The sequence below is a fragment of the Haematobia irritans genome, chromosome 1 (genome assembly GCF_050003625.1).
Source record: "Haematobia irritans isolate KBUSLIRL chromosome 1, ASM5000362v1, whole genome shotgun sequence".
In the NCBI taxonomy this organism is placed as follows: Eukaryota; Metazoa; Arthropoda; class Insecta; order Diptera; family Muscidae; genus Haematobia; species Haematobia irritans.
The window spans coordinates 244,044,959-244,603,163 of NC_134397.1; the positions used below are offsets into that span (position 1 = coordinate 244,044,959).

Consider the following 558,205-nt stretch of genomic DNA (forward strand, 5'->3'; position numbering starts at 1 on the left):
CCACCAATCATCTAAATAAAATAGACCAAGAGTGGCGCCCAACGGGGGATAACAACCAAAATACCATTAAATAGAAAACTTTAACTCGTAATTACTTCAAGGTCAATACAAACTGGCTTTATAATGCCAATATCTCTATTAATCACAATTTGAATACAGACTAAATTATTCCAATTTGACCCCATAGTGTTGCAGATTATAGAAATCTACAAAAACCAAATTTGTTTTTCTCTCTGTAAAGCTTGCGTTTCTTAAACTTTCACTTTCCATTGGAAACGATAGCATTTCGTGATTGCTTATATTTATGACCAGGCCATTGGCCCAATGACCAAATGGAGTAACAACAAGTTGTGTTTTTGGGAATAACATCGGTAGGTATTTGGGTTTACTATGTCAAGGTTTTTGCCACTGAAAACACAAACGAAAAAACAGCTACCTAAAAATACAAAGCGATTGAAACAAATTATACTGCTCGAATTTTGTACGAAGCAACATTTTTTGTGGAACACATTTATCAGCCCATCTCATCAACCCCAAAAACACTTTTTTTTACCCTATTCCAAACTAATCAACATTGGCGGCCTACCAAGAAGAAAAAACTAAAACAAAAAGGAAATGAGAGAGAAAGCCAAAGTATTGCCGGAAATCAAATGACCTACAAAGCCCCCCCAAAAAGCTAACTCCAATTGAAGTTGAGTGGTTATTGCCGTGTTTGTGGCATTTTCTTTTGAGTTGCAAAGCATGCCATTAACCGTCTTTCTAAAAATTTGATTTGCCTTTTCCCCAGGCAATTGTAATTAAGATTGATTTTTTGGAGTTTATTTTAATTTAATTCACACACGAAAAATCCGAGGACATAGGCCTGATTAACGGACTCAATTGATTTTTGCCAAAAAAAAAAAAAAAAAAAAAAAAAAAAACTATAAAGGAAGTTCAATTAATTATATTACTAACACTATAGGCATATGATAGTGGGAGTTACATTTTGGGAAATTTCATTGTGTTTTTTTTGTTTTCGCTCAAATCCCTATAAGGCCATCAATTTGAAATGGCTTTAGAAGCAGGCGGCAAAAACCAGTGAAGAAAATCTCTAAACACTGACAACTGAAAGCATAACCGGAATGACGACAAGCCATGCTATTTTTGGGGATAGCCAATGTCCATGTATGGCAACAACATAATGGAATGTCTAAGGCACAGTAGAAGATATGGATAATTTTGATAAAGCCAATTTGTTATTACGTCCTCAAACATTTTTTTGAAACAAAACATTTTCAGTGTAATAAGAGGGAAAAATTTGGGAAGTTCTCCCGAGGCCATTACTGTTAATGTTCGTCCACAAATGATCTTCAAGGAATTAACGTAATTTTCACTTAAACAAAACTTCTTTTGAGGGGATAAGTTAGGATTGGTTTGGTTAGGCAAGGTTTGGAGTAGTCGCTGTCCGATATTTCAGGCTCACTTGGACTATTCGATCCATTGTGACATCCAAATGGTAAACTTATCTCTTATCACTGAGTGCTAACCGAATCTATGCTTAGCTCATTGGCAAGGGACCTCTTTTTTATAGTCAAGGTCGAACAGTGTTCCACATTGCTGTAGAACCACTTAGAGCAACTTGGAAACACTCTGAAATATCACCAACACTACTGCTGAAACCCTTTTGGTTTTGGTCGAAACTGGGATTGAATTCATAACCCTGTGTATGCAAGGCGGACAAGCTTACAATTGCACTACGGTGGCTCACAATATATAAACATTTGTCTTAAACAGTTTTCGCAATAAATTTAGATTTTCTAACTTTCACATTACGATTTTATACCACGGCTACCACTCGTGTAAAAAACAAGTATATACAGCAGTAAATTCGGCAGGGCCGAATTTTAAATACCCACCACCATGAATCAAATATAATAGTTTACTATGAAAACTCTTCGTCGTAGTGGGTTACTTGATAATATATAGAATTGTAGGGGTTTGATGACAAATCTTCTCCCTAACGAGCCAGCTCCCGAAGACAAACTTTAAAGATTCTACCTATGAAGACCAGATAAGATTCTGGATTTATGAGAACCAATTTTGTTAGAGTTTTGGAGAAATCGTGTATATGTTTGAATTACGCCTTGATTTCAATCCGTGGATTTTCCGCATTTATTTAAATACGATGAGTAAAATCTAGAACTTTGACTTTCAAAAGAACTCTAGATTTTCAATTTCAGGAAAATCGGATAGAAAATATGGTTTCTAGAAGCCCAAGAAGCAAAATAGGGAAATCAGTCTCTATGGGGGCTATATCAAAACATGGACCGATGAGCACCATTTTCGGCACACCTTTTTATGGTCCTCAAATACCTCTATATTTCCAATTTCAGCCAAATTGGATAAAAACTACGGTTTTTATAGGCCCAAGACTCCAAATCGGGAGGTTGGTTTATATGGGGGCTATATCAAAACATGGACCGATGCGGACCATTTTCGACACACCTATTTATGGTCCCAAAATACTTTTAGATTTTCAATTTCATATAAATCGGATAGAAAATACTGTTTCTAGACGCGTAAGAAGCAAAATCGGGAGATCGGTCTATATGGGGGCTATATCAAAACATGGACCGATACGAACGATTTTCGAAACACCTCCTTATGGTCCTAAAATATCTCTAGATTTTCAATTTCAGACAAATCGGATAGAAAATACTGTTTGTAGACGCCTAAGAAGCAAAATCGGGAGATCGGTCTATATGGGGGCTATACTAAAACATGGACCGATACGGACCATTTTCGACACACCTATTTATGGTCCCAAAATACCTCTAGATTTCCAATTTCAGGCAAATCTGATAAAAACTACGGTTTTTATAGGCCCAAGACCCCAAATCGGGAGGTCGGTTTATATGGGGACTATATCAAAACTTGGACCGATATAGCCCATCTTCGAACTTGACCTTCCTGCAAACAAAAAACTAATCTTTGCCAAATTTCGGGACGATAGCACCAATATTGAAGGCTGTAGCGTGATTACAACAGACAGACAGACAGACAGACAGACAGACAGACGGACATGCTTATATCGTCTTAGAATTTCTCCCTGATCAAGAATATATATAGTTTATATAGTCGGAAATCGATATTTCGATGTGTTACAAACGGAATGACAAACTTATTATACCCCCGTCACCATTTTATGGTGGTGGGTATAATAATCTACCAAAAAACTCAAATAAATTTGACAAACACATTTTTCCTCTGTAGGTCAAGCTACTCTTATAGTTTAGTCAACTCATAGTTTTAAGCTGAAATCAAAACAACAATAAACATTTTATCACTATAGAAAATTTTTTCAAAATTTTATTTCTATAGAAAATTTTGTTAAAATTTTATTTTTGTAGAAAAATTTTGTCAAAATGTTGTTTCTATCGAACTATTTATCGAAATTTTATTTCCATAAAAATTTTGCCAATATTTTATTTCTATAAAAAATGTTTTCAAAATTTTATTTCCATTGAGAATTTTGTCAAAATGTCATTCCTATAGAAAAATGTCAAAATTTTCTTTCTATAGAAAATTGTCTTAAAATTTTATTTCTATATAAAATTTTGGCAAAATTTAATCCTATTGAAAGTTTTGTCACATTTGTATTTCTATAGAAAATTTTGCCCAAACTTTACTTCTATAGAAAATTTTGTAAAAATGTTATTTCTGTAGAAAAATTTTGTCAAAAATTTATTTCTATGGAAAATGTTGTCAACATTTTATTTCTGTAGAAAAAATGTTGTCAAAATTTTATATCTATGGAAAATTTTGTCAACATTTTATTTCTATAGCGAAATGTTCAAACCTTTTATTTCTATAGAAAAAATTTCCCAAAAATGTATTTCTATAGAAAATTTTGACAAAATTGTATTTCTCTAGAAAATTTTACCAAATTTTATTTCTGTAGAAAAATTTTGTCAAAATTTTATTTCTACAGAAAATGTTGTAAAAAATTTGTTTCTGTAGAAAAATTTTGTCAAAATTGTATATCTAAAGAAAATTTGTCAAAATTTTATTTTTATATAAAATTTTGTCAAAATTCAATTCTATTGAAAGTTTTGGCAAATTTTTATTTATTATATTTTGTCCAAACTTTACCTTCTATATAAAGTTTTATTTCTGTAGAAAAACTTTGTCAAAATTTTATTTCTGTAGAAAATATTGTCAAAATTTTATTTCTGTAGAAAAATGTTGTCAAAATTTTATATCTATAGAAAATTTTGTCAAAATTTTATTTATATAGAGAAATGTTTAAACCTTTTATTTCTATAGAAAAATTTTCCCAACATTTTATTTCTATAAAAAAATTTGACAAAATTCTGTTTCTGTAGAAAATTTTGCCAAATTTTATTTCTATGGAAAATTTCGTCAAAATGTTCTTTCTATAGAAAATTTTGTCAAAATTTTATTTCTATATAAAATGTTGTCAAAACTTTATTTCTATATAAAATTTTGTCAAAAGTCAATTCTATTGAAAGTTTTGTCAAATTTTTATTTCTATAGAAAATTTTGTCCAAACTTTACTTACTATATAAAATTTTGTCAAAAATTAGTTCTAGTGAAAGTTTTGTAAAATTTTTATTTCTATAGAAAATTTTGTCCAAACTGTACTTCTATAGAAAATTTTGTAAAAATGTTATTTCTGTAGAAAAATTTTGTCAAAATGTTATTTCTATAGATAATTTTATCATTTATTTTGTCAAATTTTTATTTCTATAGAAAATTTGGTCCAAACTTTATCCCTATAGAAAATGTTGTAAAAATGTTATTTCTATTGAAATTTTAATTTCTGTAGAAAATTTTTTCAAAATTTTTTTCTATAGAAAATTTTGTCAAAATTTTATATCTATAGAAAATTTTATCAAAATTTTATATCTATAGAAAATTTTGTCAAAATTTTATATCTATAGAAGATTTTGTCAAATTTTATATCTATAGAAAATTTTGTCAAAACTTTATTCTATAGTCAATTTTGTCACAATTTTATTTCTATAGAGAAATGTTTAAACCTTTTATTTTTATAGAAAAAATTTCCCAAAATTTTATTCTATAGAAAATTTTGACAAAATTTAATTTCTGTAGAATATTTTGCCAAATTTTATTTCTATGGAAAATTTTGTCAAAATTTTATTTCTATAGAAAATTTTTTCAAAATTTTATTTCTATATAAAATTTTGTCAAAATTCAATTCTATTGAAAGTTTTGTCAAATTTTTATTTCTATAGAAAATTTTGTCCAAACTTTACTTCTATAGAAAATTCTGTAAAAATTTTATTTATGTAGAAAAATTTTGTCAAAATGTTATTTCGGTAGAAAAACTTTGTCAACATTTTATTTTTATAGAAAATGTGGTAAAAATTTTGTTTCTATAGAAAAATTTTGTCAAAATGTTATTTCTATAGATAATTTTATCATTTATTTTGTCAAATTTTTATTTCTATAGAAAATTTTGTCCAAACTTTATCCCTATAGAAAATTTTGTAAAAATTTTATTTCTATAGAAAAATTTTGTCAAATTGTAATTTCAGTAGAAAATTTTGTCAAAATTTTTTTCTATAAAAAATTTTGTCAAAATTTTATATCTATAGAAAATTTCTCTAAACTTTATTTCTATAGAAAATTTTGTAACAATTTTATTTCTATAGACAATTATGTCACAATTTTATTTCTATAGAGAAATGTTTAAACCTTTTATTTCTATAGAAAAAATTTCCCCAAATTTTATTTCTATAGAAAATTTTGACAAAATTTAATTTCTATGGAAAATTTTGTCAAGATGTTATTTCTATGGAAAATTTTGTAAAAATGTTATTTCTATAGAAAAATGTTGTCAAATTTTAGTTTCTGTAGAAATTTTTTTTCAAATTTTTTTTCTATAGAAAATTTTGTCAAAATTTTATTTCTATAGAAAATTTTGTCAAAATTTTATTTTTATAGAAAAAATTTCCCAAAATTTTATTTCTATAGAAAATTTTGACAAAACTTAATTTCTGTAGAATATTTTGCCAAATTTTATTTCTATGGAAAATTTTGTCAAAATTTTATTTCTATAGAAAATTTTGTCACAATTTTATTTCTATAGAAAATTGTCAATATTTTATTTCTATAGAAAATTTTGTCAAAATTTTATTTCTATAGAAAATTTTGGCAAAATTTTATTTCTATAGAAAATATTATCAACATTTTATTTCAACAGAAAATTGTGTTAAAATTTTATTTCTAGTAGCAGTATTTTTTGTTATAGCTGAGAATATAGCAAATGTTATTTCTATAGATAATTTTATCATTTATTTTGTCAAATTTTTATTTCTATAGAAAATTTGGTCCAAACTTTATCCCTATAGAAAATGTTGTAAAAATGTTATTTCTATTGAAAAATGTTGTCAAATTTTAATTTCTGTAGAAAATTTTTTCAAAATTTTTTTCTATAGAAAATTTTGTCAAAATTTTATATCTATAGAAAATTTTATCAAAATTTTATATCTATAGAAAATTTTGTCAAAATTTTATATCTATAGAAGATTTTGTCAAATTTTATATCTATAGAAAATTTTGTCAAAACTTTATTTCTATAGTCAATTTTGTCACAATTTTATTTCTATAGAGAAATGTTTAAACCTTTTATTTCTATAGAAAAAATTTCCCAAAATTTTATTCTATAGAAAATTTTGACAAAATTTAATTTCTGTAGAATATTTTGCCAAATTTTATTTCTATGGAAAATTTTGTCAAAATTTTATTTCTATAGAAAATTTTTTCAAAATTTTATTTCTATATAAAATTTTGTCAAAATTCAATTCTATTGAAAGTTTTGTCAAATTTATATTTCTATAGAAAATTTTGTCCAAACTTTACTTCTATAGAAAATTCTGTAAAAATTTTATTTATGTAGAAATATTTTGTCAAAATGTTATTTCGGTAGAAAAACTTTGTCAACATTTTATTTTTATAGAAAATGTGGTAAAAATTTTGTTTCTATAGAAAAATTTTGTCAAAATGTTATTTCTATAGATAATTTTATCATTTATTTTGTCAAATTTTTATTTCTATGGAAAATTTTGTCCAAACTTTATCCCTATAGAAAATTTTGTAAAAATTTTATTTCTATAGAAAAATTTTGTCAAATTGTAATTTCAGTAGAAAATTTTGTCAAATTTTTTTTCTATAAAAAATTTTGTCAAAATTTTATATCTATAGAAAATTTTGTCAAAACTTTATTTCTATAGAAAATTTTGTAACAATTTTATTTCTATAGACAATTATGTCACAATTTTACATCTATAGAAAATGTTGTCAAAATTGTATATCTATAGAAAATATTGTCAAAACTTCATTTCGATAGACAATTTTTGTCTATAGAAAATTTTGACAAAATTTACTTTCTGTAGAAAATTTTGCCAAATTTTATTTCTATGGAAAATTTTGTCAAAATTTTAGTTCTATAGAAAATTTTGCCAAAATTTTATTTTTATAGAAAATTTTGTCACAATTTTTGTCTATAGAAAATTTTGACAAAATTTACTTTCTGTAGAAAATTTTGCCAAATTTTATTTCTATGGAAAATTTTGTCAAAATTTTAGTTCTATAAAAAATTTTGCCAAAATTTTATTTTTATAGAAAATTTTGTCAAAATGTTATTTCTATAGAAAATTTTGTCAAAAGTTTACTTTTATAAAAAATGTTGTTAAAATTTTATTTCTAGAGAAAATGTTGTCAAAATTTTATTTGTAGAGAAATATAGAATCTGGCATTCACCTCTAATCTGAGACCAATATATCGATGTGATTCCATAGTGGAAGGTTTAAAAACGAGGGCGTGATAAAAAAAATAAAATATTAAATTTTAAGCTTTCCTTTAAAATCATGGGCTTTATGACTAAATAGTTTTTTTTTTGTTTTCATAGCAGCCTACACTAGAAAAAATATTTTTTTTTATTTATTAAAAATTTAAAACCATAATAAATTATGATATTAAATGTGGGAAGTACTAACAACAATGTTTTGCGACCTAAAAAAAATATATAAGTTGTATTAAATATAAGCCAACCTAAATATAGTATCCGTAATTTACACAATATTAAACAAAAAATTATTTAATTTTTTTTTTTGTTTTTTGGGTGCAGAATTCATAAAAATCACCATGTCCCACTGTGAATGGATATTTTTGCAACACCAATCCACCATTTGATTTGATGGTGTTATGCTAGCACATCTGTGGAGGACTAAATTCAAAGCTGATGAAGGCAATTACATTTACACGTCGTCACTTGTCAACCGAGTTCATCCAGCCAGCCAAAAGCGTACAGAAAAATCCATGTAATGCCAACTGCAAAATGGAAACGGAAATAGCAAAACAAGACTTGAACTTCGAATTGAATCGAAATGAAAACGAAGCAATGCCAACATATTTTGGTCATTTATATGTCCATCGAAGTTCAGAAATCCGATACAGAAGTGAATGACCGATGGAAGGATGGATGGAAGGGAGAATATTTGAAATGAAACAAGGAAAAAAAATTGGAAGTTGGAAACGAGTCCGACTGTATGATATTCTATATAAAATCTTCAGTATTGTAAAATTCACAATTTATCCTTTTGGAGATACTTAAGGATTCTAAAGATGAACAAAAATATCGAAAATGATTTTATCTAATGTTCAATTCCGATTAATCGAATGTTGATTATTTCTAATAAAATATATCGAATAAAAGAGACGACTTTTGGTAATGGCAGAAATCCAATGATCGACTTTTAATGGTGACCAAAATTCTTATTTTCAATAATAGCAAAAGCGAAAGTCAATATCAATAATATAAAAAAAAATTTTGAAAAAAAATTATATAACCAAAATTCGAATTTTGCAAGACCCATGGAGTAGACAACAAAAAAAATAAATTTTTTCATAACTTTGACATTCTAATCAAAAATTTAATTATATCTCCATATAAATTGAAAATGTTGAATAAATCTCAGAATAAAAAATTTTCTGTATTGAATAATTCGAGTGGTTTGAATGAAAATATGCAACCACCATTGTACATGGTTCCACAAAACTCTATTATTAATATGCGGCAAAAAGGAGGAGGCATTGCAGAATTCAACCTTCAGGAAAATTCCGCAAACCAACTGAAACCCATTTCGAATAGCTGTCAACATTGTGAAAATATGGCCAAAAATTTCCTATATCTGGAGAGCTTGATACGGACCAATTATGATGAGAAAAAGAAACAATGCAGTGTCTGTGATTCTTCATTGGCCTATTTGCAATATGTCAATAAAGGGATATTGGAAGTTTTTGGTAATTTTGATTGCATTGCAGAAGCTTCGAAGGCTTTCATTAAAACGGAAAAGCAAAAAGGCGAAATCGAAAAGAAGAAACTATTAAGAACAAAAATCGAAAGATTAAAATCAGTGGATCACCAAGGAATTGAAAAGATTAGAAAACACAAATCCAAGGGTTTAAAAAACACTAAAATTACCAAGATAATGCAAGTGGCTTCAAAAGGTAGCAATCTGTCGTTGGGTATAAGTACTGTTAGAAAACCTGTGAAAAAATTAAAACGAAGAAATATCGGTCGTCTTCATGTTTTCAGAAGTCAAGATTCTCAGACTACTAAGAAAAGTGTTTCAAAAAGAAAGAAGCTGAATCAAGATCACTTGAATACTCAATGATTTTCTAATTTAATTTTGGATTATTTTTGAATAAATAAAATCTAGAGGTGACTATTAAAATCCATATTTATTTAAATTTTATTTCTATAGAAAATTTTTTCAAGGTTTTATTTCTTTAGAAAATTTTGTCAAAATTTATTTTCAATTGAAAAATTTTGTTAAAATTTTATTTCTATAGAAAATGTTATCAAAATTTTATTTCTATAGCGAAATTTTGCCCAAATTTTATTTCTATAGAAAAATTTCTCAAAATTTTATTGCTATAGAAAATTTTGTCAACATTTTATTTCTCTAGCAAAATGTTGTCAAAATTTTATTTCTATAGCAATATTTTATATATATATATATACACAATTCTTTCAAAATTTTATTTCTCTAGAAAATTTCGTAAAAATTTTGTTCCTCTGGAAAATTTTATCAAAATTTTATTTATGTAGAAAATTTTTTCAAAATTTTATTTCTATAGAAAAATTTGTCAATATTTTATTTCTATTGAAAATTTTGTTTAAATTTTATTTCTAAAGAAAATTTTGTACAAATTTTATTTCTCTAGCAAAATTTTGTCAAAATTTTATCTCTATAGCAAAATTTTATATTTATACAAAATTCTTTCAAAATTTTATTTCTCTAGAAAATTTCGTAAAAATTTTATTCCTCTAGAAAATTGTATCAAAATTTTATTTGTCTAGAAAATTTTGTCAAAATTTTATTTCTAAAGAAAATTTTGTAAAAATTTTATTTCTCTAGCAAACTTTTGTCAAAATTTTATTTCTATAGCAAAATTTTATTTCTATAGCAAAATTTTATATTTATACAAAATTCTTTCAAAATTTTATTTCTGTAGAAAATTTCGTAAAAATTTTGTTCCTCTAGAAAATTTTATCAAAATTTTATTTATGTAGAAAATTTTTTCAAAATTTTATTTCTATAGAAAAATTTGTCAATATTTTATTTCTATTGAAAATTTTGTTTAAATTTTATTTCTAAAGAAAATTTTGTAAAAATTTTATTTCTCTAGCAAAATTTTGTCAAAATTTTATCTCTATAGCAAAATTTTATATTTATACAAAATTCTTTCAAAATTTTATTTGTCTAAAAAATTTCGTAAAAATTTTGTTCCTGTAGAAAATTTTATCAAAATTTTATTTCTAAAGAAAATTTTGTCAAAATTTTATTTCTATAGCAAAATTTTATATTTATACAAAATTCTTTCAAAATTTTATTTCTCTAGAAAATTTTGTATAATAGTTGTATTTTTCCCTAAAAAATTTGGCAAAATTTTATTTCTCTACCAAAATGTTGTCAAAATTTTATTTCTAGAAAATTTCGCAAAAATTTTATTCCTCCAGAAAATTTTGTCAAAATTTTATTTCTAAAGAAAATTTTGTCAAAATTTTATTTCTAAAGAAAATTTTGTCAAAATTTTATTTTTATAGAAAATTTTGTCAAAACTTTACTTCTATAGAAAATTTTGTAGAATAGTTTTATTTTGCCCTAAAAAATTTGACAAAATTCTATTTCTATAGAAAATGTAGCAAAATTTTATTTTTCTCTAGAAAATTTTGTCAAAATTCTATTTCTATAGAAAATTTTGTCAAAATTCTATTTCTAAAGAAAATTTTTTCAAAATTTTATTTCTGTAGAAAATTTGGTCATAATTTGTTTTTATTGTCGGTTTGTACTTGAATCCTATTTGTTGTTTTGATCTCTTGATTTGACAGTGGCATAGGAAAAGAGAAATGTTTGTGCAAAGGTTTATTTCGGGAAAAGCCGACAATCATAAACCTTTTTTCGGAAGGTTCAAGTGTGTTTCACTTTGGGTTTAGCGGACTACCCGCATTTATTCTGATAATTTGTTGATAGTTTTGCTGCAAGCAGAGGATGCTGATGAGGAATGTGGCAATTCCGAAACGTGCATCCATCCAACCATCTTGCAGTCTATAGGACTTTGCCCAAATAAATTTGACAAGAGGAAAAGAATCTCTGTTGGTTAAGCTACACTTATAGTTTAGTCAATGCATGGTTTTAAGCTGAAATCAAAAACAGGAATAAAAATTTTATTTCAATAGAACATTTTGTTCGAATTTTATTTCTACAGAAAATTTTGTAAATATTTTATTTCTATAGAGAATTTTGTCAAAATTTTATTTCAATAGAAAATTTTATATCTATACAAAATTCTTTCAAAATGTTATTTCTCTAGAAAATTTCGTAAAAATTTTATTCCTCTAGAAAATTTTGTCAAAATTTTATTGCTATAGAAAATTTTGTCAATATTTTATTTCTATTGAAAATTTTGTTTAAATTTTATTTCGATAGCCAATTTTGTGAAAATGTTACTTCTGTAGAAAATTTTGTCAAAAATTTACTTTTATAAAAATTTTGTAAAACTTTTATTTTTATAGAAAATGCTGTCAAAGTTTTATTTCGATAGAAAATTTTGTCGAAATTTTACTTTCACAGAAAATTTTGTCAACATTTTTTTCTATAGAATATTTCGTCAAAATTTTATTTCTGTAGAAAATTTTGTGAAAATTTTATTTCTATGGAAGCTTTTGTAAAAATTTGATTTCTATAGAGAATTTTGTCAAAATTGTATTTCTATAGAAAATTTTGTAGAAAAATTTTATTTTTCTCTAGAAAATGTTGCCAAATTCTATTCCTATAGAATATGTAACACAATTTTGTTTTTCTTTAGAAAATTTTGTCAAAATTCTATTTCTATAGAAAATTTTGTTAAAATTCTATTTCTATAGAAAACTTTGTCAAAATTTTATTTCTATAGAAAATCTTGTCAAAATTCTATTTCTATAACAAATTTTGTCAAAATTCTATTTCTATAGAAAATTTTTTCAAAAAAAATTATAGAAATCGTAGTTTATATCCAATTTGCCTGAAATTTGAAATCTAGAGGTTTTTTATGACCATAAAGAGGTGTGCCGATAACGGTGAGTATCGGTCGGTGTTTTAGTACAGCCCCCCATAAGAGCGATTTACCGATTTAACTCCTTGGGTTTCTAGACCCGTAGTTTTTATCCGATTTGCCTGAAATTTCACTTCTTGAGGGTATAGAAGGCCCACCGATCATGAAAATTGCTTGAAACTCAATGTAAAACTTCCAGATTTTACTTCTCGGGTGAAAATCTACAGATTTAAGATTTCAAATCAAGACGTTATTTTATAATTTGCTTGCACACCTACAAGAGATGTTAATGATTCCTCTAAAACTCAAACAAAAATGGTTCTTACAAATCCAGAATCTGATATAGTCTTCATAGGTAAAATCTTTAAATTTATCTTCGGAAAGTGTACTGGTTGAACTGTTCTGCTTGATTTGTCCTCAAACCCCCCTGAAAATTCAAAGGAAACCCTAATATTTGATTCATGGTGGTGGGTATTTAAGATTCGGCCTGGCCTGTAGAAAATTTTGTCAAAATTTTATTTCATTCGTGTTTTGTTTTTTATTGTTGGTTTGTACTTCAATCATATTTGTTGTTTTGATCTCAGCTGTAAAACCATTGTGTTGACTAAACTACAAGAGTAGCTTAACCAACAGAGGAAAAGAATGTTTGCCAAATGTATTTGGGCAAAGCCCTTTAGACTACAAGATTATTGGATGGACGCACGTTTCGGAATTAGCACATTCCTCATCAGAATCCTCTACTTGCAGCAAAACTATCAACCAATTATCAGAATAAATTCAGGCAGTTCCCAAAACCCAAAAATGAACCACACTTGAACCTTCCGAAAAAAGGTTTATGATAGCCGGCTTATGCCGAAATAAATTCATACAAACATCTCTCTTTTCCTTTGCAACCATCAAATCATCGATTTGAGTGCAGTTGGCTGTGTTTATTTTGAGTGTGCTTCCTCTTACTTCATTCGTGTTTTGTTTTTATACCCTCCACCACGGGATGGGGGTTTATTAACGTTGTCATTCCATTTGTAACACATCGAAATATTGCTCTAAGACCCCATAAAGTATACACAGTCTTACACAAGTTTACATACGGTTAAAGAAATTGTATTTTCTTTAATTATTAAAATATAATAAAATATGCATATATATGCTTTAGATTTTGTAAATTAATTTGAAAAACAAAGTATTTGTCCATTTTCAAGAAGATGTTTTTAGTCTGGATTATAAACAACAACAAGAAACATGTTTAGTTATAAGGTAAAAACCTCAAGGGTATGTAAACTTATGTGAGACTGTGTATATATTCTGGGTCGTGGTGAAATTCTGAGTCGATCTCAGTATGTCCGTCCGTCCGTCCGTCTGTTGAAATTACGCTAACTTCCGAACGAAATAAGCTATCAACTTGAAACTTGCCACAAGTAGTTGTTATTGATGTAGGTCGAATAGTATTGCAAATGGGCCATATCGGTTAACTTTTACATATAGCCCCCATACAAACGGACCCCCAAATTTGGCTTGCGATTGCTCTAATAGAAGCAAATTTCATCCGATCCGGCTGAAATTTGGTACATGGTGTCAGCATATGATCTACAACAACCATGCAAAAATTGGTCCACATGGGTCCATAATTATATATAGCCCCCATATGAACCGGATCCCCCAATTTGGCTTGCGGAGCTTCTAAGAGAAGCAAATTTCATCCGACCTGGCTTAAATTTGGTACATGATGTTAGTATATGGTCTCTAATGACCATGCAAAAAATGGTCCACATCTGTCCATAATTATATATAGCCCCCATATAAACCGATCCCCAGATTTGACCTCCGGAACCCCTTGGAAGAGCAAAATTCATCCGATTCGGTTGAAATTTGGTACGTGATGTTAGTTATGTTATCCAACAACCATGCAGGAATCAGTCCCTAATGATATCAGTCCATAATTATATATAGCCCCCATATAAACCGATCCATAGATTTTGTTTTGGAGCCTCTTGGAGGAGCATATTTCATCAGTTGAAATTGGTACATTGTGCTAGTATATGGCCCTTAACAACCATGCCTAACTAGATCCATATCGGTCTATAGTTATATATAGCCCTCAGATAAATCGATCCCCAATCACAAAAAACTTTGTCCATATCAAGTTCATAATTCTATATAGCCCCTATATAAGCGACCCCCATATTTCAATTCTGGCTCTCTACAACGTATGGACTAACTCACAATTTAGAAAACGATGTTAAGAAGTTTTAAGATACCACAACCCAAGTAATTCGATTGTGGATGACAGTCTTTCATAGAAGTTTCTATGCAATCAATGGTGGAGGGTACATAAGATTCGGCCTGGCCGAACTTACGGCCGTATATACTTGTTTATTGTTGGTTTGTAATTCAATCATATTTGTCTACTAAACTACAAGAGTAGCTTACCAACAGAGGAAAAGAATGTTTGTCAAATTTATTTGGGCAAAACCTTTTTTCGGAGGGTTCACGTGTGGTTCACTTTGGGTTTAGTGAACTGCCAGAATTTATTCTGATAATTTGTTGATAGGTTTGCTGCAAGTAGAGGATGCTGTTGAGGAATGTGATAATTCCGAAACGTGCGTCTATCCAACCATCTTGCAGTCTATAGGGCTTTGCCCAAATATATTTGGCAAACATTATTTTCCTCTGTTGGTTAAGCTACTCTTGTAGTTTAGTCATCACAATGGTTTTAAAGCTGAGATCAAAACGATAAAAAATTTTATTTCTTTTACAAATTTTGTCATAATTTTTTTTTTTGCTATAGAAACTTTTGTGAAAATTTTATTTCTATAGAAAATTTTGTCACAATTGTATTCCTATAGAAAAATTGTATTATCATTTTGATTCCATAGAAATTTTTGTCAAAGTTTTATTTCTCTACAAAATTCTTTAAAAATTGTATTTCTCTAGAAAATTTTGTCAAAGTTTTATTTCTATAGAAATTTTTGTGAAAATGTTATTTTCAACTGAAAAATTTTGTCAATATTTTATTTCTCTTTAAAATGTGGTCAAAATTTTTTTTCTCTAGAAAATTTTGTAAACATTTTATTTCTATAGAAAATTTTGTGAAGATTTTATTTCTATAGAAAATTTTGTGGGAATTTTATTTCTATAGAAAAATTTTTTTTAATTTTATTTTCACAGAAAGAGATATTATGTCGAAATTTAGGAAAACCAAGCGATGCATATAAAGGGTGGTTAAAATTTCAAGGGCCCATGTTGATTTTGAATAAAACACAAACTATTTAGGAAATTATTGTTATTTTATTTTATTATGATACATTGGTAGTACTCAAGTATGTATGGAACAAAATATCGGCCAAATGGGCGCCGCGACCTCGGTGGCACACCTCCATCCGATGGTCCAAATTTTCGATGACGCTGAGGCATAATGGAGGTTCTATGCAGTTAATGTGCCGAATTATTTCATCCTTTAGCTCTTGAATTGTTGCTGGCTTATCGACGTACACTTTTTCTTTCAAATAACCCCAAAGAAAAAAGTCCAAAGGTGTCAAATCACATGATCTTGGCGGCCAATTGACATCGCCATTACGTGAGATAACACGGCCATTGAATTTGTTGCGCAAAAGAGTCATTGTTTCCAATTCGGGCCATAAAAAGTTCGTTATCATCTCACGATAGCGAACACCATTCACAGTAGCTGCCTGACCGGCCTCATTTTGGAAAAAATGATGCCGATGATGCCGCCAGCCCATAAACCGCACCAAACAGTCACTCTTTGTGGGTGCATTGGTTTTTCGACAATCACTCTTGAATTCTCATTCGCCCACATGCGGCAATTCTGTTTATTGACGAATTCACTGAGGTGAAAATGTGCCTCATCACTGAAGATGATTTTCTTCGAAAATGAACGCCTATTTTCATAATAAGTCTGGATAACTTTACCACGTTGTTGGATTGTGTATCTCTGCATGGTTCAAATTGAGTAAGTCTGAAATAGATAAATGTCAAATAAAATTCGGAAAAAAAACTTGGCGTTTAGGTGTGGTTCACACTCAACATCGGCCCTTAGAATTTAACCACCCTTTATGTGGGAGCTATATTTAAATTTGAACCAATTTAGAGGATTCTTTACAGATATAGCTAGGCATGTGCCAAAACAAAGCTATGTACCAAATTTCATCAAAATAGGTTAATTTGCAACCTTAACAAATACATGGACAGACGGACAGCAGTTTTTCCTTTCCTCTGTACATTTGCCTTTATATTTGTCAGTTCGTTTTGCCATTCTGTCTGTTTGTAAATTTTGTCCTTTTGTCAGCCTATCTGTACGTCTGTCCTTTGTCTATTTGTTTGCCAATAAATATGAACCGATAAGTACTTAGCCTCATAGCTCTACTAATAGAAAATAGAAAACAATTATGTTCGAAAATCGTGAATGGACGGTAACAAAATCGAAACGAAAACATTGGAGAAAACTCAAAACGGAATGTTTACGGTTTCATCCACGGGCGTTCACATTTTCCTGAACAGCTTTTCCTTTCGTTTCTCAGGCCATGAAAATTTTTAAAATATTTGCTACAAATCTTAAAAATTATAAAAAAAAGTTCATAATTCCACGGCGTCGCGGCCCTGTCTATACAAGGTTTTCATTTATTTCCTTGGAATTTAGCACCAGCCCATTAGCAAAAAGCTAGTTGCCAAAAGGATTATAATCCTCCGTTATGGGAGTTCAATAAAGTGAGATGCCTTTACATCCATTTACATCATCTAATTCAATGCCTCACGATTATTTGGCAATATCTCAACAAAATATTAAACGCTATTACTCACCTTATTTGCAAATCAAAAGGCAATTTAAAAATGGTGTTGTATCATTTGTTGTTCCTGCCTCCGTGGAAGCCACTTTGCTAATTTCCAACAATTTGCGCCGAGTTTGCATTGGAAAAGTTTCAGCATCCTTCCTTCCGTTTTCTCCTCTACTTTTTTGGTCAATTGCCGCGACAGCAGGCAAACAATTTGTACTATGCCTAAGTTTTACTTAAAATTACAGTAAAAAAAGCACAAAAAATAAGCAGGTTGGAGGATGGTCGGACGGACATAAACATTCTTTCTCAAGCTCTTTCTAAATGCACAGTCTAGTATTCTCAGTTTCTCATTGAGTTGGTAAAGTGACACAGCCATCATACCACCCATTTTTAGAATTGGACCATGTCCAAAGGTAATCGTTGGGTGCCATTCATTAAATTGTCGCAATGTTAGAGGCTGAGTGTGTAGGTTGGGGTGTGTCCGCAGAGCCAAAAGGATGTTAGTCCATAATTTTCCGTTTTTTTTTTTTTTTTGCGTTTGTTAAGGTTCTTCTGGGTTGTTGCTGTTTTATTTTTTTATGATTGTTCTATAGAACTTTTTAAATACCTCGTGAAAAATTTGCATAATGACAACTTTGTCGTTTGTGTTGTTTATTCGTAAACAGAAAATAAAACATTTTAAATTTCGCTCCTTTTAATGTCCTTCATTATGTAATGGCAAGTATTCACAGTTGCTTTGATGCATTTGCCATCGATGGGAATCTTTTCTCAATTTATTTCAGTTTTGGATAAAATTTGGAATTTGAATCTTCTGGTTCAAGTGTTTCAAAGAGTCAATTAAACGGGAAAAGTGCATATACTTAAAGAACTCTAGTAAATAATTCCTTGTATTAAAAATATAACCCATTTGGACATCATTACGTTATTAATATTATTAAAGTATGCTAACAAAGGTAGAAACCAGTAAGAAAAGTCTAAAGTCGTACGGGCCGACTATATGATACCCTAAACCACCTCTAACGAGTTATTAAAAATAAGCATTTGTGGAGTATAATTTAAATTGGTTTCAGAAGTAAACCGTACTTCCTTATATAAGAAAATTAAGTTGTACATGTTTATGGGGGTATGTCTCAATCTGAACAAATATGCTTGATATTAGGAGCTATACTTGATGTTACACTTAGAGAGTCTGAATAAGATCGGCTGACTCATATAAATTTGACATTTTTGTAGCATTGATTAATAAATAAGAGTATTATTGTCAAATTTGTGAAATTTGAGCTATATGGGAGCTATATCTAAATCTGAACCGATTTGGATGATATTTTGTAGGATTAGGTGATACTATAGAAGATTAATTTGTGCCAGCTATGAGCAAAATCGGATAATAAATAAGTTTCCTAGCAAAAAAGGAGCTTTCAAAAAAGTAGTTCGGATCTTCAATTTGTGATCCGGAAGTAGTGCAAACTTGGACCATCTGCAATGAACTTTTTTCATGGGCTTGTCGTAGAAAAGAAGTACTCTATTTTTGGATCATTTGCATTGCTTTAGAAGTTGTGCCCTGGAAGTTCATTTCGATGAAGAAATTAAAAAAAAAACAAAATTTTTTATACCCTCCACCATAGGATGGGGGGTATATTATTATACCCTCCACCATAGGATACGGGGTACATTAACTTTATCATTCCGTTTGTAACACATCGAAATATTGCTCTAAGACCCCATAAAGTATATATATTCTGGGTCGTGGTGAAATTCTGAGTCGATCTGAGCATGTCCGTCCGTCGGTCTGTTGAAATCACGCTAACTTCCGAACGAAACAAGCTATCGACTTGAAACTTGGCACAAGTAGTTGTATGTCGGACGGTATTGCAAATGGGCCATATCGGTCCACTTTTACGTATAGCCCCCATATAAACGGACCCCCAAATTTGGCTTGCGATTGCTTTAAGAGAAGCAAATTTCATCCGATCCGGCTGAAATTTGGTACATGGTGTTAGTATATGCTCTCTAACAACCATGCAAAAATTGGTACACATCGGTCCATAATTACATATATCCCCCATATAAACCGATCCCCCGATTTGGCTTGCGGAGCCTATAAGAGAAGCAAATTTCATCCGATCCGGCTGAAATTTGGTACATGGTGTTAGTATATAGTCTCTAATGACCATACAAAAATTGGTTCATATTGGTCCATAATTATATATAGCCCCATATATACCGATCACCAGATTTGACCTCCGGAGCCTCTTGGAAGACAAAAATACATCTGATTCATTTGAAATTTGGTACGTGGTGTTAATATATGGACTCAAACACCCATGCAAAAATTGGTCGAAATCGGTCAATAGTTATATATAGGCCCCATATAAACCGATCCCCAGATTTGATCTCCGGAGCCCCTTGGAACAGCAAAATTCATCCGATTCGGTTGAAATTTGGTACGTGAAGTTAGTATATGGTATCCAACAACCATGCAGGAATTGGTTCATATCAGTCCATTATTATATATAGGCCCCATATAAACCGATCCCCAAATTTGACCTCAGGTGCCTTTTGGAGAAGCAAAATTCATCCGATCTGGTTGAAATTTGGTACGTGGTGGTAGTATATGATATTTAACAACCATGCCAAAAGTGGTCCATATCAGTCTATAATCATATATAGCCCCCATATAAACCGATCCCGAGATTTGGTTTTGGAGCATCTTGGAGGAGCAAATTTCATCCGAGTCAGTTTAAATTTGGTACATTGTGCTAGTATATGGCCGTTAACAACCATGCCTAATTAGGTCCATATCGGTCGGTAGTTATATATAGCCCTTAGAAAAATCGATCCCCAATCACACAAAAATTGGTCCATATCAAGTTCATAATTCTATATAGCGCCGATATAAACGACCCCCATATTTCAATTCTGGCTCTCTACGTACCGTGCAAAAGTCCATGTCGATTCGTAATTATTTGTAGACTTACCTATACATACGTTTTTTGTCTATCACGTATGGACTAACTCACAATTTAAAAAACGATGTTAAGAGGTTTTAAGATACCACAACCCATGTAATTCGATTGGGGATGACAGTGTTTCGTAGAAGTTTCCACGCAATCCATGGTGGAGGGTACATACGTTTCGGCCACTTTTCATTTTTATCAGTACTTTGTACACTTACAATACTTGTTACACTTTTAATCTCTTATTATCTAGTTATTACAAATTGAAAAACTTCTTCGCTTCCACCGGGGGTTGAACCTGGGTCTGTTGGCACCATAACCGAACGCCTTAGTACACTTAGCCACAAACGCCATTGAACACGATGCATCAAAACGTCTACTCAAATGTTTGTAGTATGAACCTAATATGACACCACGGCATAACATTCTAACTACTTCCTGAGATGTTCTTTATTATTATGAATGAAAAAATAAGGAACGCTAGTTCGAAACTTACCAGCACCAATTTTTTTGTTAAATATTTAAAAAAAAAAAATATTTTTTTATGTTATATGTCTTTTTTTATAAAAGTCGAAAGGCACAGGTTCAAATCCCAGGGGGGATGATTTTTTATACCATAACTTTGTCATTCTGTTTGTAACACATGGAAATATTGCTCTAAGACCCCATAAAGTATATACATATACAGTATGTCAAGAAAGTGTTTTGACAATAGGATAAAAATTATGTTTTATTCCAAAACAAGTATATACAGCAGTAAGTTCGGCCGGGCCGAATCTTAAATACCCACCACCATGAACCAGATATTAGGGTTTCCTTTGAAATTTCAGGAGGGCTAGAGGACTTGAGGACACTTCCCGAAGATAAATTTAAAGATTTCACCTATGAGGACTATATCAGATTCTGGATTTATAAGAACCATTTTAGCTTGAGTTTTAGAGGAATCATTAACATCTCTTGTAAGTGTGCAAGAAAAATATAAAATAACGTCTTGATTTGAAATCTTAAATCTGTAGAAGTAAAATCTGGAAATTTTACATTGAGTTTCAAACAATTTTCATGATCAGTATTTACAATTTCTGGCAAATCAGATAAAAACTACGGTTTCTAGAAACCCAAGGAGTTTAATCGGGAGATCGTTCTGATGGGGGCTATACTAAAATATGGACCGATACTCACCGCTTTCGGCACACCTCTTTATGACCCGAAAATACCTATAGATTTCCAATTTCAGGCAAATAGGATAAAAACTTCGGATTCTAGAAGCCCAAGAAATAAAATCGGGAAATCGGTCTATATGGGGGCTATACAAAAATATGGACCGATACTCACCATTTTCGGCACACCTCTTTATGGTCCCAAAATACCTCTAGATTTCCAATTTCAGACAAATTGGATAAAAACTACGGTTTCTATAAATCCAAGACCCCAAATCGGGAGGTCGTTTTATACGGGGACCATAAGCGTAGGAAGGCCTCTGGGGAGGGGGCTTAGACCCCCCCAGAAAAATTTTAGCCCCCCCCCCAGAATTTGAAAACCTATTTACGATTTTACATTTTTCTAAAAATTAAACAAGTATATACACAGCAGAAAGTTCCGCTAAAGATTTTCATGCACAATCGAATTACTTTGGTTGTGGTAGCAGTTGCCGATGGCAATGTTTTTAATCTGGTATTTATAAAATAAATCTGTGGTTGAACTTTTGATTTAGTTGAATAACTAAAGCTCCTTTATTATTTTGTTTAGTCTGGTTTAGTCAATTTAATTTAAAAAATAGTAATTGATACGATTTGGGGGCTACACCAAAATATGGACCGATACTCACCATTCTCGGCACACCTCTTTATGGTCCTAAAATACCTCTAGATTTCCAATTTCAGACAAATTGGATAAAAACTACGGTTTCTATAAGCCCAAGACCCCAAATCGGGAGATCGCTCTATATGGGGGCTATACCAAAATATGGACGGATACTCACAATTTTTGGCACACGTATTTGTGGTCCTACAATACCTCTAGATTTCCAATTTCAGGTAAATTGAATAAAAACTGCAGTTTCTATAAGCCCAAGAAGTAAAATCGGGAGATCGGTCTATATGGGGGCTATACCAAAACATGGACCGACACTCACCATTTTTGGCACTCCTCTTTATGGTCATAAAATACCTCTAGATTTTCAATTTCGCGCAAATGGGATGAAAACTACGGTTTCTATAAGCGAAAGATCCCAAATCGGGAGGTCGGTTTATATAGGGGCTATACCAAAACATGGACCGACACTCACCATTTTTGGCACACCTCTTCAAGGTCCCAAAATATCTCTAGATTTTAAATTTCGCGCAAATTGGATGAAAACTACGGTTTCTATAAGCGAAAGACCCCAAATCGGGAGGTCGGTTTATATGAGGGCTATACCAAAACATGGCCCGATATAGCCCATCTTCGAACTTGACCTGCGCGCAGACAAAAGACGATTCTGTGCCAAATTTCAGGACGATAGCTCCATTATTGAATGATGTAGCATGATTACAACAGACAGCCAGACAGACAGACAGACAGACGGACAGACGGACAGACGGACAGACAGACGGACATGCTTATATCGTCTTAGAATTTCTCCCTGATCAAGAATATATATACTTTATATAGTCGGAAATCGATATTTCGATGCGTTACAAACGGAATGACAAACTTATTATACCCCGTCACCATTCTATGGTGGTGGGTATAATTAAATATAATTTAATTTTAAACAAGTATATACGGCCGTAAGTTCGGCCAGGCCGAATCTTATGTACCCTCCACCATGGATTGCGTAGGAACTTCTACTAAAGGCTGTCATCCACAATCGAATTACTTGGGTTGCGATAGCACTTGCCGATGGCAAGGTATCGTAAAACTTTTAATACTGTCTTCTAAATTGTAAGTTAGCCCATACGGGGTATATATTAAACAAAAAAAGGCCGATTAAATACGTATATAATATAGTTTGACAAAATTTTCTATAGAAATGAAAACTTGACAAAATTTTCTATAGAAATAAAATGTTGACAAAATTTTCTACAGAAATAAATTTTTTACAAAATTTTCTATAAAAATAAAATTTTGACAAACTTTCTATGGAAATAAAATTTTGACAAACATTTCTATAGAAATAAACCTTTGACAAAACTTTCTATAGAAATGAAATTTTGACACAACTTTCTATAGTAATAAAATTTGAGAAAGTTTTCTATGAAAATAAAGTTTTGGTAGATTATTTTTGGCGATATGGACCAATTTTTGTGTAATAAGTCATCGGCTATATATAACTAAAGACCGATATTGACCTATTTTTACATGGCTGTTAGAGGCCATATATTGACAAAATGTACCAAATTTCAACCGCATCGGATGACTTTTGCTATATATAATTATGGACCGATATGGACCAATTTTTGCATGGTTGTTAGATACCATATACTAACACCATGTACCAAATTTCAACTGGATCGGATGAATTTCGCTCCTCCAAGAGGCTCCTGAGGTCAAATCTGGGGATCGGTTTATATGGCAGCTATATATAATTATGAACCGATATGGACCAATTTCTGCATGGTTGTTAGAGACTATATACTAACACCACGTACTAAATTTCAATTGGATCGGATGAATTTTGCTCCTCCAAGAGGCTCCGGAGTTCAAATCTGGGGATCGGTTTATATGGGAGCTATATATAATTATGAACCGATATGGACCAATTTTTGCATGGTTGTTAGAGGCCGTATACTAACATCAGGTACCGAATTTCAACAGGATCGGATGAATTTTGCCCCTCCAAGAGGCTTCGGAGGTCAAATCTGGGGATCGGTTTATATGGGGGCTATATATAATTATGGACCGATATGGACCAATTTTTGCATGGTTGTTAGAGACCGTATACTAACATCAGGTACCACATTTCAACCGGATCGGATGAATTTTTCCCCTCCAAGAGGCTCCGGAGGTCAAATCTGGGGATCGGTTTATATGGGGGCTATATATAATTATGGACCGACATGGACCAATTTTTGCATGGGTGTTAGAGACCGTATACTAAGACCACGTACTAAATTTCAACCGGATCGGATGAATTTTGCTCCTCCAAGAGGCTCCGGAGGTCAAATCTGGGGATCGGTTTATATGGGAGCTATATATAATTATGGACCGATATGGACCAATTTTTGCATGGTTGTTAGAGGCTATATACTAACATCAGGTACCAAATTTCAACCGGATCGGATGAATTTTGCTGCTCCGGGAGGCTCCCCAAGCCAAATTGGGGGATCGGTTTATATGGGGGCTATACGTAAACGTGGTCCGATATGGCCGATTTTCAATACCATCCGACCTACATCAATAACAACTACTTGTGCCAAGTTTCAAGTCGATAGCTTGTTTCGTTCGGAAGTTAGCGTGATTTCCACAGACGGACGGACAGCCGGACAGACGGACAGACGGACAGACGGACAGACGGACAGACGGACGGACGGACGGACATGCTTAGATCGACTCAGAATTTCACCACGACCCAGAATATATATACTTTATGGGGTCTTAGAGCAATATTTCGATGTGTTACAAACGGAATGACAAAGTTAATATACCCCCATCCTATGGTGGAGGGTATAAAAATATTTTATTATGTATTTTGCAAAGTATACATATTTTATTTTTCTCAAAACGAATTAACAACTCGATTTTTACTTCAATTATTTCTGGAATTTTAAATATTTGGCAATGTCAAAAGACTTTCTTGACATACTGTATATATTCAGGGTCGTGGTGAAATTCTGAGTCGACCTAAGCATTTCAGTCCGTCCATCCGTTAGTCTGTTGAAATCACGCTAACTTCCGAACTAAACAAGCTATCGACTTGAAACTTGGCATAAGTAGTTGCTATTGATGTAGGACAGATGGTATTGCAAATGGGCCATATCGGACCACTTTTACGTAAAGCCCCCAATATAAACCGACCCCTAGATTTGGTTTGCGGATCCTTTTTGAGGAGCAAAATTCATTCGATCCGGTTGAAATTTGGTACGTGGTGTTAGTGTATGGTCTCTAACAACCATGCAAAAATTGGTTCATATCGGTCCACAATAATATATGTAGCCCCCATATAAACCTATCCCCAGATTTGAACTCCGGATCCTCTTGGAAGAGCAAATTTCAACCGATCCGGTTCGAATTTGGAAAGTGGTGTTAGTATATTGCCTACAGCAATCATGCAAAAATTATCGGTCCATAATTATATATAGCCCTCATATAAATCGATTTCACCTCCGGAACCTCTTGGAGGAGCAAAATTCATCACATTCATCAAAATTTGTAAACATTTTATTTCTATAGAAATTTTTGTCAAACTGAATTATATACATATATCCACAATCGGCTTATGATTATTATTTTTTTTTTAATATATAACCCGTATGGACTAACTTACAATTTAGAAGACGGTGTTCAGAAGTTTTAAGATACCTTGCCATCGACAAGTGTTACCGCAACCCAAGTAATTCGATTGTGAATGACAGCCTTTAGTACAAGTTTCTACGCAATCCATGATAGAGGGTATATAAGATTCGGCCTGGCCGAATTTACGGCCTTATATACTTGTTTTTATTATTGTCACCTTGTTTTATTTTCTATTCTCTTTTGCGAAATTTAATTGTCCAAAACTTAAAACTTAATCAGTTAAGACGGCATAATTCTATACTTTCTAAGGCTTGTCCAAAAGGATTACATGACAAAAAATCGATAGGAGATCCCGGGATGGGCTTTAAAGAAATGTTTATGAAACAACTTTCAACTTTTTGCTGGGTTATTATGGACAAATTTAAGAAAATCGGACGACACATATATTTTGAAGCTTTATATAAATCTACACCGATTTCTATGATTTTTGTCGGTTTTAATTTGTACTATAGAAGATAACATTGTGCTAAATTTGAGTAAGATCGGTTAGTAAATAAGGATATTATGGTCAAATTTGGCAAAATCGGAAAATACATATATATGAGAACTATATCTAAATTTCATCCGATTTAAATGTAATTTGACATGTTTTTGTAATACCATAGAAGTTTAGTTTAATAATAAAAAATTTCCAGAAAAATAACATTATGGAACATATTTGACGTGATCATATTCCTTCTCTGCATATAGTAAAACAAATTCGACCAAACTCGATATCCTTATGCCTCTAAGTGGACCATCCTCGAGAAACCTAAACAAGGATGCTAGGCTAAATTTGTCGCTGTTCCATATAGTTTTTCTTGCTGCGTTTATATGTTTGAGTGGCTCTTTTATCTCTCTCTCTCTCTCTCTCTCTGGCATAGCATCTACCATGGATGAACGGATGTGGAAAAGTTTTCTGGACTCTGGCATTTGGTTTGGCCAGTTGTGTTTCATTGTTGTTAGTTTTATTTCATTTTTTTTTGTTTGTTTTATTTTTGTACCCTGTTTGTCTTTATTTTTAATTTGTGTCAAATTTAACTTGAGGCTTTCTAATTGTCTTTCCGTGTGATTTTATTTATTTGCTTACCATCATCCTGGCCCCCAGGCTTTGGCCTTTTTACGCCTTTCGCTAACCCACCACTTTTGATAATAAAAATGCTTTGAACAAAGCAACAAAAATGAAAAAAAAAATTAGGAAGTCCGGTCATTTTGGTTGCACACTTCATTGTGTTAGATTTTTCCCTTTTTGCTCTGAATGTAGCTAAGAAAAATCCTTCAAAGGAAGTGAATGAGGGCTTAGTAAACGAAGAGTGAAATGAAAAATATTAAGGGTTGAAATTAATTTGGTTTTCCGTCACTTGATAGCACCTTGAAGTTTTAATCAGATGATGATATTGATATAGACTTTTTCAAGGAGGGGGAAAGGGGTGGCGAAGAGAGTAAGGGTCCCATCTGTCTAAATGCTTCAATACTTCTTGGGTTGTGTTTACAAGACCTCTTCCTTGTTTTCGTTTTTGTCCTTGTGAATATTTAAGAAAATACTTTTCTTTCAAAACAGAAGGGGTCTCAATTAAAATGTTTAATGGGGATGATGAATGAAATTTTTGCTTTTGCTGCTTTGGTATTTATCAATAATTTTCGTATATTTATTGTTGGAGGAAAATTTAGATTTTCTTGGCGTAATTTTATCAGAGTATTAACGGGATTTTATGAACATTTATCAGAGGTTCAAACAGCATTAATTTTCAGCTAACTTAAGCAAATCTGCTAGAACAAAATTGTGAATTTGTTTCTAATACATAAAGCAAATTACTGCTAAAAAGGCAGAAAAAAAAAACAAGTATATACGGCCGTAAGTTCGGCCAGGACGAAGCTTATGTACCCTCCGCCATGGATTGCGTAGAAACTTCTACTGAAGACTGTCATCCACAATCGAATTACTTGGGTCGCGGTAATACTTGCCGATGGCAAGGTATCTTAAAACTTCCCAACACCGTAATATATACCACATAGTCCATACGTGGTATATATTAAACTAAAAAGGCCGATTAAAATTTTGACAAAATAAAATTTTGACAACATTTTCTATAGAAGTAAAATTTGGAAAAAAAATTTTCTATAGAAATAAAATTTGGAAAAAATTTTCTATAGAAATAAAATTTTGACAAAATTTTCTATAAAAATAAAATTTGGAAAAAAATTTCTATAGAAATAAAATTTTGACAAAATTTTCTATTGAAATAAAATTTTGACAAAATTTACTATAGAAATAACATTTTGACAATGTTTTCTATAAAAATAAAATTTTAGTAGATTATTTTTGGCTCGAGTGGCAACCATGATTATGAACCGATATGGATCAATTTTTGTGTGTTGGGGATCGGCTATGTATAACTATAGACCGATACGGACCAATTTTGGCATGGTTATTAGCGGCCTTATACTAACACCACGTTGCAAATTTCAACCGGATCGGATGAATTTTGCTCCTCCAAGAGGATCCGGAGATCAAATCTGAGGAACGGTTTATATGGGGGCTATATATAATTATGGACCGATATGGACCTATTCCATTACCGTATCTAGACATTTTTAACCAGGGGGGCTATAGCCCCCCTATCTATACTACAGTAACAATATATAATGGAAAATCATGTATAGGTTTTCACATTCTAGGGGGAGCTAATTTTTTCTGGAGGGGGCTAAGCCCTCCCCCCAGAGGCCTTACTGCGCTTATGACCAATTCTTTCGTGTTTCTTAGAGACCACATTCTAACACCATGTTCCAAATTTCAACTGGATCGGATGAATTTTGTTCCTCCAAGAGGCTCCGGAGGTCAAATCTGGGGATGGGTTCATATGGGGGCTATATATAATTATGGACTAATATGAACCAATTCCTGCATGGTTGTTGGATACCATATACTAACATCACGTACCAAATTTCAACGGAATCGGACGAATTTTGCTCTTCCAAGGGGCTCCGTAGGTCAAATCTGGGGATCGGTTTATATGGGGCCTCTATATATTTATGGACCGATTTCGACCAATTTTTGCATGGGTGTTTGAGGCCATATATTAACACCACGTACCAAATTTCAACTGAATCAGATTAAGTTTGGTCTTCCAAGAGGCTCCGGAGGTCAAATCTGGTGATCGGTTTATATGGGGGCTATATATAATTATGGGCCGATGTGGACCAATTTTTGCATAGTTGTTAGAGAACATATACCAACACCATGTACCAAATTTAAGTTGGGGATCGGTTTATATGGGGCTATATATAATTATGGACCAATGTGGACCAATTTTTGCATAGTTGTTAGAGACCATACACTAACACCATGTACCAAATTTCAGCCGGATCGGATGAAATTTGGTTTTCTTAGAGGCTCCGCAAGCCAAATCTGGGGATCAGTTTATATGGGGGCTGTATGCATTTATGGACCGATGTGGACCAATTTTTGCATGGTTGTTAGATACCATATACTAACACCATGTACCATCTTTCAGCCGGATCGGATGAAATTTGCTTCTCTTAGAGCAATTGCAAGCCAAATTTGGGGTCCGTTTATATGGGGGCTATACGTAAAAGTGGACCGATATGGCCCATTTGCAATACCACCCGACCGGCATCAATAACAACTAGTTGTGCCAAGTTTCAAGTCGATAGCTTGTTTCGTTCGGAAGTTAGCGTGATTTCAACAGACGGACATGCTCAGATCGACTCTGAATTTCACCACGACCCAGATTATATATACCTTATGGGGTCTTAGAGCAATATTTCGTTGTGTTACAAACGGAATGACAAAGTTAAAATACCCTCATCCTATGGTGTAGGGTATAAAAAAGCAAAAAAGGACGGACATTTCTACCTGACCGAATCTTTAAAGCCATAACCATGGATTAATTATAGGCCCATGTTGGGTTAGGTTGGGTGAAAAATAGTGCCAGTCCGATATTTCAGTTTCCGTTAGACTATTTAGTCCATTGTAATGTCACAATTGTGAACTTCTCTCCTAGCACTGAGTGTTGCCAGATTCTATGTTTAGCTCAATGACAAGGGACCTTCTTTTTATAGCCGAGTCCGAATGGGGTCCACGTTGCAATGAAACCACTTATCATCTATTAACGCTCATCTAGCTTTAAAACATTTAGAAATGTCACCAGCATAACTGAGGAGGGATAATCTACCACTGAAAAACTTGTTGGTGTTTGATTGAAACTGGGATGGACCTTTTGAATACAAGGCAAGCATGCTAAACATTTTACCACGATGACCCCTTTAGGTGCATACGAACGAATCACGTAAGCGAAGGAGTCGCGTAAGCGAATGAGTCCCGTAAGCGAATGAGTCCCGTAAGCGGACAAACCGCGTAAACAGAAGAACTGCTTTTGCGAACGAATCGCGCAAGCAAACGAATCCGTAAGCAGTCGAACTGCGTCAGAGAACGAACCGTGTAAGGAGGGTTCTAGTACAGTCTGGGAAAGAGGGGTTGGGAGGAGGTTACAATAGTTGAATGAGAATGAATCGCGTTAGGATGAATTGGATGCTACGCAGGATGCTTTTTTGACAAACGAGCTTTATTTGTGTTGTTTACAGCAACTTAAAAAATTCATGTCATCACAAAAAATGGAATTAATTCGCGAAAATTTTTTACAACATGGACGTAGAATAACTCAATAACAGGGCATCGATGAACTTAAATCAAGTTTTGACTATTAAGTTCCGTCAAGACCCAGGGTATGGTGAATTTAACCGAGCTCGTAGTTCTCTCCAAGAAGAATTTCGTGAAGGTAGTCCAAACTCAGTTGTTCTTCCGGAAACCATTGAAACTGTTCGTCAAGTGATATCACAAGATCGTCTTGTGACCCATCGTGAGATTGAGACAACCTTAGGCATTAGTGGGACCAGTATGCACTCAATGTTCATAATTTGTCCCCGTTGGATCCCTCCGAATTTGCCAATCTCTCAAAAAATAAGCTCGTGTCGGTTGGTCGAAAGAAATAATCCAAACACACGATCGCCATGCTTCGAAACACATCAATGACATCATGACAGGTAATAAATTGTGAATTTACGAGTATGACCCCAATATAAACAGCAGTTGACTGTATGTGTGTCTCAAGATCAAATCCAACAAAAGTTCCTCTCGCCCGAAACACATCCTAACAAATTATCGCACGTTTTTTTCGGAAACTGGGCATGTCGCAGTTAATTCTAAGTGGTACACGACCACTTTTTCGCCAGTTGTCTTTTAAGAAATTAGGCATTCTCGATTGGAGATCCAAAATACCTCTAGATTTCCATTTCAAGGAAAACGAATTAAATTCAATGTCTCAGATGCCCAAGAAGTCAAATCGGGAGATATGGCTATAGCTAAGCATTGACCGTCGTAAACCACATTCGAAACAGGTCGTTGTGGATTTTAAATGCCTCTAAATTTTCATTAATTTTCAATAATCAAACCCCTCCAATGTGATGCTGCATCAAAAAATCGAAATGCTTGGTATAAACGCATGTCGTCGGCTCTGACCTTTATACTGGAGCTTAAAGCCCTCAGTAATGGAGCTTAAAGCCCTCAGTAATGCTACCCTAAACCACTATGTGGTTTAGGGTATAATAAGTTTAATCTACCAAAAAATGTGCCTACCAGAAATATTGATGTAAGACCCCATAAAATATATACTGATCGACTCACACGCAGAGAAGGAATATGATCAGCTCAAACATGTTTCAAGAGCAAAATGTTATTTTTGTATGGTGACCATGTAACATGTTTGCCACTAAAATGTTATTTTCTCGTCAAATATAACCTGCTTGCCGAAATCAGGTACATGATTTCCGAGAAAATATAAAACCATGTTATATGGTCATCACCCAAAAATTATATTTTGCTCTTAAAACATGTTTGAGGTGATCATATTCCTTCTCTGGGTGCAGAATCACCTCCTGAGTCGATCTAGCGCTTGGTGTCCGTCCGTCTGTCCATGTATTTGTTGTTCACAGGATTCCGGTCGCAATTATTAACCGATTTTGATGCAATTTGGTACAGGGAGTTTTTTTGGGCACAAGGACGAACGCTATTGAATTTGAAATCGAAGAAATCGGATCAAATTTAGATATAGCTCCCATATATATGAATCGCCCGATTTCGACAAATGGGGTCACGTTTTTCAAACGGATCGCCACTAAATTTGGCAAAAGGTAATCTTTTAAATCGCCCCATATATGGGAGCTATATCTACATCTGAACCGATTTCGATGTTGTCAACTTTGAGATCGGTTAATAAATATGGCTTCTATGGCCAAATTTGGGAAAAAAAATTTGAGTAAGATCGGGTTTTATGGCCAAATTTAGAAAAATCGGGCGGTACATAAAGGGTGATTTGTTAAGAGCTTGATAACTTTTTTTTAAAAAAAAACGCATTACATTTGCAAAATCTCATCGGTTCTTTATTTGAAACGTTAGATTGGTCCATGACATTTACTTTTTGAAGATAATTTCATTTAAATGTTGACCGCGGCTGCGTCTTAGGTGGTCCATTCGGAAAGTCCAATTTTGGGCAACTTTTTCGAGCATTTCGGCCGGAATAGCCCGAATTTCTTCGGAAATGTTGTCTTCCAAAGCTGGAATAGTTGCTGGCTTATTTCTGTAGACTTTAGACTTGACGTAGCCCCACAAAAAATAGTCTAAAGGCGTCAAATCGCATGATCTTGGTGGCCAACTTACCGGTCCATTTCTTGAGATGAATTGTTCTCCGAAGTTTTCCCTCAAAATGGCCATAGAATCGCGAGCTGTGTGGCATGTAGCGCCATCTTGTTGAAACCACATGTCAACCAAGTTCAGTTCTTCCATTTTTGGCAACAAAAAGTTTGTTAGCATCGAACGATAGCGATCGCCATTCACCGTAACGTTGCGTCCAACAGCATCTTTGAAAAAATACGGTCCAATGATTCCACCAGCGTACAAACCACACCAAACAGTGCATTTTTCGGGATGCATGGGCAGTTCTTGAACGGCTTCTGGTTGCTCTTCACTCCAAATGCGGCAATTTTGCTTATTTACGTAGCCATTCAACCAGAAATGAGCCTCATCGCTGAACAAAATTTGTCGATAAAAAAGCGGATTTTCTGCCACTGATTTTGGTAATAAAATTCAATGATTTGCAAGCGTTGCTCGTTAGTAAGTCTATTCATGATGAAATGTCAAAGCATACTGAGCATCTTTCTCTTTGACACCATGTCTGAAATCCCACGTGATCTGTCAAATACTAATGCATGAAAATCCTAACCTCAAAAGAATCACCCTTTATATATGGGAGCTATAGCTAACTCTGAACCGATTTCGATGATTTTTTGCACATATAGTTAGTGCTATAGAAGATTACATTTAGCCAACTTTGAGTAAGATCGGTTGATAAATAAGGGTTTTGTGGCCAAATTTGTGAAAATCGGGCGATACATATATATGGGAGCTATATCTAAATCTGAACCGATTTCAACCAAATTTCGCACGCATAGCTACAATGCTAATTCTACTCTCTGTGCAAAATTTCAACTAAATATGATCAAAAAATTGGCCTCTGTGGTCATATGAATGTAAATCGGGCGAATGCTATATATGGGAGCTATATCTAAATCTGAACCGATTTCAACCAAATTTGGCACGCATAGCTACAATGCTAATTATACTCCCTGTGCAAAATTTCAACTAAATCGAACCAAAAAATTGGCCTCTGTGGTCATATGAGTGTAAATCGGGCGAAAGCTATATATGGGAGCTATATCTAAATCTGAACCGATTTCAACCAAATTTGGCAGGCATAGCTACAATGCTAATTCTACTCCCTGTGCAAAATTTGAACTAAATAGGATCAAAAAATTGGCCTCTGTGGTCATATGAGTGTAAATCGGGCGAAAGCTATATATGGGAGCTATATCTAAATCTGAACCGATTTCAATAAAATTTGGCACACTTGACTACGCTACTAATTGTACTCCTAGTGCAAAATTTCAACCAAATTGGGGTAGAACTCTGGCTTCTGGGACCATATTAGTCCATATCTGGCGAAAGATATATATGGGAACTATATCTAAATCTGAACCGATTTCAACCAAATTTGGCACGCATAGCTACAATGCTAAATCTACTTCCTGTGCAAAATTTCACCAAATTGGGCCAAAACTCTGGCTGTTAGGACCATATTATTCCATATCGGGCGAAAGATATATATGGGAGCTATATCTAAATCTGAACCGATTTCTTCCAAAATCAATAGGGATCTATTCTGAGCCAAAACACATACTTGTGCCAAATTTGAAGTCGATTGGACTAAAACTGCGACCTAGACTTTGATTACAAAAATGTGTTCACGGACAGACGGACATGGCTACATCGACTCAGGGGCCCACCCTGAGCATTTTTGCCAAAGACACCATGTGTCTATCTCGTCTCCTTCTGGGTGTTGCAAACATATGCACTAACTTATAATACCCTGTTCCACAGTGTGGCGCAGGGTATAAAAATCTAACAAAATTTGAAGATTACCACAAATCTACCAAACAAATATTTCTATAGAAATTTTTGTTAAAACTATATTCCTGTAGAAAATTTTGTCAAAATTTTATTTCTATAGAAAATTTTGTCAAAATTGTATTTCTATAGATTTTTTTTTTTCAAAATATTATTTCTATAAAAAATATAAAAAATTTTATTTCTATGGAATTTTTTCTCAAAATGTTATTTCTATAAAATTTATTGTCAAAATTGTATTTCTATAGAAAAATTGTTTATAGAAACTTTTTTCCAAAATTTTATTTTTATACAGATTTAACAAAAAAAAAATACTCTTTTGGGTAGAATTCTACCAACTGTGGCAAACGTGGTGCTAATACAAATTTATATTCTAAGTTATATACGTTGCATATTCATGTATAATAACCCAACCAATAGTCATTGTCAAATACTGCAACGACTTACCAAACCACTGTTTCCATATATTGTTGTTTTTTTATGGCCTTTGAATTGTTCACATTCAGATTCGTAAAAACAAGACAATTATGCATATTTATCAGTAAACACAATGCACTTGGAGGTGCAGTCATATGACGCATTTAATAGGAAGCAACGCACTCTGTCACTGGCCCGCTATCCTTGAAAAGTTTTGTATGACGCCATGGACACCTGAATATTTGCGTGCTAAATGCAATGTTTTTTGTTTGTAATTTCTCACTATGTCCCTGGTCTACAGTGGTCATTAAGATATAGTGTGCGTGCGTGTGTTTGTGTGTGAATGTGTGCTAACCAATTTATTTTGAATAGAGAGGGAGAACAGACCAACAATGCTGGAGTAGCTGTACGTGTGTGTATGAGAATAGCCATGAATGCCATGCATGTGGTCGCATGAGAGAAATTTTTAAGAGATAACGCAAAGCATACCCCCATTGGTAGACAACTCATGCGAGAAGCATGTTGAGTGCGTTTGTTTTTTTTTTCGGGGATACAACAGAGGGATGTGGCTGAACATCATTTCCGCATCTATACAATGCAAACGGATGGAAATACGGTTACGGATGTAAATGCTAAAATCTGAAGGTACCCCCTCCCCACCCAAACATACTCTATATCCGGAGCTTTATGACCTTCATTGGACACTTTATTGACCTCCAACTGTAGCGTAGAACCACAGCCATTCAGCAGATGTCGGCCAGAGAATAAAGTGCAGTTAGAGTAGTTTAGCTTGGCTCCGTTTAGGCTGCCTCGTTGAGTTATCTGTTGTTGTTTTTTTTTTTAGTTTTTTTGGTGAATAAATGTTTTCACGCCAAAGACAACAATAGCGGCCACAGGCACAACCTCCTCCATCCATTTTCGAATTGGGACCAAAACAATGCATCAGCATCCATTTTGGCTTTTGTTATAACAACGACCACTGGTAACGTTTATGGAAATTCATTTTGCCTAAAATGAAGAGATTTTTTTTTCTATAACCATCAGCATATTTTGATAGTCATGGACATGAAGAATATTGAACATAGGCTTAACATTGGTGAGATCAAAGAAAATTCAATTTTCATGAGAGCAGATTTTGAAGCATAGAGCGACGAGAAAATATATAATGCTGTTTCGGTGCTTGAAGCAAACTTTGAATCACAATTGAAACAACTTGCCAACATAGAGTCTTAGTGAACTTCATAAAGCAAAAAAAAAAAACAAGTAAGGAAAATCTAAAGTCGGACGAGGCTGACTATATTATACCCTGCACCACATTTTTGATACCATATCAACTTCGTCCAATGTGTTGGGTGCTATACCCAGCAAAAACTCTCATTACCCGGTAATCTTGTAGGTAAGCCTATTTAAAAATTAATAACCACTTATTATTTGGCATCGCTTCGGATTACATTTACATACGCATGTCCTAGGAGGAAAGTACTTCTCTCCAGGCATACTTTCGGCCATAAAATAAGTAGTGCATTTAAAGCATATAATCACCTAATATGTAATGACTTATTCGTAGATACACCAAAGCTTGCAAAATAGCCACTTATTGTCTCAGGCAACCAAATCTCGAAAATATTGATTTCTATCGCCGATTACAATGGATCAAAATATGGCGAGTGGTGCTGTAATAGGAGAACTACTTGAACAGAAACGAATATTGTATAAATAAACAAAAATTCTAATAAATAATCTAAATAAAATTACACTCAAATTAATTTCACACTTAAAATAGAAATAAATGTAGGTTGTTTAAGGTAGTTGGATTCGTGAATTACGATACAATATATCAAATAGCCAATTCACATAAGGTTCGAAATCTACTAAAAGTGGATTTTAAGTCTCTTTTTTATAAGGCAAATGGCATTTGAAATTTAGTTTAAGCGCATTTTGGAAGTGTAATGTCAATGAGGTACACACAAACAATATCAATTAATTTGATTGTCAATACAATTAAAATTATGTTTAAATTTGAGCTAACAACGTAATTTGTAAATACAATTACGATTTTAGTCACTTTAGCAACTAGTTTTGTTATATCAACAAACATTTTGTTATATCAACAAAAATTTTGTTGAACTTAAAAATTTTCTGTAACAAAAATTCATTGTTAGCTCAAAAATTATAATATTATCTTGTGTGTATAAGAAAGCATTTATTCAAAACATAACATGATAATGTCATTAAACACAATTATTATGAAATATTTGTGATAAAAAATTCTTAACGGAAGAATCTTCAGAATTACCGTTACATTACATATTCTTTTTGATTTTTTATGTAAGTGCTCGATTATGTGAATAATTATATTAACTACAACTGCCCTAAAATTTGAGAATAACAATTCGAAAATTACCGAGAAGTATTTAGTTTTGTCATTACAAGTTAGTGATTATAACTCGCCGCAATGTAATGCAACGTGTAATGACAGATTTACTCCAGGTAATGTCAATTGTAATGAGATGTGGTTACCTAGTTTTTTCTGGGTATATAAAGGTTTTTGCCCAAACACCTACATTTAGATCTGCCTCTATCTATGTGGACAAAATTTGTTAGACTTCTACCAAATATATTGATTTACAATGTTCCACAGTGTGGCGCAGGTTATAAACATGGGGAACATTTAAATCTAAACTAATTTTGAGGCAACTTCGCAAAAGTGTATTTATGATTTATCGGTCGATAGATATGTATTAGAAGTATGGACAAATCGAAGTATTTTCTACAAGTTTTCAACTTGGTAGTGCCGATTTTATAAGGAAAATGTGGATATTTTGGCCAATATTACCCAAATTGGAAAAACATATATATGGAAGCTATATCGAAATCTGAACCGATTTCAAACAAATTTGACATACATAGTTACTATGTTAATTCCACTCCCTGTGCAAAATTTCACGTAAATCGGATAACAACTTTGACCTCTGTGGTCATATGACGAAAAATCGAGCGAAAGATATATATGGGAGCTATATCTAAATCTGAACCGTTTTGAACCAAAATTGGCATGCATATTCAAAACCTTAGTTCTACACACACAAAAAATTTTTTTTGATTCAATCACGAAATTAATTGATCCAATTGGAAAAATTTTTGTGAAATTTTTTTCTGTGTACTCCCTGTGCAAAGATTCAAGTAAATCGGGGTAAAACTTTGGTCTCTGTCGTTTGTATGAGTCTAAATCGGGCGAAAGATATATAAGGGAACTATATCTAAATCTGAACCGATTTATAGCAAATTTAGCAAGCATAGTTAGAATGTTAATTCTACTACCTCTGAAAAATTTCACGTAAATTAGAGTACAACCTCCTATGCACAGAAAAAAAATTACACCAAAATATTTCCAATTAAAAAGTTGATTGAATTTTTTTTCAATTAATAATTTAATTGATACAATTAATTTTTTAATTAAGACAGAAACCTTAAGATAATTAAGTCAATGATTGAAAACTTTTAAATATTTAATTTAATTAATTAATTTTAATTAATTTTAATTAATTTTAATTAAAAAGTAGTTGATCCAATTAACATCTTAATCAAACTCGGAAGACTAAGTCCGTAAAAAAGTGATGGATTTTTTTTAAATTATTTATTAGAAAATTATTTCAAAATACATTTTTTTTTAATCAAACTAAAAACACAAAGTCAGATAAGAAAGTAATTGAAAATAGTTTCCATTTTAATTCAAAAAAGTATATACGACCGTAAGTTCGGCCAGGCCGAATCTTATGTACCCTCCACCATGGATTACATAGAAACGTGTGCTAAAGACTGTCATCCACAATCGAATTACTTGGGTTGCCGTAACACTTGCCGATAGCAAGGTATCTTAAAACTTCTTCACACCATCTTCTCAATTGTAAGTTAGTCCATTTTGAAAAAATTTTCTGTAGAAATAAAATCTTAACAAAATTTTGTATAGTAATAAAATTTTGACAAAATTTTCTATAGAAATAAAATCTTGACAAAATTTTCTGTAGAAATAAAATTTTTACAAAATTTTATATCGCAATAAAATTTTGACAAAATTTTCTACCAAAATAAAATATTGAAAAAAATTTCTACTGAAATTTGGAAAGAATTTTTTATGGAAATAAAATTTTTACAAAATTTTATATCGCAATAAAATTTTGACAAAATTTTCTACCGAAATAAAATTTTGAAAAAATTTTCTATTGAAATTTTGAAAGAATTTTTTATGGAAATAAAATTTTGACAAAATTTTCTATAGAAATAAAATGTTGACAAAATTTTGTATAGTAATAACATTTCGACAAAATTTTCTATAGTAATAAAATTTTGACAAATTTTTCTATAGAAATAAAATTTTGGTTGATTATTTTTGGGGATATATAACTATAGACCGATATGGACCAATTTTGGCATAGCTGTTAGCGTCCATATACTAGCGCAATGTACCAAATTTCACCACGTACCAAATTTCAAGTGGATCGGCTGAATTTTGTTCCTCCAAGAGCTCCGGAGGTCTAATGTGGGGATCGGTTTAAATGGGGGTTACATATAATTAAGATCGGTATGGACTAATTTTAGCATGCTTGTTAGAGACCACCGTGGTTCAATGGTTAGCATGCCCGCCTTGCATACACAAGGTCGTAGGTTCGATTCCTGCTTCGACCGAACACCAAAAAGTTTTTCATCGGTGGATTATACCACCTCAGTAATGCTGGTGACATTTCTGAGTGTTTCAAAGCTTCTCTAAGTGGTTTCACTACAATGTGGAACGCCGTTCGGACTCGGCTATAAAAAGGAGGTCCCTTGTCATTGAGCTTAACATGGAACCCAACCTAACCTAACCTAGAGACCCAACCCAACCTAACCTAACCTAGAGACCATATACTAACACCACGTACCAAATTTCATCCGGATCGAGTTAACTTTGCTCTTCCAAGGGGCTCCGGAGGTCAAATCTTGGAATCGGTTTATATGGGGGCTACATATAATTATGGACCGATATGGACCAATTCCTGCATTGTTGTTAGAGATCATATACTACCACCAAGTGCCAAATTTCAACCAGATCGGATGAAATTTGCTTCTCTTAGAGGGTCCGGAAGCCAAATCTGGAGATCGGTTTATATGGGGGCGATATATAATTATGTACCGATGTGGACCAATTTTTGCATGGTTATTACAGACCATATACTAACACCATGTACTAAATTTAAACCGGATTGGATGAATTTTGTTCCTCCAAGAGGCTCCGCAAGCCTATATCAATAACAACTACTTGTGCCAAGTTGCAAGTCGATAGCATGTTTCGTTCGGAAGTTAGCGTGATTTCAACAGACGGACGGACGGACATGTTCAGATCAACTCAGAATTTCACCACGACCCATAATATATATACTTTATGGGGTCTTAGAGCAATATTTCGATGTGTTACAAACGGAATGACAACGTTAATTTACCTACCATCCTATGCACAGAAAAAAATATCACCAAAATATTTCCAATTAAAAAGTTAATTGAAGTTGAAATTTTTTTCAATTAATAAATTAATTGGTACAATTAACTTTTTAATCAAGATAGAAACATAAAGTTAATTTAGTCAATGATGTAAATTTAAAAATTTTTAATTAAAAATTTAATTGATACAATTAACATTTATTCAAATTCGGAAGACTAAGTCAGTTAAAAAAGTGATGAACATTTTTTTAAATTTTTAATTAAATTTGTTTTTTCAAACAATCAATTGTTAATCCAAATAAAAATTCTGAGCCAATTCAGAATGTAATTGAAAATAGTTACCTTTTTTAATTACAAAATTAATTGAGTTTTGCAATCAACATCAATTAAATTTTTAATTAAATCAATTAAAAAATTAATTGAAATTTGGTAATGAAATCAATTAATTTTTTAATCAAGAATTTTTTCTATGCCCAATTAAAACTGTGATTGATACTATCATTTTCGTGATTGAAGACATTTCAATTAAAAAATTAATTGGATCAATTAATTTCGTGATTGAATCAGAAAAAAAATTTTTTGTGTGTGGTGGAGGGCATACAAATTAATTGAGTTTTGCAATCAACATCAATTAAATTTTTAATTGAATCAATCAAATAATTAATTGAAATTTTCCAATTAAATCAATAAATTGTTTAATCAAATATTTTTTTAATTTTCAATTAAAACTGTGATTGATACTATCAGTTTCGTGATTGAAGACATTTCAATTAAAAAATAATTGGATCAATTAATTTCGTGATTAAATCAGATTTTTTTATACCCACCACCATAGAAAGGTGACGGGGGTATAATAAGTTTGTCATTCCGTTTGTAACACATCGAAATATCGATTTTCGACTATATAAAATATATATATTCGTGATCAGGGAGAAATTCTAAGACGATATAACGATGTCCGTCTGTCTGTTTGTCTGTTGTAATCACGCTACAGTCTTCAATAATGAAGCAATCGTGCTGAAATTTTGCACAAGCTCGTCTTTTGTCTGCAGGCAGGTCAAGTTCGAAGATGGGTTATATCGGTCCAGGTTTTGATATAGTCCCCATATAAACTGATCTCCCGATGTGGGGTCTTGGGCTTATAGAAATCGTATTTTTTATCCAATTTGTCTGAAATTTGAAATCTAGAGGTAATTTATGACCATAAAGAGGTGTGCCAAAAATGGTGAGTATCGGTCCATGTTTTGGTATAGCCCCCATATAGACCGATCTCCCGATTTTACTTCTTTGGCTTATAGAAACCGCAGTTTTTATTCAATTTACCTGAAATTGGAAATCTAAAGGTATTTTAGGACCACAAATACGTGTGCCAAAAATTGTGAGTATCGATCCATATTTTGGTATAGCCCCTATATAGACCGATCTTCCGATTTTACTTCTTTGGCTTATAGAAACCGCAGTTTTTATTCAATTTACCTGAAATTGCAAATCTAGAGGTATTGTAGGACATAAATACGTGTGCCAAAAATTGTGAGTATCGGTCCAGTTTTGGTATGGTCCCCATATAAAACTACCTCCCGATTTGGGGTCTTGGGCTTATAGAAACCGTAGTTTTTATCCCATTTGTCTGAAATTGGAAATCTAGAGGTATTTTAGGACCATAAAGAGGTGTGCCGAAAATGGTGAGTATCGGTCCATATTTTCTTATAGACCCCATATAGACCGATTTCCCGATTTTACTTCTTGTGCTTCTAGAATCCGAAGTTTTTATCCTATTTGCCTGAAATTGGAAATCTACAGGTATTTTCGGGTCATAAAGAGGTGTGCCGAAAACGGTGAGTATCGGTCCACATTTTAGTATAGCCCCCATAAGAACGATCTCCCGATTTAACTCCTTGGGTTTCTAGAAACCGTAGTTTTTATCTGATTTGCCTGAAATTGTAAATATTCTGGTATTTTAGGCTCACAAAAACGTGTATCGGATTAAGTTTTTATCGGTCCATTTGGTAATGCCTCCATATAGACCGACTTCACTTCTTGAGGGTGTAGAAGGCGCACTGATCATGAAAATTGCTTGAAACTCAATGTAAAATTTCCAGATTTTATTTCTACATATTTAAGATTTCAAATCAAGACGTTATTTTATAATTTTCTTGCACACTTACAAGAGATGTTAATGATTCCTCTAAAACTCAAACAAAAATGGTTCTTATAAATCCAGAATCTGATATAGTCCTCATAGGTGAAATCTTTAAATTTATCTTCGGGAAGTGTCCTCAAGCTTGTTTTTTTTTTTTTTTTTTGTCATATTAGTACAAATCGCGCGAAAGTTATATATGAGAGGTATATTTAAATCTGAACCGATTTCAATAAAATTTACCACACTTGACTACACTACTAATTGTACTCCTAGTGAAAAATTTCAAGCAAATTAGGGTAAAACTCTGGATTCAGATAAGTTCATATCGGGCAAAAGATATATCTAAATTGACATTGAAATATCTAACCAATAACACACCAAAAATTTTTTTCTGATTCAATCCCGAAATAAATTGATCCCATTAATCTTTTAATTGAAAGGTCTTCAATCACAGAAATGATAGTATCAATTAAAAAATTAATTGACAGTCAATTAAAAAATTAACTGATTGTGATTGATTTTTGTTTCACTTAAAAAAATTGTTGAATCAATTAAATTTTCAATTGAATATTTTTTAAAACTCAATTTTCGTGAAATTTTTAAATGAACAAAATCAATGTTTGGTAAATTTTTTTTTATAAAAATTCCATTTTAACATAAGTTTTTATAAATTGCAAAAATCGACAAAAATTCTGGACATATTTGTTTTTCATATATTCACTAATTTTAAACCCCAAATAGTTGTAAAATCCCGCACCCCATCCGCTAGCAATATCAGTAGTTCCCACATTCCACATTAAATGTTGAAAATTGCAAATGAATACCCCTCTCTACCCAACATTGTGGTTCGGTAATGATATACAATGTGAAAATGGGAAATAGCAGAGAATATATGTGGAATGCTTCCATTGTTGGAGGTCTCTTCCTACAACAAAACTAAAAAAAAAAAATCCAAATGTTTCTGCATTGCTTTCACAAGAGTTGGGTCATGACACAAATGTGCTTAGATGAATGGTAATAGTGCTAGTGCTGGTGGATATGCTTAAGTGATAATGGACATATTTAGTACAACAGAAATTTCACTTTTCTCATGAACTCAGAGAATTAAATGTATATTCATTTTTTTGTTTTTCTCTTTATTTTATCTTAGTTTTCTATCCCAACTATATGGGGTTTTTGTGAATACGAAAACGTTAATGGATTCCTGAATGAGCCATATGAGATACGCATAATCTCAGTTCGTAATGCTAACTTAATTGTTTGTATATTTGTATCATTTTCCCGACTAGTATTTAATATATTTTTTTTATGTTGTTTTTATTATTTATTTATAAATAATAATAAAACTTTAATCGGAAAGAAATCATTGGGTTTACACCCAAGAACTAGAGCGATTCCGAATCACGTTCTGTATTGCGTACTTGATTCTAGGAAACAAATTTTAATTTATTCAATTTTCCAATTTTTTTCTTCATGTGCTGCTAAAGTCCTTTAAAACCGTATTAACGAACACTTCAATTTCAAAATTCTGACTCGACTTCAAGTAGAAATTCTGCTACTATTGAAGTAAACATCGTGTTTGGAATAAAGTTTGGAAAACATGTTCTAATTTCGAACGAATTTTTGCTTTGAGGTCAAGATGCAAAAAGTCAACAAATTTAAAGACGATTTCACTATTTTTAAAGACTTTTTATACCCTGCGCCACACTGTGGAACAGGGATGTTTGCAACACCCAGAGGGAGACGAGATAGACACATGGTGTCTTTGGCAAAAATGCTCAGGGTGGGCTCCTGAGTCGATATAGCCATGTCCGTCTGTCCGTGAACACATTTTTGTAATCAAAGTCTAGGTCGCAGTTTTAGCCCAATCGACTTCAAATTTGGCACAAGTATGTGTTTTGGCTCAGAATAGAACCCTATTGATTTTTTAGAAATCGGTTCATATTTAGATATAGCTCCCATATAGATTTTTCGCACGATATGGACTAATACGATCCCAGAAGCCAGAGTTTTAGCCCAATTTGGTTGAAATTTTGCACTAGGAGTACAATTAGTAGTATAGTCAAATGTGCCAAATTTTATTGAAATCGGTTCAGATTTAGATATAGCTCCCATATATATCGTTCGCCCGATTTCCACTCATATGACCACAGTGGCCAATTTTTTACTCCGATTTAATTGAAATTTTGCACAGGGAGTAGAATTAGAATTGTAGCTATGCGTACCAAATTTGGTTGAAATCGGTTCAGATTTAGATATAACTCCAATATATATGTTTTTTGTGATTTCGACAAAAATGGTCAAAATACCAAAATTTTCTTTGTAAAATCGCCACTGCTTAGTTGAAAAGGTCTAAAACTGACTCTAATTTTCCTAAACTTCTAATACATATCGAGCGATAATCATAAATAAACTTTTGCGAGGTTACCTTAAAATTGCTTCAGATTTAAATGTTTCCCATATTTTGTTACTAACATTGTGTTCCACCCTAGTGCATTAGCCGACTTAAATTTTGAGTCTATAGTTTTAGTAGTAAAGGGTGATTCTTTTGAGGTTAGGATTTCCATGCATTAGTATTTGACAGATCACGTGGGATTTCAGACATGGTGTCAAAGAGAAAGATGCTCAGTATGCTTTGACATTTCATCATGAATAGACGAACGATCTGCCACAACGTCGAATTTTCAGTGAATGGGCCCTAGAAAAGTTGGCAGAAAATCCGCTTTTTTATCGACAAATTTTGTTCAGCGATGAGGCTCATTTCTGGTTGAATGGCTACGTAAATAAGCAAAATTGCCGCATTTGGAGTGAAGAGCAACCAGAAGCCGTTCAAGAACTGCCCATGCATCCCGAAAAATGCACTGTTTGGTGTGGTTTGTACGCTGGTGGAATCATTGGACCGTATTTTTTCAAAGATGCTGTTGGACGCAACGTTACGGTGAATGGCGATCGCTATCGTTCGATGCTAACAAACTTTTTGTTGCCAAAAATGGAAGAACTGAACTTGGTTGACATGTGGTTTCAACAAGATGGCGCTACATGCCACACAGCTCGCGATTCTATGGCCATTTTGAGGGAAAACTTCGGAGAACAATTCATCTCAAGAAATGGACCGGTAAGTTGGCCACCAAGATCATGCGATTTGACGCCTTTAGACTATTTTTTGTTGGGCTACGTAAAGTCTAAAGTCTACAGAAATAAGCCAGCAACTATTCCAGCTTTGGAAGACAACATTTCCGAAGAAATTCGGGCTATTCCGGCCGAAATGCTCGAAAAAGTTGCCCAAAATTGGACTTTCCGAATGGACCACCTAAGACGCAGCCGCGGTCAACATTTAAATGAAATTATCTTCAAAAAGTAAATGTCATGGACCAATCTAACGTTTCAAATAAAGAACCGATGAGATTTTGCAAATTTTATGCGTTTTTTTTTTTTAAAAAGTTATCAAGCTCTTAACAAATCACCCTTTAGTAAAATTCTGTCCAGATCGAGTGATATTTAAATGTATGTATTTGGGAGAAACCTTTATATATAGTCGCCAACACATTTGACGGATGTGGTATCAAAAATTTAGATCTACAAAGTGGTGTAGGGTATAATATAGTCGGCCCCGCCCGACTTTAGACTTTTCTTACTTGTTAACAATTACTAAAGACAAGTTGACCTTAGCCAAACAAAATTTTCTTTTATTCTAAGATACCAATTTGTAACTCGAATCACTTAATTATAAGGACAAAACGACTTTATTGAAAAGTTGATCGTTTTTTGGACAAAGAATAAAACTTTATATCAGAGAAATGCGTCTTCTATACTAAGCAAAAAAAGCATTGGTATTTTAAGGATACGAAATCTTTAGCCTCAAGCCAATATTTTTTCAGTGTACGTCGGATGGTATTGCAAATAGGCTATATTGGACCTCTGTTACGTATAGCCCCCATATAAACCGACGCCCTGATTTGGCTTTCGGAGGATCTAGGAGCAGCAGAAAATTTTGTTGAATCAAAATCAACTTGGCATTAATAATTCTGAAAATTCTGAAAAATTCTTCAAAATTAAGGGAATCGTTTTAAATTTTATTGACTTTTGGTCTCAACTTGGGAAATATTATTTTAATTGATAAATGGGTCTTTTATGTTTAGGGTCTTCTATGTTTAGGATTTTAAGAACATGAAATCGTCGTGCTTACAACAATAATTTTTTCAGTGCAGATATATTTGATACCTTTGAATGAGATCTATGTCAACAAGATCCAAACTTTGCATTTTTCTTAGTATTGGCAATCAATCCCTACAAAGTTTCGCTTTCCTACAATGCATCCATCTTTTTTATAACCTCCACCATAGGAAGGGGGTATATTAACTTTGTCATTCCGTTTGTAACACATCGAAATATTGATCTAAGACATCATAAAGTATATATATTCTGGGTCGTGGTGAAATTCTGAGTCGATCTAAGCATGTCCGTCCGTCCGTCCGTCTGTTGAAATCACGCTAACTTCCGAACGAAACAAGCTATCGACTTGAAACTTGGCACAAGTAGTTGTAATTGATGTAGGTCGGATGGTATTGCAAATGGGCTATATCGGTCCACTTTTACGTATAGCCCCCATATAAAGGTACCCTCAGATTTGGCTTGCGGAGCGTCTAAGAGAAGCATATTCCATCCGTTCCGGCTGAAATTTGGTACATGGTGTTGGTATATGGTCTCTAACAACCGTGCAAAAATTGGTTCACATCCGTCCATAACTATATATAACCCCCATATAAACCGATCCCCAGATTTGGCTTGCGGAGCCTCAAAGAGAAGTAAATTTCATCCGATCCGGCTGAAATTAGGTACATGGTGTTGATATTTAGTCTATAAAAACCATGCTAAAATTGGTCCACATCGGTCTATAATTATATATAGCCCCCATATAAACCGATCCCCAGATTTGATTTTAGGAGTCTCTAAGAGAAGCACATTTCATCCAATCCGGTTGAAATTTGGAACATGGTGTTAGTATATGATCTTTAACAATCGTGCCAGAATTGGTCCATATCGGTCCATAATTATATATAGCCCCCATATAAACCATTATAAATATTTGGCTTGCGGAGCCTCAAAGAGAAGCATATTTCATCCGATCTTGCTGAAATTTGGTACATGGTGTTGGTATATTGTCTCTAAAATCCGTGCAAATATTAGTCCACATCGGTCCATAATTATATATAGCCCCCATATAAACCGATCCCCAGATTTGGCTTGCGGAGCCTCAAAGAGAAGTAAATTTTATCCGATCCGGCTGAAATTAGGTACATGGTGTTGATATTTAGTCTATAAAAACCATGCTAAAATTGGTTCACATCGGTCTCTAATTATATATAGCCCCCATATAAACCGATCCCAAGATTTGACTTGAGGAGTCTCTAAGAGAAGCAAATTTCATCCAATCCGGTTGAAATTTGGAACATGGTGTTAGTATATGATCTTTAACAATCGTGCCAGAATTGATCCATATCGGTCCATATTATATGTAGCCCCCTTATAAACCATTCTCCAGATTTGACGTCCGGAGCCTCTTGGAGGAGCAACATTCATCCGATCCGGTTCAAATTTGGAACGTGGTGTTAGTATATGGCCGCTAAGAACCATACCAAAATTGGTCCATATCGGTCTATAGTTATATATAGCCGATCTCTAATCACACAAAAATTGGTCCATATCGGTTCATAATCATGGTTGCCACTCGAGCCAAAAATAATCTACCAAAATTTTATTTCTATAGAAATTTTTGTGAAAATGTTATTTGTATAGAAAATTTTGTTAAAATTTTATTTCTATAGATTTTTTGATTTAATATATACCACGTATGGACTTACATACAATATAGAAGACGGTATTAGGAGGTTGTAAGATACCTTGTCATCGCCAAGCGGTTGCGGTAACAACTTAAGTAATTCGATTGTGGATGGCAGTGGTTAGAAGAAGTTTCTACGCAATCCATGGTGGAGGGTACATAAGCTTCGGCCTGGCCTGGGATAGAATCACTGTGTTTCTTATGTGTTATTAAACGATTCTATTCATTTATTATTTCAATCTTATTCCGATTTTGGTACGTATTTTGGCCATATTTGGGTCCGAAAAACTAAACTTAATATATTTTGGATATCAGAATCTTTGACAAGATGTATTAATTTTGATGGGTGTGAGAAAAAATATTTTTTGTTTTCAATCACAAAATTAACTGATCTAATCAAATTTTAATTAAAATGTTTTCAATCACAGAAATGATGGTATCAATTATAACAATAATTGAAAGTAAATGTAAAAATTAATTGATTGTTGAATCAATTAAATTTTTATTTGAAGATTTTTTAAAACTCAATTAAAATTTTAATTGGAACTGGAGATTGGAACATTTTCCCATCTCCAGTTATATATTCCATGCTATTCGTCCGTCCATCCATCTTCTTGTTGCTCCCAAGATGCGGTTTGCAATTTTCACCCCATTCCAATGAAATTGGTGGTTTTCCGTTCTTGGCCGGTATATATAGGGAATAATTACGAAATGATATGAAGTTTTTACGGTAATTATAGAGCCAGAATTGAAATATGGGGGTCGCTTTATATAGGGTTCACATACAATTATGAACACGAGTCTACCAAAAGTGGCAGATTTTTTACTGTTTGGTAGATTGGTAGAATCCTTGATGTTTTGGAAGATTTTGCAAAATATTCTTCTCCAACTACGAGGTGCTTCATAAATTTTCTATAAAATAACATTTTGACAAAATTTTCTACAGAAATAAAATACTGACAAAATTTTCTATAGAAATAAAATTTTGACAAAATTTTCTATAGAAATAAATTTTTGACAAAATTTTCTATAGAAATTCTTTTTGACAAAATTTCCTAAAGACATAAAATGTTGACAAAATTTTCTGTAGAAATAAAATTTTGACAAAATTTTCTATGCCAATAAAATTTTGGTAGATTATTTTTGGCTCGAGTGGTTTTTTAGTGATTTTGCTGTGATTGGGAATCGGTTTATTATCGGCTTATTTATATAATATAGATCGATACGGACCAATTTTGGCATGGTTTTTATCGGCCATACACTAGCGAAATGTACCAAATTTCAACCGGATCGGATGAATTTTGCTCCTTCAATAGGCTCCGGAGGTTAAATCTGGGCATCGGTATATATGGGGGCTATATATAATTATGAACCGATATGGACCAATTATGACATGGTTGTTAGAGACCATATACTAACACTATGGGTCCAATTTTTGCATGGTTGTTAGAGACTATATACCAACACCATGTTCCAAATTTCAGCCGGATCGGATGAAATTTGCTTCTCTTAGAGGCTCCGCAAGCCAAATCTGGGGATCGGTTTATATGGGGGCTATATATAAGTATGGACCGATGTGGACCAATTTTTGCATGGTTATTGGAGGCCATATACCAACATCATGTACCAAATTTCGGCCAGATCGGATGAAATGCGCTTCTCTTAGAGGTTCCGCAAGCCAAATCTGGGTGTCAGTTTATATTGGAGCTATACGTAAAAGTGAATCGATGTGGCTCATTTGCAATACCATCCGACCTACATCAATAACAACTACCTATGCCAAGTTTCAAGTCGATAGCTTGTTTCGTTCGGAAGCTAGCGTGATTTCAACAGACGGACGGACGGAAGGACATGCTTAGATCGACTCAGAATTTCACCGCGACCCAGTATAAATATACTTTATGGGGTCTTAGAACAATATTTCGATGTGTTACAAATGGAATGACAAGGTTAATATACCCCCCTTCCTATGTTGGAGGGTATACAAATGTTCATAATTTGAAAATAAAAAATTTATTGCTATAATGAACAAATACCTACCATTGAAATGTAGTTTTAACAGCTCTATTATAAATTCATTTTAAAATTTTATTAAAATCCTATAGTTTTCTCTATGGATGCCCGCTGGATTCTCCAAGCAGCACCAGCTGTCACCAATCAAACAAGAATCATCAATGAGTTTATGTTCTAGACTTCAATTATTCCAAGCAAATGATTTAAAAATCTATTCATAAGGGCATTAACAAAACTGAAGCAGCACAGGGATGCTTTGATGAATTCATTAACATTTTGGGTTGGAGTTATATCTCTCCGGTCGCTGAACAGGGGAAATGCATACAAGATGCCATTAAAGCAAAAAAGGTAATGCTCAACTTCCTGTGTGAAATTATTGTGGTACGTGCCACGTTGGCCATGTTCATCATCATCATCATCATCATCATCATCATGAATTGATGCTATGCTGGACGTGCCGAACTGCCGGAAAATCTAAAGGCTTTCTATATCGACGACCTTGTGCCATGCCATGTACCTGACTTTAGCTTAATCAGTGAAATTATGTTGGTTGGAACTGTAGGTTTCCAGGAGGCACGTTTGCTGGCTCGTAAATTCATTGCTCTGTATGAGCTGTGCCCAGAGAGAGAGAGAGAGAGAGAGAGTTAGTTGTTGTCCAAACAGGACCACCCACCATTACATGGATGTGTGTGCCATCAAATCCGTCTTGGTTATAGCCGGCACCCCAAGGGTATGTAAATTATTACCAGCGCCCGGCAAAGAGCGAAAGGGAGAAACCCAATTTTCTATGGAATAGAATTGAAAATCCTTTCTCACAAACACCCACATTAAATCGTAAAGCCTTTCAAATTCCTCATGCTAAACCAAAATGCGTTGCGTTTACGACATTTCCCACCCCAAACCCCGATCACCTGACCATTACAAAGTTCACTAGAACAATATGCAATATGGAACTCTAACAACTGCCACATATTGCATCCTTATCGGGAACACGTAGCCTGGCGGCGAAAAAAAAACAACCAACCTCCCTTTAGCCATTTGTAAATTCTCGTTCTATCTCACACACACATGCACACACACTCGCATACAAATCACAAAACGCTGACTAACAAACTCATTTACGCCATAAAGCCACACAGTATCACATGTGTCCTCGTCCAAACAAGAAAAAATTGCAAAGGCATATCCTTCGGCATGATATACACAGAGTTACACTGAAGCCATATTGGAGGAACAAACTGAAAAATATAGGAATCTCGTTTTGTTTTTTTAGGGGGTAATATCATTTATTTGATAAATGGTTTAATTATAAGGATAAAGCACATTGCGAAGTTTTGAACAATGGCCTACCATTTGGCAATGTGAAATTTCCATTGTATTCCCATTGATAGTCATTGGAAAGATAATGAAATAGCGTAATAGAATCGAATTTTTTTACAACCTCCAAAATGGAATGAAGCCCTAGGATCACGGTTGCCACAGTTAATAGAATTTTATCAAAAAAGTAGATTTCTTACTGTTTGGTAGATTTGTAGAATTCTTGCATTTTGACAAAATTTTCTATAGATCTAAAATTTAAACAAAATTTTCCATAGAAATAACATTTAGACAAAATTTTCTGTAGACATAAAATGTAGAAAAAATGTCTAAAAGATATAAAAACAAATTCTGTAGAAGTAACAAAACTTTCTATAGATATGTTGTCAACAACATTTTCTACAAAAATAAAATATTGACAAAATTTTCTATAAAAATAAAATGCTGACAAGTTTTCCTCAGAGATAATTGAAATTACAATTTTCTATTAAAAATTTTTTGCAACATTTTGACAAAATTTTCGATAGAAATAAAATTTTGACAACATTTTCTATTGAAATAAAATTTGAACAAAATTTTCTATAGAAATAAAATTTGAGAAAATTTTCTATAGAAATAAAATGTTGAGAAAATTTTAACAACAGTTTCTATAGAAATAAAATTTTGACAAAATTTTCTTTAGAAATAAAATTTTGCCAAAATTTTCTATAGAAATGCAATGCAAAACAAGTAAGTAAAGTAGAAAGTCGGGCGGGGCCGACTATATCATACCCTAAACCACTATTACAGAATTAGTAATCATAAGCATTTGTGGGGTAACATATAGGTCTGGGAGATAAACCGCAGTTGCATCTTTAAGAAAATTAAGGGGTACATGTCTATGGGTGCTTTGTGTCAATCTGACTATAGCTCATAGTCAATGTTGCCAGGGAATAAGTTCGGTTTACCCGACAAGGACAAAAAAAGTTCCCTACTTTCCCATACATTCCCAAACAATTTTCCCTACTATATTTTTCATTAAATTTAAAAAAATTTTACAAAACAAAAATGGTTCTAAGAACTTTTTTATCTTAAAACATGAATATGCAACGTATATAACTTAGAATATAAATTTGTATTACCACCACGGTTGCCACAGTTGGTAGAATTCTACCCAAATTAGTAACCTTTTTTGTTAAATCTCTATAAAAATAAAATTTTGGAAAAAGTTTCTATAAACAAATTTTTGTGCGAAATTTTTCTATAGAAATAAGATTTTGACAATAAATTCTATAGAAATGAAATTTTGAGAAAAAATTCCACAGAAATAAAATTTTGAGAACATTTTTTATAGAAATAATATTTTGAAAAAGTTTCTATAGATATACAATTTTGACAAAATGTTCTATAGAAATAAAATGTTGACAAAATTTTCTACAGGAATAAAGTTTACCACACATTATTAAAGATCAAGCCTTGCCGGCTTCTAATTTCCTCCTCTAGAGCCACCAAAATTATTACAAATTGTGTGGAGTGAAAATGTCCTACATTGTGGCCCTACGTCCCTACAAGACGCTAAATATTAGAAAAACCTTACATATAGGGAATTTCCCCTACTTCTCTAGCAACACTGGCTGTGTTGATATTGCATATACGGAGTTAGTATGCCACTAATATTGAGTCCATTATTAAAAAAGAGAAAATCGTTAAATTAGTGTGGGTAATAAATTCAAATTTGTAAAAATCGAGCAATATTCTTATGTAAGAGCTACAAGTACGTATAAGTACGATCGGCTAGTATATCAAAATTTGAAATTTGAGTAACATTTTTTGATAAATAAGAGTACTATGGCCAAATTTGGGAAAATCGAGCGATGCATATATATGGAAGCTATATCTAAATCTGAACCAATTTGCATAATATTTTGCGGGTTTGATTAATACCACAAAAGGTTACCTTGTGCAAGATTTGAGTAAGATCAGTTAAGAAATGAGGCCTGTATGGTCAAACATAAGGTTATTAGGGGCGAATTTTTCAAAATCGGGTGATACATATATGGGAGCTATATCTACATCTGAACCGATTTCGATGAAATTTTGCACATATAATAAGTACTATAGAGGACTAGATCTAGCAAACTTTTAGTAAGATCGGTTAATAAATAAGGGTTCTATGGCCAAATTTGGGAAAATCGGGCTGTACATATATATGGGAGCTATATCTAAATCTGAACCGATTTCGATGATTTTTTGCACATATAGTTAGTGCTATAGAAGACTACATCTAGCCAAATTTGGGTAAGATCGGTTGATAAATAAGGGTTTTATGGCCAAATTTAGAAAAATCTGGCGGTACATATATATGGGAGCTATAGCTAAATCTGAACCGATTTCGATGATTTTTTGCACATATAGCTAGTGCTATAGAAGATTATATTTAGCCAACTTTGAGTAAGATCGGTTGATACATAAAGGTTTTGTGGCCAAATTTGGGAAAATCGGGAGATACATATATATGAGAGCTATATCTAAATCTGAACCGATTTGGATAAAATTTTGCAGACTTGAAGGGCGATGGAAAAGATTACCTTTTGCCAAATTTGGTGACGATCCGTTTGAAAAAACGCGCAACGTGACCCCATTTGTCGAAATCGGGCGATACATATATATGGGAGCTATATCTAAATTTGATCCGATTTCTTTCAAATTCAATAGCGTTAGTCCTTGTGCCCAAAAAACTCCCTGTACCAAATTTCATCAAAATCGGTTAATAATTGCGACCGGAATCCTGTGAACAACAAATACATGGACAGACGGACGGACGGACGGACGGACGGACGGACACCAAGCGCTAGATAGACTCAGGAGGTGATTCTGAGTCGATCGGTATATATTTTATGGGGTCTAAAATCAATATTTCTGGTAGGTACATTTTTTGGCCGATCAAACTTATTATACCCTGACCACTATGTGGTTTAGGGTATAAAAAAAAGATTGAGAAAACTAAAAATCCATAGAAATAAAATTTTGAGAAAATTTTTTATTTCAGTAAAATGTTGATAAAATTTTCTATAGAAATAAAATGTTGACAAAATTTTCCACAGGAATAAAATATCGACAAAATTTTCTATAGAAATAAAATTTTGACAAAATTTTCCATAAAAATAACATTTTGACAAAATTTTCTATAGAAATAAAATTTTTACAAAATATTCAATAGAAATAAATTGTTAACAATATAAATAACATTTTGACAAAATTTTCTATAGAAATAAAATTTTTACAAAATATTCTATAGAAATATAATTTTAACAAAATTTTCTATAGAAATAAAATTTTGCTAAAATTTTCTATACAAATAAGATTTTGACAAAATTTTCTATAGAAAAATTTTCCCATAATTTTACCCATTGGCGTAGCTAGGGGGGTGCTGGGGGGGGGGCTATGCCCCCCCAGAATAGTTCTTGCCCCCCCCCAGAATAATCAAAGCTACAGTTGATTTATATTTTAATTCAAGCTTTGCGATGTGTTTAATCCAATTAAGATTGTGGCAGAGAGAGTATGTTAAGCATATTTTTTAGTATTGATATTTACATTACAACTAAAAACACGTAATAAAAACACTAAAAGGAAACTTGAGACGCACATTTTCAAAAATAGTCAATTTATAACTACGTTGATTAAAATCATAAATCGTCACATGCCCAATTTACCATCTAAAATCGTCAAAATCACGAAAAATCCACAGAGTTGGCACCGCTGCTCTCGACAGTTGCTTCGTTGTATTCTGTTCTCAGAGAATTTTTAAAAACTAATCGAAGATAGACGTTTTATAATATTCAATTTATTTTTTGCCTTTTATTTAATTTTTTATTCTTAGTATTTTTTATACACGATGAATATATTAAGTTTATGTTTTGCTTTATGATTTCTAGTCCTGTTTTAAAACACACATTTTAAATAAAATTTAAAAATCATATGTTTGTTGTCTTGAATTAAAAATAAATTACAAACAATATTTTTCAAACACATACTTAAAGCAATGCTTTTATTTTTTGTTATATTAAATAATGGTAAGTTGCTATTTGATTATTTATAGCGGTGTCGTGGAACCGGCTCCCACACACAATAAAATATTTTTTGTCTTCAACCATGAAATTAATTGATCTAATTAATTATACCCTTCACCACTACTGTGGTACAGGGTATAATAAGATTGTGCATTTGTATATAACGCCAAGAAATAGTGGTCATAGACCCATCTTTTAGTATACCGATCGGGTAAGAATTAAAATCTGAGTCGATTTAGCGATGTCCGTCTGTCTGTCTGTCTGTCCGTCCGTCTGTCTGTATATGTAATTTTGTGCACAAAGTACAGCTCGCAATTTAAGTCCGATCGTCCTCAAATTTGGCATAGGGCCGTTTCTTGAGACAGAGACAATTGCTATTGGTTTTGGAAAAAATCGGTTCAGATTTAGATATAGCTGCCATATATAATTATCTACGATGTGGTCATAGTTAGCGTGTTTATCAACCAATTTTCTTGAAATACCGTACATCCAAATATTTAATGAATCTCGCAAATCTTGCAAAATATCAGCCAAATAGGTTCAGATTTAGATATAGCTCCCATATATATCTTTCGTCCGATTTAGACTCATATGACCACAGAGCCCAAAATTTACTACCGATCTTCATGAAATTTTGCACAGAGGGTAGAATTGGCATTCTACCAATGCTTGGTACACTTGATTGAAATCGGTTCAAATTTAGATATAGCTCCCATATATATCTTTCGTCCGATTTGAACTTATATGGCCACAAAAGCCAGAGATTTGCCGTGATTTGCTTCAAATTTCGCACAAGGAGTACGTTTAGTAGTATAGGTAATTGTGCCAAATTTGGTTGAAATCGATTCAGATTTAGATATGGCTCCCATATATATCTCCCGTCCGATTTGCACTCATATGACCAGGGGGGCCAAAGTTATACTCCCATTTACGTGAAATTTCGCATAGATAGCAGAATTATTATTCTAACTATACATGTCAAATTTATTCAAAATCGGTTCAGATTGTATATAGCTCCCATATATACGTACACCAGAGTTGGGGAAATATGGTCGACTGTTTCATATTTTAGACCCATTTTCAATGGGATTTTCCTCCAATTGACTGGATAGTTTCCACAGAGAATACAAATATGGCCAAAATTCTCACAGTTTACACAAAATTCTGTGATGATTTCCCCATATCCTACACACTGCAATGCCAAAATTTCCACAGAACGGATGAGTTTTAAATAAGGCTCCAAGTCGCCCTACACATATCTTGGCGAGATCTAACCAATATCCTTGTAAAATCGCCACTGCTGAGTAGCAAAAATTGTAAATATTACTCTAATTGTCCTATATCTCGAATACATATGTATCGCCTGAAAAATTAAAAATCTCTTTTGTACAATTGCATTAAAATTTCTCTCGCTTCATATTTCCCATATTTTTTACTAACATTGTGTATCATCCCAGGGCGTAAGCCGATTTAAATTTTAATTCTAGAGTTTTTGTAGAAGTACAAAAAATTGTTTCCATTAAAAGTATTTGTAAATGCAAACCTTTATATAGCTCCCAGCAAATTTTAAGTAGTTGAGATGGTAACACAAATGTTTGTCTACATAGTGGTGAAGGGTATAATATAGTCGGCTCCGCCCGACTTTAGATTTTACTTACTTGTTTTTAATTGAAATGTATTCAATCAAAAAAAAAATGATAGTATCAATCATCAAAGCCAATTAAAAAATTAATTGATACAACTAATTTTTGTGATTGAGTTTTTTTTTGTTTTTGATTGATTTTGCTGCATATTGCCTTTAACACCGCAATAAAATTGAGGATGTATAGTTTTATCAATAGGGGTAATTTATCGCTTCGGAAATTTCGACAAAATTTTGAAGGATGTCTGGGGGGGGCATAGCCCCCCCAGAGAAAATTTCTAGCTCCGCCAATGATTTTACCCCAAAAATTTTTGATATAAATAAAATTTTGACAAAATGTTCTATAAAAAAAACAAGTAAGGAAAGTCTAGAGTCGGGCGGGGCCGACTATATTATACCCTGCACCACTTTGTAAATCTAAATTTTCGATACCATATCACATCCGTCAAATGTGTTGGGTGCTCTATATAAAGGTTTGTCCCAAATACATACATTTAAATATCACTCGATGTGGACAGAATTTGATAGACTTTTACAAAATCTATAGACTCAAAATTTAAGTCGGCTAATACCCACGGGTGGAACACAATGTTAGTAAAAAAATATAGGAAACATTTAAATCTGAAGCAATTTTAAGGAAACTCCGCAAAAGTTTATTTTTGAATTATCGCTCGATATATATGTATTAGAAGTTTAGGAAAATAAGAGTAATTTTTACAACTTTTCGACTAAGCAGTGGCGATTTTACAAGGAAAATATTGGTATTTTGACCATTTTTGTTGAAATCAGAAAAACATATATATGGGAGCTATATCTAAATCTGAACCGATTTCAACCAAATTTGGCACGCATAGCTACAATGCTAATTCTACTCTCTGTGCAAAATTTCAACTAAATCGGAGTTAAAAATTGGCCTCTGTGGTCATATGAGTGTAAATCGGCGAAAGCTATATATGGGAGATATATCTAAATCTGAACCGATTTCAACCAAATTTGGCACGCATAACTACAATGCTAATTCTACTCCCTGTGCACAATTTCAACTAAATCGGAGCAAAAAATTGGCCTCTGTGGTCATATGAGTGTAAATCGGGCGAAAGCTATATATGGGAGCTATATCTAAATCTGAACCGATTTCAACCAAATTTGGCACGCATAGCTACAATGCTAATTCTACTCCCTGTGCAAAATTTCAACCAAATTGGGGTAAAACTCTGGCTTCTGGGACCGTATTAGTCCATATCGGGTGAAAGATATATATGGGAGCTATATCTAAATCTGAACCGATTCCAATAAAATTTGGCACACTTGACTATAGTACTAATTGTTCTTCTTGTGCAAAATTTTAAGCAAATTAGGGTAAAACTCTGGCTTCTGGGGCCATATAAATCCATATCGGGCGAAATATATATATGGGAGCTATATCTAAATCTGAACCGATTTCTTCCAAATTCAATAGGGATATATTATGAGCCAAAACACATACTTGTGCCAAATTTTAAGTCGATTGGACTAAAACTGCGACCTAGACTTTGATTACAAAAATGTGTTCACGGACAGACGGACATGGCTATATCGACTCAGGAGCCCACCCTGAGCATTTTTGCCAAAGACACCATGTGTCTATCTCGTCTCCTTCTGGGTGTTGCAGATATATGCACTAACTTATAATACCCTGTTCCACAGTGCGGAGCAGGGTATAAAAATATGAATATGGGAAAAACCTTTTGATATAGCACCCAAACCATTTAAGGGTTTTGATATACTATCGAAAATATTGGCACGGGTGGAGAAACTCCTTCTTGTAAAAGACTTAATTTTACATTTGTTGAAGAGGAATTTCTTGAAGGTCATCCAAAATAAGTTGTTGTTCTGGAAATCAATGCCAACTGACATGGCAAGATCGTCATGTGACCTGTCGTGAGACTTACACAGCCTTAGGCCTTAGTGGGACCAGCATAAATTCAATAGTGCATGAACATTTGACGGTCAAAAAATTTGCTTGAATTGGATCCCACAGAGTTTGTCAATCGCTCAGGCTCGTGTGGATTATTCGACAGAAATGCTCCAAAAATATGATCGTGGTGCTTCGAAATACGCCTATGACATCATGAAGAATTGTGGATTTACGCGTATGAGCCCGAAAGTTAACGGAAGTCGACTGTATGGGAGTTTCAAGATAGGCCAAATCCAACAAAATATCCTCGCGCCCGAAATACTTCCAACCAAATGATTGCCTTTTCCCAGACAAACTACACATGGCAATTGTATCACTGAAACCAAGCAGAACTGTCAATTCTGAGTAGTACACAACCATTTTTTTTCTTCAGTTATCTTCCAAGATATCAGGAAAACCAACCTCTGAAGACGGATCACTCTTCACCACAACGATGCGAGCTGTCAAACATCGACTCAAACAACTGCATTTTTGAGCACTCAAAACATCGATTTGATGGACCATCGACGAATAACTTTTTTTTAAGTAAAAATATAAAATGAGAGGTCTACGTTTTTCGACACCTGAAAAAGCGCTTGGTACGTTCAGAAAGCATGTTTGAGAGATACCTCAATCACAGAGACAAAAGTACTTCGATAATTAATTCAAACGCATGCAAAAGTGTATAGGTCCTAATGGGGAATATATTGAGAAAAACAATTAAACTATTTTCGATGAATAATATTTTTCTATAATTCCGAAATATAAAAGGCAACCCCCATATATATCTTTACCAACCACACGGATGAAAAAGACTGTTTTTCATATGTTTGGCTATAAACATTATATGTTTGGAACACAAATTTTTAAACACAATATTTTTGAGTGCAAGCATATAATGTTCATAAACTACCATAACATGTTTGGGACATATATGTTAATATGTTAGAACATATTATGTTTGGGACATAAAATGTTTGTAAATATAATATGCTTGGATGCAAACATATATTAATTTAGAAATAGCCTATAAACATATATGTGTTTAGTAGCTTGGAGCGCTATTTAACAGGGAGCGATATTGAATTAAGTTGGTGGTTGTTGCTTGTTATTACAAAATTAACATTTTATTTTTCCTTGGGCAATTGATCAGCTACTTCTTTGATCCTTACAAACTGTGTGGTCCGCTGTTCGAATCCCCGTCCGGCAAAAGGTGAAATTAAAATAAAAAAAATCATACAATTGAATAATTTCTTCTACAATGTTTGTATTACAGAAAAAGGTGCTAAGAACTAAAAAATCTCGTGGAAGTGAGAAAGATGTGGGGGAATATACAATTGGGCAGAAACAAAATTTTGAGCATTCAGGTCGTAAACCTATGTTGTTAGCACCTATGTTACCTGTTTATTTTCATAATTAATTATGATTGTAAATATATAAATAAATAAAAAAAATTTTGAGCACAATATTGTTTGGGAGAATTTTTTTTAAGCATATAATATTTTTGGGTGCAAAATGCTTCCAAACATATTATATGTTCACATAATAACATATTGTTTTTTGGAAGACAACATTATTGAATTTGGATGCAAAAATACAAAATGTTTGGAAATTGACTACCCAAACATATATTGTGTAGACCAATATGCTTTCAAACATATCATATATTGGAAGAGATCAAACATATAAATGTTTGGGCAATAGCCAAAAATGTATATGCTTGAAGCAAAATATGTTTGGGAGTATATGTTACAGAAGCGATTTTTTGTGAGCGTGCAATAGCTTCAATAAACCTCAATAATCTTTATTTCCGGAAACCACTTTGTGGTACGAGTAAATCTATGGAAGCTTTAATATCCATTTAATTCTCACAGAAAAGGGATAAAAATGTTTTATATTTTTTTTTTTTTTTTTTTTTTTTGTTTTGCTCTTCGGATACGTTTTGTTTCTTTTTTTTTACACTTTTACTATAGATTGCTTTAATCACTGCGGTAATACATTTTCATTCATACCTTTTGTAGATCTGTTCCCTAAGATGGGGCCTACATTAATGGATTTTTCATGAAGGAGACTCGTAGGGACATTCAATTGAATTCCAAGCTTCTTCACAAAGAATTATTCCATGTCATGCTTGTAATTTTTATCTCAAGTCCTACAAAAGGATAAACAGGATACGAAAAAATGAATCTCTATGAATGTCCCCTTTTATAGGATACGAGAGGTAAAAGTTCTGCTCTATCGATTTCTAATCACTCTCGTTACGATGGGAGGGCACAACAAAACTTCGAAATGTGGATTTAGTCAACCAAGCGAAAGGAGTGGGAGTGAGGGAAATTGATGGAAAGTATGAAGGGAGAGAAAAAAAATCACTTTTGTTTCTAATCCATCTCCACTCTCTCCACTTTGGTTTGGGGTATCATGTGGCCTGTACAGATGGTCGACAATGTGTAACCAGTTCACAGTTTTGTCAAAATGTGTTTAGAGTTTGTCAACAGCTTCGATTTTTTTCTATTCGATTTTTTCTATCTCTCTCTCTCTGGTTTTTTGTGGGAACTTTCAGCTTCACTAAGAATAAAACTGGGCCATCCAAGTGTGCTATACAAATCTATAGCAACTTTCTTTTCCCTTTCAGCATCGCACAAAAACGAAGGGGAATCTAAGACCCATCATTCAAGTCATGATGGTGTTGATAATGGTGTTGGACATTGACATTAGGGATGCAAATAAATGTTACTCCAATAGTACTAGGTTTCCTACAAGTCCAAAGGTTTTACAATACCTCGACTCGTTGCTATAGAAATGCGGATGAACAGAGTGGCTGATGTGTAATGCAACGAAGTAAAAAGAGATCTAAATTTTCCATTTTTATACAAACTTTATCATTTCGTTGATAACACATTGAAATGTTGGCCTAGTACTCCAAAACGCCTTATAGGTTTCGGGATAAGTCCTACCGGAAATGGATCAACCACGGGACCGGTACAGGACTAGTCCCTGGTGCGTATGGCCCCGTCGTATGAAAGGGACCGGTCACTTTAGCATGGGTTTGAGATTGTCAGGGTAAATTTACACTTTAGGACACGTCTTGGACTCATTCTAAGGGACACGTTCTGGGACAATTTAGTAAGAGCACCCCATAGACACGTCCTGATGAGTCAGTCTCGGACAAATTATTAAGAATCTGGTTAATTTTGGGTATCCGAATCGAAAACTATGTTGAACAATAGGCTATTCTTGTCATTCTATTTCACGGATCCATAGATCCATTAAGATCTATATAATCGTGATTGAGTTTGAACCAATTGTTAAAGCACTTTTGTCACACTGATTAGGGAATCTCCAGAACAAGCATTGTCGACTGATGTTTACTTTCGGGCTCATATGCGTCACGATATCATATACCTGTTGTAACGTGACCAAATTAATTTAGTTATGTATTTTGACGTACATTATCAATCCAACCTACGTCACCTAACAGACAACCGATCAACACATACGCACACATAACCTACTACTAGGTATTATGTTCAAAAGCTTAGTGACTGTCTGTTGCACCATAGAAGCGATTTCTGGCAACAAAAATTAATTAACAACTTCAGCAGTGACAATTCCCAGTCACTTCATCGAATGCATTACTTATATGATGGACGTTTTGCACACTAAAGACAGACTCGGATAGGTGACTGACTGAGGTCTTGGACAAACATATGTATCTAACAGGTTGGCTGATAAGTCCCCGGTCTAACAAAGAAAAACAATTTTTTTTTGTCAAAATTCGTTTTTATTACAACGATTATAACGACCTTCCAATTTGTTGATACCGTTTTGGTAGTACTTCTTCGGTTTTGCCTCAAAATAGGCCTCAGTTTCGGCGATCACCTCTTCATTGCAGCCAAATTTTTTCCGTACGATCATCCTTTTGAGGTCTGAGAACAAGAAAAAGTCGCTGGGGGCCAGATCTGGAGAATACGGTGGGTGGGGAAGCAATTCGAAGCCCAATTCATGAATTTTTACCATCGTTCTCAATCACTTGTGGCACGGTGCGTTGTCTTGGTGGAACAACACTTTTTTCTTCTTCATATGGGGCCGTTTTGCCGCGATTTCGACCTTCAAACGCTCCAATAACACCATATAATAGTCACTGTTGATGGTTTTTCCCTTCTCAAGATAATCGATAAAAATTGTTCCATGCGCATCCCAAAAAAACAGAGGCCATTACTTTGCCAACGGACTTTTGAGCCTTTCCACGCTTCGGAGACGGTTCACCGGTCGCTGTCCACTCAGCCGACTGTCGATTGGACTCAGAAGTGTGGTGATGGAGCCATGTTTTATCCACTGTCACATATCGACGGAAAAACTCGGGTATATTACGAGTTAACAGCTGCAAACACCGCTCAGAAGCATCAACACGTTGTTGTTTTTGGTCAAATGTGAGCTCGCGCGGCACCCATTTTGCACAGAGCTTCCGCATATTCAAATATTGATGAATGATATGACCAACACGTTCCTTTGATATCTTTAAGGCCTCTGCTATCTCGATCAACTCTATTTTACGGTCATTCAAAATCATTTTGTGGATTTTTTTGATGTTTTCGTCGGTAACCACCTCTTTCGGGCGTCCACTGCTTTCACCTTCCTCCTCCTCATTTCACCACGCTTGAATTTTGAATACCAATCAATTATTGTTGATTTCCCTGGGGCAGAGTCCGGAAACTCATTATCAAGCGAAGTTTTTGCTTCCACCGTATTTTTTACCTGCAGAAAACAGTATTTTATGAAAACACGAAATTCCTTTTTCCATTTTTTTCACAATAACAAAAGTTGCTTCACAAATTTTGACACGAATCATTTTAAGGTTGGTACTATATAAAAATAATATACATTTAATACTAGCGACGCCATCTATGTGTCAGACCGGGGACTTATCAGCCAAACTGTTACTATATACAGCTAGGTGCGGATTGTGCTATGAATGACTCATTGCACATCGCTCCGCCCGAAGTTCGGTGATAGTTTCTTTACGTCATCTGACTTGCACAAGGACAGTCTGGCCTACTTTTCCACCACAGAGACCTTCGGGCCTACTGTTCCACCACAGAGACCTTCGGGGCTACTGTTCCACCACAGAGACCTTCGTACCTAATTTACCACCACAGAGACCTTCGGGACTACTGTTCCACCACAGAGACCTTTGGGCCTACTGTTCCATCACAGAGACATTCGGGCCTACTGTTCCACCACAGAGACCTTCGTACCTCATTTTCCACCACAGAGACCTTCGGGCCTACTGTTCCACCACAGAGACCTTTGGACCTACTGTTCCACCACAGAGATCTTCGTACTTACTTTTCCACCACAGAGACCTTCGGGCTTACTGTTCCACCATACAGATATCTTCGGAACTTCTGTTCCACCACAGATACCTTCGGGCCTACTGTTCCACCACACAGACCGTCGGGTCTACTGTTCCTCCACAGAGACCTTCGGCTTGCTTTTCCACCACAGCGATCTTCGGACCTACTGTTCGACCACAGATACCTTCGGGCCCACTGTTCCCCCACAGATACCTTCGGGCCCACTGTTCCCCCACAGACACCTTTGGGCCTATTGTTCCACCACAGAGACCTTCGGGCCTACTGTTCCACCAGAGGCACCTTCGAGCTGTCTGTTCCATCACAAAGACCTTCGGCCCTACTGTCCCACCACAGAAACCTTCGGGCCTACTGTTCCACCAGAGGCACCTTCGAGCTTTCTGTTCCATCACAAAGACCTTCGGCGCTACTGTTCCTCCACAGAGACCTTAGAACCTACTGTTCCACCACGTATACCTTCGGAGCTACTGCTCCACCACAGATACCTTCGCGCCTACTGTTCCCCCATAGAGACCTTCGGGCCTACTGTTCGCTCGTTGATGAGCCGTAGTAGTAGTTTGCTGGTATTCGTCAGTACTACTAAACACAGACCATGACCGAATACCGACCCGAAGCTGATCCCGAATGTCACACCACTGCCACACCGCCTCTACAACAATCAACTGCAGCAATATTAGCAACCTTCTGAAAGCCGAAGATCTCATCAGCAGCTCCCGGACATCTACACATCGACAAACAAGCAAGTTCTCGATCAACTACAAATCGACGAATGACAAACTTCCCAATTGCAAATGAGCCGAACTACCAAGCATCCACGTCTCAACGAATTCAGTAGCCTCCAATTGTCAACGAATCTCAACTAGCCAGCATAGACTGACCGATATTCTACTCCACTACCGATTACAAACGAACCGAACTTCCCCTCAACTACAGAACATGGATAAACCGAGGTTCTCATCAATACTGATAACCAACGAACCCAATTTATTGCCGACAACAAATTGTCTGCGAACCGAATACCTCATCAACTACCGAAGCTCTACGAGCCAACGTCCTCATACATCACCGTTCATCAACAAGCCGAATAAACAGAAACCACGGGCCATCATGAAACTCATCAATAAACCGAATATCTCATCAAATCCCGATCATCAAGCAACCGAAGAATCGAAGTAATTACGATTATCTACGAATCGAATTCCTTCATTATCTCACGAAGGCACCAGTTTCCGTACAGACGAAATCTCGAATGCCTGCTCCCAACAGATCCTAATCATTTTAGAGAGATTGTCAACTATCACACAAGTAGATTAATAATCAAAATTTAAAATTAATTATTGCGGAAGGTTTAGTGGGTCCTTACAGAGACCCTGGAGGCGACTGAGCTTACCTCAGACGACTAGAAAACCTCGTTACACTGTTTCGAATCATCGTATATATTTTTTTTTAGTTTTGGAGCATTTCTTTTGACCAATCCACATGAGCAAGTTTTGAGCGATTGACAAAATGTGTGGGATCCAACGCGAACAAAATTTTTTTAAGGTCAAATGTTCATGGAAAATAGAATATATTCTGGTCCCACTAATGTCTAAGGCTGATATTGATGTAGGTCGGATAGTATTGCAAATGGGCCACATCGGGTCACTTTTAGGTATAGCCCCTATATAAACCGATATTAAATGGTTGCAGTCTAATTACATTCGCATAGTCCTCGCCTTCTCTGCAGTATGTTCGGCGGGTTCTTTGGAATTAGCCCGTCATTCTTGGTTCAAATACATATCAGCCACACTGTATTATCAGGAAATGCTCTAGGACGTTTCTGACCGATCGCACATTATTTGCCTTCTTCGGAATTAGCTTATGATACTTACAATTTCGTCTGGGATATGCTACTAGCGAACATTATCCTCCGTTGTAGCCGCTTTCCGGAACATGGATGGGCTTATCAATAACCGGAGTACTAATGAAATGTCGAAGGAGAACAGTATCCATACTCAGCATTCCGAGTCACCGCCCGCATTGTTCCTGTTCCATTTTACTAGAATATTTGCAAATTGGGTCCAAATATTTCATTTACCGCATATGTACCAAAATTTTAGCTTACTTTGGCTAAAAATTTGGCAAAAACTTGTAACGAGAAAATATTGCATGATAATTTCGATAGCAATGCTCTTGCATTCTGCGGTGAAGCTTATATGGTGTCGGTTAAATTACTATTATTTTTCTTTCTTTTTTAAATTCCCACACCCCTAACACATGGGCATCCCTATGCCAAAGTATTACGTTAACAGTGATGGATTTTTACGTTTGGTGGGATGATGTTAGAGACGACTGATTGATTGATTGACAGTTTGCCTATCCCACAGACTGACTACTTGGCCGACAACTGTCTTCGTCGTGTGACCAAATGATTGACACACAACTGGGCAAGAGACGACGAAAGCATCCGGATGACGGACTAGTGTTTAAATTCTATGGTCTACCAAAATCCATTGTTGTTTGTCTATTGATGATTGGTGTGTAAAAATTGAACAATAAAAAAACAACAACCATGTTTCCGACAATAAAAATTGAGGGGTGTGAATCAGCAGGACATTGTCCTTTGTGGTTTTAATGTTTTTTTATATTTTGTTGCGAATGGCGAACCCTATTTTTAAAGATGGGATATAATTATACAGTACCTTTCAGACAGACTACATGGTAACCCTGAAATTATTTTAGACAGCTGTAGAGAATGGCGACGGGATGATGTTGAGAGAAGAGAGAAAGCTTTTTTGGTGATAGATTTTCAAGTTTGAGAAAAAGAAAAGAAATGGACGTGTTCGGACGAAAAAAAAAATTTAGAGCGCAGAAACTCATGATTTTTTATTTATTTTGAAATAAAAAAAAATAAAAAAAAATAAATTAACTGAACTTTATTATCAAACATCAAAGAAACACGGGTTGCAATCGATATCAAAAATGTATGAACATAGAATAGAGAAATAGAGCCGTATTGGTGGTCGGAATTCTAACAGAAAAAGTGATGAGTAGACAGAACCATTGAACAGAATAGATCCCACCAAATATATATCTTTAAAGAAAGAAATCTGGAAAAATATTAATTGAAAGTGACATTCCAGTTCTCGACAAAAGAAGTGCTTTAAACTAATTTTTTTGATACAATAAGGTTATCTTGTGATATTACAAAAAAAGTGCGCGCTTTGCAGACATAACCTTTTTCTTTACCATAATCAGACCTTCATAGAAAAAAAAAAAACAATAAAAAGAAAAAAAAAACAAAGAAACCTGTTTTGATAACATGCAGTTTGTGCTATATGCCAAGAATACCCCACCCCCTGTTGTAATTTTACTTATTCATATGTAGTGGAAGTGAGACCAATAATAGAAAATAAACTACCTTAAAACGGGAATGTCAGTAATACCAGAGAAAGCAGATGAAATATGTATAAATCGAATCGGCAAATAAAACTTAATACAGTGCGAAGACAAGAAAATAAAGAAAACAACAGAAAAGACTTTAACTTAAATTCAAATTCCCTTGAATGAGATGAATTTTTTTATGCCCTCAACCAAATTGTTATATGAAATTATAAATTTTTAAATTGAAATATTATCGTACATATATTAGTTTTTTTATATAAATATATGTAATGTATTAATAGATTTTGCTAATATTTAATGATGTAAACAGAAAAATGAATGTTCAGTAAAATTTTAATACAGAAATATGAATTTTTTTGAATAAAATTATTATTGTTCATATACTATTTTGTTTCTTGAAATAGAAGTATATGTAATGTATTAATAAGTTGTTTCTAATACTTAATGATGTAAATTGGATAAAACGGAATGTAATAAAAATGTAAAACAAGACAAAAAAAAACAACAAAGGAAAACAAAGTAATTGTAACAATAGTAATCAAAGTTGTTTCTCTTTCATTTTTAGAAAAAAATCTTGCAAAAAGAAAATAGTAAAAATAGCCACTCTAAATAAAGAGAGCATATCTCTCTTTCTTTTCCTCTCTTAATGTAGGTTATGACGCTGGCGCCAACATCATCACATTCTTTTAAGAGCGGTGAGTAATAAGTAGTAATAATAAGAGAATTCATTACGCTTAAAAATTTTGCAGTCAGGGTTAGAATTATTCCCTAAATATAAAATATATATATACATATATTTATTTATGTTTTTTTAGTACTTTCCATAAATACTAAATCAAACAGATTTAATACCATTTATTTAATGGATCACCAATTGTTAAATATAAGCAATGAAGTTATTAGATATCATACTTTTTATATTCCTATAACAATTTATAATGAACATGCATTTATATGAATACATTTATTTCAAATGAATTTCTTGGTATTATTTTATTTAGTTGTGAATATGAGTGAGTAGAAGGGCTTGGATGGTGATGTTGGAATAGCGCAATATGATTCATTGATAAAGTTTGTAAAAATGTTGGACTGTAGGGGGGTTTAGTATATATGACTGGCTTTGGTGATAGGGAATCAGACTCGGATATTATGGGCTTTGAGGCGATTCATGGTGTATATTTGTTTAATGGGGAGGGCAAGCCCAACTGAAGACGGCCATCATATTACGACTGGACATGAAAACAGACGGACAGAGACAATGTAAGGGGGTTTTTAATATTGGATACTGTTCCTATTTCTTGGACACGAGAAATTTTATGTTGCAAAATAGAGAATTCATTTTTTTTTTGACAAGACCCCGCCCCAAAGCCGACGAGCATAACCGAATAGTCATCGTGTCCGCTACAAATAAAAGGATTATTCTCACTAATTGCAACATATGGCGCCCAACGAGCACAGAATTCTTTATTATGTTTTTTTTAATTATTTCTTAAATTTTGATTTTTTGTTTTTTGGCTTTTGGGTTTAAATGTGGTTTCAGTTACGACATATATTTTTTTGTCCTAATTTTGAGCTTCTTATAAATCCAAGTTGATTATTTTGGGAATCTAGATACCGTGTCCGGGAAATAAATAGCACTGGATAATCGTGAGTCTAGAAGTGGTTACAGGGGATTTTCTTTTTCAGAGGTACCAATATAATTTTTATTTTATTTGGGTCTTTGTAGAGGGAGGTACAAATTTGCTCTCTGTATCCTTGGCAGTTATTGGTTCTTGACTGCATTAGTGATATAGAGGCTGGCATTTTTGGGGCTTTTAATAGTAAAGTAAAGTTTGGGGAATTTTGTTTTATTCATTTTTGCTACATTTTATTGAATCATGAGCGGCTAATAACCAACATCACCAAACCATATATAATTGATTTCTGATTTCTTAAGGTACACGAAACAGTTTGGTTATATATATTTCTTTTTATTATTTATTTTTTTTTATTATTTTTTTTATCATTGGGTTTTCACCGAAACTGTGAATGGAGGATAGATCCAAACATCCTGTTAAGAAGGTAATTAATACCGAAAATCGTATAGTAACGCGTAGTATATCGCGAGCATTGGAAAATCAAGTTGTGGGCTCTATTCTAAATCAGATCGACACTGGTATACCTCGACCTGTAGATTTTTTACCTGTCGATTATTTGAATAGGTGTGCAGATTTGGTTCTTGGACGACCATCTCGGGGCAATTCGTTCAGAGTTACGGACGAGATATCACTTAATCAGTCAGACTCTTCTTTAAGTTTTATCAGAAAGTTAGAACGCATGAACATGCCAGGAGAGGGTGAGGAGGGTTCACCCCAATTAGATGAAGTTGGTGACCAACAGGCAGTAGGCACTGATCAGCTCTCGCAAATGATGTCATTGCTTTTAAAGCAAAGTGAGGATATGAACAAATATATGAACGAAATGAGGCAGCTGCGGAGTGAGGTAGTAGGTTTGGCAAATAGAGTAACGGATGTGGAGGCATCGGGACGGGCTGGTGCGTTGAATATTTCCAGAGTTGCATCTACACCACAGCGTAGTGCCATTTCGGGGACTGATCAGGGAGAGGGCAGTAGCTCAAGGGAACACAACGAAAGACGGTCGACTCCCTCTAATGATAGAAATGATACACGGGGTTCGACAAGAGCTCAGGAAACTACAGACACTGCAACTTACAGCCAAAGTGAGGTCTGCCGACGGAAACCCATTGAACTAGATCGTTGGCATGTTAAGTTCGACGGGACTAATCGGACTATGACAGTGGAAAGCTTTGTTTTCAGAATAGAGAAGATGAGGGAACTATATAATGTTCCTTATGATCAGCTTTTCACAGATTTCCATTGCTTAGTCTCGGGTAGGGCTTTGCAGTGGTATTGGCAAGTACTCGAGGATCATGCTGATGATCTTGAATTCGACTACTTCACGTTGAAACGTGAGCTAATCAATAGTTTCAAGACTGCCGACTCGGATTTTGACGTTATTAGCGAAATCATTGACCGCAAACAGCAGAACGGTGAATCCGTTGACGACTTCTACACTGAAATCCATAATCTGACATTCCGTTTGAAGAAGAAGATTCCGGAATCAGAGCTTGTCGGTATAATTCGGAAAAATATAAGGACCAATATAGCTTCTCTTGTGTTTAATTCGTCCATTAATACACTAGCTGACTTACGACGGGAGTGTAAGAGAGCCGAGAAATGGCTTTCGGAGAGTAGAGCTAAGGGAAGGTCTGTGCATGAATTGTCCTTAGGTGAAGTTGGGAACAACATTGAGCTATCAGACCAGAATATGGGAGCTACACTGGAGGCATTTGGCTTCAGTGGTAATTATGATGGGAATAAAAGAAGACAGGCAAAAAATGATAATTCTACCCACACAAATAACTCCTCACGATCTTGCAATGGTGGCCAATTGGATCAAAATCTATGCAATTCTCCATTTCATTTAAATTTATGTTTTCTTTGCGGTATGCCCGGCGATTTTTATAAAAAAATTGCCCGCTGGAGAAATAAAACAAGCCAATATATGTAAGTCTACCTTTCACATGATGGTGTGCTTTAAATGTAACAAGGGGGATTCTTATTGCAAATTAGATCCAGCAATGGAAAACCGGCGAGCTTTGGAGTCGACCGGGGACTCCAATGCAGGCAGGAAATCACCGGAGTTACACAACCAATTATGATTGTAAGGCGTGATGACATATTGGGAGAGGAAGGGGGTAGTACTAGACATGATGTACCAAAAACACTACATCAAAGGAAGATGGAATATGAAGCAGCGAGGGCTCGTATTTTTGGAACATTAGAAAAGGCGAAAACACGTAAATATAGGAAAATAGCAAGGCTACGATATAAAGATTTTAAAATGAGATGTATGAGGAAAAAAATGGTGGAGACAATCATAACGTCGGAAGGTGATAATCGATTCTTCGCGAAGACTCAAGTTGCGGGAAAAGAGATAATGGCATTGTTGGACTCGGGAGCTAGCGCGTGCTGTATCGGTCGAAATGGGCTTAATTTTCTTTCTGGAATGGAGAAGCAGATATTGAAGATGAAGAATGGGAAAATAGAGACTGCAAATGGAGGAAGTGCAAGTGTTTATGGTATCATTACGTTGCCAGTGCAATGGGAGGATAAGACAAGGGAGCTCGACTTTCTTATAGTCCCAGATTTACAACAAGAATTTTACTTCGGGGTCGACTTCTGGAAGGTATTTAATCTTTCAGTTGTGGGTTGCGCTGAACCAAGCCCAGAAATAGTAAAATACCCTATATCTGAGATCATAGAGCCAGACGATACCCCTTTTTCAAACTCAAGTCAGCATCATCTAACTGATTCGCAGCAGGAACATTTGCAACGTGTGAAGGCTATGTTTCCATCGTTCGCAATACGTGGTCTCGGCCGTACAGACTTGGAGAGGCATGTTATTGAGGTAGTTGACGAAAATCTTCCCATAAAGCAGAGACACTATCCTGTCTCCCCCATCATACAGAAGCTCCTCTATACTGAACTTGATCGCATGCTCGAGTTGGGAGTGATAGAGGAAAGCAACAGTAGTTGGAGTTCTCCTGTTACGCTGGTACGGAAGGGAGACAAAAATAGGCTATGTTTAGACGCCCGGAAAGTGAACGCTCGGACGATAAAGGATGCTTACCCCCTACCCCATATTGAGGGTATATTAAGCCGTTTGCAAGACACTAATTTTATATCCGCAATCGATCTAAAGGATGCTTTCTGGCAGATCCCACTAGAAGAGAAATCGAGGGAAAAGACCGCATTTACCGTCCCTGGGCGGCCGTTATACCAATACACGGTAATGCCCTTTGGGCTATGTAACGCCGCCCAGAGGATGTGTAGGTTGATGGATAAGGTTATACCTGGCGCAATGCGGTCCAATGTATTCGTCTACCTCGATGATCTTCTAGTGTGTTCTGCCTCCTTTGAAGAGCATATGATATTATTGGCCGACGTTGCGAGGTGTCTTGGTAGGGCGAATTTAACAATTAATGTGGAAAAGAGTAAGTTCTGCTATCGGGAGGTGAAGTACCTGGGGTTTGTTGTTGGTAATGGCTCTATTCGAATGGATAGTCAAAAGGTCCAAGCCGTAGCCGATTTCCCTGAGCCGAAATCTCCACGCCAGCTCCGCAGGTTTTTGGGAATGACGGGCTGGTACCGTCGCTTCGTGAGAGACTATGCTACTGTTGCTGCTCCTTTACACGACTGCCTCACAAAGGAGCGAATGAAGAAATTTATGTTGACGACAGAAGCAAGACAATCTTTTGAGACTTTGAAGGGTTGTTTAATATCAGCGCCGATTTTAAGGAATCCGGATTTTGGCAGAAAGTTTTACATACAATGTGATGCTTCCACACAGGGTGTGGGAGGTGTCCTGTTTCAGTTAGACGATGACGATAGGGAACATCCAATTGCTTACATGTCGGCGAAACTAAACAAGGCACAAAGGAACTACAGCGTAACGGAGTTAGAGTGTTACGCCGCGGTCCTAAGTGTGAAGAAGTTCCGACCTTATGTCGAAGGGCTCCCTTTTACGATCATAACTGATCATGCCAGCTTACGCTGGTTAATGAATCAAAGGGAGCTTTCTGGACGTTTGGCCCGTTGGAGCCTAAAGCTACAAGCCTTCAATTTCGACATTAAACATCGAAAAGGTTCCGAAAATGTCGTGCCAGATACCTTGTCTCGTGTTCACATGGAAGAGATAAGTAGTCATACCGGTAAGATGGAGGTGGACTTGGAATCTCCCGCTTTTGATGCTGAAGACTACCGAACACTTAGAGAAAGCGTAGTTAAAACCAGTGATGAGGCGAAGCTACTGGATGTTCGCGTGTCTGACGGCTTTATATACAAGAGGACGTGTTTTTATACTGGCGACCCTATACAAGAAGACAACGCATGGAAACTGTGGATCCCGAATGGTTTGAGGCAAGATCTGGTGCTTCAGGCTCATAATTCAGAAGCTGCTGGTCATGGGGGTATTCAAAAACACTTTCACGGTTACAGACAAGGTACTATTGGCCTAGGATGGTTTTGGATGTAAAGGAAGTCGTTAAGAACTGTGAAATCTGCAACTGCAGCAAGACATCCAACAAATTTTGTAAACCGCCCATGGGGAAACAACAAATAACAGAAAGACCCTTCCAGCGAATATATATTGATTTTATGGGTCCTTATCCGAGGTCTCGTAATGGAAATGTGTTTTTATTTGTTTGTCTTGACCATTTCACTAAATATGTCTTTCTGGAGCCCATGCGTAGTTCACCGACGGTAAATGTTATAGACTTTTTGGAAAAGTATGTGTTTCGTACATTTGGTGTACCGGAATACGTCCACTCAGACAATGGACGCCAGTTCATATCTTCAACTTTCCAGGAATTCCTGTCGAGGTATGGGACGACACATATAAGAACGGCGTTTTACTCTCCTCAGGCGAACGCTTCAGAGAGGGTAAATCGCTCTGTTCTTCAGATGGTCGTTCATTGGGGAAGATCAGCGGAGATGGGATGATCATATAGCTGATGTAGCTTGGGCCCTCAGGAGTGTCTGTCACAGTGCCATAAGGATGGAACCCTACTACGCTCTTTTCGGCACCCACCTGGTTCAACACGCCAACACATACAAAGTGCTAAGAAAGCTTGACACTGTAAAGGACCTTGATCTCTGTGTGGACGGTTTACCCCAAAAACATCAAATTATAAGGGAAAGGATAGTTGAAAACCTGACAAAAGCCCATAAAAGGGGAGAACGGACTTATAACACCCGATGTAAAGAAATATCGTTCAAGCCAGGTCAGATAGTATACCGGCGTAATAATAAACAAAGCAATCTATCTGAGGCATATAATGCCAAGTTGGGACCGAGACATATAAAATGCGTGATTGGGAGCAACGTTGGTAACTCCCTGTACGAAATATTAGGATTGGACGGAAAGAAACTAGGAGTATACCATGCCCGTGACTTATTCACTTCATAGATAATGCCCAGCAATCGGTAGAGCTGTGGGTCGAGGCCACACGTTTTATTTGAGGGTTTGCCGATCGTAGTATTTTACGCATCCGTTCCATACCCTGGGGATATCGACGGTTGCGAGCCTGTTGCGAATGGCGAACCCTATTTTTAAAGATGGGATATAATTATACAGTACCTTTCAGACAGACTACATGGTAACCCTGAAATTATTTTAGACAGCTGTAGAGAATGGCGACGGGATGATGTTGAGAGAAGAGAGAAAGCTTTTTTGGTGATAGATTTTCAAGTTTGAGAAAAAGAAAAGAAATGGACGTGTTCGGACGAAAAAAAAAATTTAGAGCGCAGAAACTCATGATTTTTTATTTATTTTGAAATAAAAAAAAAATAAAAAAAAAATAAATTAACTGAACTTTATTATCAAACATCAAAGAAACACGGGTTGCAATCGATATCAAAAATGTATGAACATAGAATAGAGAAATAGAGCCGTATTGGTGGTCGGAATTCTAACAGAAAAAGTGATGAGTAGACAGAACCATTGAACAGAATAGATCCCACCAAATATATATCTTTAAAGAAAGAAATCTGGAAAAATATTAATTGAAAGTGACATTCCAGTTCTCGACAAAAGAGTGCTTTAAACTAATTTTTTTGATACAATAAGGTTATCTTGTGATATTACAAAAAAAGTGCGCGCTTTGCAGACATAACCTTTTTCTTTACCATAATCAGACCTTCATAGAAAAAAAAACAATAAAAAGAAAAAAAACACAAAGAAACCTGTTTTGATAACATGCAGTTTGTGCTATATGCCAAGAATACCCCACCCCCTGTTGTAATTTTACTTATTCATATGTAGTGGAAGTGAGACCAATAATAGAAAATAAACTACCTTAAAACGGGAATGTCAGTAATACCAGAGAAAGCAGATGAAATATGTATAAATCGAATCGGCAAATAAAACTTAATACAGTGCGAAGACAAGAAAATAAAGAAAACAACAGAAAAGACTTTAACTTAAATTCAAATTCCCTTGAATGAGATGAATTTTTTTATGCCCTCAACCAAATTGTTATATGAAATTATAAATTTTTAAATTGAAATATTATCGTACATATATTAGTTTTTTTATATAAATATATGTAATGTATTAATAGATTTTGCTAATATTTAATGATGTAAACAGAAAAATGAATGTTCAGTAAAATTTTAATACAGAAATATGAATTTTTTTGAATAAAATTATTATTGTTCATATACTATTTTGTTTCTTGAAATAGAAGTATATGTAATGTATTAATAAGTTGTTTCTAATACTTAATGATGTAAATTGGATAAAACGGAATGTAATAAAAATGTAAAACAAGACAAAAAAAAACAACAAAGGAAAACAAAGTAATTGTAACAATAGTAATCAAAGTTGTTTCTCTTTCATTTTTAGAAAAAAATCTTGCAAAAAGAAAATAGTAAAAATAGCCACTCTAAATAAAGAGAGCATATCTCTCTTTCTTTTCCTCTCTTAATGTAGGTTATGACGCTGGCGCCAACATCATCACATTCTTTTAAGAGCGGTGAGTAATAAGTAGTAATAATAAGAGAATTCATTACGCTTAAAAATTTTGCAGTCAGGGTTAGAATTATTCCCTAAATATAAAATATATATATACATATATTTATTTATGTTTTTTTAGTACTTTCCATAAATACTAAATCAAACAGATTTAATACCATTTATTTAATGGATCACCAATTGTTAAATATAAGCAATGAAGTTATTAGATATCATACTTTTTATATTCCTATAACAATTTATAATGAACATGCATTTATATGAATACATTTATTTCAAATGAATTTCTTGGTATTATTTTATTTAGTTGTGAATATGAGTGAGTAGAAGGGCTTGGATGGTGATGTTGGAATAGCGCAATATGATTCATTGATAAAGTTTGTAAAAATGTTGGACTGTAGGGGGGTTTAGTATATATGACTGGCTTTGGTGATAGGGAATCAGACTCGGATATTATGGGCTTTGAGGCGATTCATGGTGTATATTTGTTTAATGGGGAGGGCAAGCCCAACTGAAGACGGCCATCATATTACGACTGGACATGAAAACAGACGGACAGAGACAATGTAAGGGGGTTTTTAATATTGGATACTGTTCCTATTGGACATGAGAAATTTTATGTTGCAAAATAGAGAATTCATTTTTTTTTGACAAGACCCCGCCCCAAAGCCGACGAGCATAACCGAATAGTCATCGTGTCCGCTACAAATAAAAGGATTATTCTCACTAATTGCAACAATTTTTTTTCTCTTATGCTATTTGGCACTGCTCAAACCCCAAGTACAAATAACATTGGAAGATAGAACATGATTTCGATGGGCTGATATAGTTGAACGGAAAGAATGCTTGCAATATATTTTTTAATTTTTTTTATTTTCAAAAAAATCATATAAAATTACCAAAGTTATTTCCCGATAGAGATGTCGATATGTAATTGAATGTCGATGACAGATTCGGCCTTAGATTGCTTTCCAGTTGATAGTAAACTGTTAAATTCATTGATATGTAGTTGATCGATAGATGCAGAACTGTTGTAGTTGACCGTATATTGGTTGGTGTCCAGATGGTAGGCAGTAGATAATAACTTTAATTCGTAACTGATCAGCTTTATGTGTCTATATTTGGTTGTTGTTGTTATCTCGGGAATGGATCGCAGAAGAGGACTGGCCTTAGTTTCGGTATAGTTGGTAACACTACTACCTTAGCCTCGACCACATTGGCCTCGAAGGTCTCAGTGAGCAGATTGTTAACTCGAAGATCTAAGATCTCAGAGACCGACCAGTAGATCCGAACATGTCGGTAAGGGAAGAATGGCCTCGAAAATCTCAGTGAGCAAACTGTAAACTCGAAGATCGAAAATCTCAGTCCGATTACACTTTGTGTGGTGTAGAGGTAGACTCGAAAATCGTAGTGAAGAACTATTGACTCGAAGATAGAAGATCTCATTTCATGTATTGCTTTGTACGCGATTACATTCTAAACGATAACTATAGAACCGGAGATCTTAATGTACTGTATACACGATAAGAAGATCTCTCTGAAAGAACTGTGTACCCGAAGATTTCAGTGATTGAACAATAAACATGTAGATGTCGATAAGCGAACTTTAGATTCAACGATCTCTGTAAGGGAACCCGAAATCTTGTGATTGAATTGTATACATGGAGATCTCAGTGAGGGAACTGTAAACCCGAAGATTCTATAGTTCCTTCGAGCATTCAATTAACTGTAGACACGAAGATTTCAGTGACGAAACTGTAGAGACGAAGATGTCAGAGGGCGAATTGTAGAATCGAAGATCTAGGGGAGAGAATAGTGTACCAGAAGATCTCAGTGTTGGAACTATAACCATGAAGATCTTAGTGATGCAACTGTAGGCTCTAAGGCCTCAATCCATTGATTTCTTTATACGGTGATAACATTCAGTATAGGAACTTAGAGAGGAGATTGAAGTTTCTAAGATCTCTGTTAGGGAACTGTGTATCCGAAGATATCATTGAATGAACTATAGACATGAAGAGAGGACACCAGAAGATCTCAATAATGGAAATGAAGACTGGAACATCTCAGTTATGGAACGACAGACATGAAATTATCACTGAGGAAACAGTAGATTCGGAGTCGCGAGAGAGCGAGCTACAGTTTCGAGATTATTGTGAGGGAAGATGATAGGCTCGAAGATGAAAGGCTCGAAGATGATAGGCTCGAAGGTCTCAATTCATTGAATACTTTAAACGGCCATTACACTCAGTGAGGGAACTCAAGACACAAAGATCTCGGTTATGGATCGCAGTGAGGGAACTGTATATATGAAGATGTCAGAGAAGAAACTGAAATTTCCAAGATCTCTATTAAAGAACTGTGTATCCAAAGATGTCAGTTACCGAACTATAGACATAAAGATCTCAGTGAGGAAACTGTTGATCCGAAAATTGGAAGGTCTCAATTTATTGAATGCTTTGTACGCAATTACACAATGATCTCAGTTACGGAACTCTAGACTCGATGATCTCAGTTATGGAACTATAGACAAGAAGCGAGGGAACTGTTTATATGAACATGGCAGATGGCAAATTGAAAATTGTAAAATTTCTATTAGAGAACTGTGTACCCAATGGCAAATTGATTGAACTCATGAGGGAACTGTAGACTTGAAAGTAGTTGTGAGCGAACTGTAGAGTAGAAGATCGAAAGTCTCAATAATTTGTAAATACGAAGATCTCAGTGAGGGAGCTGAAGGCATGCTCCCTCACGGAACTCTATTGATATTGAAGCGAACTATAGACTCGAAGATTGAAAGCTTTAATCCATTGAATAGTTTGTACGGGGATTACACTCAGTGACAGTAAGCGAACTAACTCGACGATCTAAGTGATTGCACTTTATATACGAAGGAGATGAACTATATACATGTAGATCTCACGGAGTGAACTGTAGACTCAAGAATCTCAATGAGGGAACTGTGGATTCGAAAATCTTAGTGAGCTAACTGTAGGTCGAAGGTCTCAATTCATTGAATGCTTTGTACGGGAATTATACTCAGTGCGGGAACTGTATAAACGAAAATCTCAGAGGACTATAGGTAAGAATATGTCAGTGAGTTAAATATGTGAAGGACCTGTAGACAAATATATCACAGTAAGCGAGCCACAGACTCGAAGATATCAGTTATGGAACATTGAATACGAAGACCATGATTAAGATGAAGATCTCGGGGCTCAAAAATCCCACAGCGGGAACTCTCTCAAAGGTCTGGTATGGAATAGTAAATACGACGACAAATATGAAGATGAAGATATGAAGTGAAGATGCGAAATGTAGATTTGGGAACTGTATTCACGAAGTTCTCAGTTGGGGAACTGTAGATTCGAAGACGACCAAGAGCGAACCTCTTAGATCTCAGTTACGAGAGTAGACTCGAAGATCCCAGTGAGGAAACTCTACACTAGATAATCTCAGTTGGCACATAGGTCTCAGTTATGGACGATTATATACGATTTTTTCTGTCCCCCCAAGTAGATTGAACTACAGACCACTGAGATAGTGGGGGAACTGTAGACACGAAGATCTCAGTGACGGAAATGTGAATACGAAGATATCTGATTGCGCACGAAGATCTCTAAGAGGGAACAGTCGACACGAAAATCTCAGTTACCGAACTTTTGACTCTAAGATCTCATGTCACTGAAATCCTTGTAGTGTGATTACACTAAGTGCGGGAAATATATACACGAATATCCCAGGAAGGGAACTATGGACACGAAGATGTCAGTTAAGGAACAGTAACCACGCAGATCTCAGTGATGGAATAAGGAGAAATGTAAACTCAACGATCGAAAGTAATAACCTATGTTATGACTGGGCAAAGTACAGGGGCCTGAATGTTAACCCGGAAAAGACACCATTATGCTTATTCACTAGAAGGACTAAAAGTGCCCAACATATCAAACCGTGTTTTTTTTTTGGCACGACGATAGCGGTGTCTGATGCAATAAAGTACTTAGGAGTAACCTCAGATAAAAATCGTAGGCACCTTGAGTTGGAAGATATGTTACTAGGAGAATCAACGGGAGACGGTGGGTGAAATTCCAGACGCTACAACAATCCTTGAAAGTATAACTGAGGTGTGATATTCTGACACGAATAAGATGGTCCTGGGAGAATGCGGCCCCAAAACAGATACCCCAGGGAAATAACTGCTACACCGATGAGTCAAAGATGGGTGAGAAAACTGGGCGTATGTGTGGAGGACCCACACACCGAGATCTTGGTCCGAATACTGGACCACAGCACAATGCTGCAGGCAGAAGTACATGCCATAACGGATTCACATCAGAGAGAGAGAGAGGACTGAGAAAACCTACAAATGTTGGGCACTGTGCAGAAGAGCGGAGGGCTCTAAATGGGGCGTGATACTAAAGGTGACGCACTGGACTACAGCGAACTTTAGATTGTAAAATTTTATTCACGAGAGTAGACTCTAAGCTCTCAGTTTGAGAACAGAAGACACGAAGATCTCATTTTTGGATAAGTAGATACGATGTACTGTAGATTGAAGTACAGGCTTGGAGATTTCAGTGAAGGAAATGTAAACTTGAAAATGTTGGTGAGGAAACTGTAGACTACAGTGAGGACATTCCAGACTGAAAGATTTCAGCTATGGAACTGTAAACACGAAACCCTAGGTGAGGTAACTGTAGACTCGGAAGTCGAAGTCAGTGAAATATATAGTCGAAGATCTCAGCGAGGGGACTGAAACCCGACCGAATAGTGCTGGAATTATAGACTTATAGAATTAACCCGACGATCACAGGAAGTACACGCGACGATCTAACATCTCAAATGTTCATTATCTTCATTAAATGTTTTATATGGTGCTTTGAAGGGAGCTAAAGACTCAAACTTCTGAGGGAACTGTAGACTTGAAGATCGAAGAACTCATATAAGATCCCTTCATTTTTACGAAGTGATCGACAACAGGACTATTTTTGACCAGTATACTTTGAACCAACTTGTTTTTTTTTATGTATTCCTAAGTAAACCATTTATAAACCACAAGAATCTCAACAATTTCCATCTGATTTTTTCATTTTATTTTGTATATGGCATCACTATCATGGAACCTCCAAAAAATAACAATTTCAATTGAATCTCCTTTCGCAAAAAAAAAAAAACGATATGATCGATTTGTTATGGTTACACTTGAATTGCTATATACGAAAGTGGATAATGGGCCACCTAAATCCACCAATACCAACTTCTAACGCTCAGCAAGAATCATAGACAGACTGACACTTTGATTGGAAATCAAAGTGCTGGTGGTGGCTTTAGTCTCTATTATGACCATCGCCAACAGTGACTAGCACAGTCACCATTTGCGCCAAATTCGAAACTTTTCATTTAGATTAAATGAAAGAACCATGACCTGGCACCAAATTGTCTCTCAGTAAGCCTCAGATGCCACTTGAAAGTGGAGAATAGACCATGATGGGTATATATGTGGAAGTGTTTTGGAAAGACACAAGTGTTAATATGGCACTTCATAAAAAAAATAATTTCGTTGCGAATGAGAATTTTAGAGTTATCAAATTCTCTTCATCTATGGCATTGATGGAGATGTCAATGTGGTTATCATTGCCAATGGAAACAAAACTGAGAAAAGTGCTGACATTGTTGAGTCCTAAATGAAAGTGCCTTGTCGAAAGTATACAATTGAAATAATGGAGTCATTGTTATTTAGGTAAGATGATGGTTATATTTTGATTTTTTTTTTCATTTTAGTGAAGGATCTAGATAGAACAATACTATCTGAGACAATATAACTAGGTTACAAGCTAATAACTCTGTTTTGAAAATACTTTGTAAACATAGTGAGAATTTAATAATTTTGTGTGCATGGAAATATGCAACAACAAGTACTGGTCTGAGATCCTGATAGAGGCTTAACCAGAAGGCCCACGAACTGCCCTTGGATGGGGCAGCAGTTCCGGGAATCCAATACGTTATCCTGGTGGAAGAGATTTTTTATTCACTTTGGAAGTTTTCTTCTATTGTGGATCCATTCGGCCCAATAATTCGGCCGTCATGGCCATTACTTTGCAACCCGATGGAATAGTCTTCTTCAGAGCGATTTCGACTACTACAGTATACTATTTCGAGAGGTTTTTGGTCGTCGGTGTACACGAGTGTTTCCATGTTTTATCGCGATTCACGAAACGACCCAGACTCGTTGGATTACACTTAAATAACTGCGTAAGAATCACTTATACTCCGAAATTCTTTCTCCTCTTTCCTGGTTCTAGACTTTTATAGAACCATTAATCTGCCTGATCATCGTTCTGCTTGCAGTTTGTATGATGCGTTTTTTTCATATTGTAAGGAGTTCGTTCCCAGGCGCCCGATAGATAATTGTACTGAGAAAATTGAGTCTACAAATGTCCCCCACTGAGATATATTGGCCTCCGTTCTAAGGAATTCTATCCTGGATGCCTAATCACTTCCTCTACAGAAATTTACGTTTCCCGTATTGAGACCTTCGGGTCGGCTATTCTCCACTTAGATACCTATACACAGTGCTTCGATCCCATACGACGAATGGACAAAAATATAAGAGGACATCGTAGGAAAGCGAAACTTTGAAGGGACTTGTTGATGATCAAAACTAACGATAATGCGGTTTTTTTTTACCTATCGGATCACTCCTTCATGTATCTCCCATGCACAGGGATCAAAAATATCTAATTGCATAGAGGGGTGAGAACGGTTATTGATTGCTCTTTAAAATTTTTAAAATTTGGTATTATTAGTGCCGAGATATTGAGCAAATAGGAATCGAAATTTTGAGACACTCCGTGGTCCGAAACCCTATTGACAGGCCTCTACAATTGATCCCCTCGGCTATGAGAAAAGTTCAATAACTTTGCATTTTTATACCCTGCGCCACACAGTGGAACAGAGCACTATAAGTTAGTGGATATGTTTGTAACACCCAGAAGGAGACGAGATAGACACATGGTGTCTTTGGCAATAATGCTCAGGGTGGGTCCCTGAGTCGATATAACCATGTCCGTCTGTCTGTGAACACATTTTTGTGATCAAAGTCTAGGTCGTGATCAAAGTCTAGGTCCAATCGCCTTCAAATTTGGCACATGTTCCTAATTTGGATCAGAATAGAACCCTATTGATTTTGGAAGAAATCGGTTCAGATTTAGATATAGCTCCCAAATATTTTTCGCCCGATATGCACTAATATGGACCCAGCAGCCAGAGTTTTATACCGTTTTGCTTGAAATTTTGTACAAACATAACACTTAGTCGTATAGTCAAATTTTATTGAAATCGGTTCAGATTTAGATATAGCTCCCATATATATCTTTCGCCGGATATGGACTTATATGGCCCTAGAAGCCAGATTTTTGGCCGAATTTGGTTGAAATTTTGCACTAGGAGTACAATTAGTAGTATAGTGAATGAAATCGGTTCAGATTTAGATATAGTTCCCATATATATCTTTCGCCCGATATGGACTAATATGGTCTAAAAGCCAGAGTTTTGGCCCACTTTGGTTGAAATTTTGCACAGGGAATAGATTTGGCATTGTAGCTACGTCTGCCATATTTGGTTGAAATCGATTCAGATTTAGATATAGCCACCGTGGTGCAATGGTTAGCATGCCCGCCTTGCATACACAAGGTCGTGGGTTCGATTCCTACTACGACCGAACACCAAAAAGTTTTTCAGCGGTGGATTATCCCACCTCAGTAATGCTGGTGACATTTCTGAGGGTTTCAAAGCTTCTCTAAGTGGTTTCACTAGAATGTGGAACGCCGTTCGGACTCGGCTATAAAAAAAAAGGAGGTCCCTTGTCATTGAGCTTAACATGGAATCGGGCAGCACTCAGTGATAAGAGAGAAGTTCACCACTGTGGTATCACAATGGACTGAATAGTCTAAGTGAGCCTGATATATCGGGCTGCCACATAACCTAACCTAACCTAACCTAGATATAGCTCCCATATATATCTTTCGCCCGATATGCACTTATATGGACCCAGAAGCCAGAGTTTTATCCCGATTAGCTTGAAATTTTGCACAAGGAGTACAATTGGTAGTATAGTCATGTGTGAGAAATTTGATTGAAATCGGTTCAGATTTAGATATAGTTTCCATATATATTTTTCGCCCGATATGGACTAATATGGTCCTAGAAGCTAGAGTTTCGGACCTATTTGGTTGAAATTTTGCACTAGAAGTACAATTAGTAGTGTAGTCAAGTGTGCCAAATTTGATTGAAATCGGTTCAGATTTAGATAAAGCTCCCATATATAGCTTTCGCCCGATTTACACTCATATGATCACAGAGGCCAATTTTTTGCTCCGAATTAGTTGAAATTTTGTACAGGGAGTATAATTAGCATTGTAGCTGTATGTGCCAAATTTGGTTGACATCGATTCAGATTTAGATATAGCTCCCATATATATGTTTTTCTGATTTCGACAAAAATGGTCAAAATACCAACATTTTCCTTGTTAAATCGCCACTGCTTAGTCGAAAAGTTGTAAAAATGAATCTAATTTTCCTACACTTCTAATGCATGTATATCGAGCGATAAATCATAAATAAACTTTTGCGAAGTTTCCTTAAAATTGCTTCAGATTTAAATGTTTCCCATGTTTTTTTTATACCCTCCACCATAGGATGGGGGTATATTAACTTTGTCATTCCGTTTGTAACACATCGAAATATTGTTCTAAGACCCCATAAAGTATATATATTCTGGGTCGCGGTGAAATTCTGAGTCGATCTAAGCATGTCCGTCCGTCCGTCCGTCTGTCCGTCCGTCCGTCTGTCCGGCTGTCCGTCCGTCTGTGGAAATCACGCTAACTTCCGAACGAAACAAGCTATCGACTTGAAACTTGGCACAAGTAGTTATTGATGTAGGTCGGATGGTATTGAAAATGGGCCATATCGGACCACGTTTACGTATAGCCCCCATATAAACCGATCCCCAAATTTGGCTTGGGGAGCCTCCCGGAGCAGCAAAATTCATCCGATCCGGTTGAAATTTGGTACGTGGTCTTAGTATACGGTCTATAACAACCATGCAAAAATTGGTCCATATCGGTCCATAATTATATATAGCCCCCATATAAACCGATCCCCAGATTTGACCTCCGGAGACTTTTGGAGGGGCAAAATTCATCCGATCCGGTTGAAATTTGGTACCTGATGTTAGTATACGGCCTCTAACAACCATGCAAAAATTGGTCCATATCGGTCCATAATTATATATAGCTCCCATATAAACCGATCCCAAGATTTGACCACCGGAGCCTCTTTGAGGAGCAAAATTCATCCGATCCGGTTGAAATTTAGTACGTGGTCTTAGTATACGGTTTTTAACAACCATGCAAAAATTGGTCCATATCGGTACATAATTATATATAGTTCCCATATAAACCGTCCCCAGATTTGACGTCCGGAACCTCTTGGAGGAGCAAAAGTCATCCGATACGGTTGAAATTTGGTACATTTTGTCAATATATGGCCTCTAACAGCCACGTAAAAATTGGTCCATATCGGTCTTTAGTTATATATAGCCGATGACTTATTACACAAAAATTGGTCCATATCGCCAAAAAATAATCTACCAAAACTTTATTTCCATAGAAATTTTTTTTCAAATTTTATTACTATAGAAAGTTTTGTCAAAATTTCATTTCTATAGAAAGTTTTGTCAAAAGTTTATTTCTATACAAATGTTTGTCAAAATTTTATTTCTATAGAAAATTTTGTAAAAAATTTATTTCTGTAGAAAATTTTGTCAACATTTTATTTCTATACAAAATTTTGTCAAAATTTCATTTCTATACAAAATTTTGTCAACATTTTATTTCTATAGAAATTTTTGTCAAAATTGTATTGCTATAGAAAATTTTATCAACATTTTACTTCCATAGAAAATTTTGTCAACATTTTATTTCTATAGAAAATTTTGTCAAGTTTCTATTTCTATAGAAAATTTTGTCAAATTTTTATTTCTATAGAAAATTTTGTCAAAATTTTATTTCTATAGAAAATTTTGTCAAGGTTTCATTTCTATAGAAAATTTTGTCAAAATTTTATTTCTATAGAAAATTTTGTCAAACTAGATTATATACGTATTTAATCGGCCTTTTTTTGTTTAATATATACCCCGTATGGGCTAACTTACAATTTAGAAGACAGTGTTAAAAAGTTTTACGATACCTTGCCATCGGCAAGTGTTATCGCAACCCAAGTAATTCGATTGTGGATGACAGCCTTTAGTAGAAGTTCCTACGCAATCCATGGTGGAGGGTACATAAGATTCGGCCTGGCCGAACTTACGGCCGTATATACTTGTTTTTTATTAAAATTGTGTTCCACCCTAGTGCATTAGCCAACTTAAATGAAGAGTCTATAGATTTTGTAAAAGTCTATCAAATTCTGTCCAGATCGAGAGATATTAAAATGTATGTATTTGGGACAAACCTTTTATATATAGCACCCAACACAATTGACGGATGTGGTATGGTATCGAAAATTTAGATCTACAAAATGGTGCAGGGTATAATATAGTTGGCCCCGCCCGACTTTAGACTTTCCTTACTTGTTTTTTGCTAACATTGTGTTCCACCCTAGTGCATTAGCCGACTTAAATTTTGAGTCTATAGATTTTGTAGCAGTCTATCAAATTCTGTCCAGATCGAGTGATATTTAAATGTATGTATTTGGGACAAACCTTTATATATAGCCTCCCAACACATTTGACGGATGTGATATGGTATCGAAAATTTAGATCTACAAAGTGGTGCAAGGTATAATATAGTCGGCCCCGCCGGACTTTAGATTTCCTTACTTGTTTTTTACTAACATTGTGTTCCACCCTAGTGCATTAGCCGACTTAAATTTTGAGTCTATAGATTTTGTAGAAGTCTATCAAATTCTGTCCAGATCGAGTGATATTTAAATGTATGTATTTGGGACAAACCTTTATATAAAGCCTCCCAACACATTTGACGGATGTGATATGGTATCGAAAATTTAGATCTACAAAGTGGTGCAGGGTATAATATAGTCGGCCCCGCCCGACTTTAGACTTTCCTTACTTGTATTTTTGCTGAGGAACTACTGATCATCTGAAAACACATCAACACACGATCAATTGCAAACCGAGCAGCTCAACAGCTTTTGATCATTTTCATCTCGGCGATTGTATAAGATCCCCATTAACTGCAAAACAAAAATTCCTTCAGTTCTGGAATAAAAATGTTCGCTGGCAAATGTCAACATCAGATGACATTTTAACTTTCCCAGATAGACTTTCTCACATAAAACACTTTATTTCCTTTCCAACAAATAAAATTTAAATTTGAAAAAGTTAAAGTGTGGCCTTGAAAGAAAGTAAAGAGATCAAATAACTACCCTTTTTGTTTTATATATCTATTTTAAAAACTCTTCTCTTGTCCATTCCTTCCACTCATTTCATTGTCAAACTATAGACTTGGTGCTTTGTTTCTATTCCTTGAAATATTCTTAAAGGGGGAGGAATGTAATCATTATCCTCTTGAATTGTTATGAAATTAGTTCTTTATTAATATTTGTTTAGGACCTTACTCATTTGTAATAGCATAACTAAAAGTTGATTTATAAACTCTCCATTCTCTGTGCGCTATCTTCTTTGAAATATAAACCAGGCCACTAGACTATGCCTCTGTTAAAGACCAACCACTAAGTGCTAAAAATGCGGGCTCTGAGAATTTTTTGAATGATTGGCCATTTGGCAAGAACACTTCTCGTAGCATTATTATTTTCAAAAGATTATTTTTGTGTTATCAACTCGTCCCATCGAACGATTGCAAGGAAGGAGTATGCTCTATATAATATTTGTGTCTTTTATGATTATTTGGTTTTTTATAAGTCTTCTTTGAATGTATTATTTTTATACCCTGCGCCACACTGTGGAACAGGGTATTATAAGTTAGTGCATATGTTTGTAACACCCAGAAGGAGACGAGATAGACACATGGTGTCTTTGGCAATAATGTGGGTCCCTGAGTCGATATAGCCATGTCCGTCTGTCCGTCCGTCTGTCTGTGAACACATTTTTGTGATCAAAGTCTAGGTCGCAATTTAAGTCCAATCGCCTTCAAATTTGGCATATGGCATATTTGGGTTAGAATAGAACCCTATTGATTTTGAAAGAAATCGGTTCAGATTTAGATATTTTGCACAGGGAGTACAATTAGTAGTGCAGTTAAGTGTGCAAATTTCATTGAAATCGGTTCAGATTTAGATATAGTTCCCATATATATCTTTCGCCCGATATGGACTAATACGGTCCCAGAAGCCAGAGTTTTACCCTAATTTGATTGAAAATTTGCACTAGTAGTACAATTAGTAGTGTAGTCAAGTGTGCAAAATTTTATTGAAATCGGTTCAGATTTAGATATAGCTTCCATATATATCGTTCGCCCGATTTACACTCATATGACCACGGTGGCCAATATTTTACTCCGATTTAATTGAAATTTTGCACAGGGAGTAGAATTAGCTTTGTAACTGTGTGTGCCAAATTTGGTTGAAATCGGTTCAGATTTAGATATAGCTCCCATATATATGTTTTTCTGATTTCGACAAAAATGGTAAAAATACCAACATTTTCCTTGTAAAATCGCCACTGCTTAGTCGAAAAGTTGTAAAAAGACTCTAATTTTTCTAAACTTCTAATACATATATATCGAGCTATAAACCATAAATAAACTTTTGCGAAGTTTCCTTAAAATTGCTTCAGATTTAAATGTTTCCCATATTTATACCCTGCGCCACACTGTGGAACAGGGTATTATAAGTTAGTGCATATGTTTGTAACACCCAGAAGGAGACGAGATAGACACATGGTGTCTTTGGCAATAATGCTCAGGGTGGGTCCCTGAGTCGATATAACCATGTCCGTCTGTCCGTCCGTCTGTCTGTGAACACATTTTTGTGATCAAAGTCGAGGTCGCAATTTAAGTCCAATCGCCTTCAAATTTGGCACAAGTTCCTGTTTTAGGTCAGAATAGAACCCTATTGATTTTGGAAGAAATCGGTTCAGATTTAGATATAGCTCCCATATATATCTTTCGCCGATATGCACTAATATGGACTCAGCAGCCAGAGTTTTATATCGATTTGCTTGAAATTTTGTACAAACATAACACTTAGTCGTATAGTCAAGTGTGCAAAATTTGATTGAAATCGGTTCAGATTTAGATATAGCTCCCATATATATCTTTCGCCCGATATGGACTAATATGGTTCTAATAGCCAGAGTTTTGGCCCAATTTGGTTAAAATTTTGCACAGGGAGTAGATTTAGCATTGTAGCTATGCGTGCCAAATTTGATTGAAATCGGTTCAGATTTATATATAGTTCCCATATATAGCTTTCGCCCGATTTACACTCATATGACCACAGAGGCCAATTTTTTACTCCGATTTAGTTGAAATTTTGCACAGGGAGTAGAATTAACATTGTAGCTATGCGTGCCCAATTTGGTTGAAATCGGTTCAGATTTAGATATAGCTCCCATATATATGTTTTTCTGATTTCGACAAAAATGGTCAAAATACCAACATTTTCCTTGTAAAATCGCTACTGCTTAGTCGAAAAGTTGTAAAAATGGCTCTAATTTTCCTAAACTCGTAATACATATATATCGAGCGATAAATCATAAATAAACTATTGCGAAGTTTCCTTAAAATTGCTTCAGATTTAAATGTTTCCCATATTTGTTTACTAACATTGTGTTCCACCCTAGTGCATTAGCCAACTTAAATTTTGAGTCTATAGATTTTGTACAAGTCTATCAAATTCTGTCCAAATCGAGTGATATTTAAATGTATGTATTTGGGATAAACCTTTATATATAGGACCCAACACATTTGACGGATGTGATATGGTATCGAAAATTTAGATCTACAAAGTGGTGCAGGGTATAATATAGTCGGCCCCGCCCGACTTTAGACTTTCCTTACTTGTTTTTTACTAACATTGTGTTCCACCCTAGTGCATTAGGTTAGGTTAGGTGGCAGCCCGAAGTATCAGGCTCACTTAGACTATTCAGTCCATTGTGATACCACATTGGTGAACTTCTCTCTTATCACTGAGTGATGCCCGATTCGATGTTAAGCTCAATTACAAGGGACCTCCTTTTTCTAGCCGAGTCCGAACGGCGTTCCACATTGCAGTGAAACCACTTTGAGAAGCTTTGAAACCCTCAGAAATGTCACCAGCATTACTGAAGTGGGATAATCCACCGCTGAAAAACTTGTTGGTGTTCGGTCGAAGCAGGAATCGAAGCAGGAACCATTGTACCACGGTGTCTCCCCATTAGCCGACTTAAATTTTGAGTCTATAGATTTGGTAGAAGTCTATCAAACTTTGTCCAGATCGAGTGATATTTAAATGTATGTATTTGGGACAAACCTTTATATATAGCCCCCAACACATTTGACGGATGTGATATGGTATCGAAAATTTAGATCTACAAAGTGGCGCAGGGTATAATATAGTCGGCCCCGCCCGACTTTAGACTTTCCTTACTTGTTTTTTTTAACTCATACTTTCACTTTTCAAAATGTTTTCCATTTTCTTTGTGTTTCTTTGGAAGAAAAAAAATACAATTCATTATTTGCTGTTTTTTTTATTTTCTTATGCTCGCTCTATCTTTTACAGACAACGTGGTCCCATTTATATTTGGACATTTAATTTGAAGACCAAGAAAATGGAAAGGCTGGCAAATGGACATTGGCGGGCATTTGTCTGCTGTTACAAATTTAAAATGTTTATTCAGCAGCTTTTCTGCTGCTGTCTCTCTGACACCAGAATCCATTATCAACACAAACACACAGGCAATTCTATGGATGGAATTGCAAACACACACACACACATATTCGCTCATACTTACCACCCACTTTAAATTTTATCTTCGAATACGAGTACCACCTATTTGCTGCCATTACTTATGATCTAAGGCCTGTCTGTTATTGTCATCTCTTATCAGTTGAGAGGATGGATGGCTTGTGATGTGTAAATGTGTGTGTATGTTTGTGAATAAGGAAATATCATCCATTGACATACTCATTTCTTTGTATATCGGTTTTCCCAACATAGGATAAGAGGTTACATATCAAATATCGACAATGGTCCATACCTACTTGGTAGCAGACACGAAATCTTACCAAATGATCCTATTTTTTTTTGTGAAAATATTTTTTTTATGGCACATATTTATATGTGTAAGTAGTCTAAATTTCTAACTCCATTTATTACTTTACAATGTGATCGGCTTTTGCCTTTTTTTGCTTTGCCTTTTTGGCTACAAAAATATTCCCTTAGATCTGTTGACACCAATATACAACGCCTAAGCACTCTCAGTCACAAACGCCATTGAACACGATGCATCGAAACGGCAATCCAAATGTTTGGGATAGGATATTGTTAGGACACCAAGACATAACATTCTAACTACTTCTCGAGATGTTCTTTATTAGTACACGCAGAGAAAAAAAAAAACGTTCTGTTCTTTTCTGACTTTAAGTCTTTAATAAGACACATTTTACACATCCATACACCCTCAAAAAAAATCGCTTGTCTAACCTATGTTCCAAACATATTTTGCAGGAAGCACATATATTATTGGATACTGCCGAAACATTAATATGTTTGTTTTATGTGAACATATTATATGTTTGGAAGCATTTTGAGCCCAAAAATATTATATGCTTGGAAGAATTTTCCCCAAAGAAAATTGTGCTCATTCCCTAACATAATTTTCACTTCCACGAAATTTTTAGTTTTTGGTACCTTTTTCTGTAATTCAGTTCAAAATGTGTGTCCATAATGCCAAAATGAGAAACAAAACACTTGTCCACACATACATAAAATTCTTCTCTCAAGGCGAAAACACATGCTATTTTTTTAAAATCTCTATGCTCTTGGTTCCGAATGTCTATTCTCTTTACTCCGAATACTCATTCTAATATTCAAATTATATAATATTTAGACTTAAGCATATCGAATTGTTGGCCTTATCATAAAGCAGTTTTCGGATACAACATACAACTGTTTCACAGAAATTGTAAACATATATATGTTTACTCGAAATTTGTAAATTTATATATGTTTACATTCACACATATTATTTTTATGAAACATTCATGCCCCAAACATAATATATTACAACATATTAACATATGTGTCCCAAACATTTAGAGTTAGTTTAGGAACATTACATGTTGGCACTTAAATATATTGTGTTTAAAAATTGTGCCCGAAACACATTTTGTTTATAGCGGAACATATGAAAAACATATTTTTCTAACAGTGTAGTAAAAATTTAATATAGTAGTATGTAATGTTGAACATTTTTTGGGAATCTTCCGAACATATCTGCAACATTAGCGTAGCTAGACAATTTTCCTAGGGGGGCTATAGCCCCCCTAGCTAAAAATTTATAGACTGAACTTATAGGTTCAATTAATGTTTTATTTCATAAAATTGAATAAAAATTAGACATCAAAATAACTCGACAATTAATTTATAATAAAGCAACTAAAAGTAGTTCCCAACAAAAAAAATGTGAGTTGTTCTTAAGGCACAACTTTAAAAGTACTTCCAAAAATGTCCTCAATTATTTTAACTACACAGGAAGTTTTTTTACTTCATTTTTTTCATATTTTAATGTGTAATTTTTTGTTTTCTTTTTTTCAAATAGTTTAAAAAAGAGTAAGAATAAATAAATTGGTACAAATTATTCAAATTTTGCCACAAAACTGCTAAATCCATTATAGAAAAATCGATAAATTTGGAAATTATTCGAGGAAAAACGTTTCAAACAAGCGTCGGATCTTACCTTAAGTGATGCAAATTCATTGCAACGGCTGTTGAAACGGTGGACATTTATCCTATGACAAGCTCATATTACATTCATTGCTTCTCCGCAAATTTTGCACCACTTCTAGACCCAAAAAGAACATTTTCACTACTTTTTTGGCAACGCTTTTTCGCAGCATTATTAAGATATTAATTTATGAAAGAATAGTTTTAATATCAATTACTATTGTTTTAATTAAATTGACTAAACTAAATCAATCATAAGTTCAACCACAGCTTTATTTCATAAATATCTGACTTCAAACATTGCCATCGGCAACTGCTACCACAACCCAAGTAATTCGATTGTTCATGAAAGTCTTTAGAGGAACTTTGTGCGATTGTATATACTTGTTTAATTTTTATAAAAATTAAAAAACTATTGACATTTATTGAAAAATGGAAAATCATAGATAGAGTTTCAAATTCTGGGGGGCTAAAATTTTTCTGGGGGGGGTCTAAGCCCCCTCCCCAGAGGCCTTCCTACGCTTATGATCTGCAATATATGTAACAGAAAACTACAAAACTTTTTAGTGTTCGGTCAAAGCAGGGATTGAACCCACGGCCCTTAGCATTAGAGTTGGGTAGTTCGCGAACGAACTAGGTCAATTGAACGGTTTACTAAAATTAGCGAGCTGAACTAGTTCACATCTATCGTTATTTTCCGTTCACCATGTCAGTTTAGCTAACTAAGCACATGTTCTCGTTTATTCGTTCAGTTATTTTCGCTTTCGTAATAATTGGACAATTTTCTGCCTTTACGCTCTTATCGATCTTTTTTGCACATTAGCAGTTCGGAATTCTTTTCGCATGTGGTTTCTGGGATGAATAAATAAACGCAAGGCCAATGTGTTTCATTTATGATGAACTGGGAGAAAGCAACAACATAAGTTGAAATGAACCGTTCACTGACCGAAAATGAACTAATGAACTAACTGACCGAACTATTTCATTGATCAGAAAAGAGCTGAAGTGAGCGATCACTACACTGAACTATAATGCCCAATAATACTTAGCATGCAAGGCGAACGTAGCAACCAATGATCCACGGTGCCCAACTAAATGTATGTTTTTGTTAAATAAAGTTTGTTGAATCGGCTCGTGGGCGCCGCAAGCTATGCTATATAAATATAACTTATATGGATAATTGTCTATTGATGCCAATAGCAGCTACATAGCTCAGTACACTGACAAAAAAGACTGTTTTTCATATGTATGGGTGTAAAAATTGTATGTTTGGAACTCAAATTTTTTAACACAATATTTTTAAGTGCAAGCATATAATGTTCACAAACTAGCATAACACGTTTGGGACATATATGTTAATACGTTAGAACATATTATGTTTGGGACATAAAATGTTTGTAAATATAATATGCTTGGATGCAACCATATATTAATTTAGAAATAGCCTATCAATATATGTGTGTTTAGAAATAGAGACCTAGAGAGTATGCTGCAAGTAAAATAATGGAAGTAACCAATTGGCGACTTAAAATTATATATACACAAAGAAAATTTCATTATAATTTTTTTCTACCAGTGTATGCCTGAGGTGAAACATAATATGTTTTAACAATACAAACAATATTTTGTTTGGACCAATCCTGAAAATGTATATGCTTGTTTGGGGCCTATGTTACAGAAGCGATTTTTTTTTTGAGGGTGTAGGTGTGTTGGCTTACAAATTGTATTGTCTGCGGTTCGATTCTCCGCCCAGGCGAAAGGTAAAATTTAAAAAATTTATAAAATCGAATTATTTCTTCTACATTGTTTGTATTACAGAAAAAGGGGCTAAGAACTAAAAAACCGCGTGGAAGTGAGACAGATGTGAAGGAAAATGCAATTAGCCAGAAAAGATTGTTTTTTTGTGTTAGTCTTTATGATTTTTTCTTATATCTTGGAAAAGAATAAACGTTTATTGCAAAAAGTATATCCTTTTTTTCGAAATAAACCTCCTTACAGCGAAAAGCAAATGGGAAACGAGCTTTGTTTATCTAAAATTTCGTTTAAGAGGAAAGAATTATTTTTTGCGTGTATAAATGAAAAAATAAAGAACACAGGTTCAAATTTCAACAGCGGTGAATTTTTTATCAAATAATATAATATGTTACCCTGAGCCACACTGTGGAACAGGGTATTATAAGTTAGTGCATATGTTTGCAACACCCAGAAGGAGACGAGATATACACATGGTGTCTTTGGCAAAAATGCTCAGGGTGGGTTCCTGAGTCGATATAGCCATGTCCGTCCGTCCGTGAACACATTTTTGTAATCAAAGTCTAGGTCGCAGTTTTAGTCCAATCGACTTCAAATTTGGCACAAGTATGTGTTTAAACTCAGCATAGAATCCTATTAATTTTGGAAGAAATCGGTTCTGATTTAGATATAGCTCCCACATATATATTTCGCCCGATATGGACTTATATGGTCCCAGAAGCCAGAGTTTTAACCTAATTGGCTTAAAATTTTGCACAAGAAGAACAATTAGTACTATAGTCAAGTGTGCCAAATTTTATTGAAATCGGTTCAGATTTAGATATAGCTCCCATATATATCTTTCGGCCGATATGGACTAATACGGTCCCAGAAGCCAGAGTTTTACCCCAATTTGGTTGAATTTTTGCACTAGGAGTACAATTAGTAGTGTAGTCAAGTGCGCCAAATTTTATTGAAATCGGTTCAGATTTAGATATAGCTCCCATATATAGCTTTCGCACGATTTACACTCATATGACCTCAGAGGCCAATTTTTAACTCCGATTTAGTTGAAATTTTGCACAGGAAGTAGAATTAGCATTGTGGCTATGCGCGCCAAATTTTGGTGAAATCGGTTCAGATTTAGATATAGCTCCCATATATATGTTTTTCAGATTTCGACAAAAATGGTCAAAATACAAACATTTTCTTTGTAAAATCGCCAATCCTAAACTTCTAATACATATATATCGAGCGATAAATCATAAATAAACTTTAGCGAAGTTTCCTTCAAATTGCTTCAGATTTAAATGTTTCCCATATTTTTTTATACCCTGCGCCACACTGTGGAACAGGGTATTATAAGTTAGTGCATATGTTTGTAACACCCAGAAGGAGACGAGATAGACACATGGTGTCTTTGGCCATAATGCTCAGGGTGGATCCATGAGTCGATATGACCATATCCGTCTGTCCGTCCGTCCGTCCGTCCGTCTGTCTGTGAACACATTTTTGTGATCAAAGTCTAGGTCGCAATTTAAGTCAAATCGCCTTCAAATGTGGCACATGTTCCTAACCTGGGTCAGAATAGAACCCTATTGATTTTGGAATAAATCGGTTCAGATTTAGATATAGCTCCCATATATATCTTTCGCTCGATATGGACTTATATGGCCCCAGAAGCCAGATTTTTGGCCCAATTTGTTTGAAATTTTGCACTAGGGGTACAATTAGTAGTGCAGTTAAGTGTGCAAAATTTGATTGAAATCGGTTCAGATTTAGATATAGCTCCCATATATATCTTTCGCCCGATATGGACTAATATGGTTCTAATTGCCAGAGTTTTGGCCAATTTGGTTTAGTTGAAATTTTGCACAGGGAGTAGAATTAGCATTGCAGCTATACGTGCCAAATTTGGTTGAAATCGGTTCAGATTTAGATATATCTCCCATATATAGCTTTCGCCCGATTTACACTCATATGACCACAGAGGCCAATTTTTAACTCCGATTTAGCTGAAATTTTGCACAGGGTGTAGGATTAGCATTGTAGCTATGCGTGCCGAATTTGGTTGAAATCGGTTCCGATTTAGATATATCTCCCATATATAGCTTACGCCCGATTTACACTCATATGACCACAGAGGCCAATTTTTAACTCCGATTTAGTTGAAATTTTGCACAGGGAGTAGAATTAGCACTGTTGCTATGCGTGCCAAATTTGGTTGAAATTGGTTCAGATTTAGGTATTGCTCCCATATATATGTTTTTCTGATTTCGACAAAAATGGTCAAAATACCAATATTTTCCTTGTAAAATCGCCACTGCTTAGTCGAAAGGTTGTAAAAATGACTCTTATTTTCCTAAACTTCTAATACATATATATCGAGCGATAAATCATAAATAAACTTTTGAGAAGTTTCCTTAAAATTGGTTCAGATTTAAATGTTTCCCATATTTTTATACCCACCACCATAGAATGGTGACGGGGGTATAATAAGTTTGTCATTCCGTTTGTAACGCATCGAAATATCGATTTCCGACTATATAAAGTATATATATTCTTGATCAGGGAGAAATTCTAAGACGATATAACGATGTCCGTCTGTCCGTCTGTCTGTCTGTCTGTCTGTCTGTCTGTCTGTTGTAATCACGCTACAGACTTCAATAATGAAGCAATCGTGCTGAAATTTTGCACAAGCTCGTCTTTTGTCTGCAGGCAGGTCAAGTTCGAAGATGGGCTATATCGGTCCAGGTTTTGATATAGTCCCCATATAAACCGACCTCCCGATTTGGGGTCTTGGGCTTATAGAAATCGTAGTTTTTATCCAATTTGCCTGAAATTTGAAATCTGGAGGTATTTTATGACCATAAAGAGATGTGCCAAAAATGGTGAGTATCGGTCCACGTTTTGGTATAGCCCCCATATAGACCGATCTCCCGATTTTACTTCTTGGGCTTATAGAAACCGCAGTTTTTATTCAATTTACCTGAAATTTGAAATCTAGAGGTATTGTAGGACCACAAATACGTGTGCCAAAAATTGTGAGTATCGGTCCATATTTTGGTATAGCCCCCATATAGAACGATCTCCCGATTTTACTTCTTGGGCTTATAGAAAACGAAGTTTTTATTCCATTTACCTGAAATTGGAAATCTAGAGGTATTGTAGGACCACAAATACGTGTGCCAAAAATTGTGAGTATCGGTCCATATTTTGGTATAGCCCCCATATAGACCGATCTCCCGATTTTAATTCTTGGGCTTATAGAAACCGCAGTTTTTATTCAATTTATCTGAAATTGGAAATCTAGAGGTATTTTAGGACCATAAAGAGGTGTGCCGAAAATGGTGAGTATCGATCCATATTTTGGTATAGCCCCCATATAGACCGATTTCCCAATTTTACTTCTTGGGCTTCTAGAATCCGAAGTTTTTATCCTATTTGCCTGAAATTGGAAATCTAGAGGTATTTTCGGGTCACAAAGAGGTGTGCCGAAAATGGTGCGTATCGGTCCATATTTTAGTATAGCCTCCATAAGAACGATCTCCCGATTTAACTCCTTGGGTTTCTAGAAACCGTAGTTTTCATCTGATATGCCTCAAATTGTAAATATTCTGGTATTTTAGGCTCACAAAAACGTGTATCGGATTAAGTTTTTATCGGTCCATTTGGTAATGCCTCCATATAGACCGACTTCACTTCTTAAGGGTGTAGAAGGCGCACTGATCATGAAAATTGTTTGAAACTCAATGTAAAATTTCCAGATTTTACTTCTACAGATTTAAGATTTCAAATCAAGACGTTATTTTATAATTTTCTTGCACACTTACAAGAGATGTTAATGATTCCTCTAAACCTCAAACAAAAATGGTTCTTATAAATCCAGAATCTGATATAGTCCTCATAGGTGAAATCTTTAAATTTATCTTCGGGTTGTGTCCTCAAGTCCTCAAGCCCTCCTGAAATTTCAAAGGAAACCCTAATATTTGGTTCATGGTGGTGGGTATTTAAGATTCGGCCCGGCCGAACTTACTGCTGTATATACTTGTTTTTACTAACATTGTGTTCCACCTTAGTGCATTAGCCGACTTAAATTTTGAGTCTATAGATTTTGTAGAAGTCTATCAAATTCTGTCCAGATCGAGTGATACTTAAATGTATGTATTTGGGACAAACCTTTATATATAGCCCCCAACACATTTGACGGACGTGATATGGTATCGAAAATTTAGATCTACAAAGTGGTGCAGGGTATAATATAGTCGGCCCCGCCCGACTTTAGACTTTCCCTACTTGTTAGCATTTGCAAAAGTCCAATTTTTTCCTCATTTGGAAAACCGAGTTTTCAAATTTTTATTTTTCAAAAAAAAGCCATAAATTCTTGAAGGGTCAATGGTAGAAGTGTCAATATTATATTAACCACAACCTGCTGATACTATTTCCATTTCTCAATTCTTCCAAAATTTTGAAAAATCTTAATTTAAAATGTTCGAGATATTCCAAATTTTAAAAAGTTAACTATAGCCCAGCATAAAAAATTGGAAGTTCTTCTAAAGGCACAACTTTAAAAGCACTTTCAAAAATGTCCTCCCAAAGATGTTCTTTATTTTAATTGCAGAGGAAGTTCAATTGAGTCATTTTTTTATAACTCGTTTTTTTTCATATTTTTAAAAGCAAAAATATATTTTTTTTGTTTCAAATGGGTTAAAAACAGATTAAGATTTAATAAAATGGTACAAATTATTAAAATTTTGCCGAAAAAAATACTTTCTAGAAAAATTGCGAATTTTTAAAAACATTTGATGTTATAATGCATTACAAATCATAAAACAAATTAAAAATTTTTTTTTGTTAAAATATCACAAAAATTTCGTAATTCTCATCCGAAACACTGAATTGGGATCACACCTTAAGAAGTGATGCAAATCCAGTTTAACGGCTGTTGAAATGGTGACCATCCGCCCTATGACATGATTCATCGTTTCTGCCCAATTTTGCACCACTTACGAATCCAAAAAGAACATTTTCACTACTTTTTTGGCGACGCTTTTTTGCTGGGAAATTCTTTCTTTTTGTTTTAATTCTAGAAGAAGACTCAAATTCCAGAATTTATTTATTTTATTTACCACCATTTTCATGAAGCTCCTTTAGTGCCACTTTAGCTAACGAACTTTTAAACCGCACTATGAACATATATGTCATCTTGCTTATATATTTTTCAGTTAAAGTTAACCGGAGAGAAGATATTTGAAATTTAGTTTCTGTTAACTGGCAGTTAAAGCCTAACGGAGCCACGTGAAAATGGCCGTTAGATGGAATAATTATCTTACAAATGTCAATAAATATTTACATTCACCATGGAGAAACTAAAACTCCTTTGAACAAATAGATGTCTCATATTTATTCTATTTAATTGTTCTCCTTCTGGCACTTCTGTGAATTTCTTCTATTCTAAATCCTAATGAGGTCATGGCTTTTACTGGCCATCATCTTTGTTTTTTAACATCAATTTCCGCTATGTAAATACTTTCACTTCCTGTATTGATTACCAAGGCAATTTGTGTATATGTGTGTGTGTGCGTGTGTATGTGCCCGAATGTGCGAGACCACAATGGTGTACATTACATTTTACAGGTTTATCACTTTCCTCTTTGAAGAAACTGCGTTTGGAATGGCTTTCCTCGTATTTGCAATAAACGTGAATTTCCGATAAGCCACGTCTATGAAAACACGACCCATAAACTTTTCCCATATAACTTCCTTTTCTATGGCTATGAAACGCTTGCAGCTATTACAAAGCTATATAGGCATAAAAGTCTGGCTGGCAGGAGTTCTATGTACTGTATAAAAAATCCTTTTTATGTGGAAAATATTTTGAGCAAAACTTCAGTCAAGCGGAAATTGCCAACATTTAGAGCTGCCACAAACTTGTTCTAATTAATCGAACAAAATCAACCGAGCTCTACCACCACCATCCAATCATACTACTGGAAAACATTCTCATCGAAAACTTTCTGAAAAGTAAAGAGGTTATGGGCTTTTCCTGTTGCAGTGATTGCTGCTTCAGGAAAAGCATTCGCATTTGGAGGAAGGGATAGCAGAATGAAATATGCCACTTTGGCTTCTGTGGTCATATATATATATATATATATATATATATATATATATATATATATATATATATATATATATATATATATATATATATATATATATATATATATATATATATATATATATATATATATATATATATATAAAGGGTGATTTGTTAAGAGCTTGATAACTTTTTTTAAAAAAAAAAACGCATAAAATTTGCAAAATCTCATCGGTTCTTTATTTGAAACGTTAGATTGGTCCATGACATTTACTTTTTGAAGATAATTTCATTTAAATGTTGACCGCGGCTGCGTTTTAGGTGGTCCATTCGGAAAGTCCAATTTTGGGCAACTTTTTCGAGCATTTCGGCCGGAATAGCCCGAATTTCTTCGGAAATGTTGTCTTCCAAAGCTGGAATAGTTGCTGGCTTATTTCTGTAGACTTTAGACTTGACGTAGCCCCACAACAAATATTCTAAAGGCGTCAAATCGCATGATCTTGGTGGCCAACTTACCGGTCCATTTCTTGAGATGAATTGTTCTCCGAAGTTTTCCATCAAAATGGCCATAGAATCGCGAGCTGTGTGGCATGTAGCGCCATCTTGTTGAAACCACATGTCAACCAAGTTCAGTTCTTCCATTTTTGGCAAAAAAAAGTTTGTTAGCATCGAACGATAGCGATCGCCATTCACCGTAACGTTGCGTCCAACAGCATCTTTGAAAAAATACGGTCCAATGATTCCACCAGCGTACAAACCACACCAAACAGTGCATTTTTCGGGATGCATGGGCAGTTCTTGAACGGCTTCTGGTTGCTCTTCACTCCAAATGCGGCAATTTTGCTTATTTACGTAGCCATTCAACCAGAAATGAGCCTCATCGCTGAACAAAATTTGTCGATAAAAAAGCGGATTTTCTGCCAACTTTTCTAGGGCCCATTCACTGAAAATTCGACGTTGTGGCTCGTTAGTAAGTCTATTCATGATGAAATGTCAAAGCATACTGAGCATCTTTCTCTTTGACACCATGTCTGAAATCCCACGTGATCTGTCAAATACTAATGCATGAAAATCCTAACCTCAAAAGAATCACCCTTTATATATGGGAGCTATATCTAAATCTTAACCAATTTCCACAAAATTTAAACAGTAAGAATATCAATTCTACTCTCTGTGCAAAATGTTAAATAAACCGGAGTAAACCTTTGATCATGCAAATCGGGCGAATCATATATATGGAAGCTATATCCAAATCTGAACAAATTTCAACCAAATTTGCCGTGCTCATTTGGAATGCTAATTCTACTCCCTGTGCAATATTTCACATAAATCGGAGTAAAACTCTGGCTTTTGCGGCCATAAAAGTGCATATCGGGCAAAACATATATATGGGAGCTATATCTAAATCTGAACCGATTTCCAAAATTAATAGCGTTCTATTCTGACGCAAAAACATACACAGAAAAAAATGTCACCAAAATATTTCAAATTAAAAAGTTAATTGAAGTTGAAAATTTTTTCAATTAATAAATTAATTGATACAATTAACTTTTTAATCATGATAGAAACATTAAGTTAATTAAGTCAATGATAGAAAATTTTAAAATTTTTAATTAAAAAATTAATTGAAACAATTAACTTTTTAATCAAATTCGGAAGACTAATTCAGTTAAAAAAAGTGATGAAACTTTTCTTAAATTTTTAATTAAAAATTTTTTCCAACAATCGATTGTTAATCTAAATAAGAACTCTAAATCAATTCAGAAAGTAATTGAAAATAGTTACCTTTTTTAATTAATAAATTAATTGAGTTTTGCAATCAACATCAATTAAATTTTTAATTGAATCAATTAAAAATTTAGTTGAAATTTGCTAATGAAATCAATTAATTTTTTAATCAAGAATTTTTTCTATGCCCAATTAAAACTGTGATTGATACTATTAATTTCGTGATTGAAGACATTTCAATTAAAAATTAATTGGATCAATTAATTTCGTGATTGAATCAGAATAAAAATTTTTTGTGTGTACTTGTGCCAAATTTGAAGTCAATTGGACTAGAACTACGACCTAGACTTTGATCACAAAAATGTGTTTACAGACAGACGGGCATGGCTAGATCGACTCAAAGACTTATAATGCCCTGTTCCACAGTGTGGCACAGGGTATAAAAACGTATAGATTTCCGAATTCGGGCTTATATGAATGTGATAAAAAAATTGCGACGTCCAAAAGCCCATGAATTGAAATCGACATGAGCCGATGCACACTACGTGCGACATACTTTTTTTGTGAATCTAAAATATTCCAATTTCAGGGAAATATAGATGCTCAAAAAATCAAAGTGTGTGGTAGGCTTATATGGGGAGCCGATATAACCCACCTTCGAAATTGACCCGCGATCAAACAAACACGAATTAAATTTAACAAAAAGTCGATTTTTATACCCACCACCACAGAATGGTGACGGGGGTATAATAAGTTTGTCATTCCGTTTGTAACACATCGAAATATCGATTTCCAATTATATAAAGTATATATATTGTTGATCAGGGAGGAATTCTAAGACGATATAAGGATGTCCGTCTGTCTGTCTGTCTGTCTGTTAAAATCAATAATGAATCAATCGTGCCGAAATTTTGCCTGCAGGCAGGTCAAGTTCTAAGATGGGTTATATCGGTCTAAGTTTTGATATAGTCCCCATAAAAACCGACCTCCCGATTTGGGGTCTTGGGCTTATTGAAACCATAGTTTAAATCCAATTCGCCTGAAATTGTAAATCTAGAGGTATTTTAGGACCATAAAAAGGTATGTGAGTATCGGTCCATGTTTTGATATAGCCCCCATATAGACCGATCTCCCGATTTTATTTCTTGGGCTTATATTTAGAAACCGTAGTTTTTATCCAATCTGGATGAAATTGGAAATCTTGAAGTATTTGAGGATTTTTTAATCAAATATTTTTCTAAAAAATTATTTTTTTTATGTCATGCATCGTTTTTATTTTTTATTTTCGGCATATATTTTCGTATAAATATATTTTAATTCTCGTAATTTGCAAAACCTTCTCAAAAGAACTTCCATGGAAGCGAAAAAGCCAAACGGCACAGGTTCAAATCCCAGCGGGGATGAAATTTATTTTTTTATTATTTTTTACGTTTTTTTATAAATTTCTATTTTTTTAGTTTTTTATTAGTTTTCTATTTTTTTGTAAAATTTAATTATGCAAAATTTGCACTTAAAATAGCCTGAATGCGTTCTTTCTAATATTTGTCCACAAGGACTGCATCGAAAGTAGAAAAAAATCATTGGGGGATCCCAAGATGCGCTTTAGAAGAAATGTTTGTGCACTTGTCCAAAAGGACTGCATCGGAAGTGGACAAAAAATTATTGGGGGATCCCACGGTGCGCTTTAGAAGAAATGTTTGTGGACCTGTTCAAAAGGACTGCATCGGAAGTTGAAAAAACTCGATGGGGGATTCTGGGATGGGCTTTAAAATAAATGTTTGTGGAACAACTTCCAATTTTTCGTCCTGAAATTTGGCACAGATTCGTCTTTTGTTTGCAGGCAGGTCAAGTTCGAAGATGGGCTATATCGGTCCAAGTTTTGAAATAGTCCCCATATAAACCGACCTCCCGATTTGGGGTCTTGGGCTTATAAAAACTGCAGTTTTAATCCAATTTGCCTGAAATTGGAAATTTAGAGGTATTTTAGGACCGAAAATGGTGCCTATCGGTCCATATGGACCGATTTTGCTTCTTGGGTGTCTAGGAAGTGCATTTTCTATCCGATTTGCCTGAAATTGGAAATCTAGAGGTATTCTAGAACCATAAAGAGGTGTGCCAAAAATGGGGTGTATCGGTCCATGTTTGATATAGCCCCCATATAGACCTATTCCCGATTTTACTTCTTGGGCTTCTACATGCAAAGAAAAAAAAACGTTTGGAAAACGTGTACCGAAAAAATTTTTCTTTTGTTAGAGTTTTTTGAATTGCTTCGAAAATTTTAAACTTTTATCACCAAAAAAATTCGTTTGTTACAAAATTTTTATTTTTTCAATAAATAAAGTTATTTTTGAAACAAACCCACAGTCCATTTCGTTTATATCAAATACTGTTCTTTTCTGACTTTAGGTCTTTAATAAGACACATTTTACAGTTCATAGTAAAAAATTAATATAGTAGAATGTAATGTTGAACATTTTTTAGGAATCTTCGACCATATCTGGAATATATTTAAAAAAGAAAAAAATACTTTGATCGAAGCAGGGATCGAACCCACGACCATTGGCATGGAAGTCGGACGTAGCAACCACTGCTCCACGGTGTCAAACTAAATGTTTGTTTCTATTAAATAAAGTTTGTTTATTCGGTTCGTGGGCGCCGCAAGCTGTGCTATATAAATATAACTTATATAAATATTTATCTATTGATGACCATAACAGATACATAGCTCAGTGGTTAGTGTGTTGGCTTACAAAGTGCATGGTCCGCGGTTCGATTCTCCGTCCAGGCGAAAGGTAAAAAAAAATTTAAAAATTTATAAAATCGTATAATTTCGTCTACATTGTTGGTATTACAGGAAAAGGTGTTAAGAACTAAAAAACCCAGGGACCGTAATTAACTGTTATCCAGAAAATTTAAACTCAAAAACTCTTCATGTTAGAGTCAACGGAGACCTATACTGTCATATACCATAAGATTCATCTCGGAAAGCTCTTTCAGAATCTATGGTGATATTAAAAAACGCTCCCGACTCCAAAGTTAACGGTTATTTTTCAACGTAAAAATAAAAGGTAATAAATAAAACTCTGTTTAGGAGTTTTATTTTTTCCTTCTGAAAATAATACTCTTTTTTGGAGATTTATTTTTTTCTTCAGAAAATAATACTCTTTTTTGGAGTTTTATTTTTTTTCTTCAGAAAATAATACTCTTTTTTGGAGTTTTATTTTTTTCTTCGGAAAATAAAACTCTTTTCAGGAGTTTTATTTTTTCCGTCTTAAATAAAACTCATATTCATTTATTTTTCTTTTTTTACAGTTTCTTGTTTTATTGAGTCTATCTCACATGAAGTTTGTATTAATTTATTTGTTTAATTTAACGAACATAATTTTTTCCAAATTTTCAACGGAAAGATTTGAACGCAGGTCGCTCAGTACTAATTTAAGAGCAGAGAATGCTCTTTCCACACTTACTTGGGTTGCAGGAACACACTGTACAGTTTTTGCCAATATATACAAATACGGATAATTTACTCTTTTTGCTTCCCAGAACTCAAAAAGAGGTTTATCAATCGACAAGGGCCTTGGAGAAAAGTTATCGATTTCATAGAAATCATTATCAGTTTCTTCACTTGTATCAATTGTATCAAAGTAATCCTTTACAACCAGTTGCAGTGAATGAGCAGCACACTTCACTGATTGTACTGAGAACACGGAGATTTTTTGAAAAAGGTCCCTTGAGACAGTGTTATCAGACACGCTTTCATCATCCCCGTCGAATAATTTTACCATTTTAATCAAATTCCGGCCATTATCCGTAGTAATTGTGTAAATTTGATTATTTTCGATGCCGAAACCCTCCAAAACATGTTCAACTTTAGCTTTTAGATACTCAGCTATAAATTTACATTACATTAAGGGGAGCTTTCACTTGCAATGGGTAATTAATGTATTTACCTGTATGACGCTCCGTCAGTTCAATACAGCCTAGCGTTTTTATAATAATTTTCGATTTACTATAAAACTGTATGTTTATTCCCATTACGCTGCGTTGAAGTCTAGTGGCCATGTCGATTTTCAAAGACAGCAACTTGTTTTTTAGTTTTTCTTTTAAATAGCTTTTTTCCTTTCGGTATGATTCATTAACTAACTCAGTTATATTTCTGGAGGTAACTACTGGGATACCAAGTCCACCAAAAAGTTGTCCTATAAAGAGTTTTATTTTCTGATGAAAAAAATAAAACTCCAAAAAAGATTATCATTTTCTGAAGGAAAAAATAAAACTCATAAAAAGAGTTTTATTTATGACGGATAAATAAAACTCTCTTTTTAACAGTTTCATTCGAGTTTTTATTTTTTTAGCCACAAAATAACGATTAAAAAATAACTTTTTTGATAGCACTTATAACCGTTACGGTCCCTGAAAAAAACTCATGGATGTGAGAAAGATGTGAGAGCAAATGCAATTAGCAAGAAAACAATGTTTTTTTTTGGAGTTTGTATTTATGAAATTGTTTTTACATCGTGGAAAAGAATGAACGTTTATCACAAAAAGTATATACTTTTCTTCCAAATACCCTTCCCTACAGCGAAAAGCAAATGAGAAACGAACTTTGTTTGTCTAAAATTTCGTTTGGGAGGAAAGAATTATTTTTTTGCGTGTAGAATCCGTAGTTTTAATCCAATTTACCTGAAATTTGAAATCTAGAAGTTTTCTAGGACCCTAAAGACATGTGTCGAAAATGGTGAGTACCGGTCCATATTATGATATAGCCACCATATAGACCCATCTCCCGATTTTATTTCTGGTAATTCCGTAATTTTTACCCAAGTTGCCTCAAATCGGAAATCTAAAAGTATTCCAGGACCTTAGGTGTGCCGAAAATGGTGAGTATCTGCCATGTTTTGATATAGCCCCCATATAGACCGATCTCCCGATTTTACATCTTGGGCTTCTAGAATCCGTAGTTTTTATCCAATTTGCCTGAAATTTGAAATTTGAGATCTAGAGGTATTCTAGGACCATAAAGACGTGTGTCGAAAATGGTGAGTACCGGTCCATGTTTTAATATAGCCCCCATATAGACCGACCTCCCGATTTTACTTCTTGGGCTTCTCGAATCCGTAGTTTTTACCCAATTTGCCTGAAATTGGAAATCTAGAGGTATTCTAGGAAAATAAAGCATTGCGCCGAAAATGGTGATTATTGGACCATGTTTTAATATAGCCCCCATATATTTAAACCGATCTCCCGAGTTTAATTCTTGGGCTTCTAGAAACCGCAGTTTTTATCCAATTTGCCTGAAATTTGATATGTAGAGGTATTCTAGGAAAATAAAGAGATGTGCTGAAAATGGTGATTATAGGATCGTGTTTCGATATAGCCCCCATATAGACCGATCTCCAAATTTACTTCTTGAGCTTCTAGAATCCGCAGTTTTTACCCAATTTGCCTGAAATTGGAAATCTAGAGGTATTCTAGGAAAATAAAGAGATGCGCCGAAAATGGTGATTATCGGACCACATTTTGATATAGCCCCCATAAAAACCGATCTCCCAATTTTATTTCTTGGGCTTCTAGAAACCGCAGTTTTTATCCAATTTGCCTAACATTGGAGATGTAGAAGTATTCTGGGAAAATAAAGAGATGTGCCGAAAATGGTGATTATCGGACTATGTTTAGATATAGCCCCCATATAGACCGATCTCCAAATTTACTTCTTGAGCTTCTAGAATCCGCAGTTTTTACCCAATTTGCCTGAAATTGGAAATCTAAAGGTATTCTAGGACCATAAAGAGGTGTGCCGAACATTTTTTGTATCGGTACAGTTTTTGATATAGCTCCCTTATAAACCGGCCCTGCGATTTGGGGTCTAGGATCTAGAACTACAATAAAGTGTGCTGAATACTGTGTGTATCCATCCATGTTTTGGTATAGCCCCCATTATACCGAACTCCCGATTTAACTCTAGAAATTGTACTTTTTATCCGATTTGCCACAAATTGAAAATATAGTGGCATTTTAGACCCATAACAAAGTGTATATGATTTAGTTTTATCGGTCCATTTGGTAAGGCCTCCATAAAGACCGATTTAACTTCATAGGGGTATAGAAGGCGTACTGATCATGAAAATTGTTTGAAACTGAATGTAAAATTTCCATATGTTACTTCTCCTAATCATTTAAATAATGGATATAAACATCTACACATTTTAGTTTTCAAATCAAGGCGATATTTCATCATTTTCTTGCACACTTACAAGAGATGTTAATGATTCCTCTAATACTCAAACAAAAATGGTTCTTATAAATCCAGAATCTGATATAGTCCTCATAGGCAAAATCTTTAAATTTATCTTCGGGAAGTGTGCTGGTTGAACTGCTCTGCTTGGGAGAATATCTGTCATCAAACGCCGCTGAAATTTTAAAGGAAACTTTAATATTTGATTCATAGTGGTGGGTATAAAAGATTCGGCCCGGCCGAACTTACTGCTGTATATACTTATTTGTTATTTATTTGGAAAACTCGATAAATCGACTTTTTCAAAACAAAATTGAAAAGACAACTTTTCGATGCTCCACTTCTTATGCTGAAAAATTTGAACCCACAATTTTCAAAATGTTAGTATTTTTTAAGCGTATTAGAATTTAATATTTCTTTACCGCCATTCAAACACCCAAAAAAAAATGAACCCACCGTGGAAGAAAATGTAGGTTTATTTTAGAAAAGTTTAACTAAAATAGTTTTCAAATTGACGAAAATTTATTAAAAATAATTAATTTTTTTCTCTTCTTTAAGAAAATTTCATATGTTGAAAGAAAAAATTGGATTTAAAAATTGTTAAAATGTCTTTAGCGCTGTACGAAGTTCGAGACAGGTAGAATTTTAGTAAAATTTACTCATTTGAGAGACATATGAACTCAATTTAAGCAAACTTCTGCCATTTTATGAAAATATGAACTATTTTATTTTTTAGTAAAATTGTGCACTATATTTGTATACAACTTTTTTTCTTATTTTTAGTTCACGTCATTAAAGTTAGCAAAAAATTATTCAAATAAGGAACATTTACTCATATTGTGCAAAATTTAACTAAAATCAACTAATCTTCATGAACTAAAATAAAGTTCAGTTGGCATTAGAGCCTCTTTTTTGGGTGAAGAATTTTGTTGGACCACCCTTGTATTTCCTATAGAATTAAAATTTTAAATGTATTAATCGCCCTTTATGGAATTTTCATAGGTTTTCTCACAACGACATACCTACCCAGTCAGTTAGGGAAGATTAGAATTTCGCAACACAAATGCCATCCAGAGGAGAACAATGTGTGTGTATGTGTGTGTGGGGGGGAGGGGTATTTGGAGTTAGCAGTTTTTAATAGAGTTTTTGTTTTAATTTGAATTTGAAGTTTGATCGATACACAATTGAAGGCTCCACCAGAAGGAGGAGCAACATAACGAGTTGAGTTGAGTCCACACCAAGAGAGTGGGCAGTTCCAACACCCAGAAGGGGAGGTTCCAGAATATTAGCCTTTTACAGGTATTACTGCCATGGTATTTTAGCTCATTTATTCTCTAAAGGCAAGTGTAAGTTAGCACCTAAAATAAAAATCCTTACAGAAGTATTTCAGTATTACCAGCTAGTGGTTGTTGGTCTTCCATTTTTATATATTCCCAACGGTTTGACATTGTTGTTTGTTACTCAAATTAACTGACTGACTGCTGTCCAGGCCAGAAGAAGAATGGATGAATCCCAACAAAATCCTGCTAATGATGGCGATAGCAATAACAATAACATCACAACACCAGGAACCGCCACCCTTGAAGATAGTCAACAGCATATGGATCCCATAGAGCCAAGCCAATCTCATACGCTATCGCTTCATCCTAGTAACAGTCTTGCAAATGATCCAAGATTAGAGTTTATATGCAGTTATACTTTAACCACTTTACGTCTTAAGCAAGACAAATGGCTCAAGATGTTGGCCACACCGGAATACCAGGTATGTACCACTCTACTCTACATCACTCCAAAGGATAAAAGCATCGACTGATAGGGGGAATGCACCAAAACGCATCTCTATCTCTCTAATGGAATTCACCATGTTGCACAGTAGCATGGCAATTTATTAAAGAAGGATTTTACTTTGCTCTTGCAATTTATCGCAAACTTTTTGGGTGAAATTACCATCATGTCAAGATAGTTTGTGAAAGAAATCTCATCGTATATCCTGTTTGTTTCCGCATTTCCACCAAAGTAAAAATCCAATTTGCCGGTGATGAAATAGAACAATTTGAAGTTATGGTGATGCATAGCTTTGGAAAACGGGGTTTTTTATGAAAATAAAAAGATTTTGCAGATAGCATTAAATAAAAATAAATCGAATAAAACATGATTATATATTGGCCATGTATAAAACCTCAAACTCAAAAAAGAAAGAACGAAGGATTTTGCGAGTTATATATCTGGGAGTTATATCCAAATCTGAGCTGACTTGACTGATATTATGCAAGTCACAAAACATTCGGATATTTGAAATTTAAAGAAGATCGGCTGATAAATACGTCAGATCAGTGATAAATACATGTGGCAGCAAAATTTGAACAAAGGTTAGGTTAGGTTAGGTGGCAGTCCGATGTCTCACGCTCACTTATGGTGTTTTCTTTTCTGAAAAAAGTGCTTTGCCTTCATTTTGTCTGTACAGAATGCGCATTTTTAAAATGTTACCAGCAACCTAAAAAAATGCTATCATTTCAGCGGGCAGAAAAGAATTCAAAGAAGGAAACAGGGCAATCGCAGCACTCTCGTTTGTTGGCAGTGCTGAAAATGCCCGTAATTTGCCTCTAATGGTGGCGCTATTTTCACAACAGAATTCGAAGCCTTTTCGCACTTTTGCCTGTTTTTTTAGAAAATATTCTAAAGAGTACATTTTCCGGGCAAAATGCAAAAAAAGTGTGCATTTTTTACAAGAAAAGAAAACGCCATTAGACTATTCAGTCCATTGTGATACCACATTGGTGAACTTCTCTTTTATCACTGCCCGATTCCATGTTAAGCTCAATGACAATACTAATTTATTATTTACTAATAAATTTATTATTTACTAATAAATTATTTAAACTTTTGTTTGTACGTATACCTTTAAAATTTTCGAAAATTGCCAAAATCCTGACTTCAACCGCGTTGAGCAACTTTTTGGCAAAAGTTTTTCAAAATCTTTTTTCACAGTTCTTATTACAATCATTGAGAGATTCTAAAACTGTAAGTGCTCGTTAAAAATTTGAGTTTTGAAAAATCTCATACATTTCCTGGACAGGTCTAATGTATATAATCCGACTTATTAATAAATTTAAATCTGCGTGGTTAGTATTTTGCATGTCCACACGTTGTATCTAAATCCGATTTTGGCAACAACAATTTTCATAGTTTAAGCAATTTGAAAACAAGTAGCATTCAATCGTCTATGCCAGCCAATCGTGCAAATTGCCGTTGAGTACAAATTTCAAAATATTATTATAAACAAGTAAGAAAAGTCTAAAGTCGGGCGGGGCCGACTATATTATACCCTGCACAACTTTGTAGATCTAAATTTTCGATACTATATATAAAGGTTTGTCCCAAATACATACATTTAACTATCACTCGATTTAGACAGAATTTGATAGACTTTTACAAAATCAATAGACCCAAAATTTAAGTTGGCTAATGCCCTAGGGTGGAACAAAAATATGGGAAACATTTAAATCTGAAGCAATTTTAAGGAAACTTCGCAAAAGTTTATTTATGATTTATCGCTCGATATATATGTATTAGAAGTTTAGGAAAATTAGAGTCATTTTTACAACTTTTCGACTAAGCAGTGGCGATTTAACAAGGAAAATGTTGGTATTTTGACCATTTTGGTCGAAATCAGAAAAAACATATATATGGGAGCTATATCTAAATCTGAACCGATTTCAATCAACTTTGGCACACACGACTATATTACTAATTGTACTCCCTGTGCAAAATTTCAACTAAATCAGAGTTAAAAATTGGCCTCTGTGGTCATATGAGTACACGCAAAAAAATAATTCTTTCCTCCCAAACGAAATTTTAGACAAACAAAGTTCGTTTCTCATTTGCTTTTCGTTGAAAGGAAGTGTATTTGGAAGAAAAGTATATTTTTTTTTTGTGATAAACGTTTATTCTTTTCCAGGATGTAAAAACAATTTCATAAAGACTAACTCAAAAATTTTTTTTCTGGCTAATTGCATTTTCCCTCACATCTTTCCCACTTCCACGAAGTTTTTTAGTTCTTAGCACCTTTTTCTGTAACACAAACAATGTAGAAGGAATTATACGATTTTATAAATTTTAAATTTTTTTTTACCTTTCGCTTGGACGGAGAATCGAACCGCGGACCATGCAATTTGTAAGCCAACACACTATCCACTGAGCCATGTAGCCGTTATTGTCATCAATAGATAATTACCCATATAACTAAGTTATATTTATATAGCATAGCTTGCGGCGCCCACGAGCCGACTAAACAAAGTTTATTTAACAGAAAAATACATTTAGTTGGGCACCGTGGAGCAGTGGTTGCTACGTCTGACTTGCATGCCAAGGGTCGTGGGTTCGATCCCTGCTTCGACCAAAGTTTTTTGTTTTTTTTTTTTTTTACAAATATTCCAGATATGATCGGAAGATTCCGAAAAATTTTTCAACATTACATTCTTCTATATTAAATTTTTACTATGAACTGTAAAATGTGTCTTATTAAAGACCTAAATTTAGAAAAGAACAGTGTTTGATATAAACGAAATGGACTGTGTTGTTGGTTCAAAAATAGCTTTTTTTACTGAAAAAATAAAAATTTTGTAACAAACGAATTTTTTTGGTGATAAAAGTGTATACTTTTCGAAGCAATTCAAAAAACTCTAACAAAAGAAAAACGTTTTCGGTACACGTTTTCCAAACGTTTTTTTTCTTTGCGTGTGTAAATCGGGCGAAAGCTATATATGGGAGATATATCTAAATCTGAACCGATTTCAACCAAATTTGGCACGCATAGCTACAATGCTAATTCTACTCCCTGTGCAAAATTTCAACTAAATCGAAGCAAAAAGTTGGCCTCTGTGGTCATATAATAGTGTAAATCGGTCGAAAGCTATATATGGGAGCTATATCTAAATCTGAACCGATTTCAATAAAATTTGGCACAGAAACCAGAGATTTATCCTAATTTGCTTAAAATTTTGCAAAAGAAGAACAATTAGTACTATAGCCAAGTGAGCCAAATTTTATTGAAATCGGTTCAGATTTAGACATAGTTCCCATATATATCGTTCGCTCGATTTACACTCATATGACCACAGAGGCCAATTTTTTATTCAGATTTAGTTGAAATTTTGCTCAGGGAGTACAATTAGCATTTTAGCTATGCGTGCCAAATTTGGTTGAAATCGGTTCAGATTCCGATATAGCTCTCATATATATGTTTTTCTGATTTCGACAAAAATGGTCAAAACATTTTCCTTGTAAAATCGCCACTGCTTAGTCGAAAAGTTGTAAAAATGACTCTAATTTTCCTAAACTTCTAATACATATATATCGAGCGATAAATAATAAATAAACTTTTGCGAAGTTTCCTTAAAATTGCTTGAGATTTAAATGTTTCCCATATTTATACCCTAAACCACATAGAGGTCAGGGTATAATAAGTTTGAAGTGCCAAAAAATGTGCCTACCAGAAATATTGATTTTAGACCCCATAAAATATATACCGATCGACTCAGATCGACTCCTGAGTCGATCTAGCGCTTGGTGTCCGTCCGTCCGTCTGTCCATGTATTTATTGTTCACAGTATTCCGGTCGCAATTGTTAACCGATTTGGATGAAATTTGGTACAGAGTGTTTTTTAGATATAGCTCTCTATCGTCCTATATGTATCGTCCGATTTCAACAAATCGAGTCACGTTGCGCTTTTTTACAAACCGATCGTCATCAAATGTTGCACATAGTAAACTTTTTCATCACCCTTTAAGTCTGCAAAATTTCATCGAAATCGGTTCAGATTTACATATAGCTCCCATATATATGTATCGCCCGATTTTCCCAAATTTGGTCATAAAAACTTTATTTATTAAGCGATCTTTCTCAAACTTGGCTTACTGTACTATTTTATGGTACTGACAATATGTGCTAAAAACAATCGAAATCGGTTCAGATTTAGATATAGCTCCCATATATATGTATCGCCCGATTTTGCCAAATTTGACTGTAAAACCCTTATTTATCAACCGATAGTACTCAAAGTTGGCGAAATATATTATTCTATACCTCTAACTGTATGTGCGCAATTTCATCGAAATCCGTTCATATTTAGATATAGCTCCCATATATATGTATCGCCCGATTTTGAAAAATTTGCCCCTAATAACCTTATTTTTGACCATAGTGGCCTTATTTATTAACTCAAATTTTACACAATGTAACCTTCTGTGGTAGCAATCATACCTGCAAAATCTTATACAAATTGATTCAAATTTGGATATAGGTAGGTCCCATTTATCGCTCATTTTGTCATATTTGGCCATAATACTCTTATTTATTAACCTATGTTATTCAAATTTCAAATTTTGATGTACTAGCTGATCGTATTTAGACTTACATATAGCTCTTACATAATAATATTGCCCGATTTTTACAAATTTGGATTTATTACCCACAACTAATTAACCGATTTCCACTTTTTTAATAATGGACTCAATAACATATTAGTGGCATACTAACCTTTTGGTGTAAAATAAACTAAAGCTCCTAATATCAGACATTTCTGTTCAGATTGTGACAAGACTCCCATGACAAGACTCCAAAACCTATACCAATCATACCCCACAAATGCTTATGTTTACTAATTCAGTAGGGGTGGTTTAGGGTATGATATAGTCGGCCCCGCCCGACTTTCTACTTTACTCACTTGTTTTTTACTAACATTGTGTTCCACCCTAGTGCATTAGCCGACTTAAATTTTGAGTCTATAGATTTTGTAGAAGTCTATAAAAATCTGTCCAGATCGATTCCAAAGATTTTGTCTTTACTTTAAAAATTTTGGTATTGATTCCGAGCCAAAGAAGCAGAGAATACAAGTAAGGGCACTTTTAAGACACAATTTTCTTTTAAATTTGGGTTTTGTGTACTTGCTTCTAGGAAGCAAATTTTAATTTTTCGTTTTTTAACTTTTTTTCTTCATATGCTATCAAAGTCCTTTAAAACGAGTTAACGACAACTTTATTTTCCAAATTAAGACTCGACTTCCAGTAGAAATTATGCCATGTTTCAAGGAAAAAAGTCTTTAAAATAAAGTGTTGAAAAAATTTGAACGATTTTTTGCTTTGTAGTCTAGATGCAAAAAGACAACAAATTAAAGAAAATTTCGTTAAATTTAAAAAATTTTTCTGAATTATTAAAGTTAAGTTGGCCACAGCCCAAACATTTTTTTACTTAATTATAAGGATAATACGACTTCATTGAAAAGTTTATCGACTTCTGGACAAGGAAAAACTTTATATTAAATAAAGAAATGCGTCTTCTATGCTAAGCAAAATTTGCATTCGTATTTTAAAGACACAAAATCTTTGACTCCACGACAATATTTTTTTCTGTGCAACACATTTGACGGATGTGATATAGTATCGAAAATTTAGATCTACAAAGTGGTGCAGGGTATAATATAGTCGGCCCCGCCCTACTTCAGACTTTCCTTATTTGTTATACCCTCCACCATAGGATGGGGGTATATTAACTTTGACATTCCGTTTGTAACACATCGAAATATTGCTCTAAGACCCCATAAAGTATATATTCTGGGTCGTGGTGAAATTCAGAGTCGATCTGGGCATGTCCGTCCGTCTGTTGAAATCACGCTAACTTCCGAACGAAACAAGCTATCGACTTGAAACTTGGCACAAGTAGTTGCTATTGATGTAGGTCGGATGGTATTGCAAATGGGCCATATCGGTTCACTTTTACGTATAGCCCCCATATAAACGGACACCCAAATTTGGCTTGCGATTGCTCTAATAGAAGCAAATTTCATCTGATCCAGCTGAAATTTGGTACATGGTAATAGTATATGGTCTCTAACAACCGTGCAAAAATTGGTCCATATCGGTCCACTTTTACGTATAGCCCCCATATAAACGGACCCCCAAATTTGGCTTGCGATTGCTCTAAGAGAAGCAAATTTCATCCGATCTGGCTGCAATTTGGTACGTGGTATTAGTATATGGTCTTTAACAACCATGCAGAAATTGGTCCATATCGGTCCATAATGACATATAGCCCCCATATATACCGATCCCCCGATTTGGCTTGCGGAGCCTATAAGAGAACCAAATTTCATCCGATCCGGCTGAAATTTGGTACGTGGTGTTAGTATATGGTCTCTAACAACCATCCAAGAATTGGTCCATTTCGGTCCATAGTTATATATAGCCCCCATATAAATCGATCCCCAGATTTGTCCTCCTGAGCCTCTTGGAGGAGCAAAATTCATCCGATACGTTTGAAATTTGGAACATGGTGTTAGAATGTGGTTCTAAGAAACACGTAAGAATTGGTCCATATCGGTCCATAATTATATATAGCCCCCATATAAACCGTTCCCCAGATTTGATCTCCGGAGCCTCTTGGAGGAGCAAAATTCATCCGATCCGGTTGAAATTTGCAACGTGGTGTTAGTATAAGGCCACTAATAATCATGCCAAAATTTGTCCGTATCCGTCTATAGTTATATATAGCAGATCCCCAATCACACAAAAATTGGTCCATATCGGTTCTAATCATGGTTGCCACTCGAGCCAAAAATAATCTACCAAAATTTTATTTTTATAGAAAACATTGTCAAAATGTTATTTCTATAGAAAATTTTGTCAAGATTTTATTTCTATAGAAAATTTTTTCCAAATTTTATTTCTATAGAAAATTTTGTCAAAATTTTATTTTTATAGAAAATGTTGTCAACATTTTATTCCTAAAGAAAATGTTTTCCAAATTTTATTTCTATAGAAAATGTTGTCAAAATTTTATTTTGTCAAAATTTTATTTCTATAGAAATTTTAAACTTAATTATATACGTATTTAATCGTCCTTTTTAGTTTAATATATACCACGTATGAATTATGTGGTATATATTACGGTGTTAGGAAGTTTTAAGATACCTTGCCATCGGCAAGTGTTACCGCAACCCAAGTAATTCGATTGTCGATGACAGTCTTTCGTAGAAGTTTCTACGCAATCCATGGTGGAGGGTACATAAGATTCGGCCTGGCCGAACTTACGGCCGTATATACTTGTTTTTTACTAACATTGTGTTCCATCCTAGGGCATTAACCGACCTAAATTTTAAGTCAATAGATTTTCTAAGAAGTCTTAAATATATTGTCCGCTAAGAAGTCGTAAATGCATTGTCGGTTCAGATTTAAATGTATGTACACTGAAAAAAATATTGCCGTGAGGCCAAAGATTTCATGTCCTTAAAGTACGAATGCAAATTTTGCTTTGCGTAGAAGACACATTTCTCTAATATGAAGTTTTTTTCCTTGTCCAAAAGTTGATAAACTTTTCAATGAAGTCGTGTTGTCCTTATAATTAAGTGATTTGACTTAAAAATGGGTATCATAACATGAAAGAAAAATTGTTACAGTAAAGACAAAATCTTTGGAACCGGGCATGCTTTTTTTTCAGTGTATATGGGAACATAAACCTTTATATATAGCACACAACAAATTTGAAGGATTTCAAATGGTATCGCAAATGGATGTGCAGGGTAACATATAATATAGTCGGTCACACCCGACTTTAGATTTTCCTTCCTTGATTTTAATAACATTGTGTTCCACCCCAGGGCATTAAAATTAAAGTCTATTAATTTTTAAAACTTTAACAAATTTTGTTCATATCGAGTCAGTTTTAAATATAAATATCCATCACATTGGATCGATTTGGTATGCTTTCGAAAATGTGGATGTACAAAGTGGTGCAGGGTATAATATAGTCGGCCACACCCGTCTTTAGACTTTCCTTACTTGTCTAACTTAACCACTATACGAGTACCATCCGCGGCGGTATTGAGTTGCCTATCTAAGATTTCAATTATCGTCTGATGGCAAGTAAACCCTATCATATTTCTTTTGTTCGCAAACTGTTCAATTTGCAATGGCTTCACATCGGAGGAAACCAAATAAGGTAACTGGTCACTTTCGTACAAGCTACGCCACTTCTGGGCTCTTTACAGTCTAACTTCTTTTGTGCATCGGTGAGCTCTTGACTTGAGTACATGCTCATTTTTTAATATGTGTTGCATCCCTTCTCGCCATATGTTCAGCTCACAAGTGCTACAAAACTGTAACACTACGCCGTGGAATTCGAAATATAGCTTTCACTTTTCGGATCGTTTATTGTATTGACCTTTTCACCCACACTGATAGGTTGCCTCGCGTCATCATGCTTGAATTCCACCGTGAAAAACTTTATGTCTGAACACAATAGATCGAAATGCTGCCTCATAAAGAATAAAATGGACTGGCAATAGAATAAATATGTAGAAATGATAACAACCTAAATTTGGTTGTCATACATATCATCCACCCTGTCAATGGCAAATTCTAATTAAATTTTTCTCACATATTACAGTCAACACTTTTCGCTTGATTCAAACTCAATTTATTGTAGTGCAATCGTCTCGTACATCTCCCAAGTGTTTGTAATGGGCCACTTGTACACGAAATGCTTTTGCAATGCAAACGATGGCAGTTTAGTATCCAATCAATTGACCAAAACAGAAAGTTACTACAAGTGTCCATTGTCCATCAGCACCACCACCACCAATTAGCGAGATTGTAATGCAATGCCCGGTTTTTAAAAACGTTTTTGTTTTCTGATTTTTTTCTCTACTGTTTAATTTTACAGCTCGTTCTGTTGGATTGGTTGAACAACTCGCAGAGGCGTATTTTGGTTATGACACTAAATCCGGCTGGCCTACTAATACCGAAAAGTTCCATCAGCGATTTATATCAAAACTATGCCTCCGTGCAAGTGGCCAGAGATGCAATAGCCTCGACTTCCATTGCCAACACTTCAACCACCATGACATCGAATGATGAAATGATGCGTCTAGGACCTGGACTGGCCACCGCCGCCACCACAGGAGAACCTACAACCTCAACATTTAGCAATACTACCACGGCTGCAGCAACACTGGCAGCGAGCATAGCCATGACACCATTAGCGGCTGCCACTGTAATGATGGCACCACTACCACCACCATCGAGTAGTTTTTCCACTCTGGATGGTGTACCACGGGGAAAGTGTGCCTTTTTTCTACGCCATGAATTGCATGCAGATGGTGAGGAGGGCAAAAAACTCAATGACGGCGGCGGCGGCGGCAACAACAGTAGGCACATCATCTGTGGTGATTTTCCGGTGCACAGTAAAATCGATACACTGCTCATACTATTCGATGAAATTCTACAACCGCTATTGCTCAATCCCCACAATCGTCGATTATGGCCAAGTGTAGTGGGCAAAGATTTGAACAAACGCATGAAGGATGTGCGCAATTCTCTAACGGAGGTAATTTTCATGTTTTTCTTTTTTTTTGTATTTCATAGAGCACAAGAGTATTTGTTGCAGGGAGGAGATGAATATTTTTTCATGCCAGTTCAAAAAAAAAAAAATGATATAAGCGATAGCTGAAGTTTTGACATGGAAAGTAAAAAAAAATGCCTTAAATATATAAAGGCATATACAAGGTCGTGGGTTCGATTCCTGCTTCGACCGAACACCAAAAAGTTTTTCAGCGGTGGATTATCCCACCTCAGTAATGCTGATGACATTTCTGAGTGTTTCAAAGCTTGTCTAAGTGGTTTCACTGCAATGCGGAACGCCGTTTGGACTCGGCTATAAAAAGGAGGTCCCTTGTCATTGAGCTTAACACAGAATCGGACAGCACTTAGTGTTAAAAGAGAAGTTCACCACTGTGATATCACTATGGACTGAATAGTCTAAGTGAGCCTGATACATCGGACTGCCACCTAACCTAACCTAACCTAACCTATCGCCATTACTGTGGGTGACGACTACGGCGCTATGAAAATTAGTCCCAAAACATAAATGAAGTAGGTCCCCAAAAAAATTATATGGAAAACGACAACATCATTTTTTATTTTGGAAGTAATTTAAGTTATTTTTGGGGTCCGCTTGTATTATGAAAATAGACCCCAATACTCCAATTGAAAATAACCCTCAAATTTCGGTTTTCGGCTTTTGCTTCGTTTTCAAATGGGGTCTATTTTCCCATACTGCGATTTGAAAATTGTGGCAACTATACACAATTCGATGTTCATGCTTCAGTTGCATTTCGTTGGGGCTCCTTTTCATGGGGCTCATAGTCACATTTGCGGCCCTGTTTCATTTGGGTTTTTTCATGCTGCAGTATCATTTGGAGACGCTATAAATATGGGCCTCATTCAAATGAGCCTCACTTTGTTCAATGAAAATCTACCCCAATAATTATATGCGATACAACAACACGAAATTTTGATCATGTTTGGGGTTCTACTACATAATGAAAATGGGCCCTAAAATTTTGTAGTGAAAATGGACCCTAACATTTTTTTGGGGCCTGTTTTCATTTGATGTGTCATTTGTGTCGATTTTCATATCCAGAGCTTAACAGATGCATATCGCATAGTTTTTAATTTTAAAGCTTGTTCGAAATTTAATGATTAAAACCAAACTCAGATAAACAATTTAATAAAATTATAAAAAAATATTCGTCCAAAGAAATATATAATATACAAAATGCTAAAAAGAATATCTGCAACCACATTTTTTCCAAAAAAAAAGTTTTTTTTGATTTTCAATGTTAACTGCAAATTACTCAGTAGTGCTACAAACTTTCCGGAAAAACATATTTTTAAGAAGTAAGTTCGGGCGGGCCGAATCTTAAGTACCCACCACCATGAATCAAATATAATAAAAACTCTTCGTTGTAGCGGCTTACTTGACAACATATAGAATTTCAGGGGATTTTATGACAAATATTCTTCCAAGCAGATCAGTTCAACCAGTACGTTTCCCGAAGATACATTTAAAAATTTTACCTAAAATTTTAGATTCAGTTTCAAGTCATTCTCATCATCAGTGCGCCTTCTATATCGGTCTATATGGCGGTTGTACAATCTAGACCACCAAATCGGAGGGCCGGTTTTTAAGTGGCTATATCAAATCCTGTACCGATGCACAATACATTCAGCACACCTATTTATAGTCCTAAAACACTCCAGATTTTCAGGCAAATTGGATATATACTATGGTTTCTAGAAGCCCAAGGAGTAAAATCGGGAGATTGGTCTATATGGGGGCTATACCAAACCATGGACCGATAATCACCATTCTCGGCTCATCACTTTATGGTCCTAAAATACCTCTAGATTTTCAATTTCAGGCAGATTGAATAATATCTACAGATTCTAGAAGCCAAGAAGTAGAATCGGGAGATCGGTCTATATGGGGGCTATATCAAAGTATGGACCGATACTCACCATTTTCGATACACATCTTAACGGCTCCAAAATACTTCAACATTTCACATTTCAGGCAAATTTGATAAAAACTACGGTTACTATAAGCCCAATAAATAAGGTCGGGAGATCGGTCTATATAGGGGCTATACCAAAACATGGACCGATACTCACTATTTTTGACACACCTCTTTGTGGTCCTAAAATACCTCTAGATTTCCAATTTCAAGCAAATTGGATAAAAACTACGGTTTGATATACGGTTTGATATATCAAAACCTTGACCGATATAGCCCATCTTCGAACTTAATCTGTCTGCAGAAAAAAGACGAGTTTGTGCAAAATTTCAGCACGATTGCTTCATTATTAAAGACTGCAGCGTGATTACAACAGGCACACAGACAGAGTTTTGCTGTTATTTGCTTCAAATTTTGCACGAGACGTACGTTTAAAAGTATCGTTAATTGTGCCAAATTTGGTTGAAATCGGTTCAGATTTAGATATAGATCCCATATATATCTTTCATCCGATTTACACTAATTGAAATTTTACAGAGATTGGAGAATTATTATTCTAACTATGCATGTCAAATTTGGTTGAAATCGGTTCAGATTTAGATATAGCTCCCATGTATGTGTACGCCAGAGTTGGGGAAATATGGTAGAATGTTTCATATTTTAATCCCATTTTTAATGACATTTTCCTCCAATTGACTTAATAGTTTCTACAGAGAATATATTTAATTCGCTATTTAAGTGTGTCAAATGTGATCTAATTTGGTTCACATTTAAATAAATCCTCAATACAGTTGTTCTTCCGGTTTATACAAATATGGCAAACATACCCAAATTTTACATACAATTCTGTGATGATTTCCCAATATCGTAATCATATCCTACACACTGTAACGCCAGACTTTCCACAGAATGGTTGAATTTTAAATAAGGCTCCGACTTGTGGAAATATCGCCCGACTTGGCCAAATAATATATCATAGCCCACAATAGACCACATATCTTCAAGTCGGTTAAGATATAGATATTTGAATATGGGAATATGTTATAAAACTTCATAATAACTCCAAACAAATTTGAAGGAGTTGAGATGGTAACACAAATTTTGGTGTACATAGTGGTGAAGCGTATAATATAGTCGGCCCCGTCCTTTTACGACTTTACTTACTTGTTTGTAATCGATTTTAATTTCAGTAGAAAACAAGTAAGGAAATTCTAAAGTCGGGCGGGGCCGACAATATTATACCCTGCACCACTTTGTAGATCAAAATTTTCGATACCATCACATCCGTCAAATGTGTTGGGTGCTATATATAAAGGTTTGTCCCAAATACATACATTTAAATATCACTCGATCTGGACAGAATTTGATAGACTTCTACAAAATCTATAGACTCAAAATTTAAGTAAGTAAAGTCTAAAGTCGGGCAGGGCCCACTATATTATACCCTTCACTACTATGTAGACCAAAAATTTGTGTTACCATTTCAACTCCTTCAAATTTGTTGGGAGTTATTATGAAGGCTTTTATTACAAATATTTATATAATTTACTAGCGTAAGCCGGCCCGCTTCGCCTTCCGAAGCGTATTTGGAGGAACATTTTGCATTAACTTAGTCAACTATATCCTTCGTGCTGAAAACAAATTCGAAAAGATTTCAATGCTTTTAAACAAACCGGACTACTTGATTTTTCGTTTATAGGTACAAATACGGCGGGAGAGGGTGTACCCTTTCCTCCAAATTTTTTTAATAATGTTATGTATTCAAGTAGTTGGACAATCTTCTATATTTCTTGTGAATTTTAAGTGGGGTTTGTCAAGGAAAGGTATCCTTCTCCTCAACATATCTGAAAGTTAAGCACTATATTATACATACAAAGAATTACTGTTTCCCATCCAATAAATCGGAAAAAGCAAAAATAGTAAAAAAATTTACCACATTAACATTTGCTAAAATGTTGGAAAATGATGCACCCTCTACGTTGGCTGCCAATTTCATGTAAATTTAAGTTCTTTACTAAAAAGAAGTCTGGCAGAAGCCTGTACAAAAATCATAAAATTATGTACCGAGTTCCCATTTACGGACAACCCTCTACTTTCAACTTAAGAAAAAAAAAAACGGACAAAAGGGAACCCTCTCCCCACCTTCGCTCCACTCCGACCTGATATCGGACTATCACGTACCCTATATTAATTTCGCAACTACTCAATGGTCCCTATAAATTCTATTGAAGTAAATCGATAAAGTTTATTTCAATTTTCCCCTTCCCCAACCAGATATCGAAAAATCATATACTAATTTAAAAATTATGTATAAATTTAATCACCTCCTGCCACGTCCCTGTAAATTTCAAGTAGATCGGAGATGTTTAAATTTTGCTCTATTGTTTTAAAGGGACGTCACTTTCCCCGATACAATATCGACACCCCTAACCTTCCCTGAAAATTCTTGAAACTTTCCTTCAAGTGTGGGGCAAGGAAGGTTGCCTCTTCATTCACAACCTTCCCCCACTGCTTTTGTAAATTTCAAGAAAACTTAAATTTTTTTTGTAGTTTTAGAGGAGGACCTCCTCCCCGACCAAATGTCGAAAAGCGTATCTTTTGTAAACGTCCCAGAAAATGTCAAGCAAATTATAAGCCTAAAGGGGCGGCCTCTCTTCCGTCCAAATATCACAAAATCAGGTATCAACTATTACGGCTGACGGAGGTTACGATCTCTCCCCAGTCCTCTGTAAATTTCAAGTAAGAGAAGCGGATGTCTCCCTATGCCCTTTTATTTTTATTAAAAAATCAGGAACCTGATATAAATTTCGTAACCCATTTTTTCTGTAAAATTTCAGTCGGGGGAGTTTAGTTTTGTTTGAACTTTCAAAAAAAACAAAATTTGGGCAAAGGGGTGGTCCCCCTCCCCGACCAAATATCGGAAAAAATGTAGCGGATTTTTGTCTACATGCCAACCCCAACATTCAATGAAAATTTCAAGCAAATCGCATAATTTTGTTCCAAGTTTCAAAAAGTAGGGCAAAGGGGAGGTCCCCCTCCCCATCCACATATGAAATCATCGGGTACCCCATATTAATTCCATAACCTCACCACATGCTCTCTGTAAATCTCAGATAATTTAGAGAATTTTAGTTTTTTCACTGTACTTTAAAAAAGTCGAACAAAGGAGAGGCCCCCCTCCGCCGCCAAATATCGAAATAAAAAGTAGCGGATCTTTGTCTAGATGCCAACCCCAATCTTCAACCAAATCGGTCAACTTTGGTCCAATTTTCAAAAAGTCCGACAAAGGGGAGGTCCCCCTCCGCGACCAGGTGTCAAAAAATGAGGTACCGTATATTAACCACATGAACGCCCCCTACTATCTCTGAAAGTTTCAAGTAAATCGGTTCAGCCGTTTCGGAGCCAACTCGGTACATACAAACAAACAAACAAATAAACAAACATAAATTGAATTTTATATATATAGATATACAATATGGAGACAATTTTTTGTACTTCTATAAAATCTCTAGCATTAAAATTTTAATCGGCTAACACTCTGGGATGAAACACAATGTTAGTTAATATTCAAAATATGGGAAATATAAAGCTAGGGCAATTTTAATGCAATTGTACGAAATAATATTTACGTTTTATCGAGCGAGAAATACGTATTCGACATAAAGGAAAATTTAAGTAATATTTAAAATTTTTGCTACAGTGGCGCTTTTACAGGATATTGGTTAAATCTCGGCATTATATGTGGTCAATTGTGGGTTGTGATATATTATTTGGCCTAGTTTATTTAAAACTCGACCGTTTTGTGGAAAGTGTGGTATTACAGTGTGAAATATGACTACGAAATCTGAACCAATTAGATCAAAAAGCGTATAAAATATATATTCTCTGTAGAAACTATCGAGTCAACTGAAGGAAACTCCCATTGAAAATGGGTCTAAAATATGAAACATTCTACTCAACTCTGGGGTATATATACAAAATTTGAAGCAAATCAGACTTCAACTCTGGCTTTTGTGCAAATCGGACGAAATATATATATGGGAGCTATATCTAACAATACAACGTACTCCTTGTGCTAAATTTGAAGCAAATCAGGGTAAATTTTTGGCTTTTGAGGCCATATAAGTCCAAATCGGACGAAAGGTATATATGGGAGCTATATCTAAATCCGAACCGATTTCAACCAAATTTGGCACAGTTAACCATATTATAAAACGTACACTTTGTGCAAATTTTAAATCAAATCAGGGCAAAATTCTGGCTTTTGAAGCCATATAAGTGCAAATCGGACGAAAGATATATATGGGAGCTATATCTAAATCTGAACCGATTTTTTCCAAAATCAATAGCGATTGTCTTTGACCCGAAGAAAGACCACATGCCAAAATTGAGGACGATAGGACTTAAATTGCGAACTGTACTTTGTGCACAAAATTACATATACAGACAGACGGACAGACAGACAGATAGACAGACAGACAGACAGAGGGACATTGCTAAATCGACTCAGAATTTAATTCTAAGCCGATCGGTATACTAAAAGATAGGTTAGTGCAATTAAAATTTGGATTCTTCGTGTCCCCTCTGGATGGTCCTATAACAGATGATTTTCCAAATTTAAAGACTTGACTTTAGTCTTTCACAGAGAGTCAAATGAAAATGAAAAACAAGTAAGTAAAGTCTAAAGTCGGGTCTACGATTATTATTTCTTGGCGTTACATACACTGTTCCACAGTGTGGCGCAGGGTACAAATATTGGAAACATTTAAATCTGAAGCAATTTTAAGGAATCTTCGCAAAAGTTTATTTATGATTTATCGCTCGATATATATGTATTAGAAGTTTAGGAAAATTAGAGTCATTTTTACAACTTTTCGACTAAGCAGTGGCGATTTTACAAGGAAAATTTTGGTATTTTGACCATTTTTTGTCGAAATCAGAAAAACATATACATGGGAGCTATATCTAAATCTGAACCGATTTCAACCAAATTTAGCACGTATAGCTACAATGCTAATTCTACTCCCTGTGCAAAATGTCAACTAAATCAGAGCAAAAAATTGGCTTCTGTGGTCATATGAGTGTAAATCGGGCGAAAGCTATATGGGAGCTATATCTAAATCTGAACCGATTTCAACCAAATTTGGCACGCATAGCTACAATGCTAATTCTACACCCTGTGCAAAGTTTCAATTAAATCGGAGTTATAAATTGACCTCTGTGGTCATACGAGTGTAAATCGGGCGAACGATATATATGGAAGCTATATCTAAATCTGAACCGATTTGAATAAAATTTGGCACCCTTGACTACACTACAAATTGTACTCCTAGCGCAAATTTTCAACCAAATTGGGGTAAAACTCTGGCTTCTGGGACCGTATTAGTCCATATCGGGCGAAAGCTATATATTGGAGCTATATCTAAATCTGAACCGATTTCAACCAACTTTGGCACGCATAGCTACAATGCTAATTCTACTCCTTGTGCAAAATTTCAACTAAATCGGAACAAAAAATTGGCCTCTGTGGTCATATTAGTGTAAATCGGCCGAAAGCTATTAATTGGAGCTTTATCTAAATCTGAACCGATTTCAACCAAATTTGGCACGCATAGCTACAATGCTAATTCTACTCCCTGTGCAAAATTTCAACCAAATTGGCTTCTGGGACCGTATTAGTCCATATCGGACGAAAGATATATATGGGAGCTATATCTAAATCTGAACCCATTTCAATAAAATTTGGTAGACTTGACTATAGTACTAATTGTTCTTCTTGTGCAAGATTTTAAGCAAATTAGGGTAAAAATCTGGCTTCTGGGGCCATATAAGTCCATATCGGTCGAAATATATATATATATATATATATATATATATATATATATATATATATATATATATATATATATATATATATATATATATATATATATATATATATATATATATATATATATATATATATATATATATATATATACATATATATATATATATATATATATATATATATATATATATATATATATATATATATATATATATATATATATATATATATATATATATATATATATATATATATATATATATATATATATATATATATATATATGGGATCTATATCTAAATCTGTACCGATTTCTTCCAAAATCAATAGGCTTCTATTCTGAGCCAAAACACATACTTGTGCCAAATTTGAAGTCGATTGGGCTAAAACTGCGACCTAGACTTTGATTACAAAAATGTGTTCACGGACAGACGGACGCCAAAGACACCTTGTGTCTATCTCGTCTCCTTCTGGGTGTTGCAAACATATGCACTAACTTATAATACCCTGTTCCACAGTGTGGCGCAGGGTATAAAAATTGCGGATGCGTCTTTTTTGAACACCTGTTTCTATATGAAGGAGTTGCCAGATCGAAACAAAATTTAACATTTGTTCATAGACCGCGCTTTTTGTGCTAGGCTAAGAAGTTTCCGAACTGCAAACATGACAACCACTTGCATTTATAGTACTCGTCAAGAGCTTTCATTTGATACCAAAAAATGTATAGCAGGTTTTGCACAGTGGGCGCTGGTGTGACATATTCTAAAATTTCGCAAATTAATTTTACTTTTGCTTAAAACAATTTTTGTTTTTGGGGAAACTTTCGAAAATAGAAACCACTTGCATTTATAGTACTCGTCAAGAGATTTCATTTGATACCAAACAGTGTAGAGCAGGTGTTGCACAGAGGGCCAATATGCACTTTTTTCGAAATTCTAAAAAAGTAATTTTCTTTTTAATAAAAAATCCATATTTCGGGGAAGCTTTCGAATATGGCAACCACTTGGATTTATAGTACTCATCAAGAGATTTCATTTGATATCAAAAAGGTGGAGCAGGTATTGCACATTGGGCACGGGTGCCCTATATTGTAAATTCATGCAAACTAATTTTATTTTTGACTAAAACCGATATTTCTGGGATGCTTTTGAAAATAAAAGCCATTTGCGTTTATAGTACTCCTCAAGAGCTTTCATTTGATATCAAAAAATGTACAGCAGGTTTTGCGCAGTGGGCATAGTTAAACTTTATTTCAAGTTGGACAAACTAACTTTTCAAATATAGCAGCAAAACTAACATTCCTGGGATGCTTTCGATAATAAAAATAACTTACATTTATAGTGCTCTTCAAGATCTTTCGTTTAATGCCAAATTATATTGCGCAAATATATTGGAAAGTGCTGAATTTTATTAAATATTTTATCTCCCCAAATTGTAATTAACCCATTAGGTTGGCAGGCAAAAGCTATCTGGTTTGTGTCTCGGCTAAATAAATTTACAATTTATCTTCACGCACATGGAAAATAGGCGACACATGCAAAAACGCTCATTTCATACCGGTATACCTGGTATACCGAATCCTCCAAATCAGCATCAATCTCGAATGAGAAAATAATATTTCGATGCAGTACAAAAAAATTCAAAACTTTGTATTCCCTGTATGTTATGAGAAAAGAACAAGTACATACGGCCGGAAGTTCGGCCAGGCCGAATCTTATGTACCACCGTGCCACCGTGGTGCAATGGTTAGCATGCCCGCCTTGCATACACAAGGTCGTGGGTTCGATTCCTGCTACGACCGAACACCAAAAAGTTTTTCAGCGGTGGATTATCCCACCTCAGTAATGCTGGTGACATTTCTGAGGGTTACAAAGCTTCTCTAAGTGGTTTCACTGCAATGTGGAACGCCGTTCGGACTCGGCTATAAAAAGGAGGTCCCTTGTCATTGAGCTTAACATGGAATCGGGCAGCACTCAGTGATAAGAGAGAAGTTCACCACTGTGGTATCACAATGGACTGAATAGTCTAAGTGAGCCTGATACATCGGGCTGCCACATAACCTAACCTAACCTATGTACCCTCCACCATGGATTGCGTAGAACCTTCTACGAAAGACTGTCATCGACAATCGAATTACTTGGGTTGTGGTATCTTAACAATTTTTAACATCGTTTTCTAAATTGTGAGTTAGTGCATACGTGGTATGTATTAGACAATACGTAGAGAGCCAGAATTGAAATATGGGGGCTATATACAATTATGAACTTGACATGGACCAATTTTTGTGTGATTGGGGATCGATTTATCTGAGGGCTATATATAACTATAGACCGATATGGACCTAGTTAGGCATGGTTGTTAACGGCCATATACTAGCACAATGTACCAAATTTCAACTGACTCGGATGATATTTGCTCTTCCAAGAGGCTCCAAAACCAAATCTCGGGAACGGTTTATATGGGGGCTATATATTATTATGGACTGATATGGACCACTTTTGGCATAGTTGTTAAATATCATATACTACCACCACGTACCAAATTTCAGATCGGATGAATTTTGCTTCTCCAAAAGGCAACGGAGGTCAAATCTAGGGATCGGTTTATATGGGGGCTATATATAATTCCTGCATTGTTGTTGGATACCATATACTAACTTCAGGTACCAAATTTCAACCGATTCGGATGAATTTTGCTCTTACAAGAGGCTCCGGAGGTCAAATCTGTGGATCGGTTTATATGGGGGCTATATATAATTATGGACCGATTTCGACCAATTTTTGCATGGGTGTTTGAGGCCATGTATTAACACCACGAACCAAATTTCAACTGAATCAGATGAATTTTGGTCTTCTAAGAGGCCCCGGAGGTCAAATCTGGTGATCGGTTTATATGGGGGCTATATATAATTATGGACCGATGTGGACCAATTTTTGCATGGTCATTAGAGACCATATATTAACACCATGAACCAATTTTGAGCCGAATCGGATGAAGTTTGCTTCTCTTAGAGGCTCCGCAAGCCAAATCGGGGGATCGGTTTATATGGGGGCTATATGTGGACCAATTTTTGCATGGTTGTTAGAGACCATATACTAACACTATGTACCAAATTTCAGCCGGATCGGATAAAATTTGCTTCTCTTAGAGGATTCACAAGCCAAATTTGGGGGTACGTTTATATGGGGGCTATACGTAAAAGTGGACCGATATGGCCCATTTGCAATACCATCCGACCTACATCAATAACAACTACTTGTGCAAAGTTTCAAGTCGATAGCTTGTTTCGTTCGGAAGTTAGCGTGATTTCAACATACGGACGGACGAACGGACGCACGGACGGACATGCTCAGATCGACTCAGAATTTCACCACGACCCAGAATATATATATTTTATGGGGTCTTTGAGCAATATTTCGATGTGTTACAAACGGAATGACAAAGTTAATATACCCCCATCCTATGATGGAGGGTATAATAAATACTAACTGAAGCAATAGTCTCTTCCTTTTCTTTCGCTTTGTTCCAAGGTCTTGTTTAGATTTTTCTTTGATTTTGAATCATTATTTATGTGTGTAACCTAATGCTATGGTAATCTTTCAACACACTTCATGTACTCTGTTCTACTGGCCCACTTATCTAATTAAACTTCAAGGAGGCACTTGAATTACTATTTGCTCTATGTTATTGGGCCAAGCATAAATTCCTAAGCTAACCTAAGTGCGTCTGAATGGGAATATTATTGTGTGCATGTGTGTGTGTGTTCTTTTCCATGATTGTTTATCCTTGGAATACTTTATCAAGGCTTAGAGGGTAATAAGCAAAACAAAATAATGGCTCAATTATTACGAAATTCATCGTTAACTGTCCCAGCTAAACCAGCACAATGCTGTAGTTTCATGGTATCCCCAATACAACCAAAAGAATATAAAAATGTCAATAGCCACAAATATTGGATGCTCATGGTGGATGGTGTCTCTTCATTATAAACTCGTATAGAGTCCAAGTGTCCATTCAAATGTATTTTTGACTATTCCAAAAATTGGTCTTATCATCATTTTTATATTCGTTCCATTTCTCCCGCACCGCTTCTTTTAGGCGTTATTCATTCATTCATTCACTTTCATTTCATTCAATTCGTTTTATTTGTTTATTCAAGTTTGTTGTTATTGTCGATTCTTTTATTTTTCCGTCTTCTTTGTTTTCTTTATATTTGCAGATTAAAGGAAAGACCAACAATCGGACAATTTTATCGTTATTAGTTTCGCCAACAGTCATTGAAGAAATTGCCAGTCATATTAAACAGGGGTAAGTGGGTGTTATATGAATCAGGGATGGGAAATGCAGTACTATAGTACTTTTTCAATAATTTTTACCCTGTCAGTACCGTAAATAGTACCCCCGCTAATGATTTAGTACCTTTGGTGTAGACATTTTTGAGGCGATATCAGATTTATGGTACACTAGTTTTTATAAAGTCTTTAACAAACTTTTTTGCTAATAGTCTTTAACAAATTTGGCAAAACAGACAAGTTCATGCGGGAAGAAAATCTCGATTTTGTAAAAGCCATAGTCAAAAACACGATTTTATTGAATTTCATACACAAGGTCGTGGGTTCGATTCCTGCTTCGAACGAACACCAAAAAGTTGTTCAGTGGTGGATTATCCCACCTCAGTAATGCTGGTGACATTTCTGAGGGTTTCAAGGCTTCTCTAAGTGGTTTCACTGCAACGTGGAACGCCGTTCGAACTCGGCTATAAAAAGGAGGTCCCTTGTCATTGAGCTTAACATGGAATCGGGCAGCACTCAGTGGTAAGAGAGAAGTTCACCAATGTGGTATCACAATGGACTGAATAGTCTAAGTGAGCCTGATACATCGGGCTGCCACATAACCTAACCTAACAAAATAATGTTTTAGTCGAAAAGCATGTAATTCTATATTACGTTTCCACACGAATACTTTTCTCGATAAGGAGTTATCGATCGCGTTCTAAAATAATTATAGTCACGGTCGAAACTTGAAATAATCTACCAACATTTGGATAAAATCTTACCACAAATTACCAAAAAAAAATATTACAGTAATACCTCGATTCCGGAATTTGACGACGTTAATCGAAACGACGTAAACCGAATTAAAAATTCCTCATACTTACTCCGCTGTGTCCGAAATTCAAAACAACAAAACATTCATGATTGAAAAGCTACGCACACACATAGAAATTAGAGGTGTGCACGTGAGTAATAGTTTACTCACGCTCACGCACACTCACGACTGAAAAATCATACTCACGCACACTCACGCACGATATTTTTTGGTAGTACTCACGCTCACGCACACTCACGAAAAGAAAATTTGTACTCACGCACACTCACGCACGAAAACGTCGTAACTCACGAAAAATACCGTGACTCACGAAAAATACCGTGACTCACGAAAAATATCGTGACTCACGAATAATTTTATGATTACTTTACCTTACCGAAGTGTCTGAAAACATGAGCATTATTAAAATCGAGATTGTTATTAAACTCTTAACATCCCAGGTGTCACTAAAATTGTAATTGAAGTTAACTCTTAAGGGTTTTATGTTGGTGAGCAGGAATATGTTCGTGAGTGTAATTCGATACTCACGCACACTCACGAAGATATTATTTTCGTGACTCACGCTCACGCACGACATTTTGGTTTGTTAATCACACTCACGCACACTCACGCTGTTGTCATGAGCGTGACTCACGACTCACGCACGAATCACGAAAATTTTCGTGAGTCACGACAATTTCGTGTCACGTGCACACCTCTAATAGAAATATATCAAATGCTAAACGTGTACAGAGTTAAAAACTGGGATTCCCCTGCTTTTACTTATAAATTGTAAACAACTGAGACGGCGTAAATCGAATGATTATTTCCATATTTTAAGACTATTTGTTAATTACGTGAAAAACAATTTCCAATATGACAAAATCGGGTGATACATTTAGAACATGTAAATAACCAAATGGAAGGACAGATGGACAGGATGTAATCCACTTAAATAATCATGAAACTAATATTGTCTAAATACAACCCGGACTTATGGAATCCTCTCCATGGATATTTCAAAAGAAGTAAACCACCTTCCTTCGATGAGTTAATATGGACAGGGGAAAAATAATATTCTTCATCCTACGTATGACGTGTATGATGTTAAACAAAGTTAAACACACAAACCAAATTTCTAACACAATTCCTTGGCATAGAAATTTTATTCTCGACCATTAGACATGTTTTCTTTGTGTAAACTATTCGAGATCTTAGTCGATGGAATTTTAAGATGTAAACAAATATTTCGGTTACATTCTATGGCGTCCAAGAGATAAACCCCAAAAAAATACAATGTCGAACACAGAGACAGAGACGCAAACAAATTCCCCTTGTGTTAAGGACTTTCAAAAAAAAAAAAAGAAGAGAGATGAAAATCCTTAACATTCAAATACTTTGTTATGTGTATTGGAAACTTTTTGCAAAAGAGTTAAATCGACCAGATAAGGAAAAGCAAAGGAATTTTGTAAAAAAGTTTTCTTCGCCTCCTCATCATATTGTTTGGTTTCTTTGGCTATCATGCTTGGGGTGAAAAGAAGAAGAAAAAACGTGATGGAAGGAGGCCTTAACTTCAGTTATATTAGAAATAAACTATTACGTTATTCAATGCAATTTCATCATTCTTTTTGTACCTTGAACCATTCTGTGGAATAGGATGTTATAAGATAGTGCATATATTTACAATGCCCAGAAGGATCCGAGATAGACTGTCGATCTATCCATACCCGCCTGTCCATCGGTCTGTGAACACATTTAGATGTAGCACCCATACTCGTATATATCTTTCGGCCGATTTACACTCATATGGCCACAGAGGCCAAAGTTTTAATCCAATTTAACTAAAATATAGGGGGTAATTAATTACAATGTACACCACATTTTGGTTGAAATCGGTTTAGATTTAGATGTAGTTCCCACACGGATGAAAAAGACTGTTTTTCATATGTTTGGCTATAAACATTATATGTTTGGAACACAAATTTTTAAACACAATATTTTTGAGTGCAAGCATATAATGTTCATAAACTAGCATAACATGTTTGGGGCATATATGTTAATATGTTAGAACATATTATGTTTGGGACATAAAATGTTTGTAAATATAATATGCTTGGATGCAAACATATATTAATTTAGAAATAGCCTATAAACATATATGTGTTTAGTAGCTTGGAGCGCTATTTAACAGGGAGCGATATTGAATTAAGTTGGTGGTTGTTGCTTGTTATTACAAAATTAACATTTTATTTTTCCTTGGGCAATTGATCAGCTACTTCTTTGATCCTTACAAACTGTGTGGTCCGCTGTTCGAATCCCCGTCCGGCAAAAGGTAAAATTAAAATAAAAAAAATCATACAATTGAATAATTTCTTCTACAATGTTTGTATTACAGAAAAAGGTGCTAAGAACTAAAAAATCTCGTGGAAGTGAGAAAGATGTGGGGGAATATACAATTGGGCAGAAACAAAATTTTGAGCATTCAGGTCGAAAACCTATGTTGTTAGCACCTATATTACCTGTTTATTTTCATAATTCATTATGATTGTAAATATATAAATAAATAAATAAAATTTTGAGATTTTTTTTTAAGCATATAATAATTTTGGGTGCAAAATGCTTCCAAACATATTATATGTTCATATAACAACATATTGTTTTTTGGAAGACAACGTTATTGAATTTGGATGCAAAAATACAAAATGTTTGGAACTTAGACTACCCAAACATATATTGTTTAGACCAATATGCTTTCAAACATATTATATATTGGAAGAGATCAAACATATAAATGTTTGGGCGATACCCAAAAATGTATATGCTTGAAGCAAAATATGTTTGGGAGTATATGTTACAGAAGCGATTTTTTGTGAGCGTGCATAAATATCATTCACCCGATATGAACTTAATTATCGCCAGTATCCAGAGCTTTGTCTTTATTAGCTTCAAATATAGCACAAGGAGTATATTTGATAGTATTATCATGTGTGCCAAATTTGCTCGAGATCGGTTAGTGAGGTTTATTGCAAATTTTTGGCACATTCTCCTAAGTACCGATATAAATATAACATGTCGTTGGAAAGGTACTTGAGAGAAATTCCTTCTTATGTAATTAAAAAAAGCAAAAATTGAAAGTTTTTGGGACAAGGAACAATTTTTTTTTTCAAATTGAATTTTTTTTTTTTTTTTTTTTTTTTTTGAATTAAAAATTTTAAATGAAACTCTCAATTTTTGGATCCTTTGCATTGCTTTAAAAGTTGTGCCTTGGTTTTGTATCGGATGAAGAAATTAAAAAAAAAAAATCAAGTATATACGGCCGTAAGTTCGGCCAGGCCGAATCTTATGTACCCTCCACTATGGATTGCGTACACCGAAAGAATTCTCTTCGTTAATTTTACGAAGAATTCTTCATTAACTATTCTTCCTGAATTCTTCATTAAAATAACGAAATTTTCATTCATTTTCGTAAATTTTACGAAGAACATTTTACGAATATACGAAACTTCTACGAAACATTCTACATTAACTTTTCTTCGTAAAAAGTTCGTACTTTTAACGAAACTTTCTTCACATTTCATGAATTTTGTGAAGAAGTTTTTACGAATATTTTACGAAACATTCTGCGTTAAAATTTCTTCATAAAAAGTACGAAACATTTTCTTTGAAATAACGAAGAAGTTTCATTGAAGTTGTAAAATTTCCGTTCGCGGCATTAAATGGTCTTTTATAATGTGCTTGAGTGTATTCCTTTATTCTATTTTTTTAATCAAGTCTATGCTACTTCTCATTTGGGTGATAGCGCGCTACGAATAAAAGTGAAGCATTAAAACTAAAAATTATTCAAAAACTTAAGATGTAAAGTAGTGATGTCATTTTTCACACTTGCAACTACAACCAAATGCACTTTCGACTATAAATTTTTTTTCTAAAAGTTCGAACATTTTTCAGAAAAAAGTACGAAATTTTTTCATAAAAAGTACGAAAATTTTTCATAAAAACTACGAAAATTTTTCATAAAAAGTACGAAACATTTTCATAAAAAGTACGAAGATTTTTCATAAAAAGTACGAAGATTCTTCATAAAAAGTACGATTTTTTTTCTTACAAACTACGAAAATGTTGGAAGAACTTTTCTTCGTAAAAAGTACGAAATATTTCGTACTTTTAATGAAAAGTTTCTTTGGTTGTAAAACAATGACAAATTTCGTACTTTTAACGAAATTTTTCGTTCTTTTTACGAAGAAAATTCTTTCGGTGTAGAAACTTCTACGAAAGACTGTCATCCACAATCGAATTACTTGGGTTGTGGTATCTTAAAACTTCGTAACATCATTTTCTAAATTGTGAGTTAGTCCATACGTGGTATATATTAGATAAAAAAGGTATGTATAGGTAAGTCTACAAATAATTACGAATCGATATGGACTTTTGCACGGTACGTAGAGAGCCAGAATTGAAATATGGGGGTCGCTTATATGTGGCCTATATAAAATTATGAACTTGATATGGACCAATTTTTGTGTGATTGGGGATCTATTTATCTGAGGGCTATATATAACTATACACCGAAAGAATTTTCTTCGTAAAAAGAACGAATTTCGTTAAAAGTACGAAATTTGTCATTATTTTACAACAAAAGAAACTTTTCATTAAAAGTACGAAATATTTCGTACTTTTTACGAAGAAAAGTTCTTCCAAAATTTTCGTAATTTGTAAGAAAAAAATTCGTACTTTTTATGAAGAATCTTCGTACTTTTTATGAAAAATCTTCGTACTTTTTATGAAAGAATTTCGTTCTTTTTATGAAAATGTTTCGTACTTTTTATGAAAAAGTTTCGTAGTTTTTATGAAAAATTTTCGTACTTTTTATGAAAAACTTTCGTACTTTTTTCCAAAAATGTTCGAACTTTAAAAAAAAAGTTATAGTCGAAAGTGCATTTGGTTGTAGTTACAAGAGTGAAAAATGACATCACTACTTTACATTTTAAGTTTTTGAATAATTTTTAGTTTTATTGCTTAACTTTTATTCATAGCGCGCTATCACCCAAATGAGAAATAGCATAGACTTGCATAAAAAAATAGAATAAAGGAATACACTCAAGCACATTATAAAAGACAATTTAATGCCGCGAACGGAAATTTTACAACTTCAATGAAACTTCTTCGTTATTTCAAAGAAAATGTTTCGTACTTTTTATGAAGAAATTTTAAAGCAGAATGTTTCGTAAAATATTCGTAAAAACTTCTTCGCAAAATTCATGAAATTTGAAGAAAGTTTCGTTAAAAGTTACGAAGAAAAGTTAATGTAGAATATTTCGTAGAAGTTTCGTATATTCGTAAAATGTTCGTCGTAAAATTTACGAAAATGAATGAAAATTTCGTTATTTTAATGAAGAATTCACGAAGAATAGTTAATGAAGAATTCTTCGTAAAATTAACGAATAGAATTCTTTCGGTGTAGACCGATATGGACCTAGTTAGGTATGGTTGTTAACGGCCATATACTAGCACAATGTACCAAATTTCAACTGACTCGGATGAAATTTGCTCCTCCAAGTGGCTCCAAAACCAAATCTCGGGATCGGTTTATATTATGGACTGATATGGACCACTTTTGGCATGGCTGTTAAATATCATATACTACCACCACGTACAAAATTTCAACCAGATCGGATGAATTTTGCTTCTCCAAAAGGCACCGGAGGTCAAATCTGGGGATCAGTTTATATGGGTGCTATATATAATTATGGACTGATATGAACCAATTCCTGCATGGTTGTTGGATACCATATACTAACATCACGTACCAAATTTCAACCGAATTTTGCTCTTCCAAGGGGCTCCGAAGGTCAAATCTGGGGATCGGTTTATATGGGGCCTTTATATAATTATTGACCGATTTCGACCAATTTTTGCATGGGTGTTTGAGGCCATATATTAACACCACGTACCAAATTTCAACTGAATCAGATGAATTTTGGTCTTCCAAGAGGCTCCGGAGGTCAAATCTGGTGATCGGTTTATATGGGGGCTATATATAATTATGGACCGATGTGGACCAATTTTTGCATGGTTGTTAGAGACCATATACTAACACCATGTACCAAATTTCTATTAGAGGATCGGCAATCCAAATTTGGGGGTCAGTTTATATGGGGGCTATACGTAAAAGGTGACCGATATGGCCCATTTGCAATACCATCTGACCTACATCAATAACAACTACTGGTCCCAAGTTTCAAGTCGTTAGCTTGTTTCGTTCGGAAGTTAGCGTGATTTCAACAGACGGACGGACATTCTTAGATCGACTCAGAATTTCACCACGACCCAGAATATATATACTTTATGGGGTTTTAGAGCAATATTTCGATGTGTTACAAACGGAATGACAAAGTTAATATACCCCCATCCTATGGTGGAGGGTATAATACAAAACAATTTTTATACCCTCCATCATAGATGGGGATATATTAACTTTGTCATTCCGTTTGTAACACATCGAAATATTACTCTAAGACCCCATAAAGTATATATATTCTGGGTCGTGGTGAAATTCTGAGTCGATCTAAGCATGTCCGTCCGTCTGTTGAAATCACGCTAACTTCCGAACGAAACAAGCTATCGACTTGAAACTTGGCACAAGAAGTTGTTATCGATGTAGGTCAGATGGTATTGAAAATGGGCCATATCGGCCCACTTTTACGTATAGCCCCCATATAAAGGGACCCTCAGATTTGGCTTGTGGACAGAAGCAAATTTCATCCGATCCGGCTGAAATTTGGTACATGGTGTTAGTATATGGTCTCTAACAACCATGCAAAAATTGGTCCACATCGGTCCATAATTATATATAGTCCCCATATAAACCGATCCCCAGATTTGGCTTGCGGAGCCTCAAAGAGAAGAAAATTTCATCCGATCCGGCTGAAATTTGGTACATGGTGTTGGTATGTGGTCTCTAACAATCATGCAAAAATTGGTCCACATCGGTCCATAAGTATATATAGCCCCCATATAAACCGATCCCCAGATTTGGCTTGCAGAGCCTCAAAGGGAAGCAAATTTCATCCGATCCGGCTGAAATTCGGTACATGATGTTGGTATATGATCTCTAACAACCATGCAAAAATTGGTCCACATCGGTCCATAATTATATATGGACCCCATATAAACCGATCTCCAGATTTGGCTTGCGAAGCCTCAAAGAGAAGCAAATTGCATCCGATCCGGTTGTAATTTGGAACATGGTGTTAGTATATGATCTTTAACAAGCGTGCCAGAATTGGTCCATATCGGTCCATAATTATATATAGCCCCCATATAAAACGTTCTCCAGATTTGACCTCCGGAGCCTCTTGGAGGAGCAAAATTCATCCGATCCGGTTCAAATTAGGAACGTGGTGTTAGTATATGGTCGCTAACAACCATACCAAAATTGGTCCAATCACACAAAAATTGGTCCATATCGGTTCATAATCATGGTTGCCACTCGAGCCAAAAATAATCTACCAAAATTTTATTTCTATAGAAAATTTTGTGAAAATTTAATTCTATAGAAAATTTTGTTAAAATTTTATTTCTGTAGAAAATTTTGTCAAAATTTTATGTCTACTTTGTCAAACTGAATTATATACGTATTGGATCGATATTTTTTGATTTTATATATACCACGTATGGACTTACATACAATTTAGAAGATGGTGTTAGGAGGTTTTAAGATACCTTGCCATCGGCAAGCGTTACCGCAACTTAAGTAATTCGATTGTGGATGGCAGTGTTTAGAAGAAGTTTCTACGCAATCCATGATGGAGGCTACATACGCTTCGGCCTGGCCGAACTTACGGCAATTTCGCTTTTATTTTTATCAGTACTTTTTGTTACACTTTCATTATACCCTGCGTCACACTGTGGAAGAGGGTGTTATAAGTTAGAGCATATGTTTGCAAAACCCAGAAGGAGACGAGATGGACAATATTGCTCAAGGCCGGCCCCAGAGTTGATCTATTTAGCCATGTCCGTCTGTCAGTCTGTCTGTGAACACATTTTTGTGATCAAAGTGTAGGTTGCAATTTTAGTCCAATCGACTACAAATTTGGCTCATGTATGTTTTTTGGGTCAGAATAGAACCCTATTGATTTTGGAAGAAATCGGTTGAGTTTTAGAAATAGCTCCCATATATATCTTTCGCCCGATATCTACTAATATGGCCCCAGAAACCAGAATTTAAGTCTGATTTGCTTTAAATTTTGCACAAGGAATGCAATTAATAGTGTCGTAAAGTGTGCCGAATTTGGTTGAAATCGGTTAAAACTTAGATGTAGCTCCTGTAGATATCTTTCGCCCGATATGCACTTATATGGCCCCAGAAACCAGAGTTTTAACCTGGTATGCTTTAAATTTTGTACAGGAAGTAAAATTAAAAATGCCAATATTGGTTCAAAGCTGTTCAGATTTAGATATAGGTCCCATATATATAACATTCGTCCGCTTTGAGAGAGTTCAAATTGTAATCCGATTTAAGTGAAAATTTTTACAGGGGGTAGAATTAATATTGTAACTATGTTATGCATGACAAATTTGGTTGAAATCGGTTCAGATTTAGATATAGCTCCCATATATATCTTTCCGCCGATTGTCACTCATATGACCACAGAGTTCAAAGATGTAAAAATTCAAAAATTGGTCTATATCGGTCCATAACTATATATTGCCCTCATATAAGCCCATTCCCGGATTGGATTTGCGGAGCCTCATCGAAAAGCAAATTTCATTCGCTTCGTTTGAAATAAATAAAAAAAATTACCTTTATTTGAAAAATAATTTTTCAAAGGCCTTTATAATCACATCCACCATGATTTACATCCCTCTGTCTGAGCCTTGACATTCCAACCTAAATATTTCAACTCAAAACAAACAATTGTACCATTCTCAAGCTATCTTCACACATTCCCCTGAGTGAAAAGTATCAGAAATTGGGATATGCAAATAAAAAAAATCCTTAACTCTAAAATCCCTTAGAACTTTTTTTATTGCTTCTTTCCTTTTGTGTAAATCTCTTGATATCATTTCAATGGATAATCAATTACCAATCATTTAGGACAGCCGATAAGGTACTAGACTGCTGTGGCTGCTCAACCATCACCAACAGAGGAGAATCTACAAAATCCAGAGAACATTTTTGGTTAGTAGATTAGCATGGATAAACAAAAGAAAAATGGAAACTTTGTTTTTTTTTTCTTATGTTCCCATCAAAGTCAAGTAGCTTCAAGCAATTTTACATTGATTGATAAATTCCGATAGAATTTCATAGGATAATAAATGATGTATCTGAATTGTTGGAGCATATTTGTATGGAATTGAAAGAAAATAGAAAAATTGACGAAGTTATATATGACATCATTGACATATATTTCCAATATTAGTTGTAATCTGATCAATTGTTGAATTTTTCGATATGAATTTCTCATCAGCTGAAATGAGCTTAATCACATCTAGGATATCCACGAATATCCACAAAATTTTGGATGCAATAAAATCTCGAATATTTATCGACCTAGAGCGAAACATTAGTGCTGTGGCATTGCTCACGAACGACATTTGTATGGGTAATCACACCATTGCCACACACCAGTGGGAGTCACGAAAATTTTCGTGGGTCTAACAACTCAAGAAGTAAACTCGGTAGATCGGTCTATATGGGGGCTATACCAAAATATGGACTGATACACACCATATTCAGCACACCTATTTGTGGACCAAAAATACGTTTAAATTTCAAATCCAATTCCATCCAATTGAATAAAAACTGCTGTGCCTGGAAGCCCAAGAAGTAAAACCGGGAAATCGGTCTATATGGGGGCTATAGCAAAACAGAACTGGTACAACAATATTGAGTATCAAATGCTACATCGAACAATATTGTTGTGCGGGAGATGTTGGGGCGTTCACGTAGTCTGATGACCCACTGCTGTTGTCGTTGGAGCAGTATTCAGCCACGTAGTCAACATGTCCATATTTACGTAGCAATATTAAGTCGGTGCAATTCCGGAAGTGCACATACTTCACGTGCAGTTTACACTTCACGAAAGGATGATGAATTTGGTTTCGGCAGACTAAAAAGTACCACGGTCCGGAATTTTTCTCCATCTCGGCTTGAACCAAAATCGAACGGAATAGGCCGCCCGACGACACAACACCAACACTGTTGTGGCAGGCGATGAGTAAAATTCGTCGTGTCAATCCGGTGCACAGAACCCACCGCTATGCGACTTACTTAGTCCAGTGGTACATCGAAATGAGTTTCACAAAAGCATCACTGGGCATGCATACACAAGGTCGTGGGTTCGATTCCCGCTTCGACCGAACACCAAAAAAATGTTCGGCGGTGGATTATCACACCTCAGTAATGCTGGTGACATTTCTGAGGGTTTCAAAGCTTCTCTAAGTGGTTTCACTGCAAAGTGGAACGCCGTTCGGACTCGGCTATAAAAAGGAGGTCCCTTGTCATTGAGCTTAACATGGAATCGGGCAGCACTTAGTGATAAGAGAGAAGTTCACCAATGTGGTATCACAATGGACTGAATAGTCTAAGTAAGCCTGATACATCGTGCTGCCACCTAACCTATCATAACTCAGGAGTACCAACCTTCGTTTAAATGATTTCAGAGCACGGTTGCCAATCGTGCCAAAAATAATTTACCAAAATTTTTCTACAAATCAATCAAACAAAAATATCTTATTTTGAAATTGTTGATCAAAATGTGTACTACTATAGAAGACTTTGTCAAAATTGAACATTTAGAGAACATTTTATCAAAATTTTATTTCTATAGAAAATTTTTTCAAAATTTTATTTATATAGAAAATTTTTTCAAAATTTTATCTTTATAGAAAATTTTTTCAAAATTTTATCTTTATAGAAAATTTTGTCAAAATTTTATTTTGATACAATTTTCTATAGAAAATTTTGTCAAAATTTTATTTTTATAGAATATGTTTTAAAAATTTTATTTCTATAGAAAATATTTTTCAAAATTTTATTTCTATAGATTTTTTTTCAAAATTTCATTTTTGTAGAACAATTTGTCAAATTTTTATTTCTATAGAAACAATAGAAAAAAAATGTTTTTCCATAGACATTTTGTCAAAATTTAATTTCTATAGAAAATTTTGTCAACATTTCATTTCTATTGGAAATTTTATCAAAATTTCATTTCACATTGTTTTTGTTTTTTTATTTCAGCTTAAAACCATGCATTGACTAAACTACAAATGTTGCTTAACCAACAGAGGAAAATAATGTTTGTCAAATTTATTTGAGCAAAGCCCTATAGACTGCAAGATGGTTGGATGGACGCACGTTTCGGAATTTCCACATTCCTCATCAGCATCCTCTACTTGCAGCAAAGGTTAGGTTAGGTTATGTGGCAGCCCGATGTATCGGGCTCACTTAAACTGTTCAGTCCATTGTGATACCACAGTGGTGAACTTCTGTATGCAAGGCGGGCATGCTAACTATTGCACCACGGTGGCTCCCTACTTGCAGCAAAACTATCAACCAAATATCAGAATAAATTCAGGTAGTACAATAAACCCAACGTGAACCACACTTGAACCTTCCGAAAAAAGGTTTATGATTGACGGCTTATGCAGAAATAAATTCATACAAACATTTCTCTTTTCCTTTGCCACCATCAAATCATCGATTTGAGTGCAGTTGGCTGGGTTTATTTTGAGCGTGCTTCCTCTTTTTTCATTCGCTTTGTTTTGTTTTTGTTGGTTTTGTTCTTTAAGCATTGTTGTTGTTTTTTTATTTCAGTTTAAATAAAAAGCTGAAATAAAACAAGTATATACAGCAGTAAGTTCGGCCGGGCCGAATCTTAAACACCCACCACCATGAATCAAAATGGGGGCTATACCAAAACATGGACCAGTACTCACCATTTTTGGCACACCTCTTTATGGTCCTAAAATACTTCTAGATTTTCAATTTCAGGCAAATTGGATAAAAACTACGGTTTATATAAGCCCAAGAAGTAAAATCGGGAGATCGGGCTATATGAGGGATATACCAAAACATGGACCGATACTCACCATTTTTGGCACACCTCTTTATAGTCATAAAATACCTTTAGGTTTAAAATTTCAAGCAAATTGGATAAAAACTACGATTTCTATAAGCCCACGACCCCAATTCGGGAGGTCGGTTTATATGGGGACTATATCAAAACCTTGACCGATATAGCCCATCTTCGAACTTGACCTGCCTGCAGACAAAAGACGAGTTTGTGCAAAATTTCAGCACGATTGCTTCATTATTGAAGACTGTAGCGTGATTACAACAAACAGACAGACAGCTAGACAGCCAGACAGCCAGACAGACAGACGGACATGGTTATATCGTCTTAGAATTTCTCCCAGATCAAGAATATATATACTTTATATAGTCGGAAATCGATGTTTCGATGTGTTACAAACGTAATGACAAACTTATTATAACCCCGTCACCATTCTATGGTGGTGGGTATAAAAACAACAACAATGCTTAAAGAACAAAACCAACAATAACAAAACAAAACGAATGAAAATTTAATTTCTATAGGAAATTTTATCAAAATTTCATTTTTATAGGAAACTTTGTTAAAATTTTATTTCTATAGAAATAATAGAATAAACAAATGTTATTTCCATTGAGAATTTTTGTCTAAATTTAATTTCTATAGTAAATTTTGGCAAAATTTAATTTCTATAGAAAATTTTGTCAAAATTTAATTTCTATAGGAAAATTTGTCAAAATTTCATTTCTAGTTATAGGAAATTTTGTCAATATTTAATTTCTATAGAAATTTTTGTCAAAATTATATTTCTATAGAAAATTTTGTTAAAATTTTATTTCTATAGAAAATGTTGTCAACAGTTTATTTCTATAGAAAATTTTGTCAACATTTTATTTCCATAGAAAACTTTGTCAAAATTTTATTTCTATAAAAAATTTTGTATAAATTATATTTCTATCGAAAATTTTGTCAAAATTTCAATTTTATAAAAAAATTTGTCCAAATTTTATTTTTATGGAAAATTTTGTCAAAATTTCATTTCTATAGAAAATGTTGTTAAAATTTCATTTCTATAGAATTAGTAAAATACACAAATGTCATTTCCATTGAAAATTTTGTCAAAATTTAATTTCTATAGTAAATTTTGTCAAAATTTAATGTCTATAGTAAATTTTTATAAAAAAAAAAATTGTCAAAATTTTATTTATATAGAAAATTTTGTCAAAATTTTCTTTCTATAGGAATAATAGAATAAACAAATGTTGTTTCCATAGAAAATTTTGTGAAAATTGAATTTCTATAGCAAATTTTGTCTAACTTTTATTTCTATCGAAAATTGTGTCAAAATTTTATTTCTATAGAAAATTGTATCAAAATTTTATTTCTATAGGAAATTTTGTCAAAATTTCATTTCTTTAGAAAATGTTGTCAATACTTAATTTCCATAGAAAATTTTGGCAAAATTTTATTTTTATAAAAAAAATTGTCAAAATTTTTTTCTATAGAAAATTTTGCCAAAATTTTTTTCTACAGAAAATTTTGTCAAAATTTTATTTCTATAGAAATAATAGAATAAACAAATGTTGTTTCCATAGAAAATTTTGTGAAAATTTAATTTCTATAGCAAATTTTGTCTAACTTTTATTTTTATAGAAAATTGTGTCAAAATTTTATTTCTATAGAAATTTTTGTCAAAATTATATTTCTATGGAAAATTTGGTAAAAATTTAATTTCTACAGAAAATTTTGTCAAAATTTTATTTCTATAGAAAATTGTATCAATATTTTATCTCTACAGGAAATTTTGTCAAAATTTCATTTCTATAGAAAATGTTGTAAAACTTAATTTCCATAGAAAATTTTATCAAAATTTTATTTAAAAAAAAAAAATTGTCTAAATTTTTTCTCTATAGAAAATTTTGTCAAAATTTTTTTTCTACAGAAAATTTTGTCAAAATTTTATTTCTATATAAATAATAGAATAATCAAATGTTATTTTAAAGAAAATTTTGTCAAAATTAAGTTTTTATAGAAAATTGTGTGAAAATTTTATTTTTACAGGAAATTTTATAAAAATTTCATTTCTATAGAAAATATAGTCAAAACGTAATTTCTACAGAAATTTTTTTCAAAATTTTATTCCTATCGAAAATTGTGTCAAAATTTTATTTCTATAGAAAATTTTGTCAAAATTTTATTTCTATAGAAATATTTGTTAAAATATTTATTTCTATAGATAATTTTGTCAAAATTTTATTTCCATAGAAAACTTTGTCAAAATTTTATTTCTATAGCAAATTTTGTCAAAATGTTATTCCTTTAGGAAATTTTGCCAAATTTTATTCCTATAGAAAATTTTGTCAAAATTTTATTCCTAAAGAAAATTTTGTTAAACTTTTATTTCTATACAAATTTTTGTCAAAATGTTATTTCCTTAGAAATTTTTGTCAAAATTTTATTTCTATAGAATATTGTGTCAAAATTTTATTTCTATAGACAATTTTGTCAAACTTTTATTTCTATAGAAATTTTTGTCAAAATGTTATTTCCTTAAATATTTTTGTCAAAATTTTATTTCTATAGAATATTGTGTCAAAATTTCATTTCTATAGAAAATTGTGACAAAATTTTATTTCTATAGAAAATGTTATCAAAATTTTATTTTTATAGAACATTTTTTCAATATTTTATTTTTATAGAAAATTTTGTCAAACTTTTATTTCTATAGAAATTTTTGTCACAATGTTATTTCCATAAAAATTTTTTCCTTCTATAGAATATTTTGTCAAAATTTTATTTCTATAGAGAATTTTGTCACAATTTCATTTCTATAGGAAACTAGCGTAACCCGGCCCGCTTCGCTGCGCCTTCCGAAGCGTATTTGTAGGAACATTTTGCGTTAACATAGTCAACCATATCCTTCGTGCTGAAAACAAATTCGAATAGATTTGAATTCTTTCAAACAAATCGGACTACTTGCTCTTTCGTTTATAGGTACAAATACGGCGGATATGCGGATATGCATATGTAGAATGGTTCGTCTTAAACAATGTTCTGTATTCAAGTAGTTGGACAAACTTCTACATTTCTTGTGAATTTTAAGTGTGGTTTGTCAATGAAAGGTATCCTTCTCCTCAACATATCTGAAAATTAAGCACTATATTATAATAACATACAAAGAATTACTGTTTCGCATCTAATAAATCGGAAAAAGCAAAAGTAGTAAACAATTTCACCACATTAACATTTGCTAAAATGTTGGAAAATGATGCATACTCTGCCAATTTCATGTAAATTTAAGTTCTTTACTAAAAAGAAGTCTGGCAGAAACCTGTGTAAAAATCATAAAATTTCCATTTACGGACACCCCTCTACTTTCAATTTAAGAAAAAGGGAACCCTCTCCCCACCTTCGCTCCACTCTGACCTGATATCGGACTATCACGTACAATATATTAACATAATTTCATAACTACTCAATGGTCCCTATAAATTCAATCGAAGTAAATCGACAAAGTTTATTTCCCCAACCAGATATCGAAAAATCATATACTTATTTAAAAATCATGTATAAATTTAATCACCTCCTCCCACATTCCCTGTAAATTTCAAGTAGATCGGAGATGTTTAAATTTTGCTTATTGTTTTTAAGGGACGTCACTTTCCCCGATACAATATTGACAAACACCGTAGTGAATAGCACTCCTAACCTTCCCTGAAAATTCTTGAAACTTTCCTTCGTTCATAACCTTCCTCCACTGCCTTTGTAAATTTCAAGAAAACTTAAGAATTTTTGTTTTTTTTGCAGTTTTAGAGGAGGACCTACTCCCCGACCAAATATCGAAAAGTGATGTAGCGTATCTTTTGTAAACGTCCCAGAAAATGTCAAGCAAATTATGAGGCTAAAGGGGCGGCCTCTCTTCCGTCCAAATATCACAAAATGAGGTATCAACTATTAATGTCATAACCTCTCCCCAGTCCTCTGTAAATTTCAAGTAACTCGGTAAAGTTTAATTGTTTCTCTGTATGTAGTTACTTAAAAGAAGCGGATGTCTCCCTATGTCCTTTTATTTTTATTAAAAAATCATAACCTCACTCATTTTTCCGTAAAATTTCAGTCGGGGGAGTTTAGTTTTGTTTTCACTGTACTTTAAAAAAAAGTCGAGCAAAGGGGTGGCCCCCCTCCCCGACCAAATATCGAAAAATAATGTAGCGGATTTTTGTCTACATGCCAATCCCAACATTCAATGAAAATTTCAAGCAAATGGCATAATTTTGTTGCAAGTTTAAAAAAGTAGGGCAAGGGGGAGGTCTCCCTCCCCGTCAACATATGAAACCAACAGGTACCCCATATTAATTCCATAACCTCACCGCATGTTCTCTGTAAATCTCAGATAATTTAGAGAATTTTAGTTTTTTCACTGTACTTTAAAAAAAGTCGAACAAAGGGGAGGTCCCCCTCCGCCACCAAATATCGAAATATAAAGTAGCGGATCTTTGTCTAGATACCAAACCCAACCTTCAATGAAAATTTCAAGCAAATCGGTCAACTTTGGTCCAATTTTAAAAAAGTCCGACAAAGGGGGGGTCCCCCTCCGCGACCAGGTGTCAAAAAATGAGCTACCCTATTTTCACCACATGAACGCCCCCTACGATCTCAGAAAGTTTCAAGTAAATCGGTTCAGCCGTTTCGGAGCCAACTCGGAACATACAAACAAACAAATAAACAAACATAGATTGAATTTTATATATAGATTTTGTCCAAATTTCATTTTTATAGGAAATTTTATCAATATTTTATTTCTTTAGATAATTTTTCAAAATTTTATTTCTATAGAAAATTTTGTATAGAATGTTTGGTCAAATTTCAATTCTACTGGCAATTTTATTTCTATAGAAAATTGAAGGAGAGGAATATATTACAAAATTTACCAAAACTTCAAGAATCTTACCAATCTACCACACAGAAAAAAATCCACTAGTTTTGGTTGAATTCTACCAACTGTGGTAACCGTAATTAAGAGCCCTTTAGAATCTGGAGAATCTGGACGAGAACCCACCTATTAAATTGTATCATATTTAAATAGTAAAATACAATTTCTTAAGAAATTAAAAGTTTCTATTTACATTGCTTGACTTAACAAAAACAACTTAAAGAATTTACTAAGTCTAACTTAATCCAATGGAACTAAAAAAAAATATACGTTTGTAGTATTAATGAGTAATATTTAATATAAAATAATGTGAAAAAAATCCGGAAATTCCCGTAATTAATTCTGGTGAATGCGGTAGAGGAAATATGGTAAAATCCCAGATATACCCGGGATCGCGTTCTCGAAAATTATAAATTATTTACTTAATTACCAACTGGACACATTGTTAACCAAGTAGTTGGGAGTGTGACGGCATGCAAATGGCATTGTAAACCTTTATTTATTGAAGGAAATATACACAAAATAGATAATTTAAATTTTCTTAAGAACAATTTAGACGAATCTGTTCAAAAAGTGGATCTGGAAAATAGATGTTTGTCCAAGATAATGACAACAAGCATTCGTCCCATATTCTTAAAGAATACTTGCAATATAACACCCTCCACCGAGTCCGGACTAGAACTTTGAAATTTCTAGCAAAGAAACGGAAGTATAATATAAAATTCCTCAAATTATCATATACCTGTAATACATGTGTATCACCGGATAAATCATAAATTCACTTTTTTACAATAAAATGACTATATAAAATTAAAATATTTCCCAAATTTTTGTACTTAATTTTGTTTCGTTTCAGAGCGTTAGCCTATTTAAAGTCAAGAGATTTCGTAGAAGTTTACAAATATTTCTCCAAATTGGTTCTGATTTCAATATTTGTATATAGGAATGTAAACCTTTATATAGCTCCCAACAAATTTGAAGGAGTTGAGAAGGTATCAAAAAATTTGGTCTACATAGTGGTGAAGGGTATAATATAGTCGGCCACTCCCGACCTTAGAATTTACCAACTTGTTTTGCATTTTTTTTTCTCCCTAAACAGAAGCAAATCTGAATTAATTTTCTTTTTATATTGTAGCTGGGAACTCAAGCTTTTATTTAAGGTTTTAATACACATACATATTAACTTCATATTTTTCATAATTTTTCATATCGTTTTACAATTCATTTCACATAGATTGATGTACATCTCTTTTTGCTGACTGTACATACGTGCTGTTCCTGTTAAGGCTTTTGGCAAATTCCTCAAAAGTTTTGTGTATGCACACACCTCAACCTCAATAGAACTTTATTCAAAATGATTTGCACACTAAGAAACTACTGAAATTAAAACAACACAGAATAAAACAAACAAAAAATATTAATTAATGAAATTAACATTTTGTATCGTTTTGTTGTTATTGCTATTGATGTTGTTGTTACTCGCATGTGTTAGATAATGCTGAAGAGTCCTTGTTTTATAGTTAAGCAGAACAACAGGAAAACAGAAGCAACATTTTCCCCATTGCTGGCAATAGTACAAAAACCAGGAAAAAACTTTAACACTTTCCCCTGCCTAGATTAAAACATTTCGAATTATTCGGCGAAATGTGTATAGTAAATGCTCATTATAGTGTCCTTAAAGTTTTCAATTCCAAAATCTACTTTGAACTTTGATGTTGCTCATACTTTTTGTTTTTGGTTTTAGTTTTGCCCTCATTTCATTCCTCTTCTCTGATTTTCAAATGTTACCATTGCAACGACTGAAAAGGCTAATTAGTGAACATTGTATAAAGGATACCAGTGTAGATTGTAAGAGTAGTGGTTAGATTTAAGTATACCGTATGTGAGTATCGAGATAAATTGCAAATGAGACTACTAAGCAATTGTTAGATAAAATAATAAATATTTCTCAAACACATAATGATGCCAGTCTGGAATTTTTGCACGGAAAAATAATACCCACGTTGCAACAGGTAATTTTGTGAAACACATATTGAATTTATAAAAAAACATTTTTGTTTGCCTAAGTGAGCAAGAAAATCCACCTTTCATATGATCACTTAGTGATATAAATCCAGACCTAAAAAATCTCTAGATTTTTAATTTCAGTCAATTTGGATCCAAATTGGCTCAAATTTAGACAAAGCTCCGGTATATGTATATTTTCTTCCGATTTTGGAAAATATTGCCAGAATAACCCTATGTTACACATAATTTCCATGATTGTTTACCCATATTGTAGTCATATCCTACTCACCACAATCGCCTACATTCCACAGAATCGTTTCAGATTAAGTTAAGACTCCAACTTCTATAAACATCTCCTGATGTGGACAAATATTGTCCAAAAACCCTCAATTCATTTCCTTGTAAAATCGCCCCCGCTAAGTCGTAAAATTGTAAAAATAACTGAAATTTACTCAAATCTCCAATTAGTATGTATTTCCCTATAAACCATGAACGCACATTTGCGCAATTGTCCCAGAGCGTTAGCCGACTTAAATTTTAAGCCTGGATATTTCGTAGAAGATTCACAATGTTTTGTCCAAAACTGTTGAGAATTAAATATACGTACACACAAAAAAATTTCACGAAAATTTTTCCAATTAAAATTTTAATTGAGTTTTAAAAAATATTCAATTAAAAATTAATTGATTCAACAAATTTTTTAATTGAAACAAAAAATCAATCACAAAAATAATAGTATCAATTAATTCAATTAATTTTTTAATTGATACTATCATTTCTGTGATTGAAGACATTTCAATTAAAAATTAATTGGATCAATTAATTTCGTGATTGAATCAGAAAAAAATTTTTTTGTGTGTACATGAAAGTATAAACCCCTAAATATATGTACCTCCAAACAAATTTGAGGGATTTGATAAGGTATCACAAATGTTGGTTGCAATGTGGTGAAGGGTATAATATAAATGTTAGATTTTTTATTGTTTGGTAAATTGACTTGATGTTTTCGTAGATTTTGCAAACTATTCACCTCGACAATTTTCACTAGAATTAAAATTTTGTCAAAATTATACTCTTATCGATAGAAATAAAATTTTGACAAAATTTTCGATGTAAATAAAATGTTGGCAAAATTTTCTATGAAAATAAAATTTTGACAAAATTTTCTAAAAAATAAAATTTTGACACAATTTTCTATAGAAATAAAATCTTGACAAAATTTTCTATAGAAATTAAGTTTTGACAACATTTTCTATAGAAATAAAATTTTGACAAAATTTTCTATAGAAATAAAATTTTGACAAAACTTTTAATAGAAATAAAATTTTGATACAATTTTCTATAGAAATAAAATTTTACCAAAATCTTCGATAGAAATAAAACTTTGAAAAAATATTCTATAATAATAAAACTTTGGCAAAATTTTCTATAGAAATAACAATTTTCACAAAATTTTCAATAGAAATAGAATTTTGACAAAATTTTCTATAGAAACAGAATTTTGACAACATTTTCTAGAGAAATACAATTTTTGAAAAAATTTTCTATAGAAATCAAATTATGACGAAATTTTCTACAGAAATAAAAGTTTGACAAAACGTTCTATAGGAACAAAATTTTGCAAAATTTTTTATAGATATAAAATTTTGACAAAATGTTTTATACAAATAAAATTTTAACAAAATATATTTTTGGAAATACAATTTTGACAAAATTTTCCATAGAAATAAAATTTCACAAAATTTTCCATAGAAATAAAATATTGACAAGATTATCTATAGACATTAAATTTTGATAAAATCTTCTATAGAAATAAAATTGTAACAAAATTTGCTATAGAAATAAAACTCTGAGAAAAATTTTTTTCATGGCAATAAAATTTTGACAAAATTTTCTATAAAAATAAAATTTTGACCAAAATTTTCTATAGAAATAAAATTTTGACACGATTATATATAGACATTAAAATCTTCTGTAGGAAATTCAATAGAAATAGAATTTTGACAAAATTTTTTATAGAAATAAAATTTTGACCAAATTTTATTTATAGAAATAAAATTTTGACAAAATTTTCTGTAGATATAAAATTTTGACAAAATTTTCTATGGATAAAAAATTTTAACAAAATTTTCTATAGATATAAAATTTTAACAAAATTTTCTATAGATATAAAATTTTAATAAAATTTTCTATAGAAATAAAATTTTGACACAATTTTCTATAGAAATAAAATTTTGACAAAATTATCTATAGACATTAAATTTGGATAAAACCTTCTATATAAATAAAATCTTCTATTGATATAAAATTTTAACAAAATTTATTATAGATATAAAATTTTAACAAAATTTTCTATAGAAATAAAATTTGGACAATATTTTCTATAGAAATAATATTTGGACAAAATTTTGCATAATAATCAAATTTTGACAAAATTTTCTATAGAAATGAAATTTTGACAAAATTTCCTAAAGAACTAAAATTTTTACAAAATTTCCTAAAGAACTAAAATTTTGACAAACATTACTATAGAAATAAAATTTTGACAAAATTTTCTATAGAAATAAAATTTTGACAAAATTTTGTATGGAAATAAAATTTTGACAAAATCTTCTACAGAAATAAAATTTTGACAAAATTTTCTATAGAAATAAAATCTAGACAAAATTTTCTATAGAAACAAATTTTGACAAATTTTATTATAGAAATAAAATTGTAAAAACATTTGCTATAGAAATAAAATTGTAACAAAATTTGCTATAGAAACAAAATTTTGACAAAATTTTCCATGGAAATAAAATTTTCTACAGAAATAAAAGTTTTACGCAATTTTCCATAGAAATAGTATTTTGGCAAAATTTTCTATAGAAATAAAATTTTACCAAAATTTTGACAACATTTTTTGATTAAATCTTCTACAGAAATATAATTTTGACAAGTTCTTCTATAGATATAAAATGTTGACAAGATTTTCTGTAGAAATAAAGTTTTGACAAAATTTTCTATAGAAATAACAATTTTCACAAAATTTTCTATAGAAATAGAATTTTGACAAAATTTTCTATAGAAATAAAATTTTGACAAAATTTTCTATAGAAATAAAATTTTGCCAAATGTTTCTATAGAAATAATATTTTTCCAAAATTTTCTATGAAAATCAAATTTTGACAAAATTTTCAATAGAAATACAATTTTGACAAAATTTTCGATAGAAATAATATTTTGTCAAAATTTTAGTTTTACCAATAGAAATACATTTTTGACAAAACTTTTAATAAAAAAATAAAATTTTGATACAATTTTCTTTAGAAATAAAATTTTACCAAAATCTTCGATAGAAATAAAGTTTTGACAAAATTTTCGATGGAAAAAAATTTGACAAAATTTTCTATAGAAAAAAATGTTGACAAAATTTTCAATAGAAATAAAATTTTGACAAAATTTTCGATGGAAATAAAATTTTGACACAATTTTCGATAGAAATAAAATTTTGACAAAATTTTCAATAGAAATAAAATTTTGACAAAAATTTTCTATAGAAATAAAATTTTGACAGAATTTTCTATAGAAATAAAATAAAGAAAAAATGTTCACCAAATTTTCTATTGAAATAAAACTTTGACAAAATTTTCTATAGAAATAGAATTTGGCAAAGAAATAAAATTTTGACAAAATTTTCTATAGAAATAATATTTTGTCAAAAATTTAGTTTAATCGATAAAAATGAAATTTTGACAAAATTTTCTTTAGAAATGAAATTTTGACAAAATTTTCTATAGAAATAAAATTTTCACAAAATTTTCTATAGCAATAAAGATTAGACAAAATTTTCTATAGAAATAACATTTCGACGAAATTTTCTATAGAAACAAAATTTTCTATAGAAATAAAATGTTCACAAAATTTTCTATAGAAATAAAATTTTATTTTTCACGTTAGCCTGATACCGAAACAGGTGATTAAAGTCCAAATGCATGCTATTTTAATTTTACAATTGCTTATTTTAACGAGCTTTATGGACAAATTACATCAAGAAATAAAATTAAAGTAAATTTTTCTTCAAATTTTGGTAGATTATTTGTGCATGATGTTAACCGTGATAGTAATCATCGCCCGACTTTAGACTTTCCTTACATGTTGGTAAAGTCGTAGTTTTTACTTGTGAAATTTGCATCTACCAAATAATATTGAATGATTCAAGCGAATACCATTTGTTGGAAAATCTTTTATTACTGGTATTATTGGGATAGATCGGGGTGGCGTATGATGCATCTATGAAATGTATACGTAACTCATACGCAACAGAGTACTCTCTTTGATGTGATCGCCATTTCTTCGGAGTGGTATTACTTATTTTGATTACTATTCGTCACTTTTGAAGTGAAACTAAAAAAATGCATATCACTTACTCACATTTATTTTGAAGAGAGCCTATCTTCCCTTATTTTAAAATTGGGTATGGCATTGAGCAACTTAAAAGAATAATATCGTCTAAAAATGGTACAAAAACGTGAACATTTTTCTGCGATTATTTTTTTAACAGCTTGCGTTGTGGATTAACTCAACAACAGTGCATCGATGAACTTCATTTAATTTTTGGCAATAAAGCTCCATCAAGGACCAGTGTTTATCGATGGTATTGTGAATTCAACCGAGGTCGTAGTTTACTCCAAGACGAGTTGAGTAAAGGTCATCCAAAATCAGTTGTTGCTTCGGATATCATTAATGCTGTGCGCCATATGATATTGCACGAAAGTCGTGTGACCTATCGTGCGAATGAGACATTCAATATTGCTTGAACATTTGACCGTCAAAAAACTTGATCGCCGTGGATCCCACTGAATTTGTAAAAGCTCAAAAAAAGGCTCGTGTCGATTGGTCAAAATGCTCTAAAGATATGATTGCTGTGCTTCGAAAGACATCTAGTACATATTGGCAGGTGAGGAATCGTGTTTCTATGCGAATGAATCTGAAGGTAAACAGTAGACGAAAGTTCTCTCCCCGAAGAGACAGTTAATGTATTCACAATGTATGTTTTCAAGATACCTCAATCAAAGGGGAAAAGTGGTGGGACTATTGGTTCAAACACCTGCAAAAAAAAACAATAAAGCCATTTTCGATGATTAATATTTGCTTTTATTCTCTAATCGAGGAATATAAAAGGAATTTTTTATACCCTCACCATAGAATGGGGGGTATATTAACTTTGTAATTCCGTTTGTAACACATCGCAATATTGCTCTAAGACCCCATAAAGTATATATATTCTGGGTCGTGATGAAATTCTAAGTCGATCTAATCATGTCCGTCCGTCTGTTGAAATCACGGTGGTATAGCAAATGCTATACCACCGTTTACTTTTACGTATAGCCGACCCCAGATTTGGCTAGCGGAGCCTCTTAGAGAAGCAAAATTCATCCGATCCGTTTGAAATTTGATACGTAGTGTTAGTTTATGATCTTTAACACCCATGCAAAAATTGGTCCATATCGGTCCATAATTATATGTATATAGCTCCTATATAAACCGATCCCCAGATTTGACCTCCGGAAGGAGGAGCAAAAGTCATCCGATCCGGTTGAAATTTGGTACGTAGTGTTAGTATATGGTTCAATTCGGCTCTCTAAACTTTATATCCGTTGGTAATTATTTTTACACTTCCCTATATTCCATATACCGGGTCAAGAACTGAATTATATTGTGGATGACAGTCTTCCGTAGAAGTTTCTACTCAATTCATGGTGGAGGGTATATAAGATTCGGTCTGGCCGAACTTACGGTCGTATATATTTGTTATTTAATTTGCCTGAATTTGGAAATCTAGAGGTATATTAGGTCCATAAATCGATATGCCAAATATGGTATGTATAGGTCCATAGCTTCTAATAGCCCCCATATAGACCGATCTACGGATTTTACTTCTTGGGCCTCTAGTCACCCCAGATTCTCAAATTCTAGGGGTATTTTATTTCCAAATATGGTATCTAGATCGTACTAGCGACTTAATTTCTTGAGGGTATAGAAGACGCACTCATAATTCAAAGTGAACGAAACTACATTTCAAAAAAAAATTTTAAGTGCTATTAAAGATTACACAACCTAAATACACTGAAAAAAGCATGCACATAAAATTTATCAGAAATTCTATATGTTTTCATGTAAACTGCTACGATGAAAAGTTTTCAAAAAATTAAAATAAACAAATTTTAATTTTTAATAAAAATTAATACAATTAAATTAAAAATAAAAATTAAAAAATGTTTAATTTTTGATCAGAATTAAAAAAAAATAACGTTTGTTAAGAATTAAAAAAAAAATTAATAAAAATTAGAAAATTAATAAAAATAATTCAAATTTCACGAAACTACATTTTAAAAATATTCTATTAAAAATTACGCAACCTAAATACACTAAAAAAAACATGCCCGGTTCCAAAGATTTTGTCTTTACTTTAACAATTTTGGTATTGATTCCGAACAAAAGAAGCGGAGAATTCAAGTAAGGATACTTAAAAAAAAAAATTCTCTTTTAAATTTGGGTTTTGTGTACTTGATTCTACGAAGCAAATTTTAATTTTTCGTTTTTTCAACATTTTTTCTTCATATCCTATCAAAGTCCTTTAGAAATCAGTTAACGACAACTTTATTTTTCAAATTAAAACTCGACTTCGAGTAGAAATTATGATATGTTTCAAGTAAAAACGTCTTTGAAATAAAGTGTTGAAAAACATGTCCTAGTTTTGGACGATTTTTTGCTTTGTAGTCAAGATGCAAAAAGACAACAAATTTAAAGACAATTTCATTTTAAAGATTTTTTCTGGATTATTAAAGTCAAATTGACCTTAGCCAAAAAAAAATATTTCTTTCATTTTATAATACCCACTTTTAAGTTAAATCACTTAATTATAAAGACAATACGACTTAATAGAAAAGTTTATCGACTTTTGGACAAGGAAAAAACTTTATATTAGTGAAATGCGTCCTCTACGCTAGCTAAATTTGCATTCGTATTTTAAGGACATGTAATATTTGGCCTCACGACAATATTTTTTTTTAGTGTAGGATGCACAATTTACACAATATGTAGGACAAATTTCTTTAAAATAAAATAATACAATTTTAATTAGAAGCCAGTTTATAATCATTGTTTAAATTTTTCATTAAATTTAGGACAGAAATTTTGGAAACTTGCGTTCCTCCGTTAAAGTCGTATATCTGTGAACTAAAAAAAAGTTTTCAAAAAATTAAAATAAACAAATTTTAATTTTTAATAAAAATTAAAAAAAAAATTTTTAATAAAAAGAAAAAAAATTTTTAATAAACAGTAAAAAATTTTTAATAAACAGTAAAAAATTTTTAATAAACAGTAAAAAATTTTTAATTTTCGATAAGAATTAAACAATTTTTAATAAAAATTAGAAAATTTTAATTTTTAATAAGAATTTTGTAACTTCATTTATCTCAGTTTTGTAGCAAGCTGATGTCAGTTACAATATTTTCTTAATTCTTATTAAAAATTAAAATTTTCTAATTTTTATTAAATTTTTTTTTTTAATTCTTATCAAAAATTAAAATTTTTAAATTTTTACTAAAAACTAAAAATTAAAAATTAATATTTTTTTAATTTTTAAAAATATTAAAAAAAATTTAATTTTTGATAACAATTAAAAATTTTTAATAAAAATTATAAAATTTTAATTTTTAATAAGAATTTAAAAAAATTTTGTAACTTACATCAGCTTGCTACAAAACTGAGATATATGAACCACCAAGTAGTTATAGCTTGCGAGAAAAGTGTTCCACATTAAGCAATTTTAGTTTCACATAAAAATGTCAGCACTTAAAATTGTAACAGAAGTTAATTTATCCAACATTCCTTCTAACTTCTAACAATTACAGCAACATGGAAGCAGCTTTGGAGGAGAAATTTCGTAGTCAACTTGAGGAGATGGTCATCAATTGGACTACCCAAGTGTATGACATTATCAATGAAAAGTCTGAATGTAGTCCTTGCACTGTCCGCAATAAAGGAAACAATCCACGAATTGTAGCAGTCAGTATGCCAGCACAAGAGATCAACTTTTGGATTAATCGTCAGCAGAATTTTGAAAATCTCTATAGACAATTACGTTCGGATACCCACAAAGCAGTGGCCTATATACTGGAGGGAATTGACTCACCGTATTCCAGGCCCTTTGGCAAAATGCTAAAGGATATTGTTTGTGCCTGGCATGAAGCTCAAGAAGTTTCTTTGTGGTTACATCCTTTGTTAAGGCAAACGACAGCCTTTAACGCAGTGAGTTTTGTCAATGCCCAAGAGCTTATTTTACCTTTGGTCCATGTAGTACATTTGTTGTGGTCCAATGCTCGTCATTATCGCACTACAGCTAGGATGACTGTTTTATTGCGTTGCATTTGTAATTTGATGATACGGCGAGCCAGTGAAGATTTAGAATTGGCCACACTCTTTCAGAATGATGCCGATGAGGGTCTTCTGAAGATCACTAAAACTGTGGCTATCTTGGAAACATTTAAGTGAGTTCTGTTATTGGTAATTTTAAGCCAAGCGTTTATGTCTTCTATTCACCCCAAAAAAAGATCTAAATTGCTGGAGTATAAAGCTAAATATGCCAGTAATCAACCAATACTTCCATCATTAGACTTGGTCCACAATCGCAATAGTGATGAGCCCATGGATACGGTAACCTCTCATAACCTTTCGGAAGTTCACCAGCTATGGCGTTTTTCCAATGAAGATGTTTTTGGTCATGCCTTAGATGGATTCTTGGAGCAATTGGCCGAAATTCAAAAAGTATTCGAAGCAGCTGTATCATTTCAAAGCCTTGAAAAAATGGAAATTGGTGGAAATATTGGCAAACATCTAACAGAACGCATAAGACAGGTATGGCAATCTCTATCAATTTATTTACCACAGGCCATAGAAATTCCCATCGCGTAAGATTTTCATAAATAAAATTTTGACTAAATTTTCTATACAAATAAAATGTTGACAAAATTTTCTAAAGAAATAAAATTTGGACGAAATTTTCTATAAAAATATAACTCGGACAAAATTTTCTATAGAAATACAACTTTGAAAAAATTTTCTACAGAAATACAATTCTGACAAAATTTTCTACGCAAATAAAGTTTTGACAAAATTTTTTTTTCTATTTTTTACTAAACTTGCTATTGAAATAAAATTTTGATAAAATTATCCATAGAAATAAAATTAAATTAAAACATTCTATTCCTCTGTTGGTTAAGCTACTCTTGTAGTTTAGTCAACATAATGGTTTTAAAGCTGACATCAAAACAACAAATACGAAATAAAATTATGACAAAATTTCCCATAGAAATAAAATTTTGACAAAATTTTTTATAGAAATAAATAAATACGACCAGCATAATTTTCCTCTGTTGGTTAAGCAACGCTTATAGTTTGGATAGAGGAAGCACGCTCAAAAAAACCCAGCCAACTGCACTCAAATCGATTATTTGACTTTGGTAAAGTAAAAGAGGGAATAACCGACTATCAAATACATTTTTTGATAGTCGACCCGGGAGGTTCATAGTTCACTTTGGGTTTAGTTAATTTTGACACAATTTTCTGTGGAAATAAAATTTTGAAAAAATGTTTTATAGCAAAACAAGTATATATGGCAGTAAGTTCGGCCAGGCCGAATCTTATGTACCATCCACCAAGGATTGCGTAGAAACTTATACGAACCACATCCACAATCGAATTACTTGCGTTGTGGTATCTGAAATCGTTTTCTAAATTGTGAGTTAATCCATACGTGGTATATATTAGACAAAAAAGGTATGTGTAGGTAAGTCTACAAATAATTACGAATAGATATAGACATTCGCACGGTACGTAGGGAGCCAGAATTGAAATATGGGGGTCGCTTATATGAGGGCTATATAGAATTATGAACTTGATATGGACCAATTTTTGTGTGATTAGGGAGCGATTTATCTGAGGGCTATATATAAATATAGACTGATATGGACCTAGTTTGGCATGGTTGTTAATGGCCATATACTAGTACAATGTACCAAATTTCAACCGACTCGGATGAAATTTGCTCCTCCAAGGGGCTCCGGAAGTCAAATCTGGGGATCGGTTGATATGGAGGCTATATATAATTATGAACCGATATGGACCCATTTTTGCATGGTTGTTGGAGACCATACACGAACACTATGTACCAAATTTCAACCGAATCGGATGAATTTTGCTCTTCCAAGGGGCTCCGGATGTCAAATCTGGGGATCGGTTTATATGGGGGCTATATATAATTATTAACCGATGTGAACCAATTTTTGCATAGTTGTTACACACCATATACTAACACCATGTACCAAATTTCAGCCGGATCGGACGAAATTTTCTTCTCTTAGAGGCTCCGAAAGCCAAATCGGGGGATGGGGGCTATATATAATTATGGACCAATGTGGACCAATTTTTGCATGGTTGTTAGTGACCATATACTAACACCATGTACCAAATTTCAGCCGGATCGGATGAAATTTGCTTCTCTTAGAGGGTCTGCAAGCCAAATTTGGGGTCCGTTTATATGGGGGCTATACGTAAAAGTGGACCGATATGGCCCATTTGCAATACGATCTGACCTACATCAATAACAACTACTTGTGCCAAGTTTCACGTCGATAGCTTGTTTCCTTCGCGATTTCAACAGACGGACGGACGAACAGACATGCTCAGATCGACTCAGAATTTCACCACGACCCAGAATATATATACTTTATGGGGTCTTAGATATTTCGATGTATTACAAACGGAATGACAAAATTAATATACCCCCATCCTATGGTGGAGGATATAACAATTGTTGATAAAATTTTCCATAGAAATAAAATTTTGACAAATTTTTCTATAGAAATAACATTTTGACAAAATTTTCTAGAGAAATAAAATTTTGACAAAATTTCCTAAAGAACTAAAATTTTGACAAAAATTCCTATAGAAATAAAATGTTGACAAAATTTGTTATAGAAGTAAAATGTTGACAGAAATTTGTTATAGAAATAAAATTTTGACAAAATTTTGTATGGAAATAAAAGTTTTGGCAAAATCTTCTATAGAAAGAAGATTTTGACCAAATTTTCTATAGAAATAAAATCTTGACAAAATTTTCTACAGTAATAAAATTTTGATAAAATTTTCTATAAAAAAATTGTGACAAAAATTTCTATTGAAATAAAATTTTGACAAAATTTTCTATAGAAACAAAAATTTCCATAGAAAAATAAAATTTTTACAAAATTTTCTATACAAATAAAATTTTGACTAAATTTCCGATAGAACTTAAATTTTGATAAAATTTTCTGTAGTAATAAAATTTTGACAAAATTTTCTATAGAAACAAAATTTTGACAAAATTTTCTATAGAAATAAAATTTTGACAAAATTTTCTATAGAAATAAAATTTTGACAAAATTTTCTATAGAAATTAAATTTTGACAAAATTTTCTACAGAAATAAAATGTTAACAAAATTTTGTATATAAATAAAATGTTGACTAAATTTACTATGGAAATAAAATTTTGACAAAATTTTCTATCGATATAAAATTTTGACAAAATTTTCTATAAAAATAAAATTTTGACAAAATTTCCGATAGAACTTAAATTTTGATAAAATTTTCTGTAGTAATCAAATTTTGACAAAATTGTCTATAGAAATAAAATGTTGACAACATTTTCTATAGAAATAAAATATTGACAAAATTGTCTATAGAAATAAAATTTTGACAAAATTTTCTATAGAAATAAAATTTTGACAAAATTTTCTACAGAAATAAAATGTTAACAAAATTTTGTATAGAAATAATATTTTGACAACATTTTCTATAGAAATAAAATTTTAACAAAATTTACTATGGAAATAAAATTTTGACAAAATTTTCTATCGATATAAAATGTTGACAAAATTTTCTATACAAATAAAATTTTGACAACATTTGCTATAGACATAAAATTTTGACAAATTTTCCAAAGAAATAAAATTTTGGCACATTTTCAATAGAAATAAAATTTTGACAAAATTTCTATAGAAATAAAATTTTGATAAAATTTTCAATAGAAATAAAATTTTGACAAAATTTCTATAGAAACACAATTTTGACATAATTTCTATAAAAATACAATTTTTGTAAAATTTTTATAGAAATTAAATTTTGATAAATTTTTTATAGAAATAAAATTTTGACAACATTTTTTATAGAAACAAAATTTTCACAAAATTTTTTATAGAAATAAAATTTTGACAAAATTTTCTACAGAAATAAAATGTTAACAAAATTTTCTATAGAAATAAAATTTTGACAAAATTTTCTATAGAATAAAATTTTGACAAAATTTTCTATAGAAATAAAATTTTAACAAAATTTACTATGGAAATAAAATTTTGACAAAATTTTGTATCGATATAAAATTTTGACAAAACTTTCTATAGAAATAAAATTTTGACAAAATTTTCTATAGAAATAAAATTTTGATAAAATTTCTATAGAAATAAAATCTTGATAAAATTTTCATAGAAATAAAATTTTGACAAAATTTTGTATAGAAATAAAATTTTGACAAAACTTTTTATAGAAATAAAATGTTGACAAAATTTTCTACTGAAATAAAATGTTAACAAAATTTTGTATAGAAATAATATTTTGACAAAATTTTCTATAAAAATAAAATTTGAACAAAATTTATAATGGAAATAAAATTTTGACAAAATTTCTATAGAAATAAAATTTTGATAAAATTTCTATAGAAATAAAATCTTGATAAAATTTTCTTTACAAAAAAATTCTCACAAAATTTTCTATAGAAATAAAGTTTTGACAAAATTTTCTATAGAAATAAAATTTTGACAAAATTTTCTATAGAAATACAATTTTGACAAAATTTTCTATAGAAATACAATTGATTTAGATTTAAATGAAATATAAACCCTTTATATAACTCCAATATATCGATCTATAAAGTTGTGCATAGTATATTATAATGGGCCCCGACCAACTTTCCTTACTTATTTATATGTAGATTTCATTCAAGTTTAATATTTTATTAGCTGTCTTTTTTAATAACATCAAACATATTAATCTATAAAATTTTAATTATTTCATTATTTTAGATTCATTTGGATTTCAAAATGCTTTTCGAAGAATGGACCAAATTGGACATTGATTTAAGTCACAACTCGATGACAACGTCAATATCGCAACAAAAGAATTCCAATTGGCAAATATTTCGCCAAGAACAAGCAACATTTTTCAAACACATGGAGGTGTTGGAAAAGAAATTAGCTACAATATTGCTGCAGGCATTTGGCGACTGTCACAATTGGGAGCAACTCACCAAGGTAACAATGTTCACATTCACAACCCCCTTCTCCCCACAAACTGTCATCACCTTGTCAAACTGTATTCGCATACATACTTGAATATATTGAAATATGTGGTATTTTAATACCCTAGAAATGTCTGTTTATGTTTTTCTTTTTTTTCCTTTCTCATTCTCATCACAAAAACATATTGTCCCTGGGTGCACACGATGCATGGTGGATGGCAAATGGATGGATGAATGGTTGAATATGATGTTGGTGCCCACCATGCCACTTTGTATTTTGTGTATTGCCAACCACATTGCCAACAGCTCACAACAATGTTTGCCAACATTGTTGTACAACGGCAAACCATTCAATCCGAATTACGGGTAATTTTGCCACACATCCTCGATGTCTATCGCGAAGAATTGGAGCTGATTGAAGGCATTGTCAGTGAAGTGTTGTTGGCATTTGAATATTGTCGAGGTGTTGCTGCCATACCTCTGGAGCGTAGCAACTTTCCACCCATGGCCGCAGCAATGATGTGGTTGGAGAACTGTATGCGTAGATGTGATGTATTTGCTGCCAACGAATTGAATGCTTTGATAAAAGTATTGCTGTAAGTTTTTACCATTTTTAAAATGGGAAAATATTTTACCCATCTCTTCTGCCCGCAACACAGTGCGTAGGGGGCGGAGAGGCAAACAAAAATGAAAAAAAAAACGCCAGCATTGAAAAATGTCACGAACATCGATATACCTCAGTAACTCTTAGTACAAGGAATGAATTTGTGAATGCGGTTGCAATGGATGTAACATAGGCCATATCGATAATTTGTTGAATAAAACACGTAAGGAAGGTCTAAAGTCGGGAGGAGCCATCGACACTATCAAATTTGTTGGGTTATAAAGGTTTATTTTCCCGTATACCATACGTATATTTAAATCTGACTCGATTTGGACAAAATTAGACTTCTATAAAATTTACAGACTTTAAATGTAAGTCGGCTATTGCCTTGGTTGAAACACAGTGTTAGTACAAATATATGGAAAATATTTAAATCTAAAGCAATTTTTAGACAACTTGGCAAAAGTGCACTTATGATTTATCGGATGATAGATATGTATGAGAGGTATAAGAAAATTTGACTAATTTGTACAAGGTTTTGATGTAGCAGTGGTGATTTTACGGGGAAAATGTAGTTATTTTGGCCATTTTTTACCAAATCGGTAAAACATATATATGGGAGCTATATTTAAATCTGAAGTGATTTTAACCAAATTTGGTACGCATACTCGTAGTAGGAATGTTAATTACACTCCTATATATATATATATATATATATATATATATATATATATATATATATATATATATATATATATATATATATATATATATATATATATATATATATATATATATATATATATATATATATATATATATATATATATATATATATATATATATATATATATATATATATATATATATATATATATATATATATATATATATATATATATATATATATATATATATATATATATATATATATATATATATATTTCGCAAAATTTTATTTATGATATATATGTATTAGAAGTTTAGGAAAATTATTATCATTTTTACAAATTTTCGACTGGCGATTTTACAAGGAAAATGTTGGTATTTTGGCCATTTTTGTCGAAATCAGAAAAACATATATATGGGAGCTATATCTAAATCTGAACCGATTCCAAATTTGGTACGCATTGCTACAATGCTAATTCTACTCCCTGTGCAAAATTTCAAATAAATCGGAGTTAAAAATTGGCCTCTGTGGTCATATGAGTATAAATCGGGCGAAAGCTACATATGGGAGATATATCTAAATCTGAACCGATTTCAACCAAATTTGGCACGCATAGCAACAATGCTAATTCTACACCCTGTGCAAAATTTCAACTAAATCGGAGTTAGAAATTGGCCTCTGTGGTCATATGAGTGTAAATCGGGCCAAAGCTATATATGGGAGATATATCTAAATCTGAACCGTTTTCTTCCAAAATCAATAGGGTTCTATTCTGACCCAAATTAGGAACATGTGCCAAATTTGAAGGCAATTGGACTTAAATTGCGACCTAGACTTTGATCACAAAAATGTGTTCACAGACAGACGGACGGACAGACAGACGGACATGGTTATATCGACTCAGGGACCCACCCTGAGCATTATTGCCAAAGACACCATGTGTCTCCTTCTGGGTGTTATAATACCCTGTTCCGCAGTGTGGCGCAGGGTATAATCAACACAAAAAATTCAAAACAAGTATATACGGCAGTAAGTTCGGACAGGCCGAATTTTAAATACCCACCACCATGAATCAAATATTAGGGTTTCCTTTGAAATTTCAGGGGGGTTTGAGGACAGATCAAGCAGAGCAGTTCAACCACTTCCCGAAGATACATTTAAAGATTTTACCTATGGAGACTACATCAGATTCTTGATTTACAAGAACCATCTTTGTTTGAGTTTTAGAGGAATCATTAACATCTCTTGTAAGTGTGCAAGAAAATTATAAAATAACGTCTTGATTTGAAATCTTAAATCTGTAGATTTTCACACGATAAGTAAAATCCGGAAATTTTACATTGAGTTTCAAGCAATTTTCATTATCGTTGCGCCTTCTATATCCTCAAGAAGTGAAATCGGTCTATATAGAGGCATTAACAAATGGACCGATAAAAACTTAATCCGATACACGTTTTTGTGAGCCTAAAATACCAGAACATTTGTAATTTCAGACAAATCGGATAAAAACTACGGTTTCTTGAAACCCAAAGCGTTAAATCGGGAAATCGTTCTTATGGGAGCTATACTAAAGCATTGACCGACACTCACCGTTTTCGGCACACCTTTCAATTTGGATAAAAACTTCGGATTCTAGAAGCCCAAGAAGTAACATCGGGAATAGGTCTATATGGGCGCTATACCAAAACATGGACCGATACTCGACATTTTCGCCACGCCTATTTGAGGTCCAAAAATACCTCTAGATTTCGAATTTCAGCCAAATTGGATAAAAAATAGGTTTCTATAAGCGCAAGAAGGGGGCTATAAAAACATTTTTGGCACACATCTTTATGTTCCTAAAATACCTCCAGATTTCCAATTTCAGGCGAATTGGATAAAAACTACAGTTTTTATAATCCCAAGACCCAAAATCGGGAGATCGGTTTATATTTTGGGACTATATCAAAACTTGGACCGATATAGCCAATCTTCGAACTTGACCTGCCTGCAGACAAGTTTGTGCCAAATTTCAGGACGATAGCTCCATTATTGAAGGCTGTAGCGTGATTACAACAGACAGACAGACAGACGGACATTGTTATATCGTCTTATAATTTCTCCCTGATCAAGAATATATATCTATATATATAAAATTCAATTTATGTTTGTCTATTTGTTTGTTTGTTTGTATGTACCGAGTTGGCTCCGAAACGGCTGAACCGATTTACTTGAAACTTTCAGAGATCGTAGGGGGCGTTCATGTGGTGAAAATAGGGTACCTCATTTTTTGAACCTGGTCGCGGAGGGGAACCTCCTCTTTGTCGGACTTTTTGAAAATTGGACCAAAGTTGACCGATTTGGTTGAAATTTTCGTTGAAGATTGGGGTTGGTATCTAGACAAAGATCCGCTACTTTTTATTTCGATATTTGTGGCGGAGGGGGGCCTCTCCTTTGTTCGACTTTTTTTAAAGTACAGTGAAAAAACTAAAATTCTCTAAATTATCTGAGATTTATAGAGAACATGCAGTGAGGTTATGGAATTAATATGGGGTACCCGATAATTTCATATGTGGATGGGGAGGAGGACCTCCCCCTTGCCCTACTTTTTGAAACTTGGAACAAAATTATGCGATTTGCTTGAAATTTTCATTGAATGTTGGGGTTGGCATGAAGACAAAAATCCGCTACATTATTTTCCGATATTTGGTCGGGGAGGGGGACCATCCCTTTGCCCAAATTTTGTTTTTTTTTTTTAAGTTCAAACAAAACTCCCCCGACTGAAATTTTACAGAAAAAATGGGTTTCGAAATTTATATCAGGTTCCTGATTTTTTAATAAAAATAAAAGGGCATAGGGAGACATCCGCTTCTCTTAAGTAACTACATACAGAGAAACAATTAAACTTTACCGAGTTACTTGAAATTTACAGAGGACTGGGGAGAGATCGTAACCTTCGTCAACCGTAATAGTTGATACCTGATTTTGTGATATTTGGACGGAAGAGAGGCCGCCCCTTTAGGCTTATAATTTGCTTGACATTTTCTGGGACGTTTACAAAAGATGCGCTTTTCGACATTTGGTCGGGGAGGAGGTCCTCCTCTAAAACTACAAAAAAAATTTAAGTTTTCTTGAAATTTACAAAAGCAGTTGGGGAAGGTTATGAACGACGAGGCAACCTTCCTTGCCCCACACTTGAAGGAAAGTTTCAAGAATTTTCAGGGAAGGTTAGGGGTGTCGATATTGTATCGGGGAAAGTGACGTCCCTTTAAAACAATAGAGCAATTACAGGGAAATTTACAGGGACGTGGCAGGAGGTGATTAAATTTATACATAATTTTTAAATTAGTATATGATTTTTCGATATCTGGTTGGGGAAGGGGAAAATTGAAATAAACTTTATCGATTTACTTCGATAGAATTTATAGGGACCATTGAGTAGTTGCGAAATTAATATAGGGTACGTGATAGTCCGATATCAGGTCGGAGTGGAGCGAAGGTGGGGAGAGGGTTCCCTTTTGTCCGTTTTTTTTTTTTCTTAAATTGAAAGTAGAGGGTTGTCCGTAAATGGGAACTCGGTACATAATTTTATGATTTTTGTACAGGCTTCTGTCAGACTTCTTTTTAGTCTTCATTTTAGTAAAGAGAGGGTTCCCTTTTGTCCGTTTTTATACCCTCCACCATAGGATGGGGGTATATTAACTTTGTCATTCCGTTTGTAACACATCGAAATATTGCTCTAAGACCCCATAAAGTATATATATTCTGGGTCGTGGTGAAATTCTGAGTCGATCTAAGCATGTCCGTCCGTCCGTCCGTCTGTCCGTCTGTCCGGCTGTCCGTCCGTCTGTGGAAATCACGCTAACTTCCGAACGAAACAAGCTATCGACTTGAAACTTGGCACAAGTAGTTGTTATTGATGTAGGTCGGATGGTATTGAAAATGGGCCATATCGGACCACGTTTACGTATAGCCCCCATATAAACCGATCCCCAAATTTGGCTTAGGGAGCCTCCCGAAGCAGCAAAATTAATCCGATCCGGTTGAAATTTGGTACGTGGTCTAAGTATACGGTCTCTAACAACCATGCAAAAATTGGTCCATGTCGGTCCATAATTATATATAGCCCCCATATAAACCGATCCCCAGATTTGACCTCCGGAGCCTCTTGGGGGGCAAAATTCATCCGATCCGATTGAAATTTGGTACCTGATGTTAGTATATGGTCTCTAACAACCATGCAAAAATTGGTCCATATCGGTCCATAATTATATATAGCCCCCATATAAACCGATCCCCAGATTTGACCTCCGGAGACTTTTGGAGGGGCAAAATTCATCCAATCCGGTTGAAATTTGGTACCTGATGTTAGTATACGGCCTCTAACAACCATGCAAAAATTGGTCCATATCAGTCCATAATTATATGTAGCTCCCATATAAACCGATCCCCAGATTTGACCACCGGAGCCTCTTGGAGGAGCAAAATTCATCCGATCCGGTTGAAATTTAGTACGTGGTCTTAGTATACGGTTTTTAACAGCCATGCAAAAATTGGTCCATATCGGTCCATAATTATATATAGCCCCCATATAAACCGATCCCCAGATTTGAACTCCGGAGCCTCTTGGAGGGGCAAAATTCATCCGATCCGGTTGAAATTTGGTACCTGATGTTAGTTTACGGCCTCAAATAACCATGCAAAAATTGGTCCATATCGGTCCATAATTATATATAGCCCCCATATAAACCGATCCCCAGATTTGACCTCCGGAGCCTCTTGGAAGAGCAAAATTCATCCGATCCAGTTGAAATTTGGTACATGGTGTTAGTATATGGTCTCTAACAACCATGCAAAAATTGGTCCATATCGGTCCATAATTATATATAGTTCCCATATAAACCGTCCCCAGATTTGACGTCCGGAACCTCTTGGAGGAGCAAAAGTCATCCGATACGGTTGAAATTTGGTACATTTTGTCAATATATAGCCTCTAACAGCCATGTAAAAATTGGTCCATATCGGTCTTTAGTTATATATATCCGATGACTTATTACACAAAAATTGGTCCATATCGCCAAAAATAATCTACCAAAACTTTATTTCCATAGAAAATTTTGTCAAATTTTATTACTGTAGAAAGTTTTGTCAAAATTTCATTTCTATAGAAAGTTTTGTCAAAAGTTTATTTCTATACAAATGTTTGTCAAAATTTTATTTCCATAGAAAATTTTGTCAAAATTTTATTTCTATAGAAAATTTTGTAATCTACCAAAACTTTATTTCCATAGAAAATTTTGTCAAATTTTATTACTATAGAAAGTTTTGTTAAAATTTCATTTCTATTGAAAGTTTTGTCAAAAGTTTATTCTATAGAAATGTTTGTCAAAATTTTATTTCTATAGAAAATTTTGTAAAAAATTTATTTCTGTAGAAAATTTTGTCAACATTTTATTTCTATACTAAGTTTTGTCAAAATTTCATTTCTATACAAAATTTTGTCAACATTTTATTTCTATAGAAATTTTTGTCAAAATTGTATTGCTATAGAAAATTTTGTCAACATTTTATTTCTATAGAAAATTTTGTCAAGTTTTTATTTCTATAGAAAATTTTGTCAAATTTTTATTTCTATAGAAAATTTTGTCAAAATTTTATTTCTATAGAAAATTTTGTCAAGGTTTCATTTCTATAGAAAATTTTGTCAAAATTTTATTTCTATAGAAAATTTTGTCAAACTAGATTATATACGTATTTAATCGGACTTTTTTTGTTTAATATATACCCCGTATGGGCTAACTTACAATTTAGACAGTGTTAAAAAGTTTTACGATACCTTGCCATCGGCAAGTGTTATCGCAACCCAAGTAATTCGATTGTGGATGACAGCCTTTAGTAGAAGTTCCTACGCAATCCATGGTGGAGGGTACATAAGATTCGGCCTGGCCGAACTTACGGCCGTATATACTTGTTTTTCTTAAGTTGAAAGTAGAGGGTTGTCCGTAAATGGGAACTCGGTACATAATTTTATGATTTTTGTACAGGCTTCTGCCAGACTTCTTTTTAGTAAAGAACTTAAATTTACATGAAATTGGCAGCCAACGTAGAGGGTGCATCATTTTCCCACATTTTAGCAAATGTTAATGTGGTAAATTTTTTTACTACTTTTGCTTTTTCCGATTTATTGGATGGGAAACAGTAATTCTTTGTATGTTATTATAATATAGTGCTTAGTTTTCAGATATGTTGAGGAGAAGGATACTTTTCCTTGACAAACCCCACTTAAAATTCACAAGAAATATAGAAGATTGTCCAACTACTTGAATACAGAACATTATTAAAAAAATTTGGAGGAAAGGGTACACCCTCTCCCGCCGTATTTGTACCTATAAACGAAAAATCAAGTAGTCCGATTTGTTTAAAAGAATTGAAATCTTTTCGAATTTGTTTTCAGCACGAAGGATATAGTTGACTAAGTTAATGCAAAATGTTCCTCCAAATACGCTTCGGAAGGCGCAGCAAAGCGGGCCGGGTTACGCTAGTACTTTATATAGTCGGAAATCGATATTTCGATGTGTTACAAACGGAATGACAAACTTATTGTTCCCCCGTCACCATTCTATGGTGGTAGGAATAATTATCGTAATTTGCAAAACCTTCTCAAAAGAACTTCCATAGAAGTGAAAAAGTCAAACGGCACAAGTTCAAATCCCAACGGGGATGAATTTCTTTATTTTTTTTTTATTATTATTTTACTTTTTTATTGATTTTCTATTCTAGTCCAAAACGTAAATTTTTACTTACTTTTAAGACTTGGCCAAAAGGACAACTTCCAATTTTTGTTTGCTGGGGTATACTAATCACCCTCGTCACTTTCTGGTTTAGAAACAAGTTCATGGATTCCAAACCAGTTTTTACCAAACTCTAAAGTGTTTGATTATTCCCTCTCAGCAATTCTGATTAAATTTTTGAGCGCTTCAAAGCTTCTGTATGTGGTTTAATCGTAATGTGAAATGCCAATCGGACTCCGATGAAAAGGAGATTCATTATGCTAAATATAGGATCGGGCACCACTCATTGATAAGACAGAATTTCACCACCTATGGTAATGCAACACTGTAAAGCGCTTTATTTTTATACCCACCATCATAGAATGGTGACGGGGGTATAATAAGTTTGTCATTCCGTTTGTAACACATCTAAATATCGATTTCCGACTATATAAAGTATATACATTCTTGATCAGGGAGAAATTCAAAGACGGTATAATCATGTCCGTCTGTCCGTCTGTCTGTTGTAATCACGCTACATTCTTCAATAATGAAGCAATCGTGCTGAAATTTTGCACAAGCTCGTCTTTTGTCTGCAGGCTGGTCAAGTTCGAAGATGATCTATATCGGTCCAGGTTTTGATATAGTCCCCATATAAACCGACCTCCCGATTTGGGGTCTTGGGCTTATTTTTATCCAATTCGTCTGGAATTGGAAATCTTGAGGTATTTTAGGACCACAAAGAGCTGTGCAAAAAATGGTAAGCATCGGTCCATGTTTTGGTATAGCCCCCATAAAGACCGATCTCCCGATTTTACTTCTTGGGCTTCTAGAAACTCTATTTACTATCCGATTTGGCTGATATTGGAAATCTACAGGTATTTTAGGACCATGAAGAGGTGTGCCAAAATTGGTGAGTATCCCCAGCAAAAACTAGGTAACCACATCTCATTACAATTGACATTACCAGGAGTAAAGCTGTCATTACACGTTGCATTACATTGACGCGAGTTATAATGACTAACTTGTAATGACAAAAATAAATACTTCTCGGTAATTTTCGAATTGTTATTCTCAAATTTTATGCAGTTGTAGTTAACGAATTAATAAAATAGAATAAATGATGGTACCATTAGGTATAATTATTCACATAATCGAGCACTTACATAAAAAATCAAAAAGAATATGTAATGTAACGGTAATTCTGAAAATTGTTCCGTTAAGAAATTTTTATCACAAATATTTTATAATAATTGTGTTTAATGACATTGTCATATTACGTTTTAAATAAATGCTTTCTTATACCTCATTCACATTACACTTCCTAAATGCGCTTATACTAAATTTCAAATACCATTTGCCTTATAAAAAAGAGACTTAAAATCCACTTTTAGTAGATTTTGAACCTTATGTGAATTGGCTATTGGATATATTATAACGTAATTCACGAATCCAACTCCCTTAAACAACCCACATTTATTTCTATTTTAAGTGTGAAATTAATTTGCTTCTTATTTAGATTATTTATAAGATTTTTTGTTTATACAATATTCGTTTCTATTCAAGTAGTTCTTCTATTACAGCATCACTCGCCATATTTTGATCCAATGTAATCGGCGATAGAAATCAATATTTTCGAGATTTGGTTGCCTGAGACAATAAGTGACTATTTTGCAAGCTTTGGTGTATCTACGAATAAGTCATTACATATTAGGTGATTATATGCTTTAAATGCACTACTTATTTTATGGCCGAAAGTATACCTGGGGAGAAGTACTTTCCTTCTAGGACATGTGTATGTAAATGTAATACGAAGTGATGCCAATTAATAAGTGGTTATTCATTTTTAAATAGGCTTACCTACAAGATTACCGGGTAATGAGAGTTTTTGCTGGATCGGTCCATGTTTTGGTATAGCCCCCATATAGGCGGATCTCCCGATTTTACTTCTTGTGCTTATAAAAATCGTAGTATTTTTTCCAATTTGCCTCAAATTGAAAATCTAGAGGTATTTTAGGACCATAAAAAGGTGTGCCGAAAATTGTGAATATAGGTCCCGATTTTACTGTTGTAATCACGTCACAGAGAGGAATTTTTGGACCATAAAGAGGTATGCGAAAAATGATGAGTATCGGTCCATGTTTTGATATAGCCCCCATATAGACCGATCTCCCGAATTTATTTCTTGGGCTTCTAGAATCCGTAGTTTTTATCCAATTTGCCTGAAATTTGACCATAAAGAGGTGTGCCAAAAATGGTGAGTATCGGTCCGTGTTTTGGTATATCCTCCATATAGACCGATCTCCAGATTTTATTTCTTGGGTTTGTAGACGTCGTAGTTTTGATCCAATTTGCACGAAATTTAAAATCTAGAATTATTTTACGACCATAAAGAGGTTCCCCGAAAATGGTGAGTATCGGTCAATGGTTTAGTATAGCCCCTATATAAAGGCTGATACGGTCAAAATTTGGTCAATATAAACTTGACGTATTTCTTTCAATTTTGCATTTAAAAAACCTGAACACCCCTCATTTTAAAGGTGTGTGTGTAGAATGTTGCTCCTATTTTGATTTTGGAATTCACTCTTCAGTTGTCAAAATGCCGTTCAAGCAAGAAGAGCAGCGTATCAAAATTTTGCTCGCGCATCGCGAAAATCCGAGCTACTCGCTCGCAAAATTGGCAAAATCGCTAAAAGTTGCCAAATCAACCGTTACAAATGAAATTAAAGTGTTTGGGGAACGTTTGTCGACAGCCAGGAAGTCTGGATCGGGGGGAAATCGAAAACCGGAAGCCGCGGAGACGACAAAGGGAGTTGCCGGTAGTTTCAAGCGAAACCCTAACCTCTCTCTCCGAGATGCCGCAAATAAGCTGGGTGTATCGTCTACAACCGTGCCTCGAGCCAAAAACCGAGCCGGACTATCGACTTACAAGAAGGTAGTGACTCCAAATCGCGATGATAAACAAAATACGACGGCCAAAACGCGATCCCGGAGGCTGTACACGACGATGCTGACGAAGTTTGACTACGTGGTAATGGACGACGAAACCTACGTCAAAACCGACTACAAGCAGCTTCCGGGACAGGAGTTTTATACGGCAAAAGGAAGGGGAAAGGTAGCAGATATTTTCAAGCACATAAAACTGTCAAAGTTCGCAAAGAAATATCTGGTTTGGCAAGCCATCTGTACCTGTGGCTTGAAAAGCAGCATTTTCATAGCTTCCGGGACTGTCAACCAAGAAATTTACGTGAAAGAGTGTTTGAATAAACGTCTGCTGCCTTTCCTGAAGAAACACGGTTGTTCCGTACTGTTTTGGCTGGATTTGGCCGCCAACAACGTGCAGGTGGTTCCCAACGACAAGAACCCTCCCAACACGCCAGAGCTCCGCCCAATTGAGAAATACTGGGCTATTGTCAAGCGGAACCTAAAGAAGACCACAAAAACTGCTAAGGACGAGCAGCAGTTCAAGGCAAACTGGCTTTCTGCGGCGAAGAAGGTGGACAAGGTGGCTGTACAAAATCTGATGGCAGGTGTCAAGCGTGAGGTCCGGCAATTCGGATTTGGAAAAGCGATAGCCTAACTGAATATTTTTCCTGAATTTTATACTAATTGAACTTGAAAAAGAAATTTAATTTGATTTTTTAAATAAACGATTTCACCGATTTACACGCGTTTTCCCTTGACTAAATTTTGACCGTATCAGCCTTTAGACCGATCTCCCGATTTAACTCCTTGGATTTCTAGACACCGTAGTTTTTTAGCAGATTTGCCTGAAATTGTATTCTAGACTCCCAACAACGAGTATGGGATTTAGTTCTTAACGGACCATATGGTATGGCCTCCGGAAATTAAAAATGTATCCGATTTTCATATCCCAGCGGCGAAATCGAGAAGGACCTTGCAAATTCAGGCATGTTAAATGCCTTAAATTGGAAGGAGTTGTGTTTATAAGGCATGCATGTGTACTGATTTTACATTCATCGGAAGCCTTCTAAAATCAGACCTGTATTTAAGCATTGCGTTTCATTTACTTTTTTCACTTTATGCACACGGACATTCTCTCTGCCTTCTTTATAGCAAGTTGTATAACATGGGTGTTAAAATTATGTAGCAAGAGAGATGTCTTGTGCTCTCGTTTAAAAGAGAGCTTTAAAATTGTTTACATTCCTATTAATTTATAATTAGAATGCATTTGTAATGCCTTTGGAAGTCAAACGGTTATTTCATATTATGACAATCCCCGACTTACAAATAGAAATGAATAGGCATGTAATTACATTGCTTTCCACTTCCAAAAATAAGCTATTAGGAATGCTTAGGATTTCGTGTATGTTAAAGGAATTGTATTTTAACATTTTCTACCCCCCAACAAAAACAAAAATGAAACATAGCAACATTTGAAATTTATAACTATTTATGTCAGAAAATATTTTCATTAATGCCATGTGGATAATAATTTAGCGTACGCCAGTACATGCTATTCGTTAGTTGAATTATTGATCTGGTAAAGTACGTACACGCACAGAAAAACCATGTTTGGACATGGTTGCCGCATCCATTTAATGCTTATCTAGAGCATGTAATTGCCGCGAAAACCATGTATTTTGTCTTTGTAAAAATAGTTTTCGAGCGGAGAAAAATATATGTTGGCAATAAGCATTTAAATGGTTCTCAAATACCGCAAACATGTTTTATCATTTAAATGATAGAATTTGAAACCATTAAATGGTCGGGAAAATCATGTTCCTGATCATTCCATTTTTTTACTTTTTTACAGGGAAAAAAGTATTTTTATAGGTTGAGTATAGACATGTCGAGAACCATTACATGGCCATAAAGACCACTTACATTTTTTTAACATTTTTGCAGCGAAAAGAATTTTATAAAAAACATTGACCAGGTACACACGATTTTCATTTTGCGCGTCAGTCGTGTGTTGATTGTTTCTTGGAATGGACGGAGAATACGGATTTTTTGTGTTTTGTGTTAATTTATTTATTCAGAAGTGGAACGTGGTTTTATGTGACCACAAAAAAAGGAAAGTGTAATTGAAAAAATTTACCTTTTTTTTGTTCTGTATTTTGCTATATGGTATCATTTATTATACCCTCCACCATAGGATGGGGGTATATTAACTTTGTCATTCCGTTTGTAACACATCGAAATATTGCTCTAAGACCCCATAAAGTATATATATTCTGGGTCGTGGTGAAATTCTGAGTCGATCTAAGCATGTCCGTCCGTCCGTCTGTCCGTCCGTCCGTCTGTCCGGCTGTCCGTCCGTCTGTGGAAATCACGCTAACTTCCGAACGAAACAAGCTATCGACTTGAAACTTGGCACAAGTAGTTGTTATTGATGTAGGTCGGATGGTATTGAAAATGGGCCATATCGGACCACGTTTACGTATAGCCCCCATATAAACCGATCCCCAAATTTGGCTTGGGGAGCCTCCCGGAGCAGCAAAATTCATCCGATCCGGTTGAAATTTGGTACGTGGTCTTAGTATACAGTCTCTAACAACCATGCAAAAATTGGTCCATATCGGTCCATAATTATATATAGCCCCCATATAAACCGATCCCCAGATTTGACCTCCGGAGCCTCTTGGAGGGGCAAAATTCATCCGATCCGATTGAAATTTGGTACCTGATGTTAGTATATGGTCTCTAACAACCATGCAAAAATTGGTCCATATCGGTCCATAATTATATATAGCCCCCATATAAACCGATCCCCAGATTTGACCTCCGGAGACTTTTGGAGGGGCAAAATTCATCCGATCCGGTTGAAATTTGGTACCTGATGTTAGTATATGGCCTCTAACAACCATGCAAAAATTGGTCCATATCGGTCCATAATTATATATAGCTCCCATATAAACCGATCCCCAGATTTGACCACCGGAGCCTCTTGGAGGAGCAAAATTCATCCGATCCGGTTGAAATTTAGTACGTGGTCTTAGTATACGGTTTTTAACAACCATGCAAAAATTGGTCCATATCGGTCCATAATTCAATATAGCCCCCATATAAACCGATCCCCAGATTTGTCCTCCGGAGCCTCTTGGAGGGGCAAAATTCATCCGATCCGGTTGAAATTTGGTACCTGATGTTGGTTTACGGCCTGTAATAACCATGCAAAAATTGGTCCATATCGGTCCATAATTATATATAGCCCCCATATAAACCGATCCCCAGATTTGACCTCCGGAGCCTCTTGGAAGAGCAAAATTCATCCGATCCAGTTGAAATTTGGTACATGGTGTTAGTATATGGTCTCTAAAAACCATGCAAAAATTGGTCCATATCGGTCCATAATTATATATAGTTCCCATATAAACCGTCCCCAGATTTGACGTCCGGAACCTCTTGGAGGAGCAAAAGTCATCCGATACGGTTGAAATTTGGTACATTTTGTCAATATATGGCCTCTAACAGCCATGTAAAAATTGGTCCATATCGGTCTTTAGTTATATATAGCCGATGACTTATTACACAAAAATTGGTCCATATCGCCAAAAATAATCTACCAAAACTTTATTTCCATAGAAAATTTTGTCAAATTTTATTACTATAGAAAGTTTTGTCAAAATTTCATTTCTATAGAAAGTTTTGTCAAAAGTTTATTTCTATACAAATGTTTGTCAAAATTTTATTTCCATAGAAAATTTTGTCAAAATTTTACTTCTATAGAAAATTTTGTAATCTACCAAAACTTTATTTCCATAGAAAATTTTGTCAAATTTTATTACTATAGAAAGTTTTGTTAAAATTTCATTTCTATAGAAAGTTTTGTCAAAAGTTTATTTCTATAGAAATGTTTGTCAAAATTTTATTTCTATAGAAAATTTTGTAAAAAATTTATTTCTGTAGAAAATTTTGTCAACATTTTATTTCTATACAAAATTTTGTCAAAATTTTATTTCTATACAAAATTTTGTCAACATTTTATTTCTATAGAAATTTTTGTCAAAATTGTATTGCTATAGAAAATTTTGTCAACATTTTACTTCCATAGAAAATTTTGTCAACATTTTATTTCTATAGAAAATTTTGTCAAGTTTTTATTTCTATAGAAAATTTTGTCAAATTTTTATTTCTATAGAAAATTTTGTCAAAATTTTATTTCTATAGAAAATTTTGTCAAAGGTTTCATTTCTATAGAAAATTTTGTCAAAATTTTATTTCTATAGAAAATTTTGTCAAACTAGATTATATACGTATTTAATCGGCCTTTTTTTGTTTAATATATACCCCGTATGGGCTAACTTACAATTTAGAAGACAGTGTTAAAAAGTTTTACGATACCTTGCCATCGGCAAGTGTTATCGCAACCCAAGTAATTCGATTGTGGATGACAGCCTTTAGTAGAAGTTCCTACGCAATCCATGGTGGAGGGTACATAAGATTCGGCCTGGCCGAACTTACGGCCGTATATACTTGTTTTTATTTGCAGTTACATGATGTCTGCGTTTGTACATTTGATGAGCACGATGTAAATATGGAATAATTACTTATTGTTGAAATTGAAATAAAATAGAGTGTGTAAAAATATATGAAGTCTGCTTGAACGGCATTATAAATACAAATAAACAATGAATTAGTTTATAAATAAACAAAAACAAACAAATAAAGTTAATTTTGTGTTTTCTTTTCTCAAGTGGCGTCCTTTTTTCGACGATGAAAAAAGATCAGAACATTTTAGGTTGTGACCATGTTCTTTTAACTAGGAGAAAAGCATTTTTAATGAATACCATAACATTTTAAATCGTGACCATTGTCTTTTCATTAAAACAAATTTCTTTTTATCAATATAATAACATTTTAGATGAGGACAATTATATTTTTCTTAGAACCACGTTCACTGAGCCAACATGGTTGCAGGTTAAAATGTTACATGGTCGCCGCAAAAATAGCTCCTATCATATTATTTTGCTCTTCGAATATGATTGTGACAATCATGTTTCTTCTCTGCGTGTACGTCTTCCAAATTATAAAGTGTTTCGCATTTGCGATAGTAACCATAAGTATAAAACTCAAACGGTAAGTCTTTAATTTTATTTTATTATTTTCATTTTTTAATTTTTTTAGTTCTTTCAGATCTTGACAATAAATTTACCGAAACGCAGAAAGAATATAGAGCCCAGACGAATCAAATATAGTGATATCTTGGGGAGTGACTTGACATTTTCTTTATGTTTTTATATATCTCAGAACGCTAATCATTTTTAATGTTAAAAATAAATAAATTTGAAACAAAAGCATACAAATGTAATACCGGATTATTTACCGGATGCCTTTATTATTTTGGGAATGTGTATGGAAGGCCTTCCTAAACGAGAACCCGTTTAGCGCTACAACATGCCTACAATAGGAAGGACGTGAGAAGTAGTTATATTATCAGTAATTATGTAGGTGTTTTATATACACTCCTGTAAGCCTCCTTCTTTTTGGAGGGCTGGTGAAGGGTCTTTTATGGAAGCTACAAATAAGGCCTCTCACCCTATGTTAAATGGAAAGGAAGGTGTAATGTCCTAAGCAGGCCTCTGTAATGCCTAGACAGGCCTGGAAGGAGGCCTTCCAACCACATGAACTACGCCGCTGGGATATGTTTGCTTGGCAGAGTATATGTCATCAAATTCTATAGATATGTACGAGTATATATTTTAAAATACCCTGACGAAGAGTTATCTAAGGAAGTAATTAAATTTTTGGATCTTAAATACCCACCACTATTTAATATTTGGCCCGGCCGAACTTAAATCCGTAAATACTGGTTCAGATTTGAATGAATGCATTTTGTCTTAAAAATCTTAATAATCGATAAGGTCCAATGTATGGCTGCGTAAGCATTTGTAGACGTGTATATTTATTGAAGCATAACTAACTCTCTTTTCCTCTACTTGCTGAATGTCTTTCTCAATTTATCCACTTCCTCCTCCCTCCCCCCACAAAAAAAAACAAAATCGTACTCAAAACCGATGCCACCAACATCACAACCACAAACACAGTGTTGAAGGAAATCCTTTAAGTCTTCAATATGAAAAATTGACTGCACGACGCAATATTTTGACAACAAAGCTTAGCAATTTGCAATTGAAAGTTTGGCACAATTGGCTGCAGACAATCGAGAAATGCATTGCACAAGGACTTGATAGCAAATTGATGACACTACACCATACCAATTCTGGCTTTGACAAACGCATTGGCCATCAATGCCACAGCAATAGTAGTAGTGGTAAAGGTGGTAATCAGAATGCTGAGGCTGCTGCTGATGATGATGATGCTGATGATGATGATGATGATGATGATGATGCAGCTGATGTAGTTATTGCCAATAATGAGGATGGTCACCACATTGGCAATGGGTGTCATAGCTACAAGGTTGATAGTGAACAACTGAATATCTCCTGTCCTTTGAACCCGAACATCAGCTTGTGCAATTATACACCTTATTGTCAAAATGTCAGCAATACAGTGACAAAAGTAGTAGGAGTTGGAGCATCTGGTAATGTCACTACCAAGGCAACGACCACAACAACATCTACTTGCAAAATCCTTGAAATGCATTTCTCACCTGAACTATTCACACTGCTAAGGGAAACCAAATATTTGCTGGCCCTGCAAGAGCTTTCTAACAAACGTAAAATTGTGTTAATGACTGTATCACCACCAACCAATACCCAACCAGGTTCAATTCCAAATCTTTCCTATTCAACGGTTACACAACGACAGGAAATACAGCAGCAGGAGCCACAACAACCTCTTTTGCCACAAACACTTCTCGATTTATACGTACAACGCGACATTTTTTGGCAACGCAAGATTCGGCTAATGCAAATCGCCGAATACTACAACAACATCCGAGAGCAGGGTGATATGATGACAGCCTCCACAGAAATGCAATTAATTCAACCATCTGTCAGCATTATCGATGAACATTTGGCATTGGCTGCCAACACCTTAACATGGAGAAACTATGGTAAGTACCACGAGGATGTCTAGGATAAAAGGCATACAAGTCTAAGCTAAAATCAATATCAGAAATCTCAGACCGTCATTGTTTCTATCCGTTTGATTGAATATAGCGTGGGGGAAGAAAAATTGGGTATTTTTTTGGGCTTTTGGGAATATTTAGATGATAGATAGATAGGTGAATATCTCAATTAATTGGAAGACGTAATTATGGGACACCCTAGTTAAAGGATTATCCAATGGTTGCTGGGTTCAAGTCAGGATGAACGGGTGTTAGTTGGTGTACAGATGGTCGGCAGATGATGAGAGAAAGATGATGATGAGAGATTAGAGAACGAAAACAAATAAAAATTATCAAAAATCGCTTTACTATTTTTCACAATATTACCCATTAAGATCTACAGACTTTTGCATACGTTTGAAATAATTGACAAATCACTTTTGCCTTTCTGATTAAGGTATCTCCAAAAACCTGCACTCTGAATGCATCAACTGCTTCCTCAGGTGTCGAAAAATATTCACTTTTTATTGAATTGGCAACATCCAAAGGTTAGACTGAGAGATGAGCTGAATCGATCCATTTTAATTATGGTCACCATACAAATTTATTTAAAAACAACTATATACAGCACTAAGTTCGGCCGGGCCGAATCTTAAATACCCACCACCATGAACCAAATATTAGGATTTCCTTTGAAATTTCAGGAAGGCTTGAGGACTTGAGGACACTTCCCAAAGATAAATTTAAAGATTTCACCTATGAGGACTATATCAGATTCTGGATTTAAAAGAACCATTTTTGTTTGAGTTTTAGAGGAATCATTAACATCTCTTGTAAGTGTGCAAGAAAATTATAAAACAACGTCTTGATTTGAAATCTTAAATCTGTAGAAGTAAAATCTGGAAATTTTACATTGAGTTTCAAGCAATTTTCATGATCAGTGCGCCTTCTACACACTCAAGAAGTGAAGTCGGTCTATATATGGAGGCATTGCCAAATGGACCGATAAAAACTTAATCCGATACACGTTTTTGTGAGCCTAAAATATCAGAAAATTTACAATTTCAGGCAAATCAGATAAAAACTATGGTTTCTAGAAACCCAAGGAGTTAAATCGGGAGATCGTTCTTATGGGGGCTATTCTAAAATATGGACCGATACTCACCGTTTGCGGCACACCTCTTTATGACCCGAAAATACCTCTAGATTTCCAATTTCAGACAAATTGGATAAAAACTACGAATTCTATAAGCCCAAGACCCCAAATCGGGATGTCGTTTTATATGGGGACCATACCATAACATGGACCGATACTCACAATTTTTGGCACACGTATTTGTGGTCCTACAATACCCCTAGATTTCCAATTTTAGGTAAATTGAATAAAAACTACGGTTTCTATAAGCCCAAGAAATAAAATCGGGAGATCGGTCTATATGGGGGCTATACCAAAATATGGACCGATACTCACAATTTTTGGCACACGTGTTTGTGGTCCTACAATACCTTAATATTTCCAATTTCAGGTAAATTGAATAAAAACTGCGGTTTCTATAAGCCCAAGAAGTAAAATCGGGAGATCGGTCTATATGGGGCTATACCAAAACATGGACCGATACTCACCATTTTTGGCACACCTCTTTATGGTCATAAAATACCTCTAGATTTCCAATTTCAGGCAAATAGGATAAAAACTTCGGATTCTAGAAGCCCAAGAAGTAAAATCGGGAAATCGGTCTATATGGGGGCTACACCAAAATATGGAAGTCGGTCTGTATATGGAGGCATTACCAAATGGACCGATAAAAACTTAATCCGGTACACGTTTTGTGAGCCTAAAACACCAGAATATTTACAATTTCAGGCAAATCAGATAAAAACTACGGTTTCTAGAAACCCAAGGAGTTAAATCGGGAGATCGTTCTTATGGGGGCTATTCTAAAATATGGACCGATACTCACCATTTCCAATTTCAGACTAATTGGATAAAAACTGCGGTTTCTATAAGCCCAAGACCCCAAATCGGGAGTTCGTTTTATATGGGGACCATACAAAAACATGCACCGATACTCACAATTTTTGGCACACATATTTGCGGTCCTACAATACCTCTAGATTTCCAATTTCAGGTAAATTGAATAAAAACTGCGGTTTCTATAAGCCCAAGAAGTAAAATCGGGAGATCGGTCTATATGGGGGCTATACCAAAACATAGACCGATACTCACCATTTTTAGCACACCTCTTTATGCTCATAAAATACCTCTAGATTTCAAATTTCAGGCAAATTGGATAAAAACTACCATTTCCATAAGCCCAAGACACCAAATCGGGAGGTCGCTTTATATGGGGACTATATCAAAACCTGGACCGATATAGCCCATCTTCGAACTTGACCTGTCTGCAGATAAAATACGAGTTTGTGCAAAATTTCAGCACGATTGCTTCATTATTGAAGACTGCAGCGTGATTACAACAGACAGACAGACAGACGGACATCGTTATATCGTCTTAGAATTTCTCCTTGATCAAGAATATATATACTTCATATATTCGGAGATCGATACTTCGATGTGTTACACACGGAATGACAAACTTATTATACCCCCGTCACCATTCTATGGTGGTGGGTATAACAAGTAAGGAAAGTCTAAAGTCGGGCGGGGCCGACTATATTATACCCTGCACCACCTTGTAGACATTTTCAATACCATATCACATCCGTCAAATGTGTTGGGTGCTATATATAAAGGTTTGTCCCAAATACATACATTTAAATATCACTTGATCTGGAAATAATTTGATAGTCTTCTACAAAATCTATAGACTCAAAATTTAAGTCGGCTAATGCACTAGGGTGGAACACAATGTTTTAAAAACTATGTGCAAAATTTCAACTAAATCGGAGTTAAAAATTGGCATCTGTGGTCATATGAGTGTAAATCGGGCGAAAGCTATATATGGGAGCTATATCTAAATCTGAACCGATTTCAACCAAATTTGGCACGCATAGATACAATGCTAATTCCACTCCCTGTGCAAAATTAAATCGGAGTAAAAGATTGGCCACTGTGGTCATATCACTGTAAATCGGGCGAAAGCTACATATGGGAGCTATATCTAAATCTGAACCGATTTCAACCAAATTTGGCACGCATAGCTACAATGCTAATTCTACTCATTGAGCAAAACTTCAACTAAATCGGAGCAAAAAATTGGCCTCTGTGGTCATATGAGTGTAAATCGGGCGAAAGCTATATATGGGAGCTATATCTAAATCTGAACCGATTTCAACCAAATTTGGCACGCATAGCTACAATGCTAATTCTACTCATTGAGCAAAACTTCAACTAAATCGGAGCAAAAAATTGGCCTCTGTGGTCATATGAGTGTAAATCGGGCGAAAGCTATATATGGGAGCTATATCTAAATCTGAACTGATTTCAACCAAATTTGGCACGCATAGCTACAATGCTAATTCTACTCCCAGTGAAAAATGTCAACCAAATTGTGGTAAAACTCTGGCTTCTGGGACCGTATTAGTCCATATCGGGCGAAAGACATATATGGGAGCTATATCTAAATCTGAACCGATTTCAATAAAATTTGGCACACTTGACTATAGTACTAATTGTTCTTCTTGTGCAAAATTTTAAGCAAATTAGGGTAAAACTCTGGCTTCTGGGGTCATATAAGTCCATATCTTGCGAAATATATATATATATGGGAGCTATATGCAAATCTGAACCGATTTCTTCCAAAATCAATAGGGATCTATTCTGAGCCATAACACTTGTGCCAAATTTGAAGTCGATTGGACTAAAACTGCGACCTAGACATTGATTACAAAAATGTGTTCACGGACAGACGGACATCGCTATATCGACTCAAGAGCCCACCCTGAGCATTTTTGCCAAAGACACCATGTGTCTATCTCGTCTTCTTCTGGGTGTTGCAAACATATGCACTAACTTATAATACCCTGTTCCACAGTGTGGAGCAGGGTATAACAACTAAGGAAAGTCTAAAGTCGGACTGGGTCGACTATATTATACCCTGCACCACTTTGTAGATCTAAATTTTCGATACCATATCACATCCGTCAAACGTGTTGGGTGCTGAATATATAGAGGTTTGTCCCAAATACATACATTTAAATATCACTGAATCTGGACAGAATTTGATAGACTTCCACAAAATCTATTGACTCAAAATTTAAGTCAGCTAATGCACTGGGGTAGAACACAATGTTAGTAAAAAAATATTGGAAACATTTAAATCTGAAGCAATTTTAAAGAAACTTCGCAAAAGTTTATTTATGATTTATCGCTCGATATATATGAATTAGAAGTTTAGGAAAATTAGAGTCATTTTTACAACTTTTCGACTAAGCAGTGGCGATTTTACAAGGAAAATGTTGGTATTTTGACCATTTTTGCCGAAATCAGAAAAACATATATGGGAGCTATATCTAAATCTGAACCGATTTCAACCAAATTTGGCACGCACAGCTACAATGCTAATTCTACTCCCTGTGCAAAATTTCGGAGCAAAAAATTGGTCTCTGTGGCCATATGAGTGTAAATCGGGCGAAAGCTATATATGGGAGCTATATCTAAATCTGAACCGATTTCAACCAAATTTGGCACGCATAGCTACAATGACAATTCTACTCCCTGTGCAAAATTTCAACTAAATCGGAGTTAAAAATTGGCCTCTGTGGTCATATGAGTGTAAATCGGGCGAGAGCTATATATGGGAGCTATATCTAAATCTGAACCGATTTCAACCAAATTTGGCACGCATAGCTTCAATGCTAATTCTACTCCCTGTGCAAAAATTCAAGTAAATCGGAGCAAAAAATTGGCCTCTGTGGTCATATGAGTGTAAATCGGGCGAGAGCTATATATGGGAGATATATCTAAATCTGAACCGATTTCAACCAAATTTGTCACACTGACTACACTACTAATTGTACTTCTAGTGCAAAATTTCAACCAAATTGGGATAAAACTCTGGCTTCTGGGACCGTATTAGTCCATATCGGGCGAAAGATATATATGGGAGCTATATCTAAATCTGAACCGATTTCAATAAAATTTGGCACACTTGACTATAGTACTAATTGTTCTTCTTGTGCAAAATTTTAAGCAAATTAGGGTAAAACTATGGCTTCTGGGCCATATAAGTCCATATCGGGCGAAATATATATATGGGAGCTATATCTAAATCTGAACTGGTTTCTTCCAAAATCAATAGGGTTCTATTCTGAGCCAAAACACATACTTGTGCCAAATTTGAAGTCAATTGGACTAAAACTGCGACCTAGAATTTGATTACAAAAATTTATTCACGGACAGACGGACATGGCTATATCGACTCAGGAGCCCACCCTGAGCATTTTTGCCAAAGACACCATGAGTCTATCTCGTCTCTTTCTGGGTGTTGCAAACATATGCACTAACTTATAATACCCTGTTCCACAGTGCGCAGGGTATAAATAGATTGATTAATTTTTTATACGCAAATATTGATGAATGATAGACCAACACGTTCCTTTGATATCTTTAAGGCCTCTGCTATCTCGATCAACTTCATTTTACGGTCATTCGAAATCATTTTGTGAATTTTTTTGATGTTTTCGTCGGTAACCACCTCTTTCGGGCGTCCACTGCGTTCACCGTCCTCCGTGCTCATTTCACCACGCTTGACTTGTGCATACCAATCAATTATTGTAGATTTCCCTGTGCCAGAGTCCGGCAACTCATTATCAAGCCAAGTTTTTGCTTCCACCGTATTTTTCCCCTTCAGAAAACAGTATTTTATCAAAACACGAAATTCTTTTTTTTTTCATTTTTTTCACAATAACAAAAGTTGCTTCACAAAAGACGCTTTATCTCACAAACTAATTGACTTACAGACGTCTAATTTTGACACGAATCATTTGAAGGTTGGTACTATATACTAGCGACGCCATCAATGTGTCAGACCGAGGACTTATCAGCCAACCTGTTATGTATACTAACCCTATTTTTCACCATAGGGGACTTATTTATTAACCGATCTTACACAAATTTAGCACAAGGTCACCTTCTGTGATTTCAATCAAACCTGGAAAATATCATCCAAACCGATTCCAATTTAGATATAGCTCCCATATATATATACATCGATTTTCCACGACAACAAATGATCAATTTGAACCATGCATTAATAGAGAAACGACCAGAATGGGCCAGAAGACAGGGCAAGTTAATTTTGCTCCATGATAATGCACCTGCACAAAAAGCAAAACCGGTTCAGGATACAATTAAAACACCTGGCTGGGAGCAGCTACCCCACCCGCCGTATTCACCAGACTTGGTTTCTTCCGACTACTATTTGTTTACATCGATGGGACACGTATTGACTGAGCAGCACTTTGATTCCAACGAGGAGGTCGAAAATTTGGTGTCTCATTGGTTTGCTGTAAAAGACGAACAATTTTATTGGCGTGGTATTCACAAATCGCTCATTTCATACCGGTATACCTGGTATGTTAGTCTAAATAAGGTCGGTTAATACAATAAAATTTGAGTAACATTGGTTAATATATAAGAGTATTATAGTCAAAATTGAGTAAATCTGGTGATGCATATATATGAGAGTTGTATCTAAACCTGAACCGATTTATATTATTTTTGCCAGACCTAGTTTATACTCTAGAGTAAGATCGGTGAATAAATTGAAGCATTATGGTCAAATAGAAGGTTATTAGGACGAAATTCTTGAAAATTGGGCTATACATATATATGGGAGCAATATTTAAATCTGAATCGATTTCGACGAAATTTTGCTGACTAGAAAAATGGTAAAAGAAATTACTTTGTGGCATATTTGACTACGATCGGTTAGTAAAGATGCACAATGTGACCCAATTTGTCGCAATCGGGCGATCCGATTTCATCCAAAACACACTCTGTGCCAAATTTCATCAAAATCGACACAGACGGACGGACGAACACTAAGGGCTAGTTTGACTCAGAAGGTGATTCAGAGTCGATTGGTATGTATTTTATGGGGTCTAAAATCAATATTTCAGGTAGGCACATGTTTTGGCAGATTAAAGTTATTCGACCCTGACCACTTTGTGGTTTAGGGTTAACTTAATGAGCTCTTTGGCTTTCAGACACCTTCATGTGGCTAGAGTTCGTTGTTGTTATTATCTCGAATAGGACAGTGGAATTGTGGTGTGTCGTACGCTCGGAGTCAACGAATGATTCCCCCTATTCGCACTATACTTTAGGGGATGTTCAATAAACTATTGGTTGGAATAGCGCATCCGTTGCGTCGCCAATGGTGGGAGGCAGATATTCCATCATCCATAGACCACAACTCACCTGGGCCGTGCTTAAATCCTACAGCTTCAGGTGTTCTAACCATGTGTTCCGTTGTCGACTATCTTACTAATCTCTAGATTCCCTGTTCAGTACCCTGATTCTAGAATCGGCAGGGTTAGCACAACGACCCTCGTTGCCGAGCCCCGTCGCTTCTGCTGGGAAGTTGGGCCGACCAGCGGATATAAAGCGAGCGGTTAGGATAGGTTAGGTGACAGCCCGATGTATCAGGCTCACTTAGACTATTCAGTCCATTGTGATACCACAGTGGTGAACGTCTCTCTTATCACTGAGTGCTGCCCAATTCCATGTTAAACTCAATGACAAGGGACCTCCTTTTTATAGCCGAGTCCGAACGGCGTTCCATATTACAGTGAAACCACTTAGAGAAGCTGTGAAACACACAGAAATGTCACTAGCATTACTGAAAGGGGATAATCCACCGATGAAAAACTTTTTGGTGTTCGAACCCACAACCTTGTGTATACAAGGCGGGCATGCTAACCATTGCACCACGGTGGCTCTGCAGCATTGATGATATCCACGAACACCACCTCGGCAACATGAACATGGGAGTGGAACGGGGGCTCACTAAAGCGGCGATATTTATAATCTCCGAACTCTTCGCAGTTGACTTTCTTTTGGTTGAATAACGTCCGGCGTTTAGAGGTTATAAAATCAGAGGTTCGGACAATGGAGGGTATTATGGAGAAGTGGTATGATGCCAATGAAAATATTGGTTGCCAGGAAACGAACTCATCGAAGTTGACTTTCTTTTGGTTGAAAAACGTCCGGTGTTTAGAGGTTATGAAATCAGAGGGTCGGACAATGGAGGGTATTATGGAGAAGTGGTATGATGCCAATGAAATGATAGGTTGCTAGGAAACGTAAATTGGCTTTCTTTTTTTTTTTGACAAAAGTCCGGCGTTGAGAGGTTGTGAAATCAGCGGGTCGTTCAATGGAGGGAATTCTGTGGAGGTGGTCTGGTCCTAGTAAAATGATAGGTTACCAGGAAACGTAATTTTTCAGTCGATAGTCAATCTGGGAACTATGTAGAAATGTATGCCGATATAAACAAACTTTAGACTATCTGTCTACATGACCGTAATCTTTTGGGAATGTGGTATTATTCCCAAAAGAATGAGGCGTCCTGATTTTTTAAATGTGCTCAATAACAGCAAATGCCGGAATAAACATACAATTTTACAATCAGTTTAGATTGGTTCGAGTTGGCTAACCTTTGGCACAAATTATGGTCTTCAAACTGCCGACAAAGTCATCACATGCTGCACGAAAGTGGTTTTTGCGGCATTTTGGCTCATACCCGGCGAAGCCTTGACTTGAGATGATGGAGAATTTTTGTTTTTGTTTTTTTTTTTTGTGGCAGCCATAATGGCGTAGACACCAAAGTCCAAAGGATTGGGGTCCAGAGATTTCGTTGCTCATTGTGTGGTAGACAGAGATGGTCTGTACCAAACTTTTTTAGGTTTGCGACTGTCGTAAAGTTGTAAACGTCGTAAACGTCACATACGCGTCGTAAATGTAGAAAAAGTAACAAAAGTCGCAAACTGAAAATTCTTTAGTCGCGTCAGCTAGGCAGCGAATTCGATGATATCCAAGACGATGGTATGTGCGAAGAAGTTTCAATTCTTAGGAATGTTCACAATTTTCGGTTTTAGTTCCCACATTTTCCCTATTGCCTTTTGCACGAGTACAGGATAACCGTGGATTTTCTCGTCCTTTCTTAGCTTTAAGTTCAGTCTCCTGTCCAATATAACCGCAAGGTATTTTGCACACTCACCAACGGGAATTTCGATACCACCTAAGAAAATAGGCTTGATCATGGGAAAACTTTCACAAATTTCTGCAGAAACTCACAGCGAATGCTGTCAAACTAAATTTAAAAATGTTCAGAATTTATTCTATTCAAAATTAGGTTTTCTACAGTAGCTTTACGACTTTTGCGACATACGTATTATACCGTCGCAAATGTATGTCGCAAAAATCACAGTTTGTGACAGGCCAACTCTGGTGGTAGATGCGAAGAGTCATTCTTAGTTGAAGCATGTTGAACAATTTTGCATATGAAAAGTGAGCTTTGGCCTAGAGGGAGGATCACGGTATAATATAGTCAACACTATTTCAATGTATTTGCCCAGCGACTGTTTTAACAGACCTTGATTAACTATTGAAACTTGTAGAAAAATTGCAAACATTTCATGTTTCGTTTTCAATTTCAGATACTCAACTTATAAATGCAATTCATCAAAGAACCGAAAAACTTTATTGCCATTTAGTTAACGCCCGAGGCAATATTGAAAAGATTATGAACAGTATACGAAAATGGAGTGCAGAACCTTTACATCAGCGATCCATCTATGGTAAAAACCTCCTCGAATTGCGATATCAAGAACAACGTTTGCGAACACGTATAGTACAGTGTGAGGAAACAAAAGTCTTCATCAATGCAATGCTGATAAAGAATTTTTGTCTATTCTTCAATTATGATGAGAAAGATATTCAAGGAATTATAAGGGAAGGACAAAATATCCATGAGGTAGTTTTTGTTTTCATATAAAACTATGATTTGATAATAATTATATTTTATTATTCATTAGTTTTTACAACATTTTCCAGAAGATGAACGTGATAAATTCAATCAATATTTGGTATCAATTGATCGTTTGATATATCATGAAGTTCGCCAATCCATGAGAATAAGGTTACGAACTGAATTTTAAATTGATCATTAGATGGATTTTCTTCATCCTCACTTCTGACATTGATTTCATTCATATATACATCATTTCATTATTAAAGTTTTAACCATGGAAGAAGAAGTGTGTACATCATCCTACGCATTAGTTTTATAATCTAGCAAAAAAATTGGAAGGTACAACTTTAAAAGCACTTCCAAACTTGACCTCCCAAAGATGTTCTTTATTTTATAAGAAATTTATTTTAATTAAATTTGTTACAATGTTATTCTTTTTTTAAATTGGCAATTTTAACTTATTCTTTTTCAAATAGATTAAAAACAGAGTTAAAATTAATAAAAATAAAACGGTTCCAGAAAAATTGCAAATTTTTGAACATATTTGAAGTCAAACGTTTCAGACAAGCGCTAGAATGTATTGAAAGTCATAACAAAAAATATAAAAATTATTTATTTGGCAAAATGTTAAACATTTTTTAATGTGGGACATCTTACTCATGACAAACCCAAGCTAAATTCATCGATTATGCGACAATTTTGCACCACTTCCGAATCCAAAAAGAACATTTTTACTATGTTACTAACGTCTGGGTTAAGTATTCTGTTGCCGAATTTAAATGGGAAATATCGATTAATTTGAAGTCTATAATACAAATCTATCGTTTTGGATTTTTGAGTTATGAAAAGTTCTAAATTCATTCAAAAATACAAACATACACAGCTACAGAAAAAAATATGACAATTAGACAATTACAGACTATTCAAATATTGCTCAAGACCGGCTCTTGAGGCCCGTTGCCACAGTTGGTAGAATTCTACCAAAAATTATATATTTTTTACTTTTTGGTAGATTAGTAGAATTCTTGAAGTTTTGGTAGACTTTGCTAAGAGGTAACTAAATTTTCTATTTTTTTCTACAGAAATAAAATTTTGAGAAAATTTTCTACAAAAATAAAATGTCGACAAATTTTTCTATAGAAATAAAGTTTTGACAACATTTGCTTTACAAATAAAATTATGACAACATTTTCTTTAGAAGTTAAATTTTGTCAGAAGTTGAATTGTAATAGCTGAGAACAAAATATCTAATATTCCAAGTAGAAGAAAAATGTTTTTCTTATTAACCACAAAAAACTACAGCATAAGATTTTTTAGATTTTGAAGATTTGTGGTTATATTTTCTTCAAATTTTGGTAGATTATTTTTGTCATGAGTGACAACCGTTCTCCTGAGTCGATCTAGCCATGTCCGTCTGTCTGTGAACACATTTACACACAATAACATTGTGCCCCGCCCCAAGGCATTAGCCGATATGAATTTTAAGCCTACACCCTCAAAAAATCGCTTCTGTAACATATACCCCAAACACATTTTGCTTCAAGCATATATATTTTCAGGATTGGTGCAAATAAAATATTGTTTGTATTGTTCAAACATATTATGTCTCACCTTAGGGCATACACTACCAGTAAAAATTTTAATGAAATTTTCTTTGTGTGGATATATTTTTAAGGCGCCAATTGGTTACTTCCATTATTTTACTTGCAGCATACTCTCTAGGTCGCTCTTGCTAAACACATATATATTTATAGGCTATTTCCAAATTAATATATGTTTGCATCTAAGCATATTAAATTTACAAACATTTTATGTCCCAAGCATAATATGTTCTAACATATTAACATATATGTCCCAAACATGTTATTCTAGTTTATGAACATTATATTCTTGCACTTCAAATTATTGTGCACTTCAAATTATTATTCAAATTATATTTGAGTTCCAAACATATAATTTTTACACCCAAACGTATGAAAAACAGTCTTTTTCGTCCGTGTGGAGATGTTGTAAAGGGTGATTTGTTAAGAGCTTGATAACTTTTTTTTAAAAAAAACGCATAAAATTTGCAAAATCTCATCGGTTCTTTATTTGAAACGTTAGATTGGTCCATGACATTTACTTTTTGAAGATAATTTCATTTAAATGTTGACCGCGGCTGCGTCTTAGGTGGTCCATTCGGAAAGTCCAATTTTGGGCAACTTTTTCGAGCATTTCGGCCGGAATAGCCCGAATTTCTTCGGAAATGTTGTCTTCCAAAGCTGGAATAGTTACTGGCTTATTTCTGTAGACTTTAGACTTGACGTAGCCCCACAAAAAATAGTCTAAAGGCGTCAAATCGCATGATCTTGGTGGCCAACTTACCGGTCCATTTCTTGAGATGAATTGTTCTCCGAAGTTTTCCCTCAAAATGGCCATAGAATCGCGAGCTGTGTGGCATGTAGCGCCATCTTGTTGAAACCACATGTCAACCAAGTTCAGTTCTTCCATTTTTGGCAACAAAAAGTTTGTTAGCATCGAACGATAGCGATCGCCATTCACCGTAACGTTGCGTCCAACAGCATCTTTGAAAAAATACGGTCCAATGATTCCACCAGCGTACAAACCACACCAAACAGTGAATTTTTCGGGATGCATGGGCAGTTCTTGAACGGCTTCTGGTTGCTCTTCACTCCAAATGCGGCAATTTTGCTTATTTACGTAGCCATTCAACCAGAAATGAGCCTCATCGCTGAACAAAATTTGTCGATAAAAAAGCGGATTTTCTGCCACTAATTTTGGTAATAAAATTCAATGATTTGCAAGCGTTGCTCGTTAGTAAGTCTATTCATGATGAAATGTCAAAGCATACTGAGCATCTTTCTCTTTGACACCATGTCTGAAATCCCACGTGATCTGTCAAATACTAATGCATGAAAATCCTAACCTCAAAAGAATCACCCTTTAGTAGTGTAACTAATTTTTGCCCAAATCGGTTCAGATTTAAAAATAGGTATATGGGAACATAAACCTTTACCATCATCAAGTTTATATACACGGATGAAAAATACTGTTTTTCATATGTTTGACTATAAACATTATATGTTTGGAACACAAATTTTTAAACACAATATTTTTGAGTGCAAGCATATAATGTTCATAAACTAGCATAACATGTTTGGGACATATATGTTAATATATTAGAACATATTATGTTTGGGAAATAAAATGTTTGTAAATATAATATGCTTGGATGCAAACATATATTAATTTAGAAATAGCCTATAAACATATATGTGTTTAGTAGCTTGGAGCGCTATTTAACAGGGAGCGATATTGAATTAAGTTGGTGGTTGTTGCTTGTTATTACAAAATTAACATTTTATTTTTCCTTGGGCAATTGATCTACTACTTCTTTGATCCTTACAAACTGTGTGGTCCGCTGTTCGAATTCCCGTCCGGCAAAAGGTAAAATTAAAATAAAAAAAATCATACAATTGAATAATTTCTTCTACAATGTTTGTATTACAGAAAAAGGTGCTAAGAACTAAAAAATCTCGTGGAAGTGAGAAAGATGTGGGGGAATATACAATTGGGCAGAAACAAAATTTTGAGCATTCAGGTCGAAAACCTATGTTGTTAGCACCTATATTACCTGTTTATTTTCATAATTCATTATGATTGTAAATATATAAATAAATAAATAAAATTTTGAGCACAATATTGTTTGGGAGAATTTTTTTTAAGCATATAATATTTTTGGGTGCAAAATGCTTCCATATTATATGTTCACATAATAACATATTGTTTTTTGGAAGACAACATTATTGAATTTGGATGCAAAAATACAAAATGTTTGGAACTTAGACTACCCAAACATATATTGTTTAGACCAATATGCTTTCAAACTTATTATATATTGGAAGAGATCAAACATATAAATGTTTGGGCAATACCCAAAAATGTATATGCTTGAAGCAAAATATGTTTGGGAGTATATGTTACAGAAGCGATTTTTTATGAGGGTGTATAGCACTCATCAAGATTTTAAATGATATCGAAAATGTAGATCTACAAAGTGGTGCAGGCTATATTAAAGTCGGCCCCGTCCAATTTTAGACTTTCTTTACTTGTTTGTATTTTTTTATTAATAAATGGGGTACTATAAATATGTAATTTATCTGACTGTACAGTTTTGTTTGTTAGGAAATAAAGTATAAATGAAATAAATTTTGTAGCAATTGGACTCAGTAAAGGTGTTTTATTAAGCAAATAAAACATACTCGTAACTTGGTAATCATCCACGCGATTTTGCTTGTCACTGTACATGGGAGTTATAAATAAAACTGAACCGATTACCAAAATAAAGACGGTTCTAGTTAAAAAAGGTTCTGACCCAAGATCACGATTGCCACACGTGCCAAAAATAATCCACCAAAATTTTAAGAAAAATTTACCAAAAATCTAATTTAAAAAAGTCTAATATTTATTTCTATAGAAAATGTTGGCAAAATTTTATTTCTATAGAAATGGTGTCAATTTTTTTTATAGAAACATTTCTCTTTTTTCTTTATTTTTAAAGAAAATTTTCTCAAATTTTATTTCTATAGAAAATTTTGTCAAAATTTTATTTTTATAGAAAATTTTGTCAAAATTTTATTTCTATAGAAAAGTTGGTCAAAATTGTATTTCTATAGAAAATTTTGTCAATATTTTATTTCTATTGAAGACTTTGTCAAAATTTTATTTCTATAGAAATTTTGTCAAAATTTTATTTCGATAGAAAATTTTGTCAACATTTTACTTCTATAGAAAATTTTGTCACAATTCTATTTCTATAGAAAATTTTGTCAAAATTTTATTCCTATAGAAAATTTTGTAAAAATTCTATTTCTATAGAAAATTTTGTTAACATTTTATTTCTATAGAAAATTTTATTTCTATAGAAAATTTTATCAAAATTTGATTTCTATAGAAAATTTTATTTTTAAACAAAATTTTGTCAAAATTTTATTTCTATAGAACAGTTGGTCAAAATTGTATTTCTATAGAAAATTTTGTCAATATTTTATTTCTATTGAAGACTTTGTCAAAATTTTATTTCCATAGAAATTTTATCAAAATTTTATTTCGATAGAAAATTTTGTCAACATTTTACTTCTATAGAAAATTTTGTCAAAATTTTATTTCTATGGAAAATTTTATTTCTAAAAAAAAAATTTATCAAAATTTGATTTCTATAGAAAATTTTATTTTTAAAGAAAATTTTGTCAAAATTTTATTTCTATAGAACAGTTGATCAAAATTGTATTTCTATAGAGAATTTTGCCAAAATTTTATTTCTACAGAAAATTTTGTCAACGTTTTATTTCTATTGAAGATTCTGTCAAAATTTTATTTTTATAGAAAATTTTGTGCAATTTTTATTTCTTTAGAAAATTTTGTACAAATTTTATTTCTATAGAAAATTTTGTTAACATTTTATTTCTATAGAAAATTTTATCAAAATTTTATTTTTATGGAAAGTTTGTCAAAATTTTATTTCTATAAAAAATTTTGTCAAAATTTTATTTCTATAGAAAATTTTGTCAAAATTTTATTCCCATAGAAAATTTTGTCAAAATTTTATTTCTATCGAAAATGTTGTCAAAATTTTATTTCTATAGAAAATTTTGTCAAAATTTTATTTCTATAGAAAATTTTATTAAAATTCTATTTCTATAGAAAATTTTGTTAACATTTTATTTCTATAGAAAATTTTGTTAACATTTTATTTCTATAAAAAGTTTTGTAAAAATTTTATTTGTATAGAAAATTTTTTCAAAATTGTATTTCTATAGAAAATTTTTTCAAAATTTTATTTCTATAAAAAATTTTGTTTCTACAGAAAATTTTGTCAACGTTTTATTTCTATTGAAGATTCTGTCAAAATTTTATTTTTATAGAAAATTTTGTGCAATTTTTATTTCTTTAGAAAATTTTGTAAAAATTTTATTTCTATAGAAAATTTTGTCAAAATTGTGTTTCTATAGAAAATTTTATCAAAATTTTATTTTTATGGAAAGTTTGTCAAAATTTTATTTCTATAAAAAATTTTGTCAAAATTTTATTTCTATAGAAAATTTTGTCAAAATTTTATTCCCATAGAAAATTTTGTCAAAATTTTATTTCTATCGAAAATGTTGTCAAAATTTTATTTCTATAGAAAATTTTGTCAAAATTTTATTTCTATAGAAAATTTTATTAAAATTCTATTTCTATAGAAAATTTTGTTAACATTTTATTTCTATAGAAAATTTTGTTAACATTTTATTTCTATAAAAAATTTTGTAAAAATTTTATTTCTATAGAAAATTTTTTCAAAATTGTATTTCTATAGAAAATTTTTTCAAAATTTTATTTCTATAAAAAATTTTGTTAACATTTTATTTCTATAGAAAATTTTTTCAAAATTGTATTTCTATAGAAAATTTTTTCAAAATTTTATTTCTATAGAAAATTTTGTCATAATTTTATTTCTATAGAAAATTTTGTCAAAATTTGATTTCTATAGAAAACTTTGTCAAAATTTTATTTCTGTAGAAAAATTTTTGAAAATTTTATTTTTATAGAAAATTTTGTGCAATTTTTATTTCTTTAGAAAATTTTGTCAAAATTTTATTTCTCTAGAAAATTTTCTCCAAATTTTATTTCATTTCATATTTTCATTTTCATTTTATTTATTTTGCTTTCCAAATACAAAAGATATATATCTTATAATGAGTATTAGAATCAGTAATGTTATAACAAATATAATAAATACAATAAGTAGAAAGATAATTTAATAGAGATAATAATAAGGAATTGGATTTACATATTATATGATACTGAATTAGATATTGTTGTTTATACATAAAGATTTCTTGGTGACTAACTGCCCTGAATTATAGAAAATATTCTCCAAATTTTAATTCTATAGAAACTTTTTTCAACATTTTATTTCTATAAACAATTTTCTCCAAATTTTATTTCTATAAAAAATTTTGTCAAAAATTTATTTCTATAAAAAATTTTCTCCAAATTTTATTTCTATAGGAAATTTTGTCAAAATTTTATTTCTATAGAAAATTTTGTCAAAATTTTATTTTTATAGAAAATTGATGTATCTCTTATTTGGAGAGGTACATTTTGCAAAATCTACCAAAACATCAAAAATTCTATCAGTCTACCAAATAGTAAAAAATCTACCGTTTTTGGTAGAATTTTACCAACTGTGGCAATCGTGCCCAAGACAAATACTTGTGCCAAATTTCAAGTCTATTGAACTAAAACAGCGACCTAGACATTGATTACAAAAATGTGTTCACAGAAAGAAGGACATGACTGGATCGACTCAAGGGCCGTCCCAGAGCAATATTGCCAAAGACATCATATGACTATCTCATCTCCTTATGGGTATGGCAAAAATAGGCCCTAACTGATAATGCCCTGTGTTTTAGGATATAATGAATAGAACGACTTTTTATTAACTTTAAAAGAACATCTAACAAACGACAATCATGCAGCCCTTAATTATAGAAAAAATTCTCCAAATTTTAATTCTATAGAAAATTTTGCCAACATTTTATTTCTATAGAAAAATTGATCAACATTTTATTTCTATAAAAAATTTTGTCAAAAATTTTTTTCTATAAACAATTTTCTCCAAATTTTATTTCTATAGAAAAATTTGTTAAAATTTTATTTTAATAGAAAAGTTTGTCAAAATTTTATTTTTCTAGAAAATTGATGTATCTCTTATTTGGAGAGGTACATTTTCCAAAATCTACCAAAACATCAAAAATTCTACCAATCTACCAAACAGTAAAAAATCTACCATTTTTGGTAGAATTTTACCAACTGTGGCAATCGTGCCCAAGACAAATACTTGTGCCAAATTTGAAGTCTATTGAAGTAAAACAGCGACCTAGACATTGATTACAAAAATGTGTTCACAGAAAGAAGGACATGACTGGATCGACTCAAGGGCCGGCCCAGAGCAATATTGCCAAAGACACCATATGACTATCTCATCTCCTTATGGGTATGGCAAAAATAGGCCCTAACTGGTAATGCCCTGTTGTTTAGGATATAATGAATAGAACGCCTTTTTATTAACTTTAAAAGAACATCTAACAAACGACAATCATGCAATTGTCACATTTTCCAATTCCACCAATCATTTATATGAAGTGTAACAATTCAATTGAAGAGAATTATAAAAAATGTATGGGCAAGAGGAAAAAATGACAATCCTCTCCCCCAAAGCACCTTTTTCGTATTCACTCAACAAAATTGTTGCATATAGAGAATATCGTTGTGGCATTTCAAGAAACCATCCACATCCACACAAAACCAAACATTTTTCGGTTTACCTCGTCGATGATATAAAAGTGGAAGGCATACATATCAAAATGTCAAGAAGAGCATTCAACCATACCATACCAATTTAAGTATCAATGCACCTCATTTAACTAGAAATGTGATGACAAGCTAGCTGCCAAAATTGATAATGCATCCTCATTCAAGAAACGATTCGTTCCATCAACCTACAATGGCACAATGGCACCTACATAGCCTTTATCCTTCATATGCACACTAGCACACAAACACTCATGCACATATGTCTGTCCTATTTGGTGGCACCTCTTAAAAGTAACATTTTTGTGGTCTTTTTACGATTGCATGCAACATGCATGGTATTGTGGTGGTTGTGGGTGTGGTGGTACTGACGATGAAAACGATCCTAAAATGCCACGTTACACTCTATGACGGTTGTAGTTTGGAGTATTTGCTCAACGAAATGGCAATAACCGCAACAGTGGAAACATCCAAACCGCCAAAGACAACAAGAGCAGCAACAGCTGCAATATCTGCAACAACAAAAACAACACTGTCAGCCACACTTAAGCATATGATAGAGGAGAATCCAGAAGATTGTCACAGAGTCAACTTTTATGAGAGTAGCAATAGAACCATCCCATCAATACAAACTCCAGCACCTCTAACAAGAGCCAAAACCGGAGCTGCAACCCCAACATCAACAGCAGCAGCAACATCAGGAGCTGGAGGTACGAGTAAGACACCACCACCAAAGATGATGTTAGAATTAACCAGGTCGAAAGCCACAACAATGGCAATGCCAATACAAACAAAGACTCCAACTAAACATTTTCTACCTCACCTACTTAAAGCGATACAGAGCCGCCACCAATCTCCGGAACAGTCAAAGCACCAACACCATCACTTACTGCTTCAACATCTGCCTGTCAACAACGTCAACAATACAACGATGATACCAATGCAACACTCGAAACAAAACTCCCTGGGGCCTTCACCACTTCCGCCATTGGAATCGTCTTCGACAAGAGCTCCTCCAAATTCAATTGCCGTTGCAACAAAAGCCCTCATGCCCCTCTTTGAGGTAAAACTTCAACTAGACCATGAGTCGGGTCGCATCAACTTTGAGCCTTCGTTCGAACCCAGTGATCCAATGAATTTCCAACAAATTTTCCAGCAACTACTCGATGACATCGAGAAAGCATGCAAATGTATACCACGCATTTTTCAAGCTAACATCACCTCCATCGCCTCCAACACACCACTTCTACCATCGACACGCAACAATGAATATGCCAGTATCTATGAGACCAAAAGGGTCCATGTAAAATATTCAAGAGAAGCCGATGTAGAGGCAACAACATTGGCAAAACTTACAGCTCCTACAGCCAAAGACAAGGTGATGAATGCTACAAATGTTGCAGGAATAAACCAAACAGGTAAATAGTTTCCAACTCATTTCACTTACTCAAATGTTTCACCAAGCCTGAAGTTTAGTGAAGATCAGGAGCGTAGGATGGAATAGAATGGTTGGGAGCCACCATGGTGCAATGGGAAGCATAGCCATGGGTTCAATTTCACTTTCGACCAATAACCAAAAAGATTTTCATCGGTGGTTATCCCCTCTCAGTAATGCTGGTAATATTTCTGAGTTTTTCAAAACTTCTCTAAGTGGTTTCAGTGGTTATATGAAACGCCTTTCGGACTCGGTTATAAATAGAAGGCCCTTATCATTGATCTAATTTTGAAATCAGACAGTTTTTAGTGCTGTCTAAATGAGCCTGAAATAAAGGGCTTCCACTACACGTCACCTAACTAGAGATGTGCATGTGACGCGAAATTGTGATGCCTCACGAAAATGTTTGTGAGTCACGCTCATGGCAACAACCATTGTGTGCGTCATCAAACTATTAAACACGTGCATATCTCTGCAGAAAAAACTACGGCTAGTTAAATTCTGATAAAAATATTTATCAAGAAAATTATTTAAAATTTGAGAAAATTTGACGTTAATAGATTGAATTTGATAAAAAAAAAATAGTTGGATATACAAGTACGACATCAATAATTTTTTTAACAAAGCTTTTGGTCCAATTGACTTAAAATTTATCACAAGTATGTGTTTTGGGTCAAAATAGAACCCTATTGATTTTTGGAAAAAATCGGCTCAGTTTTAAATATAGTTCCCATATAAAGTTATGTGAAAAAATAATACGGACAGCAACTACGCACATTCAAATAATATTAAGAAGCAGAAATGGCTACAAGAAAGGTATTTTTTTGAGAGAAAAATTACTTTGAACTAAATTTAAAAAAAAATCCATTGGAAGATTATTGTCAAGAGCTCCTTTGGACAGAATTTTAAATAAAATAAAATTTTGTTTGTCAACTCCTCAATTTTATTTTTTTTTTTAATTGTATATCAAAGACTACTGTAGTATTTTAATCACGGATGCCACTGTTGGTAGAATTCTACTGTTTGATAGATTGGTAGAATTACTGTTACTTCATAAATTTTAAATGTAGATAAATGAAAATAAATTTTTGACATAATTTTCTATTTAAAATTTTGACAATTTTCAATAGAAATACAATTTTGACAAAATTTTCTATATAAATATAAAGTTTGAAAAAAATTCTATAGAAATATAAAGTTTGAAAAAACTTTCTATAGAAATAAAATTTTAACAAAATTTTCTATAGAAATAAAATTTTGACAAAATTGTCTATAGATATTTAATGTTTGAAAATTTTTTCTATAGAAATATAACGTTTGAAAAAATTTTCTATAGAAATATAAAGTTTGAAAAAATTGTCTATAAAATGTTGACAAAATTTTCTATACAAATAAAATTTTGACAAAATTTGACAAAGAAATAACACTTTGACAAAATTTTCTATACAAATAAATGTTGACAAAATTATCAATAGAAATAAAATTTTGACAAATTTTTCTATAAAAATAAAATTTTGACAACATTTTCTACAGAAATAAAATGTTGACAACATTTTCTTTAGAAATAACATTTTGTCGAAATTTCCTATAGAAATAAAATGTTGACAAAATTTTCTATACAAATAAAATTTTGACAAAATTTTCTATAGAAATAAAATTTTGACTAACTTTTCTATAGAAATAAAATTTTGTCGAAATTTCCCATAGAAATTAAATTTTGACAAAATTTTCTATACAAACAAAATTTTGACAAAATTTTCTATAGAAATAAAATGACAAAATTAAGACAGAATTTTAAATAAAACACAAATTTTAAATAAAAACAAGTAAGGAAAGTCCAAAGTCGGGCGGGGCCGACTATATTATACCCTGCACCACTTTGTATATCTAAATTTTCGATACAATATCACATCCGTCAAATGTGTTGGGGGCTATATATAAATACATACATTTAAATATCACTCGATTTGGACAGAATTTGATAGACATTTACACAATCTATACACTCAAAATTTAAGTCGGCTAATGCACTAGGGTGGAACACAATGTTAGTAAAAATATGGGAAACATTTAAATCTGAAGCAATTTTAAGAAGTTGCCTTAAAGTTTATTTATGATTTATCGCTCATATATATGTATTAGAAGTTTAGGAAAATTAGAGTCATTTTTACAACTTTTCGACTAAGCAGTGGCGATTTAACAAGGAAAATTTTGGTATTTTGACAATTTTTACGAAATCAGAAAAACATATATATGGGAGCTATATCTAAATCTGAACCGATTTCAATCAAATTTGGCACACATGACTATACTACCAACTGTACTCCTTGTGCAAAATTTCAAGCTAATCGGGATAGAACTCTGGCTTCTGAGTCCATATAAGTGCATATCGGGCGAAAGATATATATGGGAGCTATATCTAAATCTGAATCGATTTCAACCAAAACTCTGGCTTTTAGGACCATATTAGTCCATATCGGGCGAAAGATATATATGGGAGCTATATCTAAATCTGAACCGATTTCAATCAAATTTTGCACACTTGACTATACTACTAATTGTACTCCTAGTGCAAAATTTCAACCAACTTCGGCCAAAAATCTGGTTTCTGGTCCATATCGGGCGAAAGATATATATGGGAGCTATATCTAAATCTGAACCGATTTCAATCAAACTTTGCACACTTAACTATACGACTAAGTGTTATGTTTGTACAAAATTTCAAGCAAATCGGTATACAACTCTGCCTGCTGGGTCCATATTAGTGCATATCGGGCGAAAGATATATATGGGAGCTATATCTAAATCGGAACCGATTTCTTCCAAAATCAATAGGGTTCTATTCTGACCCAAATTAGGAACATGTGTCAAATTTGAAGGCGATTGGACTTAAATTGCGACCTAGACTTTGATCACAAAAATGTGTTCACAGACAGACGGACAGACGGACATGGTTATATCGACTTAGAGACCCACCCTGAGCATTATTACCAAAGACACCATGTCTCCTTCTGGGTGTTACAAACATGTGCACTAACTTATAATACCCTGTTCCACAGTGTGGCGCAGGGTATAATAACATTTTGACAAAATGTTCTATAGAAATACAATTTTGACCAACTTTTCTATAGAAATATAATTTTGTCGAAATTTCCTATAGAAATTAAATTTTGACAAAATTTTCTATACAAATAAAATTTTGACAAAATTTTCTAAAGAAATAAAATTTTTACAAAATTTTCTATAGAAATAAAATTTTGACAAATCTTTCTATAAATATAAAATGTTTACAAAATTTTCTATAGAAATAAAATTTTGACATTTTCTATAGAAATAAAATTTTGACAAAATTTTCTATAGAAATAAAATTTTGTCGAAATTTCCTAAAGAAATACAATTTTGACCAACTTTTCTATAGAAATAAAATTTTGACAAAATTTTCTATAGAAATAAAATTTTGACAAAATTTTCTATAGAAATAAAATTTTGACAAAATTTTCTATAAATATAAAATTTTGACAAAATTTTTTATAGAAATAATATTTTGACAATATTTCCTATAGAAATAAAATTTGGTCGAAATTTCCTATAGTAATTAAATTTTGCCAAAATTTTCTATACAAAGAAAATTTAAACAAAATTTTCTATAGAAATGAAATTTTGACAAAATTTTGTCTAGAAATAAAATTTCGAAAAAAATTCTATAGAAATAAAATTGTTATAGAAATTCTGTAGAAATAAAATTTTGCATAAATTTTCTACGAAATAAAATTTTGCAAAATAAGATTTTTGGTAAAATTTTCTCCAAATTTTGGTAGATTGTTTTGAGCTCGAGTGGCAACCGTGCCACGTAGGACAAAGTGTTACTGCGAAAATTCTAAACTTTTGGACAGGCAGTACACAGAAAAAAATTTCCGTAGTTAAACTAACGCTAAATTTAACTTATTTGTATTGAAAAAAAAATTATTTGTTAGTAGTTAAATTTTATTGCTTTTTGCGAAATTTTCCATACCCCAATGAAATTTTCTTTTTTTTAAGTATGTCTCAATTTTTTTATAAACTAAACGTGAGTATAAAGTTCGATGACCGTACACATAAGTTCAATATGAACTAAAGCCAATGAAAATTTTCGTACGATTCCCAAAAATAGTAACAATGAACTACTGTATGGTTAAAATGGTCATGATTTGGCGCCAATGATTTTCTTCTTAACTTTTAGTTAATATTTTCTTCTATTAGAGGGTGTAATTTCGTTAAATGTAGTTAAAAAGTACAACAGGACATTAAATTTTTGCTGGTTTTAACAACGCTTTGGGGAAATCTCAAAATGTGGAGTAAAATTTAGTTCTATTTTCGTACGAGTTAGTTTATTCTTCCTATAAAACAGTCTACTTTTTTCGGTGTACAATTCATTACATCTCTCAATTTTTACACGGGTTCTTGATCAGGTAGAAATTCTAAAACAATATAACTATGTCTGTCTGGCTCTCTGGCTGTCTGTTGCAATCAAGCTAGGACCTTCAATAATAGGGCCTTAAATCGAGCTGAGATTTTTCACAACCTAGTTTTTTTTGCTGACAGGTCAAGTTCGAAGATGCGCTGGATCGGCCTCATTGAACACGTAGACGTCGCTACTTTTATTATGAAACTGGAAATCTTGAAGTCTTTTAACTACATAAAGAGCTGTGCTAACTGTTGGTATATATCGGTCCATGTTCCGATATAGCCCCCATATTTGTCGATTATGTCCTCAGATCGACAGCATTTAATTTTCACTCGATTTACTTGAAATTTAAAATCAAACCGATTTTAGATTCGGAAAGAACTGTAAAGCCCCATATAGACGGATCACCTGATTCAACAACTGGAAGGAGTAAGCAAACAAAGCAAATCTGGAAATTGTTTTATTTGTAATACCACCCTACGTATGTAAAATACAACCACTTGCGCCAGCAGTTAGCGGACGACTATCGCTAAATAATCAAAAATTCACCATGACCAAAAATATATATGATGTCGCATGACAGCAATTTAGAATTTAAATTTTAGGCCAAAAAAAGTGAGACCGCAAGACCACAGTGCAATGTAGGGAACTTGTCGCAATGTATCAGTTTGCACTGTACTGTACCGCCATTTTTAGTCCTCATCCTTGCATTTCAATAACCGCCAAAGTCGACCAAAACTGCAAAACCAACACAAAATAAGAATTACACCCCTTAGCTCCTACGTCTCTGCCTCAAAATGAAACTTCAAAATGTAACAAATGCACCAAGTAATTTTTCACTTGAAAAGAAGATTCTGTTGATGTTTCTTCTTTTGCAAAATTTCATTTCATGCAATTGTTTTTCTCTCTTTGTTTCGTTTTTTTCCAAGGCATTTCACTGGATGACAACGACAGCCCAGATGACAACATCTTGGAGCAACTCAATGCAACCATACGGAAGACGCTTAATGCCACAATGAATGCCGCTAAAGCGTATGCCTCGAACTTTCAAGTGTATGCACATTTATGGAGTGAAAAATATTCGCAAGTCCTCAATAGACAATTGCGCGAAACAGTTGTGGGTGTAAGATGCGGTGTGGGTAATGCCGAGGGCAGGCATACGGAAGAGTACACTATGAACCGAGGTTACTATGTCATGGAGACATTCAAGCGTGAGGTAAGTGGGAATGTTGCCGTTACGTAGTTCCAAAGAAAAAGTGTTGACAACTGACAAATACAATTTATCTGAAGACCTTCCATTGGCCCAAATAAACAAAAACAACATCTAGGGAATGGTGAATGCTGAAGTGCTGGCTAAAGTGACAAATGTCACAATGTTCAATGTGTGAGAGACATGTGTGTGTGTGTGTGTGTACGTATTCGCAACACTCACACTAAATGACCACTCATTTTATGCTAGGGCTGCCATTAAGGATATTCCTATGATCGAGATCTTTGGGAAAGTGGCAATTTATGATGGAGCGAATCATAGCTTAGAGCTTCAGATCATAGTGTTATAACATAACAGGTTGGCTGATAAGTCCCCGGTCTGACACATAGATGACGTTGCTAGTATTAAATGCATATTATTTTTAGATAGTACCAACCTTCAAATGATTCGTGTCAAAATTTGACGTCAGTAAGTCAATTAGTTTGTGAGATAGAGCGTCTTTTGTGAAGCAACTTTTGTTATTGTAAAAAAAATGGAAAAAAGGAATTTCGCGTTTTGATAAAATATTGTTTTCTGAAGGGAAAAAATACGGTGGAAGCAAAAACTTGGCTTGATAATGAGTTTCCAGACTCTGCCCCAGGGAAATCATCAATAATTGATTGGTATGCAAAATTCAAGCGTGGTGACATGAGCACGGAGGACGATGAACGCAGTGGACGCCGGAAAGAGGTGGTTACCGACGAAAACATCAAACAAATCCACAAAATGATTTTGAATGACCGTAAAATGAAGTTGATCGAGATAGCAGAGGCCTTAAAGATATCAAAGCAACGTGTTGGTCATATCATTCATCAATATTTGGATATGCGAAAGCTCTGTGCAAAATGGGTGCCGCGCGAGCTCACATTTGACCAAAAACAACAACGTGTTGATGATTCTGAGCGGTATTTGCAGCTGTTAACACCCGAATTTTTTCGTCGATATATGACAATGGATGAAACATGGTTCCATCACTACGCTCCTGAGTCTAATCGACAGTCGGCTGAGTGGACAGCGACCTATGGGTGAACCGTCTCCGAAGCGTGGAAAGACTCAAAAGTCCGCTGGCAAAGTAATGGCCTCTGTTTTTTGGGATGCGCATGGAATAATTTTTATCGATTATCTTGAGAAGGAAAAACCATCAACAGTGACTATTATATGGCGTTATTGGAGCGTTTGAATGTCGAAATCGCGGTAAAACGGCCCCATATGAAGAAGAAGAAAGTGTTGTTCCAACAAGACAACGCACCGTGCCATAAGTCATTGAGAACCAGCGTTGCCAATTTAGCTTTTTTCCCGCTAGATTTGGCTTTTTTTGAAGACGTTTAGCGGGGAAAAAATGCATTTAGCTTTTAGCTTTTTTTCTGGCTTTTTTTCATGACCCTTTTAGCTATTTTTGGCTTTTTTTATTTTCGACATGTTCCTATTGAAGTATGGATAAAACTTCGTTTTTATCTAAGCCTTGCTGCCAGAATAAAGGTTTCCACATATTTCAAAGCTCAATTGAAGCCTTAATAATTATTCCAGCCATTATGCGGGCATTTTTGCAGCAAATACACCTTGTTGTAAAGTTTTTTCCTCGTATTCATACAAGTTATCGTAAACTTTAAATCTACTATTACCATACAAATTCCTTATATAAACTGTCAGTAAATTATTAGGAATACTAGCATTTGACTCGTTTATCCTTTTTATGTTATTATAATACGTATTCTAAAGTTATTATGATATTACCAAATTAAAATAGTAGATGTGAATTGCTTTGTACACTGAAAAAGTATAGTCGTGAGGCCAAAGATTTCATGTCTTTAAAATACGAACGCGAATTTTGGTTATAATAGCATTTGCGAATTTCTCTTATATAAACTGTTTTCCTTGTCCAAAAGCCGATAAAATCGTTTTGTCCTTATAGTTAAGTGATTCAACTTAAAAATTGGTATCTTTTCATGAAAAAGGCTAGGGTCAATTCTAAAAAATTCCTAAAATTAATTAAATAGTCTTTAAATTTGTGGAGTTTTTGTATCTTGACCACAAACCAAAATATCGTTCAAAAATAGAATAGGTTTTTCAACATTTTATTTTAAAAACGTATACACATAATAATTTCTACTTAAAGTCGAGTCTGAATTTGGAAATTTAAGTTGTCGTTAGCACGTTTTTAAAGCACTGTGATAGCTCATGAAGAAAAAGCTGAAAAAACGAAATTTGTCTCGGAATCAATACCAAAATCATTAGTGTACAAAATCTTTGGAACCGAACATAGAAATAATTAAGGAAATAAAGTTTTGAATGTGGTATTATTTTTTAACATCAAAAAAAAAAAATGCAATAAAAAACAAATCTGCTATTTATTCATGGAATGGATTTACATTTACGAAAATTGGACAGCAATAGATTTGTATGGGAAATTTTCGTATAACGAATTTATCATTAATTCAGTTAAAACGAAATATATTGATATTTTCCAATGCAGTTCTATGTGACATTGGACTTGCTGATGATTAACCAGAATAATTGCAAGTTTACCGGGAAAAAAGTTTTTACTAGGAAGTATAAATGAAAGACTTCCAGTAAAAATTTGTGATAGTAATCAAAATGTATCGAGTATGCAAACAGAGTTAATATGACTTAGAATTTCTTACAGTCTCACAGAAATGGAAATAAAATGAATACAGTTAAAATAATATGCATTTTAAGTGAAATAAAGCTTTTAAGTTTGTTAAATTTTAATCAAAAATATGACTTTTGATACAAAAAAATTTAGCTTTTTTTCTAGCTATTTTTTAACATTTTTTAGCTTTTTTTGGCTAGTTTTTTGGACAAATCTAGCGGTTTTTGATGAAACAATTCTGGCAACGCTGTTGAGAACAATGACAAAAATTCATGCATTGGGCTTCGAATTGCTTTCCCACCCATCGTATATGGCCCAGCGACTTTTTCTTGTTCTCAGATCTCAAAAGGATGCTCGCAGGGAAAAAATTTGGCTGCAATGAAGAGGTGATCGCCGAAACTGAGGCCTATTTTGAGGCAAAACCGAAGGAGTACTACCAAAATGGTATCAAAAAATGGGAAGGTCGTTATAATCGTTGTATCGCTCTTGAAGGGAACTATGTTAAATAATAAAAACGAATTTTGACAAAAAAATGTGTTTTTCTTTGTTAGACCGGGGACTTATCAGCCAACCTGTTAAATTCTGGGTCGTGGTGAAATTCTGAGTCGATCTGAGCATGTCCGTCCGTTCGTCTGTTGAAATCACGCTAACTTCCGAACGAAACAAGCTATCGACTTGAAACTTGGCACAAGTAGTTGCTATTGATATAGGTCGGATGGTATTGCAAATGGGCCATATCGGTCCACTTTTACGTATAGCCCCCATATAAACGGACCCCCAAATTTAGCTTGCAGGCCCTCTAAGAGAAGCAAATTTCATCCGATCCGGCTGAAATTCGGTACATGGTGTAAGTATATGGTCTCTAACAACTATGCACAAATTGGTCGAAATCGGTCCATAATTATATATAGCCCCCATATAAACCGACCCATAGATTTGGCTTGCGGAGCATCTAAGAGAAGAAAATTTCATTCGATCCGGCTGAAATTTGGTACATGGTGTTAGTATATGGTCTCTAGCAACCATGCAAAAATTGCTCCACATCGGTCCATAATTATATATAGCCCCCATATAAACCGATCCCCAGATTTCGCTTGCGGAACATCTAAGAGAAGAAAATTTCATCCGATCCGGCTGAAATTTGGTACATGGTGTTAGTATATGGTCTCTAACAACTATGCAAAAATTAGTCCACATCGGTGCATAATTATATATAGCCCCCATTTAAACCGATCCTCAGATTTGGTTTGCAGAGCCTCTAAGAGAAGAAAATTTCATCCGATCCGGCTGAAATTTGGTACATGGTGTTAGTATATGGTCCTTAACAACCATACAAAAATTGGTCCACATCGGCGCATAATTATATATAGCCCCCATATAAACTGATCCCCAGATTTGGCTTGCGGAGCCTCTAAGAGAAGAAAATTTCATCCGATCCGGCTGAAATTTGGTACATGATGTTAGTATATGGTCTCTAACAACTATGCAAAAATTGGTCCACATCGGTGCATAATTATATATAGCCCCCATATAAACCGATCACCAGATTTGACCTCCGGAGACTCTTGGAAGACCAAAATTCATCTGATACAGTTGATATTTGGAATGTGGTGTTAATATATGGCCTCAAACACCCATGCAAAGATTGGTCGAAATCGGTCCATAATTAATAGCCCCCATATAATTCGATCCCCAGATTTGACCACCGGAGCCCCTTGGAAGAGCAAAATTCATCCGATTCGGTTGAACTTTGGTACATGATGTTAGTATATGGTATCCAGCAACCATGCAGGAATTGGTTCATATCAGTCCATAATCATATATAGCCCCCATATAAACCGATCCCCAGATTTGACCTCCGGTGCCTTTTGGGGAAACAAATTTCATCCGATCTGGTTGAAATTTAGTACGTAATGTTAGTATATGATATTTAACAACCATGCCAAAAGTGGTCCATATCAGTCCATAATCATATATAGCCCCCATATAAAAAGATCCCGAGATTTGGTATTGGAGCCACTTGGAGGAGCAAATTTCATCCGAGTCAGTTGAATTTTGGTACATTGTGCTAGTATATGGCCGTTAACAACCATGCCTAACTAGGTTCATATCGGTCCATAGTTATATATAGCCCTCAGATAAATCGATCCCCAATCACACAAAAATTGGTCCATATAAAGTTCATAATTGTATGTAGCCCACACCCTCAAAAAAAATCGCTTCTGTAACATATACTCCCAAACATATTTTGCTTCAAGCATATACATTTTTGGGTATTGCCCAAACATTTATATGTTTGATTTTTTCCAATATATAATACGTTTGACAGCATATTGGTCTAAACAATATAATATGTTTGGGTAGTCTAAGTTCCAAACATTTTGTATTTTTCCATCCAAATTCAATAATGTTGTCTTCCAAAAAAATATATGTTATTATGTGAACATATAATATGTTTGGAGGCATTTTGGACCCAAAAATATTATATGCTGAGAAGAATTTTCTCAAAGAATATTGTGCTCAAAATTTTTTTTTCTGCCTAATTGTATATTGCCTCACATTTTTTTCACTTCCATGAGTTTTTTTAGTTCTTAGCACCTTTTTCTGTAATACAAACATTGTAGAAGAAATTATTAAATTTTATAATTTTTTTCACTTTTACCTTTTGCCGGACGGGGATTCGAACAGCGGACCACACAGTTTGTAAGCCAACATACTAACCACTGGGCTACGTAGCTGTTATGGTCATCAAGAGATAATCATCGTTATAAGTTATATTTATATAGCATAGCATGCGGCGCCCACGAGCCGATGCAAACATAACATTGTTTAACAACATAACATTGTTAAACATACATTTGTTGGCAGCGTGGAGCAGTGGTTGGTCGTCCGCCTTGCGTGACAGGGGTCCTGGGTTCGATCCCTGCTTCGACCAACACCTCAAAGAGAAGCAAATTTTATTCGGTCGGGCTGAAATTTGGTACATGATGTTGGTATATGGTATCTAACAACCGATCCACAAATTTGGCTTGCGGAGCCTCAAAGAGAAGCAAATTTTATTCGGTCGGGCTGAAATTTGGTACATGGTGTTAGTATATGGTCTCTAACACCCATGCACAAATTGGTCCACATCGGTCCATAATTATATATATATCACTTATATAAACCAATATTGGCCTCCGGAGCCTCTTGGAGGAACAAAAGTCATCCGATCCGGTTGAAACTTTTTTCGTGGTGTTAGTATATGGTCTCTAACAACCATGTTAGAATTGGTCCATATTGTCTCATAATTATATATAACCCCCATATAAACCGATACCCATATTTGTGTTGGGGAGCAAATTTCATCCGATCCGGCTGAAATTTAATACATGGTGTTGGCATATAATTTCTAATAACCATGTAAAAATTGGTCCATATCGGTCCATAATTATATATAGCCCCCATATATACCGATCCCCAGATTTGGCTTGCGGAGCCTCAAAGAGGAGCAAATTTCATCCGGTCCGTCTGAAATTTGGTACATGGTGTTGGTATATAGTATGTAACAACCATGCACAAATTGGTCCACATCGGTCCAATATTTACCTACGGAGCCTCTTGGAGGAACAAAATTCATCCCATCCGGTTGAAACTTTTTTCGTGGTGTTCATGTTAGAATTGGTATGATAGAATTGGTCCATATTGGCTCATAATTATATATAACCCCCATATAAACCGATACCCATATTTGTGTTGGGCAGCAAATTTCATCTGATCCGGCTGAAATTTAGTCCATGGTGTTGGTATATAGTTTCTAATAACCATGTAAAAATTGGTCCACATCGGTCCATAATTATATATAGCCCCCATATAAACCGATCCACAGATTTGGTTTGCGGAGCCTCTAAGAGAAGCAAATTTCATCCGATCCGCTTGAAATTTGGTACGTAGTGTTAGTATAGGGTCTCTAACAAACACGCAAAAATTGGTCCACGTCGGGCCATAATTATATATAATCCCCATATAAACCGATCCCCAGATTTGACCTCCGGAGCCTCTTGGAGGAGCAAAAGTCATCCGATTCGGTTGAAACTTAGTACGTGGTGTTAGTATATGGTCTCTAACAACCATGTTAGAATTGGTCCATATCGGCTCATAATTATATATAACCCCCATATAAACCGATCCCCATATTTGACCTCCGCAGCCTCTTGAAGGAGCACAATTCATCCGATTCGGTTGAAATTTTGTACATTTCGCTAGTGTATGACCGATAACAACCATGCCTAAATTGATCCGTATCGATCTATATTATATATAGCCCCCAAATAAACCAATCCCCAATCTCAGAAAAATCGCGATTGCGACTCGAGCCAAAAATAATCTACCAAAATTTTATTACCATAGAAAATGTTTTCAAAATTGTATATTTCTTTTTAAAATTTTGTCAACATTTTATGTCTTCACGAAATTATGTCAAAATTTTAATTCTATAGAAAATTTTTTCAGAATTTTATTTCTGTAGAAAATTTTCTCAAAATGTTATTTCTATAGAAAATTTATGAAGCATTTCATAGTTGGAGAGGAATATTTTGCAAAATCTTCCAAAACATCATGAATTCTACGAATTTACCAATTAGTAAAAAATTTTGTCAACATTTTATGTCTTCACGAAATTATGTCAAAATTTTAATTCTATAGAAAATTTTGTCAGAATTTTATTTCTGTAGAAAATTTTCTCAAAATGTTATTTCTATAGAAAATTTATGAAGCATTTCATAGTTGGAGAGGAATATTTTGCAAAATCTTCCAAAACATCATGAATTCTACGAATTTACCAATTAGTAAAAAATCTGCCATTTTTGGTAGACTTGTGGTCATAATTTTATATAGCCCCCATATAAAGAGACCCCCATATTTCAATTCTATCTCTATAATAAGCGCACAAAAGTTCATATCGTTTCGTAATTATTTCTTTCCTATATATACCGGTCAAGAACTGAATATATACGTATTTAGTCGACCTTTCTTTTGTCTACTATATATACCGCATGGACTAACTTACAATTTAGAAGATGATGTTAAGGAGTTTTAAGATGCCTTGCCATCGGCCGCAATCCAAGTAATTTAATTGTGGATGACCGTCTTTAGTAGAAGTTTTTACGCAATACAAGAGGGAGGGTACATAAGATTCGGCCTGGCCGAACTTACGGCCGAATATACTTGTTTTTTTTTTTTTTTTGTTCTTTTGAATCCCGTCAGGAAATCGTCACTGATACCAAGAATACCAATGGAGAATAGATCGTGGATTTTGCCATTTTTATACCCTTCACCACTACTGTGGTACAGGGTATAATAAGTTTGTGCATTTGTATGTAACGCCAAGAAGGAGTAATCATAGACCAACCTTTTAGTATACGGATCGGCTTAGAATTAAATTCTGAGTCGATTTAGCGATGTCCGTCTGTCTGTCTGTCTGTCCGTCTGTCTGTCCGTCTGTCTGTCTGTCCGTCTGTCTGTCCGTCTGTCTGTCCGTCTGTCTGTCCGTCTGTCCGTCTGTCTGTCTGTTGATGTATTTTTGTGTGCAAAGTACAGCTCGCAGTTTTAGTCCGATTGTCCTAAAATTTTGTATAGGGTCCTGTTTCGGCTCAAAGACGATCCCTATTGATTTTGGAAAAAATCGGTTCAGATTTAGATATAGCTGCCATATATATTTTTCACCGATCTGGTCATAATTGGCGTGCATATCAACCGATCTTCCTCAAATTTCGTACATCCGAATATTTTATGGGTTTCGAAAAACTTGCAAAATGTCAGCCATATCGGTTCAGATTTAGATATAGCTCCCATATATAGCTTTCGCCCGATTTACACTCATTTGCCCACAGAGGCCAATTTTTTGCTCCGATTTAGTTGAAATTTTGCATAGGGAGTAGAATTAGCGTTGTAACTATGCGTGCCAAATTTGCTTTAAATCGGTTCAGATTTAGATATAGCTCCCATATATATGTTTTTCTGATTTCGACAAAAATGGTCAAAATACCAACATTTTCCTTGTAAAATCGCCACTGCTTAGTCGAAAATTTGTAAAAATGACTCTAATTTTCCTAAACTTCTAATACATATATATCGAGCGATAAATCATAAATAAATTTTTGCGAAGTTTCTTAACATTGCTTCAGATTTAAATGTTTCCCATATTGTTTTACTAACATTGTGTTCCACCCTAGTGCATTAGCCGACTTAAATTTTGAGTCTATAGATTTTGTGGAAGTCTATCAAATTCTGTCCAGACCGAGTGATATTTAAATGTATGTATTTGGGACAAACCTTTATATATAGCCCCCAACACATTTGACGGATGTGATATGGTATCGAAAATTTAGATCTACAAAGTGGTGCAGGGTATAATATAGTCGGCCCCGCCCGACTTTAGACTTTCCTTACTGGTTTACACTTACACAAGTACTTGATAACATTGTCTGCCATTTAACCCTTAATACAGTCGACCTCATCCGAGTGTCACTAACTTTTATTTCCAATTTTGTCAACTTTCACATTCCTTGCCGTCAAAAAACCACTTTCTAATTGCATCCCTATACAATATTCCACAGGGAAGAGAATTTTAGTGATGACTGTTGCAAGTTCAATTGTTCACTTGAAATGGTCGTAAAACCTTTATGTCTATCATAAATAACCCAACAAATGTAAATTATATATGTATGAGATTGTTCACACACACACAAATATATACGTGACATATGTGCCCTAACATGCATCTTGTGGTTGTGGACAAAACCTGAATTGAACCATAGATTTTTTTTTGTCTCTCGAAAATATTTTTTATTATAGTTTCTTCTATGTGGTTATATATTTAACTATTTGTGTTAGGGTGTGTGTGTGTATGTGTGTGTGAAAATCCTTACCACAATTCGTGTGGTCAGTTGGTATTTTTATAAGGATTTGCCACATATCGCAAATGAAAGAAAAACATAAAACAATACGATCTATGTCCATGGCCTGGCCCAAAGTGTGACTAAGTAAATTGGTGAGTGTGACTGTGACTGTGTGTGTTGTGTCTCTATAGTTGCCACACATATTCTATCTCATAGAAATACTCACACATCCTGCTGGCTGAAAGATATATGCGACCACAATCACACAAGTTGTGCCCACGGGACCAATAACATTTGATAAATGTCGAGCATTTAAGGCCAAACTATTTCGGCCCAGTATGTTTGGAGGATATTCGTCGATGTCTGTGTGTTCAGAATCTTCAACAGTCACTTAATATAGCTTTGGTGTGATTCTGTTTATTTCTCAGTCCCTTATTTAACGTCCACATCTTAACCCCTCCATATTGAAGAGGAAACAAACATAATTTTGAGACAAATACGGTGAAATCGGCACTAGGGTTATATCGTCTAACCAAAGTTATTTCTTTAATTACTGTAATCACCAAATCTCTCACATTCAAATAGAATTGGCAATGTATTCATAGTGAATAGCCCTAAGAAAATCACAGTATTCAGGATATGAAGAAGCCATACGAGGGAATATGTAACTTCTTGGCTCAGAAAAAATGCAATTTTATCTACAATCACGAAATTAATTGATCCAATTAATTTTTAATTGAAATTTCATCAATCATACAGATGATAGTATCAATTATCGAAGATAATTAAAAGGCTAATTGAATTAAATTTTGTGATAGATTTTATTTTTGATAGAAGAATTTGTTGAAATAATTAAAATTTTAATTGATTTTGTTTTTCCAAAATAATTAAATTTTTAATTGGAATATTATTGGTGACAATGATGATTTTTTTTTTGTGGATGAGGATTTTCTGAGTCCACACATTAAACCACTGTTTTATTGTAAAAGCAAACTCCTAATCTACAGAAACCTTTAGCATGCATATATAATCTCAAGATCGGCCGCAACGAATCTTAATCATACCGAAGAAAAATGGAGGAAAATCGGTTTATCTGGGGTCTAATTGTAAATTTACCGACTTTTCCTTGGCCATTGGAGGCACAGTTTTCCAAAGCAGGTAAGAATTCTACCAAACATAGTAGATTTTTTACAGTTTGGTTGATTGGAAGAATAAATGAAGTGTTGGTAGATTTTGTAAAATATTGCTCTCCAACTAAGAGGTACCTAAATTTTCTATAAATATTAAATTTTGTGAAAATTTTCGAAAGAAATAAAATTTTGTTAAAATTTTCTATAAAAGTAAAATTCGGACAAAATATTTTTGACTAAATGTTCTATATAAGTATAAATATTGACAAAATGTTCTCGAAAAAAATTTAAGTTTGGTCAAATTTTTTATAGAAATATAATTTTGAGAAAAGTTTGTATAGAAATAAAATTTTAAAACTTTGAAAAAATTTTCTACAGAAGTCAAGTTTGGAAAAATATTTTACAGAAGTAAAAATTTAGACAAAATTTTGATAACATTTTCTATAGAAGTAACAATTTTGATAAATTTTCTATAGAAATAAAATTTTCACACAATTTTCTATAGAAGTACAATTTTGACAAAATGTTCAATAAAAGTAAAAATTTTGACAAAATTTTGTATAGAAATATAATTTTGACAAACAAATTTTTATAGAAATAAAATTTTCACAAAATTTCCTATAGAAATAAAAATTTGGCAAAATTTTCTATAGAAATAAAATTTCGACAAAATCTTCTATAGAAATAAAATGTTGACAAAATTTTCTATAGAACTAACATTTTTACAAAATTTTTTATAGAAATAACATTTTGAAAAAATTTTCTATAGAAATAAAATTTTGACAAAATTCTGTATAAAAATAACATTTTGACAAAATTTTCTATAGAAATAAAATGTTGACAAAATTTTCTATAGAAATAAAATTTTGATAAAATTTTATATAGAAATAAAATTATGACAAAATTTTATATAGAACTAAAATGTTTACCAAATTTTCTACTGAAATAAAATTTTGAAAAAATGTTCTATAGAAATAATATTTTGACAAAATTTTCTATAGAAATAAAATTTTGACAAAAATTTCTATAGAAATAAAATTTTGACAAAAATTTCTATAGAAATAAAATTTTGACAAAATTTTCTATAGAAATAAAATTTTGACAAAATTTTCAATAGAAATAAAATGTTGACAAAATTTTCTACAGAAAAGAAATATTGACAAAATTTTCTATAGGTATACAATTTTGACAACATTTTCCATTGAAATAAAATTTTGACAAAATTTTCAATAGAAATAAAATTTTGACAAAATTTTCTATATAAATAAAATTTTGACAAAATTTTCTATGTAAATAAAATTTTGACAAAGAAAATAGAAATAAAATTTTCACAAAATTTTCTATAGAAATAAAATTTTGAAAATTTTTCAATAGAAATAAAATTTTGACAAAACTTTCTATAGAAATAAAATTTTGATAAAATTTTCTATAGAACTAAAATTTTGACAAAATTTTCTATAGAACTAAAATTTTGAAAAAAATTTCTATAGAAATAAAATTGTGGCAAAACTTTCTATAAAAATAAAATTTTGACAAAATTTTCTATAGAAATAAAATGTTGACAACATTATCTATTGAAATAAAATTTTGACAAAGTTTTCTATAGAAATAAAATTTTTACAAAGCTTCCTATACATATAAAATTTTGACAACTTTTTCTATAGAAATAAAATTTTGACAAAATAAAAAAATTGACAAAATTTTCTATGAATATCACATTTTGACAAAACTTTCTATAGAAATAAAATTTTGACAAATTTTTCTATAGAAATAAAATTTTGACAAAATTTTCTATAAAAATAAAAGTTTGACAAAATTCTCTATAGAAATGAAAATTTTATTTCTATAAAATAGAAATAAAAGAAAAATTATATAAATAAAAATTTTGACAAAATTTTCTATAGAAATAAAATTTTGACAAAATTTTCTATAGAAATAAAATTTTGACAAAATTTTCTATAGAAATAAAATTTTGACAAAATTTTCTATAGAAATAATATTTTGCCAAATTATATATAGAAATAAAATTTTAAAGCTGAAATAAAATTTTGACAAAATTTTGATAAAATTTTCTATAGAAGTAAACATTTTGATAAATTTTCTATAGAAATAAAATTTTCACACAATTTTCTATAGAAGTACAATTTTGACCAAATGTACAATAAAAGTAAAAATTTTGACAAACTAATTTTTATAGAAATAAAATTTTGACAAAATTTTCTATAGAAATAAAATTTTGACAAAATTTTCTATAGAAATAAAATTTCGACAAAATCTTCTATAGAAATAAAATGTTGACAAAATTTTCTATAGAACTAAAATTTTTACAAAATTTTTTATAGAAATAACATTTTGAAAAAATTTTCTATAGAAATAAAATTTTGACAAAATTCTCTATAAAAATAACATTTTGACAAAATTTTCTATAGAAATAAAATGTTGACAAAATTTTCTATAGAAATAAAATTTTGATAAAATTTTTTATAGAAATAACATTTTGAAAAAATTTTCTATAGAAATAAAATTTTGACAAAATTCTCTATAAAAATAAAATTTTGAAAAAATGTTCTATAGAAATAATATTTTGACAAAATTTTCTATAGAAATAAAATTTTGACAAAAATTTCTATAGAAATAAAATTTTGACAAAAATTTCTATAGAAATAAAATTTTGACAAAATTTTCTATAGAAATAAAATTTTGACAAAATTTTCAATAGAAATAAAATGTTGACAAAATTTTCTACAGAAAAGAAATATTGACAAAATTTTCTATAGGTATACAATTTTGACAACATTTTCCATTGAAATAAAATTTTGACAAAATTTTCAATAGAAATAAAATTTTAACAAAATTTTCTATATAAATAAAATTTTGACAAAATTTTCCATGTAAATAAAATTTTGACAAAGAAAATAGAAATAAAATTTTCACAAAATTTTCTATAGAAATAAAATTTTGAAAATTTTTCAATAGAAATAAAATTTTGACAAAATTTTCTATAGAAATAAAATTTTGATAAAATTTTCTATAGAACTAAAATTTTGACAAAATTTTCTATAGAACTAAAATTTTGAAAAAAATTTCTATAGAAATAAAATTGTGGCAAAACTTTCTATAAAAATAAAATTTTGACAAAATTTTCTATAGAAATAAAATGTTGACAACATTTTCTATTGAAATAAAATTTTGACAAAGTTTTCTATAGAAATAAAATTTTTACAAAGCTTCCTATACATATAAAATTTTGACAACATTTTCTATAGAAATAAAATTTTGACAAAATAAAAAAATTGACAAAATTTTCTATGAATATCACATTTTGACAAAACTTTCTATAGAAATAAAATTTTGACAAATTTTTCTATAGAAATAAAATTTTGACAAAATTTTCTATAAAAATAAAAGTTTGACAAAATTCTCTATAGAAATAAAATTTTCATAGAAATAAAAAAAAAATTATATAAATAAAAATTTTACAACATTTTCTATAAAAATAAAATTTTGACAAATATTTCTATAGGAATAATATTTTGACAAAATTTTCTATAGAAATAAAATTTTGACAAAATTTTCTATAGAAATAAAATTTTGACAAAATTTTCCATAGAAATAAAATTTTGACAAAATTTTCTATAGAAATAATATTTTGACAAAATTATCTATAGAAATAAAATTTTAAAGCTGAAATAAAATTTTGACAAAATTTTCTATAGAAATAAAATTTTGACAAAATTTTCTATAGAAATAAAATTTTGACAAAATTTTCTATAGAAATAAAATTTTGACAAAATTTTCTATAGAAATAATATTTTGACAAAATTATCTATAGAAATAATATTTTAAAGCTGAAATAAAATGTTGACAAAATTTTCTATAGAAGTAAAATTTTGACAAAATTTTCTGTAGAAATAATATTTTGACAAAATTATCTATAGGAATAAAATTTTAAAGCTGAGATCAAAACAACAAATATGATTAAAGTACAAACCAACGATAAAAAACAAAACACTAATGAAAAAAACTTCTGCAAAATTTCCTATAGAAGTAAAAAATTTTGATAAAATTTTCTACAGAAAAAAAATTTGACAAAATTTTCTATTGAAATAAAATTTTGACAAAATTTTTTGATAGAAATAATATTTTGAAGAAATTTTCTATAGAAATAAAATTTTGACAAAATTTTCTGTAGAAATATCGGCCGCAACGAATCTTAATCATACCGAAGAAAAATGCAGGAAAATCGGTTTATGTGGGGTTAACTGTAAATTTACCGACTTCGCCTTGGCCATTAGAGGCACGGTTTTCCAAAGTAGGTAGAATTCTACAAACATTAGAAATATAATTTTGACAAAATTTTCTATAGAAATAAAATTTTGACAAAATTTTTTATAGAAATAAAATTTTGACAAAATTTTCATAGAACTAAAATTTTGTTGTTGTTTTATGATTTCATTATTTGGGCAAAGTCCTATAGACTGCAAGATGGTTGGATGGGCGCACGTTTCGGAATTACCACATTACTCATCAGCATCCTCTACTTGCAACAAAACTATCAACCAATTATTAGAATAAATTCAGGCAGTTCATTAAACCCAATAATGAACCACACTTGAACCTTCCGAAAAAAGGTTTTAAATTTGCAAAATTTTTCTTCAAATTTAGGTAGATTATTTATGGCACGATTTGAAATCGTGATTGAAGGTCACAAACTTAATGTATACAATTTCAGGTAAACTTCATTGAACATGCTGATATCATACAGTTTTTGAAGAAAAATTTCAAAATTTGTAACATTAGATTTTACACTTTTTGCTTTCTTTAACATAAAGACATATTTATACCCTCCACTATAGGATGGGGGTATATTAAGTTTGTCATTCCATTTGTAACACATCGAAATATTGCTCTAAGAACCCATAAAGTATATATTTTGGGTCGTGGTGAAATTCTGAGTAGATCTGAGCATGTCCGTCCGTCCGTCCGTCTGTTGAAATCACGCTAACTTCTGAACGAAACAAGCTATCGATATGAAACTTGGCACAAGTAGTTGTTATTGATGTAGGTCGGATGGTATTGGAAATGGGCCATATCGGTCCACTTTTACGTATAGCCCCCATATAAACGGACCCCCAAATTTGGCTTGCGATTGCTCTAAGAGAAACAAATTTCATCCGATCCGACTGAAATTTGGTACATGGTGTTAGTATATGGTCTCTAACAACCTTGCAAAAATTGGTCCACATCGGTCCATAATTACATATAGCCCCCATATAAACCGATCCCCCGATTTGGCTTCCGGAGCCTCTAAGAGAAGCAAATTTCATCCGATCCGGCTGAAATTTGGTACATGGTGTTAGAATATGGTCTCTAACAACCATGCAAAAATTGGTCCACATCGGTTCATAATTATATATGGCCCCCATATAAACCGATCGCCGATTTGACCTCCGGAGCCTCTTGGAAGACCAAAATTCATTTTATTCAGTTGAAATTTGGTACATGGTGTTAATATATGGCCTCAAACACCCATGCAAAAATTGGTCGAAATCGGTCAATAATTATATATAGGCCCCATATAAACCGATCCCCAGATTTGACCTCCGGAATCCCTTGGAAGAGCAAAATTCATGCGATTCGGTTAAAATTTGGTATGTGATGTTAGTATATGGTATCCACCAACCATGCAGGAATTGGTTCATATCAGTCCATAATTATATATAGCCCCCATATAAACCGATCACCAAATTTGACCTCCGGTGCCTTTTGGAGAATCAAAATGCATCCGATCTGGTTAAAATTTGGTACGTGGTGGTAGTATATGATATTTAACAACCATGCCAAAAGTGATCCATATCAGTCCATAATCATACATAGCCCCCATATAAACCGATACCCGAGATTTGGTTTTGGAGCCTCTTGGAGGAGCAAATTTCATCCGAGTCAGTTGAAATTTGGTACATTGTGCTAGTATATGATCGTTAACAACCATGTCTAACTAGGTCCATATCGGTCTATAGTTATATATAGCCCTCAGATAAATCGATCCCCAATCACACAAAAATTGGTCCATATCAAGTTCATAATTCTATATAGCCCCCATATAAGCGACCCCCATATTTCAATTCTGACTCTCTACGTACCGAGCAAAAGTCCATGTCGATTCGTAATTATTTGGTAGACTTACTCATATATAACCTTTTGTATAATATATACCACGTATGGACTAACTCACAATTAAGAAAACGATGTTAAGAAGTTTAAAGATACCACAACCCAAGTAATTCGATTGTGGATGGCAGTCTTTGGTAGAAGTTTTTACGCAATCCATTGTTGAGGGTACATAAGATTCGGCCTGGCCGAACTTACGGCCGTATGTAAAGGGTGATTCTTTTGAGGTTAGGATTTTCACGCATTAGTATTTGACAGATCACGTGGGATTCCAGACATGGTGTCAAAGAGAAAGATGCTCAGTATGCTTTGACATTTCATCATGAATAGACTTACTAACGAGCCACAACGTCGAATTTTCAGTGAATGGGCCCTAGAAAAGTTGGCAGAAAATCCGCTTTTTTATCGACAAATTTTGTTCAGCGATGAGGCTCATTTCTGGTTGAATGGCTACGTAAATAAGCAAAATTGCCGCATTTGGAGTGAAGAGCAACCAGAAGCCGTTCAAGAACTGCCCATGCATCCCGAAAAATGCACTGTTTGGTGTGGTTTGTACGCTGGTGGAATCATTGGACCGTATTTTTTCAAAGATGCTGTTGGACGCAACGTTACGGTGAATGGCGATCGCTATCGTTCGATGCTAACAAACTTTTTGTTGCCAAAAATGGAAGAACTGAACTTGGTTGACATGTGGTTTCAACAAGATGGCGCTACATGCCACACAGCTCGCGATTCTATGGCCATTTTGAGGGAAAACTTCGGAGAACAATTCATCTCAAGAAATGGACCGGTAAGTTGGCCACCAAGATCATGCGATTTGACGCCTTTAGACTATTTTTTGTGGGGCTACGTCAAGTCTAAAGTCTACAGAAATAAGCCAGCAACTATTCCAGCTTTGGAAGACAACATTTCCGAAGAAATTCGGGCTATTCCGGCCGAAATGCTCGAAAAAGTTGCCCAAAATTGGACTTTCCGAATGGACCACCTAAGACGCAGCCGCGGTCAACATTTAAATGAAATTATCTTCAAAAAGTAAATGTCATGGACCAATCTAACGTTTCAAATAAAGAACCGATGAGATTTTGCAAATTTTATGCGTTTTTTTAAAAAAAAAAGTTATCAAGCTCTTAACAAATCACCCTTTACTTGTTTTAATTTAAAATTAGAATACAGATCTTAGCATTTTCTTATTCTTTCATTTCTTACTCTTTATTCAATAAGGAAAAGATATTCGTAAATAAAAAAAAATTGACAAGAAAAGAAATAAAAACGTTTACTATTCAATTTCGTATATTGTCAAAACCTAAGTATTTTACCAAGGCTTACGACGTTTTTGACGTCATCGGTAAAATACATCGTAAATGTATGTCAAAGTCCTTACAGTTTACGTTAGGCAATCACTGACTTTAGTAGACAACCACTGTGCAGCAATTAAATGACCCACAACTATAACTGCTACTTGGTCAACTCAATGGCTTATATCTTATGGCTTTAGCCTCAGATTGTTTTCTGATTATGTTGAGGCTACAACGTCCACAGCCAAAAACACAAAATCGGTCAGCTGAGGAAAACCATTTGGAGAGTTATTCAAAGGCGAAAACAACACACACACACTGGCAAACGTACAGACACACACACAAGAACTCATACCATTACCATCATACAACTTGAGAATTTCTTGTATTTTCATTTTTTCATTTGCGGTTGAGGTTAAAGTTTTTGTGTGGTTTTGAGCCTATTAAACTGAAGAAATTGGTTTTGTACTTCATTCGAAGAGAGTTTTGTTACCAGCCATTGGGTGAATTGGTCAATAAATGATCACCACCAAGCAATAGTAAAATTTGGTCACTCTCTAAATGAGATTCTAAAAGCATAGAAATATACGATTCAATAACCATTGTCCTAGTCCCATTGTTCACCTCTGTGTCTTCTCATTGCTGGCCTAGAATAATTTGCATGGCCACAAGGCGAAAACTGTATGTAGAAGTTATTTGGTCATTTTGTTATCACCATTCAAGGAATGTCAGCTATAGCTTTTAGTCTATTGAGTTTTCATCCATAAATAAGGAATATAAAGAAGAAAAATTGTTTTATTGGTCTTTGGAAAAAGGAAGAAATAAATTATTTCTTACGGGCAGGCGTATCCTTTTGCTCATTGTTATACAGCTGTTTTCTCAACAAATCATGAATATTTTGGCAATTTGTGAAAGACCCAAAAGTGAGGGGGTGGGGGACAATGTGGAGAACTTAAGAAGATGTAATAAAATTTGACAATAATTTGTTGTTTGTTATTTTTCTAGTTAATATCGGCATAGTATTTGGGCATTATTTGTGGACCAATGAAATGGTCATATTAAAAATTTACATTGTGGCATGGAATGGAAAAAGTGTACAAAATTGAGTTGAGGAAGAGAATATGTACGGCCGTAAGTTCGGCCAGGCCGAATCTTATGTACCCTCCACCATAGATTGCGTAGAAACTTCTGCGAAAGACTGTCATCCACAATCGAATTACTTGGGTTGTGGTATCTTTAAACTTCTTAACATCGTTTTCTAAATTGTGAGTTAGTCCATACGTGGTATATATTAGACAAAAAAGTTATGTATAGGTATGTCTACAAATAATTACGAATCGATGTGGACTTTTGCACGGTACGTAGTGAGTCAGAATTGAAATATGGGGGTCGCTTATATGGGGACTACAATTATGAACTTGATATGGACCAATTTTTGTGTGATTGGGGATCGATTTATCTGAGGGCTATATATAACTATAGACCGATATGAACCTAGTTAGGCATGGTTGTTAACGGCCATATACTAGCACAATGTACCAAATTTAAACAGACTCGGATGAAATTTGCTCCTCCAAGAGGCTCCAAAATCAAATCTCGGGATCGGTTTGTATGGGGGCTATATATGATTATGGACTGATAAGAACCAATTCCTGTATGGTTGTTGGACACCATATACTAACATCACGTGTTTGAGGTCATATATTAACACCACGTACCAAATTTCAACTGAATCAGATGAATTTTCGACTTCCAAGAGGCTCCGGAGGTCAAATCTGGGGATCGGTTTATACGGGGGCTACATATAATTATGAACCGATGTGCACCAATTTGTGCATAGTTGTTAGAAACCATATACTTACAGAATGTACCAAATTTCAGCCGGATCGGATGAAATTTGCTTCTCTTAGAGGCTCAGCAAGCCAAATCTGGGGATCGGTTTATATGGGGGCTATATATAATTATGGACCGATGTGGACCAACTTTTGCATAGTTGTTAGAAACCATATACTTACAGCATGTACCAAATTTCAGCCGGATCGGATGAAATTTGCTTCTCTTAGAGGCTCAGCAAGCCAAATCTGGGGATCGGTTTATATGGGGGCTATATATAATTATGGACCGATGTGGACCAATTTTTGCATGATTGTTAGAGATCATATGCTAACACCATGTACCAAATTTCAGCCGTATCGGATGCAATTTGCTTCTCTTAGAGGCTCCGCAAGCCAAATCTGGGGATCGGTTTATATGGGGGCTATATAAAGGGTGATTTGTTAAGAGCTTGATAACTTTTTTTTTTTAAAAAACGCATAAAATTTGCAAAATCTCATCGGTTCTTTATTTGAAACGTTAGATTGGTCCATGACATTTACTTTTTGACGATAATTTCATTTAAATGTTGACCGCGGCTGCGCCTTAGGTGGTCCATTCGGAAAGTCCAATTTTGGGCAACTTTTTCGAGCATTTCGGCCGGAATAGCCCGAATTTCTTCGGAAATGTTGTCTTCCAAAGCTGGAATAGTTGCTGGCTTATTTCTGTAGACTTTAGACTTGACGTAGCCCCACAAAAAATAGTCTAAAGGCGTCAAATCGCATGATCTTGGTGGCCAACTTACCGGTCCATTTCTTGAGATGAATTGTTCTCCGAAGTTTTCCCTCAAAATGGCCATAGAATCGCGAGCTGTGTGGCATGTAGCGCCATCTTGTTGAAACCACATGTCAACCAAGTTCAGTTCTTCCATTTTTGGCAACAAAAAGTTTGTTAGCATCGAACGATAGCGATCGCCATTCACCGTAACGTTGCGTCCAACAGCATCTTTGAAAAAATACGGTCCAATGATTCCACTAGCGTACAAACCACACCAAACAGTGCATTTTTCGGGATGCATGGGCAGTTCTTGAACGGCTTCTGGTTGCTCTTCACTCCAAATGCGGCAATTTTGCTTATTTACGTAGCCATTCAACCAGAAATGAGCCTCATCGCTGAACAAAATTTGTCGATAAAAAAGCGGATTTTCTGCCAACTTTTCTAGGGCCCATTCACTGAAAATTCGACGTTGTGGCAGATCGTAAGTCTATTCATGATGAAATGTCAAAGCATACTGAGCATCTTTCTCTTTGACACCATGTCTGAAATCCCACGTGATCTGTCAAATACTAATGCATGAAAATCCTAACCTCAAAAGAATCACCCTTTATAATTGTGGACCAATTTTTGCATGGTTGTTAGAGACTCTATACTAACACCATGTACCAAATTTTAGCCGGATCGGATGAAATTTGCTTCTCTTAGAGGATTCGCAAGCCAAATCTGGGGGTCCGTTTATATGGGGACTATACGTAAAAGTGGACCGACATGGCCCATTTACAACACCATCCGACCTACATCAATAACAATTACCTGTGCCAAGTTTCAAGTCGATAGCTTGTTTCGTTTGGAAGTTAGCGTGATTTCAACAGACGGACGGACGGACATGCTTAGATCGACTCAGAATTTCACCACGACCCAGAATATAAAGGGTGATACGGTCAAAATTTGGTCAATATAAACTTGACGTATTTCTTTCAATTTTGCATTTAAACCTTCTGTGCGTGATGAGGTCCCGCTGGACCTTTTTGATTTTTATTCATACATAACTTTATCTTTTATATGAATTTCAGCTTGATGGTTTATGACTTCTTGTACTGAAGTGTTTTAAGTTGAAAACTTTAAATTTTTATGTGATTGAATCATTAAATCGGTTTTTATGGGTATTTGAAAAAGTTTAGTGCGATTCTGCGTGATGAGGTCCAATGGGACCTATTACTAATTACATTAGTGGTTTTAGCACAGTTTAAAAAGCAGTGTAAATATATTGCAATTTTCGTATTTGGAACAATTAATAACACTAACATCCTTTCAGAAAATACCGTTATTTGGAAGAATTTGTCATTTTTGAAGTTTCCATTGGTTTCGTTGCTTGGTAGTACATAATTTTATGTCTTCCGTTGATATATCCAATATAGTGAGAGTAAAAGTGCAAAAAAAGTTATTTGAACTTCATGGAAATCTTGGTCGAAATAAGTTTTTATATTTTTATACATTTTCCAGACCTATCGGCTCCTGGAATTTGGCAAGATGTGCCTCAATTTGGGTCAAGTTTGAAACAACCACTGTGCACATAATACTGCGAGCAAAACGAACGCCACTAAAAAAATCGTATTGTTTTTCCTTCAAAAATCCAGTTTGTTAAGAACATTCAACTACAAAAACAATATATTGTTGCTTGGTACGTATAAGGATACTTATAGGTACCACGCCTGCGTCAAACATCAGGGCCACTAGTATACTAATCAAAAATGTTAACATTATCTGTATCCTATTAAAAATTAAATAAAACTCTATATTTACAACCAAATGTTTATATATGCAAATTGTGCATTATAGAAGAGTCCACCTACAGTAAATGATCGAAAGATATCGTAGGGATAACCTCTCTACCATCCTTTTTTTATTGTAGGTCCCACGGGACCTCATCATGATGGTATCGCTTCCAGTGTTATCACATACACAAGGGTTAAAAAACCTGAATACTCATTTTGAAGGTGTGTGTGTTTAGAATGTTGCTCCTATTTTGATTTTGGAATTCACTCTTCAGTTGTCAAAATGCCGTCCAAGCAAGAAGAGCAGCGTATCAAAATTTAGCTCGCGCATCGCGAAAATCCGAGCTACTCGCACGTAAAGCTGGCAAAATCGCTAAAAGTTGCGTTTGTCGACAGCCAGGAAGTCTGGATCGGGGGGAAATCGAAAACCGGAAGCCGCTGAGACGACAAAGAGAGTTGCCGGTAGTTTCAAGCGAAACCCTAACCTCTCTCTCCGAGATGCCGCAAATAAGCTGGGTGTATCGTCTACAACCGTGCATCGAGCCAAAAAACGAGCCGGACTATCGACTTACAAGAAGGTAGTGACTCCAAATCGCGATGATAAACAAAATACGACGGCCAAAGCGCGATCCCGGAGGCTGTACACGACGATGCTGACGAAGTTTGACTGCGTGGTAATGGACGACGAAACCTACGTCAAAGCCGACTACAAGCAGCTTCCGGGACAGGAGTTTTATACGGCAAAAGGAAGGGGAAAGGTAGCAGATATTTCCAAGCACATAAAACTGTCAAAGTTCGCAAAGAAATATCTGGTTTGGCAAGCCATCTGTACCTGTGGCTTGAAAAGCAGCATTTTCATAGCTTTCGGAACTGTCAACCAAGAAATTTACGTGAAGGAGTATTTGAATAAACGTCTGCTGTCTTTCCTGAAGAAACACGGTTGTTCCGTACTGTTTTGGCCGGATTTGGCATCTTGCCATTACGGTAAAAAGGCCATGGAGTGGTACGCCGCCAACAACGTGCAGGTGGTTTCAAGGACAAGAACCCTCCCCACACGCCAGAGCTCCGCCCAATTGAGAAGTACTGGGCTATTGTCAAGCGGAACCTAAAGAAGACCAAAAAAACTGCTAAGGACGAGCAGCAGTTCAAGGCAAACTGGCTTTCTGCGGCGAAGAAGGTGGACAAGGCAGGTATCAAGCGTGAGGCCCGGCAATTCGGATTTGGAAAAGCGAAAGCCTAACTGAATATTTTTCCTGAATTTTATACTAATTGAACTTGAAAAAGAAATTTAATTTGATTTTTTAAATAAACGATTTCACCGATTTACACGCGTTTTCCCTTGACCAAATTTTGACCGTATCACCCTTTATATACTTTATGGGGACTTAGAGCAATATTTCGATGTGTTACAAACGGAATGACAAAGTTAATATACCCCCATCCTATGGTGGAGGGTATAAAAATCATTTGCTTATCGAACGATTATTGCTTTCTGCTTTGTAGTTATACACTCAAAAAACAGTGAACTCTCTATTTCACTAAAGCCAATTTAACTTTATTCTACTTCATGGAATTATTATGTTTGGAGAAAGTTTCCTTTACTCTAATAATTTTTTGCGTACGTTAGTTAAATTAACAAAAAAAAAAAAACGGGGAAAAAATTATACACAAATTAAGCATAAAGATTTACTAAATTCGTATTTCTCACAACATAGTTCATTATTTCTTTAAATTTGTAAATTTTACTACAAATGCGTTCATCATGAACTTCGTATGTCACTAAAGACATTCTTGCAATTTTGAACTTCAATTTTTTCTTTCCAACTACAAATTTTTCTTTAACAAGTGAAAAAACTTAATTATGTCTCATAAATTTTCTTGAATTTGTCGAAAAATATTTGCTTATTTTTGTGATATCGGCGTGATGCCAGCGTTTGTAATACTGTTTAGTTAAAATTTTCTAAAAATATAAAGCATTTTCTAAAATTAATCGAAAGTTTTCTTTCCTGGTGGGTTCACTGTTTTTTTCAGTGTAGTTCTACTCACAATAATCTCTCAATAATGATGAAATTTCTACATGACGCACAGTTTCTGTCAGTGATTTCAGAAATATCGTGACATTATGTTAAGTAAACAAAAGTCGAGATCGACCAATCAACTTTTTCACACAACAAGGTCATAATTTAGGCCAGGCCGAATCGGAAATATCCACCGCTACACTCAAACAAAGTTTACTTGGTCCCAAAGATTTTTACCTTTCCTTAAGGATTTTGGTAGTGACTCTGAATCATGCATGCGGTTTCTTTAAAATAGACAAAAAAACAGACATTTTTTAGGGTTCTATTCTGAGCACGACTCATCAGCCCAGTTCTGGACGCATCAACCGCTTTTTCAGATGTCGCAAACCGTTCTCCAATTATTTTATATTTTACGTGCAGGAATAAAAAGATGTCATTCAGACTATGTTATATGGCGGAAAACCCATCAAATCGATGTGTTAAGTACTCAAAAAAGCAGTTGTATGAGCCGATGTGTGGCAGCTCCAATTGTTGAGGTGATCCGTCCGGCGGTTAGTTTTCCTGCAATATCAGTTCGTGCACAGCATCAATGGTTTCCGGAGCAACAACTGATTTTGGACGACCTTCACGAAATTCTTTAAATTCACAATACAATCGAAGATTCATTGCCAAATAAGTGAATTAAATTCATCGATGTACTGTAGTTGAGTTAAGCCACGTCGAATGTTGTAATTTTCGTATTTTTCATACTAATATTTTATTAGCACGAAAATATTCACGATTTAATTCAATTGATATGCTTTAATTTCTTTAGGATACATCAAATAATATTTCTAATATTTATTTTGCTCAAGCAAAATTCTCAAGGTTATGTGCCCTCAAATAAATAAATCTACTTTTCTTGAAAAAAAATTTTTTTTTTCTAATCAAAGGTCAACTAATCTTTCGCGTGGCTCTTTGTCCTTTTGTTTGTGTGTGTTTTTTAGGTTTTCTTTTATGCAACAAAGCAACAATAAAAATATTTTTTTTTTATAAATTCCAACAACCTTTTGGACTTAATTTTATTTTGTATAAAAAAAATCAAATATGCTTTTAATATTTTCCTATTACGCATTTTGATCTTTTTTAATTCTATTTGATTGTGGCTCTCTTTTTTATCTGTCTTACAGATTGAACGTTACATACAAATGCATGATGAATTGGAACAATTCGAAGATTTTAAAACCATTCATCAATGGCTTCTTATTGATATTAGACCTTTGAAGTATACCCTGCTTAATATGACATGTAAATGGTCACAGTTCTATAAAAAGGCATTATTGCTTTATGTTGAAAGGACATTACAGGTATGAGTATACTTGAACAAATTAAAATTAAATCAATTATATTGAATTAAATAATTATAATGAAGTTAAGCCTATAGATTATAACTTATCAAATAACCAATGCGTACACAATGGCGTATACGTGTTGTATGAAAAATTTTTATAAATCATACAACCCATAGTCTATTCATTTTCACAACTCGAAACAAATGAAGTACCAATAAGAAATAACAACAATAAAGCTAGCTTGAGCCGAAGTCCATATACCATTACCATTTGCAGATATATACGACCGTAAGAGTTACGTCGAATATCGAATGCATCATGGATTAAATGTTTCAGTTTTCTTTAAAAATATATCGCCGTAGAATTTTAGATCGATTTGAAAGCATGGTTGCCACTCGAGCCAAAAATAATCTACCAAAACTTGGAGAAAATTTTACCAAAAAACTACCAAACAAAAGAATCATATTTTGCAAAATTTTATTTATATAGAAAAATTCCTTTCTATAGAAATTTTTTTCAAATTTTATTTCTATAGAAAATTTTGTCAAAATTTTATTTCTATAACAAAAAATTTTTTAACATTTTATTTCTATAGAAAATTTTTACAAAATTTAATCATACGGTAAAATTCAAAATCTTTCTAGTGAAAATTTTGTCAAAATTTTATTTCTAAAAAAAAAATTGTCAAAGTTTTATTTCTGTAAAAAATTTTGTCGAAATTTTATTTCTATTATTTATATAGGAAATTTTCTAAAACATTCATGTAAATAGAAAATTTTGTAAAATTTTTATTTCTTTAGAAATTTTGTCAAAATTTTATTTCTCTAGAAATTTTTTGTCAACATTGTATTTCTATACACAAATTTTTTTTCAAAATTTTATTTTTATCGAAAATTTGTTTTTTATAGAAAATTTTTTCATTATTTTATTTCTACACAAAATTTTGTCAAAATATTCTATAAAAGTTTGTAAACTTCCTCTTAGTGGAAGAGGAATATTTTGCAAAATCTACCAAAACATCAAGAATTCTACCAAACAATCAAAAATCTACCATTTTTGGTAAAATTTTACCAATTGTGGCAACCCGAAATTTAATTTTAAATTTCATGTTTTTTCTTATTTTATTTCTATAGAAAATTTTGTCAACATTTTATTTCTATATTATACATTTTCAAAGTTTAATTTCTATAGAGAATTTATTTAATTTATTTCTATTTCTATTACAATTTTTTTTTCTATACAAAATTTGGTCAAAATTTTATTTCTATAGAACAAATTTTGTTAATAATTTATTTCTATAGAAAATGTTGTCAAAATTTTATTCCTATAGAAATTTTTTTGAAATTTTTTTTTCTATAGAAAATTTTTTCAAAATTGTATTCCTGTAGGAAATCTTGTAACAATTGTAATTATATAGTAAATTTCAAAATGTTATTTCTATTGAAAATTTAGTCAAAATTTTTATTTTAAAAGAACATTTTGTCAACATTTTATCTCTATAGAAAATTTTGTCAAAATTTTATTTCTGTAGAGAATTTTGTGAAAATTTTATTTCTGCATAGAATTTTGTCAAAATTTTATTTCTATAGAAAATGTTTTCAAAATTTTATTTCTATAGAAAAAGTTTTCAAAATTTTATTTCTATAGAAAATTTTATCAAAACATTATTTCTACAGAAAATTTTGTCAAAATTTTATTTCTATATAAAATTTTGTCAAAATGTTATTTCTGTAGAAAATTTTGTCAAAATTGTATTTCTGTAGAAAATTTTGTCAAAATTTTATTACTATTGAAAATGTTGTCAACTTTTTTATTTCTATTGAAAGTGTTGTCAAAATTTTATTTCTGCAGAGAATTTTGTCAAAATATTATTTCTATAGAAAAAGAATTTGTTAACATTTTATTTCTATAGAAAATTTTGTCAAAAATTTATTTCTATAGAAAAAAATGTGTTAACATTTTATTTCTATAGAAAATTTTTTCAAAATTTAATTATATGGTAAAACTTAAAAACTTTTTTCTATAGAAAATGTTGTCGAAATTTTATTTCTATAGAAATTTTTGTCAAAATTGTATTTCTTTACACAATTTTTGCAAAATTTTATTTCTATCGAAAGTTTGTTTTCCATAGAAAATTTTTTCACTATTTTATTTCTATACAAAATTTTGTTAAAATATTCTATAAAAGTTTGTAAACTTCCTCTTAGTGGAAGAGGAATATTTTGCAAAATCTACCAAAACATCAAGAATTCTACCAAACAATCAAAACTCTACCATTTTTGGTAGAATTTTACCAATTGTGGCAACCGTGTTTGAAAGGCAAGGAAGATCAAGAAGATCGGTTCCCGAAATTAAATTTTAAATTTACTGTTTTTTCTTAATTTATTTCTATAGAAAATTTTGTCAAAAATTTAGTTCTATATTACTTCTTTTCAAAGTTTCATTTCTATAGAGAATTTTGTCAAAATTGTATTTCTATAGAATATTTGATCAAAATTTTATTTCTATAAAGAATTTTGGCAAAATTTTATTTCTATAGAAAAAAATTTAATAAGTATTTATGACCACACGTTTAAATTTTATTCTATTATAGTTATTCAAACTGGGCTTTTTGGTCCAACTGACCAACATCTATAATAAAAGAAACAAGTAAGGAAAGTATAAAGTCGAGCGGCGCCGACTATATTATACCACTAATCTAAATTTTCGATACCATATCACAACCGTCAAATGTGTTCGGTGTTATATATAAAGGTTTGTCCCAAATACCTACAATTAAATATCACTTGAACTGGACAGAATTTGGTAGACTTCTACAAAATCTATAGACTCTAAATTTAAGTCGGCGAATGCACTAGGGTGGAACACAATGTTAGTAAAAACAAGTATATACAGTAGTCAGTTCGGCCGGGCCGAATCTTAAATACCCACCACCATGAATCAAATATAATACTTTCCTTTGAAAATGTCAGGGGTGTTTGATGACAGATAATTTTCCAAGCAGATCAGTTCAACCAGTATGCTTCCCACAGATAAATGTAAATATTTTACCTATGAATACTAGATCAGATTCTGAATTTATAAGAACCATTTTTGTTTGAGTTTGAGAGGAATCGTAAACATCTCTTGTAAGTGTGCAAGAAAATGATGATATAACGCCTTCAAGCAATTTTCATGATCAGTGCGCCTTCTATACCCTCAATAAGTGAAATCGGTCTATATGGAGGCCTTACCAAATGGAGCGATAAAACTAAATCATATACACTTTGTTATGTATCTAAAATGCCTGTATATTTTCAATTTGTGGCAAATCGGATAAAACCTAAAATTTCTAGAAAGCCTAGGAATTAAATCATGGAAAGATACACACAGTATTCTGCACATTTAATTGTAGTTCTAAGATCTCGACCCAAATCGGAGGGCCGGTATATAAGGGGGCTATAACAAAAACTGTACCGATACTCAATATACTCGGCACACCCGTTTATGGTCCTGAATACCTCTAGATTTCAAATTTCAGGCAAATTGCATAACAACTACGGCTTCTATAAGCCCAAGAAGTAAATCTGGAGATCGGTCTATATGGGGGCTATATCGCACCATGGTCCGATAATCAGCATTTTCGGCACATCTCTTTATTTTCATAGAATACCTCTAGATTTCCAATTTCAGGCAAATTGGGTAAAAACTACGGATTCTAGAAGCCCAAGAAGTAAAATCGGGAGAACGGTTTATATGGTGGCTATATCAAAACATGGACCGATAATCACCATTTTCGGCGCATCTCTTTATTTTCCTAGAATACCTCTAGATTTCCAATTTCAGGAAAATTGGGTAAAAACCACGGATTCTAGAAGCCCAAGAAGTAAAATCGGTAGATCGGTCTATATGGGGGCTATATCAAAACATGGACTGATACTCACCATTTTCGACACACGTCTTTATGGTCCTAGAATACATCTATATTTCACATTTCAGGCAAATTGGGTAAAAATTACGGATTCTAGAAGACCAAGAAATAAAATCGGGAGATCGGTCTATATGGTGGCTATATCAAAACAAAGACCGGTACTCACCATTTTCGGCACACGTCTTTAAGATCCTAGAGTTCCTCTAGATTTCAAATTTCAGTTAAATTGGATTAAAACTACGGATTCTAAAAACCCAAGAAATATCGGGAGATAGGTCTATATGGGGGCTATTCAAAACATGGACCGATACACCCCATGTTCGTCACACCTCTTTATGGTCCTAGAATACCTCTAGATTTCCAATTTCAGGCAAATCGGATCGAAAATACACTTTCTAGACGCCCAAGAAACAAAATCGGAAAGAAGCAAAATTCGAAACATCGGAAATCGATATTTCGACGTGTTACAAACGGAATGACAAACTTATAAAAATATGGGAAACATTTAAATCTGAAGCAATTTTATTGAAACTTCGCAAAAGTTTATTTATGATTTATCGCTCGATATATATGTATTAGAAGTTTAGGAAAATAAGAGCCATTTTTACAACTTCTCAACTAATCAGTGGCGATTTTACAAGGAAAATGTTGGTATTTTGATCATTTTTGTCGAAATCAGAAAAAACATATATATGGGAGCTATATCTACATTTAAACTTGACACGCATAGCTACAATGCTAATTCTATTCCCTGTGCAAAATTTCAACTAAATCGGAGTAAAAAGTTGGCCTCTGTGGTCATATGTGTATAAATCGGGCGAAAGCTATATATGGGAGCTATATTTAAATCTGAATCGATTTTAACCAAATTTGGTACAGGCAGTTGGAATGTTAATTCTACTTCCTGTGCAATATTTCAAGTACATCGGAGATATTGGCCACTCTGGTCATATGAGAGTAAATCGGGCGAACTATATATATGGGAGCTATATCTAAATCTGAACCGATTTCAATAATATTTGGCACACTTGACTACACCAACCAAGATGGGGTAAAACTCTGGCTTCTGGGACCATATTAGTCTATATTGGTGGAAAGATATATATGGGAGCTATATCTAAATCTGAGCCGATTTCAATAAAATTTGGCACACTTGACTATAGTTCTAATTGTCCTTCTTGTGCAAAAATTTAAGCAAATTAAGGTAAAACTCTGACTTCTGAGGCCATGTAAGACCATATCGGGCGAAAGATATATGGGAGCTATATCTAAATCTGAACCGATTTCTTCCAAAATCAATAGGGTTCTATTCTGAGCCAAAACTCATACTTGTGCCAAATTTGAAGTCGACTGGACTAAAACTGTGTTCACAGACAGACGGACAGAAGGACATGGCTGTATCGACTCAGGAGCCCACCCCATCTCGTCTCCTTCTGGGTGTTGCAAACATATGCACTAACTTATAATACCCTGTTCCACAGTGTGGCGCAGGGTATAAAAATTTTGTTAAAAATTTATTTCTATAGAAAATGTTGTCAAAATGTTATTCCTATAGAAAATTTTGTGAAAATTATATTTCTATAGAATATTTTTTCAAAAATGTAATTCCATAAAAAATTTTGTAGAAGTTGTAATTATATAGTAAATTTCAAAATTTTATTTCTTTTGAAAATTTAGTAAAAATTTGTATGTCAATAGAACATTTTGTGAAAATTTTATTTCTATAGAAAATGTTGTCAAAATTTTACTTCTATAGAAAATTTTGTTAAAATTTTATTTCTGTAGAAAATTTTGTTAAGAATTTATTTCTATAGAGAATTTTGGCCAAATTTTATTTCTATACAAAATTTTGTAAAAATTTTAATTCTATAGAAAATTTGTCAAAACATTATTTCTATAGAAAAAAAATTGTTAAAAATCTATTTCTTTAGAAAATGTTTTCAAAATTTTATTTCTATAGAAAATTTTGCAAAAATTGTATTTCTATAGAAAATTTTTTCAAAATTGTATTTCTGTAGAAAATTTTGTAAAAATTGTAATTTTATAGTAAACTTCAAAATGTTATTTCTATTGAAAATTTAGTCAAAATTTTTATTTCAATAGATCATTTTGTCAAAATTTTTTTTTATTTCTGTAGAAAATGCTGTCAAAATTTTATTTCTGCAGAGAGTTTTGTCAAAATTTTATTTTTATAAAAGATATTATCAAAATTTTATTTCTACAGAAAATTTTGTAACATTTTTGTTTCAATAGAAATTTTATCAAAATTTTATTTCTATAGAACATTTTGTCAACATTTTATTTCTATAAAACTTTTGTAAAAATTTTATTTCTATAAAAGATATTATCAAAATTTTATTTCAATAGAAAATTTTGTAAACATTTTATTTCTATAGAAAATTTTGTCAAAATATTATTTCTATAGAAATACATTTTGACAAAATTTTCTATAGAATTTTTTTAAGTGCACAGCCTTCCATATAATTCAAAAATTGCAATATCATAACCTTTATAATCTTAAGCTAAAAAAGTTTAATTTAAAATTTCGTTACAGCGTTTCACCGATTTCATAAAACAAAGTTTCCAGCTGCTACAACTTCATGTGCCGCGTGATGATTTTCGTTCATTGCTTAAAGTGCTTGAGGTCATAGCACGTATTAGGAAAAAGGAAAAATATGCAGATCATCTCTTTAAGCCTCTCAAAGAAATCGTTCAGCTATTAAAGATATATCATGTGCAAATAAATGGACAATTTGCCCGTTCCATAGATCAATTACCCGTACAATGGCAACATTTGAAAATCGTGGCAGCGAGTAAAATGGAATCGCTGCAAGAGACCAAACGCTATCAACAACATCGAGTTTCAGCCATTGCTATACTTTATGGTTGTCATCTGCAGACGTTTGCAAAACATTTTCAAAAAATGCCGGTAAATTTCAATTTGCTGCCTAACACAATCGATTTGCATCACAATGACTTGACGTTGTGTTCTTCCTTTTTTTTTTTTGTTCTTTTGCTTTGCTCTTGCATTGCATTTTTATTATGCGTCCACTCTTTACCTTATCTTTTCTCGAACAGTTTTTTGAAACTCCTTGCCCGAAGGTATATACGCTATGTGACCAAGTTTGCATGAAAATGGAATGTTTTGATTGGCAACACAAACGCATCCGACATTGTGCTCAACTCCTTGACATTGCTCCACCGGATGATAGTACGCTGCGTGTATGTGCCATCGAGGTTAAACGCGTCAAGGTAAGATGAGTTACAGAGTTACTCACACTTTTCATTTCTCAAATGGATTCGTGGCAATGAGCCACGAAATCTATGACAACAATGTAATGATTGAATACTGGCAAAATTGTTTACACTAGACGACAGGAATTGGCAAAAAAATAGTAGAGATAATACGATGAGAATGGTGAGTAATGGTACAAAATGTCCAAATAGTTCCCACCTAAAAAATTTAGAAGTTGTTTCATAAACCGTCGCCTGGGTGACGTTTATAATTTTATTTTTATTATATTATATCCTCCACCATAGGATAGGGAGTATATTAACTTTGTCATTCCGTTTGTAGCACATCGAAATATTGCTCGAAGACCCCATAAAGTATATATATTAGTGGTGAAATTCTGAGTCGATCTAAACATGTCCGTCCGTCTGTTGAAATCACGCTAACTTCCGAACGAAATAAGCTATCGACTGGAAACTTGGCATAAGTAGTTGTTATTGATGTAGGTCGGATGGTATTGCAAATGGGCCATATTGATCCACTTTTACGTATAGCCCCCATATAAACTGACCCCCAGATTTGGCTTGCGGATCCTCTAAGAGAAGCAAATTTCATCCGATCCGGCCGAAATTTGGCACATGGTGTTAGTATATGGTCTCTAACTAACACCATGTAAAAATTGGTCCATATCGGTCCTAAATTATATATAGCCCCCATATAAACCGATCCCCAGATTTGACCTTCGGAGCTTCTTGGAGAAGCAAATTTCATCCGATCCGGCTGAAATTTGGTACATGGTGTAAGTGAATGGTCTCTAACAACCATGGAAAAATTGGTCCATATCGGTCCTAAATTATATATAGCCCCCATATAAACCGATCCCCCGATTTGGCTTACGGAGCCTCTAAGAGAAGCAAATTTCATCCGATACGGCTGAAATTTGGTACATGGTGTAAGTATACGGTCTCTAACGACTATGCAAAAATTGGTCCACATCGGTCCATAATTATATATAGCCCCATATAAACTGACCCCCAGATTTGGCTTGCGGATCCTCTAAGAGATGCAAATTTCATCCGATCGGGCTGAAATTTGGTACATGGTGTTAGTGTATGGTCTCTAACAACCATGGAAAAATTGGTCCATATCGGTCGATAATTATATATAGCCCCCATATAAACCGATCCCCAGATTTGACCTTCGGAGCTTCTTGGAGAAGCAAATTTCATCCGATCCGGCTGAAATTTGGTACATGGTGTTAGTATACGGTCTCTAACAACTATGCAAAAATTGGTCCACATCGGTCCATAATTATATATAGGCCCCATATAAACCGATCCCCAGATTTGACCTCCGGAACCTCGTGGAGGAGCAAAATTCATCCGATCCGGTTGAAGTTTGGTACGTGGTGTAAGTATATGGTCTCTAATAACCATGCAAAAATTGGTCCATATCGGTCTATAATTATATATAGCCCCCATTATAAACCGATCCCCAAATATAACTCCGGAGCCTCTTGGAGGTGCAAAATTCATCCGATCCGGTTGAAATTTGATACGTGGTTTTGGTATATGGTTTCTAACATCCATGCAAAAATTGGTAAATATCGGTCCATAATTATATATAGCCCCCAGATCCCCCGTTTTCACCTCCGGAGCCCCTTGGAAGAGCAAAATTCATCCGGTTGAAATTTGGTACATTGAGTTAGTAGATGGTCTTTAACAACCAAGCAAAAATGTATCCATATCGGTCCATTATTATGTATATTGCCCATATAAATTGATCCCCAGATTTGACCGGAGCTCCTTGGAGAGCAAAATTCGTACGATCCGGTTGAAACTTGATACGTGGTGTAAGTATATGGTCTCTAAGAACCATGCAAAAATTTATCGATACCGGTCCATAATTATAAATAGTCCCATATAAAGCGATCCCCAGATTTGGCCTCCGAACACGGTTGCCACTCGAACCAAAAATAGTCTACCAAAATATGGAGTAAATTGTACCAAAAAACTACCGAACAAAAAAATCTTCTAAGAATTTTTTTTCAAAATTTTATTTCTATAGAAAACTTTGGCAAAATTTTATTTCTAAAGAAAGTTTTGTCGAGATTTTATTTCTAAAGAAAGTTTTGTTGAGATTTTATTTCTATAGAAAATTTTACCAAAATTTTTTCTATAGAAAATTAGAATTTTATTTCCACTTGTTTTTTGTTGATTTTTGTTTTTTTTTTTTTGATTTTCTATTCTTTTCTGCGACAATTAAATGTCCAAAAAAATTTTTTTTACCTAAATCAGCCAAATTGCGTATTTTTTAAGACTGATCCAAAATAACTTCATTGGTAATCCGAAAAAAATTATGGAGAATCCCGGTATGGTCTTAAAACGAAATGTTTGTGGAACAACTTCCAACAACAGACCAACAAAAAAAGCATTGAAAATGTTATTTTTGGATCCGGAAGTGGTGAAAAATTGGCGCAGAAGCGATGAATTTAAGATGGGCGATGAATTTAACATGGTAATAAAAAATTGAATTAAAAGAACTTCCCGAGTAGTTAAAATAAAGAACTTTTTTGGAAGGACATTTTTGGATGTGATTTTAAAGTTGTGCCTTTAGAAGTACTTCCAAAATTTTTTTCTGGATGGGTAGTATCCCAGCTTTAAGAAGTGATGAGGCTGTTGAAATGGTGGGAATCCGCCCTTTGATAAGCCCATGTTAAATTCATAGCTTTTGCGCCAATTTTTCACCACTTCCGGATCCCAAAAGTAAATTTTCACTACTTTTTCTGACGACGCTTTTTTAGCTGGGATACCAAACTTTGAGCTCATACCTCAAAAAAAAAATTTTTTTTTCAACATTGCCTAATTTTGTTGACTATTGTATTCAAACTCTTCATCTACAGAATAGAGTTCATTTTCCTAATAGCTATTTTATTCTCAACACCTTTTTTCCTTATTCCCACCAAACAAACCTTCACCTTCGGCCACCACTACTTCCATCCATTCTCCATTGCAACAGCAACTGTGGGATTTTGTCCATGTCATAGAATCCTGCATCAATGATTGGCGTACATCGCCTTGGCTGTTAATCGATACCGATGACATCGAAAACGAATGCAAACAGTTCACAAGAGATTTACGCACTCTGGACAAGAGTATACGAGACTGGGCACCATATCTCTACATAGTGGGTGTCCTACGAGAATTAGTGGCTTCCTTGCGTACCATTACCGAATTGCAAAATCCTGCAATTACGGAACGTCATTGGTTAGAATTGATGCAAGAGACTCAGGTGGGTAAAATGATAAGCATATACAGTGTGTGAGTGTATGTGTGTGTGTGAGTGGATGAGTGTATGTGTGTAATTGTACCGGGATCATATCAATGATGATAGCTCTAGCTATAGTACTTAGGAGAAAAAAAACATCTCAAATGTAAAGGTGAGTATCCTATTCTTAGTATGGCTAATTCTACTGATTGCAAATTGCTATTGTAGATTGATGGATGCTTCTTATTTCCACACAACAATTCCTACATCTCAAATCAATTACTGAAATTACGTTGAGTAGTAGAAAAGTAAGAATATACATTAGCAAGACATTGCACCAAGACAATATGGTTCTAACCCCGATTTAATTCTACACTCAATGCACTCTCTTTTATCTTAAAATTTGACAAATTTTTATTTCTGTAGAAAACTTTGTCATTTTTTTTTATGGAAAGTGTTGCTACAATTTTATTTCTATAGAAAATTTTGTAAAAATTTTATTTCTATAGAAATTTTACCAAAATTCTATCTCTAATGAAAATTTTGTCAAAATTTTATTTCTATAGAAAATTTTACGAAAATTTTATTTCTATAGAAAATTTTGTCAAAATTTTATTTCTACAGAAAATTTTACCAAAATTTTATTTTCACAGAAAATTTTGTCTAAATTGTATTTCTATAGAAAATCTTGTCACAATTTCATTCCTATATAAAATTTTGTCAACATTTTATTTATATAGAACATTTTTTTTTTGTCAAAATTTTTTTTTATAGATAATGTTGTCAAAATTTTATTTCTATAGGGAATTTTATCAAAATTTTATTTCTATATAGAATTTTATCAAAATTATATTTCTATAGATAATTTTATCAAAATTCTATTTCTATAGAAAATATTGTCAAAATTCTATTTCTACAGAAAATTTTATCAAAAAATTTTTTTCTATAGAGAATTTTATCAAAATTTTATTTCTATAGAAAATTTTATCAAAATTATATTTCTATAGATAATTTTATCAACATTATATCTCTACATAAAATTTTGTCACAATTCTATTTCTGTAGAAAATTTTCTCAAAATTTTATTTCTATAGAAAATTTTTTCAAAGTTTTATTTGTATAGATAATTTTGTCAACATTTTATTTGTATAGAAAATTTTGTCAAAATTTTATTTCAATAGAAAAATTTACCAAAATTCAATTTCTATAGAAAACTAGCATAACCCGGCCCGCTTCGCTGCGACTTCCGAAGCGTATTTGGAGGAACATTTTGCGTTAACTTAGTGAACTATAACCTTCGTGCTGAAAACAAATTCGAAAAGATTTGAAGTCTTTTAAACAAATCGGACTACTTGATTTTTCGTTTATAGGTACAAATACGGCGGGAGTGGGTGTACCCTTTCCTCCAAATTTGTTTAATAATGTTCTGTATTCAAGTAGTTGGACAATCTTCTATATTTCTTGTGATATAAGTGTGGTTTGTCAAGGAAAGGTATCCTTCTCCTCAACATATCTGAAAATTAAGCACTATATTATAACATACAAAGAAATTTTGTTTCCCATCCAATAAATCGGGAAAAGCAAAAGTAGTAAAAAATTTTACCACATTAACATTTGCTAAAATGTTGGAAAATGATGCACCCTCTACGTTGGCTGCCAATTTCATGTAAATTTAAGTTCTTTACTAAAAAGAAGTCTGGCAGAAGCCTGTGCAAAAATCATCAAATTATGTACCGAGTTCCCATTTACGGACAACCCTCTACTTTCAATTTAAGAAAAAAAACGGACAAAAGGGAACCCTCTCCCCACCTTCGCTCCACTCCGACCTGATATCGGACTATCACGTACCCTATATTAATTTAGCAACGACTCAATGGTCCCTATAAATTCTATCGAAGTATATCGACAAAGTTTATTTCAAACCCCAACCAGATATCCCAACCAGATATCGAAAAATCATATACTAATTTAAAAATCATCCAATCCACTCCGACCTGATATCGGACTATCACGTACCCTATATTAATTTAGCAACGACTCAATGGTCCCTATAAATTCTATCGAAGTATATCGACAAAGTTTATTTCAAACCCCAACCAGATATCCCAACCAGATATCGAAAAATCATATACTAATTTAAAAATCATGTATAAATTTAATCACCTCCTTCCACGTTCCCTGTAAATTTCAAGTAGATTCGCGATGTTTAAATTTTACTCTATTGTTTTAAAGGGACGTCACTTTCCCCGATACAACATCGACAAACACCGTAGTGAATAGCACCCCTAACCTTCCCTGAAAATTCTTGAAACTTTCCTTCAAGTGTGGGGCAAGGAAGGTTGCCTCTTCGTTCATAACCTTCCCCCACTGCCTATGTAAATTTCAAGAAAACTTAAAAATTTTTTTTGCAGTTTTAGAGGAGGACCTCCTCCCCGACCAAATATCGAAAAGTGATGTAGGGTATCTTTTGTAAACGTCCCAGAAAATGTCAAGCAAATTATAAGCCTAAAGGGGCGGCCTCTCTTCCGTCCAAATATCACAAAATCAGGTATCAACTATTAACATCGTAGCCTCTGTCCAGTCCTCTGTAAATTTCAAGTAACTCGGTAAAAGTTTAATTGTTTCTATGTATGTACTTAAGAGAAGCGGGAGGCCCCCCTCCACCACCAAATATCGAAATAAAAAGTAGCGGATCTTTGTCTAGATGCCAACCCCAATCTTCAATGAAAATTTCAAGCAAATCGGTCAACTTTGGTCCAATTTTCAAAAAGTCCGACGAAGGGGAGGTCCCCCTCCGCGACCAGGTGTCAAAAAATGAGGTACCCTATTTTCACCACATGAACGCCCCCTACGATCTCTGAAAGTTTCAAGTAAATCGGTTCAGCCGTTGCGGAGCCAACACGGAACATACAAACAAATAAACAAACATAGATTGAATTTTATATAAAGGGTGATTCTTTTGAGGTTAGGATTTTCATGCATTAGTATTTGACAGATCACGTGGGATTTCAGACATGGTGTCAAAGAGAAAGATGCTCAGTATGCTTTGACATTTCATCATGAATAGACTTACGATCTGCCACAACGTCGAATTTTCAGTGAATGGGCCCTAGAAAAGTTGGCAGAAAATCCGCTTTTTTATCGACAAATTTTGTTCAGCGATGAGGCTCATTTCTGGTTGAATGGCTACGTAAATAAGCAAAATTGCCGCATTTGGAGTGAAGAGCAACCAGAAGCCGTTCAAGAACTGCCCATGCATCCCGAAAAATGCACTGTTTGGTGTGGTTTGTACGCTGGTGGAATCATTGGACCGTATTTTTTCAAAGATGCTGTTGGACGCAACGTTACGGTGACTGGCGATCGCTATCGTTCGATGCTAACAAACTTTTTGTTGCCAAAAATGGAAGAACTGAACTTGGTTGACATGTGGTTTCAACAAGATGGCGCTACATGCCACACAGCTCGCGATTCTATGGCCATTTTGAGGGAAAACTTCGGAGAACAATTCATCTCAAGAAATGGACCGGTAAGTTGGCCACCAAGATCATGCGATTTGACGCCTTTAGACTATTTTTTGTGGGGCTACGTCAAGTCTAAAGTCTACAGAAATAAGCCAGCAACTATTCCAGCTTTGGAAGACAACATTTCCGAAGAAATTCGGGCTATTCCGGCCGAAATGCTCGAAAAAGTTGCCCAAAATTGGACTTTCCGAATGGACCACCTAAGACGCAGCCGCGGTCAACATTTAAATGAAATTATCTTCAAAAAGTAAATGTCATGGACCAATCTAACGTTTCAAATAAAGAACCGATGAGATTTTGCAAATTTTATGCGTTTTTTTTTTAAAAAAAGTTATCAAGCTCTTAACAAATCACCCTTTATATAGATGTTGTCAAAAATTTATATCCATAAAAAATTATCTTCAAATTTTATTTCTATAGAAAATTTTGTCAAAATTTGTTTCTACAGAATTTTTACCAAAATTTTATTTCCACAGAAAATTTTGTCTAAATTGTATTTCTATAGAAAATCTTGTCACAATTTTATTCCTTCATAAAAGTTTGTCAAAATTGTATTTATATAGAAATTTTTTTGTCAAAATTTTATTTCTATAGAAAATGTTGTCAAAATGTTTTTTTAATGATAATGTTGTCAAAATTTTATTTTTATAGGAAGTTTTGTCAAAATTTTATTTCTATAAAGAATTTTATGAATATTTTATTTCTATAGAGAATTTTATCAAAATTATATTTCTATAAAGAATTTTATTAAAATTCTATTTCTATAAAAAAATTTTGTCAAAATTCTATTTCTATAGAAAATTTTATCGATTTTCTTTTCTACAGAGAATTTTATCAAAATTTTATTTCTATAGATAATTTTATCAAAATTATATTTCTACAGAAAATTTTATCAAAATTATATTTCTATAGAAAATTTTGTTAAAAAATTTATTTGTATAGAAAGTTTTATCAAAATTTTATTTCTACAGAAAATTTTATCAAAATTTTATTTCTATAGAGAATTTTACCAAAATTTTATTTCTATAGAAAATTTTGTCAAAATTTTATTTCAATCGAAAATCTTGTTAAAATTTTATTTCTATAGACAATTTTCTCAAAATTTTATTTATATAGAAACATTTTTGTCAAAATTTTTTTTCTATAGAAAATTTTGTCAAAATTTTACTCCTATAGGGAATTTTATCAAAATTTTATTTCTATATAGAATTTTATCAAAATTATATTTCTATAGATAATTTTATCACAATTCTATTTCTAGAGAAAATTTTGTCAAAATTCTATTTCTACAGAAAATTTTATCAACAATTTTTAGAAAATTTTTTTAAATTTTATTTCTAACGAAAATTTTGGCAAAATTCTATTTTCTATAGAAATATTTTGTCATAATTTTATTTCTATAGAAAATTTTGTCAAAGTTTTATTTCTATAGAAAATTTTGTCAAAATTTTATTTCTATAGCAAATTTAACCAAAATTCTATTTCCATAGAATATTTTGTCTAAATTCTATTTCTATAGAAAATCTTGTCAAAATTTAATTCCTATAAAAAAGAAAGATCGAATAAAATCAAAATTTCTAAATAAAAATTTTTTCAAAATTATATTTCCATAGAAATATTTTGTCAAAATTTTATTTCTACAGAAAATTTTGTCAAAAATTTTTTTCTATAGAAAATTTTGTCAAAATTTTATTTCTATACAAAATTTAGTCAAAATTTTATTTCTGTAGAAAATTTTGTCAAAATTGTATTTCTATAGAAAATTTTGTCAAAATTCTATTTCTGTAGACAATTTTGTCAAAATTTTATTTCTATAGAAAATTTTGTCAAAATTTTATTTGAATAGAAAATTTTATCAAAATTTTATTTCTACAGATAATTTTATTAGAATTTTATTTCTATAGAGAATTTTATCAAAACTATATTTCTATAGAAAATTTTACCAAAATTCTACTTCTGTAGAAAATTTTGGCAAAATTCTATTTTCTATAGAAATATTTTGTCAAAAATTTATTTCTATAGAAAATTTTGTCAAACTTTTATTTCTAGAGAAAATTTTGTCAAAATTTTATTTTATAGAAAATTTTGTCAACATTTTATTTCTATAGAAAATTTTGTCAAAGTTTTATTTCTAAAGAAAATTTTACCTAAATTCTATTTCTATAGAAGATCTTTATCAAAATTTTATTTCTATAGAAAATTTTGCCAAAGTTCTATTTTCTTTGGAAATATTTTGTCAAAATTCTATTTTCTATAGAAATATTTTGTCAAAGTTTTATTCCGGTAGAAAATTTTGTCAAAATTTTATTTCTATAGAAAATTTTTTCAAAATTTTATTTCTATAGAAAATTTTGTCAAAATTTTATTGCTATAGAAAATTTTGTCAAAATTTTATTCCTATATAAAATTTTATCAAAATTATATTTCTGTAGAACGTTGTGCAAATTCTGTTTCTATGGAAAATTTTGTCAAAATTTTATTTCTATAGAAAATTTTGTCACAATTCTGCCCATATTTGCCCAACTCGAAAGAGCATATATACGGGGCATTTTATAGCCTTCACCACTTCTGCTTCACAAGTTTACTTGGATCCGAAGATTTTGACCTTCTCTTAAGGATCCCGAGCCAACGAGCTTTAAATCAATAAAATTAAAATAAGGATAGAGATTTCATTTATGGAATTTTCATTCTCTTTTCGCGGTATAATAATTAAGCTATTCACGTACAAATAAATGTCAGTTTAAAATTTCAAATTACAACAGATTGAAATATCTGTTATAATTTGAAATTTTAAACAAATAATTCCAAAAAAACGTTAAACCAAAGATGCTAAATCCTCAAAATAAGTCTCATTCTATATTTGAAGCGTTTTTATCTTCTAAAGATTCAATATTCTAGTTCATTTAAGGAGGATTTCTTTAAATCAAAAATGTGTTTAAGGCAAATTTGCCTTAACTCAAAGACATACGACTTTAACGGAGGGACGTAATTTTCCAAGATGTATGTCCCAAATTTAATGAGAAAATTTGTGAAGCAAAGATTATAAACTTTATTTTAATTAAAATTTCATTGTTTTAAAGAAGTTTGTCTTTAATATTTTGCGCATCCTAAATTTTAGATTGCTTAATATTCTCGTAAATATTTTTTCAGTGTACGTAACACCTAGAAGGATCAGTCTGAAACCCATCGTTTAGTATACCGATCGTCTTAGAATCAAATTCTGAGACGATTTAGCGATGTCGGTCTGTCCGTCCGTCCATCTATCTGTCTGTATATGTAATTTTTTATGCAAAGTACAGCTCACATTTTGAATTTGATCGTCCTAAAATTTGTCATTGAGTCTTTCTTCATGCCAAAGTCAATCGCTGTTGATTTTTGAAAAAATCGGTTCAGATTTAATAATAATTGACGTATTTATGAACCGATGTTCTTCGAATTTACATCTTAATAGTTTGCAAAATATCAGCCAAATCGTTTCAGATTGAGATATAGCTCCCATATATATCTTTTGTGACTTTAGTTCAAACTCATTTTTCAATATGTCTTGCATCCGTTCTCGTCATATATTCAAATCACGAGCTTGTTCTCTACACACAAAAAATTTTTTTTCTGGTTCAATCACGAAATTAATTGATCCAATTAATTTTTTAATTGAAATGTCTTCAATCACAGAAATGATAGTATCAATTAAAAAATTAATTGAAGGTCAATTAAAACATTAATTGATCTAATTAAAAACTTAATTGATACTATTAATTTTTGTGATTGATTTTTTTTGAAATATGTTGAATCAATTAAATTTTTAATTGAATATTTTTTAAAACTCAATTAAAATTTTAATTGGAAAAATTTTCGTGAAATTTTTTTCTGTGTACCTAGTGTTAGTGGCGCGGATTTCGATCAAATGTGGCCTTCACTCTCGGATCATTTCTGGTGTTGTTAGCGTTTTAATTCATCCACTTTTGAAGGCAGTGGTACACTGATACTATCCCGATAACGAACAATGGTACGAGAACTCATCACAATAACATAGTTCACATGGAAATATTCCTGAGTCACATAGAAACCTCTTACAAGTTAACAAATTGAAGCATTCATCCATTTATTAAAAAAAGGTTAAATTTGTCCAAAAAATTAGATACATCCACAACTCCCATACCATAACCATTTGGAAGTCACTCCGCACATGAATGTTTACACGTCATGGAACACACATTAGCACTCTTATCTTAATAGAACCTTGCAACTTGCGAAATTGGCTAGCTAGTAGAAGATGTTAAATCTCTATGCCAACAATGGAACTTTCGGAGTAATTCCGGAAAACCAAAAGGAACTCTTGGGACCATAACAATTACCGGGAAACAAAAGGTCATTTTACAAATGTCCCAAGAATAAAAGGTAATTAACAATACTTGATGATAACATAATTGGAATTGGAATTTCCGGTAAGGGTTAAGGACACCAGACCAGAACAGTTAATACCGGAAGTATTGAGAAAACAACAGCAACAAAAACAATTGTTATGTTTATCTTTTTTATACATTGTGTGTAATGGCAAAATATTCTTTCTTTTTTATTCAATTTTCCAATTTTTCCCCAGTTGGCCAAACGTTTTCCCTTGGATTACCTGGTAAGTAGCAAATTGAAATAGCCTTCACTTTACCAACGAGAAAACACACATTCTCAATTCGCAATTTTCAAAGCCCACATTTGAATGGGTAAATGCTCTCTTGACCCTTTTTAATTTATTTAGAATTGCTACGAACCTTGCAAATTTTAAGGAAGATTATGGTGGTGATACGATAGAAGGGTGTTAAACCCACAACAAAATTGCTATCTCATCCATTTTATTACGGAGTGATACTTCCGTCAAGTCAAAAGGGTAGACACGTGTTTTTTTTTTTTTGCTTTTTGTTTAAAGCAATCACTAAGCAATTGAGATGATTGTAGTGCTTTTGTTAAGCTATTATGGTTTGTACTAGACGATATTAAACAATTTGCAAAGCCATATCACAAATTGTAAACTTAGCAGTGCAAACTCAAGTTGGCGGTGACCAGTTTTAGAATCCTGCCAATGCATTGCCAAATTTAAAAAAGGTGGATAAAAAGAGTGGGGTGAAGAAACCAAAATTATGACAAAATTTTATATAGAAATGAAGTTTTAACAAAATTTGCTATACAAATAAAATTTTGACAAAATTTTCTATACAAATAAAATTTTGACAAAATTTTCTATAGAAACGAAATTTTAACAAAATTTTCTATAGAAGTAAAATTTTGAAAAAAATTCTATAGAAATAAAATGTTGATAAAATTTTCTATAGAAATCAAATTTTGATAATTTCTATAGGAATAAAGTTTGACAACATTTGCTATAGAAATAAAGTTTTGAAAAAATTTCTATAGACATTAAATTTTGACAAAATTTTCTATAGAAATAACATGTTGACAAAATTTTTAATATAAATGAAGTTTTAACAAAATTTGCTGTATAAATAAAATTTTAAAAAAATTTGCTATAGAAATACAATTTTAACAAAATTTTCTATAGAAATAAAATTTTGACAAAATTTTCAATAGAATGAAAATTTTGAAAACATTTTCTATAGAAATTAAATGTTGACAAAGTTTTCTATAGAAATAAAATTTTGATAAAATTTTCTATAGAAATAAAATTTTGACAACATTTTCTATAGAAATAAATTTTTGAAAAAAAAATCTGTAGAATTAAAATTTTGATAAAATTTTCTATATAATGAAAATTTTGAAAACATTTTCTACAGAAATTAAATGTTGACAAAATTTTCTATAGAAATAAAGTTTGGCAACATTTTCTATAGAAATAAAATTTTGAAAAAATTTCTATAGACATTAAATTTTGACAAAATTTTCTATTCAAATAAATTTTTAATAAAATTTTGTATAGAAATAAAACTTTTAACAAAATTTTCTAAATAAAAATTTTACAAAATTTTCTATTTAAAATGTTGACACAATTTCTTTGGAAATAAAATTTTGACAAAATTTTCTATAGAAATAAAATTTTGACAAATTTTTCTATAGCAATAAAAAATTTTTCTATAGAAATAAAATTTTGAAAAAAAATTCTATAGAAATTAAATTTTGAAACAAATCCTCTAGAAATAAAATTTTGATAAAATTTTCTATAGAAATAAAATTTTGAAAAAATTCTATTGAAATAAAATTTTGATAAAATTTTCTATAGAAATTAAATTTTAATAGAATTTTCTATAGAAATTAAATTATGATATGTATAAAAATTTGACAAAATTTTCTATAGAAATAAAATTTTGATAAAATTGTCTATAGAAATAAAATTTTGGTAGAATTTTCTATAGAAATTAAATTATGATATGTATAAAATTTTGACAAGATTTTCCATAGGAATAAAATTTTGACAAAATTTTCTAAAGCAATAAAATTTTAACAAAATTTTCCAAAAAATAAAAGTTTAACAAAACTTTCTACAGAAATACAATTTTTACAAAATTTTCTATTTAAAATTTTGACACAATTCCTATGGAAATAAAATTTTGACAAAAATTTCATATAAATAAAATGTTGATACAATTTTCTTTGGAAATAAAATTTTAACAAAATTTTCTATAGAAATACAATTTTGACAAATTTTTCTATAGCAATAAAATTTTGACAAAATTTTCTATAGAAATAAAATTTATAGAGAATTTTCTATAAAACTAAAATTATGATACAATTATCTATAGAAATAGAATTTTGACAAAATTTGGTATAGAAATAAAATATTGTCAAAATTTTGTATAGAAATAACATTTTGCCAAAATTTTCTATAGAAAAAAAAATTTGACAAAATTTATAGAAAAAACAAGTAAGGCAAGTCAAAAGTCGGGCGGGGCCGACTATATCATACCCTGCACCACTTTGTAGATCGAAATTTTCGATATCATATCACATCCGTCAAATGTGTTGAGGCTATATATAAAGGTTTGTCCCAAATACATACATTTAAATATCACTCGATTTGGACAGAATGTAAAAGACGTTTACAAAATCTATAGACTCAAAATTTAAGTTGGCTAATGCACTAGGGTGGAAAACAATTTTAGTAAAAACAAGTAAGAAAAGTCTAAAGCCGGGTGGGGCCGACTATATTATACCCTGAACCACTTTGTAGATCTAAATTTTCCATACCATATCACATCCGTGTTGGGGGCTATATATAAAGGTTTGCCCCAAATACATATTTTTAAATATCACTCGATCTGGACAGAATTTGATAGACTTCTACAAAATCTATAGACTCAAAATTTAAGTCGGCTAATGCACCAGGGTGGAACATAATGTTAGTAAAAAGGAAAAAAGTAAGGAAAGTCTAAAGTCGGGCGGGGCCGACTATATTATACCCTGCACCACTTTGTAGATCTAAATTTTCGATACCATATCACATCCGTCAAATGTGTTGGGCGCTATATATAAAGGTTTGTCCCAAATACATACATTTAATTAAATATCACTCGATCTGGACAGAATTTGATATCTATCAAATCTATAGACTCAAAATTTAAGTCGGCTAATGCACTAGGGTGGAACACAATATTACTAAAAAAATATGTGAAACATTTAAATCTGAAGCAATTTTAAGGAAACTTTGTTTATTTATGATTTATCGCTCGATATATATGTATTAGAAGCTTAGGAAAATTAGAGTCATTTTTACAACTTTTTGACTAAGCAGTGGCGATTTTACAAGGAAAATGTTGGTATTTTGACTATTTTTGTCGAAATCAGGAAAACATATATATGGAAGCTATATCTAAATATGAACCGATTTCAATCAAATTTTGTATATCGGGCGAAAGATATATATGGGAGCTATATCTAAATCTGAACCGATTTCAATTAAATTTGGCACACATAACTATATTACTAATTGTACTCCTAGTGAAAAATTTCAACCAAATTGGGCCAAAAATCTGGCTTCTGGGGCCATATAAGTCAATATCGGGCGAAAGATATATATGGGAGCTATATCTAAATCTGAACGGATTTCAATGAAATTTTGCACATTTGACTATACGACTAGGTGTTATGTGTGTACAAAATTTCAAGCAAATCGGTATAAAACTCTGGCTGCTGGGTCCATATTAGTGCATATCGGGCGAAAGATATATATGGGAGCTATATCTAAATCTGAACCGATTTCTTCCAAAATCAATTGGGTTCTATTCTGACCCAAATTAGGAACATGTGCCAAATTTGAAGGCGATTGGACTTAAATTGCGACCTAGGCTTTGAACACAAAAATGTGTTCACAAACAGACGGACGGACGGACAGACAGACGAACATGGTTATATCGACTCAGGGACCCACCCTGAGCATTATTGCCAAAGACACCATGTGTCTATCTCGTCTCCTTCTGGGTGTTACAAACATATGCACTAACTTATAATACCCTGTTCCACAGTGTGGCGCAGGGTATAAAAATGGAGAAAATTTTCTCTAGAAATAAAATTTTGAACAAAATTCTATAGAAATCAAATTTTGAAACAAATTTTCTAGAAATAAAATTTTGATAAAATTTTCTATAGAAATAAAATTTTGATTAACTTTTCTATAGAAATAAAATTTTGGTAGAATTTTCTATAGAAATAAAATGATGGTAGAATTTTCTATAGAAATTAAATTATGATATGTATAAAATTTTGACAAAATTTTCCATAGGAATAAAATTTTGACAAAATATTCTATATAAAAAAATTTTGACAAAATTTTCTATAGAAATAAAATTTATAGAGAATTTTCTATAAACTAAAATTATGATACAATTATCTATAGAAGTAAAATTTTGACTAAAAATTTGGTATAGAAATAAAATATTGTCAAAATTTTGTATAGAAGTAAAATTTTGCCAAAATTTTCTATAGAAAAAAAAATTTGACAAAATTTATAGAAATAAAAATTAGAGAAAATTGTCTATAGAAATAAAATTTTGAAGCAAATTCTCTAGAAATAAAATTTTGATAAAATTTTCTATAGAAATAAAATTTTGAAAAAATTCTATAGAAATAAAATTTTGATAAAATTTTCTATAGAAATAAAATTAAGGTAGAATTTTCTATAGAAATTAAATGTTGGCAAAATTTTCTTTTGAAAAAAACCTATTGATAAAATTGTCTATAAAAATAAAATTTTAAGAAAAATTTTTATAGGAATAAAATTTTAACAAAATTTTCTATAGAAATAAAATTTTAACAAGATTTTCTATAAGAAAAAAATTTTGACAAAATTTTCTATAGGAATAAAATTTTGAAAAAATTTTCTATAGAAAAAAATTCGACAAAATTTATGGGGAATCGTATGAAAAGTATGAGGTTCATTAAATTAACGAAAATTTTCCGACATTTTTGGATTTTGAATTACCATTTACGAAATGCATCTTTCTCGAAAAGAAAAAATGATCTTAAAATAAAGAAAAAAAAATCCTATTTTAACCAGGCTGTAGTTCATTCTTACTATTTTTGAGAAGTGTACGAAAAATGACTTCTGCTTTAGTTAGAATTGAACTAATTTGTATGTCATTGAAATTTTACTGCCATTTGATTCATACATTTTGGGAGACATACTTGGAATAAAGAAAAAATAGTTAGGATGGGGAAAATTTCTTACAAAATTTTAATAATAAACAAAATAACATTTTTGCAATAAATGTTAATTCAATTTAACATCAGTTTTACTTTTTTCTGTGTATTATGGCTTCATCCTATCATTTCTTCTCGTTTATATTTTACCAAATATTTTACTTCACTTCATATGGTATTCACAACAACACGAATAGCTATTAACAAAAAAAATCCCCAATAAACTCCATATAAACGATGACATTTCAAAAGAAATGGCAGGACAGAAATATTTTCAATTACTCAGTCATAATTTCCGTTAAGGAAAAATACTTTAAAAATCATTAAGCTTGACTTCAATTCCAGGCCACGCACATTCAATAGATACACGCACATGTGTGTGAGTGAATTTCCATCGATTTTATGTTTGACATCAATACGAGAGTGAAAGATATATCCCAAGGACTTTGCTGTATTAAGTTGTTCAATTTGTTGTATTGATGATATCTTTTATGCCACCTTCAACCACAACATGGACAAATAATAATGACATTTTATTTGAGAATGTCCATCCCCTTTTACCCAATCTACATATAACATTCCGTCCAGATACACCTACATTAATCCCACCCATCCACCTACACACACAGATATTTTAACAATTGTAATTTCCGATGCACATCGATACTTTATGGTATGTGTGTGTGTGGTTACATCCGCAACAGATAGCAACCTCAACCGCAACTCAAAATATCCACTTTTACTTTCTTTAATGGTATTTTTACATTTCCATGCTTGGCATGTTCGAATTCATTCATTTACGACATTCGTATGGGTAATAACCTGCAATAATAAAGAGAAAAAAAACGAAACACAGTGGATGATGAAAATGAAAAAAAAAATCTTTTCTATTTGAATCCTGGGACGATAATAATGCACCGTCCAGACTATAAGTTTATCAGGACGACAGTGCTCATGCCGAAAATATCCCATATGTTGGTCACACTAACATACTAAGTACGACGGCATACTGCTGCTTGTTAATGTGATCGATAACACATACATCGCCGAAAATTCGTATCGATTGGCCACGCTGTCCGGATAAACTTATAGTGTGGACGACGCATAAAGCTGTAGAAGTTGCTATCACGTTACTACAACATGATCTTATAAGCCGGCAAAAAAACTTGGAAGTTGTTCCACAAACATTTTTTCTAAGAGCAATTTTTCTCCCGATTAAGTTCTAAAGTAAAAATTAAAATTTTGGAAGGCAAAAAATATAAAAATCAATTAAAAAGTAAAAAACAATGAAACTAAAATTACAAAAAAAATTCAGTTGACTTTTTTTACTTCCTTGAAAGCTCATTTACAAAAATATACGCCGAAAATAACAAAATAAAATTGACCCAGCAAAACAAATTGGAAGTTGTTCCACAAAAATTTCTTTTAAAGCGCATCTCGGAATCCGCCAGCGATTTTTTTTTTTCAATTTCCGATTCTGATCTTTTGAACAAGCCCAAAAGCATTTCTTTTAAAGCCCATCGCGGGATCCCCCATAGTTTTTTTTTTTGCCACTTCCGATGCAGTCCTTTTGGACAAGTATTATAAAGTACCCAATTACAATATTTTAAATAAAATTTAAGTTTTGGACAATTAAATTTTACAAAAAAAAGAAAATAGAAAATCAATAATAAAAAGTTAAAAAAAAAATGATAATAAAAAAATTAAATTTCATCCCAGCTGGTATTTGAACCTGTGCCGTTTCACTTTTGGGTGTACTTGAGTTCTTGGAGATAAGTTTTCACTACTTCCAGGTAGTGGTGTGCACGTGAGTAATAGTTTACTCACGCTCACACACACTCACGACTGAAAAATCATACTCACGCACGATATTTTTTGGTAGGACTCACGCTCACGCACACTCACGAAAACAAAATTTGTACTCACGCACACTCACGCACGAAAACGTCGTGACTCACGAAAAATACCGTGACTCACGAAAAATAGCGTGAATCACTAATAATTTTATGATTAATTTACCTTACCGAAGTGTCTGAAAACATGAGCATTATTAAAATCGAGAGTGTTATTAAACTCTTAACATCCCAGGTGTACTAAAATTGTAATTGAATTTAACTCTTAAGCGTTTTATGTTGGCGAGCAGGAATATTTTCGTGAGTGTAATTCTTTACTCACGCACACTCACGAAGATATTATTTTCGTGACTCACGCTCACGCACGACATTTTGGTTTGTTAATCACGCTCACGCACACTCACGCTGTTGTCATGACGTGACTCACGACTCACGCACGAATCACGAAAATTTTCGTGAGTCACGACAATTTCGTGTCACGTGCACACCTCTACTTCCAGGTCACAAATTGGGAATCCAAATTACTTTTTTGGAAGCCCTTTTTGACAACAAAACAAAACTATTTTTTGAAAAAATATTTGCTAAAAAATTTACCGCTGGTGAGATTTTTTTATTCACACTAATAAAGAGCATCTCCAGAAGTAGTTGGAATGTTATGTATTGGTGTCACATCACAAAAATTTTAATTGAGGTTTCGAAGCTTCGCATTCAATGGCTTTTGTGTCTGAGTGTGCTAAGGCGTTCTATTATAATGCCAGCAAGCCCAGGTTCATTAGTATTAGTATTAGTATTAGTATTAGTATTAGTATTAGTATTAGTATTAGTATTAGTATTAGTATTAGTATTAGTATTAGTATTAGTATTAGTATTAGTATTAGTATTAGTATTAGTATTAGTATTAGTATTAGTATTAGTATTAGTATTAGTATTAGTATTAGTATTAGTATTAGTATTAGTATTAGTATTAGTATTAGTATTAGTATTAGTATTAGTATTAGTATTAGTATTAGTATTAGTATTAGTATTAGTATTAGTATTAGTATTAGTATTAGTATTAGTATTAGTATTAGTATTAGTATTAGTATTAGTATTGGTATTAGTATTAGTATTAGTATTAGTATTAGTATTAGTATTAGTATTAGTATTAGTATTAGTATTAGTATTAGTATTAGTATTAGTATTAGTATTAGTATTAGTATTAGTATTAGTATTAGTATTAGTATTAGTATTAGTATTAGTATTAGTATTAGTATTAGTATTAGTATTAGTATTAGTATTAGTATTAGTATTAGTATTAGTATTAGTATTAGTATTAGTATTAGTATTAGTATTAGTATTAGTATTAGTATTAGTATTAGTATTAGTATTAGTATTAGTATTAGTATTAGTATTAGTATTAGTATTAGTATTAGTATTAGTATTAGTATTAGTATTAGTATTAGTATTAGTATTAGTATTAGTATTAGTATTAGTATTAGTATTAGTATTAGTATTAGTATTAGTATTAGTATTAGTATTAGTATTAGTATTAGTATTAGTATTAGTATTAGTATTAGTATTAGTATTAGTATTAGTATTAGTATTAGTATTAGTATTAGTATTAGTATTAGTATTAGTATTAGTATTAGTATTAGTATTAGTATTAGTATAGTATTAGTATTAGTATTAGTATTAGTATTAGTATTAGTATTAGTATTAGTATTAGTATTAGTATTAGTATTAGTATTAGTATTAGTATTAGTATTAGTATTAGTATTAGTATTAGTATTAGTATTAGTATTAGTATTAGTATTAGTATTAGTATTAGTATTAGTATTAGTATTAGTATTAGTATTAGTATTAGTATTAGTATTAGTATTAGTATTAGTATTAGTATTAGTATTAGTATTAGTATTAGTATTAGTATTAGTATTAGTATTAGTATTAGTATTAGTATTAGTATTAGTTAGTATTAGTATTAGTATTAGTATTAGTATTAGTATTAGTATTAGTATTAGTATTAGTATTAGTATTAGTATTAGTATTAGTATTAGTATTAGTATTAGTATTAGTATTAGTATTAGTATTAGTATTAGTATTAGTATTAGTATTAGTATTAGTATTAGTATTAGTATTAGTATTAGTATTAGTATTAGTATTAGTATTAGTATTAGTATTAGTATTAGTATTAGTATTAGTATTAGTATTAGTATTAGTATTAGTATTAGTATTAGTATTAGTATTAGTATTAGTATTAGTATTAGTATTAGTATTAGTATTAGTATTAGTATTAGTATTAGTATTAGTATTAGTATTAGTATTAGTATTAGTATTAGTATTAGTATTAGTATAATTACGTACCAATTGGTGTTCAACCTAGAAGTAATGCCAAAGCTGTCACGTGCTGGAAACAGGGATGATAAATGATGTTGACGAAAAAGTACTAAAAATGTAATTTTCGAAGACAAAAGTTGCTAAAATTAGGTAATATCAAATTTACAGACCATTGTAAAAGTATACGTATATTTAAATCTAGACCGATTTGGACAGTTTTTTTAGAGTTTCTGAAATTAATCTTATTTGGCAAAAATTTTATTTCTATAGAAAATTTTATCCAAATTTTGTTTCTATAAAAAATTTTGTCAAAATTTTATTTCTATAGAAAATTTTGTCAAAATTTTATTTCTATAGAAAATTTTGCCAAAATTTTATTTCCATAGAAAATTGTGTCAAAATTTTATTCCCATAGAAAAAATTTCTATTTCTATAGAAAATTTTGTGAACAATTTATTTCTCTAGAAAATTTTGTCAAAATTTTATTTCCATAGAAAATTTTGTCCAATTTTTATTCTATAGAAAATTTTGTCAACATTTTATTTCCATAGAAGATTTTATCAAAATTTTATTTTTTGTTTTGTTTTGTTATTGTTGGTTTTTTTCCTTTAATCATTGTTGTTGTTTTTGATCTCTGCTTTAAAATCATGCATTGACTAAACTACAAGTGTAGCTTAACCAATAGAGGAAAATAATGTTTGTCAAATTTATTTGGGCAAAGCCCTATAGACTGCAAGATGGTTGGATGGACGCACGTTTCGGAATTACCACATTCCTCATCAGCATCGTCTACTTACAGCAAAACTATCAACCAATTTTCAGAATAAATTCAGGCAGTTCACTAAACCCAAAAGTGAACCACACTTGAACCTTCCGAAAAAAGATTTTACATGATAGCCGGCTTATGCCTCATTTTGGAATATGTTTATTTCCTCAACGTCCGCAATTTATAATTTTTAGAGTTGAGTTGATATCTGAGAAACGTTCACATTTAGGGAAGAATAACTCTATATAACATAGAGTAATTGAAAAAGTACCATGGTGATGTCACGGTGCTTTTGGCAGTCGAAATGTATAAAAAAGCACAAAAGTATCAACTTTGGGTGAAAAACATACCTCGAGGAAAAAAGTATGAGTGAAGAGTGGGTTTTTAGTCGGTATCGTCGGTTGTGATTGAATCCGGTTGACGGGTGGGAGCACTGTCAGACGCATAAAGCATTTTCCTACCTTAAATCGCCAAAAATATTAATATTTGTGTTGGACGGGCAAATATCTTTGAACCTGTGCATCCACATAGAAAACAAGCTCATTCTGTTCCAAAAATGTTGTCCCTACTTTAATTATTATGGTATTGATTCGGAACAAAAGAAGCGAGGAATTATTACAAGGATACACCGTGGTGCAATGGTTAGCTTGTCCGCATTGCATACATAGGGTCGTAGATTCAAACTAGAGGTGTGTACGTGACACGAAATTTTCGTGACTCACGAAATTTGCGTGACTCACGAAAATGTTCGTCACTCACGCGTGAGTCGTGAATCACACTAATGGCAACGGCATGAGTATGCGTGAGCGTGATTAACAAACAATTTCGGAAAAATATGCTCACGGACATAAAACGATTACGTGTTGAATTCATTTACAATTTTGGTGACACTTCGGTTTTTTTAAGAGTTTAACGCTCTCGAATTTAATCTTGCTCATGTATTCAGACACGTCCCCAAGGTAAATTACTCATAAAATTATTCGTGAGTCACGGTATTTTTCGTGAGTCACGACATTTTCGTGCGTGAGTGTGCGTGTGTACAAATTTCCTATTCGTGAGTGTGCGTGAATCCTACCATATAATATCGTTCGTGAGTGTAGGAGAGTTTGCGTAAGTAAGATTTTTCCAACGTGAGTGTGCGTGAGTAAAATATTACTCACGTGCACACCTCTAATTCAGACACATCCTCAAGGTAAATTACTTATAAAATAATTCGTTAGTCACGACATTTTTCGTGAGTCACGATATTTATCGTGCGTGAGTATAAATTTTATTTTCGTGAGTGTGCGTGAGTCCTACCAAACAATATCGAGTGTGAGTAAGATTTTTGCGTCGTGAGTATGCGTGAGCATGAGTAATAAAGGGTGATTCTTTTGAGGTTAGGATTTTCATGCATTAGTATTTGACAGATCACTTGGGATTTCAGACATGGTGTCAAAGAGAAAGATGCTCAGTATGCTTTGACATTTCATCATGAATAGACTTACTAACGAGCAACGCTTGCAAATCATTGAATTTTATTACCAAAATCAGTGTTCGGTTCGAAATGTGTTTCGCGCTTTACGTCCGATTTATGGTCTACATAATCGACCAAGTGAGCAAACAATTAATGCGATTGTGACCAAGTTTCGCACTCAGTTTACTTTATTGGACATTAAACCAACCACACGAATGCGTACAGTGCGTACAGAAGAGAATATTGCGTCTGTTTCTGAGAGTGTTGCTGAAGACCGTGAAATGTCGATTCGTCGCCGTTCGCAGCAATTGGGTTTGTGTTATTCGACCACATGGAAGATTTTACGCAAAGATCTTGGTGTAAAACCGTATAAAATACAGCTCGTGCAAGAACTGAAGCCGAACGATCTGCCACAACGTCGAATTTTCAGTGAATGGGCCCTAGAAAAGTTGGCAGAAAATCCGCTTTTTTATCGACAAATTTTGTTCAGCGATGAGGCTCATTTCTGGTTGAATGGCTACGTAAATAAGCAAAATTGCCGCATTTGGAGTGAAGAGCAACCAGAAGCCGTTCAAGAACTGCCCATGCATCCCGAAAAATGCACTGTTTGGTGTGGTTTGTACGCTGGTGGAATCATTGGACCGTATTTTTTCAAAGATGCTGTTGGACGCAACGTTACGGTGAATGGCGATCGCTATCGTTCGATGCTAACAAACTTTTTGTTGCCAAAAATGGAAGAACTGAACTTGGTTGACATGTGGTTTCAACAAGATAGCGCTACATGCCACACAGCTCGCGATTCGATGGCCATTTTGAGGGAAAACTTCGGAGAACAATTCATCTCAAGAAATGGACCGGTAAGTTGGCCACCAAGATCATGCGATTTGACGCCTTTAGACTATTTTTTGTGGGGCTACGTCAAGTCTAAAGTCTACAGAAATAAGCCAGCAACTATTCCAGCTTTGGAAGACAACATTTCCGAAGAAATTCGGGCTATTCCGGCCGAAATGCTCGAAAAAGTTGCCCAAAATTGGACTTTCCGAATGGACCACCTAAGACGCAGCCGCGGTCAACATTTAAATGAAATTATCTTCAAAAAGTAAATGTCATGGACCAATCTAACGTTTCAAAAAAAGAACCGATGAGATTTTGCAAATTTTATGCGTTTTTTTTTTTAAAAAAAAGTTATCAAGCTCTTAACAAATCACCCTTTATATTACACAGGCGCACACATCTAATTCAAACCCAATTTCAAGCAAACGCCAAAAAGTTTTTCCGAGGTGAATTATTCCCCCTCAGTAATCCTGGTGACATTTCTGAGTGTGTCAAAGATTCTTTAAAGTGATTAGCTGCAATGTGAAATGCCATTGAAAATGAGGTCCATTGTCATTGAGCTAAACATACACTGCAAAAAAGCATGCTTTGTTCCTGAGATTTTGTCTTTACACTAATGATTTTGGTATTGATTCCGAGCCAAAGAAGCGAAGAATTGATGTAAGGATAAATTTAAGACATAATTCTCTTTTAAATTTAAGTTTTGCGTATTTGATACCAGGAGACAAATTTTACTTTATTCGTTTTTTCAGCTTTTATCTTCATGTACTATTAGAGTCTTCAACAAGTAAGTAAAGTCTAAAGTCGGGCGGGACCGACTATATTATACCCTTCACCCCTATGTAGGCCAAAATTTGTGTTACCATCTCAACTACTTCACATTTGCTGGAAGCTATATAAAGGAGACAATTTTTTTACTTCTACAAAATCTCTAGAATTAAAATTTAAATCCGCTAACGCTATCCAGTTAATTGGAGGAATCTTCCATTGAAAATGGGTCTAAAATGTGTAACAGTCTACCATATGTGCCCAACTCTGGTGTACGTATATATGGGAGCTATATATAATCTGAACCGATTTTGACTAAATTTGACATGTATAGTTGGAATAATAATTCTGCTATCTATACGAAATTTCACGTAAATGGGAGCATAACTTTGGCCCCCCTGGTCATATGAGTGCAAATCGGACGGAAGATATATATGGGAGCCATATCTAAATCTGAACCAATTTCAACCAAATTTGGCACAATTACCGATACTACTAAACGTACTCCTTGTGCGAAATTTGAAGCAAATCACGGCAAAACCCTGGATTTTGAGGTCATATAAGTTCAAATCGGACGAAAGATATACATGGGAGCTATATCTAAATCTGAATCAATTTTGACCATATTTGGCACATACAATAGTATCGTTAAAAGTACCGCTTGTGCAAAATTTGAAGTAATTCAGGGCAAAACTCTGGCTTTTGAGACCATATAAGTCCAAATCGGGCGAAAGATATATATGTGAGCTATATCTAAATCTGAGCCGATTTTAACAAAATTTGACAAACTTAACAATACTATTAAATGTACCCCTTGTGCAAAATTTTAAGGAAATCACGCCAAAACTCTGGCTTTTGTGGCCATATAAGTTCAAATCGGACGAAAGATATATATGGGAGCTATATCTAAATTTGAACCGATTTCAATCAAATTTACCAAGCATTGGTAGAATGTCAGTTCTACCCTCTGTGCAAAATTTCACGAAGATCGGTAGTAAACTTTGGCTTTTGTGGTCATATGAGTCTACATCGGACGAAAGATATATATGGGAGCTATATCTAAATCTGAACGGATTTGGCTGATATTTTGCAAGATTTTCGAGACTCATAAAATATTTGGACGTACGATATTTCAAGAAAATCGGTTCATAAACACGCTAACTATGACCAAATCGGGGATAAATATATGTGGCAGCTATATCTAAATCTGATCCGATTTTTTCCAAAACCAATAGCGATTGTCTCTATCCCAAGAAACAGCCCTGTGCCAAATTTGAGGACGATCGGACTTAAATTGCGAGCTGTACTTTGTGCACAAAATTACATATACAGACAGACGGACAGACAGACAGACGGACATCGCTAAATCGATTCAGAATTTAATTCTAAGCCGATCGGTATACTAAAAGATGGGTCTATGACCACTATTTCTTGGCGTTACATACAAATGCACAAACTTATTATACCCTGTACCACAGTAGTGGTGAAGGGTATAAAAATCATGTTGACGACAACTTAAATTTCCACATTCAGACTCATCTTCATGTGGAATTTATGCTATGTTTCATGTAAAAAAGTCTTTAAAATAAAGTGTTAAAAACACGATTTACTTATTTTTGTGATTTATTGGGGATTTTTGTTAGAAATTTTAATTTAAATTTAAGATTTTAGGGGACTAAAGCGTACCAATTTGCGAACAAAAGCCAAGAAAATACTTTGCAAATTGCACCACAAATATTTGTAACCCATTGTATCACTTTCTATGTGAAACCTAATCAGTACTAAGGACAATTTACTTAGGCCCAGCCAACATAGATCATAAAAGTATGATGACAAGAAATAAAAAAAAATCCTTAAAAAAATATACATGCTCACACATGGGGTGATACCAAGACATGTAGGTTCACGTCACTACCCTTAAAAAAAAAGTACTTCAAAATGCATCAAAGGCATACTAAAATATCAGAAAGACTTCCCAAGTGTTATGGATATGCAGACACCGGGAACAATAGAAGGACATTGAGCGTAGTTATGTCCTTGTCGTTATTGTGACTTATGGTAGCATTAATGATTTATTTATGACCCATATTTATTTCATGTAAATTAAATAGAATTAAATTATTTGTATTGGTTGCTGTATGCATAGATAAAGCCATAATTCACACATACAGATATGCCCATATACATGGATATGTCTTCCCAAAAGCTATGTTGTAAATATAATATATTAGGTTGGAGGTTTTTCTGACTTGACCATAAGGCGTATTGTTTATGTCCTAGGGATAGTAGGTCATTAAAAAAGATTGATAATATTTTTGGGGCAAATCAAATTATTGAGTCAATTTCCCACAAGAAAAAGGGTAAACATGAAATATTGGTTAACAATTTCCAAGAAGTATTTATCACTGTCATAATAAAGGCGAATTATGATAGTATGTTCTACACCACATGTGGACAAATGATGAACTAAATACAAAGAGTAGATAAAGTGGTATCTATACAAGATATATCACAATACTGAAATGTAAATTAGACAGTTTTTTTCATTTTAAGTACAAATTTGTTACTGGTCAATTGAATAGTTCCTGATCTGACACATTGATACCAACAAAAAAATTTGGAAGTTGTTGTAAAGGCACACCTTTAAAAGCACTTCCAAAAATGTCCTCTCAAATATGTTCTTTATTTTAACTACACGCAGAGAAGAAAAATGATTGTCACAATCATATTCGAAGAGCAAAATAATATGATAGGAGCTATTTTTGCGGTGACCATGTAGCATTTTCACCTGCAACCATGTTGGTTCAGTGAACATGGTTCTAAGAAAAATAAAATTGCTCTCATCTAAAATGTTGTTATATTGATAAAAAGAATTTTGTTTGAGTCAAAAGACAATGGTCACGATCAAAAATGTTATGGTATTCGTCAAACATGGTTTTCTTCCAGTTAAAAGAGCATGGTCACCACCTAAAATGTTTTGATATATATGAAAAAACTTTTTTCATCGTCAAAAAAAAAAAAGAAAACCAAAAATTAACTTTATTTATTAGATTTTATTTATTTATAAATGAAATTATAATGTCGTCCAAGCAAACATCATAAATTTTTACACACTCTATTTTGGTTCAATTTCAACAATAACTAATCATTCCATATTCAGTCCATAGTCCATACGTGGTAGAGAGTCAGAATTGAAATATGGGGGTCTCTTATATGGGGGCTATATACAACTATGAACTTGATATGGACCAATTTTTGTGTGATTGGGAATCGATTTATATATAACTATAGACCGATATGGAACTAGTTTGGCATGGTTGTTAACGGCCATATACTAGCACAATGTACCAAATTTCAACTGCAAAAATTGGTCTACATCGGTCCATAATTATATATAGCCTCCCTATAAACCGATCCCCAGATTTGGGTTGCGGAGTCTCAAAGAGAAACAAATTTTATCCGATCCGGCTGAAATTTGGTACATGATGTTGATATATGGTTTCTAACAACCATGCAAAAATTGGTCCACATCGATTCATAATTATATATAGCCCCCATATAAACCGATCCCCTTATTTGGTTTGCGAAGCCTCTAAGAGAAGCAAATTTGACCGGCGGATCCTCTTGGAGGAGCAAAATTTCTTATATTAATCCATTTTCTTGTATAGTCCTCATAAACACCATTCTTCCAATTTTTGTCTTTGGGTTCTAAATTTTTTTTTTCCAATTTCCTTGAAATTCGGTATAGTCCCCATATAAATAAATCCCATATAAGCTGATAGTCCCCATATAAACCAGATTCGACTTCCTGACCTTCTAGACATCACCATTTTTTATCATTTTACCATTTTTTTATCTGCCTGATGTAGCCTGAACCGAGTTTTTTATACCCTCCACCATAGGATGGGGGGTATATTAACTTTGTCATTCCGTTTGTAACACATCGAAATATTGCTCTAAGACCCCATAAAGTATATATATTCTGGGTCGTGGCGAAATTCTGAGTCGATCTGAGCATGTCCGTCCGTCCGTCCGTCCGTCCGTCCGTCCGTCCGTCCGTCCGTCCGTCTGTTGAAATCACGCTAACTTCCGAACGAAACAAGCTATCGACTTGAAACTTGGCACAAGCATTAGCGTAGCTAGACAATTATCCTAGGGGGGGCTATAGCCCCCCTAGCTAAAAAGTTATAGTCTGAACTTATAGGTTTAATTAATGTTTTATTTCATAAAATTGAATAAAAAATTAGACATCAAAATAACTCGCAACTAAAATAGTTCCACACTTTTCCCAGCAAAATAATTGTGAGTTGTTCTAAAGGCACAACTTTAAAAGTACTTCCAAAAAAAAAGTACATCCTCAATTATTTTAACTACACAGGAAGTTTTTTTACTTCATTTTTTTTCATATTTTAATGTGTAATTTTTTGTTTTCTTTTTTTTTCAAATAGTTTAAAAAAAGAGTAAGAATAAATAAATTGGTACAAATTATTCAAATTTTGCCACAAAACTGCTAAATCCATTATAGAAAAATCAATAATTTTGGAAATTATTCGAGGAAAAACGTTTCAAGCTAGCGTCAGAATGCATTAAAAATCATAAAAACAATATAAAATTTATTTATTTGGGAAAATATCACAAAATTTTTTAATTCACATTCAAAACACTGAATTCGGATCTCACCTTAAGAAGTGATGCAAATTCATTGCATCGGCTGTTGAAACGGTGGACATTTGTCCTATGACAAGCTCATATTACATTCATTGCTTCTCCGCCAATTTTGCACCACTTCTAGACCCAAAAAGAACATTTTCACTACTTTTTTGGCAACGCTTTTTCTCAGATATTAATTTATGAAAGAATAGTTTTAATATCAATTACTATTTTTTCAATTAAATTGACTAAACTAAATCAATCATAAGTTCAACCACAGCTTTATTTCATAAATATCTGGCTTCAAACATTACCATCGGCAACTGATACCACAACCCAAGTAATTCGATTGTTCATGAAAGTCTTTAGCGGAACTTTGTGCGATTGTATATACTTGTTTAATTTATATAAAAATTAAAAAACACAATTGACAGTTATTGGAAAATGGAAAATTATAAATAGTGTTTCAAATTCTGGGGGGGGCTAAAATTTTTCTGGGGGGGGTCTAAGCCCCCTCCCCAGAGGCCTTCCTACGCTTATGGGCACAAGTAGTTGTTATTGGTGTAGGTCGAATGGTATTGCAAATGGGCCATATCGGTCCACTTTTACGTATAGCCCCCATATAAACGGACCCCCAAATTTGGCTTGCAAGGCCTCTAAGAGAAGCAAATTTCATGGTGTTAGTATACGGTCTCTAAGAACCACGCAAAAATTGGTTCACATCGGTCCATAATTATATATAGCTCCCATATAAACCGATCCCCCGATTTGGCTTGCGTGGTCTCTAAGAGAAGCAAATTTCATCCGATCCGGCTGAAATTCGGTACATGGTGTTAGTATATGGTCTCTAACAACCATGCACAAATTGGTCCACATCGGTCCATAATTATATATAGCCCCCATATAAACCGATCCCCCGATTTGGCTTGCAGAGCCTCTAAGAGAAACAAATTTCATACGATCCGGCTGAAATTTGGTACATGATGTTAGTATATGGTCTCCAATGACCATGCAAAAATTGGTCCATATCGGTCCATAATTATATATAGCCCCCATATAAACCGATCACCAGATTTGACCTCCGGAGCCTCTTGGAAGACCAAAATTCATCTTATTCAGTTGAAATTTGGTACGTGATATTAATATATGGCCTCAAACACCCATGCAAAAATTGGTCGATATCGGTCCATAATTATATAGGCCCCATATAAACCGATCGCCAGATTTGACCTCCGGTGCCTTTTGGAGAAGCAAAATTCATCCGATCTGGTTGAAATTTGGTACGTGGTGGTAGTATATGATATTTAACAACTATGCCAAAAGTGGTCCATATCAGTCCATAATCATTTATAGCCCACATATAAACCGATCCCGAGATTTGGTTTTGGAGTTGTGAGTTGAAATTTGTGGATGACAGTCTTTCGTAGAAGTTTCTTCGCAATCCATGGTGGAGGGTACATAAGATTCGGCCTGGCCGAACTTACGGCCGTATATACTTGTTTTTTGTCTGCTATAATTTGGATTTTTAAACTGACTTGTACGTGATTAGCTTTATTATTATATCCAAAAAATTATTGATCCTAGGTTTAAAGCTAATGTCAAAATGGATTGGATTCAAGTAAAATGTTTTTTTTTTTGTGAGCATTTTTGGCTAGAATTTTTTATACCCTAAACCACATAGTGGTATAATAAGTTTGATCTGCCAAAAAATTTGCCTACCAGAAATATTGATTTTAGACCCCATAAAATATATACTGATCGACTCAGAATCACCTCCTGAGTCGATCTAGCGCTTGGTGTCCGTCCGTCCGTCCGTCTGTCCATGTATTTGTTGTTCACAGGATTCCGGTCGCAATTATTAACCGATTTTGATGAAATTTGGTACAGGGAGTTTTTTAGGCACAGGGACGAACGCTATTGAATTTGGAAGAAATCGGATAAAATTTAGATATAGCTCCCATATATATGTATCGCCCGATTTCGACAAATGGGGTCACGTTGAGCTTTTTTTCAAACGGATCGTCACCAAATTTGGCAAAATGTAATCTTTTTCACCGCCCTTCAAGTCTGCAAAATTTCATCCAAATCGGTTCAGATTTAGATATAGCTCCCATATATATGCATCGCCCGATTTTCCCAAATTTGGCCACAAACCCCTTATTTATCAACCAATCCATTTTTACTCAAAGTTGGCTAAATATTATCTTCCATTGCACTAACTATATGTGCAAAAAACCATCGAAATCGCTTCAGATTTAGCTATAGCTCCCATATATATATATACCGCCCGATTTTTCTAAATTTGGCCATAAAACCCTTATTTATCAACCGATCTTACTCAAAGTTGGCTAAATGTAATCTTCTATAGCACTAACAATATGTGCAAAAAATCATCGAAATCGGTTCAGATTTAGATATAGCTTCCATATATATGTATAGCCCGTTTTTCCCAATTTGGCCATAGAACCCTTATTTATTAACCGATCTTACTCAAAGTTGGCTACATCCAGTCCCCTATAGTACTAACGGTATGTGCAAAATTTCATTGAAATCGGTTCAGATGTAGATATAGCTCCCATATATGTATCGCCCGATTTTGAAAATTTTGCCCCTAATAACCTTATGTTTGACCATAGAGGCCTCATTTCTTAACTGATTTTACTCAAATTTTGCACAAGGTAACCTTTTGTGGTATTAGTCAAACCCGCAAAATATTATGCAAATTGGTTCAGATTTACATATAGCTTCCATATATATGCATCGCTCGATTTTCCCAAATTTGACCATAATACTTTTATTTATTAACCAATGTTACTCAAATTTCAAATTTTATTGTACTAGCCGATCGTATTTATACGTACTTGTAGCTCTTACATAAGATTTTTACAAATTTGGATTTATTACCCACACTAATTGGACGATTTTCTCTTTCTTAATAATGAGCTCTATATTAGTGGCATACTAACCCCGTAGGTGTAATATCAAATAGCTTTTAATTTAAATCAATATTACCCTACAAATGCTTATGATTACTAATTCAGTAAAGGTGGTTTAGGGTATGATATAGTCGGCCCCGCCCGACTTTCTACTTTACTTACTTGTTTTTAATTTTATTTTTTACTTGGACCTATTATGATTTGGATTTTTATACTGACATTTTTTTCTACATGAATAGTTTTATTATTCCCCATGTTCCGATATTCGGCATCGCAAATCCCAAGAATTTATTTTTCTTATAACGAAAAACTCGAGATACTCAGGGCATTTAATATAATTGTAATTTGAACTTCTCATTAAATACAACTATATTACCAAGATTTATGCTTATAAGTTTCAGGGTTAAGGAAGTTTTTGCGAATTACGATTCCGAATATTCTGCAAAACGAAAATGAAACTTCGATAAAAGAAATCTGTAAAGTCTTAATTGAATTTTAAAAAATATTTAATTAAACATTTAATTGACTCAACAAATTGTTTAATTGAAACAAAAATTAATCACAACAAGTATATACGGCCGTAAGTTTGGCCAGGCCGAAGCTTATGTACCCTCCACCATGGATTGCGTAGAAACTTCTACTGAAGACTGTCATCCACAATCGAATTACACATTAGCGTAGCTAGACAATTTTCCTAGGGGGGGGCTATAGCCCCCCTAGCTAAAACTTTATAGACTGAACTTATAGGTTCAACTAATGTTTTATTTCATAAAATTGAATAAAGAAATAGACATCAAAATAACTTGACAATCAATTTATAATAAAGCAACTAAAAGTACCCTACGGGAATTTGGTGCAAATTGCCACTGACGGACCTATCACAGAACTGGTACCTGTGCTCCAGTTAGTTGCAATTTTCACATTTAGTGAAATAAAATTATCAGAATAACATTTTGTTTTTTTTTTTCATTTCGGGTTCGATTAGGAGCCCAAATTGAAAGAGATATCTATGAGTTTGTCCGAGACTGGTTCCTGAGGACCTGTTTATGGGTTGCTCCTTCTAAATTATCCCAGGACGTGTCCTTTGGGATGAGTCCAAGACGCGTCCTAAAATGTAAGTTTGCTCCGTCAATGACAAACCCATGTTAAAGTGGACGGTCCTTTCCATACGTTTTGATCAGAACTGGGACTGGTCCATACACACCAGGGACTAGTCATGTACCAATTCTGTGATTGATCCATTTCCCGTAGTGTAGTTCCACACTTTTCCCAGCAAAAAATTGGGAGTTGTTCTAAAGGCACTTCCAAAAATGTCTTCACAAAGATGTCTTCCAAAAATGTCTTCACAGGAAGTTTTTTTACTTCATTTTTTTTATATTTTAATGCGTAATTTCTTGTTTTCTTTTTTCAAATAGTTTAAAAAAAGAGTAAGAATAAATAAAATTATTCAAATAAATTATTCAAATTTTGCCACAAAAATGCTAAATCCATTATAGAAAAATCGATAATATTTGAAAAAACGTTGGAAACAAGCGTTATAATACATTAAAAATCATAAAAAAGTATAAAAATTATTTATTTGGGAAAATATCACAAAATTTTTAATTCACATTCAAAACACTGAATTCGGATCACACCTTAAGAAGTGATGCAAATTCATTGCAACGGTTGTTGAAACGGTGGACATTCGTTCTATGACAAGCTCATATTACATTCATCGCTTCTCCGCCAATTTTGTATCACTTCCAGACCCAAAAAGAACATTTTCACTTCTTTTTTAGCGACGCTTTTTTGCAGCATTATTAAGATATTAATTTATGAAAGAATAGTTTTAATATCAATTACTATTTTTTATTCAACTAAATCATAAGTTCAACCACAGCTTTATTTCATAAATATCAGACTTCTACCACAACCCAAGTAATTCGATTGTGCATGAAACTCTTTAGTGGAACTTTGTGCGTTGTACGAGTATATACTTGTTTAATTTTTATAAAAATGTAAAATCGTAAATAGGTTTTCAAATTCTGGGGGGGGCTAAAATTTTTCTGGGGGGTCTAAGCCCCCTCCCCAGAGGCCTTCCTACGCTTATGGAATTACATGGGTTGCGGTAACACTTGTCGATGGCAAGGTATCTTAAAACTTCCTAACACCGTCTTCTAAATTGCAAGGTAGTCCATACGTGGTATATATTAAACTAAAAAAGGCCGATTAAATACGTATATAATTAAGTTTGACAACATTTTCTATAGAAATAAAATTTTGACAAAAGTTTCTATAGAAATTAAATTTTGACAAAATAAAATTTTGACAACATTTTCTATAGAAGTAAAATTTTGACAATATTCTCTATAGAAATAGAATTTTACCAAAATTTTCTATAGAAATAAAATTTTGCCAAAATTTTCTGTAGAAATAAAATTTGACAAAATTTTCCATAAGAATAAAATTTTGACAAAATAAAATTTTGTAGAATATTTTTGGCTCGAGTGGCAACCATGATTATGTACCGATATAGACCATTGTTTGTGTGATCGGGGATCGGCAATATATAACTATAGACCGATATGGATCAATTTTGGTATGGTTATTAGCGAACATATAATAACACCACGTTCCAAATTTCAACCGAATTGGAGGAATTTTGCTCCTCCAAGAGGCTCCGGAGATCAAATCTGGGGAACGGTTTATATGGGGGCTATATATAATTATGGACCGCTATGGATCAATTTTGGCATGGTTATTAGCGGACACGTTCGAAATTTCAACCGGATCGGATGAATTTTGCTCCTCTAAGAGGTTCCGGAGGTCAAATCTGGTGATCGATTTATATGGGGGCTATATATAATTATGGACCAACTTTTGCGTGTTTGTTAGAGACCACATACTAACACCACGTTCCAACTTTCAACCGGATCGGAGGAATTTTGCTCCTCCAAAATGCTCCAGAGGTCAAATCTGGGGATCGGTTTATATGGGGGCTATATATAATTATGTACCGATATGGACCAAATTTTGCATGGTTTTTAAAGAACCTATACCAACACCATGTGCCAAATTTCAACCGGATCGGATGAATTTTGCTCCTCTAAGAGGCTCCGGAGTTCAAATCTGGGGATCGGTGTATATGGGGGCTATATATAATTATGGACCGATATGGACCAATTTTTGCATGGTTGTTAGAAACGATATACTAATACCATGTACCAAATTTTAACCGGATCGGATGAAATTTGCTTCTCTTAGAGGATCCGCAAACCAAATCCGGGGATCGGTTTATATGGGGGCTATATATAATTATAGACCGATATGGACCAATTTTAACATGGTTGCTAGAGACCATATACCTACACCATCTAGCAAATTTCAACCAGATCGGATGAAATATTCTACTCTTAGAGGATCCGCAAGCCAGATCTGGGGGTCCGTTTATATGGGGGCTATACGTAAAAGTAGGTCCACTTTTACGTATAGCCCCCATACGTATACGTATAGCCCCCATATGACCCATAGGTTAGGTTAGGTTATGTGGCAGCCCGATGTATCAGGCTCAATTAGACTACTCAGTCCATTGTGATACCACAGTGGTGAACTTCTCTCTTATCACTGAGTGCTGCCCGATTCCATGTTAAGCTCAATGACAAGGGACCTCCTTTTTATAGCCGAGTCCGAACGGCGTTCCACATTCCAGTGAAACCACTTAGAGAAGCTTTGAAACCCTCAGAAATGTCACCACCATTACTGAGGTGTTATAATCCACCGCTGAAAAACTTTTTGGTGTTCGGTCGTAGCAGGAATCGAACCCACGACCTTGTATATGCAAGGCGGGCATGCTAACCATTGCACCACGGTGTCTCCCATGACCCATATGCAGTACCATCCGCCCTACATCAATAACAACTACTTGTGCCAAGTTTCAAGTCGATAGCTTATTTCGTTCGGAAGTTAGCGTGATTTCAACAGACGGACGGACGGACATGCTTATATCGACTCTGAATTTCACCACGACCCAGAATATATATACTTTATGGGGTCTTAGAGCAATATTTCGATGTGGTACAAAGGGAATGACAAAGTTAATATACCCCCATCCTATGGTGGAGAGTATAAAAATTAATAGTATCAAGTAATTTTTTAATTGGATCAATTAATTTTCTAATTGACTTTCAATCAATTTTTTAATTGGATCAATAAATTTTCTAATTGACTTTCAATTAATTTTTTAATTGATGTTATCATTTCGGTGATTGAAGACATTTCAATTAAAAACTTAATTGGTTCAATTAATTTCGTGATTGAAGACAAAAAATATTTTTTTGTGTGAGAGGGAGAGAGAGAGCAATTATAAATGATTGCTCTCTCTCTCTCCCTCCCTCTCCCTCTCTAACCGTATATGAAAACAAAATTATTCTCATTACATGAATAAATAGGACTCTTAATTCCCCTCACTTAACTCACTAACTTATTTAATTTCAGCTTTCCTTCAAATTGGACAATACCAGCACCTTGGATGAGCTTATGAAACTGGAGTTGCACAAACATGATGAAGAAATTAAAAATACCGTAGATCGTGCCATCAAGGAAATGAATGTAACAAAAATTTTGGATGACATTAAATCCACTTGGTCCCATATAAATTTCGAACGGGAGCAACATCAAAGGCGACATGAAGTAATCCTCTTAAAGGTCTCCGAAGGTCTCATCGAAACACTGGATGACAATCAAATGCAAATACAAAATATAGCCACATCCAAACATGTGGATTATCTACTGGATAAACTGAATCATTGGCAACGTGTCCTAAGTGGTGTTGAGATTTTCATAAGCAATTGGTTTGAAGTTCAACGTAAATGGATCTATTTGGAGTGTATTTTTATAGGTTCAGCAGATATACGAGCTCAATTGCCGGAAGAATCGCAGTATTTTGAAGAAATCGATAAAGAATTCTTAGAGCTTTTGGAAGGTATCCAAAATGTCTCGGTGGTTATTGAAATAGTTTTGGAACATCGTTATGTCTTTGATGTTCTCAAGGAATTGCAAAAACGTTTGCTGGTATGTGAAAAAGCTTTGAATAATTATCTGGAGACAAAACGTTTGGCATTTCCACGTTTCTATTTTATTTCATCGGCCGATCTATTGGATATTCTATCCAATGGCAATAATCCTCAAGTAATAGATCGTCATTTTATCAAACTTTTCGATTCAATCCTGAAATTGGAATTCCCGTCATCAACTTCAAATAAAGCTGTGGGTATGCATTCCAAGGAAAATAATGAATATGTACGATTTGTCTCCACCTCGGGTCTATTGTGTTCGGGACGGGTTGAACTATGGCTACAAATGTTGATCGAGGAAATGCGTAATACCTTGAAAGAACTTTTCCGTAAAGCTCTCCAGGTGCAAAATGAAAAACCAAGAGATAAATGGCTCAACGATTGGCCAGCTCAAGTTGCCCTATGTTGTAGTCAAATATGTTGGACTGCCGATGTAAATCGTGCCTTTGCCTGGATGGAAGAAGGCTATGAGGTCGCCATGAAGGATTTACATAAATATCAGGTCATACAATTGAATTCTCTAATAAATCTTCTTTTGGGTGATCTGTCGCCTGGAGATCGTCAAAAGATTATGACAATTTGTACAATTGATGTTCATTCGCGCGATGTCGTCTCGAGAATTATTCAGGCTAGAGTTGATAGTTCGTTAGCTTTTCAATGGCAAAGTCAACTACGACATCGTTGGTCCGGTGAAAGAGATGCATTGGAGGAGGATGATTGCTATGCTAATATTTGTGATGCCGAATTTCGCTATGCCTACGAATATTTGGGTAATACATCGAGATTGGTTATAACACCGCTAACGGATCGTTGCTACATCACCTTGACACAGGTAAGGAAAGTCACATATATGTAGAGTATTTGTATATTTCTTTGTATGCAGGTGAGAAAAATTCTAAGAGAATACCATATAACTAATAAGAAGATGACGACTAGTATGACCATACAAGCTGAATCTGAGACAGTGTTGCCAGAAGAAGGGGAAATTCCCTACATGTAGGTTTTTATACCCTGCGCCACACTGTGGAACAGGGTATTATAAGTTAGTGCATATGTTTGTAACACCCAGAAGGAGACGAGATAGACACATGGTGTCTTTGGCAATAATGCTCAGGGTGGGTCCCTGAGTCGATATAACCATGTCCGTCTGTCCGTCTGTCCGTCTGTCCGTCCGTCCGTCCGTCTGCCTGTGAACACATTTTTGTGATCAAAGTCTAGGTCGCAATTTAAGTCCAATCGCCTTCAAATTTGGCACATGTTCCTAATTTGAGTCAGAATAGAACCCTATTGATTTTGGAAGAAATCGGTTCAGATTTAGATATAGCTCCCATATATATCTTTCGGCCGATATGCACTAATATGGACCCAGCAGCCAGAGTTTAATACCGATTTGCTTGAAATTTTGTACAAACATAACACTTAGTCGTATAGTCAAGTGTGCAAAATTTGATTGAAATCGGTTCAGATTTAGATATAGCTCCCATATATATCTTTCGCCCGATATGGACTAATATGGTCCTAAAAGCCAGAGTTTTGGTTGAAATATTGCACTAGGAGTACAATTAGTGATACAGTCATGTGTGCCAAATTTGATTGAAATCGGTTCAGATTTAGATATAGCTCTCATATATATGTTTTTCTGATTTCGACAAAAATGGTCAAAATACCAACATTTTCCTTATAAAATCGCCACTGCTTAGTCGAAAAGTTGTAAAAATGACTCTAATTTTCCTAAACTTCTAATACATATATATCGAGCGATAAATCATAAATAAACTTTTGCGAAGTTTCCCTAAAATTGCTTCAGATTTAAATGTTTCCCATATTCTTTTACTAAAATTGTGTTCCACCCTAGTGCATTAGCCGACTTAAATTTTGAGTCTATAGATTTCGTAGAAGTCTATCAAATTCTGTCCAGATCGAGTGATATTTAAATGTATGTATTTGGGACAAACCTTTATATATATAGCCCCCAATACATTTGACGGATGTTGTTACCGCCACTGGTCACCCTGTGTTGTGAATTTAATTTTTAATTGACGAATCGATTCCGATTATCGAATCATTATTATCATTACCAACTTTAACCATACTTCATTGTCACATTTCTTAAACCCATTCTTTCTTTCTACAATAGTTGGTTGAATTAACCAGAAGCAAAGATTCTTCTAGAAAAAACTTTAAAAATAAGTTGGTGATTTTGATACCAATAAGTATGTACATAACCTTGAACTTTAAAAATATTTAATAAATGTATTAATTTTAAGGAATTAAAACATATGGTTGCGCTTAGAATAAGCAATAAAGAAATAAATGGATTTCGCTAAACTTTAACCTGTGTTGGAAATTTATTCAAAATCGCCACGAACCTTCTATTGGGAACAAAATTTTTTAATTCTTATTGCGGACTCCCTCGTCTTAACTGGTATTGACCTGGAAAGAGAAGATAAGCTGCCGAATTCCACGAAGCTGATTGTGACATATCCTAAGCCACACGTAAGTACTAAAATGGACTCTTCTATAGGTCAGGGCGAACCACATAACCTCAACGTCGCCAACCAGAAAGCATCCACAATATTGTGCCAACTTTGCCACGAGTCTATTAATGGAACTGTTGTATGTTGCCGTGATTGCCAAAAGCCGTACCACGAAAATTGTAGCAAAGCTTCGGAACCTTTCAACTCATGGACTTGTCCACCCTGCACACTCCGCTCCAGTAAAAGCATAAGATCTTGTGGAAGCTCACGCTCCTCTAGTATTTCACACATTTCGTGTAATAGTAAAACAGCTCTTGAACTCAAAAGATTGGAGGAGGAACGAGAACTTGCAGCAAAAAGGGATCAAGAATACCTAGCCAAGAAGTATAAAATTTTGGAAGAGCTCGAGGAATCTCCAGAAATAGATCGTACCATAGTTGGCGTAAATGAAATGGGTGTGAATTTGGGAAAATCTGCTGTAGATATGTTACTTACCCCAAATGTAGAGGCTGACATGCCAAACTTAACCTCAATGGCCGCAAAAGCCCCGGAATGCATGCCCACAACCTACCCGTTTATGTCAGCTGTTGCCCACAACATGGTACCATCGCAAGCCAATAATACGAATAACAACAATAATTCGTTCGATTTTATTGATCCAATGTTTGCACTTCATTCGACAAAACGTCAGAATGTACATCCTACAACTCAATGCTCTTTTCGTGACAGCAGTAACGTACAACAAACATCATTTGGTCTCCATAATAACAAACATCATTTGGTACAACCGGCAAACCCTAGCTGTATTAAAGACAGCGGTAATTTTCAACAAACACCACCAGGTTCTCATAACTTGCCTGATACATCCCAGCCACACTTGGAACAGCCATCAACAACCCAACGCAGACTAACATCTGACCAACTACACGCTCGTCAAACCGTACCAAAGGAACTACCCACCTTTTCAGGCTCACCCGAAGAATGGCCCTTGTTCAATTCCACGTACGAATGGTCCACCGCCGTCTGTGGTCTAACTGATGCAGAAAACCTCATACGTCTGCAACGGGCATTACGTGGAGAGGCATTAGAAGCCGTCAAACGTATACTAGTCCATCCTTCGTGTGTCTCCCATGCAATTTCAATTTTGAAAGTTTTGTACGGCCAGCCCGATAAAATATTATTTGCACTAAAAAGTAAAATAAAATCACTTCCATCCGTCAATCCGAATAAAATGGAATCAATTACAAATTTTGCTATTCACGTTAAAGGTCTTCAATCCACAATTGAAGCCTGTGGCCTTGATGATGAGCTTAACGATTCATCTCTACTCCAAGAGCTTATATCCAAATTACCACCATACTATCAAATCAACTGGGGAGCACAAAAATTAATTTTACAGCAAAGTGGGAAAAAAGTAAACTTACTTGATTTTTCTGCATGGATTTTTGACATTGGCCTTTCAGCTAGTACCGTTAATGTTGAAAATAATATTCATTCTTCATCTACCCACAATCGTAAACAAAAAAACGAGTATGTAAACACTCACGGAGATGAGAAGAAAAAGAAATGTCATGTATGTAAGGGAGATTGTAATAACATTGCTAATTGTCAAAAATTCCTTGAGTACGATCGTAAAGAAAGGTGGAATGCAATAAAGCAATTTGATTTGTGCAAGCACTGCTTAAGAAAACACTCAGGTGTTTGCTACAACAAAAACAAGAACTGTAACGTCGATGGGTGCCAATATAAACATCACCACTTATTGCATGGCTCAAGAAACTCACCACACATGCATCCAGAGAGAAGTAATGAGAAGAGAGTGGATACAAAAGAGATTAATATAAACAAAGAAGAGGAAAATCTGAACACTCATGACGTCACGAAACAACCACTCCTCTTTAAAGTATTACCAGTATGTATTCATGGCAACAACAACAAAGTCGTACATACTTTTGCATTTTTAGATGACGGGTCGTCAACTAGCTTAATAGAAGAGAATATTTTAAATCAATTAGATTTAAAAGGTGAAACTGAACAGCTCTGTCTTAAATGGACGGCTAATGTGAAACGGACTGAGAGTAAGTCACAACGACTGCAAATACGAGTATCAGGACAAAATAAAAAACCATTTTCACTTGATGTACGGTCTGTGAAACAACTTTTATTGCCTGAACAATCGATGGACTATGAATCTCTTTGCCAGAAATACTCTTATTTAAAAGGGTTACCCATCGAAAGCTATTGTGCTGCTACTCCAAAAATTCTTATTGGATTGAACAATGCGAATTTGACAATTTGTAATAAAGTTAGAGAAGGAGGGGTAGGGAAACCAATTGCCATAAAGACAGCGCTTGGTTGGACTGTGTTTGGCCCCTGCGGCGATTCACCCTACTCACCCTTCTCTATGCATATTTGCGAATGTTCAGAGAACGACTCCAAAATACACCAGATGGTGAAATTATTTTATAACGTTGAAAATTTGGGCATAAATTTTGTGAAACAACATACAAATAAAGAAGATGAAAAATCAATGAATATACTAAAAACATTTACCCATCAGCGTGCGGACGGACATTACCAAACATCACTGTTGTGGCGTTATGACGAAGTGTTATTTCCAGATAATTATGAGATGGCAAAAAAGAGACTTGTCTGTCTCGAAAATAAATTATTGAAAAATAAAGACTTGTTGAATACATTCGTGGAAACTTTGAGAAATTATCTAGCAAAGGGTTTTATTAGCAAGATTGACCCAACTGAAAAGTTTCAAAGGGTTTGGTACTTGCCAATATTTCCCGTATTTAATAAAAACAAACCAGGCAAGTGCAGAATTGTATGGGACGCAGCGGCGAAGTTTAACGGGGTCTCTTTAAATTCAATGTTGCTTAAAGGCCCAGATTTTTTATGCTCACTTCAAGCCATTTTGTATAAATTTAGAGAAAGATCAGTAGCGATCTGCGGTGACATCGAGCAAATGTTTCACCAGGTGTTTATTCGGGAAGAAGATAGGCACGTTCAGCGTTTTCTATGGCGAAACTGCCAAACGGATGTGGAGCCAGACGTGTACATTATGAATGTGATGACCTTCGGAGCATCTTGTTCTCCTTGTATCTCCCAATATATAAAAAATGTAAATGCCGCAAAATTCGAAGAAAAGCTACCACAAGCAGCGTCGGCAGTTAAGGAAAATCATTACGTAGACGACTTCCTTTACTCTACAGATACACCAGAACAAGCAATTCAAATAGCAAAAGAAACCCATTTTATACAAAGGCAAGCTGGCTTCAATTTAAGAAACTGGTGCTCCAACGTACCAGCTGTTATTGAACGACTAGAAGGCCAACTAGCAAAATCACAAAAACAGCTTAACATCGGATCGGACAAGGAAACTGAAAAAATTTTGGGTGTTTTTTGGAATCCTCCAACGGATAAAATTGTCTTTAAAATATCCCCTCATATTTTAGAGAATGATGTAGTCTGCGGTAGAAAATATGCAACCAAAAGGCAAATATTGAAAATTTTAATGGCAATTTATGACCCGCTGGGCTTAGTCGGCAACTTCCTCATGTACCTCAAAATAATTCTTCAAGAAATTTGGAAATCCGGGGTTGAGTGGGATGAACCCATCAAGAAAGAACAAAATGAAAAATGGATAAAATGGTTACAACATCTACCGGAATTAGAGAACGTGAGCATTCAGCGATGTTATCTCAAGTGTATATCTGATTACAACAACACAGAAGTCGAACTACACACGTTTGTAGATGCAAGCGAGAACGGCTACGCCGCAGTAGCTTATCTTCGAATAGTTAATGGTGAGAGTGTGGTTTGCTCATTAGTCGGTTCTAAAACGAGAGTTGCTCCATTGCGTGTTATCTCAATACCTCGTTTAGAACTCATGGCTGCTCTCATTGGTACCCGATTTGCAAACACCATAATAAGCAATCATTCTATCAAAATAAATAGGAAATATTTTTGGTCCGATTCAAGGACGGTCCTAAGTTGGCTCACTTATAATAACAAAAAATACCACCAGTTTGTTGCCCTCCGAGTAAGTGAGATTCTCGAAACTACTGAATTGGGTGAGTGGAATTGGATAACAGGCAAAGAAAACGTAGCTGACGAGGCAACTAAATGGGCAAGAAAGCCTGATATTTCTGCTGAGAGTCGTTGGTTTAAGGGACCGAATTTTCTTCTAAAACCGAAAAGTGAGTGGCCTTTAGAAAAAATAGAATTGGTTCCACCAAACATCGAATCAAGAGAGACGGTTCTACTACACGTGGACACAACACCAATTATAGAAATCGATCGATTTTCGAAATGGAAAAGACTTTTGAGAACCACTGCATACGTATTGCGATTTTGTAATATTATCAAAAAGAAACAAAAACACAAAGAACTAACATCTGAAGAAATTTTAAAGGCAGAAAGTGTATTGTTTCGCTTGGCACAACTAGAATTTTATTCGGATGAAATTCACGCTCTCAAAATGAACAAACGAGTAAGTAAGGCTAGTTCTATATACAAAGTTTCACCTTTTTTGGATGAATGCGATATTCTTCGGGTTGACGGGCGCTTAAATGAAGCATGGATTTCGGAAGATACAAGAAATCCAACTATTTTGCCCAGAGCTAGCCGCATAACAATGCTGTTAATTAATGATTTCCATTCACATTTTCACCATATGAACCACGAAACAGTGGTTAATGAGATTCGACAAAAATTCTACATACCTAAATTAAGAGCGGTTCTCAAAAGAGTTGTAAAAAATTGTCAGATATGCAAAATAAGGAAAGCTGCTCCAACCATTCCTCAAATGGCAAGGTTGCCGACAGCCCGACTTGCGGCATTTTGTGCTCCCTTTTCGTACACGGGGTTAGATTACTTCGGCCCAATTATGGTTACAGTCGGCAGGCATACGGAGAAAAGATATGGTGCTCTATTCACCTGCTTGACGATGAGAGCCATCCACATTGAAATAGTCACCACACTTAATACATCATCATGCATTATGGCAATTAGAAATTTCATGTGTCGCCGTGGGATTCCAAATGAGTTCTACAGTGACAACGGCACAAATTTTGTTAGTGCAGAAAGGGAACTACGCGAAGCGGCAAAGGAGGTTGACAAAAATGAGTTGGTTCGTAAATTCACCACCACAACAACAAAATGGAATTTTAATCCCCCATCGTCACCACATATGGGTGGCGCATGGGAAAGGCTTGTGCGATCCATAAAAACTGTTTACTATAATATTACGCCAACTAGAATACCAAATGAAGAGTTACTGCGAGGTATGATGGCGGAGGTGGAAAATATTATAAACTCACGGCCTCTTGTGTATGTACCCATCGATAATGAGAATGGTGAGGCAATCACACCAAACCATTTTTTAGTTGGTTCTTCTAACGGTATGAAGCCTTTAGCAATGTATGATGATAGTGGAGTTGCACTGAGGAACAATTGGTTGTATTCTCAACAGTATGCCGAAAGATTTTGGCGGCGATGGGTCAAAGAATATTTACCATCATTAACATTTCGGTCAAAGTGGCATGAGAAAGCAAAACCAATAAGTGTTGGCGATCTGGTTATTGTGGTCGACCCGTCGAGTCCAAGGAACGTGTGGCTTAGAGGAAAAGTTGTTGAAACTTCCATAGCAAAAGATGGGCAAGTTCGTAGCGCAAAAATTCTTACATCCAACGGTGTATTAGTGAGACCCGCTGCCAGATTAGCGGTTTTGGATGTGGCTAAAAATTGAGAGTATTCCTACGAAAGCTTCTAGTAATACTGCAGGGGGGTGTTACCGCCACTGGTCACCCTGTGTTGTGAATTTAATTTTTAATTGACGAATCGATTCCGATTATCGAATCATTATTATCATTACCAACTTTAACCATACTTCATTGTCACATTTCTTAAACCCATTCTTTCTTTCTACAATAGTTGGTTGAATTAACCAGAAGCAAAGATTCTTCTAGAAAAAACTTTAAAAATAAGTTGGTGATTTTGATACCAATAAGTATGTACATAACCTTGAACTTTAAAAATATTTAATAAATGTATTAATTTTAAGGAATTAAAACATATGGTTGCGCTTAGAATAAGCAATAAAGAAATAAATGGATTTCGCTAAACTTTAACCTGTGTTGGAAATTTATTCAAAATCGCCACGAACCTTCTATTGGGAACAGATGTGATATGGTATCGAAAATTTAGATCTACAAAGTGGTGCAGGGTATAATATAGTCGGCCCCGCCCGACTTTAGACTTTCCTTACTTGTTTTTTTGTTAAATCGCTATAGAAATAAAATTTTGGAAAAAGTTTCTATAAACTATTTTTTTTTTTTTTTTTATTTTTGAGAAATTTTTCTATAGAAATAAAATTTTGAGAAAAAATTCCAAAGAAATAACATTTTGAAAAAAAAATTTATAGAAATAATATTTTGAAAAAATTTCTATAGAAATACTATTTGTTTGGTAGATTTGTGGTAATATTAAAATTTTGTACGATTTTTTTTGGCATGAGTGGAATCCGGAATCCTGTGAACAATAAATACGTGGACAGAAGGACGGACGGACACCAAGCGCTAGATCAACTCAGGAGGTGATTCTGGGTCGATCGGTATATATTTTATGGGGTCTAAAATCAATATTTCTGGTAGGCACATTTTTTGGCAGATCAAACTTAATATATTTATTAGGGTATAATTAAAACAAGTGTGCTTATTAACACTCTTTACTCTTTGGGTTGGTGTAAGAGATTCATATTGCCGACTACGTCTGACCTTAGTGCTTTTTCAATTCCTCAATCCTTTTTACTATCCAACTTACAGCTGTGACCATATGTAAAGACATTTTTTACATCGTATTAAAAGCAGTATTGCATTTAAAAACAAAATCTTGAAATTGATCGAAAAACGAAATATGTTAAAATGTTTTTCTGTGAACAAACACCTCATTGGAAATTCATGAGCGTTGATGTGTAAATGGAAATTGCGAATATTTCATGGCAATACACTTACGATTGACATCGAAAGTAATATGACTGCATCGTAGGCTATTCAATTTTCTCAAACGGGGATTTTACTACATACGCATTTCCCAATAACATTTCTCGCGAATCATTAAAAAAAACAACAACAGGAAAGAGAAATCCTTTAATCGAAGAAGAACATATTTTCGAGCAGAACTGAAATACCAAAGAAATAATTCAGGAAAATTTAACCCAATTTTCACATGAGTTCAGTTGATTGCATTACAATTTTTCGATCATAGTTACCGAGCTAATTGCTGCAATATTCAAGATTTAATATTAACGAATTTTCTTGTTTGTTGTTTTTTTTTTCTCTCTTTTAATTTTTGTCTTTGCCGCCTATCCTCATCCATACCACATCTCATTGGTATGGCTTCTGGATTCTTATGCTCATATATGCATACATACATACGCTTGGAAAGTCATTGCATCTTGTTATGGGTGGAGCCCCTGCCGGGCCGGCTGGCACTGGCAAAACGGAAACCACAAAAGATTTGGGACGTGCACTGGGCGTTATGGTTTATGTATTCAATTGTTCCGAGCAAATGGACTACAAATCCTGTGGTAATATTTACAAAGGTCTGGCCCAGACAGGAGCATGGGGTTGCTTTGATGAGTTCAATCGCATTTCGGTGGAGGTGCTCTCAGTGGTTGCGGTGCAAGTGAAGACCATACAGGAGGCAATTAAGGTTGGTTGCTTAAAATACCACAAACACTTTGCTCACACTACTGGTGCTCGGAAACTCCAGGTCACCACCATTCATTCGTTCACTTCAACTAACTAAGTGACCAATGGAATTTATGGTTTCTTCTTCTTTCGTTGCATTTATTTTCTTTGGTTCGCCATCCATTCAGAGGCATAAATCGGAATTTGTGTTCATGGGCGAAACGATAGCCTTGGTGCCTTCGGTGGGCATCTTTATTACCATGAATCCCGGTTATGCTGGACGCACTGAATTGCCTGAGAATCTCAAATCGCTCTTTCGTCCTTGTGCCATGATAGTACCCGACTTTGCTTTGATATGTGAGATAATGTTAATGGCTGAAGGTTTCCAGGATGCCCGCTTGTTGGCCCGCAAATTTATTACCCTCTATACATTGTGCAAGGAATTGCTATCGAAACAGGATCATTACGATTGGGGTTTAAGAGCCATAAAATCTGTGCTTGTGGTTGCGGGCACACTGAAACGTGATGACCATAGTCGACCTGAAGACCAGGTCTTGATGAGAGCTCTGCGAGATTTCAATATACCGAAAATAGTCACCGAAGATATATCGATATTTATGGGCCTCATTGGTGATCTCTTTCCAGCTTTGGATGTACCCCGCAAAAGAGTTTTCGATTTCGAGAAGGTCATACGACGTGCTGTGAATGACATCAAGCTCCAGCCCGAAGAAGGATTTCTCATGAAAGTTGTCCAACTTCAAGAGTTATTGGATGTTCGTCATTCGGTCTTCATAGTGGGCAATGCTGGCACAGGTAAAACCCAAATATGGCAAACACTTCGTGAAACTTATCGTCTACAGAGGCGAAAACCCATATGCAATATTCTCAATCCCAAAGCTTTGACCAATGATGAATTGTTTGGTATCGTTAATGCCACCACCCGAGAATGGAAAGATGGCCTATTCTCTTCGATTATGAGGGAACAGGCCAATATGGCCAATGAAAATCCCAAATGGATTGTTCTCGATGGTGACATCGATCCCATGTGGATTGAGAGTTTGAATACTCTCATGGATGACAATAAGATTTTAACGTTGGCCAATAACGAACGAATAGCTTTGAAAAAGGAAATGCGTTTGATTTTCGAAGTGGGGCATTTGAAGGCAGCTACTCCGGCCACCGTATCGAGAGCTGGGATTTTATATATTAATCCTTTGGATTTAGGATGGTCACCGTAAGTAAACATATTCAAATTTGATAGAATTCTGCATTTTGTTTGAAAACAATATCATTTCAAGTGTTTTCCAAATCAATACTAAACAATTTTTCTTAAAAAAATTTTATCAAAATAATTTTTTGTAGAAAATTCCTTAAAATATATTCAAAATTTTATTAATTTTTGTGAAGAACTTTTTATCAAAATTTATTTTTTTTAAGAATATTTAACAACGAATTTAAAAAATTACTAAAAATCGAAATTTTACAAAAAAAAACTTTAAATCGGAATTTTATAGAAAATTCGAAGAAAAATTCGATTTATTATCGTATAAAATATCACAAAAACCAAATTAGTAAAAATCGAGTTGACATAGAAAATTTAATGATAATCGAATTTTTAAAGAAATTTTCTTAACAATTACAAATATTTGGTGAAAATTGAATTATCTACAAACAAAAATCGAGATTTTACAAAAAATTTAAAAAAATCGAATTTTCATTGAAAACTCGAAGAAAACCGAGTCTTTCGACCGAGTTTTCAAATAGTTTTTTTCAAAATAGAAAATAGTTGTAATTCGATAGAAAATTCAAGATTTCATAGAACATTTAAGTTTTCATTGTAAATGCGAATTTTCATTAAAATAACGAGTTTTCGTAAAAAAAATGCAAGATTGTATAGAATAATCGATTAAAATTAGGTTCTCATCGAAAAATCGATGAAATTCGAATTTTCATAGAAAACTCTAATTTTCATAAATAATCGAAATTTCACAGACAAATCGAGTCTTCGTAGATAATTCGACGATAACCTAGTTTTCACTGGGAGCCACCATTGAGCAACGATTAGCATGCCCGCCTTGCATTCACAGGGTCGCGGGTTCCAACCCAATTTCGACCGAGCAAAACCGAGGAAATTTAAGGATTTATAGAAACTTCGGGACTGCGTAGAAAATTTGAGTTTTTCAATGGAAATTCGAGTTTTTATAGGAAATTCGAGATTTAATAGAAAATTCGAGTTTTCATAAAAACATCGAAATTCCTAGAAAATCCGAGTTTTTTCGAAAAAAAGGAAACTCTGAGTATTAACTTTGATTTTTCATCGAAAATTTCAATTTTCATAGAAAATTTCAATTTTCATTGAAAATTCCAATTTTCATAGAAAATTTCAATTTTCATAGAAAATTTCAATTTTCATCGAAAATTTGACTTTTCATCAAAACTTTCAATTTTCATAGAAAATTTGAATTTTCATAGAACATTTGAATTTTCATAGAAAATTTGAATTTTCATAGAAAATTTGAATTTTCATAGAAAATTTGAATTTTCATAGAAAATTTGAATTTTCATAGAAAATTTGAATTTTCATAGAAAATTTCAATTTTCATAGAAAATTTGAATTTTCATAGAAAATTTGAATTTTCATAAAGAAATTGAATTTTCATAGAAAATTTTAATTTTCATGGAAAATTTGAATTTTCATGGAAAATTTGAATTTTCATGGAAAATTTGAATTTTCATGGAAAATTTGAATTTTCATGGAAAATTTGAATTCTCATGTAAAATTTGAATTTTCATAGAAAAATTCAATTTTCATAGAAAATTTTAATTTTCATAGAAATTTTCAATTTTCATAGAAACTTTGAATTTTCATAGATAATTTGAATTTTCATAGAAAATTTGAATTTTCATAGAAAATTTGAATTTTCATAGAAAATTTGAATTTTCATAGAAAATTTCAAGTTTCTTAAAAAATTTGAATTTTCATAGAAAATTTGAATTTTCATAAAGAAATTGAATTTTCATAGAAAATTTAAATTTTCATGGAAAATTTGAATTTTCATGGAAAATTTGAATTTTCATGGAAAATTTGAATTCTCATGGAAAATTTGAATTTTCATAGAAAAATTCAATTTTCATAGAAAATTTGAATTTTCATAGAAATTTTGAATTTTCATAGAAAATTTGAATTTTCATAGATAATTTGAATTTTCATAGAAAATTTGAATTTTCATAGAAAATTTGAATTTTCATAGAAAATTTGAATTTTCATAGAAAATTTCAATTTTCATAGAAAATTTCAATTTTCATAGAAAATTTCAATTTTCATAGAAAATTTGATTTTTCATCGAAAATTTCAATTTTCATAGAAAATTTCAATTTTCATAGAAAATTTCAATTTTCACTGAAAATTCCAATTTTCATAGAAAATTTCAATTTTCATAGAAAATTTCAATTTTCATCGAAAATTTGACTTTTCATCAAAACTTTCAATTTTCATAGAAAATTTGAATTTTCATAGAACATTTGAATTTTCATAGAAAATTTGAATTTTCATAGAAAATTTGAATTTTCATAGAAAATTTGAATTTTCATAGAAAATTTGAATTTTCATAGAAAATTTGAATTTTCATAGAAAATTTTAATTTTCATAGAAAATTTGAATTTTCATAAAGAAATTGAATTTTCATAGAAAATTTAAATTTTCATGGAAAATTTGAATTTTCATGGAAAATTTGAATTTTCATGGAAAATTTGAATTCTCATGGAAAATTTGAATTTTCATAGAAAAATTCAATTTTCATAGAAAATTTTAATTTTCATAGAAATTTTCAATTTTCATAGAAAATTTGAATTTTCATAGATAATTTGAATTTTCATAGAAAATTTGAATTTTCATAGAAAATTTGAATTTTCATAGAAAATTTGAATTTTCATAGAAAATTTGAATTTTCATAGAAAATTTGAATTTTCATAGAAAATTTGAATTTTCATAGAAAATTTCAAGTTTCTTAAAAAATTTGAATTTTCATAGAAATTTACAATTTTCATAGAAAATTTGAATTTTCATAGAAAATTTGAATTTTCATAGAAAATTTGAATTTTCATAGAAAATTTGAATTTTCATAGAAATTTTCAATTTTCATAGAAAATTTGAATTTTCATAGAAATTTTCAATTTTCATAGAAAATTTGAATTTTCATAGAAAATTTGAATTTTCATAGAAAATTTGAATTTTCATAGAAAATTTGAATTTTCATAGAAAATTTGAATTTTCATAGAAAATTTGAATTTTCATAGAAAATTTGAATTTTCATAGAAAATTTGAATTTTCATAGAAAATTTGAATTTTCATAGAAAATTTGAATTTTCATAGAAAATTTGAATTTTCATAGAAAATTTGAATTTTCATAGAAAATTTGAATTTTCATAGAAAATTTGAATTTTCATAGAAAATTTGAATTTTCATAGAAAATTTGAATTTTCATAAAAAATTTGAATTTTCATAGAAAATTTGAATGAAAATTCAAATTTGAATTTTTATCCAAAATTTCAATTTTCGTAGAAAATTCGATGCAATCGATTACCATAAATATTTTTGTTTTTTATTTTATTATTGGTTTGTTCTTCAACTATATTTGTTGTTTTGATTTCATCTTATATCCAAGCGTTGACTAAACTACTAATATTTCTATTAAAATCGAATTTGTACAAGATTTTTCATAGAAAATCGAGGTTTCATTTCAATATTCGATGAAATAAATGTATGTTTCATGGATAAAAAATACGATCACAAATTATTTTTTATAAAAAATTTTATGAAAATCGAGTATTCGTAGAAATTTAGCGAAAATCGTGTTTTCATAAAAAATATTTAGCGAAATTTGCCTTTTTTTTAATTTAATTTTCCGTTATTATTGTTTTTTGTTTTTGATCTCAGCTTAAAGCCATGCATTGACTAAACTACAAGTGTAATTTTCCCAAAAAAAATATGAAGGTTAGGTTAGGTTAGGGGGCAGCCCGTTGTATCGGGCTCACTTAGACTATTCAGTCCATTGTGATACCACAGTGGCGATAGATGAAAATCGAGTTCTCATAGAAAATGTGATGAACATTGAAGTTTTATAAAAAAATAATAATAATTGAATTTTTATAAAAAAAATTAATGAAAATCGAATTTCATTTCGTCTTTTCACAGTAAATACGATAAAAGTCAGCTTTCCAAAAAAAAATCCAGATATGATAGAAAATACGAGATACAAATCGATTGCCACAAAGAAAAATCTTATAAAATCCATAAAAAAAAATATTTTAATAAAAATTCAATATGCTTAGTAAAAATAGAGTACTTATAGAAAAATCGGTGAAAATCGGGTTTCATAGCAATTCCACAAAAAATTCGATAAAAATCAAATTTTCGGAGAAAAAGTTGAATGTCATTAAATCGATCGATTGCCTAGAAAATTCTATTAAACCGAGATTTTGTTCGTAAACAAAAAAAATTAATAAAATTCTCATAGAAAATTCCGGTTATACTACGATTACCAATATATTTTTCATTTTTCTTCACTAAATCAGCTATGTTCTATCCTGGCTGGAAACCCGTCCCGACATGTTAGAACGTGGTATTTTAACCACTCTATTTGAAAAATATTTTCCCAAACTTTTACAACGTCATCAGGATTTTCGTCACATTGTACCCATCTCGGATATGGCCGTCATACAAATGTCATGCAATTTACTCGAATGTCTATTGGATTCTCCCGAAGAGCCAGAGACTCCAGACAATTCAATTAATCCTCATAGTTTACATAATGTGAAATTACCCCCGGATTCTTTAGAATTGCATTTGGAATTGATTTTTGTCTATGCTGTGCTATGGAGTTTTGGATCTGCCATGAGCCAAGATCATAACATTGATTGGCGTAGAGAATTTCAAAAATGGTGGTTAACCGAATTCAAAGACGTGAAGCTACCAGCCCAGGGAACCGTTTTCGATTACCATTTGGATATTCGTACACAGAAATTTATTCGATGGACAGATATGGCCAGTCAGAAAACTGCACTAATACCAGAATATCAAATGCCAATACAGGTAAATTGAATAAATTTTACAATTTTTTCCCCCCTCATGTAAATGTGGCTTTTCTTATTCCAGAATATAATGATACCAACTTTTGAGACTATACGTTTGGTTCATTTTCTGGAAATGTTAGTTAATCGCAATCTGCCATGCATGCTGGTGGGTAATTCGGGTTGTGGTAAAAGCGCCATATTTCGGGAATTGTTTAGTATTTATGCTCAAGCTTTAGAAACGGCCGATATCACTCCTACAGCGGAGACTAAACGTTGTTCGTTTCAATCACAATTGAAACCGCTGATGACCACTGTTCAGACTACCCACTTCAATTATTACACATCATCGGAAATTTTCCAGAAAATTCTTGATCGTCCTTTGGAAAAGAAATCCGGTCGAACTTATGGACCAGTGGGAGCTAAGCGTCGTTTGGTGTATTTCATTAATGACCTAAATATGCCCGAAGTTGATGAGTATGGAACCGTTCAACCACACACCATTATGCGTCAGTTCATGGATTATAGGCAGTGGTGAGTATAGCTATAATGCAATTTGCACTAGCCCATAGTAATTAGACCAGTTTCAGATAGCAAATTTTTCTCTAAGACAACTAAGCGATTTGATTAATAGCTCAATGAGCGGATGTTATTATTATTGGCATATCATGGATTGATCCGATATTTTTTGGGTACTAATGATAATTGGATATCCTCCAAGAGAGTAGAATTCTACCAATAATGGTACATTTTTACTGTTTGGTAGAATTCTTCTTTGGTATATTTTTCAAAATATTCCTCTCCAACTAAAATTTTCAATAGAAATAAAATTTTGAAACAAAAAAAAATTTAAAGAAATAAACTGTTAACAAAATTTTCTATAGAAATAACATTTTGGCAAAACTTGCTAAAGAAATAAAATTTTGAGAAAAATTTTTCTATAGAAATAAAATTTTAAGACAATTTTCTAAAGAAATAAAATTTTGATGAATTTCTATATATCTATAAAATAAAATTTTTTAAAATGTTATAAAATAAAATTTTGAATTTTCGATAGAAAATAAAATTTTGAGAACATAAGTACATAAAGTTTTGAGAAAATTTTCTATAAATTTTGGAAAAATTTTGAGAAAATTTTTTGTAGAAATAAAATTTTGGAAAAATTTTATGTAAAATAAAATTTTGGGAAAATTTTATGCAAAATAAAATTTTGGGAAAATTTTATATAAAATAAAATTTTTTTATAAAATTAAATTTTGGGAAAATTTTATATAAAATAAAATTTTGGGAAAATTTTTTATAAAATTAAATTTTGGGAATATTTTCTATAGAACTAAAATTAAAAAAAAAAAATCTGTGAAAAATAAAATTTTGAAAATTTTTTTTGTAGAAATAAGTTTTTGAGAAAATTTTGACACAATTTTCTATAGAAATAAAGGTTTGAAAAAATGTGCTATAGAAATATTTTGAAAAAATTTTCTATCTAAATAAAATTTTGAGAAAATTTTCTATAGAAATAAAATTTTGAGAAAATTTTCTATAAAAATAATGTTCTGGAAAAATTCACTATAAAAATAAAATTTTGAGAAAATTTTCTATAGAAATAACATTTTTGGAAAATTGAAATATAGAATAGAAATACAATTTGGGGAAAACTTTTTATAAAAATAAAATTTGGAGAAAATGTTCTATAGAAATAAAATTTTTAAATAATTTTTTATAGAAATAAAATTTTGAAAAAATTTTCTATAGAAATAAAATTTTGAGAAAATTTCCTATAGAAATAAAATTTTGGGAAAATTTGTTATAGAAATGAATTTATGAGAAAGAATTACTATATTTGAGAAAATGTTCTATAGAAATAAGGTTTGAAATAATTTTTTATAGAAATAAAATTTTGACAAAATTTTGGGAAAATTTGCTATAGAAATAAAATTTTGCGAAATTTTTGTGTGGAAACAAAATCTTGACCAAACTCTCAATAGAAATAAAATTTTGACAAAATTGTCTATAGAAATAATTTTTTCACAAAATTTTCTATAGAAATAAAATTTTGAGGAAATTTTCTATAGAAATAAAATTTTGAGATAATTTTTTATAGAAATAAAATTTTGAAAAAATTTTCTATAGAAATAAAATTTTGAGAAAATTTTCTATAGAAGTAAAATTTTCAATAGAAATAAAATTTTAAGAAAATTTCCTATAGAAATAAAATTTTGACAACATTTTAATAGAAATAAAATTGTGCGAAAATTTTCTATAGAAATAAGATTTTGAAATACTTTTTATAGAAATAAAATGTTTCCCATTGAAAGAAAATATTGACAAAATTTTGTATTAAATAAAATTTTTGTGAAAATTTTCTAAAGAAATAAAATTTTGACAAAATTTGCTATATAAATAAAATTTTTGGAAAATTTACTATAGAAATAAAATTTTTAGAAAATTCTATAGAAATAAAATTTAAGAAAATTTTCTATAGAAATAAAATTTAAGATTTTGAGAAAATTCTATAGAAATTAACTTTTGAGAAATTTTTGTATAGAAATAAAATTTTGAGAAAATATCCTATAGAAATAAAATTTTGAGATTATTTTTTAAAGAAATGAAATTTGGAAATAAGATGTTGAGAAAAGTTTTTATAGAAGTATGTTTTAAGAAAATTTTCTATAGAAATTAAATTTTGAGATAATTTCTTATAGAAATAAATTTTTGTGAAAATTTTCTAAAGAAATAACATTTTGACAAAAATTGCTATATAAATAAAATTTTTGGAAAATGTACCAAAGAAATATAATTTTGAGAACATTCTATAGAAAATAACTTTTGAGAAAATTTTCTATAGACATAAAATTTTGAGAAAATATCATATAGAAATAAAATGTTGAGAATATTTTTTATAGAAATAATATTTGGAAATAAGAAATAAGATTTTGAGAAAAATTTTTATAGAAGTATATTTTAAGAAAATTTTCTATAGAAATTAAATGTTGAGATAATTTCTTATAGAAATTAATTTTTGTGAAAATTTTCTAAAGAAATAAAATTTTGACAAAATTTTCTATATAAATAAAATTTTTGGAAAATTTACTATAAAAATAAAATTTTGAGAAAATTATATAGAAATAAAATTTAAGAAAATTTTCTATAGAAATAAAATTTTAAGAAAAGTAGCAACCGTGGTTGGGATTCGTTAGAACTTCGACTGCATCCAGTACGTCGGAAAAGGAATGAGTAACAAGAGCGTATGTGGTTAGGATCCTTAGAATCCCGCCTTGAACAGACAGTGGACAAACCATTCACCTAATTCCGCCTATAATGCTACTGGATGGGAAGCTCTGATCATCTTTCCATCCTAACCATACATACTCCCTAAATATTGAAAATTTTCTCATTTATGTATCCATCTTTCTTACTTTTTCTATTCCTCAGGTACGACAGACAGTGTTTACAGTTGAAGAATATACGCAATTGTCAATTTGCTGCTTGCATGAATCCCACGGCGGGATCCTTTACAATCGATCCAAGACTGCAGCGTCACTTTTGTGTATTCGCCGTGGCTCCGCCCAGTGAAGCAACATTGCAATATATTTATGGACGTATCCTAAGTTCTCACTTGGAGAACTCTGTGAATAATTTTAGCAAAGAGATAAGATCAATAGGTCCTCTATTGGTTAGAGTTGGTATAGCTCTACATCGTCGTATGGAGTTCTCCTTTCTGCCGACAGCAGTGAAGTTCCATTACACCTTCAATATGAGAGACTTGACACAAATCTATCAGGGTCTTATGAATAGTTGTGGTGGCACCTTGGAGACGGGTAATATGAGCCATATTGCCAATATTGGAGGTACCATATGTCAAAAACCTTCGGATCTTATAAGGTTGTATGTGCATGAAGCCTATCGTACCTATAATGATCGACTAGTGGATCCTTATGACATTAAAGCCTTCAGTTCATCCATAAGAGATATCTTCAAAAAGGATTTTGAAGATTTCGATGAAGAATTTGTATTTTCCGATCCATTGATCTATTGTCATTTTGCACAATCGCTGGCAGATCAAAAATATATGGCCTTGAAAAGCTGGGATGCCTTATACCAATTGCTAATGGAAGCTCAGGCCAATTATAATGAAGTTATTGGCTATATGAATTTGGTACTCTTTGAGGATGCTATGAAACATGTTTGCAGGTAGGTGAGGCTAGGATTTCCCGGAAGATTTCAAATAGACACCTCTATGTGTTGTTTTAGAATCAATCGCATATTGGAAAGCCCACGCAACAATGCCTTATTGGTGGGTGTGGGCGGTTCTGGCAAACAAACTTTGGCCCGTTTGGCCTCGTTTATTTCATCTTTCAGTGTTTGCCAAATACAAATTAAACGTGGCTATGGCTTACAGGATATGAAAGATGATCTGGCCTCACTTTGTATGAAAGTTGGATTGAAGAACGTAGCCTCGGTGTTTCTCATGTCCGATGCTCAACTGCCGCAGGAACATTTACTAATGCTCATTAATGATCTTCTGGCTGCAGGAGAAATTCCCGAATTATTTGCCGATGATCAAATCGAGGTGATTGTCAATGGTATACGCAATGAGGTTAAGCAAACGGGAACTTTGGATACTCGAGACAACTGTTGGCGTTTCTTTGTGGATAAAATACGAAGGCTATTACGTCTGATCCTCTGTTTCTCACCTGTGGGTCAAACATTAAGAATAAGAGCCCGAAAATTCCCGGCCATATTAAGTCACACAACCATAGATTGGTTCCATGAATGGCCAAAATCGGCCTTGCAATCGGTATCACAACAATTCCTGGGTGAAATTGATGAACACATATTTCCGGTAGGTAAACAAACAGGCAACTTCATCATCAGACATTGAATCCATTTGTCATATCATCACCTTAATTCCAATATAAGCTCTACTCCCCTTATTTACTTTTTAATTTATTTTTCTCTCCCTCTGGGCACCCCCGATTTTCTTGTATAGCGTAACCTCATCGAACCCATTGGTTGTTTTATGGCCTACGTTCATGGTACAGTGAATCAAATATCGAAGATTTATTTGCAAAACGAAAAACGTTTCAACTACACAACCCCAAAGACCTTTCTTGAATATATTTTCCTGTACCGCAAATTACTGGTCGACCGTAGTGGTGAACATACACGACGTATTCAACGTTTACAGAGTGGCATGGCCAAATTGGCGGAATGTGCCAACCAAGTTGACACACTAAAGGTGGGAAAGACATACACCGACCGTTTGGAAAGGTCGAAGCCATAAATATTTTTTTCCTCCCCGTAAAACCTTTGAACTTGTTCACTCTTGCACATTGTAATTAGTGTAAAACAGTAGAGTTCGCACATCTTTTAAATGGTTTTTGGCTTTGGTAGATTGTAAGCAGCCATACATAGGACATGGCTACTGATGCAGGCACACAAGCACAAGTAGAGTAGATAGAGAGCACTATGATATTGGGATATAACGAAAATTTGTATCGAATGCTAAGGAATAGAAGAATAGGCCGTTGATCGCGGTAGATGAAGTGAACGCAACACCCAATGTAGAGCGGGAAGCTCCACTAGTAGGACTGGAGTGGTCCACTAAGGACTCAGACGAGATGATCTCGGCTGTTACCCAGACCATATTGTAACAAGCAGGGCAGACAGAGAGACTTAAAGATGACGCGTGACAGAACATGAATCCCGATAAGATAAAAAATATTATGGCGGAATATCTCAAGCCACCGTGGTGCAATGGTTAGCATGACCGCCTTGCATACATAAGGTCGTGGGTTCGATTCCTCCTTCGACCGAACAAAAAGTTTTTCAGCGGTGGATTATCCAACCTCAGTAATGCTGGTGACATTTCTGAGGTTTTCAAAGCTTCTCTAAGTGGTTTCACTGCAATGTGGAACGCCGTTCGGACTCGGCTATAGAAAGGAGGTCCCTTGTCATTGAGCTTAACATGGAATCGGGCAGCACTCAGTGATAAGAGAGAAGTTCAACAATGTGGTATCACAATGGACTGAATAGTCTAAGTGAGCCTGATACATCGGCTGCCACTTAACCTATCTCAAGCAAATGCTTTTTTGCGCAAGAGCTTAAAAGTAACTTTAAACAGAATCCTTCAAAGAGAAAACTTGGAAGGGATTATGCAAAAGAGCGGTAGGAATAGAAGAATACGCCGTTAAAAGCATGACGTGAACAAAACGCTCAATGTAGAGCGGGAAGCTTCACTGGTAGAACTGGAGCGGCCAACAAAGAAGGGAATTGTACACGTTTGTTATGAGGGCATAATTGGTCATATTAAAGACTCTGACAAGAGGAATTTGAACCCGCAAAAGAGGAATTATAATTTCCTCTTCCTCTTCAAAGTCCTCTTTGCGGGCGATATTTTATTAAGAGTAGCCGATATTTTATTAAGAGTAGCCTTAGACAGGAAGGACTGAGAGGGCACTATGCAGAAGACTTGTTGGATCGTAGTGGAGCCTATATCCAAAGAGGACGGACTGGATTTATGAGAACATGATTGGGTCAGTCATACTGAAGACCACGTCAACTATGGTAAGGAATGGAAGGAGGGGCTGTTGATCACTTAATGTGAACGCAATGCCTAATGTAGAGAGGTAGCACCACTGGCAGGATTGGAGTGGCTATCTAAGGACTCTGACTCGTCTGTTACTCAGACGATGTAGTAATACTTCTGTAGATGACGGATACTAACAAGCTCTTAGGGACGGCAGACTGGATGACCTAAAAATTACATAAGGCAGGGCAAGAACCCGGAAATATAATATTGGGTCAGTCATGCCACACAAGTCGACAATCTTGTGGGCATTAACATTTGCAACAGATATCCGTAGGCATATCGTCTCGGCATAATCGGGGTACTGAAGACCACATCAACTATGCTAAGGAATAGAAGGAGGGGCTAATGATCATATGATGTGAACGCAACGCCTAATGTAGAGAGGGCAGCTCCACTGGCAGGATTGGAGTGGCTAACTAAGGACTCTGACTCGTCTGTTACTCAGCCGATGTAGTAATACTTCTGCAGATGACGGATCCTAACAAGCTCTGAAGGACGGCTGACTGGATGACCTAAAAATGACATAAGACAGGGAAAGAACCCGGAAATCTCGGAAATTTAATATTGGGTCAGTCATGCTACACAAGTCGACAATCTTGTGGGCTTTGATGGGTAGAAAGAGCAGCATTAACATTTGCAACGGATATCCGTAGGCATATCGTCTTGGCATAATCGGGGTACTGAAGACCACGTCAACTATGGTAAGGAATAGAAGGAGGAGCTGTTGATCACATGATGTGAACGCAATGCCTAATGTAGAGAGGGCAGCTCCACTGGCAGGATTGGAGTGACTAGCGAAGGACTCTGACTCGTCTGTTACTCAGACGATGTAGTAATACTTCTGCAGATGACGGATCCTAACAAGCTGTGAAGGACGGCAGACTGGATGACCTAAAAATGACATAAGGCAGGGCAAGAACCCGGAAATTTAATATCTCAAACAGAGAATTTTGGGCAAGAACTTAAAATTAACCTTAAAAAGGACACTTAATTGGCAAGAGCAAAGAGAATAACTTGAGAAGTCACTATGAAAAAGACCTGCAGGTTCGAAAGGGCGTCTGAATCCATAGGTGACATATGAAGGCGTAAATGCTCTTATTAATAACTCTGGCCAGGGAGGGATTTGAACTCGCATATTATCCAGACGTTATTGTATTAAGAGTAGCCTTGGACAGATCACTTAATTGGAAGTACCAGATGAAAGGGAGGACTAGGAAAGCACTATGCAGAAGACTGGTTGTATCGAAGTGGGGCCTGTATGCAAAGAGGACAGACTGGATTTATGAGAGCATTATTGTAACAGTTTTTTTGTGATTTCATCCATTTCATCAGCTGGGTATTCAGAGAAAGAAGCAGCGACTAGAATGGGGTGCTTACAGAGTGATCTGGCGGTGAGTGGGGCAGGTTTTGCATGGACAAGCAAAACGAAGACGTAACGCGTGACCCTTGGACAAATCACTTAATTGGAAGTACCAGATGAAAAGGAGAACTGGAAAAACACTATGCAGAAGACTGGTTGTATCGAAGTGGGGCCTGTATGCAAAGATGACGGACTGGATTTATGAGAGCATTGTTGTAACAGTTTTTTGTGATTTCATCCATTTCATCAGCTGGGTATTCAGAGGAAGAAACAGCGACTAGAATGGGGTGCTTACAGAGTGATCTGGCGGTGAGTGGGGTAGGTTTAGCTGGGCAAGCAAAACGAAGACGTGACACTTGACCCTTGGTTGCAGAGGAGACACATGTCGGTATGCTGTTATCAATTATTGATAGGTATGAATTGAGGCGGATTCACTTGACCGATCTTAGTGATCGAGCTCAGAGAACAGTGTAGTGTGACCAAACACACATTCCACTTATTCCCCCTTTATCTTCACTCATACATTCTTATTAGCATACAGTATTCTGTTTGATTCACTTGCATTTTCAGTGCATTCATATTTTGTTGACGCAGGTCAGTCACACACTTGGTAGTGACTGAGTTGAATGCACTCAGTAGTGTTCTAATTCGAAGTTGGTGGCATACGACACTTTTCATTGGTTTAGAGTTTCTTGTTGGGAATGCATACAGTGTTTGGTATGCAGACCAAATACATGACTCAGAATTGAGTCAAAATGACCACCAATAGGAATCAAGAAAAACCTGCATCTCAAAGAAAGTAAAAGTAAAGGGTGATACGGTCAAAATTTGGTCAAGGGAAAACACGTGTAAATCGGTGAAATCGTTTATTTAAAAAATTAAAAATTAAAAATTAAAAAATTAAATTTATTTTTCAAGTTCAATTAGTAATTAAAATTAAAAATTAAAAATTAAAAAATTAAATTTATTTTTCATGTTCAATTAGTATAAAATTCAGGAAAAATATTCAGTTAGGCTTTCGCTTTTCCAATTCCGAATTGCCGGGCCTCACGCTTGACACCTGCCATCAGATTTTGTACAGCCATCTTGTCCACCTTCTTCGCCGCAGAAAGCCAGTTTGCCTTGAACTGCTGGTCGTCGTTAGCAGTTTTTTTTTGGTCTTCTTTAGGTTCCGCTTGACAATAGCCCATTATTTCTCAATTGGGCGGAGCTCTGGCGTGTTGGGAGGGTTCTTATCCTTGGGAACCACCTCCACGTTGTTGGCGGCGTACCACTCCATGGCCTTTTTACCGTAATGGCAAAATGCCAAATCCGGCCAAAATAGTACGGAACAACCGTGTTTCTTCAGGAAAGGCAGCAGACGTTTATTCAAACACTCTTTCACGTACATTTCTTGGTTGACAGTCCCGGAAGCTATGAAAATGCTGCTTTTCAAGCCACAGTTACAGATGGCTTGCCAAACCAGATATTTCTTTGCGAACTTTGACAATTTTATGTGCTTGAAAATATCTGCTACCTTTCCCTTACTTTTGCCGTATAAAACTCCTGTCCCGGAAGCTGCTTGTAGTCGGCTTTGACGTAGGTTTCGTCGTCCATTACCACGCAGTCAAACTTCGTCAGCATCGTCGTGTACATCCTCCGGGATCGCGCTTTGGCCGTCGTATTTTGTTTATCATCGCGATTTGGAGTCACTACCTTCTTGTAAGTCGATAGTCCGACTCGTTTTTTGGCTCGATGCACGGTTGTAGACGATACACCCAGCTTATTTGCGGCATCTCGGAGAGAGAGGTTAGGATTTCGCTTGAAACTACCAGCAACTCTCTTTGTCGTCTCAGCGGCTTCCGGTTTTCGATTTCCCCCCGATCCAGACTTCCTGGCTGTCGACAAACGTTCCCCAAACACTTTAATTACATTTGTAACGGTTGATTTGGCAACCTTTAGCGATTTTGCCAGCTTTGCGTGCGAGTAGCTCGGATTTTCGCGATGCGCGAGCAAAATTTTGATACGCTGCTCTTCTTGCTTGGACGGCATTTTGACAACTGGAGAGTGAATTCCAAAATCAAAATAGGAGCAACATTCTACACACACACACCTTCAAAATGAGGGGTGTTCAGGTTTTTTAAATGCAAAATTGAAAGAAATACGTCAAGTTTATATTGACCAAATTTTGACCGTATCAACCTTTATTGGTAAAAGTGAAGATCAGTTTTACAAGAAAGATATGAATGTGCCCCATAGTTTTAGATTTTGTTCGATGAATATGTATTAGTAAATTTCCACTCAATTGTCAATAATTCTAATCCCCAAAAATAGTATCAAAAGATTGTATTTTGAAAAATAAAGTCAGAAAAATATCATACAGGGCGAAATCAACAGGCTTTAATTTTTCTCTTTAGAATCGGTGCCGTATAGTGCCCTCTAAACAATTCCTGGTCTAGTGGCGCTCTTAAGCGCTGGCCAAAAATCGGCTAGGCAGGGATTTAGATAATTCCACTGTTTCCAAATCATCGATCGCCTACCACACAACCGGTGATCATTACATGGCGATCCTGCCACCTTACGGTTAACCTTACAACAGGATTAACCTTACAGCCTCCACTGGTTCAGCTACAGTATCCTCATGAGGCTTTCTTTTATAACGCTGGAGGCTTTCTTTTATAACGCTGGATCTCTCGCGTGAAGATCAACCCTTAACATCCTGGATGGTGTTTGCCTATCGACAAGATGGAGATATCGATGGTTACTGCGATAACAACCTAAGGGATACAGTTTTGACAACATCTAATTGTGTCTTCACACAGGGATCATCTTGGTCTCCACATGAAGGTTAAACAGAAAACATCCTGTCACAGTTCCAAGAGCAGAATCCTGACAGGTCTTTATATTATATCACTTCGTTTCACTTGTTTGAGGTGTCCACACTTGCGCTGCATATTTTACCACTGATCGGCTAATTGCTTTATATGTTGTCAACAAGGTTTCCTTGTCCTCAACCCAAGTGCTGCCGATAAGCGACTTAAAGACCTTGTTTCTACCGCAGAGCTTATCACAATTCACAATGTTATGGGCAAACAACTTGAAAAGGCTGTCGAATGTATCCCACTGAATTTTGGAGTATTTTGTGGTTGTAGTTTTATAACTCAGAAACTGGTCCAGTTTGGAAACATTGACCTGAGGATAAACTAATTGTAGGTGACAACAAGTCCAGTAATGGTTTATGTATATGTCCGACGACATGACATAATAGTTGCATATGTCGTCTAAAGACATAAAGTCACACATCTTAACTCTCTAGTCTAGGTATTTTTAATTTAGTTTCCCCAACTGATGTCTTTTTATACCCTCCACCATAGGATGGGGGGTATATTAACTTTGTCATTCCGTTTGTAACACATCGAAATATTGCTCTAATACCCAATAAAGTATATATATTCTGGGTCGTGGTGAAATTCTGAGTCGATCTGAGCATGTCCGTCCGTCCGTCCGTCCGTCTGTTGAAATCACGCTAACTTCCGAACGAAACAATCTATCGACTTGAAACTTGGCACAAGTAGTTGTTATTGATGTAGGTCGGATGGTATTGCAAATGCGCCATATCGGTCCACTTTTACGTATAGCCCCCATATGAACGGACCCCCAAATTTGGCTTGCGAGGCCTCTACGAGAAGCAAATTTCATCCGATCCGGCTGAAATTTGGTAAATGGTGTTAGTATATGGTCTCTAACAACCATGCCAAAAGTGGTCCATATCAGTCCATAATCATATATAGCCCCATATAAACCGATCCCGAGATTTGGTTTTGAAGCCTCTTGGAGGAGCAAATTTCATCCGATTCAACTGAAATTTGGTACATGGTCTTAGTATATGGTCTCTAACACCCATGCAAAAATTGGTTTACATCGGCCCATAATTATATATAGCCCCCATATAAACCGATCCCCCGATTTGGATTGCGAGACCTCCAAGAGAAGCAAATTTCATCCGATTCGGCTGAAATTTGGTACATAGTGTTAGTATATGGTATCTAACAACCATGCAAAAATTTGTCCACATCGGTCCATAATTATATATAGCCCCACATATAAACCGATCACCAGATTTGACCTCCGAAGCCTCTTGAAAGACCAAAATTCATCTGATTCAGTTGAAATTTGGTACGTGGTGTTAATATATGGCCTCAAACCCCCATGCAAAAATTGGTCGAAATCGGTCCATAATTATATATAGGCCCCATATAAACCGATCCCCAGATTTGACCTCCAGAGCCCGTTGGAAGAGCAAAATTCTTCCCATTCGGTTGAAATTTGGTACGTGATGTTAGTATATGGTATCCACCAACCATGCAGGAATTGGTTCCTATCAGTCCATAATTATATATAGTTCCCATATAAACCGATCCCCAGATTTGACCTCCGGTGCCTTTTGGAGAAGCAAAATTCATCCGATCTGGTTGAAATTTGGTACGTGGTGATAGTATATGATATTTAACAACCATGCCAAAAGTGGTCCATATCAGTCCATAATCATATATAGCCCCATATAAACCGATCCCGAGATTTGGTTTTGAAGCCTCTTGGAGGAGCAAATTTCATCCGAGTGAGTTGAAATTTGGTACATTGTGCTAGTATATGGTCGTTAACACCCATGCCTAACTAGGTTCATATCGGTCTATAGTTATATATATCCCTCAGATAAATAGATTTCCAATCACACAAAAATTGGTCCATATCAAGTTCATAATTGTATATAGCCCCCATATAGCGACCCCCATATTTCAATTCTGCCTCTCTACGTATCGTGCAAAAAGTCCATATCGATTCGTAATTATTTGTAGACTTAACTATACATAACTTTTTTGTCTAATATATACCACGTATGGACTAACTCACAATTTAGAAAACGATGTTAAGAAGTTTTAAGATACCACAACCCAAGTATTTCGATTGTGGATGACAGTCTTTAGTAGAAGTTTCTACGCAATCCATGGTGGAGGGTGCATAAGATTCGGCCTGGCCGAACTTACGGCCGTATATACTTGTTTGTTTTCGTTCTATCCTAATATAAATATACAATGTATTGCACATAAATATATTTCAGTTAATCTATGACTTTGGTTTACTATGTCGTATTTAGTTCTCAATTCACACCTTCAGTTGTGACACCAGGAAAGGCAGGTAATTAGTGGTACATTGCAATTAAGATTACAGTAAGGTTAAAATATTTAGGTATATTACGGTATTTGCCAATTGTTTTTATACCCTTCACCATTCAACAGGGATAAGAGGAATTTTCCATATTGTTTGTAACACCGAAATATTTTTTTAATAAAACCATATAACAAAAGATGAATTCTAGGCCAGGGTTAAATCATAAGACTATGTAGCTATGTCTTCCCATGTGGCTGCAGTAATCGCTAGTACTGGAAATTGAAAAAGATTCTTCCATAAAAAGCTGGATAACCACAAGTGAATCCTCCAACATTACCGGTAATCAAATTCTTACTACTTGCAGCATTAACGGGGAGTAGTAATGGACCTATATACTCTTAGCAGTAATGGACATATATTTTGACAAAATTTTCTCCACGAGTGAAATCGGTCTATATGGAGACCTTACCAAATGGACCGATAAACCTAAATCATATACACTTTGTTATGGGTCTAAAATGCCAGTATATTTTGAATTTGTGGCAAATCGGAAAAAACTACAATTTCTAGAAATCCTAGGAGTTAAATCGGGAGTTCGGTGTAATGGGGGCTATACCAAAACATGGAAAGATACACACAGTATTCAGCACATCTAATTGTAGTTCTAGAACACACCCCTTTATGGTCCTAGAATACCTCTAGATTTCAAATTTCAGGCAAATTAGATAAAAACTACGGATTCTAGAAGCCCAAGAAGTAAAATCGGGAGATCGGTCAATATGGGGGCTATATCAAAACATGGTCCGATAATCACCATTTTCGGCACACATCTTTATGGTCCATGAATACCTCTAGATTTCCGATTTGAGACAAATTGGTTAAAAATTACGGATTCTAGAAGACCAAGAAGTAAAATGGGAGACCGGTCTATATGGTGGCTATATCAAAACAGGGACCAGTACTCACCATTTTCGGCACACGTCTTTAGGGTCCTACCTAGAGTACCTCTAGATTTCAAATTTCAGGCAACTTAGATAAAACCTACGGATTCTAAAAGCCCAAGAAATAAAATCGGGAGATCGGTCTATATGGGGGCTATATCAAAACATGGACCGATAATCACCATTTTCGGCACATTTCTTTATTTTCCTAGAATACCTCTAGATTTCCAATTTCAGGCAAATTGGGTAAAAACTACCGATTCTAGAAGCCCAAGAAGTAAAATCGGGAGATCGGTCTATATGGGGGCTATATCAAAACATGAACCGGTACTCACTATTTTCGACACACGTCTTTATGGTCCTAGAATACCTCTAGATTTCAAATTTCAGGCAAATTGGATAAAAACTACGGATTCTAGAAGCCCAAGAAGTAAAATCGGGAGATCGGTCTATATGAGGGCTATATCAAAACATGGACCGATAATCAACATTTTCGGCACATCTCTTTATTTTCCTAGAATACCTCCAGATTTGAAATTTTAGGCAAATTGGATAAAAATTACGAATTCTAAAAGACCAAGAAGTAAAATCGGGAGATCGGTCTATATGGGGGCTATATCAAAACAGGGTCCGATAATCACCATTTTCGCCACACCTCTTTATGGTCCTTGAATACCTATAGATTTCCGATTTGAGGCAAATTGGATAAAAATTACGGATTCTAGAAGACCAAGAAGTAAAATCGGGAGGTCGGTTTATATGGTGCTATATCAAAACATGGACCGATACTCACCATTTTCGATACATCTCTTTATTTTCCTAGAATACCTCTAGATTTCAAATTTCAGACAAATTGGATAAAAACTACGGATTCTAAAAGTCCAAGAAGTAAAATCGGGAGACCGGTCTATATGGGGGCTATATCAAAACATGGACCAATACACCCCATTTTCGGCACGCCTCTTTACGGACTTAGAATATCTCTAGATTTCCAATTTCAGGCACATCGGATGGAAAAAACACTTTCTAGACGCCCAAGAAGCAAAATCGGGAAATGGGTCCTTATGGGGGCTATACCAAAATATGGACCGATGGGCACCATTTTCCGTACACTTTTTGATGGTCCGAAAATATGGTCCTAGATTTCCAATTTCAGGCAAATTGGATAAAAACTACAGTTTTTATAAGCCCAAGGAGCCACCGTGGTGCAATGGTTAGCATGCCCGCCTTGCATACACAAGGTCGTGGGTTCGATTCCTGCTTCGACCGAACACCAAAAAGTTTTTCAGCGGTGGATTATCCCACCTCAGTAATGCTGGTGACATTTCTGAAGGTTTCAAATCGGGAGGTCGGTTTATATGGGAACTATATCAAAACTTGGACCGATATAGGTCATCTTCGAACTTGACCTGCCTGCAAACAAAAGACGAATCTGTGCCAAATTTCAGGGCGTGAGTACAACAGACAGACAGACGGACATGCTTATGTCGTCTTAGAATTTCTCCCTGATAAAGACCGATATATATATATATATATATATATATATATATATATATATATATATATATATATATATATATATATATATATATATATATATATATATATATATATATATATATATATATATATATATATATATATATATATATATATATATATATATATATATATATATATATATATATATATATATATATATATATATATATATATATATATATATATATATATATATATATATATATATATATTTTCTTGCGAGAAGCAAATTTCATCCGATCCTGCTGAAATTTGGTACATAGTGTTAGTATATGGTCTCTAACAACTATGCAAAAATTGGTCCACATCGGCCCATAATTATATATAGCCCCCATATAAACCGATCCCCAGATTTGGCTTGCGGAGCCTCTAAGAGAAGCAAATTTCATCCGATCCGGCTGAAATTTGGTACATGGTGTTAGTATATGACATCAAACAACACACAATTGCACAAATTGGTCGAAATCGGTCCATAATTATATATAGCCCTCATATAAACCGATCCCCATATTTGACCTCAGGAGCCCCTTGGAAGAGCAAAATTCCAATTCGGTTGAAATTTTGTACGTGATGTTAGTATATGGTATCCAACAACCATGCAGGAATTGGTTCATATCAGTCCATAATTATATATAGCCCCCCCATATAAATCGATCCCAAGATTTGACCTCCGGTGCCTTTTGGAGAAGCAAAATTCATCCGTTCTGGTTGAAATTTGGTACGTGGTGGTAGTATATAATATTTAACAACCATGCCAAAAGTGGTTCATATCAGTCCATAATCTTACATAGGCCCCATATAAACCGATCCCGATATTTGGTTTTTGAGCCACTTGGAGGAGCAAATTTCATCCGAGACAGCTGAAATTTGGTACATTGTGCTAGTATATGGCCGTTAACAACCATGTCTAACTAGATCCATATCGGTCTATAGTTATATATATATATCCCTCAGATAAATCGATCTGCAATCACACAAAAATTGCTCCATATCAAGTTGATAATTTTATATAGCCCCCATATAAGCGACCCCCATATTTCAATTCTGGCTCTCTACGTACCGTGCAAAAGTCCATATCGAATCGTAATTATTTGTAGACTTACCTATACATACCTTTTTTGTCTAATATATACCACGTATGGACTAACTCACAATTTAGAAAACGATGTTAAGAAGTTTTAAGATACCACAACCCAAGTAATTCCATTGTGGATGACAGTCTTTCGTAGAAGTTTCTACGCAATCCATGGTGGAGGGTACATAATATTCGGCCTGGCCGAACTTACGACCGTATTTACTTGTTTATTTTAAATAAACCCTATCGCTACTTTGAAATGAATCCTAACTGATGGAAAAAAGATGAAGAAGCGAATCTGATGCGATACAATACTAATCGAAACAAGAAAAGTGTGTATAGGTGCCATACCAGAATGCGAAAAAAGGCACCACTCGAAAACCAAGCCCAATCCCAAAAACGTCAAAAGGGTCATTTTCATTTGAAATATTGGGGTTTATTTTCATAATGCAAATGGACCCTACAAATAAAATTAAGTTATTCCTCATAAAACATAAAAATGTGGTGTTGTTGTTTTCCATATAATTTTTGTGGTCTTTCTTCGTTTAGGTTTGAGGGCGAATTTTCATGTGGACCACGATACCAACAGGGAATTTGGGGTTTATTTTCATAATGCAAATTGGCCCCAAAAATAAAATAAAGTTACACCCTAAGAGGCATACAAATTTGATGTTATTATTTTCCATATATAATTTTTGGGATACTACTTGATATAGGTTTTGAGGCTCATTTTCATGGCTCATTTCAACTTATCTCAAAAAGCCATCAAATAAAGCGATCGAAAAAGGTTTAATTTTTGTCAAGTTTGTAGATAAGCTATATCCACCCACTAGTTTTGATATGATCCATCCTTTATATCAAAACTAGTGGGTGGATATAGCTTATCTAAAAATTTGACAAAAATTAAATCTGTTTGTCCAGTTTGAAGGCGATAAAACCATACCGAAAGACTCACAACATTATATGGTGTAGGGCATAATAATGCACTTCAACAAACATTCATTTAGAAAATTTTTAATTAACTTTTTCATAGTGATTTTTTTTTTTTTTTTTTTGTAATGTCCATATTTCACAAAATGTCCTCTCAGAATCTCAAACACACAACATACACACACACGTAGCCAATAGAATTTGCTCAAAGCACAGTATTTAACCATTTGTTCCTTGGTATCTTATCGTCCTATTCTGCACATCATTGCATATAGCAAAGAATAATTGAATCGATGGCCGGATGTCATCAATGTGAATCTTTTCCCATGCCTCGCAGAATCAATTAGCCGTGCAGGAAATTCAATTGAATGCCAAAAATGCTGCTGCCGATAAACTCATCCTTATTGTCAGTGCAGAAAGTGAAAAAGTAAAACATGAGAAACACATAGCCTCCGAGGAGGAGAAACGAGTGAGGATCATAGAAGAGGATGTATGCATCAAGACCAAGTTGTGTGAAGAGGATTTACGAAAAGCTGAACCAGCATTGGTGGCTGCCCAGGCAGCATTGAATACTCTGAACAAGAATAATCTCACAGAATTGAAATCCTTTGGTTCTCCACCCAAGGCAGTGGTTAATGTGTGTGCCGCTGTTATGGTGCTATTCGCCAATAATGGCAAAATACCACGTGATCGCAGTTGGAAGGCCGCAAAGCTTATGATGGTAAGAGTAGATCAATTTCTCAATGATTTGGTGAACTACAATAAGGACAATATACATCCTAACATCATTGATATGTTACAAGGTTATTTAAAGGTGCGGTATTAAGGAAATCATTCCATGAAGCAATGAAATGTTTATGTTTATTTTTATATTCCATAGGATCCCGAATTTAATCCTGATAAGATTGTCCAAAAATCTGTAGCAGCCGCTGGCCTTTGTGCTTGGGTTATCAATATTCATCGTTATCATCAGGTTTTTCTTGTGGTTGGTCCCAAACAGCAAGCCCTAAAAGATTCCCAGAATGAATTGACCGAGGCCAGGGAACGTCTTGATTATTTGAAACAAAAAATCAATGATTTGGAATGCAAACTCAGTAAAATTCAATCGGAATTTGAAGATGCCGTCGCTTCGAAACAAAAATGCCAACAAGAGGCCGATAAAACAACATTCACCATCGATTTGGCTCATCGTCTGGTCAATGGTTTGGCAAATGAGAATATACGATGGAGAGAATCTGTGCAAAGGTTAGATAAGTATGATTATGCTATTAAACACCCACTGGGCTGAGGATAGGTACTTATCGGACCACCCATGTATGTAAGAGAGACTGTAATCAGAATCAAAAAATTATTATTTTTATACCCTCCACCATAGGATGGGGGTATATTAACTTTGTTATTCCGTTCGTAACACATCGAAATATTGCTCTAAGACCCCATAAAGTATATATATTCTGGGTCGTGGTGAAATTCTGAGTCGATCTGAGCATGTCCGTCCGTCTGTTGAAATCACGTCCATCTGTTGAACTTCCGAACGAAACAAGCTATCGACTTGAAACTTGGCACATGTAGTTGTTATTGATGTAGGTCGGATGGTATTGCAAATGGGCCATATCGGTCCACTTTTACGTAAAGCCCCCATATAAACGGACTCCCAAATTTGGCTTGCGAGGCCTCTAAGAGAAGCAAATTTCATCCGATCCGGCTGAAATTTGGTACACAGTGTAAGTATTTGATCTCAAACAACTATGCAAAAATTGGTCCACATCGGTCAATAATTATATATAGCCCCCACATAAACGGACCCCCAGATTTGGCTTGCGGAGCCTCTAAGAGAAACATATATCATCAGATCTGGCTGAAATTTGGTACACGGTGTTTCTATATGGTCTCCAACAACCATGCAAAAATTGGTCCACATCGGTCCATAATTATATATAGCCCCCATATAAACCGATCCCCAGATTTGACTTGCGGAGCCCCTAAGAGCCAAAAATAATCTATCAAAATTTTATTGCCATAGAAAATTTTGTCAAAATGTTATTTCCATAGAAATTTTTTTCAGAATTTTATTTCTGTAGAAAATTTTGTCAACATTTTATTTGTATAGAAAATTTATGAAGCACTTCTTAGTTAGAGACGAATATTTTGCAAAATCTTCCAAAACAACAAGAATTCTACCAATCTACGAAACAGTAAAAAATCTGCCATTTTTGGTAGAATCTTGTTCATAATTGTATATAGCCCCCATATAAAGCGACCCCCATATTTCAATTCTGGCTTTATAATTACAGCACAAGTGTTCATATCGGTTCGCAATTATTTATTCCCTATATATACCGGTCAAGAACTAAATATATACGTATTTATATCCCGCATGGCCTAACTCACAATTTAAACAAGTAAGGAAAGTCTAAAGTCGGGCGGTGCCGACTATATTATACCCTGTACCACTTTGTAAATCCACATTTTCGATACTATATCAATTCCGTCAAATGTGTTGGGTGCTATATAAAAGGGGTTTTGTTCCAAATACATACAGTTAAATCTGACTCCATCTGAACAAAGTTTATAATCTATAGACTGAAAATTTAAGTCGGCTAACGCCCTGGGATGGTACACTATGTTAATCTGAACCAATTTTGAGGCAACTTCGCAAAAGTGTACTTATGATTTATCGGTCGATAAATATGTATTAGAAATAAAGGAAAATTAGAGTCATTTTTACAACTTTTCGACTAAGCAGTGGCAATTAAACAGGTAAATGGTGGTATTTTGACCATTTATGTCAGAAAAACATATATATGGGAGCTATATCTAAATCTGAACCGATTTCAATCAAATTTGGCACTCATGACTATACTACCAATTGTACTCCTTGTGCAAAATTTCAAGCTAATCGGGATAAAACTCTGGCTTCTGGGTCCATATAAGTGCATATCGGGCGAAAAATATATATGGGAGCTATATCTAAATCTTAATCGATTTCAACCAAATTTGGCATGCATAGCTACAATGCTAAATCTACTCCCTGTGGAAAATTTCAACCAAATTGGGCCAAAACTCTGGCTTTTAGAACCATATTAGTCCATATCGGGCGAAAGATATATATGGGAGCTATATCTAAATCTGAACCGATTTCAATCAAATTTTACACACTTGACTATACTACTAATTGTACTCCTAGTGCAAAATTTCAACCAAATTCGGCCAAAAATCTGGCTTCTGGGGCCATATAAGTCCATATCGGGCGAAAGATATATATGGGAGCTATATCTAAATCTGAACCGATTTCAATCAAATTTTGTACACTTTACTATACGACTAAGTGTTATGTTTGTACAAAATTTCAAGCAAATCGGTATAAAACTCTGGCTGCTGGGTCCATATTAGTCATATTGGGCGAAAGATATATATGTGGGAGCTATATCTAAATCTGAACCGATTTCTTCCAAAATCAATAGGGTTCTATTCTGACCCAAATTAGGAACATGTGCCAAATTTGAAGGCCCTTGGACTTAAATTGCGACCTAGACTTTGATCACAAAAATGTGTTCACAGACAGACGGACGGACAGACGGACATGGTTATATCGACTCAGGGACCCACCCAGAGCATTATTGCCAAAGACACCATGTGTCTATCTCGTCTCCTTCTGGGTGTTACAAACATATGCACTAACTTATAATACCCTGTTCCACAGTGTGGCGCAGGGTATAAAGATGATGTTAAGAAGTTTTAAGATGTCTTGCCATCGGTCGCAACCCAAGTAATTCAATTGTGTATGACCGTCTTTAGTAGAAGTTTCTACGCAATCCATGGTGGAGGGTACATAAGATTCGGCCTGGCCGAACTTACGGCCGTATATACTTGTTTTGTCTAATATATACCACGTATGGACTAACTTACAATTTAGAAGACGATCTTAAGAAATTTTAAGATACCTTGCCATGGGTAAGTACATATTACCACAACCCAAGTAATTCGATTGTGGATGACGGTCTTTAGAAGAAGTTTCTACGTAATCCATGGTGAAGGGTACATAAGATTCGGTTTGGACGAACTTAAGGCCGTATGTACTTGTTTATAACTAGTTTTTATACCCACCACCATAGAATGGTGATTGGGGTATAATATATTTGTCATACCGTTTGCAATACATCGAAGTATAGATTTCCGATCCGACTAGATCAGGGAGACATTGTAAGACGATATAACCATGTCTGTCTATCTGTTCTACAGCCTTGGCGGTATCATCCGCTACAGCCTTGGCGGTATCATCCTGAAATTTGGTACAGATTCGTTTTTGGTTTACAGGCAGGACAAGTTCGAAGATGCGCTATATCGGTCAAGGTTTTGATATAGTCCCCATATAAACCGACATCCCGATTTGGGGTCTTGGGCTTATAGAAACCGTAGTTTTTATGCAATTTGCCTGAAATTGGAAATCTAGAGGTATTTTAAGACTATAAAAAGATTAGTCGAAAATGGTGAGTATCGGCCCATGTTTTGGTATAGCCCCCATATAGAGCGATCTCTCGATTTTAGTTCTTGAGCTTCTAGAAACTGTATTTTCTATCCGATTTGCCTAAAATTGCAATTCTAGACCGATCTCCCGATTTAACTCCTTGGGCTTATATAAACCCTAGTTGTTATCAAATTTGCATAAAGTTTTAACGGATTTAGTTTTTATCGGTATGGCTTCCATATAGACCGATGTCACTTCTTGAGGGTATAGAAGAAGAAGAAGCACTGAAAATTGCATGAAACTGAAAGCAAAATTTCCAGATTTTATTTCTTCTAATAATTTGAACAATGGGGGTAAAAATCTACAGGTTTTTGATTTCAAATCAAGGCGTAAGTTCATCATTTTCTTGCACACCTACACAAGATGTTTGTAATTCCTCTAAAAAGCAAACATAAATGGTTGTTATAAATCCAGAATCTGATCTAATCTTCATAGGTACACTCTAAAAAATATTTACGTGATATTAAAGATTACGCAACCTCAATTTTAGGATGCGCAATTTACACACTATTGAGGACAAATTTCTTTAATATAATGTAATTTTAATTAAAAGAAAGTTTATAATCTTTACTTGAAAAATTTTTTTCATTAAATTTAGGACACACATTTTGAAAATTTGCGTCCCTTCGTTAAAGTCGCATGTCTTTGAACTAAGGCTAGTTTTCCTTCAAGTAAAGAAACACCTTTTTGATTTAAAGTAATCGTCCTTAAATTAACTGAAATATTGAATCTTTAGATTTAAGATAAAAACGCTTCCAATATAGGCTAAGACTTATTTTGAGGATTTAGCATTTTTGGTTTAAAGTTTTTTTTGGAATTAAGAAAATATATTTTATCTTCACTTGATTACTTGATGAATTTAAAATGAATTTTTTTATGGAAAAACTTCTAATTTTTTTTTGCAAAAAAAAAAAAAATTAAATTCTCCCAAAAATTTTTCGAAATTAATTTGTAAAGCATAACGTTTCCCCCTTCATAACACAAAAAAAAAATGTCTGCATTTCCGTTAGTTTTTCATACTTCCCAAGCTGTCAAAATACTCTAACTTACGGTGTCTTCCTATTCCCAATTTAAACTGAAATGTTTCCTTATTGATTTTGTATTCTGCCAAAAATTAAAATATTCCATAATTAAAATTTTCACTTTTAGTTTTATACTTGATGAATTTAAAATGAATTTTTTTATGGAAAAACTTCTAATTTTTTTGCCCAATAAAACAATAAAATTCTCCCAAAAATTTTTCGAAATTAATTTGTAAAGCCTAACGTTTCCCCCTTCATAAGTAAGACAAGAACAATTTTCTGCATTTCCGTTAGTTTTTCATTCTTCCCAAGCTGTCAAAATACTCTAACTTACGATGTCTTCCAATTTCCAATTTAAACATGAAGTGTTTCCTTGGTATTTTTTAACCTTTACCCCTATGTTTTTGGATGTATTTATCTATTGCAAGATATTGCAACTGCTCATGCACATACACTCAGGTGTATTTCAATTAACATTCTCATCACCAAAGGATACACAAAAGGAAGCCACCATGAACACTTAGGTTTATTGGCAGAAGCCACCCGGCCATTTGTAACCAGTTAAATAATATTCCAAGTCTGTAGTAGTTTGTATCTGTGTGTGTGTGTGTGTGTGTGTGTGTGAGTGTCTGTCGAGTATACGTTTCTGGCTTTCAGTCTATAAACCATGAAATATACAATGTCATTTTTCTATTTCCTATTTCCGGTTGTTATACACCCACACTCTGACTTTAAATGGCATCATCAACATCCATACCAATATCACCGACAACTACTGCATATGTGCTGCACTACGTTTTGGCTTTAAACCCGCTTTACTGATGACCAAAAAATTAAAAAAAAAAAAAACAAACGAAAAAGTTTGCAATCGAAAAGTTCCACACTACCTGGTGATATCCTGCTAATTTCCTCTTTTCTCTCCTATGCTGGATGTTTTACGCGTCGTTATCGTGAGGAGTTGCAACAGCAAATGTGGATGCCAAGCTTTCGACGGGTCGAGGCAAGTATTTTTATCCAATATTAAATTAGGGGCTATAAGTGTCATGTACACTAAATGGCTTTAATGGAATTTTCTTTTTGTGTGAAATTATTTTAGCCAACTATACCACATACGGATGGAGTCGATTATCTGGCTCTGTTCACAGATGATGCACAAATTGCCTCGTGGAATAATGAAGGTTTACCCATGGATCGCATGTCTACCGAAAATGCTACAATTCTGGTTCACTCAACACGTTGGCCTTTGATGATTGATCCGCAACTGTAAGTATAAAAAAAGAGATTAATTTAAATAGGCAGGGTAGGTGTGGAATTAAGTTGGAACTCGTTTAACTCTCTTTACTATCTTCTAGTGTATCGACATAAAATTAGATTAACCGTGTAAAAATTGGAAGATCTAATTTGATGTGATTACATCTGATTACATTTTATTTATTTCACATTGGATCTGATAAGATCGCAAAAACACAAAATCTTATTTTCCAAAATTTTATTTCTATAGAAAATTTTGTCAAAATTTTATTTCTGTACAAAATTTTGTCAAAATTTTATTTCTATTAGAAACAGAAAATATTATTTCTATAGAAAATTTTGGCAAAATTCGTATGTCTATAGAAAGTTTAGTCAAAATTTTATTCCTACAAAATATTTTGGCAAAATTCGTATGTCTATAGAAAATTTTGGCAAAATATGTATGTCTATAGAAAATTTTTTCGAAATGTTATTTCTACAGAAAATTTTGTCAAAATTTTATTTCTATGGAAAACTTTGTCAATATGTTATTTCTATAGAAAATTTTGTTAAAATGTTAGGTTATGTGGCAACCCGATGTATCAGGCTCACTTAGACTATTCAGTCCATTGTGATTGTATTACTTCTATAGAAAATTTTAACAAAATTTTATTTCTATAGAAAATTTTGACAAAATTTTATTTCTATAGAAAATTTTGACAAAATTTTATTTCTATTAAAATTTTTAACAAAATTTTATTTCTGTAGAAAACTTAGTCACATTTTTATTTCTATAGTAGAAAATTTTGTAAAAATTTTGTCAAAATTTTATTTCTATAGAAAATGTTGTCAAAATTTTATTTCTATAGAAAATTTTGTCAATATGTTATTTCTATAGAAAATTTTGTCAAAATGCTACTTCTATAGAAAATTTTATCAAAATTGTATTTCTATAGAAAACTTTGTCATTATTTTATTTCTATAGTAGAAAATTTTGTCAAAATTTTATTCCTATAGTAGAGAATTTTGTCAAAATTTTATTCCTATAGTAGAGAATTTTGCCAAAATTTTATTTCTAAAGAAAATTTTGTCAATAATTTATTTCTATATAGACAATTTTGTCAAAATTTTATTTCTATAGAAAATTTTGTCAATAATTTATTTCTGTAGAAAATTTTGTCAAAATTTTATTTCTATAGCAAATTTTGTCAAAAAATTTTTTTCTATAGAAAATTTTGTCAAAATTGTATTTTTACAGAAAATTATGTCAAAATATAGTTTCTAGAGAAAATGTTGTCAAAATTTTATTTCTATAGAAAATTTTATCAAAATGTTTCTTCTATAGAAAATTTTGTCAAAATGTTATTTCTATTGAAAATTTTGTCAAAATTTTATTTCTATTCACATTTCTATCAAAATTTTGTTTCTTTAAAAACTTTGTCAAAATTTTATTTCTATAAAAACTTTATCAAAATTTTATTTCTATAGAAAATTTTGTTAATAATTTATTTCTATAAAAAATTTTGTCAAAATTTTATTTCTATAGCAAATTTTGTCAAAATTTTTTTCCATAGAAAATGTTGTCAAAATGTTATATCTATAGAAAAATTTGTCAAAATTTTATATCTATAGAAAATTTTCTCAAAATTTTATTTCTATAGAAAATTTTCTCAAAATTTTATTTCTATAGGAAATTATGTCAAAATATTATTTCTATAGAAAATGTTGTCAAAATTTTATTTCTATGGAAAATTTTGTCAAAATATTATTTCTATTCAAATTTTTACCAAAATTTTATTTCTATAGAAAATTTTGTCAAAATGTTATTTCTATAGAAAATTTGTCAAAATTGTATATCTATAAAAAATTTTCTCAAAATGTTATTTCTATAAAAATTTTTCTCAAAATTTTATTTCTGTAGAAAATGTTGTTAAAATTTTATTTCTATAGAAAACTTTATCAAAATGTTATTTCTGTAGAAAATTTTGTCAAAATGTTATTTCTATAGAACATTTTGTCAAAATTTTATTTCTACGGAAAATTTTCTCAAAATGTTATTTCTATAAAATATTTTGTCAAAATATTATTTCTATAGAAAATGTTGTCAATATTTTATTTCTATAGAAAATTTTGCCAAACATTTTTTATTCTATAGAAAATTTTGTCAAAATTTTATTTCAATCGAAAATTTTGTCAAATTTTTTTTTTATAGAAAATTTTGTCAAAATGTTATATCTATAGAAAATTATGTCAAAATTTTATTTCTATAGACAATTTTGTCAAAATTTTATTCCTACAGAAAATTTTGGCAAAATTCGTTGGTCTATAAAAAATGTCGGCGAAATTCGTATGTCTACGAAAATTTTGTCAAAATGTTATTTTTGTCAAAATTTTATTTCTATGGAAAATTCTTCAACATGTTATTTCTATAGAAAATTTTGTCAAAATGTTATTTCTATAGAAAATTTGGTCAAAATTTTATTTCTATAGAAAATTTTCTCACAATTTTATTTCTTTGAACAATTTTGGCACATGTTTATTTCTGTAGAAAATTTTGTCAAAATTTTATTTCTGTAGAAAATTTTGTCAAAATTTTATTTTTTGGAAAATTTTGTCACAATTTTATTTCTTGTCAAAAATGTTGTCAAAAATGTATTTCTATAATAAATTTTGTCATAATTTTATTTCTATAGAAAATTTTGGCAAAATTTGTAGGTCTATAGAAAATTTTGTCAACATTTTTATGTCTATAGGACATTTTATCAAAATTTTATTTCTATAGAAAATTTTGTCAAAATTTTATTCCTATAGAAAATTTTATCAAAATTTTCTTTCTATAGAAAATGTTGTCAAAATTTTATTTCTAAAAAAATTTTCTCAAAATGTTGTTTCTATGGAAACTTTTTCAAAATTTTATTTTTATAGAAAATTTTGTCAAAATGTTATTCCTATAGAAAATGTTGTCAAAATTTTATTTCTAAAGAAAATTTTCTCAAAATTTTATTTCTATAGCAAATTTTCTCAAAATGTTATTTCTATAGAAAATTTTCTCAAGATTTTATTTTTTTGGAAAATTTTGTCACAATTCTATAGAAAATACTGTCAAAATGTTATTTCTATAGAAAATTTTCTCAAAATTTTATTTCTATAGAAAAATTTCTCAAAATTTTATTTCTAAAGAAAATTTTCTCAAAATGTTGTTTCTACAAAAAATTTTCTCAATATTTTATTTCTATAGAGAATTTTGTCAAAATTTTATTTATGTTTGGTACCAATCTACCACGCATTAAAAACATCTACCACTTTTGGTAGAATTCTAATGATCAAAGTCTAGGTCGCAGATTTTGTCCAATCTGACCAGATTTAGTACAATCAGAGTAGAACCCTATTGATTTCGAAAGTTTTGATGTGCTTCAAATTGATAGTGTCGTAAAGTGTGGAAAATTTAGTTGAAATCCCATATATATCTTTCGCCCGATTTACACTCATATGACCACCGTATGTCAAAATTTCACTCCATATTTCTTAAAGCTTTGAACTGGGAGTAGATTTAACATTCTTGTGCTTGTCAAATTTGGTCGAAATCGGTTCAGATTTAGATATAGTTCAGATATATATCTCTCGCCCGATTTAGTCTCATATGACCACAAAGGCCACAGTTTTACTCCTATTATTGCATTGGTAGTAGAATTAATATTGTGACTATACATGTTAATTGTGGTTGAAATCGGTTCAGATTTAGATATAGTTCCCATATAGATCTTTTACCTAATTTACACTCATATGGCCACTGGTGGCAAAATTGTATTCCTACTTACTTTAAATTTTCCACAGAGAGTACCATTGACATTCTTACTATTTATGTCAATAATGGTTTAAATTGGTTCAGATTTAGATATAGCTCATATGACTCATTTGACCACTGCAGGTCAAAATTATTTTAGCTAATCTCCATTAGTCGAGTTTCATTTGTTCTTGATCTTTCTAGGCAAGGTATAAAATGGATTAAAAATCGTTATGGTAAGGATCTGGTGGTTTTACGTCTCAGCCAGAAAAATTTCCTTGAAATCCTCGAGAAGGCCATGTCAAATGGGGATACAGTACTTTTGGAGCAAATTGAAGAAAGTGTGGATACGGTGCTGGAACCTCTTCTAAGTAGAGCTCTCATTAAACGTGGACGCTTCATACGTTTGGGTGACAAAGAATTAGATTTCAATCCCAATTTCCGTTTAATTTTACACACAAAGTTGGCCAATCCTCATTATAAACCAGAAATGCAAGCCCAAACTACACTGATCAATTTTACTGTGACTCAAGATGGTTTGGAAGAACAATTACTGGCCGAGGTGGTGAAAATCGAAAGACCCGATTTGGAGGACATGAAAACTGATGTTACTATACAACAAAATAAATTCAAAATTTCTTTAAAACTTTTGGAAGATGATCTTTTGGCTCGATTGGCTTCGGCGGGAGAAAATGTCCTGGACGATCATGAGCTTGTGGCAAATTTGGAGTCTACCAAACAGACTGTTGATGAAATCGAACTAAAAGTTCATGAGGCCCGAATAACAACTTTGCAAATTGATGAAGCTCGGAATATGTATCGATCGGCAGCTAAAAGAGCTGCTGTACTTTATTTCGTACTCTCCGATTTGAGTAGAATAAATCCCATCTACCGTTTTTCGTTGAAATCATTTATGCAAGTTTTCAAACAGGCCATTCTATCGGCACCTCAACATCGAGTAAATGAAAAGAGAGTTGCTGCCCTAGTAGATGCCATTACCTGCCAGACATTCTATCATGCTCTGAGGGGTCTCTTCGAAGTGGATAAATTGACTTTCACGGCCCACATGACTTTGCGTATTATGGCTGCCTCTGAGCATATTTCGCGAGAAGAGGTTGACTTCCTTTTACGTTTTCCCCATGATCCTAATACCTTATCACCAGTGGATTTTATTGGTCGCACAGCCTGGGGAGGGATAAAGTCATTGGCTCTGATGGATAATTTCTATGGCATAGACAAAGATATTGAGAGTTATCCCAAACGATGGAGGAAATTTTTGACCAGCGATGTACCAGAATGTGAGCAATTCCCTGGAGAATGGAAACATCGAACACCATTGCAAAAGTTGTGTATAGTAAGAGCCTTGCGACCGGATAGAGTAACCAGTGCCATAAGGTAGGTTAAGACATGGATTGGAATTTCTTGTTATTTTTCTCGTAGATTTATTTCGTATGCACTGAAAGAAAAACTAAAACTAACTAAAAAACTAAACTAATATTAAAGAAATTCTCAGCACACATTGAATTAATGCAGCATTTTCAAAAATGTTCTGTAATAATTCGTTATCATTGGTGTAGCTAAGAGGTGTAATGTAATTTTCTCCTCGGCTGAAGAAAGCTTAATCGTATCTAGGGTCACCGTAAGGAACCACTAAATCTTTCGGTATGAGACACAAATATTTATCTCTCGAGAGATGAATATCAATCGATACGGTTTTATTGATAGGAACTACTTGCAATCTATTTGTGAGATATACGACAATCACTCGATAATAGGGTCAGGATTTTATTCGCGTGATAGAGCAACTCTCTAATATTAAGGATACAGCAAGACTACGTAAGTTCTTATCCAGGCAACATAAGTTTAGTGGTAACTTGCAGAACAGCAATGGAAAATAGACCGAATCACCTGATGAGACTATAGACCTGTTATTGGAAACGCACTTCCCGGGGTATGAGATCAGAGATACAACGGATATTCTTGTTTGTATGGACCACAGAGGAGTTGAGGAGGACATATTAGTTTTGGTGACCATGGACAGCGTTAAATGGGCGATTGACAGCTTCGGCCCATATAAATCTCCAGGCTTGGACGGGATATAGCCATGTATGCTTCAGGAGTCTTTCGATCTCTTGGGTGAATCCTATGTGGAGTTGATGAGGGCCTCATTGCGTCTTGGATATATACCAAAGTCATGGCGGAAGGTTAAGGTAATCTTCATTCCTAAAGCGGGGAAGATATCACATGGAACGGCGAAGGATTTTAGACCAATAAGCTTATCATCCTTCTTGCTAAAGACGATATATATAAAGAATCAGTTAGACAGGACACTATCAATCTGTCAGCATGCCTATATTAAGGGCAGATCTGTAGAATCTGCCCTACACTCAGTGGTGCATCACATAGAGAGATCCAAGACATATGGCGACTATACATTGGCGGCGTTTCTGGACATTGAAGGTGCTTTTAATTACACGAAAATTGATAAGGTGTACCACCTGCATGCATTAGAGAGGAATGGTGTTGAGAAATTCGTTATAGAGTGGATCGAGTTGATGTTGCTAAGCAGGGACATGGTGGTCGAGCTAGCGAGCTCCACAAGGAGGGCTAGGACCAATAGTGGTGAACGAGGTATTGTTTGGGCTGACAAGTAAGGGTATCAAGGTAGGGGCATACGCGGATGACATTGTGATAATGGTATCGGGAAAGTTCCTCGATTCTATTTCGGATGTGCTGAGTGAGTTTTTTGCAGTATCTCTCGGAGTGGACTCTAGGATGCGGTTTAGGGGTGAACCATGGTAAGACGGAGTTGGTATTGTTCACCAGGAGGAGAAAGGTTATCGGGTACAAATCTCCTGAATTCCAGGGCATAAAGTTGACGCTCTCGAAATCAGCAAGGTACCCAGGAGTTATTTTGGACTCCAGGCTGAACTGGATGGAGAATACTGCCGATCGCAATAAGAGGGCGACACTATACTCATGTCAAAAATTGGTCGGGCAGAGATGGGGAATGAGGCCTTCTCTTTTTGGCTGGCTTTATACCGCGGTTGTAAGACCTGTGGCCACATATGGCTGCCATATTTGGTGGACAATCGTGAGACACCAAAATCATATATCGAGAATAAATAGGGTAAATAGGACTGCACTCATCTATATGACAGGTGCCATGTGGACCACAGCCACTGCCGCTCTGGAGGTACTGATGGGATTTATCCCACTCGATTTACACGTAAGGAAGACGGCTGAACTGACATTTCTGAGACTTAGGAGCTTGAACACGCTGGAGAGGACAGCCTGCAGGCATACTGAAATTCTGGCCGGGCAGTATAGAGAGACGGACCTTATGGCCACGGAGCATGTTTATCATCACAAACCGACATACATTATACCAAGTATGGAGGAGTGGGAAGACAGGTGGATACCCTTCGGAACCCTGAACATGTATACGGACGGATCAAAGATGGAGAAAGGAACGGGCAGCGGAATCTATTGTAGTGAACTAGGAATAAGGGAGTCTTACACGCTGGATAGTGATTGCAGTATTTTTCAGGCTGAGATTTCTGCGATCACAAAGGCTGCTGAGTCGCTGTTGATGAGGCCGTTATTCAGAAGCAATATCAGCTTCGTCATCGACAGTCAGGCAGCTATAAAGGCATTGTGCAGTGCTGACATAAGGTCAAAGGTAGGCAGCCGCTGTCGTCGAGAACTCACGGTTCTCACTGAACAGCATAATATAACTCTGTGCTGGGTACCTGGGCACTATGGGATAATAGGAAATGAGAAAGCGGATGTGCTGGCTAAGGAGGGTGCTCGTGGAACGAACAACGTCCTAGCGGACGTTTTTCCTCCATTATCTTCTTATCATTACAGGATAGAGGTTAAATATGATGAGCAATGGCGAAGACGCTGGGTCTCTTCAGATGGTTGCGAGCAAACCAAGTTGATATGGGATGAAAAGAAACGTAGGAACTGTGAAAATTTTTTTGTAGATGAACAGAGAGGAATTACGGCCATTGATTGGTATTGTACAGTTCTGTGAGTTTTGCGATATAGGACTGTATTAATTTTGTATATTACTCACAGATTGTAAAGAAAAAGAAAAGTTCCCAATATGGAAATAAAAGAAAAGAACCAAAAAATGTTTTTCAGAATTTCAAGTTGGGTTTATTGATTGTCGTTTAGTATGTCTTACCGCTAGACTCTCTTTTATGGGAATGACTATATGTTGGTAAGCATAGAATGGGGAAGCCATGATTGATTACATTCAGCGGTAAGCGATGTAATTTTAGTAGTTTTCTCATATATGGGAAATTGTTTATCCACTTGCGAAAAAAAGAGTTCCCATAGTGTATAAATAATTTCTGTATAGTTACATTTTTGTAAGAAAGAGATTTTCTTATATAGGAAAGTAATACAAATTTAAAATTCATTCAGATAATTAAAAAATTTCATTTAAATACAATTCATGTTTTAGATATGTTATATCAGGCGTGTATCATAATTATATTTTCGTTAAACATAGTTTAACATGGCGCGGCCTCTTGCAGTATCGCAACATTAATAATACCGGGCTCCAGAAATGACCCATCCAAATACTGTGCTTTGAGCGATGGGCATGTGGCTCGCTGTTTGTATTAGCCCCGCTTTGAGTATCTTGGGCATCTCATCGTTGGCGATCATTATGTCGATGTTGACCGGGTGGTAGAAATGGGGATCAGCCAAATCTGGAATTTGACTATAAGTATCTTCCAATATTTTACTAGGGACCTTGTGTGGAAGAGGTGAATTAAATTTATCTCTAACTATTCCACGAATCTGGACCTTCATGGCGGTATCGTGGAATGATTGTAAATTAACAGTGCAAAATTCATTACCATTTGTTTTTGTTGTTTGGATATGGCTGCTTTTCACAAAGGATCTTAGAATCACTGTTTCAGTTTCCCCGGAATTTAGCATGATACGAGTCTTGTTGGTCCCAATTTTAGTAACGGCCCTAGCTATCGCCGTTGGCAAAAATACGTGCTTGTTATAACGCCCACCTAGACGATTTTTTATATGACAACCTCCCAAGCTGCATGTTGAATCAGAAATATTTAATGACGAATCATTTGATCGAACACTTTTAGATGTGAATGTGGAATCGATTCGAGACATTTCTTTCCGAAGAGCTGCCGATTTCTTATTGGATGATTTTGTTAAACAATGTTTTCCTTTTCTCTCGGTTGGACGATCCAAATGAAGTTTTGTATGATGGTTTCGGTTACAAACCTCACAGGTGTTACGTGAACGACACCATTCTCTGGTGTGAGATGCACATAGGCAGTTAAAGCAGTATCCTTTTTCCTTGGCCACTCTCACTCGCTCTAAGACAGGCATTCTATTGAACTTTGTGCAGAAACGCAGGTGATGATTGTCGTTACAGACTTTACAAACTTGGGTGCTGTTAAATGTGTAGAAAGTTAAGTTTGTTATACAAGAGATTAAGATTAGTGTGAGTTGTTACTGAACGTATGGTAAAATGCATAATTTTATAAGTGGACGTGTTATAATTCCGTTCTGAGTTCGTATTTCCGCTACCCGTACTTTAGAATCGTTCCCTGTGAATACCTTAATGACTCGCCCTAACTTCCATTCGGTTGGAGGTAAATTATCGTCTTTTACAATAACAAAATCGTTCTCTTTCAAGTTATGCTGAGAAGTTTTCCATTTATACCTTTTTTGTAGTTCAGATATATATTCAAATTTCCACCGTTTTGCAAATTGAAGTTGTAATACTTTTAAACGTTGCCATCTGTTTGTAATAGAAATGTTGTCGGAATAGTCTTCCGGTATTGCAGTTAATGGTGACCCCTTTAAAAAATGTCCTGGAGTCAACGCAATAAGATCCGATGGAGTTTCACTAATCGGAGAAATCGGGCGAGAGTTGAGGATGCTTTCTATTCGAATTAAGAGTGTGGAAAACTCCTCGAACGTATATTTGAGGTTTCCGGCAACCTTTTTTAGGTGAACTTTCATACTTTTCACTCCTGCTTCCCACAGTCCACCCATATGCGGTGCTTGAGGGGGAATGAAATGCCAACTACATCCATGTACGCTGTATTTGTCCACTAAAGACTTTTCTGCAGATTGTAAAAATTTCTTATGTTCGTTAACAAGTATTCGGTTAGCTCCAACGAAATTAGTCCCATTGTCAGAAAAGACCTTAGCAGGGTACCCTCGTCGTCCTACAAACCTATCAAATGCCGCAAGGAAGGCATCCGACGTAAGAGACGAACATGTTTCCAAGTGAATGGCACGAGTTGAAAAACAAACAAATACCACAGCATATCCCTTTTCCAATCTAGCATTGCGAAGTCTGGACGTTTTAATCTCAAAGGGACCTGCGAAGTCTATGCCCGTGTTCGTAAAAGGTGGTGAGTAAACACATCTCTCTGGAGGCAAAGCAGCCATAATTTGATTACGAATCTTATGTTTGTATATCGTACATATCTTACAAGTCCGAATGCATTGTCTGATAATGCTTTTAAGTCTTATAATGTAGAATTCCTGGCGAATGTATCTAAGCATATTTTGATGCTCAGCATGCATAAGTACTTTATGTGTGAATTCCACCAGTAACTTGCAGAATTTTGACTTCTCTGGTAATATAATAGGGTGCCTCTCATTGAAGCTTAAATCCGAATTGGATAGTCTACCATTAACTCGCAAAAGTCCATCGTTGTCCAAGAAAGGATTCAAAGTCAACAACCTACTTTTTGGACTGACCGACAACTTTGAAGCTATCTGGTTGTAATCAAGGAAAAAATACACACGTTGTGCCAACATTATCATACGATGCTTGACGAAGTTTATCTCCTGTGAGGTGATCAGTGTATCCGAAAATGTGAAATTGTTCATTCGACGGCATTTGTGAAAAAATCGAAACATATATGCCAAAACCCGTAAAGCACGATGATATGAGGAAAACCGGTCCAGCACATCTTCTTGTTCCGTAGCTGTGTGAAAAGTAGATATTTTCTTTTCTATGGAGTGTTCCGGTACTACCGGCTGTTGGGGCCAGACCGACGAATCCTTCCTGAGCCAATGAGGTCCATGCCACCAAAGACTGTTTTCTTTTAGTTCAGAAGCCGTACATCCCCTCGTTCCTAGGTCTGCTGGATTATCAACACTTTGAACATGTAACCAATTAGAATTTCCCACCAGATCAAGAATTTTGGATACTCTATTGGCAACGTATGTCTTCCATTGATACGGTGGCTTACTGATCCAAGCTAATGTGATCGTAGAATCACACCATAAAAATATGTTTTTTAGTTCGAAATTCAGATTTTGGGCCGCACATTTTATGAGCCGAGCAAGGAGCACTGCTCCACATAATTCTAATCTTGGCAAACTTATAGTCTTCAAAGGTGCAACCTTGCTTTTTGAGACCAATAAGTTAGAAGAAATTTCCCGTTTTGACAGAAAAACTCTTATATATACACATGCACAATATGCTTTTTTCCGAAGCATCGCAAAATCCGTGAATTTGTATGCCAGCGTTTGGAGTGTATCCTATCCAACGGGGTATTTTTATACTAGGGATTTCGGAAAAGTTTTCTACAAATTCATCCCATTTTTTCAAAGAATGTGCTTTTACCTTTTCGTCCCAATCTGTACCATCCATCCATAGCTGTTGCAATAGAATTTTCGCGGTTATTATTATTGGAGCTAGCCAACCCGCTGGATCAAATATCTTGGCCACTATAGACAGAATTTCCCTTTTCGTAATATATTCGGATGGAATTTTTATGTCGTAGACATTATAAAAAAAGACGTCTTTCATTGCATTCCATCGTATCCCAAGAGTTTTAGAATCACTGAAATCTTCTAACTTTAAAAATTCTTCCCTGAGCAAATCTTCTTTTTGTACGCTTTCAATTATTTCTGTATGATTAGCAGTGATTTTCTTCAAGGGGAACCCCGCCGAGGATAGCAAGTCAACCAACTCGCATAAATGGGTTTTTGCGTCCGCTATCGTATGTGCACCTGCCAAAACATCATCCACGTATATATGATCTCGAAGTGTCTTCGCCGCGACAGGATGAGTATCCTCTCCATCGATACTTAGCTGTAATAATGTTCTAATCGCAAGGTACGGTGCACAATTCACTCCAAACGTTACTGTCTTCAGTTCAAAATCCTTTAAATTCCCCGAATCCGCGTCCCTAAATAAACATCGTTGATATTGACGGTCGCGTTCATCAATTACAATCTGACGATACATTTTTTCTATATCGCCATTAAAAACATATTGGAAAATGCGCCATCGTAGAATGACGTTCATTAAATCATTTTGGAGCGTTGGCCCCGTGTAAAGTATATCATTTAAAGATAAACCAGTCGTAGACTTTTTCGATGCATTGAATACAACTCGAACTTTGGTCGAGTTTCTTTCTGGTTTTATTACAGCATGATGGGGCAAGTAAAATGTTCTGTATGTTACATCGTCGTATAATTCGGTATTTGAAACAGGTGACATATGATCCATTGCAATATATTCTTGTAGAACACGAATATATTCGTCGGAAAGAGCTGGAGAATTTTTTAAAGTTTTTTCCAACCTACAGAATTGGCCCAAGGCAGCCCTTCGCGAAGACCCTAGAAATATTTCCTTTGGAAATGCTTTCTGAAATGGCAGTCTTACGACATATCTGCCGTCACTTCTTCGAACCGTGGTCCTAGCATAAATATCTTCACATTCCAAATCCTCTTCTGATCTTGGTGCTTCATTAGGAATTTCCTCACTTTCCCAAAATCTTCTAACCTCATCATTAAGGGACCTGGTTGACTGAGTTACCCATGCCGCAAAACTCGTGACACATTTTGAATTCTGAGGCCCACTAATGTACCAACCAAATTCCGAATCTTGGGCCAATAGATTTCCCGATATATTTCTATGAATACCTGCTTTCAATATGCATGGTAGTATATCACTCCCTATTAACATGTCAATTCGCGCAGTTTTATAAAACATTGGATCAGCTAACTCAATTTGATTTAGTCCCTCCCAATCTGTGATATTTTGTGAGGACGCCGGCATAAGGTGATTGAGATTGGATATTACTATTGCAGTTGTCTCCAGAGCAAAAGTAGACTTTCTCGATCGTAACTTTAGACTACATATCTTGGTAGAGGTCTCCAGCAAGGCACCCCCAAGTCCGGATATCCTCGTTAATGATTTCTTTGTATGAAGGCCTAATTGAGTTACAATCCGATGAGCTATGAATGTTTCTTGAGACCCCTGATCAAGAAATGCACGAATTGTAAAACGGTTTCCTAAATGTTCCAAATCCACTAGTACTGTAGGGAGAATTGTCCCCAATCCACATTCTGAAAAATTCATTTGTACCTCTTCCACTGCAGGAATCGATGTGTGCGACTGTTCATCCTCCTGAGTAGAAATATGAAAAGACGATGGATTTCCAGGTATACGTCGACTAACCTGAGATCGGGTATTATCAATTCCTGGATGCAACAACGTATGATGCTTTTGATTGCATTCCTGACATACCTTGTCGCTTTTGCAATTTGACGTTGAATGGCCGTAAAACAAGCAATTTTCACAAATTTCGTTGTCAACGACAAATTTTCTTTTCTCCGTAAGAGACATCGATTTAAATTTCGAACAGAATCGTAGAGCATGGTTTTGTTTACATACTCTACAATTTCGATACGTAGTATCAGATTTAACATTAAAATTTTGCGACTTCCGAGAAGTTGTCGCTTCAGAAGAGCTGGGATTTCTGATGTCGTTGATAGACTCCAAAAAGTCTAAGCGGTTTGTTATAAATTCATTGAGACTATCCCAGCATGGCATTTCTTTATGGTTCCGTATAGAACCTTCCCAAGCTGACAAAGTTTCTTGAGGTAGTTTCGATGTAACCCAGAACACTAATATAGGATCCCAACTAACAACTGATATATTGTAAGATTTCAGAATATCTAAACAGTTGTTAATAGTGAATTGCAAGTTTCGCAAATTCTTACTTTTTTCCACATTTATGGCCTCGAGATCGAAAATCTTTCTAAGTTGCTGATTCACAAGTAGCCGCTTATTTTCATAACGTTCCCCTAACGCTTTCCATGCCAACTCATAGTTGGAGTCCGTAAGTGCAAATCTTTTCACGATCTGATTTGCTTCCCCCCGAGTCTTTGCTCTTAGATGAAAAAGCTTCTGGGCAGGTGACAATTTTGGATGTTTCCCGTATATAGCTGAAAACATATCCCTGAAACCGGGCCACTTGTCATATCCTCCACTAAAAACTTCCGTATCACAGGGTGGAACTTTCAATGAATATCCTAAAGTGTCGGATGGTGAACTCGTCCTTTGGCAAGTATCGTCCATCCGTGCAGTAGTCAACTTCTGCTTCTCTATGAAAATGAGATCTAGCAAGGCCGCTTTACACTCTTTGTACGACTTGAGAGATGCAGCAAATTTGGACTGGGTTGATTGCAACTCCTCCTCCTTGCTTGTTGTATCATCGGAAGTCATAGAGGATTCATATTCATCAACTAATCTTCGATATATGCGCTCCAACTCTTCTAACTCTACTTCAAGGTCTGACAGAGTACGTACTTCCTTGAAGTCTGCAAAGGCGGCACAATAAGTGACCACTTGATCCGAATAGAAAATGAACTTCCTTGACATCATGTCTCAATTGTGACAATATCAAAGGAAAAGCCAGATAATTTGTACGTTATGGTGATTGTTTCTCTACGTGTGTTCGAAAAACCACTTCATAAATTACACTTTCATTCCTCCAATTTACAATGTAAAACTCAAATTAATTGCCGTAAAGTCCTGGGAAATTGCCCAAAATTCATTAAGTCAACTACAAATTCACCTCTCACGACGATGTCCTAATATATCCAGTATAAATTTTATCCTATCCGCTGTGGATACAAAGTAATATAGCACTGTAGTAGGATTGATTGTAATATATAGATCCTGCACGAGCCCTTTCCAGATGGTTTGCTTAATCAATTTCAATACACCTCTCCTCAATAGTTTACCACAACGGTAAATTTAAATAGATGCTGTTTGAAACTTCAAATAAGAAAGGTGAATCGTATTCTCGATATTTAATTTTGAAGGGCAATTCATTCGTTAAAAAATAACCTTTTTTTCACAACATCATTATTAAAAATAAAATGTATCTTTAGTCTGTAATATAACATGAATTGTTCGATAATTATGAACAGAGACTTGTGCAAGATATAAATTAATGTTATCACTATTGAGGTTCAATGCAATACTTTTTAATGTTTTATTTTCAATGGATTTTGTGTAATTAAGAGCTTATTCCAGAGATCTTCATAACATTGGACTGTTGGAATCGAACTCACTTTCGTTCGAACCAATGAAGATAGATATTTGAATTATCCTTACTTATGTATGAAATCAAACTTACAGGGAAATTTGGGTTTACAATTTTCCAAATCTTTGTACATGCCATTCATTATTATATTCCTTAGATAAATTTTTATACATGTATTTTTGTTCTAAATGACAAAAACAAAGCAGTTAAAGTTTTATTAAACGGTATCAAGACATGCAATTAATTTATGTGATGAAGTATTATGTATAGAAATATAGTTCACGGAAACTATTCTCTCATATATTTTTAAAATTTCATTCAACCCACAGAATTAAAAAATTCATTGTGAAGTTCCACTATTATCAAGAATGTTCACTCTTTACAGCCTTTTAAATGTTCCCACATAAATGTCGTAAATTTGTATTGAAATATTCGGAAAAAAAACTTACTAGATTCCATGATATTTCGAGAACATCGTTTGATTCTTGTGACCCCTCATGTCTATACAATTCCTCTGTTCAATTTGCACAGCCGAACCTCGATAATCCTTGGGACAATTGCATCATACATTTATTATCGAATGTCATCGATACCATACACAAATTCACCTCTCGCACAAGCAATATCCACGTTGTGTAAATTATCCAGTGGTTTTTCACTGGCTCCAAACAATAACCCCGTGGACCACACTATACTAAATAATTCATTTCGCAATGTGTCTCAAATATAGAATCAACCACTTTTCACAGATTAATTTCTAGTATGATTCTTTACGAACATTTAGGTGAAGCATTCATAACAAGAGGAATGTCATTTGACTTTTCATAACTTATTCTCGTTTATCCGCTTTAATTATTTATGTTTCTTTGATTATTTATTTTTTTTTTTTTACGAAATTGGATATAGTTTCAGTATTCTCCTGTTTTATTTTGTTTTAATTCACTCTGAAATTTCTTTCACCGTCTGTCATGAATTGCGGATTAGAACTATCAACATGTATGCATTGATAAAAAAATCACATTGCCATTAAAATGCTGTGGATGTGTCTACTATGTTAAACTGAACTGAAGAAGCAATAAGGCTACCATTTGTTACCCAAAGAGAGCGTCATTAAAAGAGATATTTACATAAATGTGACATTAACATATGATTGGTGATACGTAGTAGCACTCTTAAGAAGTATAGCAGAGCAATAATTAATATGATAGCAGAAAAACTCTCTTACATTGCACATTTCACAACATCATCTTCTATGCTAAATAAAGGAGGTCTGTCAACAAATTAGTATCGCTAGTATGAGACCTTTACATGAAATGTCCACGTCTTTCGTGTTCGAATAAATTGTCTATTATTAACCCGCGCAAGAATTGCTTAGTATTAAATTCTCTCTTATTATCTCATGTGAATTTCAGAGTGACATACACGTATATGAGATCAAATATCAACTCACACCTTTCAAAATCACTTGATAACAACACTTAACTTACCTTCTTTTATGGCTCATTATAGTTGCGTAACAAAGTTCAAGTGTATAAAAAAAACTCGTAAAGATTTTTTTTTTTTTTTTTGAAATTCCTTTCTTCGAAAATCCTTATTTGTTCCTGTTTAAGTTACGAAGGACCATGTACAGTTCTGTGAGTTTTGCGATATAGGACTGTATTAATTTTGTATATTACTCACAGATTGTAAAGAAAAAGAAAAGTTCCCAATATGGAAATAAAAGAAAAGAACCAAAAAATGTTTTTCAGAATTTCAAGTTGGGTTTATTGATTGTCGTTTAGTATGTCTTACCGCTAGACTCTCTTTTATGGGAATGACTATATGTTGGTAAGCATAGAATGGGGAAGCCATGATTGATTACATTCAGCGGTAAGCGATGTAATTTTAGTAGTTTTCTCATATATGGGAAATTGTTTATCCACTTGCGAAAAAAAGAGTTCCCATAGTGTATAAATAATTTCTGTATAGTTACATTTTTGTAAGAAAGAGATTTTCTTATATAGGAAAGTAATACAAATTTAAAATTCATTCAGATAATAAAAAAATTTCATTTAAATACAATTCATGTTTTAGATATGTTATATCAGGCGTGTATCATAATTATATTTTCGTTAAACATAGTTTAACAGGTATCATAACATGACACAACACACTTGGGAAACACATGGTAAGAATAGGACTTAAAGACGATGATATCGGTAGATGATGCCTGGAAGTTACGGAGGACTCGTACCACTTCCTGTGTCAGTGCCCAGATTTATCCTTTAGAAGAAACAAGATACTGGGCTCCTTTTTCTTTCAGGCTCTCACTGATCTGCGGGAGTGCAACTTAAGGAACATACTTGCATTCATCAGGGCCTCTGGTTGGTTATTCTGAGATTTCTTTCAAAGGGAACGAGCAGGTGGAAGTTTCTGGGACAAAGCGGCCGCATCGGAAGGAGAAAGATTGAAAAATCACATCGGGGGATCACAATGGACCTATACTGGTCTAAGTGGGCATCAATACAAGAATATTGATGTCACCCTCTACAACCTAACCTAACCTAGGGTCAGGATCTAAAGGGGCAGACGTTTGGGAATCCATTTATAGTTGATCGGCAACTGGCACGCGGTCGGTGTTGGTGATAAAGTTGTTCGAAAATTATTCACTGTTGAAGAGAACTTCGGTTCGTTCGTTGATGATCAGAAACAGTGGAATCCGTCGATTTATAATCGACTGTTATTTGATATATTCGTCGATTTATATGTGATCGAAAATGTACGCATTCGTATGTGAGCGAAATTGATAAGTTTTGCGGGTTTTTGTTGTTCGGGTGCAAGTTGATTTCCAGATAATCGGTATGGTTGGCTGTTGAATACAATTTTGGTTCGTTTATGTTTTATAAACTGTTGAATTCGTCGCTTCATAGGTTATGGTAAATTCGTTTCTTCGTCGAAACATATGGGATCCTGAGTTGTTGATCGGGACATAACAAGTTGATGTTGATTGGCTTCCAGATGATCAGCAATTTATGAGAACTAAGGTAGACAGGTAGTCGGCAACTGTTGTATTCGTCAACTTGTAGTTGTTCGGCCGTTGATAAGATTTACGGATTTATATTGTTTGGGTGTTGGTAGGTTTCCAAATGCTCGGTAGTTGGTGAGAAAGTTGAATGGCGATTAATTAGAACTTTGGTTTATTGATAATCTGGAACGGAGTTGTTTATCGGGAAATTACAAGCTGAAGTTGGTTATCTCCATATGATTGGTAGTTGATCAGAGCGTCTGTAAATAGATGACCGGAAACTGTAGGGAGTTGATAAGTTTCATCGGATTTCTTGTGTTTGAGTTGTTGATCGGGACATGACAAATTGATGTTGATTGGCTTCCAGATGATCAGCAGTTGATGGGAACTAAGATAGATAGGTAGTCGGTAACTGTTACATTCGTCAACCTGTTGTCAACTTGTTGTTCGCATTTTAAGATCGGCAGTTGATAAGATTTACCGATTTATATTGTTTGGGTGTTGGTAGGTTTCCAGATGCTCGGTAGTTGATGATGAAGTTAATTGGCGATTAATTAGAATTTCGGTTTGTTCATAATCTGGAACGAAGTTGTTAATTTGGAGATTATAAGCTGAAGTTGGTGATCTCCAGATAAATGGTAGTTGATCATAGTGTCTATGGGAATATGGCCGGAAACTGTTGAATTCGCATGTGACCGGGATAAGTTTTTCGGATTTCTGATGTTTGAGTTGTTTATCGGGACATGACAAGTTGGTGTTGGTTGGTTTCCAGATGATCATCAGTTGAAGAGAACGAATCTAGGTAGGTTGTCGGCAACTGTTGCATCGACTTGTAGTTGATAAGCAACGTAAGAACGGGAGTTATTTTGTTTTGAGCGTTGGTAGGTTTCTAGATGATCGGTAGTTGGTAAGAAAGTTGATTGGTGTTGTGTGTCATCGAGAGTTGATAACCTTTTCGGATTTGGTTTTCAGATGATCGGTAGTTTGTGAGAAGAATTGTTGGTTGACTTCGACAATTTATATTTGGTCGCAATTGCAAATGTTTAGTTGCTCTGGAACTTCTGTATTCTCTGAGACCTTGGTGGTCGAGAGATGGAAAGTTATATTGGTTGGATTCCAAATGACTGGTAATTGATGAGAACTTCGGTAGATGGATGATCCTGGATTTGCAGTTCATAGGAAACGAGTAAATAAATAAGATTATTGGTAATAAATTCGGTTTATAAATGATTAGCGTTTAATAAGAACTTCGGTTTATTTGCAATCGGGAACTTCACTTCATCGATTTATGCTTGAATTGCGAATAGGTAATACATTCTTCGGCTTCCGTTGGATCATGTCGTTTGTTGTTACTGCCTAGTGGATCGGTAATAGTAAGGTAGTCGGTATCGATAAGAACCTCGTAGGTTTATGTAGCAGCTTTGGGTAGGTAATAGCTTCGGGCTCGGCTTCAAGTGGGTAAAAGTTTCAGTCATACTAGTTTTAGTACTACTAACGAGTATTCATTTAGCAACTTTGCTAGCTAGCCTTCACTGTAAATGGAAATGTAAATTCGAAGAACTGAATGGAGGAACTGTAGATCCGCAGTACATATTTGTGGAACTGTACTCAGAATTGTATATCAGAAGAACATAGAATTTTATGTCCGGAGATTTCAGTGGTCGAAGTGAAGATCCGAACAACTAAGTGGGAGTAAATTAGATCCGAAAAACAAAGTGGTAGAAGTATAGACCCGACGAACATAGTGAAGGAATTGTTGATTCGAAGAACTAATTTGTGGAACTGTAAATCCGAAGAACTGAGAATTGTGTATCCGGAAAATTCCTACTTTTTTATCTGTAGAACTCAGTGGTATAACTGAAGATCCGAACAACTCAGTGTGAAGACTGTAGCTCCGAAGAACACAGTGGTGGAACTGTTGACCCTAAGAACTGAGTGTTGGAACTGTAGATCCGAAGAACTCAGAATCGTTGATCCAGAGAACTCTGTGTGAAACCTGTAGTTGTGAAGAACTCAGCGATGGAACTGGAAATCCGAAGGAGGAGTAATGGAATAGTAAAACTCTGAACTGGATATCCGAGAAAACTCGGAATTTTATATCGTGGGACTCGGTCATGGAAATGTAGATCTGAATTACTCAGAATAATATATCCCAAGATCTGAGAACTTTATATCCCGAGAACTTAGTAGTAGAAGTTAAGTGTCAAAGAACAAAGTGGGAGCTGAGTAGATCCGAAGAACTCAGTAGTTTCGAAAAAACTCAGTGATGTTTCAGTAAATTCGAAGGACTCAGTGATGTAAGGATGAAAATTTAGAGAACTCAGTTGTGGAACTGTAGAACCGCAGAAATTAAGAGACCCGAAGACTGCACGTAGAACGATAGGCAACTAACTGCAGCGCAAAGATGCTGCAATATCCCGGAATATCCTTAGCAAATCTGCCTTCCCTAGCAAAATGTCAACTTTTGAAACAACTCGACGTATGAGCAAATTGAGAATTACTTCTTCTGATTTTGAATGACCGTAAAATGAAGTTGATTGAGATAGCAGAGGCCTTAAAGATATCAAAGGAACGTGTTGGTCACATCATTCATCAATATTTGGATATGCGGAAGCTCTGTGCAAAATGGGTGCCGCGCGAGCTCACATTTGACCAAAAACAACAACGTGTTTATGATTCTGAGCGGTGTTTGCAGCTGTTAACTCGTAATACACCCGAGTTTTTCCGTCGATATTTGACAATGGACGAAACATGGCTCCATCACTACACTCCTGAGTCCAATCGACAGTCGGCTGAGTGGACAGCGACCGGTGAACCGTCTCCGAACCGAACCGAAAGACTCAAAAGTCCGTGGCAAAGTAATGGCGTTATTGGAGCGTTTGAAGGTCGAAATCGCGGCAAAACGGCCCCATGTGAAGAAGAAAAAAGTGTTGTTCCACCAAGACAACGCACGGTGCCACAAGTCATTGAGAACGACGTAAAAAATTCATGAATTGGGCTTCGAATTGCTTTAGCGACTTTTTCTTGTTCTCAGACCTCAAAAGGATGCTCGCAGGGAAAAAATTTGGCTGCAATGAAGAGGTGATCGCCGAAACTGAGGCCTATTTTGAGGCAAAACCGAAGGAGTACTACCAAAATGGTATCAAAAAATTGGAAGGTCGTTATAATCGTTGTATCGCTTTTGAAGGGATCTATGTTGAATAATAAAAACGAATTTTGACAAAAAAAATGTGTTAGACCGGGGACTTATCAGCCAACCTGTTAGATTGCGAAAAACTCAGTAGTTACGAAAAAATGTTTAAAAAACTGTAAGCGGAAAGATGCTGCAATATCCCGGAGTATCCTTAGCAAATCTGCCTTCCCTAGCAAAATGTCAACTTTTGAAACAACTCGGCCTATGAGCAAATTGAGAATTACTTCTTCTCGTACCCACTTTAATGTAAATCACAATCATAGTAGTGTGGTTAAGCCCAGTCCTCAAGTTGGGAAACTTGAATGCAGAGTGTGACATTCGCTGCACATCAGACACCTCCGCGCGTTACTGGTCGCGAACAGACTGGACACTCGTACTTCACAGGTCCTGGATTGGGATTTTGAGTAGGGAATGGGTTTGGATAGTCATACATACTTGAATTTCCACGGGGGTGTTGTAGTCCTTGGTCAAGGTGGAGTTCCTTGTGTCGACCCTGGTGTGTAGGATAGACAGGATTGAGGGTCGTGCGTGGATGAGTACGCATAAATTTCATAGCTATGCCAATGTTATACAGTCATAAAATCAATATTATAAATTATTTAATATCTTAATAAATTACGAAATATTTCATAGTATTAATGATTTTCTTTTTTCTTTCTCTACAGACTCTTTGTGGAACAAACAATGGGAAAGCAATATGCCAATGTCAAGACTTTCCATTTCTCGGATATTTTTAATGAAGTCACTGCTGCCACTCCCATCTTCTTTATACTCTGCCCTGGAGTTGATCCCATTTATGATGTGGAACGTTTGGGTCAACAATTGGGTTTCAGTACCAATAACAATAATCTCATCAATATATCATTAGGTCAAGGGCAAGAAATGTTAGCCGAACAGGCTTTAATCAGTGCCCTTGAGACAACCGATCAATGGGTGGTATTTCAAAATATTCATCTAGTGGCCAATTGGTTACCAAGGCTGGAAAAACTTTTGGAACGTTTGACATCACAACCGGAAAGTTTTGCTGTCACAAACTTTCGTCTCTTCATCAGTGCCGAACCAGCTCCAGATCCCCAATACCATATAATACCACAAGGAATATTGGAATCTTCATTGAAAATTGTTAATGAACCTCCTTCCGGTATGGCTGCCAATATGCATCAGGCCTGGGATAATTTCTCCCAAGATACTTTGGAAAGCTGCACTCAGGAAGCTGAATTCAAGTCGATTCTATTTGCTCTCTGCTATTTCCATGCTGTGGCAGGACAACGAAGAAAATTTGGTCCTTTGGGTTGGAATAAAGTCTATCCCTTCAATATAGGAGATCTTACGATATCGGCTTCCGTTCTCCACAACTATTTGGAGGGTAGTAATCGCATACCATGGGAAGATTTACGTTATCTCTTTGGTGAGATTATGTATGGAGGCCATATAACCGATGATTGGGATAGACGTTTGTGTCAGACCTATTTGGCTGAGCTATTGCAACAGGAATTGGTTGATGGTGATTTGGAATTGTGTCCGGGTTTTCCATCTCCCCCTAATTTGGATTTCGAAGGCTACCACAATTATATCACAGAAATGCTGCCCGAAGAATCTCCTCTTCTCTATGGTCTACATCCTAATGCAGAGATAGGATTTCTCACCAATGCTTCGGAGCAATTACTGAAGACTGTATTCGAACTTCAACCTCGACAATCTGAACTCACCACCACGTGCAGTGCTCCACGTGAGGAGCTTGTTAAAATAATGGCTGAAGATTTTCTGGATAAATTACAAGTGGAATTCAATTTGAATGCCTTACTTAATCGCATAGAAAGGAAGACTCCCTTTGTTGTGGTTGCCCTGCAGGAATGTGAACGCATGAACATCCTCATAGTGGAAATCAAACGTTCTCTGCGTGAACTCATGTTAGGCCTAAAGGGAGAATTAACCATAACATCGGATATGGAACGTTTGGACCATGCCATTTTCTATGATCATGTCCCAGACTCATGGACAGCCTTGGCTTATCCCAGTATGTTGGGTCTACAAAGTTGGTTTGCCGATTTACTGCATCGTATTAAGGAGCTTTCGTTATGGTTGAGTGATTTTAAGTTACCCTGTACAATATGGCTAGGTGGTCTCTTCAATCCTCAAAGCTTTCTCACCGCCATTATGCAAGAGAGTGCTAGGAAACATGATTTACCCTTGGATCGTATGTGTTTGTGTTGTGATGTAACCAAAAAGGATGTGGAGAGTATAACGTAAGTTCCCGGAGAAAAATATTGTTTCAATGTTGGAGATTATAAGATGTTAACACCAAGTTCAGTAGGACTTTAAGCAGTAGAAAGGGACAGTAGGAATTCAAACAATAGATAGATACGGCAGGAACGCAAACAATGAAGAGAGAGATAGTCAGTATTTGTTCAATAGATAGGAACAGATGGAATTCATGTAGTAGATGGGGATAGTAGAAAGCAAAACAGTACATAGGGACATTAGGAATTTATGCAGTAGATAACTTCAAATTTTACATCCTGAGAAGTCAGTGGTGGAACTGAAGACCCTAAGAATTGAGTGGTGGAACTGTAGATCCGAAGAACTCTGAACTCTTTTTTAACCAGAGAACTTCGTGTGAAACCCGTAATTGTGAAGAACTCATCGATGGAACTGGAATTCCGAAAGAGCAGTGATGGAATTATAAAACTCTGATGGAATGGAAAGACAGAAATTCACCAATGTGGTACCACAATGGACTGAATAGTCTAAGTGAGCCTGATACATCGGGCTGCCACCTAACCTAACCTAGTCGGTATTTATCCAATAGATAGGAACAGAAGGAATTCATGCAGTAGATGAGGATAGTAGAAATCCAAACAACCGAACACCAAAAAGTTTTTCAGCGGTGGATTATCCCACCTCAGTAATGCAGGTGACATTTCTGAGGGTTTCAAAGCTTCTCTAAGTGGTTTCACTGCAATGTGGAACGCCGTTCGCACTCGGCTATAAAAAGGAGGTCCCTTCTCATTGAGCTTAACATGGAATCGGGCAGCACTCAGTGATAAGAGAGAAGTTCACCACTATGGTATCACAATGGACTGAATAGTCTAAGTGAGCATGATACATCGGGCTGCCACATAACCTAATCTAACCTAGGGACATTAGGAATTTGTGCAGTAGATAAGGACAGTAGATGGGGATAGTATGAAACCAAAAAGTAAATAGGAACAATACAAATTTATACAACTGTAGGAACTGGAATTCAAACAGTAAACCGGGACAGGAAGTGTTGAAATTTATACCATAGATAGAGTAGTAATGCATATAGGAGATGTGATTAGTAGGAACCCAAAACAGTAGGAACTTATACAAGAGATAAGGACTATAGGAATTTATGCAATAGGAATTCATACAGTAGATGGGTACAGTAGTAACCCTAACAGTACAGGGGGGAACAGTAGGAATTTATACAATAGATAGTAGCAGTAGGAACCCAAACTGTACATATGGACAGCAGGAATTTATACAGTATTTATGGATAGCGTCTCAGCATTTTTTTGGTTCTTGTCCCAAAATTAGGACGATTTCGTCTCCAACCATCCCTTATCGATTTAAAGGGGATTCATTCCTATATGTTTTCTCCATTAAGAATTAGCATAAAGAACACAAATTGAAGGATCTCCCCAGCCAGATCTGTACTAAAGACTGTGGAAAAGTTCATTCGACCGAACTGAAACATATACAGTCAGGCGTGTACAGATTTGTATCTGGCGTTTTCTTTTCAATGACTCTGTTGATCAAGTTCCTCAATCTTCTTTATCCATAAAAGTTCGAATAATAATTAATTGTAAATTAAAATTTGACATGTTTTTATACCCACCATCATAGAATGGTGACGGGGGTATAATAAGTTTGTCATTCCATTTGTAACACATCGAAATATCGATTTCCGACTATATAAAGTATATATTCTTGATCAGGGAAAAATTCTAAGACGATATAAGCATGCCCGTCTGTCCGTTTGTCTGTCTGTTGTAATCACGCTACGGTCCCCATATAAACCGACCTCCCGATTTGGGGTCTTGGGCTTATATATAGTTTCTATCCCATTTTCCCTGAAATTGGAAATCTAGCGACCATCAAAAAGTGTACCGAAAATGGTGCCTATCGGTCCATGTTTTGGTATAGCCCCCATATGGACCGATTTCCTGATTTTGCTTCTTGGGCGTCTAGAAAGTGTATTTACTATCCGATTTGCCTGAAATTGGAAATCTAGAGGTATTCTAGGACCATAATGAGGTATGCCGAAAATGGGGTGTATCGGTCCATGTTTTTATATAGCCCCCATAGACCAATCTCCCGATTTTACTTCTTGGACTTCTAGAACCCGTAGTTTTAATCCAATTTACCTGAAATTTGAAATATAGAGGTACTCTAGGACTCTAAAGACGTGTGCCGAAAATGGTGAGTACCGGTTCATGTTTTGATATAACCACCATATAGGCCGATCTCCCAATTTTATTTCTTCGTCTTCTAGAATTCGTAGTTTTTATCCAATTTGCCTGAAATTGGAAATCTAGAGGTATTCTAGGACCTTAAGCAGGTGTGCCGAAAATGGTGGGTATCTGTCCATGTTTTGATATAGCTCCCATATATACCGATTTCCCGATTTTACTTCTTAGGCTTCTAGAATCCGTAGTTTTTATCCAATTTGCGTGCAATTTGAAATCTAGAGGTATTCTAGGACCATAAAGGCATGTGTCGAAAATCGTGAGTACCGGTTCATATTTTGATATAGCCCCCATATAGACCGATCTCCCGATTTTACTTCTTGGGCTTCTAGCATCCGTAGTTTTTATCCAATTTGCCTGAAATTGGAAATCTAGAGGTATTCTAGGACCTTAAGGAGGTGTGCCGAAAATGGTGGGTATCGGTCCATGTTTTGATATAGCCCCCATGTAGACCGATCTCCCGATTTTGCTTCTTGGGCTTCTAGAATTCGTAGTTTTTATCCGATTTGCCTCAAATCGGAAATCTTGAAGTATTCTAGGACCTTAAGGATGTGTGCCGAAAATGGTGAGTATCGGTCCATGTTTTGATATAGGCCCCATATAGACCGATCTCCCGATTTTGCTTCTTGGGCTTCTAGAATCCGTAGTTTTTATCCAATTTGCCTGAAATTGGAAATGTAGAGGTACTCTAGGAAAATAAAGAGATGTGCCGAAAATGGTGATTATCGACCCATGTTTTGATATAGCCCCCATATCTAATTTGCCTGAAATTTGAAATCTAGAGGTATTCTAGGACCATAAAGACGTGTGTCGAAAATGGTGAGTACCGGTCCATATTTTCTTCTATAATCCGTAGTTTTTATCCAATTTGCCTGAAATAGGAAATCTAAAGGTATTCTAGGACCATAAAGGGGTGTGCCAAATATATTGAGTATCGGTACAGTTTTTGATATAGCCCCCTTATAAACCGGCCCTCCGATTTGGGGTCAAGATTCTGTGCTGAATACTGTGTGTATCTTTCCATGTTTTGATATAGCACCCATTACACCGAACTCCCGATTTAACTCCTAGGGTTTCTAGAAATTGTAGTTTTTATCCGATTTGCCACAAATTGAAACAAGTAAGGAAAGTCTAAAGTCGGGCGGTGCCGACTATATTATACCCTGCACCACTTTGTAGATCTAAATTGTCGATACCATATCACATCCGTCAAATGTTTTGGGGGCTATATATAAATGTTTGTCCCAAATACATACATTTAAATATCACTCGATCTGGAAGAATATGAAAGACTTCTACAAAATCTTTAGACTCAAAATTTAAGTCGGCTAATGCACTAGGGTGGAACACAATGTTAGTAAAAAACAAGTAAGGAAAGTCTAAAGTCGGGCGGGACCGACTATATTATACCCTGCACCACTTTGTAGATCTAAATTTTCGATATGATATCACATCCGTCAAATGTGTTGGGTGCTATATAAAGGTTCGTCCCAAATACATACATTTATATATCACTTGATTTGGACAGAATTTGATAGACTTTTACAAAATCTATAGACTCAAAATTTAAGTTGGCTAATGCACTAGGGTGGAACACAATTTTAGTAAAAAATATGGGAAACATTTAAATCTGAAGCAATTTTAAGGAAACTTCGCAAAAGTTTATTTATGATTTATCGCTCGATATATATGCATTAGAAGTTTAGGAAAATTAGAGTCATTTTTACAACATTTCGACTAAGCAGTGGCAATTTTACAAGGAAAATGTTGGTATTTTGACCATTTTTGTCGAAATCAGAAACACATATATATGGGAGCTATATCTAAATCTGAACCGATTTCAATCAAATTTGGCACACATGACTATATTACTAATTGTACTCCTAGTGCAAAATTTCAACCAAATTGGGCCAAAACTATGGCTTCTGGGTCCATATAAGTCCATATCGGGCGAAAAATATATATGGAAGCTATATCTAAATCTGAACCGATTTCAACCAAATTTGGCACACATAGCAACAATGCTAATTCTACTCCCTGTGCAAAATTTCAACTAAATCGGAGTTAAAAATTGGCCTCTGTGCTCATATGAGTGTAAATCGGCCGAAAGCTATATATGGGAGATATATCTAAATCTGAACCGATTTCAACCAAATATGGCACGCATAGCTACAATGCTAATTCTACTCCCTGTGCAAAATTTCAACTAAATCGGAGCAAAAAATTGGCCTCTGTGGTGTGTAATCGGCCGAGTGTAAATCGGCCGAAAGCTATATATTGGAGCTATATCTAAATTTGAACCGATTTCAACCAAATTTGGCACGCTTAGCTACAATGATAATTCTACTCTCTGTGCAAAATTTCAACCAAATTGGGGTAAAACTCTGGCTTCTGGGACCGTATTAGTCCATATCGGGCGAAAGATATATATGGGAGCTATATCTAAATCTGAACCGATTTCAATAAAATTTGGCACACTTGACTATAGTACTAATTGTTCTTCTTGTGCAAAATTTTAAGCAAATTAGGTTAAAACTCTGGCTTCTGGGCCATATAAGTCCATATCGGGCGAAATATATATATGGGAGCTATATCTAAATCTGAACCGATTTCTTCCAAAATCAATAGGGATCTATTCTGAGCCAAAACACATACTTGTGCCAAGTTTGAAGTCGATTGGACTAAAACTGCGACCTAGACTTTGATTACAAAAATGTGTTCACGGACAGACGGACAGACGGACATCGCTATATCGACTCAGGAGCCCACCCTGAGCATTTTTGCCAAAGACACCATGTGTCTATCTCGTCTCCTTCTGGGTGTTGCAAACATATGCACTAACTTATAATACCCTGTTCCACAGTGTGGAGCAGGGTATAAATATGGGAAACATTTAAATCTGAAACAATTTTAATGAAACTTCGCAAAAGTTTATTTATGATTTATCCCTCGATATATATGTATTAGAAGTTTAGGAAAATTAGAGTCATTTTTACAACTTTTCGACTAAGCAGTGGCGATTTTACAAGGAAAATGTTGGTATTTTGACCATTTTTGTCGAAATCAGAAAAACATATATATGGGAGCTATATCTAAATCTAAACCGATTCCAACCAAATTTGGCACAGGGAGTAGAATTCTACTCCCTGTGGAGTAGAATTAGCATTGTTGCTATGCGTGCCAAATTTGGTTGAAATCGGTTCAGATTTAGTTATATCTCCCATATATAGCTTTCGCCCGATTTACACTCATATGACCACCGAGGCCAATTTTTAACTCCGATTTAGTTGAAATTTTGCACAGGGAGTAGAATTAGCAGTGTTGCTATGCGTGCCAAATTTGGTTAGGTTAGGTTAGGTTATGTCGCAGCCCGATGTATCAGGCTCACTTAGACTATTCAGTCCATTGTGATACCACAGTGGTGAACTTCTCTCTTATCGCTGAGTGCTGAGTGAGCCGATTCCATGTTAAGCTCAATGACAAAGGACCTCCTTTTTATATCCGAGTCCGAACGGCGTTCCACATTACAGTGAAACCACTTAGAGAAGCTTTGAAACCCTCAAAATGTCACCAGCATTACTGAGGTGGGATAATCCACCGCTGAAAAACTTTTTGGTGTTCGGTCGAAACAGGAATCGAGCCCACGACCTTGTGTATGCAAGGCGGGCATGCTAACCATTGCACAACGGTGGAATAGTAGGAATTCAAACAGTAAATGGGACCAGTAGGAATTACCATATACAGTAGTTAGGGATAGTAGCAACTCATAGAGTAGATAGACACAATAGGAACTCAAACAATACATAGGGACAGTACAGTAGATGAGTACAGTAGGAACCCAAATAGTAGATAGTTGCAGCATAAATATTATGCAGTATATAAGAACATTAGGAATTCAAATAGTAGATGGGTCTTGTAGGAATTAATAGGGACAATAGGAACCCAAATAATAGTTAGGTCCTGTAAGAATCTATTCAGGAATTTATCCGAATTTATATGAATTTATACAGTTGATAGTAGGAAGTCAAAGAATAGGCAAAATGAACATGGATTCAAAACAGAAAGAGGAACAGTAGTTGTATTCGATATAAGAGGGGTTTTAAACGATGCAATTGGTTGCGTGCAATTTTTTGTATTCTCTTTTAAAGTTGCTTCTTAAAAACTTCAGCATTTATACGTTGAAATTTTTCATGCAATCGCTTGAAATTTCAAGTTTCAGAAATGTCAAAAAATTGCAAGAGGAACGGAAAACTTGAAATTTTTTCTACCCCCTTTGCTTCTCTACCCCGTTTGCCTTCAAACAAGAATTGCGTGCAATTATTGCATGCAATTATTGCATCGTCTAAAACCCTTCTAAGTTTTGGATGGATTCCAAAACATCTAAGTCAACCTCTAAGTCAGATCTTAGTCCATTGAGATCGCACTCATTTAATGGTTGTTCTCATTCAAGGAGAGTAAGAGCTTAATTTATTTATCACTCAGTTTTTTTAGGATAACATAAGAGCTATATCTGGTTTTTCCCATGCCTTTATCTAGACTCAGATTACTAATATTATATATTTCACGGTAAAGTTATCAGACCTCCCTCGTAGTCTCAGATGAAATATTAGTCGTCGAAAGTATAAAATCGCTCATTTAATATGTCATTTACCTCTTGATAATTGTTTAGCATGTGTATTTAATAATTTTAAGACCCTTATATATTTTTACTATATTTATTTTACAATAATCTTATTTTGTGAATAAACCCATATTTTAGATTACCACCATTGGATGGAGCTTTTGTGCATGGTCTTTATTTGAACGGGGCAAGCTGGGATTGTCAATTAAATTCAATAGTTCCACTGAATCCCAAGGAATTACTATGTCCAATGCCAGTAATTTGTATCAAATCCAGTGTACAGGAAAGACATGATTTACATCATATATATGAATGTCCACTCTACAAGACAAGGTAAATAAATAAATTTGTTAAGATATGTTTCGCTTGCAGAAGTAGAGATTTAGGCCAGAGGACTGAGCACTGCACTCCTTGTGCAAAATTTAAAGCAAATCAGGCTTAAATTCTGGCTTCTGGGGCCATATTAGTAGATATCGGGCGAAAGATATATATCTAAAACTGAACCGATTTCTTTCAAAATCAGTAGGGTTCTATGCTGACCCAAAATACATACTTGTGCCAAATTTGAAGTAGATTGGACTAAACTTGCGACCTAGACTTTGATCACAAAAATGTGTTCACAGACATCCGGACATAGCTTGATCGACCCAGGGACCGGCCCTGAGCAATATTGCCCAAGACACCATATATCTATCTCGTCTCCTTCTGGGTGTTGCAAACAGTATGGCGCGTGGTTTAATAACAAAGAAAATTCTTCGGTATCATAACATTTCAGATATAGGGAGCCACCGTGGTGCAATGGTTAGCATGACCGCCTTGCATACACAAGGTCGTGGGTTCGATTCCTGCTTCAACCGAACACCAAAAAGTTTTTCAGCGGTGGATTATCCCACCTCAGTAATGCTGGTGACATTTCTGAGGGTTTCAAAGCTTCTCTAAGTGGTTTCACTGCAATGTGGAACGCCGTTCGGACTCGGCTATAAAAAGGAGGTCCCTTGTCATTGAGCTTAACATGGAATTGGGCAGCACTCAGTGATAAGAGAGAAGTTCACCAATGTACTGAATAGTCTAAGTGAGCCTGATACATCGGGCTGCCACCTAACCTAACCTAACCTAACCATAACATTTCAGATACTGTTTATTTCAATGTTATTGTTAAACTTGTATTCCAATCAAGTGTATACAGCAGTATGTTCGGCCGGGACGAATCTTAAATACCCACCACCATGAATCAAATATAATAGTTTACTTTGAAAACTCATCGTCGTAGCGGGTTACTTTATAATATATAGAATTTTAGGGGGGTTTGATGACAAATCTTCCCCAAGCAAATCAGTTCAACCAGTACGCTTCCCGAAGAAAAAAATTAAAGATTCTACCCATGAAGACCAGCTCAGATTCTGGATTTATGAGAACCAATTGTGTTTGAGTTTTAGAGAAATCATAAACATATCATGTATATGATGAAATAAAGCCTCGATTTGAAGTCCTAGAAATAAATTCGGGAGTTAGGTCTATATGGGGCCTATACCAAAACATGGACCAATACTCACCACCTCTTAATGTTCCTCAAATACCTCTAGAATTCCAATTTCAGACAAATTGGTGAAAACTACGAATTCTAGAAGCCCAAAAAGTAAAATCGAGAGATCAGTCTATATAGGGACTATACCAAAACATGGACCGATACGGACCATTTTCGACACACCACTTTATGGTCCTAAGATACGTCTATATTTTTAATTTCCGGCAAATACCTCTAGAATTCCATTTTCAGACGAATTGGTGAAAACTACGAATTCTAGAAGCCGAAGAAGTAAAATCGAGAGATCAGTCTATATAGGGGCTATACCAAAACATGGACCGATACGGACCATTTTCGACACACCTCTTTATGGTCCTAAGATACGTCTATATTTTTATCTTCCGGCAATTTGGATAAAAACTACGAATTCTAGAAGCCCAAGAAATAAAATCGGGAGAACGGTCTATATGGGGGCTATACCAAAATATGGACCAATAGGCACCATTTGCGACACACCTATTTGTGATTTTAAAATACCTCTAGATTTTCAATTTCAAGCAAATCGGCTAGAAAATATAGTCTCTAGCCGCCCAAAAAATAAAACCGAAAGATCGCTCTATATGGGGGTTATATCAAAAAATGGACCGATACACCTCAATTTCGGCACACATATTTGGGGTCCCAAAATACCTCTAGATTTCTAATTTCAGGCAAATCGGGTAATAAATACAGTTTATAGAAGCCAAAGAATAAAAATCGGGAAATCGGTCTATATGGCGACTATACCAAAACATGGACCTATACGGACTATTTTCGACAAACCTCTTTATGGTTCTAAAATACCTCCAGATTTTCAATTTCAGGCAAATCGGATAAAAAATACAGTTTCTAGACGCCCAAGAAGCAAAATCGAGAGATCGGTCTATATAGGGGCTATACCAAAACATGGACCGATACTCACCATTTCCGGCACACCCCCTATGGTCCTAGAATCCTCTAGATTTCAAATTTCAGGCAAATCGGACAGTAAATACAATTTCTAGAAGCCCAAGAAGCAAAATCGAGAGATCGGTCTATATGGGGGCTATACCAAAACATGGGCCGATACAGACCATCTTCGACACACCTCTTTATGGTTCTAGAATACCTCTAGATTTTGCAATTTCAGGCAAATCGGATAGAAAATACACTTGCTAGACGCCCAAGAAGCAAAATCGGGAAATCGGTCCATATTGGGGCTATACCAAAACATGGACCGATACTCACCATTTCCGGCACACCTCTTTAAGGTCCCCAAATACCTCTAAATTTCCAATTTCAGGCAAATCGGATAGAAAATACAGTTTCTAGACGCCCAAGAACCAAAATCGGGAGATCGGTCTATATGGGGGCTATACCAAAAAATGAACCGATACAGACCATTTTCGACACACCTCTTTAAGGTCCCCAAATACCTCTAAATTTCCAATATCAGGCAAATCGGATAGTAAATACAGTTTCTAGAAGCCCAAGAAGCAAAATCGAGAGATCGGTCTATATGGGGGCTATACCAAAACATGTACCGATACTGACCATTTTCAGCACACCTCTTTATGGTCCTCAAGTACCTTTAGATTTCCAATTTAAGGAAAATTTGATAAAAACTACAGTTTTTATAAGCCCAAGACCCCAAATCGAGAAATCGGTTTATATGGTGACTATATCAAAACTTGGACCGATATAGCCCATCTTCGAACTTAACCTGCCTGCAATCAAAAAACGAATCTGTGCCAAATTACAACAGACAGACGGACATGCTTATACCGTCTTAGAATTTCTCCCTGATCAAGAATATATATACTTTATATAGTCGGATATCGATATTTCGATGTGTTACATACGGAATGACAAACTTATTCTACCCCCATCACCATATATAAAAATGTTTTTTATTACGAAACCCACAACAAATTTTGAAAACTACTAAAAATTTCCATGTATTTTATTTGACAGATCACGTGGCAATACCTATGTCTGGACATTTAATCTCAAGTCTCGCGATCGTCCATCTAAATGGATTTTGGGAGGTGTTGCACTGTTACTACAACCCTGAATCATTTAATCCAGCAGCTACTCCACATCACCACAATCAAATACACCGTGCACAATTATCTCTTATTTGTCATAACAGACAACGATCTATGGCACCATCAACATTGTTAGCACCTTGAAATTATTAAGTGTTATTAACAAAAAGCAAACTAATAAAATATTGTAGTATATATAAAAAAATTTCAAAAATTGTATACATCTTTTGTTTAATTTTAATATGGTCCAATTTATATCTAAAACATAAAAAAATTGTTCATTATCAGGGTTACTGCAAACAAAAAAAAATACTGAAATTATGTGAATCTTGGCAAAAATCTGTCACGATCATATACAGTGTTAGGCCATTTCAATAAGGAAAGTTTGGCTATAGCTGAATTCCAAAGAAGATGTGCAAAAAGGAAAAAATGTATCACAACTATTAGAAATCTTTAAAATGGTCATTGGAAAAGTACAGGGTAAATCTAGACAAACATACAGGGTAACTGACACGACATATACACAGGGTAACTGAATTGGTTATTCAAATGACCGTAGGGTCAAGATAAAAGATGGGAAAACCAAATGTTTTCTTAGCATTTGCTCCCAGTAGTTTAATCTACCGGTATTTTGAAAATAAGCCGCATTTAATTAGATGCCTCATCGTCCATCGGCGAACAATTAATTTCTTGATTGAACTAAATAAAAAATAATTAAAAATTAAGACAAAAATTGAGTTAAAAATTGAGTTAAAAATTTTTAAAATTAATTAAGCACTATACGAAGTTCAAGACAGACATATTTTAAATAAATTTCGAAAATAATGAACACAATTTAAGTAATATTTACTCATATTAGAAAAATATGAAAAAAATGTTCTCACATTTTGCAGAATTTAATTAAAATGAACTATAATAAAGTTAAATCGCTTTCGTTAAAGGTTCATTGATTTTTTTCTGGGGGTATATTAAAAACGGGATGACTTGTTTTAATTTATTTCTACACCCAATGACAATTAGTAGAAGACAGAGCAGAGAAGAAAAAAATCGGCACTTACAGGAGCAAATTTAATCCGATCAGGTCGAAATTTGGTAACTGATGTTAATATACAGCATCTAACAATCATGCAATAATTGGTCCATATCGGTCCATAATTATATATATATATCGATCCCCAGATTTGGATTGCGGAGCCACTGGAAGAAGCAAATTTCATCCGATCCTGTTGAAACGTGGTGCTTGGTGTTAGTATATGGCCTCTAACAACTACGCAAAAATTGGTTCATATCGGTCCCCAAATAATCCGATCCCCCGAGATTGGACTTCCTCGAGGTCAAATTTCATCCGATCCAGTTTAAATTTTGTATGTGATATTGGTGCATGGTCTCTAACAACCATGCAAAAATGTTGTCACAATTTTTTTTTCTAAAGGGTGGTTAAAATTTCAAGGGCCGATGTTGATTTTGAATAAAACACAAACTATTTAGGAAATTATTGTAATTTTATTATACCCACCACCATAGAATGGTGACGGGGTATAATAAGTTTGTCATTCCGTTTGTAATGCATCGAAATATCGATTTCCGACTATATAAAGTATATATATTCTTGATCAGGGAGAAATTCTAAGACGATATAAGCATGTCCGTCTGTCCGTCTGTCCGTCTGTCCGTCTGTCCGTCTGTCCGTCTGTCTGTCTGGCTGTCTTTGTAATCACGCTACAGCATTCAATAATGGAGCTATCGTCCTGAAATTTGGCACAGAATCGTCTTTTGTCTGCGCTCAGGTCAAGTTCGAAGATGGGCTATATCGGGCCATGTTTTGGTATAGCCCCCATATAAACCGACCTCCCGATTTGGGGTCTTTCGCTTATAGAAACCGTAGTTTTCATCCAATTTGCGCGAAATTGAAAATCTAGAGATATTTTGGGACCTTGAAGAGGTGTGCCAAAAATGGTGAGTGTCGGTCCATGTTTTGGTATAGCCCCCATATAAACCGACATCCCGATTTGGGGTCTTTCGCTTATAGAAACCGTCGTTTTCATCCAATTTGCGCGAAATTGAAAATCTAGAGGTATTTTGGGACCTTGAAGAGGTGTGCCAAAAATGGTGAGTGTCGGTCCATGGTTTGGTATAGCCCCCATATAAACCGACCTCCCGATTTGGGGTCTTTCGCTTATAGAAACCGTAGTTTTCATCCAATTTGCGCGAAATTGAAAATCTAGAGGTATTTTATGACCATAAAGAGGTGTGCCAAAAATGGTGAGTGTCGGTCCATGTTTTGGTATAGCCGCCATATAGACCGATCTCCCGATTTTACTTCTTGGGCTTATAGAAACCGCAGTTTTTATTCAATTTACCTGAAATTGGAAATCTAGAGGTATTGTAGGACCACAAATACGTGTGCCAAAAATTGTGAGTATCCGTCCATATTTTGGTATAGCCCCCATATAGAGCGATCTTCCGATTTGGGGTCTTGGGCTTATAGAAACCGTAGTTTTTATCCAATTTGTCTGAAATTGGAAATCTAGAGGTATTTTAGGACCATAAAGAGGTGTGCCGAGAATGGTGAGTATCGGTCCATATTTTGGTGTAGCCCCCAAATAGTATCAATTACTATTTTTATACCCACCACGGTGACGGGGGTATAATAAGTTTGTCATTCCGTTTGTAACACATCCAAATATCGATTTCCGACTATATAAAGTATATATATTCTTGATCAGGGAGAAATTCTAAGACGATATAACGATGTCCGTCTGTCCGTCTGTCTGTCTGTCTGTCTGTCTGTCTGTCTGTTGTAATCACGCTACAGTCTTCAATAATGAAGCAATCGTGCTGAAATTTTGCATAAACTCGTCTTTTGTCTGCAGGCAGGTCAAGTTCGAAGATGGGCTATATCGGTCCAGGTTTTGATATAGTCCCCATATAAACCGACCTCCCGAATTGGGGTCTTGGGTTTATAGAAATCGTAGTTTTTATTCAATTTACCTGAAATTGGAAATCTAGAGGTATTGTAGAACCACAAATACGTGTGCCAAAAATTGTGAGTATCGGTCCATATTTTGGTATAGCCCCCAATAGACCGATCTCCCGATTTTACTTCTTGGGCTTATAGAAACCGCAGTTTTTATTCAATTTACCTGAAATTGGAAATCTAGAGGTATTGTAGCACCACAAATACGTGTGCCAAAAATTTTGAGTATCGGTCCATAGTTTTGTATAGCCCCCATATAGACCGATTTCCCGATTTTACTTCTTGGGCTTATAGAAACCGCGGTTTTTATTCAATTTACCTGAAATTGGAAATCTAGAGGTATTGTAGGACCACAAATACGTGTGCCAAAAATTGTGAGTATCGGTCCATGTTTTGGTATGGTCCCCATATAAAACGACCTCCCGATTTGGGGTCTTGGGCTTATAGAAACCGTAGTTTTTATCCAATTTGTCTGAAATTGGAAATCTAGAGGTATTTTATGACCATAAAGAGGTATGCCAAAAATGGTGAGTATCGGTCCATATTTTGGTATAGCCCCCATATAGACCGATTTCCCGATTTTACTTCTTGGGCTTCTAGAGTCCGAAGTTTTTATCCTATTTGCCTGAAAGTGGAAATCTAGAGGTATTTTCGGGTCATAAAGAGGTGTGCCGAAAACGGTGAGTATCGGTCCATATTTTAGTATAGCCCCCATACGAACGATCTCCCGATTTAACTCCTTGGGTTTGTAGAAACCGTAGTTTTTATCTGATTAAGTTTTTATCGGTCCATTTGGTAATGCCTCCATATAGACCGACTTCACTTCTTGAGGGTGTAGAAGGCGCACTGATCATGAAAATTGCTTGAAACTCAATGTAAAATTTCCAGATTTTACTTCTACAGATTTAAGATTTCAAATCAAGACGTTATTTTATAATTTTCTTGCACACTTACAAGAGATGTTAATGATTCCTCTAAAACTCAAACAAAAATGGTTCTTATAAATCCAGAATCTGATATAGTCCTCATAGGTGAAATCTTTAAATTTATCTTCGGGAAGTGTCCTCAAGTCCTCAAGCCCTCCTGAAATTTCAAAGGAAACCCTAACATTTGGTTCATGGTGGTGGGTATTTAAGATTCGGCCCGGCCGAACTTAGTACTGTATATACTTGTTTAAATTAAATTGACTAAACCAGACTAAACAAAATAATAAAGGAGCTTTAGTTATTCAACTAAATCAAAAGTTCAACCACAGATTTATTTTATAAATACCAGATTAAAAACATTGCCATCGGCAACTGCAACCACAACCAGAGTAATTCGATTGTGCATGAAAATCTTTAGCGGAACTTTCTGCTGTGTATATACTTGTTTAATTTTTAGAAAAATGTAAAATCGTAAATAGGTTTTCAAATTCTGGGGGGGCTAAAATTTTTCTGGGGGGTCTAAGCCCCCTTCCCAGAGGCCTTCCTACGCTTATGGTCCCCATATAAAACGACCTCCCGATTTGGGGTCTTGGGTTTATAGAAACCGTAGTTTTTATCCAATTTGTCTGAAATTGGAAATCTAGAGGTATTTTGGGACCATAAAGAGGTGTGCCGAAAATGGTGAGTATCGGTCCATATTTTTGTATAGCCCCCATATAGACCGATTTCCCGATTTTACTTCTTGGGCTTCTAGAATCCGAAGTTTTTATCCTATTTGCCTGAAATTGGAAATCTATAGGTATTTTCGGGTCATAAAGAGGTGTGCCGAAAGCGATCTCCCGATTAAACTCCTTGGGTTTCTAGAAACCGTAGTTTTTATCTGATTTGCCAGAAATTGTAAATACTGATCATGAAAATTGTTTGAAACTCAATGTAAAATTTCCAGATTTTACTTCTACAGATTTAAGATTTCAAATCAAGACGTTATTTTATATTTTTCTTGCACACTTACAAGAGATGTTAATGATTCCTCTAAAACTCAAGCAAAAATGGTTCTTATAAATCCAGAATCTGATATAGTCCTCATAGGTGAAATCTTTAAATTTATCTTCGGGAAGTGTCCTCAAGTCCTCTAGCCCTCCTGAAATTTCAAAGGAAACCCTAATATCTGGTTCATGGTGGTGGGTATTTAAGATTCGGCCCGGCCGAACTTACTGCTGTATATACTTGTTTTATTATGATATATTGGTATAACTCAATTATGTATGGAACAAAATATCGGCCAAATGGGCGCCGCGACCTCGGTGGTACACCTTCATCCGATGGTCCAAATTTTCGATGACGCTGATGCATAATGGAGGTTCTACGCCGTTAATGCGCCGAATTATCTCATCCTTTAGCTCTTGAATTGTTGCTGGCTTATCGACGTACACCTTTTCTTTCAAATAACCCCAAAGAAAAAAGTCCAACGGTGTCAAATCACATAATCTTGGCGGCCAATTGACATCGCCATTACGTGAGATAACACGGCCATTGAATTTGTTGCGCAAACGAGCCATTGTTTCGTTAGCTGTGTGGCAAGTGGCACCGTCCTGCTGAAACCACATATCGTCCACATCCATATCTTCCAATTCGGGCCATAAAAAGTTCGTTATCATTTCACGATAGCGAACACCATTCACAGTAACTGCCTGACCGGCCTCATTTTGGGAAAAATACGGCCCGATGATGCCGCCAGCCCATAAACCGCACCAAACAGTCACTCTTTGTGGGTGCATTGGTTTTTCGACAATCACTCTTGGATTCTCATTCGCCCAAATGCGGCAATTCTGTTTATTGACGAATCCACTGAGGTGAAATTGTGCCTCATCACTGAAGATGATTTTCTTCGAAAATTGATCATCCACTGTTGCCATTTCTTGGAACCATTTAACACGTTGTTGGATTGTGTATCTCTCCATGGTTCAAATTGATTAAGTCTAAAATAGAGAAATGTCAAATAAAATTCGGAAAAAACTTGGCGTTTAGGTGTGGTTCACATTCAATATCGGCCCTAACAATTTAACCACCCTTTGTATGATACATATATGATTGTATACCATAAAATTAATTCCGTTGACCTAAAAAAATATATCCCCAGAACCATTCATACAACATGATACTGTCACACACTTTCTCGTCATATTTTTTTCTAAAAGCATCATCGTCTAGCCGCAAAAGCAAAATATGTAGTAATAGCTACAGAAATGAGACATGTGGACGGACAAATAAATATATTTGTTTGTGTTTTTGTTTTTCGTAGGACTCGTAATAATTATTACTTAGAAAGTGAGGAAGTGAGAGTGCGATTGAGGCTAATACTTATGGTGGTTAGGGGATGCTAGAGGGGTGGTTGTGGATTGTGATTAGATGTGTGCTGATTGTTGACTTGACTGTTTGAGATGCTGCCTCATCGTATCATGGTTGTTGGTTGATTTGTACGAAGCAATAGTTTTTCTTGTCGTGATAAATCCGATGTTGTTGGCGAAAGAAACAAAAAAATATTTTTCAAAGCAGAACAAAATAACCGTTTCATTTGTTTAGACATCGCCAAGACGTAAAGTTTATTACATACCAAAAATAACAAATACACAAATATATATTTTTTTACTTCAACAAAACTCATATTCATCTGGCGAAAGGAAAAACAGAAATTCCCACATATACTATAGGACATTAGCATTTTGTTAATGAACTTGAAAGTGTTTTCATTGGAATTACTTTGCGGTGTCATTTGAAAACGTGTGTATATTTTGCGAGAAGAAAAAGTTCATTCCAAAGGTAATTTTCTATGAATAATTATTAATGGACTAAAAACAAAACTAATTGTGCAATTTAATGTTAGCTGATAACAATCGAGCTAAAAATCTCTGCTAGAAAATTATTCAATTGTCTCTGAGCCAGTGAACATTTATAATAGTGAGTATTTTTAAACCATATTGCATTTTTTTCGGGGAAACGGAACCGGACATTTGAAGTTTAAAAAAATAAATCGAATTTGAATTTGAAAAGCAATTAAATTGCTAGTTAATAAAAAAATAATGATTGTCGTGATCCTATTCAAGGAAAACAATAATGCAATATAAGTGGGCGAATTTTGATAACATTTTCAGCAGAATCACTTTCGGCTAGTGTACATAAAAAGTTATATCGAAAAAGTTTGTCCATAGTTTATTAGCCATACTTTTGACTTTTTTCCAAAAACGTGGTAGATTTTGAATTAATACGTATTTCATTTTTACGCCTTGAACTGTGAAAAATAAGTACCTGAAAAAATAATTTTAAAATTATAAAGAAAAATTGCCGGAATACTGTTTCAAACGTCATTAAGCCTCATGTAAGTGGTAAAGTCGCAGTGGAATTTTATGACTTCTATTTCTGCATAACATAATAATTACTAAATCTCCAACATGATGAAGACATGCAGACAAATGGGCATCGTTCTTATATACACTGAAAAAAAGGCCGGTTCCAAAGGTTTTGTCTTTACACTAATGAGTTTGATAATGAAAATCGTGAAAATGGCTTTTTTAGCACGATAATGCGAACTTTATACCGGCCTTAAAGACAAAACGACTTCATTGAAAAGTTTATCGCCTGTTGGACAATGAAACAAACTTTATATCAGAGTTAGGCAATATTCGAATTCCTATATCCTATATTTTTTTCGTGTACTTAATCTATTGATACCAAATTTGGAATATCTTCTTATGGGACTACAATACCCCTAGATTTTTAATTTCCAGCTATTTCCAGCACGGTTGTCACAGTTGGTAAAATTCTACCAAACTAATTAATGCACCTTGAAAATTTTGTCTATAGAACTAAAATGTTGGCAAAATTTTCTATAAAAATAAAATGTTGACAAAACTGCCTATAGAACTAAAATTTTGACAAAATTTTCTATAAAAATAAAAATTCAACAAAAATTTCTATAGAAATAAAATTTTGACAAAATTTGCTATAGAAATAAAATTATTAACAAAATTTTCTATAGAAATAAAATTTTGACAAAATTTTCTATAGAAATAAAATTTTGACACAATTTTCTATAGAAATAAAATTTTGACAAAATTTTCGATAGAAAAAATTGTTGACAAAATTTACCATAGAATTAAAATTTGGACAAACTTTTTCTATAGAAATAAATTTTTGACAAACTTTTTCTATAGAAATAAAATTTTTACAAAATTTTCTATAGAAATAAAATGTTGGCAACATTTTCAACAGAAATAAAATTTGAACAAAATTTTCTACAGAAATAAAATTTTGACAATTAGTAATAAAATTTTGGTAGAATATTTTTGGCGATATGGACCAATTTTTGTGTGATTGGCCATTGGCTATATATAACTATAGACTTTCGAAAGTAATAAAATTTTGACAAAATTTTCAATAGAAATAAAATTTTGGAATATTATTTTTGGCGATATAGACCAATTTTTGTGTGATTGGCCGTTGGCTATATATATATATATATATATATATATATATATACAGTAGAATTCGGTTATAGCGACCGCCAAGGGACCAAAATTATACGTCGTTATAACCGAACGTCGTTGTATCCAAATAAGTGTACAAAATATTTTTAAATTTTTTTATCATGTATATTCATATTTATTGAGATTGCAAATAGTTTAGAATTGTGGTTTGTTTTCTATTTACAAGAATTTCTTTTAATAATTTCAATAATTTCAACGGAACTATATAAACTCTCTGATATATCAGAACTCCCAAATCGTAAATACTGTTTTAATGTGTGCACCGCACTGAAGGTTTCTGTCCTAGTTGGAATTTTGATTGCCTCATCTTCGTCATCTGGTTCATTATCGCTGTGAGTTTCATCATTTTCTTTTGTGTTCTCCACTATTTCTCTCAATGAAGGCTCTTCTGATGTCACGACGTTGTCATCGACATTTACGAACTCATCCCAGTCCTGGCTTGAACTCGAAATCATCCCAAACTAGTTTGAATATTTCTTCTTTGTCATTTGCACCTCTGTTTGGGTGCAAATGACGAAAACAAATTCTGTGATTCCCCGCAGTATATGTTTCTTTATTTAGTATTGGCTGAAGACAAAAAATGGAATGAAAAAAATAAAAATTAGGACCCAGAACTTATATCGTCGTTATAACCGAATGTCCAATCCAAAGCAGACGTGCAAATTGGTCGTTAAAAGCAGATGGTCGCTAAAACCGGAGTCGTTCTAAGCGAATGCTTGCGCATGTACAAACTATTAAGAACCAAACTTGCTTTGAAAATCCGTCGTTATAAACGGGTGGTCGTTATAACCGAGGTCGCTATAAATGAATTGTACTGTATATATATATATATATATATATATATATATATATATATATATATATATATATATATATATATATATATATATATATATATATATATATATATATATATATATATATATATATATATATATATATATATATATATATATATATATATATATATATATATATATATATATATATATATATATATATATATATATATATATATATATATATATATATATATATATATATATATGTACCAATTTTTGTGTTGCTGTTAGCGGCCAAATATTAGCGCAATGTACCAATCAATCTGATTTCAATCTGATCGGATGAATTTTGCTCTGCAAAGAGGCTCCGGAGTTCAAATCTGGGGATCGGTTTATATGGGGGCTATATATAATTATGGACCTATATGGACCAATTTTTGCTTGGTTGTTAGAGTCAATATACTGACATCACGTACCAAATTTCGACTGGATCGGATGAATTTTGCTCCTCCAAGAGGTTCCGGAGGTCAAATCTTGGGATCGATTTATATGGGGGCTATACATAATTATGGACCAATTTTTGCATGGTTGTTATAGACCATATATTAACACCACATACCAAATTTCAACTGGATCGGATGAACTTTGCTCGTCCAAGATGTTCCGGAGGTCAAATCTGGGGATCGGTTTATATGGGGTCTATATAATTATGGACCGATATGAACCAATTTTTGCATGGTTGTTAGAGTCTATATACTGACACCACGTACCAAATTTCAACTGGATCGGATGAATTTTGCTCCTCCAAGAGGTTCCGGAGGTCAAATCTGGGCATCGATTTATATGGGGGCTATACATAATTATCGACCGATATGAACCAATTCTTGCATGGTTGTTATAGACCATATACTAATACCACATACCAAATTTCAACGGGATCGGATGAATTTTGCTCCTCCATGAGGCTCCGGAGGTCAAATCTGGGGATCGGTTTATTTGGGGCTATATATAATTATGGACCGATATGGACCAATTCTTGCGTGTTGCCAGTATTGGGGATTTTTCCCCAAATCGGGGATATTTTTTCGTGGATGGGGACACAATTTTTGAGTTGGGGACTTGGGGATTTGGTGGGGAATTTCCCCAAGATTCCAAGAGCTACTTTACAATTTACTTTGTTTCTAAGAAATTGTTTACTATTGTGAAATTATTTCATAAGGACTTGGGTCGCAGTGTTGGCCCCTCATCTGCATGTATCACTGATTTGGAAAATATATATCTAACATAACATATATAATAGACTTCAACAACGCCTTTTGATCGATCACCCAATTTTATTTCTTAGCTATTCAGAACTAAGTTTTGATTCATAACTACACATGTTGACCCAACTCCTATTTTTATTTCTCGAGCATTTAGAAGATGATTTGCATAAGACACAAATTCGATGGGTCTTTATACCAATAATTAATTCTGATGAGGGATTGTATCAGAAAATATTTTGAGCACCCGTCTCTTTTTTTGGATTTTGAAATCTTAATCTTATTGTAACTCGCAAATTGGTATAACAAAAATTGCATATTTTTACAATTTTTGGATTATCACGGATTTTTTACAGCAGAGCCTACTCCTATTTTCAAAAAAAAACTTGCCAAAAACTGTATTGGGGATTTTTGTGGGGAATTTTAAATTCAATTGGGGATTTTTGGGGATGAAAGCGTCTTATTTTGGGGACAAGAGCCCGAAAAATACTGGCAACACTGAACACCACATACCAAATTTCAACCGGATCGGAAGAATTTTGCTACTTCAAGAGGCTCTGCAAACCAAATCTGGGGGTCGGTTTATATGGGGGGCTATACGTAAAAGTGGTCCGATATGGCCCATTTGCAATACCATCCGACCAACATCAATAACAACTACTTAAGCCAAGTGTCAAGTCGATAGCTTGTTTCGTTCGGAAGTTAGCGTGATTTCAACAGACGGACGGACGGACATGCTCGAATCGACTCAGAATTTCACCACGACCCAGAATATATATATACTGTATGGGGTCTTAGGGCAATATTTCGATGTGTTACAAACGGAATGACAAAGTTAATATACCCCCATCCTATGGTGGAGGGTATAAAAAATTGGTTGAAAGGGAACACCCCCAACCCGACGTTTGTTAAGCCGACCCGTTTTATATCTGCATAGCCGCCCTATTTCTGTATATAAACGAAAAAGCAAGTCCGATTTTTTTGAAATGTACGGGACGCGTGTATGGAAAACATGTTATTCAGTACTTCAGGTTTTGTGCCAGACTTCCCCTGACGCTGCTCTTTAAAAGAGTTCAAATCTTTTCGAAATAAAATTTTTACAAATATTCTACAGAAATAAAATTTTGACAAAATTTTTTTATAGAAATAAAATTTTATGAAAATGTTCTCTTATTAGATCATTTTTATACAGCAAGAAACTAGCAAAGTCCATTGTAAGTTCTGTCACTTTGTTTTTGTCTCAAGTGGCAACCGTGCTTCCATGTCTTCAATAAGTCAGATCGGTCTATATGGGAGCCATATGCAAACATGGACCAATATAGCCCATCTTCGAACTAGACCTACGTACAAAGAAACGACGAGCTTGTGGATAATTTAACGCGGCAACGTTTACAACAGTCAGCCAGACAGACGGACATCGTTAGATCAAAAATTTCGCCTTATCAAGTATATATATTACATAGTCGGAAATTGATATTTTGTTGTGTTACAAATGGAATTTCAAACTTATTACACCCCCATCATGGTGGAGTGTATAAAAAATGTAGGATTTCACTTACATATTTTCTGTCGTTTATTTAAACAGCTGATATTATTTTAGTCTCTCACAGCTTGGTTATCCAATATTAAAAGAAAATAACCCAAAAAGAATATTTTTAAATTTTTGGTGTGATAATTCATTAAAATTTTAAAAATGTTTTTTTTTCTTAACTTGGCATATATATTTTATACTTTCGTCTCCTACTCGTTAACAATATATGGAGGATCTTTCCTTTGGAAATAGAAGCATTTGGGGTTTTAAGTTTTATTGTTTTCTAAAAATGTTATTTTTTCCAATTCATCTTTCACTTGCAGATCATGTCTAGTCCAAATAATCGCCAAGAAGAAGATCGAGGTCAACCGGGCTGTAAAACTCTGGAGGAAATCAATAAATCATTTAGCCATATGTGGGATCCAACAACCTATTGGGAATGTCAAGCACAAGGCCAACCAGCTAAACTGAAACGCTGTCCACAATCACAGTTATTTTCTGGGACAAAAGGAAAATGTGTACACTATACAGAATGGGAATGGAGTGAATACAGAGAACCACCAAGTCGCCCATGATGGGAGAAATCTAAAGGCAATACTAAATAAATTAATAACCTCTGACTTGGTTATTTCGCTATAAATTAAAATAAAAACTAATAACGGAAAAATAAAAAAAAACAAATATAGTTTAAGAAAAAATGCGACTCGTTTTTTTGTTTTGTTACGTTTTATTGATTGTAGTGGTACAAAAAAGACTTCATTCTCTTCAGATGTATTTAATACATTTTATACATTTTGTGGAAATAACACTAAAATAATTAACGAGAGAAAAATACTACAATTTTGGAATGTTTTTTTTTTTTGCAAAAAAGAATTGGAAATTGAATAACCGTAACCGAAAGCATTTACTCGTTATCGAAAAATATAAATAAATTAAATATTATTTAAATATAAACTCATTTTGTATCATTACAGATTGACTCGTTGTGTCAACTTTTCATCTTAAACTAGGAGACTTTGTGTTAGTTTCCACTTTCTGTAACCAGAAGGTCAATAACAGAGAAAATATTGTGAAAATATTGTTCATTTGCTCGATCATCTTGCTCAGGTGAACTGACTGCTGACTAACTATTTAATTAGCTGATTGAGAATCGAAATTTGTATATATTTACATATATTTTGCAGTTAGAAATTGTTGTTTTTGTTGTTATTTGTTTGGGGTTTCGTTTTTTTTTGTAATTGTTATTCTCGTAAAAATAACATTATACTTAGCTGTTGCCATCGATGTCCATGATGAAACCCTTTAGCTAAGCTTAAAACGGCATAGATTTTTATTATGGTTTCTCCAGATGCTTAGAGCTCAACATGCTCTCCGTGTTTATTGATCACTTTCAAGTTTTCACGTTTTGGTGGTGGTGTATCACGGGGAATGTTTTCATCGACAGGAGCTGGCTTTTTGGGAGGTGTACGTGTTGTACTGGCCGAGGGTTTTCTTGGAGCCGATGTGGTCGTTGTACTAGGCTTGGCCGTAGTTGTAGGCTTTGGCGTAGTGGTAGTGGGTTTGGCCGTAGTTGTTGTAGTAGGCTTTGGTGTAGTTGTTGTTGCCTTTGTTGTAGCTGGTTTGGCTGTAGTTGTAGTAGGCTTTGGTGTTGTTGTAGTCGGTTTGGGAGTAGTTGTTGTTGTGGTGGTGGTGGTTGTAGTGGGTTTCACTTGAGGTGGCTTGGTTGTAGTTGCCTCCTTTGGTGGCTTTACAGCTGGTTCAATTCCTACTCCCTCATAACGTACATTATTGATTTTCACATTGTGTCCCTGTTGCTTGCTAGCTGGCTTGGGATTTGCCACACGGCCCAAATAACGATTAAATGGTGATCCCAATAATAAATGATCATCGAATTCCAAGACATGTGAAATGCCACCAACACTCTTGTCGAAACCATGCAATGATCCCACAATATGACCATTCCAATCTACTCGTAGAATAGTAGTACGCTTGGGGGTCAAAATCATGATACTTTCACCATGACCAATGAAGTGAATAAAACGTTGAGCAATCTTATTTGGATAGACATTATTGATAAATTTGAAGGGATATTCAAACAACGCCAACATACGAGCCAAGAACAAACGAATGCTGGGGAAATTTGTAAAGATGGTAAAACCGCTGGGATGGTCAGCATCAACAGAGACAACTAATGGTACCCAAATACCATCATTATCGGGTGTCAAATTATCTGGCAAACCGGGTAAACCATCAACAAAGACCTCACTTTGACCGGCTTTGGCACCCTTCAGATGGTACTTCCATAAACGCATACCACCTGTTTCTGCAACAACCAAAAAGTCTTCTTGGGGACTTAGAGCAAGACCATTGGCAAAGAAAAGATTATCCATTAAAACGGTACTCTCATTCCTATTGCGATCGTATTTGAAAACACTGCGAAAAAAAAAACAAAAAAATAACAATATTATTAATATTTATAGATATTGGACAATATCACTAAAGCATGAAACAAAATAGGTTTGGAAATATATATTAGCTTTAGACCGAAGCTAATTTTTTTTTACTGAAGTCGATGTTAGCAAATGAAAACAATATTCGACTGAAGACTAAGCCGAAACTTAATATTAAAAAATTTATTATGATATAAGTTTCAAAACAAACCTATGCAACGAATACAGAAGCAATTACTTCAAACACACGCCACTTAATTCGAATAGTAACTTCATTGTCCATTTTTCAAACGAGTAAAATATAAACCTTGCAAATTGTGAAACCGAACAAATAGAACCCAATAAAGCAAGCACCAAACAATGTTCTGAAGTATTCGAATGTAATCGGAATTCAAATTGCATTCGTTTCATAATTTCCAATGCTGTGTAGAGGAAGATATTTCGTTCTCTCAACTATAAGAGTGTGCTACACACACACACACTCTACATTCCTATTTTGTTTGTTGTTGACACCAGGACTGCCAATTTTGCCGATTTATCGGCATTTTTATTTTTTACTAAAAAAATAGCAAATGCCGATTTTCCGATTTTTGCCCCAAATATGACAATATTAGCTCCGTTCAAAAATTTTGACTAGAAGCAGTTTGTTTACACGATTAGAGCCAGCAAAAAGGAGAGCATGCATTTGACAGTTGCCAGATGAAGAAAATGCAAGTTATTGCTAAAGATTTCATACATGTAGGAGCTATACCGCATTTTACATCTACAGTATTAGTATCATGGTTGCCACTCGAGCCAAAAATTGAATTTATAGAAAATTGTGTTAAAATTTCATTTCTACAGAAAAAGTTGTCAAGATTTTATTTCTATAAAAAATTTTGTCAAAAATTTATTTCTATAGAAATTTTTTTTTAAATTTTATTTCTAAAGAAAATTTTGTCGGAATTTTATATCTATAGAAAATTTTGTCAAAATTTTATATCTATAGAAAATTTTGTCAAAATTTGTTTCTATAGAAATTTTTGTCAAAAATGTATTTCTATTAAAAATTTTGTCAAAATTTTATTTCTATAGAAAATTTTATTTTTATTTCTAACGATTTTTTTTCGAAATTTTATATCTATAGAAAATTTTGTCGAAAAATTTTTTATAGAAATTTTTGTGAAAAATTTATTTCTATTAAAAATTTTGTCAAAATTTTATTTCTATAGAAAATTTTGTCAAAATTTTATTTCTATAGGCAATTTTGTCAAAATTTTATTTTTATTAAAATTTTTGTCAAAAATTTATTTCTAAAGAAAATTTTGTCAAAATTTTATTACTATCGAAAATTTTGTCAAAAATTTATTTCTAAAGAAAACTTTGTCAAAATTTTATATCTATAGAAAATGTTGTCAAAATTTTATTTCTATAGAAAATTTTGTCAAATTTTTTTTCTATAGAAACTTTTGTCAAAAATTTATTTCTATTAAAAATTTTGTCAAAATTTTATTTCTATAGAAAATGTTATTTTTTTTTTCAAAAGAATTTTTTTTTCGAAATTTTATATCTATAGAAAATTTTGTCAAAAAAAAATTTTATAGAAATTTTTGTCAAATTTTTTTTTCTACAGAAATTTTTGTGAAAAATTTATTTCTATTAAAAATTTTGTCAAAATTTTATTTCTATAGAAAATTTTTTCAAAATTTTATTTCTATAGAAAATTTTGTCAAAATTTTATTTTTATTAAAATTTTTGTCAAAAATTTATTTCTAAAGAAAATTTTGTCAAAATTTTATTACTATCGAAAATTTTGTCTAAAATTTATTTCTAAAGAAAACTTTGTCAAAATTTTATATCTATAGAAAATGTTGTCAAAATTGTATTTCTATAGAAAATTTTGTCAAAAATTTATTTCTATTAAAAATTTTGTCAAAATTTTATTTCTATAGAAAATTTTGTCAAAATTTTATTACTATAGACAATTTTGTCAAAATTTTATTTTTATTAAAATTTTTGTCAAAAATTTATTTCTAAAGAAAATTTTGTCAAAATTTTATTACTATCGAAAATTTTGTCAAAAATTTATTTCTAAAGAAAACTTTGTCAAAATTTTATATCTATAGCAAATGTTGTCAAAATTGTATTTCTATAGAAAATTTTGTCAAAAATTTATTTCTATTAAAAATTTTGTCAAAATTTTATTTCTATAGAAAATTTTGTCAAAATTTTATTACTATAGACAATTTTGTCAAAATTTTATTTTTATTAAAATTTTTGTCAAAAATTTATTTCTAAAGAAAATTTTGTCAAAATTTTATTACTATCGAACATTTTGTCAAAAATTTATTTCTAAAGAAAACTTTGTCTAAATTTTATATCTATAGAAAATGTTGTCAAAATTTTATTTCTATAGAAAATTTTGTCAAAATTTTTTTCTATAGAAATTTTTGTCAAAAATTTATTTCTATTAAAACTTTTTCAAAATTTTATTTCTATAGAAAATGTTATTTTTATTTCAAAAGAATTTTTTTTTTCAAAATTTTATATCTATAGAAAATTTTGTCAAAAAATGTTGTTTATAGAAATTTTTGTCATTTTTTTTTTACAGAAATTTTTGTGAAAAATTTATTTCTATCTATAGAAAATGTTGTCAAAATTTTATTTCTATAGAAAATTTTGTCAAAATTTTTTTCTATAGAAATTTTTGTCAAAAATTTATTTCTATTAACAATTTTGTCAAAATTTTATTTCTATAGAAAATGTTATTTTTATTTCAAAAGAATTTTTTTTTTTCGAAATTTTATATCTATAGAAAATTTTGTCAAAAAAAAATTTTTATAGAAATTTTTGTCAAATTTTTTTTCTACAGAAATTTTTGTGAAAAATTTATTTCTATTAAAAATTTTGTCAAAATTTTATTTCTATAGAAAATTTTTTCAAAATTTTATTTCTATAGAAAATTTTGTCAAAATTTTATTTTTATTAAAATTTTTGTCAAAAATTTATTTCTAAAGAAAAATTTGTCAAAATTTTATTACTATCGAAAATTTTGTCAAAAATTTATTTCTAAAGAAAACTTTGTCAAAATTTTATATCTATAGAAAATGTTGTCAAAATTGTATTTCTATAGAAAATATTGTCAAAAATTTATTTCTATTAAAAATGTTGTCAAAATTGTATTTCTATAGAAAATATTGTCAAAAATTTATTTCTATTAAAAATTTTGTCAAAATTTTATTTCTATAGAAAATTTTGTCAAAATTTTATTACTATAGACAATTTTGTCACAATTTTATTTTTATTAAAATTTTTGTCAAAAATTTATTTCTAAAGAAAATTTTGTCAAAATTTTATTACTATCGAAAATTTTGTCAAAAATTTATTTCTAAAGAAAACTTTGTCAAAATTTTATATCTATAGAAAATGTTGTCAAAATTTTATTTCTATAGAAAATTTTGTCAAAATTTTTTTCTATAGAAATTTTTGTCAAAAATTTATTTCTATTAAAAATTTTGTCAAAATTTTATTTCTATAGAAAATGTTATTTTTATTTCAAAAGAATTTTTTTTTTCGAAATTTTATATCTATAGAAAATTTTGTCAAAAAAAAATTTTATAGAAATTTTTGTCAATTTTTTTTTTTTGTTTCTAAGAAATTTTTGTGAAAAATGTATTTCTATTAAAAATTTTGTCAAAATTTTATTTCTATAGAAAATTTTGTCAAAATTTTATTTCTATAGAAAATTTTGTCAAAATTTTATTTTTATTAAAATTTTTGTCAAAAATTTATTTCTAAAGAAAATTTTGTCAAAATTTTATTACTATCGAAAATTTTGTCAAAAATTTATTTCTAAAGAAATCTTTGTCAAAATCTATAGAAAATGTTGTCAAAATTTTATTTCTATAGAAGATTTTGTCAACATTTTATTTTGATTATTAATTTTGTTCGGCTTGAGGTCATAGAAACAATCGATTATTATAAACGAACAGCAGAACACGAACTCAAATACAAAATCCCAGAAGACATTTAGTGGCACTAACCGAAATATTGGAAATAAATATTAAAACACATCAATAATCGATTGTTTCTATGACCTCGAGCCGAACCAAATGAATAATCATAAAATAGGTAAAAATACTTAAAAAATATTTTCTAAAGAAAACTTTGTCAACATTTTATTTCTATAGAAAATTTTGTCCAAATCTTATTTCTAAAGAATTTTTTTTTTTTTCAAAATTTTATTTCTAAAGAAAATTTTTTCAAAATTTTATTTCTATAGAAAATTTTTTCAAAGTTTTATTTCTAAAGAAAATTTTGTCAAAATTTTATTTCTATAGAAAATTTTGTCAAAGTTTTATTTCTATAGAAAATTTTGTCAAAATTTTATTTCTATAGACAATTTTATCAAAATTTTATTTCTATATAAAATTTTGTCAAAATTTTATTTCTATTAAAAATTTTGTCAAAAATTTATTTCTATACAAAATTTTGTCAAATTTTTTTTTCTATATAAAATTTTATTTCTAAAGAAATGTTTTTCAAAATTTTATTTTATAGAAAATTTTTGCAAAATTTCACTTCTATAGAAAATTTCTTCAAAATTTTATTTCTGTAGAAGATTTTATTAAAATTTTATTTCTATAAAAAATTGTATCTCTTAATTGGAGAGTTTGATGGTCAAATTTTGGATCTTTTATACCGACATAACAGGTTGGCTGACACATAGATGGCGTCGCTAGTATTAAATGCATATTATTTTTATATAGTACCAACCTTCAAATGATTCGTGTCAAAATTTGACGTCTGTAAGTCAATTAGTTTGTGAGATAGAGCGTCCTGTGTGAAGCAACTTTTGTTATTGCGAAAAAATGGAAAAAAAGGAATTTCGTGTTTTGATAAAATACTGTTTTCTGAAGGGAAAAAATACGGTGGAAGCAAAAACTTGGCTTGATAATGTGTTTCCGGACTCTGCCCCAGGGAAATCAACAATAATTGAATGTATGCAAAATTCAAGCGTGGTAAAAAAGCACGCAGGACGGTGAACGCAGTGGACACCCGAAAGAGGTGGTTACCGACGAAAACATCAAAAAAATCTACAAAATGATTTTGAATGACCGTAAAATGAAGTTGATCGAGATAGCAGAGGCCTTAAAGATATCAAAGGAACGTGTTGGTCATATCAGTCATCAATATTTGGATACGCGGAAGCTCTGTGCAAAATGGGTGCCGCGCTAGCTCACATTTGACCAACAACAACAACGTGTTAGTGATTCTGAGCGGTGTTTGCAGCTGTTAACGCGTAATACACCCGAGTTTTTCCGTCGATATGTGACAATAGATGAAACATGGCTCCATCACTACACTGCTGAGTCCAATCGGCAGTCGTCTGAGTAGACAGCGACCGGTGAACCGTCTCCGAAGCGTGGAAAGACTCAAAAGTCCGCTGGCAAAGTAATGGCCTCTGTTTTTTGGGATGCGCATGGAATAATTTTTATCGATTATCTTGAGAAGGGAAAAACCATCAGCAGTGACTATTATATGGCGTTATTGGAGCATTTGGTCGAAATCGCGGCAAAACGGCCCCATATGAAGAAGAAAAAAGTGTTGTTCCACCAAGACAACGCACCGTGCCACAAGTCATTGAGAACGATGGCAAAAATTCATGAATTGGGCTTCGAATTGCTTTCCCACCCACCGTAATCTCCAGATTCCCCCAGCGACTTTTTCTTGTTCTCAGACCTCAAAATGATGCTCGCAGGGGAAAAATTTGGCTGCAATGAAGAGGTGATCGCCGAAGCTGAGGCCTATTTTGAGGCAAAACCGAAAGAATACTACCAAAATGGTATCAATATGGTTATAATCGTTGTATCGCTCTTGAAGGGAACTATGTTGAATAATAAAAACGAATTTTGGCAAAAAAATGTGTTTTTCTTTGTTAGACCGGGGACTTATCAGCCAACCTGGTGGGTATAAAAAGTGTACAGATAAAATCAAAATCGGCTTCGTTCAAAATTCATCAATTCTCCTCTACTACAGTACTTTACATCACATGAGTCAATTAGAATCTACATTTAGAACTCTATCATACGAAAAAAAAAACAAAATGTCGATAAACAAAACCGCAATTGCCAACTGCAGCATAGAAAATATTTAATTTTAAAACATTAATGCCATAAGAATTCATTTAGTATTGTGACACAGTGCTGTCCGGAAGTTAAGATAAATTAAATCGCAATGAATTCATATGTTCGTGCTATATATGAATTTCTCGGAGAACCTGAGTTGGGTGAAATATCTATAGGCGTCGGTGAAGTCTTGGAAATAACACGAACAGATGTTGGTGAGGGATGGTGGGAAGGAAAAAATGCTCGGGGCAAGGTGGGCCTATTTCCTGAGGCGTATGTTGAAGTATTGTCTGCGGCAGATTTGGAAACTTACCAAAAAGAATTAGAGTGCTCACCACCTTTAGATTCAATTCAAACTGATGGCGACGATTCCGATGATGATACATATCAAGAACTTCCAACAAATCCTGGCAATAAAACCCTTAGGAATACACAGTGGTCTTCCATAAATGAAGCTGATGATATTTTACTTCCTCCAACATTGCCTGATATGAATGACAATTCCACCAAGACAACACAAACAAGGAAAGGAAGCTTTTTTCGCAAAAGGGCGGATACATTTGTCCTTGGTTATGGAAATAGGGATAAATTACTAGATAATGATGTAATTCACATTGTCCCTTGTGACAATTATTATCAATGGAAATCAAGTGACCAAGCATACACAGTTGATGTAGCAAGCCCCCGCAAAGTATCCAAGTTCAAAGGCGTGAAGACTTTTGTTGCCTACCAAGTGACACCAAGTTTCAATAATGTTTCAGTCTTTCGACGTTTTAAGCATTTTCTCTGGTTACATCAGAGATTGACGGAGAAATTTGTTTTAATTCCAATACCCCCATTGCCCGAGAAACAAATATCGGGTAGATATGAGGAACATTTTGTGGAAGATCGTCGCATACAGCTGCAAGAATTTGTCGATTGGTTGAGTCGTCATCCCGTTTTATCCAAATGTGAGGTGTGGTTTCATTTTTTAACGTGTACCGATGACAAAGTCTGGAAACAAGGAAAACGAAAGGCCGAACGTGATCCCTATGTAGGCATTTCATATTGTTGGGCCATATCACCACCCGAGAAACAATTGCTGCCATCCTATGTTGATGCTCAAATAGAAAACTGCTCTGAATTTATTCAAGCAATGGAAGGTTCTGTGCGTAATCTAATAGCAATTTCAAATGATGTAACGAAACGGTGTCGAAATCAGTCTCGCAAAGAATATCAACATGTAGCTGATGTTATCAATGGATTTTCAAAATCCATTGCAATCGATGAGGAAAGACAATCTCCCCTTTCCGCTGATAAATCTCTGGCCCATTGTGTCGCAATTATGGGTGATACTTATGCGGCAATTGCCCAACAATATGGTGAACAGCCAAAATATGATTGGATACCATTTGCAAATAGATTGAATATCTATAGGAGTATTTTGTCCTCATTTCCGGATATTTTAACTACACATAAAAGTGCCGTACAAAAACGCCAAGAATGTGAGCGTCTAACAGCAGAACAAAAAATGTCTCCAACCCAAATGATCGATGTTAATCGCCGTATGGACATTATATCGTATGCTGTAATGGCCGAAATGTCTCACTTTAAAAAACGACGAGAAACACATTTTAAGGAGGCAATTAAATCTTTAATTGCTGAGCAAATGAAATTTTATAATGGTATAATTGACAAGTTGAAGGACGCCCATGCTAAATTTACTTAAGAAAAAACATTTAAGAATACTCATTTTAAATGTAATTTACTTATATTAATAAAAGCTAAATCATAACAAACCAAACATCGATGGAAATATTGTCTAATGTTTGTCTAAATATTGTCTAATGTTGTCTTGTATTGTTAGAACCTCGTGAACCGTTTTACATATATTTTTTTTATTTTTATACCCTAACCCTCTAAATGTTCAATGTTAACGACACAAAAGCAAGAGAACTAAGCAAGAAAAATTTATACGGTAAAATTCAGCATATGCTGCAAAGCCACTTGAATAGTTTCAAATAAGTTTTCAATTTATTTTGCCCATTTTTGTTGTCTTAAGGTGTGTTTTACTAAAAGCTTCCTTATTAAATGAAGTCCGCCTAAAGGCGGTCTTGGGCATTAGAGGGTTAACCACTACTGTGGTACAGGGTATAAAAAGTTTGTGCGTTTGTATGTAACGCCAAGAAGGAAAGGTCTGAGACCCATCGTTTAGTATACTGATCGTCTTAGAATTGAATTCTAAGTCGATTTAGCGATGTCCGTCTGTTCATGTATTTTTGTGTGCAAAGTACAGGTCGCAGTTTAAGTCCTATCGTTCTCAAATTTGGCATAGGGTCGTTTTGTGGGACAGAGACAATCGCTATTGATTTTGGATAAAATCGGTTCAGATTTAGATATAGCTGCCATATATATTTATCCCCGATCTGGTCATAATTGACGTGTTTATCAACCGATGTCTTTCAAATGCCGTACGTCCGAATATTTTATGAGCCTCAAAAAGCTTGCACAATATCGGCCAAATCGGTTCAGATTTAGATATAGCTCCCATATATATCTTTCGTCCGATTTAGACTCATATGACCACAGAGGCCAAAGTTTACCACCGATTTTTGTGCAATTTTGCACAGAGAGTAGAATTGACATTCTACCAATGCTTGGTAAATTTGGTTGAAATCGGTTCAGATTGAGATGTAGCTCCCATATATATCTTTCGTCCGATTTGGACTTATATGGCCTCAAAAGTCAGAGTTTTTCCGAGATTTGCTTCAAATTTTGCACATGGGGTACGTTTAATGGTATCGTTATGTGTGCCAAATTTGGTTAAAATCGGTTTAGATTTAGATATAGCTCCCATATATATCTTTCGCCCGATTTGCGCTTATATTGCCTCAAATGCCAGATTTTTGCCGTAATTTGCTTAAAATTTTGGACGAGAAGTACGTTTAATGGTATAGTTATATGTGCCAAATTTGGCTAAAATCGGTTGAGATATAGCTCCCATATATATCTTTCGTCTAATTTACACTCATACAACCACGGGGGCCAAAGTTATACTCCCATTTACGTAAAATTTTGCTGATATAGCAGAATTATTATTCACCCTATGCATGTCAAATTTAGTCAAAATCAGTTCAGATTTAGATATAACTTCCATATATACACCATAGTTGTGCAAATATGGTAGATTGTTTCATATTTTAAACCCATTTTTAATGGGATTTTACTCCAATCGACTGGATAGTTTCCATATAGAATATATTTAATATAATATTTATACAAATATGGCCAAAATTGCCAGAAATTCTGTGATGATTTCTGTTAAACCCAGTTTAACAGTTTATTTTTTAATTACATTTTAAAATGTATCTTTAAGAACATGAATTACTTGCAAATGAGTTGAATTAATGAATTTATCATCTTAACTTTCATTGAAAATAATAGCTCTTGTTTTATATCTATTAGTGGTAACACTACTTTAAATCGTCAAGCAAGAAAAGCTTTATATACTATAAGACTAGTTGTCTCACTTTCACCGAATTGTACTCTCTTTTGATTGTAATAGTTGTTCATCAAATACCACATTACTTCACTTCAATTTATCACTTCAACCTGGTAAGCAGCAGCGACCCTTAAATAAAAACTGTTACACATTCTGAATCTGAAACCTGTCTTTGTTCTATTTCTTTTGTTTTTCTTTTACTTGGCACTCCTTACATTTTCCGAGCTTCCATAAAACCGAATACATTCCATTTTTCAGAAGACCAAGACAGGAAATTGTACAATTTCCCCATATCATAGTCATATCCTACACACTGTAATGCCAGAATTTCCACAGAATGGTTTATTTTTAAATAAGGCCAAATCGCCCTGCTTGACCAAATAATATATCACAAACCACACGTGATCACTTTTAAGTCTACAGTTTTTTGAAAGTCTAACAAATTTTGTGCAGGTCGAGCCAGATTTAAATGCATGTATAGGGAAAATCTTTATATATAGCAAAAATGTGTCTCTACAAAGTGGTACAGGGCTTAATATAGTAGGCACCGCCCGACTTTAGACTTTCCTTACTTGTTTATAATTGAATTTTTTATATTCCGATAGAGAGATGCCCGTATATCTATTTATTGTTTACTTTGACTGCCTTAAAGGTATCTTAACTATCAACATAAACAGTCACATGATCTATTTGAAAAGAAGCTGTTAAGCCGATCAGCTTCTTTTCAAATAGATAGGGATTCTTTTCGAAAATTTGACATTTTTTTATTGAAAATTTTCTCAAAATTTTATTTCTATAGAAATTTTTTTCAGAATTTTTATTTCTGTAGAACATTTTCTCAAAATATTATTTTATTAAATTATTTTCTCAAAATTCTATTTCTATAGAAAATTGTATCAAAATTTTATTTCTATAGAAATTTTTTTCAAAATTTTATTTCTATAGAAAAATGTTCTCAAAATTTTATTTCTATAGAAAGTTTTCTCAAAATTTTATTTCTATAGAAAATTGAGATACCTTTTAGTTGGAGAGAAATTTTTTGCAAAATTTACCAAACACTAAACAATCTACACAAAATTTTTCCAAAATTTTATTTCTATACAACAATTTTTAAACATCTTATTTTTTTAGAAAATTTACTCAAAATTTTATTTCTATAGAAAAATATCTCAGTATTTTATTCCATAGAAAAATTTCTCAAAATTTTATTTCTATAGAAAAATTTTATTTCTATAGAAAAATGTTATTTCTATAGAAAATTTTTTCCAAAATTTTATTGCTATAGAAAATTTTCTCAAAATTTTATTTCTATAAAAAAAATCTCAAATTTTTATATGTATAAATTTTTTTTTTAATTGTATTTCTATAGAAAATGTTCTCAAAATTTTATTTCTATAGAAAATTTTTCAAAATTTTGTTTCTATAGAAAATTGAGATACCTTTTAGTTGGAGAGGATTTTTTTGCAAAATTTACCAAAACATCAAGAATTCTACCAATCTACCAAACAGTAAAAATCTCCATATTTCGTAGAATTCGACCAATTGTTGTAACCGTGTAGGTTAGGTTAGGTTATGTGGCAGCCCGATGTATCAGGCTCACTTAGACTATTCAGTCCATTGTGATACCACAGTGGTGAACTTCTCTCTTATCACTGAGTGCTGCCCGATTCAATGTTAAGCTCAATGACAAGGGACCTCCTTTTTATAGCCGAGTCCGAACGGCGTTCTACATTCCATTATCACAATGGACTGAATAGTCTAAGTGAGCCTGAAATTTAAATGGGCTGCCACTTTAACCTTTTAACCTTTTTACATTCCAGTGAAACCACTTAGAGCTTTGAAACCCTCAGAAATGTCACCAGCATTACTGAGGTGGGATAATCCACCGCAGAAAAACTTTTTGGTGTTCGGCCGTAGCAGGAATCGAAACCACGACTTTGTGTATGCAAGGCGGGCATGCTAACCATTGCACCACGGTGGCTAATATAGTCACCGCACGACTTTAGACTTTCCTTTCTTGTTTATAATTGAATTTCTTCCTCTTTTGAATTTTACGAATTCTTCGAGTATTGGATAAGTTTATACTAAATTTAGAGATTGTTTTGCAATCTATTATATTCCGATAGAGAGATGCCCGTATATCTATTTATTGTTTACTTTGACTGCCTTAAATGTATCTTAAGTAACGACATAAACAGTCACATGGTCGAAAATGTTATATTCAAAACTCTTAAGCCGATCAGCTTCTTTCCAAATAGATGGGGATTCCTTTCGAAAATTTGACAGTTTATTTCTATTGAAAATTTTCTCAAAATTTTATTTCTATAGAAAATTTTCTCAAAATTTTATTTCTAAAGAAAATTTTCTCAGAAATTTTATTTCTGTAAAAATTTTCTCAAAATTTTATTTCTACAGAAAATTTTCTCAAAATATTACTTCTATAGAAATTTTTCTCAAGATTTTATTTCTATAGAAAATTTTCTCAAAATTTTCTCAAATTTTATTTCTATAGAAAATTTTCTCAGAATTTTTATTTCTATGGAAAATTTTCTCAAAATTTTATTTCTATAGAAAATTTTCTCAAAATTTTATTTCTAAAGAAAATTTTCTCAGAAATTTTATTTCTGTAAAAATTTTCTCAAAATTTTATTTCTACAGAAAATTTTCTCAAAATATTACTTCTATAGAAATTTTTATCAAAATTTTATTTCTATAGAAAATTTTCTCAAAATTTTATTTTTATAGAAAATTTTCTCAGAATTTTTATTTCTATAGAAAATTTTATCAAAATTTTATTTCTAGAAAATTTTACCAAAATTTAATTCTATAAAAAATTTTCTCAAAATTTTATTTCTATAGAAAAATGTTCTCAAAATTTTATTTCTATAGAAAATGTTCTCAAAATTTTATTTCTATAGAAAATTGAGATACCCTTTAGTTGGAGAAATTGTTTGCAAAATTTAACAAACAGTAAACAATCTACCCAAAATTTTTCAAAAATTTTATTTCTATAGAAAAATTTTTTAAAATCTTATTTCTTTAGAAATGTTTCTCAAAATTTTATTTCTATAGGAAAATATCTCAGAATTTTATTGTTATAGAAAATTTTCTCAAAATTTTATTTCTATAAAAAAAATTCTGAAATTTTTATATCTATAAAAATTTTTTTTAATTTTATTTCTATAGAAAATGTTCTCAAAATTTTATTTCTATAGAAAATTGAGATACCTTTTAGTTGGAGAGGAAGTTTTTGCAAAATTTACCAAATCATCAAGAATTCTACCAATCTACCAAACAGTAAAAATCTACCATATTTCGTAGAAAACGACAAATTGTTGCAACAGTGTAGGTTAGGTTAGGTGGCAGCCCGATGTATCAGGCTCACTTAGACTATTCAGTCCATTGTGATACCACACTGGTGAACTTCTCTCTTATCACTGAGTGCTGCCCGATTCCATGTTATGCTCAATGACAAGAGACCTCCTTTTTATAGCCGAGTCATTACTGAGGTGGGATAATCCACCGCTGAAAAACTTTTTGGTGTTCGGTCGAAGCAGGAATCGAACCCACGACCTTATGTATGCAAGGCGGGCATGCTAACCATTGCACCACGGTGGCTCCCAACCGTGTAATACAACTTCATAAATCTTAAAATTAAAAAAAAAAAAATGCACTATCCTTTTACAAGATCCATTTCTAAAAAAAATTGCTAAAATCCAAATTTGAATTTCCACTATTATAAGCATTCGAATTCCAAATTTTTAAAAATTTGAATAGTACGCTTCTAAAAACACATTTAAACGTCCGCGTATAAATTAAAAAAAAAAAAAACAATATTAACTTTTTAAAAATTTTGAAAAGTTTGCTTTGTCACACATATTAAAATCCGTAATTGGAGCCTTAGAAAAATTCAAGTCTTTGGGAATTACGTCGTTAATAATTGTAGATCGCAAACGTAATGAGAAAAATTTTAGAACTCCCAAGTCAAAACTCTAATAATGACAAAATTCGAAATTTCAAAATTTTATGTATATTCAAATTTAAAATATTGATTTTCTTTAATTTCCGTTTTAAAAGATCAATTTCTAAAAAAATTGGCAAAATTCCAAATTTGAATTTCTAAAATTTTAAGCATTTTAAATTCCCATATTTTAAAATTTTGAATAGTTTCATTTTAAAGTATCCAAAATGTCGACATTTTAAATTACAAAATTTGGAAAAGTTCACTTTTTAAAATTCCTACTTGGAGCATTATACAAATTCAAGTTATTGGGAATTACGTCGTATTTTACGTGAAAATAATATAATATAGGAATTACTGTAAGCACTGATTATGTCAGTAAACAAATTAGCTTTCTTTAAATATTCGATTAAAATACTCGCTTGTCAAGCTACGTTCTGAGTAAACAAAGCATTGACATCTTGATGCCTTTTAAACATTGATCTTAATTGTATTACAATTAATTTGTTGTAAATCTAAGTTTCTAATATGTTCTCATCCAAAAAAAAATTAAGAATACTAATGGCCAATAAAGAATTGTCCTACCCCTCCTTCCCCCCTTCGTATAAGCTATATTTAGATATTGTTGATATAAGACAAAACACTAGTATACACCGTTTGCATATTAATTACCCAAGCCATCTTAACGAAAGATATGGCTATAAATTTAAGTTACTTTTATTCAAACTAAACACCCCTCCCACTTTCTTAACTATTTCACATCGAATACCATCTGGTATGAATGCAATGTTGTTATTAACCAAATAAAAAAAAACATAAAACAATGAAACAAAGAGCGTATCGAAAAAGCAAAGACAAAGAAGAAACCGAAAATCTCCAAGAAGAAAAGAATTTCACATAATAGTACCAGTAAATTTACTTTGGAAATTCAGAGAGATAGAGAAGGGTTTTTATATAGCAGAGTTATGGAAATAAACCAACATATTACTCACCGTCCAGAGGGATTAGCGAATGTGGCAAAGACCAAAGCTTGTAGAGTAAAATCTGAAGTGGAATCGGTGAAATAGATAGTTCCTTGTTTATCCACAGCGACATCATTGAAGACTTTAGCAGGGCGATCAACACCTTTGCCAGGCAGTACTTGTTGCGGAGAAACTAGAAGTTTCTTTTTGTGCGTACCCAAATCTACTTGCCAGAGACCATAATAGGCATCGGCCACAAGTAAATTATTACCTTGAGAATCGAATGTCATACCAAGGGGACGGCCACATCTTGCCTCCTCGGTAATATCCTCTATAAAGAAACAAATGAATAGCATAGTTAACGGCGCTATATAAAAATATTCCTAATGATATTGATATTTACCACAAGGTTGTCCCAATTTTATGACGTGGGTAATATGACCGGCATTTATTTTAATTACCTCACCGCCATGAATACCCATATAAATGTCTCTCTTGTTGGCAATTAAACATTCTGGTCCATAAACACGACCTTCCAATAGTCTTTCAGCTCCTTCTAAGTGGTAATTGGGTTCGAGAGCTCCAGTTAAAGGCCTTGGAGGTGTAACACTAAACCATACACATAGTAGATATTGTTAAAGGACCCCATGATTTTTCATTTGCCGTACTTACGAAAATTCTTTGTATGGAAAGGTGGTACGTGGCGGCAATCCAGGTATTAATATGACTATTAAGAATACTACCATGAAATTCATGATTCTCAAACCCAGACCGTATAGCAAACCCATGATGATGTCTTAATTATTTGGTTCTTCCTCTTAATGATAAGACCCCTATGTAGGAGAAGATGCAGTAGAAAGTTTTCGGTTGGTAGATAAAAGAAAGTTAACACAAAAATGCCGATGCAAGAAATATAGGTGGCTTAAGGTCTAAAAGTCCATCACCGACGATGATAGAAACTTACCGATCGTGTTTCCTAATAGAAGAAGAATAATGTTACCCGCAAGAGGAGCGAAGGGCGTATATGATGACGATGAGATAAACCGGATTTTTTTTTTCTATTAATTGCACTTTCTTTTGACATAAGCGGTGGCAGGGTTACCATAGCTAACATTGATTAGTGTTACCATAGCTAACACTGACGCGTTGTCATTGACGTTACGTTTGAATAATCCCCATAAACACAAACGTTGGAGATATGCTTATATTCAACAAGCTTTCAAACCATGGATTAGCCTAACACTCAAGTTAAAAAAATCGTGTTTAAATGGTGGCTTTTTAGCATTATTTATTAATTAATTGGAGAATTTATTATACATGAGGTATAATAAAAAAAAGTTTTACATCAATAAGAAATAAATTGTGAAACGACATGAAAAATACAAACCTAATCTAATAGCAATTCATAAAATAACCAATTAAAGTGATGATGGGATGTAAATTAAAATGGCGATGTAATTTCAGAAGATGTTGATATAAAAAAAGATCCATTCCTACAAAATTTGATAAAATTTCACAATTCAAAACATTTGAATCCTTTTATAGTGTGCAGTTAATAAAAGTTTAAAAAAGTTCACGTTATAACTGCAATAAAACGAATATTAACTTTTTCAAATAAATTTAACGTTTTCTGGAAACTTTCCATTGTGTATGAACCACCATACTCCTTTTTCGTAGGTCAGATACCAATAAAGAAAGATTTGGTTAAATTCCAAAATTCTAAACAATTGAATTTCTTTTATAAGATCCATGTTTTAAAAGTTTGAAAAAGATTAAAATCCTTAATTGGAGCCTTTTAAAAATGCAGGTCATTGGGAATTATGTTGCACTTTAGGTCGTAAATTATTAATAAAGGTGGGTACTAAGTTCGAGATTAGCCGCTAAAATCGCTGAAGTGAAGTAAGAAAAAGGCATAAAATTATACATATTTGTTGCAAATTTTTTTATAACTTGATGGGGAAAAGCCCAAAGCAAATTTTCACAAAGTTTGTATTCCTTAAAATGGATTATTAAAGAAAAGTAATCATGAAAAAAATGACGATTTTAGCGGCTAAACTCGAACTTAATGGAAAAATTCCTTTCAAATATTAAAATTTAAAAAGATCCATTTCTAAACAATTTGGCAAAATTACAAATTTGAATTTCCAATATTTTGAAATATTTGAATTTTTAAAAATTTCACTAGTCTGATTTTAAAAAGATAAATTTCTAAAAAGTTTGAAAAGGTCCATGTTAAAACTTAAAACAAAAAAAAAACTAATCTTAACTTTTACCAATTTTTTTTTCATAGGTCAGTTTCTTAACGTTTCCAAAAATAAGTTATCAAAAGATTTTAGTTTTCTGCAAAGATATGAGCTTAGTTCGTACGGTTTCTTTTTTTAATTGTTCAACTTGAATGTAACCTGTCTACGATTAATATGGCTACAATATGGCCGAATAAGACAATTTTCAAAAAAGACAGTTGGAGATCGAGTGAAAACTACACAGAAAAAAATTTCACGAAAATGTTTCCAATTAAAATTTTAATTGAGTTTTAAAAAATATTCAATTAAAAATGTCATTGATTTAACAATTTTTTTAATTGAAACAAAAATCAATCACAGAAATTTATAGTATCAATTATTTTTTAATTGACCTTCAATTATTTTTATACCCTCCACCATAGGATGGGGGGTATATTAACTTTGTCCTTCCGTTTGTAACATATCGAAATATTGCTCTAAGACCCCATAAAGTATATATATTATGGGTCGTGGTGAAATTCTGTGTCGATCAAAGCATCTCCGTCCGTCCGTCCGGCTGTTGAAATCACGCTAACTTCCAAACGAAATAAGCTACACTCATAGAAAAAAGTCAGCTTAAAACAGCAGTCGATGTTTGCTGTTATATTTTTGTACTTCAGGGCGTGATGAACAACAATTTATAAAACCGATACTCAGATTTGAACTTCGGAGCCTCTTAGAGGAGCAAAATTCATCCGATCCGGTTGAAATTTGGTACGTGGTGTTAGTATATGGTCTGTAACAACCATGCAAAAATTGGTCTATATCGGTCAATAATTATATATAGCCCCCATATAAACCGATCCCCAGATTTTAACTCCGGAGCCTCTTGTAGTAGTAAAATTCATCCGATGCGGTTGAAATTTGTAACGGGTGCTAGTATGTGATCTCTAACAAACATGCAATAATTAGTCCATATCGGCCCATAATTATATATAGCCCCCATATAAACCGATACCCAGATTTAAACTTCGGAGCCTCTTAGAGGAGCAAAATTCATCCGATCCAGTTGAAATTTGGTACGTGGTTTTATTATATGGTATCTAACAACCATGCAAAATTTGTCCCTATCGGTCAATAAATATATATAGCCCCCATATAAACCGTTCCCCAGATTTGATCTCCGGAGCCGCTTCCAGGAGCAAAATTCATCCGATCCGGTTGAAATTTGGAACGTGGTGTTAGTATATGGCCGCTAATAACCATGCCAAAATTGGTCCTTATAGGTCTATAGTTATATATAGCCGATCCCCAATCACACAAAAATTGGTCCAAATCGGTTCATAATCATGGTTGCTATTCGAGCCAAAAATAATCTACGAAAATTTTATTTCTATAGACAATTTTGCCAAATTTTATTTCTATAGAACATTTTGTCAAAACTTTATTCCCATAGAAAATTTTGTCAAATTTTGTTTCTATAGAAATTTTTGGCAAAATTTTAGTTCTATAGAAAATTTTTTCAAAATGTTAATTCTATAGAAAATGTTGTCAACATTTTATTTCTATTGAAAATTTTGTCAAATTTTTGTTTCTATAGAAAATTTTGTCAAAATTATATATCTATAGAAAATTTTGTCAAAATTTTATTTCTATAGAAAATTTTGTCAAAATTTTATTCCTATAGATAATTTGTCAAAATTTTACGTCTATAGAAAATTTTGTCAAAATTTTATTTCTATAGAAAGTTTTGCCCAAATTTTATTTCTATAGAAAATTTTGTCCAAATTTTATTTTTTTTAGAAAATTTTGTCAAAATTTTATTTCTATAGAAAATTTTGTCAAAATTTTGTTGCTATAGAAAATTTTGTAAAAATTTTATTTCAATAGAAAATTTTCCCAAAATTTTATTTCTATAGAAAATTTTGTCCAAATTTTACTTCTATAGAAAATGTTGTCCAAACTTTATTTTGTCAACATTTTATTTCTATAGAAAATTTTGTCAAACATAATTATATACGTATTTAATCGACCTTTTTTAGTTTAATATATACCACCTTGCCATCGGCAAGTTTTACCGCAATCCAAGTAATTCGATTATGGATGACAGTCTTCAGTAGAAGTTTCTACGCAATCCATGGTGGAGGGTACATAAGCTTCGGCCTGGCCGAACTTACGGTCGTATATACTTGTTTTAATTAATACCATCATTTCTGTGATTGAAGACATTCCAATTAAAAAATTAATTGGATAAATTAATTTCGTGATTGAATCAGAAATTTTTTTGTGTGTACATAAAGTGGGGCACACTATATGCATGGGTTTTAAAATATTTGGGCCTGCAGAGTTGATTTATTAGAGAACACAGGTGTAAATACCTAAAATAAATCTGTAAAGAATTATCCATAGCAACAATTGATTTGTTTTAATGATTTATTAAAGAAGTCGTGAAAAAATTGCTATATTAGCGCGTAATTTTATTTTAATATTTACATAATTCAATGTAAATACAAACCTAAAACAATATCTACCAAAGTTTATCGTCATTCTTGTTTTTCAATTAAAATTGTAATGTACTGAGAAAAACAACAAGGAATTGTCGAAACGTTGTGCTAAATGTAATAAAACTTGTTTTTATTTTCAAACCAACATTGGTCTAATTGGCTTAATAAGCTGAACCGAACATGGTCAAATACATGATATAAAAAACGATTTCTTTTTTATTTATAACTTTTATTTATTTTTGTATACCCAAAACTATCCATGACATGAACTATATCACGTTTTGTTTTTAACAAGAAGACCCATGACAAATATCAAATTCCCCTTTTTTATGTATATTCCTAAACTTAAATGTACTATGTAACCTACGTATATATCGACATTTCAATTACAATAGAAATTCGCAAAATTAACTTATTATTGTTATTGTAATAAATCAACTAAAACCATCGCTATCTTGCTGATCCATGCTCATACTTTGCTGACTTTGCAAAGACATTTCTTGCAATGTTCTACTCAAAATATTTCTTAATATATGAGGCTTACAGTGTTCCTCCAACCAGGGAATCACGCCGGTAGTCAATTGCTTAAAGTTGTCCATAGGTATGTGCTGGAAAGTTTCAAACATTTCATCCATAACGGCTTGAAACTAAGAGATTAGAGTTTTGTTAGTTAAAAAGCTGAATGGCTATATATTTCTGTTATTTGGACTTACTACTTGAAATTTAGCTTCGTCTGTTAAACGTGCCTCTTCCGGTCCAGGATTGGCCTGTTGGTGTTGCAGCATATGTTCATAGCTGTTTTGTATTATTCTCAAGGCTATAACTTCCTTTTGAAGGGCCGCACAATCATCCTCCTGCTTCTTTTTCTGTTGATTTAAGTAACCAATGTAATCGATTGATTTTTGTAAAATTAGGGCCTTGCTTAGTTTATAACCCGAAGCTGAATCGTTTTGTTGGCAAGTTGGTACAAGTTCTTGCAGGCTATCGTAGCCCTTTTTTATTGCATCGCGACGTTTTTGTTCGGCTTGTGTGTGTGCTTCACGTCTACGTTCTTTATAGCTTAAAGTTGTTGCATTTGTTGAACCGCCACGGCAATTGTCCCCACTATCATCGTCATCATCTATCGCATTGAAATTTATTTATTACATGCATTACAGTAGTGGTGCCCATTCAATATATTACCTGTATTGTGGGGCGATGAATTTGGAGTATGAATACTACCAGCGCTGCTACAACGAGAATAGTGTTTGGAACCATCTCTAGTCTCAATCGTAACTTGATCTTGATCCATTGTTGAACCTCCTTCACCATAGTGACCACCTAGAAAAAAATAAAAGATAATATGACAGTTTGTGCTATAGTCGCCGCGCTTTGTTTATTTTACCTAGTTGCTCAGCCATTTTGAAAAAAAGACACTACCACGATGAACAACGAATGTAATTGAATCAATGTTTGCCTCAATTTCTTTTATTTACTTCTTGTCTTATGAAATCAGCTGTTTGCCATCTATGTACCTACACACAAAACACATCTAAATGAATGCGGTTGCAGTTGAAATATCCCAATAAACACAGGATGAGCGTTTTTCAACTTGACTTGAAACAGCTCATCTTCAATATATCTTCAAATTCCCAATAAACACAGGATGAGCGTTTTTCAAATGCAACAACTTTTCAGTTTGAGGGTAAATATAATTTTCAACATAAATTCAACTTGACTTGAAATAGCTCATCTTCAATACATCTTCAAATTGTTTGCGAATTACTTCCAATTTGCCAAAATGTTGACGAAATCGTTGAAAAGGTGTTGAAGATAATATGAGAAAACTTTGACAAAACACTACCCTAAAATGCAACGAAAAAAACATGTGGTTTTCAATACTTATTTGTGCAACGAAGTTCGTGGTCAATTGCAAGAAATAAAAAAATGGACAATTTTAGACAAATAACCAAATAATAGTTTATAAAAATAGGTAAGTGAAAATAAAAAATGAAACAAAACTTTAAGGAAGTCACTAAATGAATGAATTCTACGTTCTTGAAAACATTAAAAAGCTGACCGATGAAAAAATGGTGGACAACCCTGCCAACATTTTTGGAATTTGACGACACTTCTGAGAATCTCCACCACGTCGAAAACAATCGTATACGATATCAAAAACTCGTCGGAAAAGCGCCGTCACTATTGAGAAGTTGTACCACGCAAAAGTTACTACAAAAAGGTTTCGCATGAGTGCAATTATTAGGTGCCTTTATAGATCAATTTAGAACGACGCCAATAAGGGACCCTCCAAACAATCAGAAAAAGTGCATTTTAAGATAGTTGTAAAAGAATCATTGTGGTCGAGTAAAACACGTTTGTTTAGATATTTATAAATTTGTGTAAACATTTACAAATTCTTAAAAATATAACATTTATACCACTATCACATTACATTTTAAATAATTTTTGGCATTAATGATGATGTTGAGTTACAAGTAGCGAGTTACATGTTGCAGCGTCTATCAACTAGTGTTTTTATTTGATGGAAGCAGCATGTCTGTAAAATATCTGAAAAACAATCACTTTATTCCATTTGGAAAATCAAAAATTGTTCACCAATATACCTTTCGCAATTTTAAGCGTATAATCTATGTTTTCAGAACTTTATTTTCGTTTTTATTTAATTAAAATATAACAAGCTGGTTGCGCTTGGCGTTTCACAAAAAATAAAATCGTAGTAGGGATGGCAAAATACTTTCATGTACTTTTTGATGTACCTTTTCATGATGGTTGAAGTGACATTTACGAGTCTGTGGTAACGATGAGGATGAAATGGAACTTTGAAATGCTGGCAGGGAATTAACTGGAACGGCTTCAAATAATTTATAATAATTAGTACGTCAAGATGAACAATTAAATCAACACTTTAGAGAAGTAACTAAATTTAAATCTCTTTGCAGAAAACTAAAATCTTTGGATGTTACATTCTTACAAACATACCGACAAGAAAAATTTTCCAGAAACATTACAACCCAACAAACACAAGGATGAGTATTTTTCACATGTAACACCACATCAATTTGATAGTGAATTCCATCTTCAACATTAATTCAAATGGCCTTGCAAATTGCTTGCCTTCAACAAATTTTCCAATAGGTTTGAAGCATTAAAACAAAAATTAGTTTGAAAAGTTGTTGCAAATATGTTGAGAAATTGTTGCAAACGTGTTGAATTCTACTGTTGAGGGTAATGCCTGTTTTTTGTTGAGAACGCGATTTTCTCAACAATTTCTCAAATTGAATTCTAAGGTAATTCTTTGAAAGAATGTTTGAAAGTGTATTGAATATAAGCATTTCTCCAATGCTTGTGTTTATTGGGTTGTTTGGGAATTACCATAGACCTTATAATACATAGATGAGCCATGGATGTCAAACTATGTTTGACAGTTCCGAAGATTAACAGCCTATTTCTGCTATCCGAATTCTAGTCTTCGTTCGCATACAAAACGAAAAACAGCTGATTTTGGTTTCTCTAAGGGGTATCTAAACGAAAATCGAAACGAAAGTCAATGCGAACGAAGACGTAACGTAAGCTCCAAAATTGGGTTTCTCTAACTCGATTCGTTCGCATTTTGTCGAACGGAAATGTCAAAACCACTCACTTGGTAAAGACCTTTCGTTTTGTGGAAAAAGGCATTTATAAATAGGAAAAACTTAATAATTGATAAATTGATTAAAACTTTTATTATAAATATGTGATAAAAGTTAATTATATCGACCTATTTTTTCTTTATAACCGTCATAGAGACCGTTTAAGGGAAAGTCTAACACGAGCAAACACATACATTTCGAATGAAACACTCATTAAAAGGACAACTGAACTGAAATTATTGTAGAAATATGGAAATACAAATTCTTATCTCTCTACGCGGGCTAATTTGTTAAAAAAAATTATTGAGCTAAACCAAATATCAAAAGCGGGAAATGTTTGCCAAATGAACGGCGATGCCAGATTGAATTTTATGGAAAATCATTTTTAAAACGTATGGGCCTTTTTCAGGATATTGAAATAATGGAGATCTGGTAATGCTAGCATTTGACAGTAACGTAAGCCATGCGAACGAACGAAAGGAAGTTAGAGAAACCCAAATCTAGACGAAAGTGAGTGACTGCCGTTCGTTCGCAATTGTTTTCGTTCGGATATCAGAAATAGGCTGTAAGAATAAACGAGAAAAATAAGAGCATGCTTACAATCTCTTTCGTTTTCCTTTTTGTAGTTTGCCAATTTTACATAAAATTAGAACGTTTATGATGCAACAGAGGATTTATAAATAAATTAATATATTAAAAGTTCATATTTGAACAAAAAATTGTAACCAAAACCGCGAAAATACGAAATTTAATTTTGAGCAGCATTGCTCTTTACGAACAACACAAAAGCAAATGCGCGAAAATTAATGTTTGGGACTGACTTTACGAAAAAAGCAAAACGAAATGTCAGAAAATTAATTTTTGGAACTGACACATTTTTTTTTAAGACAATAGTGGATCATCTATGTATTATAAGGTCTATGGGAATTACATCCAACTTGACAAAATGTTGACGAAATCTTTGAAAAGGTGTTGAAGATAATACCCAATAAACACAAACGATTGAAAAATTCTAAATTTCAACAATTTTTCAAACATTTTTTCAAAGGATTAGAGTAATATTCAAGTTGAGAAATTGTTGAGAAATCGCGTTCTCAACAAAAAACAGACATTACCCTTAACAGTGAAATTCAACTCATTAGCAATAATATCTCAAGTGTTATCCTCAAATTGAAATGCATCGCTACTCAATAATTTGTCAAACCATTTTCGATGCGAGTCAAATTCAAAATTAACATCGTTGCAAATACTTTTCAACCTAAATTTGTATGAATGATATCCCAACTTCAAATTGAAAGTCAAAACCAAAATTCTATGAATTTTGTATAATTTATTTATTTTCATCAAAATAAAATATATAATAATACACTATACTACATAATACACTACAATACCAATTGATTAATAATAATCTTATTAAACATATCAACAAATAAGAACAAAATAAAAACAAACAACAAAACTTTAAATATCTTAAACATTATTAGTAAACACTTTTGCATTGATAATTCGTTTTCCTTCCTTTTGGTGTCATAAAACAGCATTAAAATTTATTAACATGTGTGTAATTTAAAATTAGGAACGTATTGGATCGCGTGTTAGAATTGATTTCCAGCAGAAGGAAATCACAAAATATCCATTTTAAACTGATAATAGCATATGAATTAAACTGACGATGTAATGCACATTTTCATCCAGAAGTTGTTGATTTCAACAATTTGTTGTTTTTAACAATTTTAATTGGTTGCACTTGTAATGTTTCTGGAAACTTTTTCTTGTCGATAAGCCACTCATTTTTACTTGGTCAGCTTCTTAATTATGTTTGCAAGAATTTAGCATCCAAAGACTTTAGTTTTCTGCAAAGAGATTTAGATTTAGTGACTTCTCTAAAGTGTTGATTTAATTTTTCATATTGACGTACCAATTATTATAAACTATTTGAAGCAGTTCCAGTTAATTGTCCACCATTTCTTCACCGGTCAGCTTTTTAATGTTTTCAAGAACGTAGAATCCATAATTTTAGTTTTCTGCAAAGAGATATACACAGTCTCACATAAGTTTACATACCCTTGAGGTTTTTACCTTATAACTAAACATGTTTCTTGTTGTTGTTTTTAATCCAGACTAAAAACATCTTCTTGAAAATGGACAAATACTTTGTTTTTCAAATTAATTTACAAAATCTAAAGCATATATATGCATATTTTATTATATTTTAATAATTAAAGAAAATACAATTTCTTAAACCGTATGTAAACTTGTGTAAGACTGTGTACATTTAGTGACTTCCTTAAAGTTTTATTTCATTTTTTATTTTCACTTACCCATTTTTATAAACTATTTGGTTATTTGTCTAAAATTTTCCATTTTTTTTATTTCTTGCACTTGACCACGAACTTCGTTGCACAAATAAGTATTGAAAACCACATGGTTTTTTCGTTGCATTTTAGGGTAGTGTTTTGTCAAAGTTTTCTCATATTATCTTCAACACCTTTTCAAAGATTTCGTCAACATTTTGGCAAATTGGAAGTAATTCGCAAACAACAAAGATGACCTATTTCAAGTCAAGTTGAATTTATGCTGAAAATTATATCTACCCTCAAACGGAAAAGTTGTTGTTGCATTTGAAAAACGCTCATCCTGTGTTTATTGGGTTATTTATATATAAATTTATATTTTTGTTATACAAGGAATTGTTATTTTATATTACTTGGGTATATGGTTGCTTTGTAATACATTATTGGCCAATAGGCTTTTGTATTATAAAGAATAAATAAATAAATATCGACCTATTTGTCAATTCAACCAATATTTCTACCTGCTTAACCTATCATGTACAGCCCAATTAATATCAGTGCGGGTAAAATGGGGGAATTTTCGCTAATGCTGTGTACAGAATTTCGTATAAAATATTGTGGCATCATTGTCTTTGTTGAGCGTCACTTATTTTATTTTAACAGAAAGAATTGACGTTAATAATTTTGTTGAGAAATTTAACAAATCAAAAGTGTAAAAGTGCATAAACAATTGAATTTGAAACTTATTTTTAGTTTTTCCAATAATTTGTGGCGATAAAATTATCAAAAAATCCACAAACAGATGGCGATTGAGACGAATAAACTTTTACTCTCCACACAGCAGGAGAAACCGAATCACTATACGTAAATAAAGCATATAAGAATTGTGGCAATAAAATTGTGTGTATTGATATTGAAAGTTAATTTGTTTTCCATTCTATGTGTCCCGCTGCCTGCCCGCTCCATGTCGTTGTGCTATTAACATATCCAGATATTTAAAGGAATTCCGTGTGGAACAGTGTCAATCCTTTTTACAACACAAATGCAATCAACACAGGCCCTTTGTATGCTTCAATTGGCATTTCCAAAATCAAAGACGCCGCAGACCGATAAGAAAGCGCGATGGAACTTTCAATTATAGTGCTGATAACTATTGCACAAAATATGATGAAACAACAGGCATATGTCCGGATGGCGATGAGTAAGTATCTGAATGGGAAATTGCGTATTATTTTGTGTGAAAAAAAAACATCTAAAGTGAACAAATCTGGTTGGGAAAACGGTATGTGTGTGTACATGTAGTAGGATACGGCTACGTATTTCGGTGGGTGTATGTGTTTGTGCGTTTGGGTCTTTTTTCGTATTTTCGATAGCTTTTGTGCACTTAATTTACGGTGCCCCCAAAAAATTAATCTCTAATCTCCAAGTCGGAATTGGGAGCAAATCCGCTTTGTTGCTATTTTCTAATTAATATTCAATTTCAATGAATTTGGGTGGTGCGGTACATATGCTTAGAGTTTCAAAACAACATTTGTTGATGTAGTTTGCGAAATTTGATTGTCTTGTATACCGTCTTGTTTTTGATTTCCTCTCTTGAGTCTTTTTTTTCGTTTCTTCAATGATTTACGCGTTATTTTTTTGTTTGTATTGTTTTTTTCTGTTCTCTTTTTGGTTGTTTTTCTTTGTTTACGTTATTGTGAATGAATGGATAGTAATAAGTTCAGTGTTGCCAATGTGTTATGTTAAGGGATTATTTCAGCAATTTTTCTTATGAAATAAGTGCTGAATTAATTATTTCTAGGGTCGGAACTAACTAATTGCTCAATGGAAAATTATTTAATTTATTTATTGGTGATATTTATTTATTCTTTGCTTAATTAACCAAAACTCATGTTCTGTTTTTTCCCTTAGTTGTCCATTTCTACATCGCACGGCTGGCGATACCGAGCGACGTTATCACTTACGTTACTACAAGACCTGTATGTGCGTTCATGATACAGACAGTCGTGGCTATTGTGTTAAAAATGGGCACCATTGTGCATTTGCACATGGTGCTCAGGATCAAAGGCCTCCAGTTTATGACATTAAAGAATTGGAAGCTTTGCAAAACGCAGAATTAACATTAGATGGTGCCAATGCACAAAATGCTTTAGACAAGGAAAGGAATCTTATGAATGAAGATCCAAAGTGGCAGGATACTAATTATGTTTTGGCAAATTATAAAACAGAACCATGTAAGAGACCGCCACGTTTATGTCGTCAGGGCTATGCATGTCCTCAATATCATAATAGCAAGGATAAACGTCGAAGTCCTCGAAAAGTCAAATATAGGTAAGAAAAAAAAGATACAATTTCTTCAATGCAGTTATCATTTACTAAAAAAAATTCAATTTATAGATCGACTCCATGTCCAAATGTTAAACATGGTGAGGAATGGGGTGAGCCCAGTAATTGTGAAGCCGGTGATAATTGTCCATATTGTCATACTCGTACCGAACAACAATTTCATCCAGAAATATACAAATCGACAAAATGCAACGATGTCCAACAAGCTGGTTACTGTCCACGTAGTGTTTTCTGTGCATTTGCGCATGTAGAGCGTAAGTATTGTTTTAATATATGGTCCATAGTTCTCTCCCTTCCTTTGTTTCCCTATTTGATCTCAGAAACTATTAATTGGTGTGCTTTTTTCCACAACCATTTTTATAACGGAATAGATATAGTTTAAGAACTTGCAAATCCAAAAATAGTTTTAGTCAAATTGGGGGGTTATTTATATACTATATACTCTATAAAATCTCTAAATTGTCTCACCCAAAGACATTCTAAGAATGAAAAAATGTAATCATCATCAAAAATTGAAAGATCTTAACCAATAATGTTTACAGTTATTATTAGAGAAAATTTCTTTGCGAATTTTCACATATCCAAAAATTCATACAGCAATCCCTCGATTTACGTCGCCTCGTTTGTTTCGATTTACGTCGTCAAATTTTTCGTTCCATCCAACTTCGATTTACGTCGCCATTCCATTTGCGTGGTCGAGTTTTTTTTGCCAAATTTATCAGAAACGCCGCCCATAAGTGAAATAACAGGTTGGCCCGGTCTAACAAAGAAAAACACATTTTTTTTGTCAAAATTCGTTTTTATTATTCAACATAGTTCCCTTCAAGTGCGATACAACGATTATAATGACCTTACAATTTTTTGATACCATTTTGGTAGTACTCCTTCGGTTTTGCCTCAAAATAGGCCTCAGTTTCGGCGATCACCTCCTCATTGCAGCCAAATTTTTTCCCAGCGAGAATCCTTTTGAGGTCTGAGAACAAGAAAAAGTCGCTGGGGGCCAGATCTGGAGAATACAGTGGGTGGGGAAGCAATTCGAAGCCCAATTCATGAATTTTTGCCATCGTTCTCACTGACTTGTGGCACGGTGCGTTGTCTTGGTGGAACAACACTTTTTTCTTCTTCATATGGGGCCGTTTTGACGCGATTTCGACCTTCAAACGCTCCAATAACGCCATATAATAGTCACTGTTGATGGTTTTCCCTTCTCAAGATAATCGATAAAAATTATTCCATGCGCATCCCAAAAAAACAGAGGCCATTACTTTGCCAGCGGACTTTTGAGTCTTTCCACGCTTCGGAGACGGTTCACCGGTCGCTGTTCATTCAGCCGACTGTCGATTGGACTCAGGAGTGTAGTGATGCAGCCATGTTTCATCCATTGTCACATATCGACGGAAAAACTCGGGTGTATTACGCATTAACAGCTGCAAACACCGCTCAGAATCATCAACACGTTGTTGTTGTTGGTCAAATGTGAGCTCGCGCGGCACCCATTTAGCACAGAGCTTCCGCATGTCCAAATATTGATGAATGATATGACCAACACGTTGCTTTGATATCTTTAAGGCCTCTGCTATCTCGATCAACTTCATTTTACGGTCATTCAAAATCATTTTGTGGATTTTTTTTTGATGTTTTCGAAGGTAACCACCTGTTTCGGGCGTCCACTGCGTTCACTGTCCTCCGTGCTCATTTCACGCTTGAATTTTGCAATCAATTATTGTTGATTTCCCTGGGGCAGAGTCCGGAAACTCATTATCAAGCCAAGTTTTTGCTTCCACCGTATTTTTTTCCCTTCAGAAAACAGTATTTTATCAAAACACGAAATTCCTTTTTTCCATTTGTTCACAATAAGAAAAGTTGCTTCACAAAAGACGCTCTATCTCACAAACTAATTGACTTACAGACGTCAAATTTTGATGCGAATCATTTGAAGGTTGTTACTATATAAAAATAATATGCATTTAATACTAGCGACGCCATCTATGTGTCAGACCGGAGACTTATCAGCCAACCTACCAATGATGATGACATCGAAACATTTATTTCTGAAATTCTTACCGAAAATTCGTCAAATTCTCATTGTTATTGCATATATAAAGCAATTGTCGAAGAGACGATGTTTTTTATATGTATACAAGTAACGGTTTTTCTTTTGTTTATGAACTTAATTTTTGAACCCTGATATTTTTGAGTAATGAACTGTTATATGTATGAGCAATTTTTAATTCGGTTTATGTCGTTTCGATTAACGTCGTCAAATTCCGGAACCGGGAGCCACCGTGGTGCAATGGTTAGCATGACCGCCTTGCATACACAAGGTCGTGGGTTCGATTCCTGCTACGACCGAACACCAAAAAGTTTTTCAGTGGTGGATTATCCCACCTCAGTAATGCTGGTGACATTTCTGAGGGTTTCAAAGCTTCTCTAAGTGGCTTCACTGGAATGTGGAACGCCGTTCGGACTCGGATATAAAAAAGAAGGTCCCTTGTCATTGCGCTTAACATGGAATCGGGCAGCACTCAGTGATAAGAGAGAAATTCACCACTGTGGTATCACAATAGACTGAATAGTCTAAGTGAGCCTGATACATCGGGCTGCCACATAACCTAACCTAACCTAATTCCGGAACCAATCACGACGTAAATCGAGGGATTACTGTACATTTTTGAATTTATGTATGAATGAATTTTAATTGATTAAATTTGAATTTGAATTTACGATGATATAATTACGTTTTTTTTGCATAAGTATAAACACGTTTAAATTTTTGTTGTGTTTTCTTATTTTTTTTTTTTTTCATTCTTTTATTTGTAAACTAATCGAAAAATATCTTTACGCTTTACATACGGTTTATTAATTTTCGATGATATTTAATTTCTTTTCTAAATTAAAAACCGTAAACAATGTTAACCATCATCCAAAACCAATGTTTGATTAAACTGTAAAAACAAACTCGTTCTCGTCTCCATTTACTCCAAACAACCACTGTTTTTCAATGACCTTATAGCGTACATTGTTACTGAGGAGAAGTCCCGCGATTTAGATGCAATTACAACAAATTTAGCTCTAAGTGATTTAATATCAAATGCTTTGCCTGATATCAAGCCTAAGGATGCGTCCAACAACAAAACCGGATCAGGACTTATGACAATTGGCGAAAATGTATGTATTCCATTCAAATTGAAATTGAGCAACTATAATTCCCTATAAACAAAAATCACAATTTGTTCTATATATACATGATATCTACCTATATATATATATAGTTGGTATACATATAATACTTCCTCTCTTCTCCCTGCAATAAAAACTAAATAGACACATTTAACACATAAAGTGAACACAATACTATGTATATATGTACTAGTTATTTTACATTAGCTTTCTACACCATTTCTGCTTTATTACCTACATCAGTCACAGCTTTGTTTTTATTGGGCTTATCTTTCTAAAATTATTCCAACTTCAATTTCGACCAATATGGCTTGGAGCTTTTTTTTAGTAGTATATAGAGTAATCACTTTAGTTATATGGTTATTTTTCATTTATTTTGGACATAAAAAATTTCTACAACAGTCTAGAACATTTCTACAACAGTCGACGAGAAATCTTAAAAAAAACGAACACACAATAAGGTCGATATTTTTCTAAATAGATCCCGGAAGATATTTACATGAAATCACATTATGTACCTTGAAGTCTACTTGCCTTTATTAAAAATTTTGATAAGACAATCGCCCTGTTGTGGTATACGAATTCGCAAAATGCTCATACCAACATATTTTCGGAGGGGTAAAAAATACAATTAGAACATTGCAAACACATAATTTTCAATTTTTCGAATTCTAAAGCCTGAGGCGGTACAGTAGGTAACGGATATAAGAAAATCAGAAAACCCCTAATTTTTTTCTAATATGCGTTTTTTCATATAGGGATAATATATTGTTACAAGAAAAAGTTTCTTTTAAGCATACATATGGATATAAGAAAATTTTTTCTTATAGAAATACTCGTGTATCGTTTTTGGAAAGAAAGTAAAAAAATCATTTTATAGTTCTATAAAATAATTTTTTCATTTATAGTTTTTATAAAAAACAAGTAAGAAAAGTCTATCGGGCGAAATATATATATGGAAGCTATATCTATATCTGGGGAGCCACCGTGGTGCAATGGTTAAAAATATGCCCGTGAGCCACCTAACCTAACCTAGCCTAACCTAACCTATATCTAAATCTGAACCGATTTCAATCAAATTTGGCACACATGACTATACTACCAATTGTACTCCTTGTGCAAAATTTCAAGCTAATCGGGATAAAACTCTGGCTTCTGGGTCCATATAAGTGCATATCGGGCGAAAGATATATATGGGAGCTATATCTAAATCTGAATCGATTTCAGCCAAATTTGGCACGCATAGCTACAATGCTAAATCTACTACCTGTGCAAAATTTCAACCAAATTGGGCCAAAACTCTGGCATTTAGGACCATATAAGTCCATATCGGGCGAAAGATATATATGGGAGCTATATCTAAATCTGAACCGATTTCAATAAAATTTTGCACACTTGACTATACTACTAATTGTACTCCTAGTGAAAAATTTCGGCCAAAATCTGGCTTCTGGGGCCATACAAGTCCATATCGGGCGAAAGATATATATGGAAGCTATATCTAAATCTGAACCGATTTCAATCAAATTTTGCACACTTGACTATACGACTAAGTGTTATGTTTGTACAAAATTTCAAGCAAATCGGTATAAAACTCTGGCTGCTGGGTCCATATTAGTGCATATCGGGCGAAAGATATATATGGGAGCTATATCTAAATCTGAACCGATTTCTTCAAAAATCAATAGGGTTCTAGTCTGACCCAAATTAGGAACATGTGCAAAATTTGAAGGCGATTGGACTTAAATTGCGACCTAGACTTTGATCACAAAAATGTGTTCACAGACAGACGGACGGACGGACAGACGGACATGTTTATATCGACTCAGGGACCCACCCTGAGCATTATTGCCAAAGACACCATGTGTCTATCTCGTCTCCTTCTGGGTGTTACAAACATATCCACTAACTTATAGTGCCCTGTTCCACAGTGTGGCGCAGAGTATAAAAATATATTTGTCAAGACGATAGCCTAATATGCTAGTTGCTGTTTGTTACACATTTATTATAATTTGTAATTATAATAGAGATTTTAATAAATAAATAAAATAATTATTTATTATATTAGATCGTCAGTTGATTAGCAGGATTTACAATATAACCACAAAAATAATTAAATTTTCTTATAGGAGCTATTTTTTTTTTTAATAGAATTTTCATCTATCTTGATTATGAAATTGTTCTTTTATCCGTTTTTTCTTATAAAAATGTTTCTTATACGAAACATTTTTCCTACCAAAAAATACCAAAAAGACATTTGCATAAAAATATTTGCGATAAAATTTTCTTATATGCGTTTTTTTCTTACATGAGATGTACTTATATCCGTTATCTAGTGTATTTGGTTGGTGATGTAGCATTTTTAAGTTAGTGTTGATTTCGTTCTGGCTTCATTGCACACAATCTTTGTGAGATCATTTATGCAATACTTTTTATATTGGCCGGATTATAAAGGGCTATAGAAAATAAAAAAAAACACAGTTTAGAAAAATTAATGAAATATGTATTTTATGCAAATGGTGATCGCGACTGGGCCTCAAATGGTCTATCGGCTTATTCCAATTTTGACATACTCTTTGCAACATTTCGGCTGGTATCTCACGAATAAATGTCTTCCAATGAAGCGGTCTTAACTGCATAGACATGAGTGTAAGAAGATCTAGACGCCCAATTGACCACTCCCGAACGTGAAATAAAATGTTCACCGAACTCTCTCAATATCTTCATTGTTACCTGTGCTGTGTGGCATGTGTATGTCTGGCATGTCAAGTTTTTGCATTTTGGGCGAAAAAAGAAAAAATTGGATGTCATCTCACGGTAATGTTCACTATTCACACTATTCACGGTAATGTTCACTATTTACGTTACGATTCGTATTATCTTTGTAGGAAAATATTGGTAATATTAAAATGAAAGCAAAATTTTGAGATGTGTGAAGTCCATACCTCCAGAATTTTAGGTATTCGATATATTTGAAAGGTTCAATTTAGAATAACTTTTATATCCAAATTGTATATAAAAAATGTTGACAAAATTATCTATAGATATAAAATTTTGTTTAAATTTTCTATAGAAATAAAATTTTAACAAAAGTGTCTATAAAAATAAGTTTTTTACAAAATTTTCTATAGAAATAAAATTTTGACAAAATTTTCTATAGAAATATAATTTTGTGAAAATTTTCTATTGAAATAAAGTGTTGAAAAAATTTTCTATTGAAATAAAATTTTGACAAAATTTTCTAAGAAATAAAATGTTCACAAAATTTTCTATAGAAATAAAATTTTGGGAAAATTTTCTATTGAATACAAATTTTGGGAAAATTTTCTATTGAAATAAAATTTTGACAAAATTTTGTATAGAAATAATATTTTGACAAAATTTTCTATAGAAATAAAATTTTGACAAAATTTTCTACAGAAATAGAATTTTGCCAAAATTTTCTATAGAAATAAAATTTTGACAAAATTTTCTACAGAAATAGAATTTTGACGAAATTTTCTGTAGAAATAAATTTTTTATAAAATTTTCTATAGAAATAAAGTTTTGGGAAAATTTTCCATAGAAATAAAATTTTGGGAATATTTTCCATTGAAATAAAATTTTGACAACATTTTCTATAGAAATAAAATTTTGGGAAAATTTTCTATTGAAACAAAATTTTGACAAAATTTTGATCAAATTTTCTATAGAAATAAAATTTTGACAAAATTTTCTATAGAAATAACATTTTGACAAAATTTTCCATAGAAAAAAAAATTTTGACAAAATTTTCCATAGAAAAAAAATTTTGACAAAATTTTCTATAGAAATAAAATTTTGACAAATTTTTCTATATAAATAAAATTTTAGCAAAATTTTCTATAGGCATAAAATTTTGATAAAATTTTTTATAGACATAAAATTTTGACAAAATTTTCTATAGAAATAAAATTTTGACAAAATTTTCAATAGAAATATAATTTTGGGAAAATTTTCTATTGAAATAAAATGTTGAAAAAAATTTCTATTGAAATAAAATTTTGACAAAATTTTCTGTAGAAATAAAATTTTGACAAAATTTTCTATTGAAATAAAATTTTGACAAAATTTTCTATTGAAATAAAATTTTGACAAAATTTTCTAAGAAATAAAATTTTGGGAAAATTTTCTATTGAATAAAATTTTTGGGGAAATTTTCTATTGAAATAAAATTTTGACAAAATTTTGTATAGAAATAACATTTTGACAAAATTTTCTATAGAAATAAAATTTTGATAAAATTTTCTACAGAAATAGAATTTTGACAAAATTTTCTATAGAAATAAAATTTTGACAAAATTTTCTACAGAAATAGAATTTTGACAAAATTTTCTATTGTAATAAAATTTTGACAAAATTTTGTATAGAAATAACATTTTGACAAAATTTTCTATAGAAATAAAATTTTGACAAAATTTTCTACAGAAATAGAATTTTGACCAAATTTTCTATAGAAATAAAATTTTGACAAAATTTTCTACATAAATAGAATTTTGACAAAATTTTCTGTAGAAATAAAATTTTGATAAAATTTTCTATAGAAATAAAATTTTGGGAAAATTTTCCATAGAAATAAAATTTTGACAAAATTTTCTATAGAAATAAAATTTCTATAGAAGTAAAATTTTGCAAAATAAATGTTTTTTTTTGTTTTTGTTTTTTGTTCCGAATTACAGAATTGTCCAAAATTGACAATTCTGTAATTCATGTACCCCCATTGCAAGCGTTGTTCGTTTGTACGACTGATTAAATTATAGACCAAACTGAATGTGTTTGGCAATGAAATAAATAATAAATTATATAGGAAAAATAGAACGCTGTTACAACTAGTCAGACATATAGGTTAGGTTAGGTTTGTTTATGGAGGATGACACGAATCCGTGCAAAGCGGATTTATGTCCATTTAGTTGATCCAAACTTCTAACGGGATAATCCCATCATACTATAAAAAGTCCTTGAGATCTGTCTCCTTCAAAGGCCTTGATGAAAGCGAGAATACTTCTAAGGCTGTATTTCGCAAATCGGTCATACATAGTCTGAAAGAATCTTGTTTTTTTCTGAAAGATAATTCTGGACACTGGCACAGAAAATGGAATGAATACCATATACAAATACAATTAATTCGTTAGATTCCTCCCATGTGTTTTTCCAGAGTATTGTGTCCTGTTATGATGCCTATTAACGGCCTCACCTCTCCTCTCTTTGCATCGACACTAGAATTTCAGAGTACCTACTATTTTTATCGTGCAATATTCGTTTTGTTTCTCCACAGCCCGAAGAAGAAACCCAATGTCGCTTCCATAAGTCGTCATATTTGCCATTGATGTCCAAGTACTCAGAACAGTGTTATGCTGTTTTGTGACTGACTATCTTCGACCTTATGTTTGTATTGCCCAGGGCCTTTATTTCTTCGCCTTTTTACATGGTTTTAACTGCCATGCGGCGATGTTTTACTTTTGTTACTTTTATAATTTTTTTTAAATGCGACATTTTTACCATGACTTGGTACTTTAAACGGTATGTCATAATCGCTATGATTCTCCCTGCAGTTTCCTTGGAACAGAGAAATTGTCTATGCGTATCCCAAAATAAAGAATTCATAATCTTGCTATGTCCGTAGAATTCCCGCTATTTTCAAGAGACCTCTTACATTTATATATTAATGCCCATATTCATAATAATATACTGACAGTTTATCGAAGGAATTTGTATGGTAATAGTAGGTTTAAAGTTTACATTAACTTTTATGAATATGAGGTTACATATTCAATGGTTTAGTATCTACACTTTATACCACCCACGTATATTAGGTTCCACCGCACTTTCATCTTCCAATATTTCATTTTATCTTACTTTCACTTTTGTATAAGCAACACTTTCTTTGTGTTAACTTACATATGTACTTCCGAAACACACATTGCGCCAAAAACAAACCACCATACACAACCAGCAACAAAAACAACATTGAACTTCAAAGTATACTATGTGATTTTTATTATAACATTTCTGCTAAAAAAACCTATTTCTTTAGATACAATCATTTACATGTTTATCATCTTGTTTACCACGTTCTTTTGTAGTTATTGAATATTGATGGTAATGATTCAGCCAATAATATGTTGGTAAATGCTTTGGAGAAATCCGCTAATCAGGGCAAATTTTTAAACTTCTCATTGCCAATGGACAGAATTTGTGAGTATATTTCTACGAGTTTATCAAGTAGTATTGTATGTATTTTATGTTTGTTATTCGAAAAAAATAAAAAAAAAAGATATCAGTTATATTAAATTATTAATAAAGATATATGGTTGTGGATAAATTGCAAAATCAGATGTTGGGGAAATCATTAAATTAAAACCAAAAAACATACACCCGTGAAATTGTATGTAGAATTTGCTCTAAAGTGGCCTTTTTTGCATACGATTTCTATGATGTGGTGAACAGCATTAAAAACCAAAGAAATAAAAATTATTTCAAGTTCGTTTACTCAGCTTAAATAACTTTTGTTATTATATTAACAGCAGCTTGCTCCATTGACGAGCAACGTGATAATGCTCTCTCGGCCAGTTTAGCTAATAGCAGTCTCATAACCAGGTCTTCAGCTCCCATTAACATTCCAAATTCGGCCCTAAGTAACTCAATTAATGGTAACACACATTAAAATACCTACTAGCGAATTAAACGAATCCTACTAATGCTTTGAGATTTCTTTGCAGATTTTAATTCAAGCGGTTTTGCTGTTAACATTCCGTATAGTCCCACCAATCATACTGGTGGTGGCCTTTTCAATGTCCAGGATGCTTTTAATTATGGCGGCTCTAGTAAACTGAGCAACTCTTTGAGTGCGGCCAATCAAAACGATTGCAGTAATAATTTCTTCTTTCCTTCACACATTATATCGCCCGGTTTTAATGATGGCCTCTCCATAAGTCCGTCGCTGCGACTTTCTGAATTGAATGCCATGCCCGATGATTTGAATAGTGGTTCTCTGGGCAACAGTTTAACCACCAATAAGAATGCATTTTCTTTGCAATCGCTACACACACAAAATAATGGTGATGTCAATCGCATGACATTAGAATTGATGACAACCAAGTCGCAACTAATAAAATTATCATCACGTATGGAAGATATTTCCCGCAAGGTATGTTTATGCTGTAAGGCTTATTGTTTCATTTTTAAAGAATTTAAATGATTTTCCTATTGCAGCTAACAGTGGCCAAACAGGAAGCTATGGAATGGAAAGATCGTTATGAAACAGCACAAATACAAATGAATTTATCTTCAGAGTTGAGAAATCTTTCGATACAAAAATTGAAACATTTACAGGTAAATTCGATTTTATTATACCGATATGTAAGACTAGATTTTTTCTACCGGAAAATTAATGGATAATTTCTTTCCAAACAAAATTTCCGCAAAATTTAATTTATTTAGGAAATTTCGTTGAAATTTACTTTCTATAGGAAATTTCGTTGAAATTTACCTTCTATAGGAAATTTCGCTGAAATTTACTTTCTATAGGAAATTTCGACGAAATTTACTTTCTATAGGAAATTTCGACGAAATTTACTTTCTATAGGAAATTTCGTTGAAATTTACTTTCTATAGGAAATTTCGTTGAAATTTACTTTCTATAGGAAATTTCGACGAAATTTACTTTCTATAGGAAATTTCGACGAAATTTACTTTCTATAGGAAGTTTTGTCGAAATTTAATTTCTATAGCAAATTTCGTTGAAATGTACTTTCTATAGGAAATTTCGTTGAAATTTACATTCTATAGGAAATTTCTTCGAAATTTCTATGGGAAATTTCGTTGCAATTTACTTTCTTTGGGAAATTTCGTTGAAATTTACTTTCTGCGGGAAATTTTGTCGAAATTTACTTTCTATATGAAATTTTGTCGAAATTTACTTTCTATGGAAAATTTAGTCGAAATTTACTTTCTGTAGGAAATTTCGTTGAAATTTTCTATGTATAGGAAATTTCGTTGAAATGTACTTTCTATAGGAAATTTCGTTGAAATTTGCTTTCTATAAGAAATTTCGTTGAAATTTTCTTTCTATGGGTAATTTCGTCAAAATTTCCTTTCTATAGGAAATTTCGTCCAAATTTAATATTAATTTAATTTATTTATTTTCATATGTAACTAAGACTTACAAAGGCCTTATACTTTCTATAGGAAATTTTGTCGAAATTTACTTTCTATATGAAATTTTGCGAAATTTACTTTCTACAAGAAATTTCGTTGAAATTTTCTTTCAATAGGAAATTTCGTTGAAATGTACTTTCTATAAGAAATTTCGTTGAAATTTACTTTCTATAGGAAATTTCGTTGAAATTTACTTTCTATAGGAAATTTCGAGGAATTTTACTTTCTATAGGAAATTTCTTTGAAATTTAATTTCTTTAGCAAATTTCGCTGAAATTTAATTTCTATAGCAAATTTCGCCGAAATTTAATTTCTATAGCAAATTTCGTTGAAATTTACTTTCTATAGGAAATTTCGTTGAAATTTAGTTTCTATAGGAAATTTTTTCGAAATTTACTTTTTATAAGAAATTTCTTCGAAATTTACTTTTTATAGGAAATTTCTTCGAAATTTACTTTTTATAGGAAATTTCGTTGAAATTTACATTCTATGGGAAATTTCGTTGAAATTTACTATCTATAGGAAATTTTGTGGAAATTTACTTTCTATAGGAAATTTCATCGACATTTACTTTTCATAGGAAATTTCGTTGAAATTTACTTTCTATAGGAAATTTCGTTGAAATTTACTTTCTATAGGAAATTTAATCAAAATGTACTTTCTATAGGAAATTTCGTTGAAATTTACTTTCTATAAGAAATTTCGTTGAAATTTTCTTTCTATGGGTAATTTCGTCAAAATTTCCATTCTATAGGAAATTTCGTCCAAATTTAATTTTAATTTAATTTATTTATATTCATATGTAACTAAGCCTTACAAATGCCTTATACTTTCAATAGGAAATTTCGTCGAAATTTACTTTCTATAGGAAATTTCGTCGAAATTTACTTTCTATAGGAAATTTAATCAAAATGTACTTTCTATGGGAAATTTCGTTGAAATTTACTTTCTATAGGAAATTTCGTTGAAATTTTCTTTCTATGGGTAATTTCGTCAAAATTTACTTTCTATAGGAAATTTCGTCCTAATTTACTTTCTATAGGAAATTTTGTCGAAATTTACTTTCTATATGAAATTTTGCGAAATTTACTTTCTATAGGAAATTTTGTCGAAATTTACTTTCTATAGGAAATTTCGTCGAAATTTACTCTATAGGAAATTTCGTTGAAATTTACTTTCTATAGGAGATATCGTCAAAATTTACATTCTATACGAAATTTCGTCGAAATTTTCTTTCTATAGGAAATTTTGGCGAAATATATTCGTTTGACAGGTTTTGCATTTTTCTTTATTAATGTTACATTATTTCCTTTTGAATATTTTCAGACAAAATTACGTACCGATTTGGAGGATGTGGAAAAAGTTTTATATCTTGAAAATGCCAAGAAATGTATGAAATGTGAAGAAAACAATCGTACGGTTACATTAGAACCCTGTAACCATTTTATTCTATGCGATAATTGTGCAACATCGGTGACTGAATGTCCCTATTGCCAAATGACAGTGACGACAACTCATACCTAGGTGATGTGAATATGAAATATGTAAGTGAAATGTATAAACTGAATAATCCGCCACAGAGATGAAGGCATTTCTACAACAATGCCAACGGCTGGATACCGAAAACACAATGACAACAAACACACACACACACACATATTGAAAAAGAAAAAGAGGAAAAAAAGGAAACAAACTATACAAATATTAATTTGATTTTTTAATCATATTCCCTAACTTGATGAAGAAAAATAATGAAAAAACAACCTCGTATTAACTCTATGAAGTATACATACACATCTATTTTTTATTGTATATGCTATAAAATATAACAAGTCTTGTAGGAAGTCTATTTTTTTACTAAATGTTTTACGTTTATAAACAATTTTTTTGTATTGTATGTACTATTAACAGTGATATAGAAACAGAAAACAAATACTTTTGTATTTAGTTAATGGATGACAGAATTTTGCAAATTAACACAGTATAGGAAAATGAACCAATTATAACTATGAAATCATATTTCAGTTTCCATTTTGTTAGATTTAAACAAACAAAAACAAAAACAGAAACCCCCATTTTTTTTCTTTATAAAGAATTTATTTCGTTTTTCTTTCGAGTATTTCCGCTTGTATGTATAGTTAGTTACACCTCCATTGGGTGTTTAATTTCAATTGAATGTATGCTTGTTTATAACAAAAATATGAAAAACTAAAGTTTTTCCTTTATAATTTTTTTAATAATATAATTTTTAAAATTTTTTATTGTATGTATATTTAAGTTCCTTTCTCTTTTGGAGACAATTATAGATTGATATAAAAATATTTACATACACACACACAAATATAGAGATACACATATAAAGTGTAAAAAAATTAACAAAATATTAAAAACAACACAACAGTAAAGAACAATAAATAATTAATGCTTTTTATTATTATAATAATTATGAAAATAAAAATTATAAATGTATATGTATATTAAAACAAATTAAAAAAAAAAAAACAAAAAGAAAATTTAAATTCTAAAAACCGTAAACTATGAAACTAAACCACCACACAAAAAAATAATAAGAAATACAGAGGCAAGATTGTATTGTTATAATTAAAGCGGGAAATATCCAAACTACAAACTATTATCTAGGCAAATCAAGTTCTTACATTAAATAAATAGATTTTGTTTGCAAAGTTATTTTTTATTGTAATTTAAAGCTGAGAATTATGGCAGCGAGAACCACCACATTGACTGAAAATTTTTACAAGACACACCGATACCGAATAACAGTTTTATTTTTTTCTCTTAATAACACACAGTGAACTAATGTAAATACCCGCATTAATACTAACTTAGATATCATATTATACAATATATCCCTTTTGGATAGACGAGATTTAATTTTTTTTAGAATCTTATACATGGTGCTTAGCTTGGGTTTGAAATTTCGAATATTATATTTTAATAAAAAATTATTGAGATATATACCAAACGAACAAAATTCGTATTCCAAACTTTTTGTTTAATTCTGTAGGAAATTTTTCAGCGAAATTTTGTTTTCTATAGGAAATTTCGGCGAAATTTAATTTCTATTGGAAACTTTGTCGAAATTTAATCTCTCTATAGGAAATTTCGTCGAGATTTATTTTCTATAGGAAATGTTGTCGAAATTTTCTTCCTATAGGAAATTTAGTCCAAATTTACTTTCTATAAGAAATTTCTTCGTAATGCACTTATATAAGAAATTTCGTCGACATTTTCTTTTATAAGAAATTTCGTCGAAATTTTCTTTTTATAGAAAAGTACGTCTAAGTTTACTTTCTATAACAAAATTTCATCGAAATTTGCTTTCTATCGGAAATTTTCTCGGAATTTTCTCTCTACAAGTAATTTCGTCGAAATTATCTTTCTATAGGAAATTTCGACGAAATTATCATTCCATAAGAAATTTCGTCGAAATTTACTTTCTATAGGAAATTTCGTCAAATTTTTTTGGAAATATACGTTATATAGAAAATTTTGTCGAAATTTACTTTCTATAAGAAATTTCGTCGTAATGTACTTTTATAACAAAATTTCGTCGAAATTTTCTTTTATAAGAACTTTCGTCGAAATTTTCTTTTATAAGGAATTTTGTCGAAATTTTCTTTTATAAGAAATTTCGTCGAAATTTTCTTTTATAAGAAATTGTATTTTTATAGGAAAGTACATCTAAGTTTACTTTCCATACCAAAATTTCATCGAAATTTGCTCTCTATCGGAAATTTTCTCGAAATTTTCTCTCTACAAGAAATTTCGTCGAAATTTACTTTCTAAGGGAATTTCGTCAAAATCATTTTGTCGAAATTTACTTCCTATAGGAAATTTAGTCGAAATTTACTTTCTATAAGAAATTTCGTCGTAGTGTACTTTTATAAGAATTTCGTCGAAATTTTCTTTTATAAGAAATTTCGTCGAAATTTTCTTTTTAGAGAAAAGTTCGTCTAAGTTTCCTTTCTATAGCAAAATTTCATCGAAATTTGCTTTCTATCGCAAATTTTCTCGGAATTTTCTTTCTACAAGAAATTTCGTCGAAATGATCTTTTAATATGAAATTTCGACGAAATTATCATTCTATAAGAAATTTCGTCGAAATTTACTTTCTATAGGAAATTTCGTCAAAATTGGCTTTCTATAGGCAATTTCGTCGAAATTTACTTTCTATCCTAATTTCGTCGAAATTTACTTCCTATAGGAAATTTCATCGAAATGTACTTCCTATCCGGAATTTCCTCAAAACGGACTTTCTATCCGTAATTTCGTCGAAATTTACTTTCTATAGGAAATTTCGTTGAAATTTACTTTCTATAGGAAATTTCGTTGAAATTGACATTCTATAGGATTTCTTCGAAATTTTCTTTTTATAGGAAATTTCATTAATATTTACTTTCTATAGGAAATTTCGTTGAAATTTACTTTCTACAGGAAATTTTGTCGAAATTTAATTTCTATAGCAAATTTCGTCGAAATTTACTATCTATAGGAAGTTTCATCGAGATTTACTTTCTATGGGAAATTTACTTTCTATAGGAAATTTCGTCCAGTTTTTTTTTCTATGGGAATTTTTTTTTTAAATTTACTTTCTATAAGAAATTTCTTCGAAATTTACTTTCTATGGAGAATTTCTAAATTTGTTCGAAATTTTCTTTCTGTAGGAAATTTCGTTGAAATTTACCCTTCGGAATTTATTCGTTGAAATTTATATTCTATACGAAATTTGTTCGAAATTTTCTTTCTGTAGGAAATTTCGTCGAAATTTTCTATTGGGAATTTCTTCGAAATTCCCTCTCTACTCGGAATTTATCCGAAAATTCCTTTTTATTTGGAATTTCGTCGAAATTTACTTTTTATAGGAAATTTCGTCGAAATTTACTTTCTGTAAGAAATTTTGTGGAAATTTACTTTCTATCGGGAATTTCGTTGAAATTTTCTTTCTATGTAGAATTTCGTCCAAATTTACTTTCTACAGGAAATTTCGTGTAAGTTTACTTTCTACAGGAAAATTCTTCGAAATGTTTTTTTTTTTCTGTAGGAATTTTCGTCGAAATTTTCTATTCGCAATCTCTTCGAAATTTACTTTCTATTCGGAATTTTTGCGAAATTTTCTTTTTATTAGGAATTTCTTCGAAATTTCCATACTATAGAAAATTTCGTCGAAATTAACTCTCTATATTTCGTGGAAATTTACTTTCTGTAAGAAATTTCGTGGAAATTTACTTTCTATCGAGAATTTCGTTGAAATTTACTTTCTACAGGAAGTTTCGTCGAAGTTTACTTTCTATAGGAAATTTGTTCGAAATGTTTTTTTCTGTAGGAATTTTCGTCGAAATTTTCTATTCGGAATCTCTTCGAAATTTACTTTCTATTCGGAATTTTTGCGAAATTTTCTTTTTATTCGGAATTTCTTCGAAATTTACATTTTATAGGGAATTTTGTTGCAATTTACTTTCTGTAGGAAATTTCCTCGAAATTTCCATATTATAGAAAATTTCGTCGAAATTTACTCTCTATAGGAAATTTGATCGAAATTTTCTTTCTATAGGAAATTTCGTTGAAATTTACTATCTATAGGAAATTTGTTCAAAATTTTATTTCTATATGAAATTTCGTTGAAATTTACTTTCTATAGGAAATTTGTTCGAAATTTACTTTCTATAGGAAATTCGTCAAAATTTACTTTCTATAGAAAATTTTTTCGAAATTTACTTTCTATAGGAAATTTCGTCGAAATTTGCTCTCTATAGGAAATTTCGTCGAAATGTACTTTCTATATGAAATTTCGTCGAAATTTGCTTTCTATAGGAAATTTCGTTGCAATTTACTTTCTATAGGAAATTTCGTCGAAATGTACTTTCAATAGGGAATTTCGCCGAAATTTAATTTCTATAGGAAATTTCGTCGAAATTTTTTTTCTGTAGGAATTTTTGTCTATTCGGAATTTCTTCAAAATTTGCTTTCTATTCGGAATTTTTGCGAAATTTCCTTTTTATTCGGAATTTCTTCCAAATTTACTTTCTATAGGGAATTTTGTTGCAATTTACTTTCTGTAGGAAATTTCGTCGAAATTTACTTTCTATAGGAAATTTGTTCGAAATTTTCTTTCTATAGGAAATTTTTTTATTCGGAATTTCTTCGAAATTTACTTTCTATTCTGGATTTCTGCGAAATTTCCTTTTTATTCGGAATTTCTTCGAAATTTACTTTCTATAGGAAATTTCGTTGCAATTTACTTTCTGTAGGAAATTTCGTCGAAATTTACTTTCTGTAAGAAATTTCGTCGAAATTTACTTTCTGTGGGAAAATTCGTTAAAATTAACTTTCTATGGAAATTTCATCAACATTTACTTTCTATGGAAATTTTGGTCGAAATTTACTTTCCAAATGTTCTCCAATTTTTCTTTCTATGGGGAATTTCGACGAAATTTTAAAATTTATTCTTTAGATCTTAAATAAATATATTTCAATATAACCTATGTTTATAACTGTTTTTAGAATTTGAATTTATTTATTTCAATATAAGGACACGTTAATGAAATACCCAAGCTAAGCAGCATATTTTTCTCTTAAAGTTTTCAGTTGTTTCATGTGCACTATAAATAAACAAAATTTAAGACACTTACGTTCTATAGAAAATTCTCCTCTAAACATTGTTTATTTTTAATGGAAAATTCATATTTTAACGAAACATAATTAAAAAAAAAAAACAAATACATTTTACTGCCATCTATCTAGATTTTCCTTTGTGAATTATTTAATTAATTATCGATAAATGCCCGAAAAGTTGAAAGCATTTGTACGAATATCGAAATATAAATCAATTAGTGTTCTAAATAACCAATTTTAACATTGTCACGGGCTATTCTTATATCAATGAGGAAGCCTATATTATGTTCTATCTCAAGGTATAGTAGGAAATATTTTTTAAATCATATCTAGTTTCAATTAAAAATTTAATTATTTCAATTATTTTTTTTTTGTTTATTTTAATTGAATCAAATAATTTGTCACAAATGATTTATTAGTTCCGAATATTCTCATCATTTTCGATCGTATAGTATTCAAGTAAATTCTGGGACATTTCATCTTGAAACACTAAGAAAGGGTAAGGTAATGCTCGTTGAAAAAAAATGTCAATATAATGTGAATCATTTGCAATATAATTTGAATCTTACCAGAAATAACTTCGGTTGTGTCCTCGCCTGTTGGTAATGGTGCTGACAAATTTCTCTTCTTGGCGGTGGTCAATTATTTAATGAAAATTCAAACAAATGTCTATGTAATACATAGATACATTCAATGGTCTATGGTAATACATATTTCGATTAAATAGTACGTAGTAAGACCCCGCAAAAATTGTCAAAATTGTTAAAAATGTTCTATTGAATGGAAATTTTATTGATTTTAGCAAGGGCATGTCCTTTGAGAAAAGTTCTCTGTAGAATTACCAAGATCCAATTTTGTAAGCGTCGACGATAAATAACAAATGTATGTGCTATGTAGTAGTGCTCATGAAACCGAGGATGACACGAATCCTAACTAGCGGATTTATGTCCACTTAGACCATAGTTGGTCCATTGCGGTTCATCAAACGTCTTTCCATCTTCCTCTTCGTGTCTGTCTCGCTCCGGCCGGAATGAGTCCATTCTGTGATATGATGTCCTTCGGATGCGCCTAGGTCCTCCACCCCGATGGTTTGATGAAGGCGAGAATATTTCTCAGGCTGCATTCTCGCAAGTCGGTCATAGTATCGGGGTCCAGACACCCCCTACAAATATCATTCGCTGGACCGATCCTTACCATGTGTTTTTCAAGAGTGCTGTATCCTGTTATTATGCCTATTATCGACCTCACATCCTCTCTTTGCGATGACATCAGGATTTCAGAGTTCCTAATATTATACTCGTCTCATAACAGTTTCGTTTGTTCACAGCCTATAGAAGAAGCCCATCGTATCTTCCATAAATGTTCATATTTGCTATTGATCCTGTAAATAAACAAAGAAAACGGAGGAAAAACGTCCGCTTCCTTAGCCAGTACATCTGCTTCTTCATTCCCAGTTATGCCATAATGTCCAGGTACCCAGCACAGAGTTACATTATGCTGTTCAGGGAGAACCGTAAGCTCTCGACGATAGCGACCTTATGTTCGTATTGCCCAGGGCCTTTATAGCTGCCTGCTTCGACCGAACACCAAAAAAATGCTGCATTTATCGTCCAACTTAAAGGGCTCCTTAAGTTCCAACTCCTTGCAGTAAATTCCGCTGCCTGTACCCTCGGCCATTTTCGAGCCATCCGTATAGATGTTGAGATTTCCAAAGTGTATCCTATTTTCGTCCCAGTCCTCTATGCTCGGGATAATTGAATCCAGGTTATTTTCATACATATGCCGTGTCGCCATATAGTCAGTTCTCATATGTTGTCCGGCATAGACTATCAGTTCAGTGTGTCTGCAGCCCGTGCTCTCCAATGAGTCCAGGCCCCTCAGTCTGATCAGTATGACCAACGCGGTCCTCCTAATATGCAGGTCCAGGGGACATATCCCCATCAATACCTCCAGTGCGTCGGTGGCCGTTGTCCTCATCGCCCCGGTCATGTAAATGAGGGCCGTTCTATTTATTCTGCCCAATCTCAGTATTTGATTGTGGAGGTTTGTGATGGACCACCATACATGACATCCATACACAGCTACTGGCCTTATCACAGCTGTATAAAGCCAGTTGAAAAGGGACGGTTTCATTCCCCACCGCTCCCCAACAAGCTTTTGACTTACGTATAATGCCGCATAGGTCTTCTTCATACGATCCGCTAAATTCTCGAGCCAATTCAGTTTGGAGTCCAGGACAATCCCCAGGTCACGTGCCGATTTCGAGTGTCAATTTCGTCCCCTGAAATTCTGGATCTTTGTATCCATCAAGTCTCCTTTTCCTGGTAAAGAGCACCAAATCCGTTTTCCTAGGATTTACTCCTAATCCAACACCACTGGCCCATTCTGATAGGGATTTCAATGACTCACTCATCACGTCCGAGATCGTGTCCAAGAATTTGCCTGAATGGCATATAGTCAGTTCTCATATGTCGTCCGACATAGACTATCAGTTCAGTGTGTCTGCAGCCCGTGCTCTCCAATGAGTCCAGACCCCTCAGTCTGATCAGTATGACCACCGCGGTCCTACTAATATGCAGGTCCAGGGTACATATCCCCGGTCATGTAGATGAGGGCCGTTCTATTTATTCTGTCCAATCTCAGTATATTATTGTGGTGGTTTGTGATGGGCCACCATACATGACATCCATACACAGCTACTGGCCTTATCACAGCTGTATAAAGCCAGTTGAAAAGGGATGGTTTCAGTCCCTACCGCTCCCCTGACATGCGTATAATGCCGCATAGGTCTTCTTCATACGATCCGCTAAATCAATACCTCCAGTGCGTCGGTGGCCGTCGTCCTCATCGCCCAGGTCATGTAAATGAGGGCCCTTCTATTTACTCTGCCCAATCCCAGTATATGATTGTGGAGGTTTGTGGTGGACCACCATACATGACATCCATACACAGCTACTGGCCTTATCACAGCTGTATAAAGCCAGTTGAAAAGGGATGGTTTCATTCCCCACCGCTCCCCAACAAGCTTCTGGCATGCGTATAGTGCCGCATAGGTGTTCTTCATACGATCCGCTAAATTCTCGAGCCATTTCAGTTTGGAGTCTAGGACAATCCCTAGGTCACGTGCCGATTTCGAGATTGTCAATTTCGTCCCCTGAAATTCTAGATCTTTGTATCCATCAAGTCTCCTTTTCCTGGTAAAGAGCACCAAATCCGTTTTCCTAGAATTTACTCTCCACAACCACTGGCCCATTCTGATAGGGATTTCAGTGACTCACTCATTCTGATAGGGATTTCAGTGACTCACTCATCACGTCCGAGATCGTGTCCAAGAATTTACCTGAAACCATTATGACAATGTCATCCGCATACGCCACCACTTTTATACCCCTATTACTCAGGACGCTAAGAATCTCATCCACTATAATTAGCCAGAGCACAGGTGATATTACCCCTCCCTGGGGAAGTCCTCTCGTCGCAGTTGCTTGTCGTTTGGAATCTGCCAATTCCGCTTCGATGCTCCTATGGCGTAGCATTACCTCAATCCAGTTCGTTACGATCTCGCTCACACCATTACTCTCTAGTGCCAGTAGTACTTTCTCGATGTTTGTGTTATTGAAGGCGCCAGAAATGCCGCCAATGTGTATTCTCCTCACGCTATGGATTTTTCATGTAATGCACTACAGAGTGGAGCGCAGATTCCACCGATTTACCTTTTAAATAGGCATGTTGGCAGTTTGATAGCTTCTTATCCAATTTATTCCTTAGATGGTTATCCAAGATTCTCTCTAGAGTCTTCAATAAGAAGGATGTTAGGCTGATAGGTCTGAAGTCCGTGTACTATTCTACCTGCTTTGAGGGAAAAATCACTTTATCCCTTTGCCAAGCCTTCGGTATATACCCGTGTTCCAGTGACGCCCTGAAAAGTTCCTCATAAGTGTCCCCCAGGATATCGAAGGACTCCTGCAGCATACCCATGTTCCAGTGACGCCCTGAAAAGTTCCACATAAGTGTCCCCCAGGATATCGAAGGGCTCCTGCAGCATACACGGTTAGATTCGGTCCAGTCCCGGAGACTTATAAGGACCGAAACTGTTTAGTGCCCAACTGATGCTTCGTCTTGTAATAATATCTGAGACCTCCTCTCTTCGTCTCTCGAAGTCTTTAAAACTACACGGGTCCGGTGCCATGTTTATCTTACATTCTGGAAAATATGTATCAAGTAGCATATCTAGCGTTTCTTTTGGTGATTCCGTCCAGGTTCCATCTAACCTCTGCAAATTCCCACTAAACTTAGGATGTTTCGATAAAAGTTTCCTTAGTCTTAGATAGTTCCTCTTTCACCCGGATGAAATCGTTCCTTTTCGTCTTTCTTGTTTCCCTTTTGTACTCCCTCAAGACATTCCTTATATTCATTCCATGACTGTTCTGTATCGTTTTTCCTAGCCGCATTATACAATTTCGTAGATTTCTTCCTGATACTCATAAGATCCTTGTTCCACCAAGCTTGGTGCTTGCAGTTTCGTGGCCGACTAATAGGGCATGATTTGACAAAAGATCGTGACAGCCAGTGTTCCAAATCATTTGCTGCCTTTTCAATGTCGTCGGGTCCGATAAGCCAAAGTCGATTACTCAAAGTCGGCGCCTCTACAAGATGGTGCTGGAATTTGTTCAATTTTATTCTTCTTGGATTTATAAACTTGTCTGCAGATTTTCTATTTCCTGTTCCTAACCTGAATTCTATATATATGTGGTCCGAGTCGTCGGGTCCGATAAGCCTTCTGTCTTTACTCAAAGTCGGCGCGTCTACAAGATGGTGCAGGAATTTGTTCCATTTTATTCTTCTTGGATTTCTAAACTTATCTGCAGATTTTCTATGTCCTGTTCCTAACCTGAATTCTATATATTTGTGGTCCGAGTAGCTCATTTCTTTAGACACTTTCCAATCCGATATTATAATCTTACTTGTAAGATTGCTGAATGTCAGGTCGAGCACCTGCCCTCGCGTACGGGTTTCGAAAGTATATCCGTAAGATCCTTGTTCCACCAAGCTTGGTGCTTGCAGTTTCGTGTCCGACTGATAGGGCATGATTTGACAAACGATCGTGACAGCCAGTGTTCCAAATCATTTGCTGCCTTTTCAATGTCGTCGGGTCCGATAAGCCTTCTGTCTTTACTCAAAGTCGGCGCGTCTACAAGATGGTGCAGGAATTTGTTCCATTTTATTCTTCTTGGATTTCTAAACTTGTCTGCAGATTTTCTATTTCCTGTTCCTAACCTGAATTCTATATATTTGTGGTCCGAGTAGCTCATTTCTTTAGACACTTTCCAATCCCATATTGTAATCTTACTTGTAAGATTGCTGAATGTCAGGTCGAGCACCTGCCCTCGCGTACGGGTTTCGAAAGTATATCCGTTTCCTAGGTTATGTACCATTATCTGATTCTCAAGAAAGTATTCCATAAGACTCTCCCCTCTGGAATCCGTGTCTGTACTAGGCCATAATTCGTGATGAGATTCGTGACGAAATTAAAACATTTTCAGTGATTTTTTTTTTTTCGTATACATAATTAATTTTTTTCCAAACTTTATGCAAACGAGCATTGAAAAAAAATTAAGCTTTTGCATTTCGGGTGTAATTTTAATTTTGGTATTTTCAATATTTTTTCCAGTATTTCTGAAATCAAGACTTCCGTCATTAAAGCGCGTATTGAATATAGTTCCTACAAACAAAACAATTATATCAAAAATTTCCACCACATTTATATTAAACAAAAAATGTTTACATCTAAAAAGAATTATATCTCGTTAATTATTTGGTTTCAAAATAGTACAAGAAGTAATTAATAAATATTTTTAAATGTTTATTAAAATTCATAAAATCTCATTTCTCTTTTGTAAAAAAAAAAAAACAGATCACAATTCATTAAAAAATTTTCCGTTTATATTAAAACAAAAAATAAATAAAGCCAATAACTTAAGTAGATCGATGTCTATCCATTCTTAAAAGCTTTAACCGAGTACAACAATATATTGTTTGATTAACAATAATAATAAATTAAACAACTACAACTTGCCTATATTTTGAAAATAATAAAAATATCATGAACAAGACGAAAAAAAAGAAAACAAAATCAATAATATATAATAACAATAAAATATATAAAACACCAAATACTATTTAATTTTCAGATATGTCTTTAAAATTTTATATATGTACTACTACCTACTACGTATTTGAATTATGTAGAAATTTGCATTTAGTTAAAAGCTAAACACAAAAATGTCTTTGTATGTTCTGTATTATAGAATACCATAAAAAAGAATAGGAATAAGAAGAAAAACTTTCAATCAAAACAATTCGATAATGAGATTATGATACCTAACAAATGAACACCACATTTAACCTATAAATGTCAAATACATACATATATTATGAATATAATATATGAATTTAGCCATTAATTGCAAAAGCCAATATCGTGAAAAATATCAAACAGAAAATTATTTAAGTTTTGTATTATTCTTGTTAACCAAAACGATAAAAGTACATTTGTTATGATGATGCGCTTTTCCAAATTAACCTAACGACATTCATACATATATACAACAAGGAAGAATAGAAATCTATTGCATCTATTATTATTTTTAATAAAAAAAAAAACAATTTTTGGTTAATTTTTAGATAATTACCCATAGCGCTATGGGTTCAACTTCAGAAACTGACATAACATTGAAATATTCTCATTAATTGGGTCCAATTAAAAATTTAATTGATTCCATTAATTCGTGTGAGGGTAGTGTTGGGCATTATAGTTCAGTGTAGTGGTCGCTCACTTCGGCTCTTTTCCGTTCAACGAACTAGTTCGATCAGTTAGTTCATTAGTTTATTTACGGTCAGTGACCGGTTCATTTCAACTTATGTTGTTGCTTTATTCCAGTTTATCATAAATGAAACCTATTTGCCTTGCGTTGATTTATTCATCTCAAAAACCACATGTGAAAATAATCCCGAACAGCTTATGTGCAAAAAAGATCGATATTAGCGTAAAGGCAGAAAATTGTCCAATTATTACGAAAGCGAAAATAACTTAGCGATCAAAGTGATAAAATGTGCTTAGTTAGCTAAACTGACATGGTGAACGGAAAAGAACAATAGATGTGAACTAGTTCAGCTCGCTCATTTCAGTGAACCGTTCAATTGAACTAGTTCGTTCGCGAACTACCCAACTCTATGTGAGGGATATTAGTTTAAAAGAAATTATTGAATTTTATTTGAATATTTCTACACTCAATTAAGATTTTAATTTAAAAATATTCTTATTTTAAGGTAAGTACTATGTTCGGTTTTCGAGTTGAAAATCACTTTATTTTCGCGATTACTTTTCCTGAAATAATCAAAATTATAAATGAAAACAAACATATTCACTCTTATTCCTGGGGCCAAATCACCGCATTCGTCATCGAGTTCTGTTTCGTATCGAGAAACATTTCGATCGCTGTAAAATTTTGGATCACTGCATTCGATCGTAATTTATTTTGCCTACTACTTTTTTTTTACATTGCTGTAAACATATGGTAATAAGAAATTGGAAGCAAAAAATGATTTCAAAATAACTTTTTGTTATCAAAATATGTATATGTGTAAAAATTATTATGAATCCATCTGTTTTTGTTTTCCTCGTCTTCGGATTCAGAGGATGAGTACAAAGTGGCATTAATAAGGAAAAATATTCGAGACAAAATCAGTCGTTTAGCATTGCCTGTAAGTGATTCTATTTTGAAGTGAGTGCTTTTAACTATTGATTTAAAAGACGCTTTTGTCTGTCAAAAGAAGCTTTTAAAAATGTTCTTGGAAAAATGAGTTTTTTTGAAGCGGCTACTGAGCATTCCTTTCTTTGTTCCGTTACCCTAAATGCAAGTAATATTATATTTTCTTAAATGTATTTTGCCAAAATATATAAAAAATACTTCCATTTTCACCAACTACTTGTTTCTTTTTGTTCACATTTTTTCTGCTCAAAAATCATATACTTCGTTTTCGATAGCATGCTACCTATCGTGTTCAACTTCGAGTAGAAACAATTCGATAACGACTGCGGTGATCCGCGAAAACTACATTACGAAGACGAAGTACTCGATTTCGACTGCGGTGATTTGGCCCCTGAAGTCGCCCTCGCCTCGCTTTTTGTCGTCTCGTCATTCATTTGGTATTCCTGTGAATTGGCGACGACGACGATTACTTTTTGTACCAATTACAATACTCGGTAATAAAAGGCTGATATCACTAGAAAACAATCAGCTGATGTGAAAAAAAATTAATTTTAATTTTTTCGGCTTAAAATATTGTTACGTTTTTATATTGAGGCGTATTTAATTACCCGATAATTAAAACACAGTTCTTTTCAAATAACGACAATCTACATTTTATTTGTTTAATTGATTGGTTTCACTTATTTGCTCTACGATGTGTACTGTATAAACTTTAGCTTACGACTGACTTGACAGCTCTCTCCGCTAAGGGTTTATATACCGAGATATGACGATTTCGAATGTTCTCGCTAACTGGCCTACAACCTTCTAGATTAATCTACTACCTGGTAGATGTCGCACGGTCGACATCGCACATATTTATCGGCCTATGCTCATTGTCTTGGCTACAATCAACTGGAACATTCTATGGCAGATGTCGCACAGGCATAGATGATTATCATATTACTACAACTATAACAAAATGAAGACAAAACTAAAAGGGGTTACTTTACAATGAACGATTGGGAAACTAAGAACACAAAAGATGTTTAGGAAAGTACTAGAAAATAAAGAAATGATTTTTGACAAGTGATGACGTAATTTGACCGTTACAATTTGAAATTTTAAATTAACGGAAACTAATTTGAATAAACTTAAATCTAGAAATATCAAATTCGTAACATTATTTTTATTTTCGACGCAATTCTATGTCGGAAAATCAAGAAAAATATTTAATTTGAAGCGGGAAAAAATGTGGATACATATTCAAGGACAGTAAAAGCTTCCAAAACTATAAAAATGGAGTACAGTGTTCTTTTCTATGATGTGAATGTGATGACCAGAACTACTATATTTACAGCTTGCGCATTTTTATATGAATAGATTTGTGATCGTGGTCAGCTCAGGACTTGATATAGATCATGAGTTCCTCAAAGAGTGGAAGCTGGAATAAATACTTGAACAATATAGATTTTTTAAATAATAATTACAGATTTTCTACCATTTGTTACAATTTGTCTCTAAAGTTCAAAAACATTGAATTACAAACCATTTGTTCCAACCGGTTTTAAATCGTTGCAGTCAGTCTAGCTCATCTAATGGGTGACCTCTAGTTCCTTTTTCCCCATTTTTTTGTAATTGTTGAAGATTAGCCATTTTACCTCTTACCAATTTCCATTTTTTAAATTCATTCTTCAACATTTGTATTTATTCTTCAAAAATTAAACACTAATGTCGTCGCTGGTAAATTTAACGGCAACAAAAAGCGGCACCAGGAATACCGATTTTCGTCGATAGCAGAATATATCGACGAACGGAATACCAATTAGTGGCGACAGACGAAAAGCGACGGCGAGGGCGACTTCAGGAATAAGGGTGATTCCCATAATGTCTTGTCGAAATTTAGAGGAACAATTTCTTTCAATTGAGTTTATATTAGGTTAGGTTAGGTGGCAGCCCGATGTATCAGGCTCACTTAGACTATTCAGTCCATTGTGATACCACATTGGTGAACTTCTCTCTTATCTGCTTTATATTGAACTGTTTTAATAAAGTAACCGCGAAATTTTCAACTCGAAAAGCGATCATAGTACTTAGCTTTAGGTGTAGTAAAAATATATTCATATTTTTCCAATAGATGGCGTTATTTATTTATACGTCATAAGCCATATTGGGTTCCATTATATGACCTTAGAAATATGACATAGTATTTTTCTGCTGTCAGTTTTGTTTGAGCGAGCGTCAAAGATGGATACTAGCAAAGACAAAATACACTATATAGCAAATCGTACAGAAGAGTAAATGCCATATTTCTAGCGCCATCTAGCGTAAACCGATCGGAGTTATACTACGCCAGATACAGATACAGTCGAAGCTCGGTTTAACGAACGATATATTGTCAGGCTCTTTCGTTATTTAGAAAAATTCGTTAAATCGAACGGGATTATTAAATGTTAACTTTTATTGAAAATCGTAGTTTTTTTACCAGATGAGTAAAAATTCATAATCATTTGAAAAAATTAAAGCACAGAGATACTTAAAAAATAATACTTAAAATAATCCTGATGAACTTGATATATCTAGGTTAGGTTAGATTAAAAAGAGGATCCAAGATTCGCTGTCGTATGGGGGCCTATATACACCCATGTCATAATTTGTGTGCTCTTAACTTCTTAGACGAATTGCATAATTTGTTTCCAGTCCCCGGTTTCAAGATGGGCCAGGCATAGGTAGTGTTCATAGTAACATCTTCCTAAAACGTCCTACATGCACCATTACTCTGCTGCTCCTGCCGGCATAGATGTACTCTCAACGCTAGATTGCCGTTTCGACCAAGCACCAAAAAAGTTTTTCAGGGGTAGTTTATCCCTCTCACTAATGATGTTGACATTCCTGTGTATTTTATAGTTTCTCTTCAGCTATAAGACGGAGGTTCCTTGTTATTGAGCTAAATATAGAATCGGGTAGCACTCATTATTAAGAGAAAAATTCACCACTTGTCCAACTGGCAATCCTACGAAATATTGCCACTAACGGATCTATCACAGGACTAGTACCAGTGCTCGTGTTTGTCGTAGTTTTTAAATTTTCATATATTTTATTGATTCCTATACTCTCATTATTTTAAAATTTTATTTGATCTAGACATTTACCTATGGGCCTATGTCCAAAAGTTTTTCTTTCTGGTGCAATTTGAATGATCAAAATAATTCCGGTACCTAAGGGTTTGTCCCAGACTGGTTCATGAGGACCTGTCTAGCCCTACTAAGTTCTCCCAGGTCATGTAGTTTGCAATGAGTCCAATCCGTGGCCTGCAGTGTAAATTTATCCCCGTCAATGACAAACCCGTGTTGAAGTGACCGGTCCCTTCCATACGTTTCGGCCAGAACTGGAACTGGTCTATTCACACCAGGGAGTAGTCCTGCACCGGCTCTGTTGTAGATACATTTCCCGTAGCGAAGCTGCGGGACCAGTTACCCGGCGGGACCAGTTACCCGGCCATTGAATATGTGTTTTCAATCATTTTAATGGAAATTAAATATCTTGGGAATGCCGTACTTTGTGGACATTTCCTAAGGACTTAAGCCATTCTCACAATCGTCATATATTGCTGATTTTTTGTTTTTTATTTTCTTAAGATTAAAAGCCTTTTCGTTAAATCGAACGTAAATTTTGTTCAATTGTTCGTTATTTAGAATACTCAATGTTAAGAATTTTGACATTCGTTAAATTGGATTTTCGCTAAATGGGATATTCGTTAAACAGAGCTTCGACTGTATATAAGACTCTATTGAAAAAGAGGAAATAATTTCTTGGAAAAATATTCTCCGCTAGTCTAAATAAAATTCTTCGAACTCTGCCACCATTGAGGTTACAACAGGTACGATAAATGGCATTGTTCAAATAGTACCAAGTCATCTAGGAAAAAAGTACTTTACTAAACCAACAAGTAATATATCCCATTTGTGGAAGCAATACTCGATCGGAAGCTTAAACAAATATATTCACTCTTATTCCTGAAGTGGCCTCGCTCTCGCCGTCGCTTTTTGTCGTCTGTCGCTTTTAAGTCGTCTCGTCATTCATTTTGTATTCCTGTGAAGTGGCGACGACGACGATTACTTTTTGTAGCAATTACAATACTCGGTAATAAAAGGCCGATATCGCTAGAAACAATCAGCTGATGTGCAAAAAATGAATTTTAATTTTTTCGGTTCAAAAAGATTTTTATTTCCGACGAATTCTATGTCGGAAAATCAAGAAAAATATTTAATTTGAAGCGGGAAAAAATGTGTATATATATTCGAGGACAGTTAAAGCTTCCAAAACTACAAAAAATGGCGACGACGCTGAGATCAATGGCACAAGGATCAATGGTCCAAGGATCACTCAAAGTTCGTGAAGGACACAATTGTTATCGTGGTCAGCTCTTTGATATAGAACATGAGTTCCGCAAAGAGTGCAATCTGTAATAAATACTTGAACAATGTAATTTTTTTTAATAATAGCTACAGCTTTTCATTGAACTACAAACCAATTGTTAAATCGTTGGAGTCAGTCTAACTCATCTAATGTATGATCTCCAGTTCCATTTTGTCAAAATTTTATTTCTATAGAAAATTTTGTCAAAATTTGATTTCCATAGAAAATTTTGTCAAAATGTTATTTCTATAGAAAATTTTGTCAAAATTTTATTTCTATAGAAAATGTTGTCAAAATTTTATTTCTATAGACAATTTTATCAAAATTCTATTTCTATAGAAAATTTTGTCAAAATGTTATTTCAATAGAAAATTTTGTCCAAATTTTATTTCAATAGAAAGTTTTGTCAAAATTTTATTTCTATAGAAAATTTTGTCAAAATTTTATTTCAATAGAAAATTTTGTCAAAATTTTATTACTATAGAAAATTTTGTCAAAATTTTATTTCAATAGAACATTTTGTCAAAATTTTATTTCAATAGAAAATTTTGTCAAAATTTTATTTCTATAGAAAAATTTTTCAACATTTTATTTCTATAGAAAATGTTGTCAAACTGAATTATATACGTATTTAATCGGCCTTTTTTCTTTAATTATGGACTAACTTACAATTTAGAAGACGGTGTTAAGAAGTTTAAAGATACCTTGCCATTGACAAGTGTTACCGCAAACAAAGTAATTCGATTGTGGATGACAGTCTTTAGTAGAAGTTTCTACGCAATCCATGGTGGAAAATTTTATTTCTATAGAAAATTTTGTCAAAATTTTATTTCTATAGAAAATTTTATCTATAGAAATTTTTGTGTCTATAGAAAATTTTGTTAAAGTTTTATTTCTATAGAAAAATTTGTCAAAATTTTATTTCTATAGAAAATTTTGTTAAAATTGTTTTTCTATAGAATATTTTGATTAAAAAAAATGAGAATTAAAAAAACTAAAGACCTAAATATTTTCAATTACTTTCCTAATTTTTTGTGTTTTTATTTTTATTAAAAAATTGATTAATAAAAATTAAAAAAAAAAAATCAATCATGTTTTTACCTGGCTTAGTCTTCCGAGTTTGATAAAAAAGTTTATTGAATCAATTGTTTAATTAAAAATTTAAAAATTTTCAATTAATCACAGTTTGTTCCAAGGAAAACAAATATTTGTTATTTTTATTACGGATGAATGTTCAACTATTTCAATTAATGCAATTTGCTATCTCAGCAGCGATGTTTGTGAAAAACTTTTAGCGAAACCATTTGCTAATTCAGTAATATTTGTTAATTTTATTTGGCCATCCGGACTGAATTTATTTTTCCAAGAACATTTTAAAATTTAGACATATTTTAAGGTTTAAGTTTTTCTGTAGACAAATCGATAATGTCTACGGTTATGGAAAATTTGTCAACGATTCTAGTTGGTGAAATAATTCTTCGTTTTTTACATGATAATTAAAAGTTTTTCTACTACAATATCGAAATGATTTCTTTGCATTTATAGTGTATTTTATTTTTAATTTATCGCAGTATTTGAATAAAACTTACATTAATAATATTTTGTTTATTATTACAAAATGAAAAAAAAAATCTTAAAATTGATTTAAAATTTATTTTTAATAGATGCAATATTTTTCTATATAGAAACGATTGTGATGAGATAGATAAATATATTTATAGATAGCAGGGGTCTAACCAAGTTATACCCTATGGGAAGAGATTAAAATTTTTTTATGTAAATGTAGAATTCCTCAGGGGAAGAAGAAAAACAATTTATAAAAAAAAATAATAAAATAAAAATAAATGTATAGCAGCGAAAAATGTGTAAGCAATAATTATTATGTTGAAAGCGCTATTATATGCATATGTATTTGAATTCCTTTGAATGAATATCTAGAGAAAAAAATCTTTAATGCAATATCCTATTCCCTACCTCTCTTGTCGCTTGTTTTCTCTTCTTTTTTTGAAGCATATTTGAAATTAAAAAAAAAAATAAATAAATAAATATAGTTGTATACGATAAGTTAACATTGTTGTGTAGGGAAAATGATGGTTATTACATCGATATATGTTTTTTTATGTGTGCATAGGAGATTAACGAATTCATCAGACGATTAGTGGACAAGTGGAATTTATGTAATTTTTTTGTGGTATTTATTTTATATTATTATTTATTAATAATTTTTATATTCTATTTCTATTTACTTGTATTTATCTATTTAGCTTTATAAACAACAAAATGAGTAACAAAAACAACGCACATTTGATAATTTGTTAAATGTTTAAAAAATATGTAATTTAGAAACAAAAATCCAGTGGTAAATAATTTCCATTATAAAAATTAAAAAAAAAAAATACACACACATATAGTTATAAGTTTAGAAATTATTCCTTTTAATTAGATATGTATTTTTAAAAATTAAAAATTATTGAGTTTATAATTTGGATTTGTAGTAGTTACCGATTTTTACATCAGCAATTGATTCGAAATTGAAACAAAAAAAAATTGATTAAAAAAATATTTTTTTTTTCGTAAACTTATTTTATCATACACTCAAAGAAATTTGTTAGTAATTACAAAGAAAAACAGTATGTCACTACGGCCAAAAATAAATAGATGAACTATTATCTTCTTATCTTAATACTATATTTTATCTATGATGCGCAGGATATAATGAATTCTTCATTAGCCTATCACCTGACTTTATTGAGGTATGGAAATAAATAAGAATGTTCTTCAAAATGAATTAATTTAAGGCTTGAATGATCCAGCTCGTGTTCTATATTAAGTCTTTTTTTTCTTTTATGTCATACAGTAGTTCCGGTGTTCTATACTGAACATCTTATCAGTATTGTCTGGTGGAATTTTTTATTGTGATTAATTTGCCAATAAAATGAAAACAATGAAATTAAAAAAATCGGACTAGCAAATATTTCTTCCTATTTGAATAATTTATCTACACCGAAAAAAGTAGTTTGTGAAAATTTTATTTCTATAGAAAATTTTGTCAAAATTTTATTTCAATAGAAAATTTTGTCAAAATTTTATTTCTATAGAAAATGTTATCAAAATTTTATTTCTATAGAAACTTTTGTCAAAATTTTATTTCTATGGAAAATGTTAAAAATTTTATTTCTGTGGAACATTTTTTCAAAATTTTATTTCAGTAGAAAATTTTGTCAAAATTTTATTTCAATAGAAAATTTTGTCAAAATTTTATTTCAATAGAAAATTTTGTCAAAATTTTATTTATGGAAAATTTTGTCAAAATTTTATTTCTATAGAAAATTTTGTCAAAATTTTATTTCTATAGAAAATTTTGTCAAAATTTTATTTCTATAGAAAATTTTGTCAAAATTTTATTTCTATAGAAAATTTTGTCAAAATTTTATTTCTACAGAAAATTTTGTCAAAATTTTATTTCAATAGAAAATTTTGTCAAAATTTTATTTCAATAGAAAATTTTGTCAAAATTTTATTTCAATAGAAAATTTTGTCAAAATTTTATTTCAATAGAAAATTTTGTCAAAATTTTGTTTCTATAGAAAATTTTGTCAAAATGTTATTTATATGGAAAATGTTAAAAATTTTATTTCTATGGAAAATTTTGTCAAAATTTTATTTCTATAGAAAATTTTGTCAAAATTTTATTTCTATAGAAAATTTTGTCAAAATTTTATTTCTATAGAAAATTTTGTCAAAATTTTATTTCTATAGAAAATTTTGTCAAAATTTTATTTCTATAGAAAATTTTGTCAAAATTTTATTTCAATAGAAAATTTTGTCAAAATTTTATTTCTATAGAAAATTTTGTCAAAATTTTATTTCTATAGAAAATTTTGTCAAAATTTTATTTCTATAGAAAATTTTGTCAAAATTTTATTTCTATAGAAAATTTTGTCAAAATTTTATTTCTATAGAAAATTTTGTCAAAATTTTATTTCTATAAAAAATTTTGTCAAAATTTATTTCTATAGAAAATGTTATCAAAATTTTATTTCTATAGAAAATTTTGTCAAAATTTGATTTCAATAGAAAATGTTGTCAAAATTTTATTTCAATAGAAAATTTTGTCAAAATTTTATTTCTATAGAAAATTTTGTCAAAATTTTATTTCTATGGAAAATGTTAAAAATTTTATTTCTATGGAAAATTTTGTCAAAATTTTATTTCTATAGAAAATTTTGTCAAAATTTTATTTCAATAGAAAATTTTGCCAAAATTTTATTTCTATAGAAAATTTTGTCAAAATTTTGTTTCTAAGAAAATTTTGGCAAACTGAATTATATACGTATTTAATCGGCCTATTTTTTTGGTTTAATTATGGACTAACTTACAATTTAGAAGACGGTCATTGCCATTGACAAGTGTTACCGCAACCAAAGTAATTCAATTGTGGATGACAGTCTTTAGTAGAAGTTTCTACGCAATCCATGGTGGAAAATTTTATTTCTATAGAAAATTTTGTCAAAATTTTATGTCTGTAGAAAATTATATTTATATAAATTTTTATGTCTATAGAAAATTTTGACAAAATTTTATGTCTATAAAAAATTTTGTCAAAATTTTATTTCAATAGAAAATTTTGTCAAAATTTTATTTCTATAGAAAATTTTGTCAAAATTTTATTTCAATAGAAAGTTTTGTCAAAATTTTATTTCTATAGAAAATTTTGTCAAAATTCTATTTCAATAGAAAATTTTGTCAAAATTTTATTTCTATAGAAAATTTTGTCAAAATTTTATTTCAATAGAAAGTTTTGTCAAAATTTTATTTCTATAGAAAATTTTGTCAAAATTCTATTTCAATAGAAAATTTTGTCAAAATTTTATTTCTATAGAAAATTTTGTCAAAATTCTATTTCAATAGAAAATTTTGTCAACATTTTATTTCTATAGAAAATTTTGTCAAAATTTTATTTCTATGGAAAATTTTATCAAAATTTTATTTCTATAGAAAATTTTGTCAAAATTTTATTTCAATAGAAAGTTTTGTCAAAATTTTATTTCTATAGAAAATTTTGTCAAAATTCTATTTCAATAGAAAATTTTGTCAAAATTTTATTTCTATAGAAAATTTTGTCAAAATTTTACTTCTATAGAAAATTTGGCAAACTGAATTATATACGTATTTAATCTGTCTTTTTTTTTTTTGTTTAATTATACCCCGTATGGAATAATTTATCTACACCGAAAAAAAGTAAACGGTTCCATAGGAACAATGAATTAACTCGCACGAAAATTGAACAAAATTGTACTCCGCATTTGGAGATTTTCACAAAGCGTTGTTAAAACCAATAAAATTTATAGCCCTGTTGTACTTTTTATTTGCCCTTCACGAAATTACAACCTCTCAAAGAAATTATGAAATCGCACGAAAATTTTCTTTTGCTTTAGTTCATATTGAACATATGTGTACGGTCGTTGAATTTCATACCCATGTTTAGTTCATAAAAGTTTTAAGACATACTTAAAGGTAAAAAATTTCGTAAAAAATAATAAAATTTAACTGCAAACAAATAATTTTATTAATACGTTAAATTCAGCGCTAGTTTAACTTAATTTGATAAATGTCACAACACATTTAACACACATCACAAAAAGTTAGTTGTTCTGACTCACACGTGAAACATTTTTAAAAATTTTTTCATCTGATTTTTATACCCACCACCATAGAGTGGTGACGGGGGGTATAATAAGTTTGTCATTCCGTTTGTAACACATCGAAATATCGATTTCCGACTATATAAAGTATATATATTCTTGATCAGGGAGAAATTCTAAGACGATATAAGCATGTCCGTCTGTCGGTCTATCTGTTGTAATCACGCTACAGCCTTCAATAATGACGCTATCGTCCGGAAATTTGACACATATTCGTTTTTTGTTTGCAGGCAGGTCAAGTTCTAAGATGGGCTATATCGGTCCAAGTTTTGATATAGTCCCCATATAAACCGATTTCCCGATTTGGGGTCTTGGGCTTATAAAAACCGTAGTTTTTATCCCATTTGCCTGAAATTAAAAATCTAGAGGTACTTGAGGACCATAAAAAGGTGTGCCGAAAATGGTGCCCATCGGTCCATGGTTTGGTATAGCCGCCATATAAACCGTTCTCCCGATTTTGCTTCTTGGGCTTCTAGAAACTGTAGTTACTATCCGTTTTGCCTGAAATTGGAAATCTAGACGTATCTTAGGACCATAAAGAGGTGTGTCGAAAATTTTCCGTATCGGTCCATGTTTTGCTATAGCCCCTATATAGACTGATCTCCCGATTTTACTTCTTAGGCTTCTAAAATTCGTAGTTTTCACCCAATTCGTCTGAAATTGGAATTCTAGAGGTATTTGAGGAACATTATGTGGTGGTGAGTATTGGTCCAGGTTTTGGTATAGCCCCCATATAGTCCTAACTCCCGAATTTATTTCTAGGACTTCTGGAATCCGGCTGACCACAAATAGGTCAGCCGAATATGGTATGTGTCGACCCATGTTTTAGTATAGCCTCCACATAGACCGATCTCCAGATTTAACTCCTTGGGCTTCTAGAAACCGTAGTTTTTATCCGATTTGGGAGCCACTGTGGTGCAATGGTTAGCATGTCCGCCTTGAATATATCGACGAACGGAATACCAATTAGTGGCGATAGACGAAAAGCGACGGCGAGCTCGACTTCAGGAATAAGGGTGAAGTTGAAATGTTTTGCAGATTTTAAGTCAATATTTAATTGTTTTAGCAGATTTTCGGTAGATTTTAACTTTTGTCACATTTCATTGAACTTTATACCAAAAAAATCTTATTTATTCTACTACTAAAAATATACTTAATTTTTTTTTAACTACATCGTCTTTTATTTAAATTAAAACAATAACAACTAATCAATATATAAATTTTTATATAAACACTGAACATACTTTTTATACCATTTTTTGCTAATTAAAGCTAGTTTTTATTTAAAACAAAATTTAAAATTATACAAAAACTACAACAAATAAAGATATAAAAAAAAAACAAAATAAAAAACGAATGAAACAAAGTAGAAAACTTGTGTGTTTAGTTAAATATGAAAATAGGATTTATAAATCATATACAAAATTTAAGATTCTTATTTAGGATAACAAAAAGAACCCAAGTCGTCCTTCCTTCTCCTACCCCTTATTTTAATTTATAAGCAATGAAATAGTAACTCTCAAAGGAAAATTAAAACTATATATAGAGATATATTTAAAAAAAAAAATAGAATTATATAAAATATTTGAGAATAGACTCAACTAAAGAGAAAATAGGCAATCTATCTCTGAAGGCTCCTTCCCACCCCACCCGGTTAACAAAACAAAAAAAAAATACAGAAAAAATAGTTATACACAACATCAACAACTAAACTAAAATAAACTCTAGCAACTAAATAAAATCAGAAATCAAATCCAACAACTCAATTACATAATAGGTATCTATATATACAAAGAAAAGAAATTATATAAAAAAAATTACAACAAAAAAATCTAAAAAAAATAATACCAAAACAAATTAGAAGATGAACAAATTTATGTATGAAACAAAAAATCTAATAAATTCTAGAGATTATAACAAATTATTATGAAAGACACTAAAAAACAAACTAATGTTATAACAAAAGTGAAATGCCATGGAGATTTTTTAAATTCCTAATTTCGTAGTATATGTACTTATGAAATTCGTAAAAGAACAATTAACAAATTTAAATTGCAAATCTTTTTAAAGAAAATAATAAAGTGGATAAAAAATCTCCTAAAAAAATATGATCGAGAACCATACAAAAACAAATTAATTAAAGAACGAAACGTATTGAATTTCTGTGTAATACAGCTAAAGGAACTAATTTGTGACAAACATTGAAAAGTGAAAACGATAATTGGAAATTTTATTTATTTAGCATTAACAAATTATGAATTATATATGAAATTGTGTTGACATTAAAATATATTATATAACAAAATATAAGAAGTTTTCTTATTTTAAGGTTTTTTTTATATATAAGGTTTGTATACAAACAAAAATTTTCTATTTTCCGAAAGGAAACTTAAAGGCACATTCCTACCCAGCAAAAAAATCGTTGCCAGGAAACTTACACCCATGTTCCGATATCCACTTCAATTCCACTTCTACTATTCACGTCAAATCCACGAACGTGAAAATTTGGTGTTCTTAATTCCACGTTCTTTTTTGAACTTTTCTGTAACCAGCTGGGTTGCACAAATCATCCAAAAATTCACTAAGGCGGAAATCAAAATAAGTGGAATCAATAAACTTATTATAATTTATTATATTTTTAATTAAAAATTATTATTTATTAAAAATATAATTAAAAATTATATTTTTAATTATATTTTTAATAAATTATATTTTTAATTAATAAAACTCATGTGTTAAATATAAAATATTTCAATTTTTTTACGCGAGTACTTTTTTTAACCGGAAATACACCCATCTTGGACATAATTCAACTTTCACCAAGACTTTTGCAAGTGAATTGATTTCACAAAAATTCCGGTGAATGTGGATTGTAGGACACGAAAATCGTGGAATTGATTCACATGCACCTGGAAGTGGATTTGGGAACATGGGCATTAAAGACACATTCCCACACAGCAAAAATAGAGTTGCAAAAAAGTGGTGAAAATGTTCTTTTTGTATCCGGAAGTGACGCAAAAATGGCTTGGCATAGGACGGATCTGGAAGTGGTGCAAAATTGACTTGTCATAGGACGGATGTCCACCATTTCAACAGCCGTTGCACTGTATTTGCATAATTTCTTAAGGTATGATTCCAATTCAGTGTTTCGAATGTCAATTAAAAAATCTTATGATGTTTTGCCAAATAAATATTTTTTTAGCATTTCAGACAAGCATTCTAACGCTTGTCTGAAACGTTTGACCTCAAATATTTTCAAAAATTCACATTTTTTCTAAAATGAATTTAGCATTGTTTTCGACAAGATTTAAAGATTTTGTACCATTCTATTAATTTTTAATCTGTTTTTATCCTATTTGAAAAAACACATGTTGAAATTACCATTAAAAATATGAAAAAAGCCAGTTATATAAAAATTGAATTAAAATAATTTCCTGTGTAGTTAATATAAAGAACAACCTTTGGGAGGACATTTTTGGATATGCTTTTAAAGTTGTGCCTTTAGAACAACTTGCAAATTTTTTGCTGGATATCAAAATCTTTGTATCCATCTTAACTTATTCGTGTCTTGTTTCTACGGTTACCACTCGAGGCAAAATAATCGATCAAAATTTTAAGAAAATTTTACCACAAAAATTACCAAATAAAAAAATCTTATTTTTCAGTGTTTGATCAAATTTTTGTGGTTATTATGAATAAAATGTTTCTTAGGTTTTATTGTTTTATTTTAATATTGGCTTAATACCTCATTCGAAATCTACTAAAAGTAGATTTGAAATCCCCTTTTTATTAAGTAAATGACAGTTGAAATGTGAACGAGATATTGAAAAAAATGTCTATAGAAAATTTTGTCAAAATGTTATTTCTATAGAAAATTTTGTCAAAATTTTGAAAATGTTATTTCTATATATTTTTTTTAATTTTTTTTCTATAGAAATTTTTGTCAAAATGTTATTTCTATAGAAAGTTTTCTCAAAATTTTATTTCTTTACAAAATTTTGTCAAAATTTTATTTCTAGAGGAATTTTTGTCAAAGTTTTATTTCTATAGAAACATTTTTCAAAATTTTATTTCTATAGAAAATTTTGTCAACATTTTATTTCTATAGAAAATTTTGTCAAAATTTTATTTTTATAGAAAATTTTGTTAACATTTTATTTCTATAGAAAATTTTGTCAAAATTTGATTTCTATAGAAAATTTCGTCAAAATTTTATTTTTATAGAAAATTTTGTCAACATTTTATTTTTATAGACAATTTTGTTAACATTTTAATTTGATTTCTATAGAAAATTTCGTCAAAATTTTATTTTTATAGAAAATTTTGTCAACATTTTATTTTTATAGACAATTTTGTTAACATTTTATTTCTATAGAAAACTTTGTCAAAATTTTATTTCTATAGAAAATTTTGTCGACATTTTATTTCTATAGAAAATTTTCTTAAAATTTATTTCTAGAGGAATTTTTGTCAAAATTTTATTTCTATAGGAATTTTTTTCAAAATTTTATTCCTATAGGAAATTTGGTCAAAATTTTATTACTATAGAAAATTTTGTCAAAATTTTATTTCTATAGGAATTTTTGTCAAAATCTTATTTCTATAGAAAACTTTATAAAAATTTTATTTCTATAGAAATTTTTGTCAACATTTTATTTTTGTAGAAAATTTTTTCAAAATTTATTTCTACAGGATTTTTTTTTTCAAAATTTTATTTCTATTGAAACTTTTCTCCAAATTTTATTACTATAAAAAATTTTGTCAAAATTTTATTTCTATAGAAAATTTTGTAAAAATTTTATTTCTATAGAAAGTTTTGTAAAAACTTTATTTCTATAGAAAATTTTGTCAAAATTTTATCCCTATAGAAAATTTTGTCAAAATTTTATTTCTATAGAAATTTTTGTCAACATTTTATTTCTATAGAAAATTTTGTCAAAATTTATTTCTACAGGATTTTTTTCAAAAAATAGAGGAATTTTTGTCAAAGTTTTATTTCTATAGAAACATTTGTCAAAATTTTATTTCTATAGAAAATTTTGTCAAAATTTTATTTTTATAGAAAATTTTGTCAAAATTTTATTTTTATAGACAATTTTGTTAACATTTTATTTCTATAAAAAACTTTGTCAAAATTTTATTTCTATAGAAAATTTTGTCGACATTTTATTTCTATAGAAAATTTTCTTAAAATTTATTTCTAGAGGAATTTTTGTCAACATTTTATTTCTATAAGAATTTTTTTCAAAATTTTATTCCTACAGGAAATTTGGTCAAAATTTTATTTCTATAGAAAATTTTGTCAAAATTTTATTTCTATAGGAATTTTTGTCAAAATCTTATTTCTATAGGAAATTTTGTCAAAATTTTATTTCTATAGAAAACTTTGTAAAAATTTTATTTCTATAGAAATTTTTGTCAACATTTTATTTTTATAGAAAATTTTTTCCAAATTTATTTCTACAGGATTTTTTTTTTCAAAATTTTATTTCTATTGAAACTTTTCTCCAAATTGTATTACTATAAAAAATTTTGTCAAAATTTTATTTCCATAGAAAATTTTGTAAAAATTTTATTTCTATAGAAAATTTTGTAAAAACTTTATTTCTATAGAAATTTTTGTCAACATTTTATTTTTATAGAAATTTTTTTCAAAATTTATTTCTACAGGATTTTTTTTTTCAAAATTTTATTTCTATTGAAACTTTTCTCCAAATTTTATTACTATAAAAAATTTTGTCAAAATTTTATTTCTATAGAAAATTTTGTAAAAATTTTATTTCTATAGAAAGTTTTGTAAAAACTTTATTTCTATAGAAAATTTTGTCAAAATTTTATCCCTATAGAAAATTTTGTCAAAATTTTATTTCTATAGAAATTTTTGTCAACATTTTATATCTATAGAAAATTTTGTCAAAATTTATTTCTACAGGATTTTTTTCAAAAAATAGAGGAATTTTTGTCAAAGTTTTATTTCTATAGAAACATTTTTCAAAATTTTATTTCTATAGAAAATTTTGTCAACATTTTATTTCTATAGACAATTTGGTCAAAATTTTATTTCTATAGAAAATTTTGTCAAAATTTTATTTCTATAGGAATTTTTGTCAAAATCTTATTTCTATAGGAAATTTTGTCAAAATTTTATTTCTATAGAAAACTTTGTAAAAATTTTATTTCTATAGAAATTTTTGTCAAAATTTATTTCTACAGAATTTTTTTCAAAAAATAGAGGAATTTTTGTCAAAGTTTTATTTCTATAGAAACATTTTTCAAAATTTTATTTCTATAGAAAATTTTGTCAACATTTTATTTCTATAGACAATTTGGTCAAAATTTTATTTCTATAGAAAATTTTGTCAAAATTTTATTTCTATAGGAATTTTTGTCAAAATCTTATTTCTATAGGAAATTTTGTCAAAATTTTATTTCTATAGAAAACTTTGTAAAAATTTTATTTCTATAGAAAATTTTGTAAAAACTTTATTTCTATAGAAAATTTTGTCAAAATTTTATCCCTATAGAAAATGTTGTCAAAATTTTATTTCTATAGAAATTTTTGTCAACATTTTATTTCTATAGAAAATTTTGTCAAAATTTATTTCTACAGGATTTTTTTCACAAAATAGAGGAATTTTTGTCAAAGTTTTATTTCTATAGAAACATTTTTCAAAATTTTATTTCTATAGAAAATTTTATCAACATTTTACTTCTATAGAAAATTTTGTCAAAATTTTGTTTCTATAGAAAATTTTGTTAACATTTTATTTCTATAGAAAATTTTGTCAAAATTTTATTTCTATAGAAAATTTTGTCAAAATTTTATTTTTATAGAAAATTTTGTCAAAATTTTATTTGTATAGACAGTTTTGTTAACGTTTTATTTCTATAGAAAACTTTGTCAAAATTTTATTGCTATAGAAAATTTTGTCGACATTTTATTTCTATAGAAAATTTTCTTAAAATTTATTTCTAGAGGAATTTTTGTCAAAATTTTATTACTATAGGAATTTTTTTCAAAATTTTATTCCTATAGGAAATTTGGTCAAAATTTTATTTCTATATAAAATTTTGTCAAAATTTTATTTCTATAGGAATTTTTGTCAAAATCTTATTTCTATAGGAAATTGTGTCAAAATTTTATTTCTATAGAAAACTTTGTAAAAATTTTATTTCTATAGAAATTTTTGTCAACATTTTATTTTTATAGAAAATTTTTTCAAAATTTATTTCTACAGGAATTTTTTTTCAAAATTTTATTTCTATTGAAACTTTTCTCCAAATTTTATTACTATAAAAAATTTTGTCAAAATTTTATTTCTATAGAAAATTTTGTAAAAATTTTATTTCTATAGAAAATTTTGTAAAAACTTTATTTCTATAGAAAATTTTGTCAAAATTTTATCCCTATAGAAAATGTTGTCAACATTTTATTTCTATAGAAATTTTTGTCAACATTTTATTTCTATAGAAAATTTTGTCAAAATTTATTTCTACAGGATTTTTTCCAAAAAATTTTATTTCTATAGGAAATTTTGTCAAAATTTTGTTTCTGCAGAACGTTTTGTCAAAATTTTATTTCTATATAAATTTTTAATAACAGTTTATTTCTATAAAAAAATTTGTTAAAATTTTATTTCCATAGAACATTTTGTCAAAATTTTATTTCTATAGGAAATTTTGTTTCCATAGAACATTTTGTCAAAATTGTGTTTCTATAGAACATTTTGTAAAAATTGTATTTCTATATAACATTTTGCCAAAATGTTATTTCTAGAAGAAGTACCTCTTGTTGGAGTGGAATGTTTTGCAAAATCTACCAAAACATCAAGAATTCTACCAATCTAACAAAAAGTGAAAAATCTACCATTTTTGTAGAATTCTAACCATTGGGGCAACCGTGCTTGTTTCCCGATATTTATTCAAATTTGTATAAATTTCTAAAAAATCTATACTATAAATGTCAATGGCATTGATTATTCGTAACAAAAAAAAAAAACAACTTTCCCTTGTGGGCATAATTTGGGCTTGCGCTTGTGTCTTAAGTCTTTCGTTTTAGGCATTGCTAACCCCCATCATTATCAATTAGCCCCACACCATTCAAATTTCCATCAATTTATTTTAATTACATTTAAACAACACCCATGTGGGGGGTTAAGTATTCTGCCACCGACACTCCCAAAACATGCAAGGAGCATGAAAGAAAAATTTGCCCCCAACAAAACATGCAAAACAGTTGACATTAAAATGACACACCATAGACACATACCAAACCGTGTATATAGACATGCTCAAAATGAAATGAAGAAGAAAAGTGAAACAAAATCGACAACGAATACGACGTCTTGCGAACATTTGGGATTGAAAAACAAAAACGAGGTATGTGTGCTTATTCCAAAGGATGGCTAGCGATGACGACAATAGTTGGCCAATTGAAAGGAGAGAACATGATGGGCGAGAAACAACTTGAAATCTTTCCCACATAAATTGTGCGCGTTGTCAAATTAAAAATGCCTAATGAGATGTTGTTACCTGCCACCATATTAAAGGCACACTAAGCCAGACTTAGAGTGGCATAAACATCCATCCTGAATCTTTCACCAAATGTTTGTATGATTTGGCAGCAAAACGACCACGATCTTGTATTTGAGATACTACAGTCAGTTTATATATGTATGCATATGGAGTTCATGTCTAGTGCACAGTGATTAGAATCACTTAGGAATACTTATTGATTTACTAGTATATGGTGAATTGGTGGTATTCTAAGATTACAAAAAACAAGTATATACAGCAGTAAGTTCGGCCGGGCCGAATCTTACATACCCACCACCATGAACCAAATATTAGAGTTTGCTTTGAAATTTCAGGAGGGCTTGAGGACTTGAGGACACTTCCCGAAGATAAATTTAAAAATTTCACCTATGAGGACTATATCAGATTCTGGATTTATAAGAACCATTTTTGTTTGAGTTTTAGAAGAATCATTAGAAGTGTGCAAGAAAATTATAAAATAACGTCTTGATTTGAAATTTTAAATCAGTAGATTTTCACCCGAGAAGTAAAATCTGGAAATTTTGCATTGAGTTTCAAGCAAGTTTCATGATCAGTGTGCCTTCTATACCCTCAAGAAGTGAAGTCGGTCTATATGGAGGCATTACCAAAAGGACCGATAAAAACTTAATCCGATACACGTTTTTGTGAGCCTAAAATACCAGAATATTTACAATTTCATGCAAATCGGATAAAAACTACGGTTTCTAGAAACCCAAGGAGTTAAATCGGGAGATCGTTCTTATGAGAGCTATACTAAAATATGGATCGATACTCACCGTTTTCGGCACATCTCTTTATGGCCCGAAAATACCTCTAGATTTCCAATTTCAGGAAAATTGGATAAAAACTTCGGATTCTAGAAGCCCAAGAAGTAAAATCGGGATATCGGTCTATATGGGGACTATACCAAGACATGGACCGATACTCACCATTTGTGGCACACCTCTTTATGGTCCTAAAATAACTATAAATTTCCAATTTCAGGAAAATTGTATGTAAACTACGGATTCTATAAACCCAAGATGTAAAATCGGGAAATCGGTCTATATGGGGGCTATACCAAAATATGGACCGATACTCACCATTTTCGGCACACCTCTTTATGGTCCTAAAATACCTCTAGATTTCCAATTTCAGACAAATCGGATAAAAACTACGGTTTCTATAAGCCCAAGACCCCAAATCGGGAGGTCGTTTTATATGGGAACCATACCAAAACATGGACCGATACTCACAATTTTTGGCACACGTATTTGTGGTCCTACAATACCTCTAGATTTCCAATTTCAGGTAAATTGAATAAAAATTGCGGTTTCTATAAGCCCAAGAAGTAAAATCGGGGGTCGGTCTATATGGGGGCTACACCAAAACATAGACCGATACTCACCATTTTTGGCACACCTCTTTATGGTCATAAAATACCTCTAGATTTCAAATTTTAGGCAAATTGGATAAAAACTACGATTTCTATAAGCCCAAGACCCCAAATCGGGAGATCGGTTTATATGGGGACTTTATCAAAACCTGGACCGATATAGCCCATCTTCGAACTTGACCTGCCTGCAGACAAAAGACGAGTTTGTGCAAAATTTCAGCACGATTGCTTCATTATTGAAGACTGTAGCGTGATTACAACAGACAGACGGACAGACGGACATCGTTATATCGTCTTAGAATTTCTCCCTGATCAAGAATATATATACTTTATATAGTCGGAAATCGATATTTCGATGTGTTACAAACGGAATGACAAACTTATTATACCCCCGTCACCATTCTATGGTGGTGGGTATAAAAATAAAAACGGATGTAGTGTTACAACTGTCATGTAAAGGATATGGATAGCAGAATAAACAAGTAAGTAAAGTCTAAAGTCGGACGGGGCGACTATATTATACCCTTCACCACTATGTAGACAAACATTTTTGTTACCATCTCAACTACTTCAAATTTGCTGGGAGCTATATAAAGGTTAGCATTTTCAGATACAAATACATATAATGGAGACAATTTTTTGTACTTCTAGAAAATCTCTAGAATTAAAATTTAAATTGGCTAACGCTATCCAGTCAATTGGAGGAAAATCCCATAGAAAATGTGTATGAATAATAATTTATATAAATACTTATTCTGCTATCTCTGCAAAATTTCACGAAAATGGGAGTATAACTTTGGCCTCCGTGGTCACATGAGTCGGGCGAAATATATATATATATATATATATATATATATATATATATATATATATATATATATATATATATATATATATATATATATATATATATATATATATGGGAGCTATATCTAAATCTAAACCGATTTTAACCAAATTTGGCAAACTTACCGATACTATTAAACGTACTCCATATGCAAAATTTGAAGCAAGTCACGGCAAAACTCTGGCTTTTGAGGGCATATAAGTTCAAATCGGACGAAAGATATATATGGGAGCTATATGAAAATCTGAACCGATTTTAACCAAATTTGGCACACATAACAGTATCATTAAACGTACCGTTTGTGCAAAATTTGAAGCAATTCACAGCAAAACTCTGGCTTTTGAGGCCATATAAGTCTAAACCGCGCGAAAGATATATATGGTGGAATCTATATGTAAATCTGAACCGATGTCAACCAAATTTGGTATGCTTACCGATACTATTAAACATACTCCTGTGCAAAATTTGAAGCAAATCAGGGTAAAACTCTGGCATTTGAGGCCTTATAACAGGTTGGCTGATAAGTCCCCGGTCGGTCACATAGATGGCGTCTATATAGTACCAACCTTCATATGATTCTTGTCAAAATTTGACGTCTGTAAGTCAATTAGTTTGTGAGATAGGGCGTCTTTTGTGAAGCAACTTTTGTTATTGTGAAAAAATGGAACAAAAAGGAATTTCGTGTTTTGATAAAAACTGTTTTCTGAAGGGAAAAAATACGGTGGAAGCAAAAACTTGGCTTGATAACGAGTTTCCGGACTCTGCCCCAGGGAAATCAACAATAATTGATTGGTATGCAAAATTCAAGCGTGGTGAAATGAGCACGGAGGACGGTGAACGCAGTGGACGCCCGAAAGAGGTGGTAACCGACGAAAACATAAAAAAAAAAAATCCACAAAATGATTTTGAATCACCGTAAAATGAAGTTGATCGTGATAGTAGAGGCATTTAAGATATCAAAGGAACGTGTTGGTCATATCATTCATCAATATTTGGATATGCAAAATGGGTGCCGCGCGAGCTCACATTTGACCAAAAACAACAACGTGTTGATGATTTTGAGCGGTGTTTGCAGCTGTTAACTCGTAATACACCCATCGATATGTGACAATGGATGAAACATGGCTCCATCACTACACTCCTGAGTCCAATCGACAGTCGGTTGAGTGGACAGCGACCGGTGAACCGTCTCCGAAGCGTGGAAAGACTCAAAAGTACTCTGGCAATGTAATGGCCTCTGTTTTTCGGGATGCGCATGGAATAATTTTTATCGATTATCTTGAGAAGGGAAAACCCATCAACAGTGACTATTAGATGGCGTTATTGGAGCGTTTGAAGGTCGAAATCGCGGCAAAACGGCCCCATATGAAGAAGAAAAAAGTGTTGTTCCACCAAGACAACGCACCGTGCCACAAGTTATTGAGAACGATGGCAAACATTCATGAATTGGGCTTCGAATTGCTTCCCCACCCACCGTATTCTCCAGATCTGGCCCCCAGCGACTTTTTCTTGTTCTCAGACCTTAAAAGGATGCTCGCAGGGAAAAAATTTGGCTACAATGAAGAGGTGATCGCCGAAACTGAGGCCTATTTTGAGGCAAAACCGAAGGAGTACTACCAAAATGGTATCAAAAAATTGGAAGGTCGTTATAATCGTTGCATCGCTCTTGAAGGGAACTATGTTGAATAATAAAAACGAATTTTGACAAAAAAAATGTGTTTTTCTTTGTTAGACCGGGGACTTATCAGCCAACCTGTTAAAAATTTCTTTGGGTATTGATGATCAGGAGTGGCTTCGTTCGTAACCGTGATTTCTTCCCTTAGAGTGATTTTCTAAAAAGTACTCATTCTGGTCTGTTACTCTGGTTAGGTTTGGTTAGGTTAGGTTACGCATAGTGGCAGCCTCATATTGCAGGCTCACTTAGACTATACAGTCCATTGTGATACTACAGTAGTAAACTTGTCTCTTCACTGAGTGCTGTCAATTATTAGGGACCTCCGATTTAAAGCAGAGCGTTCAACATTGCAGTGAAACCACTTCGAAACATTCAGAAAAGTCACCAGTATTACTGAGAAGGGATAATCCATCGCTGACATTTTTTTGGCGTTTCGTCGAAACTGGAAATTAACTCTGTATGCAAGGCAGACATTTTAACCATTGCACCACGGTTTTTGCCTTCTCCCACATGACATACGGACTTTTGACGCTTTGAAAGCTATGTTACACATGCTGTCGTTTGAAATCTAATGAACGGATTTTCGACTGGGAATCTATTCGTGGCTATCCATTCGTCTGCTCGCCTGATTTCATTCAGGATTTCCAAAGATAACGAATGATTCATCAAAATGATAAAGTGTATGAGATAGAATGCCAACCTATGCCTTTCTATTCTCTTCCTAAATTTGTTGTCTTTCATGTGCCCAATTTTGAGATAAAGAAAAATCACAGTACCTATTCATGGTTTCTTAAATTCGAATGAACTTTGGTAATTTACGAGTGAAGGCATTCGTTGAATGCATTAGAAACCAATAAGTGTATCGAGTTACAGATGAATATGCCGCCACTGTTGCTACAAGAGTTGCAAATTCGCTCAAGACAACCATAGCTGGACCTTTTCTTGCACTCCATTGTGGCGGCAGGAGAAGCATAAACATTTCACTGATTTTCAAACTCAAACAAGTTCTTGGTGTATGGGACATCATCAGAGACAGAAAATATTCGGTATGGCTATCTCACAAGGGCGTTTGTGGAAGAAAACTACATTTTGGACTTCACACAATTTGGCACGGAGGAATAATTTTGCACTCAACGGATGTTGTCTACCATGTTGTGTTGTCAGACCGACCGAAAGCATGACTGATATCTCAAAATTGTTGCTGTTGCTGCTGTTAAGGATGTTGTTACACGAAAGCTTAAGTGATTGCAGTGTCTAAAAATTTGAAGTGGAAGGTGCAAACTTTACTTTACTCTGGCTATATATAAGTGTAGTGGTTAACGGTGACGGTGCGATACAAAGTCCTGGATTGAAGAAGAGTCAGTGGGCCTTTTGCACATTCTTCAAAATACGTTGAGACCATAAAGGGAATATACAACGAATCTTTTGTGAATATGATTGTAACAGTGTTTTCGATTAGGCATTATTGTTGGTATTGACCTATATGATTTTTGTTGGACTAGAAATCAGGTAGATTCAGCAAAAATTGTCGGAAATAATATCAGAATAAGTTTAGATTTGTTGGAGTTTTTTCCCAAATTAGCTATAGAAATAAAATTTTGACAACATTTTCAATAGAAATAAAATTTTGACTAAATTTTCAATAGAAATAACATTTTGACAAAATTTTCCATAGAAATAAAATTTTGACTAAATTTCCAATAGAAATAAAATTTTAACAAAATTTTCTATAGCAATAAAATTTTGACAAAATGTTCTACAGAAATAAGATATTGACAAAATTTTCTATAGAAATAAAATTTTGACTAAATTTTCAATAGAAATAAAATCTTAACAACATTTTCTATAGAAATAAAATGTTGAAAAAATTGTCTATAGAAATAAAATTTTGACAAAATTTTCTACACAAATAACATTGTGACAAAATTTTCCATAGAAATAAAATTTTGACTAAATTTTCAATAGAAATAAAATGTTAACAAAATTTTCTATAGCAATAAAATTTTGACAAAATTTTCTACAGAAATAAGATTTTGACAAAATTTTCTATAGAAATAATTTTTGACTAAATTTTCAATAGAAATAAAATCTTAACAAAATTTTCTATAGCAATAAAATTTTGACAAAATTTTCTACAGAACTAAAATTTTGACAAAATTTACTATAGAAATAAAATTTAAACAACTTTTTCAATAGAAATCAAATGGTGACAAAATTTTCTCCAGAAATAAAATTTTGACAAAATTTTCTATAACAAAAAAAAATTTACAAAATTTTCTATAGAATTAAATTTTGACAACATTTTGTATAGAAATAAAATTTTGACAAAATTTTCTATTGTAATAAAATTTTGACAAAATTTTCTCCAGAAATGAAATGTTGACGAAATTTTCTATAGAAATAAAATTTTGACAAAATTTTCTATAGAAATAAAATTTTGACAAAATTTTCTATAGGAATAAAATCATGACAAAATTTTCTATAGAAATAAAAATTTGACAATATATTCTCAAGAAATAAAATTTTGACAAAATTTTCTATAGAAATAATATTTTGACAAATTTTTCTACAGAAATAACATTTTGACAAAATTATCTAAAGAAATAAAATTTTGACAAAATTTTCTATAGAAATAAAGTTTTAACACAATTTTCTATTGAAATACAATTTTGACTAACTTTTCAATAGAAATAAAATTTTAACAAAATTTTCTATAGCAATAAAATTTTGACAAAATTTATAATATAATATAGAAATAAAATTTAAACAACATTTTCTATAGAAATAAAATGTTGACAAAATTTTCTCCAGAAATAAAATTTTGACAAAATTTTCTATCGAAAAAAAATTTTAACAAAATGTTCTATAGAAATAAAATTTTGACAAAATTTTGTACAGCAATAACATTTTAACAAAATTTTCTATAGCAATAAAATTTTGACAAAATTTTCTATACAAATAAAATTTAAACAACATTTTCTATAGAAATAAAATGTTGACAAAATTTTCTCCAGAAATAAAATTTTGGCAAAATTTTCTACAGAAATAACATTTTGACAAAATTTTCCATAGAAATAAAATTTTGACTAAATTTTCAATAGAAATAAAATCTTAACAAAATTTTCTATAGCAATAAAATTTTGACTAAATTTTCAATAAAAATAAAATCTTAACACAATTTTGCTAAAATTTTGACAAAATTTTCTCCAGAAATAAAATTTTGACAAAATTTTCTATAGAAAAAAAAAATTTTAACAAAATGTTCTATAGAAATAAAATTTTGACAAAATTTTGTACAGCAATAACATTTTAACAAAATTTTCTATAGCAATAAAATTTTGACAAAATTTTCTATAGAAATAAAATTTAAACAACATATTCTATAGAAATAAAATGTTGACAAAATTTTCTCCAGAAATAAAATTTTGACAAAATTTTCTATAGAAAAAAAATGTTAACAAAATTTTCTATAGAAATAAAATTGTGACAACATTTTCTTTAGAAATAGAATTTAGACAACATTTTCTATAGAAATAAAATTTTAACAAAATGTTCTATAGAAATAAAATTTTGACAAAATTTTCTATAGAAATTAAATTTTAACAAAATTTTCTATAGAAATAAAATTTTGACAAATTTTGCTATAGAAGTAAAATTTTGAAAAAAATTTCTCCAGAAATAAAATTTTGTCAAAATTTTCGATAGAAAAAAAAATTGTAACAAAATTTTGTATAGAAATAAAATTGTGACAAAATTTTGTAAGAAATAAAATTTTAACAAACTACCTATAGGAATTAAATTTTGGCATAATTTGCTATAGAAATAAAATTGTGACAAAATTTTGTAAGAAATAAAATTTTTGTCAAATTTTCTATAGAAATATAATTTTGACAAAATTTTCTATAGAAATATAATTTTGACAATATTTTCTTATTTGACATATATACTTTTCCTCTTACACAATTGTTTTAAGCTGAAATCAAAACAACAAATGTGATTGAAGAACAAACCAACAATAAAAACAACAAATGAGTTGGCTACCTTTCTTGAAGTTTTGGTAAATTGTGCAAAATATTCCAACTAAGAACTACTTCACAAACTTTCCATAGAACTAAAATTTTCTAAAGAACTAAAATGTTGACTAAATTTTTAATAGAAATAAAATTTTGACAAAACTTTCTACAGAAATAAAATTTTGACAAAATTTTCTATAGAAATAAAATTTTGACAAAATTTTCTGTGGAAATAAAATTTTGACAAAATTTTCTATGGAAATAAAATTTTGACAAAATTTTCTATAGAAATAAAATTTTGACAAAATTTTCTTTAGAAATAAAATTGTGACAAAATTTTCTATAGAAATAAAATTTTGACAAAATTTTCTATAGAAATAAAATTTTGACAAAATTTTCTATAGAAATAAAATTTTGACAAAATTTTCTATAGAAATAAAATTTTGACAAAACTTCTATAGAAATAAAATTTTAACAAAACTACCTATAGAAGTAAAATTTTAACAAAACTACCCATAGAAATAAAATTTGGACAAAATTTAATGTAAAAATAAAATTTTGACAAAATGTCTTCCCAAAATATAATGCTGACAAAATTTTCTATAGAAATAATTTTTTTTTTATAGAAATAAAATTTTGATAAAGTTTTCTATCGAAATAAAAATTTGATAAAATTAGAAATAAAATTTTGACAAAATTTTCTATCCACACAATTTGGGAGCCACCGTGGTGCAATGGTTAGCATGCCCGCCTTGCATACACAAGGTCGTGGGTTCGATTCCTGCTACGACCGAACACCAAAAAGTTTTTCAGCGGTGGATTATCCCACCTCAGTAATGCTGGTGACATTTCTGAGGGTTTCAAAGCTTCTCTAAGTGGTTTCACGTGGGGAACGCCGTTCGGACTCGGCTATAAAAAGGAGGTCCCTTGTCATTGAGCTTAATATGGAATCGGGCAGCACTCAGTGATAAGAGAGAAGTTCACCAATGTGGTATCACAATGGACTGAATAGTCTAAGTGAGCCTGATAAATCGGGCTGCCACATAACCTAACCTAACCTAACCATCCACACAATTTGTCAATCGATCAAAAAAGGCTCTTGTGGATTGATCGAAAGAAATGCCCTAAAAATAAAGGGTGATTCTTTTGAGGTTAGGATTTTCATGCATTAGTATTTGACAGATCACGTGGGATTTCAGACATGGTGTCAAAGAGAAAGATGCTCAGTATGCTTTGACATTTCATCATGAATAGACTTACTAACGAGCCACAACGTCGAATTTTCAGTGAATGGGCCCTAGAAAAGTTGGCAGAAAATCCGCTTTTTTATCGACAAATTTTGTTCAGCGATGAGGCTCATTTCTGGTTGAATGGCTACGTAAATAAGCAAAATTGCCGCATTTGGAGTGAAGAGCAACCAGAAGCCGTTCAAGAACTGCCCATGCATCCCGAAAAATGCACTGTTTGGTGTGGTTTGTACGCTGGTGGAATCATTGGACCGTATTTTTTCAAAGATGCTGTTGGACGCAACGTTACGGTGAATGGCGATCGCTATCGTTCGATGCTAACAAACTTTTTGTTGCCAAAAATGGAAGAACTGAACTTGGTTGACATGTGGTTTCAACAAGATGGCGCTACATGCCACACAGCTCGCGATTCTATGGCCATTTTGAGGGAAAACTTCGGAGAACAATTCATCTCAAGAAATGGACCGGTAAGTTGGCCACCAAGATCATGCGATTTGACGCCTTTAGACTATTTTTTGTGGGGCTACGTCAAGTCTAAAGTCTACAGAAATAAGCCAGCAACTATTCCAGCTTTGGAAGACAACATTTCAGAAGAAATTCGGGCTATTCCGGCCGAAATGCTCGAAAAAGTTGCCCAAAATTGGACTTTCCGAATGGACCACCTAAGACGCAGCCGCGGTCAACATTTAAATGAAATTATTTTCAAAAAGTAAATGTCATGGACCAATCTAACGTTTCAAATAAAGAACCGATGAGATTTTGCAAATTTTATGCGTTTTTTTTTAAAAAAAAGTTATCAAGCTCTTAACAAATCACCCTTTACGATCCAAAAATGTATCAGAAAAAAATAACTCCAACTAGGGCTCACACCCAGACCACGAGATGCTATAGTACTCATGCAAAAATGGCTTTTGATAACCGAAAGCATTAATTGGTCGTACGTCATTATTTCCAAGCAGAAAGTATTGCTGGGAGTATTCGCTCAAGAGATTTTGGTAATGAGTTTTTCCACCTCAACTTCTCCTCAAGTTTTTCTAGGAATTATATTAAAATCTCCATTATTATACTTGTATATCGAAACACCGTGCCTAACTTTTGGCATCGATCCTAGTCATATCTGTGCAAAAGGGTTTCTTTCATCAGTGTTAGGCCAATGTCCGTCGCATGTTAAAATCCATTAAAGCAACACTAAATAAAAAATAAAAATTCAATAAACCCGAAACGAAAATTTTAAATTAAATACCAACAAGGGCATTAAAGACAAACCACAAACATCACACAGAGCACATCCAACAGGTACAGGCCAGTGGAAGACAATCATCTGACGTTTGCCAATGTACCGTCATACGAGACCCTTAGCAAATGCGAAATATGTCCGTTCAACATATGCCAGGGAGAAATCAATGGCTAACATCTACAAATAAGAGGCGGCAATAAGGAGTCAAGTTAACTGGCTAGTTGACTTGAATACCACCGTGCTACAGCAGCCTAAGAAGTCGACACACAGAAAAAATGTTCCCCAAAATATTTCTGATTAAAAATTTTATTAAATTTTCAAAACTATTCAATTAAAAATTTAATTGTTTAAAAAAAAAATTTTAATTAAAAAACATCAATCACAAAACTTAATAGTATCAATAAATTTTTTAATTGGATCAATTAATTTTTTAATTGGCTTCGGTGTTTAATACTATCTTTTCTGTGTTTGAAAACATTTCAATTAGAACCCAATTGAATCGATTAATTTCGTGATTGAATCCAAAAATTATTTTTTTGTGAGCACGAAAAAAATACTTTAATTTTTTAAGATTCATGTAGATTCATTTTTTTTGTAAATAATTTTAAGGTTAGTATTGAAAATCCAAAAATGCTTAATATATTTAAAGAATATATTCATAAGTAAACATTACTATTGTGTTGGTAGTCTATGTTTAACAGCATTTATTTCTCTCAGTGGATATTCCCTGCTTGTCTCTGAAAATAAATGCGTGAGGTGTGTGAATGTGATTTCATAAAAGGCAAAGAAGATAAAAGACATCGCATAACCACATTACAAGGAAGCCCAACCAAAGTATGGGAAGAACTTTAAATGATTCTCAGCACCAGTTGAGAACTACATACGGTATTATTGACTTTGTTCTACTGTCCAAATTACTGTAAACAAAATTCTTGACGAAATTTCTTCACAAAAAATTATTATGAAAATCATTCTATTAAAATACTTTCTTGACGTAAATTTTTTCAAAAAAACAAAAAAAAAAAAAAACGGGATCGTTTTATTGCGAACATTTCTCTACAAAAATTTCATAATGAAATTTTCAATACAAAAATTTCATAATGAAATTTTCAATACAAAAATTTCATAATGAAATTTTAAATACAAGAATTTCATAATGAAATTTTCAATACAAAAATTTCATAATGAAATTTTCAATACAAAAATTTCATAATGAAATTTTCAATACAAAAATTTCATAATGAAATTTTCAATATAAAAATTTTATAATGAAATTTTCAATACAAAAATTTCATAATGAAATTTTCAATACAAAAATTTCATAAAGAAATTTTCTATACAAAAATTTCATAAAGAAATTTTCACTACAAATACAAAAGTTTTATAATGAAATTTTCAATACAAAAATTTCATAATGAAATTTTCACTACCAAAGTTTCATAATGAAATTTTCACTATAAAAATTTCATGACGAAATGTTTACTACTATACATTTTTTAACAAAATTTATAAAAATTTCTTGACGAAACTTATACAACAATATAATTTTTACAACCAAAATTTATTTCTTTTCGAAATTTTTACTATTAAAATTTCTTGATGAAATTTTCGTCATAAAAATTCCATGATGAGTTTTGACTACTATAATTTTTTTAAAATGAAATTTATAAACATTTCTTCACGACATTTATAAGAATTTCTTGACGAAATTTTTACAAAAATAAATTCTGGACGTAAGTTTTAAAAAGAAAAAAATATTTCTTAACTAAATTTGTACTATGAACACTTCTTAACGAAATTTGTACTATCAAAATTTCTTGACGAAGTTTGTACTATAAACATTTTTTTGCGAAATTTTCACCATAAAAATTTCATGATGAGTTCTGACTTCCACAATTTATTTTTTCTAATGAAATTTATAAAAATTTCTTCACGTCATTTATAAGAATTTCTAGAAGAAATAAATTTTGGACGTAATTTTTACAACCAAAAAAACTTTTTTTGACGAAATTTGTACCATAAAAATTTCTTGACGAAATTCTCATCATAAAAATTTCACGATAAAGTTTTTACAACTACAAATTTTTTAACGAAATTTATAATTATTTATTGACTTTTTCCTTTCCTATAAAAATGATAAAATTTTTACTATAATTATTTCTTGATAATATATTTTATAGTAAAAATTTTCCACAAAAAAAAATCTTGTGTAGCTCACTTATATTTTGTCTTTACTAATCCAACATACGCAAAATCACAATCTCTTGGATATTAACCCTAACGACTGTCGTTGATGATGACGACGAGAAGAGCGAGTCATGTTGTTTGAGTTATCCAGAGAACAACTGGAGACCACACACATACAGGCACGCGTTTGCTGACAGCATAAAAATTGTTGAACTGGCGTTTAACGCGCGTGAACCAGAAGATATGCCAGACACACAAGCTCTCCAACATTAATTTAAGCCACATTCATGGCATCAATGAATGAAAGACCGACCATAAAACTGAAGATGCACTTACAAAAAAAATATTTGAGAGGGACTTGGTGACTTAACATATTAACAGTTGGTAGAATTCTACCAAAAGTGGTAGATTTTTTACTGTTTGGTAGATTGGTAGAGTTCTTGACGTTTGGGTAGATTTTGCAAAATATTCCTCTCCAACTACTTCAAGTTTCTTTAGAAAAATAGAAAATGTTCTCAAAATTTTATTTCTATAGACAATTTTCTCATAAGTTTATTTCTATGAACATTTTCTCAAAAGTTTATTTCTACAAAAATTTTGTCAAAATTTTATTTCTATAGAAAATTTTGTCAAAATTTTATTTCTATAGGAAATTCTCTCAAAACTTTTATTTCTATAGGAAATTTTGTCAAAATTTTATTTCTATAGAAAATTTTCTCAAAAGTTTATTTCTACGAAAATTTAGTCAAAATTTTATTTCTACGAAAATTTTATCAAAATTTTATTTCTATAGAAAATTTTGTCAAAATTTTATTTCTATAGGAAATTCTCTCAAAAATTTTATTTCTATAGGAAATTCTCTCAAAAATTTTATTTCTATAGAAAATTTTGTCAAAATTGTATTTCTATAGAAAATTTTGTTAAAATTTTATTTCTACGAAAATTTTGTCAAAAGTTTATTTCTATAGAAAATTTTGTCAAAATTTTATTTCTATAGAAAATTTTGTCAAAATTTTATTTCTATGAAAATTTTCTCAACATTTTATTTCTATAGAAAATTTTGTCAACATTTGTTTCATGTAGAAAATTTTGTCAACATTTTATTTTTGTAGAGAATTTTGTCAAAATTTTATTTCTATAGATTTAATTTCCAAAGACAATTTTATCAATGTTTTTTTAACGAAATATTTTCAAAAAAAATTGATAAAATTGTGTATGGAAATAAAATCTATAGAAAATTGTCTATAGAAATAAAATTTTGACAAAATTTTCTATAGAAATAAAATTTTTGGTAGTAATTCCGAAACAGCTGTACATCCAACTATCTTGCAGTCTATAGGGCTTTACCCAAATAAATTTGACAAGCATACTTTTCCTCTGTTGGTTAAGCTACACTTGTAGTTTAGTCAATGCATGGCTTTAAGCTGAGATCAAAAACAACTATAACGATTGAAGAGAAGCCAACAATAACAAACAAAACGAATGAAGATAGAGGAAGCTCGCTCAAAAACAAACCCAGCCAAATACATTCAAATCGATGATTTGAGTTTGGCAAAGGAAAAGAGATATGCTGGCAAATTTGTTTAGGCAGTAGCCGACTATCAAACCCTTTTTCGGGAGGTTCAAGTGTAGTTCACTTTGGGTTGAATGAATTACCCGAATTTATTCTGATAATTGGTTGATAGTTTTGCTGCAAGTAGAGGATGCTGATGAGGAATGTGGAAATTCCGAAACAGCTGTACATCCAACCATCTTGCAGTCTATAGGGCTTTACCCAAATAAATTTGACAAGCATACTTTTCCTCTGTTGGTTAAGCTACACTTGTAGTTTAGTCAATGCATGACTTTAAGCTGAGGTCAAAAACAACTATAACGAAATAAAACTTTGACAAAATTTTCTATAGGAATAAAACGATGACTACATTTTCTATAGAAATAAACTCTTGAGAAAGTTTTCTATAGAAATAAAATTTTGAGAAATTTTTCTATAGAAATAAAATTTGGAAATATTTCTATAGAAATAAAATTTTGAGGAAATTTTCTATAGAAATAACATTTTGAGAAAATTTTCTATAGAAATAAAATTTTAAGAATTTTTTTTGACAAAATTTTCTATAGAAATAAAATTTTGACAAAATTTTCTATAGAAATAACATTTTGACAAAATTTTCTATAGAAATAAAATTTTGAGAAATTTTTCTATAGAAATAAAATTTTGAAACATTTTTCTATAGAAATAAATTTTTGAGAAAATATTCTATAGAAATAAACTCTTGAGAAAGTTTTCTATAGAAATAAAATTTTGAGAAATTTTTCTATGGAAATAGAATTTTGAGAAAATTTTCTATAGAAGTAAAAGTTTGAGAAATTTTTCAATAAATTCAACATCTTTGAAATTACTATCAAAGTTCATTGTGATCAAGTTTTCTCTTTTTGTAAAAGTAGTAACTTCCTTGTTGGTACAAGCTAAAATCGTTAAAACCTTTAAAAGTCGACACATTTGCAATTCAAAGGATATTTATACACCACAAAATTATTTCTAATACGAGATATAATAATATATAATATTGCAAATACTAAACAAAATAAAAAAATAAACCATATCTTTCAAAGAAAGAAAATTTTTCCATACTAACCACAAACATTAAGTCAAAAACTTCAAAATAAAATTATTTTAAATTTGGTAGATTATTGATAAAATTTTATTCATAATTTTGACAAAATTCTCTACAAAAATAAAATGTTGACAAAATCTTCTATAGGCATAAAATGTTGATAAATTTTTCTTAAGAAATAAAATTTTGACAAAATTTTCTATAGAAATAAAATTTCGACGAAATTTTCTATAGAAATAAAAATTTTGGCAAAATTTTCTATAGAAATAAAATTTTGACAAAATTTTCTATAGAAATAAAATTTTGACAAAATTTTCTGTAGAAATATAATTTTGAGAAAATTTTCAATAAATTCAATATCTTTGAAATTTTTAAATTTCGTCTTAGGTCATACTATCAAAGTTCATTGTGAACAAGTTTTATCTTTTTGTAAAAGTAGTAACTTCCTTGTTGGTACAAGCTAAAATCGTTAAAACCTTTAAAAGTCCACACATTTACAATTCAAAGGATATTTTATTATTTCTAATACGAGATATAATAATATATATTATTGCAAATACTAAACAAAATTCTAAAATTAAAAAATAAACCATATCTTTCGAAGAAAGAAAAATTTTTCATACTAACCACAAACATTAAGTCAAAAACTTCAAAATAAAATTATTTTAAATTTGGTAGATTATTGATAAAATTTTATTCAAAATTTGGTCAAAATTCTCAACAAAACTAAAATGTTGACAAAAGTTTCTAGTGGCATAAAATGTTGACAAAATTTTCTTTAGAAATAAAATTTGGACAAAATTTTCTATAGAAATAAAATTTTGACAAAATTTTCTGTAGAAATAAAATTTTGACAAAATTTTCTATAGAAATAAAATTTTGACAAAATTTCCTATAGAAATAAAATTTTTACAAAATTTTCTATAGAAATAAAATTTTGACAAAATTTTCTATAGAAATAAAATTTTTACAAAATTTTCTATAGAAATAAAATTTTGACAAAATTCTCTATAGAAATAAAATGTTGACAAAATTTTCTATAGAAATAAAATGTTGGCAAAATTTTCTATAGAAATAAAATGTTGGCAAAATTTTCTATAGAAATAAAATGTTGGCAAAATTTTCTAAAGAAATAAAATTTTGACAAAATTTTCCATAGAAATAAAATTTTGACAAAATTTTCTATAGAAATAAAATTTTCCATAGAAATAAAATTTTGACTAACATTTCTATAGAAATAAAATTTTGAGAAAATTTTCTATAGAAATAAAATTTTTGACAAAATTTTCTATAGATATAAAATTTTGACGAAATTTTCTATAGAAATAAAATTTTGACAAACTCTTCTATAGAAATAAAATGTTGACAAAATTTTCTATAGAAATAAAATTTTGACAAAATTTTCTATATAAATTAAATTAAAAATTTTCTATAGAAATAAATTTAAAAAAAAATAAAATCAAATATTGATAAATTTTTCTATAAGAATGAAGTGTTGACAAACATTTTCTGTGGGATTAAATTTTGAGAAAATTATTTAGAGAAATAAAATGTTGACAATATATTCTATAGATATAACATTTTAGTAGAATTTCGTATATAAAATTTTGACAAAATTTTCCGTAGAAATAAAAATTTGACAAAATTTTCTATAGAAATAAAATTTTGAAAAATTTTCTATAGAAATAAAATGTTGACAAAATTTTCTATAGAAATAAAATTTTGACAAAATTTTCTATAGAAATAAAATTTTTACAAAATTTTCCATAGAAATAAAATTTTGACAAAATTTTCTATAGAAATAAAATTTTCCATAGAAATAAAATTTTGACTATCATTTCTATAGAAATAAAATTTTGAGAAAATTTTCTATAGAAATAAAATTTTTGACAAAATTTTCTATAGAAATAAAATTTTGACAAAATTTTCTGTAGAAATAAAATTTTTACAAAATTTTCTATAGAAATAAAATTTTTACAAAATTTCCTATAGAAATAAAATTTTTACAAAATTTTCTATAGAAATAAAATTTTGACAAAATTTTCTATAGAAATAAAATTTTGACAAAATTTTCTATAGAAATAAAATTTTGACAAAATTCTCTATAGAAATAAAATGTTGACAAAATTTTCTATAGAAATAAAATGTTGGCAAAATTTTCTATAGAAATAAAATGTTGGCAAAATTTTCTAAAGAAATAAAATTTTGACAAAATTTTCCATAGAAATAAAATTTTGACAAAATTTTCTATAGAAATAAAATTTTCCATAGAAATAAAATTTTGACTAACATTTCTATAGAAATAAAATTTTGAGAAAATTTTCTATAGAAATAAAATTTTTGACAAAATTTTCTATAGAAATAAAATTTTGACAAAATTTTCTATAGATATAAAATTTTGACGAAATTTTCTATAGAAATAAAATTTTGACAAACTCTTCTATAGAAATAAAATGTTGACAAAATTTTCTATAGAAATAAAATTTTGACAAAATTTTCTATAGAAATTAAATTAAAAATTTTCTATAGAAATAAATTTAAAAAAAAAAATAAAATAAAATATTGATAAATTTTTCTATAAGAATGAAGTGTTGACAAACATTTTCTGTGGGATTAAATTTTGAGAAAATTATTTAGAGAAATAAAATGTTGACAATATATTTTATAGATATAACATTTTAGTAGAATTTCGTATATAAAATTTTGACAAAATTTTCCGTAGAAATAAAAATTTGACAAAATTTTCTATAGAAATAAAATTTTGAAAAATTTTCTATAGAAATAAAATGTTGACAAAATTTTCTATAGAAATAAAATTTTGACAAAATTTTCTATAGAAATAAAATTTTTACAAAATTTTCTACAGAAATAAAATTTTGACAAAATTTTCTGTAGAAATAAACTCTTGAGAAAGTTTTCTATAGAAATAACATTTTGGGAAATTTTTCTACAGGAATAAAATTTTGAGAAATTTTTCTACAGGAATAAAATTTTGAGAAAATTTTCTATAGAAATAAAATTTTGAGAAAATTTTCAATAAATCCAATATCTTTAAAATTTTTAAATTTAGGTCATACTACCAAAGTTCATTGCGAGCAGGTTTTCTCTTTTTGTAAAAGTAGTAACTTCCATTGTTGGTTCGAGCTAAAATTGTTAAAACCTTTAAAAGTCGACACATTTACAATTCAAAGGATATTTATACACCAAAAAAAATTATTTGCAATACGAGATAAAATAATATATAATATTGCAAATACTAAACAAAATTCTAAAAGAAAAAAATAAACCATATCTTTCGAAGAGAGAAAATTTTTTCATATGTGGTTAATATACACAAAAAATATTTTCTATAGAAATAAAATTTTGACAAACTCTTCTATAGAAATAAAATGTTGACAAAATTTTCTATAGAAATAAAATTTTGACAAAATTTTCTATATAAATTAAATTAAAAATTTTCTATAGAAATAAATTTAAAAAAAAATAAAATCAAATATTGATAAATTTTTCTATAAGAATGAAGTGTTGACAAACATTTTCTGTGGGATTAAATTTTGAGAAAATTATTTAGAGAAATAAAATGTTGACAATATATTCTATAGATATAACATTTTAGTAGAATTTCGTATATAAAATTTTGACAAAATTTTCCGTAGAAATAAAAATTTGACAAAATTTTCTATAGAAATAAAATTTTGAAAAATTTTCTATAGAAATAAAATGTTGACAAAATTTTCTATAGAAATAAAATTTTGACAAAATTTTCTATAGAAATAAAATTTTTACAAAATTTTCCATAGAAATAAAATTTTGACAAAATTTTCTATAGAAATAAAATTTTCCATAGAAATAAAATTTTGACTATCATTTCTATAGAAATAAAATTTTGAGAAAATTTTCTATAGAAATAAAATTTTTGACAAAATTTTCTATAGAAATAAAATTTTGACAAAATTTTCTATAGAAATAAAATTTTGACAAAATTTTCTGTAGAAATAAAATTTTTACAAAATTTTCTATAGAAATAAAATTTTTACAAAATTTCCTATAGAAATAAAATTTTTACAAAATTTTCTATAGAAATAAAATTTTGACAAAATTTTCTATAGAAATAAAATTTTGACAAAATTTTCTATAGAAATAAAATTTTGACAAAATTCTCTATAGAAATAAAATGTTGACAAAATTTTCTATAGAAATAAAATGTTGGCAAAATTTTCTATAGAAATAAAATGTTGGCAAAATTTTCTAAAGAAATAAAATTTTGACAAAATTTTCCATAGAAATAAAATTTTGACAAAATTTTCTATAGAAATAAAATTTTCCATAGAAATAAAATTTTGACTAACATTTCTATAGAAATAAAATTTTGAGAAAATTTTCTATAGAAATAAAATTTTTGACAAAATTTTCTATAGAAATAAAATTTTGACAAAATTTTCTATAGATATAAAATTTTGACGAAATTTTCTATAGAAATAAAATTTTGACAAACTCTTCTATAGAAATAAAATGTTGACAAAATTTTCTATAGAAATAAAATTTTGACAAAATTTTCTATAGAAATTAAATTAAAAATTTTCTATAGAAATAAATTTAAAAAAAAAAAATAAAATAAAATATTGATAAATTTTTCTATAAGAATGAAGTGTTGACAAACATTTTCTGTGGGATTAAATTTTGAGAAAATTATTTAGAGAAATAAAATGTTGACAATATATTTTATAGATATAACATTTTAGTAGAATTTCGTATATAAAATTTTGACAAAATTTTCCGTAGAAATAAAAATTTGACAAAATTTTCTATAGAAATAAAATTTTGAAAAATTTTCTATGGAAATAAAATGTTGACAAAATTTTCTATAGAAATAAAATTTTGACAAAATTTTCTATAGAAATAAAATTTTTACAAAATTTTCTACAGAAATAAAATTTTGACAAAATTTTCTGTAGAAATAAACTCTTGAGAAAGTTTTCTATAGAAAAAACATTTTGGGAAATTTTTCTACAGGAATAAAATTTTGAGAAATTTTTCTACAGGAATAAAATTTTGAGAAAATTTTCTATAGAAATAAAATTTTGAGAAAATTTTCAATAAATCCAATATCTTTAAAATTTTTAAATTTAGGTCATACTACCAAAGTTCATTGCGAGCAGGTTTTCTCTTTTTGTAAAAGTAGTAACTTCCATTGTTGGTTCGAGCTAAAATTGTTAAAACCTTTAAAAGTCGACACATTTACAATTCAAAGGATATTTATACACCAAAAAAAATTATTTGCAATACGAGATAAAATAATATATAATATTGCAAATACTAAACAAAATTCTAAAAGAAAAAAATAAACCATATCTTTCGAAGAGAGAAAATTTTTTCATATGTTCGTGGTTACAGTTAATCCAAAAACTTCAAAATAAAATTATTTTAAATTTGGTAGATTTTTGTTAAAATTTTATTCAAATTTTTGGTAGATTATTTTTGGCACTAGTGGCAACCGTGCTTATTAGTTGGAGTAGGAGAAACTTTTCATACCAAATGGTAGAAATTAAACAAAAATTTAGGTTTGACCTATAGGCAATCTTTAACACCGTGGTTGAATGGTTAATATACACAAAAAATATTTCTTTTTTTTGTGTGAATAGTGTTAAAAAAATTCCTATGGAATTCATAAATTGTGTGAAAAAATTTCATAAATTAAAAAAAAAAAATCCAGGTACGTATACATACATAATATTTTTTGGATGTAACTTTTCCTTTTCTCATTTTATGGAAGAGTCGATAAACTTTTAAAATTTACAAATTTTTATACAAATTCATATATTTTTTTGTGTGTATTGACATTGAATTCAAAGATTTATTGGTTCTGTTTGAAATTCGGCCGAACATTACCGCATCTTCTAAGAATTCCAATATGAACTAGAAATATATACTCTATATGGTCAGTAATCGATATTTTGATGTATGACCATTTTCTGAAACCAGTCTAAAATATGAAATTTTTTAAAATGTTTCTAGTTTTCAATTTTTTGCAATTGCAGGTGTCAATGACCGATCCAAAACCCATAAATGATCTCTTGCACAAAAAAGTTTCTTATGGAAATGGAACACACGTGTTGATGAACGTGTTTGTCTCTTAAGTCTTTTGTTTTGTTTTTCATACTAATCACAAACATTTAATCAACAACTTCAAATAAGATTATTTTAAATTTGGTAGATTTTTGGTAAATTTTTTCATACCAAATGTTAGAAATTAAACAAAAAATTAAGTTTGACATATAGGCAATCTTAATATACACAAAAATATTTCGGTCTAAGCTATGAAAAATTTAAATAAATGAACTCTTAAGGTGGGTATTAAGTTTGAGTTTAGCCGCTAAAGTGAAAACTAAATCAGTAAAAATAAGGCATATAATTATACATATTTGTTGCAAATTTTATTATAACTTGATGAGGAATAGCCCAGAGCAAATTTTCACAAAGTTTGCAGTCGTTAAAGTGGATTAATTAAGAAAAGTAATCGTGAAAAAATGGCGATTTTAGCGGCTAAACTCGAACTTAATACCCACCTTTACACAAAAATATAATTTTGCCGATAAGCGTTTGCTATGAAAATCGGACACACGCGTGTTGATGAACACGTTTGTTTCTTAAGTCTTTTGTTTTGCTTTATTTTTAAACGACTACTTCCCTTTTATTTCAACTTCGGATTTATAATATATTTTTTTCTATAATAAAAAAAAAACTCTATAGAATCTTGAAGTTTCTTCGATTTGAATAGATTTTCCCATGTTCTATATTTAAGACAAATTTATTAGCTTCTCCAACCCCAATCCAATGCATAGGCCTCTGTATAAGAATGAGTTGCTATTTTTACATTTGCCTTATGGAATTGACGTTTCATTGTAATGATTGTGGTTTTGATTTAATATTGATTTAGATTTTGAGAAATCATAATTCAATAAAAAACAAATATCACTAGACTTGGATTTACGATCTCCAACCCAAAATCCTAAACAAAAAGACAAACATAGCCACAAAGTATGGGGATAAATGGATAAGTGGTTGTTAAAGAATGGTAAGGTGAGTTAAGCTGGATACTGTTGGATTTTTTAAGCGTCATTATAAGCGCCACTCTGTTTTGTGTCCATGTCAATTTAAAATCATTAAACAAACAAATATTAACACTTCTCTCGACAGATGCAAGAGTTGAGCAGCAACTTGGACAGACCTGGGAATGGAGGAATACAACAACGTATATGTGGTACATAAAAGGCCCCATGCTATTGTGATGGGAATACCATGCGAGAATTATGTTGATCACTCTACCATCAAGATCAGTCAAGCAACAACCAGGCAGTAAGTCACTCAGTCACTTGGTAAACAAATCACACTTGGAGTGGAGGAGCCCATGCCAACTATGGTTGACTGGCTGGCTGGATGGAATGGGATGGGATGGGATGGGATGGGATGCTTCGCTGTCTGAGCCTCTTAAGAATTTTGTAGCGCTTTTGTTTTTGTTGTTTTGTAAATCCCAGTGATATTGAACATGATCTATGTAAGTACATGGATTTAAAGTGCCAATGACTTGCCTTTATAACACACACTCACACAGAAGTTACATACTATATGCACATAGAACATATGTTTTAGCATTGGTGATGGTTGTTTTAAAGCGATAGCCATTAAGATTTTAACCATTTTTAATTCTTTAATCGAAAGAATTCCAGATGTGATCAACCAAAGAATCCGTCTATTCTGTATCCGTTCTGATCACATTCACAGACACATTCTCCAATGTCTCCAACAAAATGACAAATCTTCGGTTTCTCAATGCTTGTCCGATTGGCAATCGTCGTCGACATGGTCATATGATAAAACACAAACAATAGTAAAATGTTTGACCAATGACCATTATCTCTCTTCCATTTAAGTCTCATAAATTGTCATTGGGGAATTTGTTATAGGCTATGGCACAGTAGCCATAGCACAACAGCAGAAGCCCAAACCGGCAGTAGCATTAGTAGTAAATGTATCAGCATTCAAACGGAATTCCAGGGAATTCGTTTATGTACTTTGTCTCGTACAATACAAGAGAGATGTACAATGAATTTCTTCTATGTTATCATGGCCATGGACTTTAGGAATTGTCGTCTAAGTAAAAGAAACGGTATAAACAATCAAGGGTATCTTTGTACCAAAAAAAAAAAAAAAACACAGAAGAAAAGGCGTAGATAAACAGCAACACACCAGGAGAGAGGACTGGTAACCGATCACTATTATAAATGTGTCATGAAGAGGAGGAAGGAGAAAATGTTTGTTGTTGTTTTTTTTGTCGAGCGTTATGAAGCCCGAAGGTTCTGTATGACCATTCCAAGGTCTAAGTGTATTTCTTAGCTCGAAAAAGTGCGTATGTATTGATGCAAGTATCCGCATTGTTTATTTGTTATCCACCGCAACAATGCATTGACCAGGACCCCATACCCGAAATGGCAGTGTAAACATTTACAAATTATCACAAAAGACCATTTAAATAACAACGATTCACTGTCACTGTATCGGAAAACAGATCTGAATGCAGAGATTATTGTCATAGCTACGAGGTTTGAGAAAAAGTAAGAAACCAATTTTTAGTCATACCCTCATAGGCATGGTGTATTCTTATTTTCTTACAATATCCATACAGGATAGATGATACGAAGTATTACCAAGTTAAAACTATTTATATCAGTCAAACTGGAAACACAGAAAAACTGTAAACTGGTTGATGACCAAAATTAACTACCTCATGAGAAAATTGAACTAAATTGTACTGCATTTTTTGAGATTTCCACAATAAGTTGTTAATACAATGAAAAAATAATGATCTGATTCTTCTTCTAATAATGACCTGATTCTTCTTAACTACAACTTATGAAATAACACCCTCTCATAGAAGAAAAAAGTGAACTAAGACTAAAAAAAAGTAACTACCCTGCAAAAAATGGAGCACTATTTCAGCAGGATTGTAAGGGAGAGAGGCAGTACCAACCAGGGGTGTGGAGCCGGAGTCGGAGTCTTGGAGTCGGAGTCTTGGAGTCGGAGTCTGAAGATTTTGCTGGAGTCGCAGTCGTAAAAATTTTGCTCGACTCCGACTCCGGCTAAACCAAATTTTTTAAAACACTTCACATTTTTGTAACTAAGCAAGTTTCTACACAAATTAATTTCCATTGCGTTATTCATTCGATCAATGTACAGCAAGCATGATAGTAAATGAAAATCAACTTCCAATTACGGCTATCTTCTTATGTTTCCTAGAATGTTAGACTAGCAGATGGGCTGAATCGATCCATTTTAATGCCCATATCAATTTATTTGAAATATTTCGAAGAATCGAAATTATTTTTTTAAATTTTATTTTAAGGCCATATACAAACATGTGGAATATTGACAGAAAAAATTTTTCAAAGTTGTTTTTTATAGAAAATTTTGTCAAAATGTTATTTCTATAAAAAGTTTTGTCAAAATTTTGTTTCTATAGCAAATTTTGTCAACATTTTATTTCTATAAAAAATTTATTCAACATTTTATTACTATAGAAATATTTTTTTCTATAGAAAATTGAGTCAAAATTTTATTTCTATAGAAAATTGAGTCAAAATTTTATTTCTATAGAAAATTGAGTCAAAATTTTGTTTCTATAGAATATGTTGCAAAATTTTATTTCTATTGATAATTTTATTTCTATAAAAATTTAAGTCAAAATTTTATTTCTATATAAAATTTTTTCAAAATTTTATAGTAATAGATTTTTTTTATTAGAAAATGTGGTCAAAATTTTGTATTAATAGATTTTTTTATTAGAAAATCTGGTCAAAATTTTATTTCTATAGAAAATTTAGTCAAAATTTTATTTCTATAGACAATTTAGTCAAAATTTTGTTTCTGTAGAATATTTTCCAGAATTTTATTTACTACACAAAAATTTTTCTAAAATTGTATTTTTATTGATAATTTTTTCAAAATTTTATTTCTATAAGAAAAAATTATCAAATTTTAATTCTATAGCAAATTTTCTCAAAATTTTTTTTTCTTACTGATGCTCACTGATACTCATCGCTATAAAAAACGTATTCAAAATTTTATTACTATAGAAATATTTTTTTCTATATAAAAAATTTTTTAGTCAAAATTTTATTTCTATAGAAACTTTAGTCAAAATTTTATTTCTATAGAAAATTTAGTCAAAATTTTGTTTCTATAGAATATTTTTTTTTTGGCAAAATTTTCTATAGAAATAAAATTTTGCAAAATTTCGTTTGTTACACAATTTTTTTTAATTGTATTTCTATTGATAATTTTTTCAAACTTTTATTTCTATAGAAATCTATAGAAAATTTAGTCAAAATTTTGTTTCTGTAGAAAATTTTCCAAAATTTTATTTCTACACGCAAAGAAAAAAACGTTTGGAAAACGTGTACCGAAAACGTTTTTCTTTTGTTAGAGTTTTTTGAATTGCTTCGAAAAGTTTAAACTTTTATCACCAAAAAAATTCGCGTGTTACAAAGTTTTTATTTTTTCAATAAAAAAAGTTATTTTTGAAACAACAACAGAGTCCATTTCGTTTATATCAAACACTGTTCTTTTCTGACTTTTGGTCTTTAATAAAACACATTTTACAGTTCAAAATTTAATATAGTACAATGTAATGTTGAATATTTTTTTCGGAATCTTCCGAACATATGTAGAATGTATGTAAAAAAAAAAAAAAAAAAACTTTGGTCGAAGCAGGGATCGAACCCACGACCCTTGGCATGAGAGTCAGACGTAGCAACCACTGCTCCACGGTGCCAAACTAAATGTTTGTTTCTGTTAAATAAACTTTGTTTATTCGGTTCGTGGGCGCCGCAAGCTATGCTATATAAATATAACTTATATGGATATTTATCTATTGATGACCATAACAGGTACATAGCTCAGTGGTTAGTGTGTTGGCTTACAAAGTGCATGGTCCGCGGTTCGATTCTCCGTCCAGGCGAAAGGTAAAAAAATTTTAAAAATTTATAAAATCGTATAATTTCTTCTACATTGTTTGTATTACAGAAAAAGGTGCTAAGAACTAAAAATCTTCGTGGAAGTGAGAAAGATGTGAGGGAAAATGCAATTAGCCAGAAAAAAATTTTTTTGAGTTAGTCTTTATGAAATGGTTTTTACATCCTGGAAAAGAATAAACGTTTATCACAAAAAGTATATACTTTTCTTCCAAATACACTTCCTTACAGCGAAAAGCAAATGAGAAACGAACTTTGTTTGTCTAAAATTTCGTTTGGGAGGAAAGAATTATTTTTTTGCGTGTATTTTATATAGATATATATTTTATTTACTAGACAACATTTTTTCCAAAATTGTATGCTCACTGATACTCACTGCTAAGTCGAAAACTTGTAGAAATGACTCAAATTTTCAAATTTTTCAATGAATGAATCATAAATGCATTTTTGCGAAATTGTCTAAACAATTATAAATATTTCCCAAATATTGCCCGAGTCATAAATGCATTTTTGCGAAATTGTCTAAACAATTATAAATATTTCCCAAATATTGCCCGAGATTTTGTAGAAGTCTGATTTGAGATTTTATCAAAATATAGATCTAAATACAAAGTTGTGCAGAGTATATTATAACCGGCCCGCCCAACTTTAGACTTTCCTTGCATTTTTATTTTTTGTTAAAATTGTGTTACGTCCCATAACGTTAGATTTAAATTTTAAGTACATAGATTTTGTAGAAGTATATACAATTTTGTCTAAATCAATTCAGATTCAGATGAGATTTAGTTATATTACCCGGAGTCGACTCCGGAGTCGGAGTCGAGCTGATGAAAAATGCTGGAGTCGGAGTCGGAGTCGAGCAAAATTGGCTCGACTCCACAGCCCTGGTACCAACTGCTTACAAAACAACCGAATCAGCGCTGATTTTTGTGGACGATGTCCCGATTTAGAGCAGCTTCTAAATAGTGCTGATGTAATTGCTCATTTTAATAGATATTGATCAGAAGTGATATATAATCTTGAGTATAGCATTATTGGCATGAAGGGAAACATCACTACCTTTCATGCATGTATACTGCATGAATTGGTTGCAATAACGTAAACGAATGATCATAAACTAGTTTGATTACGTTATTGCCACCAATTCATGCAGTGTGGATGCACTGCCTACTTTATTGTATACCAAAAAAGCGCAACTAAAGTCTAACTGCTGAAGTATTTTTTGCTGGGTAGGTCATTCATATTATTTTTGGGAAACCTACGAACATTTTCATTTGCTTTAATTCACATTGAACTTATGTGTACGGTCATTGAACTTTTTACCCATAATTAGTTCATAAAATGTTTGAGAAATACTTAAAACAAGGAAAGACTCATTGGGTTGTAGAGATTTTCGAAAGAAAAAAAAAATAAAGTTTAACTACAAACAAATATTTTTTTGCCATAATTTGCCATTTTTAAGGTATTTGACTGAAAATTACAAGTATTGCGGAAAATAAATAAAATATTCCAAAGACCTCGAACTTGAAAAACATCAAATTATTATTATAACAAAAAGTGGAAGAAAATTGTAATAAGTCTAATGCAATTTTTCTTATCCCAAGTATGTCTCAAACATATTTTTGAAGTAAATGTAGGTATAAAATTAAAAAAAAAAAATGAATGTAAACTAAAGCGGAAGTAAATTTTCATACTATTCCCAAAAATAGTAATAGTTATTAAACTGATGGTTAAATTAACTTTATTGCAAAAAAAAAAATAGTTTGTTTATTTAATTTTTTTTTAACATTTTATGTTTAGGAATTTTTCTCAAAATTTTATTTCTATAGAAAATTTTCTCAAAATTTTATTTCTATAGAACATTTTCTCAAATTTTTATTTCTTTAGAAAATTTTCTCAAATTTTTATTTGTATAGAACATTTTCTCAAAATTTTATTTCTATAAAAATTTTTGTCAAAATATTATTTGTATAGAAAATTTTGTCAAAATTTTATTTCTATAGAAAATGTCAAAATTTTAGTTCAATAAAATTTTTTAGATTTTATTTCTATAGAAAATTTCGTCAAAATCTTATTACTATAGAAAATTTAATATTTCATATTTCAATAGAAAATTTTGTGAAAATTTTATATCTATAAAAATTTTTGCCAAGTTGTATTAAATTCTATCAAAATTTTTGTTCTATAGAAGATTTTGTCACAATTTTATTTCTATAGAAAACGCAAATATTTATTTCTATAAAAAGTTTTGTCCATTTTTTTTCCTATAGAAAATTTTGTCAAAATTTTATTTCTATATTTAACAAACGTTTAAATTAGTTAAACAAATTGTTTTTATTAATTTTTTTCTATAGAAAATTTTGTCAACATTTTTTTCAATAGAAAATTTTACAAAAAATTTATTTCTATAGAAAATTTTGCAAAATTTTATTTCCATAGAACATTTTGTCAAAATTTTATTTCTATGAAAAATTTTGTCAAAATTTTATTTCTATAGAAAATTTTGGCAAAATTTTATTTCAATAGAAAATTTTGTCAAAATTTTATTTCTATAGAAAATTTAGTCAAAATATTATTTTTGTAGAAAATTTTGTCAAAATTATATTTCTTTAGAAAATTTTGTGAAAATTTTATATCTATAAAAAATTTTCCCAAAGTGTATTCAATTCTGTCAAAATTTTATTTCTATAGAAAATTTTATGAAAATTTTATTTCTATAGAAAATACTAATATTTATTTCTATAAAACATTTTGTCCAAATTTTATTTCTATAGAAAATTTAACAAACTTTTAATTTAATTAAACAAATTGTATTTTTTGTTATTTTTTTTTTCTATAGAAAATTTTGGCAAATTTTTTTTTCTATAGAAAATTTTGTCAAAGTTTTGTTTCTTTAGAAAATGTTGTCAAAATTTTATTGCAATTGAAAATTGTACAAGAATTTTATTTCCATAGAAAACTTTGCAAAATGTTATTTCCATAGAACATTTTGTCAAAATTTTATTTTTATAGAAAATGTCAATACAAAATAGTTCAATTCAATTTTTGTCAAAAATTTATTTTTATAGAAAATTTTATTTCAATAGAAAATTTTGTCAACATTTTATTTCTATAGAAAATTTTGGCAACATTTTATTTCTATAGAAAATTTAGTCAAAATATTATTTCTATAGAAAATTTAGTCAAATTATATTTCTATAGAAAATTTTGTGAAAATTTTATATCTACACAAAATTTTGCCAAAGTGTATTCAATTCTGTCAAAATTTTATTTCTATAGAAAATTTTGTCAAAATTGTATTTCTATAGAAAATATATTTATTTCTATAAAAAATTTTGTCAAAATTTTATTTCTATAGAAAATTTAACAAACTTTTAATTTAATTAAACAAATTGTATTTTTTTATAGAAAATTTTGGCAAATTTTTTTTCTATAGAAAATGTCAAAATTTTATTGCAATAGAAAATTGTACAAGAATTTTATTTCTATAGAAAACTTTGCAAAATGTTATTTTCATAGAACATTTTGTCAAAATTTTATTTCTATAGAAAATGTCAATACAAAATAGTTCAATAGAATTTTTTAATTTCTATTCTATTTTTCTATTTCTATAGAAAATTTCGTCAAAATCTTATTACTATAGAAATTTTTGTCAAAAATTTATTTTTATAGAAAATTTTATTTCAACAGAAAATTTTGTCAAAATTTTTTTTCTATAGAAAATTTTGGCAAAATTTTATTTCTATAGAAAATTTAGTCAAAATATTATTTCTATAGAAAATTTTGTCAAATTATATTTCTATAGAAAATTTTGTGAAATTTTTTATATCTATAAAAAATTTTGGCAAAGTGTATTCAATTCTGTCAACATTTGAGTTCTATAGAAAATTTTGTCAAAATTTTATTTCTATAGAAAATGCTAATATTTATTTCTATAAAAATATTATTTCTATAGAAAATTTAACAAACTTTTAATTTAATTAAACAAATTGTATTTATTTTATTTTTTTTAGAATTTTTTTTTTCTATAAAAAATTTTGTCAAAGTTTTATTTCTAAAAATTTTGTCAAAATTTTATTTCTATAGAAAATTCAGTCAAAATTTTATTTCTATAGAAAATTCAGTCAAAATTTTATTTCTATAGAAAATTCAGTCAAAATTTTATTTCTATAGAAAATTCAGTCAAAATTTAATTTCTATAGAAAATGTTGTCAAAATTTTATTGCAATAGAAAATTGTGCAAAAATTTTATTTCTATAGAAAACTTTGCAAAATTTTATTTCCATACAACATTTTGTCAAAATTTTATTTCTATGAAAAATTTTGTCAAAATTTTATTTCTAAAGAAAATGTCAACATTTTAGTTCACTACAATTTTTTTAATTTTATTTCTATGGAAAATTTCGTCAAAATCTTATTACTATAGAAATTTTTGTCAAAAATTTATTTTTATAGAAAATTTCTAGAGAAAATTTTATTTCTATAGAGAATTTTGTCAAAATTTTTTTTCTACAGAAAATTTTGTCAACATTTTATTTCTATACAAAATTTTGCCAAACTTTTATGTCTATATAAAATTTTGGCAAACTTTTATTTCTATAAAAAATTTTGTCAAAATTGTATATCTATATAAAATTTTGGCAAACTTTTATTTCTATAGAAAATTTATTTCTAAATAATCGCTGGATATTTTTAAGAACAATTTTTTTAGAAATTAAAAAATAAATGGGCATTTCTCGATTGGGGGAAAAATATTTTGTTTTTAGACCCAATGTTGGTGACTGTCTTTGTGAAACCTATCTGTCACAACTGCAATTTGAGATCTCAGTAGAATAGCACTCATTTCATTGGCAATATGTTTTGACATTCTCTTGTACCCAGCATTTCATAATTTAATTTTTTTTCCTATTTATTATAAAAAAGGATTGCTGCTGATGTCAAGGACATTTTTGCTTCCAAATTAATATTGGGTCATTTTTTTCTAACAGATGTTACTAATATTCCTAGAAATTGACATATTTTCAACAAATTAGATTTTTACCCTCATTCGAATTGAGAAAAAAAAGAATAAAATTATGTCACGCCTATGTATGTAAATGGCAATGCATTGTTTACCGAGCCTCGCATATGAACAATGATTTGAGAAAAGGAGAAAAAAAATTTACAGCAAACCAATGTTATGGCATCTATACAATCGAGGACATTTGTCAAACTAAACGGGGCTTTTGATCCTCACAATTATGCCGGTATCATTGCATCCGAAGAACTCCTAAACTGCACCGCATGCAGTCAGGGGCAGATGAAAAGAGAAGAAACTGCAAGTAATAACCAACCTATTGGTGTTGTTCGTAATAAGCAGCAGCGACAGCAGCAAGCCTCTCTCCACCATTATCCTCAATCATGGCCTCGGTTTCGAGGCTTCTGTCTCAGTGTGAGTGGCCATCGTGTACATTTGTGTATGCAGTTGCATTGCAAGTACTCTGTGTATTTACAATGTGGCAAGTCCATTTACAATATTCCTGGTAAGGAGGAAATTATTGTAACTGCAGCAAATCGCATTATTGTTCTCAAATGGTTTAGAGTCTTGGTTGGTGGTGCTCATCTTCCCTACATCGAGTAGTTAGCACATTTCCCTTTTCCTTGAAGTTTTTTTTGGCTATATTGGAGAGATTACTAGGGATGTCAGCACAAACAAATGTAAATTCGATTAAAATCCATTTTTGTTGTTCTGTCGAAGTAGGGATTGAATCTACGACCCTTTGTATGCAAGTCGGGCATGCTATAGAAATACAATTTTGACAAAATTTTCTATAGAAATAAAATTTTCTATAGAAATAAATTTTTTACAAAATTTTCTAAGAAATAAATTTTTGACAAAATTTTCTATAAAAATAAAATTTTTACAAACTTTTCTAAGAAATAAATTTTTGACAAAATTTTCTAAGAAATAAATTTTGACAAAATTTTCTATAGAAATAAATTCTTAACGCATTTTTCTATAGAAATAAAATTTTGACAAAATTTTCTAAAGAAATAAAATTTTCTCTAGAAATTGTCTATAGAAATAACATTTTTACAAAATTTTCTATAGAAATGAAATTTTGACAAAATTTTCTATAGGAATAACATTTTGACAGAATTTTCTATAAAAATAACATTTTGACAAAATTTTCTGTAGAAATAAAATTTTGACAAAATTTTCTACAGAAATAAAATTTTGACAAAATTTTCTATAGAAAAAAATTTTTGACAAATTTTTCTATAGAAATAAAATTTTGACAAAATTTTCTATAGAAATAAAAAAAGTTTTTCAGTTTTTTCGAGCTTGAGATCTATATGTATTTTCATTTTCCTTCAATATTTCGCAATTTCCTTGAATTGCTTCTTCAGGATCATTACATATAGATCTCAAGCTCGAAAAAAAACAGAAAAACTTTTATTTGAAAAATAAAGATAAAAAAACAACAAAAATATGAAATAAAATTGACACATTTTTCTATAGAAATACAATTTTGACAAAATTTTCTATAGAAATAAAGTTTTGACAAAATTTTCTATAGAAACAAAATTTTGACAAAATTTTCTATAGAAATACAATTTTGACAAAATTTTCTATAGAAATAACATTTTGACAAAATTTCCTATAAAAATAAAAGTTTGACAAAATGTTGTATAGAAATAAAATTTTGACAGAATTTTCTATATAAATAAAATTTTGACAAAATTTTCTATAGAAATAAAATTTTCTCTAGAAATTTTCTATAAAAATAAATTTTTCTCTAGAAATTTGCTATAGAAATACCATTTTGAAAAAATCTTCTATGGAAATAAAATTGTGACAAAATCTTCTATTGGAATAAAGTTTTGACAAAATTTTCTATAGAAATAAAATTTTCTCTAGAAATAAAATGTTGACTCTATATCTATTCTATTCTATAAAAATAAATTTTTGACACATTTTTCTGTAGAAATAAAATTTTGACAGAATTTTCTATAAAAATAACATTTTAGCCAAATTTTCTGTAGAAATAAAATTTTGACAAAATTTTCCATAGAAAAAAATTTTGACAAAATTTTCTATAGAAATAAATTTTTGACAAAATTCTCTATAGAAATAAATTTTTGACGCATTTTTCTATATAAATAAAATTTTGACAAAATTTTCTCTAGAAATTGTCTATAGAAATAACATTTTGACAAAATTTTCTGTAGAAATAAAATGTTGACAAAATTTTCTATAGAAATAAAATTTTGAAAAATTTTCTATAGAAATAAAATTTTGAAAAATTTTTCTATAGAAATAAAATTTTGACAAAATGTTCTAGACAATAAGATTTTGCAAAATTTTTCTATAGAAATAAAATTTTGCAAAATTTTCTATAGAAATAAAATTTTGCAAAATTTTCTATAGAAATAAAATTTTGACAAAATTTTCTATAGAAATAAATTTTTGACGCATTTTTCTGTAGAAATAAAATTTTGACAACATTTTCTATAGAAAACAAAATTGTGACACATTTTTCTATAGAAATACAATTTTGACAAAATTTTCTATAGAAATAAAATTTTGACAAAATTTTCTATAGAAATAAAATTTTGACAAAATTTTCTATAGAAATATAATTTTGAAAAAATGTTTCATAGAAATAAAATTTTGACAAAATTTTTTATAGAAATAAATTTTTGACAAAATATTCTAGGCAATAAAATTTTGCAAAATTTTCTATAGAAATAACATTTTTGCAAAATTTTCTATTGAAATAAAATTTTGACAACATTTTCTATAGAAATAAAATTGTGACACATTTTTCTATAGAAATACAATTTTGACAAAATTTTCTATAGAAATAAAATTTTGACAAAATTTTTCATAGAAATAAAATTTTGACAAAATGTTCTAGGCAATAAAATTTTGCAAAATTTTCTATAGAAATAAAATTTATGCAAAATTTTCTATTCAATTAAAATTTTGACAAAATTTTCTATAGAAATAAAATTTTGAAAATACTTTCTATAAAAATAACATTTTGATATAATTTTCTATAGAAGTAAAATTTTCTCCAGAAATTTGCTATAGAAATAAATTTTTGACAACATTTTCTATGGAAATAACATTTTGACACAATTTTCTGTAGCAATAAAATTTGACAAAATTTTCAACAGAAATAAAATTTTAACACATTTTTTTATAGAAATAAAATTTTGACAAAATTTTCTATAGAAATAAAATTTTGAAAACATTGTCTATAGAAATAAAATTTTGGTAACATTTTCTATAGAAATAAAATTTTGACAAATCTTTCTATTGAAAACATTTTCTATAAAAATAACATTTTGACATAATTTTCTATAGAAGTAAAATTTTCTCCAGAAATTTGCTATAGAAATAAATTTTTGACAACATTTTCTATGGAAATAACATTTTGACACAATTTTCTGTACCAAAAAAATTTGACAAAATTTTCAACAGAAATAAAAATTTAACACATTTTTTTATAGAAATAAAATTTTGACAAAATTTTCTATAGAAATAAAATTTTGAAAACATTGTCTATAGAAATAAAATTTTGGCAACATTTTCTATAGAAATAAAATTTTGACAAATCTTTCTATAGAAATAAAATTTTGGCAAAATTGTCTATAGAAATAAAATTTTTACAAAATATTCTATAGAAATAAAATTATGACAAAGTTTCCTATATAAATAAAATTTTGACAAAATTTTCTATAGAAATAAATTTTTGATATAATTTTCTATAGAAATAAAACTTTGACAAAATTTTCTATACAAAATAAAAATTTGGCGAAATGTTCTATAAAAATAAAATTTTGACAAAATTTTCTATAAAATAAATTTTTGACGTAATTTTCTATAGAAATAAAATTTTGACAAAATTTTCTATAAAAAATAAAAATTTGGCGAAATGTTCTATAGGAATAAAATTTTGACAAATTTTTCTATAGAAATGAAATTTTGACACATTTTTCTATAGAAATAAAATTTTGACATATTTTCTATAGAAATAAAATTTTGACAAAATTTTCTATAACAAAAATTTTTGACACAACTTTCTATAGAAATAAAGAAATAAGAAATAAAGTTTTGACAAAATGTTCTATAGAGATGAAATATTGACACATTTTTCTACAGAAATAAAATTTTGACAACATTTTCTAGGGAAATAAAATTTAGCAAAATAAGATTTTTTGTTTGGTTGATTATTATTGGCCTGAGTGGCCACCGTGATCAAGCCCCCAGTCATTGCTCTGGTTATACCACTTTTTCCATTTCTCTCGAATCCCTCAATCTCAAATGGCATCTCTAAAAGACAACGATTGCAATTGTTTACGCTTCTTGGCCAACGAAATCGGAACGGTGCCTGATTGGGCTGTGTGTGACCATGGCCATGGAGGACCTCATGTAGGGCTTATTGCCAAACACACCGAGAAGGCTAGGCCAGGGGAACATTTCCCATTGCCATTGTTTGCTAAATTGCACTATGAGCATTGTCAGAGGTAGCAACATCCACAACAACAACCAGCAAAAGGAACATTTTTTTCCTTCAACCGCAAAAAATCATTTGTCCATTGATCAGCTACTCATACCTTCCTTCTGTTCAGTAATTTGTTTACCCCCGTACTCAATGTTATTGTTATTATTATTGGTGTTTTTGTGTCTGTCCGTCTGTCTGTTCAGATCTTTGAATTTTGTTGCCCTTTGGCATGCCTTGATTTTGGACTTTCTTACTTGTTTTGTGAGATGCCGCTCAAAAGGCTCAGTCAGTTAGTCAGTTAGCTAGCCATGTTATCCCTTTTTTTCTTCTTCTGTTTGTTTGAGGGTACCCAATGTTTACTGGTGTTTTGTTGCCAATTAATCCACCCACAAAACAGTGATTTTGCAAAAAAAAAATAAAAATAATAGCTCTTCTATTTTTTTGTTTTTGGTTAACAAAAGAGTATTCGTGGCTGTCATTTTTAGCCAGTTTTACATTAATCTTATGGAGATGTTCTGCTTGGCCAGCCTTGTTTTTCTTTTTTTTTGGAATAGAGTTCAGCGTGTATAATCTCAGTTACGAAGGGGTTATTTCTTCAGTGTTAGGTGACCCAAAGATATTGTTGGGATTTAAACATAAACTCAAACTTGGTAAATTCTGGGGATAAATGTGATTTGTAGAGTGATTTTATTAAGATCAATAAAACTTGGATGTTCCTCCTAAAGAGTGATACGGTGAAAATTTGGTCAATATTTTATTTCTTTCAATTTTGCATTTAAAAACCTGAACACCCCTCATTTTGAAGGTGTGTGTGTGTTGCTCCTATTTTGATTTTGGAATTCACTTTTCAGTTGTCAAAATGCCGTCCATGCAAGAAAAGCAGCGTATCAAAATTTTGCTCGCGCATCGCGAAAATCCGAGCTACTCGCACGCAAAGCTGGCAAAATCGCTAAAAGTTGCGAAATAAACCATTACAAATGTAATTAAAGTGTTTGGGGAACGTTTGTCGACAGCCAGGAAGTCTGGATCGGGGGGAAATCGAAAACCGGAAGCCGCTGAGACGACAAAGAGAGTTGCCGGTAGTTTCAAGCGAAACCCTAACCTCTCTCTCCGAGATGCCGCAAATAAGCTTGGTGTATCGTCTACAACCGTGCATCGAGCCAAAAAAACGAGCCGGACTATCGACTTACAAGAAGGTAGTGACTCCAAATCGCGATGATAAACAAAATACGACGGCCAAAGCGCGATCCCGGAGGCTGTACACGACGATGCTGACGAAGTTTGACTGCGTGATAATGGACGACGAAACCTACGTCAAAGCCGACTACAAGCAGCTTCCGGGACAGGAGTTTTATACGGCAAAAGGAAGGGGAAAGGTAGCAGATATTTTCAAGCACATAAAACTGTCAAAGTTCGCAAAGAAATATCTGGTTTGGCAAGCCATCTGTACCTGTGGCTTGAAAAGCAGCATTTTCATAGCTTCCGGGACTGTCAACCAAGAAATTTACGTGAAAGAGTGTTTGAATAAACGTCTGCTGCCTTTCCTGAAGAAACACGGTTGTTCCGTACTGTTTTGGCCGGATTTGACATCTTGCCATTACGGTAAAAAGGCCATGGAGTGGTACGCCGCCAACAACGTGCAGGTGGTTCCCAGGGACAAGAACCCTCCCAACACGCCAGAGCTCCGCCCAATTGAGAAATATTGGGCTATTGTCAAGCGGAACCTAAAGAAAACCAAAAAAACTGCTAAGGACGAGCAGCAGTTCAAGGCAAACTGGCTTTCTGCGGCGAAGAAGGTGGACAAGGTGCCTGTACAAAATCTGATGGCAGGTGTCAAGCGTGAGGCCCGGCAATTCAGATTTGGAAAAGCGAAAGCCTAACTGAATATTTTTCCTGAATTTTATACTAATTGAACTTGAAAAAGAAATTTAATTTGATTTTTTAAATAAACGATTTCACCGATTTACACGTGTTTTCCCTTGACCAAATTTTGACCGTATCACCCTTTAGTCAGATTGAGACAAAGCACCCATAAACATGTACCCCTTAATTTTCTTAAATATGCAACTGCGGTTTATCTCCCAGACCTATATCAATGTTACCCCACAAATGCTTATGAATACTAATTCAGTAAGGGTGGTTTAGGGTATGATATAGTCGGCCCCGTCCGACTTTCTACTTCACTTACTTGTTTTTATCATGAAATTAATTTCAAATTATGGTTTATCCATAAATGTCATTCCGTTTATAACACATCGAAATATTGCTCTAAGACCCTATAAAGTATATATATATATATTCTGGGTCGTGGTGAAATTCTGAGCCGATCTGAGCATGTCCGTCCGTCCGTCTTGAAACTTGGTACAAGTAGTTGTTATTGATGTAGGTCGAATGGTATTGCAAATGGGCCATATCGGTCCACTTTTACGTATAGCCCCCATATAAACCGATCCCCCGATTTCGCTTGCGGAGCCTCTAAGAGAAGCAAATTTCATCCGATCCGGCTGAAATTTGGTACATGGTGTTAGTATATGGTCCTTAATAACCATGCAAAAATTGGTCCACATCAGTCCATAATTATGTATAACCCCCATATAAACCGATCCCCCGATTTCGCTTGCGGAGCCTCTAAGAGAAGCAAATTTCATCCGATCCGGCTGAAATTTGGTACATGGTGTTAGTATATGATCTCTAACAACCATGCAAAAATTGCTCCACATCGGTTCAAATTATATAGCCCCCATATAAACCGATCCCCCGATTTGGTTTGCGGAGCCTCTAAGAGCAGCAAATTTCATCCGATTCGGCTGAAATTTGGTACATGGTGTTACTATATGGTATCTAACAACCATGCAAAAATTGGTCCACATCGGTCCATAAATTTATATAGCCCCCATATAAACCGATCCTCCGATTTGGCTTGCGGAGCCTCTAAGAGAAGCAAATTTCATCCGATCCGGCTGAAATTTGGTACATCGTGTTAGTATATGGTCTCTAATAACCATGCAAAAATTGCTCCACATCGGTCCATAATTATATATAGCCCCCATACAAACCGATCACCAGATTTGACCTCCGGAGCCTCTTCGAAGACCAAAATTCATCTGATTCAGTTGAAATTTGATACGTGGTGTTAGTATATGGTCTATAATGATCATACACAAATTGGTCGAAATCGGCCCATAATTATATATAGCCCCCATATAAACCGATCCCCAGTTTTGACCTCCGGAGCCCCTTGGAAGAGCAAAATTCATCCGATTCGGTTGAACTTTGGTACGTGATGTTAGTATATGGTATCCAGCAACCATGCAGGAATTGGTTCATATCAGTCCATAATTATATACAGCCCCCATATAAACCGATCCCCAGATTTGACCTCCGGTGCCTTTTGGAGAAGCAACATTCTTCCGATCTGGTTGAAATTTGGTACGTGGTGGTAGGACATGATATTTAACACCCATGCCAAAAGTGGTCTGTATCAGTCCATAATCATATATAGACCCCATATAAACCGAACCCGATATTTGGTTTTGGAGCCACTTGGAGGAGGAAATTTCATCCGAGTCAGTTGAAATTTGGTACATTGTGCTAGTATATGGCCATTAACAATCATGCCTAACTAGGTCCATATCGGTCTATAGTTATATATAGCCCTCAGATAAATCGATCCCCAGTCACAAAAAATTGGTCCATATCAAGTTCATAATTGCATATAGCCCCCATATAAGCGTCCCCCATATTTCAATTCTGGCTCTCTACGTACCGTGTCCAAAAGTCCATATCGATTCGTAATTATTTGTAGACTTAACTATACATAACTTTTTTGTCTAATATATACCACGTATGGATTAACTCACAATTTAGAAAACGATGTTAAGAAGTTTTAAGATACCACAACCCAAGTAATTCGATTGTGGATGACAGCCAAAGTAAAATTAAAATTGAAAGGGCATATTTATACCATTCACCACTACTGTGGTACAGGGTATAATAAGTTTGTGCATATGTTTGCAACACCCAGAAGGAGACGAGAAAGACACATGGTGTCTTTGGCAAAAATGCTCAGGGTGTGCTCGTCAGTCGATATAGCCCGTCCGTCTGTCCGTCTGTCCGTCTGTCCGTGAACACATTTTTGTATTCAAAATCTAGGTCGCAGTTTTAGTCCAATCGACTTCAAATTTGGCACAAGTATGTGTTTTGGCTCAGAATAGAACCCTATTGATTTTGGAAGAAATCGGTTCAGATTTAGATATAGCTCCCATATATATATTTCGCCCGATATGGATTTATATGGCCCCAGAAGCCAGAGTTTTACCCTAATTTGCTTAAAATTTTGCGCAAGAAGAACAATTAGTACTATAGTCAAGTGTGTCAAATTTTATTGAAATCGGTTCAGATTTAGATATAGCGCCCATATATATCTTTCGCCCGATATGGACTAATACGGTCCCAGAAGCCAGAGTTTTACCCCAATTTGGTTGAAATTTTGCACTAGGAGTACAACTAGTAGTGTAATCAAGTGTGCCAAATTTGGTTGAAATCGGTTCACATTTAGATATATCTCCCATATATAGCCTTCGCCCGATTTACACTCATATGACCACAGAGACCAAATTTTAACTCCGATTTAGTTGAAATTTTGCACAGGGAGTACAATTAGCATTGTAGGTATCCATGCCAAATTTGGATGAAATCGGTTCAGATTTAGATATAGCTCCCATATATATGTTTTTCTGATTTCGACAAAAATCGTCAAAATACCAACATTTTCCTTGTAAAATCGCCACTGCTTAGTCGAAAAGTTGTAAAAGTGACTCTAATTTTCCAAAACTTCTAATACATATATATCGAGCGATAAATCATAAATAAACTTTTGCGAAGTTTCCTTAAAATTGCTTCAGATTTAGATGTTTCCCATATTTTTTTTACTAACATTGTGTTCCACCCTAGTGCATTAGCCGACTTAAATTTTGAGACTATAGATTTTGTAGAAGTCTATCAAATTCTGTCCAGATCGAGTGATATTTAAATGTATGTATTTGGGACAAACATTTATATATAACCCTCAACATATTTGACAGATGTGATATGGTATCGAAAATTTAGATCTACAAAGTGGTGCAGGGTATAATATAGTCGGCCCCGCCCGACTTTAGACTTTCCTTACTTGTTTTCTATTCCTATTTGTCTGTTGAAAATTTTCCAATAAGTAGGTTTTCGAAGTCGCAACGTTAAATACGACTTTTTAAAACATTTAAAAAGATGAAAAATTACTTCCAAATTTGGACAAATTCGAAAAATCGACTTTTGCAAATATCGAATATTCGAAAGATTTCTTTTAAAAATTTAAAGAAGCCGACTTTTGATAACAACTATTTTTTACAATGTTTGCTTTAAGTATTATAATAAATTTCATACAAAAACCTCAGACAAGTTTTGTGTTTTTGTTTTACTGAAAAAAAACTGTAATATATCCAATTGCTGTGATCTTACTTTATTTTTATCATGAAATTAATTACAAATTATAGTTTATCCATAAATGGTTAACATGAATGTGTCACATAGTTTTTGTTTTTATTTAATTACCAATTTTAAGAGCAGCTAAATGATGGGAAAATTAAGGCAACTTAGTGTGATTTTATAGTATGTCGCTCTTTGTTCCCACTTTATTTGAATTAACTGGTTTCATTGGAAACCGGAAATGCTTTTTACGTTTGTATATGCATCATCGTTATATCCTCGATTGTGCCCCTACTACTTTGAGGTCCTATTGAATGAATGAATTTACACAGACATTTTTATGAATATGACCAAGCAGAGACATGAATGAGTAACGCCATTTTCCCACAAGAAAATTAAAACAAAATATATATATTTGTATTTTATTTTCTTAGAAATTTCATCCCCTGTAATAGTCCAGCTTAGTAGTATATATGTATTAAGCGAAAATATGAAACACATTTCCGATTAAATTTAGAAAAGATATTTATAAGTATTAGACTCTACCAGTTGTAAATATGCATATATTTTTATGGTATAATACGATACATCTAAAACAAAATTGAACATTGGCCAATTAAGCTTAATTTCAAGTCATGGAATTTTTTATAAGATATTTTAGTTAAAATTTGCTTAATACAATCAAAAATTATGAGATTCCCTTAAGGATTTGCTATTGATTCCGGGCCAAAGATGCGGCTTCTTTAAAATAAAGACATTTTTTAGCGACGTATCTCGCTTTAAATCTAGGATCAATAAAATTAAAATTAGGATAGAGATCTCATTTATCAAATTTTCATTCTCTTTTCTCATTATATTAATAAAGGTATTCATATATAAACAAATTCCAGTTTAAAAATCCAAATTATAACGGATACTAAAAAGTAAAAAAAATTTTCTTAGTTAAAAAAAAACAAGTATATACGGCCGTAAGTTCGGCCAGGCCGAAGCTTATGTATCCTCCATCATGGATTGCGTAGAAACTTCTACTGAAGCCGATGGCAAGGTATCTTAAAACTTTCTAACGCCGTAATATATACCACATAGTCCATACGTGGTATATATTAAACTAAAAAAAGGCCGATTAAATACGTATACAATCAAGTTTAAATTTTCTATAGAAATAAAATTTTGACAAAATATTCTATATAAATAAAATTTTGACAAAGTTTTCTATAGAAATAAAATTTTGACAAAATTTTCTATAGAAATAACATTTTGGCAATGTTTTCTATAAAAATAAAATTTTGGTAGATTATTTTTGGCTCGAGTGGCAACCATGATTATGAACCGATATGGACCAATTTTTGTGTGATTTGGGATCGGCTATATATAACTATAGACCGATATGGACCAATTTTGGCATGGTTATTAGCGGTCTTATACTAATACCACGTTGCAAATTTCAACCGGATCGGATGAATTTTGCTCTTCCAAGAGGCTCCGGCGATCTAATCTGGGGAACGGTTTATATGGGGGCTATATTTAATTATGGACCGATATGGACCAATTCTTGCGTGTTTGTTAGAGACCACATTCTAACACCATGTTCCAAATTTCAACCGGATCGGATGAATTTTGCTCCTCCACGAGACTCCGGAGGACAAATCTGGGGATCGATTTATATGGGGGCTATATATAATTATGGACCAATTCTTGCATGGTTGTTAGAGACCATATACTAACACCACGTACCAAATTTCAACCGGATCGGACGAATTTTGCTCCTGTAAGAGGCTCCGGAGGTCAAATCTGGGGATCGGCCTATATGGGGGCTATATATAATTATGGGTCGATGTGGACCGATTTTTGCATGGCTGTTAGAGTCCATATACTAATACCATGTACCAAATTTCAGCCGGATCGGATGGAATTTGCTTCTCTTAGAGCAATCGCAAGCCAAATTTGGGGGTTCGTTTATATGGGGGCTATACGTAAAAGTGGACCGCTATGAACCAATTTTTGCATGGTTGTTAGAGACCATATACTAACACCATGTACCAAATTTCAGCCGGATGGGATGGAATTTGCTTCTCTTAGAGCAATCGCAAGCCAAATTTGGGGGTCCGTTTATATAGGGGGCTATACGTAAAAGTGGACCGCTATGAACCAATTTTTGCATGGTTGTTAGAGACCATATACTAACATAATGTATCAAATTTCAGCCGGATCGGATGAAATTTGCTTCTCTTAGAGTAATCGCAAGCCAAATTTGGGGGTCCGTTTATATGGGGGCTATACGTAAAAGTGGACCGATATGGACCAATTTTTGCATGGTTGTTAGAGACCATATACTAACACCATGTACCAAATTTCAGCCTGATCGGATGAAATTTGCTTCTTTTAGAGCAATCGCAAGCCAAATTTGGGGGTCCGTTTATATGGTGGCTATACGTAAAAGTGGACCTACATCAATAACAACTACTTGTGCCAAGTTTCAAGTCGATAGCTTGTTTCGTTCGGAAGTTAGCGTGATTTCAACAGACGGACGGACATGCTCAGATCGACTCAGAATTTCACCATGACCCAGAATATATATACTTTATGGGGTCTTAGAGCAATATTTCGATGTGTTACAAACGGAATGACAAAGTTAATATACCCCCATCCTATGGTGGAGGGTATAAAAAAACTTTAAACCAAAGACGCTAAATCCTCAAAATAAGTGTTAGCCTATATTTGAAGCGTTTTTATCTTTAATCTAAAGATTCAATAATTCAGTTAATTTGAGGGCGCTTTCTTTAAATCAAACATGCGTTTCTTTATTTTAAGGAAAATTTGCCTTAGTTCAAAGACATGCGACTTTAACGGAGGGACACAAATTTCCAAAATTTATGTGCTAATTTTAATGAAAAAAAATTTTTGAAGCAAAGACTATAAACTTTATTTTAATTAAAATTTCGTTATTTTAAAGAAATTTGTCCTTAATATTTTGCAAATTGCGCATCCTAAAATTTAGGTTGCGTAATCTTTAATATCACGTAAATATTTTTTTTGCAGTGTAGTAGGAAATTGTCTTTTTTTAACTTTCGTTACATGAATGTATTTATACACGAATGTAGCATACAATTTTACTAAATTTGAATTTGTCCATCTTCTTGAAATACATACCCAGCAAATACATACCCAGCAAAAAAATTTGAAGTTCTTTTCAAGGCACAACATTAAAATAACTTCCAAAAATGCCCTCCCAAAGATGTGCTTTATTTTAACTGCACAGGAAGTTCATATGAGTCAATTTTTTTATAACTCTCTTTTTTAATATTTTTAATGGGAAATTTATTTTTTTTTGTTTTTGTTTCAAATAGGTTAAAAACAGATTAAGAATTAACAAGTATATATGGCCGTAAGCTCGGCCAGGCCGAATCTTATGTACCCTCCACCATGGATTGCGTAGAAACTTCTACGAAAAACTGTCATCCGCAATCGAATTCCTTGGGTTGTGGTATCTTAAATCGTTTTCTAAATTGTGAGTTAGTCCATACGTGGTATATATTAGACAAAAAAGGTATGTGTAGGTAAGTCTACAAATAATTACGAATCGATGTGGACTTTTGCACGGTACGTAGGGAGCCAGAATTGAAATATGGGAGTCCCTTATATGGGGGCTATATACAATTATGAACTTGATATGGACCAATTTTTGTGTGATTGGGAATCGATTTATCTGAGGGCCATAAGCGTAGGAAGGCCTCTGGGGAAGGGGCTTAGACCCCCCAGAAAAAATGTAGCTCCCCCAGAATTTGAAAACCTATTTACGATTTTACATTTTTATAAAAATTAAACAAAGTTCCGCTAAAGACTTTCATGCACAATCGAATTACTTGGGTTGTGGTAGCAGTGCCGATGGCAATATTTGAAGTCTGATATTTATGAAATAGAGCTGCAATTGAACTTATGGTTTAGTCGAATAACTAACAGCCTGTTTCTGTATGTCGAACGAGTTCAATCGATCGACTGAAATGTATAGAAACAGCTGTTTTTTGGTTATAAATTCAGCTGTTTGTTTCCATTTTAGTCGATCGACAGAGCTCATTCGACATACAGAAACAGGCTGTAAAGCTCCTTTATTATCTTGTTTAGTCATCTTAATTAAAAAATAGTAATTGGTATTAAAACTATTCTTTCATAAATTAATATCTTAATAATGCTGCAAAAAAGCGTCGCCAAAAAAGAAGTGAAAATGTTCTTTTTGGGTCCGGAAGTGGTGCAAAATTGGCGGATAAGCGATGAATGTAATAGGAACTCGTCATAGAACGAATGTCCACCGTTTCAACAGCCGTTGCAATAAATTTGCATCACTTCTTACGGTGTGATCCGAATTCAGAGTTTTGAATGTGAATTAAAAAATTGTGTGATATTTTCCCAAATAAATAATTTTTATTTATTCGTTTTTTATTTGATTTTTGGTCGACCTTTTGTTAGAATTATATAAATATTTATAACGACCTCGAGCTTCAAGAAACATTAATTTATAATAATTTTTATAATTTTTTATGATTTTTAATGCATTCTAACGCTTGTTTGAATATTTTAAAAAATTATCGATTTTTCTGGATGGATTTAGCATTTTTGTGGCAAAATTTGAATAATTTTTACCATTTTTACCATACATTTTTAGCTAGGGGGGCTATAGCCCCCCCCTAGGAAAATTGTCTAGCTATGCTAATGCTGAGCTCTATATATATCTATGGACCGATATGGACCTAGTTAGGCATGGTTGTTAACGGCCATATACTAGCACAATGTACCAAATTTCAACTGACTCGGATGAAATTTGCTCCTCCAAGAGGCTCCAAAACCAAATCTCGGGAATCGTTTATATGGGGGCTATATATGATTATGGACTGATATGGACCACTTTTGGCATGGTTGTTAAATATCATATGCTAACACCACGTACTAAATTTCAACCAGATCGGATGAATTTTCCTTCTCCAAAAGGCACCAGAGGTCAAATCTGGGGATCAAACCGATATGGTAGCTATATATAATTATGGACTGATATGAACCAATTCCTGCATGGTTGCTGGATACCATATACTAACATCACGTACCAAAGTTCAACCGAATCGGATGAATGTTGCTCTTCCAAGGGGCTCCGGCGGTCAAATCTGGTGATCGAATTATATGGGGGCTATATATAATTATGGACCGATTTCGACCAATTTTTGCATGGGTGTTTGAGGCCATATATTAACACCACATACCAAATATCAATTGAATCAGATGAATTTTGGTCTTCCAAGAGGCTCCGGAGGCCAAATCTGGTGATCGGTTTATATGGGGGCTATATATAATTATGCACCGATGTGGACCAATTTTTGCAAGGTTGTTAGAGACCATATACTAACACCATGTACCAATTTTCAGCCGGATCGGATGAAATTAGCTTCCCTTAGAGGACCCGCAAGCCAAATCTGGGGGTCCGTTTATATGGGGGCTATACGTAAAAGTGGACCGATATGGCCCATTTGCAATACCATCCGACCTACTTCAATAACAACTACTTGTGCCAAGTTTCAAGTCGATAGCTTTAGATTATTTTTAGAAAATTTTAACTAAATAATATTACAAACGCTGACGTCACGCCGATATCACAAAAATAAGTAAACATTTTTCGACAAATTCAAGAAAATTTATTAGACATAATTAATTTTGTTCACTTGTTAAAGAAAATTTTGCAGTTTGAAAAAAAAATTGGAGTTCAAAATTTCAAGAATGTCTTTAGTGCCATACGAAGTTCAAGATGGGCGCATTTTTTAGTAAAATTTACAAATTTAAATAAATAATGAACTATTTAGCGAGAAGTACGAATTTAGTAAATCTTTATGCTTCATTTGTGTATAATTTTCTCCTCTGTTGTAGTTAATTTAACTAACGTACTCAAAAAATTATTAAATTCATGGAAACTTTCTTAAAATGTAAAAATTCCATGAACCAAAATAGAATTAAATCAGCTTTAGTGAAATATAGGGTTCACTTTTTTTTGAGTGTAGCGTTATACTATGTTCAATATGAGCGTATTATTGGTAAAATTTACAAATTTTAAGAAATTCTGAACTATTTTGTGGCAGACAATAACTTCCTAGCAACTTGTGGTTTTTCAGCCAAACATAAGACCATCTCATTATCACGCTTCACGAGTAAATTTATTTCTGAATGCAATAGATCAAAATGCTTTTGTAAGCTCATAAAAAATAAAATTAACTGGCACTGGAATAAATCTGGCAACTGGCAGACAGTGGCTTAGAAATGACAGCAATCTGAACTTGTTTGGCAGTAAATAATGTTATTTTTGAATATAATGTTATTTTCTTGGCAATTATGTATCTGACTTCTGCGACGATGTTTATACTTGGCGAGACAACAATATTTTTGCGACAAAAATATTCCATGTTCCCCGTCTAAAAATAACATTATTCTCTTGAAACGTGTTTGATGTGATCACATTCCTTCTCTACAAGCACAATGTATAGGTTGATTGATATACTCATATATTGAATTATCGACTGTTTAATTGAATATATTAACTAACAAGAGAGAAGGAAGTTAATTAAAATCATTTTTTTTTTCTAAATTATTTTTTTCCATAATTTTATCAAAATATTATTTTTTTTTAATTGAATAACTAACAAGAGAGAGAAGGAAGTTAATTAAAATCAATTTTTATACCCTGCTCCACACTGTGGAACAGGGTATTATAAGTTAGTGCATATGTTTGTAACACCCAGAAGGAGACGAGATAGACACATGGTGTCTTTGGCAAAAATGCTCAGGGTGGGCTCCTGAGTCGATATAGCCATGTCCGTCTGTCCGTCAACACATTTTTGTAATCAAAGTCTAGGTCGCAGTTTTAGTCCAATCGACTTCAAATTTGGCACAAATATATGCTTTGGCTCAGAATAGATCCCTATTTTGGAAGAAATCGGTTCAGATTTAGATATAGCTCCCATATATACATTTCGCCCGATATGGACTTATATGGCCCCAGAAGCCAGAGTTTTACCCTAATTTGCTTAAAATTTTACACAAGAAGAACAATTACTACTATAGTCAAGTGTGCTAAATTTTATTTGAAATCGGATTAGATTTAGATATAGCTCCCATATATATCTTTCGCCCGATATGGACTAATACGGTCCCAGAAGCCAGAGTTTTACCCCAATTTGGTTGAAACTTTGCACAGGGAGTAGAATTAGCATTGTAGCTATGCGTGTCAAATTTGGTTGAAATCGGTTCAGATTTAGATATAGCTCCAATATATAGCTTTCGACCGATTTACACTCATATGACCACAGAGGCCAATTTTTTCCTCCGATTTAGTTGAAATTTTGCACAGGTAGTATAATTAGCATTGTAGCTATGCGTGCCAAATTTGGTTGAAATCGGTTCAGATTTAGATATATCTCCCATATATAGCTTTCGCCCGATTTACACCCATATGACCACAGAGGCCAATTTTTAACTCCGATTTTGTTGAAATTTTGCACAGGGAGTAGAATTAGCATTGTAGCTATGCGTGCCAAATTTGGTTGAAATCGGTTCAGATTTAGATATAGCTCCGATATATAGCTTTCGCCCGATTTAGACTCATATGACCACCACTGTCTGTCTGTCTGTCTGTCTGTTGTAATCACGCTACAGTCTTCAATAATGAAACAATCGTGCTGAAATTTTGCTCAAACTCGTCTTTTGTCTGCAGGCAGGTCAAGTTCGAAGATGGGCTATATCGGTCCAGGTTTTTATATAGTCCCCATATAAACCGACCTCCCGATTTGGGGTTTTGGGCTTATAGAAATCGTAGTTTTTATCCAATTTGCCTGAAATTTGAAATCTAGAGGTATTTTATCACCATAAAGAGGTGTGCCAAAATTGGTGAGTATCGGTCCATGTTTTGGTATAGCCCCCATATAGACATATCTCCCGATTTTACTTCTTTGGCTTATAGAAACCGCAGTTTATATTCAATTTTCCTGAAATTGGAAATCTAGAGGTATTGTAGGACCACAAATACGTGTGCCAAAAATTGTGAGTATCGGTCCATGTTTTGGTATGGTCCCCATATAAAACGACCTCCCGATTTGGGGTCTTGGGCTTATAGAAATCGTAGTTTTTATCCAATTTGCCTGAAATTTGAAATCTAGAGGTATTTTATGACCATAAAGAGGTGTGCCGAAAATGGTGAGTATCGGTCCATATTTTGGTATAGCCCCCATATAGACCGATTTCCGATTTTACTTCTTGGGCTTCTAGAATCCGAAGTTTTTATCCTATTTGCCTGAAATTGGAAATCTATCGGTCCATATTTTAGTATAGCCCCCATAAGAACGATCTCCCGATTTAACTCCTTGGGTTTCTAGAAACCGTAGTTTTTATCTGATTTGCCTGAATTTTTAAATATTCTGATATTTTAGGCTCACAAAAACGTGTATCGGATCAAGTTTTTATCGGTCCATTTGAAAATGCCTCCATATAGACCGACTTCACTTCTTGACGGTGTAGAAGGCGCACTGATCATGAAAATTGCTTGAAACTCAATGTAAAATTTCCAGATTTTACTTCCACAGATTTAAGATTTCAAATTAAGACGTTATTTTATAATTTTCTTGCACACTTACAAGAGATGTTAATGATTCCTCTAAAACTCAAACAAACATGGTTCTTATAAATCCAGAATCTGATATAGTCCTCATAGGTGAAATCTTTAAATTTATCTTCGGGAAGTGTCCTCAAGTCCTCAAGCCCTCCTGAAATTTCAAAGGAAACCCTAATATTTGGTTCATGGTGGTGGGTATTTAAGATTCGGCCCGGCCGAACTTAGTGCTGTATATACTTGAATGCATGAATCGCTACATAATTTTTTTTTGCTATCAAGAATCTTGTCTTTTTAAATCTGCCCTCATTTTGGATGGAACACTCTAATGTTCCCACACACATGCCATCCATACATACAGAAAATACCAATGTGAAGTTACTTATTTAATCGACTGCCGTTTATTGGGACTTTCTTGGGATTCCATCCAGTTTCGATGCGGCATCCATGATTTTTCCACGCTACTAACGTTGTTCTTGTATAGCGGTGTGATTCTTTAATGGGAATTTACCAACAAAATGACTTGAAAATTTTGTATTTTAGAGCGTATTTTATACACGGCCAAAAGCATTTCATGTTTCATTGGGGGGTACCGCAGGTTAGTGTACGCGTGTGTGTGAATGCTCGTGCGCACTTTGAAAATTTTGATGATACCGACAGAACGTCGATCTTTGGAACATCGAAACCATTCAAACAACCAAATGGCCAACCAACTTCATTAACAAAAGTTATTGTTGTGATGATAATAATGATGCTGTTCTTCGATGGCTGCTGCTGCTCTTTGTCTTTGGCAACATGTGTGCGTGTGTATGTGATCATATGTTGTGGTGGCTAGCTCGTGTGAGTTGTGGTTTTTAGCTGGTTCGTTGGCACTCTCATTCAAAAACATAAGCCTCAATCAGCTCCGCCCCACCATACATACTTTGGGCTCACACACCATTGCAATGGCGCATTTAATGAGACGAGTGATGTCGTTGGTTGTATGGGAGAGGAATATTTAAAGTGGCGTCCATAATAAACATAAGCTCCATCAACTAGCTAGTATAGATGAGTGTGTGTGTGTGTGTTCGTATGATCGATGGAATTGCGGGTGCTTATAAATGAATATATGTGTGTGTGTGTGTTTGTGTAGCCACAGCATCTCTCACATTGTTGGTGTTACATACTTATTTCGGTGTTCATTCAGTGAGCATTTTGTTCATTATCGATTTTTTGAACTACCAACCTCTTCCAGCTTCCCTCATCCTTTTTTTTTTTTTGAATGAATCTCAACATTGAATAAAGAAAAATGTTTATAGAAATTAGGAAATGTAACTCTCTTAAATGATTTCAATGTAATGTTGTCTGTCATTTATTACCGTGACAATAGTTCGCTTGTAAGATTGAGTGCATGTTTGATTTTGTGGTTTCGAACAATGATTGTGGTGAAAGTAATTTTTATGAATTTTCTGACACAGAAAGATACTGTTTTACATCACCTGCAGTGGGTCACATTAAATGAAAGCAAAATAAATTGTTATTATCTCCGAGTTAGGTAGCGACAATTCGAAGTGTTGAATGGATAGGAATTTAGAGTGCTTCCGGATATGAAACGCGTTTTGACTTGCAGCTTTGATTTTAATACAGTATTGGTAACTAAACAACAAAAAAATATTTTTGTATATTCAACTCAATTATAGGAAATTTCAGCTTTGGCTTTGTGTAGTGTAATCTCTTATATTATGTTTCCCAAACACAGAAAAGAAATTGAAAAATTTCATTAAAAATGAAATTAAATAGATTCCACTTATCTTTTTAATACAATTAGAAAATCATTAAAATTCAATCTCGGATGAACCGAAGATCACAAACCTTCCACTATGCATTAAAAAAAAGGATGATTGGTTCCAAAGATTTTGCCTTAACACTAATGATTGTGGTATTGATTCCGAGTCAAAGAAACAGAGGATTGAAGTAAGGACAGTTTTAAATTTGAGTTTTACGTACTGATTCTATGAAACAAATTTTTATTATATCCAAATCTGAACCGATTTCAACCAAAAATGTGCAAAATTTCAACTAAATCGGAGCAAAAAATTGGCCTCTGTGGTCATATGAGTGTAAATCGGGCGAAAGCTAACAGGTTGGCTGATAAGTCCCCGGTCTAACAAAGAAAAACACATTTTTTTTTTTGTCAAAATTCGTTTTTAGTATTCAACATAGTTCCCTTCAAGAGCGATACAACGATTATAACGACCTTCCAATTTTTTGATACCATTTTGGTAGTATTCCTTCGGTTTTGCCTCAAAATAGGCCTCAGTTTCGGCAATCACCTCTTCATTGCAGCCAAATTTTTTCCCTGCGAGCATCCTTTTGAGGTCTGAGAACAAGAAAAAGTCGCTGGGGGCCAGATCTGGAGAATACGGTGGGTGGGGAAGCAATTCGAAGCCCAATTCATAAATTTTTGCCATCGTTCTCAATGACTTGTGGCACTTTTTTCTTTTTCATATGGGGCCGTTTTGCCGCGATTTCGACCTTCAAACGCCCCAATAACGCCATATAATAGTCACTGTTGATAGTTTTTCCCTTCTGAAGATAATCGATAAAAATTATTCCATGCACATCCCAAAAAACAGAGGCCATTACTTTGCCAGCGGACTTTTGAGTCTTTCCACGCTTCGGAGACGGTTCACTGGTCGCTGTCCACTCAGCCGACTGTCGATTGGACCCAGGAGTGTAGTGATGGAGCCATGTTTCATCCATTGTCACATATCGACGGAAAAACTCGGGTGTATTACGAGTTAACAGCTGCAAACACCGCTCAGAATCATCAACACGTTGTTGTTTTTGGTCAAATGTGAGCTCGCGCGGCACCCATTTTGCACAGAGCTTCCGCATATCCAAATATTGATGAATGATATGACCAACACGTTCCTTTGATATCTTTAAGGCCTCTGCTATCTCGATCAACTTCATTTTACGGTCATTCCAAATCATTTTGTGGATTTTTTGATGTTTTAGTCGGTAACCACCTCTTTCGGGCGTCCACTGCGTTCACCGTCCTCCGTGCTCATTTCACCACGCTTGAATTTTGCATGCCAATCAATTATTGTTGATTTCCCTGGGGCAGAGTCCGGAAACTCATTATCAAGCCAAGTTTTTGCTTCCACCGTATTTTTTCCCTTCTCAAATGTATCAAAATTTATTTCCTGGTGGAAATTAAATACATTTAACCTACCTTTTTAATTTGATTAGAGAAAAAAAAACATTTATTGACAAATTAAAATTAAAGCTCTACTGTGCACTAAAAAAATCATGCCCGGTTCCAAAGATTTTGTCTTTATACTAATGATTTTGGTTTTGATTTCGATTCAAAGAAGTAGAGAATTGACACAAATCAATTTTAAATTTGAGTTTTGCGTACTTGATTTTATGAAACAAATTTCAATTCAATCTTTTTTCAGGTTTTTTCTTCGTGTGCTATCAAAGTCCTTTAAAAACGTTTTAAGGGAAACTTAAATTTCTAAATTCAGACAGGACTTCAAGTAGAAATTTCTTTAAAATAAAGCGCTTAAAAACATCTCCCAATTTATAATAACGCTTTCTTGCTTTAATAACGCTTTCTTGCTTTGTAGTTAAGATACTGAAAGTCAACAATTTTAAAGACAATTTCATTAACAATTTTAAAGACGATTTCATTAATAATTTTTCTTTGAAGTGGGTTCGAGTCCACGTCCGTAAGTATTTACGGCCCACGGTGACGACTTTCTCCATCTTCAATCGGCCCCTTGAAGGATCTTGAACGCATTAAACCTATTTATTTCTCGATACCCATCGATATCAGACAGACAATCGAATCGTTAACCGATATAAATATTTTCGTTAGTAACAAATAAAAAAAACACTTTGATCTGGCTTAAACTTTACTGGTGCCGTTTACGAGCACTACACGATCGCCCTTTCTTTTCGTGAACTTAATTTTAGATTATTTCAAATTTTTAAATGTTCCACAGAAATAGAGATTATAACAAGTAAGGAAAGTCTAAAGTCGGGCGGGGCCGACTATATTATACCCTGCACCACTTTGTAGATCTAAATTTTCGATACCATATCACATCCGTCAAATGTGTTGGGGGCTATATATAAAGGTTTGTCCCAAATACACACATTTAAATATCACTCGATCTGGACAGAATTTGATAGACTTCTACAAAATCTATAGACTCAAAATTTAAGCCGGCTAATGCACTACACTGAAAAAATGCATACTCGGTTCCAAAGATTTTGTCTTTACTTTAAAAAATTTGGTATTGATTCCGAGCCAAAGAAGCGGAGAATACAAGTAAGGATACTTTTAAGACACAATTCTCTTTTAAATTTAGGTTTTGTGTACTTGCTTCTAGGAAGCAAATTTTAATTTTTCGCTTTCTCAGCTTTCTGGCTTCTGGGGCCATATAAGTCCATATCGAGCGAAATATATATATGGGAGCTATATCTAAATCTGAACCGATTTCTTCCAAAATCAATAGGGATCTATTCTGAGCCAAAACACATACTTGTGCCAAATTTGAAGTCGATTGGACTAAAACTGCGACCTAGACTTTGATTACAAAAATGTGTTCACGGACAGACGGACATCGCTATATCGACTCAAGAGCCCACCCTGAGCATTTTTGCCAAAGACACCATGTGTCTATCTCGTCTCCTTCTGGGTGTTGCAAACATATGCACTAATTTATAATACCCTGTTCCACAGTGTGGAGCCAAATATTCCTCTCCAACTAAGAGTTACTTTAATTTTATATAAAAATAACATTTTGACCAAATTTTCTATCGATATAAAACTTTGGTAACATCTTCTATAGAAATAAAATTTTGACAAAATTTTCTATAGAAATAAAATTTTGACAAAATTTTCTATAGAAATAAAATTTTTACAAAATTTTCTACATAAATTAAATTTTTGACAAAATTTTCTATAGAAATAAAATTTTGACAAAATTTTCTATAGAAATACAATTTCGATAAAATTTTCTATAGAAATAAAATTTTGACAAAAGTTTCTATAGAAATAGAATTTTGACAAAATTTTCTATACAAATAAAATTTTGACAAAATTTTCTATAGAAATAAAATTTTGACAAAATTTTCTATAGAAATACAATTTCGATAAAATTTTCTATAGAAATAAAATTTTGACAAAAGTTTCTATAGAAATAAAATTTTGACAGAATTTTCTATACAAATAAAATTTTGACAAAATTTTCTATAGAAATAAAATTTTGACAAAATATTCTATAGAAATACAATTTCTATTGTTGTTTTTGATCTCAGCTTAAAGTCATGCATTGACTAAACTACAAGTGTAGCTTAACCAACAGAGGTATGCTTGTCAAATTTATTTGGGCAAAGCCCTATAGACTGCAAGAAGGTTGGATGTACAGCTGTTTCTGAATTACCACATTGCTCATCAGCATCCTCTACTTGCAGCAAAACTATCAACCAATTATCAGAATAAATTCGGGTAATTCACTCAACCCAAAGTGAACTACACTTTTTCGGGAGGTTCAAGTGTAGTTCACTTTGGGTTGAGTGAATTACCCGAATTTATTCTGATAATTGGTTGATAGTTTTGCTGCAAGTAAAGGATGCTGATGAGGAATGTGGTAATTCCGCAACAGCTGTACATCCAACCATCTTGCAAATAAATTTGATAAGCATACTTTTCCTCTGTTGGTTAAACTACACTTGTAGTTTAGTCAATGCATGGCTTTAAGCCGAGATCAAAAACAACAATAACGATTGAAGAGAAGCCAACAATAACAAACAAAACGAATGAAATACAATTTCGATAAAATTTTTTATAGAAATAAAATTTTAACAAAATTTTCTATAGAAATAAAATTTTGACAGAATTTTCTGTAGAAATAAAATTTTGACAAAATTTTCTATAGAAATAAAATTTTGACAAAATTTTCTATTGAAATAAAATTTTGACAAAATAAAATTTTTACAAAATTTTGTATAGAAATAGAATTTTGACAAAATGTTCTATTGAAATTAAATTTTTGACAAAGTTTTCTATAGAAATTAAGTTTTGACAAAATTTTCTATAAAAATTAAATTTTTGACTACATTTTCTATAGAAAATAAATTTTTGACAAAATTTTCTATACGAGCAGAAATTAAATTTTGACAAAATTTTCTATAGAAATTAAATTTTTGCAAAATTTTCTATAGAAATAAAATTTGGCAAAATTTTCTTTAGAAATAAAATTTTGGCAAAATTTTCTATAGAAATAAAATTTTGACAAAATTTTCTATAGAAATAAAATTTTGACAAAATTTTTTATAGAAATAAAATTTTGAACAAAATTTATATAGAAATAAAATTTTGACAAAATTTATATAGAAATAAAATTTTGACAAAATTTTATATAGAAATAAAATTTTTACAAAATTTTATATAGAAATAAAATTTTGTTGTTTTTTTATTTCAGCTTAAAATCATGCATTGACTAAACTACAAGTGTAGCTTAACCAACAGGGGAAAATAATGTTTGTCAAATTTAGTTGGGCAAAGCCCTATAGACTGCAAGATGTTTGGATGGACGCACGTTTCGGAATTACCACATTCCTTATCAGCATCCTCTACTTGCAGAAAAACTATCAACAAATTATCAGAATAAATTCAGGCAGTTCACTAAACCCATGGTGAACCTTCCGAAAAAAAGGGGTTTAGTGAACAGCCTGAATTTATTCTGATAATTGGTTAATAGTTTTGCTGCAAGTAGAGGATGCTGATGAGGAATGTGGTAATTCCGAAACGTGCGAGTTCTTGATTTTTCTAAATTTGGAAAAATCGAATTTTCGACTAAGCGGCTTTTGTAAAAATCAAATTTTCCACTTTGTTCATATTTGGCCATATTAAAAATTGATTTTGACGATTGGAAAAAGTTGACTTTCTAATCCTAATTCCAGTGTTTCACAACAATCATTAGCATTGAAATATATTTTATGAGGTTTCCTTCACGATAACGGAGTAATTCTTAGGAGCATAATCATCCAAATTTTTTAAAATACAATTTATGCATCATGGATCCAGTTTTCGTTGAGTGTAGGTTATAAGAATATCATAATATCAGTTAGCATACGCAATAAACATACAAAAAAAGATGGCCAAGAGAAGAAGATTAACAATCAATGATCTTTTCTATGTATTGTCGGCTGAAAGAAACACAAAAACCACATGTCCAATTGGCAAAAAGGGAAATTTGAGCAAAGTGTGAAAGACATTGCTATTTATAATAGAGCACTAAAGAGAACAGTTGCACACATACACACTCAAAATGAAAATGATTTAGCTCACAGGTGATGATAATGGTAGTAGTAGTATATGGGTGAGAGTATATGAGCATGAATATTATTAGTGGTCTCTTTCCTTCTTTTTTTTTGTTGAGGATTTTCTTTTAGAGTAGTTAAGAGTACCTCTCTTACTCTCTCAAGGAGAATGAATAAATGAATCTATGTTGAAAATGAATTGTCTTACGATTGTTGCATAGAGATTTCGTTCACATGTGTGTGTATGTGGGAAATGAATTTGAGTGAATTCTAGAGTTCATCGTTGAAACGGAGATTTGTGGTGGCAAATGAGTGAACTATTCATTCATTCATTCTTCGGGCCGAAAGAGTAATACAACAACAATAACATAGAGGGTCATATGCTCGATGAATATAACAGTAATAGCCAGCAGCAAGCAGAAACACACAATCACCCATTGAGCCAACAGTTATAGGATAAACAGATAAACTCGTCAAAAGGCAAATTTTGTTGCATACCAACAACGAAGAAACGAACGAGCAAACCGAACTCTCTAATACACCGGGATTCTTGAAAGCACCCTCACTCAAACCCTGGTGTCATTTGTCAATCAGTAAGCGAGCGCAACGGTTGTGGTCGTCGCCTTCGTAGTTGTCGCAGTAGTTAATGCAAAATACAAGATCACCATCATAAATATCGTGAAGTGACTGAGTGTTATCGATTTTGTCGATTTGTTTTGCGAATGAGATTAATAACGGAAATTTGAATTTAAATTGGAATAACAAAGAGAAAAAAACGAGAGTGATTGGAAAATTTTGAAAATTTTATGCGGAACATAAAGAACGACAAAATTACAAAATTATACAAAATTCTAAAGAAATGTTGGATAAAAGTTGATTAAATAGAAATTGATTTTTAATATTTATTTTGTTGTTATAAAAATATATCTATTAAATAAAACATACATAATATGTGCTTGTGAGAAAAACAAAAAAAAAACTTTTCAAATAAATTTTATGGGAGTGTAAATTCGTTCGATTTCCCTTTATTTCTAACGAAACATTGTGTAAAACAAAGCAAAATGGAATTTGATCAACGTGTACCCTGTATTGAAGGTACCACCGATATGTCCTGTGATAAATGCCACATTTGTGCCAATAATAATAAACCAAGTTTACAAAATATCGATCATGCCAATATTTTGCCAACAGATTCTTATATAAAATCGGATATACCCTTAAAGGTCAATAATAGTTGGCTTACAAGTGGATGCAGCAGTAGCGAAAGTTCTTCTACTTCTTCTTCTTCGTATATCACCACAAGTTGTAGTAATACCTTGACTTTGCGTCGCATATGTATACTCTTACTTTTGGCCAGCCTATTTTCATCAGCCGCCGGCTGTGGTCCAGGTCGAGGTATTGGCGGTCCACGTAGAAGACGTAAATTAACACCATTGGTGTTTAAACAGCATGTACCAAATATGTCCGAACAATCCTTGGGAGCCTCCGGTGTCAGTGAGGGTGCCATCCAAAGGGATTCGGCAAAATTTAAAAAATTGGAATTTAACAATAACAGGGATATTATATTCAAGGATGAAGAAGGAACCGGAGCCGATCATGTTATGACAAGGGTAAGTGGATTTATTTTTAAATATTTTTGATATTTCATATAGTTTAAAAAAATTTGATATTTCATATAGTTTAAAAAAAATAATTGGAAGGGATAGCGTCTCAAGTAGAAAGTTTTTGGGTTTATTAAATAAAGTAGATAAAATATCAAGAAGTTAAAGATTAACCGCCATATGCAAAAATGTTAAAGAAAACTTCAAGCCTACACTCAAAAAAAAAAGTGAACTCTCTATTTCACTAAAGCCAATTTAACTTTATTTTAGTTCATGGAATTATTATGTTTGGAGAAAATTTCCTTTACTCTAATAATTTTTTGTGTACGTTAGTTAAATTAACTAAAACCGAGGAAAAAAATATACTCAAATGAAACATAAAGATTAACTAAATTCGTGTCTTCCACAAAATAGTTCAGAATTTCTTTAAATTTGTAAATTTTACCAAAAATGCGTCATGCATCATGAACTTCGTATGTCACTAAAGACATTCTTGCAATTTTGAACCCCAAGTTTTTCCTTCAAACTACAAAATTTTCTTTAACAAGTGAAAAAACTTAGTTATATCTAATAAATTTTCTTGAATTTGTCGAAAAATATTTACTTTTTTTTATGACATCGGCGTGATGCCAACGTTTGTAATACTGTTTATTTAAAATTTTCTACAAATATTCAAAATTTTCTAAAATTAACCGAAAGTTTTCTTCCTGGTGGGTTCACTGTTTTTCCAGTGTACTTTTGCCATACAAATTCATTCGATAAACTGTCAATAAATTGTTTTGCATATGGGCATAAACATTTATTTACCCAAAGAAATTTAAATATTGGTTAACAGTTTCCAATATCTCTTTATTTTAATGTTCGAAATCAAATTAAATTCTAATGATTCAAATTCATATGCTTGCATATCAATGTGCATTAATTCCCCGTTACAGTTATCAGTGACTTTGCAACTATGTATTAATGTTGTGTGGAGAGTAAGTGGGTGAGAGAGAGTATGAGAACACAGTTAACTGTTATTGTTGGCATTATTAGGGAGATGATGGATTTGCTGTAGGCAGATGCCTTAATTTAACATTGGTTTAAATGAAAAAAATAATAATTAATTAAAAAATCTAAAGCAAATTATTAAAAATAATTCAAAATTTTAACTGATCTGCATTACATTCTAATAAAATGAATTAATTATAAATAATTCAACTATGCCAACTTATGTCACTTAAATGAATGGCTTGCTTTCAATAAATCGTAATGGATGGATATATTAGCAAAATCATTGATTTAGTTTTCTTCTACTGGCTCCTAGAAAATACAAATTTTTCTAATATACTAGCTTTAGTATTTCGAAATTCCTAAAAATATGAATACAAAATATAAGTCTACTTATTACATGCAATTACACCATAATAACTAATCAATCATAAATGGAATTTCTATTTGTAGTAGACACCACATATATTTATATCCATAATTCCTTATAATGATAGCTAATCAATTGTTTATGATTCCAATTCTATTTCATTAGAGTTCATCAGTGTATACATAAAGCAATTCAATGAATTGATACCGATGATTTTTATACATTTTTTTGCAATAATGTTTTTTGTCTTTTAATTTTTTTTTTATTTTGCTAAAGTACAATAAACTTTATAGCTAAACATACTTGCAAACGACACCATTTTTATTTGTTTAAGTTAACACTTGTTTACATTTATTGCTGTTGATTATAGGTGTTCTTGTTTAGTTGTCACATTTTTAGAAAGAAAACGACAAGCTAAATCAAATATTTATAACAAGAAATGTAGCACTAAATTGTTACACAAAACTCTTTATGGCTAATGCAAAAAAAAAAAAGTGAATTGCCATAAAACTTGAAAAAAAAAATGAAATTGAAAATGGCAATACCCATTTGAACTTAATTGAATTTTGGGGTTTCCACATTGCAGATGCATATTAAATTTTTACGAGTTTGTAGTAAATTTATTTATGTTATAATATTAGATCACTTTCAAAACACTTGTTATTGACAAAACAAAGTGATTTGGTTTTGTTATATGATATCGAAGAAACAGATTTTTTAGGTCGTTTTTAGAAAAAAAAACATTTGTGGGCAAATTGTTTTAATTGGATATACATACATAAAAAAAAACAAATCAATTTTAAATAATCTATCGTAAGAACATTCATGGAAGTAATGATACACACAAAAAATTTTTTTTTCGGATTCAATCACGAAATTAATTGATCCAATTAATTTTTTAATTGAAATGTCTTCAATCACAGAAATGATAGTATCAATTAAAAAATTAATTGATCCAATTAAAAAAATAATTGATACTATTAATCTGTGTGATTGATTTTTATTTCAATTAAAAAAAAATTGTTGAATCAATTAAATTTTTAATTGAATATTTTTTAAAACTTAATTAATATTTTAATTGGAAAATTTTTCGTGAAATTTTTTTCTGTGTATCAAGCAACACCTTCAACGAATAATCTGATTGATTTGCACGACAAAACGATAAAAAATATGGGACAAGATCGATTGGAATGTCGATCATTATAAATAATGGTCAGCATTGCCCTGAAATCTTGCAACAAATGACTAAATAAAATAACATTTTTTTATTATTGTCACTGTTTAACTCACTCATTTGATATCAATAATTATTCTAATGATAAATAAAATAACATTTTTTTATTATTGTCACTGTTTAACTCACTCATTTGATATCAATAATTATTCTAATGATTTTCAAACTGTGCAATTAAAACCATAGAATGATATATAAAAATAACAAGCAGTAAATCAGCTTGTGAGATAATAACTGCTACAATAACTCAGCAATTTTCTAAAAGTGGAACATTTCATCTCTTATTATTTTTTGCAGTCTCTTTCAAACTATGCAATCAAAAAAGCAAGTATATATACAAGCGACAAACAGCTAACCAAATTATTGTTATTCAATCCACAGCAACAATTAGCCCAGTACCATATTTTTTTAAAAATTTATCGATTTTAAAATATCGACACAAATGGGACAGGGTAATCTCTTTGTTCAACAGGAAGTGACAAGTACTCTGATGAGAATTTCGAAAATTTTTAAATATTATTATTATTTTTAAAATTCTCTTCGAATATGGTACAAAATTGTTTTTAGTCAGTCAAAATATCTCAAAAATTTACGTTTCATCTCTTATTCTTTTTTTACAGTCTCTTTCAAACTATGCAATAAAAAAGCCAAGCGACAAACAGCTAACCAAATTATTGTTATTCAATCCACAGCAACAATTAGCCCAATACCATATTTTTTTTTTAAATTTCTCGATTTTAAAATATCGACACATATGAAACAGGGTAATCTCTTTGTTCAACAGGAAATGACAAGTACTCTGATGAGAATTTTGAAAATTTTTAAATATTATTATTATTATTTTTATAGTTCTCTTCGAATATGGTACTAAATTGTTTTTTTTTAGTCAGTCATAATATCGCAAAAATGGACATTTCATCTCTTATTCTTTTTTCCAGTCTCTTTCAAACTATGCAATAAAAAAAACCAAGTATATATACAAGCGACAAACAGCTAACCAAATTATTGTTATTCAATCCACAGCAACAATTAGCCAAATACGATAATTTTTAAAAATTTCTCGATTTTAAAATATCGACACATATGGGACAGGGTAATCTCTTTGTTCAACAGGAAGTGACAAGTACTCTGATGAGAGTTTTGACAACTTTTAAAGTATTATTATTATTTTTATAATTCTCCTCAAATATGGTAATAAATTGATTTTTATTTAGTCAGTAATAATATCGCAAAAATGGGCATCTTACACTTTTTTCCAGTCTCTTTCAAACTATGCAATAAAAAAAAAAAAAACAAGTATATATACAAGCGACAAGCAGCTAACCAAATTATTGTTATTCAATCTACAGGAACAATTAGCCAAATACGATAATTTTTAAAAATTTCTCGATTTTAAAATATCGACACATATGGGACAGGGTAATCTCTTTGTTCAACAGGAAGTGACAAGTACTCTGATGAGAATTTTGACAATTTTTAAAGTATTATTATTATTTTTATAATTCTCCTCGAATATGGCAATAAATTGTTTTTTTAGTCAGTCGTAAAATCTCGCAATTGCAAGAGCGGTACATATAAATATTACATCTCTATTGCAGCAATCTGTCCCATATGATTACTCTGAGTTAACTCAGAGTTGTTTCTTGCTCTAAATTTTCCTAAAATCTAAATTTAACATGTAGTTGCCTATCCGATCAGTTGAACACAGCCTTCTCCATCGCAGTCTTATACAAATTTCCTTTGTATTGTCATAGTTTAGTTATATAAAATACAATCCCATCATTGTCACAGCTTTAACTCACTATTAATAATTTTCCAATACTTTTCAAACTGTACAATCAAAACAAAAAACATATTATGCCATATAAAAAACCAACCAATCAACTTTTCAAACTACAATTGTTACAATAATGTCACATTTAAAAAAAAACGGCAATGTCTTGATCACATGAGAAAATTAAAGCAAATAGTTTACATTAAATGAAATTTAATCGAAAAGAAAAAAATTAAAATATAACAATTTAAAATAATAACTTAAATTCATTGGACGACTCCCCCTCTATATAGCTATTTTGAATATAAAAATAAATCGTTTACTGTGGAACTATTGTGAACATTTTGTTCTGTGTATATGTGTTATCCCAGCAATAAGTGGATCACTATTTCAGCAGGATTCTAAGGGAGAGAGGCAGTACCAATTGCTTACAAAACAACCGAATCAGCGCTGATTTCTGTGGGCGATGCCCACATTTAGAGCAGTTTCTACATAGCGCTGTTATAATTGCTCATTTTAATAGAAATATTGCTCAGAAGTGATACCCCAGCAGAAGTGATATCCCAGAGCTCCATTTTGTTGCTGGAATCCCAGCAAAAAATGGAGCACTATTTCAGCAGCATTGTAAGGGAGAGAGGCAGTACCAGTTGCTTACAAAACAACCGAATCAGCGTTGATTTCTGTATGCGATGCCCCGATTTAGAGCAGCTTCTATATAGCGCCGAAATAATTGCTCATTTTAATAGAAATATTGCTCAGAAGTGGTATATAATCTTGAGTATAGCATTGTTGGCGTGAAGGGAAACATCAGTACCTTTCATGCATCTATACTGCATGAATTGGTTGCAATAACGTAAACGAATGATCATAAACTAGTTTGATTACTCGTTTACGTTATTGCCACCGATTCATGCAGTGTGGATGCATGGCCTACTTTATTGTATACCAAAAAGCGCAACTAAACTCTTATTGCCGAAATATTTTTTGCTGGGTTACGGCCTATAACAGGAATTGAGATCCATTATATTTTTTTTATTGTTTCGAGGAACTAATGCTATTCAAAAATACAATATAAATTATACTTTGTACAAAGTTTTTATTATTAGATTGATGGTAAATCATGGCGAAATCAAAAATTGCAATTGGAGACATATTATCTTTATATTATTTATTTTTTTTTTGGTGTACTATATGCCTTCAAGAAACTATTTATAACTGTATAATAAAATAAATAATAAATACAAGTAAATATTTATTATCTTATCACTATAAAAAAATGCAATAATATCAACGTAGCATTCTGAGGAAGTAAACGTAGCGTATATATTATGGAATTGTTTAAATTACCAGAGTCTAGGGCAATAATGATATACAATAATGTCATACAGTAGCATTATTATTATAAAAAAAGGGGAGATCATACATATATTATTTATATTTGGAGGGAGGATAAGAATACAAATAATTTAAAGTCGCAGACAAAAGTATGAAAAAATTTGGTCAGATATTTATTTTTGTATTCAATAGCCTATTTGATTTTAATATTCAAATGAATTAAGCCGATTAAGGTTTAATTGAAATTCGTTAATATCAATCATCGAAATTAATTACAAATTTAATAGATTCAAGTAGATTTTGTGATTGAATTTTGTTTTGAATAAAATAAAATAAAATAATAAAATCAATTAATATTATGTTTAGTTTTCTTAGTTGACCTTTGGAATTTTATAATTATTGGAATTTTTCGTTTGGCTTGAGGTCATGATAAATGAAAAATGCTGTTTTTCATTGTTTTACGTCCATGTTACCAAATCCACTTCCAGGTGAATGTGATTTTCGTGTCCTACATTCCACTTTCACCGGAATTTTCGTGAAATCAATTCACTTGCAAAAGTCTTGGTGAAAGTTGAATTATGTCCAAGATGGGTGTATTTCCGGTTAAAAAAAGTACTCGCGTAAAAAATTTGAAATGTTTTATATTTAATACATGAGTTTTACTAAACCTGCGTCATTTTTAATTAAAAAAATAATAAATTATAATAAGTCTATTGATTCCACTTATTTTGATTTCCGCCTTAGTGAATTTTTGGGTGATTTGTGCAACCCAGTTGGCTATAGAAAAGCTCAAAAAAGAACGTGGAATTAAGAACACCAAATTTTCACGTTCGTGAATTTGACGTGAATAGTGGCAGTGGAATTGAAGTGGATATCGGAACATGGGTGTTATTATTGAAATATTGCTATTTCGGATATTTCAATACAACTTCCCAATAATTATATCAATTAATATTTTGATTGACAAATTTTTTTTAAGTTCAATTAAAATTTTAATTAAAACTTTGTTTTGTTAATATGCAATACCAATTATATCACCCTAGAAAATCAATATGATTATTAATATTTTGAATTATTAGTTTATCATAATATGATTTCTAATAAATTAAATTTATTAAATTTATATTTTCTAAAATTTTTAAGAAATTGACCTTCAACTATTTACCACCTTAAAAAAAAAAGAAAACATGATGTCTTCTATCATTTATTTATACTACAGTAGTTAAGGTAAAGAAACCTTGAATTCGATGCATCACCTAATAATTTTATAGATTTGTATAGAACTACTTGTTTTCTTATCATTATTTGAGAAAAAATATAAAATGCAACGGTGTGAAACCGTTTGACATCTAGTCAAGGTATTAACAATAGTCAAAGAAAAAGGGGATTGCATTGCACTTTATTTAGTCAAGGCTATGACGGGGTTTGTTGTCCAACAAACAGTGGTGCCAAACAGCAGAAGCAGCAGTAGCAATTCTCCTTTTGGTCAAGGTCGAAAGTCACACTTCTTCTACTCCCATAGTTAAAAGATGAAGAAGTCATACAAATGTGAAACTATAACAAATTCCATTTAGTTTCATTCCATTAAAATATTTATTTCGAGGTCGCCAAAAATATTTCTCTTTATGTCTGCAAAAAACACACACACACTAACTGTTTATCCTTAGCCAAGGTCATATCTTAAGGTTAAGGACTAAGTATTAAAATCAACATCACATACAAATTGTTTTGAAATGGTACTAAAACTACTGCTATGACAGCAGAGATGCGTGTGCAACTAGAACTACTGCCTGTTTTGCTCTGTGTCATTTAGAGGACATTTGAGTATATTGATGAATAGACTTTGTAAATGTGTTTTACATTCATTCGCTTGTATTGCATCCTTTACTCTGTTGGCAATTAATTTCAATGTCATCTTGAATAAAGCAAAAATATTTATAGAGATAGAAATCATATTTTTTCCATTATTACACCAGATCTAGTTTGAAAAAATTTGTTATTTTACCAGTTTAGGAAAAAATGGGATTGCTTAACCCTTTTAATAAAAATACGAAAAATATAATAAATAATAATAAAAAATATATGAAAACATTTAAACAAAATTTAATTAATAAACAATTTATTTAGTAAACAAAAATATATAAAAAAAATAAAAATTGTTATATATAAATATTTATTAATATTTTTCTTACACATTTTTGTTCAATAAAACAAAATATAACAAACTTTTGTACAATAAAAAAAAATTAACAAAAAAACTTATATATTTCAATATTTTTTTAATTTTTTTGTTACAAATTTTTGTTCAATAAACAAAAATATTATAAAAAAAATTTTAAAACTTTAAAATTTCAATATTTTTTAATTTGTTTTTTTTTGTTACAAATTTTTGTTCAATAAAACAAAATATAAAAAATTTTTGTTCAATAAACAAAAATATTATAAAAAAAATTTTTAAAACTTTTAAATTTCCATATTTTTAATTTTGTTTTCAATAAACAAAAATATTATAAAAAAAAATTTAAAACTTTTAAATTTGAATATTTTTTAATTTTTTTATTTGTTACAAATTTTTGTTCAATAAAAAAAATATAAAAAATTTTTGTTCAATAAACAAAAATATTATAAAAAAAAATTTTAAACTTTTAAATTTCAATATTTTTTAATTTTTTTTCAATAAACAAAAACATTATAAAAATTTTTTATTCAATAAACAAAAATATTATAAAAAAAATTTAAAACTTTTAAATTTCAATATTTTTTAATTTTTTTTTCAATAAACAAAAATATTAAAAAAAAAAATTTTTAAAACTTGTAAATTTCGATATTTTTTAATTTGTTTTTTTTTTTGTTACAAATTTTTGTTCAATAAAACAAAATATAAAAAATGCTTGTTTGATAAACAAAAATATTATAAAAAAAAATTTTAAAACTTTTAAATTTCAATATTTTTTAATTTTTTTCTTTGTTACAATTTTGTTTTCATACTTAAATTTTATATTTGAATATTTTTTTATGTGTACTTTGTTCAATAAAACAAAATATAAAAAAATTTTGGTTCAATAAACAAAAATATTACAAAAAAAATTTAAAACTTTTAAATATAATTTTTTTTCTAATTTTTTTGTTAATTTTTTTTCATACTTAAATTTTATATTTGAATATTTTTTATGTGTAATTTCCACTCTTTACCTAAGGGTTAAGCAAAATATATAGACGAAAAATATTTAAACAGAATTTTACTTTTTTTTATTAATATTTGATTTATATACAAGAATTTATTAAATAATTGTAATATTGAATTTTTTTGTTACACAATTTTGTTTAATATAACAAACTAAAACAAATTTTTCTTCAATAAATAAAAATATATAAAAAAAAACTTATAAAACTTTTTATATTTAAAGATGTTTAATTTTTTTCTACATATTTCTTTTTTCAATGTAACAAAATATAACAAATTTTTATTTCAATAAACAAAAATATAGTAAAAAAATTTAAAACTTTTAAAACAATTTTTAAATTTTTTGTTACACATTTTTATTTATATTTTAATGTTATATTTGAAAAATTGTTTTCTTTTCATGAGTAATTTCATCGCATTGTCTATGAAAAATAAGCACTACAAAAAAAGAGGAAAAATATTTAAACAAAATTTAATTGTTTTGTAAGAATTTCTAAAAAATATATTAAATGAATTCTAAAACTTAGTATATTGTAAAATTTATTATAAAAAATTTATTAAAATTTTTTGTTTAATATAACAAAATAAAACAAATTTTTGTTCAATAAACAAAAATATATAAAAAAATTTTTAAATTTTATATTTTTTTAATTATTTTTTTACACATTTTTGTTTAATAATTTTGTTCAATAAACAAAAATAGAATAATAAAATTTTAAATATTTTCAAATTTTTTGTTACACATTTTTAATTTATACTTGAAAATTTGTTTTTTAATTGTAATTTCATCTCTTTTTGCCTAAAGGTTAAACAAAATAATTAGACGAACAATTTATTTAATTTAACTTTTTGTTTAAAAAACAAAAATATAGTAAAATAATTATATATCTTTATATTTAAAGATTTTTTAAATTTAATTGTTTTGTAAGAATTTTTTGTTGAATAAACTAAAAAAAATATATTAAATGAATTCTAAAACATTTTATATTACAAAATTTATTATAAAAAAATTATTACAATTTTTTGTTTTATATAACAAAATAAAACAAATTTTTGTTCAATAAACAAACATATATAAAACAAATTTTAAAATTTGTTATTTTTTAATTATATTTTTACACATTTTTGTTTAATAACAAAATATAATACGTTTTGGTTCAATAAACAAAAATAGAATAATAAAATTTTAAATATTTTCTAATTTTTTGTTACACATTTTGAATTTTACATTTTCAATTTTATATTTGAAATTTTGTTTTTTTAATTATAATTTCCTCTCTGTTTGCCTAAAGGTTAAGCAAAATAAATAGATGAACAATATATAAACAAACATTTAATTTTTTTATTTTTTGTTTGAAAAAACAAAAATATAGAAAAATAATTATATTTCTTTATATTTAAAGATTTTTTTACATTTTTCTTTTCTTACACATTTTGGTTTAATATAACAAAGTATAACAAATTTTTGTTCACTAAACAAAAAATATTAAAAAAAATATTTTATATTTAATGATTTAAATTTTTGGGTTTTTTACATTTTTATTTAATATATTTGAACATAAATAGACGAACCATATGTAAACAAACATTTAATTTTTTGTTTAAAAAACAAAAATATAGTAAAATAATTATATTTCTTTATATTTAAAATTTTTTTTTTTAATTTTTCTATTGTTACACATTTTGGTTTAATATAACAAAGTATAACAATTTTTTTTTCACTAAACATAAACATATTAAAAAAATTGTAAAATATTTTATATTTAATGATTTTAATTTTTGGTTCTTTTACATTTTTATTTAATATAACAATTTTATATTTGATAATGTGTTTTTTTTTATATATCTTCGTCTCTTTGTCTTTCTAAATATGATAAATTATCCTTATAATTGTTCGCAGCATCGAACATCACATTCTTGGCAATAAATATGCAAAAAAAAAAAATATTAAACAGGACAACAATGACACAGAGGTATAGAAAAATTTATGGTTTCCTTGCAAATGTATTGACACCGAATGCATGCCCTCTAGAGAGTGATGTATGAAACCTTAATGACCAAATAAATGAATGAAATAATATTTTCAAGAATATTTCTGACACTCTGAACTCTTTAAGAGTCCAAACGGGCCAGCAGTTTTAGCCAACATCATTTATCGACAGCAATTTGTTAATGATTATTTGCTCCATAAATCATGAACAGACCCATAAACGCATATATGTTTGTATAGAGGTTCTACTAAAGCCACATTTGGGTTTCAGAATCAATTGAATTGAATTTGTGCGTTTTTTGTTCTGTTGAGTATAGAGACTTTGGGTCATTCCAATGTGGAAATCTTAAATTTCATGTTGTATTACACATACGTACTACACAAGGAATGGAATTCAAATGTAATTCGATATTTATTTAGTTCGTCGTTGCTTAAGAGAGTCAAAGTGAGGTTCATATGTTTTGAGTGAGATTTTAAGCCCTTGTTGTGGTCTACAGCACACACACAAAAAAAAAGCTATAGAAATGAAAAATTTAATCTTATGTGAGTTATCAAATCAAATAAAAATCTTTCATAATTTTTGATGGAATTATGAAGCTGATGATGAGAATGATTAGGAGGGCGAACCATATACTATAACACATTGACATGGTCATAATGTCAGAACAAAGCGAAAATCAAACAGCATAAAATGTCAAAATATGATCCTATTAATACTAGAAACCCTTATAAACAAAATTATGAAGCAAAACAAAACGAAACAAAAAAAAAATCAAATGGATATTTGTAGACAGAGAAGAAGAAAAATTTGGAGGTTCCCAAAATCCAAAAAAAAAAAAATCCCTCTGATGTGAGATAAGCTTAAAATGTGATGATGTCACTTTTAATTTGTCCATAAATGCTTTTGACATCGCTTAAATGCAAGATAAGATCCGTCACACATAAAAATCCAAGATCTCAAAGCAGACCATAGATCTAAACAAAAAAAAAATTAAAACACGCGTATGTGGCGTTAACCATTCTTCTTCTCCCCATATCCATAGAAAGCAAAATTTACGTGGGAACGTTGTGAGCAAACTAGCTACGTTATTGTTTAGAGTTCATAAAATAATAAAAATACAAAAATAAATAAACAGAATCTCCAAAGGAGCCAAGAAATTAATCTGTATTTTGGTTTGGTTGAAAAAACCATTGATTTTTTTCTTGAAAGGAAAATATACAATTTATCAATAAATCCATCAAAAATCCCAGTAATAAAAAATCGCATATCTAAAATATAAAATTGATTTCAGTCAATGGGAAAATTAATACAAAATACCCAACAGTATGTTTTCAAATTTATTTCAATTCAATTGAATTCACTTTAAATTAAATTAATTTAATATAATTTATTTTAATTGAATTAAATAAAAATTTATCATCCAATAAAACAAAATCACGATAACTCATTTTTTATATAATTAAATTTAATTGAAATTAAATTAATTTAATATCAATATATATAACTAATATAAATAACTATTTATCAACAAAAAATCCCATGAGAATTTTTGATTTTTTTTATAATTGAATATAATTTACCTTAAATTAATTTTATATAATTTCTTTTAATATAATTTAAAAAAAAAGTTGTCAACAAATAGTAACAAAACCAAAACATTCAAAATTATTTTAATTCAATTAAATTCACTTTAAATTAAATTAATTTAATATAATTTATTTTAATTGAATTAAATAACAATTTATCAACTAATAAAAAATCCATGATAAATTATTTTTTATATAATTAAATTTAATTCAACTTAAATTATATTAATATCATTTATTTTAATTGGATTAAATAACAATTTATCAACAAAAATTCCCATGAGAATTATTGATTTTTTATAAAATTGAATACAATTTTCCTAAAATTAATTTTATATAACTTCTTTTAATAAATCCAAAAAGAGGTGTCAACAAATAGTAACAAAAAAAATCATTCAAAATTATTTTAATTCAATTGAATTCACTTTAAATTTAATTAATTTAATATAATTTATTTTAATTGAATTAAATAACAATTTATCAACTAATAAAAAATCTATGATAAATTATTTTTTATATAATTAAATTTAATTCCACTTAAATTTATTTAATATCATTTATTTTAATTGGATTAAATAACAATTTATCAACAAAAATTTCCATGAGATTTATTGATTTTTTATAAAATCGAATATAATTCACATAAAATTAATTTTATATAATTTCTTTTAATATAATTTAAAAAAAAAAAGTTGTCAACAAATAGTAACAAAAAAAAAACAAATACTCTAAACCGTTTTGTCAATTTCTTTTTTAATTCAAATGAATTCACTTTAAATTAAATAATATTAATATAATTTATTTTAATTGAATTAAATAAAAATTTATCAACTAATACAAAAAATTCATGATTAATAATTTCTTATATAATTTATTGTTTTCATATATAATTTAAATTATATTAAAATCATTTGTTTTAATTGGATTGAATATTAATGTATCAATAAATAATAACAAAAAAATCCTGACTTGTTTTAAATATAATTAATTTAATTTACCTTAAATTAATTTAATGTAATTTCTTTTCAATGATTAAAAAAAATGTTATCAACAAATAGTAACAAAAAAATCCAAATACCCTACATCATTTTTAATTTAACTCAGTTAAATTCACTTTAAATTAATTTAATGTAATTTATTTTAATTGAATTAAAAAATATCGAATAATCAAAAAATGTGTAATAAAAAAATTTATATAATTGAATTTAAATGAACATAAATTAATTTCAATTAAATAATAAATTTCTCATAAAAAAATACCAAAAAAAATCCCATGACTGTTATTGATTTTTTATATAATTAAACTTAATTTACTTAATTAAATGAATTTAATGTAATTTCTTTTAATTGATTAAAAAAATGTTATCAACAAATAGTAAAAAAAAATCCAAATACCCTAAAGCATTTTTTTAAATTTATTTTAATTCAATTAAATTCACTTTAAATTAAACTAATTTAATATAATTTATTTTAAATGAATTGAATATCAACTAATAAAAAATTAATGATAACTAATTCTATATATAATTGAATTTAAATTATTTTAATATCAATTATTTTATTTGGATTGAATATTAATTTATCAATAAATTATAACAAAAAAATCCTGACTTGTTTTAAATATAATTAATTTAATTTACCTTAAATTAATTTAATGTAATTTCTTTTCGTTGATTAAAAAAATGTTATCAACAAATAGTAACAAAAAAATCCAAAGCATTTTTATTTTAACTCAGTTAAATTCACTTTAAATTAAATAAATTTAATGTAATTTATTGTCATTGAATTATAAAATATCGAATAATAAAAAAATGTGTAACAAAAAATGTATATAATTGAATTTAAATGAACATAAATTAATTTCAATTAAATAATAAATTTTTCATAAAAAATACAAAAAAAATATTGATTTTTTATATAATTAAATTAATTGAATATAAATTCTTTTAATTGAATTAAAAAATGTTATCAACTAATAGTAACAAAAAAAAATCAACTACCCTACATCATTTTTTTTTTTCAACTTAGTTAAATTCACTTTAAATTAAATAAATTTAATGTAATTTATTTTAATTGAATTAAAAAATATCGAATAATAAAAAATGTGTAACAAAAAATTTATATAATTGAACTTAAATTAACATAAATTAATTTCAATTAAATAATAAATTTCTCATAAAAAAATACCAAAAAAATCCCATGAATGATTTTTTTATATATTTAACTTAATTAAAAATATGTTATCAACAAATAGTAACAACAAAAATCCAAATACCCTACAGCATTTTTTTTTATTTTTTTAACTCAGTTAAATTAATTTAATATAATATATTTTAATTGAATTAAATAAAAATTTATCGATTAATAAAAAATAAAATCCCTGATAATTAATTTATATAATTGAATTTAAATTAACTTAAATTAATTTAATATCATATATTTTAATTCAATTAAATAACAATTTATTAAAAAATAATAACAAATAAAATCTCATGAGAAATATTGATTTTTTTATATAATTGAACTTAATTTACCTAATTAAATTAATTGAATATAATTTCTTTTGATTGAATGAATTTAATTGAAAAAAAAAGTTGTCAACAAATGGTTTAAAAAAAAATACCCTGAGAAATTTTTAATATTTTATAGAATTTTTAATTTTACTTTAATTTTATATCAATAAAATATTTTTGTTATTAGGCTTTTTCAATTCACCATTGGTTTAAAATAAATATTTCATTCCCTTCTATATGAAATCCCAAATGAGGGGTTAGATTTCAGGGCGTATCAAGAAAGCTCATTTAATTCAATTAATTTCTTCGAAATCATAACGTATAAAAAACTCCCCAGCATATGATTTAGACCCATACGAGAGAAACAAAATCATGTTAACCAAATTGATTTTGTTCAGGCTAAATTATATTTATCACCACAAATTATTTGGTGTTGCAAAGACAACAGCAATTCATAAATCATGGGGCAGGAAGACCATTATATGGCCAAGGTGAAAAAAAAAACAAACGCATCTCTAAATCAGAAGTTAGAGCGTCGAAAGAATTTTGAATTCGTATTCCAGCTTATTTTTTTTTTGGGTAAGATAAGAAACTTAAGCCAGAAGATGTATGATACAAAGTCAACTGACAGATGATGTCTATAAACAGAGTATAAAAAAAAAGGATTGTGGCGAGGAATGAATGGATGGATGCTAGTGACTGGCCATATACAATTATTGTCTGATTTTTGTTTAGTTTTTTTTTTTTTTGACGGTAAAGGATTCACAGGCTTCCCTTTCTCAGTGTGTTTATAATTAATAATAATCTGCCACAACAATAGAAGGCAAAAGCGCCAACAAGCGTCAAAATATTCTCTTTTTTTTTCATTTTTGATATCTGATTTGTATGGTAAGTGGTGTTGGACCCATTAACCAAAAAAAAAAACAAGACTCCAGGCAAATGATTAACATCACCGTGCCATGTGTATGTATGTCCATGGATCTTTGGTGAGCTCGCAAAGAGATCCGTCAACACAAAAAGTCACACGGATTCTGAAAAAAGAACATCAGACCTGCTGCAAAAAACAAAAAAAAAACTAAATGTAAGCAGCATCATGATATCAAAAATACTACAGCAAGCGACAGTGGCATCAGCAGGAACCAAATAGGATTAAATGTTACCTCAAAAGAGAAAAATGACAACATGCAATCTAAAGCCGATAATACTTTGGTACTTCTTTACAAAAAAAAAAAAACAACACATTAACCATCACAAAAAAAAATGGGGAGGCTGGGAGAATATAGAGGAGATAGAATTGGGGTAATGTTTAAAGGTAGAACATGACTGAAGACTTTGAGCTTTATATAAAAATGTCGTATACCTTTAATCTTTGCACATCAAACAATTGCAATTCTTTAGAAATATCTGTAAGGCTATTTATGTCAAACGACAACGATTCTTATTAATAATGAAAGGAGAAGCAAACAAATAAAAGCATGGAAGAACCAAAGTAAAATATATATTTTTTTTAAATTGAGAAAAAAATATTACTGCAAATATGGATTTGCTTAGAAAAAAAAAAAAAACAATACAATAATGAATGAATTTTATATTAATATATACAAAATTAAAAAAAATTAAATTTTAAATCAAAAATGTTTTATGGCACCTTTTTTGTTTGAGAATTAAAAAATTATTTAATATTTTTAAAATACTATGTTTTACAATTTCTTTAAATATCAAATTTGAATTATTTAATTTATTTTTTATTTATTTTTATTTTTTATTTTATTATTTTTCATTTTATTTAAATAATAAATTTAAAATAAATTAAATAAAATTCAAATTTGATATACAAAATTTTTAAAACATAAACCTATAATATTTTAAAAATATTAAATTTGTTTAATTCTTAAGTTTTTAGTAACAAAAGTGAACTTTCTTTTCGCCAAAATTAAGACATTGCATCCTAATAAAAAACTTCTTACGAATTTAAAACTAAAAATGGTACAATCTCCCCTTTGTTGCAAATTCAATTAGGATTAATTTTATTTTTGAAATAATGTCAATTTTATGGGAAAGATCATTTACAATTTCTTTAAATATCAAATATGAAATTTATTTAATTTATTTGAATTTTATTATTTTTCATTTTATTCAAATAATAAAAATAAATTAAATAAAATTCAAATTTGATATATACAATTTTTAAAACATAAACCTATAATATTTTAAAAATATTATTTTTTTTTTAATTTTTAAGTTTTTAGTAACAAAAGTGAACTTTCTTTTCGCCAAAATTAAGACATTGCATCCTTATAAAAAAAACTTCTTGCGAATTAAAAATTAAAAATGGTACAATCTCCACTTTTGTTGCAAATTCAATTAGGATTAATTTTATTTTTGAAATAATGCCAATTTTATGGGAAAGATCATTGCCTGCCGTCATCGGTCAGTTTGATAGATTCAATTAAAAAATTACTTTTGTTTAGAAATCGATTTTTTTTTTGCTCTCGCTCAAGTGATTTGTTTGGTATTTTGTGTTTATACCATCCCAGCTTCCCGTGAAGCAAAATTGAATTTGAAAATCAACAAATGATCTTTAAAACAAATAAACATATACTAATAAGATTTTTTTCTTCCATTTATTGAATTGTCAACTGTCGAAGAACCGCTTTAATTTCCTATATGATTTTATAAACAAATACAAGAAAAAGAAGGAAATATGAATCATGATTTTTTTTTCAATTATAATGAATAGACTTTACACTGGGATACAAATCAATAAACTAAAAAAAATAATAATTGAAACCTAGAGCGGACTTACAACAAATCGATTTGAAGAATAAAAAAAATATATATTTCTTCTATTGCTCTTTAATTATTACCTTACCTTATAGTTGCTTAAATAAAATGCAAGAATTTATCTCTAATTAAAATATTAAATCAATTGGAAAAAAATAATATTTTTAGACACGCGAAAAAAATAAAATTTATTGGTAGAGATAAATTAATAATTTAGATCAAATTTAAAATATTTAAAATATAAACAAATCTATTTAAAATAAATAACAAATCTATTTGAAGAATTAACAAGAAATATTTTTTATTACTCGAGAATTTATCTCTAAATAAAATATTAAATCAATTGGATAAAAATAATATTTTAGTACACTTTATAAGTTGAAGCTTAGGACACGAGAAAAAAAAATAAAATTTATTTATAAAGATAAATTAATATTTAGATCAAATTTAAACTATTTAAAATATATAACAAATCTATTTAAAGAATTAAAAAAAAATATTTTTTTTATTCTTTATAAGTTGAAGCTTAAGACACGAGAAAAAAAAATAAAATTTATTTATAAATATAAATTTAGATCAAATTTAAAATATTTCATATGTAGTCTTTAATTTTTTTAATATAAAATTAATATAAATAATATTAATATTTTAATAAATAAATAATATTAATATATAATATTAAAATTATAAAATAACATAATTTTTTTAATTTTAATATAAAAAAAAAATATTTTTAGTACTCTTTACAAGTTGAAGCTTAAGACACGTGAAAAAAATAAAATTTATTTATAAAGATAAATTAATAATTTAGATCAAATGTAAAATATTTCATATATTGTCTTTAATTTTTTTACTATAAAATTAATATAAATAATATTAATATTTTAATAAATAAATAATATTAATATATAATATTAAAATTATAAAATAACATAATTTTTTAATTTTAATATCGTTTACATTTTAATAAAATTACTTTAATTTCATCTTTATTTTTTTTTAATATAAAATTAATATAAATAATAAATAAATAATATTAATATATAATATTAAAATTTTAAAATAACATAAATTTTTTAATTTTAATAATCTTTTACATTTTAATAAAATTACTCTAAGTTCATCTTTATTTTTTTAATATAAATAATATTTATATTTTAATAAATAAATAATATTAATATATAATATTAAAATTATAAAATAACATAATTTTTTTAATTTTAACAATCTTTTATATTTTAATAAAATAACTCTAAATTTAGAAATTAATTTAAAATAATAATGATTTTAGATTTTGTTTTTTTTTTAAATAATATTAGCAATTTTTTTTTTAAATTTCCAGATTTTGTTTCTTATAAATGCTTTTTTACTTTGTATAAACACAAAGTAAACACATTTACTTTTAACTCTTGACTTTATAGATTTAAAAAAAAATTGTGTTGAAAATCATAAATTAAATTAATTCAATAAAATAATTTGGATCCCATCTAAGAAGTTTTTACTATAAAACGACAAATAAACATAAAATAATGTGTTAATTTAAATACTTAAAAAAAAACATATTTTAACAAAATTTTTCTGAATTAATATAAATAATAAATAAATAATATTAATATATAATATTAAATTTATAAAATAACATATTTTTTTTTAATTAATAATCTTTTACATTTTAATAAAATTACTCTAATTTCATCATTATTTTTTAATATAAATAATATTTATATTTTAATAAATAAATAATATTAATATATAATATTAAAATTATAAAATAACATATATTTTTTTAATTTTAATAATCTTTTATATATTAATAAAATTTTTCTAAATTTAGAAATTAATTTAAAATAATAATAATTTTAGATTTTTTTTTAATAAAATTAGCAATTTATTTAAATTGCCAGATTTTATTTCTTATAAATGATTTTTTACTTTGTATAAACACAAAGTCAAAACATTTACTTTTAGCTCTTGACTTTATAGATTAAAAAAAAAATTGTGCTGAAAATCATAAATTAAATTAATTCAATAAAATAATTTGGATCCCATCTAAGAAGGTTTTACTATAAAACGACAATTACACATAAAATAATGTGTTAATTTAAATAATTAAAAAAACATACTTTAACAAAATTATTCTGAACACACAAAAAATTTTTTTTCTGATTCAATCACGAAATTAATTTGCATCAATTAATTTAATTTTTAATTGAAATGTTAATTAAATAAATTAAAAAAAAAATAATTTATCGTTAATTAAAAAATTAATTGATAATATTATTTTTTGTGTGATTGATTTTTATTTCAATTAAAAAAATTGTTGAATCAATTACATTTTTAATTGAATATTTTTTTAAAACTCAATTAAGATTTTAATTGGAAAAATTATCGTGAAATTTTTTTCTGTGAATTGAGAAAAAATGCTAAAATAATAATTTAAAAATTCAATTTATAAATAGTTTTTACTTTACAAAATTTTGGATTCTTTCTTTTTTTAATTTTTCAATGTATTAATTTTATTTTTTAATTTAATATTAATTTTTGAATGTATTTTCCGGTTTCTTAAATATAAACACTTTTCTACCTCTTGGCCCAATAAATTCTGGAAAACTTTTTGTTAAGAGGAAGTGTATGATTAATTAAATTAAATAATTTAGATTAAATCTAATATTTTTTTTAATATAAAATGAAAATTTGATAATCGTTTTTTAAATTACAAAAAAATAAAAAAAAAACATTTCAATAAAATTATTCAAAATATTTCAATAAAATTATTCAAAATATTTCAATAAAATTATTCAAAATTTTAAATATAATTCAATTAATAATTAAATTGAAAAATTTTAAATTTTTTAAGATTTTTTTTTTAATTTCCAATTTATTTTAATTTTCATTATTTGTGTCTTAAAATTAAAAATATTTTTTCCATTTTGTAACTTTGTGTTCACTTATCCATTTATTGTTTGTTTGCTCTTGACCCAATAGATTCTGAAAAAAAAACAACATTTGCGGGAAATAAAGTGTATGATTACAATTTGTTGTGATTGTATTATGCTTAATCAGCTGGTGGACTTTGGATTATAAAAGAGATTTTACTGGAAAAAAACCACAAAACCACATTAAAGCAGATTTAGCGCCCTTTATTTATTATATTTTTTTTAACTATATCTAAAAAACAAAATAAAGACACGATTTAAATAACCAAGGACCAAAGTCTAAAATTACATTATACTAAAGCACCTGCACCAATGCTATGCAAACCCCTTATAAATTCGGTGTGTGTCATACATAAATCTCAGTCACAATAAATGGGGTTGATTTTGTGCCACTTTGGAATCAAGTGACATTGTGTCTTGGACAAAACGTTGAACTTGATGAACAGAAATTTTTCGTCAGAGAGCTGCAAAAAAAAAAAAACAACAACACATATCACAGTCATTCAGTCAGTTAATCGATGGTTTGGGTAATCAGATATTTTATATCCTTTAACGAATTTATTAAAGAGTTGGTCTGAACAATCAACGGAAGCGAAAACTTACAAATACGGAAATAATATCCTCCCCCATGCCTTAACATATAATAAAAATTTTTTGGATTTCTTTTTGGGCGCACGCGGATGTTATCGGTTAAGCAGTTTATGTGTCATCATTACCTTAAGATATAATGACAAGTATACACTTGAAGTACTATCACAGACAGCTTGGTTGATGACTGGTTGGTTGGTTGGTGGTGGCATCGAATCAACTCCCCTTGTTATTAATAAATCCTTTTTGTTTTTGAACGATATCTGGGGTGTAAACTGATCACCTTAACTTTTTTGTTTCTGTCTGCGGTTTAATAACAACGACATGAGTATATCTGAAGAGTGGGAGAGAGAGTGTTTTGTGTTTTTTAACACACAACCCAAAAAAACTTGGAAATTTACCTTCCCTTTCAAGTCTTACTGATCACTCGACGACGCACTTAAGTAACGATTTCTTTTCTTATTGCCGGCATCTCTTCTCTACCCTACCCTGGAACAATGTGTGTGGCATTAGTTGGTGCTAGATAGAAGGTTTCTCGTTATTATACTAAACCATTATAGGCTAGCAATGTTAATAGCACGAGCACAAGTGCCTCACAAACTACCCATTACAAGTACCCAATGATTTCCTGCATTACACTTGTGCGAACACAGTGTTTTACAACACCCTGGCAGAAGGTGAATAATGGGTGACGCTAAACGTTTTTAACAGAAAACGGAAAAAAGATGATGGGGGCCATAAAGGCCAGCAAGCCAGCCAGCTAGCTAGTCAACTAACCATTTCAGCTAAGCTATTTGTTGTACTGTTTTGTGGCAAAAAACCACTTGAAGTGTGCTTGGTTTTCCTTCCTAGGGTACTTATGTTGGCTGATGATTTGTATGTGTCATTTGTTAAAAACAAACAATAACATTTCTTTACAACTTGTACAATGGGGAATCATAAAATTACAAGGATTTCAATTAAATAGAAACAAAAAAGAAGTTGGATAAAATTTTCGAAATAAATATAATTTTAATGTTTTGAATGTTTTTTTTTTTGTTTTTATTAAAATTTCTGTAAAAAAAGAAAACAATATTAGAAGCTATACTTTAATATTTATTTTGATGCAAATTAATAGAAATTCATTTTAATTCATTTTAATTTCAAATAAAATGAATAAACATTTATTTTAATTACAAAATAAAATTTTTTGATAGGCTTTTTATGAAAAAGTTTGAATTTTTGTTTTATAAAAATTTTAATTAAAGAAATTATTTTGAATATTAAATATATTTTTAAAACATTTTTAATAGGATTTCTTTTTAATATATTTTAATTTATTTATAAGTTTTTTTTTAATAAAAATTATTAGCTATTATCCGCCTAATAAAAATTTTAATTTTTATTTTTTTATATTAATTTCAAAATAAATAAAATTAATAGAAATTCGTTTTAATTATAAAATTTTGGGCTAAACAATTTTTTAAGATTTTTTTGTATGAAAAAATCTGAAATATTTCTTTTATTTAAAATGTTAATAAAATAAATTATTTTTAGCATTAAAAATAATTTTAAACCCTCTTTTGTAGAATTCCTTTTTAATATATTTTAATTTATTTTTTAATAAACATTTTAATTAATTAAATAAATTATTTACAAAAATTAAAATATTAAAAAAATTGCAGGATTCCTTTTTAATATATTTTAATTTTTTTATAAGTTTTCTAATAAAAATTTTAATTAGTTAAATAAATTATTTTCAAAAATTAAAATTTTTTTAAAACCAATTTTCTAAGATTCCATTTTAATATATTTTAATTTCTTTATGGGGTTTTTAATAAAAAAGTCAATTAACGAAATAATTTTTTTTTTAATAAAATTGAAAAAAAAAAATGGTTTAAAACACCGCTATTAAGTATACTAACCCTACACAGGAAAAAAATATTGCCTATATTTGTTTCAATTAAAATTTGAATTGCATTTTAAAAATTATACAATTACAAATTTAATTGAATCAATAAAGTTTTAATTAAAACAAAAATCTATTACAAACATAATTATATCAATTATTTATTTTATTTCTCATTAAAAATTTAATTGAGTCAACAAAGTTTTAATTGAAGCAAAAATCTATTTCAAACATAATTATATCAATTATTTTTTATTTTATTTTTAAAAAATAATTTCGTTATGTTTAAGTGAATTTTTCAATATAAAATATTGACATTTTCGTTTCGTTTTTTATTCTTTAAATGTAAAAATATAGGTCACTTCAAAATTTTAATTTATTTTTTGTTTTTTTTTTTAATCCTACACAGACAAAATATTGCCTACACTTTTTTCAATTAAAATTGGAATGGCATTTTGAAAATTCTCCAATTAAATTGATTCAACAAGGGTTTTGATTAAAACAAAAATCACAAACATAATTATATCAATTAAATGTTTTATTGTATTTTTAAAAAATTTTTTAGTGATTGAAAACGAAAATTATTTTGTGCGTTTGTTCCTTGACATTTTTTTAAGTTTTGTATTTATATTTTTTTCTCTAAATGTAAAAATATAGGTCACTTAAAAATTTTATTTATTTTTTTATTTTTACTTAAGCCAATCCTCCACAGAAAAAATATTACCTACACTTTTTTCAATTAAAATTTGAATTGCATTTTAAAAATTCTCCAATTAAAAATTTTATTGATTCAACAAGGTTTTTAATTAAAACAAAAAACAATCAAACCAAATTAATTAAATTAATTTTTTTATTTTATTTTTATAAACTAATTTCGTAATTGAAAACGAAAATTATTTTTTTACTTTGTAAGTGAATCTTCCAATATAAAATATTGACATTTCTTTTTTGTTTGTTTTTTTAGTTTTTTATTCTGTAAATGCAAAAATATAGGTCCCTTTAAAATTTTATTTGTTGCCTTAAATCTATGTCTACAGTTAACCTTGTTCCTCCTCTCTCTACAAATTGTTTTAAAATATCGTTTATTTTTTTTATCAAATAGCTCATTCACACTTCCTTCCTTTTTGCAGAGTTTTGCCCCTGTAAAAATATTTCATTTTTCATCCTTATGATGTATACAGCCAGCCATATATCATATTTGCGTTTTTTTTGTGTTTTGTTTTGTAATTCAATGTTACATTCCTTACGGGCAAGATGTTTAAACTGTTAATGATGATGACCATAATAACTGGCAGTCAAAGTCTCCCCCCCCCATCCATAGCATTTATGTCAAAGTCAGACATCGAGATTTAGTCAATATGCTTGTAGTTATCTTAGGCTCCCTTTGATTCTCACTTCACTCAAACCCCTCTCGAGACCAAGTCATAATGAATGCCTATAAAAATTAAAATTATAATAGCCCCTAATAAATGGCCACACATTTATATGTTTGTATATTCTTGGTCTGAGATAAACAAATAAAAAAAGCCAAACACAAACACAGTATGTTGAAGTATTAAACTCTAGTATTACTCATTCAAATATGCGTAAAAGATTGTTGCTAATGTCATGGATCATTAAGAGGTCCATTCCATACATGGCCTAATGCCAAACAGTAAAAAAATTTCAACAATTTAGCAAAGGCGAAAACAACACCACTACGCAGGAGAAAAAAAATGTTCAATTTTCAATATCAACCATGCCATCTTAAGATGGATCAAGTAATGACAAGTAAATCTAGTTTCCGCTATATACGCCATGACCAATTAATGGTCGTTAAATAAAGCTAAGAGATTAACACAAAACGAAAAAAACAATTTTTTGGGGAATTATATAAAGTGTAAAAAGGTGATAGAGGAGACGCAATGGACTTATTGATTGTGGTTTAGAAAATATTAAAAAATAATGAATAGATTGAAAATTAAAAAAAATAATAATAATTAAAAATTGAATATTAATAAATTACAAGATAATTCTATAATTAATTATATATAATTAATTATATAATAGAAAAAAAATGGGGAATTATATAAAGTGTAAAAAAGGTGACAGAGTAGATGCAATGGACTTATTGATTGTGGTTTAGAAAATATTAAAAAATAATGAATAGATTGAAAATAAAAAAATTAAATAAAAATTTTGAAATTTAATATTAATAAATTACAAGATAATTCTATAATTAATTATATATAATAGAAAAAAATTGGGGAATTATATAAAGTGTAAAAAAGGTGATAGAGGAGATGCAATGGACTTATTGATTGTGGTTTAGAAAATATTAAAAAATAATGAATAGATTGAAAATAAAAAAATTAAATAAAAATTTTGAAATTTAATATTAATAAATTACAAGATAATTCTATAATTAATTATATATAATTAATTATATAATAGAAAAAAAAATTGGGGAATTATATATAAAGTGTAAAAAAGGTGAAAGAGGAGATGCAATGGACTTACTGATTGTGGTTTAGAAAATATTAAAAAATAATGAATAGATTGAAAATAAAAAAATTAAATAAAAATTTTTAAATTTAATATTAATAAATTACAAGATAATTATATAATTAATTATATATAATATTTTAATTTATTTATTGTTTTAATTTTTGATAATAATTATTCGAATTTATGGAAATATAATTGAAAAGAAAAATTGATTTTAAATTCATGTACACAAAAAAATAATATTTTTTTACATGCAAAGAAAACAAAAAATTTGTTTTAATTGTATTATAACTTAATTAATTTAGATATGAGTTTAATGTTATATATAGCGATAATTTAATATAATAAACAAATATATCAATTCATTTAATTTGAAAAGTTTTAGGATTTAGGTTTTACGCTATATTTTATAGCGTTAATTATATTATAACTTAATTAATTTAAATATGAGTTTAATGTTCGTATATTCGATTATTTAGCGATAATTTCATAAAATAAACAAATATATATATTCATTTTATTTGAAAAGTTTAAGGATTTAGGTTGTACGCTATAAAATCCTTAAACTTTTAAAATTAAATGAATTGATATATTTGTTTATTATATTAAATTGCATCAATTCTATTCCTCAAAATTCTGGTTTTGTTTACAAAAAAAAATCAATTTATATATTTGTTTTACCTTGTTACAAAAATCCTGTTTTAAATCTCCTGTCCTCAGTATTTATATATAGTATTTGCCAAACATTTAAGGTGTCAGATTTATAGCCTCAAATTGCATTAATTCCATTCCTCAAAATTCTGTTTTAGATTACAAACACAAAAAAAAAAATAATTTGTTTGACCTTGTTACAAAATGTCTGCTTTAAATCTCCTGTCCTCCTGTGTTTATACATATTTGCAAAACAAAAGACTTAAGTAACAAACATAACAAACTTGATACGCTTATTTACAATGATTGTTTTGGTAAAAATCTTTTCATAAACTCTAAAACTATAAATAATTTTGTAATGGATTTTAAAGCGAATATGTTTTTGTTTACTATTTGCCTACATATATATATCACACCACCGATAAATTGCAATTATGTTGACTGTGTGACAAATGCATATTGTGCCAAGGGAAAATGTTAAGAAATTCAAATACATACACAAAAATATCACTATACCACAATAAAACCAAAATGAAAACCACACGGTTCTTACTATTGCACAGAGCTAGTGTTTATGGCTTCTTGTGTATACTTGGTTGTCTAGTAGGGCTCTTTAGCAAATTGATTTTTACGGTTTTATATAGACAAAACTACTTTAGCCAGGCCAGGCAAGAAATAAGGACGAATGTTTGCACACATTCTATTGCTATTATCCAGCTTGTGTATGATTGAATGGCATGGGGTTTACCAAGGCCGTTAATAATTGATTTTGTGGTTGAAAATTGCGCTTCTGTCCACTTTGTATTTTTGGGTTAAGAATTTCCAAGAATTTTTGAAGAAAAAACTGGTTCTCTAAAACCAAAAAACAAAAATCTTAAAAATTCTTATTTAAGAAATTTTTCTTTTTAGCCATAAAAATGATTTCGATTTTTCCTTTAGATTTTTTTCTTTCGTCTTATAAGTAGACTTTATATCAATATTTATTCATGACATTCTAGGCAAATAGCGGCTTGATCTAAACAAAATGAAGTAAATCAATCATTATATCTCGGCCTGTCTTAGACACACTAAATACTCGTTTTTTTTTTTCTTTAAGAAAATATTTGCCATTTGCCTTTGGAAATTCCTTTCTCTTCCAAAATAGTCCCGCATCAGGACCATCGAGTAAAATTGATTTTCAAATATACCCACCAAATTTTCCGTATATCTATGAAATGTTATTTTACCAATTTAAACAAGACGAAAAAAAAAACGAAAACCTTTTAATACTATTTAAATAAACAGCAACAATTTAGAAATGGGTAAAATTGTAACCAAAAGGCTGAATAGATGGACGAAAAGCAAACAAGTGTTTAACCATATGATCGAAGGGGAGAGTGAGTGAGTGAGTTCCGTCAGCCCGTTCTTTGCATCTCTAAGGAGTTTTTGTTTTATATCAATATTTACATAAATACATTCCCTAAACAATGTTCAAATGAAATGAGCATTCATTTTCATCAGACATGGTAGGGACATCAGTATATGGTTGTCTTCGTCATCATCATCGTCATTACTGTGTGCTTGTTTGAGCCTCATCAAAAGCAAGGAGTAGACGAAATAAACAAGGATTTGTTTTTTCATTTACTTTGGGTTTTTGGTTTGTTTTGTTTTCCTTTAACCTTTTTTTGTTTGTATGCGCGCGAGTATATTTGCTTTCCTTTGGCTCGTAACGGCGCAACAGGTTCAAAGGTTGCATTTGCCGAAGTTTGTTGCTTAAGTCTTTTGTTTATCATATGTCTGATAACCGAAATGTTTGTAATCAATTATAAAAATGTTACCAACAAATATCATAAAATATAAAACCATGTGAAAACAAAAAAAAAATAATTTCTCTTTTTATAGTTTATAAAAAAAAAATATATTTTAGTTTCAAATTTAAAATTATTAAAAAGTTTTACTATCCCTGTTTAGGGGTTTATTCCGATATATATAGATCTCAGAAGATCTCAATTACAAAATGTTACCAACAAATATCAAAAAAATATAAATCCATGTGAAAATCAATAAATTTTAATTTCTCCTTTTATATTTTATAAAAAAAAATATTTTATATTCAAATTTAAAATTATTAAAAAGTCTTACTAACCCTGTTTAGGGATTTATTCCGATATATATATAGATCTCAGAAGATCTTAATTACAAAATATTACCAACAAATATCAAAAAATTTAAATCCATGTAAAAATAATTAATTTTTAATTCTCCTTTTATAGTTTATAAAAATAAAAAAATTTATTGCCATTTTTTTTTAATTTTTTAAAATTATGTAAAAGTCGTACTAACCATTTTTTGGAATTTATTCTGCTATATAGATGTCGGTTAGAAAGTTAATATCGCATACTAAAATAATTATTAAATTTTAACAAATAAATTTTAATATCTCCTTTATACATAATATTTCATGTCTACTTTTTTTTAATTATTTTAAAAGTCTTACAAACCATGTTAAAGAAATTATTCTGATATATAACAGAATATAGTTAATATCACTTACTAAAATATTTTTTAAGTTACCTCAACCGCAGTAAAATAAAATCAGTGTAATTTTACATATTATTTTAATTTATTATTTTAATAATAAATAAAAAAATTGGCGGCAGGTACAAAAGATTGAAACCGTCGATCATTTGGCCTTGTTATATTTTAAAATATTAAAATTTTAATTATATTAATTTCAAAATGTTTTTTGTTTATTATTAATTTTTTTTTATATTTTATTAAAACCCGATATTACTATTATTAAAATTTTTTAATATATTTATTTTAATTTTTTTAAAGCATATACAATAATAATATTTAAAAAAAATATTTGTCCTACAATTATTTCAAAAAAAAAAAAATGATTGAAACCGTCGCAAAAGATTGCAACCGTCGCTAATTTGGCCTTGTTATATTTGAATTGTATTGATAGTTTAATTGAAATTACATTGATTTTAAAATTTTTTATATATTTTATTATTTTTTTAAGTTTTTATTATTTTTTTATTTTTTATTAAAAAAACGATATTATTATTGTTATTTTTTTTTAAATATATTTCATTTTAATTTTTTAAAGAATATACAATAATAAAATTAAAAAAAAAATAATTGCCCTACAATTATTTCAAATACATTGCAATCTACCAATGGCGGCGGGCACAAAAGATTGAAACCGTCGCTAATTTGGCCTTGTTATATTTTAAAATATTAAAATTGAAATTAAATTAATTTTAAAATTTTTTTATTTATTATTAAAAAACCGATATTATTTTTATTTAAATTTTTTAATATATTTTGTTTTAATTTTTTAAAGAATATACAATAATAATATTTAAAAAAATAAATGTCCTACAAATATTTCAAATACATTGAAATCTATCAATGGCGGCGGGTACAAAACATTGAAACCGTCGCTCATTTGCCCTTGTTATATTTTAAAATATTAAAATTGAAATTAAATTAATTTTAAAATTTTTTTATTTTTTATTAATTTTTTTATGTTTTATAAAAAACGGATATTATTATTATTATTATTTATTATTATTATTATTATTATTATTATTATTATTATTATTATTATTATTATTATTATTATTATTATTATTATTATTATTATTATTATTATTATTATTATTATTATTATTATTATTATTATTATTATTATTATTATTATTATTATTATTATTATTATTATTATTATTATTATTATTATTATTATTATTATTATTATTATTATTATTATTATTATTATTATTATTATTATTATTATTATTATTATTATTATTATTATTATTATTATTATTATTATTATTATTATTATTATTATTATTATTATTATTATTATTATTATTATTTTGATTTTTTTATTATATTTCATTTTAATTTTTTAAAGAATATACAATAATAATATTATTAAAAAAATAATTGTCCTACAATTATTTAAAAAAAAAAGGATTGAAACCGTCGCTAATTTGCCTTGTTCTATTTTAAAATATTAAAATTGAAATTAGATTAATTTTAATTTTTTTTTTTAATTTTCATTAAAAAAACTCATATTATTATAATTATTTTGAATTTGTTTAATATATTTCATTTTAATTTTTTAAAGAATATACAATGATAATATTATTAAAAGAAAAAAATAATTGTCCTACAATTATTCCCAATACCTTAAAATTTTTGCTTCTGATTACCATCCATTTGCCAACAAATGTATTTTGTATTTTTTTTTTCAAAAAAATACCACCTTTATATACTCATCATTATCATTGTTATAGTGGAGTCTTAACAATGTTAACAACATTAAGAGTTAACGCTTGAATGGCTGGCCAAAGAGTAAACACATTATTTTGTATTTAGCATCTTTGGTGGCGGTAAGGCGGTGAATGAAATGAGTTAAATACTTTTTTTTAGGAGTGCTATTTTCATTATTAAATCTTTACTCAGTGTATGCCTTACTACTAAGTACTTGGGAGTACATATTTGATCAACACCATCAACAAAAATCTTCTATTTATTTTACGCACCCGTCGGCATTTAGTCCTCATCTTCATTACAAACAAAAAAAAAATAATAACAAGGCTCCATAACACTCCAACCATAACTTAAGCTGCTGTTACAGCATCTCATTTGCTTGATTTAGGGTTTTTTTTCTGTCTGTTTGTGAGGACCTAAGAAATGCAATGAAATGAAAGAGGTAACTTTGTTTAAATATTTACTCAGTAATCAAGTCAAAGAAAAGCCTCGGTCTTAATCTTATCCCCTCTGCTTAGTGTTCATCATCTATAGATCAATCGTTGGTCAGCATCATTGTGTTAACACGCTTAAATGCATAATTTCAAAAGTACATTTTAACACTTTTTTTCACAATCCTTTTACTCTGCCCATCTGTGTTGTGGTGTGATTCTTTGATGGTGGGCTAAGGTAAGAGAGTTGTATGATGATTTTTTGTTTTAATGAAATGATTAAATGATGATTCTTCATCATTTCAGTTAATGGGCATTATGGAAATTATATTTATTTTATGCGGTTAAGAGCATCAGGATTTCCATAACTCATTGAAGATTGTTAAAGAAGTGCCTATGCCAACTAAAATGTTTGTTCTTTTAGTAGGCTTGAATGGCTTTTGGACCCTTTAAGCCTTTTAATAAAGTCAACATTAAGGAATAAAGAGAATATGGCAAATACATAAAGACTTATATTCAGTAGTTGTGATGTCCATCAATTGTCGATTGAAGGCAATATTTCATAGAGATTAACTAAGGGCCTCCCCTTATCCTCCCAAAAGAGGGATAACAGATTAATTTTATGAATGTCACAAAATCCCTATAATTTAAACTAAACTAAACATGGGAATTTTTATAAAAAAAGGAAATGCGATAACACACGCAGAGAAGGAATATGATCACCTCAAATATGTTTCAAGAGCAAAATGTTATTTTTGTATGGTGACCATGCAACATGTTTGTCACTAAAAAGTTATTTTCTCGTCAAAAATAACCTGCTTGTCGAAATCAGATACATGATTTCCGAGAAAATAACATGGTTGCGAAAGCCATGTTACATGGTCACCACCCAAAAATAACAATGTGCTCTTAAAACATGTTTGAGGTGATCATATTCCTTTTCTGGGCGTAGTTCTGGAAGAAATATTTGAAGAATTCGGGGATAATAAATAAATTCGAATCTTTTAGATGCACACACGCAGAGAAGGAATATGATCACCTCAACCATGTTTCATTTTCTCGCCAAACTTAAAATGCTTTTACATAATTTCCTAGAAAATAACATGGTTGCTATAAAAATGTTACATGGTCACCGTCCAAAAATAACATTTTGCTCTTGAAACAGGTTTGAGGTGATCATATTCCTTCTCTGCAAATTATTAATTGAAAAGAAAAGTTTTTTTCTGTACTTAAATCTGCAAAAAAATATTTTTTTTTATTTCATTATCTGTCTTTTGTTTTTTTTTACAAATTACTTTTCAATAACAACTTCCTATAGTTATTTATAAATTAGTTTATTGTAAAAGAATCTGTAGACCCTTTATTGCTATTCATCGATCACTCAAAATGGTATTCATTCATTTTGTGGCATAATGAATGAGTGAATGAATTTTCTCTTGGAGGTCGTTGTTACCACGCCTCGAAAAAACAGAAACCAAAAACAAAATACCAAACACAAGCGAATGAACACTGACACTCACACACAGACCTACTTACTCCAGAGGCATCAATGTCTATAAATATATATATATATATATATATAACAAAAGAGTAGGGGTGCAGAATGAAGAGTAGTAGTAGTGTAGTAGCATAACAAGTGTGAGGGAGTAGAACAGAAGATATATTTTATTTAAGCCCTACGCACTCTTACACATTATGGATAAGGGGTATCTCCATTTAAAGGCAATAACTAAATAAAAAATGTATTAAAACAAAAAAAGTATTTCATAAAGTTATGATAATATTATTGTAATAAAATTATTAATTTTTCTTTGTATTTTTGTGTGTTTGTTATTTTTTAGCGCTGTAAAGAAAAACTCAACAGCTTAGCCATATCGGTTATGAATCAATGGCCTGGTGTACGCCTGCGTGTTACCGAAAGTTGGGATGAGGAATATTTACACGATGTCAATTCTCTGCATTATGAGGGCCGTGCTGTTGATATCACCACCTCAGATCGTGATCGTAGCAAATATGGCATGTTAGCCCGTTTGGCTGGTTTCGATTGGGTGTATTATGAAACGCGAGCCCATATCCATTGTTCCGTTAAATCTGGTAAGTTAATAAGAAAACAAAGCAAATCTAATTACTAATTCAAAAGGTTATACGCAATCACTAAGATGGTTAAGTGTTAATAATAGAGTGCCAACAAAATCACACATTTCATTCATTTATGGCATGATAGTTCAGCCATTCTTTGGTTCGTCTGTCCTTCCTACTTGCCTTACTTCCTTTCTTTCTCACTGATAATGCGCTTCAATTAGGTACACGCATTGTCAGTTTGTGTTAGTGCCTCTCTGTAGATGTGTAGCTTAGTAACCGTCTTCGTTTCATGATTGTTGGGGTTTTTCTTGGGAATTGACACTAACGAGCATTATTTTGCATGTTTAACGTCAATTACCACAAAACAACTTGTGATTCTTGGTATTTATACGCTAGATTCCTGTGGCTATATCAGGCCAACTACCCATATTGCCTGGACCCTAGCCAATACCCAAAACAACAGACAAGCGTAGGCAATTGGTTGTCTCTAGCTAGCTAGCTGGCTGGCTTACTGGTCAATTGGTTTGGGCGAACTTATCTTTCTTCTTGTCGGCCGGCTGACGTTATTCGGGGGGCTAATGTTTTAAGGCGTAAATTAGATTTGTGTGTCTACCCAAATCAAATCGAATTAGAAATGGTCAAATCTCTTTAAACACGCATTCGCTTAACATGTAGTACTTGCGTCCAGATGAAAATACACAAAAACCCAAAGAGATATCACCAGCAGAGAATGGATGCTTTAGCTTTACCCCACATAGGTAATACCACATCAAACAAGATTCATACAGAAAACAAGAAGAGTACAAGGAGAACCATAAAACAAAGAAAAGAAAATGAAAGACAGACGGACATACAACGAGACAGACAGACATACAGAAGGACGGACGCACATTTGAAAAGATATATTCGGACAGTCATTCAGACAGATGAATGGTTTGTTATATGCTAAAGTTTTCCTCTTTATCTCACACTCGCGCCTTCTGTGTCTCCAATATTTACGAATAAATGTTGCTGAGTCTATATCAAAATGTTGCAACATTGCTTCGATGTGTTGCAGCATAGTTGGGGACACTTGAAGAAACAAATGAATGCCATAGACCTATTAAAAATAAAAGTATAAAAAATAATTTTAAATATTCTGGATAGTTTACCAAAATTTTAAATTTACGATTTTCGTATATGTCTCTTAAAAATTTATTTATTTTTGTATTCTACTTTAAAAAACAAATCTAAACCAATTAATGGAAATTTTCCTCAATATTATTTAAAAAAAAAAACCTGAAAAAATCAACACTAGTTTTGGCCAAATATTTTCTCCAAAAGTCCATTATTCTGAATATTGAGTTCATAAAAAATTGTTTTTGGGAGAAAAATGTGGGACTAATATCTGGAAAGTGTTCTTATTAGCGGCAAACATTTATCCATTTGTGAGTTTGTGCCTTAAGTCTTTTATTTGTTTTCGTATAATAATGTTGAATTCACAAAAAAATTGTTTTTGGGAGAAAAATGTGGGACTGATATTTGGAAAGTGTTCTTATTCGCAGCAAACATTTATCCATTTGTGAGTTTGTGCCTTAAGTCTTTTATTTGTTTTCGTATAATAATGTTGATTTCATAAAAAAAAACTGTTTTTGGGGGAAAAATGTGAGACTGATATTTGGAAAGTGTTCTTATTCGCGACAAACATTTATCCATTTGTGAGTTTGTGCCTTAAGTCTTTCATTTGTTTTCGTATAACAAGTTTGTGTCTTAAGTCTTTTAATTCAGTTTGCATTCTTCTACCATATTTTATGAAAAATTACAAAAAAATACCTTATATCCCACTATAAAAGCCTAAATCGGTTTTAGTAAAAAAAAAAATCCTTTCCAAATACACCATTTGATTGTATTTTCTTTTTGAGTGTATATTTTTCATTGTCTTGTGGCAAGATATCTGTTTGGCCGATGAACGACCGTTTGTATGTTGTTTTGACATGTTTAGGTTTGCGCCTGTCAAATTAAACGAATTGATGATACGACACCCAATGAGTTTCTCATGGCACAGTTGATGGAGAAAAAGCAGGAGCAACAGTCGCCGCAAAACAAAAACCGAAAAAACCAGAAAACTTCAAACCCAAAGAATACGTACGGCACAAATTCCAAAGAAGTTGATCTAAACCACCGCAACATGGTGAGAAGAACTGCAAAGCTATACAAGTGATGGTTAAAAATATCAGCATCTTGTATTTCCTACAATACCAGCTTTAGTTTTAGCTTCTTCTTCAGCTTCAGTAGTTTGTTGCAGTAGTAATAGCTGGTGTGGCACTTAAGCTTGTAGCTTAAGATGCGCTTTCATAGCCACTCATGTAATACATATAACAACGACATCAATGATTCTTGGCGATGATGATGATGATGACTCGACCTGCAACTTCTCAAAATCTTCTCAAGAAACTCATGATGCCAGTACTCATGGCCTGGGCACTAACCAAGATGAACCGAAGATGAAGAAGAAGAAATCTGTGACTGAGAAAACTAAGCAACAACAAAACAAGAAGAAACCCCAAACCGGAATATTTCATAAAAATCCCCCACCACCATCAAGTAACAAGCATTCTTCGGCTTCTCTGGTAGTGTGGACCTTACTAAAAAAAAAGATTCCATACATCCACCATGTTTAAATGTCCGTGTTTGGTATCAAGCATGAAACAAAAACCATTTTACCCATCATGTTTCATTAACTACGATGTATAAAAATACCTGTTTCATACCAATGAAAAAAAAAAACAACAACAACAAAATTTAAAAACGGCTACAAGAATAGCAACAACAAAACAACACTAATAATAATCATCTACTGAGGGCTAGCAATAACAATAACACTAAAACCAACAACAACCATAACCATAATAACACCCGAACACGAGCAACACCAACACCAATACTATCTGCGCTCATCACCATTATTCGATACTTCCATCTCCCCGCCATCATTATAGCCTATCTCGATAGGCTTAGAATCGTTTTCAAGCCAAGCAAAAGATGAGGAAGCCTCAGCGTTTGCAATTTAAACTCACATTGAAAATTAATTTTTCGTACAGACAAAAAGCCTGTTTTAACAAGGCTAAAAACACAATAGCAGCCAGCCAACACCAACAACAAGCCAAGGAAATCGACCACAGAACTTTTGCAAAAGGAAAACAAAAAATCCGCAAAAAAAAAATCAAAATCCACCAATTGCGCCAAGACCAAGATCGTGAGATCCAGCAAAAAAAAAACAAAAACGAGCACTACAAACATAAGTTCATATAGAGGCTGCTGTTTTTTTTTCTTCAGTTTTAAGAAAAGAAGAAAAAACAACTTAACAACAAACTCGTCCAAACAACTCCAGAAATACACACTCATGTACATAAGCTCAATGTCTCACATAAACTCCTCAATAGGAGGAACTTTTCTAAGGAGCCTTGTTTGTACGACTGACGAATATATTGGCAGAGGGGGAGGTAGTATAATTTCTAACCAACAAAATGAGATTTAAATGCCGGTCCAATCTTTGTTTCTCATCCAAAGTAAATGTTTTTGCCAATAGTTTATCAAGAGCACAAGACGAGCCCATACACTTAGGAAAAATCTAAATGAATAGCAAAACCATCAAAGGTACTGATATCAAAAATTAAAAATTTTTAATAGGATTTTCAATCGTAGATGATAACGTGCATTATATTATTAAAGTCATATTTGGTTGAGAGTATATGTGAATCAAGTTTGTTTCCTAAATCTTTTGTTTTATATGTGATATATATTTAATTCTCAGAGATGTGAACATAAAAGAGAGTCATATTATTAGCTGCCTTTTGCAATACAAGCTGTCTGTCCAGTTTGTGTCCTAAGTCTTTTATATCATGTTATATTTTAATTCTCAGAAATGTGAACATAAAAGAGAGTCACATTATAAGCTCTCTTTTGCAATACAAGCTGTGTATCTTGTTTGTGTCCTAAGTCTTTTATATCATGATATATTTTAATTCTCTGAGATCTAAACTTAAAAGAGAGTCACATTATTAGTTCTCTTTAGCAATGCAAGTGGTCTATTTAGTTTGTGTCCTAAGTCTTTTATATCATTCGGTGATATGTATCTTTATTTTTAGTTCTTCAGCCAAATTAAACGGAATTATAGAAAAAACTAAGGAATATTAAAATTTTTGATTAAATTTTTATATATTTTTTAAATTTCTATTATCACATACGTATTTTTTTAGTGTAAATAAAATTCTTTTTGTTTGCATTTGTTTTCTTTCCAAAAAAGAACTCCCAACATTACATACTTTGTAGGCTTTCATGTATGGATTTACGATGACATGAAAATAATTTATTAATGGTCAATTTATACACCGTGTATTGTGTTTTGGTGCAGCATCAACCAACAAAACCTACACAAGATGTGACTGTAGACTAAAGGAGTTTAACATATATTTTCAACATAGCGTCGTTAAGAAAAAAAATACAGACATTCCGTTAAAACGGTTGTTTAACGTTATTTGATTAATTGTGGCCAGCCAAACAGAAAAGAGAGAAATAAACAAATCACAAATCTTCTTTATAAATGAGTCAGAGAAAAATAATTCTTCAAAAAACAAATTTCATTTTCACACTCCAGATCAGACCAGTACCAGTTGTACGTTCTTCCCTTCTTACATACTTAGAGTCATTAAATTATTCTGTAATTTCATGTTGTTCCCAGGAGCATAGATTTCAAAGGTGGCGGCGGTAACATAAAAAAAATATTCAATATTGTCCCCTGCTTTGCCACTTTGATTTCACTTCAAAGATACTTGAAAGGCTAGAGACACACACACAGCCTATTTGTTAACGCAAGGAATGTAATATTACACAAATATTGTGACTTTAATGTGACATTTGCTAACCGCCATCACTTGGCACTTTGGGTAATATATTGATCCTGTAAAAGGATCTTAACACAAATGACCCTAAGACATGTGCCCAATACACCATAGGCATACATAGACCCCTGGGAGAGAAGATATGAGTATAGCAAAGAAAATCCTCTCCCTTCTCCATCTCTTTCTCTCTTATTTTTTTCGGTTGTTTTTTTTAAGAAACAAAAAGGCAAGTAAGTAGAAACCTTTGATCTTATATCCTAGCAACCCTATGTTACAATTACAATATCCAATCATTTTCAGACCCTTTTCCCTGATCTCATTCAAATACTAAATGTGTGGTCCTCAGATACCGTTCAGTCATGTTTCTTTTTGTCGGTCATTTGTTTATTTGTTTGTTTTCAAAACTCCCGCTGTTAATAGGCCACATTCACATAATTGTCGTCCTTTGATTTCTGATCTATTCAGTCCAAATAGTCGTTTTTTTTATTACTGACTTTGCGGCAATTTTTATCTTATCTACAATGGTGATGTATGTAGCCTGACTAAAGTGTAAGGTGGCTATAAGTTACCAATTTGTTGTAGGCAATTTTTTCAATCGTTTTTTGGTAGTTGCATTTTGAAATTTTTGTATTGAGGATAGATTTTAATCATGTTTATTAAATTGGTCATGATTGATGATTGAATGAATGCTATGATTTAGTTGATTACTTAGATTTTATAATGAGTTTTAACGATGAAATATTACTGTGGTCTAGATTAAAGATAGGGTTTTGTGTATTGCTCGTAATATCGGGTTTGAGATTTATTTATAGTTAAAGGGGAGATACAAATAAATAATTATTATACCAAAAATCATTGCATTTATAAGATATTAGATTTGGAATAAAATTGAGAAATAATTCATAGAAATTTAATATTTTTAATTTGCAAATCTATTTAATTTTATTAAAGCAAAAAAACAAAACATTTTAATTTTATTACCACAAATTAAATTTTAATTTTATTTAATAATATTTTTACAAATAATGGCTATTTATTCACATTTTAATTTAATTGTCGTAAATTAAATTGATTTTCATTTTGTTTTAAATTAATTTAATTTTATTTATTAATATTTTATCAATATTGAATATTTTTCACACTTGTCCAATGTTTTTTCCCCTTTATCTCACAATTGTATTCTCGCTCTCCAATTTTGTCTCCCTCATTATTTTGGAATTTCTTTGAGTCAATATACCGTATAGTTTAATTAACGTAAATTAAATTGATTTTTATTTTATTTTAAATTAATTTAATTTTATTTAATAATATTTTATCAAAAATGCCCATTTCTTAACATTTGCCCAATGTTTTTTCCTCTTTACCTCTATCATCACAATTTTAAATAGATTTCATATTCTCTCTGCAATTTATCTCCCTCATTATTTTGGAATTTCTTTGAGTCAATATACCCAAATATATGATTTTTCTTCATTCCCTCTCCATTCCCTCCTCAAACAAATTGAAATCCTTCAATTTATACTCATTAATTACAACTGATAAGCTTCTAAAGAGGCTTAACTCTTTTTTTTATTACTGGCGCTCTCTACAAAAAAAATTCACAGTTTCTGGAAATAAGGCAACAAACAGGAGAGAGAGACGTGCATACATATATGTGTATGATACATATCCCAGATGAGATTGTTGTTGTTGTTGTGTTTTTTTGGCTTCTTCTGGCAGAGCGATAAGATTTTTTCCCAGGGATTCTTTTGTGGCGTTCCGGTTATTTCCTCTTATAACGAATAATCTCTTGAAGGTGTATTGGCCATTCTTAGGTTAAGGAAAACATGATGAAAACAAATGACCAAAAATTTAAGATCTTGTCAAGCCACCACATTAAAGTCATGTTCCATGTATGTACTACGTACTACAACATACCAAAGTTTCAAGTCCAGTCAACAAAAGCAGTCAGTTGTCTTCGTCGTCGTCACTCATGTTGTATTTTGGTAATGTTTTGACCGCAGTCACACTTTCCACTTTTTGAGGTGTATGAGCATATATTTTTTTTTTTTTGAAGCTCGTGCGAGCCTCCCTTTCCTCTCACTTGGTATGAATGAGTGTGTGTGTGTGTGTGTGCAACTGCAATTCGTGTGATCCATGAGTAGCATAGGGCACAAGAATATGGTCATCGAGATGGTTGCCTGTGACTGAGTCGGAGTTTGTGACTGACTTGGCCTGAGCTGTCTTCTGTTTTGTAATAATTTATCAGTTTAGTCGTCGTCGTCAGCGTCAAAGCGAGATAAAATTAACGATAATTTTTTAACCACTTTAATGGTTTATTAATTTATGACCCTTCAAGATACATCTCAAAGACCCCACAACTCTACACTCACACAGGCTTACTCTCAAATACACAATCTCTGTCTGTAATATAAAGGGAGTTTAAAAGAGACCAGGTTTTAGCTTGGTTTCATTCATGTGTGTGTGTGTTTGAAAATCTCTCTGTGTATGCCAGCTTGTTAGGTTTCTTTGGGGGTTTTACTCTTCGGTTTGATTTCAATATTTAGCCGACATGCATTTCACACCAATATCGTTAACGATTAGGGACCATTTGTCGGCATTGCCTAAACGCTTGGTTTACCATCGTTATACCTAACCATAAAATGTAACCAACCACACCAATAAGAAATGAAGGAAAATTTTACCATCTCCAGAAGACCGTTAACACCGAAGGGTTTTTAGCCATAGTATAGATTTGATATGATGATGATGATGATGCTCACTCACCGTGCGATGCGCTAAGATGAACATAAAAGCATTATCGTGTCATTTGAAAATGATCTAGCTGTTGAACTGGACAAAGAGCAAAAGCATAGGGGGTTTCGATCAAATTTTTCGTAGCATTTTTTGTTTTGTCTCATTTCAATTCATAATTCCGAAATTCTTTTGTGCTCTCGAACCACGGGAGCCCATATTAAAGCGGATATGTTGGTTTGTCAAATGCCCAAGAAATAAAGGGAAAAGTGAAAGAATGCTATTGTAAAATAGCTGGTGATAAAAAACCAAATATGAATGAATTATGGGAGTCACAGTGGTGCAATGAGTACACAGAAAAAAATTTCACAAAGATTTTTACAATTAAAATCTTAATTGAGTTTTAAAAAATATACAATTAGAAATTTAATTGATTCAACAAATTTTTTAATTGAAACAAAAATCAATCACACAAATTAATAGTATCAATTAATTTTTTATTTAGATCAATTAATTTTTTAATTGAATGCCAATAAATTTTTTAATTGATACTATAATTTCTGTGATTGAAGACATTTCAATTAAAAAATTAATTCGATCAATTAATTTCGTGATTGAATCAGAAAAAAACATTTTGTGTGTAGTAATGATTTATAAAAAAATTTTTTATTTATAATTATAAACCTACCCTATTTATATATTTTTTAAAATTTGATATCAAAAATTTTAAATGTAAAATTTATAATATAAATTTAAATTTAAACTATTTAAACTATTTAAATTTCAAAAATTTAAAATTCACAGGGAATAAATTATTTATAATTATAAACCTAAACTATCATATTTATACCTTTTTTAAATTTAATCTAAATAAAACTTAAAATAAAAATTGAATTTTTATTTAGTTTAAGTTTAATATAAAAATTAAATCTTAAATTTAAACTGAATTAAAATAAAAATGAAAATGTAAACTTTCAATTTCAATAATTTAAAAATCACAGGGAATACCTTATTTAGAATTATAAACCTAAACTACCATATTTATAACTTTTTTTTTTTAATTTAAAATTAAAAATTTTTAATGTAAAATTTATAATATAAAAATTAAAATTTAAACTATATAAAAATTAAAATGAAAATTGAAATTTGAAAATTTTCAAAATTTAATATAAAAATTAAAACTTATATTTAAACTAAATAAAAAAAATGAAAATGTAAAAATGTCAAATTCAATAATTTAAAATTTTATTTTAAAATGCACAGGGGATACCCTATTTATAAACCTAAACTACCATATTTATAACTTTTATTAAAATTTAAAATTAAAAATTTTAAATGTAAAATTTATAATATAAAAATTAAAATTTAAATTTAAACTGAATAAAAATTAAAATGAAAATTAAAATTTCAAAATTTCAAAATTTTAAATTTTACGTTATAAATTTTACATTTAAAAAATTTTGAATTTTAAAAATTAAGAAATATTATTTTAAATTTAGATTGAATGTTAAGAAATTATAATAGTTAATAAATAAAATAAATTGTAATTTTGACTTATGCATTTTAAACATGAAATTTTAAATCTTAAATTTTAAATTATAAATTTAAAAATAAAAAAAAATTAAATTAAAATTTTAAATTTATAATTTCAAACTTTAAAATACAAAATTAAAATTTAAGATTTAAAATTTAAAATTCACAATTTAAAAATTAAAATTTAAAGTTTAAAAATGTTAAGTCCACATTAAATTAAATTAAATTTAAATTTTAAAATTTACTTTATTTCTAATTAATTTTACGTTATAAATTTTACATTTAAAATTTAATAAATTGAAAAATTTTAATTTAAATTTTATATAAAGAACTCATAATACTATAGTTTATTTAATTTTAATTTTTTTAATTTAAAATAAATTTTTATTGTAATTTTTAATTTTTATGTTATAAATTTTACATTTAAAATTCTATGGTTTATTTAATTTTGATTTTTTGAATTTAAAATAAATTTTTATTGTAATTTTTAATTAAACATTTTAAACATTAATTTTTAATATAAAACAAAATTAAAATTTTACATGTAAATTTTTTTTGTTTTAATTGAAATATGTCTTTAAATTTAAATTAAATATTATTTTACTTTTTTCCTTTATAAATTTTACTTTAAATTTTTTTTTAATTTAAAATTTTAAAAATTAAAAAATGTGAGTTTTAATTTAGTATAAAAGACTTATAATACTTTAATTTATATAAATTTAATTTTTAATTTAAAATAAAATTTACATTTTACATTTTCAATCTTAATTTTTAAATCTTAAATTTTAATTTTTAAAATTACAAATTTAAACTTAAAAGAATTTAATTAAAATTTTACATTTACAGTTACAAAATTTATATATTAATTAAAACTAAAATATTATAAGTTCTTTATATCCATCCCACTCGACCACTGTCATTTCGTCTTTTCTAGAGTATAGATGCATCTTATATATATTTCTCAGATAACAACTCGGCCACCTCATTAAAACACTAAAGATCCCAGTTAGTGGTCGATTTCATGTTGATAACAGTTGCTCAAATTAAAAACCACAAAAAAGCAGATGAAACATTTACCAAAGAAATCCCATTTTCAACAGGTATTTTATATCATCTATTTTGGTTTTGAATTAAAAACCTCAAAAACATAAACACCAGAATCATATGGACCAAGTTAAGAAGAAAAAAAGAGGCCTTTAGGTAGCCAGCAGGCATCATACACATGACAAGTTTTTTGTTGGATAATTTATAGAGTTCGTTGTTATTTTAAAGGAAGGACGGACGGACAGACACACAGATTCGAATGGTTTCGAATGAATGGATGTCTAACCTGGTTAATGGGCGTTGTTTGTTTTGAAGTTTGATCATAAAATATTGATTTAAATAGTGGCCAATAAAATTTGGGCAAGCAAAACAAAACCATACCATAATTTCTTTTATAAAGGTCTTATAATTATAAGAAAAAATATTTTATGAAAAATATCTTAAAAAGGTCGATTTATAAAATTTTAGTTTTTTTTCTGTTTTCCCAGGATATAAAGGATATTCTAAAGGGCTATCCTTGATTACACATTTTTTTGTTGAAAAAATATGTGGGTGGTCGAAATTGAGATCATTTGTTATACAAATGCCCAAAAACATGTGTAACAGGAACCATTTAACCATTTCTAAATTTGATTGGGTACAGGTTATTTAGGTTTTTTTTTTTGAAAAAAATTCTTGATTAATTCTCAGGATAAGAAACCGAAACAAAACAACGCCCATCAACACCAACAAAATGGGAAATTTGAAAACAAAAAAAAAAACACACACAAAATTGCGAAACTGAAAAATGAACAAGGTATTACAGTTTCCGCCCAACCGAAAAAATTTATATTTCTTTCCAAACGATTTGTTCACTGTCCGTCCGTCCTTCCGTCTGTCCGTCTGTCTGCGCCATAAACCCTCTATAAGAAACAGGTAACTGGGATTCTTCTTAGCCTTAAACCGGGTTGGATTTCAATTGCAGCATACTTTCTGTTTTCACAACCTTGTTTATTTTATAAAGGGGATAAAAATTACGTTAATCTATTTTGGCTCGAGTCGAATGAACCAACGAGGTATCGTTGTTCCATAATCTCCTGAGAAAACAAGATCAGTTTGCCAAAGCCATCAGCCATCATCATTGTTAAGAATCGATGGATAGTTGAATAGATGGATAATGGTTGATGGTGATATTGATACACTGTTTGGGCAGATGCTAGAGCAAAGATTTCACCAAGCAACACCACAAAGCATAGTCTTAGTTTATTGGTATTGGATTCGTTCTTTCCTCACGTTTCACGTCTCAGTCCAACTTTGCCTTTGATGTTAGGCTTAGGCCTGATCACAAGAACAAAAGAAAGCGAATACTGAAAAATGGTATGCCACCGCAAAAACCGCAAACAATATAAAAAGAAAAAGAATTTAAAAAAAAATGAGAAAAAGATTTTGCCAAGAGTGAAAAGGTAGGGAGGTACAACTGTGAAAGCCTTTTTGACTCTAATAATAAGATCTGTAGAGTCCCTTTTCTTTTTTTTTTTTGCTAGGGTATGATGCGTAAATCTTAAACTACCTATTGTTAAGGTCTTATTAACACAAAATTAGATTAGATGGCCTAACCCAACCTAGATTAGTAGAACACAGTAGAAATAAGTAGGGTAGAGGCTAAGGAAGCGTGTGGCAAAAGGGTTAATCCAGTTCTTTTTGGCATGTTCTTTTATATATAAATGTATTCAAGGATTTAAGTCTTTGGGAATTTTTGCCAAAACTGACTTGACTTGAAGGAGTCATGTTTTTGCGAATGATGAAAAATTGAAAATTTGATTAAATATACAGAAAAAACTGCATAAAAATTTAAGGAATATAAAATGCTATAAAGTCGATTTATCGTTCTTTTGGATCTCCAATTTTCTTCGAACATTAATTTGTTTTTGGAATTAAATCCTTTTATAGAGCAGTTCTTTGGGCATGAAAGGGGTTTTTTACAGATTTTTTTTTAACTTTGGGGACTTCGCCACTTCGATTTGTTCTCCATTTCTCCAATAAACTATTATACAAATTTTTTTGCCATTTGCAAAAAAAAAAAATGAGAATAAAAGAATTGTAAAAACGGCATTGTCCCCAAACTTTTGTAAAAATCCATGAATCGATTATAATCTGCTCTCTGAATAAGCTCAAATATCACCGTCCAACTTATATGTTTATGGTCGGTGATATTTGAGCTTATTCAGAGAGCAGATTATAATCGATTCATGGATTTTTATAATAGTTTGGGGACAATGCCGTTTTTAGTTTTCTTTCATTCTCATTTTTTTTTTTGCAAATGGCAAATTTTTTTGTATGGAAATGAATATAGTTTATTAACCAATACCTTATTGGAGAAATGGAAAACAATGATTTCTAATTGCTACAAAACTATACAACAATAAACTATTGTTAGAAAATTTGAAAGGTCCCCAAAGTTGGATGCTGCGACTACCACTAATATCCCTAAAGTTCTATAAATTCTGTATTAGGAAAAGCGGTCATTAGACGAGTATATATTCCCAAATTATTTATGTTTCTAAAAGATGTAGTCCATCTAGAGCCCATTATTCCAAAAGATGGATTTTTTTTATTAAATTATGTCCCCAAAGTTGTAACACATATTGTGTGTCCAAACCAAACCCTTATTGTGTGTTAACCAAAACCTTATTGGAGAAATGGAGAACAAAGATTTCTAATTGCTACAAAACTATATAACAATAAAATATTGTCAGAAAATTTGAAAGGTCCCCAAAGTTGGACGCTGCGAATACCTCTAATATCCCCAAAGTTCTATAAATTCTGTATTAGGAAAACCGGTCATTAGACGAGTATATATTCCCAAATTATTTATGTTTCTAAAAGATGTAGTCCATCTAGAGCCCATTATTCCAGAAGATGGATTTTTTTATTAGATAAGGTCCCCAACGTAGTACCACATATTGTGTGTCCAAACCAAACCCTTATTGTGTGTTAACCAAAACCTTATTGGAGAAATGGAGAATAAAGATTTCTAATTGCTACAAAACTATACAACAATAAACTATTGTTAGAAAATTTGAAAGGTCCCCAAAGTTGGATGCTGCGACTACCACTAATATCCCCAAAGTTCTATAAATTCTGTATTAGGAAAAGCGGTCATTAGATGAGTATATATTTCCAAAATAATTTATGTTTCTAAAAGATGTAGTCCATTTAGAGCCCATTATTCCAAAAGATGGATTTTTTTTATTAGATTAGGTCCCCAAAGTTGTAATACATATTGTGTGTCCAAACCAAACTCTTATTGTGTGTTAACCAAAACCTTATTGGAGAAATGGAGAACAAAGATTTCTAATTGCTACAAAACTATACAACAATAAACTATTGTCAGAAAATTTGAAAGGTCCCCAAAATTGGACGCTGCGAATACCACTAAAATCCCCAAAGTTCTATAAATTCTCTATTAGGAAAACCGGTCATTAGATGAGTATATATTTCCAAGTTATTTATGTTTCTAAAAGATGTAGTCCATCTAGAGCCCATTATTCCAAAAGATGGATTTTTTTATTAGATTATGTCCCCAAAGTTATAACACATATTAAATTTCAAAATTATACCAATGTTCTAACTCCAAAAATATTATCTCCCAATTTGAGGCTTTTATTATAATTTTACTATAAAACCTAAATAATAGTCCAGTCTTAAAGAAAATATTTATTTTGGAGCATTATTGAATATATGTCCCCAAAGTTACACCCTTTGAATACATATCGAAGAACGTATTCAAAGATAAATAAAATTGAAATTACAGCTGTTACCATTTTAAATAACAATTTTAAATCAATTATAAATTTTGAAACATCGTGTCCACCAAAAGATGTCCCCAAAGTTACACTATTTGAATACATATCGAAGAACATATTCAAAGTTAAATAAAATTGAAATTACTTTGATAGTCTCTATTACACCAGCTATAACCATTTTAAATAACATTTTAAATCAATAATAATTTTGAAACATCGTGTCCCCAAAGTTACACCCTTCGAAGAATGTCCCCAAAGTTAAATAAATTTGAAATTACTTTGACAGTCTCTATTATAACAGCTATAACCATTTTATATTTGTGTGAAATAAAACATTTTCCATAAATGCAAGCATACTAATTTCTTCTATTTTTTTCCTTTACAGATTCTTCACACACCCCCCATGACAGTGGTTGTTTTACCAAAGACAGTACCGTCCTTACCGAAAATGGTGAAAGTAAAGCTATGACAGACCTACGTATTGGAGATCGTGTCCTTAGCGTCAATGAACAAGGTGAACCCATCTATAGTGAAATCATACTCTTCTTAGATCGTAATCTAAAAGAATCACAAGAATTTGTACAGCTAACAACAGAAAGTGGTGCAATGCTTACTGTTACACCTGCCCATATGATTATGATATGGAATCGTGAAAAATCCCTAAATGAATATGTATTTGCCGATCGTGTGGAAGAAGGAAATCATGTATTTGTCTATGATGCAACGGGTGCTTTAAGGCCTGAACGTGTCGTCGATTTAAGGGCAGTATTGAAGAATGGCTTTGTGGCACCCTTAACCAAAGAAGGAACCATCGTTGTTAATTCAGTGGCTGCATCATGTTATGCCATAATCAATAGTCAATCATTGGCTCATTGGAGTTATGCACCCATGCGTCTATGGTCAATGATCAAATCATATATGCCCCAATCATCGTTATCATCAGCATCATCGGTGGAGGCAAAAGATGCCACCAATCAAATACAAAATGGTGTCCATTGGTATGGCAAAGCTTTGTATAAATTGAAAAACTATGTGGTACCAAAATCATGGCGGCATTAGGCAGTTCCCTACGAATTCTCTACGAAAAACATAAACCGAAAAACACATAAAATACCATTCTAGTTACCAGTTAATATAGATTGTTGGTTGGTGGTTAACCTTATCTATCTTTCATTAGATTTTAAGTAGGAAATTTAATAAAATGTTTACTACCTGATTGATCATATAAAACAAAAATAAAAAATAAATAAAATGCGCATGCGCAAATTAATTTCATGTAGTTAACGAATAATATTTACAATATATATGAGAATGAATATTATTCCTCAAAAAGAAATGAGTTGAGTTCATTTTTTGGGATTAATTTTTGGAGGAAATGAATAAATTATTGTATAAATTTGAAATAATAAAAAAACAATATAAGGATAAAACAATCGGAAATTCTACTTAACCACAATAAGTCTTTGAGTGATACAAAACAAGCAAAATATGTAAATATGTATGTACTAATTAATATTAGAAAAGAAGAAAAACAATATAGGAGGAGAAAAGGACAAAACAAGTTGTATTTAGGTAAAAAAAAATCCCTAAATGTTAGAACCAATAAATAATACATCAATGATAAAACATTTTGATATTAATATTAAAATAAATGTTTTTTTTTTTTATATAAAGAAACGATTTTCAAATTATAATGAATTATAATATGAAGTGTTTTGAACCATTTATGAAAAATATGAAATATTGTAACATTTCTTCATATAACAATGTATTTAAATTAAAGATTTTCAAAACATAAATTTTTAATTCTTATAATGAAACAACACCTTTTTATATAAGAAATATTATTATTAATAATTTACAACCAAAATCCATAGTTTACAAAAACAAAATCTTTAAAATATCACCCATGCAAATATCTTTCCCTTGTTTGTCCTTCTCCTTTTAAATTAAAAATAAAAAATAATAAATTTGTATAAAATAATTTTAGAAACTGCAATGTCTGCATGTATAATTGTATTCTATATAATATAATGAAAACAAAAAACAATCTTATCGTGTATATATTTAATATTAATAAATCATTTTTTTTTTTAATTTATGTGTATGATTATTTTATTTTTTCTTCTCCAAAATGTTTCCTTTTAATTTATATATATTCACTAATATTTATATACCAATGTTTGTGTGTGAAGAAGTTAATTATTATTATTATAAATATTTGTAAACATAAATACATGTATTTTGTTTTTATTGAATGAGTTAGATATTTAATAATATTAATTTAAAAATTGAGAAAAAGTAACTTAAAATAAATACAAAAATATAACGAAAACCCAAAATCAATTGTGTTTTTCAATTAAAATTTGGAAGTTTCTGGGAGATATTTTTTGGGTAAAATTTTATAGTCAGAGAATGAAGACGCCGAGTCGCGCCGCCGTTGCCAGTTGTTGTTGTTGTAACAGTTTATTGTGATTTCATCCATTTTATGTAATACGCTTTGGTACTTCAGCTTGTAACCAGGGGCCAAATCACCGCATTCGTCATCGAGTTCTGTTTCGTATCGAGAAACATTTCGATCGCTGTAAAATTTTGGATCACCGCATTCGATCGTAATTTATTTTTTCTACTACTTTTTTTTACATTGCTGTAATCATATGGTAATAAGAAATTGGAAGCAAAATATGATTTCAAAATAACTTTTTGTGATCAAAATATGTATATGCGTAAAAATTATTATGAATCCATGTGTTTTTGTTTTCCTCGTCTTCGGATTCAGAGGATGAGTACAAAGTGGCATTAATAAGGAAAAATATTCGAGACGAAATCAGTCATTTAGCATTGTCTGAAGTGCATTGCCTATAAGAGATTCTACTTTGAAGTGAGTGCTTTTAACTAATTGTGTTTTTAACATCCATAGATATAAAAGACGCTTTCGTCTGTCAAAAGAAGCTTTTAAATATTTTCTTGAAAAATGAGTTTTTTTTGAAGCGGCTACTGTATTTTGCCAAAATATATAAATAATACTTCCATTTTCACCAACTACTTTGTTTGTTTCTTTTTTCTGCTCACAAATCACTACATACTTCGTTTTCGATAGCATGCTACCTATCGTGTTCAACTTCGAGTAGAAACAATTCGATAACGACTGCGGTGATCCGCGTAAACTACATTACGACGACGAAGTACTCGATTTCGACTGCGGTGATTTGGCCCCAGATCGAGAAACTCTCCGACTAAGGTGGGGTGTGTCCAGAGTGATCTGATGGTAAGTCGGGTTGGTTTAGCTGGGCAAGAGAAAAGATGACGCGTGTCGTGTGGCCCTTAATTGTAAATTGGACATACGTCAGCTACGCTGCTATCAATCACTGATAAATAACAGGTTGGCTGATAAGTCCCCGGTCTAACAAAGAAAAACATTCAACATAGTTCCCTTCAAGAGCGATACAACGATTATAACGACCTTCCAATTTTTTTGTAGTACTCCTTCGGTTTTGCCTCAAAATAGGCCTCAGTTTCGGCGATCACCTCTCATTGCAGCCAAATGTTTTCCTTGCGAGCATCCTTTTGAGGTCTGAGAACAAGAAAAGTCACCAGATCTGGAGAATACGGTGGGTGGGGAAGCAATTCGAAGCCCAATTCATGAATTTTTGCCATCGTTCTCAATGACTTGTGGCACGGTGCGTTGTCTTGGTGGAACAACACTTTTTATACCCTCCACCATAGGATGGGGGGTATATTAACTTTGTCATTCCGTTTGTAACACATCGAAATATTGATCTAAGACCCCATAAAGTATATATATATATATATTCTGGGTCGTGGTGAAATTCTGAGTCGATCTGAGCATGTCCGCCCGTCCGTCTGTTGAAATCACGCTAACTTCCGAACGAAATAAGCTATCGACTTGAAACTTGGCACAAGTAGCTGTTATTGATGTAGGTCGGATGGTGTTGCAAATGGGCCATATCGATCCACTTTTACGTATAGCCCCCATAGAAACGGACCCCCAAATTTGGCTAGCGAGGCCTCTAAGATAAGCAAATTTCATCCGATCCGGCTGAAATTTGGTACATGGTGTTAGTATATGGTCTCTAACAACCATGCAAAAATTGGTCCACATCGGTCCATAATTATATATATTGCCCCCATATAAACCGATCCCCCGATTTGGCTTGCAGAGCCTCTAAGAGAAACAAATTTCATTCGATCCGGCTGAAATTTGGTACATGACGTTAGTATATGGTCTCTAATGACCATGCAAAAATTGGTCCATATCGGTCCATAATTATATATAACCCCCATATAAACCGATCACCAGATTTGACCTCCGGGGCACCTTGGAAGAGTAAAATTCTTCCCATTCGGTTGAAATTTGGTACGTGATGTTAGTAAAGGGTGATTCTTTTGAGGTTAGGATTTTCATGCATTAGTATTTGACAGATCACGTGGGATTTCAGACATGGTGTCAAAGAGAAAGATGCTCAGTATGCTTTGACATTTCATCATGAATAGACTTACGATCTGCCACAACGTCGAATTTTCAGTGAATGGGCCCTAGAAAAGTTGGCAGAAGATCAGCTTTTTTATCGACAAATTTTGTTCAGCGATGAGGCTCATTTCTGGTTGAATGGCTACGTAAATAAGCAAAATTGCCGCATTTGGAGTGAAGAGCAACCAGAAGCCGTTCAAGAACTGCCCATGCATCCCGAAAAATGCACTGTTTGGTGTGGTTTGTACGCTGGTGGAATCATTGGACCGTATTTTTTCAAAGATGCTGTTGGACGCAACGTTACGGTGAATGGCGATCGCTATCGTTCGATGCTAACGAACTTTTTGTTGGCAAAAATGGAAGAACTGAACTTGGTTGACATGTGGTTTCAACAAGATGACGCTACATGCCACACAGCTCGCGATTCTATGGCCATTTTGAGGGAAAACTTCGGAGAACAATTCATCTCAAGAAATGGACCGGTAAGTTGGACACCAAGATCATGCGATTTGACGCCTTTAGACTATTTTTTGTGGGGCTACGTCAAGTCTAAAGTCTACAGAAATAAGCCAGCAACTATTCCAGCTTTGGAAGACAACATTTCCGAAGAAATTCGGGCTATTCCGGCCGAAATGCTCGAAAAAGTTGCCCAAAATTGGACTTTCCGAATGGACCACCTAAGACGCAGCCGCGGTCAACATTTAAATGAAATTATCTTCAAAAAGTAAATGTCATGGACCAATCTAACGTTTCAAATAAAGAACCGATGAGATTTTGCAAATTTTATGCGTTTTTTTTAAAAAAAAGTTATCAAGCTCTTAACAAATCACCCTTTATAACCCCCATATAAACCGATCACCAGATTTGACCTCCGGAGCACCTTGGAAGAGCAAAATTCTTCCCATTCGGTTGAAATTTGGTACGTGATGTTAGTATATGGTAGAGGTGTGCACGTGACACGAAATTGTCGTGACTCACGAACATTTTCGTGATTCGTGCGTGAGTCGTGAGACACGCTAATGACAACAGCGTGAGTGTGCGTGAGCGTGATTAACAAACCAAAATGTCGTGCGTGAGCGTGAGTCACGAAAATAATATCTTCGTGAGTGTGCGTGAGTAACGAATTACACTCACGAAAATATTCCTGCTCACCAACATGAAACGCTTAAGAGTTAAATTCATTTACAATTTTAGTGACACCTGGGATGTTAAGAGTTTAATAACACTCTCGATTTTAATAATGCTCATGTTTTAAGACACTTCGGTAAGGTAAATTAATCATAAAATTATTCGTGAGTCACGATATTCTTCGTGAGTCACGATATTTTTCGTGAGTCACGGTATTTTGCGTGAGTCACGACGTTTTCGTGCGTGAGTGTGCGTGAGTACAAATTTTCTTTTCGTGAGTGTGCGTGAGCGTGAGTCCTACCAAAAAATATAGTGTGTGAGTGTGCGTGAGTATGATTTTTCAGTCGTGAGTGTGCGTGAGCGTGAGTAAACTATTACTCACGTGCACACCTCTAGTATATGGTATCCAACAACCATGGAGGAATTGGTTCCTATCAGTCCATAATTATATATAGCTCCCATATGAACCGATCGCCAGATTTGACCTCCGGTGCCTTTTGGAGAAGCAAAATTCATCCGATCTGGTTGAAATTTGGTACGTGGTGTTAGTATATGATATTTAACAACCATGCCAAAAGTGGTCCATATCAGTCCATAATCATTTATAGCGCCCATATAAACCGATCCCGAGATTTGGATTTGGAGCCTCTTGGAGGAGCAAATTTCATCCGAGTGAGTTGAAATTTGTGGATGTCAGTCTTTCGTAAAAGTTTCTACGCAATCCATGGTGGACGATACATAAGATTCGGCCTGGCCGAACTTACGGCCGTATATACTTGTTTCTTCTTCATATGGATCCGTTTTGCCGCGATTTCGACCTTCAAACGCTCCAATAACGCCATATAATAGTCACTGTTGATGGTTTTTCCCTTCTCAAGATAATCGATAAAAATTAATCCATGCGCATCCCAAAAAACAGAGGCCATTACTTTGCCAGCGGACTTTTGAGTCTTTCCAAGCTTCGGAGACGGTTCACCGGTCGCTGTCCACTCAGCCGACTGTCGATTGGACTCAGGAGTGTAGTGATGGAGCCATGTTTCATCCATAGTCACATATCGACGGAAAAACTCGGGTGTATTACGAGTTAACAGCTGCAAACACCGCTCAGAATCATCAACATGTTGTTGTTTTTGGTCAAATGTGAGCTCGCGCGTTACCCATTTTGCACAGAGCTTCCGCATATCCAAATATTGATGAATGATATGACCAACACGTTCCTTTGATATCTTTAAGGCCTCTGCTATCTCGATCAACTTCATTTTACGGTCATTCAAAATCATTTTTGGATTTTTTTGCTGTTTTCGTCGGTAACCACCTCTTTCGGGCGTCCACTGCGTTCACCGTCCTCCGTGCTCATTTCACCACGCTTGAATTTTGCATACCAATCAATTATTGTTGATTTCCCTGGGGTAGAGTCCGGAAACTCATTATCAAGCCAAGTTTTTGCTTCCACCGTATTTTTCCCCTTCAGAAAACACTATTTTATCAAAACACGAAATTCCTTTTTTCCATTTTTGTCACAATAAGGTGGGGTGTGTCCAGAGTGATCTGATGGTAAGTCGGGTTGGTTTAGCTGGGCAAGAGAAAAGATGACGCGTGTCGTGTGGGGGGTATATTTGTGACGCGTGTCGTGTGGGGGGTATATTTGTGGCTCTTGATTTTAAATTGGACATACGTCTGCTACGCTGCTATCAATCACTGATAAATAGGAATTGAGGCGGTTGCACTTGCCTGATTTTAATTGAGCTAAAACTACCCTAGTCTGCCGTGGGAGGTCTCTTCATTCCGGTGCTATGGTCGGTGGTCGGACTCCGAGAACAGGATTAACCTTGTAGCTTCTCACCGCTATCCTCATGAATCCTATTCAAACCTAGATCTAGAGGCTCTCTTTTGTAGAGCTTGATCTCGCGCTCAAGATGATGTATATCAGCCCTTACATTCCTGGGTGGTGGTTGTATATCCATAAGATGGTGTTTTGGATGATTACTGCGATAACAAACCAGGAGATACTGCTTTGACAACATTTAGTTGTGTCTTCGCACAGGGATGATCTTTGTCGCCACATAAAAGTGATCGAGGGGTGTGCTGCGGAGACATCCAGTCGCAGTTCTAAGGACAGCGTTATGGCAGGTCTGTATGTTATTCCACTGCGTATCACTAGTCTGCGGTGTCCACACTGGAGCTGCATAGTTTACCACTGACCGGCCAAATGCCTTATAGGTAGTTAACAAGGTTTCTTTGTCCGCACCCCAAGTACACGCAGAGAAGGAATATGATCACCTCAATCATGTTTCAAGAGCAAAATTATTATTTTAGATGGTGACCATGCAACATGTTTATGGCAAAAATGTTCTTTTCTCGCCAAAAAGTAATATGCTTGCCGAAATCAGACACATACTCTCCGAGAAAATAACATGGTTGCGACAAACAAACATGTTACATGGTCACCATTCAAAAATAACATTTTGCTCTTGAAACATGGTTGAGGTGATCATAACATATTCCTTCTATGGGTGTACTACCGGCAAGTGACTTAAGGACCTCGTTTCTACCACGTAACTTATTACAAATTGCAGTGGCATGGACAGACGACCTGAAAAGGCTGTCGAATGTGACCCAAAGAATCTTGGGGTAATTTGTGGTCGGAATTATTTCGCCATCGACACTAATATTCAACTGCCTGTGCACTTCTGCCGTCCATGTAGTGAATAGTGTGGCTGAGGATTTGGTGGGGGGATATCCTCAAGTTTCTCGCAGTGAAATAACTGGTAAGATTAGCGATATAGAAGTTTAAACGATCGCAGATGTCATCAACATTGGGCCCAGATGTCAAGATTGTACAATCGTCTGCGTATGATACAATCTCGACGCCGCCTGGAGGGTGTGGAACAGACTATAGGTAGAGGTTAAACAGTGCCGGAGATATCACCCCACCCTGGGGAACTCCCTGTTTCACTCTACGGGGTCTTGATTTCCTATCCCTAAATTCCACATAAGTCTGGCGTCCGCACAGATAATTAGTAACCCAACACTTGGTTCCTGCCAGTAGGGACGTGTTCTCGATGTCCTCGAAAAGTCTGGCATGGTTGACGGTATCGAATGCTTTCGATAGGTCAAGCGCCACGAGGACCGTCCTGTGACACGGCTTGGGCTGATTGAGTCCCCTATTCATAAATGCTGAAATGGCATGCAAAGCCGTTGTCGTACTGTGTACTTTGCAGCTGGTCTTCACTTCTCTCGCCAGTCTTGACTACTGGCGAGAGAAGTGAAATCGGTCTGTACGATTCAGCCTTGGTCGGGTCTTTGCCTGGTTTCAGTAGTGGAATAACCCTACCCATTTTCCAGACATCGGGTATAATGAGTGATTCCAAGGACAAATTGAGGAGTCTGGTCAGTTACTTAACTCCCAGTATTCCCAGGTGCTTCAGCATTATCATTGAAATTCCGTCGGGGCCCAGCGCCTTGGATGGTTTCGCGCTGTTGATTACATTGGTAACTTCGTCTGCGGTAAATTGTGGTGTGTCATCGGCTCGGAGACCACGTATGCGACGAGTAGCTCTCCTTTTCGCTCTATCACTCTTGGGAAGCTCGACAAATTGTCGGTTGGTATTTGGCGCATCTCTTCGGATCAATCACAGCCAAGTCGCCAAAGGTGACTGAAATTCCATCATCCCTTGCAGCGGGGTTCGGCGACGGCTCTCACTGTTGACCACAATTTACCTGTTCCTGTGCCTAGCTTACATTGCTACAGGAGCTCTAACCCAGTGTTTCGCTTGTGCTCGTCGACTATCTTACTAATCTCTAGATTCAGTTCCCTGATTCTAGGATCAGCAGGGTTAGCACGACGGCGTTCATCATGCTCGTCTGCGAGTCCCGCCGCTTCGGCTGGGAAGTTCGGCCTCACTTGGGCAATTCGACCAGCTGGAATGAAGCAAGCGGCTGCTGCATTGATGATGTCCCGGAACGCCCTCTGGGCAACATGAAGATGCAATGGGGACGGGAGCTCACTGAAGCGGCGATCGGTGTATTCTCTGAAGCCTTCCCAGTTGGCTTTCTTTTGGTTAAGAGGTTATGGAATCGGAGGGTCGATTAATGGTGAGAATTATGGGGAGGTGATCTGATGCCAGTGAAATGACTGGTTGCCAGGATACGTCATTTATCAGACCAGATGACGCTAAAGATATATCTGGCGAACTGCTGCAATCACCCATAATTCTCGTGGGGGCCTCTTCGTTCACCGTGCAAAATGTGGAGTCATCTATCTGCTCTGCCAAAGCTATGCCTCTCTGGTCATTACTTAGGAGAGAATGCCAAAGTTCATGGTGGGCATTAAAATCTCCAAGAACCAATCGGTTAAGCCCGCACAATAGCCACTCAATGTTTGGGCTATAACCTGGAGCACAGCTACCAACCGGCGGTATATACACATTGTATAGCTCTATCTCGGCAGCCCCCAGACTTGGCAGCTACCCCCATACATTCCATATACGGGTCACTAGTGTTTGGCACAAGCGGGATAGCTCAATACTGCACGGCACGGTGTAATATGAAAGCCAGGCCACCACCTTCATTTCTTGTGCGATCCTTTCGTAGCACATTGTATCCATCACAATGGCATAGGTTGCAGGTCGGATTCAGCTTGGTTTCCTGGATCGCCGCGACCCTGATCCTTTTCCGATTCATAAAGTCCACGATCTCGCTAATCTTACCACGGAGCCCGTTGCAATTAAATTGCAAAAATGATGCATTTTTCGGAACTGGTACAACAATATTTGGTGTCAGATGCTGCGGCGGAGAATATTGTTGTGCGGGAGATGTCGGGGGGTTGCATAGTCTGATGACCCACTGCTGCTGTCGTTGGCATAGCATCCTGACATGTAGTCAGTATGAATATACTCCCGTAGCGATGTTAAGCCGTAGCAGTTCCGGAAGTGCACTCATTCCAAGCACCGGTTACCCCTCACCGAAACCGAGCGATGGTGAATTTGCCTGTCGACGCCGCCGCCGAACATGTCGACTCATCTCGACTCAAATTTAGTCGCCAATTAATCAAAAATATTGATATAAATCAGTAAATTGATACTAATAATTGTTATATTTTTTTACAACATTTTAAACCTTCCACCCACAATCAATCAGTATCATGTTGTTATAATAATTTTGCATGAATTTAGCTCAGAAACTTTGAATGAAATGTAAATTTGATTGTAAGATTATCTTTCCGATACTTCAAATTGATTTTATAAAGGAAAATTGTCCGCCGCTGAATAGACAAATTTATATCGGCTTAGCCGTTTAGTCGGTGCCACCGGAGGCAAAAATTTTGTGTCAGCCGCCGCCGACAAAAATGGATCGGCTTCATTCTCTACTTATAGTATGAGATATCCATAAGATTATTGCATGAGTGTTTCGACAAGACTAGTTCAGAAATAACATACAAATGGTACCGGTATGCAAGGTAGAATTGTAATAAAGACAAACATTTTCGAATCACAATAGCAGTTTATTGTGAATAATTCGTATAAAAAATAAAACAAATAGAAATGGAAAAAAACTACGATAAATTTGTGGGAGAATTAGAAAAAAAAACACTAATAAAGTTTACTTGGTTCCAAAGATGTTGATCTTTCCTTAAATATTTTTGTATTGACCGCAAGCCAATGATACAGCTCCTTTAAAATACTCTTTTTGCACATGGCATTTTGAGACTTGGTGTGCTAAGGTGTTGTTCTGCAACAATGACAATGATAGGTTACATCCACTCTACGAATTCATTTACACAAAAAAAGTCTTTTGTAAAACTGATGCTAACATGAACTAATATTTATTGCAATATTTTTATTTGGTTATAGTTCATTTTTAAAATTTTGTAAGAAATTTTCCCCAGCCCAAGTATGTGACATTTTCTGAACTAAATGGCAGTAAAATTTCAATGACATACAAATTTTTTCAATTCTAATTAAAACAGAAGAAGTTTTTCGTAAATGGGAATGATCTGGCGCTTAAGATTTTTTCTTTATTTTTAGATAATTTTTGCTTTTCGAGAAAGATGCATTTCGTTAATGGTAGTTAAAAATCCAAAAAATGTCGGAAAGTTTTCGTTAATTTAATGAATCTCAAAATTTGGAATACAATTTAGTTAAATTTTCGCAGGAGATAGTTAATTTCCCCATAATGTAGTTTACTTTGTTTTCTGTGTACAATTCATTAGAGATGATCTAAATTTGCTGTGCTTCTCGATCACAAGTCTTAGTTAAACCAATGGTAAATTTAAATTATTTTTATTGAAAAAAATTTTTTGTTTGTGGTTAAATTTTATTATTTTTTTAATCATTATTGGTGTTTTGATTACAGTTTAAAATCATGTGTTGACTAACTACAAGAGTAGCTTAATCAACTGAG

At 32.2% G+C, this 558,205-nt stretch overlaps 8 protein-coding genes and 1 long non-coding RNA gene across 15 annotated transcripts; 7 read left to right on the forward strand and 2 right to left on the reverse strand.

Annotated features, from left to right (window-relative positions):
• Positions 1 to 8,943: 8,943 nt before the first annotated feature.
• LOC142219596 (uncharacterized) lies at positions 8,944 to 9,768 on the forward strand. The gene has a single exon (XM_075288511.1). The coding sequence runs from the start codon at positions 8,988 to 8,990 to the stop codon at positions 9,702 to 9,704; it is 717 nt and encodes a 238-aa protein (XP_075144626.1). The 5' UTR covers positions 8,944 to 8,987; the 3' UTR covers positions 9,705 to 9,768.
• A 26,086-nt stretch (positions 9,769 to 35,854) lies between these two features.
• LOC142219597 (uncharacterized) lies at positions 35,855 to 36,558 on the forward strand. The gene is made up of 2 exons (XR_012717652.1): positions 35,855 to 36,198; positions 36,370 to 36,558. It is a non-coding gene; the product is annotated as an uncharacterized LOC142219597 (long non-coding RNA).
• A 74,213-nt stretch (positions 36,559 to 110,771) lies between these two features.
• On the forward strand, positions 110,772 to 354,154 carry LOC142238925 (dynein beta chain, ciliary). Its single transcript, XM_075310695.1, has 34 exons — positions 110,772 to 111,025; positions 119,981 to 120,643; positions 132,662 to 132,750; positions 160,425 to 161,060; positions 161,124 to 161,427; positions 165,688 to 165,915; positions 166,209 to 166,498; positions 182,937 to 183,907; positions 193,517 to 193,833; positions 193,895 to 193,998; positions 202,609 to 203,606; positions 208,997 to 209,181; positions 209,218 to 209,283; positions 234,953 to 235,129; positions 241,579 to 241,953; positions 242,103 to 242,276; positions 245,275 to 245,547; positions 253,645 to 253,674; positions 278,736 to 280,145; positions 289,246 to 289,512; positions 289,679 to 290,724; positions 295,065 to 295,581; positions 295,645 to 296,093; positions 298,992 to 299,750; positions 299,811 to 300,402; positions 300,550 to 300,798; positions 313,485 to 313,961; positions 314,028 to 314,392; positions 319,559 to 319,697; positions 319,794 to 319,960; positions 323,916 to 325,106; positions 341,934 to 343,514; positions 350,521 to 350,715; positions 353,900 to 354,154. Exons 1-34 carry the CDS (start codon positions 110,864 to 110,866, stop codon positions 353,997 to 353,999), a joined length of 15,546 nt encoding a protein of 5,181 aa, XP_075166810.1. The 5' UTR covers positions 110,772 to 110,863; the 3' UTR covers positions 354,000 to 354,154.
• A 6,260-nt stretch (positions 354,155 to 360,414) lies between these two features.
• LOC142240001 (uncharacterized) lies at positions 360,415 to 366,693 on the forward strand. Of its 3 annotated transcripts, XM_075311792.1 has the most exons (3): positions 360,415 to 360,696; positions 360,761 to 360,834; positions 366,319 to 366,693. In XM_075311792.1, the coding sequence occupies exon 3, from the start codon at positions 366,322 to 366,324 to the stop codon at positions 366,568 to 366,570; it is 249 nt and encodes an 82-aa protein (XP_075167907.1). In that variant the 5' UTR covers positions 360,415 to 360,696; positions 360,761 to 360,834; positions 366,319 to 366,321; the 3' UTR covers positions 366,571 to 366,693. The 3 variants fall into 3 exon arrangements, with proteins under 3 accessions (XP_075167907.1, XP_075167857.1, XP_075167957.1); XM_075311742.1 differs by lacking the exon at positions 360,761 to 360,834 and having other exon boundaries at positions 360,429 to 360,696; XM_075311842.1 differs by lacking the exons at positions 360,415 to 360,696; positions 360,761 to 360,834 and adding an exon at positions 360,861 to 361,252.
• Positions 366,694 to 366,702: 9 nt separating this feature from the next.
• Positions 366,703 to 384,077, reverse strand: Hmu (adipocyte plasma membrane-associated protein hemomucin). Of its 2 annotated transcripts, XM_075311344.1 has the most exons (5): positions 383,921 to 384,077; positions 383,629 to 383,789; positions 383,360 to 383,565; positions 382,987 to 383,287; positions 366,703 to 368,428 (listed from the first exon to the last, which is right to left on the reverse strand). In XM_075311344.1, exons 2-5 carry the CDS (start codon positions 383,742 to 383,744, stop codon positions 367,348 to 367,350), a joined length of 1,704 nt encoding a protein of 567 aa, XP_075167459.1. In that variant the 5' UTR covers positions 383,745 to 383,789; positions 383,921 to 384,077; the 3' UTR covers positions 366,703 to 367,347. The 2 variants fall into 2 exon arrangements, with proteins under 2 accessions (XP_075167459.1, XP_075167513.1); XM_075311398.1 differs by lacking the exon at positions 383,921 to 384,077 and having other exon boundaries at positions 383,629 to 383,906.
• On the forward strand, positions 374,628 to 376,335 carry LOC142239659 (sorting nexin lst-4-like). Its single transcript, XM_075311466.1, has one exon. The coding sequence runs from the start codon at positions 374,662 to 374,664 to the stop codon at positions 376,258 to 376,260; it is 1,599 nt and encodes a 532-aa protein (XP_075167581.1). The 5' UTR covers positions 374,628 to 374,661; the 3' UTR covers positions 376,261 to 376,335.
• Positions 384,078 to 387,890: 3,813 nt separating the features above from the next.
• bigmax (helix-loop-helix-leucine zipper transcription factor bigmax) lies at positions 387,891 to 389,217 on the reverse strand. The gene is made up of 4 exons (XM_075311577.1): positions 389,067 to 389,217; positions 388,865 to 389,002; positions 388,396 to 388,802; positions 387,891 to 388,329 (listed from the first exon to the last, which is right to left on the reverse strand). Exons 1-4 carry the CDS (start codon positions 389,080 to 389,082, stop codon positions 388,117 to 388,119), a joined length of 774 nt encoding a protein of 257 aa, XP_075167692.1. The 5' UTR covers positions 389,083 to 389,217; the 3' UTR covers positions 387,891 to 388,116.
• A 5,034-nt stretch (positions 389,218 to 394,251) lies between these two features.
• On the forward strand, positions 394,252 to 410,000 carry unk (RING finger protein unk). 4 transcript variants are annotated; one of them, XM_075310956.1, is made up of 10 exons: positions 394,252 to 394,475; positions 394,603 to 394,812; positions 395,523 to 395,942; positions 396,009 to 396,211; positions 398,971 to 399,125; positions 405,239 to 405,350; positions 405,680 to 405,805; positions 405,875 to 406,302; positions 406,368 to 406,487; positions 408,639 to 410,000. In XM_075310956.1, the coding sequence occupies exons 1-10, from the start codon at positions 394,414 to 394,416 to the stop codon at positions 408,834 to 408,836; spliced, it is 2,034 nt and encodes a 677-aa protein (XP_075167071.1). In that variant the 5' UTR covers positions 394,252 to 394,413; the 3' UTR covers positions 408,837 to 410,000. The 4 variants fall into 4 exon arrangements, with proteins under 4 accessions (XP_075167071.1, XP_075167137.1, XP_075167206.1 ...); XM_075311022.1 differs by having other exon boundaries at positions 405,683 to 405,805; XM_075311091.1 differs by lacking the exons at positions 398,971 to 399,125; positions 405,239 to 405,350 and having other exon boundaries at positions 394,253 to 394,475.
• An 87,963-nt stretch (positions 410,001 to 497,963) lies between these two features.
• Positions 497,964 to 548,122, forward strand: hh (hedgehog signaling protein). Its single transcript, XM_075311524.1, has 3 exons — positions 497,964 to 499,121; positions 531,968 to 532,220; positions 546,569 to 548,122. The coding sequence occupies exons 1-3, from the start codon at positions 498,573 to 498,575 to the stop codon at positions 547,240 to 547,242; spliced, it is 1,476 nt and encodes a 491-aa protein (XP_075167639.1). The 5' UTR covers positions 497,964 to 498,572; the 3' UTR covers positions 547,243 to 548,122.
• Positions 548,123 to 558,205: the final 10,083 nt, after the last annotated feature.

Excerpts from the sequence above, each read along its gene's own strand:
- LOC142219596 (XM_075288511.1), top strand. The coding sequence starts at position 8,988 with ATGTTGAATAAATCTCAGAATAAAAAATTTTCTGTATTGAATAATTCG.
- LOC142238925 (XM_075310695.1), top strand. The coding sequence starts at position 110,864 with ATGGATCCCATAGAGCCAAGCCAATCTCATACGCTATCGCTTCATCCT. Across the intron at positions 280,146-289,245 it reads GCTACATCACCTTGACACAG|TCATTGCATCTTGTTATGGG; the intron begins GTAAGGAAAGTC and ends ACGCTTGGAAAG. Across the intron at positions 313,962-314,027 it reads TGTTACAAGGTTATTTAAAG|GATCCCGAATTTAATCCTGA; the intron begins GTGCGGTATTAA and ends TATATTCCATAG.
- LOC142240001 (XM_075311792.1), top strand. The coding sequence starts at position 366,322 with ATGTCTAGTCCAAATAATCGCCAAGAAGAAGATCGAGGTCAACCGGGC.
- LOC142239659 (XM_075311466.1), top strand. The coding sequence starts at position 374,662 with ATGAATTCATATGTTCGTGCTATATATGAATTTCTCGGAGAACCTGAG.
- Hmu (XM_075311344.1), bottom strand. The coding sequence starts at position 383,744 with ATGGGTTTGCTATACGGTCTGGGTTTGAGAATCATGAATTTCATGGTA. Across the intron at positions 383,566-383,628 it reads TTTCCATACAAAGAATTTTC|TGTTACACCTCCAAGGCCTT; the intron begins GTAAGTACGGCA and ends TGTATGGTTTAG. Across the intron at positions 368,429-382,986 it reads TTCGCTAATCCCTCTGGACG|TGTTTTCAAATACGATCGCA; the intron begins GTGAGTAATATG and ends TTTTTTTCGCAG.
- bigmax (XM_075311577.1), bottom strand. Across the intron at positions 388,803-388,864 it reads TTCATCGCCCCACAATACAG|ATGATGACGATGATAGTGGG; the intron begins GTAATATATTGA and ends TCAATGCGATAG. Across the intron at positions 388,330-388,395 it reads ACGAAGCTAAATTTCAAGTA|TTTCAAGCCGTTATGGATGA; the intron begins GTAAGTCCAAAT and ends CTAATCTCTTAG.
- unk (XM_075310956.1), top strand. The coding sequence starts at position 394,414 with ATGGCGATTGAGACGAATAAACTTTTACTCTCCACACAGCAGGAGAAA. Across the intron at positions 396,212-398,970 it reads TGCATTTGCGCATGTAGAGC|CGTACATTGTTACTGAGGAG; the intron begins GTAAGTATTGTT and ends ATGACCTTATAG. Across the intron at positions 405,351-405,679 it reads ATTGCCAATGGACAGAATTT|CAGCTTGCTCCATTGACGAG; the intron begins GTGAGTATATTT and ends TTATATTAACAG.
- hh (XM_075311524.1), top strand. The coding sequence starts at position 498,573 with ATGGAATTTGATCAACGTGTACCCTGTATTGAAGGTACCACCGATATG. Across the intron at positions 499,122-531,967 it reads CCGATCATGTTATGACAAGG|CGCTGTAAAGAAAAACTCAA; the intron begins GTAAGTGGATTT and ends GTTATTTTTTAG. Across the intron at positions 532,221-546,568 it reads CCATTGTTCCGTTAAATCTG|ATTCTTCACACACCCCCCAT; the intron begins GTAAGTTAATAA and ends TTTCCTTTACAG.